Raw genomic sequence first — 481,212 nt, 5'->3', positions numbered from 1 at the left:
TCTTTAGTATTTTAAAAAAGCATAACCATTTATCATGTACATCTTTGGTATCCCATTCTTCACGTGTTTCATTTGCAATAAATGATTTCTTCAACTCGTTCCCATTTGAGTACATCATTGAGAAGCATCCATGAAAAAACATCATATTTCGTGATTGGAACAGACCACTGTTCAAAATATTTAATTCCAAGTTTAAAGAAATTATCCACTTCTTCGTCAAACACTTTTAATTGTGTTATCGTAATTTCTTTGCATTTCTTCAGTTTGTTGTATGTTTGTTTTGCTTGTAAACCTATGTATTTACTAGTTAATCTTTCCATTAATTGTTTTTTTGTTGTCTTCTAAAATATGTTTTACTTCTATTGTAGTTATAATAGCCTTTTCAAGCTTTTTAATTTGTTTTTCAAATAAAAACATTTGACTGTGTACAAACATGGTGTAAAGTTCTGACAAAGGATTTTTAAAGAAATTAATTATCGCTTTTGGAGGATTTTCTTTTTTCAACAAAAAGTCTTTCAACGCCTCCCACATATTATACTTAGTATCCTTGTAATTGCTCGAAGGAGTGATAACCATCTGCTTCTTGTGCAAACCCACTTAATTATATATTATCGGAAAGATATATTTTTAAATAATATCTATGGAAAACTGGGACAAATATCCTTCTGAAGGGGACACTGGGACGCAAGCCTCAAAACGGGGACATGTCCCCGTAAACTGGGACGTATGGCAACCCTACTCTAGTGTGTCCTCTAGGCTTATAGACGATGCCAAGTATCTGAGCATTTACCGCAATCTATCGAAAATGTATTTAATTAATTAATTTTTCTATTGGTGTTTTATATTGTTTATATGTACATATGTACATAGGTAGATAGGTAGTATTGATCCAGTGATTATTATCCATTTTTGTACAATAAATTAGTTTAATCAAACTTATCATGTAATATAGCTTTGTTTAACCTGCATAATCGTTTTTTATGGCCAGCCGATATTTGGAAACTTTTAACAAATATATTTGTAATAATTTTTAGTAAAACTTTGGTGATAGGGGTTAGGAACCCATCGGCTTTGGTTGGGAACTCATCACGGACTAATTGTAAATTGTAGAATCTACATAGTCTAGTGACTAGTCTGTCAATGGTAAGATGAGATTTACGCTTTCAATCACAATGTTTAACTTTCACACGTGTAAATATTTCCATTTAGGTTGCAGTTTAGCGGAATTCCACTAAATAAAATTTTGATAAATAAGGTCATACCATATTGTTTATATTAATTAAGAGACTTCTGTCCATCAGCTCAGATCGATAGGCAGTTTATCGACTCGACACGATGAACGGAAATGTCTTTTAATGATCATTTTTAGTCTTATTACTTTGTCAGGTGGCCTTCCGGTTAATAAAGGCAGACTTGTCCAAGCCAATCTATCGTGAAAGGGAGATTTAAGTATCTATGTACATATGTATACATATAATTTAATAAAATAAAATCGGTATATCCTCATTTTGAGGACAGTGGGTCTCAAAATGCGGATACACCGAATCTGTATACCCTCATTGTTAAATCATCTATGTACATGTGTTTATACATGGAAGTCTACTGTGGAGAAAAGAATTTGTTATGATGTGGCTATTGAGCATGAAATCGCATATACCGAAACACAATGGGTACAATACAGCGATAAAATAATAACATCACGCGATGAAAATTATAAGTTATTTATTTTAGTTATATTGATTTCAAACAGTTCGCTGCGAAATGCATACTGATTAAATTCTTAGTATTGCAATGTTGCACTTTTATCTTTAAGCATACTATACAGGGCCGCGCCTAGGAGTTCGGCCACCTGTGTGCAAACTTAAATCGGCCGCTATTTAATTTTATCAGCATTTTTATAAATCATATAAATCAAACTATGCGCATGCGAGTAGTGCGAAAATCTCACCTTGTGATAAATATTGTGTGAGAAATGGAGTTCTGAACAGGACCAGACGACAAGAGAGACTGTATATTTTCATGAATGAATTAGAAAACGTTAAATGAACTAGAACTAGAAAATGTTAATAAAGTTAGGTCTTTTATGTTCTATTATCTTTGCTACTGCCAGGTGTATTTCTTCTGTTGAGTATTGGTTAATCTTCGAAAGACCAATGTCCTAGACGTGGGATTGGGGGTAAAACACTATATTTTCATGAATGAACTAGAAAACGTAGTGTTTTTACCCCCAATCCCATCTAGGACATTGTTCTTTCGATGATGAACCAATACTCAACAGAAGAAATACATCTGGCAGTAGCAAAGATAATAGAACATAAAAGACCTAACTTTATGCGGGGAGAAGCTATACCTGCTATACCAGAGAAATGTAATATTAATAGAAGTGGCTTTAGGTGTTATATCGTTGTCAAGTGACATTCTGTCCACCGACAGATCTAAATAATTTTAGCATCAGTCGTATTTGACGCTTGGTGCTCGACGTATGTCCGATAAAAACTTCTCTGTTTGTTTATATTCAGGGCAAGCATCGGTAAAAGTTGCACAATACATTCAAAAATACACAATAAACAACATGGGATACATTTTTATAAGTAAATCGATCCGATTGTATTCCATGCGATGTAGCGTATTTATAGAGACGTACCGCGTAAAATTGACAACAATTATTTATTCGTAAGGGCCCCTCTATTCTTATTACATCTCTCTGTGCTATACCATTGTTTTCCCGAATTGTAGTGCGGGTGTGCTACAAGCTGTAACTTGCAAAAGCAATCCACAAGTATACAATAAGACAACCTGAATGCATTTTAAAAAGTATGATGTCTTGTTTCGTATTTTTTAAGGAATATAATTTTTCGACTCTCATTTATTTCAGCCGCCTTTATACTTCGGCCGCTTGTTTGCATTGCACACATTTGTACATATGGTAGGCGCAGCCCTGATACTATAAGCACATACAATAGGTACATCTGTACGAGAAACAAAGCTTACACATATGTATATAGGTATGTACCTGTATATACATACATGTCCATGCATATTATCCTCTTGGCAGATAAGTGAGTATATTATAATATAAAACGCCAACATTGTATCGAAAGCGATAAAGCATTTTAGCTCTTAGATTGGTTCAAGCAGAGAAATGTAAACATTTATCTGAGTTCAAGTATATTGGACGTGCAAAAAATATTTTCATATTAGTAGGTTCATTAGTTCTTTAATGTCTTCCATGCTTGCGTCAATTATGTAGGAACCGTACAAAATGTTCAGGCAACTTTAGACAAAAAAATAATCGGTTTTTGCAAAGTTTCCTCGCGTAACCTTGAATTTATGACCGGTTTCACTAATTATCGAACAATCGGAGTATACCACGTTCACGTAGGTTGGCAATTGTCTACGTTCGATTCCGTAAACGTAAGGACGTGCGAAATAATGATTAACAACAAGATCTTTGTAAACGAACTAGGATAGTATTTTGACACGATTTTGTAAAAGACCAAGTAATAAAACTCGTCCGATAACATCAAAACACTTTATGTGTCGTATAAAATGCATTATTTATACAGTTATTTCGCATGAAGTAAATGTGAATTAAGAACTTACCTACACAGAAAAAAATACTACAAAGTATTAGAACTTAAGGAGCGAGTCGAAAAAGAAAAAAGATGCAGACATATGTATGTATGTATGTACATACATACATATAATGTAGTTGGTCGAATGTACATACTTCAACTGACCACCCATTGAATTCGAAACAATGAAATATATTATATTGACTTTCTCGAATCGATACGAATGCGTATTCAGATAACCCGAAATGACCTATGGTACTGTCGTTTAAATTGGTAGTCCATGATTCATCAACTCTTAACGCCATTATTTGTATTGTTGCCATAAATATAATATGTACATATATATTTTAATTGTTATCTTTAAGTACATATGTACGGGATGAATAAACGAAAATTGTTTTGAAGCTGTTTAATGTGTCTAACTTTACATATTATATTAAATTAAGGATTTATAATATACCGAAGAAAATATGAACAGTATTTTTATTGTCATTTTGTACTCGTATTACTACATAAATATCATCTTTATAGATATCACACTCTTTTCTTTTTTGTTTTCATTATCTCTACATGATACATACATATGTATGTATGTATATAAAAAGTATCCACAGATGAAGTATTGTGATCATAAAAAAAATGAGCCTAATAAAAAGCCATGTACATAATATGTACATTTTATTTATTATTTTATGTATTTACAGATGAAAATTGCTTTGTTTTTGTAATTATTTGAAAAATTCAATGTAAAACAAAAGAACACAAATAAATACATATATAGAAAAACACTTAACTTTACCTACATACTGTTCACTAAACACTGTTCGACAAATGACGACTTTTTTTTGGTTCAGAGACGAGATATGACTTTTCTTATAGATCTATGCCCAATGAATACGAATCTGGTAATAAAAAATGTTGATTGACTCGAGATTCGGAGATATATGTGTTTTTTAAATCGCGAGATTTTTCTATATCTTGGTGTTGTTCCGTCGATGTCTCAAAATCTGTCAATTTCCTGTTCAAAATGAATATTGGAATCTATAGTCGGGTATTTTATCTTTCATTTGTAGTACTTTTCATCTTTCAAATCTCTCTTAGTAGTCGTCCAGTTCAAATCAAAAGTCAATATTACGTATTTTTACTTGGGATTTTTTCCTTCTGTTAATACTATTTTATATCGAGTATTTTCTATTAAAACATGTGTATTGAGATAGTGTTCTGGCCACACTATATTTTGTTTTCGTTTAAAAGGGTTAATTGGAAGTGTGCTGAATTTTAAATCGGTAAAATTGCGAGCTAAAAGCTCGTACTAGTATTTACTCGTATTTACACGAATCTGAATGTAATTAATAGGGATAATATATTAAATTGTCTTTATATGAGAATTAAATAAAATTCCACTTAGAAAAATCATACATATTTCGACTATTCTTGTATATTAATAACAAAAATTCGTTTATTTTATCGACGTAAGCCAGTTATCAATATAATAATAAATAAGTGCGTAATTTAAGACTATTTCTAATATCCAACCATTTCCATTCATCTAACATTCTTACGTTTCCTCAAATCAAAACTGCTCGCATTGTCCTATTCTGCACTTTCTGCAGTTTATCAATACACAATCCACTAAATAGATTAAACACTAGCGCAATATAGAGTATGAGGACGTGCAATACAATTATGTACATATATACTAATATTTTACTTAATAAATTTCTTAACCTACAAAGTACATCAACTTTTTTTAATAATATAATCTGCGTGCACCTTAAAACTAAATTTACAATCCAAATAAATGCCTAGATACTTAATATTATCTATGTACTACTTCTACCACTAGTAGGCGAAAAAATCTATTATACAGCAAAGCATGTGACCGTAACGTATCAAGCAAAGCCTTTGGTTACTGTGGAAATATTAGCACTCGGCGTTACGTCAAGTGTTAATATTAAAATAAAATAATATATACTTACTAGCTGAATCCGGCATGCGTTGCAACGCCACAATATTGCATGCAATTCCCGTTCCCGTTCCCTATCCCGTTCCCGTTCCAGCTCTCGTACCCGTTCCCGTTCCCGTTCCCATCTGTCGGGAAAATGCAGGCAGCGAACACGTTGGTCGCGACGCGAAAACATTTGAAATTATAGCGTTGCAATAACACCCGTTCCCGTTTCTGTTACCGTTTTTTCCCGTTTTTTTTTCACAGTAATCTTCCGCAACATACATACAACAAATCCTGAAAGTTCCATCGTAATCGGTTCAGTGGTTTAGGAGCCTATTCGAGGCACACACACAGACATACATTTTTATATACTTATATAGATAAACTTTCAAAACATAACATTAAAATTTGTTCCTGAAATACACGTAGTTTTTGACTGGTATCCACTAATAATGAAGATACTATCCACTAATAATGGAGGTAAGATAGTAGGAATATAAGCGACAAGATACAAGGTATTAGAAATATGAAGACAAGAAAATACGTTTCATCTTATTTAACGATGGGATTCACAATTACTATTATACATATGTACATAGATGTCTTGGAAAGACCAATGTGCTAGCTCTCTACGAAAGTTTTAGCTGCTGATAGGATGGAAGCCCTATGCAAGTAAATTAAAATTTGAGACTATGCATTCTGAATACGTTGGTAAACCCATACAATTTCATAGAAAATTCGCTCAGTTTAATAAACAGGATCGTACAAAGTTTCTTACATATTCACGCAATATATAAAATAAAGTAAAAAATCCAATAGAAGAGACACCAGTTTTGCTAGCAGCTATTGATATATGGTTGGAATAATGTCCGGAGAATTATTTGCGAAACAGTTGGAAGAAGAATTTTATTGTTTTGTCAATTATATTTGTATAAATACTGTAACGTGGGAAGTTGAGAGAGAGTATCTACTGTCTAAGTGCATTCGTGGGTGAACAATAGAGACCCCCGGATTAGGCTAACTGGACTCTGTAAGTGCCCGAACAAAGGGTACGCTGAAGTTGAAGCTGAAGTGAGTGCGTGCGACTCGCCAGGATAGACTACGTGTCTAGATAATACACACATTAACGGATCGGGGAAGTTGTGATGGGCAACTTGTCCTTTATACACGTACACACGGTAGATCAGATTATTCTGGAGTGAACGGTGGTCACGTGTGTTACGTGATTACATCCTGAATCGTTGAATAAATTCTGTGAAGCGACTTTGACCTTTCATTTTATTTTTATTTTTTACATAGATACATACCAGGAATGCTTGACAGGAAGACCCCAGTGCGCCTTCCTAGACAATTAATTACAAACAATGCAACATTTTTATTACATAAATCACTGTATTTCGAGAAGCTGAAGAAACGAAATTAACCATTAATTAATTAATCCATTGAGACATCTATGGATTTAGACTTGTACATATTTTTTTACAAATTTTACATACATTAAATACAGAAAATTTGTGATAGCAGGTAGGATGATTTTTTTTGCCAATTTTAAGGAACTGTTTCAACAATGATCAGATTAAATTTGCAAACCCTGATCAAAAAACGATATGCAAATCTAACCAGCAGTATTAAATTGGATTGAACCCAATAACCTTTTGGCGCTAAACATAAACTCAACCACTGAGCTATGCTGCTGATCATTTGGATCCCGAACCCACCCCTATGCAACATTTTTTTCTACTATTTTATAAAATAAATATGGGACGGGAGGTGGGGGGAAGCACCAAGATTAGAATTTTTTCATAAGGGATGCCTAGTAGAAATAAATTTGGAAACCACTGTTTTATATGGTCCACAATTTGTCAGACTGTACGAGTCACCCTAGCACAACCAGAATATACCCTACTGGGACAATCACAAGACACAATTCATTCGATGTTTAACCTTCCGTCGCAGAGAATTTGTTATTATATTAAAAGAAGTGGCTTTAGGCGTCATATTGTTGTCAAGTGACGATTGTCCACAGACAATCCTAAATCATTTTAGAATCAGTCATATTTGATGCTTGGTGTTCGACGTATGTCCGATAGAAACTTCTCTGTTTGCTTATATTACTCGCAAGATGGGCAAGCATCGGTAAAATTGCACAATGCATTCATAAACACACAATAAACAACATGCCTCTCACCAACAAGTATATTAAATTGAATATGATCAAATTTTGTGACAGGAGAATAATCAATGATTTATTATGTCTGTTTGGTGTACTCAGCGGAGTTATGGACTGTAGTGAATTAGTGGACCTCATAAATTTTCATAAACCGGGGAGATTTACCAGATGCAACTATTTATTCCACATCAAAAATTATGCCACTAGTTATAAAAAAAATTCAACGTTACCCCGACTTCATAAACTGGGAAACGAATTTAGCCAATTTGATTTTTTTAATATTGGTAAACATAGTTTAAAAAAATTGTTGCATCATCATTTTTCTAATTTATACAAATGCATTTTATTTTATTGTTTTATTTCATTCATTTATTTATTCAATTAGTTTTAAAACTCATATTTTTTCTTTTCTTTTCTTATATTAATATTGTATCTTTTTGTTTTATTGTTCTATGTATTATTATTATGTATGTTCTTTATAATTATTGTTCAATGGTCCTTGCGGCCGTATATAAAATAAAATACAATGGGATACATTTTTATAAGTAAATTGATCCGATTGTATTCCGTGTTTTGTAGCGTATTTATAGAGACGTACCGCGTAATATTGATAGCAATTATTTATTCGTAAGGGCCCTTCTATTATTATTACATTTCTCTGTTCCGTCGGGCGTAATATATATTTCATTTTTATTTTTATTATACAACATCAATTAATCAAGCAAACTCGTCTAACAGATTGCTCCAAAGCGACGAGTGTGCTAAAAAGATTAAGAAAAGACAAAAGGAAAAAAGTACATGAAATTTTACAAATAAAAAACTTAAATAAAGAAAAGATAATTAAATAAAACATGATATAGAAAAAAATAATTCTTAATCAATTCATAATTAAATAAACTAACTCAACCTTTCTAAATGGTCGCGACTTCCGTAACTTAGGAAGTGGTGCAGATAATGAAGAGAGATGTGACAAATGTCAATAGCACCATCCAGTGAAATTAAGAAACGGAGGCCACGAGGAATGGGAGAATAACTAAAAGCCACAGTTCTAGCCAGAGGAGTGTTAAAAAGGGGACGATGGCAGGTCCATATCACACTCTCCGGAGCATGAAGGCCCAACTCAGCCAGGATAGACGAACAGGAGATATAGCCTCTAAATATGGAAAACAAGAACTTGATGAGGGCAACACTCCTCCTGTGGTGAAGAGAAGTGAAGCCGACCATACCCATGACGAATTGTGAAGGAAATAAATATGGGTAAATCCCATATTGCTCCTTATAAAGCAGGCGGAGAAAGCGTCTTTGGATAAGTTCAAGTTTCATAGATAGAGATTTAGTGGAAGGATTCCAGATCATAGAGGCGTATTCCAAGATACTCCTAACTAGAGCATTGTATAGCAATCTCAAAAGAGCGGGATTATGGTAGTGTTAAGAATTAAAAAAGACAAACCCAAGCATTAGTGAGGCAGAGCAACACACACAGTTAATATGATCAGAGAAATTTAGGTCACTCCGGAATGCAACCCCAAGATCAACAGTAGAATCGATCCAGTTCAAAAAAGTTTAATACCACCGAATTTCACTCAGTTGAAACCAAAATTGTACTATTCAATGCGTTAGTGCGAAGTCACATCGATTATGCTAGTATAGTTTGGAACCCATTCTATAGCCGTCATTCACAGCGCATTGAATCAATTCAACGCTCGTTTACGAAAGACTTAGCATTTACTTCTCCTGAAATATCACATACATAGATGTCCCTATGACCAACGTTTAAAATTTTTTAAAATGCAGTCCCTAAAATCGCGTCGTACCTTGCTTGATTAACGTTCCTCCACAAAGCAATTAATAACGATATTGATAGTACTGACATCCTAAATCATATATCGCTTTCCATACCCTTTAGATACCCTAGATTCCCCTTAACTAAAACCTTCCATATCCCTGTCTGTAATACTAATCTCGGATTAAATGCACCTATTGCAAGATTATGTAGAACCTATAATGAAGTAAACTCTGAAAGATGTAATATAGATATTTTTAGTGATTCCATTATGTTGTTTAGGAAGAAATTATTATTATTATTGTAATCGAATTATTATTATTATTATTGTTGTCTTAATTGTTCTACTGTATTCTGGATTAATTGTTTAACATTTAAAAATAATTTGTAATATACTTAAATAATGTTGTGCACACATATAAGTGATGTGCATATATACCAAAATCATAAATATGTAAAGAATATATTGTGTAATGTATGTACATTGTTGGTGAGCCTTTTTAAATTAAATTAAATAAAGAGTTACCAACAAGATATATGTATGTTATATATATTAGGGATCCCAATCGAATATTCGATTTATTCGTCTGATTTTTCAGCCATTCGTTATTCGAATATTTTATCAACTATTCGAATATTATTCGTGTACATATTTTTTATAAACTAAATACACAAAATCAACAAGAAAAGAATGATGACGAAAAAGCCGACGATTATGAATAAAATGAAATATATAATGGGGATAATTGTGATAAAAATGAAGATAAGCCAGCAGCGTGGCTCGGTCGTTAGCTTCTGCTTAACACTGAGAGGCGCCGAGTTCGATCCCTTGAGCTGACCTCGATTGAAAAGAATTTTTCTGAGTATATCTGTAATGCTGCTGGTCAGACCAGGATTTGTGACTCCTGGTTGATCGTTTCCTATCAGAGTTTGCCAATTTTCTCTGATTTCATTGTTGAAACGATTCCCGATTAAAAATTGGCTAAAAATCCTTCCTACCCACTATGTCACCACTATTTGAGTATGATTAATGTAAATATTACATTAAAAATGTATGTACAATTCATAGATGTCTCGTTAATTGTCGAGTTTAAGTCAGTGTCTCGTAATTTAGCGACTTATATAATAAAAAATGCTGTATTGTTTGTAATTTGGCCAGGAAGGCGCATTGGGGTTTACCTGTAATACCTTCCTGGTATGAAATAAAATAAAAAAAAAATAAAAAAAAATAAAATAACGAAGAATATGAAATGTCTACATGTGAAGAAACGGATTTTTATTCATTAATTACGGAAATGTTTGAAGAAAATCACTTTTCGATCGATAATAATCTCTACGAAATTTTAGAAAACACTAGAAAAAGTAATACGAATATTTAAGAAGTCACCGCAGAAATATAATTTTTTACAATTTCTTGTAAAAATAATACAAAATTGAAATTATTATTGGCTGTAAAAACGAGATGGAATTCAATGGCAACTATGATAAGACGATTCATTCAAATTTATGCTTGGTACATATGTATGTATATATTCGAATAGCTCTTGATTTACTATTCGATATTCGAATAGTAAAAGTCGACGAATATTTGGGATCCCTAGTTCCAACCTCTTTTAAAACACTCGTTTTTACCAGGGCTTTGGAGTCGCTTCAAAATTTACCGATTCCAACTCTGGCTTGAACGATTTTAGTAAGCTTGACTTTTCTTGCCAACATATGTATAAAATTGTTCACATATATTACAATATTACAACATATGTAAAAACGAGATGGAATTCAATGGCAACTATGATAAGATGATTCATTCAAATTAATGCTTGGTAAATATGTAATTACCTTTTTTTTTATTTTTCGAATATATTCGAATATTCGAATAGCTCTTGATTTACTATTCGATATTCGAATATTTGAAGTCTACGAATATTTGGGATCCCTAATATGTATGTAGGCTTTCCTCATTTTGACTTTCCAGATTTCGAATGCCTCCCTCAAAAACTACCCGCGCCCAATTTGAAAAAAATAACACCATGGTGTAGCCATCAGCCTATTACGAACAAAACGAAGACAATCTACATCAATGGCGCAAAAGCCTCACACTGTTGCGTCGCCTCGCCTGCCGTAACAACCCTAACGAGGAATATAAACGTATATTTGTACGTACATACATATATGCGAAGGGGTGTGATGCGACGCGGCACAGGGCGGGAGAGGCGATGGGGTGGTTTCGGGGTTGGAAAGGGGTGGTTGGGTATCACCCCACTACCCGGTGCGGCTGTGCGGCCACTACAGCCACTACACCCGCCATACCCACTCGAGCCACCACAACCGGTCGACAGCTAGTATCGCAGGGAGCGCCATCGGGCTAACACGCTGCCTGCCGACGCACAAATCGTGACCTGCCTCCCCTTCGCGCCCCGCCGGAGCCCCCCGCGCCTTCGCCCCCGACTCGAGCGCCCCCAAGTTACGCAATCGCGCACACTTTATCTGACCGGGAGCCAATCACAGGTGACATCTCGCAGCTTCTTGCATTATCTCTTTACATACATACGAGCGTTTTTAAATGCAATTCAAATTTTAAATTAATCGTAGCTCTTTTGTTTTTTTTTTCGTGAATTTTCTTGTATGGATTTTTCTTTCAGGATTTGTATTGCACTTTTTATGCATTGATTTTCTATATATGCGAGTGCATCTATCGAATAGATGGGTTTTTATTGAATAGAGCCGGCGATGGACCGTGCGATTTCCCGGTGGAATTTTATTGCATTTTCCGATGTTTTTTTTTTTTTTTAGGGGAAAAGTCGGATTTGAATTCTGTACACGATCCGATTTGAACGTTTCCGATCCTTTGGTTTTCTCGCTTATTTGCATGTAGTGAAAAGGCTTTGTTTTTCTCCTGAGGGAATTTTCATTTTGACGTTGATTGTGTATTTTCCGGGGTGTTGTTTTACGCATACAATGCTCCCTTGTCCTGTGCACACTTGACCTTATTAAGGGATTATACAGTAAATTTAAAACTTTATAATACGTAGAAATAGCTTGATTATTTTTCAACGTTTACTTACACGCATACGAACAGTTTAAAATCTAAATCGTTATATTGGAATGATAATTTACGTACATGTTCATCTTTCAGATATAATAATGTTTGGCAAGTATCTATTTCGTCAGTAAGTAAATGATCAATAAGTTATATTATTGGGTAATGACTGTTTGAATATTATCTGTTTATTAAATTTACATTACTATCAATAAATTTTAAAAAAGGTTACTAATCATTTAAATTTTTGCCATACTGTTTTGTCTGCATTTTTGATTTCAATAGTATTACACATATATGTACATATGTATGTATAATACATAGCTGTTTCATCATAAATACTTTGTTTAGTTTTTCATGTAATTGAGTGTTCTGTGAAGGGTTTTTGCAAAACCTAATTCCAAATAACGATTTATTTATTTATAAGTAGATTCATCAACTTTTAATGTTTGACTAAAATAAAGTCAAATACATTTTTAATGGATGATGTATGTAAAATATATGCAATGTGCATCGTGTGTTGCATAATAAATATGTACATACATGAAATATGCAATGTCTTTTAATCCATTTTTTTTAATTGAAGTTTAATTTATTCAACTGTTTATTTGTTTCTTTATTAAATAGAAAGAAAAGCAGACATAAGGAGGAAAAAATTGTTGAGATTAAAATTTGGAAATTTCAATTATTTAAATCTATTGTACAACGCTTTAAGTACATATTTTAAAATTTGAAATTTTTGTTATTATGTTGTACTTGTTTTGCCAACAGCTATTAAGAAATTATAGCAGAAGTTTTAATATGAAAATAGATTTGATTTTCATTTCTTAGCCATAATACGTACATATTTACATACATGTGAGCCATTTTGTCGCTAAGATACCATCGTATATATTTTTTTATTATACAAGTTCATTTACGTACATAAATAAAATACAATAAATCCAAAATGAAACAATTTGAAAGCGTTTAATATATGCCCTTTTTGAAAACTTCTTTCGTTTTTGTTAAACATTGATTGGTTTCTTATAAGCGCATATTTTACAAATAACATCTGACACAGCTGCTTAATACCCATTCTAATTCAATTAAAACTAAATCGATTATGTGCTTTTGTCAGTTCTAGGAATGCTAGAAATATATATGTACATACTTCATTTTATTAGGAAATGAATTTTGTGTCACGCTATTTCTACAGATAAAATCTGTTGAAGTTTTATTTCACAAAAATTTTACATTTCGCTTGCATGAATGATTGTATCTAATCAGATTTTTTCGGAAACTACATACTTTATACAAATAGCCTTAAATAAATTTAATTTACATAATTATTGTAAGTTCATATTTGCTGATTCGACACGCTGATTTTTAATCTGAGAAGCTTTTAATTTCTCTCGCGTCACATTATATTATATTAAAGTGCCAGTCGTTACGTTTTTTTGTTGTTGTCATGTTTTGATTGTTTTCTGTTGACAACTTTTTGAGTGGATTTTCATTAATTTAAAAGAAAAAACCTATCCTCCGATTCCGGAACCGGATCATAAACCTTTTGACATTTTCTTAAATTAAATTATCCGTTATCAAACTGCCGTAAAATTAAATTTTGATGTCGAAATAACCGGAACACGATGCAATTGGAACAATTTTCCCATCTGAAAGCATTATTCATCCTTCATTATTTAATTTGATTTATCTAACATTGTGTATTTATCCTAGGGTATTTAATATATGCATAACAGGACGACATACTTTTATTAACTCATCTTGGTATTTCAATATGTGTAACCGGAATTCAATTTCCATGGAGACGAGATATTCAAATTGGTATAATTCATTCATAGAACAACTATATTTCGATTCTTCGCATTGAATCTTATGTAGAATCACATATTAGATGCCTTTATAAATACTAGATTTTATTCACTTCAAATAAAATCTTTCAATTCTATACCACGGCTAGAGAGAGCGAGGTGTGTCCCGAAAAGCCCGGGCGGATTTCCAAGAAATGAAAGGCTTTCTTCAGCCCCGAAATAAAAAATACAACGAATTTCAATTTCTGAATTAAATCGTTCATAAAATTAAATATTTTTTTGTGTAAAAATATTTCAAATGTAGTGTAAATATGGAGTTATCAGTGTAGGCCAGATCAAGTGAAATAATACTTACTATTTATTTTATCAACTCATAGTAATTTTACTATCAACTTCCTGTTATTTAAAGCAATCGCATGCATTTAATATATGTACTTTAAAAAAATGTTATACCTAAACATATAATCTGCCATATCGTATTACCATACCAGTGAGATAGCCTTGGGTAAACGCGTGTCGCGAATGGCGGAAAAATGAATTTTGCAAAATAATAATCAACTTTAATACAGACCAATTTTTTTTTTGCGAGAGTATATTAAACTTTTGTACGCGCACAGAGTGAGTATAATTTGGATCCACGATGAAACGCTGCAAAATAAGTACCTATTTTATCTCCGTTCGCGGATTAAATATTGCTCGTACCGATTGTAAAAGCTCATTCGTATTTGCAGTCATAAAAATTGCAAATTCAATTAAGGCTTCCATTAGGGTTGGTGTTATTTTTTTTTTTCATTTTTTTGCTTGCACGCTGCGAACTCATTATGTATGGATCGCAATAGTCGTGGTCGTTGCCCTATTACATGCTGCACGCAGCTTTCAGGCGAATATGTGAGTTCTTTCAAGGGTTTTTTTTTACAAAAAACATTCACAGCAGGAAAAAAATGTAATAATTCGATTGTCATTTTCGCGCCGTATACCTGTGGATTCACTTATTTAAAAAATCTCCACCTCAACAAAGAGGAAGCGAGGAAAGCAGCCTCGAACAATATTGTATTTTCTAAGCGGAGATATTCACTGAGAGAACGACAAATAGTCGTGGAACATACGAATAGAATCAAAAAGAAGCGGATGAAAAACGGCGTTTCCTAATGAAAATTTTCCGTTTGAAAAAAAAATAAACGTTCTGTCAAGATGTTTTGTATTATTGTGTGTCAATTCACCGTTTATTTTGAATACATATGTATTTTGTATGAGCGCCTACTTTGATATATGTAAATATATGTATATATATATTTTTATTTTTACAAATATATGCATATGTATACCAGGAATGCCTAGTAGGTAAACCCCAATGCGCCTTCTTAGATAATTAATTGCAAAAATTTCAGCATTTTTATTACATAAATCGCCGTATTTCGAGAGGCTGAAGAACACGAAATTAACAATTAATTAATTAATCCATAGAGACATCTATAGATTTATATCTGTACATAATTTTTTATATATTGTATTTCACACGTGTATATAAATTTTTACATATAAATCAAATTCAGATATTTGTGACATAGCGGGTAGGATGGTTTTTGCCAATTTAATGGAGGAACCGTTTCAACAATGAAATCAGATTGGCAAACTCTGATAGGAAACGATCGACTTAGAGTCACAAATATCCAAGCCTGACCAGCAGTATTAAGGATTAGCACGGAATCGAACCCGTTAACCTCTCGGTGCTAAACATAAAAGTAACATTTATAAATTTTCAGTCGTTTGCTTTGCTTTTTTTTAGTGCATCTTATAACAATGGTAGGCATTCCGTAGTATTTTAAGGAAATTAAAGATTACATCTCCTCAGATCACTTTCGCAGATTTTTAAGCCACGAGATTCTTCTGTTTCTCTTTGTTTTTCCCCGTGTGAGCTGCAGGATTCTATATTCTTTATTAAGCATCATATGGCCAAAACGTTTCCGTTTGTTTGTTTTTATTTTTCTTTAAAAGTTCAGTACCATTAATAATGCGCTTTAGGATTTCGCAATTTTCATCCTGTCTATAAAGTTTGCTTATGAATATTAATGAAGATGTAGATGTCAAAATTTTTAGATGTGAATTTGTTCTACGTATTATTATTTTATGAATATATATATATATATATATATATATATATATATATATATATATATATATATATATATATATATATATATATATATATATATATATATGTTTGTATGTACATATGTGTTGTAATTTCTGATTATACCTTTGAACTGTCAATCCTAAGTCAACGCTTTAGAAGTTGTTAAAATAAAGTTAGTGGGCAGAGAACCAAGACAAGTGTGTTTATTATTTACACCAAGTTAATTGTAGTGTGTAAACATCAAAGCATCCAAAACCCTTACATTTGAGTAACTAGTTTAAAATTAATGACAATTAGAGCAGGGATTACGTTGTGCGGATAGAACTGGAGAGTTTTGGCTGGGATTAAGCTAATTAGGTAGAAAGGCGATTCACAAATTGCTCAAGTTTTCGAAAGAAATTTACATCGCAGAAATTCTCTACATTTTCAAGTGGACCACTCGAAGTGTCTACAGATATTGACAAAATTACTACGTGTCCGTTTTGATATTTTTCCATCGCTTTTCGAAAGGGTTGAAAATCTGCCGAGTAGGCAGAATATTTAGTGGTGTCATTCTTTGTTTAGCGACATCTCGACAAATATGTAGGTCAAATATGACGAGCTGAATGTAACATGGAGACGACCGATGTGGATTGTGGATTCAAATGACACAAAAGACTTGGCGACGTAGCAGCATTACTCAAAACTATCGAGAAAATAAATAAATCTTTCGAACTTATTGGTGGAAGAAATTTCAACAAGCTGAACCGTTTTGTATGCACTATTTTATATTAAAATAAATTGAATTGAAAGGTTATAAAGGGAATTGAAACGTGATTCATATAATATTAATAGAAGAAATCTTACCTTTGGATCTTCCACCTCAGTAATCCACTTGGATATTCTTCACATCTTCAAAGGGATATTGTATCAAGTCTTTGAACGCAATTTAGAAATAGCTTCGGGCGATCTTTATGGTGTAATCGAAAATGTCACGAGGCGTTGTTGTATTGAAAATGCGAAATTTGCAAATATGTATGTATTTGTGCGCTTTGTGCGTGTTTACTAGGCGGTGTTCGATTTTTCCAATTTAAATTGTATATTAAGTGTGGATAATATGAGTGAATGCGTTCTCCGTCGAATTTTCATAGTAATCTTTCACCCCAGGAAATAATTGCGAAAAAAAAGTGTGACAACTAATTTATCGCATGACTAGCCGCGGTTATCAGGAGTTGTCGGTCTCTCATGAAATATTCATGCTGGTGATGGCGTCGTTCTATATAGTGGGTGTTCAGGGGTCGATTCTTCACCGAATTTTGCCGAATTATCGAAAATTTGAGGCTGCTATTAAAAATTAACATCGAATATTTTCCAGGCTAGGGAAATATTCTGTTTTTTTTTAAACGCAACGTCAGCTTGTCACTACGCAATTAAGCGTGTGAAATTTGGTAATGCTTTAGTGTGGTAATTTCATTTCTCAATATCGATGTCTATATGATGTCAAGTGTGGATAAAATATTGCTTTGTAAATGGTAATGCTATGGGAAGTGTTTGCCGGTAAATATTACATATATTGTTTTTACAGCAAGTTTTATTTTATTTCAGGTACTTTCATAATCATTGTTTTTAAATTAAAAATCGGCAGACGTTTTTAAATTGGCGAAAATTTTCATTGCCTAGTCTGAGGCGTGCCTTATCTTGAATTTCTTAGCTCATATAATATTTCATATAAACAGGTTTTATTTCGATTCTTTTAATATTTAAAGGAAGCTTTTAGTAGGGTTCAAACGAATCAATTGGATTTAATATGGTATATATTTTCATCTCGTTCATATATGTATGGATGTATGTATGTATATAAATACATGTAAGCTGGACTTAATATGGATAAAAGCGATTTTTTTCTGTTTGTTTCAATGCTTTTAGTAAGCATTATATTGATAGACAATATTTATTGTCATAATAATTCGACAAATAAAAATAAATAAATGAAAATTTTTGTTTTTCACGTCACGTGTACGCTTTTTTATCGATTTTATTTTTATTTTTTTAAAAACGGAATTACACCATAAATATCATATCAAAAATGTTTCTAAAAATTAATTACAACAACGATATAAAATAAAAATATAGAAGAAAAGCATTGAATAGCGGAAGATATGGAATATATACATATATGTATGTATAAGTATATAAAAAAGAATTACAGTTAGTAGAACAGGGATCAATGTGAAATAATGAAGGATTTAGAAATAGATGCTTCATCTGTTGAATTACAAAATATTTTACCAATCCAACACTGTCAGTGTAGGATTGTTTTATTATATTAATTAGCTTTAATTAACTTTAATTAGTTTCAATTTATTAGTTTTATTATCTTTAATACTTGTCTGTTTAATTAAATTCGCAGAAAACAATAAATAATTTTAAAATGTTAAAGTTTGAGATGTTTTATTATCGCTTCGAGATATCTCCTCGGTTGTTGGTCGGTGTTGCGTTTCGATAACGTATTTAAAACTTTCTTAATTAATCGTCAATCACTTTTATGGTTATGTTGCGTTGGCACGATAATACCTCTTTACGATTTTATATTTATTATTAATTTTCCCAGAGAAAATTGTGTATGGATTTCCCATGTCGAATGAAGTTCATCAACAGGTGGGATAAAATACCTCAATAGAATTTTGATACGAGGGCTAAATTGATCGATGTCAAGTGTATGTAAATTCGGGTCACATTTGACTGTAGGTATTTCATATGTGGGTATGCAGTTGTTTCAAACATATAATATAAAAGGGTTGGGTTCGAGTAGGGTTTGTTTGCGTGCGAGAGTTTATACAATAGGGTTGTATTTTTTCTTATATTAACCAATTTACCAATTCATGTACTTAATCTGTATATTTATCTCATCCAAATCATTGCAAAGTTCTTCAACCTTTTTTTTCGGTTACTGTACGAGTGAAAGAGATTTCTCTTTGGCACCTCTCCTCATACATTCTAAGAACATCCAGCATGCCTTCGAGATTGTTCGACATTAAACCAAGTGGATTGACTTATTATATAGTTATATAATTCGCTCTATTATCACGGATATTCCATTGGATCCGTATTGTTGAAGCGTGTGGAATCTATGGTCGATTTGGGTATCACTTTTGATCCTCAATTCACCTTTCACAACCACATCAAGGCAGTCGCTGACGTTTCCTTTCGTCGACTTGGATTTGTCTTGAGATATGCTAGGTTATTCTCCAACCCCTTGTCTTCTCGCTTGCTTTTCAACTCGCTTGTTAGAGTAAGCTAGAGTATAATGCGATTGTGTGGAATCCGCATGAAATGCTACTGTCTTATTATCGAAAAAGTGCAAAAAGCATTTCTTCATTTTCTATATAAGAAAGAGTATGGGTATTACCCATATCTCTATCCCACTCCTTTCCTTTTGGACATGCTTGGTTATAATTCCCTTGAACTTCGGAGAAACTTCTCGTTAATTCGTTTCGTTCTCCAGCTACTGCGTGGTAATACGTCATGCCCGTTGTTGCTGGAACAGTTGGGACTTATATGTACCTAATAATAATGTGCGTGGTAGATATCATCATTTAATGGTTGTACCTCCTGCTCGCACAGCTCTTTTTCGAATGGCTCCTATACCAAGAGCTATTCGACTTCTCAATGAAATCGTTGCTGCCATCCCTGAATGTGATATTTTCCACCTCGGTGAGCGTAGATTATCGGATATTATTTTAACATATTTATCTGGTAACCTGCGCTCATCATTACTTTCTTAATTTGAATGTGATGTATGAGTGGAATCTTAATCTATTCTCTTCTATTTGGGCCTCGCTGTGATTTTATTTTTTGTTCATGTTTTGTTTTATTTTATTTTACTTTTTCTTTCTCCTTTGTTCATTTTTATGTACTATTTTAATTTTGTTCAATGTAAACAAAGAATGGGATTTATGGATTTTATTTTTGATTTTTACACTTTTGTTCATTTTTTTTCTGATGTATTATTTTCCTTTTGTTACTTTTTTTTTTATTTTATTTTACCATGTTTGCTGCTTTTGCTTTTTTCCTTTATTTTATATTTTACTTGTTTTTATATCTTTATCAAATGTAGGCCATTGTGGCGCACCAGGTTCTTCCTGTAATGCCACAATGGTCCAAAACTATTAATAAATAAATAAATAATAAATACTAATATACATATACTAATGAAAATATCTTGTTTAATTCGGGATTAAAATTCGTATATAATATATATATATATATATATATATATATATATATATATATATATATATATATATATATATATATATATATATATATATATATATATATATATTGATTTCACATGAAATACCGTTCATAGAATACAGTATCGTTCTCATCACGATGTTTGTAATCTAAAATCAATTTAGATTTCAATACGTGTTTTGCGATCGTATCATATAAAATAAACATTCAGATTCGTCGAATTGTGTACGATTTTCGTATACGCTTGAAATTGTATGGAAATGTGGGATATTGTGTTTACTGCGTAAACACGTTTGGCAAATATTGTATTTTGATCCATTTATAATGTTTCAATAGCTCAATATTCTCATTAATAAAAAATGCATAAGCAATGGAAAGTTCGCCGTATAGTCGGCTCTAGAACCAGGTAGAGAAAGATCCGCAAATAGCACGTCCGTGGAAAAAAAATACACAAAGAGTAAGAAGAAATGCGAAAATCCGGGCGATTTTTTCCTCGAGCCTTGCGTTTTTAGATAGAGATAAATTAATCGCACGTAAACAAAGGAGAGTCTTCCTTGTTATTTCAACACTTTGGTGGTGAAAATGAGAGGAAGGCTTCAACCACCCACGCTCGAATATATTATATAAGTCAATTGTTGCGGGCGCAATTGTTTGCCTAAATAAATAATGAAGATTAATGGCGTGGAGAGATGTGCTGAGGAAAGCCGTTTCAAGTTTCAATTTGACGTTCGACCATTCGACAAAATCGGTTGCGAACAACTCGCATTAACACTGAAGCGCTCATTGTTTCGGCTAAACAGGTGGCTATTACATATAATGCCATCGTTCTGAATTTGAAATTGTCAAAAATTGAAAAGAACTTTTCGGTATCGATATCGACTCGTGTATTTGGACATGACCGAGGCATAGTTGCCTGTACAAATCTTGACGTGAAACGCTTTGAAGTGGCCTCTTGTATAATCTCGTTCGAAAAATGTTCGAAGAGCGATGAAAAACCGTCAAAGTTCGCGGTGAAAGAGTGATTTTGGAGTGAGTAATGGAAAAGTCAAAAATGCTCCAATGTCAAACAACTTTTGAAGAAGCTGAAGCTTCGATTCTTCAAACTTTGAATTTATATCCTCTAATTATTATGCTTGTTTATGTGACGATGAATCCCAAAATAAAAATGTTCATCGAATTTAAGTTCGTTGTACTATACATGTAAGATTTTGGTAGTAAAGCGGTTTAGTAGTTGAGTATCTCTATATGCTTCACTTTACAATTTAAAATATAAACTTGTAGGTTGCTCTACATATACATGTATTAGAATGAGGGTGTGTTATAGGGTAGTAAATAAATGAGTGTACATAGAAACATACGTGTAATCAAATATTCATTTAATTTTGTGTTTATAAATTACTCTAACGGTCGCCTATGAGCAAATACACCGAAGTAAAATGTATACAATGAAGTCGTATTGAACATTTACTTTACGCACACTGACTTACTTACATAGTTTTTCTCGAATAGTGCGGAAAAAAAATAAACAGGCTCACTCTGACCTCTATCAGTACCAAGCTCTCGTGAATTCCCCCTGTGGCGAAGCAATTTATCTGAACCTAAAGTATATGTAATACATTCAGTAAATAGACCTACAAGAGTGATATAGAATATCTAGAATGTGCCATGACACAATTACACACTGCATAATATATTGTGGCGATTCGTTCCATTAATTCGTGAACGGTCTACCAATTAGACGTAAAATGTTAGTGTGGAAATTTTGCATTAATGATACGGAGAGCCTTTTGCGACTTCAAAGCGACTTTAAATGTACAGAGCGGTGCAAAAGTTTAACACTTAGATATTTTTACAGTTAAAATTAAAAGGTTTTTAATAATTCGTAGCCACTGAGCACGAACATGATAGTGATTGTCTTATTCAAACTTCAATTGTTCTGGGCTATTCAATTGGAATATATTTAATATAGCTTCAAGTTTGCTCGAGTGGATGAAAATTGGTGGACGGAATCTTGAAATGGTTCCGACCCCTTCCAAAACGTATTCACTGTCTAAGTTAAGGCGCAGACACACAGAATCATACGACACGGCATGCCTAGGTAGACTTCAGCTGTGAATGGGCGTGTTTTTGTTAATTCGTAAGTTACGTTTCTCCCACATTTCTTTAAATGCGGAAATCACTTATCGATCACTGTTAAACCTACATATGTCAATACAAGAAAAATGTTTCCAAGTTAACAGTTTCTGAGTTTACCGTTCCCGAGTTTGTATCACTTAGTTTACCTGTTTCGATATTTTTGATACCGTATCTGAGTTTGCCGTTCTCAATTGTACCGTCGTTGATTGTGTTGTTAATTTTTATTTTTGTTTATTTTATTTTATTTCATAGAACATGAACACTCGCCTTTATAGATCGATCCAAAACAACGAGTGCACTTATACAGATACAATAAAATCAATATATAGGTACATAAACATTTTATACAATGCAAATTCATGCAAACATCCGTAGTGACATATATGGAGAACTTTTTGTATCGAAAAATGGGCAAACTCTGATATGAAACGATTGGTCTGGAGTAACAAACCAAGATCTGGTCAGCAGTGGGACTCTAGTGGGACTCGAACCCGTGACCACTCTGCTTGAAAGCATAATATGCTAACCACTAGTTCACTCCGCTGGTATATGAGTTTACCGTTCCCGAGTTTGCGTCGCTGAGTTTACCCGTTCCGTTCCGAGATCGGAGTGAAGGACGCAGCAGTAGTGGTAGAGGGAGTTTATTGTTCTTGATCTGTCGGCCTGCCAGCTCTGAATGAAGCACGGACCAATCGAGTACTCTCCACACAGAGAGATCATTGGTCGAAGGATCACAAGGATACAATAAGGATCACCTTATTGTACTTATGTTGTGTACGGCTCGTTTATACGCTGAGGTTTTTTGAGATCAGGTGATCAGCCCTAGTAAACCGGTGGTTGACGAACACCAATCACCTAATTTCTACGTTATTGTATTTTCAAACGATTACAATATCTAATTTGAACCAAATGGGTCTGAATTAATAATTATTTTGTAGTTTTAATTCGATCCTTTGGTATTTTCGGTCAACTTTTCATTTGCCTTTCTTCTAGCTATAACTAAACAAAAAATACAAACAAATAGCTTTTCCTTTTAGTTACAAGCTTCTGGGTCATCTTGCATTTGTCAATTCCATTTGTTTTAGTTGTTGCGACAAATTGACACTAATTAATCTTACGCATCCAATTCTTGTCTTTGATTTCATTTATTTTCACAATTCTCGAATGCAGATTGTTCCGTCAGATGTTATCAAAAGACTATTTTTCGCATCCATCAATCTATGTATATATCTATTAGAAGTCCCATTCAAAATTGCCTTTTCACAGATCAAATTACCATTTCATTGCATCAAATTACCATTTCAAGCGGATGGTAATATTTAGCTCAAGGAAAATAAAGAAAAAATCGACATGTCACCTTACATGTTATTTAGTTTGAAAATTATGTGGGGTTTAATTTTTGTGCGGGTAGCACCTTCTACGCGTAAACTTTTACAACTGCTTCGAAAGCGTTTTCACCACATATAAACACGTTATCATCTTCATGTTTCATTCTATTATGTCCCTTTAGAGCCTGTGTGCGCCTGTGGCACTCTAAACTTTGTGCTACATCTTAAAGCTCGACCCGAAAATAAATTCTATAGTCGTCATGTTAGCTTCAACTTTTATGTGACCTTTTATATAGGGCGGTGTCAGAAAGTTTTCTACGTGGCAATGTTTACCCAGCCTCCTAGATCAGATTACAACGCTCTGCACCCCATGCCCGTGAGATTGGTTTATACATATGTACATACATCAAGTATGTTAAATACGGGTCTACCTCATGGGCCGGAATGTGAAATGCCGGAAAACGCAAATATCGGAAGGCAAAGATCGAAAATCGAAAGATCTTAAGTTGAAAGATCAAAAAAAAAGGGTGCATGGTAAATGGTACATACTCACGTACATACTCACTTAATTTGCGCGAGCAGGATACAACAGGAACAAGAGGAACAGGCTTTTCCTCCCGTATTAATGTGCGCCCGCAGAATACGGGAGGAGAAGCCTGTTCCTCTTGTTCCTGTTGTATCCTGCTCGCGCAAATTAAGTGAGTATGTACCATTTACCATGCACCCTTTTTTTTGATCTTTCGACTTAAGATCTTTCGATTTTCGATTTTTGCCTTCTGATATTTGCATTTTCCGGCATTTCACATTCCGGCCCGTCACGGAGACCGGTTAAATACATAGATTTAATTTTGAAAGGTAGTTAATTGAAATTAATAACATTATTTATAGTCATAATGAATGGATTATGTGCTAAATTGTTTTAATGCTTTTGTTTTATTTTTTTCTGGAGGGTGTTTGATTCGACTGGGATTTCCCCAGTGGGTCATCGTTGAAAATGATAGGAATATGCGGAATAAAATTAGCATAAATTACTACGGAAGTCTTTATACCTTTCCAACAAGCCGTTGGAAAATTGTTTGCTTCCTGATGTACCAGTTCGCCAACTAATTAACCTTTTTTCCGAGTGAATATATTAACACACACACACAGTTGTCGACTCGTGTATATGTATATAGGTATAATACTTACTTCACTATAAATACTCAATTGTTGAATCTTTTCGTTAAAGTTAAGCACGAAGAACAAAATGTTACCAATAGTAATAGAATTGAGTTAACTTGGATAACTATGATTGTGAAGAACTGTAATAACGAGTATCCTATCTACATATGGATATATGTTTGTGCAGTCCTTCTCTTTGGTACTTAGTTTAAATTTATTTTAATTTAATAGTATCGTATTAAAAATAAGTGCTACGGAGTGCGCTTTTTCAAGTCATCGATGGAATATTTGCAAGGCGATGACGATGGGCGATGACGATGACGATGTATGTATGTAATGTCGGAACAAGTTTTCGAGGTGTTCCATTGTAGAAAAGTTTGGGAAACCCTGGACTAGTGGTTAGCATATAATGCTTTGAACAAAGCGGTCATGGGTTCATATCCCACTGGTTTCTGCTGGTCAGACCTTGGATTTGTGACTCCAGGTCGATCTTTTCCTATCAGAGTTTGTTAATTTATCTGATTTTCATTGAAACGGTTCCAACAAATTGGAAACCCATTTACCCATTACGTACTTATACCCATTTTCTCGCAAATCGAGTTTTCAGTAATCTCGGATTTCGCCGAATTGTATAAAATTCTGTTAATTTACAAGTTTAATAACTATAAATATCTCTATATGCAGATGTTAATTGATATGTAATAACTTTGTATAATAATACTTGTATAAAATGTACAATGTTTCTGGCCAGGGAGGCGCATCGGGGTTACCTGTTAGGCCTTCTTGGTATAAATAAAAAATAAATTAAATTAAATTCAAAATAAATATATTTTACCATGATACCATTACGGGTTGCCACTGAGTGACATATGTCTATGGTGTTAACTTAGTACATATACAAATTTATAGAAATCGAATTCGAATGGTAGGTAGAAGGAACTGTTTCAACAATGAAATCAGATAAATCGGCAAACTCTGATAATAAACGATCGACATGGAGTCACAAATATCCAAGTCTGCGCTGGATCAGGAATCGAACCTGTGACCCCTTTTAGCTGCTAACATTATATGACCCCTTTAGCTATTAACATTATTATAGAGTTATTTTGGTGGTTATGTGAAAATGAAATCGCGAAATTTATAGCACAAATATTATAAAATTGATGTATTTAACGACAAGGTGTGACAGTATGTAGAATATCAACTAGGATTAAAAATTCCGAACCCAAACTTAACCTGACCTAATTTTATCTAGCACACCTGCTTTAATATAGTCCATAAATTGAGTCTGACCAGCGGCACTGCAGAAATACTCCAAAAAAATTCTTTTCAATCGAGATCAAACTTGGGCCCGAACCTGGGAACATCTCGGTGGTTAGCTTCAACGTTACCACAGTGCTACACTGCTGGATTATATGCTCTTAAAGCTTTCGGATACCAAATCAAATGTATTATCTACCATTCTTCTCTTCCTACATACATATGTATATATGTACATATGTAGCTTGAATCTGTCCAACGAGTCAATCTAATATATAATTTCAAAAGAGACTTTGTACCATTTAAGATATGTATGTACCAATGTAATATAATATTTCTTCTTGAAAAATAGTGTCACGAACATTTAGTGCCATTTACTGAAAATTAATTTAGTTAATAAATTAATTCTTCGATTGCTTTTTTATATTGTTTATATGTAGGTAGTTTTTACTTATAATACACCCGATAAAAATTTCATCAGATCTATGACTAAGTTAGCTAATAAACGAGTCTAACTTCAAACAAATTAAAAAATATATACATACATACATATATAACATTTCAATTTGAATTTTTCGAACCTATTGCACCTCAATAACTTATTTTCTATCTACTGTCTCCAAATATAAAATAGCCGTAGACAAAATCACAACAGTTGAAACTGCATTACAGACTCTTGCTAGCTCATCAGGTTAACACACCCTTTATCCTTCACCCGTTAGACAGATTAGATAAGTCTATTAGGGGAGGTCGTATTCGTTTTCCCATTCGTTTCCCACCTCATAATCATTGTATATCACCTTCTAATCAGCACACTAACTGGACACATTCGATCGTCATTAAACGAACACGCGACATTAATTGCTCGCGTATGACGTGACAGCGACACAGTACTAATGGATCTTTGAATATTTCAGCATTCGGCCGACGAACGAGATGGGCGGATAATGAAACGCCGCTCGAGTGACAAGCGACAATCGAATCGAGATATTATGTATCAATTATGTGCGGTCGACATGTGAGTGATCACCGGAGAACGTCCATTCCCTGAATATTATGGGTGCAGTGGGGCGGAGACACAATTTTTCGTCGATTCATAGAACACCATCGTCATCATCACCGACGCGAAGATGCCGTGGCTGATCATCATCATCGATGCTGCGAAATGTCGACCAAGAAGGGTTCGCCGACTTTGGGTGAGAAAAGTTTTTTTTTATTATTATTTTTTTATCTAATTCATGTCCGTGCGCGAGTTAAAAAGTTTCGGCCGAGAATACCTCCGAGTGTTATTGCGTTTGCGAGTGCTAAGTGGCTGTATAAAAATTCTCGGCGGCAAATCTAATCTAATAATAGTGTATACGCGTGTATGTATGTACATATATATGTGTATAATATTATCTTCTTCGTTTTCACTTCCCGTTCACCTTTACGAGAAAACCCTATTAAGCCTAATAACTCACTGGGAAAGGTGGAAGGTCTGGTCCCAGAGGGAGATGAGCCAGTGGACAGGGTGGATGAAGATGGTATATAATGTTTGTACTCTCGCAGTCCATTGTTATCAAACAAATCTCGTGTATATGCTGTTACTCAAATTATGATGCGACAGTGGGAAGCTTTATACACGGTGATTGATGCATTTATAATATAATGTAGTGGCTTAAACTTTAAGTGCACGGATTTGGGTATAAGTACGTAGCTTCGAAAATAGGAGGAAAATGTGGAAACCATATCAGGTATGCTGAAACCATATCAGATATGTTGTACCAGCAGCATATCGGTCGTTAAGCTTCTGATTAGCGTCGAGAGGCGATGGGGTCGATCCCATGCGCTGACCTCGATTGAAAAGTATTTTATGAATACATCTGTAGTGCCAGACTTGGATATTTGTGACTCCAGGTCGATCGTTTCCTATCAGAGTTTGCCAATTTTCTCTGATTTCATTGTTGAAACGGTTCCCGTTTAAAATCCTTCACCTCTATTTGAGTATGATTAACGTACAATAAAATTTATGTACAATTCATAGATGTCTCGTTAATTTGCGAGTTTTTCAGTGTCTCGTAATTCAACGACTTGAAATAAAAATGCTGCATTGTAATTGTAATTTGTAATTGGCCAGGAAGGCGCATTGGAGTTTACCTGCAAGGACTTCCTGGTATATATGTAAAAAAATAAATAAATAATAAGCGCTTATAAATAATATGTTCGTCATGTTCGTGTTGTTCGTCATGTTCGCCGTATTCGTCATGTTGGCTTCGCAAATTAGACGCCGCTTTATACATATGAAGCTATGGTGATATCTATCTACATATATATGTATGTATGTACATACATAATACTAATATTCTAGCCAGGATAAAAGATATTGGGATATAAAATTTTTATGTATTTCAATTTATTAAACTTTTCGTAGTCTAACGGTTAAACTAAGATTAGACTCTAACCTGTACATAAGATCCAATATGTACAAATGCACATAAGATCCGATAAGTACAAATGTACATAAGTTCCAGCAAACGTTTAAAATATTTTTTTACCTTCAATAATATGTTTTTTAGATGATAGGGAGAACAGTGCAATCCATATAAATAATATATAGATAATAGATTGTATAATAATTATGTCTATTTAAGGCGGTCGGTGGAGTAGTTCCATCCACCGAACATAGATACAAAGATGAGCGGAAATGATAAGATGAGGTAGCAAGAGAACAATTTGACGATAAAAATATACGACGACGTAGGGAGGCCGCTCTCATCCTGAGAATGGCCTCAAAGTGAGGCACGTGCCCCTCTATTAACACCTACGACGTACTGCAACCCTTTAGTAGTTCAAATAGAGCCCAATAGCAGTTGTTGTATTGTACCTTTATCCTCTTCATCGTCTGCTTATATTTCGTCCATAGTTCACCAGTATAGAGGCTAGTACAAAAGCTCTTCTTTGCTTTTCAATGTAATGGTTACCAGAGAGATTCTCGGTAACCATTACGGTTTCAAGATTTCGACCATCCAAAATTATGTTGGGAACGAAATGAGGACATCGACCGTAACGGAAAATCAAGACTATCGATATACTCCTTTTTGTATTATTTATGCTTTCAAGGAGAGTGGTCAAGGTTCGATTCCCATTAGCTAGCTGCTAGACCTTGGTTTGTGACTCCAGGTCAGTCGTTTTCTATCAGAGTTTGCAAATTTTTCTGATTTTCATTGAAACGGTTCTTTTTTATTGGCATCTTCTTTCCATCTCAAGTTAGTTAGCGTCTTGAGGTTCGCCAATTTTTATAATAAAATTCTCCATAGCCAAAATTTCTGCATAGATTTCACTATGGATGATGTTTTTATGAATTCGCATTGTATAAATGCTTGTGTTGATCGTATTGTATCTTTATGACTACACTCGTCGCTTTGGAGCGATCTGTTAAGGTGAGTGAACATATTGGATTGAAATAAAAAAAATATATATGTAGAAGACGTGATCAATTTCGGTTTTTCTTAATTTAAAATATTATTATATGTACAAACATTATATGGGTATAATTTAGATTCAAGACAATCTTCTTAAAAGCTTTCAGAAAAATTTCATAAATGCTTTTTTTTGGTGAATCATAAATACACACTTAAATAGGCTTCATTGTAAAAAAACATAATTATACATAAATTGAAAGTCAAACAAATTTCTGCCCATTTGTAGCCGTCAAGAAACGAGACACTTCCCCATTTTAATAATTTGAACGAAGAAACCTTTTAAAAGCGATTCGCTTGACCTAATCGTCAATCGTCAGTGTTTTGTATGTATATATGTACATTTAGGTGTACATACAAAAATTTCAACTACATACATATATATGTATGTATGTACATATATCATAAAAACACACTCAAATTTGTCATCGGAAAATATTGTCCGAAGAGAAAACATCGTTGCAAAAATTGAAACGTAAAATTTTTTATCGCACCGAAATAAAGATGGAAGCTTTTTAAGCATTCGGGTCACACTTTTTATGTCGACTTAAAGTATATACTATATATATGTACATGTGTATTGTATATTTCACACCTCTATGCTGACATAAACGTCCACCCCTAAATAATAAATGACTTTGGTTCGCGACCTGTGAAATTCAGCGGGTCTCGCGGTTTCTGCGTGCACCTATTCTTTCCCTGTTTTATAGCCTGCCCTGAACCGGCCCTTCGAAATCGACCTTTTCCTGTATTTCACCAACTACGTAACACACCGTATACCTTGTTACAATATTCGAAAGCTAAGCACATAACATTTGTATCCGAAAAGCGACAGCTTAACTGAAAAGTGGAGCGTCGAAGTCGATAGGTCACAGTTCAAATTCTCGCAGGCTTTGAGTAATAACATGGGGCTAATCAACTGGTGGATATAATTTAATTCGAACGTCGATCCAAATCTGGTTGATTTAAATGGCTTCCGTGGCTCCTATCACAATTTGGCATCGTTTTTTATAATTTATTGTCGGTGAGCTTTCGTTTTATGTGTTTTATATTATTATATGAACGTTATTAGCCATAACGATGTTCTTTTGAAAATTTTGCTCTCGTCAATGATATTATATGTAGAGTTGTGCCCCCCCCCCGTCGTGAATAATTTACCGAAAAAAGTATGCGCATAAATGTAGCATATTTTGCCATAAATTTTCATCCCATTTATTGGCATAACGATCAACACAAAGTTTCGTTTTTCCATATTTTATATTATATATACATATGTATATATATATATATTTTTTTTCAAGCACGCTCCATTTATTTATTTTCTATGATAAGATTGTTCAGCGGTTTGAATTTATAAATATATTATACACGAATTGAATTCCGGTGAAATAACATTTATATATGTATGTACATACATACACAGGTATATTATGTAAATAATGAAATTTCCAATTTTGCACATCTTATTCGATTTCATCTTTGAATGATTTTTTCTTGCGAAATTTTATACTACGTATAATTTTTTTTAATAATATACATTCCTTGTTCAATTTGTATGTTGAAAATAATATTTTTCGCCTTGCGCATATGCTTTTGTTTCGCTTTGCAATCCCCTTGTTTACCGTTCTTTTGAAGTAAATACCTATGAAATTTCATCGAGATTGATGTTATTTAATTTCGGCACACAGATTTTATTTAATAATGAAATATTTGCCTTGTTTGTAATTTAACAATCTCATCTCAGAAAGTTTTATAATATTTTTCAATATAAATATCCGTTTGAACAGTTATTTTTCCATAATCAGTATACTTTGTGTAATTGAATCATACCTCATAAAGGTCCGTTTATATCAGCCAGCATTGCACGTCAACAGCTCGGCACAACACTGTACGTAAAAGACTACTACTACATATTATTCATACTAAACAACACCGCTCGTTTTCGGCACGTTTATACTTATTTTGGAAATGTGCAAGGAAAAATCGGCTTACATATGTACATATACATTTCAGAACGCAACGATATGGCGACATATTGCTTACATGACGTTTCTGCAAATATTTATATGCACATGGCAAGTTAGTACGGGTACCCTCGCCACTACTTCGTCACATCGTGCGTGAATATTTCCACAGTGGCCAAAAAAAACCTTTTCTACTGGATATGATTCGGTAACATGTACTGATGTATAATATGAATAGATTGTGTCAATTGCTGCTGTTTCATATACGTCACATACACATTAAGGAACATATTAATGTGTACATATAGAAAGTACTAATGAGTATTTTTCATATTGTTGTTATGTGCAGTTGTCCGCTTAAGCTGGGCTCATGTAGAAATATATTTATAAAAGTTTCTATGATAACTTTATTTTCAATTATTAAATTTTGGAAATATGTATGTTTTATTTATTTGAACTTAGCACCTAGAAAGCATCGTACTCATTAACCGAAAGATCAGGGTTAAAACTTGTAATGAAAACCATTTTCCAAATCGGCCGTCTTTTTTCAACTGTTGGAACAAAAAATATATGGTAAATTGGAATCATACTTCAACAGTCGACCAATGACGAATTGATTAAAGTAATTAGTACATACAAATGAGTATATCGAAAGTTGTAACATCTCAAAGTATGTGTAATTTTAATACATCGTGTAGTTTGAGTCTAATATGGTGACACCTAACATTGGGATTGATATTGCTCTATCACTCTTCATATGTACATATTTTTTATTTTATTTTATTTATTCAATTAATTCTGTACACTGGTCTTACAGATTGCATCCAAAGCGACGAGTGTACTTTTACAGATCAAGAAACATATCAAATTACATATAATACGTAGTCATTATGTACTTTTACATTTTTGTAGACGATATCTATGGTTAAATATTGCAAATTACATTTGCAAACATATTTAATTATATAATACGATCAATAAGCATTGTATACAGTACAAATATTTTTGTATCATCCCCCGAGACATCTATGGAGAAATTTTTTTGTAGCATTTTTGTATACATTCGGCGAATCATGAGACACTGAACAACTCTAGGTTTTTGATAGAAATTGGGGAGGGATTGCCAATTTTTACAGGAACCGTTTCAATGAAAATCAGAAAAATTGGCAAATTCTGATAACAAACGATCGACTTCGACAAACCAAGGCCTGGCCAACAACAGGACTCTATGAAGTGGGAATCGAACCCGTGATACTGATAAGATGCTAACCACTAGCCCACACTGCTAGTTATAATAATAATATATTTAAAGTCAATAAAAATCGACCTATGATAATGTCATACTTTATAGCGATTTCAAAAGCGACATACTTTCGCATCGTATTGTTAATATCTATACACCATCTCAAATAAGCATATGTATGTAGTTGTAAGTCAATAATCTCATTTTGTACATTTTAATAATTTGGGTGTAGTTACATCAAAATACATAATATAAGCATTTCGAATTGTACAGAATATCGTCATAAGAGCGAAACGCTGCACCGCAACTTCTCATAAATAATTAATGTTGCAAAACTCTCGGAGTTTATCATCTCGACGACTCACGGGTCCCGTAATAATCATTTAAGTGGGACCCCAACGTCAACTGAAGCCCTCATTATGTATGAAAGGGGAGCTTTTCAGCGAGTGAATTTGAACCTTTCCGTGATTTCACTCTGTATAGTCGAGACTTTTGAAGACTCGTAAATTATTCATGCAGTTGAAACCTGCGTTTTCAAAGGTTGTGACAAGTCCCCGTCAGATTTAAAATCATCCGCTTACCGTGCTCGAAAAATAACCCTATATCTTGGGGGACAAGGGTGGGGAAAAAAAGGTATTCAGGATCGTAAGTGGTATAATGTATGAACGGTTGTGAAAACGCGTGCAATTTTCCACGTTTCGTGCCGTTCGCGCCAAACGATTTTCAAACACGACACCGCTTTTATTCATTTTTTCCAATATTTAAACGTGTTTATACACTATTTTATGTTTTATTTTATAAATAGAATGAAATCGTACGTTGATTTTAATTATACATGAAATAATCTTTGCATATTCAAATGAAAACATGTGTGATGGACAAGTTTTGAGTATCACACTATATGTATATGTATGTAAGTATATGTATATCTATATAGAATTAAACTATTAAATGTCGCGGCTACACCAAATACTAGTTCGTAATGTATTTAGTATGTATTGGTATAGTTCATAGTTAAATATTACGGAATTCGTTGAAAATTTTGTAACCCGTCGAAGATGTGACGTCATACATATTTATTTAAAATGTTAAATGTTTCTATTATAAGTTTTATATTTTATGAATATTGATCATAAATTTCGAAGGTTTTTTTAATATTCTAATAGTTTGGCTGGCGTACACTTAAGATATGTATGTATGATGGAAGTTTTTGCAACTTGGTCTTTATATTTTGGGTAGGGAAATTAATCAGGAAGGGGGTTGATACTGTCAATGCTTTCAAAGAAAAGTAACAAAGAATATATAATACATACATATGTATATGAAATTTTTATTTAGAAAACATATTTTCAGTTGTTTGATTATATAGTTAGTTTTATGTCTGATTAAAAATAAAACTATGTGCAAAAGGCAATTTTTCGTTTCATACATAGGAAAGAGTATGGGTATTACCCATACCTCTACCCTATTCCTTTCCTTTGAATCATTCCCTTGAACTTTATGAGAATCATCTCATTAATTCGTTTTGTTCTCCAGCTTCTACGTGGTAATAGGTCATGCCCGTCGTAGTTGGAACAGTTGGGACAGCTCTTTATCGTTTCTTTTCCAAGAGCTATCCCACTACTTAATGAAATCGTTGCTGCCGTGATTTAAAGTAATATTTTCTTAATTGAGCGTAGATACCAGAATTATTTTAACATAAATGTCTGGTAGCCTGCGCTCATCACTATTTTCATAATTGAATGTGATGTATGAGTGAATTTTGATCTTCTCTTTTTGCTTTGTGCTTCACGGGGATGTTTTATATTCACGGCTGGTTCTTGTACATTTTCAATCTTATGTCATCATCATCATCTACACACAGCCATTCGGCATCCACTGCTGGATGAAGGTCTCTCCAACACGTTTCCACTTGTCTTCGTTTTGCGAAACTCTACCTACGTCTACCCATCTTCCCTGCGGTCTTCCTTTTACCCAATTTGCATTCTCTCGGGTACAATTCTAGCATTTATTTTGTCCACCTTTCGTCCATTCTTCTATCCAAGTGGCCCGCCCATTGTCATTTCAATCTCTTCACTGTATACAGAGATTGAAATATGTCAATGGGCGGGCCACGTGGCTAGAAGAATGGACGAAAGGTAGACGTTAACCTTATACCAATTTTTATCCTTATATTTAACCATTATTATACATATGTTTTGTGGCTATTTCTATTCTTATTTTTTATGTATTAGGTATAAATATGTATTTTTCTGTATACAAATGTATATATTTCAACGATTGTGGCGTAATACGATTTCCTGTAATACCACCATGGTCAAAACTTTAAATAAATAAATTCCCTGTGTTGTATTATCTTATTATACATAGATATATCTATTTTGGTTCGAGGAGGTATATTGATCGCCGTATTAAATGGTCACGTTTCGATAGTGATGTTTACATCTCCAATATTATATTTTTTCGCCCTCCAATATATATTTTATCCAATTTTTTCGCGCTGAAGCTTCACCTTTTTACTTATCGGTATTACGGTTTATTCGGTATTATCGGTATTGGTAACATGTACATATATAATATGTATATATAAGTCGGCATATGCATACGAATCAAATGCCTTAAATATTAATGTGGCCCATTAGGTTTTTCATGTAATGCCACAATGGTCCAAACTTTTAAATAATATTTAATCTGACTGTTAAAAAGTATCCGTTTATATTAGAGACATTTGTATTATATTCGAATAATAGATCGTACATTATGTCCCAATAGACAAATTTTGTGTAATAAAATGTTCCTGCATATTGTACTTATTTACCGTACAAATTTCGTTGCGTGTTTCCGTATAGTAAAAAGAAAAACTCAAATTTTCTAACGAAAACATAGTTTTATTTTGTTTGCACGGTTGTGGCGAATGCTTAAATAGTCTCACAACATACAACTTTAACTTTAATACACAATTATTTAACATCGGGAATTAACCACAACCACATCTACGCGGGGAATTCGAGTATTATTAGACCGTTAATTCAAACTCTAATTCGATCTACCGGTAATGTCGGATGATTAATTAAATTTTGCTTTGCCGTTTATTTTCTAAAACCAGCCTTCTTTGCAAGAATTTTCTCATTTTATCTCGTTTGGATGTTGATCGATATTTTTGTTCATAATCTCATCATTTTTTCATCTAAATCTATTCGTATTTCCTTCTACAAATAAGGGGTGCCAAACCATAACGTTGTTAGTGCCACATAGGCTCAAATACATTTTATTCGTGATTTGTGGTGTATGTGTATGTGCTTTTACAAGCACCCTTAAAAAAAATTAAAAAATATCGCCTTCTAGGGGTAGAAACTTGAAGTAGCAAGTCATGACATTTTAAGTTCCTTATTAGTTGCACTGTTACTTATACTGTCAGTTCAACTTAAACTGAATGAATATTGCTAAATAGATGATTAACACTGAAAATCTGACGATATCTTCAGCCATATCTGAAAGTCGAGGGAAGAACGCCTTTACAAGTTGTCAATTTAATTTCATGAAATTGGTACATACAAGGCTATTATGGCACTTACAACGTTTTGCTTTTTTTTATTTTTTATATATAATATTAATTGATTGCTCTTTCAATGATTATTATACCTCTCGGAAGAATTATAGTATAATAAAAAAATTATTTATGCATTGTTTATTTATCTCAACAGTTTTAAATCTATCCTAAAAACTTAATTTTCTGGTATTAGAAACGTTATGGTTTTGGCACCCATCAAATATGAAAAATTTCATTTTGGAGTATTGTTTAACTTACAACTGGATTTTTTACATAAGGTAAAGGGTTAAATCCAATTTTAATAAAATGCACCAAAATTTGAGTTTTTAATGATCATCAGTTTAACTGAAACAATATTTGAGGTATGTTCTATTTTATTTTTCATTGTAATAAATGTTAATTGCCATGAAAGATTTTAATATATTATAAAGTGTGTTTGTAAAATGATTTAATAAGGAAGTGTGCCTAATTATTTCGTGTTATACGCTATTTAAAATTCAAGCAGCGTTATCTTTTGAGATGGACAAGAAAATTATAATTCGTTAAAATTACGTTGAAAGCATTATGTTTTTAGCATACTATATTATATTTCAGAACGTGTAATCCGTTGTATGGGAAAAAATCGAGTTGTTCGTAATTAGGTTCCGATTAGGGTCGGAACACTAATTGGAATTATGTATTATATGTACAAAATGTAATCAGTGGGTTGTTAGTTAAAGATTTGTTTGTTGTTTGGCATTCCGGAACAAATTTTCCGGCCAGTTTGAGATGATTCGTCGTCGTGTGGATATTTCTCCACCCCGTCTACCCCCTAGTTTTTTGACCGCCCTGTTGAATATTTCAACGGGGCGATTTTAACAGACACGTGGTTTCGATTATTACCTAGAGAAACGTTTGGCACTTGTGATGAATACTCGATGTATAGGCGTAGACTTTTCCGACTTTTCCAACCCCTTGACCATAAACCACACCATGACGCATACTCATGAATACGCTACTAATATTTACAGTCACGCACGGCCTTTATGACATGCCTTTGTTTCGCCAATAGTAGTACCTCGCGCTGTTATTTTACGCGTTCTACAAATTTAGAATGATTTTTCACCAAGAAAGTAATAAGTATGTAGAACGTGAGCTCCGACTTCATTACCGTATGCATATTCGTATTCAATGTGTTGTTGTTTTTTTTTTTGTGAATGATTTTTATATGTACGTGTGTGATTGGTATCAGGTTTTGGGCTTATTTGTAATACAATCACAAGCTGCCCATTTCTCTTTGTAATACTAAACAATATTTCGAGACGTGGTACTACGTTGGTTTAAATGAAAATTCGTATGTATTAGGTAATATATGTACATATATTGTGACCCAATTCGACTACTCTCAAGGGCCGATTTATAATATAATTAAATGTTACAAATATAATGTATGCATATTATTAAAACAAAATTTTAAAAGTCATTAAGGGAAATTAACCCTTACACTCCCGTACAAGTTATACAAATACGACTCATATACACGACGAGACATGTATCATTACAAGTTGCGAACATCATTAATCACCGTTCTAGACTATATTCCGCCTTAGGCAAAGTTTAAAATGCCGCACTTCTAAAAATATGAACTATTTATTTATTTTTTTATTTTACTTATACATATATATTAATAGGTAAACCCAATGCGCTTTCCTGAACATTACATACAACGATAATCAATTATGTTTAAACAGCAGCGATTTCCAAACTGGGGGGGCGGATTAGTAAAAAGGAGGCGCGAAAAACTTGTCTATAACATAAAATAATATATACTTATGTATAAATAAACTTTCAAAACGCATTAAAATTTGTTCCTGAAACGCACGTAATTTTTGATTGGTTACCAGAGAAAATCCACTAATAATAACGATAGTAGGAATGTAAGCGACAGGGAATAAGGAAGTATAAATATCAAAACAAGAAAATACGGTTCATTCTATTTATCAATGGTATTCACAATTACTATTTTAGATGGCTTGGAAAGACCTTGGAAAGATGTGTTTGCTCTGTATGAAAGCTGCATGAGCAAACACATGTATGAAAGAGACCAAGTAAATAAAAGCGGTACAAAAAAACTATGCATTCTGATATGTTGGTAAACCAAGAGTTTACCCAGCAGCTATTGATATGGTTGAAATAATTTTCGAAACAGTTGTTCTATCCATTATACATATTTGTATTTTTTTTAATAATACATTTCTATAATAATACTATGTAGTATTTAAAAAAACACAAACATTTTACAAAGTGGGTAGCATTTTTTATATCATAATCAACAAATTTACAAAGTATAAAAGAAACGAGACAGGATATGTTGCTAATTTTGGTGTTTCAACAATGAAATCAGATAAATTGACAAACTCTGATTGGAAATGATTGACCTGGAATCCAAGTCCAAGATCCAACCGGTAACACCGGGCCAGGGATTGAACCCATGACCGCTCAGTTGAAAGCATTACACGCCAACCACTTATATTTATTGCTAGTTATACACATAAACGAAAAAAAAAATTGATAATTATAATATTATGAGTCTTGTGCCCAATGAAATATCATCGCATGGGTTATGGCATAATAAGCTATTAATTAAAAAAAAATTAAATAAATGTGTCAGTTCTGTGTTCGATTCGCACGTTGTTTATTGTTACGAAAGTCCATTATTACGTTATTAGTCCAAAAATACGAAAATTTAAACGGGATGAAATATTTTTAATTCACAATTAAAAGTACTTTGGATATTTTCCCCTTTTCGGTATGTCGCCCCCTTTTAATGTGCCGCCCTTGGGCGTCGCCTTATTTGCCTATGCCCACGAGACGTATCTGAACATTACGATCGTGATGTTCAGAGACGTGTCATCAAGTGCATCGATATACATATACATATGTACACATTTATGTATCATTTCAAATTTCAAAGTGAGTGGGGTCAAATGAAAACCTAGATTGTCTGTGATAATATGAAAAATGTGATTTTCTTTTATGAAATTTGATACATACATATGTACATATTTTGAACAATGTAATATATTTTTATTTTTCGTACAATGGGTATAATTTACTTTCCTACGCCTTTGTTTTGATACGGGTTGTAGCTGTATTAAAGTAATTACTGTTACAATCTCATACCTGCTGAAAATTTCTATACCATTTCGTCCCATTACACGCACTGGTACTGAGTTTGTGGTTCAATCGAAACGGCCTTTATGCTGAAAAAATGGGTCTATTCATTCGCGTTTTATTGATAGGTAAATATAAAGTCAGCATTATCGACGTTGGATGCCTTCCAAAGACTTTTTTAATTAGATAGATATAGATATAGATCGTAGATTCCTTGACGTTAAATTTTAATAAAACAACAAATGAATATTCAAAATTAATTTAAATAAAATACAACTATTCAAATAAATTTAATAAAATGTTTACTATTAGATTGGCCATGTTTAAACGGTTTATATAACAATTACTGAGCGAAGCCGCGTATAACCACTAGGATATAATATATGTATGATACAGTTGAAGTGTATCTACCAGTTGTAAAATATATTGACTAGATGGAATATACATATATTCAATCTAACCTGGTACTAACTACCGTAATAGATATAATAAGTGTATTTTAAATTTTTAAATTATAATAAGTGTATTTTCAGTTGTAATATGTACATATATTTTGACTAGTTGGAATATATTCCGTCTTACCCACGTAAGTTGATTCATATTTATTTATTTTTTTACATACATATATACCAGGACGGCCTTACAGGTAAACCCCAATGCGCCTTCCTGGCCAATTACAATTACAATGCAGCATTTTTATTACAAGTCATTGAATTACGAGACACTGAAAAACTCGCAAATTAACGAGACATCCATGAATTGTACATAAATTTTATTGCAAATTAATCATACTCAAATAGTGGTGACTTGGTAGGTAGGAAGGATCTCAACAATGAAATCAGAGAAAATTGGCAAACTCTGATAGGAAAGTATCGACCTGAAGTCGCAAATATCCAAGTATGACCAGCAGCACTAAAAATATACTCGGAAAAATTCTTTTCAATCGAGGTCAGCTCATGGGATCGAACCCGGCGCCTCTCGGTGTTAAGCAGAAGCTTAACGACCGAGCTATGCTACTGGCTAATTACATTCCAACTGGTCAAAATATATCATAACTGAAAATACAGTTCAACTATAAGTTGATTCCAGGTTAGATGGAGAGGTTAGATTTTCGTGAAAACGTTACTCAATTAGTAAATTGTGTTTGAAAATCAATTTTTTGTTTTGAACACATTCTTAGAGTTGTCGTAATACGGTATTCATTACCTTTATTCGTAATACCTAGCAAATATTAGCGCATTATTGAATTCTAAATCATTCGTAAAAAATATATTAAATTAAACGCCAGTTGGAATAAAATTTAAATAATGACCTAAAACGCCAGTTGGAATATACATACATATATGTATATTAGAACTGAAAATACACTTCGACTGTAACATATATTCAAGGACTGGCACCGATTTTTTCCCAATATGCCCATCAATATGTAATTAGCAAAATTTTCAGATGTTATGTTTAATTTGATCGTTTGTATTCAGCTGCATAGAATTCGGGCTTTGGTTTCCGCGTAATCCAATCTATCTGACAAAATCACCGCCTATATATCAAGCGGCTTAAAATTGGACCGAGTTAAATTGCTGAAATACTTACTTGAGTTTGACAAATAATGCCATGTAAAACAAACTGAGATACGAAAAGTTGTATTGTTTCCTACAGAACGCAAACTCAAACTTGATAAATTTAATTTCAAAGCCGAAAATCTTACGGCGAATGTTTAAATAAAAAACATTCTTCAAACTCCACAAAGCGGTTATATATTCGAGTGTCGTTTTATTGGAGTGAATATTTTCCTCCGTCTGTGAAACACGCTTATATAGCAATTTCCTTCGACGAACTTCATTTGCGTTTTTTCTCTAAATGATTTTTTTCTACGGAAAACGTATGAGTCGAGTTTGAATTAAAACACTTTTCGTATTTTCGTACCCAGTATTAATTTCCTGGAAATCGTGAATATACTATATACACAATATATAATATTTCAGACATACTGCGACCACATTGGGGACGCCTTGTTCATATTTACATTCATTTTCGATCAATCTTGTCATGTCACTCACATCATAAATGTTCCTCGTTGAACGTACACATGTGCAAATAGTACGTTACAGGTATATATAATTTTTTGACACCGAAAACTGAATCAAGGAAAGCTTGTTAACTTTCCAAATTCTAAAAATTGTATCTAGTAGAAGTTGCGATTTTATGGGTGGTTAGTAAATCGACATTGTTGAGATAGGTACAGATCTTTTAGTTCACAAAGTCTTATCTATTAATAACTTGTGCTTAATAGCTATATAATACAGTACTTATAACCTTTATTCGTAATACATAGCAAATATTAATGTATTATTGAATTTAAAAGCATTCGTAAAAACATCAGAGCTGTCAAAACTCTGCTATTTTTATTTTTACATATGTATATATAAACCAGGAAGACCCAACAGGTAAACCCCAATGCGCCTTCATAGCCAATTACAAATATTGCAGCATTTTTTTATTACAAAAATCGCTGAAGTTCAAGATGCTGTAGTACACGAAATTTACTATTAATTAATTAATCAATTATTTTACATATCGTACATAAATCAAATTCAGATATTGGTGACATAATGGGCAGATGGTTTTGCCAATTTGACGGAGGAACCGTTTCAACAATGAAATCAGATAAATTGGCAAACTGTAATAGGAAACGATCGACTTGGAGTCACAAATATCCAAATCTGACCAGCAGCATTAAAGATTAGTACGTGATAAAATCTGGTTACCTCTCCGTGCTTAACATAAATGCAACCACCGAGCCATACTGCTGGTTTAAAAGCTTTTAAAGCTGTTATATTATTACAACTGGCGCATATTGTTGAAAGTGTATTTACGCTTGTAGATATATCATTTATTATTTGAATTGTATTCGAGTATGAATGAGCTAAAACGTCATTTGGAATATATTAAAACTGAAGATACACTACGTTACATACATATATGAACACTAAAATATTGGGTAGACGTATGTAATTAATATAAGCTATTCCCATTTAATATTCTATGTACTTTGTATTAGAGTAAGTTGAATGCTAGCGAATCTAACTGCTTATATTATCTTACTCTTACTCATACTGTCAAAGTTTCATTTCTGAAAATTTCATTGCGTTAAGTAACAATGAAAGCAACGGGTGAATTGTTCCATCAGAAAAGCAGATACTTCCCAGTGAACCGTTATCGTACCAAATTTTCTATTGTATAACAAACTTTATGTCGCCTTAAGGTTAAAAATTAATTTAAGTTGCCATAAAAAAAACATTTTTAATACCAAAACACATTATATTAAAAGCGGCTATATTTATGGAGCGTGCTTGGATGGATCTCTCAGCTTATTTTGACTGCCAGGCAGAAGGCCCCCGATGAGATGCGAAATTTTTCATACAAACAGGTTCCCAGCCGCTGATGTGATTCATCATCATTACAAATTTTCTTAAACCGCCTTACGCTTTTATTTTTTGATGTATCATATCGGCGCCATGTAATGTCAGACATAATTTGCTTTAGGTGGCCAAGATTTTTCTTCGCGACGACAGTTGAGCTGGTCTACAAATGAGCTAGAAGGGAGCTACGAGGAAACTCAAGGTGGATTAACAAATTAGTATATGTATATGAACATGTTGCCCGCACATCACTTCGTATAATATAATATTTTCATCAATTCTTCCACTGCCATAGTTTTTATTTCAACACGTAGGACTGTATATGTAAATATATGAATCTGAAAATGTGAAACGTTTCAATAGCTATCCCTACTTTCAGTTCAACGAATTCATTCACCTATTGATACCATTCACTTATGGATTTAATAGAAGCGTATACGCATTTGAATTTATCTTCAGCTTTTGCGTAAACTTGGCATTGAAACGTCAAGCCTCACTTAAAGCACACTAGCCAAAAAAACATGCACAAATTTTAAGGATCGTTAAGGTCGGCTCACACGATCATCCGTCTGATGTGTGTAACGCAGCATCCTTTTGACGTTTAGAGTGACAATCACGCGTCAAAATGACGCCTCGTTACAGGCATTGAAATGACGCTAGTATGAAGCAAGCCAACACGCTTTCAAAGTAACGTATCACATTTTAGAAAAATTGTAGCGCTATTATAAATTGTATGCCAGGAATCATGTATTACGCAGCTTGCTGGAGCACTGGGATTTCGGAGAAGTGCGAGAGGGGTGGAAGATGATGGTGATTGATGATTTGGTGTTGTTTCAGGTCGACCTCGAGCTACCGATGGTGTCCAACTTGGTCGACTGAGCCGGTCTGCATCAGAGCTGTCAAGTGCGGGGGCCAGTGGATCCAATCCGGGTCCCGGGCCCCCGTCGGGCCCCCCGAGGGCTCGCTCAGCACAGACCCCCCGTCGCTCCGGAGCGCCCTTATCCGTCCTCAACAAGACACACTCCTTCTTCAACACACTCAGAGTTAGTATGGAACGGATCAGTACTAATACTATAATCCCACGCTAATCAAATTAACACTATCTTAGCGGATCTATAGCCAGACTGTTCAAATGGTATAATTGGATGTTGGATATTAACGTTCAAATACAGTTGCGTATTGGTCCCTATACAGGGTGTAGTTCAAAAAATTTGATGAGTCGTAGTTTAAAAATGAGCTTTTATTTCAATAATATCAAATTGCATAGAATTACATATTCAAAAAAGTCATTTTTTTATCTCCTTTCGAGGTTAGTCATCACAAAAGTAATTTTTGGAATTCATTTTATTTATTTATTTTTTATACCAGCAGCATAGCTCGGACGTTAAGCTTCTGCTTACCGTCAAGAAGGTGCCGGGTTCTATCCCTGAATGAAAATGAATTTTTCAGAGTATGCTGTTGGTCAGACCTGGATTTGTGACTCCAGGTTGATCGTTTCCTATCAGAGTTTGCCAATTTTCTCTGATTTCATTGTTGAAACGGTTCCCGGAAAAAAAATTGGCTAAAAATCCTTCCTACCTACTATGTCACCACTATTTGAAATTTGATGGATGTACAATAAAAATTTATGTACAATTCATAGATGTCTCGTTAATTTGCGAGTTTTTTCAGTGTCTCGCAATTCAACGACTTATAATAAAAAAAATGCTGCATTTGTATTTGTAATTGGCTAGGAAGGCGCATTGGGATTTACCTGTAAGGCCTTCCTGGTATATATGTAAAATAAAAAATAAAAATAAAATACTTGAAAAGCGGCATAGCTGATGAACCCAAATTTTTTATTATTCAAAAGATACCCCTGAGTGACTTATATGGTATTAAACTTGTACATATGTATGTATAGGTACGTATGTATATACATTTTAAAATTATATTCAAACTAGTGTTGTACCCGATGAAATATCATCGCATGGGTATTTGCATATTAGATAAGTTATATAAAAAAAATTAAAATAAATGTGTTGTTCCTGTGTTCGATCCGTCCGCGGACAGAATTTTTTCAAATACCTTTTAAATATATTTAATTTAATATTTATATTTAATTGTTTAATATGAAAAAAAAGGTAAAAACTTCCTACCTACCTACATATAAACAACATAAAACACCAATAGAAAAAATAATTAATTAAATAAATTTTCAATACATGGCGCTGACGGTGACGTACATATGTATTTCGAATCGAAACGACTATTATAGTACGGCAAGCGTTATCTCAGACAGACACACAGAATAGCGATATTATATATATATATATATATATATATATATATATATATATATATATGTATATATATATATATATATATATATATATATATATATATATATATATATATATATATATATATATATATATATATATATATATATATATTATATGTACATATATGATAGTGGTGACATAGTGGGTAGGTTAGTTTTTGTCGATTTGATGAGGAACCGTTTCCATAATAAAAAAAATAAATTGACAAACTCGATAGTAAACGATTGAATCGGAGTCACTAATATCCAAGTCTGGCCAGCAGCACTACAGATAATACTCGGAATAAAAATTTTTCAACCCACGGTATCGAACCCAGTAACCTCTCGATGGTTAGCATTAACGTAACCACCAAGCTAAGCTGCTGTCTAAATTTGTCAAATTTCGCTTTGAATGTTATTCTTCAACTTTTGGGTGGTAAGTCACAACAAATTAAACATTGATAAATCAGTCAAGTTTGAAGGCCAAGTTATATCTCGGAAACGAGACAATATACATACATATATTCAGGGTTTTTTGTAATGTGACGCACTAGAACGGCATTCCGGTACCCTTTTTACTTTTTTTTTATTTAGATAAATTGTGCTTAATTTTTAATCTGCTCTGTGGCATAGGAAAATATGCTTTAAATTTCATTCAAATTATATTTGAATAAAATTTTCTTTAATAAAAAGCTTGACAAGAAGTGAGTTCCGGTACCAAGGCTTACCTTGCATGGTGGCATTATCTTCAACATATGAATTGGTGGCATAATGCTATCGTATGTGGTTTGCATTAAATAATTGCTTTTTAATTACAGCGCTCATATTAAAGTTATTTATCGTTCAATTCTATCTTCCCCACCCTGTACATAGGTATAGCATACTTGCGACATTTTGAGTAGTAAACCTTTGAACGATAAGATTCAAAGGACTGATGTTATTACATTAGTGACACTTTAAGACGAGGTCGATAAGCATTAGCTCGGTAGCTTACACTTATGTATTAGATACCATTACACTAAGAACTTTCTGCATCGTTGGGGTGTGAAATTAGCGCTGTACTTTAAAATGCGCTTGGAAATTAGTTTATTTCCCCATTTTTGAAAATGCATAAAAATGGAATTTGTCGCCAGTTTGGAGTTGACGAGGGAAATTTCCGGTTAAGTGAAGTTTCTCCCGGGTTCCGGGCTATCTGTGAAATTTTCCGGGTCAAGTGGCATTTCAATTTTTTACCTCGATTATGTAAATGTAAGTAAACGTTCACAGTCGGCAAGCACACGTATGTATGTAATTGAAGTGCTATTGACTGATGTAATCATTAATTGCATTTGTTTGTTTCATTATTTATTTTTTTGGAGTCTACAGTTTAGTTTATGAATGTGTAAATTGTCTATCTAAAATAATAAATAAGACTTATTTATCCATTCCTCTCCTAACAGAGGCTGCGCAATATCATAACTATACATATGTATGTATGTACATATGTAGATTGACAACCGAATCAATCTAGAACAAAACAGCTCTTACTAAAAGCATCGCTCGGTGTTTGCGTTAATGCCAACCACCGAGAAGTTCCCGAGTTCAAGCACTGGGTTGAACTCGATTGAAAACAATTTATTCGAAAGTATTTCTGTAGTTCTGCTTGTCAGACTTGGATATTTGTGACTCAAAGTCAATATATCTTATCAGAGTTTGCCAATATATCTGATTTTATTGTTGAAACGGTTCCTCATCAAAATTGGCAAAATCATTCTCCCCACTATGTCACCAATATTTAAATATGATTTTAAATTTATTCAATTAAATTGATTAAATTTATATATGTACAAGTTTAATACTATAGATATCGCTCAGGTATAAAAGATTTTATATTTCAGGTTGCAAAAGATTTTATATTTCCACCAAATTCTGAATATTGCAAAAAAAACAAAAATGACTGTGATAGAAGATTCAATATAAAAAAATATGTTAAATCAGTGCATAGTGGAATTTAAATGATAATCTGAAATAGGAGATTACTGATTTTATCTTTGAATACATTGAAAAAGAATTTCAGCGACATTTCCCAGAGTTTGCATACTAAGAAGCTCCATTAGTACTAATTTCATTCTCTTCCGGAGAAGCATTTCTTATTTCCATGTACTTATACATTTTTCTGGGAGAGTGAAATTTCAACATTTCTAAATATGAAGACAAATATCCTAATCTGAATGTTGAGAATGACATGATTTTTTCATCAACAAACACTTGGCGTCAAATTTTGAACCCGATTACCCAAAAACACGTACGTATAATCATCGCATTTAATATCAAGCATAATGATATATTTTTAGAGTGTTTTGTCTGCTAAAATTCCTTATTATGCAAATGTGGTAGCGGCTGCAGGTTACTTGGATATTATAAAAGTAGGTCGCGACTCGAAATTGGTTGAAAACCCATGCGAATCATTTGCCAAGTTTTTCATCAATGATCAGTTCCGATATGATTTTTATTTCCCATCCTTTAAATGTATTTTTTTTTCTCCCATTTTCCATTTTCTGTCACTTCCTATCGGTGAAACTTTCAGAATTTTATTGCATATCATACATTGTACATCTCAAGTGATAAAATAGTTTCTTAATTATATAATAAAAATAGGAAAGGGAAATGTTTATAAGTGTCTTAATAGCTCTTGGCAACCCAAACCAAGACCTGTCTGTTAATATTACATATTATTTTTTGTCACAACCCATCAACTTCAAAAGTGTTTTTCACATCAAATAGCTCATTATAAAATTTTTCAACCCAGCCAAAGGCGACGATTTTGTCTAGAACTTAGAAATCAAGATAATTTTCAATTTTTGATAAAATAACACTGAAAATATAACCCATCCGAATGATCGACTTATGTACTTTGCAATTTAATACGACTTTGATTTTCGTCGAAGTCTCCAAACAGATTTCTCGCCATCCGCGGACAGATTTATACGACGTTTTTGCGATTCGATCAAATTGTTATGTCTTTTTTACGACTCGCCGTTAGATTTGAACATTTAACGAACGGCTTCCCGTTATCGCAAACACCCTTTTAATATAAATAACGAATGATTTTCAGAGTCGATGGCATCGTAGCCGCAGCAAGGAGAGGCCAGCTCGTGACGGCTCAGCCGGAAGCAGCACCGAGTATGCAGCCGATCAAAGCTCAGAACACAGCAGCTCGGCTACACCCAGCACACAATCGCCCAGACATCGGATACATAACAACGTTCAAGGTAGACAAATACATCTGAGAAATAAAAGCCACTGCTTCTATTGCATGGTCTGTCGTATTTCAAATATGGGGTGGTGCTTACAGTATGTACTACTGCTCTGATAAGTTCTGGCTGCTTGCCAAGTGATTGGATGCCGTCTTGATTATGCACACATAACTTTCTTTTATTACTTTATCTACATACATACATACAAAGTATCAATATATGAAAGTTTGACCTTGGGATTTTAGTTGATTTGTGTCCAGTATCGATCGCTGATCACAATTTTATGCCTTTTTGAAAATATATGTATATTTCGGGGATAATTCGAACATCGTTAATAGTATCACAATGTGAAGTTTCATATTGGAGTGCTAAATTTTACGTTTCAATTGTTTTTTTTTTTTTTTTTGAAAAATTGACGTCAGCTGAGAATGACATTTTCTCTGATACGTAGTTTTATTTTTTTTCAATTTTTTTATTCATTTTTTTTATTTTCTAAGCTACCATATAGATGGAACTAAACATAATAATAATAAGTATAACAAGCTTCATAAAATAATATTTGTAAATATAATTTTTTCAAACTGAAATAGTACTTTTACTTTCAGATTTCGAGATTTTTGTCAAAAACTGTTCATTGTATTCAACTGGAAAGTCACATCGATACGTTTCAAATTTAGTAATATAATATATTTAATAGAATACTTTCGAATAGCAATTTAGTCTTATTAGCAGAAGTGAATATATACACTAGTATTTTTTCAGACTTTCAAAATTTTCATATCTTCACAAAAAAATAAAATAATCTACTTATAATATATTCCAATATCATATAATAAATTTACAAAAAATGTGAAATTCCGAACGAGAAAATTTGTGTGTTTTTTTTTTAACATTTACCATGATGCCATTAGAGTTTTCCCCAAAACGACACCTATGACCAAAGTTGTACATTTTTATTTTTATAACATACATACATTACATCATATGTGTCGATCTGTGTTTTAATAACCACAAGATCTCTCCAGCAGCATATTTGGCCAGGACTTGAAGTCACGACCTTTCTACTGGTATGCAATAGCCCTACCAGTGCACTACGCTGTAACTCCGATATACTTACTATAGATGTAACAAATAGAGAGTAGGTGGCTAATTTGGCGAGGAATGAAATCAGATAAATTGGTAAACTTTGATAGGAAACCATCAACCTGGAGTCACATATATCCAAGGTCAAGCCAACAATATCACTGGGCCAGGGCTCGAAACCGTGACCCCTCAGTTGCTAGCATTATACGCTAACACTTATATTCTATTTAAAATATTTCAGTATTTTTTCTGTTAATGTTTGAAAATGGGGCGGTTTTAATTAAAGATAAAGAAAAATCTTCTGCGTCGCCTCTGTATTGTTAGAGTGAAGCTTTATGTTCTGTAATTTCGCGCAAATTATTTCTGAAGTATCGATTTGAAATGCACATCGCTTTTTTTTGGATCTACGGTCTTCGTCATAAATTCTAGTAATCTTGCGTTCGAATTGAGTCGAGTGTTTTATCTCTCAATCAGAGACTTTCAGACTGAAAGACCCCCGGAGCTTTTTATTTTAAGAGGAGCTCTTTTAAATCAATAGGTACTTAAAAAATGATTGGCATTCTTTTGTAACGTTGAAAAAGTCGGAAAATGCCTTGTCGGAATTTCTTAGACAGCCTATTCATTCTAACAAAAAAAAAAACACCTTCCTTAATTATTTAAATTTTTTGAATGATGAATTTTTTTTTAATTTATAAATATCTATAGAATCCTCGTTAAAATGAGATATATTTTATATGTACAATATACATATGTATGTATATGCTTCAGATTATATTCGTCGGGGGATGGTGATTTCTTATTGAAAACTTTTAAAGAGTCAAAGGTTATTTTTTTCTCACTAAAGGATAACGATACGACGGGACATCTCTATAAAATACATCGTATAATATCCTTCTCCAACGAAAAGGTTCTTTCTTAACGACTTTTTTAGTATTTTAAAGAGTATCGATAAAATTATTCCGTTACTACATATATTTGAGGCAAACCCCTGTGTTTTTAAATAGTTATTCTATCGGAATACAACACATGTCTATTCCGATAGATTGACAGTTAATATCCATTACCGGAGCCTATGTAAATTGGTTAATTATTCTCAAAATACTAGCTAATTTGTAAGTTTGAAATATGTATAATACTCGTACATCATTTAAATGTAGATGACATGCACCAAGCTAAAACGTAACATATGCTTTGGTAATAAATCCCATTTTTATTGAAATACCATATCTGGAAGAGGATCTGCTGCCTTAACTTTAATATAACTATTGCGATCACACCATTTATTTTTTCATACTGTACTTAAAAATCTTATCTTAATTTGAAGTCTTTATTAATTTGAGGTATGTCGTTAAGCTAACTTACAAACCTTTTTAACACACAATTACATATTAAAACTGAAAATTAAAAATTAAAACTGTTTTATCGATCATTTTTCTATTTTATTTTTCAGTAATATTCTACACAAAGGGGGGGGGACTTGAATTATGTAATGATAATATTTATAATAGATTTTAACCGGGAATATATGTACATATGTATGTAGCTCAGTAGTAAATGTTTAATACTAACAACTGAGAGGTCACGAGTTCGAGCCCTGGTCTGGCGGTGCTGCTGGCCAGTCTTTGGATATATGTGACTCCAGGTCGATCTTTCCTACCAGAGTTTGCTAATTTATCTGATTTCATTGATAAAATCGTTCCTTACCAAATTGACCACCTACCTCCTATTTGTCAACTCCATAGGATATATTTGGTATTTATTATTTATTAGAATACGTGGGGAAGGCGGCAAAGCAGAGCAGTACAACATTGGCCATAAGTTTTGTCTTGGGGAAACCTGTAATGATACGTATGGTAAAAACAAAAATAAAGATATCATATATACATATGTAGATATGACAAATGGATTTACATAAAAATTATATATATTTTTTTAAATTTATATTTTCGACATCTATGTTATTAAACTTTGAAACCGTGTTCAAATAGTGGTGACATATTGGGTAGGATGGTTTTTGCCAATTTAACGGAGGGACCATTTTAACAATGAAATCAGATAAATTGGCAAACTTTGATCGGAAACGATCTACGCAGAGTCACAGATATTCAAGTCTGACCAACAGCTCTACAGACTATACTCGGAATAAATTATTGTAAATCGAGATCAACCTCTCGGTGGTTAGCATTAACTCAACTACCGAGCTGTATTGCTGACTAGCTGGTTTTACACTATACATTCTAGAAGCAATACTTTCTTACACAAAATCAACTGCGCACACAATGAGTGAGGAACAGGCTAGGTTTGTGAGGTAATCCTCCATTAGGGAAAGTTAAATGTTTGAAGCTTTCGTCATTTCCACTTTATTTTCGTGCAACATTTCGTGACGCATTGTACATCACTGTCACTAATTCACTAATTGGCTATACCGTCCGTAAATAAGTTTTATGTGTGTATGTATGTACCTGAAAGTAAAGTAAATTGAAACATTTTCAATATACAATGCAAAAATTTGAATCTTGTTTAACATACATACTTCACTGTAATCGAAAAGAAAAACAAATTATATGTCTTCGACAAGTCCAAGTGGGATTTGTAGTAGCTTCCCCTAGCTCGCACCTTTCAGAGAGACAAGGGATTGTTTTGTAATGTGTCAGTCTACGCCTTCAAATTCACCCTACGTATTTACATATAATGGACATGTCAATAACAAAGAATCATCCAATCGGAGATAATAAAAGGATCTGTGAAATGCTATATATATGTACTATTATATTATACAGACATACGTCACATAATACGGGCTCAGAATTTGACGTGTTTCAAAATTTACGGTTAATAAAATAACACGTTACCATTGAATGTACATATAATACATGCACACACTAAGGGTAGGGTTAGCTCAACTGACTAATTAATTTCACACACGCCACGTTTCGTCGAATAACAAATTACCCGCATGTGTGTATGTGAGCGATGAGTTTTAATCTATAATGAGGTCACATTTTTGTTTTCGGCTCGCGGAGATGAATATTAAAATGAATTTTCGAAAACTTCGACAGGTACCTTTCGGCTTGATTGGTCGCGCTTTCGAGCCCCTTCTATCTCGCCGGAGCAAACATATCGAGAGTTAAATTAAAATTGTACGTTCTTTATAAACACCGTCGTAAATTGGATACTGTGTAAATGTTTGGGGATAAATTGAGCGTGTGAAGTGAATTCTGCAATCGACTTTTTTATTTTATTTCAAAGAGTTAATTATAATGTGCGTGGGTGTGAAAATGATTGAATTATATGTGTGTGGGTATGTGTGAACTCACTCTGTATGTAAATGGTCCAAAGGGCGTATCGATTATATCGGTCGAAGCAAAAGGTAAGCCTGGCTAATCACCTGACGTATATAAAGGTATTGTGTACAAGATAATGTTACAAATTCAAATTCAAAATGTTCAAATTGTTTATTCAAAGTACTCTTTGTCTGCATCAACTTTGTTCTTTGATAATAAAATTTTATGAGTGTTTTTTTTTTTTTTTACCACATTGGAGTGCTTCTTCATTATATATGTATACTACATAGCATTTATGTATGTGTGTATATCTGTTAGCGTGAAAAATTATTTTGGTGAAATGGTGAATCTTCGTAAGAAAAGAAATTTTTCTGGAAAGTGATTTACGGAGAATGGGGTTCTTTGAAGTCGTACACAATATTATACGAGCGGAAAATTTTCTTTTCTTTTTTTTTTCGCTTGATTTAAGAATGAAAAAAACATAAAAGAAAGTATTACTTTTCATATATACATAGGTACATGTAACGTAAAAATTACGACTATTACTTGAAACTATGTGCTTTGACTACACGATTGTACCCAAGCGATGCTTTTACAAGTGTATTATTACATATAGCAGTAATATTCAGCTTTTCTCGGGTTCATTTCGGAATGCGTCTTAATAGATTAAAAAGCGCATATAATGTCTCCTTCATCATTTGAAGACTTTAGTCTTTACTCGGTTTCTTGAAATTGTATCATAATAGTACTATACGTAGCTTAAAACCATAATACAAAAATTCTCAATTTACTTCAGACAAGGGCATTACAGTCGATGCAACAGTAGATGAGATGATATTGCGCTTTACATGTATTTAATAGATTTTTATTATAAAAACCATATCAGATTATAGCCACAATGTAGAGGTCGTGGGTTCAAGGTTCAAGTTCAAAATCTTATATTTATTTTTTACATACATATGTATATATTCCAGAAAGGCCTAACAGATAAACTCCAATGCGCCTACAATTTTAGAATAGGTAATTTGAACAAAGAATCATAGAGGCATATTGTATGTAGTTGACAAATTTGATAAATTTACATTTCCGCGGCATTTTTTTATACAAATCGACAAATTTCGAGACGCTGAAAAACTTGAAATTCTTCGAGATATTTATGGACAAATTTGCAGAATTTTATGCGAAATTCGAGATGCTAAAAACTCGAAAATTGAGAGAAATGGGTAAAGGTTGCCAATTTTTTGGAACCGTTTCAATGAAAATCATATGAATTGGCAAACTCTGACAAGAAACGATCGACCTAGAATCACAAACCAAGGGACTCAAACAGTGGGACTCGAACCCGTTACTACTATGTTTGAAAGCATTATATGTACACATATAAACCACTAGTCCATGCTGCTGGTTATTAAAACACATACTGACCGTCTCCTGTTGGAATTTTCCGATCTCTCTAGCTTAATTGTTGTGACAGATCCAATAAATCGGTAACTTCTCCCTCAGTTTCTTATTTTCAATATTTTGAATCTTAAATATGCTACTAAAGTAATGACATAATGTATTTCTCGCAAATTTCTATGAATGTATCAAAAAAATTGTTGATCGTCCGATAGATGTCTCGATTGTATTCTATGCCCGTTATGTTTGAAAATTGTTAGTATTAGGTATTTCCTGTCATGGCATATATGTATGTATGATGTTTGTATGTAATAAAATATAATATTTAGCGTCTGCTTACATATGTACATATATTTGGAATAAATAAATGTGATGTCACTATAAAAAAACAATTGATTCAAAGCAATCGGTAGTAGAATTTTGAAGTAGAAACTTTTGAATTTTTTGACTTCCTATAAAACCGTCTGAGGTTTATATTACAAGAAAACAAGCAGCAATGTGAATACACGATAAAAAATTCAGATACCATAAGAATAATCTGGTTTCCATACATATTGGGTATTACACATATACAATATGATATCAAGTCACTGAATTCACAAGATATGAGAGAAACAAAATAAAAATGAATCACTCGACATAAAAAAGTATTATTTTTTTCATAGTTGACTGAATTTTTTGTATGCGTTTATATTCTGCCTACAGATATTGAAGCTACATATGCAGTTCAATGACAAAACAAACAATTTAAAAGAATTTCATTCTATTCAAACTTATAGGTACGTCAAAATTTAGGGCAACATTATCTCAAACTTCGAGTATGTATAATTGAATTATCCGAAAAGCTGAGCGGAAAACTTTTTTCGATATTTTCCAGAAGAACAGTGGAAGTTTCAAAGACGAACGTATTGATTGCAAAATTTCGTGAAATAATTGAAAAACTTTTCCTTTGCAATTTTTCATTCTTTACGGACGTGCACATATCTAATTATCGGAACACAATAAGTCGGACGAATGATCATGCTCGATGATGGTACACGAGGGAAAATTACACAGTGGAAAGAGTTTTAACAGAACAACCGACTGCGCAAGCCTCTTGGTGTCTAGGTCAACCTCCAACTGCTGGGAACGTGAACAATCGATTGTCGAGCCGAATATAAACCCTCATAATGTGTAAATATAGCGCCCAATAGTGCATTATTTTCGTTTCATTTCACATCCGACTAAATCTGTGCCAGTTTCATTAGAAATATTGATTTTATTACACAACGCAACTAGTGCATAGTTTTCCATGGAATTTTCTTTAGATATTTTGTAACATTTCAAAAACCTTCTGACAAGTTAAAGCAACCTTAACAGTTTTGAATATGATCTAAGTAAATATACCTAAATATAAAGGAAAAATTTCGTCCACACGCTGTCACGCGAACTGACACCCAATACGCATGCGCTGATGTATTTATTATGTTATTATATTTTATTTATTTTCATAACTCTCTTCAGTGTCACCATATTCGAAAATAGTTGGAGTTTCAACATTCACATTGAGAATATCTGTGATAGGGCAACAAAAATCCTTGGATTCGTAATCCGTAATTCGTCCGAACTAGGGGTCACTGCCATTCGTCTCTTATATTGTACATTAGTTCGCAGTGTGCTCGAGTTTGGCTCCATTATATGGTCTCCCTATCAACTTCGTTACTCTCTAATGTTGGAACGAGTCCAAAGGAAATTCCTTAGATTTTTATATCTGAAGACATTTGGATTTTATCCATATCTGTTCCCTAGTGCCTTTGTCTTGGGATCTTTGGGTTTCAACTCCCTGGCAAAGAGAAGAGATTTATTTCTTGGGAAACATTTCGTAAAATTACTTAGAGGAGAGATTCACAATCCCACTATCCTGGAGAAACTAAAATTCTGGGCCCCGGAAAATCGTAGAGTTTTAAGAAAACATGATATATTTTTACCAATTAGGGCTAAATCAAACGTGCTCATGAACTCCCCCCTCTCGAGAGCTGTTCGACTCCTTAACTTACTGGCACATTACTTGGACCTATTCGATGCCAGTTATGTTGAGTTGGTGGAACACATCCTAAATAGCACGATATAAATTTTTCAATCTTATTTCTTTGTTTTTATTTTGTGTACATATTTTTTACTTGATTTTTATTATTTTTTTATGATGTTTTTTTTTTATTTATGATTTTTATTATTTTCTTATGTTTTTTTTTATTTATGATTTTTATTATTTTTTTTATGATGTTTTTTTTGTAATTTTTATGATTTTTATTATTTGTATTAAAATCACATTGACGCTTTGGGGCAACCTGTCAAGTCTCTGTGGTATTGATTTTTTAAAATAAAATAAAATAAAATAAAAAATATTGGGCATCTGGTTGTTTGAATTCGCATTTACGTCTTTTCATGTATGAAATAAGAAGTGACATGGGCAATAATCGAGTGCTATGATTAACTCAAGATGATCTATTAACGCTCCCTCACCGAAGTGGGGTATGCAAGTGCCCAATTTTTACGTTTTTCGTAATAACTACATATATGGTTTTCAAAGCTATACACCCTATATTTCTTGTATTCCTAGAATCAACTACAAGAAATTTATTTTAAAAGATTTTTTATGATTTAGAAAAGCGGTACATCGTAAAAAAATACTTTTATACATTTCTACGTTCCAAAGTATGGTTTAAAGGCGGTAGCGATAAGTCATGTTTTGACTGTTCACTTGCATATTCTTGTTGATCGATGTATCAATGCGAGAGAAAGAGTCAGCTATATTTTCGTAAGGTATTATTTTCGTCGCTTTTGGCGTGTGGCTATTGAGTCATGCAGTCTCCTGTTGGTCTTACCTATGTGCATTTGCATGATGATGCTTGTCGTTATTTTTTAATACAAAATAGTCAAAAACATGCTATATGATTAAAACTTTTTATGTTGATATATAAAATGATTAATATGATATATATTGAACCCATTTGTATTGAGAAAAGCTATATTTTGATTAAAAAATACTGGCGTCTTACTCGACCTCGGTTCGGGACACTCGTTCGATCTCGACGCTCCGTCCTTCAAAGGTTAACTTCTATGGATTTTACAAAAATAATTTTTATCGAGTGCACAAATTTGTGCACCAGGCCACAAGTTTAATATTTACTAATTTTTGTTCGTATTCTTTTATTTTAAAATATAAATTTTTACACATATAAAAAATGCTAGACTTATTATGGTACGCCAAATCTGTACCACTACGTTCCTTCGCAATCCTCATCCCATGGAGTGTTTTGGTGATATTTTATCCCTGATTTAACAGTGACCGATAGCAGTGATTGTTATATTTGGGGAAATGTAGGCGAAACTTTTCTAAATAATGAGATCGTATGAATTAATAGTAACATGAAGATACGCCTCTCACCACTGGAGTCTACTTACGCATCCCGTGCCTCATTTTTTAATGTTTTTTTATCATAAGTAATACGATATGTATGATAAAAAATACTCTATGAGTGGGATACGTTAAACAAAAGTAAAATTTGATTTTGAGGTTTATGAAAAAGGACAAAAAAGAGAAAACCATTCGAATTTTTTTCATTATCGAACTATGTAAATTGAATTAAGGTGCTGTGGCACATATTTTTTTTACATATATGTACATATACCAGAAAGGCGTAGCAAGTAAAACCCAATTAGCCAATTATAAACACTTTTTAGAATAATTTTAACAAAGCATCATAGAGACATCTATGGATAAATTTACAATATTGGAGTATTTTTACATTAATCGCCAAATTTTAAAATGCTGAAATACTCGAAATTTGTGAGACATTTTTATACGAATCGGCGTTTGAATAAATCAGCGAAATTCGAGATGCTGACAACTCGAAAAATCGGTAAAGATTGCCAATTTTTTGGAACCGTTTCAATAAAAATCAATTTGCAAACTCTGATAGGAAACGATTGACCTGGAGTCACAAAACTGAGTCTGGCCAGCAGCAACCAGTGGGACACTATGTTCGAAAGCATATATTCTAACCACTAGTCCACGCTGCTGGTTTGGATAATTCAGAAAAAACGGGAAAGAAAGAATATTTGTGTAATGTTGTGAGGAAATTTTGATATTTGTGAAGTGGCAAAATGGGTTCTCCTTATAGAGAGACAAGTGGACATGTTAGAACCCCAAAACGAATAAGTGGATGACGACGTTAAGTGAGAGCAAAATGAGAAAGGGTGGTCACTTCGTATTCGGCGTAAATTCATTGAAAAGGTTCACCACCCCCGTCTGTGTAGGGGTTGAAGTCTACACTATCTATATCGCTCGTGTGACATCAGTTTCTCGGCGAATTTTGTTACGCCAACACACTCTGCGTGCTCGTTTATAAATGCAATTTGTCATTTTCCAATTTAATCGAACGAACGTAAAGTGGTCTCGAACTAATCAACGCGCACCCCGTTCGCGTTTTATGTCACCGACAACATTGGCAAATTTAAATTGTAACGTCAATTCAATTACGATCAAACATCACGGGATGAGAATATCGCCTTTCGATAGCGGTTTAATTTGAATTCAATTAAAGTTAGTTCGAGGGTGTTCTGCGTGGAATCGATTGCCAATTTTAGCCGTGTAGATAACGAGTTCGATTGATCGTTCGCACTTGTGTAGCTTCTTTTTGTGGATATAATTATGTACATTTTTCCGATGAGAAAATCGGTTAAGTGACGAGAAGAGTCGAGAAGAAAATCGGACAATTGAGCTCTAATTAGACAATTAAGGTCAATGGCCACGAAGCTCGCAACGTGACTCTTTGGATCCCAATTTATTATAATTAAATAAATTTCTTCCTTTTTGATTAAATTTTCGTATTAGAATTTCGTACAATAAAAGGGCTCAATTATAATGAACAAAGAACGGTCATCCAGTACAAATATTGACAAATTAATGTCGACTTTGAAAAAATATGATTTTCATACTTATTTTATCACTTAAATGGTCAGTAACTAATTCCTCTTTCAATTAAATAAGTTGTTATTAATATATGAAAATGGTCACTTAGTATTATAAATGGTCTGTATATAGCGTTCACTATGCTTGTTCACTATGTCAGTTTATAAATTAAATAGTTTGTAATTAAATAATCATTAATTTATATAAAAGGGTTATTATTGAAATTAAGTCAGTAATTCAAAAAACTGTTCACTCACATGAACAGTTCGATGATGTGTCTTTTCAAATAAAAAAAAAAGATGAAAGTTTTCAACTATTTACTAATATTAAAAAAAAAAAAACGAAAATACCAAATACAGTGGTATTTGGATCATATGTTTGGTATTTTTTATATAAATATATCAGAATCAGATATGTATATATGTGGTGTCTCACAATGTAATATATCGTTTTTTACTGACCGTTTATTGTTTTTTACTGACCACTTATTGTTTTTTTCTGACTGTTTATTTTTTCTTATTGGCCTTTTTTGTTTTTAACTGATCGTATAGTACCTTTTACTGACTTCTTTAATGAATACTTACATTATTTAATTTTAGAACAATACGTCCATTATTTAATTTTAGAACAGTGGTGTTTGGACCATACCGAGATATTAGAATCAGTCTCACAATTTAAAATACAATTTTACTGACCGTTTATTGTGTTTTACTGGCCGCTTATTTATTTAATACTAATCGTTTATTGTTTTTTACTGACCGCTTATTGTTTTTTACTTACCTTTTAGTTTTTTATTGACCGTTTGATATCTGTAACTGATCGTTTAATGTTTTTTACTGACCAATTTTAGAAATACTTACTGGCCATTTTTATATTGAGTAATTAAGCGAAAAATTTTGTAATTAAAAATTATTATTATACACATCAACCATTACTGAATTTTTTTCTAATAAATCCCGTTTTTTGAACTTTGAAACTGGACACGTTCTTACAAAGTGAAATGATCATTTTTACAATAAAAAAAATTAAATTTGGGTATTTGAATTTGCACACAATACAAATTCATTTTTCATTAAACTTCTAGTATGTACTATGTATGTAGGCTTAATTCGAATTTGAATGTTTAATATGCACACATTCAAACGTACTCTTTGGGGTATTGTGTATGTTTGTGAATTTTCCGATAAAATGGTTTTATGTTCTAATATTAAATTCGTTTGTCTGGTCATCGTTTGCGTGTAGTTTAGTAATAACGCAAAACAATAAATAAACCTCAGAATATAATCGATAAAATTGCTATAGATATAGATTTTTATTTTTGCATTGCTGTGAAGGTGTTAATGATATGGTAGGGATTCTACTTATATACTGTTATAGATGGAATATTAGTCACTATTCATGACCACTTTATTTAATACGATATGATAGAGAATTAAAATAATTGATGCTTTACATATAATATGTATATTAAGGGCTATCAAAACATCGACCGCAGAATATTGTCTCGCATTTAAATAATTTACTAGAGTCCTTATAAAAAACATACATATTCGTGTAAAACGTATTATGTATTTAATAGCGTGTGTTCATTGGAGCAGTGTTTTTATCAATTTTTAATCTGAATTTTTAAATAAAAAGGTCAAACACAATTCCCATGATATTGGTTACGCACACAAAGTGTTGTCGTTTAATTTCCGTAACAGCTAGTTTTAAAAAAAGATCCTTCCAATTTATATTCTACAGTATAATCTCAAAATATATTTGAAACCGAATTTTATTTTATTATAATAGTATCAAAACAGCCTTGACAATCGGGTCCAAGTTATCTGTATAAGTATATGTAGCTATATATAAGAGCTATATACAAATGATTATTATAATCATTTGTATACTTTATATTATAACAAGTTATTGGTTATTTTAGGCAGGACCGCTCTAAGAGTGGTTTGAAGGTGCGGAACACCCAGGTGCCAAAGCCAAAAAGGGCGTTAAGTTCCACGAAAAAAAAATATGTATGTATGTATATATATAAAAATATAAAAAATATGTCGACAGCTTCCATTAAACAAAAAATGAAATAAATTTGCAACGTCGTCAAAGTCTACGTTTCGTGTACAAAAGTGTGGGAAAAAAAGTAGCGATGGCAGATTGACAATATAATGCATATTGACATGTATACACGTTCAATAACTTATATCAGACAACAATTAGATCGAAAGTAAAATTAAACTGTCAATAATTTAAGTCTTTATTGAGTTATATCAGTTAATAGGTATACATATTTTAGAGTTATCAATCGTATAGGAAGGAGGCACACAAAAATATCTCCATATATACATATAAATTCTGATACAAAAATATCCCCATATACATATAAATTCTGAGGTGAACAACAATGTTTGATTTTTTTATTATCATTAGTTTTTTTGGGGGGGGGGGCTCAAATTTTAGATTTGCACCCGGACGCCAATTACCCTTAGAGCGGCCCTGATTTTGGGGATAATAAATTAATAAGTGAACGTTCAAGATCCAAAACCCAAAAACACGCTATCATTTATCTTTCTTTTGCCTATTCAAATAATTGAATCCATTGATAATCATCTAAAACACACATATTTATAATGTCACTTGACAGATTTCCTCGTACGTTAAATTTTGAACAAATACATCATTGTAGACACATCATATAGAATCTTACACGATCAATATTAATAACGATACCTTATTATATTGACAATAATATTTACCGTGTATGGTGGAGATATCGATGATTTGATGAGATAAAACAGATTTAGAAATAAATGCGTCAATATTATTGACGTTAATAATATTGAGTCAATATATACTATCATACATATATGTATGTATATAATATCACTATTCTATGTGTCTGTCTGTGTATCTGAGATAACGCTCGCGGTACTATAATAGTCGTTTCGATTCGACATACATATGTACACGTCACAGCTAAAACTTTGCCAACAAAATGTACGAATGTAATAACAAAAGAAAAACACTTCTATATATATACTGTTTGCTACCAATGTTTCCTCTTGGCAAATAGACGGCGCTTAGTCTTTGAGCATTTACTGCCATCAATTGAAAATTCATTTAATTAATTAATTAATTAATTAATTTTTCCATTGGTGTTTTATAATGTGTATACTCGTATGTAGGTAGGTAGGTAGTTTTTACCGGGTTTGGTGCAAACGATCGAAAAGCGCCAGACAGATTGAACCACAGATTCACTGGATGGCTGCTTTAAACGCAATTCTCGACTTCACGAATGAAAAATTGCACATCAGATGACGAGTAACCTTTCGATGTGCACATATGCAATTATTAAAATTGAGTTGGATCTTTCTGGCGAGTTTTTGATAATTTAATAAGGAAATATTCGGAACTAAAGTATCAGAAGCACAGAACGTATACAGGATAGGTATGTCGGGACTTCGGGTAGATTTCGCTTAGTATAAGTGCGAGCAGTGCGCACGCATAAGGTACACGTGTCGTTAATCTGTGGTTCAGAATGTCTGGCGCTTTTCGATCGTTTGCACCGCATCGCTTTTTATGTGACGACTTGGAGCTAATCTGTAAAGTCACTATGGCAAATTTGTAAATAAATATATATAAATGTAATTTAAATCAAGTAGTGCAATTTTAATTCAACTAATTGATATATTTCTATATATGTATGTATATATATATATATATATATATATATATATATATATATATATATATATATATATATATATATATATATATATATATATAAACAGGTATATTATAATGCTGCAAAATAAAAATGTGTGGAAATGGATGAGAAATGTAAAGTACAGACTAAAGTGCGTTCCGTTTTTAGAAAGTTCAGGAAAATGTTTACAAAAGGTTCCTATTTTTAATCTGTAATATAATCCATTGATTCATTTACTTGGTTTTTGTATGTATTAATTAAAAATTTTATCAATTCCTTAGATTCACCCTTGGTTAGGAGTTGTCCGGATCCTTCTGAAAGACCACCTACACCATTGCCAGCTCCGGCCCACCTCGATTTACTTCCGGTACGTATACTTTTTTAATTAAACACATGAATGTAGGTTATCTAAATACTGAATCCAATGAATATGTATAGTTTAGTTACGAGTGCATGCATACACGTCAACTTTCAGAATATATGTATATAACAAAGCGAGTTGTCTGTTCTATTTTAACTTTAATAAAGTTGGGACAGTATCGCTGCAACTATTGGTTCCGGTTTTCCGGTTCATCTTTTATTCACCCACACTCGTACAGACACATCCATATATAATATATAAAGACATATCTGAGATAAAATCCGCTTTGCGCTTCTGTTCCGTCCTTTCTGTAGACAGAGTGCCGCCTGTTTCAAAAACATGCAAATTTTTGGGAACATTTGTTCGAAACACTTGCATATTAAATATGCAGAACTTTACTAGTGTTTGAAATTTCGATAACCAACCATTTTTATGGAAGTCGTCTATTCAAAAGCAAATGAATAATATAACTTATATAAAAAGATGACATCGATTTACATAGTTCATTTAATCTGATCAAAAGACTATTTATATATCGACTCGAACCTGTCCGTGCTGTCACGGTCAAATATAAATAACTTAAAAAATACTTTCCAAACACTCAGTGCTGAATTTCCTTTTTGTTTTTTTTTTTTTTGTACTACATTTGAGAAATACAAATTGAGAAAACTTTCCTCAAATTAAACCGATTCCCTTCTATACTTGTCTTGGAATGGGTATTCGCAATATAATCTTGTTCATGTCAATCAGACCGATGTCAATTTAGATCTTCTTGTTTAATGATCTTCCTCTCCGTGGAATACACGCCCATTCTTATTCTGTTTGTTTACGTTTTTTCGATCCAAATTTTGATTGTTTTCTTTGAGAAAGTCTTACGAAATAATGACTTTACTTCCGTAACTCTAAGGTAACATATTACTTGTGCTTTTCCATAAGAAAAACTTTATAAATTTATGTATACATAATACATATGTACATACTTATATAAAAATTCAAGGTTTTTGATGCAATAGCACATGATAAATTTTAAGAGCTAACCACGCTGAAATGGCTTAGTGCCAGCTCGAATGCTTACACTCCTCAACCACCGGATTCTTCTTCGAAAACCACCTATTGAATTATTATGAGTTGCGGAATTCAATATATCTAGATTATTCGGCAATAGTTCAGTATATCCGTTCATATTTTCAGTTTTGATTAGTTTTCTTTTGGTTACAACCTCAAAATTTCCCAACTTTGAAATGTTTAACTTTCGTCTACATATACATACATCCATACATTCATATGTAGATCCACGTTTAAAATACACCTATTTTATTGCATACAGCAAGCGCTTCCCAAACATCAAACAACCACAACAGGAATATTTCAGAAAAGTTATATACAGCGCGTGATATATACATAGTTTGCATGTGTATTGGATGAAACTTTTAAAATAGACAATAGTTGTCAGAATGTATCAAAATGTTTCATAAATACATCTACAAATATGTATATTTGTATGCTGTTCTGAAAAAAAGATTCAATTCATATGAGTAATATTTTAACAATGCATCTTATTTGATATAATGTAAATGGAAAATTAAGAATTAAATAGTATGTAGAAGGTGTTGAAACAAGGAAGTAAGTATTAAATCAATGAAAATATGTGTAGAATAGCTCCAACTTACTTATGAGGACACTTTGAAGGTGCTAAAAGATTCTATACTCGTACAGCACCCAAGGGAAGATGTTCGATTAAGATAAAGCAGGATATGGAAATAACTTATACAAAGATTGTGTGCACATACATATGTATGTATGTACATAGAATGATTTAAATTCAACTAGAAAGAGCAGTGGTAGTGCTAAAACTCAAAATAATAATATTCTATAATAATATATTGTTAAAAAAATAATAATAATAATACAGTTGATAAAAATATTCAACTTGGTTAGTTTTAAAAACTATTCATAGATGTTATTGTAAAGAAACGAAATTAATTTAGCTTAATTTAAGGTGTAGCGACTGTGTACACACACGCGGGTGTGTGGCGATTTTGACCTAGCTCAAGGGCCCACCGGTGGTCGCACGGCGACGAAGTGGTACATATGTATGTAGAAGAAATTTTTATGGAGCTTTATAATCTACCATTTATATTCTAGCTTGACTAAATGCCATGTCATTTCCAAGGTCTCTTAGCCCTATTGAGTTCACTTATAGCCTTCGGAACAATCAGTTAACGCGAACTGACTCAATTTTTGATCTTGGCATACTGTTTAGGAGTGACTTCAAATTTTCGATTCATATTTCAGATATGTGCTGTAGGGCTACCAAGATGCTTGGGTTTGTTTTGCGCAATGCTCACTACTTCCAAGATCCTAGTATAGTGGTATTGCTTTATTGTTCGCTTGTCCGGAACATATTAGAGTTTGGGTCAGTAATTTCGAGTCCCACTGAAATTAAATTCTCTCTCTTAATTGAAAGAGTTCAAAAAAAGTTTCATTGATGCCTTTATATGAGGAAATATAAATATTACCCCTATTTATTTCCCGCTGCCTTTTTACAAAGTATGCTAGGCTTCGACTCACTATCTTCGAGAAGAATTATTGCCATTTCCAAATATTTCTTTGGAGTATTAAAGGGAAGAATTGACAACCCTTTGATTTTATTGGAATTTAATTCTTCGGCGCCTGAATGTGATAGAGCTTTGCGTCGTCATTTACTTTTCCAACCTATTCCTGCGAAAACGTCTGCTGTCAATAACTCGTCTCTTGTAAAGGCTTTCCGGTTCCTTAATGTGATAGATGAACATTTGGACCTGTTCAATTGTCATGTTGATCAACTGGTCAATTTCATGAGTTTCAACACGAGTCTATTTGAATGAGATGAATGATTGGTAATTTTTATTGTTCTTTTCTTTGTTATTTTCTTTTTTTGTAAGACTGGTGTGACACTTTGGGGCAACCTGTCAGGTCACATTGGTCATTTTATTGTTATTATTATTATAAAAATAATAAATAAATATGGATAAAATGAAAGCCAACAACTGCAATATTGTACTATTCTCAATATCATTTGAAACCGTACAGAAAGTTGTAAGAATGTTACTCGTATTGGTTGGATCCTTTTTACATACCTCTTATACAGTTCACATGGTTTTCGTGTTAGTGGTAATTTTTTATATCTCTTATTTATTACTAACATCTTCTAAGCTCCCAAACGATTTTGTCGTCTGACGAAGTTTGGGTTCTTATCCGATCGTTTTCAAACTTTACCACTTTGCTCGGTTTGGTCATCAATATAAGTGAAAATTACGTCAGCCATTACCATGGTGAAAAATAATCATAATAGACACGTTTGAAAATACTGCATCTTCATTCACGGTGACGTCTATCGTCCCGGTCTCCGTGACGGGCCGGAATGTGAAATTACCGAAAACGCAAATATCGGAAGGCAAAGATCAAAAATCGAAAGATCTTAAGTCGAAAGATAAAAAAGGGTGCATCGTAAACAGTACATACTCACGTATATACTCACTTAATTTGCGCGAGCAGGACACAACAGGAACAAGAGGAACGGGCTTTTCCTCCCGTATTCTGCGCGTTGTCACGTTCCAGGATAATATTTATTTAATTTTTATTTACTACTTGGTTAACCAACCAAGTTTCTTTATTATTATTAAAATGTTACATTTATCTTATATTATAGATATATTCGAAAAACGATAGATTATGGAACGATGACTTTTATAATAGGAGACACGTAGAACTATTTCACTATAACTTTAACTTTCGTTCACTTTATTCTGCTGCTATGTTGACCGTTATTTGCGGACGCGTTCTCGGAGTCTTTATGATGACGACTGTCACTCTCAGAGTCGATGATGATGACTGTCCGTCACTGCGGAGTCGATGTTGATGACTGTCTCTCTCGAGTCGATGGTGATGACTGACTAATGCGATCGAATGGCGATCTATATAAATGATTTATTATCTTATGGGCTGGGCACATTCCTGTGTTATCTGAATATCCTATTACAGGAATTTTTATAGTTTTGTTATTCACGTATATGAGCGTGTGAAAAGTACATTTGATATTGTGGGAACTAGAGTGATAAGCGGGGTACATAACAGCGTGCACATTAATACGGGAGGAAAAGCCTGTTCCTCTTGTTCCTGTTGTATCCTTCTCGTGCAAATTAAGTGAGTTTACCATGCACCCTTTTTTTCGGTCTTTCGACTTAAGATCTTTCGATTTTCGATCTTTGCCTTCCGATATTTGCGTTTTCGGTAATTTCACATTCCGGCCCTTGAGGTAGACCCCTATCGTCCACACTGTCCCATTTGCTCATACTGTCCCATTTGTCCACACTGTCCCATTTGTCCACACTGTTATCGTTTTTTTCCTTTTCGCCCCCCTCTCGCTATGGTAGATTGGGCACTTTGCTATACTCATGATCAAAGTTTACGGAGAGAATTGGTGATTTCTTAATTAGGTTTTTGTATATTGTCTTAATTCAGAAATATGTAACTTCAATTCTGATCGAATCTAATATGTTACATCTCCACAGACTATGGATGAGGCGCTGAAGCGCGAACAGCAGCTGCGCCAGTTTTCCTTCTTCCAGCTGAGGATCCATCTGAAGAGGGGCCAGAACCTGGTAGCGATGGACAAGAACGGTCAGTGGCCGGCCTCTGGTCGAGCCGTGATCTACGACCCTCCTCACCATCAATCAACCTATGGCACTAACCATCACACACCGATACATATATATCTTTTAGATATATGTATTATTAGCCACCAGTAGTGCGCAACATTTTCGGCGATCGATATAACACACAATACCACTCATTCGACAAGCGTTCAATTTATTGTATATTATTATATTATATATTGTATACGTTCGCCTGCAATATTTTGCCGAATGATATTTTACGACTGTTCCTCGACTAATGTATACGCATTTCGATATGTATTGAGTTATTCGATGAATAGTTATTGCGCTTACGTACCAACCATCACCGCTTTGCTAAACGAATTATGTATGTATGTTTTCGACGTACGTACGTTTAATATCACATATTTATCGTTCGAATAAATTAATATTTTTGCACATATTTCAATAATTTTACAACACGATACGATCATTTCGCAGAAGGTTGAATTAATTCATGTTTAATTGTATGAGGACGAATATGTTACAATTTTCGCTTTTTTTTAATTTTTTTTAATATTAAAGTTCACTTTATACCGCACAAAATGTTAAACCACGGATAATTTTCCATGAAAAGCTGAAAGTGAAGAGGTCTATTGTTCAAGTGAAATTTACAACCGTCAACTTTACATAATATAGGGAATTGTATTGTATTGTAATGATAATCCACAACAATTAGCTTAATCAAAATAATACAACAAAATTTGCGTTTACCTTACGCACCGTTTTTTTTTTCTGAAAATATTTCAACATTTTTTATTATTTATCATAATAAAAAAATTTAAATAATATATATTCGAAATTTTCTGTTTAGAATCCATTAATCAACTTAATTAAAGTGCTTCAAATTAACCCTTAATTTTATGCTGAAACTTCATAAACTTAAACATGCGCAACCTAAATTCAAGCATTAATTTTGACGCAATTCTAACATTCAAAAATAAAAAAAATTATAATAAAATGTATGTATATTTATAAAATAAAATTCGTTTACCTTGTTACGTTGAAATCGATTTTTTCGTCAGTTCAATTACGTTAATTGTGTACATGTATTTCAATTTGGTTCAAGGTGTGTCAGCGCCATGTTTGATTTTTTTTTATATCAACATCATGTCATCCCTCAAAATATACATAATTATTTTAGATCATAAAATAAAACTCTTTCGCTATATTAGGGGCTCCCGACCTTTTTCGCTCCAACATATTTCTCCATTTCTACACAAAATTTCCACCGTTTTGAGAGCACAGGGTTTGATCAAAGTTTCCCCAGTTGTATGTCGTTTTTCTTCTTTTGCTATAACATAAGAAGCTTTAGTCTATAATATTTGTTTCTTGAAAACCCTTTGCCAAATCTAGCTTCATTTTTTTTAGAACATTCCCCTGATATTCAAAAAGATTCTTCCGTGTCGACGTGTTGTGGATGGAAGATTCAGTAAATGTTGCTTCAACTTTGCTAGTTTCGTAGAATCATTTGACGAAACTTTGATACAAACACATTGAAATTCGGATTATTCAGCATTTCGATTTCCGCTGATTGGAAAATGCTGCAAAAATTTGACTATAGATATCTTTGTCGCTGTAAATCGTTTGACCATATATAGATGTCGTGTTTAATAAATGGGTTTACCCTTTGAGTGCTGACGCCTTTTCTGTTGAAAGACCACCACGCTGAAAATTTCGCCAACATTTCTAACTAGATTTTTTTAGAAATCTAATAGAAAGCAGTTATAAAAATTGTAGCTAATTCAAACAAACCCTAGATAACTACCGTCAAGGATTTCGAGTTTTGTAAAGGTGTGTTTAGACTCTCTAATATATCTTGCAACAATATAAAATACGCAAATTAAGCCTATCAATGAATGTATTTTTCAGAAACTAGTTCCCTTCTTCATTGTTATTAAAATGTAATGCTCACAATCTAAATGCCAAGCCACAATTAAAAAAAACTCAGCAGTTAGAGATTTCCATCGGGAAATTCTGCTATGGTTATAAATTATAACCTATAAACACGGATTACACGACCTATGTTAAATGCTTTTTTTTTTCAATGCTGCCATAGGTAGTATTCTAAATAAGAATACTACCTGCGTGTAGTATTCTTATTTACTTTATGCATACTAAAAATACATCGCCTATCGGCGTTTTTCAGGCTCATGGATTTGTTGGCAAAACGCTGATCGGCTTTGGTCAGAATTCAAAGGGTTAAATAACTAATAAATAATTCTTAATCTGTATAGTACACTCGCCTGTTAGACGAGTGTGCATGATCGATTGAATAAATAAATAAATAAATTTCTTCACCATTCATAATGTTTTGTGGTTTTTAGCCAAACACAACAATAGTCGCGCTGCGCATTTCACCAATATTTTACATTATTTAATCTGTTAGTGGATTGAAAGTATATATGAGAAAGTGTGAAAGCTTGTAATATAATAAGTTTTACGAGGAAAAAAATAAGAATAAGAATCGAAGCAATTCAGCAATTCACCCCCTGGAAGTCTGAAATTCTTCCCTGGGGGGAATTCTCCACTGGTTGGGAGCCCCTATGTTATATATTATATGTACATTTTAGTAAATTAATATTAAAAAAATCCACAAAAGCGCAATCCATCAAAGTTTTAAAAGTATTTCAGTTCATTTAAGTCGAAATTTGTTTGACAAAGAGGAAAAAATTTACCTAGTTTTTTTAATTAAAATGAATCACGTTCGTCAATCACAAACTTTCAAACAATATTTTTTTAATATATAACACTTTTTCACTTGAATGAAAATCACCGCCTTTTTATTATTAAAATTTGTTTGCACGTTTCAATCGAATCCAAATTCATTGAAATCAAAATTTCTAAACGAAAAATATATAAAAAGATATAGCGCTGAAGAAATAGGTGGATATTTAACTATTAATGGCCTCGTTATGTGCTACGTTGCAATGTATGTTGCAATGTTAGGTATGTTGGCAGGCACCAGCGACCCTTATGTCAAGTTCAAAGTTGGAGGGAGGCTGCTTTACAAGTCCAGAACCATTTACAGGGATCTAAATCCAGTGTGGGACGAGAGCTTCACAGTGCCCATAGAAGATCCGTTTCAAGCCGTCCATATAAAAGTACTATCATAATATCATTCATTCAACGATAAAAAGTCTATGCAGTGTTTGACCGTTTTCAATTTTGTCACAGGTCTTCGATTACGATTGGGGACTTCAAGACGACTTCATGGGATCGTGTTATTTAGACTTGACTGCATTAGAATTAGGCAGGTCCCAAGATCTCGTCCTTTGTTTACAAGATGCCAACAAGTCCGGAACGACCATGCACGACTTGGGAGAGGTGGTGCTCAACGCAACACTGTGGCCCAGAACCCAAGAAGATAAAGAGCAAGTGAGTGCAAATGTATGTTGACATTTCATTTAATAGTTGTCGTAATGCAGGATGGGTCAACTTCTGACCTGTACATTGTCGTGTATATACTTTCATTAGGGACAATGACTTACGTTCAAACTACATATGTGGACTATTTACTCTGTGATTGATGTGTACTTGTTGGGATTTTTGATTGGAATGTTGATCAAGTTTTGGCACTGAGTTATATTCTCAGACGTTGGTTGATTTACACAAAAATAAATAATGAAGCAATCTAATAAAACGTACTTTCATGCGTTCTTCTGTTTGCTTGCCAGCGTATACGCTTGGGATTTTTCTTCGGAAATTCATCTGCAAGAATACCTCGTAAAAGTTTATATTAAATTTCACGTTTAGTAAACGTTCGAATAAATCCGACTGTAATTCGATATTATATTCAATCTGAATTATTATCTTAGCTATCAAGCTAATTAAAAATACATCTTAATTACTTAACACTAAAATTTATAATTAACTTTTTATTTATTTATTTAATTTATTATTTATAATGATAATAAAAATAAAATGACCAGTGTGACCTGACAGGTTGCCCCAAAGCGTCACACCAGGTTTACAAAACAAAAGGAAGAAAATAACAAAATAAAAACTATATGTACTGTCCCTCACAGAGGTGTCTCTTCGCACCTCGCAAGAATGCATCCATGATCTTAGCAGACCCGATGCACTCAGGGAGGGCATTATACATAAGCACACCCCCAGCTGTTTTCTTTTTTCTTACTCTACTTACAACTAGTTTGTTCTTATTTCTAGTATAAAAATTATGTTTATCTCTATTCCTTATTATACATATATAATCATCAAAGTACTTAGGCAATAACTTATGATCTAACTTATAAACAAAATATAATGTACTAATATTTAGACTAATTCTAAAACTTACCTATTTTTTTTTATTATTATTTATATTATATATACCTACATATATATAACCGAAACAGCGTCTGCGATTCGTTTCTGATTGGCTGTCGTCAAAGTCGTTTCTGATTAGTTGGATTAGTGAAAGACGTTTGTGATTGGTCGGTCGTTAAATAGTGTTACATATTTTTATTCGATTCAAATAAATTTAATAAAAAAACAAATGAAGATTTGCCGACTAGTATTTTACATAAAACTTTATTACAAAACATGAAGAAAAAAATAGTTGGAACAATTAAATTTTACTCACAACGGGCAATGAGTCTGAAATATTGTACAAATCATTAAAAATTAACATGAATATGAACTGAAAATTATTCAAGAACTTCACGCTATGAAATGAAATTGGTAATTTGTGTAAAAATTAACATTTTAATTTAAAAAATTAACATTAATACTGGTTTACTAGGGCCGATCATCTGATCTCGCGTTCGCGCCAAAAATTTAATTAATATTATGTGTTATGAGCATTTATAAGAATTGTTAATAGGTTTTTGAGCTCTTTTTCCTATTATGCTGTACATTAATACTCGTTTACTAGGGCCGATCATCTGATCTCGCGTTCGCGCCAAAAAGACCTCGTCGTATAAAACAACCAATAAGGTCTCGCGACCTATCGACCAATGATCTATCTATCTTGCGAGTACACGCTTGAGTATAAATATTGGGGGCTTTGAACCGTGGATCATTCGGAGCTAGCAGGCTGACGGGTGAACAAAATTTAACTACCACTGCAACTGCGTCTTTCTATCCGATCTCAAAAGCCTCTCTATACGACCACGCAACCCTATCATTTTATGTAAAAAGAGTATTTTTCAAAATCAAATTAACCAATGGATTCCTAATTAATTTACTAAAATTAGCTTTTATCATAAGATACATACATACGTACATACATACATACAAAGGCTGTCCAGTGTCCATGCTGAATGAATCTGTTAGTGGCCATAGCCTTGGCTGTGGTTCGTGTATTAATTAATTTCCGAACCCACTCGTTGAAATATCAACGGGTACAACACTAGTATATATTATTATTTCAGAGCGTTAGTGTTGATTTAACCATTGATAAGATTTAAGCTATGAAATCTATCATTTATGAAATCTCAATTAGTGAGTGAGAAGTGCTTTTATTCGAGATAAATAGACATCGTTTGATTATTCCGCTGATCGCAATATTTCATAAACCACTTGGAATATCCGGGATTTCATAGCGAATAAATGTTAAGTAGATCCTTAGAAATGGAAGATATATATTTCTCCAAAATTCCTGAACGATTTATCCATTGTCGAAAATTTCGCTATAAAATTGACAGTCAAGATAAGCCAAGCCGCCATTGCCATTCAATATTTCAATAATTCTGAATTGCGCGATTCCAATACAAGTATGTCGTACATTTATTATTATCGATCGCAATTTCAAGCAACTGTACGTATATATGCACATACATATGTACATATATACATAAATCCAAGAAGTGTTAACCAGCTGTTTGAACGGAAGCCAACGATTAACATACTGACTGATAAACTGTGGTTAATCGCACCAAGGCAAATCGTAATTCAAATGCGATGAATTTAATTATTTTCTCAAAATAAAATACATAAATACATACATCATGTATACAAAGATAAACTTTAAACTTTCGCGTTAAAATACACATCTCGAGTGCCGTTTCGGCGAACGTGCCCATTCTTCGTTGCCGAAAGGCTGGAAATTCTCAACACGTTCTAGAATACAATTTATAATGGATAAATTTAAGTTTTCTCGTTCAAATTCGCCACATCAACACAGCTGTTACCGTTCATAATGGTGTTATGATTTAAAAAATGTAACAAAAGTGATTTTTTCTTTTTAATGGCACGTCCGCATTCAACATCCCGCAATCTGTGAAAAGTTAATCTTACGAAATGCCGGATAACAGCACCGCATCGATGTGTAGTAGAGATTAGATAAGAGCACTTTCTTTGTTCCGTTTCCTTTCTAAGCGAATGGCTTTAAGTAGACATTGTTTTATCGTTGACTGTGCGGACGAAGTTTCGCTTAATGGAACCAACGCGAGTGCTAGAGTATCTTGAGATTTCCCCAAAGATTGACAACTTATAATAAAATACAAACAACCACATGCATACGTATTCTTTGTATATATAAAACCGATTTGATGTCGTCAAAGTCGTTTATGATTGGCTGGATTAGTCAAAATCGTTTTTGATCGTTTAGTAATACTATTTTTTTTCGATTCAAATATATTTAATAAAAAAATAAATGAAAATTTACCGAGCGAAGCCGGGTAGCACCACTAGAGTATTATAATTAAAGAAACTTATTATTATTTGTAGTTGGTACAACATATATAATACATATGTAGCTGTGAATCTTTGTACTCCACAATTAAGTTCATAATGTAGAAATATCGTTCACAGCAACATCTCACAGTATTACTGGGAACGACTTTATTAATAAATTTTACCTGTAATGTCATTATGTTCTAATGAGAAAAATACATAAAATATATTGACTTAAAATAGTCATTCATATGTACATATGTACATATTTTGGCGACATACAAATACTTTTGGAATATTTCTATATGACTGTATCCCAATATCCCAATATGACTGTAGTAAGATTTATGTGTTTTCATAATTATCTACGTGCATATGTACTATGGTAATTTGATTATTAGTCACATCACGATCGTCCAAAAGACAATTTTGCCATGAAAATTGCGAATATGGAATATTTGACACTAGAGTTCTCGTTAGTATGATGGACTTTTCGGCTGCCAGATATTCCGTTAAAGCGATTTTAGTGACTTTTGGTCGAGCGCTTTGTGACCAATAATCATCGAACCATGTACTATTATTAGGCCGGAACGAAAAACGCGAATTTTAGATTTTCATCGCTGAACCTAATGGAAAACTTTTTTCATATCTAAGTAAGGTTATAAACATTTTTTTTACCAATGTACTTTGCCTCCAACCAATCTATTTAAAAGTATATTTTTTCATATATCTCTTTTTCGAGAATAGTTTCGATTTCAATAGTATTTCAAAAAATAATAAATGCTTGATATTCACCTATTGATTTTGAAGCTGCTGTTTCGCTCGAATGTTCCCATAAAGCGTTAATTTCAGAAAATCGTCATTTTTTCCATGTTCCCGTGATTATTTTGGAAATAAAAGTGATCGAAAGCTTCTTTGAGTACATACATACATACACATACATATACCAGAGGTGGGCACGCATAAAGTCAATGAGACCCACATTCACGTTTCTCATATATTATAAAGTGCCACACCGTAATTATGTACATAGTATTAAATACGTAAATTTAAATTCATTTTATTTCATTATTATTTTCTACACAAGTCGTATATATAATAAAATATAGGTAAATAAGAGAAAAAAAATTATCACATTTAACGAAGATCTTTCGTCAAATCTTTGAAATTTGGCGTAAAATTTAATAATAAAGCCGTTCCCAGTAATACTGTGAGATGTTGCTTGGTAAACTGTGAACGATATTTCGACTTTACGAACTTCATTGTGGAGTGCAAAGATTCACAGCTACATATGTATATGTTGTACCAAAAATAGAAAATAGACGGCAAGCAGTTTTATTTAAGTACACATATTTTGATTCTGACACGAGTTTCCAAAATTCAATTATAGAAGTAGATTTGAACTGCATTTGCAATGCCTGATCCTCATATGTACATCTCTAATAACTCCGCTTTTTCAACAAGCATTATTTCAGAAATTTAAAAGACATCATCAATAAGCAAATGTAGATTTCAAATATTCAAACCTACGTTTGAAATCTGCTTGCAATTCTTCTAACTTAACCTAACCTAACCTAACCTTAAATAAATAAGTGTTCCACACATACGGCATCAAAAAAAGCCAAACCGAAACAGATAGTGGACCATGAGGAGAGTGGGAATGGACAGGAGTGGGGTTGTGGGGAGGACGTGTGAGCACGAGTTCGGCATAGGAGTGGGAATGGAGAGCGTGGGACATGGTGGCGCAATTCGTATCGGCGACGCACTATCATCCGACTGTCAAAAATTACAATTTCACTGATAGGGGGCAGTGAAAATGTAACTGGTTATGATTTTACTGAAACGTCAGTGAAATTATAATTTCACTGTGACATACATATACATATATATTATGGGTCTACGTGACGAGCCAGAATGTTAAATTACAGAAAACACAAATATTGGAAGGCAAAGATCGAAAATCGAAAGATCTTAAGTCGAAAGATCAAAAAAAGGGCGCATGGTAAACGGTACATACTCACTTAATTTTCGCGAGCAGGATACAACAGGAACAAGAGGAACAGGCTTTTCCTCCCGTATTAATGTGCGCGCGCAGAATACGGGAGGAAAAGCCTGTTCCTCTTGTTCCTGTTGTACAATTCTCGCGCAAATTAAGTGAGTATGTACCGTTTACCATGCACCCTTTTTTTTATCTTTCGACTTAAGATCTTTTGATTTTCGATTCCTTCCGATTGATTGATTGCCTTCCGATATTTGCGTTTTCTGTAATTTAACATTCTGGCTCGTCACGGAGACCGATATATTATACTAGTGTTAGACCCGTTGATTTCAACGGGTGGTTTCGAAAAGGAATTGAAACTCGAATAAAAATAAAGTTAAAGATATTGAATCGACTGGTTTCGGAAAGAAATTGATGCACGAATTACGAATGACAAATTACGAAGTGATTACGAATTACGAATTACATTTTGTGTATCGCCGACGCCTCCGGCACCCCGGGGCCTTCGCCCCCGGCGCTTTCGTCGCTCCGGGGCCTTCGGCCCCAGCGCCGCCGACGCCTCCGGCGCCCGCAGCGCACCCAGCGCCCCCGATGCCTTCGGCACCCCGGGGGCTTCGCCCCCAGCGCCGCCGACGCCTCCGGCGCCCCCAATGCTTTCGGCACCCCGGGGGCTTCGCCCCCAGCGCCCCCGATGCCTCCGGCACCCATGTTCGGCGAGAGTTAGGACACACACACACACCCACACACACACCCACACACACACCCACACACACACCCACACACACACCCACACACACACCCACACACACACCCACACACACACCCACACACACACCCACACACACACCCACACACACACACCCACACACACACCCACACACACACCCACACACACACCCACACACACACCCACACACACACCCACACACACACCCACACACACACAGATTACCGTCTTTATATATATGATATGTCAAATCGCTAAAATAAGTAAAAAAAATGTACATCATTAGTATTTTCATTTCACTTGAATTTATTCGTGTGAAAGTATATTTCGTTCACTCGAATTTATTCGTTCGTTATAAAGTTTTAATTCATAGTTAATGTTGTAGACTTGTAGGTGAGTATATTTCATATAAAGTTTTGTTTAATGCAAAATCATATATTAAAATTATGTTAATAGTATATGAGGTGGAATTATTTAACAGTATAATATACGAGTATTTAAAATAATCACATGTGGTTTTAATGAACAAAGTTTGATGGAGAATTTTCCCATAAATGCAACATACATATACAATATATAGATACGTATAAACTTTGTTAACAGTTGGTTTTAGTTTAGACCATACGGTGCGAAAAACTTTCAATAGGTTAAAGTTGAGTCAAACATAATCTCATCTAAGCTCGGCGTGGAATAAAAATATCGAATTCGATTTCCATGTAGATTTCTTATACAATAGAGTTGCTCATATATGTATGTATGTAGTATACATATATACATATTTGTAGATCGCACAAACAAATTAGTGAGACCCCAGTGCTTGCCAAACTCTCTCAGTAATTGATACCAAATGTGTACAAACACACAGGTATACTTAGGGCGAAATCACACAGGGAAGAACGGTACGACATGTGTTTGGCTCCCCACTGTGGGGGTTCTCCTACATTTCTTCAAATGTGGGATACATCGATCACTGTCAAGCAAGTATAAAATTTTACCGAAAACACTCCAGGGGGTGATTTTGGGAGGGTGTGTACTATGCATTTTTTCACATGTTTAAAAGTCTAAAAAAAATCACGTGCCGCGTTTCTTCCTGTGTGATTTCGCCCTTATTGTTCAAATGCAATTTCCTCTGAGATATTCATATCAGATTCTGGATTGAAAATATTCGACATTTTTTCTAAGACGTTCAATAATGATTGAATTTGATCAGTTCAACGAGTAAAAATTTTGCCTCTTCCTCTTATTGCCACTAACTAGGACAAGTCGCTTCTATTTAGCTTGTTTTTTAAAAAATTCTAACGAATTTACCCAACTGTAAAAACAGTTGCCTGAATATAACTGGTTACTTATACACTGTTGCGTTATTTTGTATTAAAGTGGTGCAACATTGGTGCACATTCCGTAAACTTTCTCAATACAAGTGCATGCTGTAATTGCGATTTCGATGCAACTGATCGAATATTTTTTTAAAACTACATTTAAGTAATACGTTTTATGTGCATATTGTGGTTCAATAATAAAAACAATGCCCAATGTTATTCGACACGGCTGTGTAATTTACAAAATGATAAAATAATTAGCAATTTAAATATTATATCATAAAGTGACTTTTGACCTTTCTCTTATACTCGTGTCTGAAATTTTGCTTTGTCTTTTTTGTATGGTGCAATGTTTTGTGTAAAAGTCTAGGAACAAAAAACTACTACTACCAAGTTTGAACTGTTTAAAATAAATATTAACCTTATGTATATTTTAAATATTTATTTAGATATAATAATAATAGATTTTATTCCAAAATAGAGTGCAATCCTTAACGTCCATTTAAATAAATAAATATACATATGTATGTACATACATACAGATACTACAAAAATTAAATAAGAATAAATCATCATTCACAGCTATTCACCATCCACTATTGGATGAAGGCCATTTGCGCAACTCTCATCCATATATCCCCGTACATTTTTTTCTGATTTCATCCCCTCATCTTCTTTGCGGATTTATTTTCACCATTTTACACTCTTTAGGACACCATTCCAGTAGTTTCTGTTTTTGTCCACCTTTCGTCAATTCTTTTACATTCTCTTGGATACCAGCATTTTTATCTACCTTTTGTCAATTCTTCTACATAGTACATACGTGACTCTCCCTTTGCCATTTCAATCTCTTCACTCTCTGCACTATATCAACTAATATTTTATACTTTTCACTTACGGATTCCGTTTCCTATCTCTAATAATTATGCCTGATATACTGCGTTCCATACTTCTTTACATGGATTGAACTTTGTGTAACATTTTAACGTTCAATATCCAAGTTTCACATGCATACGTCATCACTTGCAAAACACACTGATCGAAGATTTTTTTCTGCAAACAAAGCGCCATTTTTTTATTTAAAAAAACGGCGTTTTTATTTTAAAAAAAACGTCATTCGCCCAAATGCATCTTAATTTCATACACCTCTTTATTTCCTCTTCGTTGCCACCGGATATGTCTATAATTTGCCCTAAATATATAATTAACTACTTCTACTATTTTATCATATGTCCGTTATATTTGAAAGTGACTGAAGTCCAATTTTCAGTTCCAAAAACACTATTTCGTTTGAATTGCATAATTCACAAATTGTTATCACTTATTTTGATTCGATATATCCAGAATCTTGGAATAGCAGAATAAACGTACTACAGGCCACCAATATTTTTAAATATTGTCAAACGTATGTAAATCATTATATTTAGAGTTTTGCTAGATTTATTTTTAATCAATACCAGGAAGGCCGAACAGGTAACCCCAATGCGCCTTCCGGGCCAGAAATATTCAAAATTTAAGATTCAACAAATCGTAGATGTTAAATTAAGGGAGAAGAAACCGATTTATTGGATCAGCCATAACACATTTCCTTGACTACACAATGGTGCTTCAAACTTTCGCGTCGACAAAATCGTAATTACGAATATTATTATTAAGAGGTTTTTCCCGTTTTTTTTTCACAGTAGGCTTCCCGGACATGCATACAACAAATCCTGAAAGTTCCATCGTAATCGGCTGAGTGATTTAGGAGCCTATACGAGACATACAGACAAACAGACATTCATTTATATGTATATATAGATAATTCTAAGCGTATTCTAAGCCCGCTTTAAAGGTCAAGGAATTTGACCCTTAAAGCCCTCAACATGAGGCCACCACCCCCCCCCCCCCCCCCCAACGAATACAGTCTAAGAGACCCTTTCGTCGGAGAACGAGACGGTTGTTCATGAATATCGCACAAGAACAACCGCACATCACTGTTCTATTAAAAAAAACCACACTGTACATAACCAAGTACAAAATAAATAACAACAATATAAAATATCAATATCGGTCAGTTGAAAGTCCCGATACGGAGCCCCTCGAGTAGTCCGGGCTCTGTAACATTACCCCCCCCCCCCCTCTCGTCGGCCCTGGATATACATAATAGATATTTCTCGAAATGAAAAAAAGTCATGCGACTTACAAATATAACGGCTCATTTAATGAAATGTTATTCAGCATGCAATAACTATTGATCTTATCTATGTACGTTAATTTAGAACAAATATAATAAAAACAAAAACACACATATGTATGTATGTACATGCGCTAAAATATATTGGGCGAAATTTCCGATTCCAAATTGAACTACCTTGTATTTTAAAAAACAGACGATACGCATCATTTACCACCAGTGAACGTACATATATACGTATGAAACAAAACAAACGGTTTCGTCGAAATGTGCTATTTTTTCCCACGTAAATACCGAAGATTAATACCTGTATATACATTACTGGAAGGATCTACAAAAAATTAATCGATCTTCAGAATATACATAATGTGTGTTTGTATAAAAGTGATGTAGCGTCCGTTGTGCTCTTCGGCCATTAACAGAGTCAGTAGTGCGAGGAGTCGCGCGTTCGACGGTCGCTTGGCATCGTCTGCTTCGTTTATTATTCAATCCAAGTTGTTTTTCTGACTTGAAAATCGCAGTCTGGGATACCGAGTGCTCTTGTCCATGTATAAAATGTATATTTATAACGTTCAACCGATTCGATCATGATATAAAGTGACTTTGAAGAATGAAGAAAAGTGCAAAAAAAAAAAAAAACAAATCGCTCATACAGTCATCGGTCATATCCTAATCAACACTGCTTGAAACACATTGCACATTTTAACTAAACTTGGAAATGTTTTCATATAAATTTTAGTTTTGAACTTAAAAATTCTATAACCGCATCGATTTATATTAAAATAGAATGATTTGGGTGACGTGAGCGAGTTCAATTGTGTTCGCATTCAAGGTTTTGGGTGTCATTATAGTTCAAAAATGATCTAAAAAAACGCTACCTTTACCGTGACCGCTTACGTACATACAATATACCATGCAACAAATTGATGCAGCCTTGACGAACTGTATATGTAATTTTTTTACATGTCACGTTTATTTCGTTTTGTTATTTGATTACAATGAACACACATTAGATCAATATGAAACACGCTATCATTTTCCCGCACAATTATTCAATTAAAAGTGAAAGTTTTCCCGTAAATGACTCACGTTTTTCCGATGCAAACATCACTGTTTGTTTTATTGGTAGGGTAAACAAGTTCGCTTCTACATGTGTAGTCATATTGGCGCCATATCGCATTTCTTTAATAAAAATTTGTTTACTTTCTTTCGGGACAACAAAATGGAAATTAATCAATAATTCAATTTGCCGCCCCCTATAAAAAGTTCTACATTGTTTTTTCTATTACATTTGTCTCCAAATATCATATTCCGAAGTCTTTTACCCGTACGTATTTGTTTTTTATGAAGCAATTTGCTTTTAATGTTGTTTACTCCATTCGCATATTTGTAATTATGATGGTTATGAGCAGTATAAGCGCTAGACGAAATGGTCTGTTAATTTTCACTTGAAATGTTTACTAAATATATCATCCGTTTACTTCAAATGTCAAGTGCGTACACGCCAGATTTAGCAATAAAATAAAGTTACATAAATGAGCGAAAGCTTGATCTTATCAAGATCGGTGGATTTATTGTACGCATTTATTGTATGTCATTGTTACAACAAGTTTCTACTAGACAGTACATACATAATTGTAACCTTGTAAATGAACAACTTGCTTTACAATACTGCTCCCATGTATAAGTTACTCAGCGCTATTTTAATTGTAATAGATGTGTCAAGTCGATCGATTGAAATGTATTAGCAAATTAAAACTGATCAAAAGCGTTGATTTTGATCCAAGTCTTGTCTGTGATGTTGAATTTTTTCAATGTTTTTAATGAAATTCAAAATTGTTTATTGAATTTCCCCCTTGATATCTTATTTTGGCAGATGTTTTGGATTTGGCAAGTATTGAAATATTTCCTCTTTTTTTACAAGTGTATCGAAACGTCCAAATGTCGCTCTCTTTAGCCATTCGTATGAACTGATGCCAAAACAAGATTTTTAGATTATCTTATTTCAACAAAGTTTTTTGTTCCAATAACAGTAGGCATCTTATGCTATTATTCTATTTAATAATATAAAAACGAACGCGATGTGTGTGGGTATGTGTGTTTGTGCCAGACCGTCAACACATAGCCAATTCAGAGAGATGTAATAAGTAGTCACCGCAGCCTGAGGGGGCCGTGTATTGTTCAAAGGTTGTAAATGCATTGTTAAAGGTTTGCCGAACAATGGATGGCACTGTGACTATCCTACCTCTAGTAATAAGAATAGAGGGGCCCTTACGAATAAATAATTGTTGTCAATTTTACGCGGTACGTCTCTATAAATACGCTACATCGCACGGAATACAATCGGATCAATTTACTTATAAAAATGTATCCTATGTTGTTTATTGTGTGTTTTTGAATGTATTTTGCAACTTTTACCGATGCTTGCCCATCTTGCGAGTAATATAAACAAACAGAGAAGTTTTTATCGGACATACGTCGACCACCAAGCGTCAAATACGACTGATGCTAAAATTATTTAGATCTGTCCGTGGACAGAATGTCACTCGACAACAAAAGAACACCTAAAGCCACTTCTATTAATATTATTGCATTTCTCTGAGCCAATCAGAGTGAAGTGGTCGAGAAGACTCTGGGAAGCGTGGTAGCGGGGAGTGGGGGGTGTGAAGCGTCAGGCCGAGCGACGGGTGACACATACACACACACACACACACAACACACACACACACACATTCATTCATCATTTCGAACGGGTGAACATTACGCATTAATACGCGCGCGCGCCTATAAATTACCTTTCACTGTATTTATATATGTATCTTAATATATATGTAATTTCGAAAGAGACTTTGTATGTAAGGTTTGGGTGGGAGAATCCGTGACGTTAAATTTAATAAAAAAAAAACAAATGAATATTCAAATAAATTTAAATAAAATAAAACTATTGGAATAAATTAAATAAAATGTTTGCTATTAGATTAGCCATGTTTAAGCGGTTTATATGACAAATTTATTTTAATTCGTGTATCTATTCGTTCCCTAAGTCACCCATTGTAATCAACGGGCACAACACTAGTTTAATATATAAATATATACACCTAGATAACAGAAAAGTTTTTCATCAATTATCAGAAAATTGATTCGTATCAAACAAATTACGTCAAATGTCATATAATATTATAAATAGATGCGACGAAAAAAACTTAAGGTCATAACATAAATGTACGTATTTATAGACATGCACTGAAACTCACAGCGTTGACAATTTTCAATATGTCAAAAATTATTTGCATGTAATAATATCAATACTTGTTGAATTAAATATGATAATAAATTTCAGACGTGATATTTTAATATAATAATCATCAAATGATTATTTAAACTTTGATTAATAATAAACAGTTCTTGAAACTTTGTTGCTATGATATAAAATAGTAAGTGTAATAAATCACAGTTACAATGACGGAATGTGAGAAGAGATTGAATCGCATAAAAAATCAATTGACGAAGATCCACGACAAAATTCAGACCAGAGTTGAGTACTTGTGCGAAGATCTTCAAGACACCGTTCAACATGGATTCAAAAATCATGAGAAAAGCAGGTCCCATTTGTATCTATGTGACAGCACGAACGATTTCGTCGCTAATGGCTCGATGCACAAAGAGTTGAATACACTCGTACCTCAACGGAGTACTTCATTGGACAATTTGAAAGTACCGGGATCGCCCATCGACTCGTTTCGCAAGATTAAATCCAGTTCGAAAGCTTTCGTGAAGCATTTTCTTAACAAAAAACACTTTCATAAAAGCACAGAGAATGATTTCGTGTCTAAAAATCTATCGGCGAGTGCTATGAGTTTACTCGAGACTGATGTCTTCACCAGAGATATTCCAATTATCCTCACCGCTGATTATAACAATGAAAACGCACCTCTGTCTAGCATATCTACTGATTTGTTATCTAACAATACCGATAACCATACGTTTGAGTCAAAAACTTTAGAAGATGATGAGCTGAGTGAAAGTGACGTATCAAATATTTCAGATTTCAGTGCAAGGTTTGTTGTGGTATAACAAATATGTATGAGTAAATCTTGAATTTTTAAATGATTCTGAAAATGATGTATTTCTTCGGATAGATCAAATTGTCCTATGGATGTCGATGTTTCATTACATTCAGCCAAATCAGATCACAAAATTGTCCATTCGTATGATATAGTGTTTGAAAAATTTGGTCAACATTTTCCAAAATTAAAAGAAAAGGGAGACAAAGTTCACAGGGTAATAAATGTACACAAATTTGCTAAAGATTTTTTTTAATCATAATATAATCGATCATTTTCAATATATAATATATGTATAAATGAGGATTTTGAATTCTAATGATTCTTTTCAGTATTTTCAACGTAGCACTCGCCTTTGTGATATCAATAAAAGGTTAAAATGTCAAATATGGAGTTCAGTAGTGACAATAGTTCTTGTAGAAGCAAAGGGACTTACCGCTATGGATCAAGATACTGGTTCAAGTGACCCCTACGTAAAGTTCAGGTAATGCAATAAGTTTAATAATATGTTATGTATTTTATATTTTTCTTCTATTTGAAAATAACCATTGAAATTCAGATTAGGAAATGAAAAATATAAGAGTAAAGTAATATGGCGTTCGCTTAATCCGTGTTGGTTAGAACAGTTTGATTTGCATTTGTATGATGATCAAGAACAATTACTAGAATTAACAGTATGGGATAGAGATAAGCAATCCAAAGATGACTTCTTAGGAAGGTATATATGTTTTTTTTTTAAATAGTATTGCTATTATTTCAAATGTATAATATATTCTCATTACATATGTATGTTGATTTACATTCCTCAGGTGTGTTATTGATTTGTCGTTACTAGAACGAGAAAAAACTCATAACATTTGGAAAAACTTAGAAGATGGAAACGGTCAAGTGTTTTTATTATTAACAATTAGTGGGACAACGTCATCAGAGACGATAACCGACCTTACAAATTATCAAGACAATCCTAAAGAAAGAAGTATTCTTGAGAACAAATATGTAAGCATTGTTGCTTTATTTGAATGTGGTATACTATAATTGAATATATATTTACTTATGATTCTATTTTTTATTACAGGCTTGGCATCGTTTAGGTTTATGGAATGAAGCTGGATCAGGTGGAGTGGGTTGGCTTTGTGTAAAAGTATTTGGAGCTAAAGGTCTTGCTGCAGCAGATTTGGGAGGAAAATCAGACCCTTTTTGCGTTCTAGAATTGATCAATGCAAGATTACAAACTCACACTGAATATAAAACATTAGCACCAAACTGGATGAAAATATTTACATTGTAAATTGCTTTTGTAAATACAATAAAACTTTGAAATGTATATTTATTATGAGTTTGTTTATCACCTGTTTCATATTTTTTCAGCAATGTAAAGGATATAACATCAGTCCTTGAAATCACTGTCTATGATGAAGATCATGACCACAAAGTTGAATTCCTTGGAAAGTTATCGTTGCCACTTTTGAACATAAAAAACGGTGACAAACGTTGGTATTCATTGAAAGATAAAAAGATGAGAGCTAGAGCAAAAGGAAACTGTCCACAAATCTTATTAGAAATGACAGTAATATGGAATCCAGTGAGTGACATTTAAAATTTTCTAACGTGTATAATATTTTGCAACTCTAATATGTAATGTTGTATGTTGTGATTGTAATTCAGATCAAAGCGTGTGTCCGTGCTATAAATCCACGTGAGGAAAAATATATGCAGACTGAAGTAAAATTTAAACGACAAGTTTTTCTCAGGAATGTCATTAGACTGAAATCAATCATTATGTGGTTCATAGAAATTGGAAAAATCTTACAGTGAGATTTTTACATTTAGACGAACTACCATCAATTTATATTGTTTAATATAACAATATTTTCATGAATTTTATTCATTTTTAGAGCATGTTTTGAATGGGAATCCAGGTTAAGATCTTTTGTAGCTCTCGTTGGTTGGATTATATTATGCTATTATTTTGAACCATGGATGGCACCTTGTTTACTACTGCTACTTTTTGGAAGAAACTGGTTGATATTCTGGATCACTGGTAATTTGATACTTTAATGGTGATTTTAAATTGCCCAAACAAGCACATAAATGTTAATGAATGTCGTGTATTTAAAGGTGGAAGTTATCTTCAACAGCCGATTGACGATGAAGAGCTATTAGCAGAAGAAGATGAAGATGATCCCGAGCAAGACAAAGTAAAAATTAATTGCGTTAAACTTTAACAAAAGGATAAATTAAATGTTTTTTCAAATTTTGTATTTTTTTGATATTTTTTAGGAAGAAAAGAAATCATTAAAAGAAAGGCTGCAAGCTATTCAAGAAGTAACACAAAGTGTGCAAAATTCTATTGGATATATGGCATCACTTGGAGAAGAAGTTAAAAAGTATATAATTTAATGTTTTTTTAATTTTGTTCATAAATTTATAATATAAAATTTATTTTGAATGTGTTTTCGTTTCAGTTTATTCAATTTTACTGTTCCATATTTGAGTTGGATAGCTGTTATACTTCTAATATTAGCTAGTTTTGTTCTCTTCCTCATACCTGTAAGATATCTATTAATGCTTTGGGGTAAGTTTACTTTCGGAAATGTATAATCAATAAAAATACAAAATGCTATACATCTTTAGTGTTGATTTTATTTTAGGTATAAATAAATTTGCTAGAAAAATATTAAGACCCCATACAATTCCAAACAATGAGGTTTTAGATTTACTATCGAGAATACCTGACGATGAAGAATTGGTATGCATTTAACTGAATATCGTTTCAAAAGAGTCTTTTTCATAAATATAGTTGATGTATTGATTTTGTTTCAGCTTGATTTCCGAGAGTTAAAAACACATCCGACAACAGAAGCTAGACGCGATGCCAGAAAAAAGCATAAAGCATCATAACCTGATCTGTATAGAGCCTCGCTAAAGGCTCAATTAAGTGATAGATTGAAGAAGACCAAATCTAATGTTTCAAAGAAAAACTTAACATTTAAGTTAAAAATGAGACAACTTCAAGAAAAATTCAAAGACAGTAGTGTATTTTGAGAATTACGATTTTTACATAAAATGTTTCTAGCTTTTTGCAAATTTATTTTAATTCCATGTGATTTGATACTAAATAATGAAAGCTATATGCACGAAATGGTATTGAAGTTTTGAAATTTTAAAAGTGTATTCTCTATGTATGTATGTAAGAAAAATAAATAAATATTGTTAAATTTTAATGTTAATATGGAGAAACGTTCGTCATTTTCTAAATTCCCCGTTTACCTTTTGGAAATATGTACATACTCGAATATATGTATAATAACTGTTTACATGTATGAAACTTGTCGATTTTCAAAGCATGGTATACCATTTTGAAAATTAACCAGTCGTATAGAATAAAAACATATTCGACATTGGCTTTCGTTATTTAGGTGCACACAATCAATTACTTTTTAACAAGCTTTATCAACCTATTGAATTATATTTTATTGATATAATCCAATTGTATTTTTAATAAAAATATCTATGATTTTAAAAATCTATTTTAATATAAATACTTATTATGTTATTTGAGTCAATGAATAGTCAATTAGGTGTTTTTATTTTTACTTTTATTTGTGTATATTTCCATTAATTGTATTTTTTTAACATTATACATATTATTATATATAATTAATGATTATGTTTACGATAAAAACTAAAAGTTGAAGGCTGTGAAAATTATTTATATTTTTATGGTTTTTTTTTTAATACTTTCAATTATATTGAATTTAGCTGTACTTACAAACAGAGCCAAGAATAGTACTGAAATGAAATTAAATAAAAGGCAAACATTTTGCTAAAAAGAATAGTTCCCTGGAAAAATAAATCAATTGAAAAATTATATAAATGGTTGGTTTCTTTTATAGTGCATAAATTTAATTAAGTTAATACATACATCATTTAATATATGTAGAAGCAGTTTTTATATCAAAAATATATTAATTGACCATGTATATCATAATTTTTACATAGCAAAATTATTAATTTCAATATTATTAAACTAATTCTGAAAATAAATTTACTATATTTTCAATTTTTTTATTGTACTTATTACGAATAGATAGTTATTTCTTTACTTATTCAAACTTGAAGTTTTTAAGAATACTTAAATATATATTTAATATATTCAATTATACCATTAATTTAAAATTTATCATACATTTACTTCAAATATCGTATTCTATATTTTTACACTTCAGTAAAACTTTGTTTATTGGCCTTGGATTAAAATAAGCTATTTCAATTCTCTTAAAATTTTTGAATTATTTAAAAAATGTTGAGTTGAAAAGTTCCGTGTGACCCAAATTTTGCTGTAATACAAATTATCATTTTAATGATTTTTAGTTTATTTTGTTATCTATTAAAGACTTTTCTATAAGTAATATATAAGTGATTATCCAATCTGAAAGTGAGAAATTAACACCAATTTTTTAGTCAATTGCTTAGATTATTATCGTAGTTTTATCAATAAATACATTTTAAAAATACACTTTCGTATCAATTTTTGTTATATTATAATTTTATCAACAACAATTTAAGTTTTGGCATTTAAAAAAAACGTGTAATAACCATTTTCAAGTAAAATTTTCAGCACATGGTACTTTTCAACCCTGTAAGTTTAAAACAATCTTAATTCTTTATCTTATGCAACTTTAAAAATATTTTTGCAGACTTGAACTTCAAATGCATTTGATTAAGAGCGTGCCAGCCTTGATTGATTAATATGTTTAATCATGCTCACACTATTTAATATCTTCTTAAACATACATATCTTTGTGTAGATCCTATGGATATGTAGCACAATTGTTTAATATATATGTACATATGTATGAATATTTGGACATAAACTAGTTTTTTTAAATCATAGATGATATTTTGACTCATCGAGTCGCTACACAGCAGATGCGTGTTGTTTAACATAATATTCACTATTATTTGTTTTAACGGAGTTGAAAGTTTTATCTACATACATATTATACATAGTTGTGAGCATGTTATTATCCAAACATATGCTTGATTTTATCCTCTTCATATTAAAGAAAAATAATAAGTATAAAATAGTATAACGTAAAGATACGAAAAATTCATGTCATGAACATTTTGATAACAATATTTTTAAAGATTTTTATATTAATATGCACTGTTACCTTCATTACTATAATTATTATCTCTTCCAATTTTACAATTCTATGTGTACTGTATTGTGAATTTTTAAAGTAACATAATTGAGAAAAAACGACAGAAATGGAACGTTTTGTTATTATTAAATAGGAAAATATTGTTGTTATACATATATGGTGCTCATTTGTTATTAATCTTTAAAATTATTTTATTGTCGTATGCATTAAATAAAAAAAATTACTTCCTATTATATTTTAATTTGCGTCAACTATCCAAATAAAATAAACACATTTTACTTATTTCAACTGAAACATTGCATTTCATAATAGCACCAATGTTATTCATCCGGAAAGTAAATACGTGTGGATTTCAGCATTTTCCAAATGGGAGTTTTCCGTGTTTTTTCAAATACTTTTGAATATATCTTGTGACAATTATAATTGGCCTTATTTCTAGAGAATGTTTTAAATTTTTCGGCATTGTTACCTGAAAATAAATTGATCCAAATTTTACAAAAGTATACATTTAAATATTTGACAGCTCTTGACAGAGAAATGTAATAATAATAGAATATTACGCGGTACGTCTCTATAAACGTACGGAATACAATCGGATCAATTTACTTATAAAAATGTACTAATTCACTACAGTCCATAACTCCGCCGAGTACACCAAACAGACATAATAAATCGTTGATTATTCTCCTGTCACAAAGTTTGATCATATTCAATTTAATACACTTGTTGGTGACAGGGTCATGTTGTTTATTGTGTGTTTTTGAATGCATTGTGCAATTTTTACCGATGCTTGCCCATCTTGCGAGTAATATAAACAAACTGAGAAGTTTTTATCGGACATACGTCGAGAAACAAACGTCAAATACGACTGATGCTAAAATTATTTAGGATTGTCTGTGGACAATCATCACTTGACAACAATATGACGCCTAAAGCCACTTCTATTAATATAACATTTCTCTGGCTCTTGCTCATATTTTATATTTATTTTTATGATAAACTTAAAACAAAATACGCACTTGATCCCCCTTCAGTCTGTCCAAAAGTGTCACACACACATCAGCCGCTTTGATTCCAGCCTTGTATGTAAGAGCAGAAAAACAAGTCACTTCCATTTCAATATTTTTGATACCATGACTTTGTAATTTTTTTAAGAACTCAAATTTATCTTCCTCCGTGTACTCACAGAATGGACCATCCGTTCGCCCTTGACCTGAAGTGACATATTTTCAAAATATTTTACTATTTTAATGCGATACCATTCAATTACATTTATACACATGTTGAAATACAAAAAAGAGTAGTTTGAAATTATCTTTGAAATTTATTAAGTAAAAATGCTCAATTTATTAATGCCAAGAACACCCACAGTTACGGTGACCATACGTCCTTTATTTAAAAGGACGTATGGTCACCGTAGTCGTTTATTTCACTGCCCTGTCCTTTAGATTTATTTATTTTCAAAATTTACCCTTTTTTCCTTTATTTTGCAATATCGACTTACGCTAAAAATAATAACGCTGAAATATTTAAAGATTCAATCAATTGAATTTCATTGATTACATTGATCAACAAAAACAAAAATTACCAGAGCGAAGACATCAATCTTCACTAAGTTTGTTCCATCTTAATTCAAATATGACCAGTAGTTATGACCAGCAGAGTTAACCAAACCGATGATGGAATGAAAACAAAAATAGCATGCATATGTATTATACTGGGAGGTCTGCAGCCCCGCAGCCAATGTGGATGACAAAAATAGCATGCATTTGTACTGCACTGGGAGTACTGCAGCCCGCAACCCATATGGACGAGCCGCCACTGAATATGACAATGATTTTTATTGGTTTCTTTTTATTTATGAAAAAATGCACAATTTTTAGTGTTTTGGATGTTACAGTCTTTAACTCAAAATCTAGTATTTTTATGCCAAACGTGAGTATTGTGATCAATAGTCGGATGTTTTTCCTATTGATTTTGATTTTTCAATACTTATGAATGATTATTTAGCGAATTTTAAAAGTCAAAAATATACTTTTTTAAAAACATTTTGTTTCCGTGGTATAATGAGTTTATTTCGCTATTTTTTTACTTTACCATGTTTATATGGATTGGTTTTGTATCTCAATTTTTTTTATCTTAAAAGAGCAATTCGAGTGGTAAATGTCGTTTAAATTTCAATAATGTGTAATAAATACTATTGTTTAAATATTCAATATTGTAACTGATTCTTTATTTTCTCCAAAAAAATATGGTCACCATACTCATAGTAAATGAATCTTCGTTTCTATTTGCAAATACATATAATACAAATTCAAAAGGACTTTGACAGGATGTGGCCAATAGAAAATGATTCAAAGCAATGTCACAATGTGTCCTCATATATCTGTATTCCGATATTAATTAGAACGCAAAACACAGTTGACTGCAACTGCATATATGCATCTACATTACGTCATAATATAGTACATACTGACAGTGGTGTCACCCTAATGGTTTCCATGGGTTTCCGGAAACCCGTTGTTAAAAATCAAAAGTTTCCGGAAACCCATTATTTAATCTAAAAATTCATATAATTTTTGTCAAAAATTATACAAATCCTTGGACGAAAAAATAAATATATACATATATACAAATATTATTGAATTTTATCGAAAAAAAAATTGGAAACCCATTGTTCCATAATTGGGGTGACACCACTATAACATACATATGTTGACATTGACACACTTAACCAGCATTGAGTCAGTCTAATGAACTGATAAATAATCTGATAAGAGAATGCATTGATATTAAAAATATATATATGTTTTGTATTTGTAGTTGTATTTGTATTTGTATTTGTAGTTGTTTTGTATTTGTAGTTGTTTCTTACATATTTATTGAAACTGGCTGTAGGTGCAAGGCATTCCTTATGCTATATTTTATTTGATATTTTTACTTTATCTGTTATTATTAGATGCTATTTTTTATGTTTATGTATGAATGTATTTATGTTTATGTTTAATTGTTATTTTGTTTTTTTTCTTTTTTGTGTTATATTTTTTGACCATTGTGGCGCTTTAGGAATTCCTGTTATGCCACAATGGTCTGTTTAAAATAAATAAATATGGAAATATATATATATATATGTATATATTTGATAAAAATTATTATGTACCATTGTAGAAATCATTAGCACACATAGTGTTTCCAATCAACGTTTTGAAGTCGTCATCGTCCGTGGACAAAGATGCCAATTCTTGAGCTAGACGTTTGTCCAATATTGCTGGCATAGACACGGTCTTTCCCAATATATCCTATAAAACATGCGATATTAAAATAACAAAGATCCATCATTTAAATATATATTTATAAGCAAAATACGTACTAAATCATACGTGTTCTTTTGCAATCCATTAAATCCTTTTTCAGATACGACAACACTTCCTGGTTCAATTCCAATACCTCCACTTGTACCTATTCTAAACACAATTGGATCTTTTGAACCGCTGTATCTCAAAAGTTTTATAACTTCTTGAAGAACTACGCTCATAGTAGAAATTCCGATACCGTGCTATAAAAAAAAACAACACGTTTACAAATAAATAAGATAATATTAGATAATATTCACATCAATCAATAAGTATTTAAAGCTTATTAATGACAGTAACATATTAAATCAAAGATATGAAAAATGTTTTTATGCAATCATAGATGTTTTATTTCTGATATGTGAATATCAAAGAATTTATAAATATATTATTTGATGACACATAGCAAAACTTACATTTACGGTTAATACAGGACCTATTTTATACATGGAATATCTTAGCGAACTTGCTGTTATATCTATTAGATCAGTGCCGACTGGTAAATGGCAACCAATTTCCTTACCGATGAATTTTGCACAATCTAACACTCTTTTTGCTGTTCCACCCATGCAGACAAACTGTTAATATTCCAATTTAAGAATTTATTAAACATGTTGTATTATTTTTAAAAAAATGTGTTATTATATTAAAAAAAATCCACCTTCACGTCTCCAAACAATGCACGTAAATCATGAGTAGACACACCTAAATCTAAATGGTAAAGGTAATCGCCTGATATTTTGTTTAAATTTTTATTTATACAAAGTAAAGTTCCATCTGCTGATCTGTAATACAAATAAATTAAAATGTATATGATTTAATATACCTATGAATAAAAACTTTTTTTTTTCATTCTTATATGAAAAATTTTCTTCAATTTTATATTGATTAAATATGTAAAGTAAAATACCTCGGACGTCCATTAGGAAATTCCCCATTTTTTTCTCTTTGCGTTAAAATAACATTACAAGTATTATAATGCGCCTCCCAATTTGTGCTATTTACATCATCGACCACAAATTCACAATTGCAATTAATCATTTTATTTATTTCAGTTGAAACGCACTTCAACCCAAAACACAACCGTTTCTATGACGAGTTATCCGCGAATGGTTTTCTTTATAGTGACTGTTTAAGATGAGATAAGCATACATAAATCGTCAATAGCAAAACTGTACATGTATGTATGTACATACATATGTAAGTAGGTGGGAGTAGACTATGTATATATTTACACTATAGAAGGCGCTCATGACCAATAAAGAAACATGCTTAAATTCAATTGTTAATACATATCTGATTTTATTAAATTGTATTATGTATTTGCATATTTGTCCTTTTTCATTTAATCTAGAGATAAAACCAGAGATCTGCAGCAACCACTTTTTTTACTTTATTTGAGTTGCTCCACTCCGACACCGAAGTACTTGCTCCAACTCCGCTCCATCATATTTATCAACTGTATTAATTTTATTTATATAGATATATATATATATATATATATGATAAAAAAATTATAAAGGCTTATTTATAGACAATTTATGTTACAAACAGCGTTCCCTTATAACAGTTATTGTTTAAATTACTTGTTAATGCATTATTTCTGAATTTCAAACTACTATACAATTTAACAAAACGTAACCGAAATATCCTTAATTCGATAATAAACCTACATACATTTTCATTTTTCAATCAAAATTTTATCAAATTATTATCTTTTAGTATCAATAAGTATTTTTTCAGTATCAACTCATCCAAATTGAATTCCTTCCCTCTTAAAAATTTCTCATCTGCACCATAGAGATATGAGATGAGATGATAAGTCCAATGATATTAAATACATAGATATTAAGTTTATTAACTATGTATGTTTTATATGGGTCTACGTGACGAGACAGAATGTTAAATTACAGAAAACGCAAATATCGGAAGGCAAAGATCGAAAATCGAAAGATCTTAAGTTGAAAGATAAAAAAAAAATGGTGCATGGTAAACGGTACATACTCACTTAATTTGCGCGAGCAGGATACAACAGAAACAAGAGGAACAGGTTTTTCCTCCCGTATTAATGTGCGCGCGCAGAATACGGGAGGAAAAGCATGTTTCTTTTGTTCCTGTTGTACCCTGCTTGCGTAAATTAAGTGAGTATGTACCGTTTACCATGCACCCTTTTTTTTTGATCTTTCGATTTTCGATCTTTGCCTTCCGATATTTGCGTTTTCTGTAATTTAACATTCTGTCTCGTCACGGAGACCGGTTTTATATACAGTTTTTGGCGATTTCTTTCAACAGTAATTTTCCGATTTTCTCGAATAAATATGAAATGGAATAACACCTTCATTTGTCAAAAATTTAATGTTCTCCGTCCCCATGTCAACTACAATTAGCAGAAAGGAAAGAAAACAACCATCACTATTAATGTCAAACTCAAATATCCACAAGTTAGTACATTTCTAATGGAAAATATATATTTATGATAATTAATTATTCAATTATTCAATTATTGATCCCTCGTATAACGGATGCAAAATATATAACTTAATTTTTAATACTGTAATACATTTGGCAAGCTAGATTATTACGGCAAATAGGTAACTAGCCTCGATTTTCAATTTCAGTACCTTGGCAACGACTAATTACACTGAGCAACAAAAAATCACGTTTTTGAGTTACCAGAGCGGAGACTAACCAACTTTTACTAAGTTTGATCCTTTGAATTCGAATATGATAATGATTTTTGGTGGTTAGTGATCATTTACGAGATATGACCGTTTAAAAAAATGGGCGATTTTTACAGTTTTTTTGGCTTTTGCAGTCTTTAACTCAAAATTTAGTATTACTGTGCTCAGAGTGAGTATTGGAATCAATAGTCAGATGTTTTTCCTCTTGATTTTGATTTTTTATTGCTTTAGAATACTTAAAATTAATTGTCTAGCGAATTTTAAAAGTAAAAAAAAAATATATATATATATTTTTTTTTACGGATTTTTTCTCCGTGCTATGTTGCGTTTATTTGGACAGTTTTTTTTATTTCACCACGTTTATATGGATTGGTTTTCTATCTCAATATATTTTTTTTTATCTAAACGTACTAACTCGAGCGGTAATTGCAATAGAAATGCTTTTGTTGTGTAGATGTTCGTAAAGCGGCTAGCGTTGGTTCAAGCGAGATGGCACATAATCCACCTCACAGAGTTCAGCGGTCGGACTGTAGGAATATAGCACTTGTGCTATTACGAATCAAAACCAGTGATCTCATCATCGATCCTGTACAAACATGCATAACTCAAGGGCAACGTTCCCTTCGACCATTCCAGAAGAAAGAGTTCATCGCTCGATCGTAAAACGAACGAAACCCAACAGTGATGTCATCAGGCGACCGCAACACATGCCTGAAAAGTCGTTAACGCGTGGCACGACCCCATTCTCAAACGAACGACGTCCTGGGGCTGACCCCATAGCTATAAACAACACGTGTACTATAAAGCACGCGCCTCGAAAATAGGTCAACACGTGTCCTGGAAACGAAGACAAAGCATCTGCACACGGCACGTTCAAGCCAGAACGTATATAAAGCGACGCACCAGCCCCCAACACCAGAGTGAACCTCTGGAGTTCAACCAGATCACTTTTCCGAAGCTCAACCTCTTCGTACATACAATAACCATTGTAACAATTGAACAAAAACAAACGATCCTCTTACAAACACAAACGGTGTTTTCTTAGACCGGGACACGATCAACACATCTGTCCCTCGTACTTAACGACTTAAACTATTATAAAATATTAATAAATTATATTGCTGTCGGTTCCCTCATCACTGAGGATCGTGACTATGATGTGCGGTCAACCAGCTGCCTCCATTCAGTTCTAAATTCGGCCAGGCGAAGACTTGCTACCGTGGAAGCGCCCGTCGCTGCAGATACTTGGTCAGTCCAGCGTGCGGGGGATCTGCCTCTGGCTCTTCTGCCTTCGACGCTACCAACCACAACCAACCGCTCCAGGCTCTCCTCACCTCTTCGTGCAATGTGGCCGAAGAACTGCAATATACGTTTCAGGCATATTGTTGACAGTCTATCCTTGATTTTCAATTCTTCAAGAATAGACACATTCGTGCGTTTGTCGGTCCAAGGCACGCGCAGTAGCTGTCTCCAGGACCACATCTCGAAGGCATCGATTCTCCGTCTATCCGCCGCCTTCATGGTCCACGTCTCGACACCATAAAGGCAGACAGAAAAAACGAGACTCTTCACGAGGCGGATTTTGACAGCAGTTGTAATGGCTCTATTCTTCCAAATCTTCGTTAGTTGTGACATTGCCGATTTTGCTAATGTAATCCGGCGCCGTATTTCCAATTCGCTGCCGCCGTTGTTAGATATGAGTGACCCCAGATAGACAAAATTATCGACCACATCTATACCGTTTAAAGCTGAGTTGTTGTTTTGCAGCTGTTGGTGACGGTCAATTATCATAATTTTTGTTTTGGGGCGGTTTATCTGGAGGCCAAGCACATTACTCTCTGTCTCAACACGACGGATCAGTTCGGCCATTTCTTCATGATTATTAGCTATGAGCGTTGTGTCACCCGCATACCGAAGATTGGATAGTTTTTTTCCACCAATGGACACTCCACCCTTCCAACCATCCAGTGCTCTACGCATTATATACTCTCCATATATATTAAATAGGTCTGGAGATAATATACACCCTTGCCTTACTCTACGTTGTACTCGAAAATTTGTCGAGTTTAGCGAATTGATTCGAACTACTGCATTGTTATCATTATACAAGTTATGTATTATTTTTACAAGATGCATGGGGACTCCCATGTCCAGTAGAACTTTCCACAGATAGTCCCAGTTCACAAAGTCAAAAGCTTTTTTATAGTCTATAAAACAAAGAACGGCTGGAGTTTGAAACTCCCGACATTTTTCAATGAGTTGACGTATATTCAGTATTTGTTCCCTCGTCCCTTTGCCTTTTACAAACCCTGCTTGTTCGTTCGGTATTTGCCATCCAAGGTAACTGCTCAAACGATCTTTAATTATATACAGCAATACTTTACTAGAGTGCGATATTAAGGCTAAGGTCCTGTAATTCTCGCATTTTTTTGTAGATCCTTTCTTGTGTAAGGGAATGAATATTGAATTGACCCAATCTTTCGGCCATACTCCGTTTACCCAGATCTTGTTGCACATATTACATAGCGCCTTTATCGCAGTTTCACCAAGCTCTTTCAGAAGTTCAGCTTGTATACCATCGCTGCCAGGAGACTTTTTACATTTCAGTTTCTTTATGGCATTTACAACTTCAGATGTCAAGATGTCAGGCTCCCTGACATAATAAATTACCAGGGATGTAAATCAGTTTAAAACTAATTTTATTTTATTTTTACATAGATATTTACCAGGAAGGCCTAACAGCTAAACCCCAATGTGCCTTCCTAGACAATTAATTACAAAAATTGCAGCATTTTATTATATAAACACTGTATTTCGAGGGTGATTGGATTATTAGTCACATCACGACCACCCAAAATACAATTTTTGCCATGAAAATCGCGAATACGGAATATTTGCCACTCAAGTTATCGTTAGTATGATGGACGTTTCAGCTGCCAGATGTTCCATTATAGAGATTTTAGTGACCTTTGGGCGAGCGCTTTGTGGCCAATAATCACTGAACTGTATTTGTAGCTTGTTTTTATTTATCGGAACAGGCTGCAGACATTCCCTTCTTTGTATTTTTACAAACCTCCTTAATTAAATTATATTTGTATTATTTCACACATTTAAATTTTCATTTATCCGCTATTTTACTACTTTAACTGGTTTTTTTTTATGATTGTGTATAAATGTTGTTTTTTATCTTTTCTTTTTTTGTAATTTTTTTTTAATCTTATTTTCTGCTTTTGCTTTTTGTTCTATATATTTATTTTTTGTTTTCTCCCTCTCTTGTTTTATTATCTAGGTCATTGTGACGCATTGGGTTCTTCCTGTAATGCCACAATGGTCCTAAAATTTTAAATGAATAAAATATTACGAGTCGGCTATACGGAGAGTGAGACAAAATGAAACGATGGCGTGGTTTCAATAACGCATGCTTGATTATTTTAAATGATGTGGGACCATAGTTGTCAGTTTTGTTTTGTTTAACACAAGAGACGAGTGATCCGCCGCTATAACAAATCAACATCGGCATTAGAATAAAAATTGAAACGCGTAGAAAGAGAATATCTGCAGTTGAGTTGGTGAGTTGGTGAGTTGGTGAATTGGTGATTTGGTGAGCTGGTGAGTTGGCAACCACGAGGAGCGATAACGTGCGTTGGCAGCAGTGCGTTGGCGGCCAGTGTTCGTTTGCCGGCCGGCTAGAAGCGTGCGAGAGAGGAGCGGATAAGTGTATCTGTATCTAGTATATTGAAGTGTACTCGCTTTCGTACTCGTATTAGCGATGGCCAACGTTTGGGCGGGCGTGCAGCGAGTGAGGGAGACGGCGGAGCGGGCGGTGCTGGACCCGGCTCGACCCTGGTTTCCCTATCTTCAGATGCTGGAGAACAAGACTGGCGCCAAGAAGGAACACATCGCGACCGGTGAGCCACCCCACCCCGCGTATTGCGCAATCGCACTATCGCCGTCTCGCTCTGATGCACTCCACCTGTGCCGAGGATAGAGCGAGACGACCGCATGTCCAATTTACCTGAGCTGCGAGCAGTGAGCAGCTGTCGCACTGTCGCACTGTCGCACTATCGCAAATATGCACCTATACCTATGGGTATGGGTGAAGTCGTACTTTGCCCGCTCGCGCTCTATATTTATATTTGACCCTTTCGCTTCTAGGAAATGTTCTTTTCTATTATTAATTCGATCGGTTTTCGTTTCCTATTGCGATGGTGCAACTTTCCCGTTATCGCAACGATGTGGCTTGCCATTGCCATTGCGATAGCGGCCGTTGCGATCGATCGAATTACGGTAATCCCTCGCTCTACGATTCAGATTGTCGCTCTACGACTCATCGGGAATTTTCACGTATTGCCTTAGACCTCAACTAATGCTATATGCTCTTTGTTCCGAATCACTGAATGAACTACCGACAAAATGAACAGTCATACCTAAGGGATGTATACTCATTAGGGCTATCACAAAATACAATACACGTTTCAACAGGTTACACGACGATTGGTGCAAGTCCAAAAGGTTCAACGACAAAATGTACCCGAAAATTTGTGCACTGACAAAATGTACCCGCGACAGTTTTTTTTTTCAATTTAAATAAGTAAATATTGGATACGGCTAAGAACCCCTAACATTTAAACTAATTCAATGATATTCAATGAGTCACAATGACATTCGCTTAAAATGTAATTGTTCAATTTAAATAAGAATATGTTGGTGCGGTTGAGAACACCTGTAATTTATACTAATTTAATAACATCCGCGATCTGTACGATAAAAATTACCATATACATCGATAAATATAATACAATAAAAAGTTCATTTTTCCATTAAAATAGGAAAATTTTGGATTTTTGAACATTATTTCCGTGGACATTTTGTCGCGTGAACATATTGTCGCGGGTACATTTTGTCAGAGCGCTATTTTTCGGGTACATTTTGTCGTTGAACCTTTTGGACTTGCACCAATTGTCGCGTTCCCGTTTCAACAATGTTGAAAGCAAGAGGGCATAAAAAGTATTTGTACAATGTTAATGAAAACAAATATATAAAAAAAAAGTTTTTTAAAAACATACCTCTTCTATAATTTGTATATAAAATTATTATTTTGAATAAAAACACCAATATAGTTTTTTTACTATCGCCATCTATGTTTAAAACTAACAAAAACGTCAAATAGAATGTCGGTGGGAAAATTACAAACGCGTCTTACACGATATATTTGCACCATCGTAATGGCGGAGACTCCATTTACTTATATTGATGAGCAATATGGCAAAGTATGAAAACGATCGGATAAGAGATAAAAATGACCACTAACACGAAAGCCATGTGAAACGTAAAGGAGGTATGTAAAAATAGCCATATCGTAAAGAAACCATATTTCTCTAATGAGTATCTGCTGTCAAGTCATAAGCGGAGTTCGGCGCTCGGTTTCTATTTTCCAGGAAAGAGGGTTGATTACTATTGTCCTACAAAGCTAGAGAGCAAAAAAAAAGGTTAAAAGCCTGTCGTTATGACTAGTCTTCGGCGGTGGAGTGTGCTTTTTCCAGGAAAGAGGGCGTTTTGGGGCTATTTTCCAGGAAACGGGGTGAACTACAAAGCTAGAGAGCAAAAAAAAGGTTCACCATTAAAATGAACAATGGTGCGCAGGGTCGCGCCGGCCTATGGTTATGACTAGTCACCGGACCCAGAAAGTGCCGCGTATTGTTCAAAGGTTGTAAATGCATTTGCATTGTTGTAAATCCTTTGTAAAAAAGGTTCGGCAAACCTTAAACAATGCATTTACAACATGTGAACAATAAACAGCGCGCTCTGGGTCCGCTCTTTACTAATTACTAAAAGGCGACTAGTCGCGGAAGCTCTTGCAACTAAGAGTGAAATCACACATGGAAGAACGGCACGTCGTGTGCTTGGCTCCCCGGTGTGGGGGTTCGCCTACATTTCTTCAAATATGGGACACACCGTTATCGATCACTGTCAAGCAAGAATAAAATTTTACCGAAAACACTCCAGGGGGTGATTTTGGACCGGTGTGTGCTGGGCGTGCCACATTTTTTTCGCATGTTTAAAAGTACATATCTATAAAAACCATGTGCCGCGTTCCTTTCTGTGTGACTTCGCCCTAACAATAGACCGCTCCAATTTTTTAAAGCATGGGTTTTCTAAGAAATTAACAATAGTGAACCATTTTTTTTGCCAAAAGCAACTGCCCTTAATAACGACCACCCACCCTATACCCATGGCAAACTTTATCCTAAAGATGGTGGTGGTACAGGGGTAGTAGATTGAAATAGATACGACAAATTTATTCGTGTTTTCTATCGGTTGATGCCTCAACAGTCTGTCTTGCAAAATATATTATCCCTTTTGTTCACAATATAATCGATCAAAAACCTAGTCCATAGCTAGCTTTTGTGAATGCGATTCTAAAATTGCATTTGACAAAAGATTCTCAGAAACTAGGCAATTAGTTGCTCGCAGCATTGCCTGCTATGATAATTACCGTAGCGTGCAATTTATCGAGCGCCGTATCGCTGGAACGGAATATTACAAATTGTTTCTTGAATGCAAAGTACGGTCATTGTCTCTCTTGTATGAGGAAGTTTTGCAAAAAGGATCCAAACCGTGTGGGTAGTATTTCAGTGTTTTCGTGTACTGTATTTCACTACGCTATCAACATCGAACAAAAAGTTATTCAAAATGAAATACCCACCCTATCAAATTGTGTAATTTATCCAATTACGTTACCAAAATCGTAAGTGCGATCTCTACATACGATAAATTAGAAAATAATAGTAAGCAATAAGCGACAATATACTAGTGCCTACTATAATCAAATCTCATTATATCGAAATTCTAAAGGCATATTATATTATTTCGATATCCATTATACATATCAGAATTTCGACATTATTTAGTTACGACACTTTTGAGTGAACGAAATGTATGTTGGTTCCTTTTTGCAGGGCTAAATCCGTATGTCCGTGTGAATCTCTAAGGTGTGGCAAGCGAAAAAAATGAGTCATACCTCCCCTATTCGATAAAATCACTTGAAAGTAAATTAGATCTCGTTCGGAAGCTATAATTGAATTTAACTCAAATTGAAGGTTAAATTTTATATGAAGGCATTAATAATTCGTTACGCCAACTTCATACGAAAATTGCCATATAATTAATTCAGTGTAATCTCAAAATTTACGAATATCCGTTCTGAGCTTTTCGTTGTTTTTTTCCTCTATGAATTTTCAATATATAAAATTTGTACTGTTTTATGTTGAAACATTTTGTAAGTAATCGTCCACATTAGATAATAATGCTTATCATTTAGCTTGATTTCAATTCCTAATCTTCCTTTAAAGGAAGTATTCCCACCACAATAGATAACAGATATGTCTTCGTTGTGATGACAAGTAAGTTGGAAAAACACGTGTCCGGACATTTCATCGCAGGGACACTTCATCGCAAAGACATTTCATCTCTGGGACATTACATCGCGGACAAAATTTATAACTTAAGTTTGTACGTTTCTTTCGATTGCGCTAAAATCAGTTTTTGTCATATGAAGTTCGTCATACAACAATCTTATTTGGGTCGTTTTCCTTTCAATGTCACAAATCTGTGACTGAAAACCTTTCGAGAGAAAAAATACGAAAGAAAAGGGCTAAAATTCTTCTTTCAATTCTATGTATTAGGATCTTAACAAAAAAATTTTACCTGAGGTAACTGTTAAAGCCCCACCCAAATAAACATAGATATCTACAAATTATAACAAAGGATTCTAAAGGACTAGGACTCTTTAGTAACCATACCCTTTGAAGAATTGACAAAAGATAAATTTGCAAAAGAAAGTAGATATTTTTAACATTATTAGAACACATGTACATACATATATTTTTGCATCAAACACTCGAATATGTCACTGAAAACCTTTCGAGAAAATAATATTAAATCTAAAATCCAAATTATTTTTCGAGCTAATTATGTCGCAGCGAAGCTTAATAATTGTTTTTTGAGTACAAAGCGTGAGCCTAACTAGTGAACAAGTGGCCACATCATCAACATTATCATCCACAGCCATTCGCCATCTACTGCTGGATAAAGGCCTCTCCAACGCGCTTCCATTCGTCTTTTGATTTGAGCAACTCTCATCCATCTCATTCCACACATTTTTTTGATTTCATCCACCCATCTCCTCTGTGGCCTTCTTTTTACCCTTTTAAATTCTCTCGGGTTATATTTTAGAACTTATTCCATCTATTCTTCTAGCTACGTGACCCCCCCATTGTCATTTCAATATCTTTACTTTCACCATTACAATAACCACCCTTGTCATATGTACTTCTAACTCACGTATTCTGTTTTATATCTCTCCTCTTATATGCCAAGCATACAGCGTTTTATCTTTGCTCAAAAGCACTGGACCTTACGCAGCATTCTGGCGTTCAATGTCCAAGTTTCGTATCCATACCTTATCACTGGAAAGAAACATTGATCGATGATCTTTTTCTTCTGGCACAGTGGCATTTTAGATTTTAATACGGATTTATTCGCCCAAATACACTCCATTCTAATTTCACGTGTCTCCTTATTGCCTCTGGTTTATTGCCGGACATGTCAATGATTTGACCTAGATATAAATAATTCATAACTAATTCTATTGGGCATGCAAAGTTTGTTTGACAAAATTTAGTCTTATCTACGTTAATTTTTGGTCGTAATTTCCCACTTTGCCAATAATAAAAAATCAATTTTATCACATCAAAGCGAATAAAATTGCATTGTAAAGTCGGTCAGTAGACTTTGTAATGCTGTGAATTGAAAAGTAACTATGAATATTTTATATAATGTTATGCTAGTAGTGTTTTGTATGACTCGTATAAAGTTATCAGATCTACTTTTGTAACGTCGATTGCAAAATATTAACGTGTAGTTTTTCTTACAAAAACAACTTACGGAATGGTACATTAAATACATATGTACATACATAGATTGGAATTGTAAGGAGCTAATGTTTAACATGGTTAACTATTTAAAATGGATTCCAATCCTGAATTAACGATTTTATTTTATACAACTTTCATCTGGAATTAATTTGTGGCGTTTTTTTTCGACAGGAATAATGGCATTAGCAGCTCTCTATTTAATTTTTGGCAATGGTGCTGAACTTCTGTGCAACACTATTGGCTTTGCGTATCCGGCATACGTATCTATAAGAGCTATCGAATCTCCACAAAAAGACGACGACACCAAATGGCTGACGTATTGGGTCGTTTATGCAGTATTCTCCATCATTGAATTTTTCTCCGATCTGTTGGTGAGCTGGTTTCCGCTCTACTGGCTCGTTAAGGTAATCATCGTCTTATTAAAATACAATTTTATTTATCTTACATTTAGGTCAACTAATTGACATGTCCGGTAGTAAAGGAGAAGAAATAAAGAGACGTATGAAATTAAGATGGAGTGCATTTAGACGAATGAATGTTGTTTTTAAATCAAAAATGCTTGAACATTGAACGTTAAGATGCTACACAAAGTCCAATGCACTCAAAGAAGTATGGAATGCTGTATGCTTGGCATAACGAGGAAAAACAGGAAATAGAATACATGGGTGAGAAGTGTGATATGAGTAGTGGATAGAGTTAAGAGATTGAAATGGCAATGGGCGGGCCACGTGGATAGAAGAATCGACGAAAGGTGGACAAAAGAAGTGCTAGAATGGTACCTGAGAGAATGCAAAAGGGTAAAAGGAAGACCGCAGGGAAGATGGGTAGACGAAATTAGGAAAATGTGTGGGGTGAGATGGATGAGAATTGCGCAAAGAGACGAGTGGAAGCGTATTGGAGAGGCCTTCATCCAGCAGTGGATGGTGAGCGGCTGAAGGTGATGATGATACATAAGACAGTGGCTGTTCGTTGTGTGTGTTGATTGGCTGTCGTTAAATATTCAAATAAATTTAATAAAAAGAAAAATGAATGTTTAATATTAGATTAGTCATATTTAAGCGGTTTATATTACAAATAACGAACAGAGCTGGTGAAATTACTAGTATTATATAAAAATAATTTATTGTATTATTACAGTGCATATTCCAAATTTGGTGCTTCATCCCATTGGATATCAATGGATCATTGTTCATATACAACAAAATCATAAGGCCGTATTACCTTAAGCACCACAGTAAAATTGATGAGTTGACGGATACAAGTACGTATATATATATTTAATTTATAATAAATTGAAACATTTTTTTAATCAATCTTACAATATACACTACTGTTGAAAAAAAATTCACTTTACATCTTTGTGGAAGTTGATTGTGGGATAGACTCCAAATTGAAGTATTGAATAGAATGGTAGAAAAAATTTTGTAATGTGTGTTTTTAATTCTAGAGCGTAATAAAGGATTGTTAAAGGATATTAATAAAATGGGCGATGTATTGGACGAACAATTTACGAAGATTGCTGATAAATTTAAATAAATTTTTTAACTTATGTTAATGGTATGTTACTAAGTGGCGTTTCATCGCTATTGTCAGTACAATAATTGTATATGTATCTAATTGTGCTATTTCTAAAGCGCATGTACTGTATTCACTAAATTCTCAAATGACTCATGCTTTTGTAACGTTGACGCATTAAAAACTTATATTAAAACAACACTATTTTCACAATCTATATAACATACTCATAAGCTGGCTACATTTATGTTCGATCTGTTATCTCGAAAATCCGCACGACTCAAATGCGTATTGTGTGTTTTCAGCAACTAAAATTTTGTACGACAACATCAAGAAGGGAACATAAATCAATGCTACTTGGGAGTTGGCAGCTTTTATGTTGGCGGAGAATCATCAATTTTGCTTATTCGCTTTTGCACCACCATTTTTTCATCGTAAATTTTATATTTATAAGATGTGTACAACTTTAAACCAATTCTCACATCACTTTGATCGAAATATACCAATTTTAAACTAATTCGTATTTTATTCATGCCCTGAACTGTGTAATGTTTCATGTTGTTCATCGTTCAGTGATACCTGCAGGTGATTGCCGATTTATTGTAATTTTTTCAGGTATAGTGTTGGATAACCTTCGAACCGGAGATAATTGAATGAAAAATAAGACGCATCACTGGCAAAACCGGTTATCTACTTATTTATGCATGCTTTTTATTACATTTCATATAAAAAATTAATTTGAGCAAGTACCGAGAGAGCATAGACATCGCTGTTGGAGTTCTGAATATGCGTGTAATAGTTTTCTTGTTTGTTCAGATGTACATGAATGCCTCATTTTTCTGTCTAGCAATCAGTTTGGGAATATGCAAATAAAATTTACTCGTTCAGTAAAGCCTTGATTATTTGGATTGTACAAAACATATGTATGACTTAAACAAAAAAAAGTTAATTATAATGATCGTAAAATTAAGAATGTGTACATATTATCACTTAGTTCATTCAAAGGTCAACGCAAATTAGTTAACCCGAGCCTCTTAAGTTAAGTTATCTTATTTATTACGGATAATTGTGGTTCTTTTCTCAGCAGGGCCGCCGAGAGGATTCCCGGGCCCTGGAAAAATAATTCCATACCTTATGACAAACCAAAAAAAAAATCTTAATATATATTTTTGATATGCAAAAAATGTATCAAAAAAAATAGCTACATATATGTATGTTAAATGCTGTATTTTTAAATAATCACAAGACAAAGAATGCGCGGATCAAAAAATAATAAACATGTAGTATTAAAGAAATACATCTATTTTTATGTAGAATAATATAAAATATCAATATCGATCAGTCGAATGTCCCAGCACTGAGCCCCTCAAGTAGTCCGGGCCCTGGAACTTTAACCCCAGCCCCCCCCCCCCCCTCAGCAGCCCTGATTCTAAGCCTAGCTGAAGAGTCGGAGCATTTCTAGGAACAAGTAAAAAATAAACTGACTACGACTCCTTTTTAGTATTATTACAGTATGCGTCAACTAGTCTCCAATTCTATTGAAGTCAATTTACTGATAAATTTAATAATCTGTTTATAAAAATCGTGAATTTAAATTACATTATAAATAAAATCGTTGAGTTGCAAACATTTTGATGTGTTCTGGCCAAAACTGATATTTTCTCCGTCTCATACATTTTTATTCTCATTTTATTTTATTTAATTGATTTATTTGTATATGAAATTCATACACACATACATATACTATGAAAGTACTTACTTTTTATTTATACCTATTTCATCAACAATAATTCAATAAATTGAGTTACATGTAAATTTTTAGTGATTTTTTTTAATTCCTTTAATTTTTATATTATGAAAATCGCTATTATTTTTATACGTTGGCAAGAAAAGTCCATCTTACTAAAATCGTTCAAGTTGGAGTCAGTCAGAGTCGGAGTCGAATTTTGATCCAACTCCATGGCCCCGATTTTAAGCCATCTTCTTGTGGTGTCTTTCCTGTTTTCGAATAGACGTCTACACTATATTTTAAACCAACAAAACACACTCAAAAGTGCGGCATGGCACGCCTAGATAGACTTCAGCTGTGATAGGCGTATCTTCATGTCATTATTAATTCGCACGATTTCATTATTTAGACGAATTTCTCCTACATTTCTTTAAATATGCAAATCACTCAATACAGGGATAAAATATCAACAAAAACACTACAGGGAGTGAGGTTTGAGAAGAGACGCGGTGGTACAGATTTGACCTAGCAAGGGATTTTTTGCATGTGCACTCACAAAAACACATTCCGCATACCTTCCTGTCGTGAGTGCAAGGATCTTAAAGAAAATGTTACATCTTGCAGCTAGATGGAACATTTTCTCCACTCTGAGATCACTCCAGATGCTGATGTTCCATAGTCATGAGAGCTTCTTCCTACCCAACTGCTGTTCACCTTTAATTTTTCTTCTAGTCCTTGCCAGATTGTTAAGGGGAGCAACGAAATGTAATATTCCATACAATAACTGCAGAACAGTATTGTTTCTTACATGCTCGGTCCACACGATTTTTAGCATTCTATGGTAACAGCACATTTCAAATGGCTTCAGAATGTTAAAAATAGTTGTAAGTTAGTAACATTTAATAAAAAAAGGATTCTCGGTGCTTAAAAACTTGCTCCATTTTCGATCAACGTACAGAATGAGTATAAATAGAACATTTTAACGTTGAGTCAAGTGTTCTTACTATACATAGGATACCCGTAAAGGCAATCCCAAATGACAAGCAAAAAAAGGTTTTTCTATGAAGTTAGCAATAGCAAAATGATTTTGCCTTGATGAGTATCCGTAGTCTAGTTATTACACTACTGTACATACAATAGTATATATCTAATTCTGCAAAAGGCATCTAAAATAATACATATGTTTATAAAAAAGAAACCAGTGACTTAGTTGCTAAGTTTTATTATAATAATATGTAAACTATTTTTTATTTAAAACTAATATAGACAATTTTCACGCTTTTTCAACTTCGGGTGTTTCTTCTGCAACGTTTTTATCTGCTAACCTTTGCCGCCAAGCTTTCATATAAGTTCGTGGATGTATAGGAAAGTATCCAGCTAAGCCTTGAAAGAAATTTCAGATTAATTAGCAATACTATGCCGAATAAACTCAAATATATAATGTACATACCGAAAACTTCAGAAACGGGCCTGGTGACTAAAGCTCCTGCTCCGATGTGGTGTTTGAGCCTATCAAAGTTCAAAGAGACAAGTTTTTCATTGTACTGATTGGGCATAGGATCGTATGCTCCCAATTGTTCTATACCGGGTAAGTAACGATAGCGCGTTTTCTAAAATGTAACAAATCAATATACACGATGCAGTGATTTATATATCTTAACTATAGCAAATAAGTATAAAGCAAATACATATTGTAAAACAATTTGATAGAATGGTCGATTAGCGCATCCATGTCGAATTAGGCGTATTATTCTGCTGCAGCCAATATAACTTGACACTTTGCGAGGGGCTGACGACGCCATTTCTGAAACTAAAGTTAAAATGTATGCTAGAATTGAATACTTTTATTATTGTAAAGGGTAATAATTGTATTTTAATATTGTTCTAATAGGGTTAGGAAACAAATAAATTCTAGTCACTATACTATGAACATGGTGCTTGTAAGAAAAAAAATAAAAGTTCATATTAAATAATCTTAATATGATTCAATGCAATTGCAAGTAACAAAAATAGCTAAAATTAGTGCAAATTCAGCACTGTCTTTAAATTCTATACTAGATCTGAAAACTCCGTCCCATTATAATTATAAAATTAAAAAAAAGGTATAAAATAATATAAGGATAGTTCTAAAGTTTGTTGGAAAATAAATGTAGCTATTTATGGCAGTTTTCTACTAAGGCAAGTATCATTTCATAACTGAACTCATTTTATGACAACTATATATTGTAAGTAAATGCAAGTCTAATATAATTAAATCTAGTCAATATAATCGTTAAAATTGCACCAATACAAATAATCATCGAATAGAATACCTGATAATGCTTCAAGATGATTAAATATAATCAATTCAGTGATAGAAAAAGAACAACAGTCGGCTAAATACCACTGTCTTTGACTTGTGACTTTTTTAGGTTAAAGTGAAACGTAACACTTTTTATTACGACCATGGTCGATGTAGATTAAATGCACCAAAAATTATTTGTATATGGAAAAGACTATTGTAATTGATACATTTTATATTGTATATTGTCATATATTGATGTCGGATAATAGTAAACGTATACATATATTTTCTTATTATATTATTAGCTTAAAATTATAAATAGCCAATTATTGATTTCTTGAATCCTACAAAGAATAAGTTGAAGGTCGAAAATTAGAGATATTGGAGATGTGGTCACATTAATGAATTGAAAATCAATAAATTTAGTGCTCCAATGGTAAAGGATCTGAAAGCATGAAAGGTCAAATAACCGTAAAGGAAAATAAAATAATGAACAATCATCATTTACAGTCATTTATCATTGACTGCTGGATGAAGACCTCTCTGACGTCTGTATCTGTTTTGCGAAACGCTCATCCGCCTAACCTCACACTTTTTTTTAAATTTCGTTCACCCATCTTTTCCTTGCAGATTTCTTTTGATCTTTTACATTCTCTCGGGTACCATTCCAGCACTTCTTTTTCTATTCCCCCCCCCCCCTCATTGCCATTTCAGTCTCTTCACTCTTCACTATATCCATTACTTTTGTCACACTTCTCATCCACGTATTCCGTTTATCATCTCTCATTATGCCGAGCATACTTATTCCATGAGTACAATGCCAAACATGGTATGAATGAAATATAAGCGATATGGTTTGAAATAAAAACATAGCCAGCAGAATGGCTCGGTGGTTGGGCTTTTGTCTAGCATCGAGAGGTCAACGAGTTCGATCCCATGAGCTGACCTCGATTGAAAATAATTTTTCTGAATCTGTAATGCTGCTGATCAGACTTGGATATCTGTGAGTCCAGGTCGATCGTTTCCTATCAGAGTTTGCTAATTTATCTGATTTCATTGTTGAAACGGTTCCTCCATTAAAATTGGCTAAAAACCATTATTTCACCACTATTTGAGTATGATTTATGTACAAGTTTAAATTCATAGATTTCTCATTAATTTCGAGTTCTTCAGTGTCTCCTAATTCAGCGATGCAATAAAAATGCTGCATTGTTTGTAATTGGCTGTTGTTACCTAGTATATATGCAGTGCCGGTTTTAGGGGGGGTCTGGGTCGGGCGGCGCCCGAGGGCGCCAAATAAGTTAGGGCGCCACTCGATGCGTCAAAGGCGCTTTAAATTTTAAAATTAGAGCGCCAAAAGCTATACAAAATTTTAGATTAGAGTGCCAAAGGCGAAATTTTTTTCTAAGGGTGTTTAAAAAAATTGCCCGAGGGCGCCATTGGGTGTATGGCCGGCACTGTATATATGTATGTAAAAATAAATATTAAAAGTTGAAAAAGCCATGTTATTATTCAAAATTCATCATATTTCTTCAGTGAACTTACCCATTTTCCATGTGCTTGAAGCATATATATGTATATATTATTTCATCGAATATTGGTTCATTTCTATATGATTTTGAAAATAAATAAAAAAGGCATATTTTTTTATGAAATACATGTATTTCCAAAAAGCGTTAACATTTTTTTCTTTTATCTTATCATTTTTTATATAAAGAAAACATGTATCAAATTTGCGTGATGGCAGACAGAACTATATTTGCCTCAACAACTTGTGCAATAATATATCCTTAATTATTCAACAATCACTAAACCATTAAGCGTTAACAAAATCATAGCATTTTTTTTTTCAAACAAAATAAACCAACTAAATCAGATCAATTAAAACAAAATACACTGAATAAATGTATCAGAATAGACAATGTTTTTGATCCTATTTAGATATGTATTTGAGTCCAATTATATGACAGATTAAAATTAACTTTTTCATGCTTCACACAATAAATTCAATGATATAATATTTGTATTGTATATGTATGTGAATACATTTTTTGCACTATTTTTTTTTATACAGCACATGCGCATAAGTGGTGGCTGACATTTCTCCATTCCACTTTCATCTCCATTTGACCAGCACGTAACACTTGTATATCAAGACGAATGAAACAATTGTAATAATACAAACGTCATAAAAATTGAATAAGCAACATGCACTTGACTAGATTTTAGTTTTGGCATCTTATTTCTATATAAGAAGACTCAAATTTTTCAAAACTTGCTTTTAACAATACTAACAAACAAAGAATGCATAGAAATACATTCTTTCGGGAACAATACTTTCTATTTTAGTTAAATTATGTAATACCTATGATATAAAATTAAACAAACAAAAAAAAACAAAAGCATCTCGGTTAAATAATTACATACACACATCAGAGTGTACGCCATTTTAAACACTAATTACATTATGATTAAAAATAAATATGGGATAGAATATTGGAATAAATATATTATATTAATGATTAAGAGAGTGTGTAGTAATAAGATTGGGATTACTAGAGTAATTTACTAGAAAATAGGAAATCATATTTTGATCATTCGAATTTTTGTGGGCTAACTTTTATGGAAGATATCAACCTAAATGTCTATCATACGCTGTTACTAAAAGTGACCAAGCTTGTAAAATAATTGACGTTATCAAATTAATCAATTAAATTATATAAACTTTATTTGATGGGGATAGCATTTTATAATAATAACAAAAACAAAACACAGTTGTGATGTAAAAATAAACAAGTATTCAATGTTATCACCTGTACATATATATATTTTAGGCCATTATTTCAGTCAACTTGTTGTTTTATAGATTTGTTCAATAACGATCATATATGTATACATATATATTCAAATCAGCGTTGAACAGCAAATTATATGATACAATAAAAGGACGGCATGATTTATAATTTTGTAAAATTTACGTGGATGACCTTAGGTTCATATCATAAATATATTTCAGTCGAACAATACTAAAAATTTCAATAACCAACATCAGCATATCAATAACCAACAGCTAAATCACTTTTCCTTTACCGTCCTTCTGCAAACCGTCATAATTGTGAGGGATGGTGTAATTGTACTAAACACATTATTAACATTCTGCATCTTATATAATATACGAAACTTACACGAGTATTTTCAATCAAAACATCCCGTCAGCCACCGTATACGAATTTGTCATTTATTTTTTTCATTAAAAACGGTTGGAATATGTATCTTGCAAGTTAATCGAAATCACTTAAAGTTATAAACGTGAAATGAAATCTGATATGTGTGAATAATATCTAATATATAAAATGAAATTTGTTTTTTAGTGCTACGTCGAAAAGTAAGGATTAACCATTACGAGAAACCAGATTTAAAGCTATGCAAATAAATCAAAATATGCATGTATTTGGATAATTTTAATGTAATTCTTATAATATCTATATAACAACAATAAGACTGGCGTATTATTACACTCTATCTAGCACCTAAATTCAAGCAGCACTTACATTATTAGGAGTGCAATTAACTATTTCCACTGAACTGTAGTCTACAATATTATTCTGAATACGGATCTAGCGGACTGCACTGTAATTTTACGTTTCACATACATCTAGAATTAGCGAAAACATGATTTTACTCTTGTAACAAATGACCTTTCTCATGTCTACTGATCTATATAAAAGCACGCTCGTCGTCTCCGTGTCAATTTCGAAACGATAATAAACAAAGTAAATGAATCTTTTATCATTAATTGCCTATTTAAATTTTAAGGCCACGAGGTACTCTCCAAATTATATTCCGAATATTTGTAATTACAAGTCGACAGTGCATTTTCAATGCATTGTCAACTTATAACATTAAAAATGATTAAAATATCACATTAATATATTGTTTTCATCAATCAACACTTAACTGTAATAATATAATAATAATAATAATAATAAAATATTATTCCTAATAATATATTAACCGTAATAAGCACATTGCATTAAAAAAAATAAGTCGTGAATGCATTTACTATTGTACACACATTCCTACTAGTTTTATCTTTTGTTGTAATGTTTACACAATTATTATTTAAATATATAATAACTCCAAATAATTAACCTTTATATATATAATATTAATAATACAATTAATAATCCTAAATAAATAAAAAAAAAAATTAAACTAGGTGAAAATGATTTTAATATATTACCTATAACTTTTCAGTCATTATGAAGATCAGTTAATTATGACTAAGCAATGTAAGAAAATAATTTCACAATTGAAAAATTGCGATTGTAATAATATATCATACGACAGCACCTATTAACTAATTGATAATAAAATAAAAAATAAAACACAAATTGTAAGAGAAGATTTAAGAAGAACTGATCCAAGTAGGGAGTATGTCTTAAGAAATATAGAAAATTACTAATTGACAGGAACAAATTCCAATCTTTCAATTCCATTAACTCGTCAATATCTAGATACATCTGCGAGCCTCAAAAGATGATCAAGGCTATATGAAAAGAAGCAAAGCTATGTCTTTATCTGTGTGGGGCACATTTACGAAAACACTTATGTCTTGCCTGTTACTTATTGCATAAAATACTAACAGTATACCTCGGCCTAAAATTCAGATGATGTGAAACTAGTAACAAAATGACAACTACAAATAATATTCCAACAGGCAAAATGAACCAAAATTATGAGCGTGAAAAACTCACAATTTGAAGAATTGCCTTATATTCATATATTGTGCACGCACACACAGACACACATCCAACAATACCTACAGTGAAAAATAAAAAATATCATATAATAAAAGCAATAGTAAATATAAGATGAGTTTCAAAAATAAAATCACACATACACATATTTATATTTGCATATATGTTAAGTGTGTTCGTGAATTGATGAATGAATATACACAATTTAGATATAACATGAAGAGAATTTGTGTGAGCTGAGTGGTTTTAAGGAATAAATAAATCTTCATTGATTAGTTCGAGGTCTCACATCGTCTACTTGTATTAACTTCTCAATTGGTATTAAATTTAACTCTCCACCGTATATTGGTGCCGGTAATGCCTAAAATAATATGTATTATCGATTAGTTTTAGAGAACATCGCAAATGCTATCGATGCAGCAAACATTACACTTACTTTTGCATTCATAGCAGCTTCTTGTAGTGCGTTTTTTGCAGCAGCAGCTTCTCTAGCTTTACGCAGTTTCAACGAGAATACTGCAACTGATCTGGCCCGCTTTACCAAAGCTGCTGTTGCAGGACTCAATTTTTTAGCTAAAATTTTACAGCAAAATATAATAATTAATCGGTTTTGTATGTTAAATATAGACTATAATACAAAAAAAATCATCTTGCCTTTGGGTTTTTCTTCTTCTGAGGCTGTAGTTGTCGTTGTATTGGAAGAAGTGGCTGTAGAAGTTTCGGCAGATGTCGTAGTCGTTGTCGATTGAGTTGTTGGAACTATACTAATAGGCGTCAAGCTTCTTGCTCCTAACAATTCAGGATCTGAACCACTACTAGCACTGGCAATTTCCTATAAAAAAAACAATATTTTTTGAATACAAGTAATGAAATTTAAGATATATTAGGTGTACCCGTAAGTCTTTGCCGATTTCAATAGACGTCTGTTTGAGCTCAGTTTGTGCCCAGACACGGTGAAGATAGCATCTCCGTAAGTTTTTTTTTTTAAGAACTATTGTTCAATAATATTGACGAGTAAAAAAAATGTTATTTATGTTAAGGGTAAAATGTCGCAGCCCGAAACCGACCAACATCACATCCAGCACTGTATGCTGTGGCTTTTCGACGAGGGGTTGAACACCACCAAGGCCACAAAAGCCATAAATGACACTTACGGTGAAGTGTTACCATTACGGACATATCGATTTTGGTTTTCGAAATTTAAATCGGGTAACTGAAATTTGAAAGATGCCCCTAGAGCTGAAAGACCCTCAAATTTTGATGAAGACGTGCTGAGAGCCGTGGTGGAAAGTGATCCTCGATTAAGTATCGTAGAAATATCGCAGAAGATGTGTATTGTCAACAATTAGAAAGAGTTAATGAAAAACTAAAAGTCAAACGTAGAGAATTAGTCGGAAACAACTTAGTGATTCTGCAACACGACAATGCACGACCCCATAAGGCGAAGATGACGACTGAAAAAATCAGGCAGTTAAAATGGGAAGAGCTTTCACATCCCCCATATTCACCAGATTACTACCATCTGTTTCGATCTTTAGAACATTCTTTAAAAGATGAACGCTTTCGAAACGCAACTGACGTCGAAAGTCATGTTCTTACATATTTCGATTCAAAACCAAACGAATTCTATAAAAAAGGAATTGAAAAACTCGAAAACCTGTGGAATATGGTAGGTAGTAATGAAGGAAAATATATTTTGTAAAATTTTTTAAATAAAAATGTATAAAAAAAATAAAATTCTTTCATTGTTATCCAAAGTCGGAAAAGACTTACGGGTACGCCTAATAGTTATATATTTTGCAATTTACTTTGCGTTCCAGCTTCAAAGCCGGCGCAACGGGTGGAATACAATGTGTTGAACGATGTAAAGGCTCACGAGCGGCCAACACTGCAGCTCTCAACGGACGGGGAACCCACTCAGCACCTCCCGGGCCAACGGTCAAATGGACTCCAGGATGTTCAGCTTCCTATTCAACAAACACATTTGTATACAGTACAAAACAAAACTTCAGATGCATATTTAATATGGCGAATACAAACATGAGGCCAATGACGAGTGGGTGAAGGGGTTTTGCGCGGTCGAAATGGAGGAATTTCAGGAACAAGCGGACTGCGAGCTGGTATGGGAGCATCACTCACAGTGCTACCCAATTGCTGAATATGAATGATGAGTTTTTAGTATTCACAAAGCATGAATAAAATTTGAGCGTATTAATGCAAAAAGGACTCGACCCACATGAATAATAAATTAACCAAGAATTTTCTTTAAAAAAGATCGGTAAATATATGACAGTGGAATATATTATAATACTTTTTCCATCTACATACATAACTTATTCTACTTTCATACAAACTATTATATGTTACAAATAAAAACAATTAAAATACAACTCATGTGGATCACATCTATGTCCAATTAATGATGGTGAGTGAATTTAATTCGAAAGGTCACCTGTGGCCAATGGTGTGTTGGCGATGGAGTGTTTCGAGCTCGAAATGGAGGAATTTCCGGTATTAAAGGACGACGGGGAGAGTTTGTAGGTGGGGTGCTGCCGCTTCCTTGTCTCGAACGACCACCACCACCAAAAATAATAAAACATTATTGACAAAGTTTACATATATCCATAATAAAACAAATTCAACATCGAAAAGTAGCTTACTATCTCTTTCTGAAACTCTCCTGCTCCCCGCAAGTGATGAAACAGGCTCTCCAAACGTCGTCGAATCGAAAACATCGTTATCACCAATAGACAACTTATCAGGTGAATGTATACCATTTGTGATGTCGGACGACAACAGTTTATCATCACCGATCAATTTCTCAGAAGGTTGGACAGAAAAGCGACCGATGAGAAGTTTTTCTTCGGGGGTGATGGTGACATCGTCGGAGATGGACGTCCTTATTGGATGATCTATTCCGACTAAGTCTTCTTGACTCGTCCCGCTTGAATTACCCCCACTGTCGATCTGTTAGAATTATATTAAAAAATCAATAAAACCCAACATGCGTTTAAATAGGCATTATATTATGGTTGTGGCTATTTGCAGGTACTATATCTGCAAATTATTGGCTATTTGCAGGTACTATATCTGCGACAGACGAAAAGCCTTCTGCGCATGCGCGTGAACTGTCACTGTCAGCGTGTTTACTGTTAAAATTTTGTTTTAAACCTCTTAAAATTTAGTTCGAACTCGTAAAGTGACGTAGAGTAAAAAATATAATCCAAATTAGTTAATATTATTAATTGTTAGAAAATTATTATCATATACAACGTATAATACCTACATACAAGTACAAGCCGCGAACTAGCTAAATGATATAAATCTATTATAATAACGTGCGAAATTTATTTGCCTCATGTATAATGAACGATTGATTAAACATGTCTAGCATACATTAAATGTAAGAAATTATAATCGGATTATAAGTTCACGAGCATTCGCAGAAGGCTTTGCGCCTGTCGCAGATTTAGTACCTGCAAATAGCCAATGATTCGCAGATATAGTACCTGCAAATAGCCACAACCCCATATTATATATATATAAATACACACCTGTGATGGTGTATGGGTATTTCTGGAAGCTTCCCTCCGTTGAAATTCAACTTTAGCCATTTCTGTCGCTAGCCAAGACGGTAAATCGGGTATAAGCAATCTCACCAATATCACCATCACCAACATTACATGCTATAATTAGAATAAATACATAGTAAATATCAACGTTTATTTAAAAAAAAAAAAAAAAAAAGAAAACAAACGTATAATATTAAACCTCTAATGCAACTATAACAAGAATCGTTTTGATTGGAGTCGTTTCGGGGAACATTCGATGAACTTGTCCTGAAAGTCCGATCAATGCACAATTTACCAACACTGCAATACCGACCATGATTTCCATAGCATGCTGAAAAAACAAAACGGCGTTGCAACAAATTATTAACATATACAATTTCTGTAGTTTTGTTCGGAATTTGCACTCACTTGCCACGAGCCTATACTGTTAACTCGTCGACTGAACGGTCTTTGAGAAACGAAACACAGTTTAAACGCATCTCCTCTAACCTCGATTAAGTTATTTGCGAGGGCACAAAAAGCAGCAAGTGGAAAAGCAGACGAAAACAAAACAACATATCCCAATTGCATAACCATTTCAAGATGTTCAGCAAACGTTCCTTCATACTGAAAACAATTACTTATTAAATGTGACAATAAACATATGAATGAAACATGTTTAATATTATTAAAAAAAATTACTCAGGATAACTAAAACTGAATATAAACACTATTTAATGCGTCGACTTGGAAAAACTACACCATTTAAATAATTTACCTTGAATAATTGTGATTCTAGCTCAGCTTGGCTTATATTTCGTTGTTTAACTTCAGACGGGTCTTTAATATGTTCAGAAAAATCTTTATTTTCCAAACCATCGTTGATTCCGTCGTGATGATCAGAAGCAATTTTTGAAGGTGTTTCATCAGCTTTTTCAAAACTCAAGGGGGGTTTTTCTGTACATTTGTGAAAACGATTATTTGATGAAACATTACCATAACTATCTATGAAAAATCAAAAATTATTATACCTTGACTAGGACTTAAAGCACCCCAGAGTGCAAAACTAAGGCGTGCAAGCTTGAGATGTTCCAGAAGATAAGGCCATGCAGATTCGCGAAGATTACCTATCACTTGGCGTGCTATTAATAATGCGGCAAGTTGCTATTGATAATATATAAAGAAAAAAACAATATAATTAAGTTTCAAGTAAATATGTAATATAAAAAACAGTAATAAAATGTAATTTGTACCTCCTTGAGCTTTTCTTGATCTTGTAGGTAAAATGCAATGTAAAACAAGCTCAGGAATGAATTCACAAATTGAAACTAAAATAAAAATGAAAGAAACTGTAAATATGTACATACTTATTGTATAAGAGTAATCTTCCTGATGCTATTTTCAGTATAAGATAAGCATAACTGAAGAGCATTGTTGCAGGAAAAAGAATAGTGCATGAACAATAGAAAATAACTATGTGTATCTTTAATAGAAAGATACATTCTTGGAGTTTCATTCTGCGGTTGTTTATTACATTATAAAATGAAGAATATAAAAATTTGCAATGAAAAAGCGTGGATTACTTGACAAAATAAGATTGTATACAAACCAAAGTAACTTTCACTATGAGATGATTATCATATTTCGTATCGAGACGATAATTTTCTGCAGAATATCCACAGCGACGACAGAATGCATTAAAATAAGATATGTGACATTGAAAAACTTATCTTTTCAAAATGTAACAAATCGATCATTATAATTTTAATCATATGAAAAATACGATTGTAACATACAAATGCGGTTATAGTAAGACAGGTGTACATTTATACCTTTATCATTGAGCCAAGTGGCTATCCGAAAGTAGCAGTGATCCATTGCAGCTATCATTAATGCTAAAATGATTCGAGGGGCGCATGAAAGCCAAGACAAAAAGGCACGAGATCGGACACGTTCGTCCCACCAATCCTAAACAAATGTAAACAAAATACATTCACCAGATGTCAACCAGTCAATTTTCAATCGAAATCCACATCCAAAACTTACCTGAACGATAAGCATCATATATGAAGTAAAAGCAACAGCCAAAAGGCAAAGAAATATTATAGGCGCACTGACAACATGTCGCCAGACTCGTCTTTTCCACGAAGGATAGACGGGCTCTGGACGTCCCGTTACCGAACTTAAGTGAATTTCACCCTGAAAAGTTATTAAATTATTATATTAAACACCGTAAAATTATAATTAGATATATGAACAAATATAAAATACCTGATATAGAGGTCTGGGTTCAATGAGAAGATCATCTCGCTGATCTAATGTACCCCATCTATATGCAAGCTCATTTGAATACCTATTAAAATGAGTATTTGTCATACAAAATAAAAATACGTATACATATGTACATGTTAGAGATTTAATTTAACAAACCTCTTCCAGGACTGAAGGTAAATACAAGCCCAAAGTACATTAAATACAGAGAATAAGACGTAAGTCATATCCCGCCAGCTATCTCTTGCACTACTCAAACAAATCTAAAATTTTGAATATTTTAAAGGTTAAAAAAGAGTTATTACTTACATACAAAAAAAATGATTTCTTAAATTTAAAAATTACCCAGAAAAATAGTCCCAATACTGCTGGAAACACAAGGGCACATGTGTAATGTCCTAACCAAGCAAAATACATGGCAACTTTCACACCAAAATATTCACATATATCCTCTAAAAAAATAAAGACGAGATATAAGTAATAAAAATATGCATTTGAAGCTTAATTGAAATCTTGTCAAAATATATTACCCAAAGGTTGTGGTGAGCAAACAGCCCGTACCCACTTTTCACGTAATTCTTGTAACTTTTCAGTATCGTGCAACGGGAAAACTCTCTCAATAAGTCCTGCGCTAAGACACACTGGCACTAAAATTGAATAAAAATTTTGATTCATACAAAAATAAGAAAGATTTGAAATGTATATGTATGTATTTATATTTCTGCATTGTACTGACCCACACTTTGTCCAGGTCTCAATTTTAAAGGTGTAGGTGCGGACTCTTCTGTAGTAGCGCGAACGGCTTCCAGTAAATGCAGAACTAATTCTTGTCTTTCCAAAGACGTTAAAAATTCTTCGGGTGAATCGCTCTGAAAAATTACGAACGTAATTTTTATTGAAAAATTCAACTATGCACTTTTTAATGAAAAAATGCTATAAATTTATTTTTTAATATGTGTATTTGAACTCGCCTTATAAAAACAATGCAAGTCCCTTAAAGTAAATTCCTTCAAACCTCCACCAAACTCAGGTCTCAATGCTTTCGGCAAATGAATTTCTTCCGCTGCACGTAAGAGTCTGAAAAGTAACACATAAATTAAAAAATATGTATATAATAATAGCAACAAAACTATTCTGTGGATCTTACACTTGAAAATTTGCAGTTAAATAAAATGCCGTCGTTTGTGTTGAAGGATGATGGCGCACACATACTGTGAGACGTGGAGTTGCCGACCTAAGTTTCCGTAATAGCCATAGCAATGTCGAATCAGAGGCACCTACAAAACAATTTTATTTCATAATTGATTTTCTCACTAAGAATAATTCATTATCAACACGAGGATTCTAGATATACATATATTTAAAGTATATGGGTCTAAGATACGACTCATTGAGAAATATTTTAAATATATTCATAGTTATCTTGAAGAATTATAAATCTGAAATCAACAATCTACATCTAAAAATCTGTATACAATTTTTTTTTATTTTTAAGGAAATGTATTTTAAATAACTTTTTATTTTACTTCTATGTAATTAAATATACTGCAACTTAAACGAATTTATGGTACTATCATTATTCTCATTTGCTAAATTGGTCACTTTATGCAAAGGAAAATCATTGCGCAATACCAAAATAAACAAATCAAAATTTAATTACTAAGAAAATAAACAAATTATTAATTTAATCATTTCAGCACGAATGGAGAGTATTAATACTTTTAATTGAAAAATTTTAGAAGTATTGCGCAATGTTCTGCGATATTTTGAAAATACTAAAATTGTATCATTATCTGTAATGGCTCACCCAAACTGTACATCAACTCGTTGTATACTATTGGGTAGTAATCAGGCGTCCCGGATTGGAGCCATGCATTGAAAAGTCCATGCTACGGTTACATGACATGTAACCGATTCCAAACTTGAAATACATACTGTTGTATATGAAAACTATAAAAAGCCTTGTAAAAATATTGTCTACGTCGGTCATGTTCGAGCCGGTAGGGTGAGAGATCTGTTTGTTGCGTGGTTTTTTTTTTAAACGCGTCTCGTTTTGCGACGAAAATATGTGGTCATCTTACCTTTGGGGAATGTCATAACAACATCACACTGTCGAGTGGCAATCGACTGCAACCATAATCTTCGAGGGGTGATCAGATGACCTCCGATGGGTAGCTTTCGTCTCAAGAGGCGACCGGCTGAAAGAAAGGGCGAAAGTGTGAAATGAGCGAAGGTGCGAAGAGAGTGAAGGTCGTACTATTCGTGGTGCATAATGAACATGTATATAAATATGTAGGTGGGGAGAGAGAAACAGACCATTGTCGAGGGTGTCCCTGGCGAGGTGCGCAATGGGCCGCCGCCGCACCTCGCCCTCCATCAGGAGGCTGTAAGGAGAGACGAGACGGCCGCGGATCAGATCACTACACTCGACTCCGACGCTACACTCGCCTTCTCCTCGAATCCTCACCACATCGATTTTCCCGGCCGCCACTGACGTTTGCCGACAACAATTGCCAACTTGACAATACCCGACACTTTTCAATTACCACTCGCTTACAAGAAAATGCACCTGAAATGTTTCAGGAAAATCTTTATCGAAATTTTGAGTAAGTGATCTTTCAAATGAATCGTTTCATATTAACACTCCTAGTTATCAATTTGTTATTTATTTTTGTCAAATCTGTGTAAGAGAAGTTCATTGCTTTAAATAACAAAAAACTCTCGATATAATGGGTTAATTCAAGGTTTTACTTTATATATTCTGTATAAGCTGACATGTAATGTGATGCTATTTTACCTAAAATATTTTTCTGTAAAAAGCATTGGCGTTGAAAGTGTTTTATTTTATAACGTAACTTATAATACGAAGCGCACTGGTAAAAGTGTTTCTTCTGCTCCAAAAATGTATCTAATAACACTGAGCAACAAAAAAAATCACGTTTTTGAGTTACCAGAGCGGAGACTAGTCAATCTTTACTAAGTTTGACCCACTGAATTCGAATATGATATTGATTTTTGTTGGTGGGTGATCGTTTACGAGATATGAGCGTTTAAAAAAATCCGCGATTTTTACAGTTTTTTGGCTTTTGCGGTCTTTAACTCAAAATTTAGGATTGTTACGCTCAAAGTGAGTATTGGAATCAATAGTCAGATATTTTTCCTATTAATTGTTATATTTCATTGCTTTAAAATACTTCTGATTAATTGTCTAGCGAATTTTAAAAGTCAAAAATATATTTTTTTTCCGTGCTATTTTTCATTTATTTGGCAAATTTTTTATTTCACCACGTTTATAAGGATTGGTTTTCTATCTCAATATTTTTTTTTTATCTAAACGTACTAACTAAAGCGGTAATTGCAATTTAAATGCTTTCGTTGTATATATGGTTGTATCGCGTAATATGTTAGGGCAAGCGAGATGGCATATAATCCACCTCACAGAGTACAGCGGTCGGACTACATGCCATCTCATGCCATAACAGTCCTAAATTTTGAGTTAAAGACCGCAAAAGCCATAAAACTGTAAAAATCGCGGATTTTTTTAAACGCTCATATCTCGTAAACGATCACCCACCAACGAAAATCAATATCATATTCGAATTCAGTGGGTCAAACTTAGTAAAGTTTGGCTAGTCTCCGCTCTGGTATTTTTTTTTTGTTGCTCAGTGTAATTAATGTACCCTCTCATTTTATAATAATATAGATCATTGATACTTAAATGTATGTTTAAGGCTTTGTTTTTCGATATATGTATGTATGGGTCTATCTCACGGGCAAGAATTTGAAACGCCCGAAAACGCAAATATCGAAAATCGAAAGATCTTAAGACGAAAGATAAAAAAAGGGTGCATGGTATACGGTACATACTCACTTAATTTGTGCGAGCAGGATAAAACAGGAACAAGAGGAACAGGCTTTTCCTCCCGTATTCTGCGCGCGCACATTAATACGGGAGGAAAAGCCTGTTTCTCTTGTTCCTGTTGTATCCTGCTCGTGTCGTATCCTGTTCCTGTTGTGTCATGTACGTGAGTATGTAACGTTTACCATGCACTCTTTTTTTTTTTTTTGATCTTTCGACTTAAGATCTTTCAATTTTCGATCTTTGCCTTCCGATATTTGCGTTTTCAGGCGTTTCACATTCGGGCCCGTGACAGAGACCGGTATGTACATATTATTTTAAATTTTTGTAATAGAATTAGTGAAATATGCCATAAAGAAACAAAAACATAACACAACTCTTCTTATTTTTACAGGTTTTTTCTATTTTTAAATCCATGTGACCAAATAAGTATATAATGAACAATGCGGGGCTTTTTTTTGAAAAAAAAAGTGCTGGAACTCACTTATTGTTAAGTTTTTTTATTAGAAAAGATTATATTAAGATGTAAACGCTGTTCCACTACGTTACATGAGAAAAAAGTCTTGTGTATATGTGATGGTTCGGTAATTATTTGGCAAAAAGTGATCTCGCGCAAGTCACTAAAATCTCGATCACAGAACATCTGGTGCCCAAAAACTCTATCAATCGAAAGCCACCCACACGAAATATTGTACTAACGAGAATTCGAGTTCCAGATATTTGCGCAATAATCCGTTTACCATACATATACATATGTGATGGTTTTAAATCAGTTTAATATTGGAAAATATAAAAATATTTTTTTATTAAGATTTCCCACTTGGCGAAACACATCGACTGAGCGCCTTATAACTAAAGCCCGGACCCAGAGCGTGCCGCGTATTGTTCAAATGTTGTAAATGCATTGTTAAAGGTTTGCCGAACCTTTTTTACAAAGGATTTACAACAATGGAACAATGAGTGGCCCCTTGACTATCCTACCTCTACTTATAACAGTGGTTAGATTTTGAAAATTCTTCAAGCTTAATTAAATAGAATTATTTTTCACACCATAGAATAAAATTTTTGATGAACAAAAATCGTTATCAAAATATGTGTGTATTTTATGAAATATCAACAAGTTATATTATATTCTAAGTCTTTTCCGCTTAAATTTCATACATTTTCAATTATAACTGTTTAAATTTTCTTAAAACGAGCATTTCAGTTTATTTATGAAACAATTAAAAATGTGCGCGTTGTAAGAATCATATCCGAATCTAACTGGACACTTTTCACACAAACTGCGCACAATTTTAAACGAGACGCATATTTGTGTTTGTCAAACAATAAAAAATGTGGCAAATTGTTTGAAACGTCATCACAACTGGCGGACATTCTCGCCCAGCTGCAGTGAAATGTCGGTGTCAGCCGGAGTCAGCCTCGAACTAAAAGGTAACAAGCGCCAAAGGGCGAGATGCGAGAGAAAGTAGCGCTTGTGTGAGAGGCAGTAAGAGCGAGAATAGCGTGGCGAGTAGAAGGTGAGTGTAGAGAGTGGAAGTGGAAGTAGAAGTGGAAGTGGAGCTGTGCAGAGAGTGGAGAGGAGAGGAGAGGAGAGGAGTGCGTGGGGGCTTGTGTGGGGTCGGCCGCGCCCCCGTCTCAGCGCCCCCGTCTCACTCTCGAGCGGACTCCGACTAAATTCGCATTCACATTCGCATTCACACTCGCTTTCGCAACTCGGCCGTGGAGTTTTCGGGAGAGCACCTCGAGTAGCCGCACGTACTTTTGTAAGAATTTCCCCAGCTGTCATGTTCCGATTCGTACCCATATTCATACGTGTCACTTTGCTAAAAACACTTTCTCACGTCCCGTACCAGCCGTCTGTTTTCTACTGCAGTGCCCTTCCCCTCCCCCCCCTCTCCCAATTGCGCCACCTTCGATTTTGGCTCTTATATCGCCGTTTCGTAAGTGCCGTTTTCCTCTGGCTTGTCACCTTTCAAAGTGTGTCGTCTCATTCGCGTACTAATTATTATGTATGGACGAATTCCATACTTATCATTGTACTTTCATTTTGGAATCATTTTTCTATTTTGATTTTTTATTAATCAATATGTTTCTATATATGATATAAATTTTCGGATTTTTTTTTTATTAGGGTCAATTGGTGAAAGTCAATTCAACATATATTTTTTTCGGAATATTTTAAAATCAATTTCGAAATAGGAATATGTATGTATGCATCTACATATATGTATATATGTAGATACTTTGATTATATATATAATAATTTATTTTATGTTCCCATTGAAAAGTATGCCAAAAAGTACATAATTTTTAATGTTGTTACATTAAGACGAATATGTATGTATTTAGCAAACTCAAAGTACAAATTATCATAATAATATAATCTTTGATTTATATGTGATTTTTCGAACAATTTCGATAAAGATGTTTTCTTTATTAAAATTTTTCAATGCTATATTTTCCGAAGGAAATTTTCCGATTCTAATTTTTGCTATCCGACTAAAAAACATACATAGATAAAGTAAAAAATCATAATTTACAGATTTTATCTATGTATGTCAATTTAAAATCCATAAATAAATTCTACCAGCATAAAAATAGCACTATTTTCTGATACTATACAATTTAATACAAAATTAATATGTAACATGTTTTAGAATAAAATTCGTTTTTTAATAATCATATATATTATATCGCTTTTCTGTGTGGCTGTGTGCTGTCTGTGTAATATAACGACATACATATTTCTTTTAATTTTTTTTTATTTTATAACTTAATATGCCAACAACCATGCAATTATATTTCATCGGGTGCAACACTAGTTTAATATATAATTTAGAAAGCGACTTTGTATGTATGTATGGTTTAATTTATGTATGTAAGGTTTGGGTGGTAGAATCAAGGTAATGGGTAGAATCATGTCAATCAATCAATATGAAAAAAAATGGTTAAAACTACCTACCTATGTACCTACATATAAACAATATAAAACACCAATAGAAAAATGAATTAATTAATTAAATAAATTTTCAATAGATGGCGGTAAATTCTCTGCCAAGCGGAAACATTAGTAGCGATCAGTATATATAGAAGTTTTTTCTTTTGCTATTGTATTCTATACTAGTTGTTATTTGAATCGAAAAATATATAATATTCAACCAATTGAATTGTCGTCATAGAAAAGAAGTTCTCAACCAACAATACTTATATACATTTATTTATTTTTTTATACATTTTATACCAGGAAGGCCTTATAGGTAAACCCCAATGCAGCATTTTTATTACACAAGCCAATTAATTACAAGACACTGAAAACTCGTAATTAACTAGACATCTATGAATTGTACACAAATTTTATTGTACGTTAATCATAGTGGTAGAAAGGTTTGTAGCCAATTTAATCGGGAACCGTTTGAACAATGAAATCAGAGAATTTGGCAAACTCGGATAGGAAACGATCGACCTGGAGTCACAAATATCCAGGTCTGACCAGCAGCACTACAGATATACTCAGAAAAATTCTTTTCAATCGAGGTCAGCTCATGGGATCGAACCCGGCGCCTCTCGGTGTTAGGCAGAAGCTTTACAACCGAGCTATGCTGCTGGCTACATACTAAGTCTCTTTCGAAATTATGTATTATGATGATTTTTGGCAGGGTTTTAACTGTGACGTACATATGCATGTCGAATTGAAACGACTATTATAGTACGGCGAGCATTATCTCAGATAGACAGACACACAGATATGATATAACTTTATTTTAATTCGTGTATCAATTCCTTTCCGAAGCCACCCGTTGAAATCAACGGGCTCAACACTAGTCACTTATAAAAAGAGTAGTTGTTAACCCTTTGCCCGTGGCAATAAATATAGCGAACAAGCCCTGTATGCGGCACCTTTTTCGCGAATTTGGCAATCGAGTTTTTGACCTTAAATACAGATTTTAATATTTACTCAAGTAACCAGATATGTTAATTAACACATAAAGTATTATTTTAAACAATAAAATACATAATATATCTCGTAGTTTTGGATTAATTGTCGAATAATCATTCTTCATAATTGTATGAAGACGTGACGTCACATAAACGAGATTTCAGTATGGTTCGACAAAAAACTAATTTTTGACTGGTATATTATTCATTTTAAGCAAATTGAATATATGGCATTCAACTCAGTAATATATTCAACCAATTTTGAACCTTAAAACAGTTGAAATAGGCGCATATAAACCTCAAAATCCCGTGCAAAGTTCAGAAATTCTATGGAAGACAGTCGCGCTACAGACTTGTTGCCCAAAGCTTCCATAGAAGACGGTTGCAGGCAAACGGTTAAAATGAAACAATGACTGCAATATATAGATGTATTTCAATTATATAACATTTAACTGATATTTTTACAATTGAAATAAGAAAATACGTCACCGTAGCTACTTTCATTTTTGTGAAATCGGGTCAATTCGTTTTGTTGATAACATTTTATCTGCTGACCGTGTTTAAGGGTCAAATAGAACTGTTTACCATACAATTAATTAATACGCCAATCACGAAACAAAGTAGCAGTTTCACAAATTTATCTCACGATACGAACGTTTACTGCGCAGAATGTCCTGGAGAGAGCTACCCATTCTGCCACTGTGCAGAATTTATGAATGTCTGTCCAACAAAGATTGCCTGAATGCCTCATCATGCTGTAGGAATTGGAGATATGCATTCAAATTTCATCGAATGAAAAGGCAAGTATTGATTTCTTTCGACAAATTCGCCCGCGTCTATATTTACTCCCAATACATGGTTTGGTTTTGTCATCAGGGACCATCTGCTGTTGACAGTTGATAGTGAAAATTTTGAAAAGAACTTATTTTTGGCCGATACTTACAATCGCAATATCAAAGAATTAGAAGTGTTATTAGCTAGTGATATAGATGAATATTCAAAATTTACAACTGCAGTGTTGAACAAGTAACGTATATTTTTGAAACACTTACATATATGCAATATTGAACGAGCGTAGATTTTATTACTTATGTCGTTTCAGGTTTTATGAATCTAAATGTCTCAATTTTATTACCTATGTGCCAACATTTGAGTATTTGACTTTTGAAAGGACTCACAACAAGGATTTCGTTCAGAGGTATTTTATATTTTGTATATTCAAATTCGACATACTTATTACATTGTCGTGTATATAAATATATATTATTTTTTTGTGTTTTTTTAGTACATTGATATCACCACTTTTAAAATTCTGTAGTCTACCATGTCTGCAAGGAATCAATATAAGTGGATGTAGTGAGATCATAGTGCATACACCAGCTTTGTTACAAGCTATCGTAAGTCAGATAATTTTTATGACTCTCTTATCGTGGAATGTTCATAAAAAACATTGCAACAGACATATTTTATTTTATTTCGTAGAACATGAACACTCGCCTTTACAGATCGCTCAAAAGCGACGAGTGCACTTATACTTATATTGATCAATACAATTAATATACGTAAGCATTTTATACAATGCGAATTCATACAAACATCCACAGTGAAATCTATGGAGAAATTTTAGTAACATTTTATAATCAAATTGGCGAATCTCAAGACGCTGAATAGCTTGAGATTAGTAAGAGAGATAGGAAAAGTCGAAAGATAAAAAAAAAAGTATATATAATATCGGTCTCCGTGACGAGCCAGAATGTTGAATTACAGAAAACGCAAATATCGGAAGGCAAAGATCGAAAATCGAAAGATCTTAAGTCGAAAGATAAAAAAAAGGGTGCATGGTACACGGTACATACTCACTTAATTTGCGCGAGCAGGGTACAACAGGAACAAGAGGAAGAGGTTTTTCCTCCCGTATTCTGCGCGCGCACATTAATACGGGAGGAAAAGCCTGTTCCTCTTGTTCAATATATATATATATATATATATATATATATATATATATATATATATATATATATATATATATATATATATATATATATATATATATATATATATATGAGTGGCTTGCGGTGAAATTATCTCTCTTTTTGTCATACAGCCTTATTTAATGTGCTAACCGTTTTTCATATGTATGCTTGGTAAACGAACATTTTCGACTTTTTTACGGTCACCCGCAAAATATATATAACCAGTAGAATAGACTAGTTGTTAGCATTTAATGCTTTGAACAGAGTGGTCACGGCTTCAAATCTCACTGGTTTCTGCTTGCCAGACCTTGGATTTATGACTCCAGGTCGATCGTTTCCTATCAGAGTTTGCCAATTTATATAATTTTCATTGAAACGGTTCCAAAAAATTGGCAACTCTCAAATCTCGAGTTTCGAGCAATTTCGAATTTCGCTGAATTGTATAAAATGCTGCAAATTTAAAAATTTTACCATAAATGTCTCTGTCGATGTCAATTGATATGTATTTACTGAATTGTTTAAAAAATGCTGCAAATTTACAAATTTCACCATAGATGTCTCTGTGAATGTTAATTGATATGTATTTACTTTGTATAAAAATACTTATATCAAATGTACATTGTCTCTGGCCAGGAAGGAGCATTGGGGCTACCTGTTAGACCTTCCTGGTATAAATAAAAAAATAAAAACATACACATCGGTCGTTTTCGTAGTTTTTAGCCATGGAGATACCGTTTTCGGCAAATAAAATGTATGAATTTAAAAAAAATCGCTACTATCGGTATTTCTTTTTTTAATACCGGTTTATTTTCTTTCCAAAGGCTTATTTTCGGTCAAATACCGACACCATTGGTATCAGTACTATCGGCCTGGAGTCACAAACCTAGGTCTGGCTAGCAGTGGGATTTTAGTGGGACTTGAACCCGTGACCGCTCTGCTCGAAAGCATAATATTATAACCACTTGTCCACTAAAATTTATTTAGTGATTTTATTAAATTTAGTGATTCCAATCGGCTTCGCTCGGTATTTGTAATATAATCATGGCTAATCATTAATTTTTCTTTTATTAAATTAATTTTTATTAACGATTTACACACACACACACATACACAACGATCTTTGTTCAGAGTTTTTATTAATTTTTATATATAAGATCATATATTTCGCGGTGCTGATACCTTTTATGTTTTAATGCAATCGTTTATCTTTTCAGAGATGTCCAAGATCTATCAAATTGCTAGGACTTGCCAAAATTAGACCTACGTCATCGACAAATCCCACCTTCAATCCAAACATTTTCCATAGCTTTACGTCGCTGCAGGTAAATTTCGATCAAATATTACGAACGATATGAAACCGAAATATTTTAATGTATGCAATTTATCGACAGTATTTGTCATTGGACTATGGATATGTATCCGAAGAGCTTTTGGTCGGGATACAGAATAGAATGCCATCCCTTAAAAAACTCGTACTCAATATTACAAGTGTGCCGACTCAAGGATTTCAAGACATGACGAGCAGTTGGATTAGGCTTAGGGTTGCTCAACCGATTAGATTCTTAGTCACTATCAATTGTGTACGGTGTTTGTTTGTGCAATATATTGTTTTATTTTATGCCCGGCGGATAATATTGATAAAATTGTTTATTCGACAGATTCGGCTACCATCGGAGAGCTTGAATGATCTCAACCGACATGTTTTAAGTCCGAATATTCCATTAGAAGTATTGAGAGTTATGTTTTGTAAGACTGTAAGTATCATTTATTATGTTTATGTGTAGTTTCAATGTGGAATATTTCTGTATGGTGTCATTTTTTATTGTTGTTGTTGTCAGATTAATATGGATATTTTGAGGAAACTAATTCACTACAACGATACATTGAAAGAATTAGTGTGGGTTGATTCGATTGTAACTAGTACTTTCAAAAATGTAAGTAAATTCTGTTGTTAGTCAATATGTATGTGTGTATAAAATTTTATTTATGATTTAACATTTTGTATTGACAGACCTTGGGAGTGGTACAAGGTCGGAGACGTAGCTCTAGACGTGCTACTCGACAGCAGACTCCCAATCCACTTGTTATGATGTGTTGGCAATGTTCCTCTTTGAAGAAGATCATTTTGCATGGTATAATATATATATATTCACTTTATCTATGTACATGGGTAGTAACAATAGATGAAGTTTTGTGATCATGCGAAAGTTCGAACTCGAGATTTTGACTGATTCGAACTGGGAATCGATCACTGATCGCGTTGATCTAGAAAAAATGTGTGAGTCAGTGTATTTTGAGGATTTTTTGAACACCGTTAGTCCTATCAAACTGAAACTTAGCATCGGTTTCTGAAATACTAATCGATACGATGTAAATATTATTCAAATTTTTAAGTTGACCGGAAATGGTACCTCCCCTTATAGATGTCCTCTTTTCTTTATGTTTTTGAATTCAATTATTTCCCAAATTGCTCAACGGATCAGACTGAAGTTTTTTTTTTTTTTTTTTTTACATATATACCAGGATACTGAATTACGAGACACTAAAACTCGTAAATCAATGAGAATCTATTAATTTGTACACAAACTTATTAATTAATTATTGTACATTAATTAATAACAAATTATAGGTGACATATCGTATAGGAGAGATTTTTAGCCAATTTTTTTTCCGGGAACCGTTTCAACAATGAAATCAGAGAAAATTGGCAAAAAAAAAATAGCCGGTATGTGTGAACGTGTATGTATTTTTGATTATCGAATTTTGTTTTTTTAACTTTCTTATATTCCTCAAATACATAGATAAAGTCATGGGTTGGTCACATTCGAATTTTTTTTGTGTATATGTATGTAGTTAGGTAAATTTTCTCATCAATATGTTATTTTTTTAGGCAGATCATTGCGAAGCTTTCTATTTTATTTAAATCCGAATCTACATATTTCAGGCTATTGGCATTCTGCTCATGATCTTTTGGGTATGGCAAGACTTCGTGGAAGCAGTCTGCAAGCTTTGGATGTGTCGGCGTTGTTGCATCCTGTACATTCGTATCGTCCTAGGCAGCCATTTGCCCCGACTCGTCTGTCGCACGAGGATATTTCTTCTGAAGGACCATTTCTGACTGATGGTTTCACTCAAGTAAATTTCATACAATTTTTCGACTCGAATTACCTACCTTTTTATATGTGGATTAATTCTATTTTAATTTTACAGAAAATGAAATGTGCGTTAAGTTTTCCTTGGAGAACCCCCAAATGGGGTGATTTACATCCTTCATTGAGGGGAGATCCTGAGGATGGTGCTAGTCAAATACTAGATTACATCATTAAAATTATGAAACATGACTTGCCATCAATTAAGGAAGTTACCAATTTCAATAGTATATAAAATGGCGTTTCTTTTTTGTAACTTAGTAAATCCATTCTCTTAATGGAGGGGGGGTGAGTAGCCCAATTGTACTTCAGTAGTGATATTATGATTATATATTGAATTTACATAGGTGGAAATTGTAAGTATTCTTTCCGTTCACTATTATAGCTTCTGTAAAGCATTGAATAATTGAATATCATATATGAAACCGTTTATTAATTCATTTTAAAAATTCGCCTTCAGTATAAATTATTTACAACATTATTACATACATACGTATACAAAAATATATATGGATAAAATTCATCCAATAATAATTAATATGTTAAAGAAATTGCTTATTAGCTTGTTGACCATATCTGACTGTTTAATTTATTTGATGATAAATTCACAATATTTCGAATTTACATGCGACATATTTACAACGTAGTATATAATTATAAAAAAATATATGTATGCAACGTGTCCCGTTGCATATTTCTTAAATTTATTTTTGATATATTAAATTAAAATATGCACCAAAGATCTTATCGATCGACAACATATATTGTAATAATAAAAATGTATTGTTGTGATCAGTACAATTGTATTTAATACAAATTATGTAAAGTCATTGCTTAAACAATGGTAAAATATCACTAAAATTCGTCGATAGAAATTATTGCCAGAGTGAATAGTTATGAATTTGAGAGCAAGTGATTTGTTGCTTAAAAGTGAATTTGAAATGATGATGCTTTAAGCCGAGTTCGGTGTTTAATAATCGTTGAGGTGAGTTTTGTGATAACGATTGTGTTCCATCTAAAATATTTACATTTCATCGTACGATACATAAAATATTTACATCGCCAAAATACATATATGTACAACAGTTTATGTGTTTTATCATACATATTGTACATATGTATATGTACCTAACAAGTTTTTGAAAATATCTTTATTTATTATGTTTTTGTCATCGTCGTCGTAAGCGTAACGATACGCATCGTTAAATACAACAATTTGTGTTGTGAATATAATTTTTATGTATGTAATTTATTGAACTTGTGCTCATACGCAATTGCATTTCCTGTTTAATCTAAGAAATGTCTCAATATTTTACCTTTGTGATTCATTCCTTTTTTTTTGTTCCTGTTTTCAAACAAGTTCCTACCGATTAAAAATTTACTAACTGATAATGAAAAATAAATATGCATATATATATATTATATTTAATTCTATAGGGATATTGCACATTTGCCTTTTACATTATTCATATTTGTTCGCATAGAACTGAATAATTGTGCATGTTCTATTAGATACATAGATTCATTATTTTCATGACTTTGAAACGTACATGACATTGTACAACATCGCTTTAAGATTGATCATTCTTTTTGTTGATTTTTTCGACACAATTCAAATCGATTGTTCTATTTTACATCCGAATGAACGTCATATTTAAGCTACATATTTAAAATGATTTATACATCCCCTCTCTGTGGCTTTTTTTTTATTATTTTTCAATTCAAATACATATTACATAAATATATCTACATATATTATGCTTATACATGTGTATATTATATGTATTGGTCATGTTGTTTAGTCACCGATTTACTATGACATTTAAAATTGATTCTTATTTCTGTTTTTAATTATTTTACGGTGTATTGTATTTGGGGTTTCTTTATATTCTTTGAAAATCGTTGGTTTAGTTATATTTTTTTTAATAAAAAAAAATTATATATATATATTTATCTACATATATATATGTGTGTGGCTAATGTTTTAAATGTGTATTTAAAGCTGGTTTATTGATTTATGATTATATGTATGTATAATTTGTATAAGTTCTCCACATACATTAATTTAATACAGGAGAACTTTGGGGTATACTTTTATTTTGTTATTCCTTAAAGAATAACGAATCTTAGTGAAAACATAAGATATTTTTATATTATTCAAAACAGTGAAGTACCAGATATGCCATATTGATGACCACTTACATCATTTAAGGTAAATGTTATGAGTATGGTACTCGTCAAAAATTCCATACACACACACACAACTTATTACTTATACACGTTTTAAACCTCGTTGAGTTCGTTGAATTTGAATTAAATAGCTAGCGAGACGTTGAATTATGCACAAGGTGTAAAAATCAGTTTGATGGTATTTTTTAAACTGAATATTAACGTGTGTGTGTGTGTGTGTGTGCGTACATTTGTATTACTGTTGTTATTTTTCGTTGGATTAGGTTTTTTTTTATATGTGGAATATGAATGGGATCGAATGATGAGAGCATCGTTTTAAAGATCTCTCGATTAAGTTAAGACCACACTGCTTTAGACGCAGTAAAAACATTGTGATAGCTATAAATGCAGATTTTCCACAAGAGTGATTCAGGATTCAAGAAAATGTTGGTATATATATTATATAATATAATAGAGAATTTCTTAATGTTTTGTAGAGGGATTATTTTTAACGATTTCTATATATGCGTAATGTTTAGAGTTTGAAAGTCATTAATTGTATTTGTATATGTATATGTGTATATACCTTTACATTCTTCGCGAATTCTTGATAAACTTTCTCGGGAGATTCTGGATAAAGCCGACATTGAGTACCTTTGTCTGCTTGAAGGTCATTTAGTTGAACATCAAGCAAGTAACCATCTGTGATATAATGACTTGTAGACAAGCAGATAGTTTAAGATCTAGCACAATCTACATCTTAATATAAATGTAAAGTTAGCACAAATGTTTTCTTTGTCATGTAATTACGAAACAGACTCGTCGTCTTTAAAGCTCCTCTTCGATATTTGTGAATAGTCCGGTTTGAATCTCTGCAACGAAACGGCAGAGTGAATAGGGAAAAGGAAAAATAATTAGATGTTTAACTGGGAAAAAAGATTGAAACGCTTGTTCAAATAGAATATGTATATTGAAAAACTTTATTGAATAAAATAAATGGTTCTGTACACTATAAAAATAAAATGTTAATCTTGTATATTGTAACATATCACAGCTAATAATATTATAGTAAATTAAACGTATACAGTTTAATTTGACATCGAGTGAACATATATAATATATTTAATTTTTGAATGGGAGCTTCTACGTTTAATAATACATATATCGAATTCAACAAATTGTCGTTGAAATGACTAGAATTGTCAAAAAGGACGCTTGTGCTAGCTTCTAAAATATGCCTAATATTCCAAGAGCGTGGCATGTATTACTTACTTAGAAATATATTTTGTATGTGCTCACGAGTCGGCGTAAATGAAGGTTAACATAAAATGCTGATTTTAATTTAAACATTCCCATTGTAAGTCTATTATCATGAGGCTAAATGAGACCAAGCCACATTTAATTTCTTGTTTGTATTAAAATTAAGTGTGACTATTTTTATATATGATTGATAAAACAAGTTTATTCGGATATATGTATGAATTATTTCAAAAATTGACTTGACAGTCCCTACAACTGTCAAAATGGTTGAATATAGTATCGGTTTATTTTGTTTTTTACTTAAATTAATTATTGTAATATATTCAAACATTGATTTAAATGTGGTTAAAGAGACTGAGAGTATAAGATATTCAATACTAAGTCAGCATTATTACCTTCATAATAAAAACGTCTCTAGTGAGGTCCCTGATATTTATATCTTAAAAATATTTTATGCGCAAAAGATCATTTATACAAAAAAAAATGTTAAAAGTTTATTATTATATGAAGATATGTTATAATAATTATCTAACATGAAAAATATAATTTCTTTTAAATTATTTTGCAATTTTATTTCATCTCCCTATAATATAATCATTTATTCATTTAAAGTTTGGACCATTGTATCATTACGGGAATTCCTAATGCGCCACAATGGTCAAAAATATAACGGAAAAGAATAGAAATATCATATATATGTGGTAGAGATTCTTGACAGATGACGCTGTTCAGGACCACGGTTGGGATGTGGCGGTTGAGGTGAAGATCAAACACGTGCGTTTTCAGTCATGTTGTTTATTAAGACGATACGTGTGGAGGTTTAGCGACCAACCGCGCGGAGCACAGGTCCAACTGCGACTAACCGTTACATCTCTACTCCTTTTCATCCCCCTCTCACTATCAGTCGTAACACACCCTTTCTCAGACATAGCCCATACATGAGCCCCTCGTTCAATTCCAACTCTACATATATATAATATCGCTATCCTGACTGTGTCTGTCTGTCTGAGGTAACGCTCGCTGTACTATAATAGTCGTTGCGATTCAACATACATATGTACGTCACAGCTGAAACGTATACGAAGATATAATAACAAAAGAAAAAAACTTCTATATATACTGATCGCTACTATTTGAATTAATACTGAAAATTTATTTAGTTAACTAATTTTTATATCTGTGTTTTATATTGTTTATATACAGGTATAGATAGTTTTTACCTTTTTTTTCATATTAAATATTAAATAGAATATATATTAAAAAGTATTTGAAAAAAATACAACCGCGTGCGGATCGAACACATCACTGACACATTTTTTTTTATTTAATAACTTAATATTCAAATAACTTTTTTATATCTAATATGTAATCTTAATAGATATTTAAAATTTTGATTTCGATTTCTATTGCAGTTTTGGTTCCGATTCCTGAATTATATTTCAGTTTCGGTTCCCGAGTCCTATTTCAGTTCCGGTTCCGACTTTGGTTATAAATATGATGACAATTATTGTTGTTTGTTAAATTATTATACATATTATAACTATTTTAAATGTATCAATTATTTTTCTGAAATATCTTTCCATAGGAATATCAACAGGCACAACACTAGCCTTATATATATGTAATATAATATAAAACAAAAACCATTCGTTTTCTGAGTCGTTTCTGATTGGCTGTCGTTAAATATTTATTTTTTACAATTCAAATAAATGTAATAAAAACAAAACATGAATATTTACTATTATATAAGCTATGTTAAGCAGTTCAAATAATATTAAAAACAGTAATAATACGTAATAGTTATACGTAAATGGGTCTACCTTAAATATAAATAGGCTAACACTGATACTTTAATGACTAAAACAAAATAAAACATTTTCCACATAATAGCTCTATTTGTACCTTTAACGGATTTTATTATGTTATTATTATACATGAAAACTTTTTTACTCTCATCGAGAAGGGCGAGACGTTCTTCGTCGTTTAAGTTTTCAGCGATTTCGTTGATTGACTGTCTAATCTTTTTCTTTGTTTCCCCGATATTCATATCGCCAAATTCCACTACCCAATCGACATGACTGTCTGTCGGTTTGAAGTAATTTAAAAACGACCATGTAAACTTTCTGAGCTTCCTTTTTGTTCTGATGATCTGACCTCCGCTCAACAATCCCAAGTAGAGATGATAAACATAAGCCAAAAGCAGAAGCGGTCTCTCCGTCTTCAAGGTGTTCAAACGGTCTAAATACTCTGCTACTTCGGGCCTTGTGAAGTGTTTAGTTTTCCAGTCTTTCTCCAAATATCGATTCAAGTCTTTCTCGAAAGCGGATGCTCTACAAAAGCACATGAATATGAAGTTATTTAAATTAAAATAATCGCCTTGTTAGTTTATATTTGTTTGTACCTTAGTAATCTTTTATCCACAAATAGTTTTTCCATTTCAGCCATAGACAGTTCTTCTTTGAATTCTTCTAAACGTTTAAACACTTCATAGAATACTAGAAGAGCATCTGCCCATACAGTTTCATCCGATAATGCTACAAAATCATATTTTAATGTATATAGTACATATGACGTTTGTTTTTAAAATATTTTGGAAGCTATTCAAATCATATTTATAGTGCAGTATTTATATAGACAAATAAATGTCAAAAGTAAAATAATTAATGAAAGTATTTTCTATTACGGTTTGTATAATATATTAGATTTATTAGAGTTGATATTTTGCTTTGGTATTAAAATATGATCAATGATTCAAATACATAGAGTAATGCTTTGTCATTTGAATAAAAGTAAAAGATAAGAACTTACCGATAGCCAGTTTTGAATTAGCGAGAGCATCACTAAGAGCGTGAGGCTGTCTAGTCGCTACACGCATTTCGGTCGAGAAGCTTGACATCTTGTCCGTGTGTTTGAAGTATCCTTCGCAAATGACAGTTGATCATTAACAGCAGCTGTCAAACTACAAACAGCTTAAAGCTCGAGAAATTACGACCATGCTCTGTATACAACGCAATTACATATGTATTGTCAATTTATTCAAAGTCATTGTGTTTCATAAAATTGGCAAGATAATTTTAAAATGTTTAAATGAATATCTCTTTAAGGGTAATGCATATTTTTAAAGATGACGTCAGAATTAAATTGAAATAAGATAAGTAAGACAATAATAATTGAATATGTATGTAGCTAATAATTTAGGAAAACATAATAATTATTCAGTATTTGAACTAAGACAATATGGTAATTGATTCGGTGATTATTCTGCAAAAAGCGATCTCGCGCAAATCACTCAAATCTCCACCACGGAACATCTGGCATCCAAAATCTTCATCAATCGAAAGCTATCCATGCGAAAAATTGTACTAACGAGAACTCGAGCGCCAGATATACCGTATTCGCGATTTTTGTGGCAACGATTGTCGCGCGCTCGCAATTTGCGTAATAATCCATTTACCATGTTAACCAACCATAAAAAATATATTCTATTTGGTATTGTAGGCGGGGTAGCGATGTGTTGACCGTATCCCGGCCTAACGAAACACTGTTGTGCTAGTTTTATAAAGTTTTATTGTTTGCCTATGGTTGTACAAAGGTATGGTATTTGTGGGCAAAAGTATGTCGTTCAGCGGTCTCTGGATATGGTAGAGTGTCGCTGGCTCGGCATTCAGCTATGTTCAGAAGGTCTCTGGATGCGGCAGTGTGTTGCTGGCTCGGTGTTCGGCTATGTTCGGAAGGTCTCTGGATACGGCAGTGTGTTGCTGGCTCGTCCGGCTGGTTGATCTTCCAAGTCCGCGTAGTGTAGTGGTGGCTGGTCAGGAGCTGTATGTCGACGCTTGCTGCTGTGGGTCGACTGGCGTTGTTTGGGTTGTACCTCCTTTTATAGTGTTTCTGGAATGCTTGGTGGAAGTGGTTGTTGATGCGTACGTGCATTTGGTTGTTGATGCGTACGAGCATTTAGTTGTTGATGCGTACGAGAGGAATGCACTTTTGTCGAGGCGTAGAATTTTCTGGAATGATTGGCGCCGTTCCGCTCGATGTGGTTTAATGGTGGCGGCGTGTTTCGACCGTTTTGGTTCCACTCGACTGGTAGGGGCGTTCCGCTTGAGTTTAATATAATGACTGCAGGTGTACGACGTCTGGTTTTCGGGAATGTAGTTTGTTGTTGCGGAATATTCTCGAATGTTTCGATGACGATGACGACGACGAGATTCCTACAGTATATAACGAACAAAAACATTGTACGCTAGCCAACAACTTTAGCGTTTCTTCTAGCTGTTTTAAAAAATGTAGCGATACAATTGCCAGTAAGTCATATAGGGGAAAATAAACATTTGTTGAGCAATATTTGGACAGTTTTCTGTACGGCCATTTTCTTATGCGAAGAATTTTCGTGCGATAAGAAATCCGCTCGAGCAATTTTCGTAGCGGCGGCTATCCTGGTAGCGATTCACATTTGGGATGTAACCCGTTTATCAATAAATACACTTATAAAAGCACACTAGATTCTTATTTATTAGTATGAATCATTTTAAAAAGATGATATTGTAGCATATACTAAAAAGAGCCGCCGGTTAAGTGCAATCGGATTAAGCCGAGGCGCATCCCTGACACTGTGCGACCGTTATAATTGGTTTCAAGGATTACTAAGTGCATGTAGGCTAAACAATGGCCATCGATTTGGCCGTTATTGGTCCTGTAGGCGGGGTACTGTGTGTTGACCGTATCCCAGCCTAACGAAACACTGTTGTGCTTGTTTTAATAACGTTTTATTGTTTGTCTATGGTTGTACAAAGGTATTATATTTGGGCAAAAGTATGTCGTTCAGCGGTCTCTGGATATGGTAGAGTGTCGCTGGCTCGGCATTCAGCTATGTTCAGAAGGTATCTGGATGCGGCAGTGTGTTGCTGGCTCGGCGTTCGGCTATGTTCAGAAGGTCTCTGGCTGCGGCAGTGTGTTGCTGGCTCGTCGTTCGGCTATGTTCAGAAGGTCTCTGGATGCGGCAGTGTGTTGCTGGCTCGTTCGGCTGGTTGATCTTCCAAGTCCGCGTAGTGTAGTGGTGGCAGGGCAGGAACTGGATGTCGACTGGTCTGCTGCTGTGTGTCGACGCTTGCTGCTGTGGGTCGACTGGCGTTGTTTGGGTTGTACCTCCTTTTATAGTGTTTCTGGTATCGCCTGACCCATGGTGGTGGTTGTTGATGCGTAAGCGAGGAATGTGCTTTTGTCGAGGGGTAGAATTTTCTGGAATGATTGGCGCCGTTCCGCTCGATGTAGTTTAATGGCTGCGGTGTGCTTCGATCGGTTTGGTTCCGCTCGACTAATAGGGGCGTTCCGCTTGAGTTTGGTATAATGGCTGCAGGTGTGCTTCGACTGGTTTTGTTCCGCTCGAGTGTGAGGGGTGGAACTGTCTCGGAGGTTTTGGCAATTGATTCCAAGAAGTGCACGTGTTGTTTACGTGTACGAGTTCTGCGAGGAATGTGGTTTGTTGTTGTGGAATATTCTCGAATGTTTCGATGACGATGACGATGACGAGATTCCTACAGTCCCTTCTCAGAAGTGACCGATACCGTGGTACCGTGGGACCGAATGTCGTAGGAATAAATATCCGAGTACGTGACCATAACAATAGGTAAACAAATCAGACGTCGAAGATGTCCTGAGAGATCTGCCCCTTATAAGGCGGTACTTACATTCTGGACCGAGCACTGCCAGTGTGTGTATCTCCTTAATCATCAATAAATGCTGTGACACGACTTTGGCCTTTTACTTGGATCCTCCACCCACCCTTACGCAACAATATGTTATATTATATTATATTATGATAATAAGAAATATCTCATTCATGTTATGAATGAGATCTTTCTTATTCTCGTTATTTATTTCTTTAAAATGTAATCTATATATCTATATCGATCGCTAGTTTCTCTCACATCCAATATAAAATAAAATGTTCGAATTACAAAACTCAGTGAATGGAAAATATACAAATGTCACTATTTGGTGACGGGTCTGTCGGCTGTCAGCTGTCATTAGGCGCTCAAGTCTGTAAAACTGGACCAACGCACTTTAGATTTTGTAAGAAATACTCTTTAATGACTTTCTAAAATTATATCAATAAGTATCGGTGTGTTTTATCCATTATTTTCAATTCAAACGGGCATTTATGTTATAGGAAATCGTCAAAGGCGATGTTTACTTGAATCTCACGCCCCTTTTCTATAATAAATCTAGAAATTTGCCTTATTAGATTTGATCAATACTTATAATTTTATTGCCATAAATAATTCTCTTTGTATTGGATTTATAACCATTTAAAGCATCTATTAATTTTCCATTGCTTTAAATTAGGCAAGGAAGTTAAGTTAATAGTTGATAGAAAATAGTATGTAGGTAATATTATATTTAAAACAAAATTCAAATGTTTTTTTTGTTGTTTTTATACAATTTCTATTTATTTGTGTTTAATATTATGTACTTGTAAGGTGGTGAAAAAATGGCCAGATATGTACATAATTTAAATATTTCCACATGTAAGTAATGTAAGAATTTCAAAATGCGTTTATGATGATGTTAGAAAAAGTTCGATATTCTTGAAATATTGTTATCTTAGAAATGAATTTGTATTGTTTGTGTTTCTGCTTATCATCAATCATATAATAAACTGTTTGCTTAATCGAATCATTTCAACTTGTTTACATTTCAGAATGCCGTGCATTAGCTTCAAGTCATGATTACCAGAAAACTAAAACATTGAATCGAAAATGAAGAAATATTACCAACTTTTACTAGTTGTCGTTTGCCTGACTAGCGTTGTGGCGTTGCTGGTTTATCGTCAGCAATACAACCACCTACGATATGTTTTGGAAGTGCTCAACTTCTTCGGCAAACCCGGAGGAACGAGCGAGAGTGATTTGTGCGCTTACGGAATAAATTCGTCCGTACTTTCAGAACGATTAGAAGGCAAACGCACAGGGCTGCTGGACTTGCCGTCTCAATTCCAACGGATCGACGATTATCACTACGCATATTCCTCGTTCTGGAAACAGAGCAGCTCTCACCCCGATTTAAACATTCAAAATAAATATTACGGAATATCGAATACTATAGTGTTTGGCTCGAAGCACGCCAAACAAAACTTTAGATGCCACTTTTTGATGGAAAGTGAAGACAGACCTATCATAGGAAAATTTAGTTTTTTTAGAATGGAATCTAGAGCAAATATAAAAGAATATAAAGACTATGTATTGTTTATTTTTCATTGTAAATTAACTAGACCATTAGGATCTCCGTACGCCGTTAGTTTCTATCCAAATTCTGATACCAATCCGTACTATTCGCCCATAATCAAAATGATTAATTTAAGCAACGGAAACACTCATATGAACAGCGTAGAACACAGTGTGCTGTTTGATAATAATTTTAAAATTGCAGCTTGTGTTATGCCTACTATACTTCCTACGATCACTAGGAAAAACGTCATGGAGTTTTTATCCTTTCACAAACTGTTAGGTATCACCGAGTTTCATATTTACGACAACTCCTTGCCGACAAACGTGTTGGAGAAATTGGCGATTTTGCCGACGGAAATCACCGGATTCACAGTCAACATTCTGCCGTTTAATTTCCCATACTCTTCGGAAGATTCATATCAACTCATGCGAGACTTGGCCGAATGGGATTGTACGTTTAGGAATTTAAATAGAAACCGGAGGTTTGAAGAAAACGACGTACATTCCAAGGAAAGAATCAGTCATATTGTTCATTTATCCTGGGATGAGTTCATTGTGCCTCGTTATCATCATTTTTTGAAACCTTTCCTGGGACAGTTCGAATTGGGAAAGAAGAATACTAAATTACAACTGTCCACGTTGCATTTTTGTATAAATCAAAGAGACGACTCGAAAGTCAATCCCGAGTATCCTCTCATTATTAAGAAAACACATTACGATAAATCTGTTAATAGCGATAGGTCTTGTTACATATATAATATCGGCACGATGCTCGAAAAAGATTTTTCGTTTTCATTGACCGCACTTCAGTCCGATGGCAATAAAGACAGTGAACAGAAGTCGGAGAAAATGTCGCAAGACATGATAGCAATACACAAATATATCGACTGTGGGGAGAATATATATAATCATAAGAGTGTAGATATGGATTTTGGTGATTTTGAAACTAGACCACACATGTTCGAAGGAGCGATGATACGATTCGGAGAGGACTTGTATAATAGTCAATTATACAAACTTTTTAAGGCCGATAAAATTTGGCCGGCTCAGAAATATCAGACCACTTAAAAATCGACTAACTTTAAATACAAATAAATTAAATTTTGGAAAGAAACACTTGTTTTATACACTTCCGTAAACTACTACTACATACATAATATGTAAACCTCACATCTACATACATATAGTCATATAATAATACTGTTAACTTATCTTCGCCACTCCAATTATTGCATTTTCAACAGCTTCTTGCAAATCTTCTATATGAATATTCAAAATTTATATACAAACGTATTAATCGAATTTTATTTTAGTTGAAAAGTATTTTCTAAAACTATGTACTATATAGAGGTGGAGTAATTATATTTGAATTTATCAATAATCAAGCAATTTTTATCTAAGAACGAGGCGTGTTAAGGAATCGGTAAAGCTTTAATATGTAAAATTAAAAGTAATTAAGTCTAAAACGAGATGAGCTTTCACCATAGATTATTAATTTTTTTTGATGACTTTACAAACACTGTGTACGTACTGTATAAGATACTTGCATGTTTCTTGACGAAATGCTGACATTTCTCATTATTGTTAAATATATATATATATATATAAAGTTTGATTTTTCATAGCACGTTGATAGTGAAAGTATTTTGAAGTTATTATAAGCAATGTTAAGGCTCGTGTACACTTTTAGCACTCGTATCTTACGAGCCTTTTAGCCGTAAGTACATAAATATGTATCGTAATATTTGTTTACATTTTGTCTCTCGTTAGTTTTGTATAAATTTAAAGTTATAGATAATTTTTCACCATCACTCTTACATTTTATTGGCAGGTGGTTTTGTGACAATATAACAGAGCAGGTGAAATGATTGAACATGTTGAAAGATAATTCCCACGACTGAACTGTCCAATGTTTATTATATGTACTGATTTTATTTAAATTGCAAATTGCATACTCACAATAAGTGCCATTATGAGATACACGACAATTTTGCTAATTAATAAAGTAAAATAAATATTAAATCTGTTTTTTATTTCGATACATAGTCATACAGTTTAAGAGAAGCCGTCAAATTACACAATAACAGAAAAAAATACCAGAGCTGAGACTAATCAATCTTTACTAAGTTTCACCGAATATGAATGATTTTTGTTGGTTTGATCTCGTTTATGAGATATGAGCGTTTAAAAAAATGCGCAATTTTTGGCTTTTGCAGTCTTTAACTGTAAATCTAGTATTGCTATTCCAAAAGTGAGTATCGAAGTCAATAGTCAGATGTTTTTTTATATCGATTCCGATTTTTTATTGTTTTAAAATACTTATCTCAATATACATACATATATTTCTTATCCAACTATTAATTTGAGCAGTACATGATTATAAATTGAGTTAAAAAAAAGGTTGTGGCTATTTGCAGGTACTATATCTACGACAGGCGCAAAGACTTCTGCGCATGCGCATGAACTTGTAATCCGATTATAATTTCTTACATTTAATGTATGCTAGACTTGTTTAATCAATCGTTCATTATACATGAGGCAAATAAATTTCGCACGTTATTATAATAGATTTATATCATTTAGCTAGTTCGCGGCTTGTACTTGTATGTAGGTATTATACGTTGTATATGATAATAATTTTCTAACAATTAATAATATTAACTAATTTGAATTATATTTTTTACTCTATGTCACTTTACGAGTTCGAACTAAATTTTAAGAGGTTTAAAACAAAATTTTAACAGTAAACACGCTGACAGTGATAGTTCACGCGCATGCGCAGAAGGCTTTGCGCATGTCGCAGATATAGTACCTGCAAATAGCCACAACCTAAAAAAAACCATACCTAGTAAAGTACTGAAATATAAAACTGGTTCAATAGCTCGAGAAAAAAAAAAGTATATTTTTGACTTTAAAAATTTGCTAGATAATTAATTATAAGTATTTTAAAGCAATATAAAATCACAATCAATAGAAAAATAACCATCTATTGATTGCAATACTCACTTTTGGAATAGCAATAGAGTTAAAGACTGCAGAAGCCAAAAATCTTTAAAAATTGCGCATTTTTTAAACGTTATTATCTCATAGATGAGAGGAAACCAACAAATATCATTGTCATATTCGAAATCAGCAACTCAAACTTTGTAAATATTGATCGAATCTCCACTCCAGTAAGTAAAAAGCGTGATTTTTTTGTTTCTCAGTGTTATCAAGAAATAAATAAAGCAACTGAATACGTTGAAACTATTTTATTTCCATTTATATATATATTACATATTACATATATTAAAAGTAAAAAATTACTCACTCGTTTAATCTAAATTGTGATAAATAAAAATACGCATCGACATTACAACATATTGGTTAAATTTAAAATTTTGATAGAAATTGAGAAACTCAATCTTAGCAATACATTTGTAAAAATTTACGGATTGGAATGATATCTATGTATGTATTTCACAAGATAACAATCGTGTGATTATTTTTTTGCAATGATGAGTATCTTTATATATTTGAATAACGTTTTACTGAATACATTACAATTGTATTGCAATAAAATAAAGATATGTTGGTTTATACTGCCAAGATGAGGATAATAATACAACATACTTAGATAAACTTATTGCAACCGTTGAACGACCAATGCATTCATGAGACCCGCATCCTTGACTGTTTGATTGAAATCTGTCAACTCTTTATTTGGAAACGTCGTCAGAAGGATAAATGTCTGTAGCTGGTATGCCGGAACAGCTCTGAATAAAAAAATTAAGGAAACAATATTTTTAAATACAACAAAATAAAATTTTATTTAAAATCAAAATTCCTGATTAATCAGTGCATTTATAATAGTGATGTTTTGTAAAAAGGATACGCCACTATGTACTCGCGAAGATTGGAAATTGTATGAGTTAAATTAAATCTTCCAGAGATCCTTGAACCATCAGCAAGTCGGAACTGAAATGTATTTAAAAATATTTATTATAGCTTCCGTTGTATATAAATGTGTGTAAACGTTAATAACGTTATACGAATTACCTGTATATTAGTAGTAGGTTCATTTTCATTTACATTGAGTGCAGTTTGAGCCTTTTTTTGATCAGCTTCCGAGTCTCCAGTTTCAACCGGCTGTTGAGCAGTCGATCCAATGACGACTGGCGTGGGACTGTTTTCGATAAGCAATAATCAAAATTAATATACGATTCAAGTTGAAATGTATTAAAAATCGTACGAGACAAATACCTTCCGAGCATTTGACCTTTTCCATAAAATGGTTTCGATGGACCGCAACATATTTTACTAAATTCTTCATGCCGTCTATCTTCCATCGTAAGGAATACTTCAGAGCCTCTTCTCAGCTCGGGAGGGATTTCCCTAAAAGTATGAAGTACGTAAATAAAATCAGTACCAAATCATTCACGGTTACATAAATATCCATAAATGCAAAAGAGGTACCCTCTTCGAACGTAATCCAAAAATTGAGTATTGGCCGGATCACTGTAAGGTCTCAATTCGCCACCGTCCAAATTGAAACCATTTTGCCATAATCGCAAAATGACTACTTGTTCCTAATGAAAAAACATTAGTATTAATATGAAGTTTTAAACGAGAAAGTTTGCTTTATATAAAATATCAGTGACTTACGGCTTCTTTTTTACTTTTTTCTAATTTTGGATCTTTCACGACAGTCGTGTCATCAGGAGTTGCACCTAAACCAATGTTAAAATATGAGAATATAAAATCATATAATTTTTTAATGATAATAAAACAAACCTAATTTATATCCAGTTCCAGAAAAAGAACGAGAGCTTGATGATTCAGCTTCTTGATTCATTATTATCCCACCATGTCTATTAATAAAAATATCATTCATTAAAAAAAAGACAAGGCAGATTTCAAGTTTTGGGTTATAAATATTATAGCATGAATAAATATAATTCAGTACGTTTAAAAACTCACTCTCTCACGCTTTTGAACATATCGGCTATGATATCATTTTTGTTCTTTCCTGGTCCAAGAATCTGTTGTCCACTACGAACAGAGCCTCCAGCATAGAAAGCTTCACCTGTAAGATAAGAGTTTTTCATCATGATTAGAGACACGTATTTTGGGCATTTTGCTATTAATGCTAAAATTTGGAATAGATGCTAAATTCGTAAAATATGCGAATAGATGCTAAAATAACAAACAAAAGTGAAATTTGCATAAAATTAATAGACAATTTAGAAGGGTTTTCCTATCCCTTTGCCCATTTATTGTGTGAAGAAATTGAGGGGATAAAACAGAGCTTGCAGTTTACCATAGACAGTGTTTTTCCTGTCAAAACCAAGCAACTGCTTTTGTCTACTACTGTAAACAAAAGAAGACAGTTGGAGCTGTGTATCCAAAAGGCTGCTCAAAAAGCGTCTTAAAACGAGACTCGCACTCAAGACTAAATGAGACAAATCTATTCCCCCAAACATTGATTAAACTATTCAATTCATCTGTGGCAGGTACAAAATCTAATATTAATGTTAAAGAAACAATTTTGTTTTTTAGAAACATGCCATTGTTTAATGTATTAACAGAGGCTCAATGTCTGGAAGGATATCGGCACTTTTTTGAACAATTAATAGAGAATATAAAAAGTGAATCCACGCCGGATATATTGCTACTATTGATGGCAACAAAAATTAAATATGAAGAGTTTGGTTGTGCAGCTCTTAAATCTATTTGGTGTACCGTCAATAGTGTGGATTCTGAAAGGTATAATATTTTAATAAATACAATATAATTTTTACCGATAGTCGCACAAATCTCAAAAAAATAATCTGTATAAATATGCTCCATGTTGAGTGTTAATAAATTTTAATTGGTATTTTTTATATTCATATTTTTTGTTATGTTTTTTTTCACTGTAATTTTAATTCCAAAACATTTTTGAATTTTTCTATTATTTTTTAATTGTTGTGCTGTCTTTAAATTGTATATATGTATATAAATTTTATTAAAATTCATCGAAATTTTTTATTATTTAAAATTAAGCTCTTAAAAATAAATGCTAAAATTGAACATTTTTAATGCCCTAAAACGCAAAATTCAAAATGAAAATTGACAAAAATGCCCAAAATACCTGTCTCTGATCATGATTAATGATATAATATTGTACAAATTTGTTTGTGATAAAACAAAATATACAAGTCATAGACTAAACAAAGATAATTTCAGTCGGAATAGTAAATAGAATAAAGTAATGTTCACCTTCTTCTTCATCGCTCGAGTTCTCTTGATTCAAATTCTGAAGCGTGGCAAATTTAGAATTGGCGTTATGTTTCATCTTTTCTTTCTTTTTTATTGCGACAGACGAGCTTGCACCGGCTCCGCTCTCCGATTCGCTGTCATCAGCTACGACTTCTGGCGAACAATCAGATGTTGATTTATCGGCTTGACCCAATCCGCCGTTGATCAAAAAGTAGTTGTATAAGGCCAACTGAAAACGGAAAAATAAAACCATATATACTTTATAATCGATTTGTTCATTCGCTTATTTTATTTTCTTTATAATAATGCCAATACATAAATAATAAATTAAAATAAAATGAAATGAACTCCTTGATATAATGCGTCGAATGTGAAAAAAAAAGATAGCAAAGATGGCAGCAATGAGAACAATAGAATGCAATGAAGAAGCGAGTCGAGGAGTTGTATGGGTATGAGGAGTGTGGGTGAAAGATGGAGAAGAGGAACCTCCAGATCCCAGTTGTCGGCTTCGAGAGCTGCGTCAGCGCGATCGGAAGGCGCTCCGGTTCTGCAGCAGAATTCGCGCGCCATCGACTCGCGCTCCGAAGGGGACGACATGGCTGCGATCACCGATACTCCGACTCCTCACTCTTCACTTTTCACTCTCCGCTGACACGAACTGCGGATTGTACAAGTGACAACACAAGCGGGACACAAACCGCTGTTTCACTGTCCATACCAGCCAACTGCATCAATCGCTCTCAACAACCACATTTACACCCTACTTCTTTTTTCTTTTTATCTACCCAATTTCGTTAATTGGATTATTATGCACATTGCGATCGCCCAAAAGACAATTTTTGCCATGAAAATTGCGAATATGGAATATTTGGCGCTCAATTTATCGTTAGTATGATGGACTTTTCGGCTGCCAGATGTTCCGTTATAGACATTTAGTGACTTTTGGCCGAGTGCTTTGTGGGCAATAATCACCGAACCCCCAATTTTATAATCTTTTGCCACTTTCAATCAAATCAATATTTATTCATATGAAGAAATTACACCGAAATTTGATGACAATTTTCCCTGCTTCCGTCTTTCGACGGCTAATTAAAAAAAAAAAATAGAGACCTATAAAATTTGAACAAAACTCACAACGTACCGACTAGAATTTTATTAACCGATACAATTTTTCAAGATTAATAGGTTAACGATGTTTGAATTGGTAATTAGTCACATTGTGATGGTCACAAACACAAAGACAAATTTTCCTATGAAAATCGCGTCAAATTTTGCTATGATTTTTCGTTAGTATGATATTTATCGTTAGTATGATGGACTTTTCGGCTTCCAGATTTTTCGTTATAGAGATTTTAGTGACTTTTAGGGGAGCGCTTTGTGACAAATGGTCACCGAACCGTTTGAATTATCTCAAAAGACACAATGGTTCAGTGATTATTTCGCAAAAAGCAATCTCACCCAAGTCACTAAAATCTCGATAACAAAACATCTGGCAAACTCCATCAATCGAAAGATACCACGCGAAATATTGTACTAACTAGAAATCAAGTGCCAGATGTTCCGTGATGAAGATTTTAGTGACTTCAGCGAGATCGCTTTTGGCGGAATAATCACCGAACCTTTTTAAAGATATAACATACAATCAGGGCCGCCGAGAGGGGGGTGAGGAGGAAGCTGGGGTTAAAAATCCAGGGGGCCCCATGTTAGGACGTTCGACTGATTGATATTGATAATTTAGCTCTTTAATGCTATATGTTTATTATTTTTCGATCCGCGCATTACTTGTGTCCATGTTAAATCGTACCTGTTATATCACACTTCCTTATTCGATTATTTAAAAAAATAGCATTTAACATATAGGTACTTTTCTAATAGTTCTGATAGATTTTTCGCATATTAAAAATACATGTATCTATTAGAATTTTTTTTTGGTTTGTCATAGGGCACGGAATTATTTTTCCAGAGCCTGGAATTCTTTTCGGCGGCCCTGCATACAATACCTATTTTTAAAATGAATTTTTTAGAGGAAATATTTGAATCGGTAGTGTGTCTTGGACAATTGAAAGACAATGAGTTAGGTATATGTAATTGAATTACAAAAAAATAAAATTACTTAGCTTCATTAAAAAAGTAATAGGTATGTGTATCATTTAAATTATTTTATATGAATAAAAACAATCGAATAGAATTGAAATGAATGAAGACAACAATTAAAACATGAAAATCGCTAGATTGAATCCAGAAACTAAAGACTATTTACGTTCTGGGTGTATTATAAATAGTTATGCACAAGCAATTACAGAATTGGTTAATAAAATATAGTTTGTTTATATGCCTCGTTTTACTGTTTTTAAAAAATATACATGCTTTCAGATTTACAACAGTTTAGATGCAAGTGCATTATGTATTGCAATTAGAGTAAATTTATTGACTCATAAAATACAAGTTATAGATAATGGTGATGGGATTGAAAAATCTAATATGGAGCTGATTGGCGAAAGATATGTAACAAATAAGTATAAATCTTTAAAGGATTTAGAAAATGCTTTCAGAAAATATGGTTATCGTGGTGAAGCATTGGCAAGTATGATTTCAATGTCAGGAACATTAATAATCGAGAGTCTACACAGAGAAGACCATAAAACTCAAACTAAGCGCTTTGCAAAAAATATTCAACATCCTATATTAAAAGTTGCGACAATGAGAGCAAGTGTAGGAACAACTGTATGTTAGGTTGTGACTGTTTCATTACATAATGGTTTTTAATTTGTTTGAAATAATTTTTATGGAAATATTTAAGGTAACAATAACAAATTTCATGCAAAATATGAGCATAAGACAAAAACGTGTTAATGAAGCATTCGAAATCGAAGAGATTAAAACTGCCATAGAAAACATAGCATTGGTTAATTTTGAAGTATCCTTCAGCTTAAGAAATGACAACGATGGGCAATTGGTACTCCAAATTAAAAAAGCCGAGTCTATTGTGGCAATGTTTTCATCTCTGTTTCCTGAAAAGATCAACTCTGATGTGAAAATAATAAATGTGACACTCATAAATTATTCTATTAATGCTTATATAGCAAGCAACAGTCATCCCAATAAAAACTATCAATTCGTGTATGTGAATAAAAGGAGTGTCAAAAAGTGCATCGTTCAAAGTACTTTCAATACTTATTTTAAAAGTAAAAGTATGAAAATTATGGGTGTAAGTTTTACAATAAAGCAACATTACATTTTATTTTGATAAAAAATCAGGATGTTTTGAATGCATTTCAGAATATAAATGAAAATTATCCATCATTCGTTTTGTGTATTTCTTGTCCATGCGAAAGCTACGATATGATTTACGAATCTAATAAATCAAAAGTAGTATTTGAGGACGAAACATTGATAAAACGATTAGTAGAGAAGGTAGTTGATAATTATTTCGATCGAGAACTCCAATCTGTTGAAGAAGAAAAATCCATTCCCATTCGTGCCGAAGTTGAACATATAAGCAATTCAAGTGAAATAAAAAGTATTTTAGAAAAGTTCCATTCAATAGAGTTGCAAAATGCTATTAAAGGTAATTAAAAAATGATGAGATTACATCTAAATGTGTGTTAATTATATCAATAGGCATTTTATTTTAAGGTAGAAAAGTGAAGCGTCTAAATAAAACGAAATACAAAAAAATTAATAAAATTAAAACAGATTTGAAGGAGCCGAGCAAAATCAATTCAATTAAAGTCGTGGAAAATATACCCCAGCCATTTGAAAGAAAAGAATGTTTTTCCATTACTCAAACCCCGGGCTTACAAATATCAAAAACCATAAATCAAAAAATTAGTAATGCCGTAGAAAAAAGTAAAACAAAAGGAAAATCATCAGTTGACAAATCAAGAGAGATGAAGAGCGTGAATAGAATTTCGCAGTATAATTGTAATAGCGTAGAAAATCGCTTCAAATCCATAGAAACTGAATTGAACAGTTTGTTAAACAATTTTGAAAATAGAAAAATTAATTGTAATGAACTCAGAAACAATAGTAATGAATGCATTACGAAAACTGAAGGAATGGAAAATAGCTTTCATTTTATGTTTGAGCATAAAAATGAAGATAGTATATTATTGAACAATTTCCAATTACAAACTGATACAGTATTATTATCAAATAATAATGTTGAAAAACATATAAATACTGAATACAGTGGAGAATTGACCGGAATGTCTGATTTTTTCAGTATCAAAAAGAAGAACCGTAGATTTCTACAAACTAGCGATTTAATTAAAACGAGACAAACGAATAAAAAACTAATTGATAAATATATTTTTAAAAAAAAATTGACTGAAAAACGTTTAAATACTGTCAAAAATATCCCAAATTTAATACCAGAAAACCAAAAAAATAAAAGTAATATTAAAATATATTCTGGAAACAAATATAATAAAACTGATATGATCAAAGGAAAAATAAACAGCTCAAACGTTAGTAATGCACAAAATCTTACAACATATAATATAATTGATAGTGGTTTTATATCAAAAACGGTTGATAAATTAACAAAAGCGCATAATTATATAACTAAAAAAGATTCCTCTGAAAGTAGATACGATGATAAAATCAATTATAATAAAAATACTGAAAATCGTCAAACTATATGGCCTGAAAGTGTATCGTTAACTGATATGCCATCTATAAATTATACACCGTTCAATTTGGGTGAAAATAATACGAACCACATTCAAGTCACGTATTCCAATGAAAAAGAAAGCTTAACAAATCGGTGTGATCAAAATATTCAAATGAAATTAAGTGATGATTTATGTTCAAGTGCAAATACTATAAATCCTGAAAAAAGTATTGAAATTTTCTCTTCAGCTGAAGAAAGTGATTCTCAAAATCGATCGACTAAGACGCATAATAAAGAAAATCCACCGATAGTAATAGAAAAAAATGAAATTAGTACAAAAGATTTATCAATTTGTATAAACAAATCTGAAATTGATGAAAATTTGGTTGTTAGGAAAATAACAACTCAAGAAGAACCTATGACAGTTAATTTAACTAATAGAATGATGTTAAATAGCAAAGACTTTATGGATACAAGTAATGATAAAAATGATACTGAAACTAAGAACAAAAAGTATGTAACAGTTACACCGAATATTAAAGAAAATCCTATTTTTTATGAAATATTCCGTAGACCACATTTTGTCCCAAAAGGCAACGATTTTTTACTATCAATATTAAGTTTAGTATTCATCTTCATGTACGAATTAAATAACATATACATTTAATTTTTAAGGATTATCTCCGATACTAGGATTGAAGGATAACAGTGAGAAGGTGGAAAAAAAATTAAATAAAAATGAATATAAAATCTTAAGCTCAAGAAATACATTGAATTTTGATAATATTACACAATATTATAATGAGGCAATAAAGACTGTAATAATATAGTAGTGTTATTCCTATATTAGAGTTGTAACATAATATATTATATGATTTAGGATATGTACAATATATTCGTTGAAGGAATACGGGATAAAATTCAAGTGTTTGATGCGACTTCAGCCCATTCACTAAATATGAATCGAAAAACAAGACCAGAAAAGTTAAGAGAAAAAGTAAAGGAAATAACCTACGACAGAAAAATACTTTTGGAATTGAAGGTTAGCTTTTTAAGTCTTTTCAAATTGTACTTTCAACAAGAGTATATTAAAATTATTATAAATTGTCGTTGAAAGATGAATATAAATGGAAAATATATTTAATTTTAGGTAATTAATCAATTGGATAGAAAATATATAGTCGCAAAAGCACCTATAAAGGTAAATGACAAATTATCAACATATATCGTTTTGTTTGACCAGCATGCAGTTGATGAACGTATTAAATTAGAAAATCTTTTGAAAGGTACTCTCGTACTTTAAAGATAAACAAGGATTAAACATTTGTTTTGCATATCATTTGCGAATTGACTTAATTGGGACCTATTTGATATAACATATGAAATTAGATGATATAATTATTTTTAATATGTTTGTAGAATATTATAATGGTGAAAAATGGAAATCAGAAAAGTGTTGGAAAGAGATTATTTTATCTTACGATGTCAGAAGCATTGAGATTCTTTTAAAATATGAAAGTAAATTTTCATTATTAGGATTATCATATGACGTAAACAACAACAAAAATGAAATCAAAATAAATTCAATACCATCTTGTTTTGCTATTAAGTATAAATATGATAGAAAGGTAACAACATTAAATTTTGTTTATCTTTTGGATGATTCAATACATGACTTTTTATGACACTATTTGCAATTAAGCGACTCATTAATGAAATCGAAATTTTAGGAAGAAGCTCTTATTGAATTAGTAAAGAAGATTTTGAATGATGAAATTGAAATGTTGATCAGTTTGAAAGGTAACATCAGTACGATGCCGAGAGTAATGTTAGAAATACTAAGCTCAGAGGTGAATTGACTTAATTTTATCAAATTAAATAAAATGTATTTACTTATTTACTAAGCAATCCAAAACTTGCAATTTAAGGCGTGTCATACTGCTATAAGATTTGGAGCGCTTTTGGAAAAAACCGTGTGTGAGAAATTGATAAATGATCTATCCAAGTGTAATGTTCCATTTCAATGTGCCCATGGAAGGCCAGTCATGATAGTTCTAATGGATCTCAATGATATTCATTATGATCAATCAGTAAGGATTATTTAGTAAAATTTATATGTACATGTTATTTTAATTTAAAAATATTTTTTTATTTCAGTACAGCAAAATTAATTTGAGAAACCTAAAAGTGAAAAAGCACTAATGCCAAATGTTTACTATTGTTGTTATACTTTTTTTCAATTTTATTTTAAATGCATTGTTTTAAATATAATTATTATACGACAATCGTTCATATAATGAAGCACTGTTGCTATTATGTATTAAAAATTGTAATTTTTTTTTAATAAATCATATTCTATTTGTAAAATTATAATTATAAATCATGTATATTATTAATTTTTTATTATTTATTCTATATAAGATATACACTAATTTTAAATGCGGTAAAATCTAAGGGGTATACTCCGTTTTAATACCCTGCTCTTTGGCAAGCTCAATCAGTTTAGTGTAAGCCGCAGAAGGAGGATGCTTTTCATGTTCTTTTGGTAAGGTTGTGAAGGGTGTCCAAGGACCTTGAATTGAAGGATAAGCAGTAGAAAGTAATTTCCTATATCTGATAGTTTCACCACTTTTGGCGCCCACTAGAGTTGATACCCAACGTGTAACTTCCTCGTGGGACATGTTTGAACAAGACATCCACTTTCTAGTTCCGTCCACTGAAATTGCAAAAATGTTCACATAGTTAACATACAGCAAATGAGTTGCTATTTACACAAACTCTTCACATCTATACTAACAATATTCGGCAACTATCACTGGACTTCTATGTCGTCTTGGTTTTGCATAAACTACAACCCCCGGTTGTTCACGCGCAAAATCAACCATATTGTATTGTATAAAATCCCTAAAAAAAAAATTATGAGTACGCGAAAGCATGAAAGTTTTGATATGAATTAGGATATGGAGATAGGTTTACCTCATTCCACGACTGTTGCCATTGTTTTTGCAAAATTTCAAGACTATCCTCTGCAGTTGGCATACATATCGTCCCACACCGTTTTGCAATGGGAGTTTTAAAAAACCGCTTTGCAGGAAAATGTTCGAATTCGACATAGTTTATCTGAAAACGAGAGCGATTTTAAAAATAAATTATTGGTTTCTAAATTGAAATATTTCGATTGGAAACTATGCTAGTTATTAAATGAGCTATTTATATGTAATAATTATAGCTGAATGTGTGGAAAAATATAAATTTGATAACGAAAAGAAATAATTACAACACACAGAACCACTGCAGTTGCTCAATACTTGACGTTTTGTTTTAGGTTATGTGGAAGTAACATCATGAATTACGGCCAGATATATTTTGCATCACATCGTAAGATGCAATCAACTCTACTTCTAAATTGTCTTTAAACGATATAAATGTAACACTCATAATATAAAACCATAAAATAAGTCGTCACTTTTTATTTGTAAGAGAAAGGAAAATTTGGGATTCTTTTAAATATGGTCATGGTGTGAATTTACAAAAACGCTGAAACAATAAACCAATATTTATTAGTTTTTTAGCAGTGTACAACTGTATAATACATTTAGGACTGAGAAGAAGGGAGGGGGGGGGGGGATATAAGACGGTACAAATTCCCGGGTCCCGGTTACTTTTAAAGGCTAGATCCAAAATGGTAAGCGATGTAAGCGAAGCCTGAAAATTCCCGTCTGCCCAGCGGTGACGAATTTGTCGTCAAAATTCGCCACAAGCAATCAAGTTCTTATTAAACGCACAACTATTCTTTATTTTTAATCACCTTTTATTTGGTCACTAAATTAGATCCCCCCCCCCCTTGTCCCAATTTTTTTATGCATCCACTCTTATTGATGATTCATATGTAAAATTATTATCAAATATGTATTAAAATAGGAAAATAAAATCACTCGCGATGCAGTCAATTTTATTTATGATTGTTTTAGAACACAAAATTGATGATTGATTTTGTGAAATACAAAATTTGTGAATCATCTCTAGATAAATGTTTTTCACCGTAATACCTTCATTGCTTAATATTTTGAAATTTTCAATTAAATAAATAAACCTCGTACTGCGATGACTATTATATTAAATAATATTATTACGGGAATAATAGAAAATTATTAAATAAGCAATAGGATTGTAAACATGCATAAAAATGTAGGCTTACACATTATATATATTCATAAAACATTATAAATAAACAACACGGGGCCTAAGGATCATCTATTGTCAATATTTGAATGCAGGGTAGGCCACAAAAAAATTCGTTTTCTTTCTAACAGATGTTCTTTGAAACAGGAAACATAAACTGACACCATTATTTATTTTAGTTATGCCTTTTCTATGATTATAAACGAATTCTTCAAAATTAATAAAAAAAAATATTTACACTTAACGAAAAGTTAACAAACGCAATGTTTTTCATCAATTCTATTTAGCAAATTAAAATAATATAATGATGGTAAACTAGCATTTTGCTATAAATAGGAGCATCACAGATGGCACAAGAAACTTTAAGTAATGTCACATGATAATGTATTTTATATTTTATTTTAAAATTCAAGGGACCAATGATTGCATTTTTTCCCTTTGTATGGAATTTAAAATGGAATGACAATGGAAACAAAATTTATATATATATATTTTTTTATTTCAATTTGTCGTGAATTCAAAAACATATTGTACAAATGATGGAATATTTTACAGTTTTTTCTTAGTCTTTGGTATTGAAAAAGAATTATAGGTTTGGTTTATTTTACTAGTTTTGGTGAATTTTTTGTAGATGTATATAAAAAGATTTAGAATAACAATGTTAATGTTTACAACAAATAATTATGTTTATAAACTAATCACTCTTTCAGTCATTTGATTCATCATTAACGTAATACATAATACAAATGAAATAAAATCAATCTGGTGGCTTGAATAAAAAAAAATCTATTTTTTTAAATTGCTCAAAAACACATTGAACAACAAAAATGCAAAATATAAAAATATTAAAATGTTATTTACACATAAGCTAAATTAAATTAAAAATATAATTCAATTTTGCATGCACAAATACATATATAATACATAAAAATGCACATGCATATACATACATCTGAAATTCATATACCAATGTTCAAGTTACACAATATAGAGAATATGTATGTATATATATATAATATTATACTATTATCTGAATAGTTCATAGTTGATAGATGATGTTTTCAGGTAATTATGGTTATATGAACAATGTGTAATGGACATAAATTAACTTGAACTGGTCATTTGATATATGCATAAATAATTATTTGCTATTTGTGATTTGTGAAAAACTTATTTTTATATAAAACAATACATTAAATTTATTAGATAAATGTCAAAAAAATCTTAAAAATATAATACAAGAGAATACCACATGGTTATCGAAAATAATAAATTAAAAATAACTGTTAAACTAAAGTCAAATGAAATTTATGCATAATAATTAGTATAAGATCTATACTTATGAAATGCCTTCATTTATGCAAATCACAACACATTTCGTTATCAAAACAACAATTTAAAATTGAGTCCATTAATCCATAATGTATCTAATTTTTGTCTTGTGACATTGCACCAGATATGGCATTACTAACAGACTGGTAAGTCTGTTCGATCGGAGCCAAGGCAATTAGGCAAACCAGTGTAATCACAAACAAGATGTTAATTACAAAGTAAATACCCAAAAGAGATTTTCGGAAGCCAGAATGCTGAAATTGAGGTTAAAATTATATTATTAACATAATCAAATGGTACAATTTCATAAATGAGTAATTTAAAATCAGTTTTACTCACCGGTGCATCTGTTTTTCTATCATGGTTTAATGCTTGCCGAGTATTAGTCATAAGATCCTTCATTGGGAATGCATTTACCCTTCCATTATTTATTCGACCATCGCTTACGCAAACGGCAATCTAAAAATTAGGAATTATGAATAAATTAGCAAGTAATTATCAAGATTTTTTAATGAACGAATTGAAATTAATATTAAATTAAAATTAAACTCACAGAAAGAATAAGATGCATTATCACGTGAAAAGCGACGAAAGCAGCGAGAATATATACCATCCAACCTGGTAGTTCGGCCTTGTTTAAGTACACGGCAAAGAATACAGTAACAACTAAAATTAATATAAAAAATTAATTCAATATATTATGTATGTAAATTTTGCATTATAATTAAGAAACAATTATTACTTCCGAGAATATGGGCAGCGTTTCCAAAGAACCAATGAACCCAGTTGAAAATTGGCCGTTTTGTTGTATTAGGATGAGGCCTGAAGAATGCTCCTGATAATACGAATTATTATTTAATTAGCTATTGTAGAGAAATAAATTTCAATATACTTTTACGCGTTAAAACTTACCGATTGGTTGTAAGAAGCATAAAACAATAGTTACTATGCCGATTATAGCATGAGGATTATCCCCAGTACCAGTCCATCCTCCGACTTCAATTAAGATGATGATAAAGGCAGCCATTGTCAAAAGCCAAGTAGATACCATAAATACTCTATGCCACTACAAATAATAATAAACATTTTATGACAAAAGTAGATACAAACTCAAAAGTAAAAAAAAAAATGTGAATTTAACTTACAGCAAACCACATATCTTTGCCTCCAAGTTGTTTTCCGACCCATGTTTGTCGGAAATATCTAGCTAATAAAATACCACAGGAAGATGTACCAATCCAAGCAATCAACATGAATGCTCCATGTAGTCTTAACAACAATTTTGAAGCACCAGCTACGTTTCCAACATCTGACAAAGCGATTTTCTTTTCAGAGCGTTCGAACACTTTTGAATGAAATCCTACACTATTGGCTGTAAAACGATAAGATGTTTTTTAACTCATCAACATGTATAAATGTTTGAACACAATTTAATTTTAATAGGTAGTATATACCCTTTAAATCATCTCCCGAGACTATCATTATATGATAGCGATCATTAACGAGATCGAATGTTACGTCCCGTACTGTAGAACGAGTGTCCCTTGTAAACTGACAATACAGGATACCATCTGTGAATGATGATCGTAGTAGCTGAATCATGCTTTGGTCCTAAAAGTCAATACATACTTTTAGTGACAAATTTAATGCTATACATGGATCGAATGATGTGATTGCTGTTGGTTGCCACATACCACATTTTCACGACTAACATAGGGGTCGGATTTTGGATATGTCCATGAAGTGTGAGCTGTAACTAATCCATTTACTTGTTGGCACTCCATAGAACTATCACTACCCTAAAAAAAGACAGATAAAGCAAAAATACAGTTGTGATATAATGGTTTCGAAATAGTATAATTAAGTAAAATATTTTTTAATTTACCATATTAAGATCATCTGATAAACCAGTAGCAACATAAGCTGGATTTTGGGTACCTATTAATTCAAAAGTATAGGCTTCACCTGGAAAAAATATTTTTTGTTACGATTTTATATACATTTTGCATATTAGTATTTTATTTTATGTTAAAATATAGTAAGGATTGTAAATAGGTTTTTGAGCTCTTTTTCCTATTATGCTGTAGATTAACATTAGAATAATATAATACTATGATTACTAACCAAATTAAATTAAATTGTAAAATAGAAAATGATCAGTAGATCAGTAGCTATTAAAATAGATATAAGATGTATTGTGAACATAATTTCGTAATAATAAAAAGCATTTAAAAATCAAAAAAATGTTAAAATATACCTTTTACTGTAACAGCAACTGCTGCAACACAATCCAAAGTATTAAGACACGAAGAAGTTGATCCGAAACACAATTTAGTTGAACCGCATCCTTCATAGAACGGGTGGATCGGCTTAATCTAAAATTCGAAATAGCACTAAATTGAAAGCTTTTATTAAGTTTGACTGCTGTGCGCTGTTTGTCTGCTTTTTTAAGAATTATACATATGCATGTATATTAAATATATGTAAAAAAATATATATTAGGAATCAACTTCTACTTTACAATGTATATATTTTAGTGTGTGGCAATTAAAAAAAACGCCTAAGAAGCATGAAATAAATTACAAAATTAATACGTATTTACCGAAAGCCAATGAGGCCGGGTTGCAGGCTGTAAAATGAACTTAGATAAAATAATATTTTAGTTTAATTGTCATTACTCTGGTGAGTGGTGGAATTGGAAATTTATCTATACTAATTTATTATTTAGTAAAATTGTATGAAGAATCCTCATTGGAATTTATTTAAAACACAACAATCAGATATAATATATTTTTGTTTTATATATGTATGTTCTTACAGCTGCACTAGTAGTCGTTTCTATGGTGTATTTTGTGGTGGCTGTAGGTTCTGGACTAGTTTCACTTGGTGTTGTAGTCGCAATCACAGTGTCGGGTGTAACGACTTCAACTAATGTAGATTCTACTCCTCCCCAAAAGGTACTGTACTCTTGAGCAACGGTTGCCCTAGTGAAAAACAAATAATTAATATGTTTACGTGTGTGATAACATGAATAGGAAGATGGTTGATTAGAAATAACACTTCTACAGTCTCACAGAATCATATTTGAAATAATTATATAAGTATGAAAAATATTTACTTAAAAACCACTGCTCCTAGGAAATCTTTCGGTGCATTCCATTGAAGAACGACACTATCTTTATTAGCAGGAGAAGTGTGCGTCGCAGAATCTGCATTCGAATTACAATTTGTAGTTTTTGCGACCTCTGGAAGATTTGTCCAATTTCCTAGAATTTGAGTTCGATCCTAGATACACGGAAAATATTAATTAGAACTCTTTATAAGTGATTTTCTATCCTCAAAATTTGATTAAAAGATATGAATACCTGAACGCTTCTGGCTTGGAGGAAGAACCCTCCAATGGGTACTCTCAGAGGACTAGAAATGGTGACCTTTACATTCGATCCTTGTCGTACTTGTGATGCTGATGATTTCACTTCGTAGGGTGCAGATGAAGTTTGTGGTGCTATAGTACCGTGGAAGGGTAACATTGTAGTACAAGCCTGTAATGTTTTTCAGATGTTAATATAACAAAGTAAAAAAGTATATTTACAAATATGTTTATACAAAGTGATTTACTCTAGGCGGTGCTCCAGAACCATACTGCAAAGTAGGTTTTGCAATATAAGCAATTGTGATTATAATTGCTATGAAAACACGACTTAATTTGTTTGTTGAAGTCATCTTGAAATATTGTCAATTTTGATCCTTCTGAAAATATATTGAAACATCTTTCTATTAAAATATATTGTAACATATTCTATACAGTATACGTAAAATATTGTTTGTATAGGTGTGTAAATTATGTATGTATAATGTTGAATATCTATTAAGTTAATCGATCGCAAAACAAGTCTGATACAGACTTGTCCTTTTCACATCATAAGCTTTAACCGGAGACCTTTGAATTCCGACCAATTAAACCCAGCCTCTGATGGAGTTAGTGATAAACCAATTACACACTTCATATACAGAAATGCTCGCATCGTCCGTAATATGTATACATACGTATATATGTATGTATATAATTTTTGATTTAATAGCAAAATTTAGCATAAAGTAAACATAAAATTATCTATTTTATGCTTGCAAGCGGATGAGTACATTTAAGATAATATATTTGTATGAATCTTTTTTAATGAAATAAATGCAAAAACTACATAAACACACGTATCATGTACATATGTCGTTGCGACGAGCACTCAAAGACAACATCTAGGAATAAACTGCAATTTATGCAGTATTCGTTAAGAATAACTCGTTAGCCTTGTATCAACTTAGCATTTTAATATAGGTGATCGCGAATTTTCCTAAAATTAAAGAAAATTCAAAAGCAAAATAGAGTAAGTACATAAATATGTACATGCTCGTACATACATAGGTATATAGCAAAATATTGATTTTCATTTGATCGCCCGAAAACTTAAGAACAAGCTATGTAAATTCTGAGAAAATGGTTCGATATTGTACATATGTAGCACAGACTTGAGCTAGGTCAAAGTGAGTACATTCGTTACTGCTATGTTTGTGGATTACCATAGATGAATATAATCAAATTAACTGAAGAACTTCATATTTATTTATTTATATAAATAACCAGGAGAATAGACTAGTGGTAAGCATATAATGTTTTGAACAGAGTGGTCACGCGTTCAAATCCCACTGGTTTCTGCTGGCCAGACCTCGGATTTATGACTCCAAGTCGATCATTTCCAATCAGAGTTTGCCAATTTATCTGATTATCATTGAAACGGTTCCAACAAATTGGCAACCTTACTCATTTTCTCGGAAAATCTCGAGTTTTCGGCAATCTAGAATTTCGCTGAATTTTATAGAATGCTGCATATTTACAAATTTGACCATAAATGTCTCTGTGGTTATTAATTGGTATGTATTTATTTAATTTATGGCCCTTCTGATATAAATTAAAGATAAAAAATAAAAATAAATAAAGTATTATACAATAGGTTTTTTCATACATATAATTTGAAATAATGTAAAATTCACAAAACATCTATTCAAAAAATTGTTCAATAAGTGCAGCCATATTACTAAAAATCGATTAGATTCAAAGTTAAAATATGTATGTCAAATTTTGAAGGAACTGACCAAATTATTCGTTTTTTAGGTCAAATGATAAAATTTTTAACGAATTCTTAGCCATTAAATGTGTCTGAACGACGGAAATATAAGTTAAACGTACATAATATCGATCCAAATAAAATGTAGCATATTTGATCGAAAAAAAGGAACATTTAATTAATTGAAATGGGACTTTCCAAACAATTAAATATAAATTTCAAGCAATGTGAAATGTACCTAACATACATATTTGATCTGCTTAATTCGAATTTGGAAATGTACTGCCGACATTCAATGACAAATGAATAGAATGAATCATTTCAATGGGATCATTAGTCGTTTCTTTCACATTATACATATGACAGAGGTATACAAATCGCTTCGCTGAAATACAATTTGACTTGGACGGCCATAAAAGAAATTTTATGAAACTAATTCGAAATGGGGCTAGTGCGAAAGATCGTCTGGTGCGATAGGGTTGGCACAGTCCGAGCGATTGTAGCATTCATTATGACCGGTGGTAGTGACTCGAATTTCCATGGTAAGGAAACGTCGATCGATTGCAGTTCACTGACCGTTCGCAAACCCAACGTTCTATGCAAAAATAATGATGTTTTCAAATAATCACAGCGTTCTATGGCATAGATAGAATATCTAGCTCAGTATCAAAGGGATGATTTTTTAAAAAATATATGTAAATATGTATATAAAATTTGAAAACTATACAAACATTTATTTGTACTAATTAAATATGTTATTATGATTCCTTGATGAGTTCACAGTAATTACATATTTAAGTTTTCCAAATAGTGGCGAGTCAATTCCAGGAATATTTTACTTTCTATTTTGATATTTGCTATATTTATGTATACATTTTAATTCATCGATGTATTTATGTACTTGATAAATAAATTATGGTGTCACGACAAAACGCTCACGGACATAAACGCTCAACGACACAACGCTCACGGACATTATATTCACCGATAAAACGTTCATGGGACAAAAAGGCTTACGTGAAAAAACGCTTGCGAAAAAACGTTATTTTTACAAAAAAAATATTCCAAAATTCAATAAAACGTATCGTGACGAATTAACACACGATCCAATCACAGATTAATAAATAAAATGTATATTAGATAAAGTAGTTTAACCTTAATTTATTGTGTATTGTGTAATGCGTGAGCGTTTTATCTGTGAGTATAAAGTCACGTAAGCGTTATGTCATGCGCGTTGTTGAGCGTTAGGTCAGTGAGCGTTTTGTCGTGGAACCATATTTTACTTGTTATTAATTTCAAAATTAAGCTTTTTAGTACGTGTTGTTCAATTTGAATTTTGCTATTTTCCACACTTACATACATATGTATTCATTTGAATTCATCAATGTATTTATGTACTTAATAAATAAATTATACATACAACGTTCAGGTTTAATTACGAAATATTCATTACAGAAAGAATATTTAGTTTATTTATGGAAGTATTGTAGTTTGTGAGTCAAAAATTACTTGATTAATTTTTTTATAACAAATTACATATGCATATGTGTGTATATGTATGTACAATTTACATACATTAAGAAATTAATTTCCATTTATAGTGAAATTGCTCATATTACTTGTTACATTGTACATAAAAAAATAAATAGGTTATATGGTATATATAAAATAAATAGGTAACATACAAGAGCATATTATTTTCATAACAACAATGACTAGTCAACGAAAGTATTGAAAAGCATATTTCAGGTTCAATTAAAAATTGATGTTCAGACATATGTATGTATGTATTTATCTACACATTTATGTTTAGAGCGTGTAATTTCAAAAACCGATTCTGGACCATGGATTTTTAGAGGAAAACACGATTTTTCTGTATAATATGATTGTTTTGTAAAATAATTCGTACAAATAGAGTATGTGGATAAATGTAAATTGACGTTTTCAGATTCATTATAAATTGTGACGATAAAAAATATATGACGAATAGCAATAAATGTATATGATTAGGAAGAATAAGATTATGAACGAGGAAAAACGGAAGAATTTTCCTGCCGACTGACTGGTTTTTCCAATGTCGCAGATCACTTGTGTGTAGGCTGAATAAGGCTTTATGATTATTTGTGCCCAAATATTTTATCGACCACTTGTCGAGATGGGATTTCGAGAGAGAGATTTCAAAATGACATCGGTCACGTAAGTAGTGACGAGGCCGATGTAATTTTCGCAGTCGTTGTTGCAATTCCAGCCTTGGCACGTTGTCGCCATAAAATAACAATAACCCAATGAATATTTGTCCGATGCACTCCGGATGGTATGCGAACTCATTGACGCATCACAACACAATGGCTGTGTACGAATTATTATAATCTGTAAACAGAACTCTGTTTGATGTACATGTGTATATACATACAATGTCATAAACAGCATCGGACCATCTCAATGTGGAATTATTATGACACATAATGAGGTTTATTGAGGTCTTGCACAAACGGCCAGTACAAAATAGCATTGCAGTTAAATATGAGAGAATCTACATATGTATGTTAAAGAGTAATAACCTAAAATAGTATTTGAAAATCATCATCAGAAAGTATATGCTTTCAATTAGATTTATATGTATTATGTTTAAGATTGTTAAATCAATGCATATTTATACATTTGATGAGTCACAATACTGAATACTCAGCTCCGCTCAGGTCCAGTTCAGCAGTCAATACACTAGATATGTATACCTAGTATTATTCTTGTCCTAATGTGATGACATTCAAGCAGATTGAGATCACTAATGTTTGACGTACTCGTAAAACATTTTTAATATCGACAACTATTGATCATCTACTTGACTGAGTATGTGCACATTATTTTGTGGAATGTTCTAAACAACAATGAATGAAGTTGACTATTGGTGTACACTAGATATTTGAAAATAATGTGTGAAACACTAGATATTCGATCTCCCATGGAATTGAAATAAAATTAGAAAACTATTTTTGGCATCGCGAGAAAAATATTTACTTTACAAGTTATTTTTTGTTTGGAATATATCCGAAATTTCAAGTGTATTTAAAATTCACAAACTTCTCCTAAATATAAACACTTATAATACGCTGTTGAAGCATGGAATGTTGTACGTTGTGTGTTGTTTGCGTTGTACAATCGCGAATGATCCTTTCAAGGATCGGCCCTTTCATGGTACTTCTCCCCTACCTTTGCCCGAAGAAAAAGATCTTCGATCAATGTGTTTTGCCAGTGATGACGTATGGATGTGAAACTTGGACATTGAACGCCAAGTTGCCACACAAAGTCCAATGCACTCAAAGAAGTATCGAACGTTGTATGCTTGGCATAACGAGGAAAGACAGGAAACGGAGTACGTGGATGAAAAGTATGGCAAGGATTGTGGTTGTAGTGGTTATAGTAGAGCGAAGAGATTGAAATGGTAATGGGCCGGCCACGTGGCTAGAATAATGGAGGAAAGATGGTCAAAAGAAATGCTAGAATGGTATCCGAGAGAATGCAAAACATGGGTAGGGCGAAATTAAGAAAATGTGTGGAGTGAGATGGATGAGAGTTGCTCAAAACAGAGACGAATGGAAGCGTGTTGGAGAGGTCTTCATCCAGCAGTGGATGGCGAATGGCTGTAGATGATGATAATAAGCTGTTATACATATATAGATAAAATGATTGAATTCGATTAATTTGTGACTCAGCCTTGTGATTAATTCTTGCAAATAAGATTGATATAAATCAAGTCAAATGTATTTATTTGTCGGTGAATATTTAAGAAATCCAAGGATACATTTTATAAAAAGCATTTTATACAAAGCTTTGTCTTTAAATATTAAATAGAACGTGAAATTCGTCACAACGGATATTTGTATACATATTTAATATAATAATACAGAAATCGTGTCAATGTTTTTGTCAGGTTTTTTCCCCTTTTTTGATTTAACGAATTCGCGGATTAAATCCACGAATCAAGATGCAAAAACTTACTCAATACATTTCTCAGAAAAAAAATCATTCATTACATTGCGTTGTTATAGTTATGACAAATTCTGGTATGTATTAAATCATACGTAGATAAATTCAAAGGAAGTGGTAAGACACTTATAGAACTTTTTGAATCAATACGTTTCGCTTATCGCAGTTTTTTCGTGTTAATTGTGTTTTTTCAATTGCATTTTACTGTAAAAAATAATAATTGCTGGAACTATTTATATCATACACATACGATAACAGCGAACGGAGGTGAATGTGTTATTATAATATAATGATTCTAATAAGGATAAAGTCGAGATAGCCTCGCTAAGCGGAAACTGCCTTGATTTAATTTCATGCGAAATGTGAAACACTCTCGAGTCCATGGCCTTGCTGAGCCAGTGAAAAATCCTACAGCGGGATAAACTTAAGGTTATTTGTCATGTCTGCAGAAATTTATATTTTAAATGAACTCGTATATTATAGTAGAAAGAGCCGATTAAAATATTGTATATAGATCGGCTGTTGATATTTATCGGCATCGTTTCTGTAGTTAAGTGAGGCGTGTTGCCGTTTAGAAAGTTAATTAAAAAATGAAAGAGACTCTCAGTGAAATTCCGCATGTGTAGAAAATTGAATCACTATGATTCAACTGTTGTGGAAGGTTCAGTAATGTTGATAAGTCGATATCGGTACTGAATTCTATGAAATGTTTGCATGAATTTGCATTTGTTTAGAGCTATTCGTATTATGTTGATTGTGGCCAAAAATAGTAAAACGTCACATACTGCAACAATATTTGGAAACAATTAAAATATTTATGAAACACTCTATAAAAGTCAAAATAATAACTTTTTTTAAAATTGTTTTTGAACTAATGTATTATACCTACATATATATGTAGTATACAATTCAGTTTAAATGACGCCCGGGGCAAGGTTTTGAACCCCCCTTCCCCTCCTTTCGTAATATTTGTCGAACAATAAAAATTTTCTAAGAAAAAAATACGTATTAAATAGGTATACTAGTGGTTTTACCCGGCTTCACTCGGTATTTGTAATATAAACCGCTTAAACATGACTAATCTAATAGTAAACATTTTATTAAATTTATTTGAATACTCATTTGTTTTTTTATTAAATTGACTGTCACGAACAAACAAATATATATATATATATATATATACATATATCTCTTTCGAAATTATATGTATACCAGAATCCGGCACCCCTCGGGACTTCGCCCCCGGGGCTTTCGAATCCTTTGAATCGAAAAAAAATCGAATCGGCGCCTATGAATCGAAAAAAAATAAGTCGAATGTGTAGTTTACGAATTTCCAACCAACCAACCAATGTTACATACATATAGCATATATACAAAGTCTCTTTCGAAATTATATATTAGATACGTTGCCAATATCTTACTGATTGACGTCGACGAAATGATCTTGATTTGTAAAACTCAAGTATGTGAATCATATAGCTTAAAATTCGTAGTATTTTCAAACTTTCAGACACAAAATATATATGTATAGAAAGGATAGTCATAAATGCAACAAAAATCAGGTGCGGGGAGTGCGGAGCACACCGGTGTCACTACATACATATGTATATGGGGTGACACTAAATGAAAAAAAAATTTCCCAATTGGGTATAATTTTGTAAATATTTCAACTTATTCTAATTAAATATTGATTTTTTTTGCAAATTTTGATATAAAAATACTTTTTAAAGTGAATATTACAATGAAATTTAATTAGTTTAATATTGCTCATTGCAATTCTTCCGTCATCAAAAGATAAAACCCTTGTTATTTTGTTAGTATGAGATATTAATATCGTAATTATTCATTTGTAAATATATGACTTCGGGTTGGGGGAAGGGGGGGGGGGATGTGACACACTGACTTATGTTTATTATGCTTATTACCGCACCGGGTGACACAAACCCTAGCGACTACACTGATAAAAGTCATAAACTTTAATGTCTTTGGCTAATTTAATGAATTTTGTCAACTGATTCGTCACCCGTTCACATTGCTTTTCGAAATGAGACTAAGCTACTATAAAATATGACAATTTGATAGTTTGTGGTATATATGTATTTTGCCTTTGCTGCGCCCCCAAAACTGGTGCGCCCGGAGTATCACCTCCGAGTATACTTCATATTCGCATCTAGAATTGTTTCTATTCTACTCTCTGTTTCATTCAGATCATAGCTTGAAAAGGGAAAATATAAATAACGCGATTTAATCATTGAAATTTCACGCGCAGTTAATTTTTTTTTTTAGATTTATCAATAATTTAGTGATCAGCGTTTAGAAAAAAAAATCTGCGGTATATTTTTAATCAAACTTCAATCAAATTGTGTCTATTGATTAACACTTGTTTAATGAAATTGAAATTGAGTATTATAAAAAGGTTTTTAGCATCTGTTTTGTACAGTTTGTAGAAACTCGCAAGTGAGCAACAGGCGGCTGCGAATGGTATGGTTGTTGTAGGTTCAAGGCAATGAATCGAAAAACCTTGCAAACCAACATAGTTGGTTAGTTATCTCAATCGTGAGTCACACTGTTCGACTAAAATAACAACGAAAAAACAGGAAAATTTCAATTTAATGCTTTTAGACGGGTGTAATATATTTAAATTCAATTATACGGGTGTAATATATTTAAATTCAAATGTATGTATGCAGACGTTTCAGTTTCATTTTTCAAACTAGATTACATATCTTACAGGTATAATTTTAATAACAACTCCACTGGAATGTTGAATCGAACCTGTGAACGTACGTTGTACAAATTTAACCGTTAGTTTTACTACTCGTACTCGTATTACGTGTTTAATAAGCGATTGTATGTATATGCATAAAAAAACAAAATGGCGATAGTCACCTGTGCACGATCTATTCGACTAGTGAGAGATAAACAAAGCACGACTTTCGTTTTACGATTAATTATATTGCACAGTTAAATAATTAATCGAATGGCTGTGGTGGTATAGGGTCTTTATACAAATTGATCGCCCGGAAGGAAAAGACTAATTGAAAGCGTAAAAGTTTTCGACGGACATAAATAGGCTACGACGAAGTTAAGCTTGATTTTCTTCGTTGTATAATTTTTTTTTTTCGTAAACGGAAGTATACATTTTTTTCAAGTCCACCATTGTCTTATGGTATATCGGCTGTTGAAAAAAATGAGCATTGTTTAACGCGTGGGTCAAACAGGTAAATTAAATTTGAGTAGATATTTTTCAACCGGACGGAAAATGGCAGGTGAGACCTTGAAATTAGACAGTGAAACTGTATTTGGATTTCGAATGCGCAAAAAATTAATAAACATCACCTACATATTATGCGATATACATTTCGATCTGTAAGAATCGGAAATGACGAAAAATACATTAATGTGGTATGCGTAGACGATGTTAATGATCGGTTTTTTCCAAATCGACGAGGATAATGTTGATGTGACGTTCGAAAGAAACACAAAATGTGTACCCAATCAATTGATATGATTTTCACGTTTTGTTCGTCGATATTGTGAGTCAACTTGTAAATTGCTTTTTGATCGTACAGGTGCAATTTTCAATACGTGCGTAGCGAAAATTGAGAGCATTTATGTAATTATTTTTGACAAAATTTAATGAACGTATTTGAATTAAATGTCGGTGGAAATACATGTTATTAAAATAAAACTTTGGACAAAATTAACAAGGCCAAACATGAATAATTAATTGGTTATTAAATTAGTCAGTGGAATTGGAAAGAAAGAATGTCACAAACTTGACGTAATTGTAATTTGCCGAATTTTACCTTGTATTGGGGGAAAAATGCCGAATTTTCATTTTGAAAACGAAACTGTCACAATATTTACAATGTGCCAAATTGATAAGTGCATAATAAAAAAGGTCAACAATCTGTTTCTTTGAATGCTAGCGATTTCGTTGCAGGTGGTTAGCAAACCGTGAAACATCGGATACATACATTAATATGAATGAAGCAATTTGCAATTCGACAATATTACTGTAATTAAAAAAAATACACGAGGAATATCATGTATTGTGTCTACTATATAAGGATAATGTAAATCCAAAGATTTAAAATACAAAAAAAAAACCTCAGTGTATTTTTCATATGTTGACGCAAGCCTAAAGACATCTGTACGAAACAGAGACATGGTTTGCCAATTAAAAATAAAAAAAATGATGCTTATTGATGTTAATAAGTAGCACGTCAAATCAACAACGGAAAACGGCCGGAATGACACAACTGCGGAATGTTTTGAAACCGTTGAATAACCGCGCGTTAATTTCTATCGCACGTGTCCTTGCATATGTGTAACAAATATAAGTGAAATTCACCTTTAATTAAATCTTTATTTTATTAAATTAATTAAATTTAAAACACGAAGGACTCCATTTAATTAAACGGACTGGTTGAGAACGCTCAACGATACAATTTTATAATAGCAGGATGTTGGGCAAGAGTACGCATTGAATTTAGACTACCATAATTAATCCGAACCTAAATATTAAATGACAAGTACGTATGAGGAGTGCCAAACTATAACGTTTCAAGTGCCAGAAAATTAAGTTTTCAGGAGGGACTTAAAATTGTTTAAATAAATAATGCATTAATTCTTCTGCAATATTTATTAATAAAGTACATATATATATCTTCTGCGAGGTATTGCAATCATTCAACGAGCAATCAATAAATCTTATATATTAGAAAAAAATGAAAAAATAAAATAAAAACAAGTTTTAAGTGCCATATTAACGTTGTATGTACTATTTTCATAATAATAAATGGACAGCTTATGTAAAGTCGTCTTTCTCAACACTCAGATATTACCCAGATATTGCTGGCTGAAGATATCATCAGCTTTTTGGTGTTAATCATCATTTTAGCAATGTTCATCTAGTTACAGTTAAGGTGATAGTGCAATTAATAATGCACTTACAATTTAATGACTTGCTAATTCAAGTTTCTATCCCTTAAAGGCAGCATTTCAAATTATTTTTAAGGGTGCAAGTAAAGGCCGACACATACACTGCAAATCACGAATAAAGTGCATTTGAGTCTACATAAATATGTACATATGTATGTATGTGGCACTTACAACATCACGGTTTGGCACCCCTCATTTATATTATAATATTTTGAAATCTTAATCAACTTGAAAATAATAAAAAATACATTTAAAGATCAATTTTGTCACCAAAAAGATTCAATTTTGAAATTCAAGTTGGAAATTTCGAAAAGCACAGTTCGTTTTCTTACAAAATAGCATGAAATATTCACGTTAGTCAATTTTAGGGTTCAAATCTATTTCAAACATCATCCAATTGATTGAAATCAATTTCAAGTGTTGATTTTTATGCGAATGGCGTGTTGCAGTATTTATTTCATATTTTCTTGTTACAGTAAATACATCTTTATTATGTGTTTCGTTTGCCTTTCTCTCTTCTTTACAAATGACCAGTTTTATCAGTATTGGTACAGTTGGAAGGTTTTGGTTTAACCCAATTTCTCGAGGTTAGGGCGAAAAACTCATAATCATTAATCATTACGTTTTGAGCAATATTTTACTTTTAAGAATTAATCCTACTTCTCTTAAAAAATGCTAAAGGTATGATGAAAGGTATGAAATTTATATCTGATGAAAAGTTTTTTGTGAACTTTGATGGGAATCACCACTTACATATGTACTAAAGCTAACACTCTTTCATATATAGATCTACTAGGACTAAAAACATTGTTCAATTTTAACAGTTTGTGGATTTATCTCGAGACGCTGTCATTGATTATTTCCATAAGTACGTGAAGGTGATATTCCGAAGAGGAATGTGACAATTGGAAATGTGGTGGGATGTAAAAGAAGAGGCACATTCAGATGGACCAAAGCAAGTGAAGAAAACTAATGGCCTACTTGCATACATTACGTCTTTGATGCCATTCGTATGTACTATGGAATGTTGAATCTTGAAAACTTTTCCAGCTCATGAAACTCACAATTATTTATAATACCCATACGTTTAACAATGAACACGGAAGATTTGTACTCCGCGGCTATTATATGTTATGATTTGCTCATTCAACACACGATTCGACACAAAACGTACCTTGAATTAAAAAATGCCCAAAGAAATACTACGTATGAACTTCTGTCACTACGACCTTTCTAAATTTGGTCAAGTTGGGTATTGGGGAAGCACGAGCAGCAAATGGCTAATGGTTCTTCTGCGAAGTCTACCCACGCCGATAGATTACGAAACCCGCTGACCCAACAACCAACAAACTGGCCGCAACAACTAACTGCTGATATCGTGGCTATCAATGCTTGCAGCGGTGATGATGACCCCGAATTTTAAAAATTGAATCATTCCATGTAGTATCGAGAGAAATTCCACATTGTTGCAATTCTCCTAACGCGCAAACATTCACCTTAAATTTCGTGACACTTGGTCATAAATTGTGGCTGTCAATTCATGTGTCAATACAGTTTTAGTACTCGGAATAGATGAGTTTTTACAAATATATTTTAGGTTGCGTTATCTATTATAGTAGGTAGGTATGTATGTGACGTGAATAGTATTTTGACATTGGGTAAAGATTGTATTGGACATTGGCCAATATATGTACATATAAATGTTCGATAAGTCAACTTTCATACTTTCTACGATGCATACAATTAGCAATTAGGTTGCATGTGAGTAATTCGTATCCAGTTCAAGAAATTTCTGAAATAAGTGACTGCTGTTGAAATTCAACTTAATTTGGAAGTCTTGATCAATCGAATGATAAATATATCGGGAAATTTCTTTATCGATTAGGCATTGGGACATATTGAAGATAAATACAATTGCGTAAAGTTTGTATGGTTAACAAATACACGTGGAAGAAATATTGGCTATTTTTCTATATTTATTGTCTATTTTCTGATCAATTATACATATATTATATACGATGTTCCAGTGGAAAAACTTGATACATAGTCATAATATACATATGTACATTTAGAATAAAGGCTACTAAATTTTGGGTTAAAATTAGGACATTGTACAGATTGTCCAATTTTAAATTTGTCTTTCAAATAGTTATCTTTCAAATTTTCCTTGTCAAATATGATGATCTTGTGTTTTAGTTTAGTAACCGCGAAAAATGAAAATTAATTGTAAAATGTAATGCGGACTGGAAAAAGTTCATGACCTGTGTACAAGGAAAATCAATGTTTTGCCAATTTTTAATAGTTATTATTGATATGGACTATTCGAGTCCTGGATTGTTGTGTTAATATGTACATACGAATATATATACTTAGAAGTACTTCATAAAAGTTAGTACTTGACTACCTATAGTTCACACATGATAAAAATACGAAAATTAAAAAGATATAGCGAATTCTATTTCAGTCTATGTAAATAATTCCATTTATATGATAAGCATTATTTTATGTCAAAATAAACTATTTAATGTTCATAGTTTTAGCATTGGACCCACTCACTCACCTTCACCTCAACTTGATGAATATTTTTTTGTCCAATATACGTCAAAACATGAAAAATAAAGCACAAAACATATTAGTTGTTGCTTTTGACTATAATTGTTTAATTCTATATCAGTGAAATTACTAAAGATTTCATAATAAATTGTACAAAACAGGTTTATAGAATTACAAACGTCAAAAATGATTCGCGTAGGTTTGCTGCATTACACAAAACTATATAAATTTTACTTTATATTAACTTGAAATTATCTCAGTTCAAATACACATGGTTTATATAAATGACATTTAAAAAAAATCTTATGAGAAAGAAAATCTGAACTACATATGTATGTATGTACATACATACAAGTGCAATTGTCGCATTAATGAAGAGATTGCAACCGTGATTACATATATTCGTTTTTTAAGAGCTTTTTTTAATCAATACTTATGTACATATGTGCAAATTAATAAAAAGTAAATACAAACACAATCATATGCACAATGAGGTGACCAACTTTCCCCCCCCCGAAAATTGAAGCGGGTCATTCGTTTTGAACAAAAATCCATGACGTGTGCTCCCAAAAGAGAACGATTTCGATTTTATTATATGTACTATTAAAAATTAGAAATAAACGTATGTACACATGTATAAACACTTTCGATTTGAAACATATCACATGAATATAATCTAAAATAAGCAAAATCACAAGTTCCCAATCGAGTACTCTATGATATATAATATACCTATTTTATATCACGATCTATACTATGTAGTAAAGGGATTTATATTTTTCCCTTGGAATATGTACTGAATATGGTAAACGGATAATTTCGCACATGGCGATCTCGCTCACGACATGTATATTTGTACTATTAAAAATAAAATAAAATAGAAATAAACGTATGTACACATGTATAAACATACTAACACTTTCGATTTGAAACATATCACATGGATATAATCTAAAATAAGCATAATTTATCACAAGTTCCCAACCGAGTACTTTATGGATAACAAAATGTATCATGGCATTAGGTAAACTGTTTACCGAATCTATAATATTTGTATCAATTTTATCAACTGTTTACACTCGTAGTAAGTCGATGTATTTACTAGACAAGGTTTTAGCAGTATTTAGAGTCCATTATTACTAAAAGTTTTTCGCATGTGGTAAAGAAAGTAATTATTTTTATATGAAAACACGCTGTCCTCATTTTTCTCTTCCTGCGAAGATAAAAACGTGGGTACACATATTATCGCATTGAACATTTCTCTCGCGTACCAAACACAAACACATACACATACACACACACACACACAGCACACATGATTTGCGTAAAAAATGGTATGAAATTAACTGCCGATTGCGAATTCGTACGAAAGTTTTTGTCCATCGTGCAAAATGTACTCTCCATACGCACACGCGTCGAAATTGTTGTCGAAGATTGGGCAACCGAAGAACGGTACTCGGACACTCGATTTTTCGACTAGGATGCTTCGCGACGGCTCGATTTTGAATCTTTTTCGATTTTGTGTTGTCAGGTTGGTCAGTGTGAGGTGATAAAATTGTAAAAGTACCGTGAAACAAGAAAAAAGTGACGGTAGCCCGCGTTACACGACCTGAAGCACTGGCCGGCGAAGCACGACTGGCTCTTTCTTGGGTCTTGGTCTACCAATGCGACCCAACAAGAATGCCGGCAAATAACAATTCTGGTGAGCGTGACTAGCATGCATTCCAGTTACCGTCAATACCACAAAACGAATTTTAAATATTGTAGTTCGATGTGTGGGTCGAGAGTATGTCAGGAATTTAAAAGGGGTGAGCTCGAGTGTCGAGCGTGTTGTGGGTTTCCGGCACTCCATGGAGATAAACCAAACATTGCTATTGAAAATCTATAAATATGCCTATTCAATAAGAAGTCGCCCTCTTTTATACTTCTATGATATGGTAGAAAAAATAGATATATGTACTTTCTAACAAAGGAGAGTGGTCTGTTATTTTAATGAGAAGTTTTAGCATTGGTTAATTTTTCGTCACCAAAACCTCTCTAGGAATTGTATACAATCCATTAAGAGGGCTGTACACCCGAAACCTTAATTTTGTTACCGTTCCTTTCTTCGATATATATATTGAGTGTATGTATATATTGAGTGAATGCGACAATATATATCAATATATATATATTGAGTGAATGCGACAGTTGCGCTTCGACCAGATAAAACGTATTTTAAATTGACAAAATCGAGGTTTCGTATTCTACTATTTTCTCCTCCAAAACTGGACCAATTTAAAAAAAAATTTCATCATCGGTATGAGAAAGATACTTTCTGTGCATTTATTGGCGTATTTTTTTTTTAAATCGACCGTTAAATAAGCACGCTGGACTCGTTTCGTGGGTGTAAAAAAGAGGCGATTTTATAGATGTTTGGTGGCTCCTAGCTCATATAAAAAATAATTAATCAAAAAAAATAAAACGATAGATGCACCCCAATGGTGGATATCCATAGCATATTAAAAAATAATTTCTCTAGTGCCATAATTGAGGAAGGGAGAAGTATAGTACTTTTGTATGGACAAGGCGCTGCTGTCCAGCCCTCTTAATGCCAATTTCGAATAAATGGCGTGTAGCAAAACTTACAGCGAACTCTCATTGGTGATGTTTCATTTTATTTACAAATATAATATGTGTACATATTTGTTTTATAAATAAATAATCGGCTTCGCTTCGGTATTCAAAACATTCATTTGTTTGTTTATTAAATTTATTTGAATATTTAACGACAACCAATCAGAATCGAATTTGACGGTGGCCAATCAGAAATGAATTACATACAACATTACGAACGGTCATTGTTTCATATATGTATAAGATTCATACATATGCTTTTTAAATAATCTTTCTTTAAAATATTCAATAATCTATGGATAGCTTATTGTATAATGCATATATAATATACCTATTTTATATCACGATCTATATAATATGTAGTAAAGGGATTTATTTTTTCCCTTGGAATATATGTGCATATATGTAGGTACATATGACGGGCTGAAAACCAGACTGGTACAAGTGACATTTTTAAAAAAAGCTGGTTTGAGTAGCATATATGAAATGCTATTATTTTAGCACTTAAACCAGATTTTTTTAAAAATGTCACTTGTACCAATCTGGTTTCCAGCCAGTCATATATTGAATATGGTAAACGTATAATTTCGCACATGGCGATTTCGCACACGACAATCGTTGCCACGAAGATCGCGAATACGGAATATCTGGCGCTCGGATTCCTGTTAGCGTGTGTGAATCTCGGTGGGCGGAATTTCCGAGTGCCAAATAATCCATGTTCAATATTTTCGTGACGTGTGTGAGATCGTCATGTGCGAAATTATTGTCACGGAATCATTGAATATATCATGCATTGACAGGGTTGTAGCGTGGAAGGAAGGGGGAGGCCAAAAGAAGAGGCCATTCACCTTATACTTTATGTATATTCTATTTTTAATTGAATTCATTATTTATTTTTAAATGATAAAACGGTGTGAGAGTTGGATGTATTTGAAAATTGTTATTAAAAATATATAAATAATTGGGAGGAATAGTGGGCGCAAGTAGCATGTTTCACGGCCATAGCTGGGAGGGGGGGGGGGAGGCATCTTCTAAATTTTCAAATAATGCATATTTAGAAAAAAATATAAAATAAAATTTACAAATTTATAAATAAAATGTATGTGCGCTATCCTTAATTTTTCACGAACTCTAGGAACGAAGAAGAGCTTAGAAAAAGTTTATTTTAAACGCTTGTGGGGCGCCTGGTCTTAACTCTTCGCCTAGCTACGGCTCTGTACATGAAGTTTTGTAATGGAGACATTGTACCTATATATCTGCAATGATTGGTCTCGTATTTGTTTCCTACATTTTTAAAGTCTGTCCAATAGAACTTTTAAAATACGCTTTTATGAGGTGAAAACAGTATGCAGATTTTTAGATAGCGTTATTATTGTTGCGTAGGGGTGGGTGGAGGATCCAAGTAAAAGGCTGATAGTCGTCTCACAGCATTTATTGATGATTAAGGAGATACACGCACTGTCACTGCTCAGTCCAGAATGACATGATATCGCCTAAGTATCGCCTTATAAAGGATAGATCACTCAGGACATCTTCGACGTCTAATTTGTTTACCTATTGTTATGGTCACGTATGGATATGTCTTCCCACGACATTCGCTCCCGCGGAACAGGTCAATTCTGGGAAGTGCAATCATTGGTTAGCTTTCATGCACTTAGCTTATCGCTAATCCTAAAAACCACTTAGACCGGTCACACGGTCTCTCAGGACGCTACCCGGCCTAATCCGATCGCAATTACTCGGCGGCTCTTTTTAGTATACGTAACATTATTAAAAGTTTCGCCATTTAAAATTTCAGGAAATAACTAGGTGTGAAGTAAATGAATCAATAGAATTAAGGATACTTCAAAATGAAAACATCAAATATTACTATCTTAATCTATGTATGTATAACTATGTATTTAAAAGTTATTATTGATAAGAAATATATTGGAAGGTGTGTCTGTGTGAGACAGAAAGGTGTATTTCGTATTTCGTATTTCGTGTATTTCCAATCGACATATGTACGTCACAGTTAAATCACTACGAATATAATACGAACACAATAACAGATCAACAAAAAACTTCTATATGTACTGTTTGCTACCAATGCTTCCGCTAGGGTAATAAATCTCTGAGCATTTGAAAATTTATTTAATTACAAAAATGAACAAAAATATATCTGTCATTCATTTAACAACGAGAGTAGAACTTACACAAAGTCGATAAATAAAATTTACAGAAATTAATAAAACAAAATGTCAATATTTAAAGTTTTCCACTTTTGTCGCTTTTTGACCCACCATTGAAAGTTTTACCGTTCGCACTGGTCAATGGTATTTGCTCATTCAATCAACTGAGCATACATATTGGAGAAAGACTACATTCGTTACCCATGCTGAAGTCGTAGACAAGTAACGTTTAAAGTTAATTAATTTACCGTCGATTTATGATTTTAATTAGATGACTATACGACTGTAGTGTTTTCTTCATCACCAAATTCGCAAAATTTCAAACGAGAAGAGCAAATTCTCTCGGATGTATGTGAAAAGCTGTTAGTTGCATTGCCTGCAACTCACCTTGGTAGGTTGAGTGGTGTCACGCCCCAACGGCACACACGAAATTCCCTGGCTATAGCTACATATAGCTATACGGCCACAAGCCATAGCCCATGGCCACCTGCGGCCGGTGAAATCAGTCGGAATGGCCTGTCATTTAGCGGTCCGTTACGTCATCTACCTGACATACCTGCCGAGTGCCGCGGAGGCTGCGCCCATCACTCGATGCCATCGCGCATACATAATGCAATGTAGTTGTTCTTCGCATGCAACAAATATCAAAACAAACGCATTGTTGTCATGGTGTTTCGATGTTCTTTGATCCGAAGAACTTGTTTTATGTGGCTTGTGGCAGTTGTGGTCAACTGATATGTGCTTTTGTGCGGTTGAGTGGATTAGATTATGATTTTCGGACGATGAATTTGTATGAATTCTTTTGTTTTGAAATTGCATTGGAGGACTTGATTTTAATTTGTATAATTTGAAATAAAAAAAGTATATATTGTGAATAATGCAATTCATTTGGTATGGCATGTATGGATAAATATCGACCATTGGCATGATTATTATTTTTATTTTGGTGCGATTTAACTGTATATTGAGAAAAATACTTGGTATTGTATTGGATCTCTCGTTCGCGCCAAAATGTCCTCTTCCTATGATTGAGCCGTATGCAACGGCCAATGGGATCGTCTCACTCATCGACCAATAGTTTATGTATGTGTGTTGTGCCCAACCGGTATAAATATGGGGCGCTCTCGGTCTGGAAACCATTCCAAATTAGAGCGCCGACGAAAGCAGCCGAATAAACACCTTCTACAACCCTCCTGCGTCTTTCTCTCCGATTCTGGAAGCCCCCTCTTCACGTCCACGCAACAGTATCTTAAAAAAAATGTTTGTGCATTAAAAATTTGCATTATTTTTGATTAAACAATCTCGTATTGTGCATCGAATATAATATTTTGGCATTGTAAAGTGACCATTAAAAATATGAAACGATCATTCGAAAAAATAGATTTTAGATACAAAAAAAAAGTTTTTTAAAAACATACCTCTTCTATAATTTGTATATAAAATTATTATTTTGAATAAAAATACCAATAATTTTATTTTAGTACCGCCGTCTATGTTTAAAACTAAGAACTGGATAGACGTCAGGCACTTTTCAGAAATTAAAATTTCAAACGCGTCTTACACGATATTTTTGCACCATCGTAATGGTGGAAGACTTATATTGATGACCAAAATGAGCAATATGGCAAAGTATGAAAACGATCGGATAAGAGGTAAACTTTTTCCTGAATTGTAATCGTAAGTGAAACGTAAAGGAGGTATGTAATAATAAATAATGGGAACGTTGCAGTGATCCGCTATTGACAACTGACAACTGTCAAAAGTGTTTACTTTTGTTTACGTATTACGTAAGAATAGGAATGATAATGTCAGGTTGTAGAGTTGAAGCCAAGGTCGTAGGTATCGAAGGTCGCAAGCCGAAGAGTAAAAAAAAGAAGGAATCCAGTAGAGAGAAGCGTTGGTCGTTGTCGGTTCATATTTTGATATTTGCGACGTTGACGATACAGGTCATCTGTCATTTTAATACACATTTCATCCGCTTTTTAATTAAAAAATATTTTTTTCATAATTAAAGCAAAGTTTCTAATGCAATCTGTATCCGTCATTTAGAAATGCACACAATTTTTTTGTAATGTACATAAATTTTTTTAAATGCACATTTTTTTAATAAAATGGACGTTAAATTGTTCCCTTTTTATTTTATGTATTTACATAGAAATTTGTCTTACATGAATAGCATATAACCATTAGAAATAATCAAAAATGTATTCGAAGAAGTTTTTCAATTTGAAAAGGAAAAAATCTATATTTGTATTTCTGTATTAAATAAATAGAAATAGAAAACAAGTCAATGAAATATGTAGAACAACAAGTGAAGTTGTTTGTTATTCAAAATTTACATAAGTATCTATGTACATAGAAAAAAAAGAACATAAAAAAATGAATACAGTTTTTATTCAATGATTTAAAATATAATCGCTATAGAGACATCTATTTATTTTATTATAAACTTGTTCATAGCAGTGGTTTTTGTTTAAGTACACATTGATCAAATAAAATACACAAATAACTATGTATTTTAGGTATATAAAAAAATTCAAAATATATGAAATAAGTAAGTACGTGAAATAAATAAGTACAGTAAGATGCGAATATATAATTGCAAAATGTACATGTGGTCACATAGATCTAAAATTCTGATTTAAATGTTCTCATACAAAAGTTACACAATATATGTACATACATATGTATCGATAATTTATATTTAAATAAATTGTGACTTTGGCTATGTTTCTTGAGAACGTTTCGTTACTTTGATTGGTAATTGGTACTAAGTACGTTTGTTAATAACTTATAAGCGACCTGGCTAGAAAACTTTTGCAAAAGGGTTACTTGTCAGTTAATGAGGCCAAGCTTATATAATTATCTGTTTATTTCGTGTAAGTTGATTTGTATTATAATTTATTTTATTCTTAAAAAATATTTTTACATTAGGTAGTATTGTTACTTTCTCCACGTAATCATATCCAATGGCCCGTCTTTCAATTTACAAATTAATGTGTTATTTTGAATAGTCAATTGGCTGCAGGATATGGTGAATGTAGATTTTGGGGAAGTTTCACTAGTAGTAGATGTTGTCAAATCGGATGTAACAAATAAACTATTAGATTTAACGCCGTTCCAGAAGATGTCGAAGTTTTCAGCAATAGTTGCCCTAATTAAAAAACGAATAATTAATATTTTGTTTCAAACCGTTTTAGTAATAGTCGATAACATCAGCCAAAATATACGTTTGATTACATACTATTAAATTTATGAATTAGTTTAGAATTTATATTGCACAAAATATAATTACAGAAACACTATATACTTAAAAATTAATCAAGATTATTAGACAAAGCTATATAAGATCAAAATATTTACGTAAAAATAACTGCTCCTAGGAAATCTGGGGGTGCATTCCATTGAAAAGGAAGCCTTTGTTTATTTACATTAGAAACATGGGTCACCGTATCGTCTTTTGAATTACAACTTGTAGTTTTTGTGAAACTAGAAAGATTTGTCCAATGACCTAAAATTCGATTCTGGTCCTGGAGAAAAAGGAAATAAAGTAAGGGGACAAAACAATAGCCGAACATCTGACACACACTCGTCGACGACCCTCTGCTGGGCGTCTTTATCTTAAATAAACTTCTGTTTTATGTTTTATAATTAAAAATATAAATTACCAGAGCACATCTAGCTTGGAGTATAAACCCTTTGATATATTTATAGCGATGAGTTGAAATTAAAACCTTTACATTTGATCCTTGTACCACATGTGATGATGACACTGTGAAACTGTAAGGCGACAGTGTAGATTGCGGTACTGCAGCCCCGTGGTGGGGTAGCATTGTAATGCAAGCCTGTAGTTGTTTTATTTTTAATGTATGTACAATAAAATGGAATTCATTATTATATAAATATATTATTATACAAAGTGATTTACCTCAGATGGCGCTCCAGTAGAATATTGCAAACTTGATGTTGCAAAAAAAGCAATTACCATTGTAATTGCTATGAAAACACGGCTTAATTGTTTTGTTGATGTCATATTAAAATGTTACCAAAAAGTTCATGCAAATTCGCATCGTTGTAACGATTACACTATTTGGTGGATTAATGTACTATAAGTGTATATAGATGAACTCGTTTAGTGACCGCATTTTCACTATTCAAGTTATCAGTGAAGCGACGCTACTCAACACAACAGAAAAAAGCAGACTATCAACGTTAATTATCACTCAATTGGGTATTGATTTTTTGGGTCTACGTGACGAGCCAGAATGTTAAATTACAGAAAACACAAATATCGGAAGGCAAAGATCGAAAATCGAAAGATCTTAAGTCGAAAGAAAGGGTTCATGGTAAACGGTACATAATCACGTACATACTCACTTAATTTGCGCGAGCAGGGTACAACAGGAACAAGAGGAACAGGCTTTTCCTCCCGTATTCTGCGCGCGCAGATTAATACGGGAGGAAAAGCCTGTTCCTCTTATTTTTTTAACATTCTGGCTCGTCACGGAGACCGTGATTTTTTATATGGCAACATATCAATGGAAATTTAAAAAAATATATTTGGGCACATGAGTTTTGCATTATCTGCACTAGAAGAATGATTTTCTTTTTTTTGAATTTGACGACAAGCGAAGATTAATTAAAGTTGTTAATAATAATATACGATTAAAACAGCTAGAACACTTGAAAAACATATCGAAATTATTAAAAAAAGCAAGCGTTATCTTTCACAGTTTGATTTATGAAAATAATATAATATATTTATAATTCGTAAAGGTCATGTTAAGATATGAAAGGTGATGGTTTTAATGATAATTGTTATACATATGCATATAGTACATACGGGTGACCGTCACCGCACCGAATGTTAAAAAATCAAAAATGCTCGTTTACCATGCATACATATGAAAAACGGTTAGTATATACATATGTATATATCAGTGGCGTGCGGTAAAAGTCTCTCTCCCCCCGTCGTACATCTTCACTTTATTTGCGCGAGCAGGATACAAGAGGAACAAGAGGAACAGGCTTTTCCTCCCGTATCCTACGCGCGCACATTAAACAAGGCTGTATGACAAAAAGAAAAAAATGAAATTCAAAACCAAATTTTTCGACATTTTGTTCACAACAGCAAGTGCATCAACGAAAAAGGGTTTTGAATCATTTAGTAGCATCCTAGAACCAATTGAATTTTTATATAACAATGAAGAGTGTGATTAAATGGAGGACAAACAACTGAAAGAAAAATGTGGATCATTAGAAAAAGAATTAGGTGACAAAAAAACGAAGGATATAGAGGCAGAAAAAGTTGAGATTGTTATCTCGAAAAATTAAAGGAGGTAGTATACCAGAGATGGCTATGAAGTGGATATACATATGTACATATAACAACAACCCAGAGGAACTCTTTCCAAATATACTAATAGCACTGAGAATACTTCTGGCAATGCCAGTATCAGTTGCTAGGGGAGAGAAAACCCTTTCAAAGTTAAGTCAAGAATTATTTGCGATCTACAATAATGAGTGAAGAAAAATTAAGTGGTTTGGCAATTAATACATATTGATTGATATTGTTAAACCCCTAGCATCGATGTTCTGCGACAGGATTTTGCTAAAATGAAAGCCAAATGAAAACATTTTAGCAAAAGTTAAATAAATGTGCGATTATGGTAAGTTTTTTAATTATTATTTTAGTTTTTGTTAAAAATTAATTTTTTTTTAGAAAAGGCGTCAAAAACTGAACCGCATATACAAGAAAATATGACCTGCCGGCCCTGTTTATAAGGTCTACTACTCGATCGAGACCCCAACTTGAATTAAATTTTGATTATATTATATAGTGGTTTTACCCGGCTTCGTTTGGTATTTGTAATATAAACCGCTTAAACATGGCTAATCTAATATTAAAAATTTTATTAAATCAATTTGATTGGTTTTATTATTTTATTTACATTTATTTGAATATTCAGTTGTTTTTTTTTATTAAATTTAACGTCACGGATTCTTCGAACCAAAACTTACATATGTACATACATACAAAGTCTCTTTGAAAATTATATATTAGATTCAGAAATTATTTATTAGAGTAGATTTGTTCATGGGATGTGACTCTAGAAATCGGAATAGTAATATTGTTCTATTTTACGCTTAAATACAATTTTATCAAAATCTTTAATAAATCGATACATTTTACTGTACCATTCCTGCCTAGTTAGTTTGGATGGGAGCATCGAAAACAAATCATAAGAATATCAAATCGAAAACATATCAAATCATAAACAAATCATTCTATGACGACGATATCGTCGAATATTATTTTTATTCGATTAAAATAAATTTAATAAAAAAATAAATGAATGTTTACTATTAGATTGTTTTGCCATGTATAAGCTGTTTATATTACAAATACTGAGCGAAGCCGGGTAAAAACACTAGTATAGAATAAAAGTACATTTACATATCGTCTAATGTTATTAAATAGATATAAACAAATATTATAGTTTTGTTCTATTGATATTTTCCTCGTTGGAAGTATTTGTTTTCGTTTTTATTCGAAACATGATTTGAAAAAAAAATTCGAAATTTTTAAATGAAAAAGTCTAGAGACATCTATAGATATTACTGTGAACTTATTTGAAATGAGTATTTTTAATGTAAGAAAAATATCGAATCAAAGACCAAAAATTTCATTTTACATTTTCATTTATATTATTTATACAACAATTTTCTCTATATTTTATTATGCAAACTGTTTTTGTTCTTTAAATTTAGATTATTTGCATTCAAATAAACAAAGAGTACAAATACAGATTTAAATTGTATATTAAAATATGATAATAAAAAAAAAAAAACGGATTCTCCCATTGTGTTTATATATATGTACATATGTAGGTAGTTGCGATATGAGAAAGGGTCGCTTTTAACATTGCAATAAATCCAATATCTTCAACAATAATAGTTTGTTTGCCCGGTGACTTATTATGCAACAATTTTATTATAATCTGTAAATGACACTATCAAACGAAACCATTGCTAATTACAAACGAATGAATCTTTGTAAAATAGGAAACTTGGGAAAATTCTTTTCGGTGAGAAATCCCAAGTTAAATCTTACGAAGTTCTACTTACATATAAACATAACGTTTGTATCCACTTCTCGATAATTTTATTTATGACTAGCTGAACCCGGCATCCGTTGCAATTCCACAATAACGCATGCAATTCCCGTTCCCGTTCCCGTTCCCGTTATTACAGTAATGCTAGTTTGTCGGAAAAACGCAGACAGGGAACACATTTTAAATTATTCAACTGATTAATTCAATTTTACCCTAACAACGCAGGCGGAGACACAAAAACTGAATTTGAAATTATTGCGTTGCAATGCCACTCATTCCCATTTTTCCCCATTTCCGTTCCCGTTTTTGGGCAATTTTTTTTTACAGAAATCACCGTGGACATGCAAACAATAACTCCTGTAAGTTTCATTGCAAACGGTTGAATGGTATGGGAACGCATACGTGACAGACAGACAAACGGACAAACAGACAAACATTGATTTTTATAAATATATAGATTTGTACATTTTGAGTTGGTGAAGTTATACTGTGTATGTGGTCCATTGTATCCGAGGCATCTTTCAGCTCAACAACAATCGCATATTTTGCTTTAGTATCCACCATATTAATGTACATACGAAACTATGATCAAAATTTATAATCCTTGCCTCCTAGGAGACAAAATCATCGATAATTCGATCTAAATCTGAGAATTCTGCTGCTTAATTTCAATTAAAAGTATTGTAAAAAATACTTGTCTTTCTCGGGTGATTTACGATCTAAAATAACATTATATTATTTCAAAGTCTACAGATCTTTCAGCAGATGTGGCGTTTACTGGAATACCCAAGAAGATTATATGTATGTGTGTATGTGCTCTCTTCAAATAATATTAATATAGTTTGCTGTCAAATAAAATCTATTCATTATTCGAAGGCTTTTAAGGTATATTATTTTTAGCACAGCACGTGACGGCAACTGCACGTAACCAGAAATAATTTTTTGGTACATTCTAAAAGGTGTTTTTTTGCTTTTAGAATTGGTTACACTCTCCAGCGATAGTCAATTTAACAGCTGACGGCTGATTTCTCCTTAGCTTGGTTTGCCAGGTTTTACTATAAATAGACATACGGCAGAACAACGCTTGAAAATTTATTTCGAAAATCGTGATTCAGTTACGTCCATTTTACGGTCGTGAATTGGCCTCGAAGATCGCATAATTCAACACCTTTGGATTATTTTCTGTGGGTCAGTAGTTTACGCCGATAAACCAGCGACGACGGAGGACTTGGAAGTCTTCGCCGCGTTATTGCCGCTATATGGCGCCAGATGTTCGCAAAAGTGGTAGAAAGTTTTCATTAACCAGCAGCGTGGACTAGTGATTAGCATATATGATTTCGACCACAGTGGTCAAGGGTTAGATTGCTGCTGATTGCTGCTGGTGAAACCTTGGTTTGTGACTCCAGGTCGATCGTTTCATATCAGAGTTTGACAATTTATCTGATTTTCATTGAAACGGTTCCAACAAATTGGCAAACCTTTAACCGTTTCTCGCAATTTTCGAGTTTTTCAGCAACTCAAAATTTGACGATTTATATAAAAAAGTAAGTTTACGAAAGTTTATCAAAAATTTGTCAATGTATGTAATGTATCCCATGTTGTTTATTGTGCAATTTTTAGCGATGCACTTGCCCATTGCCCTTGCCCAGAGAAGTTTTTATCGCACATACGTCGACCACCAAGCATCAAATACGACTGATGCTAAAATTATTTAGGATTGTCTGTGGAAAATCGTCACTTGACAACAATATAGCGCCTAAAGCCACTTCTAATATTATATTATAATATTTCTCTGGTCAGGATAGGTTATGTTAAGTTAAGGTTGGCCTTATTCATTTAAGATTTGGTTAAGAGATATGTATCTACTGATGATATTTTGATAGAACTATTATACTTTGACAACATAGTGGGGCGGCACGAAAAAACAAAAATCTATTTATATTTTATTTGTATCGTTGTTACGATACAAATAAAATAATAGTCGACTGCGATTCAAAGGTAGATCGCATGCTCAGCTAGACCGCACACTAAAGTAGCACCCCATGTTTTCTAGATCACGTAAAAACGTGATAAGAGATCGATCTAAGTTTAAATCAGTCAAAATCTCGAGCTCGAATTTTCGCATGATTACAAAACTTCATATATTGTCACTACGTACATAAAGTAAAAAGCAAGAGACTTGATCTATGTTTATTTTTGTGAAAATATTTATGAAAAAAAAAATGTATATCTTAGCAGCCAACACCTATTTATTTAAGGGTCAGGATAGGTTAGGTTAAGTTAAGGTTGGCCCTATTCACTTAAGATTTGGTTAAGAGATATGTATCTGCTGACGATATTTTGATAGAAATGCTTCGACAACATTAAGAGGGCTGTACACCCGAAACCTTAATTTTGTTGCCGTTCCTTTCTTCGATATACATATATATTGAGTGAATGCGATAATATATATCAATATATATATATTGAGTGAATGCGACAGTTGCGCTTCGAACAGATAAAACGTATTTTAATTTGACAAAATCGAGGTTTCGTATTCTCCTATTTTCTCCTCCGAAACTGGACCAATTAAAAAAAAAAAATCATCATCAGTATGAGAAAAATATTTTCTGTGTAACTATGCGCGTATTTTTTTTAAAATCGACCGTTAAATAAGCACGCTGGACTCTTTTCGTGGGTGTAAAAAAGAGGTGATTTTATTGATGTTTGGCGGCTCCTAGCTCCTATAAAAAATAACTAATCAAAAAAATAAAACGATAAATGCAACCCAATGGTAGATATCCATAGCATATTAAAAAATAATTTCTCTAGTGCCATAATTGAGGAAGGGAGAAGTCTAATACGTTTGTATGGACAAGGCACTGGTGTCCAGCCCTCTTAAGGGGCGGCAGGAAAAAACGAAAATTGTAATAAACATTTCCTTGTTACAATACAAATAAAATAATAGTCGACTGTTATGCAAAGGTAGATAGCATGCTAATTTTAGCATAATCACAAAACTTCATCTATAGTTAATACGTACATAAAGTAAAAAGCCAGAGACTGTTGAGAGATAAGTTGACGTTGAAAAATCAAAAAAAAATTTTTGATTTTTTAATGCTTTTTATTATTACGAAATTATGTTCACAATACATCTTATATATATTTTAATAGCTACTGATCTACTGATCATTTTCTATTTTACAATTTAATTTAATTTGGTTAGTAATCATAGTATTATATTATTCTAATGTTAATCTACAGCATAATAGGAAAAATAGCTCAAAAACCTATTTACAATCCTTATAAATGTTCATAATACATCTAATACATAATATTAATTAAAGACTCTCTAAAGTCGATGACTTAAAGCAGATTGTGTTTAGGTAATCTGTGTTTATAACTGAAGGGTATAGACATTTTGATGTAATCACCGAGACTCTTCACAAGTGTTTTAGTATGGTTATTAGTGATTCTTTCATAGAATCTACTGGTTAGTTTGTTGGTAATGTCTGTAATAAACGGAATATTATATATGGCATGTAGTTTTTTCAAGTTAGTATATATGGGTGTATTATAAATTATTTTTAGGGATTTATTTTGTATTACTTGGAGCTTGGAAAGATTAGTATTCGAGGCGTTATTCCATACAGGTGAAGCATAGGTTAATAATGGTAATATGAGCGCGCGATACTTAAAGCAGATTGTGTTTAGGCAAACTGTGTTTATACCTGAAGGGTATAGACATTTTGTTGTAATCAACCGAGACTCTTCACAAGTGTGTTAGTGTATGGTTATTAGTGATTCTGTCATAGAATCTACTGGTTAGTTTTTTATATTTGAAAAATCAAATGAAATTTTTCAAATATAAAAAAAACAAATGAATATCGAACATTTGAAAGCGGTGTAGCCAGTGTAGTGGGATTTGCCAGCGTAGGAATAATCGCCCTCAGCGGGGGACGCGTAGACATTTTCTTTTAGTCGTGCGTGATCGCGGGGGGCGACGGGGGAGTGAAGCGGGTGGGGCTGGTGGGGAGGTGGGCAGGGCGGGGGGCGCATGCGCGGGGCCACGGGAGGAGCACCCTCGTCGAGGTGTTCTCGCTCAGTGTCGTGTCGTTATCGACTGGTCGCGGGTCTCCGAGACCCCGCACGCCACACCCCACCCCCTTTTCTCCCCCCCGTCATGTGCTCCTGTGCCGGTATTCGCGAGTGCCTGTGCCTGTGCCCGTGCCCGTACCCGAACCCGTACCCGCACCCGTTCACCCCCTACTACACAAACACAAACACTACTCTCACATGGATCTAATCACACCGAGCCACTGCAAATATTATTGAGTACGTATCTATTTATTCATTTATACATATATTTCATTTCCATTGAAGGTCTCGTTTGAATTATCTCCTTTCGTTTTTCATTTGTTTTTCGAATTACACACATATTATGTATACAAATAGTATGAAAACAAAAGAATGTTTATTTGGCGCCGTTCAAATGTTGACTGATTTTTCATACTAAGAAAAAGTATTCATACGTTTCATTAAATATTTTTTAAATCTAATATATAGTTTCGAAAGAAACTTTTTTGTTCGTAAAATCCATGACGTTCAATGTAATTAAAAAAACGAATGAATATTCAAATAAATATAATTAAAATAAAACTAATTTAATAAAATGTTTACTATTAGATTGGTCTTGTTTAAGCGGTTTATATTACAAATACCGAGCGAAGCCGGATAAAAACACTAGTATGTATAATATACCTACATATGTGAGAAATCACTCTTCGAATGGTTATTTTAAGTATTTTGATTGAATGTTCATTTTTTTTTCAATCGTTGCACTAATTGTAAGCGTCGTAAACTCAAAAATATCTCGATCATTTTTATCGAGATATTTATTTTTTTAAATTTTTTAAACCGTACTGTATGCAGTAAGGTTTAAAAAAATTAAATTTGAAATAGTTTTAAAATCTTATATGTATTTATATAAAACCGAAACGGCGTCTGTAATTCGAATTTATAGGAATTGTAAATATGTTTTTGAGCTCCTTTTCCTATTGTGCTGTATATTAACATTATATGTATACCAGAATCCGGCGCATGCGCCCCCGGAGCCTTCGCTCCCTAGGGCTTCGCCCCCAGGGACTTCGGATCCTTTGAATCGAAAAAAATCGAATCGGGCGCCTATGAATCGTAAAAAAATAAATCGAATGTGTCGTTTCCAACCAACTAACCAGCCAATGTTACATATGTATATGCAAAGTCTCTTTCGAAATTATATATTAGATATGAATTATGAACATAATTCAGTAATCGAAATCAAATTTTGAAAATCTAAAAGCTTGTATATAAAACCGAAACGGCGTCTGTAATTCTTTTCTGATTCGTTGCTGACGTAAAAGTCGTTTCTGATTGGCTGGATTGGTCAAAGACGTTCGTAATTGGTCGGTCGTTAACAAACAAATTAATATTTTTATTATTTCATTTCCATTTACCGAGCGAAGCCGGATTGCACTACCAGTAGTGCATAAAACTGTTTTTGAATATAATCGAACTCATGAGGTGTATTTTGTGTTTACTGAATACTTAAATGATGTTTATTGTATAAAGGAGTTTAGTGTTAATGTTCAGTTGAGTCTGTTATAGAAAAATGTTCGCATTTTATTGTAAACTAGTAGTTTTACCCCGTCTTCGCTCGGCTTTTGTAATATAAACCGCTTAAACATGGCTAATCTAATAGTTAACATTTTATTTAAATTTATTTGAATATTCATTTGTTTTTTTTATTAAATTTAACGTCACGAGTTCTACTACCCAAACCTTACATACTTACATAAAAAGTCTCTTTCGAAATTATATTAGATACATACATCTTTAGCTGTGTATGTATTTATCTTAGTATTGCTAGTACGTAAAATATTTAAGTTATGCAGATTGTAAGGTTTAATGGAAAGCTCTTCCTTGAAGGTTGTATAAGTAAGATCCAATCATGGATTCTGTTTTTATTAGTTTCACTTGGTTAGTTAGTTGAAATTCCTAACCGTTCGAAATTCACTGATTTTGAACCACGTCCCGATCGTATTTATATTTTAATTAACGACTGATAGAGGTTCGTATCCGAATTGTCTGTCAGATTGACTTGATGACAGCTAACTATACAAACGTGCCTTTCTAGCGCCCCTACGCCGTCCACTGCTGAAAAGTTATAACAGTTATTTCACTCATATAAACTTGATATTACAAGCTTTCACACTTTCTCATGTACATTTTTAATTCACTAATAGTTTATTTGTCGTCATAGCTTAATAATTTTATATATCATACGTATATTTGTGACTAGTTATGTATGTATGCATTTACACACATATGCAGTACAACATTTTTGAGATATGTATTTCATTTTAAGCGGATTTTGGTTTCTGGTAATGCTATTTTGGTATTTTTAAATTCCGGTATAATGTATTACGTTTTTTTTATGATTTCGCTCCATTATAGTGGAGTTCCTATCGACTTTGATGTTTTTTTGGCGTTTCGTATGTTTGTCACGCTATATACCAATTAGAATGCTTTTCACAGGTCCACCAATCTTACTAGCATACATACATAAGTATGTGCCTATATTCTGATTGGAAATTTGGAAAATGCTTGAATTTTCCAAATTTTCACCGTGCTTGTTTTATATCGTTTAAATACATATCATGCTTGTTGATGCTAACGAGATGAAGTATAACACAATCGTCAAATAATAAATAAAAAATTACATGTAACAGTTTGCATTATAATGTATTCGCTGCTTAAATTATTCTGCAGATTGTACAATATTTCAGCAGCCCTCTTCAATTTTGTTGAGTGGATGAAGATATAATAAATAGCTGAAGAGGCGGATGCGCGCTTTACATTGAATTTTATTTGCGAATTTCTTAGAAATATTTAAAAGGAAATTTCAATATCGATATGAAATATGAAATATTTTTATTGTAATGGAATGAATACAAGCTACAATAGTCCCAATATTATACAATACATAATATACTAAAGCTTTACTAAATAAAAATATTATATTTAATATGTAGTATATTATACTACAATTCTTCTACATATGTATGTTCATATACGTATATGTACATACATACATCCAACAGGTGATTTTCAATAAATTTATTGTTCGTATAAATAATGTCTACCGGGTTTGTTTACTATTAGATTTGCTTATGAGCAAACATTAATTTGGAGATTTGTACGTGCGTGGGGAGTACTATACGTGTTCGTGTATTGCAACGTCGAATAATTTTGTGGCCCAATGCGTCCGGGGCAAAGGAGGGTTAAAGGGTGCGTTCGTGTTAGGGCTTTATAGGGATTAATAGGGAGCATATAATCCTAGGAATAACATATCTTCGACGAAATAGCTAAGCGTGCACGGAAACGCCTTATCGAATATGCTCGTACCTTTATATACCCGGAAAGTGCCTCGAAATTTCCCTCGATTTCGTTGAAAAATTCAAATTCTAACGAGACTTATTTTTCTCAATCCACCTTCACGGTGATTATATAGTTACGGTTCACGACAGCGATATAAAAAAAAAAAAATAAAAAAAAAGTAAACGACATTTGGCAAGTCAATTTCTCATTCCACACGTAACTCGCATGGGACTGTATGTGTGTGTGTATGTGTTTTTTTTGTGAGCGGGGAAAACTTTTTTTTACGAGTATAAGCATTTTTACGTCTTTATTTTACAATGGAGACTTTGCAGTGAATGCAAAAACAACCATCAACCCCTTTTCTTGCCTGGAAGGCTTGGTTTCAAATAAAAGAACATCCATCCGCGGCACTGTAGAATAGGGGACGTGCTCCCTTCATTGTACGAGTGTTTTCCTTTTTACTTTGTGCCACACACATACGTATGTATATGTATATGTGTGTGCGTACGAAGGTGCTAAAATTTTGGCCATTATAAATTCTTTTCACTGATATGTCTCAATAGATTGCGAATATAAAAAAACTTGAAAAGGTTTTGTTAGGATTCGTTCAAGTACGAACGTAGATACTTTTTAAATGAGAGGATTCGATTTTGAATTGATCATAACAAAGATTTGTACAATTTTATCTGTAATGAAGTGCCTTGGACCAACTTTTAGGCATAAGTTTAAGTATTCTCAATTGTTTCTACTATTCTCTATGTATGTGTGCTTACTCTGGATTGCAATATTTTATTTTTATTTTAGAAGAAACGGGATTTAGAGCAACGTTATAATATGGTTTCTATAAGATTTCTGTTTTAAATACTTGGCGTTTTGACATCTCAAAGGTTTAGACAGCCAAAATTTTCTTAAGTTTTGATTGTTGGCATTTGAACTAAAATCTATACCAGAAAAAATTATCAAAAAAATACCATTGTGTTCAAGAATGAACACACTGATATTTTTTTGATCGAAGTAATTTTATAAAAATATACATTAACATTTTTTTTTGATAAATATAATAAATTTCTGAGTCGTTTATTTGGAAGGGAATGGGAAATTAGCGTTATTGAGATTTTCATAATTTTTTTAGAATCGTTTTATTGTCTGGTCCAGTGGTTCTTAACCTTTTGAGTGAGCCGCAACCCTTTGAATCTGAAAATATGTTCCCGCACTCCCTTGAAAAATGAGTTTTAATTTAGAGAAATACATTTATTGCAAGATTTTTTTTCTTAGCGCACATATATGCCACTATAGGACACTTCTAACAAGAGCTTTTGAATTGTTGCGCCACAAAATTTTGTGATCAAATCGAATCAAATCTGGCATCAAATCGAGCCTTCTTTGACTTCGAGATGTTCAGACCATGACCTGCACCTTCACAACCATGCACATTGTTGAAATGTTCCAACAACTTTGATGATTTAAGATTGGATTTTGAAAACATCTTGGAACATAATATGCATTGAGGTCGTTGTGAACCATCTTTTTCTGTTGTACAAGTGAATCCGTAACCAACATAATCGTCTTTCTACTAGCGTTTTTTTTTGACATGGCGTAGATTACTACGGTCAATTGAATACTAATTAGAAAGAACGTATAAAATAATAAAAACATGTACTTCAAAAATTTGCGAGAAAAGTTCTTACGCGTGTGTGATCATTATATCCTATTCGGGCTTCAATCACTGGACAATTAAGTATGTGTTTGTTTCTGCAATCGAACTTTCGTGTGTGTACACATGCTAGTCTTAAGAAGTTTTTTGCTATATGCCACTGTCGCAAAAATAATTGTAAACAGTACACCAGTGGAGACGACGGTGTGCAAATTCTCAAAAACTGTCGTTATTTTTTTCGAGAAATGAGGAGAGAGCTTGAGGCGATATCCTGCCATAAATTATATTATTTTAATTATAGCTACCCAAGCGCTTTCGTCACGAAAAAAATTAGCTGATGTCGTCGAATATTAAAATAGTTTTCAAATATCACAAAACTAAATTTATATTGTTAGGAAAGCCTCCCGCACCCCCTGATATGCCTTCTCGCACCCCCAGTTTGAACCACCGGTCTGGTCTTTAAATTTCTATAAAATAAACAACCGAGTGAAATCTTTGTAGTGATAATAATATAGCTTTGAAATAATTATAAAAAATATTATTTAATTTGATTTAGAAGGGGATATATATGTATATTAACATATTATTATATAACACGAGGCTGTGGCTGTAGCGTATTTTTTTGTCTTAAATATTGCCTACTGCCTTTGACAAAGTTGACACCGCAGCTAAAGAATGGATACGGCAGCGAGATATATTTCATTTTTGCATATGTGTGTTTTAAGAAAGAAAGTGGGAAGCGGAAAAAGATTTGAATAATCTAATTTCGCACGAGAGAAGGAAAAGTGCGTGTTTAAGGCAAAAAAACCAAAAAAAGTAGGAAAATAGAAGAAAAGGACGCGTTCTGGTTTTGTATGGCTTAGTGTCGAGACGACTCCAGCTTTAAGTGAATACATACATATAAAGTCGAGCTTTTCTTGTGACTTTCCCGAGTGCAGTTCGGGGCGATGAACCAGCGCACCTGCCGGGAACGATGTTTGCCTAGTAATTCCGTGGGGTTACTGCCCCTTAGGAAACCAGCCCTTTCACCCTCTGCGCCTTTTTATTCGCCCATAATTCACCCGATGCTCATTTCCCGCATTCGGGAAGCGACGGGAGCTGATTGTAACGGACGAGCGGCCACGAAAACTAATCACGGACATGCGCAACACTCCACCGCACTGCATCGTCTCGTTTCGAATATCTATTTGACAAGTGGCTCAACTTCAAACTTGGACGTTTGATCGAGGTATGCTGGATTTGAATCTAAGTCGACGTAAAAAAAATCAATTTTCTCTATATTTTTTAGTGTGTCAATCAGATGTTTCATGTTAAAATGTTAAGAATTATGAGGATCATTTGAGTGTGATGAAAGGAATACGAAGAAGTGAATACGGCGGATGAAACAGTAAATCGTTTTTTTTTCATTATTTGGAGATTTTTGGCATTGAAACGTCACTTGTAGGAGGACGTGTATTATCCAGTTGAAAAATTATTTTTTCCTTTGATAAACCCAATCTTTTTTTTTGTACAAAATGGAAGTACAGTGTTTTTAATTTTTTGATCGTTTGACCTTTCGGATTTAATTGATAATATTTCTTTAACATTCTGAAAAATGTGAAACATATTTTTCCCGAAGGCAAAGTGGATTTGGTCTTTCGCCAAAAAAGTGACTCAAGTCTGGTAGCGAAGAATCGACAAAGTTCTGTCGTTTCCATCTTTGTTTTATTTCTTTAATATAATATAATGGTAAGCCTGAGTTTCGTTTGTGGTTACAATTCAAAGAATGGAAACAGTTGAAGTGAAATTATGAATGGAATTAAATTAAATCAAACTTGTTCAAATGGTCCAAGCACCTTGAGAAGTTTGGCAAACGCTGCCAAAAATAGCTTTATTATATCAAATTTTTCAAGAGAATGTTCGTACATCTGAGAATTGAGATGCCACTTTTTAGATGACTATGTTTAAAATTTGAAGTCTATTTTTTACAATTACATATGCTTAAACAAAAAAAAGTCACCCGATAGATTAAGTTGATGTTGTTCATAAGACGGGCTTGGTAATAAATATATATTATACATAAATTCAACGCGACCAAGTTTATCAAATTTTTATTGTATATGTATGATATAAAAAAGTATATAAAACAGTTCATTAATGAGTCGTTTTTTTTTGAAGTTGGTAAAAACATCACGACTAAAAAATATTGCACTATTATTTTGATACCTGTATTATATATATGTACATTCGTACTAAATTGAAGAGATATTCAATTATACATCCGGTGGTACTGGCGTATGAATCCTTCAATTTTAAATCAAGTTTATCAACATAGACTATATACACACTAAATATGTAAATATAGCTGTAAGGAACTAAGATTGAGTTTAACTACTTATATTGAATTACCTACTAGTAGCGTCAAAGTCAAAGTTAAAATTAAACATATCAAACCTAACGGTGTGGTGTTGCGAATTTGAAGTCAATGCAGCTTTCGCTGGAAATTATCAGGATTTCACCGGCAAATTTACTTTGAGCCGTACTAAACCATCAACACACTCACACATACACATTCATCATTGAGGATTAGTCGTTTCTACAAAACGTGCACGTTCATTAAAATTCAATTTCCGTACCCTCGAAATACATACGTATGTACATATGTATTTAGCGCCTCAACGGGCTACGAAAAGTTCACTAGGATGTTTCACAATTTTCGTACGTGGATGCAGTTCGATCATTTATCTCATCGTTGCATCTTCGTTTTGTAGAATTCATTGGATTGGAATCATACATTTTTTGCATAATTTGAACGCCATACTGTGGAATGTCGGTACGTCTCCAGACCAACTAATCATTGATAGATAGTGTCATTATTGTTTTGTTAATATTATACCTATATATGCGTACATATTGAACATTTTTGGCAATTTTAATGGTGACTACAAGTAACAGAGTCATCAAATTGTGATCGTCAAAAATTACTCGTGTAGGTTGGGTCAATCAGTATGATGTTTATTTTTATATAATTATACAATGCCGTGTTGCATTCGATGCGTTCAGGCGAAACGCAAATACAGGGGATATTCATGGTGATTTAATGGTTCAGCGAATTCTTCCGTACCATATTGTGTATCACATTACCCCCTCGGCTTGATTAAACTTGCACTGTCTCCTTAACTAACGCGTGTTGGTTTGTAAACTGTAGTACCGTTTCGTTAATTGGATGAATTGATTAAGGGATTTCAACCGGGTTGTCTGCCGTAAGTACATATTATAATTTTTGATTGTACGGTTGGATGCGGTGGAAGTAGATTTGTTCAAGTACAGATATTATGTAGTAGAGAAAGTGTCCAATTTTGCTCGGGCGTAAGTGTAAATATGTGTAATAAATATTGATCTGTGTCTGTCGAAATAACGCGAGAAAAATTGCCGATACTATAATAGGCATATATGTATGTATGTATGTAGGCTGGATGTCATCGACGACCTTTTGACATTTTTCATTTTATTTTTAATATGGAGTTAAAAATATTGGAATTGAGAATTTAAAAAAAAAGTCCTCAAAACTACAAAACATCAGCAAACTGTTGCGGCAATTGTATGTATGTACATATGTATATCATCAAAAATGTTGTATTACATTATTGACCGTATTGTAGCGTGGACGTGTAGAGTGGTTTCCGATATCGGAGTGACAGACGTAGCCAGTATTAGTAGAGGTAGTTTATTGTTCTTGGTCCGTCGGCCTACCGGCTCCGAATGAATCACGGACCAAAAACCCAGAATATACACTCGACACAGAGAGATCATTGGTCGATGGGTCGCGAAACCTTATTGGCTGTTGTATACAGCTTGTTCCTACGTCGAGGCCTTTTCGGCGCGAGCGAGAGATCAGGTGATCAGCGCTAGTAAACCAGTGGTCAACGAGCGCCAATCACCTAATCTCTACGTTACAGTATTATGTTAATTTCAAATGTATATGAAACAAATATGTATACATACATTGGAACTTAGACATATTTGTTTCCTAGTTTTTTTCCATAAGTGACGAATAATTTTAAATTTTTTAATACATTTATATTTATATTGTCAATGGATGAAAATACACTCATATTTAAGACTGCGAATCATATCAATATGATTGATATCATATATCAATATGATTATGTTTTCATGAGATAAAAAACAATGCCGTCGTACTTTTATAGAGGTTCTATTAGATAAGAATTTTCTTTTTATAATAGCAGGAGTGACGAATCATCCCAAATACACATTAAGCACACGCCCAGGGCCTTCAAAATTATAATTCATTGCTTTAACTCAAAGAATTTCTTTGAATTCAGCAAAAATCTTTGAATGTGTAAAAAAATGGGTGTCATTTATTTGAAGATGGTCAAAATTAAATTATGCCTAGGGTCCCCAATCCTCCATGTGTGTATGTATATGTACATTTGTATGTATGTATGTATGTATGTACTTACGGATAGAATTTGATATGGCTGCAAATACATAGTTACTATTTTTCGCCGTTGGCAATGAAACAATAGCGTATTGACTCGATTCACTTATGCGCGTCTGTGTGTGCGCAAAGCAACTTTTTCCAAGTCGAATCCTCCCCGGGTGATCAACCCTTAATAAGATTTATGTTTTCACTTCGAAACACGGCGGGTACCGGTACCTGCAATTCTCACCGGAGATATCGAAGCGGTTTCGGTCGACCGCATCATTCCTGGATCCACCAACTCCATCAAACCATGCTTCGAATTCGCAGCCCAAAAAAGGGTGAGGTGGTATTTTTCTTCTTCCTGAGCCTCCTCCTCCTCCTCCTCGGCAAATGACAGGGTGATAAACGTTTATCGGCAGTTGCGTTTTGCAAGTGTGTGATTTCGACATTTGAAAAGGTCGAAAGTCTGAAGAATACACTTTATGTACATATGTTTATATTTAGATATACATTTGAATTATTCTTTTCTCTTGGGGTGTCGTTGTCTCCTCGCAAAATCTTGCTATAGGCCAATCTTCTCTCACATATTGTATGATATTTACAGAACGTACATATGATATTTATAGAACGTAGCCTCGAACGATATGATGGTTGAAATCGGTTGACATCTCGGGTTTATAATACCTATATATGTAGTATACATATGTATATGAATACGCAATTTTGACACGAATTGTGTATTTTTATTTTTAGGTTCTTGTATGAGAATTCGATGAAAATGGGGTGAAAATGTTTTACGAGGTTTGAATTGATATTTATGTGAAATTTTCTTATTTTTTTATGGCGAATACGCGCCCTATTCGTCATGGGATAAAGATTGAGATCTCGTCAGTTGGACATTGCGTTTAGCTTTTCTCCACAAAACGCTACAATAGGAGCAAAACTACCTCACTTTGAACGCGAGAGCAAATTTGCATACAAAAGAACCCTCGCCAGTATGCTAGGTGTCGCCAAGCAGTGGTTTCAAACAATGGATTCTGTTTAGTTATCATTTTTGAATATGTTTTGCATTTTCTAAATTAAATTTTAATTTTGATTCGATTACCTAGTATTAAAGTACAAATAAAGTAATTATTAATGAATTAATTTATTTGTATGTAGTGGAGGTTGATGTAAAGTGTTTTGAATTTAATATAACATCCGATGTATATACAGTTTTTGAATACTCTTTTAAGTTGATTGTACATATGTATATATCTATAGTTTGGAATAGATAAGTTTTGTTTTAAAAACAAATTAATAAATTAAATTGCGGAACAGAGACCATTAGTTCAGTACGCGTGTCGGTTTGAACAGTCACGTTGCACCTCTCGAAAAACCCTTAAGCTCGGCTGGATGCCGTTTTAATTTTTAGTTGCTCTCTGTTCCCTTTTCGAGATTGAAGGTGCCTCTGTATTTCTACACTTTGCATGTGACCGCATTTTAAATTGCAAATTGGTAAGAATCTGTTTTTCGTAGGGGGAGATTGTTGAACGTGATTTTTTCTGAATATAAAAGTTGCAGTGAAACAAAAAAAAAACATAGATAAAGTAAAAAGAAAAGAAAGCGTCGACCTTCTTTGCGCAATCTGAGAATGTGTATTTTTTATTAATAAGAAGAAGGTCCTACTTGAATTTAAAAAAATCTCTTTTTAAGAGTATTTCAAATATTTGCTATTTAAGGTACATACTATATAGATACTTGAGAATAATTTTCATTACAGCGGAAATTGGGAAAATTTATTTAAGCTTAAGTTATTCCGAAAATTGGATTTTTATTCTTGACGAACCTAAATATAAGTCTACATATGTATATATATATATATATATATATATATATATATATATATATATACACATATATGTATACATATATACAGGATGTTTGTTGCTAGATGCAAAGACAAAGTTTGTTGCTAGATGCAAAGGTTTGATCATCCAGTAATATACATATGTATGTACATATGTATATCTTCACGAATAGCGTAGTTCTGTGTCAATGTACAAATCAATTCCAAACGCCCGAGATAAAATACGCAAAATATTATTTAACGACATTTTAATATATTATATCTCCCATCCGATGCGATGCGATGTTGCAAATACATTCTTCCGACCGTTATCATCGACACGTTCCTGGCATATTTTCTTGTAATCGAAAAGGCATATGATATTAAGGGGGGGAGAGGCAGCGTCGATGCGCGCATGCATGGATACTTTAGTATTATTATTATTATTATGGGGGCGAGTTTGAGATTGCTTCGAGATGAAAAACGGGGATGGGAATAGTTTCGACTATGGGGTGGCGTCGTTAAGTGAAAAGCGTAGAATTAAAAATTCAACGGGCGAAATTGCCCATTTGGTCGCGATTAGCACAAAATGGCGCGTCGCGAGTCGCCTCAAATTGGGCAAGTTGCGGCCATTAGCGTGCAGGTGGCGCCCCCATAATTAAATGGCGCTAACAAGTGGGTGCCGTCATCGCCGGTGACGAAACGTGCGATGCACAATACTCCAATTGCAGCAGGGGGACGATAGCCCTTTGTCTGATCGCATCTTTTGGAATTGCATTGGATATATTTAATAACTGAGTCATCGGCCATGTGCGTGGTTTTAGTTTCACCCCTCCCCAAAAAAAGATTTTGGGTAAAATAATTAAATATTCATAAATATGTGGGATTTAGTTTTATAGCTCAGAAGAATGCATGTATGAATGATTAGGTTGGTATGCCTGGGTTTGTTGTGGCTCTCCGAGTATTATACAATGTTATAAACGTCCATGTTCTTACAACCAGATCCTACACATAATATTTAATCGAAGTTATTGAAACAGTGGACAGTTGTAACAAAAAATATTTATCGTGGGCGAAGAAATTTTCTTTCTTTTTAATATAAAAAAATTCCACAATCGTAATATAAAGAACACAATGTATAAATAAGGTATAACGAACCAATTATTTTTAATAACTTGAAAAAACAGCATCCCGGGCAATGTTTTCGTAACGGTATACATATGTATAATCGTATTATTTTTACAAAAGGTCATTTTTTTATGAAGGGGGGGGGGGGAGGTAATCTTTCAACTTTCAGTCCCGAAAATGTAATTTGTGCATATTTTAATTGTTGCTGTATATAAAGGTACAAATGTATATATTTTATTTTATTTATTTTATTTTATTGTCACAAATCAATACACACTCGCCATTACAGATTTGCTCCAATGCGACGGGTGTACGTTAATGAAATACATAAACAATCAGAAATCAGAAATACAGTAATACATACATATACAATCAGAATATATAGAATATAACAATTAATCAGAAATAATAATCATAGTGACATCTATGGATTTCAGATTACTGTGTATAATTAATACAAATTATACAGATTTTTGTGACAACAGGATTAGATTTTTTAATACCAATTTTCAGGAACCGTTTCAGCAATGATAAAAGATAAAATTGGCAAACTCTGATAGAGAAACGATCGATTTGGAGTCACAAAACCCCCAAATCTAACCAGCAGTGGCGAGGACACGAACCTATGACCTCAGTGATGCTAAATATATACGCTATCACTAAGCCAAACTACATATGTATGTAGATGCCACAGTTTGTTCTCTTCTCCTATGGCGGGTACCAATTTGATGGTTTCGTCAATTGTTGCAAGGAGCGTCCAGGTCCTCAACCATATTTCTGGATTTGTTGTATCTAAAATATGCTAATCTGGTTGAGGGATTGTTTAATTTGATATTGTAAATGTGTTCTAATATTGTATTTCTTTTTATATATTAGTCTATTAGTTTTATATTCTATTTTTATCTTATTTAATTTTTATGAACATGTACGTTCCTTAAATGCGGACGATATTTGTAAATCAGAAATACGGTAAAAGTCGGAATTCTCGACAGGGCGGAAGTATTGAAGCAGGGAATTCTCGACAGGGCGGACTTGGAAGTGAGGCTCGGTAGACCCGCTCCTTCCCGTGATTGATTGCTCTTTGCGACTAATCTAATATTGCCGTGCCCTGAATTAACTCGACTTTTACCTGATGAAATACTCCGACATACTGCCTGGTTCGCATATAATTTCGGACGGTTGGGCAGCGTACGGAAATATTCCACATATTGCGAATGGAATATACACGCATTCGTTTGTGGTTCAATACTAATTCATCTAAAGATGAATCAAAACGGGCACGCGTTGTGCCAAATTGACACTTCATCTTTCTTTTCACACGCATTCACATATTTTTCACATTTTGCGTATGTATTATGCACTATCATTTGGATCCACGAAATTATAACCACTTTTACCGGAATTCGGAATATTTTCGTACGCTGTCCAACCGTCCGAAATTATATGTGAACCAGGCAGTATATGTCGGAGTATTTCATCGGGTAAAAGTCGAGTTAATTCAGGGCACGGCAATATTAGATTAGTCGCAACTTCTTTCGTTCAATGTTTTAATTCAAAATGTTTTCGGTTCTATTTTGGGTTCCCATTCGTCCTGGACCCCGTGCTAGTGCACTTGTTGCATTTGTCTAGTTGTAGCGCTCTTTGAGATAGTCGATAACTACTTATTTGATTTGTAGCATTTGGACTGTATAAATAGGACTTGTTTTTAAACGTGATACTTTTTATGGATATCAATTGATGTTTGTTCACTCTATTCCGATTATTATTGGACAAATATGTGTCACGTTGCTCACCCCCATACTAATCTCAAAAATGGAGACTAAGCACGATTCTCCCTAGAAAAATGGTTCCCAAAAGATGCACTAAATTGCACTGAATAGTAGTGCAGTTTCGAGAAGTCATAATTTTAAAAGGCGCTCAAAAAGAACTTACGCAATATAATTCCACAAAAAAAATGTAAGCACCCTCGGATAAAATACAAATACCCCTTGACGTTTTTTCGAATTCGATTGCTTTAGTTCTCCTTGAGCATCTTTGAAAGTTATGATGTCTCGAGAGTGCAACTATCTCGAGTGCATTTTTCCGGTCACCAGAAAAATGTAAATGAGATCACCAGCAGCCGGGTGGGAAAAATAACAATAGCTATTATTATAACGATACTTCGTGATGTTCGTATGTATATATGTATACTCTTTCATACACTGAGTGTTTCAATACATGTACAATACATTTGATATATTGCCTATTTGAGAATAAAGTTTGTCTGGTTTCTTATTATGTATTGTTTAATATGCTTATGTGTCCTATTGTTTTTTGATGCATTTGAATTCATTGTGAATTCAAATATATACATACACATGTATGTCCATATGCTGTATAATAAAGTGGAAAAGTAATGGATACGTATACTGCATTTTTATTCTGCACTCTGAAGTGCTTTCAACCGTTTAGTGCTTTGTTTTAAAATCCTCATTGCTAGATTTATATGATTATTTAGTGTGCACAGAGAGAATGAGAGCTTTTAAAATTGTTTCGTTTTAATTATTTTTATTAGTGTTTTTAATTGTATTCGGGTATATTTTCTCGGTAATGATTTTGCGAAATTGTTTTACGATAGTGACACTCTACTGTGTAATTACTTTTAATGGCATGAATATCGTTTACTTTTGTGGTTATAAAAGTACGCGATTTTATTAGTTTTTTAACTAGATCCTCGTTCTGGAAATTTTCGCAATGAAAAAGTCTGCAGACGTAATTACAGTCGGCTTAAGTCGGCTTAAATGTCTCGGAAGATTCGTTTTATCAGTCCACTTCAAACAAATTATATTTTCTTATTACGATAAAATTGTTCGTCGGGTAATTCAACGCAATTATAATAGTTTTTTACTAATGCTATTTTTGCCCTGGAATAATAATCCAATTTCAGTTATGTTCGTTTTGCAGGATTTCTACAATTTTTATGGTAAATATTCTGAGATTTACCTTTCAGTTTTATACAAACACTTTTCGTATTATTAAATGAATTATTGTATAAACAAATGTCTCACATCAACATAAAACATTCAAACAAACAATAATATTATATGTTGCTTCATTGAATAATATTCAATGAAGCAACATATAATATTAGTTCTATAATAAGATGGTGCTGTTTTAATCTTGAGAATTCCGGGTTGGTACGATACGAGTACACTTACGAGATAATTTGGTCACTCGGACGTTGCTCGTAAATTGGTAATGATCGAGTACCATACGAGTAATTTCTGATTGACCAAATTAGCGTACTCTGTCTGAATGCATTCGTATTACATCAACCCGGCACGATTGAAACTAATAAAAGTGGTTTTCCGACATATCTTTGTATGGGTGACGTAACATATGTAGCTGCACACGACATTGCCGCGCCGACAAACCCGCGCAGAACAACCCCGTCAAAGTCACGCAGAATAAAAATACAAAATTAAATTAAAATAAGTTATTTTTGGTTTTATTCGATTTTGTATAACTGTTCATCGAAAGCTAGGGTTTGTGAGTTTTTGAAAATCAGGTTTTCCAATATACATACATATACATATACTTCTGGTTTTAAAATTTGAAAAGCTGCTTTTAAATACTAGAATTAATATTCAATAATTTTCTGTGAAAAGGGGCTAAAAATGATTTTTTTCGGAATTTTTTCTCATATTCGGAAAATGAAATGTAAAATTTATTCCCAGCTGGCAATAATAATTATGGAAATGTTTTAATTTTTATTGCATACCAGTGGTCCTACCCAGCTTCGCTCAGTAAATGGAAATGCAGTATAGTAGTAAGAATACCGTCGAACCATGAAAAAAATCTTCATTTGTTTTTTTATTATATTTAATTGAATCGAAAAAAATAAATATTATTTAACGACCGACCAATGACAGACGTCTATAACCAATCCAGCTAATCAGAAACGACTTTTAAGAGAGCCAATCAGGAACGAATTACAGACGCCTTTTCGGTTTTATATATGTAAGTTACAGAATATTTCAAGTGAAAATTATTTTCAATAGTAAAAATATATTTTCATCAATTCAAGCAGTGAAAATGTATTAAACAATGAATTTACAATGTTTAACTTTATAAATTTAACCCTAACAACCCAATCTTAAATGAATAGGGCCAACCCTTACTTAACCTAACCTATCCTAAACCTTAAATAATACCAACCCTAACAATCTAATCTAAAATTAATAAAACCAACCCTGAAAATGAAAAGTCAGTGAAAATATATTTTCACTTTTAATTTAAATTAAAATTCAATTTCACGGTGACATATACATATAAGATAAAATATTATACATTTGTAGGTATTTAATTTTGTCGGACGCGGCTATATAGACGCGGCATTTTCGTGCTTGGCTTTGTCAGAGTGCCGTTTGTATGTACATATGTAGATATGTATGTATGAAAGGGATTTTCTTAAGTGTTTCATCATTAATAATGGTACTAAAATTTGTTTGGGTAAAATAAAAAAAAGACGTATCGTTATCATTTTAAACGATTTTTGGATACATTTGGAATTCATTCATTGATATTTTTGTAGGTGAATTTTAGTCACAATTTTGTCTGAATAATGCAAGATGCGTGGGAAAAAATGTTAATTTAATTTATCCACCCTCCCCCTCCCCCCGGTGTAAGAAACTAATGAGATTTCGGCAAATTTAATTTTCAACATTTTATCTATAATACATTAAATTGAAATTTGAATATGAACTGCCCGAAGCGGTAAGACGTGAAAAAAGTTGGCATAATAAATGAGGATCGATTAATTCTTTGCACATCGTACAAAATGGGAGTTTTTCCTCTTGTAAATTTGTTTCGGCACTCGATTTTCTTATGAAACGTGCCCGGTTTGAAAAACATGTGACGCCTACGCGAAATATGAAGGGCGGGGCCGGTGATTAATAAATAAAGTTTAGCAGACCTGTTTTTAATATCGCAGACAGGAGAGCTGGCCCCGCGAAAAGTTTCCCTGAGAACAAACTGCTAGAGAGAGAGAAGCGCGGAAACAAAAAAAAGAGGTGTTTTTTAGGATGTTTGTTTATTTTCTTCTTCTTTTTTTGACGTATAAACATTTTTTGTTACAGTTAGCCACGCTCGGCTGGGTGGACCCGAAACTTTGGCCCGGATAATGACTCGAGTTTCAAGGCAACTTTTTTCACGCGAACGCCTGCCCGAGTGAACCTCGACAAGAACTTACCCCTCGACGCGACGCACCGTCGACCACCTCTTTACAACAAGTGCTTTCATTTCTCTTTTATTGTTCTTTCTTGACAACGACAAACACACGTCCGACGAATCCTTCACGCTCCATTTTATTCTGATTTTTTTCCTATTCGTCGTTTCAATCAGTTCTAAACAATGCGCTCGGAAGTATCGAATTTGCGCCGATACGTAGTACGCTTTTTGTGTAGAGTGTTATGGGATAGTTTATGAACTATGCGGGGGGTGTTCGTTTGATGGGTTGATTTTAGTGAAATTGGGTCAAATTTAAGCTTAGCGCATTGTATTGAATTTTCCCTGCAAATCTACACACATATTTGTATATATTTTTTATTTTGTTTGAATAGTTAAATTTGGCTATTTGTATTATTTGTAGTTTAAACAAAATATGAAGATACGTATGTATGTACAGAGAGAAATGTTATATTAATAGAAGTGGCTTTAGGCGTCATATTGTTGTCAAGTGACGACTGTCCACAGACAATCCTAAATCATTTTAGCATCAGTCGTATTTGACGCTTGGTGCTCGACGTACATATTTACATAAGTCCGATAAAAACTTCTCTGTTTGTTTATATTACTCGCAAGATGGGCAAGCATCGGTAAAAATTGCACAATGCATTAAAAAATGGGATATATTTTTATAAGTAAATTGATCCGATTGTATTCCGTGCGTCGTAGCGTATTTATAGAGACGTTCCGCGTAATATTGACAACAATTATTTATTTGTAAGGGCCCTTCTATTATTATTACATTTCTCTGTATGTATGCACATATGTATGAAGATCGTTATTATAATTTGCAAGTCTTGTAAATTCACATCTACCTACCTACATACATATATATATATATATATATATATATATATATATATATATATATATATATATATATATATATATATATATATATATATATATATATATATATATATATATATATATATATATATATCACTATAATTCGATTAAGAATTGTTACACGTTTTACTTGATGAAACCAGACCACAAGATTAATAAAAATATTTTAACATTGGGTTTTAGAATCGTTTTAAATTCATCTTTCTATTTAAATATAATTGTAAAAGTAAGGTCGATAAAATAGTTTTCATTTTACTTGGTGAACAATGTAATTTTGGATTTATGAATTTAGGTAAAATTAACTCCCATATAGATTTGATTGCTTTTGTATATCAACATTATTGCACTCACATACGATGTGTTTATAATAAAACTACATTAAAAGGCCGTCAACATGTTTTTAAATCTTCCAAACTTCGTACACAAAAAAAACTATTATTTAAAGATTTATTTTCAAAATTCTATTCATAGATATCATACTAGCATAATTTTATATTAAATAAAATACTTATTTATTCTCGCATAGTATATAAATTTCTCAAATTAAATCTTTCATTCAAATTTATAACACAATGATATCGTTTATTACGTGAAAATATATTGAAATGTATATAAATTTTATACAAAGTTGAATACAGCAATCACTACAGTTTGAGAAATGCTGAATTCTTACGGTCGAAGACAAATGTAAAAAAGCTGTGTTCAAATTTTTAATTTATTAATTGATTGAAAGGCTTAGGAGTTATGTTTCTTTACTTTTAGTGTTATTTTGCGAAAAACACACGAACTCTCATAGAGTTTTAAAAAAATTCGGACGGTCCGTTATGAGTTAGTATAAGATTTCATAATTGAAAGTATTATACGAATAGTCTTAATATTATTTTACCAAATCTTGTCGGATTAACTTTTGTTTAACGTTGAGACTAATTACATTCGTCAATTTTGATTTGTATTAAATTTAAAAATAAAAAAAACCGAAGCAGTAAGGAAATAATGATTTTTGTAATTAAATATAAAGTTCGAAATGTATTTATTTTCAAGGAGTTGTTTACTTTACGGTGTTTAATATAAAGAAGTATTTATTTTATTTTGTTTGAGATGTCGTAATCTTTCTATGGAGAGTGTAAACATTTACTTTAGACTCATTAAATAAAAAATGTTGTCGTTTGTATAAAAAACGTTTTTAATAACACTTATTTGTTGATATGTACATATACATATGTACATATTTAGTTCTTGTATAATATATGAATATAATTCTAATAGGGTAATTTATTATTTTTATTTTTTATTAATTTGCAGTTAATTAAAAGTTAAATGTGTGGCAAACGCAAAACTCGCAACGATGTTCAGTGAATGTGTTTGAAGTGTACAAGATTTGACATTTTCAAAAATGGCGTCTGTGGACTTGAAATCGGTCGTCGCAGCCCTGCTGTTCATCTTGACGACGTTGACTTTGGACGTTGTCGACGGTCTGGAGCCGGTGGATTTGTCCCAGTTCGAGGCAGCCTTCCAAGGTGAGTGAAATTTAACATTTAACGCTATTTTTGACGCGATTCGTTTGTATACCAGTTAAATTTAATATTTTATCGAAGTGAAGGTGTTGCGAAACCCTATGCCCCGGTATAATGTTACGTTCCCTCTCTACCTCTCTCGCTCTTTATTTCGCTCCATTGCTTCTCGGCAATTTCTGCTCTGCAACCCACCTAATCCGCTCTTGTTTTCTCCCCCTTTTTCCACCGCCTAGTCTCTGGATCCACTTTCTTTTGTATCCACTAGCTTCTTAAGTTAAATGCAGTCTAGGTGTAATTGCAAGCGATAGTGGAACTTTTGATTCTTTTTATTTTCTTATATTTAATTCTCGCCAGATACATAAATACATACATATGTACTATGGATATGTAAATAATTGAAGAAATATGTATGTGCACAAATGAAAATGATAAAAGTATACCAAGCAAAATTTGGCCCATCTCAATATTAGGATTGTGAATTTTGAAAATAATAATGATTTCCGTATTTATTATATATTCTATTAGATATAAAGCGTTTTGGCGAAGGAATTTCAAATTATTTTTAGAAGAAGTTGAGACACATCCCAAAGATTTTCTGATTTACAATGTAGTAAGGCAATTGAGCAAAGGATATGTTTTAGCTACATATTACCTGAAATAAGAACATTTTTAATTTTAAGAAAGGATATTAGCTTGACATATTTTCGAAACAACGAATGGCTTTTAAAACATGAAATATTGGATTAATTTTAACAAGGAGTTCACCGACTTTATGAGCTTCAAAAATTCTTATAATATGAAATTTTAAAGATGATTGAAAATAATGTCTAGCAAAAACCTAAAATAAAAATAGTTACTAAAAATAGTCCATCCATAATAAACCATCGCCACGGTTTTTCCAATGGGTTTGTGAAAATTAGAATTCCAATGGATTGAATTGTAAAAATGACACAATTGAAATCTTTCTATGTATGTATATATATATATATATATATATATATATATATATATATATATATATATATATATATATATATATATATATATAAATATATATATATATATATATATATATATATATATATATATATATATATATATATATATATATATATATATATATATATATGGAGTTCGGTCTTTCGTGTCATGCGGGGAAGACGTGCTTCTGCGTTCTTCCCGCTATTACTCGCTTAAACCCGGCTATTGCACGAAATTTAATCTAAAAATTTAACCATCTAATCACTTATTTTACTAATTGCATCCTAGTATAATTTAAGTGTAAAAATAAACAGACGATCGGCCGTTAACAGCGTTTTTAATATCAGTGATTGCGAAAAATTTTGTGTTAATTTTGTGTCAGTTACAAAAGCGTATACGAACGAGATACATCTCCCTACCTGAATACAAAAAAAAATAAGGGTCGCCAGTCAAAATTCGGTCCCACAGAAGCAATAAATCTTCCACATAATTGCTTTCAGACAAAAATTTTTAACGAACTTTACTTAATAGAATAATAGCAAACAGAAACGGTGTTTCCCAACTGTCTAATAGTTCTTTTTCATATTTAATTTATATTAAAGTAATTCGTGTAATTTTATATTCTTTACTAAATTTATTATTAAAATATTAAATTGCAAACCGCACTCACATATATAAATCCGTTGTCTCCAAAGAGGCGTCTCACGATAAAGATCTGTAAAAAAGTAGTATAACAATTGCTAATCTATTATTATCATAACTAACTACTTTCACTTACAAAGTAACCCTGTTAAATGGCATGTAATAACTCATAAGTGATCCAAGTGATACCTAGGATGACTATCTGTCAAAGCTGACCACAGAGAAGAGTCTATGGCGGTAAGAACTCACTCCTTGAATGGAAATCTCTCTCAAGTACCGCCTTTTTCTCAACACATCTTGGATAAATGCGAGAAAAATAATATCCAAACCTCCAACAAGGTAAGAGTGACGATGGATGATAGCTTAGCTAATAGAAACCTGTATTTAGCCACGTACAATGTAAGAACGTTATCGAGTGAAGGAAGTGTGCTTGCATTAGAGAATGAATTAGAAAATATCAAATGGGATATAATAGGACTTAGTGAAGTAAGACGAAAACAGCAAAACCAAATAATCCTAAAAAGTGGTAACTGTCTCTACTGGAGAGGGCTACCAAATGGTAGAATAGGAGGAGTAGGGTTTCTTATCAATAAGAGAATAGAAAGAAATATTATAGAAATAAGCGACATATCGGAACGTATATGCTATATAGTATTAAGAATCTCGAGCAGGTACACTTGTCAAATCTTCCAAGTGTACGCCCCCACATCTAGCCACCCAGACGAGGAAATAGAAGACTTCTACGAAAAAATACAGGACGCATACGATAATAGCCGTCACCACTTTAAAATAATCATGGGCGACTTTAACGCAAAAATAGGACAAAAGGCAAATACTGAAAGAGCAGTAGGCAATTTTGGTACCGGCCAAAGAAACGACAGAGGCGATCGCCTCATAGAATTCGCAGAACACAACAGGCTCTTTATCACTAATTCATTTTTCAGGAAAAACACCAACAATAAGTGGACTTGGGAGAGTCCTAAAGGAGACAGAAACGAGATCGATTTCATCCTAACAAATGCCCTGCACTCCGTTAAAGACGTTAGTGTTTTAAGTAAAGTAGATATAGGTAGCGATCACAGATTAGTCCGTGCCAAGATGGCCATTAATATAAATTGCGAACGTAGGAAATTAATAAAAGGATGCAGTAACTCTCCAGATTTCGCTCAACTAAGGTCTAGGAAAAAGGAATTCGAACTCGAACTTGGAAATCGATACGGGAAATTAAACCCAGAAGCAGACATCGAGGAATTGAACACTGTAATTAGTTCGGTTCTAACCTCAACAGGTAAGAAATTAGGTGGATTCAGGAAACAGATTAAATTAAGCAAAATTTCAGCGGAAACAAAAAACCTAATTAAGCATAAAAGGAATTTAGATAGGGATAATAATAAGCAAGAATACAATCTAGTAAATAAGGAAATTAAAAAGAGAATAGTCAGGGATGTCAGGGATTTTAACAGCAAGCTAATAGAAAATACCATTAAGAATAACCGTAGCCTGAAAAAGTGCAAACAGGATCTTTTCTTAGGCAAAAACCAAATGATCGCAATCAGATCAGAGAGCGGAGTAATAATTAGGAATAGAGAAGAAATCATAGACAGAGTTTACACGTTCTATGCAAAACTATACGAGAACGACAACGGCCAATTCCCCGCTCTGGAATCGACACACGGCCAAAGGGTTCCTGCAGTATTGCCTAGCGAAGTAGAGGCCGCGCTAAAAACTGCAAAGAACGGTAAATCCCCAGGGGAAGATAATATTCCCATTGACTTACTAAAATGTGGCGGCCCCCCCCTAATTAATATCTTAGCTAGGCTTTTCAGCAAATGCATCCAGAACCAAGCTATACCAGAAGGATGGAATAACGCAACTATCATTTTAATACACAAAAAAGGCGACAAAAGCGATATCAAGAACTACCGACCCATTAGTCTACTTTCAGCGGTCTACAAGCTCTTCACGAAGGTTATTACAGAAAGGCTGAAGAATATCCTCGACGAGAACCAACCTGTAGAGCAGGCAGGGTTTAGGGCAAATTTCAGCACAATGGACCACCTCCAAGTAGTTGGCGAACTAATCGAGCGCGCCAACGAATATCAACGGCCATTGTGCCTAGGTTTCGTCGATTATGAGAAAGCCTTCGATACAGTTAGTCATAATGCAGTACTTAACGCTCTAAAAACACAGGGAGTGCCGGAAACCTATGTGGGACTGTTAGCTGCAATATATAAGAATGCCACAGCTTCGGTTAAAATTTTTTCAGGTACAGATAGATTTAGCATAGGAAAAGGAGTAAGACAAGGAGATACAATCTCGCCCAAGTTATTCAATGCGGTGCTTGAGGGAGTTTTCAGGAAATTGGATTGGGATACAGCCGGAGTAAGCATCAATGGTCGCTTTTTGAGTCACCTTCGGTTCGCAGACGATATAGTTTTAGTAGCTCGTGATTCAGCTGACCTACTTATCAGACTAACACAGCTGGACAGGGAAAGTAGAAAAGTAGGATTAAAAATTAACGTAGATAAGACTAAACTAATGTTCAATAGTTATTGCATGCCTGATAGCATCCCCTTAGATGATAAACCAGTAGAAGTAGTAAATAATTATTTATATTTAGGTCAAATAATTGACATGTCTGGTAGTAAAAATGAAGAGATAAAGAGACGTATGAAATTAGGGTGGAGTGCATTTGGACGGATGAATGCTGTTTTTAAATCAAAAATGCCACTCTGCCTGAAGAAAAGGATCTTTGATCAATGCGTTTTGCCAGTGATGACGTATGGATGTGAAACTTGGACACTGAACGCCAAGATGCAAAATAAAATCCAATGCACTCAAAGAAGTATGGAACGCTGTATGCTTGGCATAACGAGGAAAGACAGGAAGCGGAACACGTGGGTGAGAAATATGACAAGGGTAGTGGACATAGTGGATAGAGTGAAGAGATTGAAATGGCAATGGGCGGGTCACGTAGCTAGGAGGATGGACGAAAGGTGGACAAAAGAAGTGCTTGAATGGTACCCGAGAGAAGGCAAAAGAGTAAAAGGAAGACCGCAAGGAAGATGGGTGAACGAAATTAGGAAAATGTGCGGAATGAGATGGATGAGTGTTGCGCAAAACAGAGACGAGTGGAAGCGTGTTGGAGAGGCCTTCATCCAGCAGTGGATGGCGAATGGCTGTAAATGATGATGATGATGATATATATATATATATATAATGTATAGAAAATACTGATATTTAGATGATGTTTATGACATATTTATAATAAAAATTGCGAAAATATTAAAATTATTTTGTTTCTGCAGCTATTTAACGAAGTTTTGCCTTTTTAAATGAATATTTTTAACTTCTATGTACTAAAAAAAAGCAAAAAATTTAGATGAAAAGTACCTCCCAACCTCAAAAAGGTTGGGTACCCTTAAATATACTGTATACTCAGTGGCGTGCGGTCATATTCTCCCTGTTTTCGTCGCACAGCCTTACTTACGTGTGTGCGAGCAGGACACAAGAGGATGCGGTATGAAGTTACAGCATCCTCTTGTATCCTACTCGCACAAATGTAAATAATGTGCGATAGAAATAGATAAATTTTCACCGCACGCCACTGCCGGAGTGTATAGTTATTTGACAAAGATTCATTTATTTCATTTTGTCGTTTCTACCTTGGATATTTACTTTGTGATCATCATCGATATTAAAAAAGGTTCAATTTATTACTGGAATGATTATAAGTTAACGAGACAACTGATTATTTACAAAGCGGCATTCTTTTAACGAGGTTTTTACATACCTCCTTTACGTTTCACTTACGATTACAATTCAGGAAAAAGTTTGACTCTTATCCGATCGTTTTCATACTTTGCCATATTGCTCATTTTGGTCATCAATATAAGTAAATGGATCCTCCGCCATCACGATAGAGATAAAATATCGTTTAGGAAGCTTTTCAAGTCCGATAATTTTTAATCTCGGACTTGAAAATTTTTATTAGTTTCACTTCATCAGTGATTGATAAATTTGTATTTACACAAATTTTAAACGTGACATTTTTTTACATGTACATACATATGTATTTAATCTCATGTATGTCATATAGTTATTTGTCAAGCTATACTATATCTTTCTGTATTATATGTACATATGTACCTATAAATAATAGGCATGAATTGGTATGTGGGTCTATTTTTTGCTGAGTTAGTATCCTTGAAAGTATTAAGTATACGACGTCGCATTGCGGATAGCATTTTTGTCCCTATTTATCTACGTATTTACATACCTATACTATGTATGTAGTTACTGCATAAAATATTAGCGAAAAGTAGCGTAAAAAACTACGTATAAATACGACGCGAACCTAAAGTGAGGGAAATGACTTTCCTGCTTCGGATTTCGATTTAGAGCGAAACGGAAGACATTTGCTATTCATTGTATGTACACATTCAATTTATGTCTATGTCAATTTTGAGTTTGTCTACGGACCGAATGGAAATTTTGTATGGTTTCCTTTGAATTGCTAGACTTGTATGTGTGTGTTTTAACGGGTTGAAAAATGATCATTAGACTGGATGTCAACGTAAACGTAGCTACATATGTATCTGCCAGAAAGGGGACACTTTTCCGCAGGTGTTAATTAGACAGATACATGAAAAATGATCGCGATTGTGAGCTGTAATAGATAAGGTTTCATATGTACTAGTATAGCATGCGCTCTACGATTCTATTCCCATAGTATGATAATATGATAAATTGGATGGTTATTTCAGTTTATTATTTTTATCTTATTATCTTTTTAGTAATAGAATAGACTAGTTGTTAGCATATAATGCTTTGAACAAAGTGGTGACGGGTTCAAATCCCACTGGTTTCTACTGGCCAGACCTTGGATTTGTGACTCCAGGTCGATCGTTTCCTACTAGAGTTTGCCAATTTATCTGATTTTCATTGAAACGGTTCCAGAAAATTGACAGCCTTACCCATTTTCCCTAACACTCGAGTTTTTAGCAATCGAATTTCGCTGAATTGTATAAAATACTGCAAATTTACGAATTTGACCATAGTCTGTGAACGTTAGTTGATATGTATTTACTTAGTATAACATTAATAACACTTGTACTAAATGTTCAATGTTTCTGGCCGGAAAGGCGGATTAGGGTTACCTGTTAGGTCTTCTTGGTATAAATTAAAAATAAATAAATGTATAATAGCAGCTATTTATCTTGCTCTATACTTTACTACGTTGAGACGTTGCATATACATATGTACATATGTACTGTCACGTTCCAGGAAAATATTTATTTAATTTTTATTTACTACTTGGTTAACCAACCAAGTTTCTTTATTGTTATTAAAATGTTACATTTATCTTATATTATAGATATATTCGAAAAACGATAGATTATGGAACGATGACTTTTATAATAGGAGACACGTAGAACTATTTCACTTTAACTTTAACTTTCGTTCACTTTATTCTGCTGCTGTGCTGATCGTTATTTGCGGACGCGTTCTCGGAGTCTTTATGATGACGACTGTCACTCAGAGTCGATGATGATGACTGTCCGTCACTGCGGAGTCGATGTTGATGACTGTCTCTCTCGGAGTCGATGGTGATGACTGCTCTCTCGGAGTCGATGGTGATGACTGCTCTCTCGGAGTCGATGGTGATGACTGCTCTCTCGGAGTCGATGGTGAAGACTGACTAATGCGATCGAATGGCGATCTATATAAATTATTTGTTATCTTATGGGCTGGGCGCATTCCTGTGTTATCTGAATATCCTATTACAGGAATTTTTATAGTTTTGTTATTCACGTATATGAGCGTGTGAAAAGTACATTTGATATTGTGGGAACTAGAGTGATAAGCGGGGTACATAACAGTACATATGTATGTATGTCGTTTTGTTTTTAAATGGATAGTATGAATTTTCCTGGATAATTTTGGATTGTAAATTGTAGTATTATTTTTGGAAAAAGATTAATTCTAATAATTCATTCGTATCAAAATCTAACTAAATATTTTTATTTTACGAATGTACATATTTTTTTTTACTTTCCAAAGTAAATACGTGCATATGGAACTGTATTGTAAAATTATACCGAGCACATTCATGGAGACTTTTTGAGGGAAGAAAATAAGCCCCATTTAGCAGTACGTGAGATTATAACAGTGTACAAGAACCTATAGTACATTACTCAATATGTAATTTTTGGTTGAATATTGAGGTTTATGTATGGGGTATGAGTACTTTTACACTAGACTGTGACGTTCTCTGTACGTTATGTAGACGTGAAGTAAAATTAAAAAAACCTCATACTAAAGTGCTAGTGGAAGTGAAATTAAAATGCACTAGCGAGCGAACACTCGTGGCACAATGCATATACTGCTACTCACTTGTCTACCACATTCATATGTACATATGTACATATGTACATTACTAGGCGTCATAATAGATGCAAATGCGTAGTCGTACATACTACATACGACAATTTGAAATGGACGCATCTATAGTTAGTCGACGACGATGACGAGGACGAGTGTCAGTTGTCAGTGGGTGTCACCGTGACGTGGGAACAAAAGGTTGAAGAAGGGACCAACGGGCGGAACGAACCGCAACCTGACCGACCATCACTCAACCGGACCACCTCCCACCGAAAACAGTCACCGTCGTGTCAACGATCTTAACGTGTCTATGGAGACGTTCGACGGTGTCGTGAACCTCCACGAAATAATAGAATAAGGATGAACGCCTGCCGTGATGAATGACTGTTGATGCGACCTTACGAACTTGACTCTACGCTCCGCGCTTAAATTTCCGCGATGATCTCGCGCCGAAAATGCCATGCCAAGGTGGGAAAACGTGTTGGGTCGGATTGACGGTTGAAACTAGGATTTAATTAAAACGCCGTACGAACTAATCATCGTTGGATTTTACGAAAAATGTTTTTTTAGTTGTTGATGTAGAACTACATGCGTCTACATATCCAGTTCTTAGTACAGCAGCGTGTCTCGTGCGGTGGTTGCGTTGATACTACATAAGCACCGAGAGTGATCTCGTGAACTGACCGCGATTGACATTAATAATTTAATGCTGCTGATCAGACTTTGAAATTTGTGACTTCAAGTCGATCGTTTCCTATTAGAGTTTGCCAATGTATCTGATTTCATTTTTGAAGCGGTTCCTTTATCAGATTGGCAAAAAAACCATCCCAATATGTCACCACTATTTGAATGTGATTTCAAAAATGTATAACAGGCCACCAGTATTTTTAAATATTGTAAAACGTAAAACATATGTATTTCATGTTTTGCGAGATATTTCTAGAAATGAAGAAAACTGAACTTACGACAATTTTTAAATATAACGGATCATATGAGCCATGACAAGAATTATCCCAAGGTGACACATATAGTTTCAATTTTGGTACATATGTAAGTACTAACAATTTTTCAAACGTAACCATACATAGAATACAAACAGAGACATTAATGGACAATGAACAAATTTTTGATAGAAAGTAAATTTGCGAGCAATACATTATCGAGGTAGCTTTTAAAAGATATAAAAAATTCGGAATTTTATTAACTCGAATTTTCGAAAAAATAAGGGGGAGGATACAAATTTATTGAATCCGCCACAAGTAAGCTAGAAAAATCGGAAAAATCTAACGTGAGATGATTTGTGTGTTTTTTTTAATAACCGCAAGACCTCACCAGCAGCATACTTGGCTGGAACTTAATCCCATGAGCTATCTACTGGTATGTATGTATGTACTCTACCAGTGCACTATGCCGTAGCTTTAATAAATGACTTATGTTCTGGTCAATTTATAAGTAAAACGTACTGTTCCAAAATTTTCAACTTTTATTACTAGAAGCTGGTTATAATACGTTGATTGGCAAGACTGTAAGAGGCAGTGAAAATATCGAGACGTTCAGACAGTGTGTCTATGTAGTAGTCGAATGGCCTTTGACAGAGGTGAATTATAAAGGTAATGATGTTCGTAAAGCAAAGGTTCAAAACAACGATGACGATGATGAAATAAGTGAAAATCTTGAGCTAGGGCGTTGGTAGTTTTATATTCATATACGGTATACAAATATATTTCGGCCTCAGTAATTTTTCTCATGACTGATCGACGGAACTGAGCAAAAAAGCTCAAGTTTCTGCTAACGAGATTTACGATAACATTCCAAACTCTCAACATAGTGAGAGAATTAGAACCACCGAATAATCTTATTACCCATCAAATCATTGCTCCCCCTCTTTGTTCTTATCCTTCTAAGTACATACATACATATGTACCAATATATGTATGTATATGTACATATGTACATATATGCGGAAGACTCGTTGAAGATATACCCTTCCCATGAGATTTCACATCTTTATGAAACTGCAACGCTTGAAATCAAGTTAAAATCATACATATGTACATATGTACATCACATATGATATTACATAATATTTAATAAAACTTTGCTATTTCCTAGCATTTTTCGTAGGAGGTTCGCAGTTTTTCTCATTGTAAAGCAGTTTCATGAAATGAGAAGACTTCAAAGTAACTGCAAAAATGTATTTACTTACATATGTATTCTGATATATATGTATATACATATGTATTCTGATGAAAATCAGCTGATAAAAAGTCCAGAACCCTAGCGCGGCTTAGCATCACATATATGTATGTATGTGGATTTGGTTTGGAATATAATTGGTATCGATTTTTGGATATACTCGATAGGATTATTTTTTTACGTACATATTTTATGTATGTATATGTGAATATTCGAGAGCGATTCGATTTGCACCCCATTGCGAAATGTGGCTCAATAGTGAATTTGACCGTTCTATTGTATTGCAGGATCGTAAGAGGATTTATTATTACGGCATCGAGATAATACATACATACCTATGTATGTACAAACATAGTAGACTGCGTTTGCCAGACCGGCAAAATAGGCCACATCTCCAGATTGTGCAATCGTGGATGACCACCTTGTACCATTAGACCATAAGTGGATGACCAATACGATCCCTATAATAGAACTAACATATGAATGTACATGTATATGTATATAGTTGATGTTCAGGTGGTAGGTTCACGTACATATGAGAACATCATTAATCAGCCTAATAAATGCAAAGTGCTATGAAGTGTGATCACATTAACCATGGTCCCGTGTCGGACGTTTCGATTTCGAATCATTTTTTGTCGTGGTCGGTGGGTGGGTGGTTGGGTGGGTTGGCTATGATATGCACAATGTACACATGTATGTGATTTCCTCGTTTGAGTAATGGTGTACTTATCGTGGATTCTGTGAAAAAATAGCATCGTTCGATAATTAAGACGGTTAATCCGGTTAGCTTATTGTGCTTTCAATGGGTATGTGATGTGCGGGTTAATCGCACATAATGGGATACATATTGCATCTTATCTTGTTGGGGTAATTTCGATTTTCGTGTGCGATCGTGTAAGTCGAAGATTGCACGTATGCTCTATTGAAACTATTGATAATGTGTGTTGTAAAATAGTAGATATTTATTATATTATCTGTTCAAATGGAAGAAAATTTGACTGATACTCATTATTTGGTTTCTAGTTGTTTTGTTATTGTTTGAGTTTTATTTTCTCGCATTTTGGTAATATTATTTTGCATTTTTGTTGTATTAATGCCGACTCTAAAAATACATACACATGTTATAAATAATAAATAAATATAATAAATCCAATTTACACACCGGAATATTGAAATGAAGGATGAAAATTCGAAAAGTGTACAATGATTTGAGTGGGGAGGATGGATTTTTGGTGATTTTAATATTTGTGTAAGTTGTTGTGATGAAGTTGTGACCATTTTAAAATACAATCGGAAAACTCAACATAATATGTATGTATATATGTATGTACATACATATGAGCCATTATATTTAAAAGTCCAATTTTCAGTTCCAAAAACACCATTTCCGTTTGACTCAATTCCCAAATCGTTATCACTTATTTTAATTCACTATGTCCAGAATCTCGGAAAAGCAGAATAAACGTATTACAGGCCATCTTTATTTTTAAGTATTGTTAAACGCAAAACATTATATGTATTTAATGTTTTGTGCTATCTAGCAACACTGAATCACTATTTGTTACCATTATATGCTAACTACTGAGCTGTGTTTCTGGATTAATAATATATTTCACTCAAGCTAAGCTTCTAAGCCTCCTATAGATATGTCATTAGCACTGACAGATTTAACGACATGTGGATGTGTGACCCATCTCAATCCATTATATATTTATTGAATATAGGAATTTCATCTCAAGCAAAGCTCTGGGCACTATCTTTAATACCAATAATATTGTGTTATTCAAATTTTGCCAAAGATTATAGCCAAATTCAAACCTTTAGAATTTTCGATTTTTTTTCAATCGAAATTGTGAGCCATTGAGCTAATTTATTATATTTAATTATTTAATATACAATATTTTTTAAATAATGTACATATATTTGTGTCATCAAACGAAAAGACTTTTGTAAGAAATTTCAATTTTTATACAAGCTTATTATTAGCGTCAATCTAAGCGATTGGCAATCAATCTAAGTATGTACCATGAAATTCTTGCCAGTCAAAAATTTCTGATCTGATTTTGAACCACTTCCTCTCTTTAGATCGCTCTGATATTTTACTGACATATGATATGGGATTTAACTAATATTGAAGTAAGCTAATGTTTCTTACATGAAGGTAGAATAGTTTAGTCATTAATGAACTCATTAAAAGTCACGTAGGGATCTTGTGTCAGGCCGAAGCGATGACAGCTAGCTATCCAAACGCGGCTTTCTACCGCCCCTTCACAAATTACTTGAAAAGTTACTTTTTTCACTCTCATTCAGTGAAATCCGCGATAAATATATATTATACAATAAAAAGTTACTTTTTCCCTTAAACTAGGAAAATTTAGGAGTTTTGAACATTTTTTCGCTTGAACGGTATTTCCGTGGACATTTTGTCGCTTGATTATTTTGTCGCGTGAAGATTTTGTCGCTGGTACATTTGCCAGTGCACCAATTGTCGGGTACATTTTGTCGTTGAACTTTTTGGAAGTGAACCAATTGTCGCGTAACCGTTGTTGGCTATGTCATCGGGTACAAAACTAGTCTCATATATAATCTTAATATTACAAGCCTTTATATTTTCTCATATACATACATACATAAGTTTATAATCCACCAATAGATTAAATAATATAAATTACTTTCAATGATTATGTATGTATTATACATACATATAATAGCTTTTTCATTGTCTCAACTTAAATTTGATATAAAGTGATGGTAGTTAGAAGTTCTAAAGCGTTCCAAATCGATTTTGAAGATAATTTTTTCCAGTTGATGAAAGTATTCCTTATTCTCTTTATTAAAGTTTCCGCTCGTCCCTCATATTGATCGACAAAAGTTCTCATTTCGAGCAAACAGTGTGTTGTCATGGTTCCAGGGATTCGCAGTGTTGAGGAGTGACAACGCGCCAGAGTAAATACGGTTTGGGGGGCTTCGGTCGGTGGCGTCATCCATTACGGGGTCCCGAACTTGACGGATGAGTGTTACAGGACCTGGGTGGGTGGGTGGGTGAGTGGGTGGGCGGATGACACACGCCTCCCCTCCACCCCGTGTCACACCATCGACCACCTCATTTCGTATAAAATATGAGTTGGCTCAGGTACGGCCGACACAATATGGACACGACCCCGTTTCAAATTTGAATCCGTCTCCAGGGTCGAACCGGGGCGTTTCTTTGTTCGGCGTCTCGGGAGACAAAGGGCGGCAATTAGTCAACTCGTTCCCCAATAAATCTCGCGGCCGCCTGACAATTGTTCGAAATAATGCCGACGCCTTAATTATTATCGTTATTGTTCGTCTCTTTCTTTGCTCGCAAACCGACCATTTTTTAATGCGCAATTTTTTAACGCGCCCTTTGACGTTCATGGTTCGTTTGTCCCTTCTATAAGTGAGGGAGAGTGACAGGGCGTTGAGGCTGAATGTCGTCGCTTCGTTTTTTATGATATTTGAACACAAATCCGGGTTGATTATTCCCAGAGTGCGATTCCATTTGGGTGGAGTGAAAATTTTTCATTGCTATATTACGGAGGATTTTATTTCATAAAAGCGTTTTTCAATTTAAGATATGTATATCATATATGTGTGTATAAAAGAATGAAAGCTCGTTTTTAATATCTGTGTAGTCGTAAGTAGGGTGTAATATTATATATGTACATATTATGTAGATAAGACAAATGGATGCTACATCAAATAATGCAATAAAGTAGAATAATTAATGATAAGCATTTTAAAAAGGTTGTTATATATAATGTATTTGCGTACACATATATTTTTTACTTTATGTATATATGCACGAGTAACAATAGATGAAGCTTTGTGATCATAGGAAAATTCAAACTCGATATTTTGACTGATTCGAACTCATAATCGATCACTGATCATTATGAGTTTTCATGATCTAGATAAAATGTGTGTGATTTTTTTAATTGCATTTAAAGATTTCTGACATATATGATGCACAGATTGGTATTATTTTATCACAAATATAAAATTGAATTTCAGCAAAAAGAAAATTTGTTTTTGTTTCGGTGAAATTATATAAAAAGCAGTCTACAACTTACGAACTTAAGGAAAGCTGTAAATGGATTTGAGAATAGTTGTTTCTTATGATTATTGTAACTAAATGATTTTTTGTGCAATAAATTTTAATAATTTATAATAAGTCACAAATATCACAAACTATTTGTTATGCCATTGTTCCTGTGGGCAAAATATTATATGGTCATTAAGTTCTGGTAGAAAGACAATGTCGTAGTTAATAACCTTGAATTATGGGCGGTTTCTACGTTGAAAATCGGTTTTATGGTTATTATTTATTTAAGAAAAAGAAGCTTTTAAAAAGGCTTTAAAATATTTTTGAAAGCTTGAATTTTTATACTATTTTTTAAAAATAAATTTAGAAGTTAATGAATGAAAGTTATTAAAGCGCTGTGTTTGAAAAGCATCGCAGAACGATAAACGAAGTCAAATTATTCTTTTTTTAGAGTTTTCGTATTTTTTTGGCCAATTATTATGGAAATTAATGCATGATACTTGTTGAAGCGGATTATAATAAGGTAATGAAAAAGTTTCGTTAATTGTTTTGTTTTATGCGTCTTAAACGAAGTCGAAACTTTGAAATCTTTCGCGGGACGCAATTCAATAGGTACGAAACAAAAGGAGACAAGAATCTTCCGCGGGTTGAGCCTTCGTTTTTATTTTTTTGCCGCTTCATTAAATGACGACAAAATAAACGGCTAAAAGCGACTGTTGTGTAAAATAATTATAAAGTCAACGAGTTTTGAACGTAGATGGAAACCGCGATATCGTCCGGAGTTAAATCCAAGGACCAAAATCTCGCACGAAAAAAAGTGTGTAATAAATTTTCGATTACTGTAATAAAACTTTTCTTTTACACGCGAACGCTTTATGTTTACCGGGAAATGTGTAATAAACGGTTTTTTTTATAAGGGCGTGTCGACTGCTCTTATCGAGTAAACTGACGATGGAATTTTTGCATTTACGCTACAAGCGTAGAATGGAAAATTGAAAACTGATACATTTTTTATGATTCGACAGTTTATTCTGTGTGTGTGTGTGTGTGTGGATTTTATTTCTATCATAAATGACCGTAATACTATTATTGTGAATCGTTTGGATGCGATCTCGATATTGTTATTTTCGATAAAAATCTCAAAAAACGTATGAACGATGTGGATGTGGATAAAGAGTTTTGACATTCGATTCCAATAACATTTGTATGTACATATGTACATGTGTAGTTAACTTCCTCAATTTTATTGCTATGGTGTACGAGTTTCATAATTATGTGAACTGTCTCACGAACGTCTTCGCCATTACTTTTGATTATTTTTTATCAGTAGGTATTTGATTTATATCAGTGGTCGGAAACTTGCGGCTTCGGACTGGCATGCTGCCCTTTGCAGAATAAAATGCCACTTTCAACTTCATCTGTTTTTTACATAAAATTGCAAATATGATCAATAAAAATGGAATTATTTGAGATAGTGTGAAAAAGGTGAGTAGATACTACGAATAGGCACAACCTGACAGTTAATTCTTATGATTTCGTTATTTATTATATTCCTTCTAGTATGTCAGTTACATTTGCTTACTTCAATTCGAGTTGACCTCTCCTCCTTCTATATGTTGGTAAAATATCAAAACGATCGAAGAGTGGAAGTAGTTCAAAATCAGCTGAAAAATATTGCGCCATGTACACACAGTCAGTGAAACAATCAAAGTGAATATTGTTTTGTCTTAAAAATATATAAATACTAGTGGTTTTACCCGGCTCGGTATTTTTAATATAATTTAATATGGACCGCTTAAACATGGCTAATGTAATATTAAACATTCATTTGTTTTTTATTAAATTTATTTGAATCGAAAAAAAATAATATTCAACGATATCGTCGTCATAGGAACTTTGATTTGATTTCGATGCTCCCATCCAAACTTTACATAGTTACAAAGTCTCTTTCGAAATAATATACATATATTAGATGTCATTTTTGTCATAAATTATATCGCCATTCTCTTTTAAGAGTGGCTATCAGTGATGTGATATGTATTTCAAATATATTTGATTAGGAAGTTCGCACAGAGTGGATGTTAATATTCCTTTTCAGAATTATTATATTTTGCAGATCTGAACAATTAGGGATCGAATTTGATTCGTACAATTGAGAGATGATTGATAAAATCAAAATTAATTTGCTGATATATTTGGAGATAGAAGTATGATGATAGAACATGCTATTAAAATTTGAGTTAAATTTTAATTATTAAAAGTTAATTTGAATATGCATTTCTTCAGTAATATTTCAACAGCTTTCAATTTTACTTTATCTATGTACGTAGTAACAATAGATGAAGTTTTGTGATCATGCGAAAATTAGAACTCAATATTTTGACTGATTCGAACTCAGAATCGAGTACTGATCACCTTTTCATGATCTAGAAAAAATGTGTGTCTGTGTATTTTGGAGATTTTTTGAACACTTAACAGTCTTATCGAACTGAAACTTAGTATCGGTTACTGAAATTCCTATCGACACGACGTACATTTTTGTGACTTTTCCCAATTTGATTCTTAGCTTGAAAAAGGTTCCCGTAAGCTGTTCTATGCGGAAATTTAACTTCGAATATACACATTTTCATCAAAATTCCAACGGAAGGGCTTTTACACTAACAAGAGTGTGTCAGTTTATGTAAGCTGGGGATTTTCGAGACATGTGCCAATAATATTGACCGGTGGAAAAGTTTTGGCAAAATTTTCGTCAAGCTTTGACATTTTTAGGTCGGAGAGACATGTCGACGCACACGTAGCCTCGAATAACCTTTTCACTGTCGGCGTCGACAGCCAACACCATCTGCACTCGTCGCCTTCGTGGTGTTAATTCAAATGTATGTTAATCTGCGCTACAAAACCAATTGCGGGCGGCTGTCGAAGGGCTGCCTTCGCCCTGAATACATTAAGGCCTCAAGACACCGTCTGCGTTATCTGACGCAAGGGCTTAACCACGGGATCACTTCCCCGCCATTGCCCCCACTAATGATCGTCTCGAATAGCCTGTCTTGCCCTCAATGTGCTTCAATGCGCGTTTGTTTCGAATCACTTCAACTGCCAACTTTTGGACCGGGTGCTTACGCAACTTTGAAAAGATTCGCGTTGTAAAAGTGATTTTTTTTGCAGTTGTTAAATTAAATAAACACGAAATTGGTTTTTACTGTCGCCGTTTCGGTTTAATTTCGCATAAAGGCGAACGGCTGATTTTACGGGGTCATTTTGAGATCGCATTATTAGGTGTCAGTTGAGAGGTTTTGTTTCGGCTGAAAGACTCTTAGCGTAAAACGATGTTAGTAAAATGTCGATTGATAATAATGATACAATTAAGTTCGATAATAGGTTGAAATATGTCATATTTACATACATATGCAAATATGTTGTATAAAGTTTGAGCTTACATACGTGTAGGTAATACTTGGGGTATTGAAAGTTCCGAAATATGTAGCGGGTGTATTTCCCGAATGGAAGTTACGGTTTTGAATCCCGGAGAGTTCATATTTGATTTGATTTTTGATTTTTAAATGCTTTTTATTATTACGAAATTATGTTCACAATACATCTTATATCTATTTTAATAGCTACTGATCTACTGATCATTTTCTATTTTACAATTTTAATTTAATTTGGTTAGTAATTACAGTATTATATTATTCTAATGTTAATCTAAAGCATAATAGGAAAAAGAGCTCAAAAACCTATTTACAATCCTTATAAATGTTCATAATACATCTAATACATAATATTAATTAAAGACTATCTAAAGTCGATGACCTAAAGCAGATTGTGTTTAGGTAATCTGTGTTTATACCTGAAGGGTATAGACATTTTGTTGTAATCACCGAGACTCTTCACAAGTGTGTTAGTATGGTTATTAGTGATTCTTTCATAGAATCTACTGGTTAGTTTGTTAGTAATGTCTGTAACAAACGGAATATTATATATAGCATGCAGTTTTTTCAGGTTAGTATATATGGGTGTATTATAAATTATTTTAAGGGATTTATTTTGTATTACTTGGAGCTTGGAAAGGTTAGTATTCGAGGCGTTATTCCATACAGGTGAAGCATAGGTTAATAATGGTAATATGAGCGCGCGATATAATTTTATTTTATTTAGCGTTGATAAAGAACTATGGCGATTAAATATTGGATATATTGAGGATATACCCCGCATCGCCTTGCATTTTGCTGCCTCAATGTGAGGTGCTTATCTCATTCTTTTATCAAACGTTACTCCTAAATATTTTATTACTGACTGCCATTTCAGACTTTCTCCAGAGGGGATTTTCAGATCTGAACTTGGCTTATGTTTTCTAACACTAAAGAATATGGCGTCTGTTTTGGTTTGATTAATTTGAATTTTCCACTTAGTGAAGTGTTCAGTCATTGTTTTAATTGCAAATTCAAGATTTTTAAGAATAGTGTCTGGTTTTTTGCTACTTGTGAAGCAAGCTGTATCATCTGCATATAGGGCTATGTGACAGTTTTTTGGAATAGGTATGTCATTTATATATATGGAGAACAAGAGTGGGCCAAGCAAGCTCCCCTGCGGAACGCCAGCTGCGATTGTTTTTGGAGACGATAATTCATTATTTACGCTAACCACTAGCTTTCTACGAGTTAAGTACGATTTGATGATGAGAATTAGATAGTTTGGTATTTTGTTAATAAGGAGCTTATGAATGAGTCCATCGTGCCAAACCGTGTCGAAGGCCTTTTCTATGTCGAGACATACCATTCCGGTACTTCTCTTCATATTAAAGTTCTTCGTCACGTGTTCAGTTAGTCTTGTTAGTTGTTGGGTCGTGGAATGTCCAGTGCGAAATCCAAATTGTTCATTTATTAATTTCTTATTTACGACTTTAAGTAAACGTGTGTAGATTATTTTTTCTAGAATTTTTGAAAGCGTGCAAAGTAAGCTAATGGGTCGATAATTGGCCGGGTTTTTTGAGCTTTTATCGGGCTTAAGTATGGGAATCACGTTGGCTGTTTTCCAGTATTCTGGGAAATACCCGGTGAGTAAACATGCGTTGAATATTTTAGATAGTGAGACTAAAGCTTTAAATGGAAGTTGTTTGATTGTGATGTTATCTATTGAATCTCGCCCAGGTGCCTTTTTATTTTTTAAATTACGTATTATATTTTGGATTTCACACGGATGCACCAATTTTATATTTTTAGTACTGTTAGTGGGAGTTTTTGTGATGATTTTAATGGACCGGTTGACTTTATTATGCGTTGGTATGTGATTGTAATGTTGTGTGAGTTTGTGATGTTTTTGGAAGGATTTTGATAATAGTTCTGCTTTGTCGCAATCACGCGTCACTGAGATTCCTGCATCATCTAATGGAGGAATCGAGTTTTTTGTCCTGCGAATCGCTTTAGCTAATTTCCATAGAGAGCCATCAACTGAGCTCAATTTTTCTAATTTTTTAGACCAAGCTTCATTTTTGATTTCTTTGATTCTAATTTTAATTTGATATGTGAGCTTATTAATTAATGTTTTCAATGCTGGATTTTTTGATGTTTGCCAAATTTTACGGAGTTTATTTTTACTTTTAATTAGATTTGCAACAAAGTCAGTTATCTCTAATTTGTGTTCAATGTATTGTGTCTTAGGTATGTGAAGGTGTTTGGATCGAGTTATTGATTCCGTTAGGTGTATTATGGAGCTGTCGATTTCGGTTTTGTTTGTGAGTGTGGTTGAAGTTAGAATGGTTTGGTCATTTATGTATGACTTGAACTCTCGCCAGTTAGCTCTCCCGTAATCCCAACTATGCTTGATGATTTCCTCGGGTTTCCCGTCGATTGAGAAGATTATCGGGAGATGATCAGACGACAGGGTTTGAAGGGCATTTGGTGTCGATATTTTTGGGCAGTTCTTGACGAGGACAAGATCTAGTGTGGATGGTTGTGAGTTATTTGTGGGATAGTGTGTGTATGTATCCGGATGAAGTAAGATTGTATCTGTTAGTTGAATGTATTTATAAAGAGTTGTGCCTTGTAGGTCAGTGTTTACGCAACTCCATAACGGATGTTTGGCATTAAAGTCACCAGCTACCACTACCGAACTACCAATGTTAAATATTTTGTTAAGATCGGATGCCAATAATCGTTTTTGGGGAGGATTGTAAGCGGATGCTACTATGTGATGGGTGTTGTTAATTGTTAGTTCGATGGCGGTTAGTTCTAAATTTTTTAGTGGCGGGGTTATTACGCGACAATGTTTAATTGACGATTTTATAAAAATGGCAACTCCCCCTCCATGCTGTTCTCGGTCTTCGCGATAGCAGTTAAAGTTAGGTAGGTTAATACGGATATGAGGTTTTAAGAAGGTCTCGGAGATTAAAACTATGTCAACACAGTACTCACCGATCGCCGACTCTAGTTCGTCAATCTTATTCTTAAGTCCACGAGCATTCCAAGCTAGAATGTTCAGTCGCCTCCCGTTAATCAAAGACATCGAGATATTCGACAAGCATGAGTGCCAGCTCTAGTTTGTCGGTGCAACCGCTGGCCTTGGCACGAATCTCCTGGAGGATCTTCAACATCTTCGTCATAGACGCCATGGAAGTTAGGTCTGTTGTTGGTTGAATGTTGGGATTGGTTGGTTGGTGGGGTTTTTTAGGGATATTTGGGATATTTGGTGAAGGAGTTTTAATGGTCGGTAGCTTTGGGAAGTTATGATCGTTAACGACCGGGATATTTTGTGGCTGCGCCACTGGGAGTTTCCAAGGGTTGGCTTTGACAATTGATGCTCGATTCTTCCTCGATTCCAGCATTTTCAGATAGCTCTGTCTTTTTGGACAGTCTTTGAAGTTAGCGGGGTGAGATCCTGAACAGCCTGAGCAGACAGCAGGGGTAACTATTCCTTTATTGCATTGTGCGGTGAGGTGAGTGCCGGCACATTTGACGCACTTGGCCTGCCGATTGCAGTTTTTCGCAGCGTGTCCATATTCTTGGCATCTGAAACATTGAGTAATATTTTGTAATTTACTAGTATATTTAACGACACTGACCTTTGTGTAACAGATGTACCGGATTTCTTTAATCTTCTTTGCCGATACCGATGGCTCGAAGAACACCAAGTATAGCTCGGTGGCGTTGCTCCTAGGCTCCTTCGTCTTCATCTGTATGACTTTGGTTACAGGGAATCCCTGTCTGATGATGTCATCTTTAATATCAGCTTCCGGCAATTTCGGCAAGCCACGTACGACACTTTTTATTTCCTTTTCCTCCTTCCTGGAAAAGGTATGGAATTGTCGGTCTGGTGTCAATCCATCCCGAAGTTTTTTAAAGTCTTCAAGACTTTTACATTGTATCTTGACATTATTTTGACCAATGTAAGTCATTGTGAAGTCTTTTATAAACTTCTTGATCGACTCGATCATGCTGCCGTGAGTGCCAGTAGCTGTCATGATGATGGGCGGGATTCTTCCACCGCTTCTGGGGACATCGGAAACTTCCAAGAGCCCTTCAAATTTGTTTTTCTCCTGAATTTTAAATTCAGGAGCAACATCTTTCACGTTCTTTGCCGTATGTTTTGGAAACTGCCACTCGGTCTCCATCTGAGCGGTCTGAGAGCAGCCTGGTTGAGGAGCTTCGGTTGTAGTTATCAGTGTCTTCTTAATTTGCTTTTTCAGGTTGGATCCTCGCATGGTGCCAACATGTGTTCGTTTGGTGTTCGTTTTGTGGGGGGTGTTTGTTTTGTATGTTAAAAGGTGTGGGTTTTTTGACGGTATGGCGTATCGCTGTATTATGAGCGCTCGCACAGAGAGTACGTCTTCGGCACGTCCGTTCTCACGGAGCGTCGAGTGACGAGTGGTTCATATTTGAGTTCAAGTCTATTCTACTGAAATTGATCGAGGAAAGTTATTGAGCATTGTGCAGGTTTGCATATTTTCTTAATTTAGAATTGGTAATTTGCAAAAACTATTTTCAATTTTATGCATATGTTGATTTAGTTTATCTACAAAATGGCATATAAAACATAGTATAATACAAAGTTCGTAAAATATCGCAGTTCTCACGTTGGTCTCAGCTCGAAATCAAGCCAAAAGCCAAAATCAGATAGTTGAAAATAAAGATCAACTGATTCATGCAGAGAGACGTCAGTTGCCGTCAGTGTTTTGGCCATAGCACGCATTTCGAATTATCATGCATTCGATTATAGAAGTATAATAGAAGTAAAAGCACATACATATAAATGAGAGATAATGAGAGCCTCAAATGCAAATTTTATAATATATATGTACATATACATATAGTGAAAAAAAGATAAAGTTATTGGTGTTTAAACAATTAAACTCTGACAAAACGAGTGGGGGGGGGGGGGGGGGGAAGTTAAACAAACAAGGCTACTGGCTATTGGTAGTGAATAATCTGTCACCGTCTCCAATTTTTTTGGATTCTTTAACGTATTTAACGATTATATTTCATCATCGAACTAGCGGAAGCAATTGTAATCTCTGTTGTCAGGCAAACCACGCAAAATCGCAAAGTTTCAAAGCGATCGGGATAATGTAGAAAATGTTGTCTGGCCCATTAGTGAAGTGAAACTAATAAAAACCTTGTAATAATATTTTTAAAAAACAGATTTATTTCAAGCAAATGTGGTGGCAGAAAAATAGTATATGGTTTTCATTCGATTGTTTGATTTTATCTTAAACAGAGGACTTGCTGAATATCAAATAGATCTCGGCATAAGCGAGGGCTACTATAATATTGACAGTTATGTAGATATAATAGCTCTAGACTTTGTTAACTTTACATAGTTAATTTTCCCCTAAGCGCGTGTTTGTGCAATAACGACCGCTCTTCCTTCCGACTCGTCAATTATTTATATATTAACGCTTGAATAACTTTGATCTAGGGTTATCTACTCGTCGAAGTTCATAATTAAATTTTGACACAATCAATTACTATCCGATACTATAAAGTTTTTTTATGTTTTTTTTTAATTTATTAGATCGACCGTCTCCTATCAGAATTTGCTGGTTTACATCTGATTCGCGAATTCGTGTTTGGAGAATAAACCAGTAGTATTGGTTCGTTCGTCGAGTCGTACGACCCATCTATATACATACACATTCACGTAGATGGCGAACGTGCCCATCTACGCATTAAGTTGTGGTAGTTCGTTGCATATAGAGATGGAGACAATATGGTGATGCTTAAAATAATATTTTATCATGTTGCTGTTGCGTGGCCGTGAAGAGGAGTTTCCAAGCGGGAGTAATAGTATAATACATAGTAGAAGAAGTTTATTGTTCACATCTCGAACGTTTAGCTTCAAATCAATACACGGATCTTTTATATTAAATATATGTTTAATTTTATCAGCCATCGAAGCAACCAGGATTCTGGGAAAATAAAATATTTCACTTTTCTATATGTAAATTTAGCATATTATTAAAGGAACTAAACCAAAAACCTAAAACTGAAAAAAAAGTGAATTTTATCAGCGCGACCCGCAAATCCCGTAACGTTGGAAAGCTCTGTTACTGATTGATATGGAAAAACCGATTTAGCTTTTTTTTGTTTTTTTTTTTTTTTTTTTCATTTGAAATTTGTGTGTCGTCATGTCATATTCAAGTCGCAAATAAATCTTTCACGATTATTTGATGCATCTCAATATATTTCTCATAATTATATTGTATCATTTTAACAATGTACGGCTTTACCATGCGGTGCAGTATAGTCATTGGTTTTGAAGTGTGGTACCGGGCTATCATACAGGTACCATAAAATATTCTAAATTATGGTTGAAAATATTTGAACACAAATAAAAACATTACTCATTCGGAATTGAAGCCAAAACAAAAACCGAAAATCATAATTCCGATCGATGATTGGACGATGAGTGCCAGTCACTCTCTGATCACTACATTAATACAATAGATGAATTAAAATATAATTATTTAAGTTTGTACTTATTAAGTCTGTACTCGTATCACAAATACTAGGAATTCCTAATTGTTTTACAGCGGCGGAAGTGGGCGCGTTAAAAATCAACGTAATCAGAATTTGGTTTGCGTTTACGAGGCCGCATAGAGATTGTATTTGTGCGATTTTCGCATTCAGGTTGTGTCGGCGGGTGCGAGCGCCGCCATTTCCGGTTTCACCGGAAGTGACTGCCGTGGCGGGGGCGGGGCGCACCTCCGGAATGGGGGGGGGGGGGGAGATCGGAGATGAGGATTGGGGGGAAATGGTGGTAAGGGGGTGGTGAGCAGGGACTCAACCATGCTTTAATTAGATCCAAGACTTGGCCGTATCGAGAAATCTTTCGTAGATATCCCCATTCACGCGGTGTTAACTTCAATTGCTAGATGTATTTTTGGCGTTAAATTAGTCGGATTCTTGCAATTTCGTCTTTTTGAAAATGAAATACTTTTAATGTAAAAGTACATCTATTTTATTTTATTTATTTAAGAATACCTGGGAAAGGCGGCAAAGCCGATGGAGCCAAGGAATTTGATAATACATACATATATGTATATATAATACAGTAGTACAGAAGCACAAAAAAAATCGAAAATAAATAAAACTCAAAATTCAAAATTGATGAAAATAAAATAAACAAGAGAAAATAAAAAAAGGTAAACTTAAGTTAAAGAAGGAAGAACTACAAAAACCTATTTATTTTGAAGGAAATCATCGTTTATTTTAAAAAAAGCTTAGGTTACTAAAAGTTACTAATTCATTGGATGGAATATTCCAAATTTTAACCACTATTCTATTTGAAAAGAAGGATTCTTTAATTATTTCGAAGTAAATATCTTCTTGGAGTTTCAGAGTCTTAAAGAGAATTACTTCTCAGCTGAGTGATATTGTTAAACGTAAGGAGGTTTATCGTAAGACAATTATTATGATGGTTATTTATAATTTAATAGACTTCAATTAGATCACTTATTATTTGGCTCGTCTCCAAAGTGAAAAGATTCATTGTTTTCAATGTCATATCATAAGAAAGTGATTTAAGTTTGGAAGGCATTTTTTGTAATTCTTCGTTGGACTTTTTGACTTTGAAGGGTTCCAAATGGCAAAAAAGCAAATTCAAGTTTTGATCTAGTAATATTGGTTTTATAACTTTTTGCCCAAAAGCTTGGCATTGAGACATACAGAAAAGATTAATAATTTTTAATGATAAAATTGATACGAGTTGACCATTTTAAATCACTAGTGGTAATAACCTCAATATCAGATTGAGCTTCAACTGTTATGACGTAAAAAAATGTCGTCTTTATATATACAATATATACATATATGAAATTAGCTTTTGTTTGGTTTTAAATAGGCTACACAAGTATGACTCTTTGTAATAATAATAAATAGTTGATGTACGAAGAATTGTGAACTTTTCATTCGAATTTTCTAGCAAGTGTTAAAAGTGAGAAGAATTATATACAAACCATTCATTGTCAAAAATGATAGTAAGCTTATTAACATCCACTGACAACAATGCCAACAAATTACGTCGGGATTGTTATATCTTCGTACTAACATAGATGAGGCACTTTAAAATTCTAGTTGAGCGGGTAGTTTTAACAATGAAACGGCAGTTCTCTCAATTTAGAGAAAATCTCTGACGATATCGCAAAGTTTCGCAGACAACTCGAGTTTTCTGGAAAATCGTATTTTCCAATGAGAGGGAGGAGAAGCCGCTCCAGAACGTTTCCTTGGGGGGAGATTTGTCTTCGGGAAACTGTCAGCGATGTGTTTACATATGTACGTGTTCTTAGGTATGTGTTTATATAGCCATGTATGTATGTGCCTATATAATACATTTCTATGTTATTCGTATATTACATTACGTTTTGATAATAATAATTTTACAAAATTTCGATTGAAAGTTCAGATGTCATTGAGAAAACTGACAAACATTCGTAATTATGTAGCGTTTCATTTTTAATATAAGGGCCAAACTTTTGAACCTTGAGCTCAACTTTAGCATGGATATTACGCAAAAATTTTATTATTTTCTGGGAATAATTTGTTTTATTTTTTGTACATAAATACGTACTTATATTTAAAAAGTAATAATAACAGTAATTGAGATAATATGGTACGACTTACATATATGTAAATGAGATGACTTAAAATGGCGTACTCTTATGAAGTTTATTTGCTTAAATTTTAATTTAGTATTTATAATATTTTAAAGAAAACATTAATTTAATTACAGATTTTAAAATATGAATATATTTATAATATTAATGGTTAAAATAACTTTTAAGGTCTATTTATTCAGCACCTACTGGCAACTGCACGTAACCAGCTGTACGAAAATTATTTTTTGGTACATTTTATATGTCTAACGTGGCGTAGACTTATCAGCAAGAAACAGAAATAGGCGATAAAAATCTATTCATACTATACTACTGCGGCACATGTCGCCGTAGTGTATCAAGCAAAGCCGGTTTTCTTTGGCCACTTTGGAAATATTTACGCATGACGTGGCGTCATAGTGGCGAGTACACGCATACTAACCAAAAATGCGCATGCGGATATGAATATTTTCGGCAATTTGATATTGTCACAATATTTTCTTGACGATATTTGACCCAAGCAATGTATATAATGCATATTATAAGCCGATTTTGCCTTGCAATCGGTAAAAACTTGTCTGAACGTGCCGGAGCCGTGAGGTGCTGGTAGTATGAATAAAACTGTCATGAGATGATGTGCTGTTGCCTTGAACTGCTGGATAGTATGAATAGAGTTTAAATTCAATTCATGAAAATTTACTGTACGGTGTACATATTATGTATATCTTATTATATTATACTATTATCTTATTGATAAAATAGGGTGCGTATCGAAATCTTGAATGTGAAAATCAATCAAAATGCAGAAAAAACTGGCTAACTTAGTGGTTATTGGTGATTTAACATTACTAGTAATGTACCCGATGAAATATTATCGCATGGGTGTTGGCATTATAAGTTATTAAATAAAAAAAATAAAAGAAATTAGTCGGTCCTGTGTTCGACCCACACGCGGTCGAATTTTTTTCAAATACCTTTTAAATATATTTAATTTAATATTTATATTTAATTGTTTAATATGAAAAAAATGGTAAAAACTCACCCACCTACCTATGTACATACTTACATATAAACAATATAAAACACGAATAGAAAAAAAAAATTCAATAGATGGTGCAAATGCTCAGAGACTTGCCGAGAAGAAACATTGGTAGCAAACAGTATATATATATATATAGAAGTTTTTTTATTTCGTTATTATATTTTGTTGGCAGTTTTAGCTATGACGTATTAGTATATGTACGTCGAATCTAAACGACTATTATAATACGGCGAGCGTTATCGCAGATACACAAATACACACACACACACACACACACATAATAGTGATATTATGTATATATACATATGACACAACTAACATTCACATGATTTATTTAATTGTAACAATTTCTATATATTTTTTGAGTATAAATTGAATGTCGAAAAGTCATGAATATTTTGAAAATAAGATATGTGTAAATCACTAGAAATAGCCAATCAGTCAAACTGACTTTTGTATTATTTTTATCCGTCAATATTCAAAGTATTGAATTCTTCTAAATTCAGTGCGGGGAATGAAATCTAATCCATTTAAATTTATTATTTTAAGACAGTACTTTTACGTATGAAGTATTTTAGTGTTAAAGTTTGTTCGAAAATGTACAATATACATACATATGTATGGTATTAAATGTAGGGTAGTCAGGGTGAGATGTCGTGTCGCATTAACCTTTATAATGAACGTTGATCGATGTACACAGTAACACAGAACTTTATGGATTTATCTCGCCATTTTCGAAATCAAAACGGTACAATGCGATATTGTGGGCGTGCTTACAGGCAGTTTGCGGAAGGGGGTGGGATAGAAGGATAGGGTAGTTCTGAAATATAACCCTAAATCGGGGTGTGGTATTGAATGGCAATCGTGCGTGTCCATTGAGTACTACGGGTCCCGTATAGCCTACGCCTATGGGGTAGGTGTTGAGGGAGAGGGGGTGGGTGTGGGAGAGATACTGATTTTCCTCTACATATTGGCTATTTTCTTTTCTTTTCGTTCTATCAGAGGGAGCAGATTGAACGCAATAAACGCGAGAAATTGGATACATGGATATTTTTTCATATATCGGTGAATCTCTCTCGCCCCGTATTGTGAAATCAAAATTGAAAAAAAAGACTCTCCCCTGCTCTGTACGTGTTATTAATTTTGTTCGTTGACAGTAATTAATTAAAAAGTTAGTCATGAAATGTTAGAAATAATAATATTAGAATTAATTATTTTTTTTGGTTTGATGGGCGCAGTCTATTCGTTTTATTATTACAGTTTATACGGTCTTTTTGATTATTATTTTAATAATAACAATGAGAAGTTTATTAATTTTAATTATTTCAGTAAAATAAATGTTTGATTATGATTCATTAATGAAATTATTCTCTAAATTGAACCCCCGTTTCTTGTTTAAAAATTAAGTCAATGTTATTTAATAAAAGTGCTATTTGACTGGGCTGTATTATTTTTCAGTTTATTTATTCATTTACTAATTAACTCGGCTTATTCCAATTAACCTTCAGCGACCTCTCATCTTAGGCTCGTCTTAAATTATTTTTTGATCTTTTGTTTGTAGGTTTGCCTTAAAATATTCGAAGCTTTAAAATGTATCGCCAGTTGTATTTTTTTTATTAATTCAAATGCATACCTTCTAAATTTGTAGCAAATATTAATCTTACACTTTTTTCCAAATTTCACGATAAAGATGAGAGACGCGTCTTACAAAAGTTTTAATTGTGAATCCCTTTGAAACGAATCATATTCAAATATGCCATATATACATATTTACTCATGTAACTACATAGAAGAAGAGTTGAATTCGTCAGTTTTTTGCGATCCAAATGATTATTATCAAAACTGTGATATAAACATGAACAATGTATCTGATATAATATAGAATACGTAAGTTTGTATTCAATTTCATTGTCGGTTTGGTAGGGTTGGGTTAGCTGCCAGAAACATACACATAAATAGGATCGCTATTCATTCTTTACATTGTGATTCGGAATGGTGTACCTATGTACATATGTATATGTAGCTGTAATGAAAATGGGCTTCGTTTGTTCGAGGGATATATTTTTAATTATTTTCCCCACAATTGATAAATCAGTTTTCTTCTCAGTAAATATTAATTTGTGTACAATTAATTTCAGGTCAATGCGGACGTGGAAGTCCATGTGCCCAGCTTTGCAGGGAACTTCACGACGGCACGTACGAATGTGGATGTCGTCCAGGGCACGTTCTTCACAGGGATGGATACAGTTGTCAAGGTGATTTTTCTTTTTCGTATATATTGTATGAATAAATGGAAAAATCTGGAAAATTTTTAGACTCTTTCAAAACAACAAAGCTGCGATGAAAAAAGTATGCTACGACGTCTATTGAGACGTACGACGTAAATTCGGTGAAAAAGTTTTTGAATCCCACTGTCACGATATAAATAAACGAGAAATTGTACAGGAAATTACAGCAGTGAAGGATCGAACTTGAATCAAGGTCCCATTTCCGATCTGTCTTCCCCGAGATATGTATATTTGCCACTATTGATTTGTGCGGTATCCAACTAAAAGGTTGCTTGGAAATAACTGACCGTGCTAAAGATTTCTTAGCCGCGTCAATTTGATTTAATGTAGATATATAGAGTCTACATAGATATATTAGGGAATCAATGACCGGTTAACTGGTTTACCGGTAAATGGCACAAGAATGCTCGGTAATTTATTACTTTTACAACAAAACATATTCGCTGCGTTTTAACACATGCTCTCCTTTATTTTATTTTCTGAAAGCACTGGTCCGACTCAGTGCTTCATCAAGGAAAAAATATAATAATGAAAATAAAAGTTGAAGTTGTAGAACGGATTAACAGGGAAGATGTAGTAAATCTATCAGTTTCAGATTCCGATGATGATATTGCAGTAGTTTGTAAAAGAAAGGCTTCTGCTAGCTATTAGAAATAAAACCGATGTAAGTTTAGGAAAGGAAACTGAAAGGAATTAGGAAAATAAAAGAAATTGTGAGAAAGGAAATTCTTTGATGAAATGAAATAGATCTGAAAAAAAAACTTGAAAAATTAGATCACAACTATCGGATGATAATTTCAATGTTTTCTTCGCTGTTATTTTATAAAACGACTATAAAAAAATTAACATTTTTTATCGTCCTTTATAAAATAATAATTAATAAAGAATTCATTAAAATTCATCCTTTTTTTTGGCAATATATCTTAGTATATGTATGTATGTACATAAATACATATAATAAATAATGTTTATCAGCGTTTGGCTAAAAATGTTTCGTACAAAAAAATAAGTTTATTTTTGTGATTGAAAAATTCGGTAATCTATCGGTAAACTGGTAATTGGTAAATACATTATCGGCTTACCAGTACACAGAAATTACTCTAAATTGGACTCCCTAATATTTACTATTTAATTGTATGTCTTAAAGATGAAGGTTTGAATGTACGCTTTACAAATTTATAGTTTTCAATTTAAGAAAACTACCCAAATTTGGTAGTTCTAAATTGGTACAATATTTTATGCACTCTAATCAAAAAGTTTAAATCCCTTGAAAGGTTTGATTTCCTAATTTCTCTGCCACTATAAAAAAATTTCAAAATATGTTTTTTTAATAGAGTAACTCTGTGCAGTTCGACTACATATAACATTATATCAAATCAATATTCACACACTCATGACGTCGCATTTGTAAATATGTATGTATATTTATCGCAAGCCTTGGATCTGTTATGCGAAATTTCTTTAATATTTTTAGGTTTTGCTTGAAATGCTCCACATGTGCGCATTTTAAAAATGTAAAGCCTTTTTAGTCCTTATCGCCGTTGGGTACGTTGAACGTCGGGTCAATTTTATGGACTATGCCCACGAATAAACGGATCAACATGTTACTTACATACACATAATAAATATTTTCAGACAATGATTTGTTGTTCGAAAGTAAAAATGTATACGTCGTACCATCTGCAAATATTTGCTAGATCTACCTCAGGTTACTTTCATAAGCAATTTGCGAAAGTGTGTATATTTTGGGCATGCTCTTACAGTGTGTATACGAGTAGTATGAAGGTGAATAATTGTACGATCTAATTAGTGTATGTACTTTGCTTACCGCTATAATTAATTTATGGAATAATTTTCAGACCTTATTTTTCAGTAGCATATTTTTTTTTAAATTTAAGTTTATTTGTACGTTTAATCACATTTAGTGTCTCTTGTTCTGTAGCCGACTTTGTGCATAGTATGTGTGTATGAAATAATTGTCTCACTTTGATAAATTAGTTTCTAAGCTTCATTTTCTTCGGGTTTACAGCGCAAACACTTCCACTGTCTAACTAAGTACGTTTAAAATTCATCACTCACACTGTTGTAAATTTGCAGCTTGCAATTTTGATGAGATTATAGTACACAAAGCAATGCTCTATAATTGTCGTGCGACAAGTTTGCATGCAAGCGATGCATTTTAATGACCATCTCCAAAGTTGGAGAGTCGACTACACTTACTCATCCTCGTGGCTAACGTTTGCTAACCTTTCCCCGGTTTAAAGCAAAGATGCAATAGTTATCCCCAAGTTTATGTCTCCCTTGAGTTTTAGCTTGGCTTTCGGAATCGGACCAATGATCGCGACATTGGAGCGCAATGGCAATAGCTCTGGAAAATTTAATAATTCGGGCCACTGTTTTACAGATTTTAATAAGTCAGGGGGGTTGAATATAAATATGATAATGTTTCGTAATTCATTCCAGTTAACTCTTTTTCAATCATATATTTTTTTTATTTGTTTTTCGACTAGTGTTTTACCCATTGACATTTCAATAGGTGGTTTTGGAAATGAATTGATACTTGATAGAACATGAAAACAGGATCAAAGCTGCATTAATAACTAAATTTAGTCAAAATGTGGAGTTATCACTATTGCGATCTATGCATGTATGTATGTCTGATTAAATTATTGTATTACGCTCTATACATGTATGTACATATGTAAGTATGTCTGATTAAGTTATGTACATATGTCCATTTACTCTCGACATTCGATATACCCGACTTTGTTTTAACTTGGGAGAGTATATGAATATTTGATGTTAATAGTTCCATAATAATATATGTAGCAAATAAGTTATTTTCGTGTCTAATGGAGTTTTTCTTTGATCAATATATTCTCATTGTTTATCCCATTCAATGACAAATCTTGAATTTAATTTTTTTCCCAAAAAATATCACATTTGAAACGCCTTGATGAACTTTAAAGTTAATAGAATACATAAATATTTTAAAATGTATATTTATGTACCATGGTGATATTGCCCAAGGCGACACCTATGGCCAACTTTGTATTATTATTATAAATTTATAATTATATTCAAATAATGGTGACAACTGAGGTTGGTTTCGAATTTTTTTGGAACCGTTTCAACAATGAAATCAGATAAATTGGCAAACTCTGATACGAAATGATCGACCTGGAGTCACATATAACTAAGGTCTGTTCAGTAACACCGGGGCAGGCATTGAAACCATGATCTCTCAGTTTGACAGGATTGTACATTATAACGCTAAATTATAATTATAATTAGTACACTATAAAGCTATGTTGCTGATTAATAAACATGTTTTTCATGTATGAGTATATACAGTTTTGCAAAAAGGATGCAACTCACACGAGTAATATTTTGACGGTCGTAGACCATCAAAATATTACACAAGAAGTGGGTTCTAAATAGGATAGATTTTTTTCAATGATTGTTATATGTTTGTAAATAAACCGAATTACACGACGTGACTCGGGTGGATGAAAAATAATGGATAAAATTTAATATTTTCATAAAATGTTGTATGAAACCGAATCTCTCTAAAAAACTATTTGTGTTTTAGGTTAGAGTACAATAATATATGTCACAGTGAAATTATATTTTCAGTGAAATCATACCCAGTTACATTTTCAGGGTTGGTTTTATTCATTTAAGATAAGATTGTTAGGGTTGGTATTATTTAAGGGTTAGGGTAGGTTAGGTTAAGTGAGGGTTGGCCTTATTAATTTAAGATTGGGTTGTTAGGGTTAAATTTATAGAGTTAAATTTCATTGTTTGATACATTTTCACTGCTTGAATTGGTGAAAATATATTTTCACTTGAAATATGCTTTCACTATAAGATACACAGTATACCAGATTCGGTTTTAAATTGAAAGCTATAAAGTAAATTCAATTTTAAATATTTTTGCTATATAAAAGTATGTATATCTGTGGTGTTGTTGATCATATTCGGATATTTGTATTTTGTCGATCATTTTCTATCGGAGTTTGCCAATTGATCTGATTTAATTGTTGAACTGATTCCTCACATATTACCCTCTATTTTTTCACCACTGTCTGATTGAATATAATTCATACTTGTTCAATTTTGGTCATGTGCATTGATTTGGGGCAACCTGTTATGGTAAACAAATTAAACTAAATATGTACGTACATGTGTCTGATTAAATACACGTGCAGGTACTTATTTAAAGATTCCTAATCTCTTCATGGCGAGTAATAATAGGTTCAACGGTCAACTTCAGGATTGTGCACTAGTACGTCTTCTCAAAAATACATAGATACATACAATCGGACACGCAACGGATCGATTTTATAACCACTTGGAGGAATTTTGCGAGGCATTAAGCGTCAGTTAATTAGTGTCGTCCGAGTGGCTTTGCGGACGTGGTCAGGTTTCGGGGGGGCGATCGCTGAAAGGTTGTTTTCAGCGGGCTGCCGCCGACGCGATGGCTCTCAGGAGTATCGTCGTGCCGGTCTATTATCCCTCAACCAATTAACTAATAGCTCCTGCGGGAGTCTGCACGCCATTACGTGATATGAAGGGATGGACAATTCCCGCACCTCCCACCCCCCCGACGAGAGGACGATCCATTCGGTCACGCGAGAATACTAGCAAATCACACGCGCGTACACGTGTCCCCCGCTTTGTGCGTTTGTATTCTGGATGTTGACTTTTGTCGATGTGTGGCGACGATTGATCTGTACTATTTATGCCTGATTAAATTGGTGCGTTAGTATTTTTCAGAAAGTTAGTAAAAAAAAAATTTTTTTTGACATTAAAAATTTGCCAGATAATGAATTACTAGTATATATTTTTAACCAGTAGCGTGGTCTAGTGGGTGAATGTTAAATTATCTCGTACTTGATGTTACGAGTTCGATTCCCGCTAAGTCTCGCTATTGGCCAGACCTTGGTTTGTCAAGGTCGATCGTTTCTTATCAGAATTTGCCAATTTTTCTGATTTTCATTGAAACGATTCCTGTAAAATTGGCGTTTCCTTCCCAATTTTATGTTGCGAACCTTTAGTTATCGTTATATCTTAGGTTTCGCCATATTGCTCACCATAGATGTCTCTGTGGTTGTTTACCGAATATAAAATTCGTATTGTTATTCATCGTAATTTATCGAATTAATACGATATTTTTAATATCTGACGATAGATGTCAGATATTGTTTGGATTTACATGTTTCTATGTAATAATTATGTGGACCAGGAAGGCGCATTTGGGGTTTACCTGTTAAGCCTTCCTGGTATATTTGTATATATGTATGTAAAAAAAATATATATATATATATTTTTAGGGGTGTCCATTCAAAACCGTTCGGTACATAAACGCCTCGACATAGCTACGCGCCGACAAAACCGCCCCAGAAAAAAGCACTCGGCGACATTACCGCGCTAGAGTGTATGAAAAAATTAAAATATCAATTTCGATTTCGACTTCGATTTGATTTATATAACTGAAGTCGCTGATCATATATTAGTAAAAATCCTTCCTACCTACTATGTCACCACTATTTGAGTATGATTAATGTACAATAAAATGTATGTACAATTCATAGATGTCTCGTTAAATTGCGAGTTTAAGTCAGTGACTCGTAATTCAGCCACTTGTATAATAAATAAAAATGCTGTATTGTTTGTAATTGGCCAAGAAGACGCATTGGGGTTTACCTGTAAGGCCTTCCTGGTATAAAATGTAAAAAAAAAAAATTACGCATTATGTAACGTCATTACGCATGCTCTTGTATCCTACGAGTTGTCCAACAGAATTTGAAGTCGAAATCGAAATCGTAATCGAAGTTGAAATCGAAATTGATATTTTACTTTTTTCATATATTCTGGCGCGGTTTTGTCGCCAAGCGCTTTTTGCTGGACGATTTTGTCGGCACATGGTTTCGTCGGTTCGCGGTTTTGTCGCTGCGTGGTTTTGTCTCTCGCGGTAACAAAATAAACGTAATTGGTAAAACATTTTAAAATGGTATTTAAAATAATTTATCGCTCGAAATAATACGTTTAGATAAAAAAAAAACATTCAGATTGAAAACCGATCTTTGTAAACGTAGTGAAATATAAAATTCCAGCATTATCATATTCGAATTTAATGGGTCAAACTAGTCTCCACTTCGGTAATTTTTTTTTGTTCAGTGTTATTTATTATATTCGTCTCTTAATATTTCGGATAGCGGGATATTGGTATTTGACTTTATTAATAAATACCATGCAAACATTAGAATTTGTTTTATATGCTCATTCGTTCTACACAGTTGTCGGTTAATAGGAAAATTTCCCTTATTTATTTATTTAATATACTTGGGGGAGGCGGCAAAGCCGATAGGCCCAAGGAGTTTGAACAATCATATTTTACAAATTATCATGTTTGAAATAAAAACGAGAAAAACCTCTGTGTTAGAAAAGAATGAATCTCTGATCAATTTATTAGATTTATCTTTTTGGAGTGAGTGTTTATGTTGAATGAACCTCAGAGGTCTCTGACCTCTGAGGTGAGTGTTTATGTTGAATGTAATAAGATTAGACATATGACAATTATAGTGATTATTAAGGATTTTATAGACTTCGATCAAGTCACCTCTAGTTCTTCTCGTCTGTAATGTAGCGAGATTCATTCTTTTCAATCTTTCATTATAAGAAAGTGATTTGAGTTCAGAAGGAATCTTTGTAATTCTCCTTTGAACCCTTTCAATACATGTAATATCCTTTTTAAAATGAGGATTCCATATGTTAAAAGCGTATTTTAGTCTAGGTCTGATAAAAGTTTTATATATTTTTGATAAAATAGTTAAATTTAGATAATTGAATACCCGCTTTATAACATACAAAAATGAGTAAGTTTTGTTGACAATATGATTTATATGTGCGGACCATTTTAGGCCGCAAGTGGTGATGATACCTAGGTCTAATTGGTATTGGACGCAATTGAGGAAAAGGTTGTTTATTTTGTAGCGAAGATTTGGGTTATTTTTTCCTAGGTGGAGTACAGAGCATTTCTTAGCATTTAAAGTTAGAAGCCAAGTTTTTGACCACGTGACAATTATGTCCAAATCGCTTTGAAGAGAATTGATGCCATCTGAATTGGCAGAATTGGCAGGTTGGTTATGAAAATGGAAATCAATTAAATTAGTTTGAATTTGATTTTGAAAATTCAAAGTCACGTCAGATTGTTTAAAGGCATTATTGAAGATTATATTACGAAGAGCTTTCACAAATGATTGGACCATTTCAATAATGGGATCATTAACCAATATTGGTTTACATGGATTTGCTTACCATCTTATTTTTTTTTAGAATTGCATTTGTGATATTTTCAATCAGATTCGGAATCGAATAACGAAATCCTACGCGTGTGGTAGAAATTTCTGTGTACTTTTATCGTTGAATTATCGGCACGTGCATTTGAACCAAGAAATGAAGTGGTTCGGAAAAGATCGATGTGGTTGAAATTTCCCTCCATTTATCCGATTTATATATTCTAAAACGCATTATTTTCGTTATTTTTAGTGCTTATTATGCGTGACTTGCAGTTTTCACGTCGCGTAAAATGTAAGAAGGGGAAACGTTGAAAATCCTCGCGTTCGAGCTATGCCGGTCGGGTTATTTTTTATTTTATATATATATATATATATATATATATATATATATATATATATATATATATATATATTTCCTTTTTCTTTTCAATATGTGAATAAAATATTTATCCTTTTATTCAATACAATATTATTTTCTGATTTACGGCCTTTGTGTTTTCCGTCGGGGTCAAAAGGAAACAACCCGAACAGTGGCGGCCAAACTTTGGCATTTGCGTTGCCATTATTATACCATTAAACGCAAATAAACAATATAGCCTATATAAGCGTAATTTAGACTCGCCACCAGATGCCTTTTTAATGGGGCTTTGTAAGCTATTTTAACAAATATATTTTTTTCGGGACGCAACGAATTATTACGTTTTTTTTCGTTAAATTTATATAATGTAAAAAATATATTTTTTATTCATATTAAAAAAAAGCGCGACCTGCGTCATGAATAATATTTCTCGATATTGACTTTGTCACTTTTTTTGAGATATTCGTCACACAAATGATTAAAAATGTATATTTAGATGTGAAATATAAAAATATATGAATACAATCTGGAATTGAAATTTTTTTTCAATATTTAAAGGTAAAATTTTAGCATATACATACATACATATGTATATTTATGATATCGAAATTATATGTATAACCTTTTGATGCTTTTCAATGTCGAATGCTGTAATATAGATTAATTCAACGGTACAATTTATCGATAGAATTCCCGATTCAGTACGGTATGAGCACTTTTTTTCTTATTTATTATATTTATATCCTCGAATCCCCGGTCGGGTCGAATGTATTGTAATAAATCTCTGCGCAAGGATAAATATTCCCCGGTGTTTCAGCGGCTGGTCGCCAGAAAGATTGCCAATAATCGTCGCACGACCTCCTCACAGAATCCACTGCCCTTTTGGCCGTAATCCGCCGATAAAACCGACATGATTTATACGACTGCGAAAAGCGTACGTTCGCACGAGTATCGGGGAAAATTCCACTTTGCCGCATCGACAGACACGGCATAGCATTACCTTTACGAATTAGAACCTTGACACTTGCAAGACATATAAATTATTTATTTTTTTAAATATATAGAACCAGACGAGTCAGTTTTGAGACCAAACTTTGCGACCGCAAGTACGTGTAGAGTATTTATGTAAGGCCAAAGCATGGCTGTTCTTTGAAAATTGCAAAATAGACAACCCACAGAGTAAACCGTTTACAGGAAAGGAGGTCTTTAGCTAGTCTTGACCGTAGAAAATATGTACATACATATGTGTATAGTACATAACTAACTTTTGTGACCTCTGTCTAGTCTAGACTAGGCGACTGTGTTTAAAGTTATACGTTTATTAGTATTTGGGTGAACATTGTGAAGTTGAATATGTGTTTGGATATATTGAGTTATTATATAAGAGAATTATTTGGAATTTGGTATTGAAAATTATACAGTAGTTTTAATAAATTTTGGATTTGTAATATGGCGAGGTTCGTTTGAAAGTTGAGAACAGGTGTCTATAGTATCAAAGATGAAAGGAAATGCTCGGATCGTATTTTAGAATATTGTAAAAGAAAGCAATTTGGGCTAAGGTGACGGATGAACAAAAAAAAGTGTGGAATCTTAGTGGTTCTGGAAGTGGGTAGGAATTGAAGAGGATTTGCGAGGTTACGGAAAAATCAATCATGATTTCGTATTCAATCCCCCTTCCTTGAGTTATTTTATGATTGATACATACATAAAAAAATTTATGAACAATTTTTTTTATATTATAATACACTACATATATTATGTACGCATTTGAATGTTTTTTTTTTAGAAAAGGCATTTTAATACTTCAAATAACGATGTGAGTTGAAAGTTTTTGAAAGTGACGTCCAATACCAGTTCACTTTTCTTGATTTTGAAAAATATGTGGCAAAACATTAAATTTAATGTACATATGTATGTAATAAATTTATTTTGCTCTTCCGATATTCTGGACATATCGAATTATCAAACAGAAAAAGTGTTTTTGGAAATAAAAATTGAACTTCAAATATAACGGCTCGTATTTCTTTCTTTTAATTTTTTTTCTCACATCTCAAAAGCAGTGTATATGCATATTTGATTTGTGGATGATTTTTTTGTAATTATTTTAAAAACTTTTTTAAAGACAAAGGACTTTATTTAAGCATAGTATAAGTGGATGTTTGAAACCATGAAGTCCTCTATGCTCTAAATTGAATATGATTTTTTTTTCATTTTATGTGCTCTAGTGCTCTAGCGCTAAAGTGCCCTCGCAGGTGATCTTAAATCGACCCCTTGGCTAACTGTGTATACATATCTAATATATAATTTTGAAAGAGACTTTGTTTGAAAGTATGTAAGTATATAAATTTCATGATTGATTGTGATTTATGAGTGAAATTTTGATTAACTCTCTTCCATTTGGGCCTTACAGGGATGTTTTGTATTTGTAGTTGTTTCTTACATATTTATTGAAACTGGCTGTAGGTGCAAGGCATTCCTTATGCTATATTTTATTTGATATTTTTACTTTATCTGTTATTATAAATGCTATTTTTTATGTATGTATGGATGTATTTATGTTTATGTTAATTGTTATTTTGTTTTTTTTCTTTTTTGTGTTATATTTTTTGACCATTGTGGCGCTTTAGGAATTCCTGTTATGCCACAATGGTCTGTTTAAAATAAATAAATAAATAAATAAATAAATAAATATGTAATGTTGGTTGGTAACATCGAAAACAAATCGAAGTTTCTATGACGATTCGATGTATTTTTTTTTCGATTCAAATAAATTTAATAAAAAAACAAATTAATATTTACTATTAGATTCATCATGTTTAAGCTGTTTATATTACAAATACTGAGGGAAGCCGGGTAAAACAACTACAATATAATATAATACATATGTATGTACGTGTCGCTAAAACATTATACCAATACTAGTGACCTATGTATGTATGTATGTGCACATAATTGTGCACTCGGTAAAATACCACAATTCGGTCATTAATAATTTATTAATAATTTAAAATTTAATTAATTTCATAATAGATAATGACAGCTTATAATGCAAATTTTATACGATACTGGTGGTGCTACTCGGCTTCACTCAGTTCCACTTTTGACGATCTCTTCCGTTTTAGCACGGATATAATAAAAGTAACTTGAAATGGAAATGCAGCCTAGTAGTGAGAATACCGTTTTCATTTGTTTTTCATTAAATTTATTGGAATCGAAAAAAAAACATTTAACGACCGACCAACCACAAATGTCTTTGACCAATCCAATCAGAAACGACTTTGACGACAGCCAATCAGAAACGACTTTGACGACAGCCAATCAGAAACGAATTACAGACGCCGTTTCGGTTTTATATATAAGTTATTGTGAAAAAATTAAAGTAATAGGCGTTTAAATAATTAAAATCTGACAAAACGAGTGGGCGGTTGAAAGTCAAACATGCATGGGCAATCACCCGAATGTAGTCGAGAGCTGTCATCGTCTCGAGATTTTTTGAATTTTGAAACATGTTTATTACGATTATATTTCACTCTGTCGGGGGCCAAATCTTGCAAATGGCAACGTTCCAAAGCGATCGGAAGAGTTTTTGAAAGGAAACACTTAACGTTTTTACCATTTGACCAACGGCGATCGGCGTTTTAACAAAAGGCCATGAACCTGAAATACGTGCAAAGGCGTTGTTTTTTTAGTGTGTAAAAAATAAACAAGAGTACTACCCGCTAATCCTTTCCAGGTAGCATTGAAAAAAAAATGCATTGAACATGGGTCGTGTAATCCATGTCAATGTTTATAAAGACTAGTTTACACCGGAAATTCTGAATTTATAACCATAGCAGAATTTCTCGATGGAAATACCTAATTTAGATTGTGGCTTCGTATTTAGATTGTGAACATTACATTTTAACAACAATGAAGAAGATGGAACTGGTTTTGAAAAAATACATTCATTAATAGACGTGTTTTGTTTATTTTATACTAGTTTTATTAACCGACTTCGCTCGGTATTTGTAATATAAACAGCTTAAACATGACTAATCTTATAGTAAACATTTTATTAAATTTATTTCAATAGTTTTATTTTATATAAATTTATTTGAATACTCTTTTGTTTTTTTTTTATTAAATTGACTGTCACAAACAAATATATATTAAGTAAGTCTCTTATAAAAAAATTATATGTACACCCCCGGGGTCTGCGCCCCCTTGGGGGCGAAGTCCTAGGGCTTCGCCCTCGGCACCTACGCCCCGGGAACTTCGAATCCTTTGAATCGGAAAAAAGCGAATTATTTTTTCGATGACGTCAGAACAATAGACCGTTGATGAAAAATACGTAGGTACATAAATACATATGTACATATACGAAGAAACTTAAGTGTTTTAGTTGACGAAAACTACGTAGTACGATGGTACAAGATACATAAATACATACATATACGAACAAACTTTAGTGTTTTATATAGTAGATTTTTGCAAGATATGTAAGAGAGTCTAAACACACCTTTACAAAACTCAAAATTCTCGGCGGTAGTTATCTAGGGTTCGTTTGGATTAGCTACAATTTTTATACCTGCTTTCTATTGGGTTTCTAAACAATTCTAGTTGGAAATGTTGGTGAAATTTTCATCGTGGCGGGCTTTCAACAGAAAAGACGTCAGCACTCGAAGGGCTAAGTAAAAAGTTGCATGTCCAAAAAAGTTTCATTTTGTAAATGTCTTTTTACTATATCGAATTTTTTTCTCATCTAATATTACACATGCACGTATTACAAATGTGTGTACGTAGGCACAGATTCAGCATGAAAATCCGATACTTCGTAATAGATTATTCAGTGGAGGCCCTCGTGAAATTTCCCCTCGAAGTTTGGACGATAAAACGCTCACCGCGCGGGTATGACGTTGCGTGCCCGCGAAGGTGTATCGCACCCGACATCAGTAATAAGAAAAGTTTCGGTATAAATTATAGGCAGAGTTGCGGCTAAATACACGCTAACTCGATATCACCCGGAAGAACCCTAACAGCATTATTAGCCGGAACGTTACGGGGTTGGACCATCGGTGGGGGGGGGGGGGGGAGGAGGCTGATGGGAGGGATGGGAGGGGTATGTGCGCCCCTCACGTTCGCCTATTTATTCTCAGGACCTCGGATCCGCGATCCAGAACTATTAGGATAAGCCCGCCGAATTTTCGCCAGACTAAATCTACACCGTACAGGCTCAGCAAATAGTCTTAACAATTCTGAATATTCCCGATGAACGTCGAGGGAGAATATTCCCCGCCTGTTTGCGCACGGTTTTACGACGAGCTTTCTCTGCCACTTCGATATACATACATATGTACGTACATTGGTGTTGCATGTATAGGTATATATTCTATATGTTCTTTTTTATGTGACTTGGTGGTTTCTCTCGTGTCTTACAAGTCTGTGTTGTTCGATTGGTTCGTTTGGAATGCGCGTTTGATGTGCTATTGAAGAATCTCTTTTGTGGTTTGGGGTTGGTTTAGTTTTTTTATATCACCGTAATCACTGCGTAGCTCACTGGTTGAACGGTTGTTTACTAGTGTTATGATTATGAGCAAGATTGGTGTATGATGGATGCTTTTCTAATTACAATAGACCACTTCATTAGTGTTCAAAGCATGGCAGCAAAAAGTCATGGGTTTTCCAAGAAATTTACAATATTGAACCATTTTTAGTGTGATTTTTGATTATGAGTGAGTATATGTATAGCTGCTTGTAAGATCTTGATAGTTATTAAATCACCTGTTAGTGTTTGCTGATTTCTTTCAACTAAGTTGTTGCGACGGTTCCTAAATAAAGTTCATCCATTATTCTCACAAATCATAGTTGTCTGTTTGGCTACAGTAGCTTATTGGACAGTTTGCATCCCAAGTTTGGAACCCAGAGTACTCTGGTGCAAGAGACAGATTGGAGCGCATTCAGAAGAGATTCTTGAGGTACGTCAGTAGCCGTTTTGGATTAACCTATACTTCCTATGAAGATGCTTGTAGGTGTCAGCATATACTTCCTCTTGTCAAAAGAAGGGAGATAGCTGACATCTCAACAATTTTGAACATCCTTAACGGCTCGATCGACTGTCCTCAATTATTGAGCAGACTATCATTGCGTGTACCAAATAGAATGACTAGATGTAATGAGCTCCTTTACATACCTAATACTTTTTCTAATTATGGAAGAAGCTCATTCATCTGGCGTGCAAGCTCCACCGTCAACACACTAATCTTAACAATTTCTATGTTTGACTTATTTAATATTAATGCTATACAAGCTAGAGTAATTATTGCAAATTTGTTTTTCGATGATTAATTTTAATGAAAATTTACGATTGTGATTATGAATTTTTATTTTGATGTATTTATTTTGTCTTTTTGTTTTTTGTTATATATTATATTTTTTTTATTATTTCATAATTTTTATCATATTATTATTCTTATTATTTTGATATTTTTATTATACTGTTATTTCTATTTTTTTTCTTTTTTTGTTTTCTTTAACTATCTTACTCTATTATCATTTTTGTTTCTTATTTTAAATGTTTGAGCTTTTCTTTTTTTTACCTATATGTGAAAATTATTAATGGTTTACTTAACATAATTATATTTTTTTTACTATCAATCTATGTAACTTAATAAACTGTAAATTTTCCAAATAAATAAATAAATAAATAAACTTTTAACGGTCAGTTGAATGCTCAAATATTATCTGTAAATGCCATTGTTGTGTCATGAATATGTATGTATGTTTGGAAATAATGACTTCTGTTGCTTCCCAGTTCATTTCGAATTTTACTAGTTATTGTTTCACGTAATGTGATTTGTTTTCTTTTAAGTACTTAAAATAGAAGATTCGGTTAGGTTATTAGAGTAACGGCGAAAGTTAATAGTTCAATATACTAGTGGTTTTACCCGGCTTCGCTCGGTATTTGTAATATAAACAGCTTAAGCATGGCAAAACAATCTAATAGTAAACATTAATTTGTTTTTTTATTAAATTAATTTGAATAAAAAAAAAATTATATTCAATAATATCGATATCGTCGTCATAGAAACTTTGATTTGTTTTCGATGTTCCCAACAAATCTTACATATACGTAGTTACATACAAAGTTGATAAGATAGGGTAATGAATTAAATGATTTTATGCCTGAAAGAGAAATTATTGATTAATATTGTTTTGAATTAATATATCGCATACTAGTTTAGCTCTGAAAATTTGAAAATTATCAATTTTATAGAATGTTACAATGTTATTAATGATGGTGAAATTATGAGTAAAAATTCAAGCAGAATTTAGTCTGATAAGATTCGGATGATAAAATATTTATCACATTTATTTTGATTTACTGTATTAAAGTACTTGTTTAGATTGGTTCGGTGATAATTCCGCACAAATCTGTCTCACACACGTCATTAAAATCTCGATCATGGAACGTTTGTTATGTTACAATGTTATTAATGATGGTGAAGTTATGAGTAAAAATTCAAGCAGAATTTAGTCTGATAAGATTCGGATGATAAAATATTTATCACATTTATTTTAATTAACTTTATTAAAGTATTTGTTTAGATTGGTTCGGTGATTATTCCGCACTAAACGGTTTCACACATGTCATTAAAATTTCGATCATGGAACGTCTGGCACCCGAAAATTCCACTCACGCGAACTGACATACTAACAAAAACTCGAGTACCAAATATTCCGCATTCACGATTTCCGTGGCAACGATCGCAATGTGCAAAATAATACGTTTACCGTTTAGATTATGCTTTATCTAAAATTACTCTTATTTAAAATGAGTCTTAATCATTTTTCTTTTCACAAGAAAAGTGTGGAAACTACCGGATAAAATGTCTTCCTCCAGACATAGTGAGCTATGTATGTCTATGTATACACATCTTCTAGTGATGTTCCGTAAAATTCTCCATGGTTTTGTCGCACAGGCTTACTTTCGTGTGCGTAAGCAGGGTACAAGAGGACTAGGTGACTTCATACTGAGTCCCTTTGTATCCTACTCGTAAGACTTTGATACAAACAGGAAAATTTTCACTACATGCCACTGATGTACAAATATATATTATATATTATATATGTACATATGTATATTAGGAAATGGATGAGAATGAAAGGGTGGTGGATATAGTGGAAAGAGTGAAAAGATTGAAATGGCAATGGGTGGGTTACGTATCTAGAATAATGGATAAAATTAGTTCTGGAATGGAACCCGAGAGAATGTAAAAGAAGGGCTGCAAGGAAGAGCGGTGGACGAAATTGTAAAAATGTATGGGGTGAGATGGATGAGAGTTGCGAAAAATAGAGACGAATGGAAGCGTATCGGAGAGGACTTAATCTAGGAGTGGATGGTTAATGGCTGTAAATGATAATGATGATACATGCTTTTCTCTAATACATACATATGTATTAGAGAAAAGCTTATAATTTATACAATATAATGCAAGCTTTTTATTTAAAGATGGAAAAATCATTAACGATGTGATATGTTTTGTCAGTTTCTCCATTTTTTGGTGATGAAATATATGTACATATATAAAAAATTAATGTCATGTATTATGTATATGTAATTATATAGTATAAAATTGAAACCGTGCTTGTCTGGATTTTATCCCAACGGAGGAGTATTAAAGATATATGTATGTATAATATGAAGAAAGTTTTCAACTTTAATATGAATTATTATGACAATTTCATTGCTTCATAATGGGTCGAAATTGTTCGAAAATGGGCACTGTTTAATTATAATGTATGTATGTATGTACATATATTCTTTGACCTTTGCAATGTATTATTATAAAAATGGGGTGTTGTTTTAGAATTTATTTTTCATTTCTCCTTCAGAATCAATAAGAAGAGAATCATTCGACACGTTCATAAATTTGTCCCGTCGGTGAGGCAGGAGATTGTTTTGTAATACGATAAAGGAGGTCACGCCATCTTGGTCCTATTGATTATGATGTGTTTAAATATTACGTTCTTGTACCACTAAATTATTATTTGAACTTGGTGGAATGATTTTCTTTGGAAAAAGTTTGAATTATAACGATGTTTTCCAACTCGCTAATAATGAATTCGGTTCGTTAATTAACGCTTCGAACCGTATCATTATCGGCGCGTCATCAGAGGAAATTATTATTATTTTTTTTAATAAAACTCATCCCTCGTTTTCTCGAGAAGTTTTTTCAAACAAATTAGGATGAGTGCTTCTCAGACGGGATTAATTAGTATGCAACCCGAGCGTCTTGTTCAAATATATCATATTAATATTGTATTAAATGTCTCGTTTTTTGAGGTAATTAATTGGAAATTTGCTCACCGTATTATATGTTAAAATTCATCAATAATGGTACTAACAGATACACATATATTGTAATCGTGTGGTTTAAAGAAATTTATTTTTTATTTTTTATTCAATAAATCATGCAAATTCGTCTTACAAATCGCTCGAATGCAACTAGTGTACCTTACAGATCAAAAAATATCAATTATAAATTCATAATTATTATATATTTTACATTAGACACGACATATATGGTCACACATTGTATAGGAGCATTGTAAGCATTATATATGGCAAATACGATCAACATCCACAGAGATCTATCGATAAATTTGCAGCATTTATACAAATCAGCGAAAAATTGAGATGTTGAATAGCTCGAATTTATGCGCGAGAGATAGGGCAGGAATTACAATTTGTAGAAACCGTTTCAATGAAAATAGTCACATATTCAAGGTCTGGCCAGCAGCAAACAGGGAATCGAACCTGTGAGTACTTTCTTCGAAAGCATTATATGCTAACCACCAGTCTACTAGATTATTACACGTATATTGTATTTATTTTTTACTGGTCCAGTGATCGTATATTCTTGTAAAATTTTCGCTTGGAAAATTAGAGACGGCTATTTATAATTGAGTATTTTTATTTAATGTATGTGCGTATAATATGGAATTTATTATGGATACTTAAAAATTTTCAAATTTAAAACAACAAAAGCTTGAAAATTTTCGCTTTGTTTACTCTCGAAACCATCAGTTTTCATTTAGTCGACGGTTTATATAGTTGAGCGAGCTTAAATGTTAAATGTTAAAAGAGCTTTTATTTATTATTTATATAGGATTTATTTATATATTTTTAAAAGATTTTTGATAAATAAATATTTATAATGTTAATTGTGTTATCTTTAATCGGAAATAAAATAAAATTCGTTGTGTTATCTATTGTAACGTTGTTTTCATTAAATTATTTAATTTTTATATTTTGTATTTTTGGATTAGTTTCAAGCGTCCGTATATATGTACATAATAGGTGTATCTTATTCATTGTATTTACTTTATTTTTATTGTTTTGTTATTTTATTTTGAAAATATCGATTAAAACAATTTAAATACATTCTATCGTTTTTTGGGAATCTTTTCTTTCAAGTTTTATACCATTCTGTAATTTGCGTATGAAATATACCTATAATAATATAACTCGTCTTTGTATACATACATACATACATAAGTAATGTATTATATATTTGAATTGGATATGAATGGTTTACGATAGGGCTCACCTATTAGAAGTTTAGGTTTGTGCAAGCTATTCTTTTAGTTTTGAAACAAGTTTGACCCGTTTGGGAGGAGCAGGGGAGCTCAGCTCGAGCGACCAACTTTGCGGCTTACTTCGTTGCTTTCCCTATTACAACCACCCGGTTAGCGCTATAGAAAGTTATGATTTCGTTTGTCAGAATTCTCCTGCTAACTTTTCTTGGTACTCATGTTCGTTCTTGTTCCGTTATTTCAGCTGATTTTGTAACGAAACTTTGCATGGTGTTGATTAATAACATGGATTTTTTTTCCGTTGCAGAATTGAACAGCACTGCGAAGTCGATGTCGGAGAATTACATTGATTCCGAGGAAGACGTCCTGTATCAGAAGGATGCCTCGTTTTCGGCCGAGTTAGATATAGCCCTTGTGCCTGCTAAGGAATTGGTTAGCACTACTGCGAGGAGTAAATATGTAGACGTTGCTGTTGATGACGTCATCACGACTACGCCAAGTTTTACCTATTTTCAAACACAGTCAGTCAATTATGATAGAGAGAATACGAACGATATGGAGGAAGACGAACGAGAGGAAGTCTCGAACGTGTCTGAGAGATCAAATAAAAATTTCGACAGCAACACTATCCCATATTATCACGAATTCGCGTCTAAGAATACACAAAAGCATGGGAACCAAGGTACGCCTTTGTACATAAGAAATGGTAAAAATAAAGAGAATGTCGATCACGTTACGGATAAAAATACTAGACAATCCGATGACCGTGAAGATGTTTTGCTTTCGCCCTCGTTGGAGATTACTAATTTTGAGATAGGTGTGGTAGAACGTGGAGAGGAAAATCTCCAGTTGTACAAGAGCGTTGAAGGATTTGACGGGATGGAAGAATCGAGTTTGTCCTCGAAAGGTATTATTAATACGATCACAGACACTACGTTGGATGGTGCGGAAAATAGGAAAAATGAGGAAGATGATAGAATTATAGTCACGACTACGCTCGGACCGAGCTTGGAACAAAAGGTACGTAGAAGATAATGTACAAATATTAAGTATTTAGTATAAAAATTTATGATATACTTTTGTGTAGGTACCGCCGATGTCAACTAGTGGTCCAGGTCACACTGAAAGTGCTCCAAGAAGTGGCTGTCCTTTGGGAAAAATGGGGCCAAATTGTGATAAAGGTGAGTCGCAATTCCGTAGAAGAAATTGGCTTACGTAATTTAATGAACAACAGAGGTATTTCTTTTCTGTAATAACCTATTACATGTTGATTGTATGGTTTTAGCGTAGCGGGTCATTACTTAAGCTTTAAAAATGATATCCTTTGATACAATTTATGTTTAAGTGAACAAAGGATTCTTTAAACCCTTTTATTAATTGCTTGTCTTTTGAAGACGGAATACCAAATAATTCCGTCTCTCTTAATGGCGAATCATTGAATATAATTTTTTTTGTTAATTATTCATCATACATAAGCAACGTTGTGCTGAAAAATAATAATAAAATTCATTTTAAGCAGTTGAAATCGATTTCGTGCAAAAAAAAATAATCGTCTAAATATGTCTCCTTCAAAGAAAGAAAAAAAGGTTCATTTCGTTTGTGATCGTTTCGAAAATTGAAGACACATTCAGCTGAAAATTTTGCCGCAAACTCAAAAACTTTTTCTTGAAAAGCTATCGACGAACTAATTCAATTTCCGATGCTGAAAAGCAATCATGAAACATTTCTTCTGCTGTCAAACTATCGCAAAATTGATTGCTATAAATACGCTCGTCGCGTATACCGGCCATGTACGTTTGTGTCTCATTAATTACGAACTAAATCAATTAATCATTGTATGAAAAATCAAAACTTCACTATATTGTTGTTCAATTTTATATGGTTTCTTACAAAAATGTGTGTACATATTTCAAAAAAATGGTTTAACAGCGAGCGGTCTGAACTCAGCTTCCGGCACATGGCGCCAATTGTTCGGTTTTCCCGCTTTCCCGGGGGACTCGTATGACTAAGCGGGAATACTACCTCTCCTCCAAAAAAGCGTAACCTTAGACAGTAATCTGTTTCTGTCGGTAATGCTTTCAGGCAGATGCCTGACACTGTGTTGTTTGCTATGTATTCTGGGGTTGGGTGGGCGTGTCGTGTCAGTGACTTTTACACAACTGTAAGCTACACTATGTATATTCCTTACTTTCATAGAATATACATACATATACAGGTAAAATGACAGGTAACAGATGGTACCCGAGCACGCGTTAAATATTTTATTTCTAAGATTTATATCAAATTCAATTTGACGTTCGTTTGCAAAATTTTATATTATTATTATTATATGTCTACCGAAATCCAATTTGATGTGATATTATTTCTGTTGGTTATTCGTCTTTTACACGCAAATTTTGTGCTATTTTGCATAAGTATATATATATATATATATATATATATATATATATATATATATATATATATATATATATATATATATATATATATATATAGCTTGTATTGTTCACGGTATACAATATTGGAGTGTAGGATTAATTACTAGACTACCTGTTTAATTTGTATGTTTTAAATGTCAAAATTTATTGTCTGTATAAGTAGCAGTATATTTTTTTTACTTTATTTTTATTTCAAATGTGAATAAAAATAGTTTATTTTCCACTTTTAATTAAAATTATCAATTATTTAACTGTGGGCTACATTTTTATAAAATTATATTAAGTTTGTGGGTAGTGATCGGACTTTGAGGCGTCAACATTTTCGAAAACGTCTTCTAAAAAAGATCATTTGGAAATGATTCAATCGAAGACACGTAAAAAAAACGTGACGACCGCTTTATGTTGACAATTCCACGGGTTTTGATTAAAAATTAAAATAAAACACTTCAACTGTTATTGAATAACAACAAAATAATTCATATAATATGATAGCTTGATACTTTCTTAAGTAGATTGTTACAAAATTTTCCGAACTCAAAATAGTTTCGGCGAAACCATACATATGTTTGATGTTCGTTTGTTTGTCTACGTAAAGATCTTGCTGTTGAACCATTTTATTATTGTTATTTCAAACTTTCACCCGTACCTATGAGCAAATATATAATACTTTGTGTGTATAATGTTATTCGCACATACAAATATAGCGTTAGGAAGATAGCCGAAGTTCCTATTTAAGATGTCGCTTTCAATAAATTATTAAAGTTGAAGACATTGCGTCTTTCTCTGTCTGCCGGTGAAGCATCAGTTTCATTATTAATTTTCACCTCGGAATATTTTCAACTGTGAACAATGAAACGGGGTGCTTTAAAAAGCAGCTGAAGAACCCATACCGGTCCACTTTTCGCTTTTGTGTCGAACAAAACTTCAGTTCTAAAATTTTAACTCGGTGAATGTACTTCAAAGCTTTCCAAAAATTTTGCACTCCTCCAAATAGATACATATGTATATGCATATCCTCAGGGTTTTTTTTCAAACAAAAAACGTGTTCATTGTGTTTTCAATGTTATTTTTTTGATGCAAACACATATATACTAACTGCACGTATGTATAAATGTTATATGTACCTTCAATTTGATGAAAAAATAGTATTCCAACGGAATTGTTATTATATATGTAGGTATATAATCGATGTTGTGAATGTCAGTTGAAGTATAATAGAATTTGATCGTCTGTTGGACACCTTATTATATACGATATGTATTATTATACATAGGTACATTTGTGCTATTTCAGCAGTAACTTTGAATGTCACGGCTTTGCCCGTTTCGAGTAGTCGTCGTATCGATTTCTTTTCAACGTCACGGTTTTCATTTCACGCAACGAATACTTTTATTATTATTTTTTCCATCGTTCTACGAATATATTGCGTTTTTGACATATAAAACGCCATCAACCAAAACGAGTCGGTCGGAATTTTCGTTTGTTACACACCTGTCGGTGCGTGGAATGGTGTGAATTAGCATTTTTCGCTTAGCATGTTCGTATGCACTCTGTCATATTCGGGCGAGCTGTTATTTGAATGTACAAATCATACCGAAATGCCGGATTTAGTCATATTAAATGTATTTTCATCTTTGCGAATGTGTGGCGAGGAAAATTCGAATATAATGTGTTGGTACGGTAAATTTTTGTAAATAATTAAATTTGCTTTTGCGGTTTTGGGGCATGTGCGCGTTTGTACTCGTAATAGCCGATATGTATATGGTGATAAAGACATAACCGCTTTAAAGTGTACAAAAATTGCCTTCAGCGAGGAGAACAGTTTTTATGCACCTGTGGAGGCGTACATTGTGTGTGCGGACGCTATTATTTTCTCATTTCGAAATACAATTTTCATTTTCATAGTTATTATGTAGCTTTTATCGTGGTCGGTTTGCTGTGTCGGCGGTCAAAAATCGATACTTTCCCTTCGGGGAAATTTCCTCTCTTCTACACAAACCCCCCTCTCTTAGAAAGATAGGTAGCTAGAGTTAAGAGAAGAAAATTTCAAGCACACCTGAATGGTTCTAAATGAATTAAACGAAAAATATATATATAAGCACAATTTTTACTGTTTGCACAGTATCAATATAATCTTTCAAACTTTCGTTATTATGTGTTTTTTTTGTTTTAAAACGCTCGTTTTGTTTTATTTGTGAATAAAATATAGTAGATAGTATATATATAAAATATACTAGAGTGTGTAAGAGTAATAAAAGTCATCTTAGGTACGACCAGCCGTGCGAAAAATGTGCGATTTTCCGACCCCACGCTGTCGTAATCTTGCAAAATCACGAGGGGGACTGTCACAGAACTACCGCGCTTTTTATCTGATCAAAATCAGCAAAATTTTCTTGAAAATTCTTGCCAGATTTTTCTCTCGCAAGCAGCTGACGATAGAAACATTTTCGCGTCGTGGAGGTTGTGCACAGCTCAGCAATCGAACGATTCGCTTTTCCGAATGAATTTTCCGCACAATTTTATCTATGAATTTACAATATATACCTGCGTCACATTCGAATCTATTTTCAGAGTGTTTTCTAATCAAACTTTTCACACTATAAATAAATTCGAATTTACGTCGTGCTATGTTATATTTTTTCAAACATTATAACACGGAGTCGTATTTTCAGTATAGAATCTTAATGTGTTTCGATAAAAATCTGCTCCGAATAATAAATACGAAACGAGAAGCCAAATTGCCTCGTAGTCAAATAAAGCGGTCACGAATGTTTCGTTCATTTATCATTGGTTTAACGTGTGCTATTCGAAAGTGTGGCGATAAATACAAACACAAAAACGCTCACAATTTCGGAAAAGTCTGTGAAATATTTATGCATAGCATACGACTCGATGTATTTACCTAATGGTTAATGGAATTAGAACCGCTCAAAATGAGGCGAACTTTGAAACGTTCCGTAATTTATCGGGCCATTTGCGGCATGTGGTTAAGCATTGGATACAAAAAGAGACATCACGTTCCCGGAAGAATATGAAAGAGGCAAAAAAAAAGAAGAAAAACCTACATCCCTTAAGGGCGAGACGTAGCTGTCGCCTCAATACGCAGAGAACAGGACGCTTTTACGCATTAAAACAACAAATACGAAACGAAAAAGTGAGCAGTAAAGCGGTTTCATTATTAGAGCTTGGCTCTTTTTTTTTGTTCGTTTTGTTCCCCCTCTTTTTTTTTTAGATGTAAATATTTGATCAAAGTGGTGCCTCACACACGGCGTCTTTTGCCTGTAAACATTTTAGCGCCATTTTTCCCAAAACGAGTCATTAAAATTGAATATGTTGCACGCGCTCGGTTTAAGCGTGTGTTTTACGGGCTCCAAAGTGACATTTATAGAATGCGAGGCTTACCCGCCTTCTAAAATGTGCTCACAAGGTTATTGCTGTAATGGCTCTGGAAAACGGACCCTTTTTATTTATTTTGAACACTGTTGTTTCTCCCTTTTTCCCCGGTTTATATTCTAAAAAATGTTGCGTTTATATACTAACTAACACGTTGTGTGCGGGAATTATGAACGGGCAATTAGGGGTCCGAATGCCAACTCTACTCTCGGTCGTGTTTGTGTGCGCGTCCAAGAATGGTTCATAAATAATAGTGATAGCCAAATAACCGTGCTAGATAAAAATGTGAATTATTCAACTTAACCGACTATATATAACCCGATAAAGTCTACGTTTTTATACCGGCTGACCTTTTCGCGCAGGCGAAAGCTTTTCCGAACGCTAAATTCGACGTAGCGTTTTGAAAATGGCATATTGGGTATTATACGGATAAGATGAGATATGAGTGTTTGTTTTTGTTTTTTAGATGGATTCAAGATTATGCGATTTGTAATATTATATGTGTACAATGTTTACGACGTATCTTTGTGCTATCCATTATGTTGGCCGTAGTCAAAACCAATATTTCATTTTAATGGCTGTTTTGATACTCCACATTTAGAAAACATTTTTGTATTCACATATGTACATATATTTATTTTATTTTTTTACATTATACCAGGAAGGCTTTACAAGTAACCCCAATGCGCCTTCCTGGCCAATTACAAACATTGCAGCATTTTTTTTTAATTATAAAAGTCGCTGGATTACGAGACACTGAAAAACTAACGAGACATCTATGAATTGTACATAAATTTTATTGTACATTAATCAATCTCAAATAGTGTTGACATATTAGGCAGGAAGGATATTTAGCCAATTTTACTGGGAACCGTTCCAACAATGAAATCAGAGAAAATTGGCAAACTCTGATAGGAAACGATCGACCTGGAGTCACAAATATCCAGGTCTGATCAAAAGCACTACAGATATACTACTTTTCAATCGAGGTCAGCTCATGGGATCGAACCCAGCGCCTCTCGACGCTAAGCAGAAGCTTAACGACCGAGCTATGCTGCTGGCATGAAGTATATGGAATGAAGTATCTATAGATGGTTAGAATATATGTATGTATACTTATGTATATTAGTACGCATATAGGGTTATTAACTCAGTTTTGATTAAAATATGTGAAATAAGAAATACATATAATATTGTATCTAGATAGAATTATGCCATTATTAGTCATCATACATAAATTTTGATTAAAAGCCTTTGTTTGCTGTATAATAATAATGATCATATAAGAAAGGCTCTTCTTATTATCACATTACGTACAAATATTATTATTCTCGTAGTGTTGTGTGTTTTGAAATTGAAAATATTATATTCATATGTATGTAAGTCAGGAAAATTATAGGTATATTTTGTTACAAATTCTTGTCCTTGGAGAAATATGTATATACATACCACTTTTTATTTTAAGAGGGTTCAGAAATCTTCATCGTCTAAATTTTTACGGTAATTTTTGAATTTTTTTCTGAACTGTATTCAATTGTTTGCATATCATTAAAATATGTTATAGCATCAAAATAATATTATTATAGTATAAATGTTTGGATAATAATGACTAAACCATGTGAAAATATTATATGTGTGGTGGAAAGCCGTTGTTTTTTCGATAAATATTATATTTTATTTGAATCTGTAAACCGATGCCTTTATTATAATATACCAACAAAATATTAATTTTGTGTTGAATATGTAAAATTCAGTTATCAATTTCTGGAATTAAATATCCTTATTATGTAATAATTGCTCGTTAAAAAGATTTTCCGTGCTTATCCCAAATTTTACATAATAAAGGAAAAATAAAATACCGGAGCGAAGACAATTCAATTTGACTAAACTAAATTTGACCCATTGAATTCGAATATGAAAATATGAAAAAGCAAAAAACTTTTAAAATTCGCTAGATAATTAATTATACGTATTTTAAAGAAATAAAAAAAATCATAATAAAAAGGAAATACATTAGAATTTTCATTCTTATACTCACTATTGTGCAACAGCAATAATGTTTTTGGAGTCTGCAAAAGTCAAAAATTTGTTAAAAAAATGCGCAATTTTTTAAACTCGTATATCTCATAAATCAGTAAAAATCATTGTTATATTCGAGTTTAAACTAAGTAAAAATTGATTAGTCTTCGTTCTTGTAATTAATAACGCTATTTTATGTCCTCGGTGTAATTGGGATACAGGGGATGTTACGTAGCTGTTAAAAATTATAATATACAATGTTAAACATAGGTATATGTAGTTTTGCCTAAAATTGGACAAACAATTAAGATACTTACGAACTAAATCCGTCAAAACTGAATATATGTATCTCGGCTCAGAAACCTTATGTAGTGTGATTTGTGAGCTGTTCTTTACAGCTGTTGAGGGAAAGAACATTTCTTTTCCTTTTTTTATTTGTTTATTATATGCTAAGATTGTTTTTTACTGGTAGGTAAATTGTAATTTCCTTTTATAAAGCAGTGATGTGCGGTTGTTCTAGTGCTACATATATTGTTGGACAACCGTCTCTTTCTTTCGAAAGGGTCTCTCAGACTCATCTAGAGGGCTTTATTGGTCGACTTCATTGACCTTTAAAGTGGGCTTATATAGTAGCTAAACGGGGATTCATATCGTATGAATTTAACACACATACATAAGTACTTTTTATCGTAATTTAATCGAGCATTTTTTTTTCAAATTTTGTTAGAAGCACATCATTATAGAACTCGTCCATTGAGTTTATTTTCAATTGGATAACACCCAGTTTGAAAAACACGGGATTATGGTACCAAAGAGATGTACGTAGTAGATACATATGTGCATACATATATAGAGATTTTAAGTACGCGCGTATATAAACACATACGGGTGCATATAGGGGTTGCTGAAAATCGATAACCGCGTTCTGAGAATGTGACATGCGGTTAAAATGAAATAGGTTTCCTGTCCGTTTTCCGACCGTCGACGAACGGGATATATTACAATCGAGCGGGCAAGAATGTGACCCAAATACGAGCCGCAAAGTCGTAAGGTCCCGTAATAAAGAGGATGTTAAGCTCGCATTAATAAAAGGGCATTAGTGGAGTTCTCGTGCGCGCCGCGAAAAGCCCATGTCAATCAAGATGAAAACGAAAAAGATGATGGATGTTGGACGATAAGGTCTTCGCGTGTTTCGTCCGGAAATAAACATGCGCTATCAAACAATGAAAATGTGTCCCGAGTGCGACGGAATCATCTAACAAAGATTGATGCGAATAATCTATGTACCCCCCCCCCACCCCACCCCTCCCCTAGAAGTACGTAAAACGAGGGATCAAAGTGCGTATTGACGAGCCGAAAGTTTTCCTTTTCCACGTATCCTCCATGCATGATTCGAATAAGCGCGATTATAAACGCGTATCGGATGTGCGATTTGATTTATCGTCGATCCGATCCTGTGGGATGTGAGGCTATATTTCAGACTTGTAATAAAGCGATATTTGCAGGTTGTCTATCATATTTCTCCGCGTCTTATCGAGTGCAGTGTTTTCCAAGCTGAAATATGTCAGATTTTCCGGATAGCTGATCCTTGAAATTGTGGGAATGTTTGTTATACATTATATTGTGAGGATATACGTTTTTAGTTGAACTCAATTTTAGACATTGATAACTGGATTTTTTTCAAATTTTTATTCCTATAAAAATAATATTTATTTATTTAAAGTTAGGACCATTTATTTTTTATTTTTATATAGATACTAGTTGTTTTACCCGGCTTCGCTCTGTATTTGTAATATAAAAATCTTAAACATGGCGAATCTAATAGTAAATATTTTGTAAATAAAAAAAATGTTTTTTTATTAAATTTATTTGAATCTAAAAAAAATAATATTCAACCAATCGAATCGAATCGTCATATAAACTGACTTTTTCTGACGATTCCTAACCAACAATACTTACAAACTTACAAAGTCTCTTTCGAAATTATATATTAGATTTATCAGAAAGGTCTAACAGGTAAACTAACAGTACATTTCTAAAAATTATTAGTTGCTTTTGTGAGCAATCCCCAAATTCTTGTAGAATTCAACTTCGAATACCGCAGTTTCTTCTCTTCTCCCGTAGCACGTACCAATTTGATGGTTTTCGTCACCTGCTGCAAGGGACATCAAGTTGCTTAGCCAGATTGCTGCTAGTTTGGATTTGTTTGGTCTGAAATGTGCTGATATGTTTAAGGGATTGCTTCATTTGAGATCGTAAATGTGTTTTCATATTATAATTTGTTCATATTTTATTTTTGATTATATTTTGATCATATTGTATTTTTATTTTTATTTTTCTTCGTGTATATTATACATGTTAGTTTAGCCATAGTTACTATAGTAACGCCCTAGAGTATATCTGTTAAGGTACTATGGCTAAATTGTAGTAAATAAATACATATATAAATGAATATGTATACATATCTGTGCGAGGAAAAGTTGCGTCCGGGACAAAAGCTTGAATTTGGCATTTTAAATAAATTTGAGTTTAATTGTGTGGGAAGATTTTTTCATATAATTGGTTTTTAAGTAACAGAAAATGCTCTAGAATTTTTTTCACATCTGATTTGAAGTTATAAAAAAATATCGTCCGAAAGAGATATGGTGTACGATTTTTTTTAAAAGAATCGCTGCGTCGCCACATAAAGTTTTTGGAAGACTCTGTATTAAAGTGTGTCATAAAAGTAAATCAAGCCACGTTTGATTTACGGATCGTATATTAAAGGTCAACTTTTCGTATATCCAGAGGTTTTTGATTCGATTTTAAGCTGAACGGGTCTGCAGGGTCAGAGAAAGGCTAAACATTATACATATGTACACCAAGTCAATACGTTTCGTATTATTAGGTCGCTTCTCCTAAGGGCACACAAAGGGCGCAATAATCGCCATGCGAAGAAGGGCTCGTTCCTATTTATATGGTAAAATAATGTACTCCGACGATATTATTTAAATATAGAAAACTCCTCTAGAGTTTTCCTTATTTCGAGTTCAGTTTCGATGACCTCACGTTTCGACCTTTTTTGTAGGCGCTTTATGCGTACGCCCTGTCGTTTACCCTTCGAAAGGCCACTTTTTTCGCTTAAATCCTACCGCGAAGCCCTCCCTTCGCTTAAAGAGATTTTTTTCAGAAAAACGTCAGCCAGGATGTTTCGAATCCTGCGTTATTAATACGGGAAGGATTACGTGCGAGACAATCCATTTAACTCGTACGCTACGTTTCGTCGAGTCAAAACTCTCAAAGGAGCTAATTTTTTGACTCCGTGTTGAAGTTGTGTTAAAATTTATTTTTTCCTCTCTCGTCAAGAAGATCGCAGTCAATTTAAATTAATTATACGTTCAAGGTAAATTTGTAACTAGCGAATGAAGTTGAGACGCTCTTAACTTGCTGGAAAAGTTTTGGCTCTGGTGTGGCATTCTTGCTTTTATGAAAATTGTTCATGTCTGTTAAAATGTGGCGGAATTTACTTTGTGCAGTTTTATTGTTTTGCATTGTCCCCAGAGTTGAGCAATTCCTATGCTTTTCAAAGTTTTGATCAAAACTTGTGCGAAGTTTTTTTCAATTTTGTTGTTATTTCGTTGTTCTTTGAACTATGTAAATTTTTCATATCAGTTTTTTTTTGATTAAAAATACTCTCTAGTTATGTATATTTTGAAGTGAGGAATTATCCATGTGTGTGTGTGTAAAGCTTATTGTTGTTGTTTACATTATATTATCTTATGTACAAAGAAAGTAATAAATCAGTTAAAACGTCTGTAACAAAAGCAATATACAAACTTAACAAACACATGTCTGATGTAATTACTTCGTAATTAATCAAGGCACAACACGTGTTGTGTATTATGATGTTAGACGTCGTATTTAGCTCGCATAAGGTAAACCGATGATTAAGAATAATTAATAACAAATTTGCGCACACAAAACGTGTTTAATTTAAACATTATCCATTCGTGTGAGGATTCGACTTTTTTTGTCATGAGATTTACATAATCATATTTCGTTGAGTTTTCCTTTTGAAAAATTGCTGACTATGCTGTTTATTCATATTTATTATACGGCCTGTTGTCAAACAACGCGATTTTTTTGCCGCCTTTATGTATTCAATGGAACTTTTCCGAAAATGGATATTTCAAAAGTATCGATTCAAAATGTGTCGATTTGTCACCCGCTGCTTTTCCTTTATATTCATTCGACGTTAATCGAAAAGGGGAAAAGAATTTTCAACGGTTTTATATAATCTATGCGGATTTTTTTTTAAATATGAGAGTAAGGGGAGAATATTGAGTGACAATTTTAAAAAGTAATGATTTTTTTTTTCAATTAAAATATTTTATACGATGACCTTCGCAATGGATTTCGATTCGATTATTGATCTATTTTTGTTTTTACCCGTATTTTTGTCGTTTGTGTTTTCTCGAATTCTTTCTACTGTGCTCGTGGGAATATAGATTATGTTAGAGGAGATATTATGGTACTTCAGAGAAGACCCACTGAAATCCCTTATCTTAGAATGCAGAATTCTTTTTTTTTTTTGTGGAAGAAATTTCACCCAGAGACAAATAAAACCTTGTTCGAATGCTTTATCGCAAATCGAATACGTTGATAACATTGATCGAAAATTCGATTATATTTATTTTTATATATTAACGTCATTCTGTAGAATGAATAATGAGCGTTTATTATTTAATAAAATGCATGTAAATAAATAGGAAAAATCACCTTTGAAGGCGTAGAGCAAAATTGGTATAAAATGCGTCGATCAAGTGCTAAGCGGAAGTTGATGGAGCGTAAAATAAGCTGACAACCTTTTCCTTACGGGAAAAAATACTCTTAAATATTGGCTCACTTCGGCATCCGGAAGAAAATTCGGGATTTTGCAACTCATAATCCGATCTCGGACAACGCTTACAATGCTAAAAAAATAAAAATGTAAAAACCGAATATCCTGCAAAGAGACAGAATTATTATCGGATGTATATACATATGTATGTATATTATCGTGCGACCCACTTCATATAATAACGGTACGGAATAGAGAGCGTCTAAAATGGAGATTCAAATAGTCGTGACTCCGTAATTTAGTATTAGGAGATGCGGGAAACTGAGGAAATGGTGTGATAACCGCAATTATCGGAGAGTGTAAGTTAACGATGTAGGACCACAGGGTGATTCATGGCCGCACACTACTGAGCCATATGGAAATGAGCCAAAGTATTCCTCGCCCTTATGAACGACTCATATATCTATATATGTGTGTATGTATGTATAGGCTTGGGTATCCTCTCAAAAATTTATGAGACAAGTTTAATTATTTTCGGATTTCAATGTATCTTCATTATATATGACTTTATATGTATGTATGTGTGCGCGAGATTGTTGTGAGGAACAGGTTTTTCACTAGCCATTTTTCTTTCTATATTTTTTGCCATCGACGGGGGAAGAAAATGCCTTCAAGTGACGGGATGAGGAGGAAAAGAAGGTTGAATTGTGGGGGTTGTCTGGAAAAAAAGGGAGTGATTCAAGAGAGCTTCTATAGAAAGAATGGCGTACAGTGGAATAGAATGGACGTTCCATCAAGTGGAGAGACGCTGGAGAAGTGAGCGACGGATAGATGGACCTTCTTCACTGTAATATATATTATCGAAGCGACTCGGATATCAGATGTAAAATTCAAATTAAAATGTTTAATTCTGCGAATTTTCAGTATTTCATTTCGTATCAAATTTAATATGGAAATTTCCACATTTCCGGCGAGATTTTGAACGAGCCGTTCTTGAAGCTGAAAAGGTTCCGCTCAAATGCTAGAAATGGGGGGTCGTGTTTTCGCTAATCAGATATGTGGAAAAATGTCTAGACGAAGAGTACTTCGACTGGCGAAGACTGAGTCACTTTCTTGCGTTGTTTTTGCTGGTGTGTCAGTCTCGTAAAAAAAGCAATTTGTATAAGTGAAACTGGTGGACCAAAAAACGTACAATACAATCGGCAAAAATGGAGGTTTACAAACTGTGATGTATTATTTAACAAATGTATATATGCGTGTGTGTACTTGCGGCTCGTTCGCAATTTAAAATGTTATTCACTGTTTTCAAATTTTACTTAAAGATATTATATTTCGGAGTAAAAATGTATGAAGTACTTTTTTTTATGATATTCGATAGGAATATTGAATCAATGTGATTATATTATACATAGTTAATATTCAATATTCGGTTTATACGTACACACATATACATATGTATATGTATGTACATAGGTATACATTTATATCGCATTGAGTATTCAAATATAGATAAGTAAAATATTGAAATATTCAAATTATTTTATATGAGCCAAAATACATATAAGGATAGTAAAAATTGATTAGAATTCAATATATAGATTTAAATTTTATTTTTTCCAATAAAAACGGCCTTAAAATATGATGATAAAATTTCAGCGAATCGAAATGATTTCGTTTGTTATATTTGAATGTAAAATTCAGCACGTTCTAGAGCTTAAGATTTTTCTTGCTGAAATGAAAATATCAAATTTGCTTTGTGAACATTATTGAAATTAACAATAGTTTCGTTTTTTGCGTTAATTTACGTATTTTTCACTCAATTTCTATTGATTTTCACGCTAATTATTATAAGTCAGTTACATTGATTTCATACTATCTGTGAAAGTATACTTTCATTGGCGTTTTAGGGAATTCATATTGCGAATACACTTTCTATGAATCAATAGACTGTTACCGGGAATACCAAACGCTTCCTTCCCCCAATAGAATACACGTCCTAATGTTTCGGTTTTTATTGGAATCATTCCCTCTTTTTCTTACTACCTTGATAATTTCAATCCAATCATCAGAACAGAGTTTTTTTACCGTAAAATATGACAATATTTTGTAAAACTGCTTATCATGTTCGTTCATATGCCATTACGGGTTGCCACTGAGCGGTACATATGGTATTAAACTTGTACATATGTATATAAATTTTTGGAATCATATTCAAATAATGATGACATACATAGTGGGTAGAATGGTTTTTGTCAATTTGACGAGGAACCGTTTCAACAACGAAATTAGATAAATTAGCATACTCTGATAGGAGACGATCGACTTGGGGTTGCAAATATCTAAATCTGACCAGCAGTAATACTCGGAATAAGTTCTTTTCAATTGAGGTCAACCCACGGCTTGAATCTAGGAACCTTTCGGAGGTACTGAGCTATAATTTATTTTATTTTTACATACATACATATTTTTATACATACATATATACAAACATATACCAGGAAGGCTTAACAGGTAAACGCCAAATGCGCCTTCCTGGTTCACATATTGATTAAAACATGTAAATCTGAACAATATCTGACATCTATGGTCAGATATTACAAACATCGTACGATAAATAACAATGAATAACTTATTCATGTAACAATACTCAATAATCATCCATAGAGACATCTATGGAGAAAATCTGGCGAAACCTAAGGATAATAATATTAACTCTAGGTTTTTCGCAACAGAAAATTGGATAATAATGCCAATTTCACAGGAATCGTTTCAAATCAGAAAAATTGACAAATTCTGATATGAAACGACCGACTTGGTCAACCAAGGTCTGACCAGCAATGAGACTCCAGCGGGAAGCGAACTCGTAACCTATAGCACGATATAATACAACACTTACCACTAGACCACACTCCTGGTTAATAATGTTTTCAATGACAGAGTTGGCGAAAGTATACTTTTGCTAGTGAAAGTATGCTTTCAAACTTTTTCATGTTGTAGCAGTATACGCAGTTTAAAACCATCGAATTTTCAAAAAGGAGGAATAGAAATAAAATTGCAAGGATTCGTCAAGATTATTAGTTGAAAGTATAAGGTCAATTAAAAAAAATAAATTTAAGTTTGAAACCACTGAAGTTGTTTCAATCTAAAAGATGACTGTAATATACATAGAAGTGCTGTACAAAAACGCCACGACACTTTTTTGTGTATGAAAGTGAAGTTGTCAGAAGTGAGTTTAATAATCCGTCGCAATGGGGTTCGAACTTGTACTTCACGTTTGCATAAGGGCTTCAGGGTCCCTTTGTTCATAAAAAATCAATAGCCCCTGAGGAGGGCCTTTCAGCCGGTGAACGAACCATTGAGGTGATTTAGTAGCTACAGACACTCGTGTCTCCTGTAACACGGCTGTCATTCGCATTTCGCGGTTCTGGCTCACCTGCTACCGACCGCGGCGAACACAATGACGAAAATGAAAATAATAAAGACAAACCCAAAATAAAAACGGAAAAAATCACCCTTCAACCCTTTTAAACGACCGCATCAATCTTGTCCGCGCGGCGCGCGTCGGCTCCGTTAAAACAATACACATCCGCGCGCCGGAAAATTATGGACGATTTTTCCGCGAGCGCGCCGCGAAATTGGGAAAATTTGGCCGAAAGTCATCGCAAAGCAAACGCAACCTGTTTCAAGTGGTCGGAAAATTCGAGAGTACTTTTGTCACTCAACGCCGATCTTACTCTCTTTCTCTCTCTCTTGGAACGGCGTCAGATAATTTACTTACCAGGCAAATTCTTTCGATGAGTGTCACTTGCTTAAATGAAGGATGTCCTCTTGGCACTTTGTCAATTCGCAAAAAGAGACGCCTATTAATTGTCACGGCTTTAAATTAGATCTTTTCTGATCATTTGGAATTTTATAAATATATAAAGTAGCGGAATTGAAGCAGAATGCTCCATAAATATTTTTATGGCATTTAATGCTTGAAAGTGGGCGTTCGATTTTACGATCCCACGTTAAAATATATCAAGATGAATTACATTATACATATGTACATATGTATAAGGTAACGGATCCAGTTTTCGTCAGGTTATGGAAAATGTTGTCAGACAATAACAACTGTTTTAAATTCGGAAAATTTCTAACAAACCGTCTATGAAACATTTTAATATATTATTTAAAAAAATTCTATTTGAAGTGTTTTATTTCGATTTCATATCAAAAGTGAAAACAAGTATGTATCCTCGTTATTAAAGGTCAAAATGGTCAAAACATTGTTGTACGAGTTTCTGTCGTCTGCTTGACTGTTTTAATAAATATATTGAATGATTCCAAAATACTGGAATACTCACCTGAAACCTATAAATGTTTTTTGGAAACTTCGATTACTTTCACTTCCTACTACTTACATATTACAATGTATTTAGTTTATAAATGGAACCCATGTGTTAACGTATTGATATTATAAAGAGTTTTACATAAAAGTTGAAAACAAATAACTTTTACTAGCATTTGAATTTTAAAGTGAGAGGGATTGGGTCATCGACGGAATTGGGTTTTCGAAAACAATCTTTATAAATAATTTGACCTACCTAATTATTTATCAAACTTTATTAACACTTTACCGACCAGCCTTTTACATAAGCAGTTACGTCTAAGCTGGCACTAATTTGTTTTCGTTTAAACTTAAATTTAAATAATAATGATACATACGAATAATAAAATGAAATATTAAATTTTAACTAGTAGCATAGTAGCAGTAGCATAGACTAGTGGTTAGCATATTATAATGTTTTTGAAAAAAGTGGTCACGGGTTCAATCTCACCGGTTGCTGCTGGCCAGACCTTAGATATGTGCTCCAGGTCAATCGTTTCCTATCAGAGTTTGCCAATTAATCAAATTTCAATTGAAACGGTTTCAACAAATTGGCAACCTTTGCTCATTTTTCGAAAATTTCAAGTTTTGAACATCTTGAATTTCACTGATTTGTATAAAATGCTGCAAATTCGACAGTTGATGTCTGTGTTCATATTAATTGATATTTGTATTGCCTTGTATACATAGTACTTACAATACTTCCGTACGATATTTGACCATATATCTATGTCGTGTTTAATGTCAAAATCATCACATCAAATATATTAATAATCACAATTATTATAATTTTTTTATTCCAGACTAATGGATTTTTTAATGGATTTAGTGGATTTAAGTCTTTAATGGAATCTTCATGGTTCATATTTATATACCTACATATTTTATATTTATTTATTAACGGTACATAATTCAAAGCAATACAATACAATAGAGTCATCTATGGACAAATTCGTATAATCAACAATCGATATACAACAAATTTGATTCAAACAGATTCGATATACAACAAATTTGCGAGAACACATTTTACACAGTATGTGGGTAGCATACCTACAATAATCAACAATTTTAAGAAGTTAGTGGCTCGAATTTGCGAGGAACCGAAAGGGGGGGGGGAGGAGGAGGAGGAAGATATACATATGTTTATTTATTTATTTTATTTTATTTAAATAGGCACACATACAGAATAAAATATAAAAAGAAAGTTGTATAATGAGACAAAAAATAATAATAAACATAAATAAAAATATAATATTCCATTTACAGTGAGCACCACATGGTGATATAAAAAAGTAAAATTACAAAAACATCAAGATTTTAAAAAAAAGAAAAGAAACAGATAAAGAAAAAGATACAGATAAAGTAAAAAAGAAAAAGAAAGACTATAAGGGTGAAGAAGCAAATCAACCACATATTATTTTCTTCACCTTTGTCCTAAAAATACTAAAAGAGTCTCTAAAGAGGTCAGGACAATCATCTAAGCTATCGTAAATACGGCATATACGAACGATTGCACTATTGAAAGAGGTGTTGCTTTGACAAATAGGTGGATAAAAAAGATTTGTGCATCTGGTGAATCGGGCATTAACGTTAAAATTAATCTCGCCTAAAACAGACGTGTCAAGAATACCATTAGCAATCTTATATAAAATTAACAAATCAGAAACCCTTCTACGCTGAGACAAACTTGCAATATGGAAAAAAGAAAGTCTGTCATTATAAGATGGTAACAGTTTTTTAAGACCAGTCTTATAGGATAAATGGCGCAAAAAACGCTTCTGGATTGTTTCTAAGTGTTCAATGTGAGTTTGGTAATAGGGAGACCATATGATTGAGGCATACTCCATATTACTACGAACTAAACTGTAATAGAGTAGAATCAGAGTATGGGGATTCTTAAAGGGCTTCGCAACTCGGCAAATAAATCCCAATAGTTTATAAGATTTAGTAACAATATGATTAATATGTTCATTAAATGATAGTTTGGAATCTATAAGTATACCTAAGTCTCTGGCACAATTTTTTGCTGTAAGATCTACGTTATTAATATTGTAAGTAAAGTCAATTAGGTTACGATTTCTGGAAAGTGTCATTGAGAAGCATTTAGAAATATTGAGATGCATAAGGTTTACATTACACCATTCAGATATTATATCAATGTCGGATTGTAATTTTAAGCAATCCGACTCACTATTGATAGGATGGAAAACCTTAAGATCATCGGCATAAAGTAAGCATTGACACTTCAGTAGGGGGATTAGGTCATTAATAAAAATAATAAACAGAAGTGGTCCAAGGTGAGAACCTTGAGGAACTCCTGAAAGGATTATTTTAGGGGCAGATGAGAAACCCTTAATTGTAACCAATTGACTTCTGAAATTAAGATAAGAAGTTAACCATCTAAGTAAATTTCCATGAATTCCAAATTTAGATAATTTACGAATTAGCAAACCGTGATTAACCTTGTCAAAAGCCTTTTGAAAGTATGTATATATAACATCTACTTGTGTACGAGTATTAAGATATTTATAAATTGTGGTAGTGAATTCAATAAGATTAGAAACGGTTGATTTTTTTTTAACAAATCCATGTTGTTCCTGTGCAATTTTAGGCACTACATGAGAATAAATATGATTATAAGTTAAACATTCAAAAATTTTAGCAAAACAGGATAAGATACTTATTGGTCTATAGTTATTACAAAGTGATTTATCGCCAGACTTGAAAATAGGTACAATATTGGCTAGTTTCCATTTAGAAGGGAATACACCAGCAGATAAAGAATTGTTAAAAATTATAAATAAGGGTTCCACAAGTTCCAAATAACAAGTTTTAATAAAGTATGGAGGTATGCCGTCAGGTCCAGCACCCTTATTTACATCTAAATTTAATAGGACATAAGTAATCTCCTTTTTTTCAACTTATATTTTATCAAGGCAGTACGAGCAATTGTCAATGTGAGCGTCCACATATGAAAGGGAGCAATCATCATTGTTATGCACAGATGAAAAATACTCAGAAAACAATTCACACATATCTAAGCCAGATGAGGCACAAATGTTATTAAATCTTAAAGTTTCGGGCAAAGAATTACCCTTGCATTTAGACTTGGTGTAAGACCAAATGCATTTAGGGTTCAATGAAATGCGGGATTCAATATATGACAAGTAGTCAGTATGGCATTTGGACAACAGTCTCTTGGAGCGAGTTCTTAATAATGCAAAGGTGTCGTAATCTCTGGGATTACCAAAGACTTTGTACCTTTTATGTACTTTGGCTTTCTCCTTGAGACATTTCACCAATGATTTACTGAACCAGATTGGATATCGGCCAGTGTCAGATACAATCTTCTTTGTAGGTGTATTGTCACCAATAATACTGTATAATGTGTTGTAAAATACACTGACCGATTCATCAATGCTCAAATTATTAAAAAGATCAGACCAATCTATTAATGATAAATTAGTTCTGCAATTACCAAAATTACATTTTCTGTAATTCAGTACAATGTTTTTACATAAGGGCTTAAACTATTTTATCTTCTTAACAACTAAGAGCACATCGAATGCTGGATGGTGTTTATCCAACTTACTAACTGGACATGCTATAGATAAGCTAGATGGTTCAAAGCTACATAAGAATAAGTCCAAAATACGACCATTAAAATTTTTTATATAATTATATTGACATAAATTACCATAAGCCATAAGATTAAATAACAAGGACGATTTCGAATCAATGGGATTGTTTATTAACATTTTAGTGCTACTAGAGTCTTTTGACCAAACAATGTTAGGTATATTAAAATCACCAACAATAATGAATTCATGGTTGGTATCAGTATTAGAAAAAACTCCATGACATTTTTCATAGAAAGCCTGTAGAAGATTATTATGTATGTATGTACAACATGCTGGAATTTTTTGAGTTCATCTTATCGTTTTTTTATATTTATATATATATATATATATATATATATATATATATATATATATATATATATATATATATATATATATATATCATTTTGTTTTATGTGCCATGTACACATAAATTTCGTTTTATATACATATAATATGATATTTGGGTAATATGTTTAGTCGATTGCGTTAAGACTTTGTAGGAACAAAAAACTAAGTGGCCACTCTTGCTGTAGATATAATGTTCGTTTATATTTAAACACGTAGACCGAAAAAGTTAGCTTAGAATTCTCAATTATCGAGAATTTAATTTTGTCTCGAAGACGTTTCATGTTGAATGCTAAATGTGAAACTTGTATAGATCAATATTCACACGCGATAATAGCATAAAACATTTACCATTTTACGTAATTTCCAATTGTAATCATTTTATTTTTTTTTATTAATAGTTTACTTGTATTTATTTATATAATACTAGTTGTTTCACCCAGCTTCGCTCAGTATTTATAATATAAACAGCTTAAACATGGCGAATCTAATAGATTAACTATTCATTTTTTTTAAATTTATTTGAATCGAAAAGAAATAATATTCACCCAATCGAATCATCGTAGAAACTTACTTTTTTCGATTACCAACCAACAATACCTACAAAGTCTCTTTCGAAAATTATATATTAGATGAACGTAAAACCTACACATGAAAATGTCCAATATGCTGAATAAAGAATAAAATCAATTCAGCCATTCCCACGGTATAAGAAATCATGACCACAGACAGACAGATGTTGCGCTTCTTATTTATGTAAAGAGATTTCCAAATCGTGAAATTGCGACGAAATATTAAAATTAAAAAAAATAATAATAATAAAAAAGAACAACATGAAAAAAATCAAAGAATTTTACGCATTCGTTTTTTTTTTGAACATCTCTCTGTCTTTCTTCAATATCAAATATTTACATTTATCAAAGCATTTTTGTCCTTTATTTTTCGCCGCCGAGTTTCAATAAGCCGAGGCGAATATTATATTCTTCAAATTTGTCGTTCGTGTTTTTGAGAGAATTTTAGCGGTGGGAGGATTTACAAAGCTTTAAGACGGGTGATATTTGATCTCTTTTTGCAATTTGTGTTTCGTACGAACGTGCCATTTATTAAATGTACAACACATAATAATCACGCCCACTCATTTTCTTATGATCTTGCATTAGATAAACGTGTTCACTCTCGACTGCGTACATATGAATTGTGATTGATTGCATTATCGACGGGCACATTTATAAGTCGTCGGAATTATCTCGAGTCTAATATATTATACGAAATGGCCATAAACTTCACTGGATATGTGTATGTGAGTTGATGTGAAGGGTGTGGTATCGTCAGTTGATAATCGACCCGTTTCCAATCACTTAAGTAACGTTAGGCTGATTGATACTTAGGAGGATAATTGCTTATCTAAGTTCCATTTCAAACTCTCTCGAACATATATAACTGACAATTGATTTATTCACGTGAGCGCTGAAAGAGAAAAGGATAAATGTGTAAGTTGTTTACTTGCTGTGTTGCTCTAGCCCAATTTTTTTTCTGCTCTGTAATCTTTTTTTGGGACAATTTGGCATTTGATCTCTAAGGGTGTGCTCTTAAATATGAGGTTGCCTCGATTGTGTGAGTACCACTTGAGTTTCGTATTCCGATGTAATTATAAGAAAATGTGTGGGCCGTAAAAGCAACTAAGTCTCTCATGTTACATTCTTATACATAAGTGCTTAAAATGTCTTCAATATAATTCTATTGCTTTGAAAATAAACCTCATACGTTATTTAAAGCAACCACACTTAGTATTAAATTATAATCTTTGGATTGAGGATTTATATTTTTAGCATATCAGACAGTTTTTGAGGGGAGATTTTCTTGGGAAACGTTTTTTTCCAGTGGTGTTTTCTTTCATTTTAGAGAGAAAAGTATGTACAGTTAGATTTGTAGAAAATATTCAGAGTAAAAAATGACAGTTATAGGATAATATGGATAATTCAATAACTGTCATATAAAATTAGCATATTCTGAAAAAAAAATTTATTCCAATCCAAATACATTGAAAAAACAGTAAATATTTTTTTATAATTTGTGCTAGACATTGGATTCCGCATAAATTAAGAGCATTGAATTGTGGTTGATTTTAACTTATTGTGGACCGCCCGAATTTTCCGAAAACTCTCTATGAGAGTCCGCGTGTTTTTCACAAGTAGCGGTAAAAGTTATAGGTTTTGTAAATTAAACATGAGTCTCTCTATAAATAAAATTAAAAATTGAAATATTGAATAGCTTCAATATAGTTGTTTTCGACCATATGAACTATCATATCAGTATTTTTCAAACTGTGGTGGATGCAGTATTCAATTTTGTATAATTTTTTTTGTAAACATTTCAATATATTTTTACGTAATAAACGATATACATATGTATATCTTATATGTAGATCATTATGTGTTATTCATTTGAATGAAAGATTCGATTTGAGAAATATGAATCGATTCCGTTTCCGGATTACTTTTTCAATTCCGGATTTGGATTCTTGTCGCCACTGATATATATATATATATATATATATATATATATATATATATATATATATATATATATATATATATATATATATATATACATTTTTTGATGCTGAACTTTTTGATTCTTCCTGGAGGGTGCATCGTCGCGATAGAGTAGATCGACGTGGTGGTGGTGTATTATTTGCTGGTCGTGATTGGTTTCGGTCAGTCCGGATGACAAATTTTGAAACTCTATCTGGTGAGGACTTATGGAATTCATAACTTGAAAATCATAATCGAGAAAGAATATTACGAAATACAAAAACCTTGTAAACATAGGATGAATTCAAGACGATAAACGATATATAATAATAATAATTATTATTTTTAGTTGTTTGTGTATATATATATTTTGTTTTTGTTATGTCTAATTTATTATTTTGTTTCTTGTCTTTTCTGTTATATTTTTGACCATTGTGGCGCATTAGGAATTCCTGTAATGCTACAACGGTCCAAACTTAAATAAATAAATAAATAAATATATATATATATATATATATATATATATATATATATATATATATATATATATATATATATATATATATATACTAACCATTTTTCATATGTATGCATGATAAACGAATATTTTCGACTTTTTCACTGTCAACTTTTTCACGGTCCCCCGATAATTACATACATAGGTTACAGTATCATGCACATTTCAGTTTGGCATCAAATGCTGTTGACATAAAACGATTTATGCGTGAGAAAATTTTGAGAACAAAATCATACATTTACCACTTGTTATGCTGTACGAGTTCCGAATAGTGAGTATTAGAACTGCACAAATAATATCCAGGATTTTGTTTGCTTAAGAAACTTGCTGCAATGGTCACGAACCCTTTGAATGTGCCGCTAGAATTTGCGCGCGCAACGCAAGTACGCTTTGAATAAGTAAATAGAGAGCGACGTCGATCAATCATTTGCCGAAATAAATTTCAATCAATGTAATGGATTTATTGTGCGCCAAAAGCTCGTCGAAATCAATAAGTTTCGACGTATAAAAAGCAAGGATGCGGTGATTCGTACTTTTTTCAATTACGAGGGGGTGAAGCCGAAATTAAAATTTTCCGGCAATCGGTTTAACGCGAAAGGGTAAGCCGTTTTTTTCTTTTATATTTTTTATCCTCATCTCCACTTGGTTTCTAAATAGGATCCTCATTAGGCGACCGGTTGTAATTAATACGTAATAATAACTCGTTGGGTTAATTGTGGACGTAAATGATCATACCTTTATTATGGTCGCAATGAATCACATTCGGACTAATATTACGGAAAGTTCATACGTAAATTTAAGTCTTATAAGTAAGAGAAACATTGAAATGAAATTCGGATAATTAATTGGAGCCATGGAAAATTTGTTTCCTCCTCATTAACTTGATATTTTTTTGCGAGAAACGAATTTCGTATAATTTAATTTCAACGTTAATTAAGACATCCAACATTTTACGGTTTAAAAATATTATTAAGGCAAAAATAATATTATTATTAAATCTTGAAAATCAGAGCACTTGCACCCCGTATAATATGAAGAAATAATTTGCTTCATGCATAGAAAATAATTTCTTAGTTGGCAATCAAGGTAATGAAACCAACAAATATGAAAAATAACATTTATATATTTTACAGTAAAACTGTTATTGTCAGTAAAATTATCATTTCACTAGTGAGAATATACATACATAATTTCTCTAGTTAGAATATAATTTCATTGACTCAAGCAGTGAGTACGGATATAACAATAGAATTGCAAATTCACTTCTCAATGTCAGTGAATTGTAATTTGAATTCCAACATACGAATTCGAATACCAACCCTAATCTTAAATAAATAAAACCAACCCCAACTTAACCTAACCTAACCTTAAATAAATAAATAAATTTAGCTAGCAGTATGACTTAATGATAGCGTGTATGTTTAGCACTAAGCGATCAGTGAGTTCGATCCTCCATACTGCTGGTTAGATTTGGGGGTATTTGTGATTCCAAATCGATCGTTTCTTATCAGAGTTTGCCAATTTTATGTGACCATTGTTGAAACGGTGCCTCAAAATTGAAAAAAAAACCATATTTCCTGTTGTCACAAATCTTCTGTATTTATTGTTTGTATAATTTGTAAAAATTATGTACAAAATATAAATCCATAGATGTATCAATGGATTAATTCTTTAATTAATTGTTGTTTCGTGTTCTTCAGCTTCTGGAAATACAGTGATTAATGTAATAATAAAATGCTGCATTGTTTGTAATTAATTGTCCAGGAAGGTGCATTGGGGTCTTCCTGTTAAGCCATCCAGGTATATATCCATGTAAAAATAATAATAAAAAAGTGCTGCTAAGATATTATGATGTATTTGCTGCATTCAGTCACAAAAAAAAGCCAAATCGAAACAGATATTGGATCATGAGGAGAGCGGGAATGGAGAGGAGCGGGGTTGTGACGTGGGGTGACGCGATTCGTATCGGCGACGCACTATCATCCAAATGTCAAAAATTAAGGGCCAGTAAAAATGTAATTGGGTATGATTTCAGTGAACTATATGCAGTGAAAATGTAACTAATTATTTCACTGAAACGTCAGTGAAATTATAATTTCACTGTGACATACATATAGATTAGCTATTTTATATTACGTATTGAGCATAATATGACAGACGCAAAATACATGTGTCAAAATCACACAAAATTTGATTTAAATTCGACGGGAATATTGAAAGATTGATGTGAAACATTGAAAAAACATTAGTTATTCGCTTTTCAAATTCAGAATTTATTATGTATGTACATACATACATACATAACTATATATTGTATAAAAAATCGTGTTTTATAATATTTTTGTTAATTATTCAACTGAACGGTGTTACGGACCGGAGTTGGAAAATTAAAGTGGCGCGGTTTTTTCACTTGGCTGTAAGCGGATTTTCGTATTATTGCGAAATTGAAAAACAGGTTAATGTGTGTGTTTCGCGTTGTGAAAATTGAATTTTGCGTGGCGTGGGTTCAAAAGGAAATTTTCGTGTGCATGAAAATATATGTATATATCGGCGATGTGTCGCGGAAAATCTAATAAAAAATGGTCGATTTCGCCATTTTTGCGCGACCGCAACAAACTCGACCCGGAATACGTATACTTGGGTACACAGTTATGTATTTCTCCAGACCTCGCCTAAGTCGATTTTGATGTAACGTTAAAATCTCATTAAATTGAAAAAGGATACTCACCACTACGCCCTGATGACCCACATTTCCAAATTCGTGATAGGATATTGTCAGACTCCAAAAAAAGACGAAGAAAAATCCGCTTTATTAAACGACAAGTGTTCGTCTACACTGGAGGTCTTCAATCTTCCGCAGTCTTTGAAACCTTTTCAACTTATAATATTTTTCAAGTAATCATAATTTTTAATGACAGCTACAATAAATATTTTTTATTGACTTAATGTATCTACATATATTAACCAGCAGCATAGATCTGTGGTTAGCGAGTGATGCTTTCAATTGTGTGGTCACGGGCTTAGTCCCTGGCTTTGTGCTGCTGGCCAGACTTTGGATATTTGGCTGCAAAGTCGATCTTTTCCTATTAGAGATAGCCAATTTATCTGATTTCATTAAAATGGTTCCGATAATTGGCAACCCTGTCTTATTTCTTGCAAAATTCAAGTTTGCAGCATTTCGAATTTGCTGATTTATAAAATGCTTCAAATTTGTCCCTATTATTTGTTAATCGATGTTAGTAATTAATTGGCCTTGAATAATACGTACACTACTTACATACATATGTACAATTTTTGACCATGGATTTCGTGTAAAATGAAATAAATGGATGTATACCTGTATAAATAAGTAAATAATGTACCAATTACTAATGTTTGTGTGTAGGTATAATGTCATCAATATAAAATATTTTTTTATAAGTAAGCTTATGTGATCTTCAGTATTTAATCTGCTTATATATTTAGTTTCTGTTGCTGTTTATACATACGAATATATTTAGATGAAATTTTAGTATTTTATAGCTCATTTAACAACTGCAAGATATTACATAGGTATAATAAAGCTACATAGTACATACATAATATGTAGTTTGAAATTTCAAAAGCTTTTTTTTTTATTATACTAATTATTGAGAGGTAGATTCAAATCAAATATATTTTAACGTAGAAATTAGGTGATTGGTGCTCGTCAACCACTGGTTAACTAGCATTGTTCATTTGATCTGGCGTTTGCGCCAAAAAGGCCTCGCCGTATGAATAAACCGTATACAACAACCAATAAGGCCGTGGGATCTATCAACCAATGATCTCTTTATGCTGAGAGTACACTTTGTGTATAAATATCCGGCAGCTACTTTGCGTGCTTCATTTGGAGCTGGCTCGTCGATGGAACAACAATAAACTGCCTCTACCACTACTCGCTGCGTTTTTCACTCTGATCTCGGAAACACCTCTACATGTCCACACTACTCGCTATATTTTTAATTCTCCCTGAACAGGAAAATAGTCCGGAAAAGTTTTTTAATAATCTTAAAAATGTTGCAGAAAATAATTTTATTGAGCTAAGTGTAGTCACATACCAAATTATCTTGAAAATTCGAAAAAAATTGAGACACAGTCTCAGTACATATCTTAGTATATTTTATTTAGAATATCTTTGAAAATATCGCTTCTTTCCATTTGGAAACGAGTATTATATAAGCTGAATAAAGTATGAAAAAATGGTTCCCGGAAAGTAGAATTTCACAAAAAATGGTAAGCACCCTCGGATAACATACAGCTACCCCTTGACGCTTTTTTGTGGAATTCTATTGCGCTAGTTCTCCTTGAGCATCTTTGAAGTTTGGATGTCTCAAGAGTGCAACTATCTCTAGTGCATTTTTCCGGTCACCGAAAAAATAAATGTAAAATATGTATCACTCAATTTGTCAGCCTAATAAAATGCATTCTCTATGCTAATCAATGTTTTCATTATTTGATACAGACTAGTATTATGAATTAATCACGGAAAACTTTGACAGAATTCGGATTTTACGGAACCCAGTTTGAATACCGTTGGTCTAGATAGTACGTATATAAATTGACCATTGACATAATTTCACAACGAAAGTGTAGAATATCGATCTTGTAATGAATGTTGAAATAGAACGTTTGATATATGGCTGTCGGTGGATATTTGTCAAGAGGCGTTCAAACGCTCAATGAATAATGAATTAACGGCGTTTCGTGGCGGCTTGAAAGTTTTCCTGAAAATTACCACCTTTCTCTGCCACCCCACCAATGTCCGTGAATGTGAATAATTCATGAAAAAATCGAAAACTGACGTTGGTATATACGTATAATACATTGTGTCGGCAACGCCCGGCTGTGTGTGTACAGTAACGGTCATAAATTGCGGTCGCACACGATAATTCCTGACCGTATCGCCAAATCGCGCATTAATATTTAACAAGTTCAGGCTCGGCGACCGGAAATATCGTAGTAACGTGCTGCTTGTATGTATATATGTATGTATTCATATGTACAATGTACATATGAATAATTCGGCGCAATAGTGAACCAAGTCGGAACGCCATAGCTGCCAATCATGTGTTTATTTCATACTCGGCATCCGGATGTACATAACATACATAGGTACATATAGTATAGGTATAGGCAGGGAATTTGCAATCTATATTTACAATTTATATGTTTGTGTCAAAATTTATATTTACCTATGTATCTATTATGTATATAATTTCGAAAGAGACTTTGTATGTAAGTATTGTTGGTTGGGAATTTCGTAAACAAATTAAAATTTCTATGACAATGTGTCGATTCAAATAAATTTAATAAAAAAACAAATGAATATTTACTATTAGATTCGCCATGTTTAAGCTGTTTATATTACAAATACTGAGCGAAGCCGGGTAAAACAACTAGTATATAATATATTGCTTGAAGTTACATACGTATGTAGGTTAAGTAATGATAAATGCGAGTGAATGGTGATGCTATTTTAATATGTTATAAAATATTTTGAAGTTAAAAATATTTTGATAAATGTATCTTATATCTATGTACGTATGTGTATAAAACCTGAGGGAGATTCGTTATGCTGACATGAAAATCATTTTTTTAACAAATGTATTAAGTATACATATATTATATGTACAAAGTTCAGCACACTTCCAATTAACCCTTTTAAACGAAAACAACAAATAGTGTGGTCAGAACACTATCTTAATAAACATGTTTCAATATAAAATAGTAATAACAGTGGGAAAAAATCCCAAGTGAAAATACGTACTTTTGACTTTTGATTTGAACTGCATGACTACTTAGAGAGATTTGAAAGCTGAAAAGTACTACAAATGGAAGATAAAATACCCGACTATAGATTCCAATATTCATTTTGAACAGGAAATTGACAGATTTTGAGAGATTAAAAAATACCTATATGTATATCTCTGAATCTCGAGCCAATCAACATTTTTTATTACCAGATTCGTGTTTACTGGGCATAGATCTATGTATAAGAAAAGTCATATCTCGTCTCTGAACCATTTTTCGTGTCGAACAGTGTTATTTGTTGAACATAAGTACTAACAATTTTTCAAGCATAACAGTATATATGTACATACATACATACAATATGTATTATAATACAATAAAATACAAATAGATATACAAAAAAATAAATAAAATATATATATATATATATATATATATATATATATATATATATATATATATATATATATATATATATATATATATATATATATATATATATATATATATATATATATATATATATATATATATATATATATATATATGTGTGTGTGTGTGTACAATCAACAATTTTTTATATTGAGTATATTAAGTGTATGTATGTATTATGTATATTAAGAAAAAAGTCGTAAGAAGTAAGAAAATTATGTATATACATTAAGAAAAAAATCGTAGGTACATATATATGTGTAGGTAGTTTCTCATAAATAAACATGGATATTTAAATATTATATATTCTCATGATAAATTGTAGATGGGAGTTCTAACAAATTCGTATCACATCAATCATTCAAAATGACGTTTCATTTTTGGTTCTCGGAAACAAAGGTACCGCTTAAAACTTCAATCGAAAGTTTTAACCGTCCTAATTGTACAATTGAACATTATTATTATATACAAATAGAACCTTTAAAACGACCCCAAGAGAAGATCGATACACTCGAGCATATATAATATATTATATAATATTATACATGCATACAAATATGGGCGCACATACATAGTTCGTAAATGTTACCCTTGTAGATAGTATAATATAATATAATGTGTCGTTGTTTGTATTAGGTTATTTCTTGATTGTGATATTGTCAAAGACCCAATTAAACGAGAAGGTTATCCCTCAAGGATTTCCGCATCTAACTATTTCCTTTTGAATTATCCTTCGAGAAGTGGCAGCATATCCAGCGAGCGATTTCCTTGCGTGTCGATAAATTTAGGACATGAAAGTTACGCGTATTTTATACACGCCGAGAACATCGATCGAGCTGAGGGTTTCTGTATCCCAGTAATTGACTCAATTTTCGATTCATAGATCTGAATATTTGTAAAATTAGGGCGAGTCAATTAATTTCGAACCTTTCGTAATGATTGCCGTCTAAAGTTTTGGATGTTAAACTATATATACATAGATGTAATAACTAACTAATATATTTACTTTATATATTTACATGCGAAGTATTAATATACAAACATATGTATGTAAGGTAGGAATTTGAGGGATTCCAAATGATACACGAGGATTGGACCAAACAGTGTTTATTATACGTCTTTATGTCAGGCCTGCCAAAGGGCAAGTACCTTATATACAGTTAGCTTGTACACAAACACTCTACCCATCACGCTCATTAACCACACATTTTGCACGTTCACAAACGAATCCTATATGTACATATTAAGATTAAACTTAAACACCGAAATAGAGAAAATCCTGCCAATTGGAATCAACCCACATTAGTAATATTTCGACTTTCTTAAAACAGGAAATCTATTTACATATAATGTACATACATATATACTCATTTATACGAAAGATAATGTTCCAGCTACTGCGTGGTAATAAGTCATGCCCGTTATTGCTTGAACAGTTGGGACTTTATGTCCCTAATAACTATGTGCGTGGTAGACATCATCATTTGATGGTTGTACCTCCTGCTCGCACAGTTCTTTTTCGGATGGCTCCTATTCCAAGAGCTATTCGACTTCTCAATGAAATCGTTGCTGCCGTGCCTGAATGCGATATTTTCCACCTAAGTGAGCGTAGATTATCGGATATTATTTTAAAATATTTATCTGGTAACCTACGCTCATCATTATTCTTTTAATTTGAATGTGATGTATGTGTGGAATTTTAATCTTCTCTCTTCCATTTGGGCCTCGCAGGGATTTTTTGTATTTGTAGATTGTTCTTATTTATCGGAATAGGCTGCAGGTGCAAGACATTCCCTTCTTTGTATTTTTACTTATTTTAATTTTAATTATTACGATAAAGTTTTTTATGATTGTGAATGTTATTTTTTACTTTTCTTTTTTTTTGTAATGTTTTGCTTTTGATTTTTCTTATACGTACGTTTTGTATATACGTACTCAGTCGTATGTGGTACGTATTTTTTTAGATACTTTTAGACATGCGAAAAAAACGCAGCATCCTTAGCTCATATGCATGGTACGCAGTCCCAAAAATATGTTATTCTTAAAATATGTTAATATTTTTTCTTGTACGTACATCTCAATTCATCTTCACTAGCCCTCGTGACTAGAGGCTTCTATCCTTAACAGTATTTAACAGCTTCTTGATATCTAGTAATCTCAGAAACATTATTAAATTTATCTACAGTCCCTCTTTGCTTGAATTATTTCCCTGGACGACTAAACATGAGATAGATGATGTGGTAAAAGCGCAACACTCGTATGGCCTTGCACACCAGTATATTTAAGGACGCAGAAATACGGAGTGGTACGCAACACGTGTTTATTTTTAGATAATTTTGCATGGGTAAAAAAAAACACTAGCACACCGGATCTATACTATCTGGCACGCAGGTCAAAACTCACCCCCAGGAGTGTTTTCGGTGATATTATATCCTTGTATTGACATATGTAGGCTTGGCAGTGATCGATAATGGTTTTTATTAACTAATAACAAGATTTTATGAATTAATAATGACATGATGATACGTCCATCCCAGCTGGAGTCCACACTGGCATGGCGTGCCGTAATATTCAGTGTTTTTGTGCCTTAATGAATGTACATACATATATCTAGCATTATAACTCGGTGGTTGCATTAATGCTTAACCACTGAGAGGTTCCCGAGTTTGAGCGCTGGATTGACCTCGGTACTGCTAGTCAGACTAAGATATTCGTGACTCCAAGTCGATCCTTTTCTATCAGAGTTTTCCAATTTATCTCATTTCATTGTTGAAATGATTCCTCATCAAAAATTGACTATACTATACTACTATTGGTCACCACTATTTAAACATGATTTCAAATTCATAAACTATGTACATATGAATTAATAAATGTAGAAGTTTAATGCTACAATTGTCGCTCAGTGGAAACCTGTAATTGCATCACGGAAATACATATATATACATATATATATATATATATATATATATATATATATATATATATATATATATATATATATATTATACAAAAAAAATAATTATATATATATATATATATATATATATATATATATATATATATATATATATATATATATATATATATTTATAATATATATAATATATATATATATATATATATATATATATATATATATATATATATATATATATATATATATATATATAAATATATATTTTTTTTTAATAAAAAAGTATTCATTAAATACACTGTTCGACAAATGACGACTTTTTTTTGGTTCAGAGACGAGATATGACTTTTCTTATAGATTCTATTGATAACTGGCTTACCTCGATAAAATACGAATTTTTGTGTTTAATCCACAAGAATAGTCGAAATATGATTTTTCTAAGTGGAATTTTATTTAATTCTCATATAAAGAAAATTTAATATATTATCCCTATTAATTCAATTCAGATTCGTGTAAATACAAAAACAAAAAATAGTGTGGCCAGAACACTATCCCAATAAACATGTTTCAATAGAAAATACTTAATATAAAATAGTATTAATAGTGGGAAAATAGTGAAAATACGTACTTTTGACTTTTGATTTGAACTGGACGACTACTTAGAGAGATTTGAAAGCTGAAACGTACTACAAATGAAAAATATAATACCCGACTATAGATTCTAATATTTATTTTGAACTGGAAATTGACAGATTTTGAGACATCGACCGAACAAAACGAAGATATAGAAAAATCGCGCGATTTAAAAAATACCTATATGTATATCTTCGAATCTCGAGCAAATCAACATTTTTTATTACCAGATTCGTGTTTAATGGGCATAGATCTATCAGAAAAGTCATTTTTCGTGTCGAACAGTGATATTAATTTGTTTTTTATCCAAGATATTGGAATTTTTAAAATAAAAATGTATAGATTTTCCAGTAGGTAAAACCACATCCAAATAAGCTTGATTCAATTTATCCGTCTCTCACTACTTGCGTGAATTTATGTATTATATATACATATATGTATGTATATACATACATATAATACATATATGCCGAACATCGTAATTGTATACGTTCTAAGCTAAATTACTTGTATTGTCACAGCATATGTAATTATCTAATAATAACGTATTTGTTAGAACAATTTCTTCTCACTTGTGTAACTCGCGAATCCCCGCAAATTTTAAGCAAATATCCGAGCATTCATTAAACCGAATAAATACAGCGTTGTACAGGCAAGCCACGTAGGCAATGAAAACAATAATCCGAAATGTGCGTATAATTATATGTACGTCACGTAGCACCTTGTGGCGTCAATAAAATAATATTATATTATATTGCACACTCGATAGGCCATTTGATACGGTTAATTTTTTTTTCCAACGGTCCGTTAGTCGAGTAACGAGTAAAATCACTTATGTAAAACGCTTCGTTCTCGTGTACCCAAAGGGTGTGAAATGTACGAGGCAACAATAAATGGATGGAAGTGAGGGGGTGGGATTGGGAGGGTCCAATTTTGTACCGGTTATATTGTGATTTAGCGCAGCGAGTGAAAGCTCGCGAAAATGGGAAAATGGGCCTCGGCGTGATGGAATATGTAATATTTCTCCTCATTGGAAAACAGTTCAATTCCGCACTACGTCCGTTAAAACGATTTACTTTCAGACCGAAACAGGGTCTGACTAACTAAATACGCATTTATAACCGGAACGTGTACTATCGATATACATATGTATATAAGTCTGATATTGATTTTTATAATGTGATTGATTTATGTTCAATGTTGGAATTTGTTTGCAGTATTGTGTTAGTATTATGTATTTTATAGTTGTTTGTTCTCTGCGATGTACATATATACATATGTATGAGCCGTTATATTTGAAAGAGTCCAGTTTTTAGTCCCAAAAACACTATTTCTGTTTGACTTTATTCATAAATTGTTATCTCTTTTTTTAATTCGATACGTCCAGAATCTCGGAAAAGCAGAATAAACGTATTACAGGCCACTAGTATTTTTATAAATTTGATATATATAATTATAGATAAATTTCCTAACACCGATATCATATTTCTTTCCTGAACTTCGGTATTATCATCAGTAGCGACTGAATATTTGAGCCGCTATATTTGAAAGTGGCGGAAATCTATTTTTCAGTTCCAAAGACATTATTTCTGTTTGACTTCATTCACAATTTTTTATTACTTATTTTAATTCTAATTGTCCAGAATATTGGAAAAGCAGAATAAACGTATTACAGGCCACCATTATTTTTAAATATTGTTAAACGCAAAACATTATATTTACTGTTTTGCAAGATATTTCTCGAAATGAAGAAGAGTGGACTTATGCTACTTTTAATTATAACGGCTCTTATGTACATACATTGTAGATGTACTTATGTATGATATAATTAAGTGTTTTATATGATCTACTTCTACTAAGTTCTACTTCTGTTTGTCTGATTTTTTTCAAAGAATTTTTATTACTTAATATCATTATAATTACTATAAGCAGTGATAGTACCTTACAAAAAATACGAAACAACTGCATTTCATCGAATCAGACAGATTTTTTTTTTAGTAGCACTTATACTCTAAACTCTAAAGAATCGAGGTTTTTTCAGAATTCTTTAAGTTTAATGAACCGAAACTTAATATCTGGAAGTTTAAGCTTAATATCAAGCTATTTATAAAATTTGGCAAAAAACCCGTCAACCGGAAGTGGTAGTTTACTTTTGTTCGATTTTATTCCCCTATTTTTTTTTTAATATTTTAAATATGTGAGCTCTTCACGAAAATAAATTTAAGAAACCGAAAGTGGGATTTTTTCCTCTCAAGACAAAAATGTTTGGGACAATACGATTTTTCCACACCACTGAACGTATACATTTTTTATTTGGATTCTTTATGCACTAACTTATAGTTGAAAAGGTTTTGGTTCGAATTCAAAAATTAGAAGTAGTAATTATTTTCAAAACAATATTTCCTTATTTTATTTTGACCTTTTAGATCAAATTTGAATAAAATCCGACAGCCGGAAATAGAACTTTTGTCTTGCGTAAGTTTCCCTACGTTTGCGCTCAATTTATAAAGAAAATGCTCTCAAAGGCGGTATGTGTGAACGTGTGTGTGCGTATGTTTAATTATCCAATTTTGCTATTTATACTTCCTATACTCAAATATGTACGTAGATAAAGTCGAGGGTTGGTCACATCCGAATTTTTATTTTAATTACTTTAAAATGTACATGATTTCGTATATCCAAAGCTTTTTATCTATAGCTGTTTATAAGAAAACAAAAATATATAGATTAAAGCAGATTTATAATCAAATTGATTGAGAAGGGCATTGCTTCTTTGCTTTGATGTTCCTTCTATTTATTATAGCATTGATTCTTTTAAAGTTTCTCGATGGCTAAGAAAAATTAATGTTGTGTATGTACGTATACATATATAATATGATAAGTAAATAATAAAATGTATCCTTTTATCAGTTTATAATTTGATTTCAAAATTAAGAATTACATTTTATATTACCCTGTAATATGTAGTTTGTTGGTTGTTTTACAAGTTTTCCCTTGCGTGTCAATATCGGCGAATGAGACCGTTACTTCCTTGACGTTTCGCGTTCCGATTTCGCGTGATATATGCGTTTTCTGTTGTTTTGGCGGAATATAACCAAAATAGAAGTGTAAACGTCGAGTCTGAACCGGCCCTGTTATCCGGAACGGGCTTGGGCGTGTAATTGAATGGGTGTGATTTATTTGAAATACTCTGAACTGTTTTCACACATTCGTTTTCCGTTCACATCGGAAAAATTCGGTATTGAATCCTTTCCGTTTTCGCGTCACACAACACATTCATATACATATGTATGTACACAACCACTCAAAAGACCTCTCGTATATACGCACATACATACATATAATATGTCATTTATTGATATCCTTCAAAAGCTTTAATGAAACGTTCCACCTGAAAGTGAAATAATGCATGGCTTGATATACATACATACATATATCGTAGATATATATAAATATATATTTTTTAATTTATTATATCACATATCTACATAAATACTGTGTCGTAAATTTTATCGTAACTTCCATAAAACAAATAGTGAACGATTGCAGGATGTTTCAAAAATATTTTTATGGCGTTTGATCGTGGGTGTTAGATTTTACGGTCACACGCTAAAATAAATCCAGGTGATTTTTAACATATAAGGTAAAGGTTCTGGTCTCCGTCGAGTTATGGCAAATTTTTCTGGAAAATATCATATACTAAAAATTCAATCTGTTTATGGAAACATCTAAGGAAAATGACTATATATCAAAAAATATGATTTATTTTTTACAACTCAAGTGGTCACGTTTTTGTACGACTCTTCGTTGCTTGCATTGTTGCTGTAACATATACATACATACATTCATATCATCATCATCTAAAGCCATTCGCTATCCACTGCTGGATGAATGCCTCTCCAATACGTTTCCACTCGTCTCTATTTTGCGCAACTCTCATCCATTTCACTCCACACATTTTCCTAATTTCGTCTACCCATCTTCCCTGCGATCTCCCTTTTACCCTTTTGCATTCTCTCGATACCATTCTAGCACCTCTTTTGTCCACCATTTTTGCCTGCCAATTTCCACTTCAATATCTTCACTCTATCCAATATATCCACAACCCTTGCCATACTTCTCACCCACGTATTGCGTTTCATGTGTTTCCTCGTTATGCCAAGCATATATAACGTTCCATACTTCTTTAAAGGCATTGGATTTTGTGTAGGAAATTGGCATTTAATGTCCAAGCTTTACATCCATACGTCAAAATGTCGCAAAACATATTTTTATACAGGCAAAGTGGTATTTTTGATTTAAAAACCGCATTCATTCGTCCAAATGCACTTCATCCTAATTTTATGTCTTTTTTATTTCTTCTTCTTTACTACCGGACATGTCAATAATTTGACCTAAATAAAAACAACTATTTACTACTTCTACTATTTTTCCATCTAATGAAATGCTATCAGGCACGCAATAACCATAAATATATTGAATTTAAATTATACATATATTATAAATAATGAACATATACATATATTGTACTTAAATTATTCCATAATACTGAAATAAATAGCTGCAATGTTCAGTATATTCAGATTATTTTTCACAATAGTTTTGATGAAATTTTGATGCTTCGAATATCGATTATTCTCACTCTACCTATTACTCAATACAAATAGTAACATACATACATACATATGTAGTTTGGAAACGAAGCTTTTGATATTTGAAATAAATTGAAGTTGAAAACATATACCGTTTATAAAGTACTGGGTCACTGGTGGATATACAGATGTTCATATGTACGGTTACTTCATATATTATTTATTTTGTTGCAGTTGCTCCACAACCGGTGGTGCCTAAATTTTTTGGCGGAAGCTGGCTGGCACTTCCGGCTTTGCGAGGAGCTTACAAGAGAGTACACCTTCACATGGAATTCAGACCCACGTCCAGGGATGGCCTACTTCTTCTGACCGGGGAGCGATCGGATATGGCAGGAGACTATCTCGTTCTGCTCCTCCATCAGGGATATGTCGAGCTCATGTAAGTTTGTCTTATCGATTCGTTTATTTTAGCTCGTATGTACCGTGGCGGTGGACGGGGAAAGCTTCGCACGTACATATGTAACATATATCTTTATTTCTAATTGAAATATGTTTTGGATTAATATGCGAGCGAAACTTAAAACCGCACGAAGCCTGAAAAAGCTTTCAAAAGCGCACATTTGTATCGCGGTTGAGGCTTTGGAGACGAAACCGAATTGGTGAAAGTTGCTCTGTGAGTCGTAAAAAGGCGTTGTATGGCTTCGCTTTGCAAATGGAATATTCTCATCTTCTATTGGAAATATTATACTCTTGGACGGTTTTCCAGCTTATTATATAACGTACTATAATACATATAATAAATAGTGAAAGAGATCGCTAAAAATGACACAATAAGAACATAAGTATGTGAGCATAAAATCGCACTTATAAAATAATGTGCACACAAATATTTTTTACTTACCTCTTATACAGTTCACATGGTTTTCGTGTTAGTGGTCATTTTTTATATCTCTTATCTCGTATCCGATCGTTTTCATACTTTGCCATATTGCTCATTTTGGTCATCAATATACGTTAATGTATCGTCTGCCATTACGTTGGAGATAAAATATCGTATACAATGCGTATCAAATATCCAGAATCTCGGGTTCGGTGACGTCTATGACGGTACGGCAAGCTACCATAATCTATCTTTAACCTTTTCGCCTTGATATGGCCATTTCAGATTTTAATTGTTTAAACGCCTATAATTCACTCTATATTTTATAAAATTTGCTCTATAGGTTCTCGTTATCTCTAATATTCAAATATTTATAGTTTTAACTCTCATATGTATATATAAATTTCAAATTTGGCGTTTAGCTTCATGTAATGTAATACACGATATATATTGATTTTTGGCCAAATATGTCAGATCTGACATTTTTTCATTATTTATTTTTATCACAGTCGTCAATCAATCAATGATACATCTATGTACACATTTGAAGCATTTTTGTGAATCAGCGAAATTGAGATACGACAGGGTTGCCAAATAGTTGGACCAGTTTCAATGAAAATTGGCAAACTCTGATAGAAAACGATCGAACTGGAGTTACATATCCAAGGTCTAGTCAGCAGCATCGGGCCAGGGAATGAACCCGTGGCCACTAGAGTAGTTGAAAGTATTACATGCTAACCACTGAGCTATGCTGCTGGAAGACAAATGCTTCAAACAATTATCTTTTTATATACGAAAGAATTATGTAATGATCAGTTGACTAGTTAATGGTCGTTAAACTGTCAAAGTTGACAAAGATCTGTCGTTCTGAAATATTTTAGGTATCTATACAGGCAAACTTTTCTAATGAATGGCCGCATTAGGAATTAAAAATGAGTGACGGGTTGCAAGTAAAATACTATTTATAGATTATTTACAAATTATTTACTGTCGTGAAAAAGAATTTCAACATTAAAAAATAAGAGATCCTCTAATAACCAACAATTTGGCGAGCCGCACAAAAAATCGAATCGGGCCGCATGCGGCTGGCGTGCCGCAGGTTGCCCAAGCCTGCTATATGGCAATAAAAATTTTTGAACAAAATATGTAATTTATTGTTTTGTTTATAAAATAAAGCTAGGAAGTTTTCAGTTCATTTAATTAAAAAAGAGTAACTACATATTATGTGCGATTCAAAAAATCATTGCTCCAAATACAGTGTACTCTCGATTATCCGGGTGCGGTTTATCCGGTTTGCGGATTATCCGTGCTTGAAAAATATTAATTAATTTTTTAAAATTAATTAAATTTTGTTTTTATATGATAATGAGACGCACCGATTGATTGCGACAGTAAACATGCGTGTTATTTGAAACAAATGTTGTCACATAGAAATGTTTTTCGTTCCCTTTTTAAATGTATTTTACTATTGCGTCAATTCTTTCAGTCGCTTTTATCCTTGAAGAAATAACAAGTGCGTGTATTCAGAGCAGATTTTTTCGAACATACGTATGTTTAATTATTATCAATTATAATACTTTGTGTGTGAAATTATTTTCTTTGCTATTAAACTCGAAAATATTTCAGATTTACATACCTGTTCGAAATATAGTTAAACAAAAAATAAGTTAGAGGCGTTCGCGAGAGATTGTGATAGTTCTGCAGGTCCTTCGAAACGAAAAAGTATGAAAATGTCAAGATACGAAGATTTGGTTGCAACTATACTCATATAGTTAAATCAAAAATGAGCAGAAGGAATACCAATTAGTGGTCAAATGTGTAACAGCCAAGTTTTTCCATGAAAAATTAGGATTAGTAGACAACTTCAATGCTTCGTCTGGCTGGTTGACTAGATTTTTTTTTATATTTTGGCAACAGTAGTACTAACGGCCACACATCTGCTTAACTATAAGCGCTTTTTTTAATAAATAATGAGTATTAAAATTATGAAACAAAAATTTTTGTTGTTAATATGATATTATACTTGAAACCAATTCAATATTTGAAGATTCGGATTATCCGTTTTTTCAATTATCCGTGCCCCCCTCCCCAGCATTAGCCCAGATAAGCGAGAGTGTACTGTGTTTGAATAACAGTTTCAATATACATTTAAAAAAAGTATAATTTTTTTTTTTTTTTTTTTTTTTTTTTTTTTTGGTGCCATCTTATCGATCCCCGATAAATCATCACCAGCGATATCGTTGCTCTTCAGATCATGTACGGGCACTACGGAATCATCACTCCGTCCCCAAAATTGTGAATTGGGCTTCTGAATCTCTCACATTCAGAACACCAATTCGTGAGGCTTTTTTCGCTTTAAACGCCTCTGCTGGTGAGTTGTGTCCAATAGCTGCAACGCTTCTATGTTAGGGTGACGGTGCAGTCTCAACTCGTGCCTCCCGGCGCATTCTCGGATGACTTCTTTTACTTTTTTGATTTTAAGGTCCTTGTGGATCTCTTCATTTGTGACGAAGCGATATGCATCGGTGATAATCCTCAAAAACTGGTTTTGACATCTTTGCATTTTTTCGATATTGGATGGCTTACTGCATCCCCACAGTTGTATGCCATATGTCCATATTGGCTTCACGATTGCCTGGTATATCAGTTTTTTGCATTGTAGGTCTAATTTGGAGTGTCTTCCTATTAGCCAATGCATTTCTCTTTGTTTAATTCGAATCTGTTCTATTTTTTTTTTAATGTGATGCCTCCACGTAAGCCTTGAGTCAAGATGCAGTCCTAAATATTTAGCTGACAAAGCTTGTGGAACTTGGATTCCGTTTATGAAAGTCTGAGTGCTGACACTATTTCGTCGCAGTGCAAATGTGACCTGCATTGATTTTAGCTCGTTGAGTTTCATTTTCCAGTCCTTGGTCCATTTGCTGATCTTGTTTAGTGCACGCTGCAGGCGTTCAAATGCTTCCTTCTGTGACTCGCTCGATGACATAATGACTGTGTCATCTGCAAATGTTCCAATGAATGTCTCTTCGCTTGTCGGGATGTCAGCAGTGTATATCAGGTACAGTATAGGCCCTATTACGCTTCCCTGTGGTACTCCTGCAGAGGCTGTGAAAAAGTTAGAGAATGCCTCCTCATGAGCAACTCTGAATTTGCGTCCGGATAAGTATGATTCCAGTAATTTGACATAATTTCCAGGTAATGACTTGCTGATTTTGTGGATAAGTCCTTCGTGCCATACCCTGTCGAAGGCCTGTGAGACATCAAGAAATACAGCTGGACAATACTTTTTTTCCTCTAGCGATTGCTCTATTTTTGAAATAACACGGTGCACTTGATCGATGGTAGAATGTTTCGACCTAAATCCAAATTGGAAGTCGGGAACATCGGTTAAGGGCTTGAGTCTTTTTAATAATAGTTTTTTGAATAGCTTAGAGATCGCAGGCAACAAGGATATTGGTCTGTATGATGTCACTTGTTCGGGTGACTTTTCAGGTTTCTTCAACATTATGATTTGAGCAGTTTTGAAGCACTCTGGCACATGCTTGAGCCGGAAACATTCATTGTATAAGTATGTTAGCATGATAATAGCCTTTTTTGAAAGTTCCTTGAATAGTCCCGGTGAGATTTCGTCAATTCCAGGTGCCTTTTTAGGATTTATATTGTCATCTATTTCTTTAGCTACTTCCATAGGGGTGACAGTTTTGATTAGTTGCTGTGGTTGATACATTGGTGTATAATCAGCATCAGATTGAATATTGTGTGGTTGGAATACTGTCTCTAAGTGTTGTGCAAACAGCTCAGCTTTTTCTTTGTTGCTTCTTATCCACTCTCCTTGCGCATTTTTCAGAGGTGGTATTTGTAGAATTGGTCGTTTGAATTTCCTGGTTGCTTTCCATAGTGAGTGATTTTTATCAGCTGCAGGGCCCAAACCTTCCAAATATTTTTCAAAACAATTTTGTTTATGCTCTTTAATAAGTCGGTTAACTTTGTTACTTATGTGGTTAAATTCTCTTTTGTCTGCAATATTTCTGGTTCTATGCCATATTCGTCTTGTTCTACGTCTTTCTTTAATCAATTGTCTAATTTCCATGGGGTAATTAATGATTTGGTCTGGTTTTTCTTTTGGTACAGGTGTAGCTTCTTTCGCAGCCTCTCGTACAGAGTCAATAAAATTTTGAGTGTGTAGTTCGAGATCTTCTATAGTTTTAAGTTTCACTATTAAATTTATTGATTGGTCTAGTTTTTTCCTGAACATATCCCAGTTAGTGCGTTTATTTGTCAGGTTCTGTCTCCTTATTCTTTTAATTACCAGTGTGCTCAGTGTCATTAGCACTGGTGTGTGATCAGAAGTAAGGTCCTCTATTCCTTCGACCTCAATGTGGTTTGGGGCTATTCCTTTGGATATAAAAAAGTCAATTAAATCTGGTACCTTTTTACTGTCGGTCGGCCAGAAGGTTGGTTTTTGTGAGGAATGATACTCGCACGAGGAGCTCTGAATCGCGTATAGAAGGTTGTTTCCTTTACCAGGAGTTATAAGTCGTGATCCCCAAGCTGTATGTTTAACGTTGTAGTCTCCTCCAATAATAAATCTTGGCCCAAGGGAATTAAAGATGTTTATAAATTGGTATTTTGTGATGGTATGCTTTGGAGGACAATATGCTGCAGCAATATTTAAGTCAGCATTGCCATATTTAATTGTGATGATAGTAGCTTGCATGAATGGTTCTCTGATATCTTTTTGTTCGAAGTGCTGGATATTTTTTTTGATTAAAATAGCAGTACCACCGCGAGCTCGTTCACTAGGATGTGTTGTCCAATAAGCCGAGTATCCGTTTATCTTTATGTAACTTCTTTGTGAAAAGTGTGTTTCTGATATTAGTGCTAGATCGATGTTGTTTGTCTTTAGAAACACTTCAAGTTCATGGACTCTCTGATTGAGTCCGTTTGCATTCCATGTTAATATGCGTAGGGAATTATCTGTCATTTTTATTATGTTTACTTGGTGATTTGCACTGATTTTCAATTTTTTCCACTCTGGTTATGAGCCAGTTGAGTTGGTGTTTTATTTCAGTTTGAAAGTCACATAGCAACTGCATCATGCCACCGATGGTAGGTTCAGTTGATTTATTTTCCTGCCCGATATCTTGTTTGCTTTTGTCTGCTTGGGACTTCACTATATGTTTTGTCCACAGTTGTTTGTTTATCAACAACTTCAATTTGATTTTGTTGTACGCGTTGTGTTACTGTTACCTTTTTGGGTTGTGATGCTTTTATCTTTTTTTTATAGACCTCACACCCCCTGTAGCTAGCTGGATGTCCTTGCTGGCCACACAGGGCACAAGTTGGGGGAACATTTTTCTGCTTGTTGCATTTTGTTGTGTGATGGTCTGCGGCACATTTGACGCATTTAGGTTGTCGATTGCAAAAATTTTTTGTATGCCCAAGTTGTTGACAGTTTGTACACTGAGGGATGTCTTTTACTTTCATTGGTGGTTCAATTGTTACTCTGCAATGTAGAAGTTCTTTAATACCATATACTTTATTAATTTAAATTCTACAAAGTATAATTAACATTAATTTTTATGGCGGATAAAAATTATTTTCATGAAATCTGTCATTGAATTGTGCCCGAGATAAAAAGCCACCGCGAAGAAATGTCCACGGTATAATTTACTAACCAGAATGATTAAATTTGATATAATTACAGATAAATTTCTTAACAACTCAATCATATTTCATTCTTGAACTTCGGTATTATCATCAGTAGTCACTGAATATTTGAGCCGGAAGTCTAATTTTCAGTTCCAAAAACATTATTTCTGTTTGACTTCATTCACAAATTTTAATTCGATATGTACAGAATCTTGGAAAAGCAGAACAAACGTATTACAGGCCCACCAGTATTTTAAAATATTGTTAAACGCAAAACATTATATTTAATATCATGCAAAATGTTTTATGAATTTATGAAACAAATTTTTAAAGTGTTATCTTTAATGATTGAGTCAAATCGATTTTTTTTAGCTTTATAATAAATTCAACTTTACAGACGTATACATCAATATATTACCATAAACGCACACAATAGTATGATTGAAAGCATGCACGAAATTGAAATGGATTCAATTTTGAATATATGTATGTATGTATAATACTTGAAAAAACCTTTGAACATATTTCGAATCGTTTCAAATCGCTACAGAAACAGCGACGGTTTCTCACGTCTGAGCCGAATTTTAAAAGCACACTCGTATTGATTCGTACAGACGCAATCAAATTCCCAGCATGTTGTGGCCCAAATTCGCACACACATTCGCATTAGAATTTCGCACAAAACGAGGCGATATGTGCGTAAAACCGAAGTGGAGCGATCGCGTCATTGGCAGCGCGAGCGAAACTGGGTAATTTGCGCGAGTCGAGTGTTGTCGGTTAGGTGGGCCACAATGATGGCCCTGCCAGATGTCAGGGGCTGTCAAGCTCGCGAATTTCGTCTCTCGAAACAACTTTTGTGACAGAGAACTGTCTAAACCCGGCGAGGGGTTATCAGCTCCCTTGCAAGGGCCCCGAGACGACGTTTTCTAAACAAAAGATCAGTTTCCTACCCGACCCATCCACCTGCACGTGCACCCGCCTATTTTATGTTATATAACACATGCCTGTATGTATGTATGTATGTATGTACATAGATGTATTGTATTATGTAGCTACGTGTTTGTATTTGCGATTTCTCTGAAGGAAACGTAACGTTGTTATGTCAATACTTTTCCTTTTGTTTTGTTCGGTTCTTCGGAGGATATTTTCCTCTTTGCCGTGTGTTCGGTCAATTTTGGGCTCGGATCCTGTAACGGAGCAAACATATCTGGTGGTTTGGTGTGTGCCGTTGTGTGGAAATGTTCCTTCGATTTAGTCAACAAGGGTGATGGAATTTTGTGGTGGTTTTGTATTGCATATAATAAAATATGTTTCAGTTTAAATAGTACGGTTTTCGGTTAAAATAAATTGGCACTTGAATGCCGCCATAGCGGCGGCATTGAGGCTTGCCATATTACTCGAATGCCGTTAGTGTCGTTTATACTTTTATTGGTTACACTAAATCTTTGAATTCCCACTATATATTGATGAAACAGATAATTTTAGCATGCATGCATAATAATTCGTATAAGTACAAAACGTGTTATCACTAAAGTGCAACGTTGCAACATTTTACGGGTCATAAAATTTTAAATTTAGATCCATGCTACTCGCCATCAATACACACAGTGTTACAGGCATTAGGTTATTTGTTTTGGGGTTTTGAAAGCTATATTGGCAAGAAATTGTCTTTATTTCAAGCAGACACATAACTTTTGAAATGGGTGTTCTTTGGAAATATTTTCTGCATTGATTTATCATTTTATGGCTATTCTATTAACCATTTGTATGTATGTATGTGTTTTCGTCAATAAAATTAAAAGTATAAATTTTTTTTCTTCCTATTATTTCTTATTTTTATTATTTTTAATTTATATCAGGAAAGCCTAACAGGTAGCCCCAAAGCGCCTTCCTGGCCAGAAGCATTGTACATTTGATACAAGTATTATAAATAGTGAATACATATCAATTAATACCCACAGAGACATCTATGGTCAAATTTTAAATTTGCCGCATTTTTAAACAATTCAGTGAAATTCGAGATTTTTGAAACCTCGAGAGTTTTCGATAAAATGGGTAAGGTTGCCAATTTGTTGAAACCGTTTCAATGACAAATTGGCAAACTGTGATAGGAGACGATCGACCTGGATTCACAAATCCAAGGTCTGGCTACCAGAAATCAGTGGTATTTGAACCTGTGATCACTTTATTCAAAGCATCTTATGCTAACCACCAGTATATTCTGTTGGTTATATATTACATATATATGTAGTTCGATATGTTCAGAATCTCGAAAAATCAGAATAAATATATTACAGGCAACCAGTATTTTTAAATATTGTTTAACGCAAATTATGAGTAATATTTTGCGAGATATTTCTCGAAATGAAGAAAAGTGCCACTTTAAAATATAACCACTCTAGCTCGAATTCCGAATTCGAAGATTTGAATTCCGAATTTGAATTTGAATTTGTAGTGTCGAGGTTCGAATCTCCATACGTACATGTGTATGTATTTCTTCCAGTATTGCATATAGGCAGTATGAGTGAGGGTAGTAGGCACTATGAGTGAGTATAAATAGTATACTAAATAACGAGCAGGGCATTATTATACATATATACAAATTTACATATGCAAATTGACCTTAAAATCAAGGACTGTGCGTGGCGAAACCGCTAGCGAAAATAGCCTCGGGCGAAGTTCGTGTATCTATTCCTTTCCAAAGCTATCATTATAAAAACTTTACTAGTACTAACTCAACATTTGTACTACAACTTTAACAACACATTTTACTAACATAACACTAGAGCCATTATAAAAACTTCATGTCGATTATATGTAGTATCTTACTAAAAGCTTTTAACAAAAGGTACTTACTGCTTTGCATTGGGGCTCGAAGCATGAACTATGATTACAACATGTTTTAGCTGGAGAATTTTCACACGCATTTTCCTCTTTACTTCCCTAAATCCACTCTGTGTAAACTGAAGAAAAGTTTTGTTCAAAGTCAACGTTGGCACAGAATGAGGTGTAAATGTATCAGATCAATAGTCATATCTTCAATATCCTCATAATTTTCGGCGTACTGAATGAAATCTTTCTCTAATCCTCTTACATTCCTCACTATTTTTCATCCATACATTTTTTTAGATCATTCAAGTACTCTCTAAATGCTTTCGACTTTCTTTGCCTTCTCCTGCATCCTTTCGGATATCATTCCGATTCTTTACTCGTAAATCAATCATCAATTAATCAAACTGCATATCCCATCATCGCCACTTAAATTCATTCACTTATGTATGTTTTCTATTTTGGTCATGTTTCTCACCTATGTATTCTACTTTCGACCATTTTTTTTATCAATTCAAGTGTATGTATGTATCTTTCCATACTCGATACGCTATACTTACGGTGGCCATATTTTTTTGGAAAAAATAAAGAACATATAATGAATCGTTTTATAACTTAAAAAATGCTTTATAAGTTTATAACATTTATTATAAAATATAAGCATACAAAATTTAGAATTTTACACATTTGTCATATTTATTACACATTATTGAAATTTAAAAGGTTTTTACCGCTCAAATTAGTACGTTTATATAAAAAATAATTTAAATATATTGAGATGGAAAAATGTGTATTTTAAAGCATTAAATAAATGATCACAATCAATAGGAAAAACATATAATTATTAATTGCAACACTCACATTTGGCACATCAATACTAGATTTTGAGTTAAAGACTATAAAAGTAAAACAACTGTACTAATTGCGCATTTTCTTAAACGGACATATCTCATAAACAAAATGAAACCAACAAAAATCATTGCCATATTCGGATTTAGTGGGTAAAATTTAGTAAAGATTGATTAATTTCCGCTCCAGTAATTGTCCTATCTATGTTCGTAGTAACGATAGATGAAGTTTTGTAATCATGAGAAAAATTGAACTCGAGATTTTGACTGATTCGAACTCAGAATCGATCACTGATTACGTTTTCATGATCTATAAAAAATGTTTTTGTGTGAGTCCTGTTGAACTGAAACTTACATATATAGTATCGGTTACTGAAATTCTTATCGATACGACGTTTATTTTATTTTTTTGTTGCTCAATGTAATCAATACAAGATTGATAAAATTTATGAATTGCGTTTTTAAATATTTCGGTGTTAATATTTTTGTCGATAGTCGATATTATAAAATAAATGACAAAATGGCAATTTTAGAAAATAAATAAATCAAACGACAGAGCTGTGAAATACAGGACTACCTTCTTAAATAAAGGACGTATGATTATCGTATCTATACTTGATTTTATGAAGCATGTTCAACGTCCAAACTTATATACATATTATAAAATATTGGTCAAAAGTTTTGTTTTAACGAAAAGAAAGCATGCTATGAAAGCTATTTACCTTCATTTCATTTTAACCTATACACGTATAAATAGCCATCGAATATTTCTTCTGCTTACCCGATTTTATAAAGAGTTTTGCATTTAATATGAAAACGCTAAAAATACAATATTTGTCAAACAGGGAGTCGAGGAAATTCAAAATTAAATATAATGCCAAAACAAAGAGTTATGTCGTATTTAATTAAAATTGCGACTGTATAACATTTTATTTATTGCAACTGTTTTATAGGACGTAAAAGGAACTGTTTTGTAATTTAGTAACATTTAGCAACGCAAACGCCATTAATAATACAATAAATTCAGGGGATAACAAGAATCGGCAGGGATTACCGAGCGCAGCCTCCTTTGGATATTATTACTTTGACCTTTTCGTCGCCGTTGATGAAATATTAACAAATTTCCGAGTTGCTCGTCGAGTACTCAAAGCTGTGTATACATAATTTGAAATACACGATCTCTACTACATATAATAAATATACATGCATAAGCGATAGTGACTGTCTAAATAATAATAACAAATTGGTACCGACGACGAGGCGCTGAGGATATGAGAAAATCTGAAAGGGATAAGTCAAAGGAGCAAATATCTCGTGTTTTCTTGCTTCTGGAAATGAAAAAAGTTTTTCATATCACTTCATATTCTTTGTGGGTTCTTTCGTATTATATAATGTACGTACGTACTTGTATTTCAGTTCTTTGGTCTTGTTATATATATCTCGGTCGGTGGTTTTACTATTTTTTTTAATATTATTATTTTTCATAATATTTAAAAGTACAAATATTTTCTTAGTATTTATATCATTCAATTTTTATATATAAGTTTTATGTTCCCTTATGAATTGCCTTAATAATAATTTCAATATCATATTATGTTCATAAATACAAACAGTGGGTGTTTTCGTATGAAAATATTATTTTTGCGTATAAATATCTTCAAACACAATTTTCATTTTGAAAATTGACTATTCATTTCATATTTTATTCGTATCACGTTTTACTTCACACAGCTTACTTTATTGCTTTCATATATGTATGTGAATTATTTCCACTTATTCATTCGTTTTATAAGTACATTGTACGCGTGTATGTGAAAAATAAAAAATAAAATTTCGAATTAGAAATTATATGGATTTCGAATTTCTTTAAAAAAAAATTGATGGAAAAACATTACAAAAATGAAAAGACTGATGCAAAATTTATAGCGTGGACGTGTAGATGAGTTTCCGAGATTGGAGTGAAAGACAGAGTCAGTGAGGTAGTTTATTGTTATTATTATTTATTGTAATGTATTGTTCTTGATCCGTCGGCCTGCCGGCTCCGATTGAATCATGGACCAAATCCGTCTAGTATTTAACGTTGCTCTGTTGTTTTAGTTGTTTACATATTCAATGTGTGAAACCCTGTGTTTTTTGCGTTTTGTCATAAGGTGACATTGTAATGTGTCCGTGTCGGTATTGAAGAATGTGGAAGGTAAGCCCAACCGGCCTTGTTTTGTGCAAACTCGGGCCACAACCAGGCAAGATTGGGCTTTCCTGAGTGATGTCCCCCTCCTTTCCAAACTTTAATGACCAGCACATTGGAACTCATTCCTATTTTTCCTTAATAATTATGAAATGCATCCTTAATTTTTTTACGTAATCCAGGTCTTTTTTATGCGGTTAATTGTAGAATGCATTTATTGCATAATAATAACCTTTTAACTTTATATTAAGACACATAGTAGACATTATGATTGACATTTTTTCAATATACATACATATGATCAATATGCCCTAAAGAAATACATTTTTTTTTAATATATTTCACGATATATCATAAAATAAACGGAATACAACATTTATTTATTGCAAAAGTGTTTTTTTTATCTGTATTGATGAAAATCGGTCTAATGGATAAATGAATAATCTTTTGACTTCGGTAACTTCGCAAATCTTTTTTATACAATATTTGATACGTCGATTTTTATAAGTAAGTTTGTATGGAATTTTATTGGTTTCAACTTTGGTACAGTTCTTAATATTTTGTGATTTTTATTTTATTACTTCTGGGAGTAAATTTGTTACATAATACGTGCTAATATTTAATGAAACTATGTACATATTATTATTAATTTCACTATTCCGTGGATTTTTGTATTTATTCACCGTTAACTCTTCCATTGTCTGAGCTAATCTAGTTTCTTAACATCAGAGGCTTAAGTAAACTCGAAAACAAACTTGAATGAATAAGCTTTTAGAGTTTCATAATGTCGGCGGTTAAGCAAGCGCAGAAATACGGAAGTTGCTATATTAAAACATATCTATCCACTCACACACATATATGTATGTATGTATGTACATACATACACAGAGTATACTCACAAGTTAAAACAATTGGCAATATTTGCATTCTGAATACATGTGTAATATACTGAAACATCATTCCGGAAAGCGAGAAGCTTTTAGCAGTCGAATTCGCGAGAGGGAAAAATCACGAAGTTGTACGTGTACGGTGAAAACTCATAGAAAATCTTTTAAGCATTTCATTAACTGCCGCTAATTGAGTCGAGCAAGACATCTGTGGTGCTAAGTGATTCAAAACTTTGGCGCGGGAAACGAGCGAAAGAGTAATTCTTGTAAATACGCAAACGTCGCTTACGTCTTTATATACACGCGTACATGCATAATATTCTTAAGCCAGACGAACAGACGACCCCGAACCAGGTGAGACTTTCAACATTCCGTCTTCAAAAGCTCCAGGCAAAAGACGTAAAAGCTCCTAACGAGTAACCTCGTTAATTTCGTTAACCGTTACAGCTTCATGCACCATCTATTCTAATGTGTAGTACGTACATTATGTAGTTTCACGCGAAACGTATCCTTGGAAATGATACTTTATTTACGTCGAACGATTCAATGCTTACTATTGTGCAGTATAGATATGTACATACATATATGTTGTCATGTTCCAATGAAAGATTAATAAATTTTACTTTACTTATTCCACCGCTGCCACCAAAATCAAAATCATTGCAGCGTTTCAATGAAATATTTATTTATTTTTTTAAAACTACTTGGTTAACTATCCAAGTTTTATTTATTATTATTATAATGTTACGTTTATCTTATATTATATTCGAAAAACGATAGATTATGGAACGGTGATAATTTAATATGAGATACGTAGAACTATTTCACTATAACTATTAACTTTTGTTCACTTTGTTCTGCTGCTGTGCTGACCGACATTTACGGACGCGTTCTCGGAGTCTTGATGATGACGACTGTCATCTGCGGAGTCGATGGTGAGGACTAATGTTCTCGGAGTCTCGACGATGACGACTGTCACTCTCAGAGTCGATGATGATGACTAACGACTGTCATCTACGGAGTCGATGTTGACGACTAACGACTGTCATCCCTCGGTGCCGATGGTGATGACTAACGACTATCATCTCTCGGAGTCGAAATTATGTTCACAATACATCTTATATATATTTTAATAGCTACTGATCTACTGATCATTTTCTATTTTACAATTTTATTTTATTTGGTTAATAATCATAGTATTATATTATTCTAATGTTAATTTACAGCATAATAGGAAAAAGAGCTCAAAAACCTATTTACAATCCTTATGTATGAGTTTATATACTTTTATTTAAGACAATGAAGTATTGAAGACACGTGTCGTACAATTTCGGTTAGTCAGTAAATTGGGTGTGCCACAAATCAATGGTTCTACTTATTAATTTACGTGTGTCATAAATCAATTATAAGTTGGTTTTATTCATTTATGATTAGATTGTTAGGGTTGGTATTATTTAAGGGCTAGGATAGGTTAGGTTAAGTAAGTGTTAGCCCTATGCATTTAAGATTGGGTTGTTAGGGTTAAATTTATAGAGTTAAACGTTGTAAATTCATTGTTTGATACATTTTCACTGCTGAATTGTGTGAAAATATATTTTCACTAGTGAAAACATATTTTCACTTTAAATATGCTTCCACTGTAACATATACATACATACATACAATGTATGCATACTTGATTTCGACTGTATCGTAATATCTTCACCGTGTTAAATATTTTGTACTGTAATATTGATAAAATTGTGAATTTGTTTTGAGAAAAGTTTTCATCTTCGGTGATTTCTAATTAGACAAAAATATTGAAATGTGATACTAAATAGAATTTGTATAGAAACGTCTTAATAATTATTGGTATAATTGGAATACTTTGATTGAAAATAATCATACTTTGAATGGATTTTTATTCAATAATTTATATTTTACCATGATTCCATTACGGATTGCCCCAAAGTGACACATATGGTATTAAATGTATATGTACATATGTAAATATAAAGATTACAGATTCGAAATCATTCTAATAGTGGTGACAAATAGTACATAGGTAGGATGGTTTTTACCACTTTGATATGGAACCGTTTCAAAAGTGAAATCAGATTTACAAATACTTTTCAATCGAGTTCAATACAGAACATACTCGGGAACTTCTCAGTGGTTAACATTAATGCAACTATTGAGTATTAATGCTGTATTAGTTATTAGTTTAATAGCATTGACCCAATGCTATTAAACTTATACATATTATATATAAATGTATAGTGGCGACAGGTAGTAGGTAGGATGGTTTTGTCAATTAAGCAAGGAACGGTTTCAACAATCAAATCAGATTAAATGGAAAACTCTAAAAGGGAACGATCGATTCGGAGTCACAAATATTCAAGTCTGACCAGCAGCTCTGCAGAAATACTCCAAATAAAATCATTTTCAATCGAGGTCAATCCAAGGCTCGAACCCGGGAACCTCTCGGTGGTTTAGCATTAACTCAACTACTGAGGTGTATTGCTGGCAAGTATTAAGTATCTGATGCTACTTGTCAGATTTTGCTATTTGTAAATCCAAGTCCATAGTTTCCTATTAGAGATTGTCAATTTATCCAATTTAATTGTTGAAATGGTTCCTCACAAAATTGACTACTTACCCTCTATTTGTCAACACTGAAAATTTTTCATAATTTAAAATTTATATATATAAAATACTTTATCTACTATTATTAAAATGCTATTGTTTTTTATGATTATAAATGTATTTTTGTCTGCATAATTTTTAATTTGTATAAAACTTGACAACAATCTAATATATAATTTCGAAAGAGACTTTGTATGTTTGTAAGTATTTTTGGATGGGAACTTCGTAAACAAAATAAAGTTTCTATAACGACGATTCGATTCAAATAAATTTAATAAAAAAACTAATGAATATTACAAATACTGAGCGAAGCCGGGTAAAACAACTGTTTTCTTTAAATTTATTTGAATATTCATTCGTTTTTTATTATTAAATTGACTGTCACGAATAAACAAACATATATATGTAGATACTAAGTCTCTTTCGAAATCATACGTATACCAGAATCCAGTGCCCCCCCGGCGCGAAGGCGCCTTCGAAAAAAAATAAATCGAATTTGTTGTTTACGAACCAACCAACCAAGCTTACATATATACATATATGCAAAGTCTCTTTCGAAATTATATATTAGATTTACGTCGCGGATAATAATAATGTATACGTTGTTATATTTCTATGCGTAGGTATTTTACGATACTTTAGTAATGTAAAATCCCAGATTTCGATTTTCGGAGTTAATTTCAGTAAATATTGACCTTTGATTTTTTTAAAATATCGAGAAACGCAAATATACCGCGGTTCGTTATTTTACTTTCCTTATACCCAGAAAAGGTTGACAGTAAATTCATGTAAATTTCAAGGTATCTGATCTGATGTATACACTCACCTAGCCAAATACATAAAATGTAACGGCAAAGAAAAACAAACAAAATAATAATTTCCCCTCTGTGTTATATAAATATTGTGTGTGAGTGAGTACTTTTTCGTGCACGTTCTGTTAAATTATTTTTAAAAACGGTGCGCTGAAATAATGGCAAGGGAAGCTGGAAAGCATGGCAGGGGAGGTTGAGGGGGGGGGGGGCGGGAATGACAATTTTCTCAAAATGAAAAACTTGCTGAAACACGGCGAGAGGTCGCGAACGTGACTAAACGTTAATTCGCTATATAAGAAACGCTCCTTACACACAGTGAGCATAAAGAGCACAAATATTTCCCAGGAATATCTGCAGTTGAACGTGCATTAAAGCTGACGCCGGAATTGAACAAGGCACTCTTGAAAAGCCTTTGGAAACACATCCCCCTAGCTGAACTTTCATCTCTGTAACTTATTTGCTTCTTTTGGGTACCTGGTGAAAAGATCTTATAATTTCGACAAACCGTGAAGATAAATTTTGAGCCATTTATTTTCACAGTAGAAAAGTCAACTTTGTAAAAAAAAGTCCGCTCAAACTTTTTTTGAACGGCAAATTTTTTAAATATTTGGCAATATGTACTTGATTTTTTGTATTTATACCAGGAAGGTCTAACAGGTTACGCCCATGAGCATTCCTAGCCAGAAACATTGTATATTTGATACAAGTATTATTATACAAAGTAAATACATATCAATTAACATCCACAGAGACATCTATGGTCAATTCTGTAAATTTGCAGCTTTTCATACATACAATTCAGCGAAATTCGACATTGCTGACAACGCGAGATTTGCGGGAAAATGGATAAGGTTGCCAATTTGTTGGAACCGTGAAATAAAAATCAGACAAATTGGCAAACTCTGATAGGAAACGATCGACCTGTAGTCATAAATCCAAGGTCTGGCTAGCAGAAACCAGTGGGATTTGAACCCGTGAACACTTTGTTCAAAGCACTATATGCAAACCACTAGTATATTCTGTTGGTAGAAAACACATACATGTTCAGTGAAGCTTTCTTGAGAGTGTTTTTTTACTCCAGCTGTTTTCCGTAACCTTATAAAGATGACGGAAATAAAACTATATATGCATATACATAAGTGAAAATGATTTTGGTGGATATTTTTGTCTGGAACTGACTTGGTAATGAAGTTAAATAAAATTGGCAAACAAGATACAGTAAATTACAAAATAAACTAGATAGAATATCAAAAATTAAGGTTTCAAATGTTGAAAGCAGCCAATGTTATTTTAAACAGTTGAGACAAAGTGGTTAGCTTCATCATCAACATCATCACCTACAGTCATTCTCCATCCACTGCTGGATGATGGATGGAAGCATCCTCTTAACACGCTTCAATTCGTCTTTGTTTTGCGCAACTTTCATCCATCTCACTCCACACGGTTTAATAATTTCATTCTTCAAACATCCTTGCTGCCTTTTTTTCACCCTTTTGCATTCTCTCGGGTACCATTCTGGCACTTCTTTTGTCTATATTTCGTCCAGTTTTCTTCTAGCTACACGATTCGCCATTTCAATCTCTTCGCTCTCTCCATTATATCAACTACCCTTGTCATACTTTTTACCCACGTATTTCATTTCCTATCTCTCCTCGTTATGCTTCACATACATACAGCGTTTCACACTTCTTTGAATGCATTGGACTTTGTATAAAATTTTTGCGTTCAATATCCAAGTTTCACATTCATACCTTATCCCTGGCAAAACACATTGATCGAAAATCTTTTTCTTCAGGCAAAGTAGTATTTTGGATTTAAAAACATCGTTTTGATTTATATACATACATACATGCATATGTATGTATGTATATAAATCGGAGAGATGTTTGTACATATTTGCGGCTGGTTCTTATACAATATATTGATGATGGCTATAGGTGAATGACATTCCCTACTTTGTATATTATTATTTTATATTTTTACTTTATGTTCAAGTGTATTTTTTGTTTGTGTATGTATATATTTTTATTTTTCTCATCTCTCTGTATTTTTTCGACCATTGTCGCGCATTAGGGACAGTAATGCCACAATGGTCCAAAATTATAGTTAAATAAATATTTTTTTTTACAGAAATGAACTTTTGTATATACACATGATTATCTTCTATGCAAATCTACAGTTTTTAATTTAAGATCACACCAAATTTAGTAATTTTTCTCATGTTATTCTAACTTAGACGTACATACATAGATTCGTTTTGGAATGATTTGAAACCTTTCTGATATTTACTTTTTTCAATTTTTTTCCGCCCGAGCAACGCCAGTTCATTACACTTGTTTTATGTAACAATATTTCATCCATAAGTTCAACACTTTAGAAGAGTGAATTTTTTATGAATTATGTAAATTTAAATCATTAGTATTTCAATTTGCATAAACTTTCGATCGCTATAATGCAAATTCGCTAGATTATTGAAAAACATTTCAGTTTATCGGATTAGAAAACTTCTTATATAGAAAACTTAAGATAAGCCTTGGTTGCAATAAATTTTAAATTTTCCAAGAAATTGTATATACCAATAAACGAGCAATTTACGATTTAGTACAAAGACATTCAATTTATATTTACATACATTTTCTACGAAATTTCCACCTGACCATATATTTATTATATACATAGGTACACTAGTGGTTTTACCCGGCTTCGCTCGGTATTTGTAATATAAACCTATTAAACATGGCCAATCTAATAGTAAGCAGTTTATTAAATTTATTTGAATAGTTTTATTTTATTTGAATATTCATTTGTTTTTTTTATTAAATTGAACGTCACGAATTATACGAACTAACAATAGTTACATAGTTATATATTACTAGTGGTTTTACACGGCTTCGCTCGGTATTTGTAATATAAACCGCTTAAACATGACTACCCTAATAGTAAACATTTTATTAAATTTATTTGAATAATCATTTGTTTTTTTTTTAATAAATTGACTGCCACGAACAAACAAACATATATACTAAGTCTCTTTCGAAATTATATGTATATACCAGAATCCGGCGGCCCCCCGGCGCGAAGGCTCCTTCGCCCTCGATGCCCCGGACTTCGAATCCTTTGAATCGAAAGAAATCCAATCGGCGCCTATAATTCTAAAAAACAAAAAAAATCGAATGTGTTGTCTACGAACCAACGAACGAAGGTTATAGTTAGCCAGCAGTTTGGCTTAGTGATAGCGTATATATTTAGCATCACTGAGGTCATAGGTTCGTGTCCTCGCCACTGCTGGTTAGATTTGGGGGTTTTGTGACTCCAAATCGATCGTTTCTCTATCAGAGTTTGCCAATTTTATCTGATCATTGCTGAAACGGTTCCTGAAAATTGGTATTAAAAAATCTAATCCTGTTGTCACAAAAATCTGCCTGTGTATAATTTGTATTAATTATACACAGTAATCTGAAATCCATAGATGTCACTATGATTATTATTTCTGATTAATTGTTATATTCTATATATTCTGATTATATATGTATGTATTACTGTATTTCTGATTTCTGATTGTTTATGTATTTCATTAACGTACACCCATCGCATTGGAGCAAATCTGTAATGGCGAGTGTGTATTGATTTGTGACAATAAAAATAAAATAAAATAAAATATATATACAAAGTCTCTTTTGAAATTATATATTAGATACAAAGTCTCTTTTGAAATTATATATTAGATTTCACTTTGGAACGAATACGAACGTACCGTTCCGTATTTTATTTCACCTTTCGATACGTCTCGAGAAAATGATAATAAAAAAAAATAATAGCCAAATAACTTTTCTCATTATTTCCAACGTTCAAACATCTTAAACGGACTTGGCACTTTTATCATTGGAGCCGGCGCCTTTCATAATAAATTTCCCTTCCGGTTTAATTATTATTTAACAGGCGTCGTCTGCGCTATCTGGCAAGTTTTTCGGGTGCCACCGACCGGGGTAAACAATACCTGTAATGAAAGCATCCCTAATGAAGATCTGTAATCTGTCGGCGTGTAACGTCGAGTTAAACTGCGTCACAGGCCCGTTTTGCGTCGAAATGCCTCCGTCGAATAAATAACGCGCAATTCACGGCAATAAAGTCCCCGTTGTTCAAAATGAATTTCGCCTTCAATATTCATCCCTGAATGTGCACCTGTAGCTTGCGGATTTATGGACCTATCGACGCCACTCTCGCGTAAATGAGAACTCGACTGATTAACATTGTTCGAATATTACTACGTATACTAAAGTTGTATGTATGTATCTACGAAAGCTGTAAATTGTGCGTGGGTAATGTATTGGATGTTTTCATGATACCCATTATAAATACATATAATATATATATGTATATAGCCAGTGTCGGTACAAGATTAATAATCTGGATTAGTGTTGTGAGGGTTTGTTCGGGTTTGAACGAAGTTTCTAGAAAGCGCTCCTCTCTATGTAAGCCTGTTTCATCGAGGATTTCGGTAGTAAAGTTCGGTAGGAGACTTTGCCTGTTCGTCGACTTTACTTTATTGTGTTTAGCTTTAATAATATATTTCGTGAATTAAATATTTTTAACCAATTAAATGATTGGGCCGTTTGTTTATGTTTGATATTCGATTGCTTACCGCTTTCAAAATTGACAGAACTGATTAAAAATAAAAATAAATACCTGTATACATATGTATTATATTATGCATCTGCACATGAAATGCAAGCAAATATGTAGTTTCTGGCATTTCAATATTAAATTTTATTTAAATAAGTTTAAAATTCATATTTTACCATGGCGCTATTATACATAGGTTGCTTCAAAGTGACACATATGGTATTAAACTTGTACATTTATAAATTTTAATTTTGAAAAATAGTAGGTAGGATGGTTTTGCCAATTTAGTATGAACTGTTTCAATAATAAAATCAGATTAATTGGGAAACTTTGACAAGAGAGCGATCGACTTGAAGTCACAAATCTCCTAGTCTAACCAGCGGCACTGCATAAATTCTTTCCAATCGAAGTCAATACAGGACTCGAGCTTAGAAACCTCTCGGTGGTTAGCATTAATGCAACCACCGAGATACAATTTAGGATATACATTTATATATATATACATCAAGTCGCAGAAATACTGAATCATACGGCACGCCATGTCTAGGTAGACTCCAGCTGGGATGGGCGTATCCTCATGTCATTTTAAATTCGTACGATCTTATTATTTTGGCAAGTTATCTGGTTATTAAGTAATAAAAACCATTATCGATCACTGTCAATTTTACACATGTCAATACAAAGATAAAATATCACTAAAAAAAACTCCAGGAGGTGAGTTTCAACCTGCGTGCCATAGCATAGATCAGGCGTGCTAGCGTTTTTTTACATGTGCAAAACTATCTAAAAAAAAGAACACGTGCCACGTACCATCCTGTGTTTATACGTCCTTACATAGTTTATACTGGTGTGAAAGTTCATAAGAGTATTGCGCTTCTACCACATACCCAGTACCGGCCTTTTCCTAAACACCTTTAGAAATAACTTTCGCCTTTGGCACTCTAATCTAAAATTTTGAATGGCTTTTGACGCTCTAATTTTAAAATTTAAAGCACCTTTGGCGCATCGTTCGGCGCCCTAACTTATTTGGCGCCCTCGGGTGCCACCCGACCTAGCCCCCCCCCCCTAAAATAGGCACTGCACATACCCATGTCATGTCTAATCTTCTAGGGAGACAATTCAAACTAAAAGGAACAATAGATAAATTTAACGTTTCATAGATTACTAGATCACAACAAGCCTCCAGTCACGTTTTTTAGTGAAGATGAATTGAGAAGTACGTACAAAAAACACATTTAGGTACATATTTTAGGTATATTTATTTTTATAATAGTTTAAAACTGGTACAGTCAAATTCGGCAACTTCGAAAACGAATTATTTTCATGGTTTGAATAAAATTACCTACCAGCAATTTCCGATGTTTGCAATTTCATTACGACGGATATTATGTATGTAAATATAACGAAATAATTCAATAAATCTCTGGAAGTTTGTTATAACGAGATTTTACTCGAATTTGTAGCTCTTAAAAAAATGAAATATATAAAGTATGGATGTATGTATGTTGGCAACTTTAGGAAGAAAGTATTTTATTTTAAAAGGCCGGTTAGAATATTAATTCTGATATCAATCCTGTACGTTTTAATTTTTGTATTAAGTCGAATTATTTGGTTAAAAATATAAATTTTGATATCAATCGTGTAAGTATGTACCTACATATATGTATTTTAAGTTTTTATTTTTGTATTAAGTCGAATTAAATTTGTAATTTGTGACAATAAGTAGGCTAAATAAAAAAATTGATTCAACTCCTATCGTCTATATAAATAGTACATATATGTATATAAATCTTACTATTCATATAAATATATTTTATATTAAATATAATGTATATTCGAAACTAACGATAAAATCAACCATGTAAAATCTTGACCTTTATTGGGGTTGAAACGCCAAATTTTCGGTTTATGACCCCATTGAACTACTGATTTTGCAACCAAATTTCATATTAAATGAAAAATTTGTATTTTCCTAATCCGAAAATATGAAACACATTTATGTCAACTCTATTTGTGAAAGAAACTCGGTCTTTGTAATTCATCTATGTACGTATGTATGTATGCATCTATCCTACGTCCCTTTTACGTGGAAAATTTTATCCTTCCTCTGAGTGGAGAGCGTCCTTTTCCTCTTCCGTATTTATTTTTCGCGATATTACAAGTCGAATATAGATTTATGAATCGGTACTACCTTTGACCTTTTCTTTACACGCGTGCGACCGAATAAGAATTTTATACGCTGAATTTATTAATTGCCGTTTTTGCCGTAAACAAATAAAATTAATAATAGCCACCCGAAAAGGTTAAGCGTAATGAATCATGTAATATATTTGCATAGAAATAGCACGACGTTTCGTATTATTTTTAACGAGAGGTCTTTGTCAAACGGGAGAATTTAAATTTCGCGACGAGAAAAAAAATGACAAAATACCGTGTGTACCATTTATTTTTGCGTCCTAAATATCACAACGGTAGCTTTGATGTAAAAATTTAAATAATTCATTTTTAAGTGGATCCGACTCTTTCTGATTAACAGTGCGTACGTATTGTGTTGAAGGATATTAGTGCTTGTCGACACGAATTTAATAATTCAGTTAATTTTTACGGAAATGTTTATAGCGAAATGAAAAGGGCCGCTCTCCCATTCGAACCACTTCTATTCACCGTTTGAAAATGAATTCGTAATGAGAGTGTCAGAGATGAATGGTGTGATTGTATTTTAAAGATTTATCTCCTGCGTTGACTCCGGGAAAACCAATTTGTCGTAAATAATAATATCAAATACTCTCTGGTTGTGTAATGGGACAATAAATTCAATGAGGAGAAATAATATTACAACCGAATTCAATCAATTCAATATATAGATACGTAGGCATTTATTGTGAAAATTTAATGTCCATAATTCTCGTCAAGCTCCTTCACGCTCCATATATTATATAATAATAAATTATGTATAATATATTAATAAATTGTTGTATGGCAGTTTAGTTTCAAAATAAATGTACACATAGAATGGTAAAATTGAATCTAACATTTTTTAATTAACGCTTAGTACACTTCAAGGAGAGGCGAGGAAGAAAAGTGTAGCACTTTTAATTTTTTTAAAAAACAATTTCAAGCTATTTATCTTTTTGTTCAATTTTTTCCCTTCAAAGACGTTGAAGTTTCAGATTTCGAACAATGGGAATTTTTCTTGAATGTTAATTTTTTTAATAACCGTTTGTGATTCTCGTTTCTTTGAAAGTTTAACACTATAATGCATACCGAGTTTATTGTTAAAAAAATCAACGGAAAATAAAAAAAAGCGTTGAAATTTTCCCTTCCGTTCTCCTTTCGCTTGATCCTTTTAGACAACACGTCAAGTTTGGTGATAAGGTGAGGGAAATTTTAATTAAAATTTTATACGCGATAGTGTAGACGTACTCGTACGTCTCAATAGCGTTTTACGATGTACGTCAGCTTAAGCTCCCATAAAAAAACGGTCCAGTAAAAAGTGTAAACCCATCGAAGGGTGCGATAAAAGTCAACCTTTTAAAGCAAAAGCATTCCTCACCATTATAAAGTAAAAAAAAAAATACATATGTACATATATGTTTTAGGTAACTGAAAGAGTTCGCACATTTACTCGACTGACTGATTTAGTATCGTGTATATATAATATGTATGTATGTATGTATGTACATAAGTAGTCCAGTTCATTAGCGTGTGACATAGTTACTATTTTTGTCACATTGTCACTATATTCTTGCACCCGACGAAATCTCTTGTGTCACGTACTTAGAAGCAAAATTCATTTCCACATCTTCTGACCGGTTTTTCATTAACTAATGCATCCTCGCAAAACACTCTGAATGCACGCGTTTAATTAGTCTGCGAGATGAATAGGTGACTCGTGGGATAGTATACTAGCATTTTTATATACATGTGTTGATCAAATAACTATATTATATAATCATTTGTATGTACATATTAAAAATATGTACAAATATAATAAAAATATTAACAAATAAATTCAAATCGTTGTCCATAGTGATATTGTTCACTCGGATTAGAAAAGTTCAGAAGCCGGAATAGGCCCTATTTGAGGTAGTGGTAGTGGGTTGTTATGGTATGGTCCGCCGCGTCGTTAACTTGCCATCTCAATTCTGTTTCGTTCGCTGTACTGACGAATTGTTATGTATAGGTGTTCCGTCGACAACATTTTTTTTTATTTACTCGCCTCTTCAAACATTTATGGTATTATCATTAAGAATATTCTGATTTGTGTGGTAAATCAAACATTGTTCAGAACTATTATTTTTTGTTAAAATAACACATAACTTTTCGTCCCGGCCAAATCGGGCCATATGGTCACCCTATATAGGAGGCATTATTCCATACAGGTCCATTTTTTAATATAAGCAATGTGAAAACGCGATTAATTTTTATTTTATTTTGTAATGATAATGAGCTATGGAGATTAAACATTGGGTATATTGAAAAAATACCACATATTACCACAAAAATACCACAATCGAACATGTACATTCGCCTTTTCTAATCGCTCTAAAACGACGAGTGTACTAATACAGATACATCACCATGATACAATAAATACAAAAGCAATGCAATGCGAATGCATACAAACATCATCCACAGTGACATCTATGGAGAAATTTTTGTAGCATTTTATAATAGAAATTGGCGAACCTCAAGACGCTGAAAGGAGATCCCAATTTACAGGAAGCGTTTCATTGAAAATCTGAAAAATTGGCAAACTCTGAAAGGAAACAAACCAAGGTTTGGCCAACAGCTACTAGTGAGAATCGAACCGCGACCACTCCGTTTGAAAGCATCATATCACACTTTGAGCGGGCGAAATATTTTGCAGCGACCAGCTGTAACGGGCGTAAACATAAGATTGCGCGAATAAATACAATATGAAGGCTATAAAAATCTCTATATCTTTAAAACTACTCAAAAAATATTAGATATGTATGTAAAAAAAGATTAAAACTCGTGCGATAGACCGACAAACGTTCGAATTCTATGTCCGAAACAAAAAGGAACATGTGTGTCAAATTCAAAACTCATATAAAAAAAACCGAAGTAGTGACATCTATATTTTTCCACATACTACTAGTATAAACGTAGTACTACGTATCCCGCCATCCGCGATAAGCCAATATCAAGCGTAGTACTACTTATTCCGCATTTCTTGTTAAACCCTGTAATGTTCCAAGACTATATTTTTTAAATTACTTGCTTAACCAACCAAGATTTCTTTATTATCATAAAAACGTTACATTTATGTTATTGGTAGATACATTCGAAAACTGCAGATTTAATTATGGAACGATGATGAATTTAAAATGAGATTCGTAGAACTTTGTTTCACTAATTAACTTTGGTTCACTTTGTTCTGCTGCTGTGCTGACCGTCACTTTCGGGGTTGATATTGATGACTACCACTCTCGGAGTCTCGATGTTGATGACTACCACTCTCGGAGTCTCGATGGTGATGACTAACTTATGTGATCGAATCGTGATCTATATAAATGATTTTTATCTTTTGGGTTGGGCAAATTCCGGCATTTCTAGGTAGGGCAAAGTCTGGCACTCCTGTCTTATCTGACTATCCCTTTACAGGAATTTTAATGGACTTGTTACTCACGTATGTATATGAATGTGAGAAAGTGAATTTGATTATTGTGGGAACTATGTACATTGATAAGCGAGGTACATACTACTTTATCCGCCGAACTGTACTAGGACAATCTTCATAGTGTTATGGCCACTCCCCACCTTAATATAATATATATGTATGTATAAATAGAGGGCTACCGGAGTGAATCATTATCGCTTAGTATAGCAGTGTTCATTTAACACTAGCTTGGTGATGTGCCAATCACCATACACGGCCGGCAGTCCCTCTTCCATTTAAATGGCGAAATAAAGGAAAGTACAATCAAAGGAAAGGAATTATCATTATTAACAACCACCAATCACACATTTATCCAGTACCAGTCGCTGAAAAACATGAACCACTTTAAGTGCGATATGCTAACAACTAGTCCACACTGCTACATATGTAGTTAATAGATATGTGAGAAGCCCCATAGCAATATCGTATCAAACATTATTCCTGAATATTTTATTGCTATTTCAGACTCTCTTCGGGTGGATTTGAATGTCGATCCTGTATGAAATATTCGAGGCGGGCGGATGATCGAACTGTTTCGGTGTGAAATTAATTTCGCCGTGTCGTCGGCCATAATCTTGACTGAGCAAACAGATTTGGCAAATTAAAAAGGTCAACAGGCCACACCGCCTGTTCTGCCGCGTCAGCCGTAGGACCGGTGGGGAGGACCCTGGAGCAATGTAAGCCCTTCCCGAGCATCATCCCCCGTCGAGCACCCGCAGACCCCTGTCTGGAGGATGGGCTTCCCTCATAACTCCACGCCGGTTCGGGTTTCATTATGTAGTCGTGAAGACGCTGCACGATCTCATCCGACCATAAATAATCCGATGCCGGAGACCCAATAGTGCAGCAATCGTGCCTCGGGCTGCTTTATTACTCGACACAATTAAATTTATTCTCGCTCTGTACCACATCCCCTACCATTTTGCGATTTCCGGCCTCTCCCCTCCATTTTCGCTCCTAACTCTATCAGCCGTGAGGTGGCGGAATCGAAGCATGCATTTAGAACAATTTTCTAGTTTTTTAAAGTGGAAGTAAGTGTAAGTTTTCCCGGGCGTTATTAATATAATAGCCAGCAGCATAGCTCGGTCGTTAAGCTTCTGCTTAGCGTCGAGAGGCACCGGGTTCGATCCCATGAGCTGACCTCGATTGAAAAGTATTTTTCTGAGTATATCTGTAGTGATGCTGGTCAGACCTAGATTTGTGACTCCAGGTTGATCATTTCCTATCAGAGTTTGCCAATTTCCTGTGATTTCATTGTTAAAACGGTTCCCGGTAAAATTGACTAAATATCCTTCCTATGTATCTACTATGTCACCACTATTTGAGATTGACGTACAATGAAATTTATGTACAATTCATAGATGTCTCATTAATTTTTTTCTCATAGAGTTTTTCAGTGTCTCGTAATTCAGCGACTTGTATAATAAAAAAATGCTGCAATGTTTGTAATTGGCCAGGAAGGCGCATTGGGGTTACCTGTAAGGCCTTGCTGGTATATATGTAAAAAAATAAAAATAAATAAATAGTAAAATAAACATCGAAACGCTATACGTCACACACAGACAAATGCAATATTGGATTGAATGTGAAAAGTGCTTGTTCCGCTCTTACAGTACTTGCAGCTGCAACATTAAAATATTATAACGTGAGTACACGAGAGAGAGAGTATCCACTGTCTAAATGGATTCGTGGGTAGACCCCGAATAAATAGAGACCCCGGATTAGGCACGGGACTCAGTGAGTGCCCGAATAAAGGACACGTTGAAGTTCTCACAGTTATGGGCGAGTTCGCGTGTAAACAATAGACTCGCCAAGGAAGACCTTTACGTGTCTAGAAAATAGAAACGACAATGGATCGGGGATGCTGAGCTGTGCAAATTGTCCTCTATTTATTAATTTATTTATTTAAAGTTTGGACCATTGCGGTATTAGAGAAATTCAATAAGGAAGTACAGACGGTAGAACAGATATTATGGAGTGAGCGGTGGTTCCGTGTGGACCTCTCGAATCGTTGAATAAATGCTGTGAAGCGACTTTGGCCTTTCATTTGGATCCTGAACCCACCCCTACGCAACAATATGTTAAAAATTTGGTATATCTACAACTGCAAAATGGGAGATATATCGTATTTATTTATTTATTTATTTATTTATTCTAAACAGACCATTGGGGCATAACAGGAATTCCTAAAGCGCCACAATGGTCAAAAAATGAAATGAAAATGGAAAAAAATGGTATTAAAATATCATATCGAATTTAAATATATTGGTGGTATCAGCGTTGCTAAAAATCCTAGGTCATCTTCCACATGGCGACAGCACCCATCATCATCATTTACAGCCATTTGCCATCATTGCTGGATGAAGGTCTCTCCAACACGCTTCAACTCGCCTCCGTTTTGAGGAACTCTTATCCCTTTTATTATCGTATTTAATCTTACAATCCTTTCATTTTCGTCCTATATATTGTCTTATATATCGTCCATTCTTCTGGCTACGTGACCCATCCACTGCCACTTGAATCTCTTTATTGTCTCGGTTCAGTGGTTGCGATTATGTTAAGCACTGAAAGGTCGCCGAGTTCAATTCCGTGCTAATCTGTAATGTTGCTAGTCAAACATGGATGTTCGTGTCTCCGAATTGATCATTTCCTATCAGAGTTTAAAAATTTATCTGATTTCATTGGAAACGGTTCTAAAAAATTGGCAATCTTGTACTATTTCTCGCAAAATTTGACTTTCCAGCATCTCATAATTTGTTGATATATAAAAATGCTTCAAAACTTATCGATAGATGTCTCTATGATGATTTTTGTGTTTGATGATCGATCAATACTTATGTACAATGTTTATTTATTTAAAGTTTGGACCATTGTAGCATTACAGGAATTCCTAATGCGCCACAATGGTCAAAAATATAACAGAAAAGGAACAAAATAATAACTAAAGAAATTAGACATAACAAAAACAAAACACAAGCAGCACATTTAACATAATCATAAAAATAATAAGCTTTATTATAGGGGATAATAATAATAATTACAATTTATAAAAAAACAATAAAGAAGGAATGTCTTATAAAAGAAAAAAGATAAAGAAAAATAAATATAAACATATGTATATACACAGACAAAAACACATTTATACATAATCATAAAAAACAATAACAATTAATAATAGCAGATAACAAAATATAACATATGGAATACTTTGCACCTACAGCCAGTTCCAATAAATAAGAACCAACTGCAAATACAAAACATCTCTGTGAGGCCCAAATGGAAGAGAGTAAATCAAAATTCCACTCATAAATCAAAATCAATGTTGGCCATAGATGTCGATTAATAAAATAAAAATGGGTGGACACCTGTATAAATAAAAAATTACTTAAAAAAAGACTTCATGATTTTCAAACGTTTTGCTGTGTTTATGTTCATATTTTACATTAAAGTTTGCTAACTTTTTTCGATTACTTTAGAACATTTATTTGACAATTGTATAGTTTTGAGAACCACAACGAAAGCTGAAAATATAATATTATAATTTGAAACGAAATGACTACGATGTCTTGCCTCCGTGTCGTCTTCAAAAACTTTCGACACCTAATTAATTTTCCAGAAGTCAGACTTTCCTGATTATGACACCCGACGAGTGCGATTCGTTTCACGAAATTCAACGTAAAAAGTTTGAAATTATGCTCCGTTTGTGTTCGATGTTGGATTAAAATTTCGTCGATAAGTCGGCGACGTGCTCGGGGTTCGAGCGCGGCGCGCTTTCCGAGAGAGTTGCGCGTCTCGCGAGCCGCGTAAACTCGTCACGTAAGTGCAATAACTCGTTCATGTTTATTTGTTTAGTGCTCGCTCCTTAAGCGTCCGCCACGCACATTCGTCTCGGAAAAACGTGATCGTAGCATGCCAGTTTTTCCGACCAAGCTTTTGTCTGCTAAAACGGAACTGGTGAAAATTTCACAAAATTCGCGATACTATGTTTATTATTAGATGTTGGAAAGGTCAAGGCTTTGCTTGCTTGAGTGGCGGCTCATCTGTCGGAAAAATTATGCTACTTACACATATACAATACGTATACGAGCCCTCAAATAAGCGAGTGTAATTACAGTCTCTAATGCGGTCATTTGGTTGGGTGTCTGAGCAAATTGTGTACATTACATGCCACATTACATTCTGTAATTGCATTCGTTTGCAACTACTTTCGAAATTTTGTTCAAAATTTTGTTCAGATTTTTAAATGCTTTTTATTATTACTAAATTATGTTCACAATACATCTCATATCTATTTTAATAGCTACTGACCTACTAATCATTTTCTATTTTACAATTTTATTTCAATTTTGTTAGTAATCCTAGTATTATGTTATTCTAATGTTAATGTACAGCATAATAGGAAGAAGAGCTCAAAAACCTATTTACAATTCTTATAAATGCTCATAATACATCATACTATTAAATTAAAGACTCTCTAAAGTCGACGATCTAAAGCAAATCGTGTTTAGGTAATCTGTTGTAATTTTGTTGTAATCACCGAGACTCTTCACAAGTGTGTTAGTATGGTTATTAGTGATTCTGTCATAGAATATACTGGTTAGTTTGTTAGTAATGTCTGTAACAAACGGAATATTATTTATGGCATGCAGTTTTTTCAAGTTAGTATATATGTATGTATTATAAATTATTTTTAGGGATTTATTTTGTATTATTTGGAGCTTGGAAAGGTTAGTATTCGAGGCGTTATTCCACACAGGTGAAGCATAGGTTAATAATGATAATATGAGCGCGCGATATAATTTTAATATAATATTATAGTGTGATGTTGGAGGAAGTGAGGATTTCAGTGCAAATTATTTTTAATCTACATATTTATTTTAGATTTTAATATCTTATGGTGATATTTATTACAGAAGTTTGAGAGTTTGTTTGTTTTTTAATCCTATTATTAATTTAATTATTTTTTAAATATTTAATATGATGTAATTTGGTGTTTATATGTGGGTGCATAATATTCCGTAAGCTGTTTATAATCCGTAAACTCAATCAAAATGGAGCTTGTTTAATTAATTTTATATCTGAATGGAAGTTTATTCTATAATAATCAAGAATCGAAGTCGTTAAAATTAATACGAATTAATTTTATTAAATAAATTGTTTTTGTCATATAAAATAATTTAAAAAGTTTTGCTGAATTATAAAAAGGCCTGTATTTATTTAGTCAGTAAGTAATATTACATTATCGGTCCCTGGCCGTTTGTCTATCCCCTGTCAAAATATCTCAAGGCAATATGTAGTTTAATGACCGTTAATTTTTTTATATATTTATCACAAATTGTTGAATTTACTGATAATTTATTGAAAACAAAACTGAGTATTTAAATTGTCGCCTCAAAAATGGTTCCACTACAAAACGTCTACGGACAAAAATGTCTGACGACAGAACATCCACGACAAAATGATTTCACGGCTAAATGCTTACGTACGATTGTTTTAACGAAAAAAACGTATAAGAATTAATTAAAACGTGTGGTGACAAAGATATATATACGTCCTTTGACAGATTAATAAATAAACATCAGATAAGCCAGTCTTATCGAAATTTAAATAACTAACTTAATCATTAGAATTTTAAAATTCTTCGTCCTAATAAGAGAACTATATTTTTTTCACTTTCTTTATTGTGAACCTTAAGTGGGCGTGATTTTTTTATTATTTTGATTACTTTTTTTTCTTATTATTTTTTACAGTTTCAATTGTAAATGTTTTTTACAATCAACAAGATTATATATTATTTTATTTTAAATATAATGGCACACAAACAGAATAAAAATATGATGAAGGAGCAATAGAGCGAAAAAATATACAAACATTAAAAACAGTATTTAAATTCCTATGAAAGTGAGTACCGCATGGTAATATAATAAAAAAAAGTACAAAAACATAATAAATATTAATAAAACAATGAATCACCCACAAATTTGCTTCTTCACCTTAGCACTGAATTTACTTATTGAATTGGAGAACAAATTAGGGCAATCATCTGTAGAATCGTAAAGACAGCATACCCGGGTAATTGTACCATTAACCCTCCCTCACCGAAGTCGGGTATGCAAGTGCCCCAATTTTTTCGTTTTTCGTAATAACTATGTGGTTTTCAAAGCTATACACCCTGTATTTCTTATATCCCTAGGTGAACTACAAAGAATTTATTTTAATAGATTTTTTATGATTTAGAAAATGGGTACTTCGTAAAATATACATCTATACATTTCTACGTTCCAAAGTATGATTTAAAGGCAGTAGCGATAAGTCATGTATTTGATTGTTCGCTTGCATATTCTTGTTGATCGGTGAATCAATGCGAGAGAAAGAGACAGCTATATTTTCGTAATTTTTTGTCTTCGTCGCTTTTCGCGCGTGGCTATTGAGTCATGCAGTCACCTTTTGGCCTTACTTGTCGTTATTTTTTAATAAAAAAATAGTCAAAAACATACTATAGCACTAAAACTTTTTTATGTTGATGTATAAAATGATTAATAAGATATATATTTAACCCATTTGTATTGAGAAAAGCTGTATTTTGATTAAAAAATACTGGGGTCTTACTCGACCCCGGTTAGGGACACTTGTTCAATCTCCACACTCCGCCCTTCAAATGTTAAATGAAGTGTTATTATTAAAATTTTGCGTATAAAAAAGTTTTGTTGGATCGAGTTTTGACTATAAACTAATATCTGCCAAAACAGATGTATCAATAGTACCATTAACTATTTTATGTAAGAGCAATAAATCGGAAATTCTTGTCAAAATAACTCTAGAAAATCTTAAAATATGAAAGTCTGTCTTTAAAGGTTGGCAACAATCTAACAAGACTGACCTTATGGGATAAAAACCGCAGAAAACGCTTTTGAATACTCTCTAGGCGATCTACATATGTATGTGAATTTGGTAAAAAGGAGACCATTCGACTGAAGCGTACTCTATAATGCTGAGAACTACATAGATTATTGTAGAGCAATATTAAAGTATGCGGATTCTTAAATGGTTTCGCAACTCGCCAAATAAAGATACTATGCAACATTAATGTGAACACATATAGTAGTTTTGTATTATCATTGTCGAATTACATACATACAACATTATTATGATATTAAAAGCCGCCGTTTGTGCAATTCAAAACCAAACAACGGTAATTAATTTACTGACTGTCCGGCACAGCAAACATCAATTGATTGTACCTATATGGACATTTCTATTTTATGCTATTTTAGCAAAGTACATTAATGTTATTAGTTAGCATCAATCACTACAAAACGCGGTCTTGTTTCACTCGATTGTAACTCGACAAAATTATTCAACAGAGGCTTTACTTAATTATGTTTGATGCCGTTCGAAGTTCGTCGTTAATTAAATCGATATCGATTGCCGCATTAAACGTTTTCCTGCTGGCTTATAATAAATCATTAACTTTTCACGTTTAATATATGCTCTCGTTGTTGATTCGCGATTTTGTATACATGTCACGAACGGGTTCATACTTTGATCTGCCGTGCATTATTTATACAGATACAAAGCGGCGGTTAAGTTGGAGCATTTTGTTGGATAAAAACCAGAATAATCGCATTAAAAAGTTTTTCGTTTCTATGTAGGGTATGCTGGCGTGCGGCGCGTGAAGAATTTATAACTTTATTTAATGGTAGTTGAAATTGAATTTTGTTTGAATTGTTCCAGATTCGATTGCGGTTCTGGCGCGGGCACTCTGAAATCGGACACCACAATTATTCTGAATCAATGGAATTCCTTGACGTTATATAGGAGACGTTGGGATGCTTGGCTACAGCTGAACGGCGGCAAACACGTACAAGGACGATCAAAGGTAAGCTATTTTCACACATTTGTCTTTAGTATTGCCATAATATGTATTATACACACTAGTAGTGTAATGCCTGTTGATATTTCAACGCGTGATTTTTTCATACTCGCGATGTGTGCATACGATTGGGGATGATCATTGCTTTTTGCCGTTATGGATAGTCAACCCATCTGACGACGGATAGCAGACATACATATAAAATACGAATTATTGAGATTTTTGTTTGTTTGGATAAAGATATCTATACATGATAGAGACATCTCGAGATATATGTACATACATATGAACATTTAATTTTTATTTTATTTATATATGTATTTATATTAGGAACAGGCACATTTAAGGCCTAACAGGTAAACTCAATGCACCTTCCTGGCCAATAATATATATGTATCTCGCCATGTACAGCCCGGTGGTTCGGCTTTTGCCTAGCATCAAGAGGTCAGTGGGTCCGATCCCGTGAAGTGACATCGATTGAAAGGAATTTATATGTAAGGCTGCTGGTCAAACTTGGATATTTGTGACTCCAGGTCGATCGTTTCTTATCAAAGTTTGCCATTTTATCTGATTTCATTTTCGAAACGGTTCCTCCATTAAATTGGCTAAAAAACCATCCTACCTACTATGTCGCCACTATTTGAGTATGATTTATAAAAATGATATATGAAAAATATGATACTATAAAAATTTATGTACAAGTTTAAATTCATAGATATCTCGTTAATTTTTCTTCTTCTTCTCGTAATTGCTGCATTGTTTGTAATTGGCTAGGAAGGTGCATTGGAGTTTACAGTCGAAGTATATTTTCAGTTGTTATAAATATTCCAACTGCGTTTTAGGTCATTCATATTCGAATACAATTCAACTAGTTAGTTATATCCCTACAAGCGCAAATATACTTTCGACATTGTGTGCCAGTTCTAATAAAACAGTTGAGTTTTGACAGCTCTGATTTTTTTAAGAATACTTTAGAATTTAATAATGTGTTAATATTTTCTAGGTATTTTGAATAAAGGTAATGAGTACCGTATTACGATAACTCGAAGAATGTGTTCAAAACATACAAAAAAATGTGACTTTCCTAATTAATTTACTAGTTGAGTGACGTTTTCACGAAAATCTAACCTCTCCATCTAACCTGGTACCAGCTTATAGTTGAAGTGTATTTTCAGTTGTAATATATAATATGTACATATTTTGACCATTTGGAATGTAATTCGCCATATGATTCAACTTACGTGAGTTAGACGCAATATTTTCCAACTAGTTAAAATATATTACAACTGAAAATACACTTCAACTATGTATACGGTGGTTGGTACAAGGTTAGATGGAATATATTCCAACTAGTCAAAATATATTACAACTGGAAGATACACTCCAACTGCAATATATATAAAAACCGACAGCATAGATCAGTGTTTAGCGTGTAGTGCCTTAAACTGAGTGGTAATGGGTTCAATCCCTGGTCTGATTCTGCTGGCCAAACCTTGAATATGTGACTCCTGGTCAATCGTTTCCTATCAGAGTATGCTAATTTATCTGATTTTATTGAAACGGTTCCTAAAATCTGCAGCCTTGTCCTATTACTTATCAAATTCGAGCTTCCAGCTTCTCAAAACATGTCCCTTTCACTCTTGTAAGTGTATTGTTTTGACTCCATACAATGCAATGGGGATGATCAGAGATTGCTTAACCATATTAAAATTAACAATATAGAAAATGAATAAAAAATAGCACCACAAAATTTTAAAACTAGATCAAAATTTATTAATACAATTTATATACAATATATGTACATATGATATAAAATATCATGATCTGTGTATGTAACATGGTTTCAATCAACCGCAGATTTATGACGTAGAAACCGTAATGTATTTTTACATACATAGTACGATATTAATTGAAATTAAATTTTAACAGTAAAAAGAGATTGGCAATGTTTGTTCTTTGGGAAATTTTATTTCGTAGCTTTTCGGAGAGACAAAAGATCACCGGGTCCCATTAGAATGATTGAACGGCGCTGTTTTTCCTCTGTGAGCGAAACAAAAACCTTATATATTTCATATGAAAATAATAAAGGAAAATAAAAATGAAAACATGGTCGCGTTACGTTCATGTAGAAACGCCGTGTATATTGCCAAAGCGGTTTCTCCAATTTCGCAAAAGACGCAGTGGGAAAATTGATTTTTATTACCAAGTACGTCACAACATTCCCAAATATATAATATATGTACGTGACCTCACATATGTATGTACATAGAAAAAAATTAGATCGTCATATGTGTACGTATAATGGTGGAGTTATTGAAAACGTGCCAATAATAAATGGGGTAGGTATGTTTTATCGTTTTCGCGTAAGTACTCCCGAGAAAAAATCGTATATAACGTAGAATAAAATGGAGTGATAACAATGGCCATATAAAAACCAATGACACATTGGAGAAAATAGACCAGAAACGAAATGAGGTCAATATTGGACTTTTGCACGAAATTGCTCGTATAGTAAAGTCCCTGATAACCTACCCAAGTCAATAGAGTTTGCGTGCGTATGTGTGTAAGTAAGGGAGAACTTTGAAATTCAGGAAAGCCTTGGCCTCATATTAAAATAAAATATTCAAATTATAATATATATGTACGTCATGTGATCAAATTTAGATAAAAAAATGTTTTCTTTAAGATTGAGGATCACGATTGTACATAAATGGTAATAGAGTCCGGACTCAGTAGCATAAAGAGTATTAGACTGCAAATACAGTCTGTCGCAAAACAAATCGGTTTAATCCAGAGTGTCGGGGATTTGCCTCTTTGCCTTTTTCTTTTCTTTCTTCTACGTCATCAACCATGACAAGTTGCAGCGGCCTCTGTTTGTGAATATTTTAAGTTGGAAAATTCACCTCAGACATATCGTAAGTAGAATAAAGCAATGTAAATAAAAAAAAATTCTAGTCAAAATATGATTATGAGAAGAAAAATAATCTATCGCTTTCTATTTGGATTTTCTAAAAACAACCATTCGATTATTTTCAATTTTGAAAGGGATAATATTTTTGGCACGGCTGTAAAATAAATTAAACGACAAATGTCAAAACGACATTTAATGACAAATTAATGTCTCTAAAATATGTAGTTGGAACGACGGAAACGGCGTTCACCCGGCAAATCAAACGTCAAACGGGTTGCCAGTAACAAAAATAAAATTTGACGTTTCAGTGAAATCATAACCAGTTACATATTCACTGGGTAATCGTAATATCTTAGCAGCCAACACTTATTATTATCTTAGAAACCAACAAATTATTTAAGGTTTAGGTGAGGTTAGGTTAAGTTAGGGTTGGCTCTATTCATTATAAGATTAGGTTGTTAGAGTTGATATTTATTTTTGTCAACTTTTATTTTTGTTACTGGCAACCCATTTGATGTTTGATTTGCCGGGAGAAAACCGAATCTATCGTGCGAGCTATTTTAGAGAGGGGCTTTCTTTTTATTTGCCGGGCAGATAAATGGTACCCATTTTGAAATAAATAGTATTAATTTTGTCTTTTTTCCATATTTTATAGAAGAAATACATATTACAACAATTGAAGCATATACATTCATAGATATGTGTATGTATGTAGTAACCAAAAGAACCAGAGATAAAAATGCTAGTAAAAATGCTTTCTTAATCAGTATATCATCACTTCCTCCCCGTCCCTCCACATATATGTACAAAAGTAATTACATTGATAAGTTCTCGACTCATTATTGTAATGATAACTCTTGATCTCTTATCTTCATATACATACATGTATACAATAACAATGAATGTTTGCTTATACCCTTTGCAAATATACAGTTTTTATGATCATGATCAAGGTCATGATCTCCCAAGTCCACCAGTCATCTCGTTGCTCGTCTAAATCGAATGGCTTTAGTCATAGAAGAGCCAGTTGTGACTTGGATCTGTCTGATCCATTGAGTTGAGAACCCTTCCCTTCTTCGAGAACCCTCTACCTCTACTACACATACCTATGTATGTCTGAGAAATTATTTGAAGACAGACTGATGATAATCTATTATATTAGCGATCTTAGCTGCTTGGAGAAAGTTCATTAGACTCATTATTTATTTTATTTATTTAATAAACAGAGAGAAACTTACAGCTAAACATAAGCCAATTAAAAGTTACTTCAAATTGCATAAAAAATTAAAAATGGAACTTGCTAATGAAGTCCAATAAAAAAATAACAATACAAAAAGAAAATAATGACAAATTTGTAAATAATAGTAGATTATGGTGAGTAACAGTAGAAAATTAAGCAAAATGGATTAAGGTAAAAAATAAAACAAAAAAAGAAAGAACGGGTTAAAAAAAAAACATTCTTGCAAATAAGTTCCTAATAGTATAGTTCTACTATCTGTCCACTAAACTCTCAACATACCTATAAATATGTCTTCAGCATCACATCTCGAAGGCATCTCTATGATTTAACTTTCTTTGATCTCAATGTTCCAAGATTCAACAACTTAACTACCAACTACCAAATTTAGTATGCAACGTATCTCAACGGATACTGTCCTAGATCGTAGATAGGCTTATGAAGTTTTCGAAGCCTTTTAACAGGTATTTTTTACAAGCTTATTGTTAGCTTCACTCTGTTAGTTCAATGATATTCCTGCCCGTCAAAAATTTGTGATCCTATTTTGAACCATTTCCACTATTTAGATCGTTTTTGATATATTATCCACATACTGGGGTTAGCTAACATTTAAGTAAACAATGTCTCCGATATGAAGCTAGAGGAGTTTAATCATTAACATTTGTCGCACTGTGATGGATATCGAGTGACCAGGACTTGTATTTTATTTTAGTTCTCCAAATATACTGAATGAAGTCAGATTAAAATAAAATTACACAACAGTTGTGACTTTCTTTTAAGGACTCGTTCGTCAAAATTTTCGATTGCAAGTATTTTTATTTTATTTATTCAATCGATCATGTACACTCGTCTTACAGATCGCTCCAAAGCGACGAGTGTACTTATACAGATCAAGAAACACTAAAATATTTACATATGTATAAATACATTATTATTATATATTCTTACATTATATACGACATATACGAAAACATGATATATTTTTGCCAATTAGGGCTAAATCAAACGTGCTCATGAACTCCCCCCTCTCGAGAGCTGTTCGACTCCTTAACTTACTGGCACATCACTTGGACCTCTTCGATGCCAGTTATGTTGAGTTGGTGGAACACATCCTAAATAGCACGATATAATTTTTCAATCTTATTTCTTTGTTTTTATTTTGTGTACATATTTCTTACTTGATTTTTATTATTTTTTTATGTTTTTTTTATTAATGATTTTATTATTATTTTTGATGTTTTTTTTATGATTTTTATTATTTGTATTATAATCACATTGACGCTTTGGGGCAACCTGTCAAGTCTCTGTGGTATTGATTTTTTAAAAATAAAATATGTATGGAGAAATTTTTGCAGCATTTTACTGTACAAACCGGCGAACCTCAAATATTAAAAAGCTTTCAATGAAAATCAGAAAAATTTTGATAGGAAACAATCGACCCGAAGTCACAAATCTGGTCAGCAGGCATCAGTGGGACTCAAATCCGTGAACACTCTGCTCGACAGCAATATGCTAACTACTAGTTCACGCTGCTGGTTTAGTGGATTTCATTTTTCTGTGTGGAAATGACGTATATATGTATATACATTTGTGGATATACGTATGTATTATTGTCAATGGGTTCAGGACTATAGTTGAATTTCCTCCCATTGAAAACGAACGGCTCGCGTGTCGCCGGTTGCCTATCGCCGGTTCAAATCAGTTCAATTTGAAATAAATAAATACGAGCGGACTGGAAGGGATCCCGGATCCAAAACGTGGATTCGTTTTGATTTCGGAACATGGAGACCTTTTTTCCCGGGGCGAGTCGTCGTTCTGGCCAAACGTCTGTATAAATCATTATCGTTCCGTCGTTCCCGTGTAATGCTATCGCTTTCTACATCTGTTACGTTGTCCTTTTTGGAGAGCTGCACACGTGTACGGACACATAGATCTACGTGCACGTGTACGTGAGTGCCGGAAGTGGCTTTCGCATCGGTTTCTGGGTCAGATTTTGGGTTTGCCGATTTTATTACGATTATTATGATTATCCTAAGGGTCGGTTCGTTCGTATTATTGCGTTTCGCTTCCGACGCTAAATGTGTCAATTAATAAACGAGCGGGAGCGCTTATCCGTCAATACAATGTGTAATTAAACGAATGAAGCATTATATTACCGAAATGAGAATATAAATACATACGTATGTATGTACGTGTTTATATGTGAACAAATCTGTTAGAATAAGAAAATAATGTTTTATATTTGCTATTGGTGTGGGATTCCTTAATTAGACTGTATACTGTTTATTCATTGGTGTGATTGATGACTTAATCTAATTATATTTACATATGTACATATATGTTTTATATTAACACTTTTCATGCGGGCCAAATCGTAATTGCCCCTTGCCGTGTAGCGGGCGAAAATCAGAGAAAATTTCAAAAAAAATATAATATCTTTTATAAATGTTTGTAAATTGAACAAAACTTTTAAACCTATTGACGCACTTAAAAATTTAAATGGAAGTTCTAATAGTTGTTTCAAGCCTTCTAATTAACCAATTAGTATTTTTAAAAAAGGGTTACCAACCATTTTTATAAAACAAAAGTTTTAAACTGAGAAAAAAATTCTCATCTTATTTATGATACAAATCATTGGAAAATTTAAAACACAAATATTTTTGGACTAGGGTAACCAACCTTTTTTTATACACTAAATTTTTTTAATTGAGAAAAAAATTTAAAAGTAGATTTTTTTCTCAATTCAAAAATTTTGTTGTATTAAAAAGGATGGTTACCCTAGTCAAAATATTATCATTTTTAAATTTTGCAGTCATTTATAGCCCAAAGATGGTTGAAATATTTTTTCATTTTATTTTTACTTATTTTGTATAATTTTTTTTTGTATAAAAAAAGCTTAGTTACCTACGCCTGTCTACGGAAATCACATTTGGAGAGCATGGTTAAAAAAAAGGAGATTACAGTCTCCCGCTGTCAAGCGACAATTCGCCAAAGACTGTAATCTTCGTTTCACGCATACAATGTGTTAATTCCAAATTCTTACCTAAACAGGTGTGTTATAAACGGGCAACATACTATAATATATAAGTCGGCGGTTCTCAATTAAGGTCTATACTAAATATTTATCGAATAGATACATGTATAATTTGAATGGCAAAATAAATGTTGCTCAATAAAGAGTTACATATATGTTGTCAAGTAGGGGATAATTTATTTATGCTTACAGTGTTTGAACTACGGTTGAGTTTTGTGGTTTTAAGACCGATGGGTTCCTGTGTTGATGTGGGCATGGCTTTTATATACTCGCACACGCGCAATTTTATATTAATTTATAATATTTAATATTTAATTATACATAAATATGAAATTTAATTTAAATAATGGCGACAAATATGGGTGGGTAGCCAATTTGGTGGGAGCTGCTTCAACAATTAATTCAGATACACTGTTCCCGGGTTCAAGTCATGAAAAGTATTTATTAGGAAGTATTTATTTAGTGCTTCTGGTCAGACTTGGATATATGTGATCGATTGTTTCCTATCAGAGTTTGCAAATGTATCTGATTTCATGGTTGAAATGGTTCGTCGTCAAATTGGCAAAATCATTCTACCACTATTTGAATATTAATTCAAATTTATATACTTATGTACAAGTTTAACACCATAGGTGTCGCGCAGGGGCAACTCGTAATAGCAACATGGGGAAACTTATATAAATTTAATGGTTCCCATTCAAAACCGCTTGGTAAATAAGCGCCCCGACATTACCGCGCGGCGACAAAACCGCCCCAGCAAAAAGTGCTCGGCGACAAAATCGCGCCAATATATTGAAAAAATTCAAATATCAATTTCGAAATTGATATTTGTCGTCACGCAGTAATGTTGGGGCGTTTTTGACTATCGCACAAAAATCGGGGTTCCGAAAAAATTCGCTATTCTAGTATTCTAAATTCAAAAATTTACAAGAATAGTTTGATTTTTAAATTCTTTTTATTACAATTTAATTTAATTTGGTTAGTAATCATAGTATTATATTATTCTAATGTTAATCTACAGCATAATAGGAAAAAGAGCAAAAAACCTATTTGCAATCCTTATAAATGCTCATAATGCATCTAATACATAATATTAATTAAAGACTCACTAAAACGATGACCTAAAGCAGATTGTGTTTAGGTAGTCTGTATTTATACCTGAAGGGTATAGACATTTTGTTGTAATCACCGAGACTCTTCACAAGTGTGTTAGTATGGTTATTAGTGATTCTGTCATAGAATCTACTGGTTAGTTTGTTAGTAATGTCTGTAACAAACGGAATATTATATGGATATGGAATAATATGGCATGCAGTTTGCAAGAATAGTTTGTTTTATAGTATAGCTATATATGTATGTATTTACATTATAAATACTAAAGTTGAAAGGCAATTAACAAAACTATGAACATACATAAATCGAATCTTTAACGAGTTTTCTTCAATTGAACGTTTCAATAAGTATGTAAGGTTGATCTTGATAAACGCCAATCAATAACGGCTAATTAGCTACTATAGACATTCTGTGGTCTCTTCTTTATTAAATTCAACTTCAAAGGTGCCCTTGCACGGTATTACTGTCTGCAAAAAATGTATATAAAATACATATGAACATACATATATTCGATCCAGTAAACGCACAATTAACTTCACATCAAAAAATTGCTCAGGTAACATACAGTGGAGACACAGCAGAATTAACGACCGCCAATTTATAATACTCGTCGTTTTTATGAGTCGGTCATAACGCGTCAGCAAGCTCTCCTCTTCATTTTTCTTTTATTATCCTCGTTATTTTCCATTTGTGCAACCGTTTTTATTTTATCTCCCTGCGTCTCGGATGGCGAAGCCCCAAATTAGACATAACCAAAGCAAACGAACTAAAACCACTATCACAAAACGACCACTTTAAACATTATATATGTAGGTATATAATTTTTTCTCATATATTCATAAGAATTATAATATTAATCCTCAAATTAAATAAAGTCTCCGATTTATTTAATGTGTCGCAATATATTACTACACGAGTTCACTCGAACGAATGTATACACGTACATATGTGTGTATATATTCAGGACGAATGCGCCATATGCGAGTATCCTATTCGTACGTGCCGCCACTGAGGAAAAACTTTATTTCCGCAGAAAACTTTACGGCTACACTGGCTGGTTCGGCTGTCATTTGAATCCTGACTGTTTTGTATTCTGAGGATGCTGCTCGCTTTTCGAACTCGAATATTCGAAATCAGTATACCTTTTCAGATAATAATGACGTATGTATGTATGCAATACAATAATGCTAATGAGTCGATTTAAATTCACGTGTATTTATTTGGTAAAATGTACATTTAACAGGTTGTGGCAATGATTGTATTTGACTTTGCTTTGTTTCTATTATTTTGGCTTGAATATATTGGTTTGAATCTGTCAAGTGGTTCTGTTCTGTATTGTCGACCTTTCTACATCAAGCACCCTCATAACTTGTATTGTTGAATTGTTATGAAAATGTATCGAGTGTATTAAACGTGGAAAATGGTTAAGGAATAATGTGATAGTTGAAAATGTTATATCATGTTATCAATAGTATGTATATATTTTTGTTAATATAACAATAGATGGCCATGGAAGCTTTCAACAGTTTAATATGAAAAACGGTAATGTGAAAAAAAAATATGATTTTCTGAAAAAACTGTGTGAGCGTGGAGCAATTTGTATGGGAATTAGCAAAATGGTGACTTTAAATTCTCGTTAATCAGTCAAAACTAATCATAATCGATACAATCAAACTGAAATACATGCGAGTATTGAGTGTATATTTTAAAATAATAAAACCAGAAATAGCTCAGTGGTAGCAACTAATGAGTCACGGGCTCGAGCCCTAATCCAGTGTTGCTGGCCAGACCTTGGATGTGATTCCAGGTCAAATGTTTCCTATATTTTGCCAATTTATCTGATTATATTGAAACGGTTCAAACAAATTGGCAACCCGTTCGCCCCTTAAATTTTATTTATTCAACATATCGAATGTTGCTGATTACAAAATTCTTCAAAAATTAGTCCATAGATATCTTTGTGACCGCTAATTTTTTGGCCATAGATGTCGTATTTAATAAATATATGTACCTAACTGTTTAAGTGATTAATACATAATTCTTTATCTGTATAGCACACTCGTCATGATTGTGCTGTGCTATACAGATTTAATTGAATAAATAAAAAATACATCAATCATGTTTCCTAATATACGTATGTATATACATATATTGAAGTATGGATTTTGGTTTCGATTTGTATTTATCGGCTTTATTCTCAGCGTAATGGAATTTTGAGTACAAAAGTGGATCAAGGCAATAATGAGATGAAACTTCCGTCATCATTAATAGTGGTAGGTTAGGCTAACCCAGTTAACTTTTCAGGTTAATGTATGTATGTAACTCTACATGAACGGTAATTAAATAAGCTGAATTTTTTTAGAATAATTCAAAATAAGTATATAATATAAATAAATGATAAATATGTATGTCATCATCTCTCACTAATTCTGTTGAAGTCTCCCAAGTTCGAGCGACCTACTTATCAATATTAGCCATTTTAATTAATTAGCCTTTGCTATTCAATTTGGATGCTTAATTAATTATTTCAGCAACATATAGGTATAGTATATATTTACATATGTAACGTTGTGTATACATATGTATGTATGTAATACGCACGTGTGTGTGTGTGTGTGTGTGAGTGTTTGGAGAGTTTGTCGCCTTGCTCGAGCTCGCGTGTGCCTGATAATAGGAGACCATTTTATCAGATTCTGCACAGGCTTTGTATGGAAATTCCATGGATATCTGCTATCGGCTTTGTTCTAGTTTTCCCACAATGGAGAACGCTTTTCTTTGTGTCAATTTCGAATGGCGCTCAAGTGCGGAATTCCAACTACACCAAATCCACTCACTCTTGTTTGGTTAACCACAATCGCTACAAATACCAATACGTTATTTTCTCGCATTGTGTCATCCAAGTATTACGTACCGTCTGTGGGATTCATTCGAGCATAGATATATATATGTATATATATGTATGTACATATAAATATATAAAAACTAATGTATAATATAATATAGGAATTTTTGAAAATGAATTGTTTATTTTTTTGCAAATATCTATGATACATTTATATGTACATACATCCTTATTATTAAATTTGATTTTAATCGATTTAAATAATATATTTTCTATTTAAAGAATATGGAGATTCATACACTTTTATTTAATTAGCTGGAGTTTTGTTTTGAATGTAAATCAATTGGTTTTAAATATTTAATGAATGGTAGTTTAAAATACGATCTTTAATACGATAATTTTAGCTACGTGAAAGGGTTTTCTTAACTTAAGTAAATCTAATTCTGAAGGTCAGATCACTTAAAAGCAATTAGTGGTTAAAACGATTAGATGAGTTGTTAGAGTGATTTAATTATTTCTAAGTTTGTTAAAATTATTATAGTCGCTATTCACTATCAAATGCTATTAAAATCAAAATTGATATTTGGTATTTGATTGATGAGGTTACTGATTTTATTTGACTGAAGTTAATTATTGCTATTTTCTTCGGTCCCTAAAAATTTGTGTAAGTTTGTGTCCCTAAAAATAAGCTTTGATTATAGAGGTTTTCAGCAAATCCTATCTTCTGCTACTTTTGGAAATATATATATACATATGTAGTTCTAATTGAAGTTCCCAACATTTCATCAATGAATTCATCAGCTTCCTCACATTAATTTATCACAGAGTAGTGCACTGGGAGAGCTATTGCATACCAGTAGAGAGATTGTAGGTGGAAGTAGCGGCCAAATTCACTTCTGGTGATATCTTGTGGTTATCAAAATATTTTTCAAAATAACTCATTTGTAATGGATTCAATAAATCATTTCATATGTGATGGATTCAATAAATTGGTATCCTTCCCTCAGTTTCTCGCAAATTCAAGTAATTAGAATCTCGAATTTGTTAAATCTTATATAGTGCTCGACCTACATAATGTATTTTTTGCTTAATTACAAATGTAATTCAACGATTCTTCTTGAAATTTCCTTTTAAATTCCAAATTGAAATGTTGGTACATATTTTCATCCTTATCGGAAATATGGAACTTAAAGTTTTCATTTATTTTTAAGCACATGAAAATGTAAAAAATTCGTTCGTATTACAAAACTTGATATATTGAAAGCATCTATACTAAATATATTATTTTCGGCACATTTAAGATTTACTTTTTGCCAAATTTTTTTCGAACTTTTGAGTTGACTCAAAATTCGCACATTCGTTTGCCAACCTTATTTATAAATGAGGTTCATCAACTTCATCCCTATCTGCGTTTGATATATGGAAAAGAATCAAGAAAGTCAGCGATAAGGAAATGATGAATGGTGTCAGCGGGAAAAGTGTGTCAGGAAAAGTGCGTGAGTAATATGAGCGAAGGTTGAACTCAGGTGAGTCCGTGAACCTTGGAATAGAATTTAAATAATCAATTCAATTTAGCACACACCGCTTGCCGTTTTCATTATCTCGCTTCGACTGTTGACTTTCGAAAGAATTCTCAAATTTATCCATGGTATGAGCATTTCCCCGATGCACATTCGTTGCATTTCCCGTTCCGTGTTTGCGATTCCTTGCGTGCTTTTCGTGGTGTGCATTGTGCGGTTTTACAATATTTGAACTATACAACTTCTCTATCCATTGAATGTATGTGGGTCAAATATCCTGCGGGTTTCCACCGAAACGAGTTTTAAACTCTCAGGAAAGACACAACACGGAAAAGCTCCTATTCCTTCGCCAATAGTGAGATATTTCTATAGTAGAATTTCAACTGATAGTTCAGTCCTTATAAACATATGTATATATTACTTAATGTTTACTTAATTTATAAATTAATTTACATACTTCTTGTAACTACATATTAGATTATAATAAATAAATCATTTAATTACAACCAACTTTTATATACAGCAAAAATTGTAATATCGTCAAGGGACTTCAGTTGAATGAAATGATCGTCTACATAGTTTAGTGGGTAAAAATTTTGGACGCAATCGGATGTAGCTGACAGGTAAAATCAATACGAATGTGTTAACGTGATATATTCGAGTCGAATGCGAGCCTAATATGCATATAGAGGTGATGAAATGATGCATGTTTAATTAGATTTAGCTGTGGTTTTCAAAATATGTAAATATGAATATCTACATACATATATATATTATATGTATGTATGTGGGTTAAAACTCACTTATCAAGATAATTCTTGACACCATAGTGTAGTGTTAATAAACTACGTGTATTTAATGAGTTAGTTCTTAATTGTAGTATTTGTTTGATATAACGGTGCTAACTGTGGTATCAATAATGTAGCGTGGACGTGAAGAGGGGTTTCCGAGATCGAAGGGAAAGACGCAGGGAGTATAGTAGAGGTAGTTTATTATCGATCCGTCGACCAGCCAGCTTAGAATAAAACACGGAATAAATCCGTCGAATATTTATGCATATGTTACAGTGAAATTGTTATTGTTATTAAAAATTCTTTTCAATCGAGGTCAGCTCATCGGATTGAACCCGGCGCCTCTCGGTGTTAAGCAGAAGCTTAACGACCGAGCTATGCTGCTGGCAATATGTAACTTCTATAGTGAAAGTATAACTATACCATATACCAGCGTTTCCCAACCTGTGGTACGCGTACCACTTGGTGGTACGCGGTTGATGGTTGGTGGTACGCGAAAAAAAAACAGTAATGGCGGACATGCAGGAATGAATGATTTACAATCATAAAAATAGTAATATTTTTTATATCTTATATATAATTTCGAAAGAGACTTTGTAAGTTAGTATCTTTGTTTGGGAACTTCGAAAACAAAATAAAATTTCCATGACGACAATTCAATTGGTTGAATACTATATTTTTTTCGATTCAAATAAATTTAATAAAAAAACAACTGAATATTTACTATTAGATTCGCCATGTTTAAGCTGTTTATATTACAAATACTGAGTGAAGCCGGGTAAAACAACTAGTAATTAATAAACATTATCTTAATTACTCATCGTCGACGTCAATGTGTACAGTCGATGATCGAAAATCTGGCAATCGATACGTTTTCCTCAGATCCGGCATGGATTTTGGAGTGCATTTTTAAATTTACTGCGTTCACGCTCCAATAAATAAATAACTTGAATTTGACACTTGAGAACAGTTCGATAATAATCTTTAATGTTGCAGATAAAATTGAAAGTACATATGATTAGAAAATTAGATTTTTGGAATGTATGTATCGAAAATGATCAAACTGAAGTATTTGAAACTTTACATAATTTCTTATCTGAAAACAAGAGTTGTATGTCTCGGGATATACGTGAAAAAATAATTGAATATTAAATAGAGCTGAAATCGTCTTTTACGCAGTGCTTCCCCAAACCTTAAGAAGCAAACAATTTGATTTCAAACCCCTTTGATAATGAACATTTTCGGACAGCTACCAAGGAAAAGGAGAACTTGATTGAACTTTCAAATTATAGCATTTAAAAACAGAATTCGAAATAAATAAGACAAAATCATTTTTAAATGGTGGTACAATTTAGCATTATGTACTACCAAGTGGTACGCGAGTCAAAAAAGGTTGGGAAACGCTGCCATATACACATCATGTACTCTCAGCACGGAAAGATCATTGGTCGATGGGTCGCGAGACCTCATTGGCTGTTTTATAAAGGTCGCTCATACGCCGAGGCATTTTTGGCGCGAATGCGCGATCAGGCAATCAGTGCTGATAAATCGACGGACATCCATCGCTTAATTTCTACCTTATGATATATTAATTAAAAAATATATCGTAGCAAACTAGGAATTTTTTACCAGTTGAGAAGTCGTGGGTTCACATCACGGCCAAAGTTTTCGATTGCATTAACCTTTGGTTCGTTCAGGCAGTGTTAACGTATGGGTATATACAGATACTACATATATATGATTTTTCTTTAGCTCACTTGTGCCTAATCCCATGAATCATAGTCCCCGTTGCAGATTTTACGTACTTTCGCATTGATGCGTCATCGCCGGATGTGCGAATTAATCAAAAGCTCACTTTCCCGATCCTGCTTAGCAACTCCAAATGTCTTTGTCGACAAAATACAAGCTTCTTATAGGTGATGGTTACGCTATCTAATGGTGTAAGACGCCATTTGTACACCGACTGACGGCCGAGTCGTTGTAAGCCGCTTACGAGAGCGTTTCTGGCGCATACCCTTGTCAATCCGCAAATGGACACATTTGTAATAATCTTGACGCCGCCGGAAACCGTTTCCTGTTGGACTCATGTCCGGTTAAACGTTTTAATGTCTCTAAACTAATCTCATAATATGTACAGCTCTGACTAGTATGTGTACGAGTTGTGTAAAAAATTCCTTTGAAGAAACATTTCTGACGTACATAGAAATGTGAAGGTATATTGTACTGGGCACACATATAAATTGTTATAAATTTAAGATTATCTCTCACATGGCAATAATATCAATGAACAGAGCAGGAATGAACGGTACAGTAGTGTAAATTTTAATTTTATTTTTAATTTATACCAGGAAGCTTAACAGGTAACCCCAATTTTGATTTTGATTTTTAAATGCTTTTTATTTTTACGAAATTATATTCACAATACATCTTATATGTATTTTAATAGCTACTGATCTACTGATCATTTTCTATTTTACAATTTTAATTTAATTTTGTTAGTAATCATTATAATGTTAATGTACAGCATAATAGGAAAAAGAGCTCAAAAACCTATTTACAATTCTTATAAATGCTCGTAATACATCTAATACATAATATCAATTAAACACTCTCTAAAGTCGACGATCTAAAGCAGATTGTGTTTAGGTAATCTGTGTTTATACCTGAAGGGTATATACATTTTGTTGTAACTACCGAGACTCTTTACAAGTGTGTTAGTATGGTTATTAATGATTCTGTCATAGAATCTACTGGTTAGTTTGTTAGTAATGTATGAAGTCTTGTGAATGACCGTAATAAACTAAACCATTGTTAATACCAATGAAGCTCTCTAAGCAAATGTAGAATGAATATTTGAATTTCTGCGAGAAATTTTAAGCTAGGGAGTACGTATTTCTTAATTTAAATACAGCGGACGAATCCATTTTGGGCTAGATATTTTTTTTTCTGTTTTTGACTGTTGAAGGTTGTCCATCATTTTATTGTGATAAAAGAATGTTTGAGATTGATTCAAGTTCACGTATGAACAAAGCTTTCACGATGTATTCATTGTCGTGGAAATTGCGAAGGTTCAAAGTGAAACGCTTGCTTGATTACTCATTGTAGGGCAAGAAAAAAATCCTTTGTTCTTCTACGTTGAAATATGATGAATGTTTATTGAATAGTGCTTTCGCCTGTTTTTCATGTTATATTATCATCGTGGGTAATTTTATTTTACATACCTCCTTTATTTTAAACGAATATTCGACTGGTTTAAAATTTTTGTTCATCAATCGGGATGTTTCTGATGTTGCTTATTTTGTAAATTTCGTTCTTTATAAACATTTACTTGAATTGTTATCACAGTATTCGTACGTAAACAAAATGTTTTTGGATATATGAAAATAATTGAGTTGAAAAATTGCGTATCAATATTTTAAACGCAATAAATTCATATTCGAGTCGGAGTTGTTGAACATTCGAGGGACATCAACTCCGATTTTGCGTTAAATTGTATTTATTTTTTTACTCAACAATAAATATTGAATATGAATATATAGGTATATACATATGTATATGCTGTTTTGAGACGTGCTGTTTATCATATTTAGTTCAAATTGAAAAGAGGCCTGATATTTGATAAATCCGTTACGCGAAATGCGTACATTTTATTAGATTCATACGATAAACGGATTATTGCGCAAATTGCAATCTCGCGCACATCAATCCTTTCCATAAAAATCGCGAATACGGAATATCTGGCACTCGAATTCTCTTGAGTACAATATTTCGCATGGGTGGCGTTCGATTTATGTAGTTTTTGGGTGCCAGATGTTCCGCGATCGAGATTTCAGTGACGTGCGCGATATGGCTTCTTGCGGAATAATCACCGAACCGTTTCATGCATATCATAACCATAATCATTATCCACAGGCAATCACCATCCATGATGGAGGCCTATCCAACAAGAGTTTCGTCTCTGTTTTGCGCAACTCCTCACCACCTTTCCTAATTTTGTCTATATATGTATCTTCCTTGTGGTCGTCCTTTCAGCATTTTAAATTCTCTCGGGTACCATTCTAGCACTTCTTTTGCCTAACTTCCGTTCATTCTTCTAGCTACGTGACCCATTGCTATTTCAATCTATTCACTCTCTACACTTTATCCAGTTTCATTTAATTTAAATTAATGAAAAATAGAAAATGTTGAAAGTAAAAAAAAGTTTCATTCATAAATGGAAGGAGAAAAATTCAATTTTACATTTTTATTTTTAATTTTTAAAATCGGAGTCGGATTTGGATTTTGGGAAAATATCAGAGTAGTTAGTATCGTGTTTTTTAACAATAACACAGCCCTGGCATTTACGTTCAAATTGAATTACACAAATAAAACATTATGGAAATGATCATTTTCATCAAAAACTTCTGTTTATTTGTTTTTATTGATACTTCGAAAACATTGTTCAATTATAATGCTGCGTAAATTTAACAAATTGTCTAAAAATCCAAATATAATTACATTTTAATTTTAATACTAAATTAAATTGCACAAACGTTTCACATTATACTAATTTAAAAATAAAAATACGGTCACCGCTATATTCCAAAAAGTGCGTGATTATTCACATAGCGTCATTTTTGACAGGACGTGAAAAATTATCCAACAAAAGAATTTCTTTATTCGTATGAATCGCGTTATTTTTTTTAAATTTATTACGTTGAACGTTATTAATAACACTCCACGTGTAAAATGAGAAAATATGGATGAAGGGCAACGAGACGTAAACGTATCGTCTTCATATACTGGTGCATCATTGCATTTTCGCAACTAGGGGGGGGGGGTAATGGAGGAAGTGCGTGCTACTTCCGGTTTCGTCAGTTTTAAGACACTCCATCTTATGCGTACTCGAGTGAGTCTAATTAATTTTGAACCTTGCTGGGGTGATGCTGATAAATCTATTCACCCTCACGGTTGAGCACACGCTGGGATACCGAGACCTTATGGGTCGATTAAACCCCATCGTGTGTACGTAAACGTTCACTCAATGGTGATCGGTTGAATTTCTATACCATTGTACTATATGTACATACTTATGTACATACCTACATTGGCGATTAGATTTGGGTCTAATTTAAAGTATTTCGCTAAAACTTCCATGATTTTTTACGAAATATGTAGATATTCGGCTGTTCGGATGATTCGGCTGTAACTCAAATATATTGATATGATTATAAAATGTACATACATGATTAAGTTATAAATTTAAGACATGAGATTTTCGTATTACAGCCTCATTTTATCCTCACTAACACCCGTGACTTGAGGGCTTCTATTATAGGTAATCCATCCAAGGAAAGAAATCCTTCTAGGCGGCATCTTTACCATATTTATTTTTTTCTTGCAATCGACTCATCTCAGAACTGTTATTAAATTTAGCCGTAGTTCCTCGGGACCAGTAGTTTACCTCAAAAAATTTAATGGAAAATATTGCTTTTTTAAATCTGTTGAAAAAATTACATCGAATGCTTACAATGCTTATTTCAAATATTTCATTTTTACCATATAAGCCAATATATTTGAAAGTTGCGGAAGTCCAATTTTCAATTCTAAAAACACTATTTCTGTTTCACTTAATTCACAAAGTAAGCTTCCCGGACATGCATACAATAAATCCTGAAAGTTCCACCGTTCCATCGTACAATAATGCATGCAACTCCCGTTCCCGTTCCCGTTTCTCGATGCGTTTCGATAAGTGGATGTTTCAGTTTCAAATTAATACTTAATAATCAAATTAAATTATAGTTAAGTATAGGAACGCATACATGAGAGACAAATATTGATTTTTATATACGTATATGTAGGATTGTTATGCGTGGTACGTAATGTAAGGTTGGTATGAGTGATACATAATGTATTTGTACGTTGGCATGCGTGCGCGCAAGTTGGTTACTAACGTACACATTTCCTTAACTACACACTGGCGCTTCATACTTTCGCGTCGATAAAATCATAATGACGAATATTATTATATAGAGGTTTTATCCCGTTTTTTTACAGTAATCTTCCCGGGCATGCATACAACAAATCCTGAAAGTTTCATCGTAATCAGTTCAGTGGCTTAGGAGCCTATTCGAGACAGACAGACAGACAGACAAATATTGATTTTTATATACATATATAGATGTCCATAACCTCGGAAAAGCAGAATAAACTTACATATTACAGGCCACCAGTATTTTTAAATATTGCTAAACGCAATACATTATATTTAATGTTTTACGAGATATTTCTCGAAATGAAGAAAAGTGGACTTATGCCACTTTTGGTTATAACGGCTCATACATACATACATATATGCCAATGGCAGGTTATAATCATCCAGATATTACATCGAATAAAACAATTGAATGTTTTTCTGCTACGCAAATCTACAGTTTTCGATTATAAACTTCAAAATTTTAAATAAACATTCGTAGTATTCTTACTTGAACTATGTATACATATATGGTTTTTGGAAAACGGCCATACAAAATTGTGTGAAAACGTTAAATTTGTTACTTTTTCTCAATGTTTATCCATCTGAGCAACGCCGAGCAAATTCACTGGTATATGTATGTATGTACATATTTATTAATGTATGTATGTATATAAAAACGAGGGCAAACAGTAAGTTTGCTTGCTATTGTGTAGTTAATCCTTTTGTAATCAATTATGTTTTGAAATAAATATACATACATTAATACATAAATATAAAATATCATTTGAATGTTCGTTTTTAGTACATATATGTATATTTTGACGCTTTGAAAATTTCTCTTGAATCATTTCAGAGTTGGAGTTAGTTTCGTTGTTTAATTTTTAACTAGGAAACGCTTTTAACTAACGTACCGTCGAAACGAACGTCTGAATATTAAATTGCGAAACCGTTTGTGATATTAAAATTCTAATTGTCCGCGATAGGATGAAACGCAGATGGATTCTCAGAAATGTTTTCTATTTATCATTGTATTATTAAAACTATACATACATACTTGGAAATAAGTGCTAATATATTATACATACATACATAGTTGTGTTCGTGGAAAATTTAATATTACATATCCGAAATGAACGGCTTTGGAGGAATTTCTTTAGCTTTAACTTAATTGATGATGACATGCTTTCATAATAGAGTTTGCACCGACGGAGTGGGTGACGTCTTTTAATTATATGCGAAAGCACTCTACTCTCGAAATTTTACCTGTCACTTCTTAACGACAATATCATAAATCTCGTTCTCGCCTCTCTTCAATTTATTTTTTAATATCAAATTAATTTACGAACGTTGCCATATGTACGAAAACTTTATGCGCCATATGTTTGTTTGTTTCTGGGAATCAAATTAGAACGAGATGCTAGCCGAGGAAGAAGTTCGAATTGGTCCCAATGCACAGACTGAATTAAATTTTAGAAATAAGAGAAGGAATAAACCTAAAGTTGTGTATGTATTTGTGTACATAGTTTGCATAATTTTAGTTTGTATTCATTTTTCATCTCACTATAAAGCATGCCATGCATACCGATGAAGTGATTAAACAATTTAAATAACTTAAAAATAATTTTAAAAAACCAACGTATTGAAAGTTATTAAATTATTTTTAAATTGAACTAATAAATCACAATAAAGGCAACAGTTTTAGAAAAACTACCATTAAATAAAACATAACTTCAATCAATTTTTTTTAAATATATAAATAAAAGTAGTAATTATGAATAAAAGTTCAAATCCACATGATAAATTTTGCTCGTTTATTATCATTATATTATTATTACTAGTGTTTTTTGGAAAGGAATTGGTTCATAAACCAAACCCAAAGCTATTATTGCTAACAGTTTCAGCATGCACTTGCGGTCAATTCACATCACCCCCTCACTCCACCCTTCGCGCTGCCCTTTCATTTCATCCCCGCACGTAAAAAACATACATATTTAAGTACATCCCTTCCATTTTTATACGTGATATATATTATATTATAGTTTTATTTTAACGGCTGAATTAAATCCATGTTTTGGCTTATTTCCCGTATTTGATATCAACTGATAATTTGAAATATTTAATATTTACCATACATACATATATTTATCTAGTCATGTAAATGTGAAAATATTAATATATACAAAATTGTGTGAAAGCGTAAATAATAATAATATATGCAAAAGTGATAAAACCAATTATGTATCATATTTGGCTTTACTTCCACTAAAGCTATTCTACTAATAAAGTTTAAATATCTTTCTTTTCATATACATAAACTGAGGCCATCCCGATGACTCATATTTATATCTACTCACATTTAAAATATTGTTGCACAGAGGTGGGTTGAAAATCCAAATGGAAAGCCAAAGTTGCTTCACAGCATTTATTCAACGATTCAAAAGGTCCACACGGATCTACCACTCACTCCAGAATGATCTGATCTACAGTGTTAAGGACAAGTTGTCCTTATAAAGTTCAAATTGTACACCACAGCCTCCCTGATCCATTTATGTATCTATTGTCTAGGAATGTAGAGTTCTACCGTGGTGAGTCTATTGTTCTGTGAGAACTCCAGCGTATCCTTTGTTTGGGCATTTACTGAGTCCCGTTCGCCGAATCAAGACTCTCTATTGTTCACCTACGAATGCACCTAGACAGTGGATACTCTCTCTCATATTACCACGTAAAAATATCATGGAAAGGTCATGGAAAATTTCAAGAAAGTAGGGTGAAGAATTGAAATAGATGCTAATTTATACTAAATTATGAGCTATAGGCATATACATGTACATATGTACGTAGATTTTTACCTGACAGGTAGTACAATATATACATATTCATGTTGTGTCAACCTATAAATCATTATTAGATTTAATTTATACCCGAAACTGTGTTTTACATTTTCTAATTAATGCATTATGTACTTTCGGCATGAAAGCCGTTTTTCTGCGTTTTAATTTAATTCCATCATAGAGTGAAATCTCAAAGTGGCGGAAAAATTTGCGGAAAATTTAATAAAAAAAATATGCGAAGTCACTTTTCAGAGTCCATGACACGGCACTAATTGGACAGACAAAGGGATTTAATCTCATTAACAAACGCGCATAAGCGATAGACCGACACATCACTCATGGACATTAACCTCAGACTATCCCTTTTACATACAATCGCCATTTAATTTTTTTATTAGGTATATGTATGTATGTATATAATGTTCGAGTACATATGCAAATATTAAAAATGTACATATTGTACGAACACGTCCAATATTTATTCGCAACAAACTTTTCGCAGATACGAAACGGTTTATTTTCGATTTGCACTATCTCCCGCATACATATGTATATATTTCGATAGCCAATGCAAACAATGCAGCAAATTGCATTCGTTACTGCAAACAGTAAAATATAATAAAATTCAACCGCGAAAACGTGACGTGTAACGCTTTTTCGGTGGGATTCACGTGTGTGTGGATTTTCAGACGCGCGAAAAGCGACTGGAAAATTCGAGGCCATTAAATGCAGACCGAAAGATTGTTAACGACACTGAATGCAAGCGAGTAGACATGCAATTTATGCAAAGTTACAGCGAGACTCTACCCCAGTAATTTGCATCGTTAATTTACTAAAGTGACACGGGTTTAAGTCAGTGCCTTGGAATAATATATCGTTTATAGTAAATGCTATTAAATTCAATTTAAATGGTTGAAAAAATCTTATAATTATTGGATTTAAGTTGGTTAGGTCGGTACTAGGCAAGATCGATTGTACTGTCTACTATGTTTATGAACAGAGAATAGTGGCTTTATCATTCATTGTTTGGCATATAATCGTATTTTCTCATTATACATTTATACTACATATGTATATGTATATTTATTTATATATTTATACAGGTACATATACATATGTACACCCATATAGAATAGCGATATTATATATACATATATGATTAACTTAAAAAAATTCGGATGTGACCAACTCATGACTTTAAGGAAATAGTCCCACTTCCGGTTTATTAAATTCAGTGATTTTTTTTTTTTTATCACATTGATACAAGAAATATACTTGCATTTTTTCATAAAGAGCACACATCTTTAAAGGGTCGAAAAAAATAGTGGACGAAAAATCGAACAAGAGTAAACTGCCACTTCCGGTTGATGGATGCTTACGAAATTTTATACATAACTTGGTATTAGGCTTAAACTTTTAGATATGAAATTTCAGTTCAATGAATTAAAACGGTTCTGAGAAAAACATAAAAAAGATCGATTCTCTAGAGTAAAAGTACCACTTCCGGTTCAGGTAAAAATATTAGGTTATAAAACTTATAATTTATATTACATGTAAAAAAATTCAGTCCGATTCAGTTAGCGGTTTGGGAGATAATTTAATTCAAAAACTTAAAAAAAAAGAGGACACCTATAAGAGGAGGTACCATTTCCGGTCAACTTAAAAATTAAAAAAAAATTAAGTCGTATCGATAAAAATTTTAGTAACCGATACTAAATTTCAGTTCGATAGGACTAACGGTAAAAATCCCCAAAATACACAGGCTCACAGACACACACACATTTTTTCTAGATCATGAAAACGTGATCAGTGATCGATTCTGAGTTCGAATTAGTCAAAATCTCGAGTTCGATTTTTCTCATGATTACAAAACTTCATCTATTGTTACTACGCACATAGATAAAGTAAAAATGACATTCTCCTTCGCTTTCTATTAAATGTGAATACATAGTTGATCTTACTTCACAATTTTTAAGCCGAGTATATTAAAATATATGACCACGGTTTACATCCAATGTGCAGCAAGGAAAACTTTATGAGTAATGATAATAGTGTGCAACAATAGTACCAGTTACGAGTCGCTTATTAAAAATGAACTTTTCATGGAGCTTTTGCGTTATATTCGCATTTCAACCTGGCAGCGTTTTTCAGCTTAATTACTTTTGTTTCGTGAAATTCGCTAATAGTCGAGTGTAAGCGCTTGCACGGTTTGCAGAATATTTAGTGTTGGGTATTGTGATTATGTATATTGCATTTTGAAATGTAAGAAAGTCTGAGCTGTTGCGGTGTAACGGATTAATGGGATTGTGGGGGATGTTCGTGTTGGAATTCGTCGGTGTAAACAGGTCATTAGAAGCGTTGCGTGTCTCGGGTGCAATAGGGATCTCTAACTTTTACGAAGAGTCAAAGACAAATACCAACTTTCTCCAAACTCGTTGTGGAAAGTAAATGTGCAAGGGAGGTGTGTGGGGTGCTTTATGTTACAAGTTATGGCTAGTTTGGCTCCCACAAATAATTGTGATTGGATTTTAGATTGCGTTTGCTCTGACCGGAATTGGAAATTTGTTTGCTTGTAACTTTAATAATCTGATAAAATGTAATAGCAGTTTGTCAAGACACACGTTAGACAAACAGCGTAACTTGCATCAATGCGAGAGGTTCCCGGATTCAAGCCCTGGGTTGACCTTGAATCTGTAGTGCTGCTGTTTCAGTGTGTCTGCGCCTTAATGTATGTATGTATATCCAGCAATATTAACTCGGTGGTTGCATTAATGCTAACCACTGAAAGGTTCCTGAGATTGAGCTCTGGATTGACCTTGATTGAAAATAATTTATTCTGTACTGCTCGTCAGACTTGTATATGTATTACTCAAAGTCGATCGATTCCAATCAGATGCCAACTTATCTGATTTCATTGTTGAAATGGTTCTTCATCAAATTGGAAAAAACTATCCTTACCCACTGCGAATTTCATTTTTATGATCTATAATAAATTTATATACATTCAATACCATCGATGTCACTCAGGAGCACCCCGTTAACCGCATCTTGTAAAAATATAAAATTGATATCTTATTTCCCAATTTTAAATAAATAAATATTTGTATGTATCTACTACTCAAACTGACCAGCATTGCTCTGACTGAATTTCGTAGTCTACTGATCGTTTAGGATAGTTTCCTTTTCTGTACATTCGGTCAATCTCCTTAATGCAAAGATACGCAGAGAGGAACGCGAACATACGCCTCTCACCGCTGGAGACCACATACGCGTCCCGCACCGCACTTTTGAGTGTTCTTAAAATTATGTCCTTAACAGCTGGAGTCTAATCACGTACAGCTCTCTGTATTTGTCTGTGCCTTTAAAGTAGCATGTGATGGTATACCAAATTGGTGGTATAGTAAACTAGTTGTTTTACCCGGCTTCGCGCAGTATTTGTAATATAAACAGCGTAAACATGACGAATCTAATAGTCTTTCATTTTAATGATTCATTTGTTATTTTAATTAATTTATTTAAATCGAAAAAAATATAAGATTCTACCAATTTAATTGTCATCATTTTTGAAACTTTGTATTGTTTACGAAATTCCCAACCAATGATACTTATTTACAAAGTCTCTTTCGAAATTATATATTAGACTAGTGTTTTTACCCGGCTTCATTCGGTATTTGTAATATAAACTGATTCATGGCTAATCTAATAGTAAACATTTTATTAAATTTATTTGAATATTCAATTGTTCGATGACGTCACGGATTTACGAACCAACAATACATACATACAAAGTCTCTTTCGAAATTATATATAAGATCTTATTATATTTTCTGTTATATAAAAATCTTTATATAACAGAAAATATTTCTTAATTAATATTCATTTTTATATCATTTACTAGGCATGTTTCTAAAGCAAATTTCAAGAGTATTAGAGTATTATTTTTTTTTTTGTTACTATAAATTTTTTCATGTTTCAAAATTGATTTATGTATCGTATCCACTTACTATATAATATATTTTGGCATGTAGTAAAGTGTCCTTGGAAGACGTTTTTCTCTAGTATTTTCCATTGCTTTCAAGAAAAAACAAAATGAAAAGTGGAGAGGGGCTATGTTGTTTTTTTAGATGCGATAGATTTTGATGGTGCCAAGTTTTTGCATGGAGCCGTCTCGATAAATGCCATAAAATTCTGGAGACTTGCCAATCATTATGCTAGTACGTATGTAAACTAACCCTTGAGGTAAGCTATGTGTCATAAAATATATTTCACATGTCGATATAACACGTTTTCCTGTTGTTTCACATCTACATATGAGTATATGTAATTTGTCTTCTGACATGATAACACTTGTTGACTTTCTCTCTGTAGCCTAAATGCGTACTCGTTGAGATTGTTCCTCAAATTAATCATCATCAACTTTTCACCGCTCTCTGCTGAAACCTCGACAATCTTCTTCCATTTCTGCCCATCTTATGTGTGTCATTTTTATCCATTATATTCAACATATTACCTTAGTTCGTCTGCCTCACAACCATATAGTACAATAATTTCTTCTACATAATACATATGTAGATTCATACATGTACTAATTATTGCCATGGAAACCATTTCAAGTTTTCTTCTTCATATTAATATAAGAAATATTAAAATTTAATTAAATATTAAAAACCATGTTCAAGGCCGGGCCAAGAAAAACATTTAAATATTTTTCAATGTTAATTGAAGTCCTAAAAAAAAAGCTTTTAATAACTTTTAATCAAATATAATATTTTAGGCTTTCACTTCAAATGCTAATATATAGGTATGATATAAAAAACATATAGTCCATCTTTCTATGAGGATGAATTGATCAAGGATCTTCTTAACGTGTTGATTATATTTATTGATATCTTTACTGCCGATTACAGTCAATCCTCTTCACAAGAAAACGAAGTACAAAAGAGAAATAATGAAATTGTAAGAAAATATTATATAATACAGGATATAACGTTTTTTGATATTTTTTTCGGGTTGACTTTATATTGAGATAAAAAAGTTTTTCCTTTGTTTTTATTATCTTATTTTATTATTTCTAATTATTATTGTACATATTACATGTATTTTAGTCACATTTTTGTTATTATAAAATTATATTTACTTAATTTTTATATTTTCTTATATATTTATTTACATATACATATTTATGGACGATAGATATTGCACTGTCTTTCCTATAGTCTGGAATAAAAATATATTGTAGCGTGCACGTGTAGAGGAGTTTCCGAGATCGGATTGAAAGACGCAGTACTTATGGTAGTTTATTGTTCTTCCGACGACGATCCAGCTCTGAATGAATCACGGTCCAAAACCTTAAATTATTTATACTCATGCGTGTACTATCAACACAGAGAGATCATTGGTCGATGGATCGCGAGACCTTATTGGTTGTTGTATACGGCTCATTTATTTATTTATTTATTTAAAGTTTGGACCGTTGTAGCATTACAGGAATTCCTAATGCGCCACAATGGTCAAAAATATAACAGAAAAGACAAGAAACAAAATAATAAATTAGACATAACAAAAAAAAAACATATATATATACACAAACAACTAAAAATAATAATTATTATTATTATATATCGTTTATCGTCTTGAATTCATTCTATGTTTACAAGGTTTTTGTATTTCGTAATATTCTTTCTCGATTATGATTTTCAAGTTATGAATTCTATAAGTCCTCACCAGATAGAGTTTCAAAATTTGTCATCCGGATTTATGTATACGCTGAGGCCTTTTTAGCGTGAAATTGAACCAGTGGTTGACGAGATCAACTTACCTAATCTCTAGTTTACAATATGATTATTATTATTAGTTTTCTCATTCACGTGGGTATTCTTAAATTCATTATCATCATCTACATCCACTCACCATCCGATGCTGGATGGAGGCCTCTCCAACACGCTTCCATTCGTCTCTGTTTTGAGCAACTAATCCATCCCACCCCACACATTTTCCTAATTTCGCCTACTCATATTCCATGTGGCTTTCCTTTCAACGGCTTACATTCTCTCGGATACGATTCTAGCACTTCTTTAGTCCGTCTTTCATCCACTCTTCTAATTTTGTGACTCGCTCATTGCCATTTCAATATCTTTCTCTCCGTTATATTAAGGAAATGTATTTTTATAAATGTAGAGCTTATTAATTTTACAACTATTATCTAGTTTTAAAATTATATCACTGGTCGCCATGCGAGCTACATATTTTTTTTATTTTTTTTAATTTTTATTTGGCTCACCAACAATGTGCATACATAACACAATATAGTCTTTACACATTTATGATTCTGGTATATATGTACATATATGTACATCAATTATAGGTGTGCACAAAATTACTTAAGCATATTACATATATTTGGACGTAGTCCATTTTTCCAGGATTATCCTATTGGCCTATTTTTTGCTATAGATAAAGTTTACAGGGGTTTTCAATTTTAAATATTATATGTATTTTAATAAAATAAATAACAATAAAGTAAACAAACAAGTGCTAAGTATTGTAATAAAATACATCAATAACAACTTCAATATTTTCATCATGTGTCGTTTCCTTTTTCTCTCTGTCGGGGAGGTTTATACCTACTTTTGTATTTATACTCGCACTTGTGTGCATTTAACGACATCGGTCTCTCCGTCGGTCATAAACATTATTTCCTGTTTTTAACCATTCGGCTCCTTTGAGAGCATTATTTTAAAATTAAATGAACTACCCTGATGGCAGGTAAATAATGTCTCGCTTAGAGAAAAAAATATTTAGTTGGCAGTAATTTCCTACAAAAATAGTCTCATTGAACGGGCAGAGCAGGTACTTAAGTACCACAAGTATTCATTGCAGTTATTTCCTTACAAAAGGTGCGAGAACAATATAAATTTCTTGACGTCTTCGTCCTTTATTAGTCGAAAACTAAGGTTCACACCCAAAATATAAACTACACCCAAAAACAGCTCACTTAGCGAACACTGATGTACATATTATGATTGTGAGAAGTGTCGATTCATGGTAGCAATTTTTTCGTTACAGTGAATTCATAGATTTTTTAATTGTTCCAGGGACTGTTTTCAAGAATGACATTTTTGGATCCAGTATTTATCGGCGGTCGAGGAAACATATCCGGTTTGGAAAAACTACCAGTGCAAAGCGGCTACGAAGGATGCATCAGATCCTTGAACATGAACGGACGCTCTTACAGTTGGTCATCGAAACCACACGGAGACGCCATTGACGGATTCAACATAGGTAAGTCCATTATGTATATAAAATCAATGACTAATAAAAAACTAAATCTCAAATAATGCGGAGCGTAAACAAACAACGTGAGTTTTGATTAAACCGAAAATTCAGAGTAATCACAAATAATGAAATTCCATTGTGAGGTTCATTAGCTACCCCCCGTTTGATGCTATAGCGTGCACGCCTTTCAGTAATTATAAAGAATCAATTTCGGCACGATATTTAATTAAAGTGTAATTCCTCAGGTGAATCAAGGGGTGCTCGGAGGGGTTGGATAGCTGCTGTGGAAAACTATAAATTATGTATCCCACCCTTCTTAGCGAGGGAGGAAAACGACTCTGGAGGGAATGTTTTCCACTGAAATGTTCTTGGTTTTCATCGATTTCTTCGCACTACTCTCTCTCTCTCTCTCTGTACAAAATACTTTAAATGGGATGCATTAGGGTCGACAACCTTTTTACGACGTGCATCGAGCAATGCGCTGACCCTTCGAATAAAATGGAAAACGAAAAAAAAAATAAGAATAAGGCCGCATTAAAGATGGGTGTGCGTAAATATATTGTTTTTGACCGTGTGCAATTTTCTGTGAGAACCCCAAACTCGTAGGGGATGAATATATTATTCATAGGTGAGTATATCTTATTCATGCTGCGTATATAACAAGTCTTTCTGAAACATTGTACTCAACTTATGGACTAGGATTATAAATTGTACTGCGTATATATGAGATGAACGATCGAAAAATGTAAAATATATAGGGTATATTTTTGTATGAATTGAATTGAACTATGTAATATATTTTTATATGAGCTTTTATGAGAATTTTTCCCTTTTTAATTTATTATTGATAAAATTTCTAACCATTTTCAAATAGTTAATATTTAAAAAAATGTTTTATACGATATGTTTTCAATAACAAAAAATATATATTATTCAGAGAGATATCATCCCTTAAGCTTTGAATGTGGACGTTGATCTATGAACCACTTTGTATATTCGCAAATTGATGTCCGATACTGTTATTAAACATTAAAGTAGATTCCTTTGATCCTGAAAGGGTCATAAACTCAAGACTTTACCTACGTATAATATACATATCTATCGATAGACGATTATTATAATTTATTTAAATTTAGCCGACAAACCCTTATCTATAACATGGATCTAAACAATACGAAAAGGCAACAGTACCACAGTGACTACGTACAAACATACATATGTACATACATAAATAACTAATATTTTTTTCGTGATAGAAATTATCATTTGATAGTTTTCTTCCAGCCCGCACAGTTTTTTATCGGATGGCTCATATTCCGAGAGCTATCCGACTTCTTAATAAAATCATTGCTGCCGTGCCTGAATGTGAAATCTCTACCTCAGTGAGCGTAGATTATTAATTATCAAAGATTATTTCAAAATGTTTGTCTGATAGCCTGCACTCATCACAGTTTTCATAATCGGATATGATGTATGTATGAGTGAGTTTTGATCTCTCTTCCATTCGGGCCTCACGGGGATGTTTTTTATTCATAGCTTGTACTTGTATACACATATATTGGGACAGACTGTTGATGCAAGACATTCCCAACTTTTCTCCTTATATTATATTTAAATATTTTTTTTTATATTTTGTGACTACCTCTCTTATTTTTCAAAATTTTGCTGCTTTTGTGTATTATATATAAATAAATTCAATATTTTTATACCAATTGAAAAATTAATTGATAATTTAAATACATTTTCAATAGACGGTACTAAATGCTCAGAGACTTATTTCCCTAGAGGATACGTTGGCAGCAAACAGAATACATACATATATAGAAGTTTTGTGTTGATCTGTTTTGTTGGTAGTTTTTAACTGTGTCCCCTTCCATCCCCGCACGCTTGCCCGGCCATCCGCATCTAAATGTATGTATATATTTTTGTTGTCAGTGTTCACGTACACCCATCTCCTGCAATATTACGAATTGTATATAAAAATCAATGCTTACGAATAATATATAAAAAATCAATGCTTGTCTATCTGTTTGTCTGTCTGTCACGTATGCGTTCCTATACTATTCAACCGATTGCAATGAAACGTGAGTTATTGTGTGCACTCCCGCGATGGTTTCTGTATAAAATAAATCGCCCAAAAACGGAAATTGGAACATGAAAACAGGAATGAGTGGCATTAGAAAGCAATAATTTCAAATACGTTCTAATCGCCACCTGCGTTGTTAGGATAAAATAAATAAACAATTGAATAATTTCAAATTTTTTGACAAATTATCATCACTGTACTTTAATTTGATTATTATTAAGTATTAATTTTAACTTGAAACATGAGAAACGTGAACGGGGACGGCAATTTCATGCGTTATTGTGTCATTGCAACGTATGCCTTGTTCAGCTATAATTATTATTATTGTAATATTTATTATTTGATTTGATTTTTTTTTTTGATTTTTAAATGCTTTTTATTATTACGAAATTATGTTCACAATACATCTTATATCTATTTTAATAGCTACTGATCTACTGATCATTTTCTATTTTACAATTTAATTTAATTTGGTTATTAATCACAGTATTATATTATTCTAATGTTAGTCTAACGCATAATAGGAAAAAGAGCTCAAAAACCTATTTACATTCCTTATAAATGTTCATAATACATCTAATACATAATATTAATTAAAGACTCTCTAAAGTCGATGACCTAAAGCAGATTGTGTTTAGGTAATCTGTGTTTATACCTGAAGGGTATAGACATTTTGTTGTAATCACCGAGACTCTTCACAAGTGTGTTAGTATGGTTATTAGTGATTCTGTCATAGAATCTACTGGTTAGTTTGTTAGTAATGTCTGTAACAAACGGAATATTATATATGGCATGCAGTTTTTTCAGGTTAGTATATATGGGTGTATTAAAAATTATTTTTAGGGATCTATTTTGTATTACTTGGAGCTTGGAAAGTTTAGTATTCGAGGCGTTATTCCATACAGGTGAAGCATAGGTTAATAATGGTAATATGAGCGCGCGATATAATTTTATTTTATTTAGCGTTGATAAAGAACTATGGCGATTAAATATTGGATATATTGAGGATATAACCCGCATCGCCTTGCATTTCGCTGCCTCAATGTGAGGTGCCCATCTCATTCTTTTATCAAACGTTACTCCTAAATATTTTATTACTGACTGCCATTTCAGACTTTCTCCAGAGGGGATTTTCAGATCTGAACTTGGTTTATGCTTTCTAACACTAAAGAATATGGCGTCTGTTTTGGTTTGATTAATTTGAATTTTCCACTTAGTGAAGTGTTCAGTCATTGCTTTAATTGCAAATTCAAGATTTTTAAGAATAGTGTCTGGTTTTTTGCTACTTGTGAAGCAAGCTGTATCATCTGCATATAGGGCTATGTGACAGTTTTTTGGAATAGGTATGTCATTTATATATATGGAGAACAAGAGTGGGCCAAGCAAGCTCCCCTGCGGAACGCCAGCTGCGATTATTTTTGGAGACGATAATTCATTATTTAAGTACGATTTGATGATGAGAATCAGGTAGTTTGGTATTTATTTATTTGAAATCTTTATACTTTATATGAAAAAAAATAAAAAAAAACATACACACATCACTTTCTTTTTTTTATATATTTTTATCATATACTACGTGAAAAAAATAAACCCAAACAAGGCACACGATGAATGGGTGACTTTCCCCGAGCACAAACGTACACAGGCCAAGTCGAAAGTCAAACGCACGCTACTTCCGAGTCCAGAAACAAACTTAAAATACGATTCACACACAAACATTCGATCAATAGTCGTTTTTCTTCCCATTTGTCACGTGGTGAGGCGTTGCGTTTTGCGGACCGCGGGTCAAAGCGGCCATTCACCGGTGAAATTCGGCGGCTTTTCACATATCGCAGTGGGTGGGTGGGTGGGAGGGGTGGGCGGGTGGTAGAGAGGACGGGTGGGTCGTGGCAGTTTGAAAGTTGAGATCCCAGGCGTGAACTCGAAGACCCAAGACAGCGGTCGACAACCGTAGATTCGCACATATCGAATTTTGCGCGTGTTACGGTGTCAACTTTGGGAACGACGATACGGTTGCGCGAGTTCGAATTATGTGTACGTACTACGTGGCGTTGGCGAAAATCGCGAAATATTTCATCGGGTCCGGTTCGGTCGTCCCATGACACCGTAGACTGACGGGAACAAATACTTTTCGCTTTAGGTCTCGACGCGAAATATTTCAGGCATTAGCGAATTTACATATCTATGTCCCTCAAATTAAATATGCCTTTGTCGTTAGCGCCGCTCTTCACACATGGCCGATTTTATGCTCGGAGCCTGTTGATCTGTATAATTTTTTTGCGTGAATATTTACATTTAGGCGTATTATATCATATTTTTGAAAAACGGAATTGCATGTTTGTTTTTTCAATAGTGGTAAGGCTACCAAATTTGATAAATTACATATTAACATTTTGCACTCGAAGATTTTTTTGGTGTTCATACCGTAAACTCGATACGTTTTTCAGTAATTTTGTTTTTTTTTGATGTTTTAAATTAAAAAAAAATTACTTTAAATTTTATTGACAACAAGCACATACAAATGGCTAATACTTATTACTAGTGGCCGGACCCACAGCGCGCCGTTTATTGTTCAATTGTTGTAAATACTTTGTTAAGGGGGCTGGACACCAGCGCCTTGTCCATACAAACGTATTACACTTCTTCCTTCCTCAATTATGGCCCTGGAGAAATTATTTTTTAATACGCTATGGATATCCACCATTGGGATGCGTCTATCGTTTTATTTTTTTGATTAGTTATTTTTTTATAGGAGCTAGGAGCCGCCAAACATTTATAAAATCGCCTCTTTTTTTACACCCACGAAAAGAGTCCAGCGTGCTTATTTAACGGTCGATTTAAAAAAAAATACGCACATAGTTGCACAGAAAATATCTTTCTCATACCGATGATGAAATTTTTTTAAAAATTGGTCCAGTTTCGGAGGAGAAAATAGGAGAATACGAAACCTCGATTTTTTCGATTTAAAATACTTTTTATCTGGTCGAAGCGCAACTGTCGCATTCACTCAATATATATATTGATATACATATATTGTCGCATTCACTCAATATATATATCGAAGAAAGGAACGGCAACAAAATTAAGGTTTCGGATGTACAGCTCTCTTAAAGGTTCGCCGAACCTTTTTTTTTTGTACTCTAGCTTTGTTAATAGAGCCAAACTGCCCCGATTCCTGGAAAAAGCACGCTCTGTATCCGTAGTCTACTTATTACATAGTTTACATGCATATATACTAGGAACTGAACGCCAAGATGCTGCACAAAGTCCAATGCACTCAAAGAAGCATGGAACGCTGTATGCTTGGCATATCGAGGAAAGACAGGAAGTGGAACATGGGGGTGAGGAGTATGACAAGGGTATAGTGGAGAGTGTAACGAGATTGAAATGGCAATGGGTACATACATAAATCATATTCAAATAGTGGTGACATAGTAGGTAGGATGGTTTTTAGTCAATTTAATGGCAAACTCTGATATAAAACGATCGAATTGGAGTCACAAATATCCAAGTCTGACCAGCAACATTTTAGATAATACATATTCAGGATAAATTCTTTTCAATCGAGGTCAATCGACTCCAAGTCGATCTTTTCCTACTAAAGTTTGCCAATTCATTTGATTTCATTGTTGAAACGGTTCCTCACCAAATCGCCAAAAATTACCCTACCCACTTTTTGAACATGATTTCAAATTTATAATCTATAAAAGTTATACTACCCGTAATGTTGTCATGGAAAAATATAAATTTCAATAAAAAATCTCATTAACCTTAGATGAGTTTTGGAATGATTCGGAATCGTTATAAAGTTTTTTTCAAATTTTATTCGCACAAGCAACGCCTTGTAGTTGCCTATACTCATCAAATCGTTACTGTAACGTATACACTTCATAAATCCAAATTTACATTTTTTTCGACTGCTGCATCAATTTTTCTGCTTTAACGCTTTATTTGTGGTCACTATTGGTCACCAAAGGTGATCAAGAATCTTTTGAATATATGTTGATACAGCCACACATGATCATAGTTTCATCGGCAACTAATCACCGAATGTGGTAACGCTTTACATTATAAGAGATCGTGTTGATCACTCAAGCAATATATTCGCTGGTTGCTTGATTTTATGGCTTGGGCAACCAGTGCCCGGTATGGCATGCTCCATACAACTGCATACATTTTATCTGGTCACGCAACAAAATCTCCCATCAAATTGCTTGCAAGTTACCCGGTTCCACGTGGCTCTAAAAGATTTTATCAGAAGTCAATTCCCAAAATATAGTACGTACATATATGAGTTTTTTTAATATTGTGCAAAAATTACTCACCAAGTATAACGGTATGTTTTGATTCCATCAATCAAAACTGTGACCATTTATAATCGAATGATAGTAACAATCAGGTAAACCAGCTTGCTAAGCTGTCTGATTGAAAATTACATACAAACATACATATGTAGCTGTCCAGAAGCTAATTGCTAAATTACGTATATACATACATATGTATGTATGCAATCAGCAAGTATACTATGTATCTTGCAAGTATACTATTAGCATTTGATCAAATCAGCTGATAGATTAAGTTAGATTTCAGTACTCGTATTTGCTATATTTACATACAGAAATATTTAGATTGGTACGATATATATTAAATAAATTCGAATGATTCCTTGCATAAGGTAAATATTCTATATTTTATTTATTTAAATATATGTATGTATGTATACTCTTGTACACGTTTCAAATTTCCAAAAAATGTTTACCCACATGGTTGAGATGGAAAACACTTCTGACGAATACGTTGCATACTAAAAACAACCACCTTTGTAACAATACACTGCTTTGATCTTTCGTACAATTTCGACACAACGACTCTTCTTCAAGATATGTATCTACATACATACATATACAAAATATGTGGAAACCTACCTACACATTGAAGTAATTCACTTTAGGAAACAAATATGTAAATCATTTGTAATGAAAATATATTGATTTTTGTCTTAATCGCAGTAAACACGCAAACATTTCATTTGCTCGACGACTAACATTGCATTTCAAACTTGACATGGAGTGACTTTTGCAATTTAGCTTTAATTAAAATTTGGATATTTGTTTTTTTTATGTGTATTTTGTTTACTATTCTTACATAATGAATATGTACATATTTTATATTATGATTTGCACTTGTAAAAGGAGCGTATTTTCATTAATTGAAAAAAGTCTTCTAAAATTCATTCAATCTATAATATATTTGCAATTATTAATTACTGATACAGTTCCTATCAACACGTCTTTGTTCTTTAAACGTTTATAGCCTGGCCAATAGTAGTGGAAGTACTAGTTATATGCATTTCTGAAATTCATGAGATGAAAACAGTTGTTATGGTGTCTCGACAAAACCGCGCGGTTCAAAATCGCCTGGAGGAAACCACGCAGCGACAAAATCACGCAACGCATATATAAATAAATATAAGCAAGAAAATAAGTAATATAAATATTAAAAAATAAGAAAAATCCGATAGAACACAGTACTGATAAAATAGGAATCTTTATTTATTTTGAAAGTGTAGTTACATATGTGTATGATAAGTATCCAGGGTTTGCGCGATTTTGTCTCGCGCGGCTTTGTGACGGCGCCCAATTATACATATGTATAAAAATCTAACTTTGGACCTTCAAATTTGGTATACTACATACATACGTATCTCATGAAATTTTCAACTCTTTTCAATTGTAAATTTCTTAAAGAATTATCAATCCATTTCCAAAATCATTCGTTGATATATCAACAGACAAAATATTAAAAAAAATATATATAAATAACCGTTTCAAAGCCATCCAAATTGATATGATATGCAGTACGAATTAAAGTCATTACTGTTTATACATAAAATATAATTGCAAACATATGCAAATTTTTTAAACAGCGACATAGCTCAGTGGTTTGCATAAAATTCTAACTGAGGGGTCACGGGTTCGAGCCCTGATCCAGTGCTGCTGGCCAGACCTTGGATATATGTGACTCCAAATCGATTGTTTCCTATTAGAGTTTGCCAATTATTCTGATTTCATTGATGAAACGGTTCCGCATCAAATTACCAAAACCACTATCTACTATTTTTCACCACTATTTGAACATGATTTCAAGTTTATAATAGCACTAGCTGAACCCGGCATGCGTTGCAATGCCAACATAACGCATTAAATTCTCGTTCAAACGCAGGTCGCGATGCGAAAACGCTACTTGCTGTGATTGGCGGCTTTGTGCGAGTACTCGAGTATTGCCGTGCCGTGAATAAGGTCGACTTTTACCAGATGAAATAACCCGATATATACTGCCTGGTTCGCATATAAATTCGGACAGTTGGGCAGCCTACGGAAATATTCCATATACTGCGAATGGAATATACACGCATTCGTTTGTGGTTCAATACAAATTCATTTAAATATGAATCAAAACGGGCTCGAGTTGTGCCACATTGACGCTTCATCTTTCTTTTCACACGCATCCACATATTTTCCACATTTTGCGTATGTATTTCACTATCATTTGGATCCACGAAATTATCCTGGTGAACCACAAACGAATGCGTGTATATTACATTCGCAATATGTGGAATATTTCCGTACACTGCCCAACCATCCGAAATTATATGCGAACCTGGCAGTATATGTCGGAGTATTTCATCTGGTAAAAGTCGAGTGTATTCACGGCACGGTAATACTCGAGTACTCTGAAAAAGCTGCCAATCACAGCAAGGAGCGGGTTCCCTCCCAGCGGCGACTGAGCCTAGCGGGTCCGCCTCGTCTATAAACCCGACATCTACTGATTTTTTATTTACAGTAAGCTTCCCGGATATGCACACCACAAATCTTGAAAGTTCCATCGTAATCGGTTGAGTGGTTTAAGAGCCTATGCGAGACAGACAAACAGATATTCATTTTTACAAACCTCCTTTACGTTTCACTTAATATGAAAATATTTGCCTTTTATCCGATTGTTTTCATACTTTGCCATATTGCTCATTTTGGTCATCAATATAATTGTGCTTACGGACTAAACCAACGACGATTTTGAACCAACTTTTTAACCAGCAGGATAAAACCAGTAGCGTACAAAATATTGAAATAAAAATTAAATTAAAAAATTGAAATTAAAAATCAAAATTAAGCTTAAGAGCGAGATTGAGCTAAAATTAGACCATCGTTGATGTTTTGAATTACGACGATACGCATTTAAAACCAGAGAAATATTATAATTTCATCTTGTTATTATTTCTTCAAAGTCGTCACGATATGTTACTGTATTCGACCGTCGATGATCGATAAAAAAAACAATTCATAAAAAAACGCGGTGTCGGATGTCGGTGATTTGTCAAAGGGTTTTTTTTTTCATCGAAATAAAATTAATAATTACACATTATTCGATAAATTTTACCTCTGAAATGATTTAATTACTTGATTTATTTCGACGAGAGAAACAATTGAAGAATAAAAAAATCCGTTTGATGTGACCGACAACACCCCGGGCTAGCAAAAATTGTTGGATCACCCATACTAATACATGATATATTCTCAGTAACTGTGCTTTACGGGGAAGTAAAAATAATAATTCTTTGATTTTTTTTCAATCTTAGTGCGTATCTTCGTAAGTCAAAACATCTTTAGTCGAGGATTACCTGTATGTGATTGTTGATGATCTAATTTTAGGTCAATCTCGAAAATTTATTTAAATTGTGCATGTTCTGTTTTAACTTTCAATATTTAATTTTAATTTTAATATAATGATTATAATTTTATTTTGATACTTGAATTTAATTTTAATATAATAATAATAGTTTTAATTTTGATATTTAATTTCAATTTTTAAATTTAATTTTTATTTCGATATTTTGTACGCTACTGGTTTTTAAAGTTGGCCTGTGGGCCGTTCGTTGGCTTGGTGGGTACGCACCATAAGTCAATGTATTCTCCGCCATTACGATACAGATAAAATATCGTTTAAGACGCCTTTGAAGTTTGCAAATTTGAAATCTGGGTGACGTCTTTGTAGTCTTTAGTTGTATACATACATAGATGGCGGTAGAAAAATAAAATTATTAGTATTTTTATTCAAAATAATAATTTATATATCTTAATTTTATATACAAAACTAAAAAAGCCAGCAGCGTGGCTCGGTCGTTAAGCTTCTGCTTAACACTGAGAGGCGCCGAGTTCGATCCCTTGAGCTGACCTCGATTGAAAAGAATTTTTCTGAGTATATCTGTAATGCTGCTGGTCAGACCAGGATTTGTGACTCCTGGTTGATCGTTTCCTATCAGAGTTTGCCAATTTTCTCTGATTTCATTGTTGAAACGATTCCCGATTAAAAATTGGCTAAAAATCCTTCCTACCCACTATGTCACCACTATTTGAGTATGATTAATGTAAATATTACAATAAAAAAAAAAAATGTATGTACAATTCATAGATGTCTCGTTAATTGTCGAGTTTAAGTCAGTGTCTCGTAATTTTTAGCGACTTATATAATAAAAAATGCTGTATTGTTTGTAATTTGGCCAGGAAGGCGCATTGGGGTTTACCTGTAATGCCTTCCTGGTATGAAATAAAAAAAAAGAGGTTTGTTTTTAAAAAACTTTTTTTTTAGCTTTTGACTTGTTATATGTATACTAGCTGAACCCGGCATGCGTTGCAATGCCACAATAACGCATACAATTCCCGTTCCCATTCCCATTTGTCGGAAAAACGCAGGCAGCGAACACATTTGAAATGATTGCGTTGCAATGACACTCATTTCCTTTTTTTCCGTTTCCGTTACCGTTTTTTCCCGTTTTTTTTTCACAGTAATCGTCCCGCACATGCATACAACAAATCCATCGTAATCGGTTCAGTGGCTTAAGAGCCTATTCGAGACACACAGACAGACATAAAGACATTCATTTTATATATGGGTATAGATTAATTAAAAATATATACAAAGTAGGCCGTAGATGTCACATTTGAGTAATCTCGTAATGGTAAATATATATTTTTATGATTTTAAAATTTACATATACATATATCCCAATACACTGCTACAGTTTGCAACGAATGCTTTTCTATTTTCAAACTATTCAAGAGCTTCCCGAGAGCACCGCGAGCCATGAATCATCCAGCGTTTATTGAATGCACGCGATTAATATTTCACGTCAGAATAACAGGAACGGTATACGAAATTTCCCAAAGTGAAACGTATAATACCGTGCTTATATATTCATTCGGCAGTAGCACGTGCCATTGTTGACGACGCCTGTCATAGAGTGTCGTAGCACGGCTGTAGAAGCCGTAGCGGCATTAGGGTCTACGCTGCTACGCCGTGGTATCGATCGGGTGCCTCCGCCCCCCCGCCTACGCCCTCGCACCCGGAGCCCCATCATTTCCCTCCCACCCCCATGGCCCACCCCCCACATCGCGGGCAGCTGCCCCTCCCCCACCATCCCCCTGACAAATTACATTTTTGTGTATGGAAAAATTGGGAGCTGATTTCGATTCCACCACAAAACCCCATGGAATCGATGCACCGAAAATGCATCCATCCCAACTCAAGTCGTTCGCTTCCATTATACATATACATAGTAATATCAATATTTCTGCATCGTCGAAGCATAAAGTTTTATTTTTGTGGTACATATTTCATTTTTACCATAGTTCGACATTACATATACATACATTTTTATTTTATTTTTACATAGATATACACCAGGAAAGCCTGACAGGAGAACCCAAAGCGCCTTCCTAGACAATTAATTACAAACATTGTAGCATTTTTATAACACGCCTCTTCTTACTTCTCTTTCGATTTTTTCGTCTGATTTCATCTGACAAAATTTGGGCTCTTATCCGATTGTTTTCAAACTTTGCCATTTTGCTCGGTTTGGTCATCAATGTGGAAATCAAATCCGCTATTACCATGGTGAAAAATAATCCTAATAGACACGTTTGAAAATACTCCATTATCGTTCTCGGTGATGTCTATTTACCGAATTTATCCACATTTCCGGATTTATCCACACTGTTCCGTTCGTTTTTTCCCTTTTCGCCACCCTCTCACTGTCAGATTTTAATTGGGATTTACCTGTAAGGCCTTCCTGGTATATATGTAAAATAAAAAAATAAATAAATAAAATAAATTGTTTAAACGCCTATTACTTTTTCTTTTTTCACTCTATATTTTTATTAAATAAATCACTCACTGTATTTCGAAAGGCTGAAGAATACGAATAATCCATAGAGACATCTGTGGGTTTAGACTTTTTACATATTGTACATAAATCAAATTCAGATATTTGTGACATCACGTAGAATGATTTTTGTCAATTTGAGGAACCGTTAGAAACGATCGACTTGGAGTCATATATATCCAAGTCTAACCAGCAGTATTAAAGATTAGCACGAGATCGAAACCAGTAATCTCTAGGTGCTAAACATAAACGCAACCATCGAGCCATACTGCTGGCTACATATACATATGTATGTATGATCAGACTTATACATTTAAAATGACATTCTGCGACTTTTATTTGCCAAATATTCAACCGCCATGATTCAAACATAAAATGAAACAAAATCGCGCACTCACCCCTATTAATTTGAAACTAAATAGAGTACTAAAATAGCACACCGTTAGGCGTTGTTATTACTAAGAAACTCAACAAGAGATTCTGTGACTGAATCATAATTAAAGATTCTTTACAGTATAAAACAAATATCCAGCAGTGTAGCACGGTAATAGCGTTAATGCTAACCATTGAGTCGTTCCCGACCTTAAGCTCTGGGTTGACCTCAATTGACAAGAATTTATTCCGAGTATTATCTGTAGTGCTGCTGGTCAGACTTTTGTGACTCTTTAGTCGATCGTTTCCTATCAGAGTTTACCAATTTATCTGATTTCATTGTTGAAACGGTTCCTCATCAAATTGGCCAGACCATCCAACCACTATTCGAATATGATTTCAAATGTATAATATACTAGGAATTTTACCTGGCTTCGCTCAATGTTTTTAAAAGAAACCGCTTAAACAAATGGCAATTTAATAGTAAACATTAATTTGTTTTTTGAATCGAAAAAACAATATCAATATCGTCGGCATAGAAACTTTGATTTGTTCGATGACGTCACGTATTCTACGAACCAAACAAACATACAAAGTCTCTTTCGAAATTACATATAAGATAAATTTTTATTTTATGTACATATTTAAAACCATAGGTGTCGCTTAGGGCAACTGTAATTGCACCATGTTAAAATATAAATTAAGAAATAAAGGTGTTTTGGTAATCTGTGTTTTTATACGACGGTTTAGACATCTTGTTGCAATTACCGAGACTCTTCACAAGTTTATTAACATGGTCGTTAGTGATCCTTTCATATAATCTCCTAGTTATTTATGTATTTACTAGACAGCTGTGACAAGTATAGGGTAGGTAGCCATTTTATGAAGAACCTTTTATGAAGAAATTCAACATTTAAAGAAGAAAAATTGGCAAATTATGATAGGAAACGATCGACTTGGGATCACATGTATGCAAATCTGACCAGCAACGTTGCATAAATAGTTCAAATCATAAGTCTTTAAATTATTTTCAATCGAGAACTAACTAAGGCTCGAACCCAGGTTAAAACAAGAATGAAGCTTTGTTACATTGAATAGAATTGATGATTTATAGCTAATCATAGTTATAGTTTATACATAAAAAAAACGCAAGCAGCTGCCAAACCAGACAGACGGTTTTAATGTAAAGTTTCCTGATGGGAAAATATTAACATTTAAATATTACTGACATCATGGCATACAATAGTTCAAAGATCAAATTGAGTTATTATGTAATTTTTGAACTTAAAAGACATTTCCATCTATGAGAAGTTTCCAATAACATCTAACAATAACCGAAACTTGTGGTTTGTTTGACTTAGCATTTCTGATTTTGACGTAATGTCAAAGTTTTCAGTTGTAGCTCAATGTCTTATTTTTTAACAATAATAAAAAAACTTGTATTTCATCAAAATAACCCACATTTAAAACATTACTTACAATAGAATTCAAAACTTCAAAACTGGTACATACGACTAAGCATGAAACATTGCATGTACGAACAACGAAGTCAATCGATAAATATGATAGCGTTTTTATTGTTTCAGTATCGATCGTATTTAATCAAACTAATTATAATACAAACGTCTAATATTGATATCAACCGAATAATTAATCACAAGTAAGAAGACGATCCCATTTATATAACCGTCTCTAAGAATGCGGCTTAGCGTTGTTCAACAATTCAATTGTTGTTCAATTCAACATGTATTCGATACATGTCGTAAATTAATTATTTGGCTTCTTTGAAGCATGCAATTAACTCGAAGTTAATCATTAATTTAGCTGTACAGTGTATGGCACATTTATTCGTATCAAGATCGAAAATTAAGATTTATGTTTTAAAATTAAAACATAATGTGATTAATGGGTAGAATTTAATGGCATGGTAATCATTCGCAAAGTATTTAATGGCCTCGTATATTTTTTAATTAACCAACGTCCGTTAGCCGTGCATAAGAATTCGTTTAATTAAAATATAGAAGTGGGTCGGGTAAGATTGAAAATCGATTTTTGTAAGATTTGTTTTTTTACATTCTTTTTTGTTCACGTTTCGTTCTATTTTGAGATAATTATGACGTGTTGATTGGACTTGGTGTCGAATTCGCAATTTGTTTCCGGCGTCGCGGAAAAGTCCTTGCTTGTAAAAGGGCCATGTTTTTCACACTAAAAGTCTATCTCGGGCTTATAAATCCGGAATTAAGGTATTCAAAAGACGAAATCGCAGCCGTTCTTTATCCCGAAGGAATTTAGAACGGCGTGCGTGAGGGACTCACTTTCTCCCGGAAAATCCCATTTTATTCTTATTTTGTTTTTTTTTCATCCTACTCCTACCGCCCCCTCCTTCGGTTGAAATGCAGCCTCAGAGTTTGTTTGGAAATTCGATAGTCCTGGAAATGTCCGTTTTGGTGAAAACTCGTCCTGAAGTGTAGGTTTTTTATTTTATTTTTATTTAATAATCTACTTAACATATAAAGGGCGTGAAATTTACACAGCACTGTATCTATGGAAATTTTTTATTGCATAAAGCGAATCATATTACAGAATATCAAATAATTTAACCAGAATTAGTATGAAAATAATAAAGCTTATAAGATATTATCACAATTATGAGAATGAACTTGATAAATATGTATATGATAAGCCCCTTCGTTTTAACATTTTTTGCATCCCCCTACAACCTACATACATATGCGTTATTGAATAAAAGCCTCTCCAATTTTCTTCCCCTCTTTATATTTTATCTCAACTCCCCCAGAGTCATTATATTTCCATTCAATTAACACGAATTCTTTATTGTCCGTTTTATTGCAGTAAATTTTTTGCGTACTTATTTTATTTTTTATTGGAATACTAGTATTGTGCCCGTTGATTTCAATGGGTAGCTTCGGAATGGAATTGATACACGAATTAAAATAAAGTTATATGTTATTTATTCATTTATTTTATTTATTTTATTCTAAACAGACTATTGTGGCATAACAGGAATTCCTAAAGCCCCACAATGGTCAAATAATATAACACAAAAAAAAACAAAATAACAATTAATACATAACGAAAATAATATACTCATCAATTATACATAAAAAAATACATTTGAACATAAACATAAATACATCCATACATAAACATAAAAAATAGCATTTAATAATAACAGATAAAGTAAAAATATACATATGGATATATATATAAATATACTGTAAGGTAATTTATAGATATCAATAATAAAAATTTGAAAGCCCATTGCACGCTCGCCTATTCAACTCGTTCACCCGTTCAAAATGATAAATTAATGAGTGTGTGTGTGTGTATATGTACGCACCCGCGCATCTGACGCTGACGTCACCAGTTTCAGGTGCTCAATATCAGGAGCACATGCCAAACGTTCCAACCCCCCCCCCAAACTTTTTTTTACATAAATCGCTATATTTCAAGATGCTGAAAAATCTATGTATTTTAAATCATTTTAAAATACATAGAGTCAAGTCGTCAAGTTTAAAATACATGGAGACATCTATGTATTTTAAACTTGTATATAAATTATATAGTATATAAATAAAATTCAGATTGTGATGACATAGTGGGTAGGATGGTATTTTTGCCAGTTTCAATAATGAAATCAGATAAATTGGTAAACTCTCATAGGAAACAACCGATTAGGAGTCACAAATATCCAAGTCTGATCAGCAGCATTAAAAATTAGTACGGGATCGAACTCGGCAACCTCTCGGTGCTTAGCATAAGCGCAACCACCGAGCCATGCTGCTAGCTTACGGACTTTGTATGTATGTATATTGACTACTTAAGAATTATACTATACAATGGTATAATTAACTGGCCTCAATTTTCAATTTATTTACTCATATGTACATCCGTTAATATATATGCAGATAATCAATGGGCTAGTATAGTATAGAATTGGGGTGGAATGTTTTCAAAAATTTAAATACATATAATGTGTGTGAAATGTTCGCAAATGTGCTTAATGCTAGAGAAAGCGGAATGTATGTCTGTATAGACATGGTCTATTCAGAGCGAGTCGCAGACCTTTCACAAATGGCATTTTTGTCATGTTCGACGATAGGCTTTTATGTTGCTTTTTGCGTGGCGCGCTTCCGCAAAAATCTAGAGTAAATGCTTTTTATCCCCTTGTGCGTTGACAAAGGAAAATCGACCGTTTTGCTCAAGTGAATACACTTTCTTCGCGAGGGTTGTGCAGTTTCCTGTACACACTCAAATTGAACGCCATTATGCTCACGGACAGAATTTACCGTATCCGAAATTAAATTTAACAATTTGGAAGATTTTTATTAATTTATATACATACATATACATATATGTACTTTACATACATATGAGCCGTTGTATTTGAAATTGGCATAAAGCCACTTTTCTTAATTTCTAGAACACAAAACATTGATTATAATGCTTTGGGTTTAACAGTATTTAAAAACTAGTGTTGTACCCGATGACTTACATATCATCACATGGGCATTAAAATATTACATTAAAAAAAAATAATAGAAATGTGGTTCGATCATTTTAAATGTATTTAATTTCATATTTATATTTAATTGTTTAATATGAAAAAAATGGTAAAAACTACCTATCTATTCTACATATAAACAATATGAAACACTGATAGAAAAAATTATTAATTAGATAAATTTTCAATAGATGGCGGTAAATTCTCATAGGCTTAGCGCCGTCTATTTGCCTAGATGAAATATTGGTAGCAAACAGTATATATATATATATATATATATATATATATATATATATATATATATATATATATATATATAAATATATATATATATATATATATATATATATATATATATATATATATATATATATATATATATATATATATAGAAGTTTTTTTCTTTTGTTATCATATTCGTATTATATTATATGTACATATATGTACGTTTTGTTGGCACTGGTTTAGCTGTGACCTACATATGTATGTACATGTGTCTAATCGAAACGACTATTATAGTACGGCGAGCGTTATCGCAGACAGACAGACAGACAGAATAGCGCTATTATACATATGTATATTTAAAAGTACTGGTGGTCTGTTAATACCTTTATTCTGAATATCGAATTAAAAGAAGTGATAACAATTTATGAATTAAGTCAAACAGAAATAGTGTTTTAGGACCTGAATATTGAAATTCCGCCACTTTCAAATATAACGACTCATATATAAAATTTGCATATTTTGACTACTTCATGACTTCATTTATTCATAGCTTAGAATTGTTATAAAAGCGTCAGCTTCTAAACTCATTTATCTTATAACAAATAATATGACCATATGCGAGACCTGAAGATCAGAACTTATTTTTAGTTTAAGTATATTGTAATGAAAATCATATAAAGAAATTTTCTATTGTAACGTGGGAACATGGGAGAGAGTATCCACTGTCTAAGTGCATTCGTGGGTGAACAATAGAAACCCCGGATTAGGCTAACGGGACTCAGTAAGTGAGTTTTCACAGTACGGAGCGAGTGCAAGTAGACCTACGTACCTACATAATAGACACGCCAATGGATCGGGGACGCTGTGATGGGCAACTTGTATTTTATAAGGAGGTACACACGGTAGATCAGATTATTCTAAGCTAGCGGTGATCTCGTGTGGATCTCCTGAATCGTTGAATAAATACTGTGAAGCGATTTTGGCCTTTCATTTGGATCCTAAATCCACCCCTACGCAAAACTGTCAATACGATTTACAGTGTCTCGACAAAAGCGTGCCGACAAAAGCGCATCGACATAATCGCGCCGACATAAGATATACTGCCCGCTCTAGTCTTGCGCTCATATGTCGGGGTGCCCAACTTATATCGTTTTAGCTAAATGATGCAACCCACATTAACACCGCTAATTTATGAATTTTGCCAATAATTAGCAGCAAGCGCTATATTTCAGATGTTTGGTTTGATAATTTACAAAAAAAAAATTAATTAATGTATTACTCGTATAGCTTGGATCTATGTATACATATATTCTAAAGGACTACGTCCAATTAAATATTATAAAAAATATATCGAATTTATAGCCAATATAAAAAGGTTAAGACCTTTGCGTTAGTTATATGACGGGTATACCTGGTTTTTCAATTACGCTTGGAATCGTTTTCCACGTTAATGTGAAGAAAAGCGTAAGAGGTATAAGGATTGGAAGTGGACCGAAAAAAAAGAATACAATGGATGGTCTTTAATTAACCCTAATGCCCACAAGGGCTCGATCGTCGTATTACTTAGCCAAAAGTTATTTACAAAGCTTTGTCGCAGCCCTTAAACCGGGCCCATAGGTCTCGTCCCCTTGGGAAGCGCTAAATAATTTATCTGGCAACAAAGGCAGGGCAGCACCGACCCCCCAGGAAATATCACTTATTGTTACTGCCACACGTTATTTCGGGTTTTAGCAAAACGGCGGTGAGATCGCGTAGGTGATGGGAGGGGGGTGGGAAGGGGTGGTTCACACCCCGGCTTAAGAATAATGATCCAGCTCCGGCTACGGGGGATGCAATCGCGCTTTGTTACCGCAAATGTTCCCCGGCAATATCGTGATGGCCACCGTGAGGTAAGCTGGCCAACTTGATTTAGTGCCCTCTGCCTCTCCCTCCCTCTCCATTACACCCACCCTTCCGTGCCATGGGTTGCTTTAGAGATTCCAAGCCCCCTCTTTACACGCTGTCTAATTAACCCCTTCGGTCGAGCCGTCCAAAACGGTGAAATGCTAAATACACGATGACGACCGAATAATAGCAATAATTGCTGTCAAAGGCAGAGTCTTCGATCGTAATGAGCTTTTGTTCGGAGCTCAAAATGAGTCGAACTCTGAATTTTTTTTATTTGGACGAAAATAAAAAGTTTGCCTAGAAATAAAAACTACATGTATTAGAATTGATCAAACTTTATATCTTCTTCCTTTTCTTGATACAAAATTGGATTGGGCTATCATATGTCTTCATTAAGGTCTGGGTTCACTTTCGACGACAGCATCCCTAACTACTACTGCAACATATAAATCCATTTTGATTTACTGTGTCCTTTTTTTCATTAAATACATTTAAAAGCTGTGACACTTCAGATAAATATTACGACATATTTATACATGAAATATTTCTACAAATTGCTGGTTGGTTTGGTAAACAATCCTAAAAGTCTTGCAGAACTGAGCTTCAATGTTCCCAGCCAACGACATATGTATATGCCACAGTTTATTATCTTCTCCTGTGGCAAGTACCATCTTGATGGTTCCAACATCTGTCGCAAATATAATCAAGCAGCTCAACCAGATTTCTATTAACTTGGATTTGAATAATCTATAACATGTTAATCTAGTTGAGGGATTTTTGAATTTGGGATCGTAGATGTGTTTTCATATTTTATTTATTATTATTATATTGCATTACAATTTTAATAAATACATAAATACTTAGTTGAATGTCGGACTGTCTAAATGTATTTAGTGAAAAAATGGTCTGAACACAAATAGTAATATTTAAGTCAAGGTCGTGTCTTTAAAAATAAGCATTGATTATAGATTATTTCAGCAAAACCTATCTTCTGCTACTCTCAAAACTATACAGTTCTAATTGAAGTCCTCAAACTTTCATCAGTTGAGTTCATCTGCTTCTTCTAGAATGAATTTAACACAGCGAAGTGCACTGGTATAGCTACCAACAGATCGTGAGTTCAAATCCCGGCCAAATAAGCTGCTGGCGAGTTGTTGTAGTTATTAAAAAACATACAAATCGACGATTTATTGCATTGACGAATTCAATAAATCGGTATCGTTCCCCTCAAATACAAGTTATTAGCATCTCGAATTTGATGAATCTTATAAAAGCTACCTACGAAAAAAAATATTGATTGTCCATATATGTCTCTATTTGTATTCTTTGTACTGTTATATTTGAAAAATTGTTAGTAATTTTGCACAAAAACTAATCTAACCATATTTGTCGCCTTGACACATATGTACATATGTTAAATAAAATAAAAATAGAAAAATAGTGATTCAAACTTCTCTGGACTGATTTTTTTTGGTATCCCAATAAGAACATTCATTCTTCAAAACTTATAATGGAAAATTTAAAAAGATTATTATAATATTTCACACTGTCTCGTGCTACCGATATGTCCAAAGTTCAACTACCTAAAGTGCCATTGTCTGGAGTACATAAGTTGATATACATATAAAAGTATATAAACTCAACATTCAAAGCGTTCATAATAGTCGTCGAACTTTCGAATGATCAAAAATGAATTCGTCGCCAGCTGGAGCTGATCTCGAAGCTTCGTATGTATATATGTATATTATACATATGGATTTATCAATTTTAAGGCATAGCTCTAGTGAAATACGTATTATAAATAAGAATTTGAATTGCTCCAATACTCTAATCTTCAAGCCTGATCTGGTCGCTTGATGAAACTCACCCAAGTATTTTCAGAGTTTATGTACGTAAGTCAAAAAATTAGCTATCGCACTAAATGGGGTTTATTGCATGGGTTTTTTATTTCATTATAGTAAATCCATTATGCAGAGAGCTAGCCACTCGATTCAATCACTGGCCATATTAATTTGGACTCAAAGCCTGCAATAGTGGGAACATGAGGGCTTTTGCTATTTGATTAAAACGCCATTGTCGAGATCCTCAATGGGACTTTGACGTCAAATCGTCTGTTTGTCCTTTGTATTTGTCGAAACTTTCGGCGAAATTGAAGGCGGACATTTGAAGTAATTTATTGTCGGAAAAGCTTACGTAGCCATTTTTTTCACGAAACCATAGCCGTGACTTGTTTATGAATTTTGCCAATTTAACTTTTCATTAGTCACGTTTTCTAATATAATGAATTCGCGGAACAAACACACGATTGTTGCGTTGTTTTTATGAAAATTATTATGTAAATCTTGAAAAACAACCCTAGATTAAATTTCTGACGAATTTGATACTTCTTATAAAGAGGACTTAAAAATAGACCTTTTAATACTTAATGGAACTCAATATTTTTACTTTATAGCAATACAATGTACGTAGTAACAATAGATGAAGTTTTGTGATCATGCGAAAATTCGAACACGAGATTTGGATTGATTCGAACTCAGAATCGATCACTGATCACGTTTTCATGATTTAGAAAAAATGTGTGTGCCTGTGTGTCTGAGTATTTTAGTGATTTTTTAATTGCCGTTAGACCTGTCGAACTAAAACTTAATATTGATTACTGAAATTCTTATCGATACGACGTAATTATTTTTAAAATTTTTAAGTTGACCGGAAATGGTACCTCCTCTTATACATAGGTTTCCTCATTTTTTAAGTATTTGAATTAAATTATATCCCAAACCGCTAACCGAATCAGACTGTAAATTTTTTTTACATGTCATAGAAATTATAATCTTTATAACCAAATTTTTTTGGATATTTTTACTTCAACGATATATCTATATATATTTATAAAAATAAATGTCTTTCTGTCTGTCTGTCTGGCTCCTAAACCACTGAACCGATTACGATGGAACTTTCAGGATTTGTTGTATGCATGTTCGGGAAGATTACTGTGAAAAAAAACGGGATAAAACCTCTTAATAGTAATATTCGTAATTATGATTTTATCGACGCGAAAATATGAAGCTCCAGTGTGTAGTTAAGGAAATGTTTACGATGGTAACCAACTTGCGTGCACGCATGCCAACGTACAAATACATTACGTACCACTCATACCAACCTGACATTACGTACCACTCATAACAATCCTACATACGTATATAATTCAATGTTTGTCTGTCTGTCAAGTATGCGTTCCTATACTATAATTTAATTTGATTATTTAGTATTAATTTGAAACTGAAACATTCACTTATCGAAACGGGAACGGGAATTGCATGCGTTATTGTACGATGGAACGATTGAACTTTCAGGATTTATTGTTTGCATGTCCGGGAAGCTTACTGTGAAAAAAAACCGGCCAAAAACAGGAACGGAAACGGGAAAAACGGGAATTAGTGGCATTGCAACACAATAATTTCAAATGTTTTCGCGTCGCGATTTGCGTTGTTAGGGTAAAATAAGCAAATAATTGAATAATTTCAAATGTGTTCGCTGCCTGCGTTTTTCCGACAAATGGGAACGGGAACGAGAATGGGAACGGGTATTGCATGCGTTATTGTGGCATTGCAACGCATTCCGGGTTCAGCTAGTATACAATATTTTTACCTGATATGATGTATGTACATACATACATATGGTGTATCATTGTTGGTATAATTTTTGGTAAGAAAAGCAGACTTTCAAGAAATAAATTGACTCATATGAAATTATAATAATTAGTATATGGTATACGCAACATTTTTTTTATTGTATACGTTGAAATTATGGTTGTGTTAGGTTGAGTTAAATTAATTAAATTGATACTCTGTGAAAATAAATTGCTCGCACATTTAAATAAATATTTTACGGTCGCTGTAAAAACGTTCGAGGCGTATTTCCTTTGCGATTGAAAATACGACAAAAACTTAAGAATTAATCTTCTGGCACGGTAGACCATTTGTGAATTATCGATCTCCACGATTACCCCATACCAGAGCTCCAAAACTTAATTAGACTTCTTCTCTCCTCCTTGTCGCTATCTTCGATTCCACACCCCTTTGCCATTCCAAGCCAGAGTTTAACCCTTCCGATACTTAAGGAAACTTTCAAGCTGGCTCGGCAAAATCGCGAATAGTTTTTACAGCGGCTTGGGATTTAAGCCATTAAAATCTTTACTATGATAAATTTTATCTACAATATAAAGTTGAATATCTCTATTAAATCTATAGTTTTTACCAAATTTGGATGCCAAATATCATAAAAGTCTTACTTAGCCCAAAATCAAAGTTCGATTGCTAACTTTTAACATACGCTCGCTCGAGCAACGCCGGGCAACACTGCTAACATATTTTACCTGAAGACAAAAATATCAAAAGGTTTTTTCAGATGATTTATAGCTTTTTATATCTTACTAATGTACTGATACTTAATTTTACTGATCAGGCATCGAATGTATTGGAAACAAATACGTGAATACATATGTATTATACAATATTAGGGATCAATTATAGTAAAAATCTTACATCTTGGGAAGACTGATGAAGATTTTTTAAGGAAAAAAATACATCCCATTTTACAAGTGCGAATTGTACGATAAAATATACTTTCGGGAGATAAAAACACTTTACTAGTTTAACGGTAAACCGGAATTGTAATCCTTAATCTGATAGGAGATAAGCTGAAGAAATACCCTTTTCTCTACGCATGTATGTATGTATATATATATATATATATATATATATATATATATATATATATATATATATATATATATATATATAATATGCTGTTACAAATAATATGAATGATTGTAATACTTATTATTTCAATGCTACATATAGTATATTCTTGTATTATAAAGGACTTTCTATACAGATCTACATGACTTTAGTATGAATGGTGTCAGAAGTGGGATCATCACTTTCATCGCACTGCTATTACAATAGAGTTTTGAACAAACAGCTTAGCATTTGTAGTCACAAATAATTAAAGATAATTTATCATCTTTTCAGGCGAATGCTCCGTCGGAGGCTGCGGTCGAGGATGTCTTCACGGTGGCCGATGTCTGAAACGTTGTCTCTGTCCTTTGGGATACGCCGGCGATCACTGTCAAACGGTTCTAGACCTTCAGGTGAATTACAATTCGAATAAATGTTATTTCTTTCCCCAATAGATTGAAAGGTAAAAAGTTCAATAACACGGAAGAGCACAGCGTAGAGGCAAAACTTAATTTGATTCGCAAGTGTAAGGCGCGCCCATTGGCGATCGATTTTCATTATATCGGTAACGGCGGGTCCACTCGGCTCATTTTTATTTTTTCTAGACCTTCGCAGGCTGTTTTACCCGGTAAAAGCTTTCCTTAGAATTACTTTTTTCCTCGCCCATCCATTAACCCCCCCCCCCCTCCTTTGTCTTTGCACATAATAACACACCTAGATATTTAAGCTATAAATCAATTCCGATTCGTGCTCGACGTGAAAATAATTGGAAAAACGACCGAAAAGATTAAAGATAAACCTTCAGTTATAATCAAATCGCGGCTCACATATATAATATTTAAATCGAATTGATTTTCATAATATAATTTATTCATTATACATATGTATGTACATATATATGTACATTTTTCATTCAAAGCCATTCATGAGAGAACTGAAAAGGGCAATTAAATTCTTAGTCAGATTTTTTTGTATTCATTTTCACCATTATTTGATGCTTATATTTAATGGTTGATGCTTTCAAACATCCCTACAATATGTGTGTATCAAACTGAATAATAAATGTGTGTTTCAAAAACCAATATTTTCAATGTCAAACATTTGATAGAAAACACTATTTTTGCTACGTATTTTTTATCACTTAAAATGTGTTTACACTAAATGCTATCTTAATGGATGGCTTCCATAATAATAATACTCGGTAAAAGCAATCTATCAAATGGAGTGTCGCGTTAGTATACATTTGTACTATGGATATGATTACTTTATTAATTATACATATATTTATTTCGCTTCGTGGAAACGGAATCATTGTACTAGTTGAAATTAAAATTTTGCGCTTTACATGTTTGAAAATAATAATTAACGTGTGTATGTAGGCTTATCACATCGTTGGTATTTTGATTAATCACAGAAACAGCACGGGGAATGTTTTTCATTATAAAAATTAACAATAATAAAGTGAATTAATTGCACGTGATTGTATAAACCGGGTGATAAAATGCGGATCGGTTAATTAATTGGAGCTGTTTAAAGTATTAATAAGCAATAACTGTTCTTTTCGAGGGACGGTAAACGCGAACGTGACGAGTTTCGCGAACGTTCGCGAAGAGACATTCTTATTGGTGTACTACTCTTCGAGTGGGATTGCTCTTAACTTTATAATTTCATTTCGACAAAAATAATCAGGAACGGCGAAAGAGGGAAAAAGGAAATGGCATAAAAGGGGGCGAGAAACGGAGAGACGGGCCAATCTGGGAAATTTATATTCCATCGGGCCGTTGCGAAATCCGGGCGCTAAATTCGCGAGAATATCTGGGATACCTGCGCGCCAAACAAAAGGAAACCAACAAATAAATCCTCACCTGTAGAGCGCGAATTTTATATTAAATTATGCCCGCGAATAAATAATTTGTGTTCGTCCTTTTAAAAATGCTACGGAAGATTAAAAAAAAAATTTGAAATTCATCCACTGTTTAATAATAATATTTTTTTATTCCAGACAATAGGTGGAATAATGCAATCCCTATCGTCCATATAACTAATACATAGATAATAAATACAATGTATAAGTATAAATACAATTGCAATATCGATTTCGGTAGTATCGGTATTCAAATCCGTCTTTGGTAATACCGGTATTCAAAGAAGAAATATCGATAGTATCGATTTTTTTCAAATTCCTATATTTTATCTGTCGAAAATGATATCTTCTTTGCTAAAACTATGAAAACGACCGATGCGTATACATATATTTTGCATCGGCCTCCGTGACGAGACAGAATGTTAAATGACAGAAAACGCAAATATCGGAAGGCAAAGATCGAAAATCGAAAGATCTTAAGTCGAAAGATCAAAAAAAAAATGGTGCATGGTAAACGGTACATACTCATTTAATTTGCGCGAGCAGGATACAACAGGAACAAGAGGAACATGCTTTTCCTCCCGTATTCTGCGCGTGCACATTAATACGGGAGGAAAAGCCTGTTCCTCTTGTTCCTGTTGTATCCTGCTCGCGCAAATTAAGTGAGTATGTACGTGAGTATGTACCGTTTACCATGCATCATTTTTTTTTTGATCTTTCAACTTAAGATCTTTCGATTTTCGATCTTTGCCTTCCGATATTTGCGTTTTCTGTCATTTAACATTCTGTCTCGTCACGTAGACCCATTTTGCATACCCTATATTGAGCGAGTTATTATTTTATAAATTTTTCTCTTTATTTTATCACGCCACACTTTATTTTATCATCCGATGCGATTTGCCCTTGAAATCGAATTGAAATTACATATGTATGTATGTATGTACATATCTTGCATCTTAATGCGAAGAATACGTAAATAGTTAAATACATATGTATGTGCATGTAATATACAAAATGGGCTAAAAGTCACTAGGCCACTTAAAATCCAGATAAATTCAAACAATTAATTAATTTCATTTTTTCAATATTATTTAAATAAGTATGATTCTTGGAAATTTAATATGAAAAAATTCACCATTAAGTAATTTGAAAGCTAGAAAAAAATAATCTAATTTTGTCTACAAAGTCAACAGTCAATATTGTGCTATCGCAAAGAGCTTACAATTCTCATTATTGGAGTCCGAAAAACATCATTTAATTAAATATGGTTTTGGAATATAGATGTTTGTGAATGATTTATGATTGGGTATTTGATAAGCTGAAGTCGGAATTGCAAAAAATCACACTAGTTTCTACCAAACATTATAATCCTTTATTTGATGTTTACCATATATATATATATATATAATCCTTTATTTGATGAATATTCTTTATTTGATGTTTGGCGTGTTTTTCAATAAACATGCAAGCGATGCTCGGAAGCAATTTTTTTTTTATTAAAAATTAGTTAATATAAAAAAATACCGAAAGTATCGGCAATATCGGTGTCATTCTTTTTTTATTATTTATTAATACCGGTATCGGAAATTCCGGTATTTTTGCAATCCCTACATACAATGTTATAATAATATCGAATAATAAAATTAAAAAATAATAATAATAATATTGAATAATAAATAATAATAATAATATTGAATAATAAATAATAATAATAATATTGAATAATAAATAATAATAATAATAATATTGAATAATAAATAATAATAATAATATTGAATAATAAATAATAATAATAATATTGAATAATAAATAATAATAATAATTAATCAATTCAAAGTATATTTAAGGCGGTCGGTGGAGTAGTTCCATCCACTGAACATACATATGTACAGTAAAGAGTGCAAATGAGAAGACGTGGCAGCAAGAAGACAATTAGACGAAAAAATACACGATGACGTAGAGAGGCCACTCTCATCATGAGAATGGCCTCAGAATGAGGCACGTGTCCCTCTATGAACGTCTGCGACGCGCTGCAACCCCTTAATAGCCCGAAGAGAGCATGATAGCAGTTGTTGTATTGAACTTTTATCCTCCTCGTCGTCTCCAGCTTGTATCTCGTCCATAGTTCTCCAGTATAGAGGCTAGTACAAAAGGACATAAATAATCGTCTCTTAACCTCTATACTGGAGTGGTAAAACCGTCTTGCTAGCATCTCTATCCTTACACAAATTGCTCTCCTTTGCGTTTCGATGTCACGGTAAATCGAGTAATTAAAATAAGAGTATTTTTTCCATACTTAATTTTTATTATTTTTCGTTTTACCTCAAATAAATATATTGTGTATACTAATATGTGTATAATTTTTGTTATTTTACAGGTTCCAAGGTTTAATGGATCATCATTTCTGCGCTATCCTGGCATGGGAGATAACGCCCTCTCGTGGCTAGAACTACAGGTTATTATTGTTTCATTAAAAACAACCTAGTATTATTAAATATAACGATCGTTTCGAACAATTTGCTCCATTTCCTGAAATTGGACTCCATTTCCACATTTGAATGGTAGCCGTAATGGTGCTAAAACATTACAAAGCCCCCTCGTTTACCAAATGTGTCATATTAATTATAAAATCATTTACGCTTTCAAAATTATTTAACGAATTTAACTTTTTTCAAAAGCTTCAAATTTGCCTTTGTTCAAACTATGCATATAAATAATTGCAATCAAGATGGAATTTTATTTTAATTTAATTTGCAATTATAACATAGCCGGGCTCATTTTATATGTTAAAGTCCAAGTGTTCACTCCGGTTCGTTCATGAACATACTCGTTTGTTCATACACGAACTATTAATTTTAGTTAAATACTAACAGTCAAGAGCTATTTTCAAATAGACTCACCAGGTGTCGCATGAAACTTTTACCTGTCAAAACCTTTGAGATGTCAAATCGTCACGTATTTAAAAGGAAATCCTATAAAAACCACATTACAACGTTGTTATAATTCTCGTTTCATATTTCGTATGTATATGGCACTTTTCCGCTCGATCAATAAGTGCCCCGACATAACCGCGCCGACAAAACCGCACCAGCAAAAAGCACTCGGCGACAAAACCACGCCAGAACATATCTAAAAAATAAAATATCAATATCGCCTTCGCTCTCGACTTCAAACCCAAATGGAACAGTTGGGAATTTATGTCCCTAATAATTACGCGCGTGGTAGACAACATCAATCGACATCATCCTGCTTGCACAGTTCTTTATCGAATGGTTCTTATTCCAAGAGCTATCTGACTTCTCAATGAAATCGTCTCTGCTGAGCCTGAATGTGATATTTTCCACCTTAGTGAGCGTAGATTATCTGTCTGGTAGCCTGCGCTCATCCTTATTTTCATAACTGAATGTGATATATGACTGGAATTTTGATCTTCCATCTTCCATTTTGGCCTCGCAGGGATATTTTGTATTTGCAGCTGATCTTATGTATTGGTGCTGGCTATAGGTGTAAGACATTCCCTACTTTATATTTTATTACTTGAAATTTTTACTTTATCTGGTACTATTATAATGCTTTCGTTTTTTTATGTTTATGGAATGTATTGTTGTTCGTGTATTTGTATATATTTTTATTCTTCTCTGTATATTTTCGACCATTGTGGCTCATTAGGGATTCCTGTAATGCCACAATGGTCTAAACTTAAATAAAAATTAGTCGAAAAAAAAATGTGCACACCCAAAATTTAAACTACACCCAAAAAAAAGCCCCCGTGGCCAACACTGCTGTATAGTATGAATATAAACTGTCGTTTACGTGAGCTGCTGTGCTGCGCTGTAGCCGTAAACTGCTGGATGACCTTTATTCGTAATAATTGAGAAAATCTCTTGACAATCACTTAACCAGTGAGCTGTGCTGTGGTTTTACAATGAATGTGAAATTTGTTTCAGGTAACCTTGAAGCCAACCGCAAAGAACGGCCTGATCATGTATAATTCGCACAGGAGCGATGGCGTCGGTGATTTCTTCGCACTCTATTTGAAGGAAGGTCATGCTGAGTTTTCCTTTGACCTGGGAACCGGACAGGCTATTATCAGGTAAAATTCGCGTGTGATTTATATCGTCCTGCGGTTTTGAACAGCTCGACAGAGGTTGAACGACCGCAGACGAGGCGAAATCGTATGAAGGGCGTACAAAGTACTCGCCGGAGGATGAATATTATATGAATTGCAGCATTTACGAAATTGTTGTACCCGCAGAATATTTTTGCGGTCGCTGTGTACTCGTACATTGTGTACGAAATTGGTACTTGTGGATTCTCGCAGAGCGCGCACTCCGAATTTTAATTAATATAAATTAATTTCAAGTCGCCTTTGATGTGAACGCTCACTGTTCTAATGCCCTACATTCGTATTCGTCTTTTACAGGAATAGCAAAGAAATGATTCTGGATAATTGGTATACGATAAGCGTATCGAGAACTGGACGCCTCGCCATTCTGACAGTCGTCTGCTACGGACTGAGTGCTGACTTTGAGGAAAATCCAGGCTTGGTCACGTCGCAGGGTCTGACTCCTGGTGCTTTCACACAATTGTCTCTGTCGCAGAATCTCTACTTGGGTGGAGCCCCGCAGTTTCACGTCATTCAAAAACGCATCGGAATAAACGAATCGTTCAACGGGTGTATACAGAAGGTACATATACATACATAAGGCCGTATTGAAAATAGTGTTTTATACATTTGTTTCAGATACTTGATAAAGTTCACGCTATGATTTTAGGTTGTGATTAATGATCACGAGCAAACAATAGTATCGTCAGCATTGGGTGGTGTGAATATTGACGGTTGTCCACATGCTTGTTCGTCAAAGCCGTGCGGCTCGGCTATTTGTCGGCCACATTTGCATCATTATACATGTGTTTGTAGCCCCGGGTAATTTGCATTACAACTATTTCTATTGAACTGTTTGATATTAAGTGACGCATTTCATTTGATTTGTATTTTGTGTAGTGACGAAAACGACAAGTGTACTCTGTACTTGAACGAGACTGATAGTCATTCCGATTACTCCATTTTGAGGCCTCACTTCTTGGGTGACTTGGAGAGGATACAGTTTTTGCACTTGAAAGAGTTGAACTCTTCGATTCATTCTAACGTCGTCGCCAGAAAGGGTCCAAAGGTATCTATAAATCATCATCACAAGTATAAAAAATTCAACTCGATCAAGAGTGAACGCAAAAATAATAGAAAGCACGAAAGCATCGAACACGAAGAGTGGGATTTGGACAGTAAACAAAAGGCTCAAAAAGATTTCAATAAAAAAAACAAAGAAATAGGCGAGCAAGAGTGGATTTTGAATAAGAACAATCCTAATGAACAGATTTTTCAAGGTGAACTTGAGCATTACGTAGTCGATGATTTAAATTTAAATGAGGACTTTATTAATGTTGAAAAGACAAACAATGACCCGTGGATAATTAAAGATAAGGAAGAAATTATTGAAATACCAAGCTTTACAGAACACGATAGCTATATTAGAAATAATGATCCCGAAATTTTAAAAAGGTATTAAATTAAATCCAATTTTTAAAATACAATATACATATATATAAAAAATAATTTATTCAATTCATTTTCAGACTGAGTAGCCATTCTGTTGATATTAATATAAGATTCAAGTCAATAAAATCAGAAGGATTACTGTTGTGGTTAGGTAAGGATGGAATGAGTCCAGGAGATACATTTATGGCTTTGGCTATTGAAGATGGTCTTCTTACATTTAGGTATAGATCAATTGTTATTGTAATAACAATTTAATTTAGTTTTCAGTATTGTACACGTGTTTGTAATACATTTTACATATTCTAGGTACGATGTGGGAAGTGGTGAAGTTATTATAATAGCAAATCAAACAAAAGTAGATGATGGATTATGGCACAGAGCTAGAGCAGCAAGGTATGAACTTATTCATATGCTAAAATAATCGATTTTGTGTAGAGTGATTGATATTTTTGACATTTTCATCATTATAGGAAAGGTCAATCAGGTGTATTAGACGTTGATGGGTTGGGTGCCGTTGGAAAAGTGTCACCGGGTAGGATAAAACCGTTGAATACCGACACTGGCCTTTTCGTTGGTAAGGTTTTGATATATTATATTACTTGTCATTTTTATGTGTTTATTTTTGTTGTACTATTTATTTAAATTTGTTTAATCTTACAGGAGGAATGGCTTCTATCTGGCCGGAGACATTAGGGAGGTATAATTCGGGACTAAATGGTTGTATTTCAATGTTAACTTTGGACAGAGAATTCCAAATACCAGTGAATTTAGGTTCAAACAAGTACACGACTTCTCGAAATGTCGGAAAGTGCCCTCCATAAAATAAATAAACCAGTGTACTTATTAAAAAGTATAGAATTAAATAGCAAAATAAATTCGAATAAGAGAAAAACTGCACTTAAAAATAATTTGGACTCATATCTTTACCGTGGTGTATTTTATGTTTAGATTGCTTGCATAGGCTTTCCACATAAGAGCATAGAAAAAAAAGATGTTAGATATTTTGATTGTGATTAATAATATATAATGACACTAAAGACAATTTTTACAACTTAACTATAAGTGTAAACAAATCAAATAGTTATATTGTAATAATAAAAATACTGTTTTTATGTAAGTGTAACTAAAAATAATTAATAATTTCTACAAATTTCAATTATTTTAAAATATATAATTTTTACATATTTCTTCCTGCAAATTAATTTCTACCCTTCATATATTGGCAGACGAGATAAATATGTAAGTAATATATACATAATAAGAAGTTAATTAATTAAAAATGAGTCATTAAATAAATATAATTTATTGGTGTAAAAAATTAGAACAACTTGATAAGAAGTTTTCACGGTAAAAATATATGTTTATGTTTGTTTTTAATTTCAATTGTCTTAAATTAAGAGGTCACTAAATCAATAATATACCCATAAATATTCAAGTTATGAAAATTTATGCAATATAATAATATATAAAATAGAATCATTTGATTTTACGATTTGTGTTAAAAATAATTGTAATTATAAAATTATATAGGTGTGTAAATTAGACTTACAAAACTTGTATGTGGTGTTTCGTTATGATTGTATTTTCAATATTATTCCTTGCTGAATCAATAATTTATTATTAGATAGTGAAAATATCACACCAGTTTGATTTTTTTATACTTTTACACTTTTTTTATACAGTTTATTAGTTTTTAATGGAAAAAAAACACGTTAACTGACTAGAATTTAAGATCTAGTTGTAATAAAGTATACAATTTGTTATGTAATTTAATTAATATATAATATAAAACAAAGTGCTTTAATATTTGTAATATATCTTTCTATGTAAAACTGTTATTACTAGTCTTATTATTTGTTTCAACTACGGAGTAAGACTTATTAACTCGTCAGTGTACATTGTAACTTCTCCGAGTTACAATGTGATATGTCTTATGGCACATGAGCGTGTGAATGTGTTGTAAATATTTCATACACAATTTTTACTGCATTCAGTTTCGTTTCATTGAGAACACTTCTCCTTTTTTATGTCGAAAGGAGTTTTTTTTTATATTAAATGTGACCATTGAAAGATATGTAAGTGATAGAATTTAATTGGAAGAAATGTGTGATTTTTTTTTAATTAAATAAATGGCCTGAAATTCTATCAATGCTTTTCGTAACACCAGTGGGAATGTATGATGAAAATAAAATGAACTGATATATATTCTTCAAATATTGTTTAAATATATTAAACGGGTTTCTACAATTATAAATGTTAGTATATTAGAATAAATGCATAATATCGTCACTTATTATATTTTCTACTGAACTCCTCATGCATGAATGTATGTGTGTGTATATATAAAAAAAAACCATTATGTGCAGGAAATGTTTAAAAAAAAAGTAAAAATTCCATATTTGTGATAAATTTTCTAAACATGTATGTAAATTCGAATAAAAAAATCTATTATAATATGTGATATTAATTTATGTTACGCTTTTCTTCGCCTATTGTCTATTTACAAAAATACAGAAAGCATAGTTTGTTTTGAAATTCGTTTAAAAACCATAAAATTCGTCGGTGTTGTTGTTTCTTACGTCTTTTGCTATATATTTTTAAACAATGGTGTAATTGCCACAAATATGGATATTTTACTGTTTATGTGGATATATTTGATTAAATTGAATGTTTTTTATAAAAAGAAAGTGAAATGCTTTACAAACATATCATTTTAATAGAACATTAAAAATATAAGAAATTGTTTTAAGATGAAAATTTAACATGTCAATAAGATATTTGCAATACAGATTATAAATATAATTACACTATATCTATTTTATTTAGCTGATACATCTATTTTCTCACATATTTCACTTATGTTAAGAGTTTTTGGAATCTTACTGCACATTTGTTGTTTTGACTGCTTTAATTTGAAACGCGTTACAAACATTATACATAATTTGTATTTAAATTTAATTTTAGAGCATACTGCATACTTGTGGGGAAGTTTCATTGAGATATAACACATATACATATACACATATGTACTGTATATGAACTTTTGAATGGTTTCAATCATAATACGCGTCTTAGAATTATTTTATAATAAAAAAAATGATGGATTTCTTATATGTTAATAATTTAAAATGGCAAAACTAGTTTCACGTTTTAAAAAGTCTATGAACCAACAAGACGTTACACCATGTCTAAAACTCATATTATTTACTAAGTGGAGGTTACCAAAAAAAAATCATTTAATAAATATTATTGGGTAAATTTTAATGATTAAAAATAATATTAAACACAGAATAGGTTATGAATAAAAAGTTTAATTCAACGGATGTAGTGCAATAGTTTTGTATGTGGCACCTTGTCCATTGTAATATATTCCTTTATTTGTACAAATATATTTATTGAAATGTATTATAAAGACTTTTTTTTTGGTACACAAAAACACTCTCCCGATTTACACATTTTGTAATGATACAAACAATCTTCAATTTTGAGTAGACTTTAACATTATTCTTCTAATTAGCGCCGAATGTAAAAATAAATAATTAATGATCCGATTGAAGTGATTGTAAATGTAATAATACAAAAATGTATCTGAATATAATATACATATGTATAAAAATATCATATTTTAACAATCAGTCATCTCTATATAAAACTGAAACTAAAAATAATCAATAAAATATTTGATATTAAATATTTTGATTTAAATTAAATGGAATCCATTTACATACATACATACATATAGAGGACAAAATAAATGGTATCCGTTTAAAAAGTATTAAAAAATCATAATACTTTCAAAACTCAGTTACCCTTTGCAACCAACTATATTTACATATTACACTTAATTATATTATTTTTTAAATAATAAAATAAAACGCATAAATATGTATACATATATATATATATATATATATATATATATATATATATATATATATATATATATATATATATATATATATATATATATAAACATATAAAACTAATATTGAATTCACATCCTAGCATTGAGTTAAGATTATTTTTTTATGTTTAGTAATTTTTCAATAAATATGTGTAATTCAACTACACATCCATTTAAAAATTGAGGAATATTAGGTAGCTGTAAGTTATTCGGAATCAGGTCTAGCGATCTCATCGATAGCTCAAACCGTCCATGCTTTCTATTGGAGAAAACGTCCACATCCAACGGTCTTCTCGGTGTGTTCAAACATTCAATATTTCCAGACCATACGATTTCTTGTTTCTTGACAAGATTGTTGACTTGAATGTAAAATTTTTCAATCGATAATGATGAATTTTCATTAGTTATGTGGCCACTCAATGGCACCGACTAGAATAATACAAAAATTAGTACAATATTGTGATATGATACTGTACGACTGTAAGACTATTTACCAAAATTATCGGAAGAACTATATCAGGATATTTATATCTGAGATATATCACATACAGTTGAGCATCATAATCTATGAAGTACTGCTGCTGTGTTAAATTAGCATCCTTACTAATATCTCCCATATTGACAGCAATACTTATCATACCTCCTTGTGCTTTAAATATGTAATCACCGTGTTGCTTAAAAATTAATTTTACATCATTTTTTATGACAACAGACTCAATTTTTATTTTATTATGTATATACAGTGCCGGTTTTAGGGGGGGGTGGCGCCCGAGGGCGCCAAATAAGTTAACACGATACGCCAAAGACGCTCTAAAATTTAAAATTAGAGCGCCAAAAGCCATACAAAATTTTAGATTAGAACGCTAAAGGCGAAATTTTTTTAAGGGTAGGTCCGGCACTGTGTATATATTACCTTTCTGACATGATTTTCAAAGTCGGAGACTTTTCCTAACCAATCGCAGACGGAACAAATCATGCTGGTAGCTATTCCTTTCATCGGAGTGAAAGGAACTTCCCATTGACCTTGTGTTTGATTCTCAACCCAATCATTGGTTTGAGACGAACAAATCTAAAAACAATAATTTGTTGAATATTACAATGTTCGTTAAATATATGTAAATGTAAGATTCAATTCGTGGAGGATATGTAGTAAGGGTGGCTGATGATTGTTTAGCGCTTTACGAAGCTTTTTTTTTTTGATCGTTCCTAACAGTGAATGTCCCGATCTGTGATTTTGAAAATCTGGCAACCCTGTACTCGACCCAAGCATGGCAACTTAATATGCACCCTTCTGGGTTTAAAAAGTACATAAATCCTAGGATCCACTTTATTGCACAAACTCTGAGCTAACGAAGACTCGAAAAATGAACTCGAAAAAAACTACCCCCACTCCTAAACATAATGCTTTGGTGCGAGTTCATTTTTCGAGTACTCATCAACTCAAGAGTTTATGCTGTAAGGTCCACCGTAAATCGTACACTGTTATATGTATGTACATGTTAAATTAGGGTGTACCTCACGGCACCAAAAGTGAAAAGGTCGAAAAAGCAAATATCGGAAGGCAAAGATCGAAAATCGAAAGATCTTAAGTCGAAAGATCAAAAAAAAAGGGTGCATGGTAAACAGTACTATCTATCAGTGGCATGCGCTGAAATTCTCTCTCTTTTTGTCGTACAGTCTTACTTAATGTGCACGAACGGGATACAAGAGGAATAGCCTGTTCCTCTTGTATCCTGCTCGTGCACATTAAGTAAGGCTGTACGACAAAAAGAGAGAGAATTTCAGCGCACGCCACTGCTATGTATATATTATATATATATATATATCAGTGGCATGCGGTGAAATTATCTCTCTTTTTGTCATACAGCCTTGTTTAATGAGCGCGCGCAGGATACGAGAGGAAAAGCCTGTTCCTCTTGTTCCTGTTGTATCCTGCTCGCACAAATTAAGTGAGTATGTACAACGGGGGGAGAGAGAATTTTACCACACGCCACTGATATATATATACTAACCGTTTTTCATATGTATACATACTAAACGACATTTTCACTGTTGACTTTTTTACGGTCACACCAACTTAAAATGCACCCTTCTGGGTTTAAAAAGTACATAAATCCTAGGGTCCACCTTACGGCACAAACTCTGAGCTAACGAATACTTGAAAAATGAACTCGAAAAAAACTACCCCCACTCCTAATCTTAATGCTTTGGTGCGAGTTCATTTTTCGAGTACTCATCAACTCAAGAGTTTATGCTGTAGGTTCACCGTAAATCGTACACTGTTATATAAATATATGTACATGTTAAATTATTAAAGAAATTAATCACATTTTCTTCGGAATTGAGAGGAGGCTCATCCGACGGTACCACAGGTGCTGTATCTGGATTAGTAGGGAGATCCAAACTATTAAAATATTCTTCTAACGTTGTTGATATTTCTTCACTTATATCGCAACGTAGATCTGGGGAAACTATTTGTATTAAAAATTAATTTTATATTAGGTATAAAAAATAAACAAAAATATTCACATACCGATATTTTGAATGTCTTCAAATAAGTTAATATTTTGATCTTCTTGAGAGCTCTTTTTTAAGGGTATTTCACAAAGGGTCCTATTAGAGACGTCGCCATTTTCATTACTGGCGGAAGCAATATTTAAAACATTATAATTAGCTGCATCTTTCTTACTGCGCAAATTACTCTCATCTTGAAAATTTTCTTCATAATCTAATATTTCAATTATTTGAGACTGGTTATCTTCTACTTTTCTTATTCTATTCATGTTGTTGTTCACTTCTATCGGCATATTTCGATTTAAATCTTCATGTGGCGTTTGATTTTTGGACACATGCGGCGAATCGATCGCTACAAAAAGCTTATTATTTATATTTAATTTACAATAATGAATGCAAAAAGAGTTAATTGAACAATGATTTGAAAATATATATAGATATATAAAAACAATTTGAATATTAACCTCGGGCATTCGAAACATGTAGTTTAGAATTTCGATTGTTGATCGGGTTGTTTAGTTGATTATTATTTATACTACTCTGTTTATATTGATCTAAATGTTTAGTCGTAATAAAAGGAAACTTTTGATTATAATCTTCATAAACTTGTTGCTGCATAATGTGAGTATCCGGTAATATTTTCCTATGCTCAGGCATAGTAGAACTGTAAAACTTGAATTGTTGATTAATAACAATATAATTTTCCTTCGAATACAAATTATCACTAGGATGCTGATATAGATCTTGGGAATTGAAGGTTGTCATTTCTGAAGAGGAAGTCATCTGTTGAGATTGATAGCGTGAGTATACTTTCTCCCGGCCACTACACACAATGGATATATGCATAAAAATAAGTTAGAAAATACTCATGAATTTATATTAGACAATATATTCAATATACATACCTATTATATTCATCAACAGTGAGAACATTGGTAACATTAGTGATTTGATTGGAATTAGAAACTGCATCATTGCCATTCAAATTAGCCAGGCCGTTGTTATCATATAACGCATTCTCATGATTATTCCACGTGTCGACGCTAAGGTAGTCGCCTGACTGTTGAGAGCCAAACATAGGTGCCTGACTTTTGGGGTTTACCATTCTCATTTGAGGATCGGTGAGTTTTCTAATTTTTGGTTTGGATGGATAGCTTGTTTTCGTCGACATTCCGCAATCATCAGAGCACATTTTGCATCCTTTTTTTTGGAAATATTTTGTTTCATAATATTTGTCAGGATCCAAATCTTGACTACTCAGCGATTCTACACTGTTAGTATCCTATATATATAGAAGTTTGAAATTAATTTCATATTTTATTGCAAAAAGAGAAGATATATTTGAATTACCAATGTATCTTTTCTAGGTCTTCCTCGGGTTGCTTTTCTTTTTTTAGCTCCAATGTTACTATGAGAAGAATCGATCGAAAATCTTGATAATCTGTTGATTTGGGGACTATCACTAATGTGATTCCTGCAGTTTGTTTTAAATTCACTAAATTTTGATGATACGGGTGCTTTTAACAATTTCTCCAGTTCGGTGTTTGGATTAGAATAATTACTATCGTCTATCAACACATCCTCATTTTCATAAATGCTACTAGCCTAAAATACAACTGTATATATTATATACATATATATATTATATAATGAATACAAAAACAAAACTAAATAGACAACATACCTTTGGTTCTTGTCGCTCTTTGCTATGAGCTCTTTCACTGTATGCATTTTCAATAATTTTTTGAACAAGACTTTCATTACCATTTTTTCGAGCGATCAACAATCTAATTAAATAACATTTCTGAAATTAATTAGAGAAATACCTCTTGTTTATTAAAAAGAAAATAACACGCATTGCGATCAACATTTAAAATATGTATGTAAGTATATTATTTGAATTGAATTCGAATAACATATTCTGCATTATATTATTGCTTGCAACAATAATTGTTGAAATGATTATGAAATGAAATAATAATACTCGAGTATATACATATGTATGTGCATATATTCAGCTATTTTAATTGCAATGAGACTTGTAGGTAGATAAATTTAATAGAGTGAATTGGTTTATGTTATGAATGTATTAATTATATGTTTAATATTTACTTTTGCCAAATGCACAGGTGTTGTTTATGAAATAATATACACATTATACATACATTAGATATTAAAATTAAATTTAACGATAAATCATTTCTCATAAACTTATATAATAAATACATTTAATTTTGAAATTAATATTTATACTTAATTAAACTGAAACTGGGATATGTAATTTGAATTATTCTTATATGATTTTGATTGCAATATTATTTATAAAATTTAAATGAGAATTAGAAGCGATTTTTAAAATACCATAATAAAAATATTATGCTAAAAAAAATTAAATTCACAATATGTATGTATTTAAAATTAAACCATTTGAATCAAAATACTTAAACTCGTATAACAGAACGATACAGATAAATTTCAAACAATTTTCACGAGAAAATTGTAAGGCTTATAAGCAGTGCTGTCATCCAGCAGGTTTTCGAGGGTTTATGGAAACCCTATGTTCAAAATTTTAAATCTCTGAGAACTGATTGTTCAATGTTTTCATAAACAAACTTAAGCTTGTCAAAAATGCGTTTTTTTAAATAATATAAAAAATTTGCAAAAAAAATAAATTGAGCATCATCTTTTTAGAAAATTAAGTTAAGGGATGTTTAAATGCTATTCAATCTAAAAATATATAATTTATAACTTAAATTCAATTTTATTTATTGGTATCGAAATGGTTATCGAAAATACCGGGATTTTTACAATATATACAACATATAATTATAAAATAATTTAATAACAAAAATATATTATATTTTTCTAAAATTAATTGACGAGCTATGGTGTAACCAGAATCTGTACTGTAATAATTTATTGCACAACAGACTAGTTGCACGGTTGAAAAAATGGTTTTTGTAACTTGCAGTATGAATTGGGAGATTTTTTTTTGTGGGAAACCCATTGCTACGGAAAAAAGATGACACCACTGTTTGTAAGCAATATTCGTTTGTAATATTATAATTATATTTTAAATTTTAAATACTCACTTTGAGATTGGCGGGAACTTTTAAATTCTTTGCAACTGCTTGCAATTGCCTATATGACATGGATTCATAGGCCTTAGTGGAAATCATCGCTTTACATATAAATTTATCCCAATATTCGTTTTATTTTCAATATATACATATAATGCTTTTATAAATTTGAATACGAAAATTTTCTTACCATTAATATTTATTTTTCAGACCTATTTTTAAATAATCAAATAATCACTCGATATCTTGTATTCACATGCACAAATATAAAATTCATCTTATTTGACCCATCTCTACCTATACAAAATAGATAATGTAGAAATTTTAAAATAAAATTGTTAAACGAGAGCAATTTTTAAATTTTAAAATAAAATTGTACAACGAGAGCAATTTCTAAACTTCAGGAAAAGATTTCCCCACAGAAAAAAATTATAAATTCATAATACAATTGAATTTTCACATAAAATTTGAGAGGAGCACAATTATTACAAATGATTTTCCGAAAAGTTGTATTTGTATAGTTTTTTTTTATTTATTTTTAATATTGTTTTTAACTTACATGTGCATATATGTATAAATATCTGGCATAAACTAAAGCGAGTTTACTGGTTTTGAACGTGAAAGACCCAAGAATGAGCTTGCGTCATGCGTCGCAAGGCAGCGCCACTGTACATAGCCGGTGTTGCCAGATTGCCACGCGTTCTATCGAATGCTGCCACTAATCGGCACATTAATTGAGCTCATCATTAAATTTTTTCACCCCAAATCGAACAAATAATTCTGCTCGACTACGGAATAATATTCACAGTATGAAAAAAAATATGTTAAGTGAAAACATTTTATTTTTATTTATCAAATTAATTTAATATTACTATTGTATTTTTAAATTATTAAGAATACTACAAAATATAACTTACAGTATAAAAAAAGAGTCACTCGCATTAAAGTGAATAGACATAATTTACACAATACATGTACAATAAATAGCTTAATTTATAACAAAATATTATTACAATAGTAAAGTTATCAATTCTACACATTCTAATATATAATTTATTAATTTATACACAAAATTAATATCGGATAAGATGCTTCCAATATTCAATATTTTGAATTTAATCGTAATAAAACTGTTGTTCATTTATATTTGTTATCAATAATATTAAACGCCTCAAATTGTTGTTATGGGCATATCTAAGAAATTATCAATAAAATCTTCAATTTCCGAACTTTCCCACATAGAAAGCGATATATCGTCTATGGGCTAAAATAAAAATAAATCATAAAATTATTAATTCATACGAAAATATAAGTATTTTTATTGTTAAAATATACTTACATTTCTTGATAAGAATCTTGGACACACGGAGCATTTTAATCTTGCCATATTACATTCACATCTTGCTCGTAAACAAGGTTTTGATGATTGTGCTGCTCGTGCACCCAGCACAACTGCAGCTTTTTTACCACCTCCGGGCTCAGTACTTCTCATTTTATTTCCAGAAAATACCGTACCTAATAAAAAATAAATAAATATCATATGCATTTCTTATAAAATATATTACATTTCATTTAAAACAAAAAAAAATGTTCCATTTACCGTTCGTTTCTATAGCAAGTGAAGCACAAAATCCAAGTTTTGTTTTTGGTAGTCTTATTTGCTGTCTCAATTTTGCATCCCCCACTAGTTCTTTGACATCTTTAGACGTGTATGCATAATTATTATCAATACCTATAAAATTAGCATTCAAATAATCGATCAAATTAAATTTTCGGTGAAATATTTAGCATATAAAATCGATATGAATCTAAAACACAAACCATATAAATTTTTCGCAATCCTTTTCTTATTTAATTTAAATTCATCGTCCATAATGATATGGAGTGTTATAGATGAATCCATTAAAACTTGATGTACAACTGTATAATCCAACTGAAATTTTTTTAGAAATAAACGATTAATGAAGAATTAAATTGCATTTGCATTAGTTAATTTACTAGTATGTAAAATTTACCTTCATAAATGATACATCACATCTCGTACAAGGGAAAAGTATAAATGTTTTTGACACTCCCGGACGGAAATTCATCTTAGAAGCAACATTGAAAGCTTCAAACGTGTCAGAATTATAATGAGATGTATTCCCAACGGGTTTCGAATCTGTTGATTTAAAGGCGTTTTAATTTTTATCGGTATTCAATCATGCTTTATCTGCGTACGAAATTTTATGAACCAACCTGTTTCAATATAATCGAAGAATGTAGATATTTCTGAAGCGCTCACAAATACTTTATTATTTATATACAAAGAGTGAGGTGTTTTAAATACACCTTCCCCACCGAAACCGACGATTGAGTATCTAAAATATTGTAAAACAAAATGATAAATGAAATAAAATTGGTTGAAATGCACGTAGGATTTAGTTTTAAAATGTATTAAAGAGTGAATGTGATTCTTGAGTGGAGTGACCAAACAAAACACCACGACCAAACGTCAGTCTGTTTCGTCATATCGAGGAATAAATATGGTTTAAGGCTAAACTCTACCCTATCTCTATTTAAGACTCATTGTCTACCCTAATCGCATTTCCCTTCGCGAAGTGCATACATTTTAATATAATTAGAACTACCTATTGTTTGAAAATCCATTTTCAGACAATTTTGTTTCCAGTGTATTTACAAGCATATCAATATTCCTTTCCTTTCTTATATTTTCATTACAAATGTGTGCTTCAACTAAGAACACAACATCTGTGGCGTTTTGAATGTCTTTGATATCACTAAATGTACCCTCTTCCAATATTTTTCCAGTGGGAGATTTACATCTGAAATTTATGTTTATGTTTATTAATTATTGTAGTACTGAAAAGAATCAAACTATATTATACAATAATAAACATATAACGTTAAATTACTTACTCCATACATTTGTTTGGTATGCGAATGGGTATGTGATTAAACATGCACAATTCTTTGTATGCATTAGCCAATACACACGGATCCAAGCCGTTCATGCATTCCTCATAAAATGGTTCAGCGTCGATCTTTAATAAAATAATTACACATTTAAACTATGAAATACAACATTCAATATAGTATAATATATAATTCATAACATATAACCATTGGGAAGCAAGCTTTGAGTGAGGAAATTTTCGTTTTGAAATAATCTTCGCAAACGCTGTCTTGCTTGTTGATATTTTTCTTAGAGTCGCTCGTGAATCGATTATTAGTTATCATCCAACTGTTCAAAAATTCCACATGAGGAACAACTTTCCGCTCTGGTGTCATCATATCATCAAATGGCTCATTGTTCATTGTTCCGAGAAGGCCACCCAATCGTGAAAAATACCAACCTTGAAGAAAATTTCATTTCAGTTTAATCAAAACTAATAACCATACATAAAAAAATGAGTTTGTATGGAGCTTGAATCACCTTCAACGTTAATTGTACAAGTTTTATAAAGAAAATCACAAGTTATTTCAACTCCATTAACATTATTAATGGTGATATATTCTTCGTTTCGGTGAATGACCCAGTTTTCAACTTTCACTGGCAAAATCGACGAATTTCCACCTTGGCTTATTGTCAAAGCCTTGAATCACACAATAAGAATAATTACAATTAAGAGCTTAATTTATTGTCTTTCTTGAGAATTAAAGCAAATGTTACCTTGCTAAATAAATCAATCTCAATTAATTTACTTTCAGCCAAAAGAACTAGATTATATTCCTCGTGCGATTCCGATTTAATCAGGATTGAAAAGTTACTTTGCAAGAAATCAGATAACAATAAAAATGTTCCCGGCTCGTTTACAGTGAACACCTTTCGATCAAACGTAACAATTGTGCCGTGGCCAGTTATCACAGCTTGTCCTGAAAGGAAATATTTATCTATACCAAAGATTTTATACTAAAAATCATTTCAGGTTGAAATATATATAATATTTTACCCGTAAATGGAGGTATCAGTGTATATATATCCATGTATTGTTTATACGCATAATAATAAGACATGAACGACGTGTTAGAAAGGAACCAAGTGTCAACCAAGTCTTTCACAACTTTGTATTCGGGCACTTCGGTGAAGTCTGGTGTTCTATTGAAGGCATGCCAAGGCATAGGAAGTTTCTGCTCGAGTAAAAGCAACCCTTCTCGAGGGTCGAAAATAAAATTAGTCTTAGGGATTCTATGCCTGTAAATAAAATAAAGAAATATACATATATAAAAATTGTATTATCAAAATATAATTAAAAAAAATTTTTTTTTCTTTACTTCTCTTCATTTTGAATAGCAGTTCTTGGCATTTCAGTGATTTTATGATAAAGAGTGTAAGCAATACTTTTTAAAGCTTCTCCAATTTTAAAATAATCATACCACCACTGTAATCTTTCTTTAGCTTCCCAGAACTAATAAAATAACAACATTATCAAATAAGAAAAATTATACATGAGCAGAATAGTGTGTTGTGCAATAAATAAATCATTTAAATAAATAATGCCAGCAGTATGACTCGGTGGTTGCGTTTATGTTTAGCACCAAGAGATTATTAGGTTCGACCCCGGGCTAATCTTTAATACTACTGGTTAGACTTGGATATTTGTGACTCCAAGTCGATCATTTCTTATCAGGGTTTGCCAATATTATCTGATCACTGTTGAAACGGTTCCTCAAAATTGGCAAAAAAAAAATCATCCTACCTGCTGTCACAAATCTTCTGTATTTAATCAGTGCCGGCCTTGCACCCAATGGCGCCTTCAGGCAGTTTTTTCTAAACACTCTTAGAAAAAAAATTCGCCTTTAGCGCTTTAATCTAAAATTTTGAATGGATTTTAGCGCTCTAATTTAAAATTTTAGAGCGCCTTTTGGCGCATCGTGCGGCGCCCTAACTTATTTGGCGCCCTCGGGCGCCGCCCCTCCCAGCCCCCCCCTATAAAACCGGCACTGTATTTCATTTATATACAATTTGTAAAAAAAAATAAATCCATCGATATTTCAATGGATTAATTAATTAATTAATTATTAAGTCCTTCAGTTTCTCGAAATACAGTGATTTATGTATAGGTAGTAAAAATGCTGCATTGTTTGTAATTAATTGTCTATGAAGGCGCATTGGAGTCTTCCTGTTATGCCTTCCTGGTATATATCTATGTATGTAAAATAAAATTTCGTTACCTTTGCTTTAATATGTACGACGAGGCTGAGCTCTTGTAGATGATTTAACTCGTCCCATATTTCTTGAGCGATTACTTGGAATTCTTTATGGAATGGGATATGTACCAGAACTTTTTCTTTGAAGAAGATCACTACAAGATCCGTATATTTTTTAATATTTGTAATAGCATCATTGTTTTGCATATCTTTAACGAATCTAAAAACAAATCAGCACACATGAGTTTAGATACACGAGTGAATTAAAATGGTGCAATAACCACGAAGACCATTACTCACATGTCAATGTCGCGTGATAGTTCAGTTAGCTTGCTGAAGAATGGCGTTTCAGTCAATTCATATGTGCGCGCATAGAAGAAGTCCAAAATCTCTTGTCCAAATTGGTACACAAATGTTTCAATATAATGGGCCAGCTGAAGATATGTGGGCTCTATCGTTTTCAAAAAGTTCGTCCAAAATATCTTCAATTTGGCCGAAGCGTTGGCCCACGTAGTTTCGCAATAGTGAATGAACGACAGATGCAGTTGTTTCACGAAAGAATCGTACTTTAAAATTCCAGCTTCTATAAAGTCCGATACTTGATCCATAAAATCAGCTTCCAATAATTTGTTGATTCGTTCAACGAGCTGTCCGTGTGATGATTTTATGGTGTCTATAATCCACAAAATACTTTCCCGTAGGGATGTTCCCGTGTCACCCATGAGTTGCCACAATTCCTTTACCATACCGGGAAGGCTTTCTATCTGATTCCGTAGCGACAGTTGATCTATTATGTTCATGGTAAACTCGACGATGTTTTTAACATAAAATTCATTTGCGTCATAGGACTCGTTTAAGAAAATGTGAAATTCATCGATGTCATCCTTTATCACGTGTAAATCGTTCAGGTCAGTTAGCAGATCCTTGACTCTTGGTCTGGCATCGCTCCAAACATTTTTAAGGGCTTCGTGCACTTCCATTGGAATGGTTTTAATGAGAAGCAATATTTCGCTAGTATGTGAGTACACGTCCCTTAGCGATTGAGTTATCGAACCTTTAATTTGTTGATACATTTCTGGACGCCATCCAATTTTACCGGATAGCAATCGGGAATGATTCAGCTGAATATACGACACTATATCAATTGTTTTGACATCTTCAAAATCTCTCCATGCTATCAAATCAGCTGAACGTGCATCGTTTATTTGTCCAATCAGATGATAAGATATATCTAAAAACATTCACAATTATTTAAATTATATAAAATCTTTAATTAACCCTTTGAATGCTGATCAACGCCGATCGGCGTTTTGCCAACAAGTATACGAGCCTGAAATACGCCGATAGGCGTTGCTTTCTGAGTATGTAAAATATAAACAAGAATACTGTTACGTATACTAAAATAAGAGGTTAGTAAAGAACCGCCGGCTAAGTGCAATCGGATTAAGCCGAGGCGCATCCCTGACACCGTGCGACCGCTATAATTGGTTTCGAGGATTATCTGCAAACTAAGTGCAAGTAAGCTAAACAATGGCGTAGTAGCGGTACTCGGTCGCATTCTCGTGGAGTTCTCACAAGTGACCGATACCATGGGGCTGAGTGTCGTGGGAATACATATCCGAATACGTGACCATAACAATAGGTAAACAAATTAGACGTCGAAGATGTCCTGAGAGATCTACCCCTTATAAGGCGGTACTTAGGCGATATCAAGACATTCTGGACTGAGCACTGTCAGTGCGTGTATCTCCTTAATCATGAATAAATGCTGTGAGACGACTTTGGCCTTTTACTTGGATCCTCCACCCACCCCTACGCAACAATACTATACGCTAAGCCTTTCCAGGTAGCATTGAAAAATAATGCATTGAACATGGGTCGTGTAATCCGTGTCAATGTTTATAAAGACTGATTTACACCGGAATTTCTAAATTTACAACCATAGTAGAATTTCTCGATGGAAATCCCTAACTGGTGAGTATTTTAGATTGTGAGCATTACATTTTAACAACAAAGAAGATGATGGAAATAGTTTTGGAAAAACACATTCATTAATAGACTTATTTTATCTACAATATTATCTAGGGTTTGTTTGGATTAGCTACAATTTTTATATGTGCCTGATATCTAAATAATTCTAGTTGGAAATGTTGGCGAAATTTTCAGCGTGGCTGGCTTTCAACAGAAAAAACTTCACCACTCAAAGGGTTAATATTGTAGCGTATACTAAAAGGAGCCGCCGTTATAATTGGTTTCGAGGATTATCTCCAGGCTTAAGTACAGGTCGGCTTACAATGAGATGAATGCACTTAGCGGGGGTAGCGGTAACTCGGTCGCATTCCGGTAGAGTTCTCAGAACCCACAGCGATAGCGTGGGACTGACTTCCGTGGCACATCTAGTACGTGACCATAACAATAGGTAAACAAACCGGACGTCGAATATGCCCTGAGAGACCTTTCCTTTATAAGGAGGTACTTATGCGATATCAAGACATTTCCGGACGGAGCACTGCCAGTGCGTGTATCTCCTTAATCACCAATAAATGCTGTGACATGACTTTGGCCTTTTACTAAGATCCTCCACCCACCCGTACGCAACAATATTATGAAAAAAATTTCACTTACCAGCAGTTCTATTAAAGTGACCCAAAACATGTTTGTCCTTGCCAGAAATTAAAAATATTCCTGTATCGTTTCCGTTAGTTTTATTGAGAGTAAAATGTATATTATATTCTGGATAAACAGCTTCCCATTTACCAATAAAGTTTCGCCAATCTTCATCTCTAGTTTCCTTTAAAAATATGCATGTATAATAATTACTGTTAACATTATCTAAAAATATCAATGACACAATGAAAGTATACCTCTAATTGAATTTTATGATTATTCAAATCTAGTAATATTTTGCCGTGACGAACGATTTCATTAAACAGTGATTTTTTATATTTGTAATAATTATTAAGATAATAATACTTGTATTTAAGGTAAAGATCACCATTGAATTCAAGGTCTAAATTCGTCGCTGGATGTTTACAGTCAACTTTAAATCTGGAATGCAAATTTTATAATGATAATTATATATGGACATACAATACATTGAAGTTTTTAATATTTGAAGAAATAAATAATGAACTCACTTATAATCTCTAATAGGTCCGTTAGAATTATCTTTGAGTATCGATTGGAAAACAAGCCTTTCATTTTCAAAATCAGAATATTCTAGAACAGCTGATATATTCGACGTAGATGTGATATCACTCACATAATCAGCACTCAACGTCACGTCCTTAAATCAAATCATAAGTATTAATCATTTAATACATTAGTCAATATAAAAATATCAATGGTGTTTTCATTTGCCGTCAATTACTTTCTTAAATGACGGATGTGATAGAATAATTATGAAGTTTTGTTGATTCCTATCAACCAGTTCTGGACTCTCCCATTTTCCACGTATTTTAACAGTTTTATTATCATTCGACAGTGCCCAATTCAAAATGGCTGTTCCGTCGAGTAGTGTTTCCTTTAAGTTGTAAAACGCAACAAGTCCCAATTCTTTTCCTGGATACCTAATGTTAAAATTTAATTCTTGTGACTCGTCGTCAACCTAAAAGTATACACATGTATTTTATTTACGTTAAATATATTTAAGTGATTATTTTTATCGTCACATTACTATTGTCTTGTTCTGGACGAAAACATCATATTGAAGCCATACATCAGATGCCCATTCTAATTTAGAGCTTTGAAACAATTCTTTTTCTAGCAATTCAAAGTTGTTTTGAAACCTAAAAATGGATTAAAAAAGTATGACTATCAATATAATCAATTTGCAACTATCAATTCAATGATTATAATAAATATGAGTACTTTATATATGTTTATATAAATATACCTGAGCGTGCGTTCACCGTGTATTGTCATTATTTTTATCTGTTTCCCAGCTTTCCAGGATTCAATATCAATTCTTCCCGTTAGATTAAAGCTTGTAGAATTATTCAGGTCATATATTGACGCTTCTTTTATATCCTGAAATGAAACATTGAAGCTATTTATTTCTATTTAAATATAAATTAAATCAAAATATTCGAATGACCAACAATGTTTCCACTCGAGTCATATTGATGTACGTAGTGTATTCCCACAGGAGAAAATTCATTATTTATATCCATATCAACTGTATCACGAATCAAGTCTTTTTCGCCAAGATCAGTCGCTTTCTTAAAATTTCCATCGACAAATTGTTTACTATTGTGATACATTTTCACATTTCCTTTACTCCAAGATTTTCCCAGGTGATAATTATAGTCTCCAATCAGAAAGTGTCTGGTGCTCAGTGGAAATTCTACTGCAACGACTCCGCTTTGCACAACGGAATCACCATTTTCTTGAACCTTGTGAGTTGAATTTAACAGTGCTGTGTCATTTGTCCAGAACAATTCGATGATATTTTCTGACAACATTTCTTTATTCGAAATCCTAATGTCTGCTGCCAGCCAAGGTAGGTTTTTGAATGGGGTCGAGCTATTGAATTTTCCCACCGTGTGTTTCATTCCACCATACGTAATATCTAAATTAGATATTTCGATAGAACCTGGATAATGAACCATTCCACTGAAACAAAATATTATATTTGTACAAAAACATATAATAATAAATAACAGTGATTATAAAAAATACTGAAGCATACTCCAGAACGACGAATTCTTCGATAGAATTATCATATTTCCCTTTTAGCTTGAATGTTTCCTGGTCATTAAATAATGGAGTAGAAAGAGTATAATCAACTCCAAATGAATTGTTGCCAAGTATTCTTATATCAAGTAAGTTTTCAATTACTTCTAAATCATGTTGCAAACCTTTGGCCAAAGTAACATTGGCATTGAGAATGTTTAATGGCAACTTAACCTAATGTGGTAACAAAGTTACATATTATAGCTTAGTTCTGAATTATTTTGAAATAGTAAAAATCTTAAAAGAATAGCTCACTTTGGCTGACGCTAGTGCTAAAAATTTATCGACGTCATTCATGTATCGTATATCAAAAGATCTCTGTGTTTGTTCCTTGTCATAATCAACGTTTACTTTAATTGTGTGTACATCCGTATTTGGTTTTGGGAATAAAACATTAAATATAGCTGTGGCTTCTTTATTAGCTATAATTTGTAATGATGTATTGGCACCAATCCTGTAATTTAATTTTAAATTACTTCAAAATATTTGAAAAAGTAAATATATTAAAATTAAATTTGTTTTCAGTCGATATTTTTCAAATAATATCAAACAATAAAATGCATAATTACTTCCAAGCATCGTCTATGTTAACATGGAAACCTATTTCAGTGGGTTCAGAAGCAGCTTCTACAGATGTGTAATATGAGTTGAGATCTAAACTACTCTTATCATCATTCACTGTGTGTTGACTCATAGCCTGCAAATTTGAACAATTAAAAATAATTATACAATATATCTTAGACATTTTTATACAGTCACTTTATATAATACATACTCTTATATAAATATTTTCAGCCAAAAGACTCCATTTGAAATTACCAAACCCGTGCAAATTAGTTGCATTATAAGTGCACAAAAATGCCCCAGTTTTAGAGGTCAACCTAAAAAATATATAAATTTATAAGAATAAAATTGAAAAAAAGAATCAATAAAAAATATGAAGAGTACACTACATGACGTCAGTATTTGCGTTTAATCTCTTGAGTTTTTTCAACGGAGTAGCAGCCTGCACATTTAATAAAACTCTACCGTCTGGTAAGAGATCAATTCTACTTTTAAAATAAATTTCTTCAAAATGCTGAGTTGATGAATCCACCTAACAACATAAGTTTAAAATAAAATATATTCTGGGAACTTTTAAAATGATTGATTAATCGTATTTTTTCAATAGTTTTACAATTTTATAAAACAAAATCTAAACGAAAGTGTTTTATTAAATAATAATCACCAGCAAATAGTATGTTTGTGTTTTCCTACCTTGACGGATAAATCCTTAAAAGTTTTTCCATCTTGAAAGTTCACATGTAGGTAGAACTGAATGGTGCTAATTAAAGTTGCTGTCAGATAATAACGATCTTGATTGGTAGATGATTGAAGTTGAATAGAATAAGATTCTCCATCTCCTCGTGGTTGGAAGGTAGCAACTAGCTAAAATTTAAAACAATAGATTTATTTAACCCTTTCAGTGCTGACGTCTTTTCTGTTGAAAGCCCGCCACGCTGAAAATTTCGCCAACATTTCCAACTAGAATTATTTAGATATCAGGTATAAAAATTGTAGCTAATCCAAACAAACCCTAGATAACTACCGCCGAAGATTTCGAGTTTTGTAAAGGTGTGTTTAGACTCTCTAATATACCTTGCAACAATATAAAACAAACAAAGGAAGTTTATTAATGAATGTATTGTAGGTGTTCCGACCAAGTCTTCATGGTCAGCTTTCGTGGCGTTACGACCAAAGGAGCCGTTTTGGAGGGAGATCGGCGCCGAGCGCGCGTCCCCGCATTCTATTTTCGTTTTCCGCGTCGGTCGAGTGAACATCTCTGTTCGCTACCGAGTTGGTTCCCACCACCGAGTCCCGATCAGCTCAGCCTTGATCGGCAGACGATACTGGAAGTACAGCTTCAGTATACGTCCGGTGAGAAGTGAGGAATTCCTGGTCTCTCTTCGTCGAAGTCAGATCACGTAGCCACGTGGTTGAGTGAGGTTACCATAACCTCTTGAACACGTGCGCGCTAATTTCAAGTCGGACTCCCCCCCCCCCCCTTTTCTGTCCCCCCTGCTTGATCTCTGTATATACATATATATATAAAATACAGTCACCATACAAACAGAATTATAACCTGTTTTCATTACTATTCACTTTCCCGCCTTTGTCCCGTATCACCCTCACTTACGCACACTGTACGAGAGAGAGAGAGATATACATCGAGCCGAGCCGACAGCAGCAGAGACCAGACCGCAGACGACGACCTGTAGATCCCTTGGAGGAGACCAGTCCCGCCCACGCTTACCACGAGCTTCTAAGAAACCGACTTCCGGGGTGCTCTCGAGTTGAACATCCCTGGAGTCTGTACAGTAGGAATATAGCACGACTTGTGCTATTACGAATCAAAACCAGTGATCTCATCATCGATCCTGTACAAACATGCATAACTCAAGGGCAACGTCCCCTTTGACCATTCCAGAAGAAAGAGTTCATCGCTCGATCGTAAAACGAACGAAACCCAACAGTGATGTCATCAGGCAACCGTAACACGTGTCCTAAAAAGTCGTTTACGCGTGGCACACGACCCCATTTTCAAACGAACGACGTCCTGGCGCTGACCCCATAGCTATAAACCACACGTGTACCGAAGACACGTGCCTCGAAAACAGGTCAACATGTGTCCTGGAAACGAAGACAAAGCATCTGCACATGGTACGCTTCAAGTTAGAACGTATATAAAGCGACGCACCAGCTCCCAACACCAGAGTGAACCTCTGGAGTTCAACCAGCTCACTTCTCCGAAGCTCAATTTCTTCGTACATACAATAACCATTGTAACAAATGAACAAAAATAACGCTTCTCTTACAAACACAACCGGTGTTTTCTTAGACCGGGACACGGTCAACACACCTGTCCCAAGTACTAAAGTATTTTTCGAAAACTAGTTCCATCTTTTTCATTGTTGTAAAATGCTCACAATCTAAAATACTTACCAGTTAGGGATTACCATCGGGAAATTCTGCTATGGTTATAAATTCAGAAATTCCGATGTAAGCTAGTCTATATAAACGTTGAAAAATGAATGACACGGATTACACGACCCATGTTCAATGCTACCTGGAAAGGCTTTGTACATGCTTAAAATATGTTAGCCAGCATTCAAAAGATTAAATTTAATACAAACTACTTTTATAAAACCCAATATTATAGATTTATATTAAACACGTACCTTTAGAGGATTTTCACCAGAAATATTTCCATTCACTTTGTAAGTAACCACATCACCTTGAAAAACTCCAGTAATTATTTGGTTACTATTGACTTCTCCGGTAAAATTTATATTCCTAAATAAATTTGAATCATAAGTTGCGATAAAATAATGGAAAATATATATTATATATGTACACATATTGAAAATTACTCATGACTGAAATGAGTTATTTAATGTTGTATTATTATTTTGACATATATGTATGTATTAATGTACCGAAATCCTCTGAGTGGTGAAAGTATAGATAAAGCAGTTGTTCCACCGTGTTGTTCAGCATTTAAAGAATATAAATTATCCTTTGATCCAACATGGGCTTCAACTCGCAACACCCTGTGTCTATCAGAGGCCATACCAAATTCCACGGCCATATCGGACGGAGGGATTATTGGTATCAGTGAACAACGAGCTTTCAATCTTAAGTGGTCTGTTTTGTTTGCATGCCATGCTAATTCCATTGCAAGCTAAAATCAAGTTTACATTACAAACTTGTATTATGTAATAAGCCTTTTTATTCGCATAACTTACATAATTATTTTGACTGCCTTGTTGAATTTGAAGTCCACCTTTTACAAGGCTTTCAACATCTGTAAAATCTTTTTTGAAATTCACTCGCACCGTATATGGCTGAAGGTAAGGTGAGGTTAAATTTAGTGCGGCTTCTATGTTGATAAAAGACTCGTCAACCTGAAAAATTACGCAAGTAAAACTTTAATACGTACATACATACAATATACATATACATATGTACGTATTGTGTATATGTACACGTAGATATCATCTACTATAAAATAATTTAGTAAATGAAAATTATATTCAACCTCGATTTGTCCCGTTGCCGCAATATAACAAGATGGTAACTCGATATTCGCAGATATTTTGCTTATAGAGTCATCAATTAATATGCTTATTTTACCGTTGATAGATTTTAAAATCTCCAACTGGGTATCTACATCTATAACAGCAACGTGATTTGCATACCCTTCATAATCACCGGTTTCAAGTTCATACATTATGTGAAATGAATTCTGTATTGACATTAGAAAAATGTTATTAAAGGAAATGATGTGTATATATTTTATTTAACTTAAAATACCTTTTGCCAATTTTTATATTCTTTGACAAATATCAAAGCAGAGATGTTGTATTTTTCATGAAGAACAATTTCTACTGTATGAATATATTTGATCTCGCTCAATTCTTTAAAAGGTGTTATTAAATGGAAGTCATTTCTCATTGTGGTAAAGTCCTATAATTAATACTTTGTATTAGTGATATATGTATATTTAGATAAATTACAATTTATATAAATAAATTTAACTATAAAGAGCACACCTCTAAAACAAACTTATCTGTCAAAATAAACATTGACCCATTTGGTAGTAATAAATTAGCTTGTATCGTAAAAATTTCTTCTTCCATTTCTCCTTCAACCTAAATAAAACATTCAATTAATTTATATTTTAATTAAATAAATATAAAAAATAGTTTCTTAAGAGGGCTGGACACCAGCGCCTTGTCCATACAATGGTAGTACACTTCTCCCTTCCTCAATTATGGCACTAGAAAAATTATTTTTTAATATGCTATGGATATCCACCATCGGGATGCATCTATTGTTTTATTTTTTTAATTAGTTATTTTTTATAGGAGCTAGGAGACGCCAAACATCTATAAAATTGCCTCTTTTTTTAGACCCAAGAAGTCCAGCGTGCTTATTTAACGGTCGATTTAAAAAAAAAATACGTTGAAAAAATAAAAATGTTGGACAGAAAATATCTTTCTCATACCGATGATGATTTTTTTTTTTAAATTGGTCCAGTTTCGGAGGAGAAAATAGGAGAATACGAAACCTCAATTTTGTCGATTTAAAATACGTTTTATCTGGTCGAAGCGCAACTGTCGCATTCACTCAATATATATATATATATATATATATATATATATATATATATATATATATATATATATATATATATATATATATATATATATATATATATATATATATATATATATATATATATATATATATATATATATATATATATATATATATATATATATATATATTCATATATATTGTCGCATTCACTCAATATATATATCAAAGAAAAGAACGTCAACAAAATTGAGGTTTTGGGTGTACAGCCCTCTTAATAGTTAAAGAATAAAGCTTACATATATTATAGTTTAGCTACATAACATAAATTTGATGATTATATATCATACAATAATTACCTTTTTTAGATTTGCTTTAAAATGTATTGTATCAAAATATAATGTATCAAGTGTTATTAAAATATCACTAGAAAAGTCCTCAATCAACTGATTGAAATCTTTCTTTTGTATTCCCATATATTTTTCTTCAATTATTTTCAACAATCCTTTTTCATTATCTTTTATATTGAGAGCAATTCCAAGCTATAATAATGGAATACAAAATATTATATATATAATTTTATTTTATTTACATTGATAGTATTAATCAGGGCTGTGGAGTCTGAGTCAGTATCAGAGACAAACCAGTCATGAATTTCGGTATTATTACTGTACATCAAAAATATGATCAACTCCACAGCTCTCGCATTAATATATTACCTTGTGTTTTGACAATTTAACAGAAATTTCTGAATCTAATCCATCTTTATAAACATTCTTCAACACAAAGCCATTTTCTTTAAATGCTTCTAAAGGTGTATATATTTTGTATACATATTTAAAATTGAGTTTAGAGGTATATTGCCATATACCAGTAAAACCTAATTCCAATTTTTCAAAGCCTAGCCTGAAATCAACCTAAAAAAGTTTTTAATTTAAATAACGCATGATTGTTAATTTTCATCGATAATGTTTTAATTAGATATACATATATTAAAAAGCTTACTTCTTCTAAATTTCTCTTAGCTCTCACTTTAACATTTTGAAGGAATTCAATTGGAATTGCAAGGTGTCCATACACATGAAAATCTTTGCTTGATATTAATTTTAGCAGTAATTCAGCTCCAATAGTTATATTTGGAGTTTCAATGAGAGCTACCAAATGACGATCAGTATCGATAAAACCAAATCTTGCAACCATTAATGAATAAGAAGGTATGGGACTTGTCACATTTATAGTAAACATGCTATTGGTAAAACGGCGAGTGTGACCTGAGTACAAAAAAATAATTTCAGATTTTTAATATACATACATATATTATCAATTTGAAATATTTATATTTATAATATTACCTTCTACCGATATTGTATAAATTTTTTCTTCTAAATTCAAATGAGTCAATCCTTGAATATCTCGTTTTTGATTGACCATGAACGTTGTTACAAGCAAACCATTTTTATATCCCTGTAAATAATCAAAATAAACAATTAGTTGAACAGAAGAGAATAAATTTTCTTTGTTTTTACTTTGCAATATTTTAAATATACCTGAAATGGCGATTTTAAAGCCACGCGACCAGATATATTATTTGCAGACGAACTTCTATCAATTTTCCAAGATGAATTAATCATCAACATGCCTTCATTATTATACTGAAATATTACAAATAGGTTATATAATATATACAATAAGTTTAAATCGATAATTTATGTATTTATGTACTTTAAAGTAAGGTTGTGGCTATTTGCAGGTACTATATCTGCGAATTATTGACTATTTGCAGGTACTATATCTATGACAGGCGCAAAGTCTTCTGCGCATGCGCGTGAACTGTCACTGTCAGCGTGTTTACTGTTAAAATTTTGTTTTAAACCTCTTAAAATTTAATTCGAACTCGTAAAGTGACGTAGAGTAAAAAATATAATCAAAATTAGTTAATATAATTAATTGTTATAAAATTATTATCATATTCAACGTATAATACCTACAAACAACTACAAGTCGCGAACTAGCTAAATGATATAAATCTATTATAATAACGTGCGAAATTTATTTGCCTCATGTATAATGAACGATTGATTAAACAAGTCTAGCATACATTAAATGTAAGAAATTATAATTGGATTATAAGTTCACGCGCATGCGCAGAAAGCTTTGCGCCTGTCGCAGATATAGTACCTGCAAATCGCCAATAATTAGCAGATATATTACCTGCAAATAGCCACAACCTTAAAGTAAACCTTGTAAAAAAAATGTCATTAAACATGTACATTTTTAAAATAATAAAATTCAAAATTAATTTGTAACAATATATAAAGTAAAATTTTACTTCAAAGCTCATTAAGGTGTCGGAACTTTTTCTCCAATGATGTCTATGTCTTGCAATGGCAGCGGCATTTGGTAACGTTGGAAGTGTAGAATTGATTAAAGCGCTGAGTTCTCCATAAACCTTAATAAGTACATACATATTTGAAAATATAATTCAAATTTGAATTGTATACATGCATACATAAGTATATAACAAATTCGGAAAACTTGAATTCATACTACTCACCTCATTAGTTTTTAAAAGATAATCGCCGAGAACGTTGAATATCACTCTTTCTTTTTCCCACGTCATATTTGCATTTAATTCTTGTAAATTATCAACAAATCGCCACCTTAAAAATAAAATAAATAAATGAATATGTATTACAGAATATAAAATACACTTTTAGATATACTAAATACGATATTGTAATTATTGTATTCATTCTAATGAGTCTGTCAAACTCACATGAGATTAAAACTAGTATCTCTCCATCCATTGAATGGCGTGTCCATTTCGGAAAGCAATGCATATGTCGTTTCTTTTTCCATTTCTGAATACACTTTCACGCGCCACAATATACTATCGTCCGGAGACCACCCCAGCTTTAAAAGCCACATACAAAGCCAATCTGTTATACAAAAAACATCAATACAAAAAAGCTTATTTAAATATAGCTTCATTCAACAACCGCAATTAAATAACCTTTAACATGAAAGTCGAATTCTCCATTGATCATTCTTCCGGGGTAGAATAATTGCAACATCCCACCGTAATTCAGAGTTCCTCTATTTAAAAGTTGAAGTTCTACGCTTAGTTTCTGATTTGGATCTCTATTAGCATCCCAGTTTATATCAGCGCTTAATTTTTTCAAATTTTCTGTGTTGATTTTTGAATATGTCAAATGAATATCTCTGAGCCTATAATGTAATAAAAACAAGTTAAACGCTTTGGTTTCAATGTGCATATTAATATAAATTGTGTCCGTGTAATTATGGAGATAATTACTGATCAAGATGAATGTCAGTGAGAATATTTGTATCATTTTTTAAATCTGCTATAACATTAACACTGTAAATCTTCGATTTTAATTCAAGCTGTCCGTAGCATGAGAAATTTCGTTCAGAATAAATTATATAGCGGCCCATTAGACCGTATTCATCCTCTCCCTGATTAGCCTGTAAATAAAATATATATGTATATTTGTAATAAAAACACAACTTTTTACTGATGATTCCATAGATGTATAATACATAGATACGCCCTCACGTTTTATGCCGGTCTCCCTGTTGGTGCATGCACACTTTCTCTCAGTAACTAGTTAGCTTCTAAGTCGGAAGGTCGATATTGCATAGATATTGCGGAGATCTTGTCGTCACTAACTGAGGGATGCGGGGGGTTTAACTATCGGGGAAGTGGTAAAAAAACGACGACCGCTGCGTCGTAGGGAAAAATCCTTTTTTTTTCCCAACTTCCCCGCTAGTTAAACCCCCCGCACCTCTCAGTTAGTGACGACAAGATCTCCGAACAAAAGCAGGCGTCAGGGCCCATCTATGTATTATATATCTATGGATGATTCTTATTCAATAAGCGAAATTATATACATATATGATGGTAAAATAAAATATTTAAATCTGATATACATATGTACAGGTCAAATAATTGACATGTCTGGTAGTAAAGATGAAAAGATAAAGAGACGTATGAAATTAAGATGGAGTATATTTGGACGAATGAATGTTGTTTTTAAATCAAAAATGCCACTCTGCCTGAAGAAAATAGTCTTGGATCAATGCGTTTAGTCAGTGATGACGTATGGATGTGAAACTTGGGCACTGAACGCCAAGATGCTACACAAAGTCCAATGCACTCAAAGAAGTATGGAACGCTGTATGTTCGGCATAACGAGGAAAGACAGGAAGCGGAACACGTGGGTGAGAAGTATGACAAGGGTAGTGAACATAGTGGATAGAGTTAAGGGACTGGAAGAATGGACGAGAGGTGGACAAAAGAAGTGCTTGAATCAGAGAGATGTAATAAGAATAGAAGGGCCCTTATGAATAAATAATTGTTGTCAATTTTACGCGATGCGTCTCTATAAATACGCTACATCGCACAGAATACAATCGGATCTATTTACTTATAAAAATGTATCCCATGTTGTTTATTGTGTGTTTTTGAATGTGTTGTGCAATTTTTACCGATGCTTGCCCATCTTGCGAGTAATATAAACAAACAGAGGAGTTTTTATCGGACATACGTCGAGCACAAAGCGTCAAATACGACTGATGCTAAAAATTTTTAGATCTGTCCGTGGACAGAATGTCACTTGACAACAAAAGAGCACCTAAAGCCACTTCTATTAATATTACATTTCTCTGGCTTGAATGGTACCTACCCGAGAGAAGGCAAAAGGGTAAAAAGAAGACCGCAGAGAAGATGGGTATACGAAATTGGGAAAATGTGTGGGGAGATGGATGAGAGTTGCGCAAAACAGAGATGAGTGGAAGCGTGTTGGAGAGGCTTTCATCCAACAGTGGATGGTGAATGGCTGTAGATGATGATGATGATATGTATGTATAATGTGATTTGAGATAGCACTTGTGTACAAAAATATTGAAATAAAATAATTACTTTTGTATTGATGCTTATCTGTTTGTTGTCTTGAGTATACTTTGCTTCTATTAAAATTTCTGTGAATTTAGTACTAGTTAGTATAGCTTTGAGTCGGCGTGAAGCCAAATTCGATGAACTTTGATCTTGATAAAGAGCCACCAAACTAGCATCGGTTCCAGTGAACCAAATACATTCTGCATTTATCTGTAACAAATCGAAACCTCATAATTATTTGTAAAAGTTAGAAGTAATGACACATTTTTAGCGAATAAATATTACGTACATCAATTTCATTCGATTTCTTTTCATAGATGTGCGTTTTAAATACAAATGGCACAAATCGGGGTAGTGTTATATTAAGACCAGCTTCCAAATATAGTCTTGTGTCGAGTGGAAAATACAATCGCCCCCATAGACCAACCATTGAATTGGAATGTTGGACTTTATCATAAGTTGCAGTTGCAGAAACGAGTTGTAAAGCTCCATCCTGGTAATATAATAATGATAATTGTAAGTCGTTTAAAAAGAATATTTATGAATAACATAATAATTAGATATAAATATGTATTTACCTCTTCATATTGAAAACGCGTATCTAAATACGGTTTATTTACTTTGAGATAGTGTTGTAGCTTAAAACCATCGAGTGTTCGATGCCTAGAGAATGAATATTGAAATGTTCCACTCTCATCTTTGAGTTCTCTCGATGAACTTAAATTTAAATTGAAATCAATGTGGTTTGGCGTTCCCTAAACATTATAATAGATGATCGTTAATACAACGTATAGGTACATATTTTCAAAATAATTTAAATTTTCACCATATATTTTGCATCGGTGAAGAAATTTAGATGAGGATATGATGAAAATTGTAGTCCTAATTCTCCATAAAAATCTTTTCTTACTGGCAACTCTCGGTTGCTTATGAGACCATCAAATCTAATCGTTTCTTTCCGTTCATTGAGAAATTGGTAATCTAATCGCAGTTTCGTTCCCTGAAAAATATTTAAATTGTAGGAATATAGCACGACTTGTGCTATTACGAATCAAAAACAGTGATCTCATCATCGATCCTGTACAAACATGCATAACTCAAGGGCAACGTCCCCTTCGACCATTCCAGAAGAAAGAGTTCATCGCTCAATCGTAAAACGAACGAAACCCAACAGTGATGTCATCAGGCAACCGTAACATATGTCCTAAAAAGTCGTTTACGCGTGGCACACGACCCCATTCTCAAACGAACGACGTCCTGGCGCTGACCCCATAGCTGTAAGCCACACGTGTACCGAAGACACGTGCCTCGAAAACAGATCAACACGTGTCCTGGAAACGAAGACAAAGCATCTGCACACGGCACGCTTCAAGCCAGAACGTATATAAAGCGACGCACCAGCTCCCAACACCAGAGTGAACCTCTGGAGTTCAACCAGATCACTTCTCCGAAGCCCAACCTCTTCGTACATACAATAACCATTGTAACAATTGAACAAAAATAAACGATCCTCTTACAAACTACACAACATGTGTTTCGTTAGGCCGGGATACGGTCAACATACTTTCCCTGCCTTTACAAAATGTTTAAACATATAAAATATAACGTACAAATAAAATAGTTAAATTCACATACTTTACTAGGGCCATTCCATGTGACATATCCAATAAGTCGGCTTGCTAATTTTTTAGTCTGAAATTCCATAGAAACGTCACATTGCGAAACACCTTTTTTCTGAGCAAACTTCAAAGTACCTGTGATACAGAATTTTAAATTCATAAAGATTTTCTATAATTCCATAAATTAGCAGTATGCTATTCATATTTACCGGCGAGCTCTGTAATTCGGTCATTGTTTACAGCTAAATACAATTTTGGTATCAATACATAGCCATTTTTTTGATCTTGTTTATTTATTGACATGACAGCGTCAAAATGCTTTTGACCGTCTATGTCTAATGCACATTCTAATAATTTTAAATTGGCTAAGTTTTTATAAGTTGCATGTGCCTTTAAAAAGTTGTCAGCCGATTGGAATGTCATAACTGCAGTGCCAAACTCTTTAGAGTATGTGACACTTGAATCAATTGAACGTTTCGTCTGAAAGCAATCATGTTTTTTCTATCACATCGTATACAGATTTTTTAAACTTTAATCATGAAATGAGAATTACCAGTGAATTGGGAGTGTCAAAAGAAAACCTGATATCGTTGGTAGTATCGTTAGTATTCCAAGCATACAAGAAAGAATAGACTTTAGCCGTAGGGTCGACTTTCTCCAATGAAAGAAGATAATGTGCCGGGCCAGCCATGATGAAATATGGTGCATTGCCTACATTTGTCATATTGGGAAACTGAAATGTACAAAATATTCAAGTGTAAATAAAACTTTTATCATTTAATAGTTTTTCTTGACGTATACATAAAGTGACCATACGTCCCGTTTTGAACGGGACCGTCCCGTTTTTAGATAGCCTGTCCCGTTGTCCCCAAGCACAGCTTCGGGACGTGGAAATGTCCCGTTTTCAAAAAGAGAGTATATTTATTGAATTATTATATATATATCGTATAATTATTGAATACATTTAATGCACCCGTAGAAAGAATCTTTTCACAGATGAACAAGTTGTGGACGACCGAAAAAACGCAATTACAAGTCTCAGTTCTTAAAGCGATGTTGTTAATTAAAATCAATTTTAAGAAATCCTGCCACGAATTTCATTCTTATTTAAAAGCAAACCCTATAATAATACTTAAGAAAATTTGTTCATCAGAAAAATATAAAACAACATAAATTTTTTATATTTATATTATTCATTCCTGTTCTTTTCTTATCTTCAACATTCCTGTTCTTTTTATTAATAAATAAAAACTATGAAAAAATACGCGTTTTCTTGAATACAAAAATTGGTAGATGTCCCGTTTTGAGGACAAAAATAAATGGTCACATTACGTATACAGAATGTGGAAAAAACAATAAGAATAATAATATAAAATAATATCTTGAAAATGAACAATTTAGCTAGAGTGAAAATATTCACTAATTAAATAAAACCAAATTGCATTATTCCGCAGTCATTTTTTGATAATGTCTAATTGTTTCCCCGTCTTGTATATAATATGTATGTATGTATAATATAATAGATACCTCATATGATGCACACAATTTAATTCCGATAGCTTTATCGATAATTGTCCAACTGCATGTTGATGCCTCAACTTTGTTCTTATTGAAACTGACTTGTCTGACTTCCTTATTACCATGCAATACAATAAGTTCGGACCTGAAGATAAATACATAAAATTAAAAGTAATAATTGTATTGCACTCTTTATAAAATTTAATTTACATGTAATGTGTATAATGAATCATACTTTGCTTCAAAAATTTCTTGTTTAGAATGTGGTAATGAAACATTCAATGATGCTAAAGTTCCAGAACGTAGCTTCAATTTTGCAGATAGAGCTGTAGAAGTGTGAAGTCTGAAATTAACTCTTATACCTGTATCTCCTAAGCCACCCGCACTCACACTCATTGTAGCAGCTACATTAAGAGCCATACTAGAACATCAAAATGTGATTAAAACATGCAAAAATAATTAATCTCGGTTAATTCATAATTTTTTCGTTACCTTGGATGCATTTTTCCTTCAAAATCTAAATTCCTTGTTTGGAAAAAGGTATCTGTATTTGATATTGATCCGGACATCTTTAAATTTACAATATTTGTACCCAACAGATTCATAGTCATTGGTAATCCACATCCTGTTGGTACTGAATAAGTGGTATCCAAAAATAGTGATGCCTTTTTATAATCAATTTCCTAATCAAATAAAAAAAAACAAACAAAATTCAAGTGTTATATTTAAATAAGAAACAAATTTTTATAAGTCGAATAAAATAAAACAAACCTTTCCTGACAGAATCTTATTTATATGATGAAGAGGATTCAATTGTGTTACAGTACTTTTAATTTCTTCATCGCCTTCAGCATTCCAGTATGATATCTCATTACCAAACACTTTTATTCCAAGATCAAGTATAGGGAAGCGATGATTTAGAGCTTCATTTTTGTAGTTGATGTTCTTAATTTTCCTCTTAATCGAGCTCGCTTCGTCATTTGCTGAGCGTAAAACTCTTAGAGATTTCAATTTATTATCTACAGTAGAACGACCGAATTGACCATTTGGTCCAAATATACTTTCGATGTAATCTTCAAAACCTTCACCCCTTGCTTTCATCTAGGAGTATAAATTATATGTGTTAAACTATGTAGTTAGAACGATTAAATACAATAAAATATTATAAAATCTTACTTCGAATATATTAATCGATTCTCCGAACATATCTAATGTTAAATTCAATGACAAAGAGCGTGGTATATAAGTATCAGGCGACATAATAATATTTGCTTCACAGTTACCACCTATAAAATTTAAGTATTAGATACATGCTTGAAATTTACCTATAAATTAGAATATATTAAATAAATACCAGCGTTAAAATCATCGAAAAATACCCCGTATTCGAAATTTCTAGAAAATTTCCGGATGTCTAAAGTGTTCTTGGGTATAGGAATTGTATTTCCCGAAAGAAAACCTTGTTTTTCTAATCTTGATGGTATAGTTGATTTTCCTAAATTTTCCAAATGACTCCATACAAATGAAGAAACTAAAATTATATTAAATAGTGTTATCGGATTGATGACGGTAACAAGACGGAAAAAATATTTTTAAAATTTGCATATTAATTAATCATTACCTTGATTTATTTCTTCCTGACGTAAAATTTGAATAATTTCTCTAATAAGAACATATCGTGGACATCTCATTACTTGAAGGTAAGATGCTAATCGTACTTCTACATCCACAAATTTTTGTTTGAAAATTTGTAAAAAGTAAGACCTATACAAAAAGTACATTAACAAGAAAGCCTTTTAAATTTTTTAATATAATTATATTAGTATATATTATATATGTAATTATAATACATACCTTGTTTCTTCACAAGGTGTTCTTCTAAATGCATCCACAGCATATAATCTTATTTGAATATCAAAATTGTCATCATTAATAATACTCATTAATGCAGTATCTCTAAAGTTATTAGTAAATCCACCAATATTTCCTAGTGCTTTTATGCTAATAACTAACTGAAAAAAATTAAGGTAAAATTAAATTAAATTTTTAAGAAATGAATTACAATATGTAATAAAATAATAAACTTATCATACATTTTCCCTTTCATTTCTTGTAAAATTTCTTTTATTAGTGCTTAGACTTTCCAAGACATTGTCTTCAAATATTTTTATAATATTTGCATTCTGAGTTTCCAAACAACATTCTGAAACTATGTAGATAAACAAATGATAAGAAATTGTAATATTAATATTATTTCAATTGTAAAAGCAATACTTACGTAATTTTTTGCTATTTCTACAATAAGAATGAACCATAACAGAAGCGGCCAATGATATATACTTATCTAAAGGATTAGCTTTTAATAATTCTCCCATACTAAAAATCTTTTCTTTGTGTGGTCTAAAAAAATTTTTGATGAATTTTAAAATAAATTCCACTTTAAATGTTGTCAATCTTACAAATAACATATAAACTTAAACGTAATAAACATACCGTGGGATCATAGCCATAGACATCAACCATTCTTGCCTAACCTCTGCACTAACAGACTTCTTAAGAATCATGTCTTTTATTAATTCCACAGATCCAACACTGGCTATGTACGGCAATGCATCAATTATGTGTTTTCTTAAAATGTCATTGAAATTTTGATATATTGAAACAAATATATATAATTTTAAAGCCAAATACAGTTTAAATAGTAACTTACTTTCCTAGAGGACAGATTGCATCTGCTCTTGCATACAATTGAGATAGAGCAGTATACTGTAAGCCTCGACAAGCTCGCACAAACTCTCCCCAAAGTCTCACCATTATACCACTCTCTACCTGTTCTGCTTCTGAATTTTTACTATTCTCCATAGTTTCTGATTCAGCTTGAACTTCTATCCTAAATATTTTATTTTATTTTATTTTATTGTTACAATCAATATACACTCGTCATTACAGATCGCTCCAATGCGACGGGTGTACGATAACGAAATACAGAATACATATACAATCAGAAATCACAAATACAATAATACATATACAATCAGAATACATAGCATATAACAATTAATTATATAACAATTAATCAGAAATAACAATCATAGAGACATTTATGGATTATTGTTTTAGATTTTTTTATACATATAATAAATACGAAATTATAGAGATGTCTATAGAGATATCTATAGATTTTAGATAGCTGTGCATAATTATTACAAATGACGGGCTGAAAACCAGACTGGTACAAGTGACATTTTTAAAAAAATCTGGTTTAAGTGCTAAAATAATAGTATATATGAAATGCTATTATTTTAGCACTTAAACCAGCTTTTTTTTTAAATGTCACTTGTACCAGTCTGGTTTTCAGCCCATCAAATTATACACAGACAGATTTTTGTGACAAAAGGTAATGATCTAATACCAATTTTTCAGTAACCGTTTCGGCAATGATCAGATAAAATTGGCAAACTCTGATAGAGAAACGATCGATTTGGAGTCACAAAACCCCCAAACCTAACCAGCAGTTTGATGTCTCGAACCTTCGGTCTCAGTGGTGCTAATTATATACGCTACCATTAAGCCAAACTGCTGGCTACTAATTAGTTTGCTACTATAATCATATCATAGTAGCAAACTAATTTGTTTTTAGTCAAATAATAATAGATGTAGTTTTTCTTACTTGCAAAGCTGCTTTAATATATCTCTTGCTGATTTTAATACACCAATAGACGGTCTTGGAATAGATATATGATTATGCAAAAGATCCTGTCTCAACATTATGATTTCTAACTCTAAAACAAAATATTTGTATATCATTTTAATTATATATTGTACATATATAATATACATCATCAGTTATTAAGTGTATAAAATGAATTAAACTACCTTCATTTTTTTCATCTAAAATTGAATCACTGGATTTACTCATCTCCCCTGCTAATACGAGATTTTGAAAAACTGTTGTCATGGCTCCGGACTGCTTTCCAGAAAACGGTTCAAATAAATGTCGTTCGCGACATTGAACCAGTGTATAAATTTTATGATCAATAACAATTCTACAGCGACTTTCAGATTGTAAAACTGGCCACGTTTGGAATTTCTATTGCACATTAATTAAAAAAAAACACTATGATTATTTAATTTTAGTCAGAGATATAACTATAAATGTAACCATATTTAAATAACATACACTTTGGAAGTTATATCGCACAGTTTGTAAAATCGACAGATATTTATAACGATCTATGCACTCAGTAAGATCTTTCTTTTTTAATATAATCAAACTGGTGTTTTGTTGTCCTTCCATCCGATAGTCAGTATTGCAACTTCCATGAATATCTCTCTATATTTTGATATATTATTTAAAAAATATTAAATGTACTCATGATTATTATGAATATTATTATAAAATTTTAAAATAACCTCAATGCCATTAAAATCCATATCAAAGCGGGACATAGAATTTTGGAATAAGGACAAAACTCCTCTCTTAAAATTCAAAGCCCAATCTTCTTCTTTTTCTTGAGGACATATTTCTGTTATCATTCCATTATGAAAGGCGAACCGAAGACTATGTTCTGAGAGTTTATTTGCAAACGCTCCTTCTCTTTCTTGAAGAAAATCTTCATCTTGGTCTTTCATTCGAACCGAATTAATTTTTAGTAATGCTTCACATTCTGTGATGAATTCCAGCACCACCTATAAAAATAATCAAAATCTTGAGTTCGAATTTTCGCATGATCACAAAACTTCATCTATTGTTACTACACACATAGATAAAGTAATAAATGAGAAAACAAAATAACTAATTGCCACATCGAACAATATTCAACTTACACTGGCATCAACATTTAAGGTAGATCTATTTTCACTCGATCCTTCGAATACAGTATTTATAGTGACACTGTAATTATAATGGTATGAGATGTATTTGCTGTATTTGAATTTATCTATGGCTGGAAACAAATATTGTGATAAAAATTAAAAATATATAAAAACTAATTCATTATATTTAAGATGACATTGAAAATTATACATACTATTACAAGTTGGCTGTCCACATATGTAAGGATCTCTCAATGTATCTAAAACCAATAATATTTATTATAGCTAATATAATTTAAATAATACTATAAACATTCAACGGTTTAAAAATATAGTTTAATTCATTGTATTATTATTTTGTATATAATAACATACACATAAGATAACAGTAAAAATAAATGTAATTAACACTAAAAAATGTTAGAAAGTAGCAATATCTTTGGAAATCTAGTATTGAATTATTAATACATTTGGCGATACAATGATAAGTAATGTTATTTCTAGGGAAAATCAAATAAGTGTGAAATTGTTCTAGAAGTAATCTAAGAAGCTTGTCATACTTAAATTGTTTACTTTATATTAAGATTGTATTTATAAACCAAAATAAAAGTTTCAATACACATGTATGTATTTATGTAATATATTCATAAAAGTTAACATAAAATTTTTTATTTTAGGCATTTTTAAAATCAAATTAGTCTCTGTACGTCATAATGATTTATGTAAAAATCAACCCATGACCTCGTGATTGTAAGGCCATATTGTTATCACTTGAGATTCACGTTTTCAATACTCTGAGAATTACTTTGATGCAGTATTAACCTCTTAAAATAATCAAATGTACACATGTAACTTTGTTTAAATGTTATCATTGATCTTTCGCTATATCATATATTTATTCAATAAGTGAAATAATACTTTTGCTATTTTATTGGAAAGGCGCATTGTCGAAAAATATTAAAAGTAGTGAATAAAATATTATAGTAATTTTTAATAATAATAATAACGACACATACTTCCATTACTGATTGTCATAAAGCATGTCACCAAAACAAAAATGCACAAAATCACTGTCCTGCTATACACACACATTTTTCTCACACGAAATGTAACAAATTTTATACAGTCGTAATTTTTAACATGACGAAAAGTCACAACACACGTCACCGTCGAGATCGACTGAAAGACTGGCGAGTCAATTCCACTGTGAAAACAGGATCAGAGTCTGATAGGGTCAAGGGTCATCAAATATAATTATCGCATTTAATAAATAAATGAAAGACTACATACATACATTCCATATCCGGTTTATATCTTAATTTTATAATTTTACAAATCGAGCAGTAATCAATCGTCAATATTAATATATGTACATACATTTATATATCACAGATTATCAATTTTATTATCTACTAATTTGATACTTTCAATTTCATCGATGATTAGATTTATGACTTTAAATTACACATCAAATTCTAGATACAACAAACTTAATTTATTATACAAATATAAAAATTGCAAAACAGGTTGATATATATAATACCACTATTCTAAAAATACTCGAAAAATGAACTCGCACCAAAGCATTAAGATCAGGAGTGGGGGTAGTTTTTTTCGAGTTTATTTTTCGAGTCTTCGTGAGCTCAGAGTTTGTGCCGTAAAGTGGACCCTAGGATTGATGTACTTTTTAAACCCAGAAGGGTACATATTAAGTTGGTGTGACCGTAAAAAAGTCAAAAATGTTCGTTTACCATGCATACATATGAAAAACGGTTAGTATATATATCAGTGGCGTGCGGTAAAGCTCTCTCTCCCCCCGTTGTACATACTCACTTAATTTGCGCGAGCAGGATACAAGAGGAACAAGAGGAACAGGCTTTTCCACCCGTATCCTGCGCGCGCACATTAAACTAGGCTGTATGACAAAAAGAGAGATAATTTCACCGCATGCCACTGATATATTATTATATATACATAGTACCGTTTATCGTGCACCTTTTTTTTATCTTTCGATTTTCGACCTTTGCCTTCCGATATTTGCTTTTTCGATCTTTTGACTTTCGGTGCCGTGAGGTAGACCCCAATAAAATGTATAGGAATATAATAACAATAGAAAAAAACTTCCATATATACTGTTTGCTACCAATGTTTCCTCTAGCCTAATAGACGGCGAAGTCTTTGAGCATTTACCGTCATCTATTGAAAATTTATTTTATTAATTAATTAATTAATTTTTCTATTGGTGTTTTATATTATTCATATGTAAGTATGTAGGTAGGTAGTTTTTACCATTTTTCTTTCATATTAAACAGTTAAATATAAATATTTAATTAAATATATTTAAAAGGTATTTGAAAAAAATTCGACCTCGTACGGATCGAACACAGCAACGACACATTTCTTTTAATTTTTTTTTATTTAATAACTTAATACGCCAACACCCATGCGATGATATTTCATCGGGTACAACACTAGTATTAAATTAATTATCAATTTTGTAAATGCATATTATTAAACCGAAAATAATATACAATAAACCATTTGTCTATATAAACATTATATTGGTTTTGGAAATGATTTTATTTATTCATTTAGTTTGTATTAATTAATATCTTTAAGATTTTATCAAACAGGTTGGGGTTTACAATCTCTGTATTTTATGATGGGTCAGATTAGGATGCCTGTATGTTCTGTTCAACTTTGGAATATCTACGATTTACATATCTGCATAGAAAAGAATTCTAATTTCGAATATATTTTAATGTAAAATTTCTAAATTAAAATATACATCTCTACTATATCTCCATTTTGAAAATTTTAGTTACAATTGTGAATATGTTAATATAGAGATGAAAAATATGAAGCGATGGACTCCCTTCACATGATATCATCAATCGTCACGTATCCTTTGATCAAATTGATGTACACAAGTATGATCACCGTTACAGGATATCGTACAACGAAAGTTGATTGACTTAAATTAGCTTCTACCAACTTGACTTCTAACAAATAAATTTTATGTTGTACTTATTTTCTGATTTACAGCATACAAGTGTACATATCTACATACATATATGAATTTTCATATTTAAGTATTTTAAAATAGCATTGACAGGTATTTGAAAGATACTTTACAGGTATTTGTGATATCTTTACCACAAATCTTTGAAACATAATATCTACAAAGTACATAATTTTATTCATGAGAAGCTGCGTTAATGTTACGTTTTACATTCAGTCAATATATGTATTTAGTTATTGGCATTATTTTGACTGATAGTTTTGAACTATGATAAAATTGTTCGTTCCATGTTAAATTAATTAATTTGTTCATAATTATAAAACAAAAAAAATCTGCCCCGAAGTCAGATATAAAGCGATTAAATGAAAATATATAAAATATAGCAAATAGCAACAATGTCTAATGTTTTATTTAAACGTATCGATTACTTCTACAAAAAAATGCATTTAATGTATATATATTGTGAGAAAATTCATTTTTAAATACTTTAAATAATAGATTGATAATCTTAAACTTAGGGCTGTCCAAAACGAGTTTTGTGACGCGTGCTACATCTAGATTAGAAATTTCACTCGCGAAAATATAAAACAATAATTGAAATCAATCGCGCATTAGAAAATTATAGATTCTATCTCTGATCGGTAATCTCAATATATGTACATATGTATATAATTTTATTTGATGTTTGGTCAAAGAAGAACAGCTCACGAACCACTCGAAAGAATTTCTTTGGCATGTAAGTGTTTTGATTACAAATATTTTCCTATTATTGATAAACAAGTGAAACTAAGAAAAACTTCGTAAAACATAATTTATTTCAATTTTAAGTTCATTCTAAATAGTGTAGAAAAATAAAATTTCAAAAAAATATTAATTGATGAAAGTACATGCAAACTATTGTGTAAGATATGCATAGTAAAGAAATGAATATTTTAAAAAAGCTTGCATTTTCTTGTTATAACTAGAGGTAGGATAGCCAAGGGGCCGCTCATTGTTCCATTGTTGTAAATCCTTTGTAAAAAAGGTTCGGCAAACCTTTAACAATGCATTTACAACGTTTGAACAATACGCGGCACCTTCTGGGTCCGGGCATTAGTAATAACTAGTGGCCGGATCCAAAGCGCGCCGTTTATTGTTCAATTGTTGTAAAAGGTTCGCCCAACCTTTATTTTGTACTCTAGCTTTGTAAATAGAGCCAAACCACCCCGGTTCCTGGAAAATCACGGTCTCTATCCGTAGTCTAATAATGACATTGTTAAATGAAGATTTTTTTTGCATGAACAATTCTCGCTGATTCTTACATACTTACCGAGCTTTTTTTCCCATGTTACGCGGTGGAACGGCGTTCCGGCACCTTTTTGTCTCAGCATTTTTTATGTTTCAAACGAATATTCTTTATAATATAATTTGAATATAATCTTTTCCAATAAAATACTTAACAAGAAGTGAGTTCCGGTACCTTTTTTTTCAAAAAAAAAAAAGCCCTGCATATTTACATACATACATGTGTAATTGTGACTGCTAAATTCGAATATGCCATCTGTATTTGTCCATCAGCCCCCATTTTTTTTGTAATTGTACATATGTTTCTAACTAACTTATCTTAACTGCTCTATCCATATCTCGTCCCCTCTTTAAACTCTTCAATCATTCCTTTATATCTTCCTTTATACCCAACGAATGGAAAACTTCTAACATTATTCCTATCTACAAAAAGGGAAACAAATTAGAAGCCACTAATTATCGTCCTATCAGTCTTTCACCCATTTTGCTAAAATGTTTTGAAAAAATCATCGCCTCTCAACTGACTAAATTTCTTGAGTCTTGTAACCTTTTATCTAAATACCAGCATGGTTTTATAAAAGGCCGATCAGTACTGAGTAACCTTTTAACCGTGCACAATGATTGGTCTCTCCTTCTTAATAATAATATACCCGTAGATGTCGTCTATCTTGACTTCGAAAAAGCCTTTGATAGAGTTCCTATCGATCGGCTTTTACTAAAAATCGAGCATATAGGTGTGAGAGGAAGGCTACTTGACTGGATCAGAGTGTTTTTAAAGTCTAGATACTTCTCGGTGAGGATTGGATCCTGCTCTTCAGAATCTCATCCCGTCCTTAGTGGTGTTCCCCAAGGCTCTGTTTTAGGGCCAATTCTTTTTTTAATTTTTATTAATGATATAGCAAATGACCTCACTTGTAAATATTCTATTTTCGCTGACGACATTAAACTTTATTGTCCTGCCAACTCAGATGGCAGAAATTCCCTTCAAAGCGATTTGGACACAATTGTCACGTGGTCTAAAACTTGGCTTTTAACTTTAAATGTTAAGAAATGCTCTGTTCTCCACCTAGGAAATAATAACCCAAATCTTTCCTACAAAATAAACAGCCTTTTCCTGAATTGCGTCCAATACCAATTAGACCTAGGTATCATCACCACTTGCGACCTTAAATGGTCCGCTCATATAAATCATATTGTCAACAAAACTTACTCATTTTTGTATGTTATAAAGCGGGTATTCAATTTTCTAAATTTAACTATTTTAACAAAAATATATAAAACTTTCATCAGACCTAGACTTGAATACGCTTTTTGCATATGGAATCCTCATTTTAAAAAGGATATTACATGTATTGAAAGGGTTCAAAGGAGAATTTCAAAGATTCCTTCTGAACTCAAATCACTTTCTTATAATGAAAGATTGAAAATAATGAATCTCACTACATTGGAGACGAGAAGATCTAGAGGTGACTTAATCGAAGTCTATAAAATTCTTAATAATCACTATAATTGTCATATGTCTAATGTTATTTCATTCAACATAAACACTCACCTCAGAGGTCACACGCTTAGACTCCAAAAAGATAAATCTAATAAATTGATCAGAGATACATTCTTTTCTAACAGAGTGGTTTCAGTTTGGAATAGTCTTCCCAACGATTTAGTAACCTCTATTAATATTAATATTTTTAAGAATAAACTTGATACTTTTTTTAAAACCAAAGGATTTTTGTGATTCTTCTTTCCCATAATCATATTTCTGTATTTTTATCTTTTTTTGTTTATTTATTTTATATATTTTTTTTCTTCTCTTATTTTATTTTATTTTAATATTGTTTTTTTTTTTAATGTATTTTAATTTTTCTCATTGTTTTATTGCATATATGTATAATTTGTAAAATTATGTTTATTCAAACCCCTTGGGCCTATCGGCTTTGCCGCCTCCCCCAAGTTTATTAAATAAATAAATAAAAAAAATATGTTTCACTCCCAAATTAGCATTTCTTGCTCCTTATGTTTTATTCTTCGAATTTATTATTTTCGAAGTCATTTTAAAACAATGAATTTTTATTCACCCAATGGCGTATTATTCTAGATAAATCTGATGTTGGGTAATAACCGGACAACTTGGGGTTTCGGAAATGAGTAATTGCAAAGGTTTTCTTTATTTTAAATATTAATACCAATTTCCCAGAATAAGCTAAACTAAAATAAAAGAAAAAAAATTGTGGGATCTCCAAACAGGGAACCAATGAAAGATGCCAGTTTCGACATTGCCTCAGATCAGTGATCACCAATCTACAGCCAGCGAGTGATTTTCATCCGGCCAAGGACAAAAATTGGCCTGATTTTAAAAACTAATTTAAAATGTAAAATTTTTAAGCTAATTAAAATTATTGACCTGATTGTGATATTTTATACAAGAAAAAAGGTCAAATTCCTTCACAATTTTTATTGGGGTAGTTAAGACCCAAATGAAATGCAGAAAACAACTTTCTGTTTTTCTTTTGCTTGACGACCGTTCGTCATTTGTTTTCCTTGTTCTGATAATTTGTCTAAAACTATACCTATTTAGAATTTTCCGATAATATTTGTGTATTCACAATATTAAATTGTTACAGAAAGCGTTTGAAGATCGATTTATAGATTTTAAGAGTAATTTAAAAGTGTTTAAATTTTTACAAATCTATTTGATATCCATATCAACGATATTGAAGAAGATTTAGACAATTAGAATTAATCGATCTTCAAGCGAATGATGGTTTGAAGTCAATATTTAAAAATGGAACGTTAATTATTTTTTTTGCCATATTGAAGGAGTCTGATTATCCAAAAATAAAGCATTTGCATTTTTGTATCGTATCAATTTTTGTTAGCACATACGTTTTCCGAGATGAAATATACCTATATAATTAAAAAATCGATCACTCTTAATCGATTGGCATCTGGAAAATTCTTCACAAATCGGAACCTCACATTTGAAACCAGACATTATAAAAATTAGTTCCTCAAAACAAGCGCAAAAATCACATTAATTAAAATCTTTTTTTTCCATATTTTTGTTCCATCACTAATTATCTTTTAGTATATATATATATATATATATATATATATATATATATATATATATATATATATATATATATATATATATATATATATATATATATATACACCTGTATGTAAAAATAATAAAATAAATAAATGTTATGATTTTAATGATTTTTTAATAGCTACCAACCTTTTTATTTTAGAATTTGTACATAATAACAACACATATGCACATATTTACATACATACACATACATATGTATGCATGATTTAGGTATAAAATCCGTGTTAACATTATATACAAATATGCATAAAAATAAATTTACATTTTTTATTTTTTAAAAAACTTTGTCTATAAAAAATGTATGCAAATTTGTTTGAATTGGATTCCAATAAGAGTTTTTTTCATTCGGCCCTCCATACATTTGAAAATTCTGAACGGGCCCATTTCTCAAAAAGGTTGGGTATCCCTGCTTTAGATAAAAGAGAGGCACCTGCACCTGGCAGTCCTTCAAAACCGTGCAAACAAATTTCCTCGGGAGTACAGGCGAAAGTCGAAGTCTGAAATTTCGAACGCGTTTAAGTCAAAAACCCTATGTGTCGGGAAAATTTGGAATAAGCATAAAATATCTATAATAATCACTTTCTTTAATTCATGTAACATTCAAAAAGTTTAATTTTGTCTCTCAGTCCAACCAATCGCTTTATACATATTATATTTAGAATGAAATAAAATTTTAAGTAATAATATGCCTGATGACAAATAGTAGGTTTGAATTCGACTCGACTGACATTTTTCGGCTAGGCTAAGGTATTACTGAGAAGACAGACCACATTTATAAATTAATAGCAACAGTATTTATTTGCATTTTGTTATTTTTTACATAGATATATGTACATATACGTACCTAGAAATGAATAAATTAATTAATCCATTGAGACATCTATCGATTAAGACTTGTACATAAATCAAATTCAGATATTTGTGACAGCGGATAGGATGATTGCCAATTTGAGGAACCGTTTCAACAATAAAAATCAGATAAATGGGCAAACTCTACTTGGAGTCACAAATATCCAAGTCGAAAAGCAGTATCAAAGATTAGCACGGGATCTCTCGGTGCTAAACATAAACTCAACCATCGAGCCATACTGCTGGTTATCGATGCGGTGCAAACGATCAAAAAGCGCCAGACAGACTGAATAGACACAGATAAACGATACGTGTACCTTATGCGTGCGCACTGCTCGCACTTACACTAAGCAAAATCTACCCGAAGTCCCGACATACCTACCCTGTATACGTTCTGTGCTTCTGATACTTTAGTTCCGAATTTTTCATTATAAAATTATTAACAACTCGCCAGAAAGATCCAACTTAATTTTAATAATTGCATCTGTGCACATCGAAAGGTTACTCGTCATCTGATGTGCAATTTTTCATTCGCGAAGTCGAGAATTGCGTTTAAGCAGCCATCCAGTTAATCTGTGGTTCAATTTGTCTGGCGCTTTTCGATCGTTTGCACCAAACCCCTGGTTATGTATGCATTATGCAGAATATAAAGGTATAGTTTTTAGATATAAACCATCAATTTCAAGCGCAAAATAAATTAGAGAGACTTAGTAAGATCTGTTTCAAAGAGAACAATGTAAAGAGATCGATCATTCATCAGTACATGTCCGTAGAAGCGCGAGTTACGACCGTCACCTAAGTTGTTGTGGGCGGTGATCGGTGCAATCTCCCGCCTCTCGGCGAATCAAAGGAGCTCCTTTCGCGGCGCTTCGCCCCCCTCCCAGGAAGGACCCTCCGAGTGGGAGTCCGTTCCCTTCGCCACCCTCCCTGCCCCCGCCCTCCCGCGACTCCTCCGCGACTGCTTCGTCTCATCTGGCATAGCGTCGCCAATCTGACAGGCCGTCCGACCGGTGACTAGTTTCGGTGCGGGCCGCTAGATGTCACCGCACCCGAACCACACATTTTGAGGTTAGGTTCTAGTTATGGTTGAAGCCGATGCGTGAGAAGTCCGAAGCGATGATCGCAGCCCCGGCCGCCGCCCCCGTGCCGGCCCCCGTCGCCGCCCCCGGCCCCACCGCCGCCCCCTCCCCTGCCGACGAGTTCAACCCGCTGGTGTTCGAGAAGAAGCTGACGCAGCTGAAGGACACGCAGGACAGCATCAGCGCGCTCTCCACTTGGTGTCTGCAGAAGCGGGAGCACCACAAGAAGATCGTCGCCAGTTGGTTGAACGTTCTCAAACGAGGTATAAACACTCTTCTTCCCCCTTCACTTCAAATCATAAATACTTTTCAAATGGCGTATTTATTATTTGCAAACACTCAATGTCGTCAGATGTTTATGTCTAGTCTGTGTGATATTAAGTAAATCGAAATCTATGAATAGTGCAATGTGTTTGTTTGTTGTATACTTTTGTTATACATATTTGATTTTATTTTATTTACATACATATATACCAGGAAGGCGTTACAGGTAGACGGGTTTGGTGCATCCGCTCTAAAATCGCCAGATTAACAGAACGGCAGCTTTAAACGTAATTCTCGTTTTCTCGAATGATAGATCGCACATCAGATGACGAGTAACCTTTCGATGTGCACAGATGTAATTATTAAAATTGAGTTGGATCTTCCTGGCGAGTTTAATAAGGCAAGATTCGAAACTTATCGAATCATTCGAGAAGATGAGAATTGCATTTAAAGCAGCCGTCCGTTAATCTGTCGTTCAATTTGTCTGGCGATTTTAGAGCGGATGCATCCAGGTAGACCCCAATGCGCCTTTCTAGACCACTATTTACAAACTTTGTAGAATTTTTATTAGATAAATCTCTGTATTTCCAGATGCTGAATAACACGAAATTAACAATTGATTAATTAATGAATTAATAATCCATAGAGACATCTATGGATTTAAACTTGTGCATAAATTTTTACATAAATCAAATTCAGATATTTGTGACATAGCGGATAAGATGTTTTTTGCCAATTTGATGGAGGAACCAGAAAAATGTAATATAAATAGAAGTGGCTTTAGGTGTTCTTTTGTTGTCAAGTGACATTCTGTCCACGGACAGATCTAAATAATTTTAGCATCAGTCGTATTTGACGCTTGGTGCTCGACGTATGTCCGATAAAAACTTCTCTGTTTGTTTATATTACTCGCAAGATGGGCAATCATCGATAATAATTGCATGATACATTCAAAAACACACAATAAACAACATGGGATACATTTTTATAAGTAAATTGATCCGATTGTATTCCGTGCGATGTAGCGTATTTATAGAGACGTACCGCATAAAATTGACAACAATTACTTATTCGTAAGGGCCCCTATATTCTTATTACTTCTCTCTGGGAGGAACCGTTTCAATAATGAAATCAGATAAATTGGCAAACTCTAATAAGAAACGATCGACTTGGAGTCACAAATATCCAGATTTGACCAGCAGTATTAAAGATTAGCACAGAATCGAACCTGGTAACCTCTCGGTGATAAACATAAACGCAACCACCTTAACTTGACTTAACTTAAATGTTGTTTAAATAAAAAAAAAGAGTAAATATTATTTAAATTTTGTTTTAGAATTTAGCTTGTAAATGTATAATATGTACGGTTTCTCCGTATCTCGATTTTGCGTTGTGCAATTTGTTTGTATTTTGATATCCATAATAATTCACATGTTTTATCTACTTTTAATTTGTATGTAAATATTTAACGATTGAAATTCTTTTCAGCCAAAGTTGACCAAAGGCTGACTCTGTTTTATCTCGCCAACGATGTAATTCAATACAGCAAAAGAAAAAATTATGAATTTGTCGAAAGTTGGGGAACTACGCTTCAAAAAGCGACCCCCTTAGTGCGGTTTGTACTTTATTTTTTCTTTGCTACTCGTCCGAAATACTTTCACTGTGTCGGTATTTTATTTATATCAACAATTCCACAGAGACGATAAGGTGAAGCATCGTATATTGAGAATATTCCGCATTTGGGAGGAGAGACAGATTTACGATGAAGAGTTTTTGACGGATTTGACCGGTCTTCTGAGCGTCACTGCTGGAAAACAAGCGTCCGATGTCGATCCGAATGATTTCCAGGTATCGTATTGTGTTTATTGATTTTTGAATTGTTGAATTTCATTATTTATAAACGAATTTTATTTTAGGCGATGCAATTGGTGAATAAAATTCGTCAATGCTCGGTACTGGAAGCTGAAACGGATCAACAGTTGAAACAAATACACGATTGCCAGCTGCCGTTGAACGATGCTGATCTGCTCTGTTCCACATTAAAAGGCAATTATTGAAACTTACTGTGTACTCTCGATTATCTGGCCTAATTGCTGGGGAGTACGTAGCCGGATGATATAAAAACGTGGATATCAGTTTTTTGATATCGCTTCTATTGTTTGAGTGACAAATGAAACGATATCCGCATCACACTGGCATAGAAATCTCCGATCAAACCACTCCTCGATGTATTCCCAATCCAACATTTTCAAATCATTTAAAATTTTTCATTTTTCATATATCCATGATAGGCAGAATCTTTCTCTATGATCAAACCAGTGTTATGGATTTTTTTTTCGACCAAGATTTTGCTTTTCCATGTATAGCATCCAATATACTCATTTTTTTTCTAGAAATTGATGAAGTCGTCATCTTCCTCAGCAAGATTTTTAAAAAGATCAGCATGGTAAAGCCATGTCATTGCTGATAAGACACCATGATTCATCGGTTGAATTAGACTTAACTTTATTTTTAGAAATTTAGTTATAATAAGACAGTCGTTCATTTTTAATATAGTTTTATTCAGATAAGAAGAAGCATTGTCCATTAACAATAATGCTTTCTGATACAACCTTTTACTTTTTAAAAGAATTCACAGTTCAGGAACCATATTTAGTTTTGAACCAGTCTTCGAAGATATCTCTATACATCCATGCTCCTTTTTGGCTATAATAATCAATATTAAGATTTTTTTTTCAAATCTGAATCTAAAACTTAATTTGTTGACATTTTCATACTCTTTCGTTTGGAAGGACATGCAGTACCATTAAAGACCACTTAAAAGGTCAAAATAATTCGACCCTTGAATCCCTCAAAATGAGGTTCGAGTACAGTCTGAGAGATCCTTTCGTCGAAAAACGAGACGGTATCAGCACTATCACTATACCTTTTTTTTTGTTTTAATATATCCCAACAGTTTGATATTCCATATTCTTTGGCGATATTCCTATATTAAAATCTCTCAACTAGCGTAACTTTCTGTTTTACTATAGTGAGCAAATCTCATTGATCAACCAATAATGGTCCAAATCTCCTCATTTTTATGTATTCTCATTCGAAAATAATGAAACGCATAATCGGCACCCAGATAATCGAGAGTACAATGTATTTTAAATTTGAAATGTTTAAATATATTTCATCAATGTTATATTTATTATTATATAGAGCGTCGTGATATCGATATAGCAAAACAAGATTTGGAAGAAGGTATTTCAAGATTGGACGGTTACGTTTGCGCATTGCGGAAAGAATTGGTCGCTCGAGATGCACTCTGTCGTTTGTTGCAAAGAGCTCATAATCACTATACTACACAGAGAGGTGAAGTTAAAGTTGTAGCTAATGTAAGTAAATGTTACGTGTTCTTTTTTTTTATTATTGTCGCATACTATTTTTTACTTTATTTTTGTATTGTTGCTATGTAATTTTTTACATGTTTATAATCATTTTTAGGCATACAAGAATTTCGGTAGTCGTGTTCGTGGATTGAAACGTAAACTAGATGAGTTATGTGAAACGTTACCTCCGGTAGGAGGTAGTCCTGTACCGTCTCCACCTTCTCCTGGCGAGGCTGTTCCTTCACCAGGTCCTGATGAAGATCTCGAGCTTCCTTCCATAATACAAGATGTATCAAGTATGTCTCAACAATGGTTATGAGTGATTTTAAACCATGTATTTTTTTATTAATATGTATATTATGTTTAGATATCGTTAATGCAGACAATTTTTCGTCTAATTTACTCGGAAGAGATATGACAGGAAAAGGATTTAGTAGCTTTATAGGAAGCGGCGAGTTTTCATTTGCATCTTTCAGAAATGACTATGCTAATTCAAAACGATTACCGGATAAAGATGGTTAGTTTTAATTTTGTATAACAAATATATACAGTTGAATTTGCTTACACATAATGAATACTGATGGTTAGACTTGATAACATTTTTTTGAATTCTGTATCACTTGATGAAAATATCTATTAAAATGACAAATATATTAATTCTATTTATGTTTAATTGATATTTTAATACTTTGTTGATATTTCAGCTAATAAGATTGAAGTTATAAATTCAAGACCGCCAAATTCAGTAGAAGCCACCGTTGATATTCACACTCTTTTAAAGTCTTTGATTCCAGGTAAAGCGTCACCCGTTACTGCCAATGGTAATTCACACATTGATATATATATATATATATATATATATATATATATATATATATATATATATATATTTTTTTTTTTTGCATTGAAATGTGTATGTATATATATTTTTGCATGATTTCCTGCTTAAATTTCATTGAATCTTTCATTTTGTCTACAGTTTCTGATAATGCATATCGTCCAAGACTCACCCCGCCTCCGCCACCCCCACCCCTCTTGCCAGGTTTAGATTTACTCACACCTACAGATTCTACTGCAGATTCAGTTCCGCTCATGTGTCCTCCCACCTCACTTAATTTCTACGGAAGTAACATTGTCAATACCAATGCTAATTCCATCGGTTGGTTATCATTTCAATGTACGTCAGTTAGTATGTGATGATTGCAGTATCATTTATATCTTTGGTCTTTGGTTTTAGATGCAAATTCAAATTCCGACTCGTACAATAATGACAGTGGAAAAAATTCACGATGGATCAACAACTCGTGGGATATACAGGTATGTTATAAACAGTTGTTTTCGTCTCGTCAGTGTGTATTTGTACTTTATTAAGTTTTTGATGTTTTTATTTTAGAGAGTTTTATCCACCGATACGCCAGAATCACCTCCGCGCATTGAACAATTGCGCTCTCCTCCGCCACCACCTATAATTCCTATACCGCCTCCAGTATCTGATGTTGATCATCGGCAGTTGTTGGCGCCGCCACCAGTTATGCCGCAAGGTGATTTATATATTTAATATTTTACTCAAATCTGCTGTATTACTTCCTTGGAGCACGACAGCGATATATTCGCCAGATTCACGGGGTAGTGTTTTAAAATGAAAATTTTTGCAATAAATCTAAGGGACCTCGTATTTATTTATTACTAGGTTTATTTTAGGTTTACTTCCCTAATCGGTCTCAATATTTCCTATATTATTCCTATCGTTTTGGACCATTGTAGCATTACAAAATACAAATGCCTAAGAAGAAGAAAAAAATATGAAAAAACTAAAGAAAAATAATACATGAAAAAAAAATATTAAAGAAACAGTGGCCTGCAAATCCCAAGCCGGGCCTACGGGCTAGTATGCTTAAGGCCTCCCCAAAAATAAAGTTTCAAAATTGAAATTATGAATCATTTCATCAATATTTTTCACAATACACATTAACAATATGACGGACGCTGACTCATATTTGTATCATGTTGGGTGCACAACGCTTACTGGCAGATAATAATACATATATGATTCATGACTGCGCGAACTGTTTCAGTCCGCTGATATATCTTTGTATCACGATTTCGTCATAAACGAAAACGTGATACAAAATTGTATCATCTGCCACAAACGATTGACGAAAACGTGATACAAAAATATATCAACAGACTGAAACAGTTCGCGCAGTCGTTGCGCAGTCGTGAATCATATATGTATGTATCAACGGCCAGTAAGCGTTGTGCACCCAACATGATACAAATATGAGTCATAGTGTTAAGGAGTAATAAGATCACCTGATGTGTTATGATATATTTTCATAAGTTTCAAATAAAAGTCATGATGTAAAAATATTAGCTAAGGTATCACCAACAAGTTACTACATGAACATAACTACGAAGTACAAAGACGAAAGACACTTGTCCATTTCGTTACAAGTTCTCGGTTCTCAAAAAAAAAAAAATCTAGGTGCTGGCCCTCCTTCGGGCTAGAACCATGGCTGTATACATACATAGTAGGGATTGTCTTGCATTCACAGCCAGCACTAATATATAATCATCATCATCGTCTACAGCCATTCACTATCCACTGCTGGATGAAGGCCTCTCCAACACGCTTTCATTCGTCTCTGTTTCTCATCCATCTAACCCCACACATTTTCCCAATTTCGTCTACCCATCTTTCTTGCGGTCTTCGTTTTACGCTTTTGCAGTCTCTCGGGTAGCATTCTAGCACTTCTTTTTTCCACTTCTAGCCACGTGGCCTGCCCATTGCCAGGGATACAACCTTCCATACCTCTTTGAGTGCGTTGGACTTTGTGTAGCAACTTGATCAAAATACGTTGATCGAAGATCTTTTTCTTCAGGCAAAGTGGCATTTTTGATTTAAAAACCGCATTCATTCGTCCAAATGCACTCCATCCTAATTTCATACGTCTCTTTATATCTTCTGCATTACTACCGGACATGTCTATTATTAATATATAATAACCAGTCGTAAATACAAAACATCCTCATGAAGCTCGAATGGAAGAGAGAAGATATAACTCATTAATCACATTCAATTATGAAAATATTGATAAGCAAAGGCTACTGGACAAATAGGTTAAAGTACTCTGTGATAAACTACTCTCACTGAGGTGGAAAATATCACATTCAGGCACGGCAGTATAAAAATGATCTTTCTTTTCGTATTACTCATGTCTGAGGGTTGTGACTTTTCCGTCTTCTGACATCAATAACGCGACCTATGACCCTCCAGCCCTCTCGACATAGTGATTCAACTATACTATTTCCAGTGGCAGGCCTGACCTGTGAATTCTGGGATTTTGTTGGGGGTCTTTCTCTGCTTCCCTCAACGCTTCTCAGAACTACTAAGTTGTTCAGGCTGTCCTGGTCCCGCCTCGCGATGTGCCCGAATAACTAGGATACGCCTAAGACAGATGGATATTAAATAAACATCAGTTCTTGCAGGATGGAGGCATTAGTTCTTCTCGCCGTTCAAGGGATTCTAAGCATCTGTCTCAAAAGCGTCAAATCTCTCTTGAGCTCTCACCGTCCGTGTCTCTACTCCGTATAAAAATACAGGGAAGACCAAAGCTCGGATCAGACGCATTTTCGTATACACAGTGATACCCGGTCTTTTCGAATTTCAGTTTCGAGTTTTTCGCCATACTGCTCCGCCTTTTTATTCCAGTCTCACAGCCTCCATCCTCCGATAATATTGATTCGAGATTGATAAATTCGTGTCCAACTTCAAGATCAGATAGAGCATTCGTTCTCACGGGTTGACCATGTCGATCCAACATCATAATCTTAGTTTCATACTCCAGTTGACTGTCTTTCGATTGTACATACATAAGTTCTTTTGGCCTTTATTTTTTACTAGTGTTTTCCCCATTGACTGATGATTTGAAATTTTCCTACATTGTATTACTAAAAAAATTTGACGCTATTTTTGTGTACACCGATAGACTATGAAAACAGGAACAAAACTGTATTAATTATTCAATTCAGCCAAATTGTAGATATATTTATTTATGTCAGCAGTATGGCTTGGTGGTTGCGTTTATGTTAAGCACCGAGAGGTTACCGGGTTCGATCCTGTGCTAATCTTTAATACTGCTGGTCAAACTTGGATATTTGTGACTCCAAGTCGATCGTTTCCTATCAGAGTTTGCCAATATATCTGATTTCATTGTTGAAACGGTTCCTCCATCAAATTGGCAAAAACAATCCTACCCACTATCTCACAAATGTCTGAATTTGATTTATGTACAAGTCTAAATCCATAGATGTCTATGGATTAATTAATTTTTAATTTCGTGTTCTTTAGCCTCGAAATACAGCGATTTATGTGATAAACAATGCTGCAATGATTGTAATTAACTGTCTAGAAAGGTGCATTGGGGTTTACCTGTCAGGCTTTCCTGGTATGTATGTATCTACATATGTAAAATAAAAATAAAATGTGTTTGTTTTCAGGATTGCTGCAAATTGATGATGTTGATCATAGGCAACTTCCTCCTCTACCTCCCCCGCATCCTGCCTTAATGCAAAACGAGAGAGGAAGATCAATTCATAATGGTATCTAACTGATTTAATTTTATTGTAGATTTTGTATTTGTGATCATTTTTAAATGAAAGTTTGTATCTTTTTAATTCAGATGTAGATCATAGAAATCTCATTTCACTCACAATGGGAAGCTTACCACCCCCTCCAGCGCCGCCCATTTCACCATGGACACCTCAAAATTCCCTTCTTGATCGGGTATTGAAATATTTAATGTATTTATTATCAAAAGGTTTCACAAATGAAACTTCACTGAACAAAATTCATAATGTAGATTTCATAACATGTATTTATTGAATTTTAGGATTACAGGGGTATCAATGAAGAGTTTTCTACATTACTACCTCCCCCTCTTCCCCCCATGTCAATACCACCACCTTTTCGAAAGATGCCTTCTCATAATGATAACGTAGAAAGTATTGATATGGAAATGTCGGACGATGAAGTTTTGGACTCGTATGATGATGGTAATTTATTGCTATATAAATTTGTTTTTTCCCTCTGAATTTTCATTTCATATTAGTTTTATTTCAGAACATAGTAGGCATATGCGTCTCGAATCGTCGATGGCTCGAATCCATGGTCAACCGCCACCACCTCTTCACAGTCAGCCACCGCCGTCATTTAGGAAACAAGATTTGAGCAATAGAGACAAAGGATTTATGCATAATAGACATTCAGAAACACACAATAATAATAATATGCATCACAATGATAAATCCGTCACTAGGACTAATTTAGTGCGCATAAATAGTAGTGATATGGGAGACAGTGCGTCCGAAAATGAAATGACTCCGAATCGGGATTTTCCTCACGAGAATGTCCAAATGTCAAATATGCCCGATATATTTAACGATTTCGCGCCGAATGCGATGAATCCCATCAATCCAAATCTCAGTCAGTCCTCGGACTCGCATCACGACATGAACGAATTGCAAAACGATGACGATTGGGAGAAATCGGAGGATGACCCCGAGTCGTGGCAAAAGCACGCGGGTCACATCAATCCCATGTCTTCCAGTTTCGGAAGAATGAGACCGATGTACCAACAAAGATTTCCACCTGCGAACTTTCGAAGGCCACCGCCATTGCTGAACCACCCCTCGTACATCGAAGAATCGCATTTCAGTCCGCACAGTAATAATCAAAGAGGCGGTAATAGTAATTTTCGACGACCCTGGGGCCATCCTAGACCGCCTAGAAGAGGATTGTGGTGATAATGAGCAATTGCCTTGCAAATTTGATGAAATAATGGTAATTGTGAATTCTTAACTTTTTAACAGTGTATGTGAATATTTGTACACACTTCTAGGTAATATTTTGATATTGTTGATTCTCAGGTTTTAAATTAAAATATATAGATATATAAATTTATATCAAAATTATTTCTTGCAAGGATTTAATATAGTGAAATGCCTCCAAATCCTACCCTATTTAATTATATGGATTGTGTATTACGTTTTATTCATATTTTATAAAAGTTTAAATTTACCAGTGCCTAGTCAGTAAACGTTTTCTTATTCTATGCTATTTTGCATTATAATAAACATAGGTATAAATTAAACTTGCACTAAGTCCAGTTATGTTTTTAACCGGATTTATTTGGCTATGAAAGAAAATGACAAAGTATTATTTCTAAACAGGGGTACACTTTTATGTACATATTGTCGATATTTGTATTTTAAACATGCTTGATGATTTTTTTTAAGGTTTATTATAGTAAGTGATGAAATTAAACTGTGTTCTTTGAAATCGTTTCATATAATTTAAAACAATTATCCATAATGGGAAGAATCGCTAACACTACATATGATTATTTTCCTAACAAAATGTGGATTTGTTTCATCTTTGTGGTCTGGAGAAATTGGGTTCATTAATATTTTTAAAATATGACATTTCTTTTTTTTGAAAATATTTTACATTGTGATTTTTGGACTCGCAGAATATATTGAGTTGTCCTAGTTCTAACATTAACACAAGAAATAAAATATTACCATATCGAAAGCAATAATATACATGTACATGCATTTATTTGTGTTGAATCAAATAAAAACAAAAATAATCAGGTGTTTTAAAACGCATGTTTTAAAAATGTAAATAAACACTGAACTTATTTTATTTTTACTTTAAATTATCTATACTTGTAAATTATACGTATATTAAGAAGATACATATATACATGGTTTGCAACTCTTAGAAATATAAGGTGCCCTTAGAATTTGTTGAAGTTTTTAAGATTTAATTTCTTTTGTTGAGTTGATTGAATAATCAAATTTATATTTAAATAATAGGTGATTATAATGTTTGACATGTATGATTATGCCACTAAGTCGTAAGTTAGTTTTAATTGGCAATAATAATACAATATTGGATTTATTGGTTTGTTTTGTAGCGTAGTATTTTAATTTGTTACATAATGTGATTTAAATTAAAATACTCGATGCTACACCTATTCATAGATTAATTATTCATCAATATTTTTGTATTGAATGATGACTAGCAGCTTTTATAATTCCTATTGTTTTGAATCACCTCAATTCTCGTTTTTTCCTATTAAACATGCATTAATAAAATAATTTCTTGATTTTATTTTTTCTCTACTTTCTCATATTTATACTAGATCTCATTCATGTTGTTGTATAAATCTTTCCGGAACCAATTACTTACGTTTTGTTTTTAACAATGTCCCTATTTGTTTAAACCGTTTGTAATTATGAAGTATTTTTCATTTGCCTTAAAGTCTTACATATTTAATTCCAGAGAAAAAAATATTTACTTTTAACAAAAATCAACTTCACTTCGGTGCTCGGCTTAACCTGTAATTACCAAGTTAAATTACTCGACAAAGAGTATGTCGTCGCATGTTGGGTAAATCGAGGGTATGCTCATGCACGGGATAAACCACATACCATTCAATGGTCGAAATTTAACAGTTTTTATTTGAATTTACAACTAAACTTTTAAAGTTTGATTTTCTAAACGATTATTATGTTGATATATTCATATATGGAGTACGGGAATTTGACGAGTGGTGTCGGTGGATCATCGGTGTATTGCATATCAAGCATCGCAAGTTTTGTGCATTCTATCAATGACAAAAGTTTGCCTGTTTTCATCATTTTTTACTTATTAAAAAAAAAATAAAGATAATTCTTCAAAGTTGTTTGGATTTTTGGTTTTCTTCAACTTGATATTGTGTTTTACATCGGTCTAGGTGTTTTCGCCATTGTCTAGGATCCTAATTGAAACTGCTTCAGGAACAATTAAACATTGTTTTCAATTTTCTCTACTTTGATTGCTCGTCGGTGGGAGGGGTTCCACCCCCCCCGTCTCTTTCCCGTGATAATTAACAACCCTCCGTATCGCTAAAATCCCCTTTTGACATAGAAGCGATCGTTTATTGCGCGAATCAAAATGATCTTTCTCTTGTATCAAATTGAAAGTTCCGTAATTAGAAGCAATTAGGGAATATAATAATTAGCAAAGAGGTATACGTTTTATACCGTAGTTACAATTTAGTACAAAGTATATATACATATTTAGTACAAAGTATATATATACATATTTATGAAAGTCGTGTATTTGTTTCATTTGTTTTCAATCGTTTTTCTTTTTCTTTTTTTTTTTTGATGTATTTGTTATATTTGTGTAATATAATATATGAAAGTCTTCACTGTATAATAAATTCAAATGTACAAACAACGCTCTAGTTGAAGTTAATTCGAAAGAAAATGTATTTTCGTGAATAATTCTACATCTGTAAATCATCGATGCTGAGAATGAGATTCTTTTTCGATGAGCGATCTTTTTTTTTTATATATAAATAAATTATACATGAATTGAATGTTGTATTTTGTTTCATTGTAGGCGATTTTAATTGTACGTGTCGTTTAATGGCCGCTGGTAATTATACAATTTCGGGATGTTTTAAATATAATTTCGGGTTCAAGGCGAGTTTTCGTCTGAGGAACGGCGAAAGGCACAAAGGCGCTATGCGAAGTGTGAATATTCCAGTAGCGAGAATATTAATTTCAGCCAAATTAAAAAAGCAATTAACACCTTTGCCGATAATTAAAAAGGGAAAGCCGGTCTACGGGGAATAATTTTCCGAAGAAAAATGTTAGCTCCCGCTTCACTCCGGTCGGATCCGTGAAAATAGGTAACGATTTTCGTCTCGCGTTTCGCTCTAGTACTACGATTTGAACGCGGAATTTTCTCACAATCAAAATCATACGTGAGAGTTTAAGTACGAATAAAATTTAATAACATGGAAACGGCAAATTTATGTATACATATATATATAATCTCCCTTTAGTGGATAAGCGATTATAAATTACAAAATATCTGGTTATAATTGTCTCCCAACTTTTGTATATACGCGTCATTACAGACGACTGAAAGTTCTTATCTTTTCAGATTTTAGGTTTACATTGAGCTCGTTCGCGGCAATTTGAGATTTTTGCATATTGAAAAGCGATCGATGTACGTATGTATGTTATAATTGATACGGTAAACGGATCATTGCGCACATTGCTGTCGTGCAAACGACATTCGAAAATCGCGAATACGGAATATCTGGCACTCGAGTTTTCGTTAGTGTGATAATTCTCGATGGATGAAATTTTCGGGTGCCGGATGTTCCACGATCGAGATTTTAGTGACGTTTGCGAGATCGTTTTGTGCGGATTAATCACCCAACTAATTGGTACAGGTAAGGCACTGGTGATTTATGAAAAAAATCGTAACAATAGAACTTGTGCTTAAAAGTGCGAGTTATATTGTTGCAATTTATAATTGCTTGTCGATCGGGCACTAATACTGGTTTGACACGATACGAATGCACTCGGATCGAGTCCGCTAAGTTTGTTACTCGGACGTGTCACGTTACAAGTAACGTCCGAGTGATTAACTTATAGGACTCGGTCTGAGTGTACTCGTAGCGTGTCAACCCGGTGTTACGGTACCATGCTTCGCCCGAAATCCGATCTTCGGCAGTTTTTTTTTCATTTAAAATGCGTTTTAAAACAATTTTTATTTAAAATTTATTCAAATTTCAAATATAAATGAAGTCCAATTAAAGCTTTGATATTTGAATAAATTAATTTGATATTTGAATTAATATTTTATTCGCTTTTTAATAAAAAAGAAAAACTTTGAGGATCGGATCGAGGATGGAGAATGGTACAATTACCATGCAGGCTAATTGATCGCTGCGTATGTACGTGCACTCAGCCTACAACGAAAAGGTCAATTTGTCGCGAACGAGTTCTATTTCCATCCTCAACCAAGGTGTAATTATACTTGTCTGTTTCATTTTGGCGTGAAAATACGTCAATCTACATAATTCCGGTTTAAGTTTAAGAATTCGCATTTGATTGGTGATCATTACATTGCTAATTTAGAACGATTTAGGTTTTACTCGACCGTAAAAGGTTAAAGCGGCTATGAATCAAACTCAATACGTACAATTACGACTTAATTTTGATATGGTATATATTTTTATGTTATTCTTTTTTATATGTGCGACTACCCATGTAGGTGTAGGTATTTTTGATAATTTCTTTTCAAATTATATATTGTGTTTTTAGTGTCCAAAGTAAAGCCTACGTCCATATCGTGAGGAATTGGTTTATTCATCGGCCATGTTTTGTATGATAACAAATCGGAGCTGTGTTCGGACGACAGAAAGAAAAAACATGATATAGGAGTTGTTGTCACAACGAAACCAAAGAAAATTTAGATGTCCGAAGAAGAAAAAATAAAAAAAGGAAAAAAAAGGGGAGGTTTCAATCGGAAAATGGAAAATGTCGAGAGTTTGTGCGGAAGTGTCCTCGCAGAGCGTTTTGATTTACGACGCGACGAAGAGCGAAAAGTTCCGAACGTCCGATATATGAGCGTCGATTTTCATCACGTCCCAAGAATGACCGGATTCTGCGACTCTGTCGACATTTTGTCGCTTATGAAACGCGTTTTCGGATTGAACGTCGTGAGAAACGAAGCAGACGTTCGCCAAAAATGCTCCTTTCACATTCTGAAACACTGCAGCATACCTTGGCTGGTGTATGCACTTTTCATGCACACACTCCACCTGGCCACCTTCAGCAGCACAGTATCCTTCGGCACCACTTACAAAGTCTCCGTGTTGGACTTTGGATTGAGCGTGATGTTTACTTTAGTGGGCGTCTTGAGCATGCTCGTCACTATAATCTGGAGCTTGAAAAACACTACAAGATTACGCAAACTGAAAACAGGCATTGTTGGTTTCGATCAAAAGTTCAAAATGCTTGGAAGCAATGTCGACAACAATCTGATCAGAGACTTTACAATATGCGAAGCTGTCGTTATATTTCTCTTCTGGACCAGCTTCTTCGTTTATTACGTCTTTTGGAGCTGTGACTATGGAACTTTCAAGTGTTTCGTCAATTGGTTCGTCAACTACCATCCGCACAAAGTCTTGTTAGTCGCTTTCGCGGAGGAGATAGCTCTGCTGTACGGGTTGGCTGTTAGATTTCGTTGTTTGAATGAGATGCTGCTGAATCTGGAGATGGACGTTGTGGTGGATTTGAGCACCAAATCAAGAATTGCTTCAACCCAGCACAGGAGTTTCGGATGCGTCAAATTGGTGCACTGCAGGCAGCTGCACTTTTTGCTCTGCGAGCTGTGCTACGACTTGAACGACATGCTCTCGCTTCAGACCGTTTTCAATATTTTGGATTGTTTTGTCAACATTTTCGTCATGTTGTACCTGGCCTGTTTTGGCTACACGAGAGATGCGGAGAATTCCGGCATCAATTACGACACCTTGGGGATATTTTTACCTGTATTCGTCGGCGGAGAAGCTCTCCTCAAAATATTTTACCTTGCGAAGTACTGCGATTCGGTTCAGTCTGAGGTATATAACCATATAACTTAAAATGAATGGGTGTAGTTCTGCGAAAACGACCTAACCCACTATATGTCTTGACGAACATCACGTCCAATGGATGGCGCGTTGCGTGATTTCCTTCATAGGTACCTACTTATATTATACAATTGGTTTGATTTTTTGAAAATATTAAAAATGTGGGTTGAATCCTTTTCGCAGATCTATGCATACCGAAATGTATTAGGGCGAAAACACACAGCGATGCACGTGGCACGTGGTTTTTTTTTAGATACTTTTAAACATGCGAAAAAAATGGGCCGTGCCTTGCACATTCACGGAACGCCCAGCACACCCCGCCCCAAAATGACCCTCTGGAGTGTTTTCGGTAAAATCGTATCCTTGTATTTATCCTTGCTTGACAGTGATCGATAACGGTGTATCCCATATTTGAAGAAATGTAGGAGACCACCCACAGCGAGGAGACACGCACACGACGTGCCGTTCTTCCCTGTGTGATTTCGCCCTTACAGTATTTGCACTGTATACATAACTTTTTATGTTATTTTTGAAAGTTTGACGCAAGAAGCTAGTAGGAATAATGCGATAACATTTTGTGCATCAATATATATTGCTAGGACTGTAGCTCATTACTATTTCATAACTTTATACAAATAAGGGCGATTTTACTTGAACGTTTCATTTAACTTGGATGTACATATTATACATATGCAGGCAAAAACTGGATTTCGAATCGTATTATAGACAAGCATCGTTATGGTTCGGTGATTATTACGCAAAAACCGATCTCGCGCAAGTCACTAAAACCTCGAACACGGAACATCTGGCACCCAAAATCTCCATCAAACGAAAGCTACCCACGCGATATATTGTACTAACGAGAACTCGAGTGTCAGATGTTCCGTGATCGAGATCTTAGTGACTCGCGCGAGATTGGTTTTTGCGGAATAATCAGTTTACCCTTTGTTATGATCATAAAAATACGCGATTACTGATTGATCGGAACAACTTGACTGATCAATAAAAATTGATGATTTTTCTCACCGTCAAATTAAATGAAATAATGTTTTTTTATAATGATATTGGATATTTGATATGGGCGCCGATTATTTTTGTCGGTGTGGTTGTATCTGAACATCGGACTCAAACACGTGGCAGATACCGCAAATGCAGCTGCATGATTTTTACTTTATCTATTTTTTATCAGGTGACGTAACTTGTTTGAGTTGCTTTCGTGTAACTTGCTTTCGTGTAAAGTCGCCCTATATGTACGTATTTCTAAAATTAACCGCACAATGAGAGCAATGTGTCGATTTCCACGATTCTATTGCACTTAAATTCGGAATCCAATCACTACTAAACGTTCTTATACGAAACTAATAGGAAATGTACGGAACGCGCCATTTTGAATAGCACGCATGACCTCGAATGTGTTTTTTTCAAAATTTTATGTCCACTTGAGTATGTTTGTTTGATATGTTTTTCGGTGAATTCGAGGGCAAAATTCATTTTATCTAATCTAATGATTACCTATCGGAGTTAGCTTAGAGTACTCGATGTTATTTGTATTCCTCGCTGTGAAATAGTTATTTTATGTATTTATAAAAAGGCAAAATTACCACCGAGTAATTAATATACGCATTTGGCTTAAATTTCATTGAGCGTTTTTTTTGTTAATCTCACCGCATTGCAATTAGCAGTGGGTGGTGTAAGTAATCGGCATTTCATTATCATCATCTACAGCCATTGCTGGATGAGGGCCTCTATAACACGCTTCCACTCGTCTCTGTTTTGCGCAACTCTCATCCATCTCACCCTATACATTTTCCTAATTTCGTCTATCTATCTTCCCTGTGGTCTTCCTTTTACCCTTTTGTATTCTCTCGGATACCATTTAAGCCCTTATTTTGTCCACCTTTCGTCCATTTTTCTAGCCACGTGGCCTGCCCATTGCCATGTCAATCCCTTTACTCTATCCACTATGTCCACTAACCTTGTCATACTTCTCACTCACGTGTTCCGCTAAGAAAAATGTTGCGACAACAATTATTCATAATATATGTTTCCATTTAGTCGTTTTTGTCTTCAAAGTTCGCTTTTTAATTTCATTACAACATTCAACATGATGCATGCCTTTCGTCATATGCGTAGCGCATGCTATCAACTGTCCACACTTGTTCAATACCGTTGCTTGAAAATTTACCTTGTTTCATCAGTGCCAGCGCCACTCTTTTTGTTTTCTCTTTAGAATAATATGAACGAAGACACTTAATTTTAAGACACTTAAACGATGACACTTAAACAAAACACAAACTTCATATTGTGTTTTGTTCCCAAAATTTCAACTCCGAAGCCGGTCGGGTATTCTTGCAACTTTTTGTGCGTCATGTTACGTCACACACTCAAATCGGAGGAAATAATAATTTTTATAAAAAGTTATCAAAAGGTCATTGGGCGCAATCCGACCCGGTCGCGGACATGAATGAAAATGATATGAAATGAAAGAGTATAAATTCACTTAACATTATATATGGTTATTTTATTTAGAATCCATGGGAGAACAAAGTTTGAACCAAAAATATATTTATTAAAAAAATCGAATACTACTATTAAATATAAGTTGTCGTTCTGTTCAATAGCTACTAAAGCAGCCATACTCAGATTTTTTTTCTTCCGGGTTTGTTTTGGTTTTTTCTCCACGGGTAGCTACCCTTCGACGCTTACAAAACTTTAGTAAGTTAAGGGTTTTGGCGAGTTGATGTACGTCCCGCGTGATGTTGATTTACGTACCCGGCAGGTATACGTTCGCTCCCTCTCTCTCACACGCAGGTATAGGGTCGCGTCTCGCTCGTTGCAATATTTTTTCGCTCGTTTTTCAATATTCCCACAACCCACAAGAAAGCGACCCTTACGCTTATAAACTAGAGACATTTATCTATTTCATTTCTGTCCGCTGTGGGTTTTTCTCCCATACTATTTGCCTATTGACCTTCGGTATTGAACACGTGTGGACGGTTGATTACGTGCGTCTACGTATACGCCGCAAGGCATGCATTATGTTGAATGTTGAAATGAAAATTGAAAGCGAACGTTGAAGGCGAAAACGACTAAGTGGAGACATAGCTGATCTGCTCGGGAGTGCGTGCGCTTCCCGCGCAATCTGTCAAGACGTGTCCGTTCAACTCTAAAGTGCATGCTTTCGCGCATCCACTACGTCCTATAAGCGCTTGCGCTTTAAGTCGCACGAAAAATGAACAAGTGGAGACATATGTAGCTTTACAACTTTATGTCTCGAAGAAATTGAAATCGAATTAGCTTTATTCGCGTTGTAATGAAACAAAAACAAACTGCTTATTAGATCTCGGATAGAATTACATGCTTGCCGTTACTATGGCGAGGAATAAAAATAACTATGGTTAGATTAAGACACATTTCGAGTGTTTTTCTTAGTAAGAGTGGGTGGGATATAAGCAGCGTGTATGTACAGTGTATAATAAGATCTGTATCCCACGCATAAAAATATCTTCTTAAGTTACGAAAAAAGCTTAAATTTTCGCAATCGAGCTCTATTTTATCAAGACAGTAAATTCTAGATTGAAATATTTGAACGATAAATAAATTAATTACAATCGAAATTGCTTGTTTGATTGAAATATTATTCAAAAAAATCCATATTTCTATTGTAAAATACAAATTTTTGGTAATTAATTAACACAATTTCGATATGATTTGACTATGCATATATTGTTACATTATTAGTGCGGCTCTGGAAATGTTCCTATGATAAAACCGCACAGTAAAATGCGAACACGAAAGAAACAGACTTCAAAAAATTCATACATAGAAAAAACCAAAAAATGCATTCGTGTTTTTCTTTGCGGTGTTTCATTCGATTTTTATTGGTGATTGGATATAATATATCGCGAGCATTATCAAATATCTTGACAGTTTATAAATTAATTAATATTTAATATTAATTTAAAATTGGCAATTTTGATTAATCTTTTGTAATATTTCAGGCTAAAAGGACAGGAGAAATTCTTCACAAAATATCCATGTATTCGTTAAACGACAGCATCAAAAATGAGGTACGTTTCGATAACGATTTGAAAATGTAAAATATATATTATGATTGTATAATATTATTTTATAATATATTAAATGTTGTAGATTTTGCATTTTTCGCATCAACTGTTGTTCAAGAATGTCAATATAACGGCGTGTGGAATGTTCCCTATAGATTTTTCGCTCTTATACAACGTATGTGTGCCTTTTTATGTATATTCGTATGATGTAAATATTATCAGCAATATCGTATTACATATATTGAAAATATAACCGATATATGTATGTACGTATATATTGAAAATATAACTGATGATTTTTGTTTTTAAGGTAATAGCTGCAGTGACGACTTTTATTGTTATCTTGATTCAATTCGCCATGGCTATAAAATATGCACCATCCACTATAGTTTCAACAGCAATGAACGATTTCACCGATAAATACGACAGCGTTCAGTAAACATGCGAATATCATAACGTGCTCGTTTTATATAATTATTGTATTATAAATATTGTAAATTTGCATGTATTATATGTTCATATACATATAATACAATACGATACTCAGTCGTAACGAATGAAGCCGCCATTTTAGACGTTTTGCATATTTTTGTCGATTGAAATTTAAATATGTAAATATCGACATGCATTAGAATATTGCTTGAATTTGTATAATTTACACATTGTTTTTAATTACTCAGTAGTGTAGTCTGAGAAGTAAATGTTTTTATAGCGTGCCATTCAATACTGAAATTAGAACTTTTTTTATGTTCGTCAAATTATTTTTGTTTTGTAATATGATATTTTTATTATGTCATTGTATGCTTGTGTTAAGTGTTTATAATTAAGATTCTATGCTTCGTCTGAAATTAAGGCTTAGTTATATTCATGTTCTTTTGAGATGTTAGTGTTTGTTTGGTTTGAGCAAGTGGGTAGTGTTGGTAATGCCATAAAAACAGGTATAATAATAATCGACTAACTGTTGACAAGAAAAATATTTTCCCTGCTTCTTGTTTGCGTTACGTGTCAAGCTGTCATATAATATTATGGGTTAATCATTTTGTGTACCATCCGTGACGACTTTTGGGTAGTCATCAACCATTCACTCCCCTGCTGAAACTTATTTTCTCAAGGACGAAACTTTTCCACGTCCATTTTTCATTGTATACTTATCGTTCGAGGCGTGTGTTAGTGACTAAGAAAAAAAAAATGAAACATTATAAATTCTCTCGGGGTGATTTGACACGTTTTTCCACATCTGTAATTGCTATTGTTGGATGTTATTTATTTTTTCTGTCGAAATTGTCGGTCGCGAACGGTGATTTGTCGCACTGTAATGACTTCTTGCGATGTTTTGATTGACGCGAATAATACGATTCACGTTGTAAATATTTTCGTCAACCAAATCCGAGGAAAATATACGACTGGGGCGCGGAAACGTTTTCAGTTTTCAATCGGAAAATGGGTAGCGTCGACTGTTGCGCCGAACTATCTGCGTGATTTATGACGGTCGTAGCGAAAACGCGAATTGCTGAAAAATGATTTCATCCTAGTCGGCAACAACGTAAAAATACTTTATTCATCTTGTTACACAAACAAATAAACAGAATGGGATTCGTCGATTCTATCAAGATCTTGTCTTATCTGAAGCGCATCTTCGGTTTGAATATTGGAGCTATGTTTCACAACAAGGTGAGCCACTCTAAGAAGACTCTGTGGCGCGTTCGCAATAACTACAGCATCCTTTGGCTCGTGTATGCACTTTGGTTGCACGTGACCCACCTGACCATGTTCTGCAAGACGATATCGTTCGCAATGAATGTGAAAGTGTCGATTTTGGACTTCGGATTGGATATGATGTTCACGATCGTCGGAGCCTTGAGCATGGTGGTCACTATAGTGTGGAGCATCAAGAATACGAATCGATTGATGAGTCTGAAGCTGTCCATGGAGAGTTTCGATCACAAGTTTAAAATGTTCGGAAAGAGCGTCGACAATAAGTTGAGTAGGAATTTCTCCATCAGCGAAATGATAGTCGTGATGTTGTTTTGGACGTTTTACTTTTCGTATTACGTGATTTGGAATTGCGAAAATGGCACATTGAAATGTTTCCGGAATTGGTTCGTCACTTATCATCCGCATAAGATCGTATTGGTGGCTTTCGTTGAAGAATTGGCCTTGCTGTATGGTCTGACGGTGAGGTTTCGCTCCTTGAACGAGCTGCTGCTCAATATGGAGATGGATGCGGTCGCCGATTTGAGCTATAGATTTTTGCCTTCGAAAGTCAATCCGAAGAATTCCGGCCCACTTTTCAAGACTTCCGGGTGCACCAAGCTGGTGCACTGCAGGGAGCTGCACTTTTTCCTGTGCGATTTGTGCTCGGATTTGAACAGTATGGTCTCGCTCCAGACTGTGGCCAATATATTGGGTTGTTTCGTCAACATTTTCGTCATGCTTTATTTGGCCTGCTTCGGATATTCAAGAGATGTGGAAAATTCCACAGCAAACACCAATCCTCTGGGAATATTTTTGCCTTTGACCATCGGCGGGGAGGCATTCACAAAGATATATTATCTCGCTAAGCACTGCACGCTGGTCCAATTCGAGGTCAGTGGCATCGATTACAATTGTTAACAGATAATACAATTCAAAGTTTAAATTTTTATTGAAATAAAAAAATTCTTTTGTTTTTCTAGGCTAAACGCACCGGAGAAATATTGCATAAGATTTCGATGTATTCTTTGAATGACAACATCAAAAATGAGGTATTTATATATAATATTGTACACTTGTTTATGAAATGCTAATTTACATCAAGTGGTTTGGTTTTGGGAGAAGGACACAGATTTTGAATCTAACATTTGAATTTAATTGATGACGTAAGTATGAAAGATGAATGCTCGGAAAAGAAAGACAGTGGCAGATTTAATTATACAAATGGATAAAATAAGTGCTTAAATGGTATCTAAGAGATCGTTTGAATGTGGAACTAAAGAAAATGGGTGGATCACACTGCGGATGAAGCTTGTGCAATTGAAAGAGGATTCGGTATGCTTACAAGTACATCCAGCAGTGAATGGAAATAAAAAGATGAGGATGTATCCATTTTATTGCAAGGAAAATGAAAAGGCGTAAAATTGAAGCACACGTTGATTTTAATCATAAAAATGTTTTTACGAGTATTTCTGTACAAATAAAATCACTTCAGATACCTATCATTTTAAGTGTATATAGGTATAATATTATGTAACATTTAACAACTGAAAATTTATATTTGCCTTCCAAATTTCACACGGCACCAATGTATTATTTATACTTAACTTATGGAGCCAGACAGATAATACTTTATGATAACGTCTAGATTAAACATTAAACGCTTACCCGTGTACATTTTATCAACTTTCAATATTTGTTTTCTTTAAGAATTATTTATCGGCATATAAATAATCATTTTTCGTGTGAATTGCGCCTTTTTATTTGCCTTCGATTTTTTAATATAAATATGTGTTTGGTGTAAAATACGATAACACGCTCTTTTCATTCGGTTGTATGTATTTGAATTTTAGATTTTGCATTTTTCTAACCAAATATTGCACAAGAACGTTCAAATAACGGCTTGCGGAATGTTTCCCATCGATTATTCTCTTATATATAACGTAAGTTGTTCATATGTATATTTCCATTCCGTGCGAAAATGGTTCAAACCAATTTAAATAGATATATCGTTGTATTTGACAAAAAAAAAATCAGATTCTATGCACATTTTCGCACTGAATGATATGTTTCGTATATGCGATAATGATGGATAGTCAAAAATAAACTTATTCAATTTGAAGGTTGTTGCGGCAGTGACCACATTTATTGTGATTCTCATTCAATTCGCAATGGCTATAAAATATACACCTGGTATCGTTGTACCGACAATGATCACTGACGTCACTGAAACGATTCAGTATTCTACGATTGCGACTTGATCAATTTCGACTGCTCTATTTTAATTTTTTTTTTAATGATGTGTTTATTTTTTTTTATCATATACATAACTCATTTTTGATGAAAATGGGTAAATGTGGGATTTTTCCATAGGCAAATCTCTTGTAGAGTGCTGGCAACGATATTTATCGTAGCTTGGTATTCTACGACAGAGCCTACGAGTGAAAAGTTTCTAGATTTTGTATTGAACAAGAAATAATCTTGTTTGAGACATTTGAAAAATACTGACATTTGTCAATACCGGTATTGATTTATTTAAGCAATTTGTCTTATAAAACTTAATTTCTATTAAAATATAATTTGATTAATTGTCGGTTAATCATTAATTTCAAAATAATATGTTGAGTCCTTCTACAACACGCGAATTACCGATCAGTGAGTGTCAAAAAAAAAGTAAATGCATTTTTGCGTGCTCCTTGCTTTAGATATTTTTTTTGTGGAAGGGATGGCTTAAGGTTTTGAATATTATAGTACCTATATATGTATGTATTCAGATAATTTTCAATAAAAAAAAAACAGGTTTACCAAAAAAATAGGTAGGTGACAAGGCTTTTGTTAATGCTCATTGTTAAATGTTAGTTATAATTTATATATCAATATATATGTATATTCGGAAAGTACTTAGTCGGAAAATACGATATTTTCGGCATTCTTCATCTTTAATTTTAAATTTATTATAAACTTGGCGGCTCCTTTGAATAGCAGGTCAAAAATGATGTCGAGTTGTGACTCATTCTTCGACTAATCCATACAAACTAGCCGGTACAGTGTTTTCTTCTAAATTCAATAGGATTCAAATAAAAAAATGATATTTCGCTACTACCGGTAGAACCGTAGGTCGAATTTTGCTCAAATCCGGTAGAACCGGTTTCGGTTGTAACGGTTTTTAAATCCCTAATATGTATCTCTTTATGTTTGTATATAAAAATATTCCGGTCTATTACTTTTTTACGGTTGAAAACGACCTTAAATAGGATCACCCGACCGATTTTATAGTATAGTGGATAAAACAGTTATCTGTTGACAGACAGGTTTCCGATCTTTAAGAATTCGCTAAGATAGATATACATATTTCTAGATACTTATCTGCCGATTTGTCTGTCTCTATGTGAATATCTTCCTTTCTTATGTTTAATTATCACTGAACAAAATATTTACTATACTTGTAATGTACAATATATATATGTATGTAATTGTGTACAATGTATATAGTATTAATTAAATTGAAATATTAATCTCGACTTTTTTTTCGTAAAAATAAAATAACACAAGGGGCTATTCCAGAAATATAATTAAGAAAGCTTGATTTTAATATTTAGAATTATTCAACAGCTTGTACACTATGTACAGTTAACATGTGTGATCTTATCATAATATAAAGAATGTAACATGGAGTTTATCTATTTAATTAATTTCTGATTATTAAATATTTCTTATATTTGTGTATTTTATATAATATGATATTTCGTTTGGTTCGTTGAATAAATACGGAAATTTCTAGAAAAATATCGATTTACTGTATATTTTTCCTGAATTTGTTCAGACAAAAAGTCAGTGCTTGTTTGTTTTGTCATGTGATTCCAATTGAATATTTGTGTAACATTGTAGCTTTTGATCCGGTTATTCTTATGAGAAAACAACAGTATCGTATGACGAGTTCGGATGTATGCTTTTCGCAAAAAATAACCGTATCATACGTAGAAACTACGATAGAATATTTTTCAGCGCACATTTAAAAATAATAATAAGGTTGGAAACATCTTAACTTATTTATGTGAAAATTTACGCAAGATCAATTCGAAATAACGAAGTTGCCCTCTTGTAGTGAAAAATGAGCGGAGTTGCCGGAAAATTTATTATAAAAATGCGATGTTTTATAATATTATTTTTTGTGTACATTAGTCGCATTAAACTATTAGATTCTGATATGAATTGGCATCAGATTTGTCGTATTGAAAAAAAAATTAAAAATCGGAACTGCTTGATTTAATGCAAAATTAATGCTCGTTAAAATTGCATGGGTATTTTCCGGTCTGACGGTTTTTCGATCTGTCGTCTTTCTCCGCGTTCTTCCTTTTTATCGGTCGTTTTCGTATCGGCTTGCGTGTGTTTTTTTTTGTCGCTTTTAAATTGTTGGGAAGCGCTGATCGTAAACGGCCTTGCACTAAATTTTACACGCTAGCGAATGTTCCCGGATTCGGTTGCGAGTGTTTCGCGATTTTATTATTCGCGGCCTCGCGGGCAGATTATCGAGTGTTTTTCCGTGTTCGGGGCACTCGCGGCGCTTTGAATAATGATCGTAATAATACTGAAAAGCCTGAAAAATGTATCGTGTGTCTAGCCTTAGTTTCGGCGTATCGCTCCAGGCTCCATCGGTCCGGAAAAAAAGGAGGCGAAAAAAAAAATGATTCGCTCTCTCTATTCCTCGTCGTCGTCATGCGTTTCTGTTGTGATTTTTATTTTTTTTTGTGAAATTATGCGTGTTTTTGTATGATGATTCTGGCGTATGTATGTCTCCCGCGTTCTGTGAATGTGAATTATTCAAATTTGCGATACCCCTTGAAGTAATAGACGATTTTATAAATATTTCACTTTGGCTTATCAAGAACGGAAATCAATCACAATGAAATTTCGACGAAGGGAGAGTGGGTGAATTTTCCATCAGAATTTTTCACTTTGGGGAATAAGCGTCGTAATATGCATTTATTTCAGCGTAGGGGAATATCTTCCTTTTTATTTGTTTCATATACGCGAATATCTTCGTGTGTGTGTGTGTGTGTAATAAACAAGGTTCGATTAAAAATTTAAGCATTATTTGAAAGTTTTTTCAATTGATTTAGAAATAAATATGTAATGGTACAAATTTTACCATTTAATTTGTTTATTTCAAATTAAATTTAGATAATAGTGACTCTACAGGCTTTACCAGTTCCTTTACATTACCTATAGCGACTTTACAGTGCCTCGATAATTCGCGGATTATCTATCAACTTGGCCTTTCAAAATGCCGAAAAAATGTCCGAGTATCCAATGATCTACAGTCCCTGAGCAGAATATTACGCCACCCCTCTCGAGATGCGTTTGGGTAAATTTGTCACGGTCGTAAATAACTCATTATGGGAACTTTTGGCCTCATTTTTTTTGTGATCTTATCCTTAAATGCAACTCTATTCACTAGCAAAAAATATCGGTGGATTATCCCTCAAAAGGTCTTCAAAAACAAAAGAAAGATGTTTGAAATCGGTTTGCGTCTGAATTTTGTTCAATATTGACGTGCGTTTCCGTTAAAATCATTCATTATTTTGTGAAAAGCACTGTGTTTTTTTCTCTTTTACTGCAACTTTATCATATTTCTAAGGTAAGTTGGTATATAATATCTCGAAATTTTACTTTGTATTATGATTTAAATTGCGTGTAAAACTTTTATTGGATTTTTTTAGATGGGTAGAAAATCAGATCTTTCTAAAGAAAAAATTGCAAGCATTACATCATTATTAAATACAGGAAAGTTTTCTCAAAACAAAATCGCGACAATGGAGGGTGTTAGTAGGGCGTCTATTAGAAAAATAAAACAAAATCTGGAGACTGATTGCGACCCCACACTCAATCGGCGAGCTAATAGTGGTACTAAAAATATTCAACAACAATTAAAGGACGAAAACGTGAAATATCGTCAACAGTACGACGTCGTTTGGTCCAAGCTGGATTGAAAGTACGGCGACCTGCAAAGAAGCCAATTTTGACCAAAATAATGCGAAAATCTCGTTTAAATTGGGCCAGACAGCATCAACACTTCTCTCTGGATGATTGGAAACTGGTAATTTAATATGAAAAAAAAAAATTATGAAATTAGACTAAATTTACAAAATCATTAATATGTGATTAATATTTGACCAACCTACCTTAGAAATATGATAAAGTTGCAGTAAAAGAGAAAAAAACACAGTGCTTTTCACAAAATAATGAATGATTTTAACGGAAACGCACGTCAATATTGAACAAAATTCAGACGCAAACCGACTTCAAACATCTTTCTTTTGTTTTTGAAGACCTTTTGAGGGATAATCCACCGATATTTTTGCTAGTGAATAGAGTTGCATTTAAGGATAAGATCACAAAAAAATGAGGCCAAAAGTTCCCATAATGAGTTATTTACGACCGTGACAAATCTACCCAAACGCATCTCGAGAGGGGTGGCGTAATATTCTGGTCAGGGACTGTATATCCCAGAATTCCTAATAGAAACGCTGTGGGATATAAATATGGGTTGCGTAGGGGTGAGTTCAGGATCCAAATGAAAGGCCATATTCGCTTCACAGCATTTATTCAACGATTCAGGAGGTCCACACAAGATGAACGCTCGTTCCGAGTAGTTAATTTTCACTTCGAGTATGTTGTTGGCTAGCCCCATAAATTTTTCGTAGTGTTGGTCGTCTATATTTAATTCTCCTGTGTAACAATACTTCAGTATTGCATCGATAACTTCAAAGTCAAAAGGGGAAAAGGTCTTACTCAAGTTATTTTTGTTTCTCCTAAGGAATCCAAGAGATTTATATGCTTTATTAGTAATGAAGGAAATATGTTCAAAGTAGTCGGGTCTATTATTAACCCATTTGATCCCAGAGCTCGCGTGAAAACACAAGTCCCATGTGCCCAGAACTATTTTTTCGTTTATTTTCCAAAATCTTTGAATTATTTCATGGAAAATATTTTTTATAGGATAGGGATGGATAATTAATTGATTTTTCAACATTTTTAATTTTTTTCAGGGTGGTGTCGTGAACGACGTTTTGGGCTAATGAAACATGTTTTTTTATTTTTATTATTTTTTACTACATTTTTGGAAAGAACATATATACATATGTACATAGAATAAAAAAATAATTAAAATATAATACAAAAATCATTATAAAAAGTATTATAACTGATTATGTGACAATGGAGTCACATAATCAGTTATAATACTTTCTCACTGGTTATTTGTAATTTTATTGTTAAGAAATTTACAAAATTAATTTTAAAAATAACAAACACGCATCTCTTCGTTAAAATGATATTTTCAAATCGCATAACATAACACACGTCGGAGGTATCAACCGTGCGCCTGCTATCGCTATTCAAGGCCATCTACCGGCTTTACAAAACTTGCCGGAACCACACAATTCGCTAGGGTGCGACCACATAAAAAAATATCACGTTGCGATTTTTATTGACTGGCAATATTTTAACTGTCAAATATATAAATCGAATAAATACGTCAAAGTGATCAAATACAAAACGGAACACATGGTTTGGTTATAATACTACAATAATACAAGTCGGAGTCATGCGTGCTGTGCATGAATGAAAGCATTTGGAGGACCGAATGACGAACCCGAGAGCCCTCGACGCTCGAGCTATAACATTGTCAATATGTTTAAAGGATAGATCAGAGTTTAAGATGACTCCCAAATCTGTAATTTCCGATAACTTAATGAGTCCCATGTCCGTTGATTGAATAAGGAAAATCAACTGGACATAGTTTTCTGGTGAAGGATATGCAGGAGCATTTTGCGACATTAACTTCTAACTTATTTAGGCTGCAATAAGCCTTCACAGCCTGAACAAATCATCTTGCAGGTCTAAAGCATCTTTACGGCTGTCTATTCTATTGAATATCTTCATGTTATCAGCGAATAATAATATATTTGAATTTTGAAAACATTTTTCAATATCAAAAACGAAGATGTTGAATAACAGAGGTCCCAAGAGGGAGCCTTGTGGAACACCATAAGGAATATCCATCCTTCTCGATGTAAATCCATTTAATAAGGCAGCAATATATAGTAAATCTATCAAAATCTTCTTGCAGTTTTAGCAATCGTCTATAGTGTTATAGGGGATGGACGAATGAGACGACTGGCATGTTAATGCACGTGTTTTATTTATGACAGCTGAAGGCAGAGTGAGGTAGCTAACTCCGAACACAATCGATTTGGTCCCCACTCGCAGGAAGGTGACCAAATCCAGGAAGGTGATCCAGCGAAATTTTCCTTGGATTTCGAGGAACCAAAGTTTAGTAAGAAGTAGGTGTAGGTTGGTTTTATCGAATGCTTAGTATCAATAATACCAAATAATACCGCTGACCGCTGAAAATGCCCCCCACGTTGGTGAATTATAAAATTCTCGTAGAATATCTGTCACGCGTTCTTTTGGTACGATCAGTTGTCGTATCTGTCTACTTCCAGTTGTTCTCTCCCAATTGCGGTACAATTTATTTTCTTCTGCCGTTAGGGAGTCCCATTGGGCTCAGAGAGTTTTTGTTTCTGGGTCTTCTATGGATACGATCCCACGATGGTCGCTGCCCGGTCCGCTTCCACTCGATCGTTTCTGAGTTGTGGCGTCGTTTGTCTCCTCCGGCTGAATTCCTATTTGTAGTACTTCAGTATTCCATCGATAATTTCAAAGTCAAAAGGGGAAAATATCTCTCAATTTGCTGCACGCTGATAAGAAAACTAAGTGCACGTAGTAACTCAAGCTTCGAACAAAAAAAAATGACATCGCAGTGCATCTCTCGTTTTATGGCATGGCAGTTCGATTTGCAGCAAAATCGGATTCGCCTTCACTACGAACATCTTGTTTCTGATTTTCTCTTGGTTTTCTCCAATTGGATAGACATGCAGCGAATGATAATTGGTGGCTATCGAAAGTTGTTGATAACAATAAATTAAATATGTATGTACATACATTTTATTTTATTTAAAAAAAATCAACACTACAATTACTTGACAGGTAGGATCAAAGCGTCACTGTGGTTATAATACATATACAAGGTGTCTCAAAATAAAGTTTATATTTAGTGGATCGATTAAAAAAAAAATAAGCCGTTTATCGAAAAAATGTTTATTAATTATTAAAGTACACAATTTGGGAATTTATTTTTTAAAAATAATACCGTCCAAATGTAGACCCTCGCGTTCGCGGCACTCATTTAATCGAACAGTAAAATTACTTATGAAGGCTCGGCAGGTGGACTCAGTGATGGCTGCCATTTCGTGACGGATATTTTCTTTCAAATGCGCCAGGGAAGTCGGTTTATTGACGTAAACTTTAGATTTAAGATAAGCCCATAGGAAAAAGTCCATAGGGGTTAAATCAGGACTGCGTGGAGGCCAATTTATGTCACCTCTCCTGGAGATCAATTTGCCTGAGAAAATTTCACGAACTCGTGGCAGAGACGTATGTGACGTTGCTCCGTCCTGCTGGAAGCATGTTCTTTGGTTATAGCCAGGAAAGTTTTGCAGTTCAGGCACCAAGAAGTCGTCTAACATCTCCACATAACGCTCTGAATTCAATTATAAACTTTCTTTTGAGACACCCTGTATAATACAAGAATAACACAAATAATAAAAATATATAAAGCATGTAAGAAATATGTATAATAAAAAATAAAAAAATTATATCGTGCTATGTACGTTGGATGTGTTCGGCCAACTCAACATAACTGGCATTGAAGAGATCCAAGGAATGTGCCAGTAAGTTAGGGAGTCGTTCTAGTCCTAATTGGCAACAAGAAATCGTGTTTTCGTAAAACTCTGATTTTCCGGGGCCAAAAATTTTAGCTTCTTCTAGATAGCGGGATTGTGAATCTCTCCTAATAATTTTATGAAATGTTTCCCAAGAAATAGACCTCTTTTCTTTGCCAAGGAGTTGAACCCCAAAGATCCGAAGAAAAATGCACTAGGCAACAGATATGGATAAAATCCAAATGTCTTCATATATAAAAATCTGAGGAATTTTTTTTTGGACTTGTTCAAACGTCGGAATAACGATCTTGATAGGGTGACCATACAATAGAGCCAGACTCAAGCACACTGCGGACTAATGTACAATATAATAGACGAATGGTAGCGAGCCATAGGTCTGTCGAATTACGGATTATATTATACATAATATAATACGTTCTCGTTGAACTAAAAATGAACGAATTTTTTTCAATAGCCTGGCAACCACATCTTAGCCGAGTAATAACTAGATACAGTATAGTAGTAAATGACTCAAAAAGTCGAAATTATTTTTATAATGTGGGGTTTCAAGTAAGGGAAGATTTCAATTATATTTACAGTAGATTCCGATATATCTTTTTCTTTTCTCATCGGAAATTTAGCATATACATACATGGCCAAAGTTGTTGCACTTGTAACATTTCGGTCCTCTGTATTTGTTTTCGTCTGTATTCTTCTTTTGATAAGTGTATTTGTTTTCTTCTGTATTCTTCTTTTGATAAGTGTATTTGTTTTCTTCTGTATTCTTCTTTTGGTAAGTGTATTTGTTTGACACTCCGTCGTCTTTTCTCGAATGCCAGGGAACACCTTATCTATCATTTACTTTTTCGTATGTTTCCGCTTTCTTTTTGAATTCTTTAAAAGTTTTAGCGCCATATAAAACTATTTTATTTGAGCTTTCGTCTCGAATACCATCAATAACATACTGGATGATTACTTCTGCCTCTAGGTTTATCCGACTATTTCTCGCATTTTTATTATATATTCTTTGATTCTCTCTTCTCGTCGTTTTACTCTAGTCATTAATAATTTATGTATTAATGCACTATTTGTAACTGTTTTAAATTCTTCTATTATACTATTTTTGTATGAACAATTTTACCACTCCCGTCAATGATTTTTTTGCATACATGAGCTTCCTTAAGTCGTCCCAGTTTGTCATCTGAGCAAGCTCTTCAAATTCCTCTATCCATTTCTCCACAGGATAGTCTTCATTTCCGTTAAACGGCGATATAGAGTCTTCTACATCTCGAAATGACAGTAAGGCGCCTCTCGTCTTGATATCTGGACCTGCTTAAAACTTCCTAAGCTTTGTTCATCTTCTTCCTTGTCTTCTTGGTCGTTTTCCTCATCTTGGTTTGCTTCTTCATTGTCTTCTCGGTCGTTGTCCTCATCTTGGTTTGCTTCTTCATTGTCTTCTTGGTCGTTGTTCTCGCCTTGGTTTGATTCGTCATTTCCTTTCTTCTTCTTCATCTTGGACCAAATTGTTTAAAAATGACCCAATGCGATCGGCAATATCGTTCACTGTCCCGATTACTTTTACATTTAAAATCCGACATATCGTTATGAGATTATTTAGAGGCATATTCTTTATATTTTCTATTATCATATTCTTCCGATGAAGTATCCAATTTATAGCCCGAAAATGCCCTTAATTTCTATCTTAACTGCCTCGACTCAACTGTTCTGTTCCTCGGTCGCTGATGATACGCGATTGATTCCCAAATGTTCTCTGCTGTGTCATTAACTTAACACTTCTTTCGTCGTCGTCGCCTTAGTCGGATATAGCCACGTGGATTTAGTAAAACCATCGACAATTGCCAGTATATAATTATAGATCTTTGCTGTTGACGCTAATGGCCCCAGATGATTGAGGTGATATCATGGTTCGGTTTTTAAAAAAAATTAACTTTGTTGCCGTCAATGCACATAAGGACGGATTCTGTGATGGGGCTACCCAACAGGGCGGCACCCGGGATACTTTTATCGTCCATCACGTGGAATTCTGCCATGAATTTGACGTCATCAGCAATGATTTCGGCAGCGAACCTCCCTTTCGTCGAAGCCTCACCTCCCAATACTGCTCACTTTTATTGCCAGTGTTCTGTCTATTCGGACTCCGAGTCGTCAAGCTGTGGAATCCGTAATAATATTAATTTGGCTACCAGTATCTATTATTGCAGTTAAAGGGACTTTGTTGATACTGACTTCCTTTTCGACGTTCTGGTTCCTGTTCTCTTTCATTGTCAAGACAGTCTTTCTTTTCGTACCGTTGCACTAAGTTGCTAGGTGCCCAAATTCGTTGCACTTGAAACAACGAGTTCCTTTCTTCTTAAATCTGCAGTCGGCTGCTAAATGGTCCCGGCCACCGTAATTGTAGCACTGCTGTTTCTCTTTTTCTCGGTTTCTCACGGGCCCCGCCACCCTGGGTTCGTCGTCCTCTCTGATTTTCTCACACTGCGTAACTCGCGTCTTCAGTTCCTTGATAGATCGAGCCCCGCTCAGCGTCATTTGTTCGTATTTGTTGGAACCGAGTCCATCTATTATATATGAAATAATCGCTTCCTCCTCGATAAAGTTGCACTTCGTTGCGATTCCCTTCATTCTGTAGATGTAACTTATACTATCTTCACCTTTTCTCTATCCTCAATTCCCTGTGCACGTCCGCACTATTCAATTGATGACCGAACTCTGGTCAACCTTTTCTTCAGTATCGCCTGCGTGGTTATGCCCGTTACTGAAACTAGAAAATCCTCAGCAGTCCCCTCACACAGCATCCGCCCATACACCAATTGTTGTGTCTCCGTCCAACCGAGGATTTGCGTGTGTTCTTTGAGGCGCTCAATCCACGCTGCAACCGGGCTATTTCTCCCGTTATATTTCGGCAGGCCGAAACCACCCTCCAAATCTCAGAAATTAAATTGCGTTACATCCCTCGTCTTTGCCACTGGCGTTGTCGTCTTCCTCGTCGTTGGCGTTGTGGGCGTCATTAACTGTATGATGATGATGCAGTAAAAACATCAAGGCTCCCAGAAAGCAGGTTAAGTAATCGAATAGCTTTTGAAAGGGGTGAGTCATCAAGTACATGAATTCTGGCCCGAATTGGCAGAAATAGAGTTCTGGAGCGAGATTATCTCAGTTTCCCAGGTACCCAAAGTTTAAGGTTACACAGAGCTTCAGGAAGATGACATTCGCCCCTTAGAATTTTCAGAAAAAGCTTACCAAGTTGATTGTTTCAACGTGAAGCTAAGGAGTCAAAGCCCAAGGAGCCCATGACAAACTTACTGGGAAATAAGTAGGGATAGCTCAGAAATTTTCTTTGCACTCTCTCTAACATGAGGGTATACTTCAAATGATTAGGACTCCATATGGTCGAGCCAGATTCAAGTAAACTGCGCACCAATGTGGTTTAAAGTAAACGTATCACTCTGCTGCTATTAAAGGCGCGCGAGTTTCTGACGACGAAGCCTAATGTTTTCGTAGCCCTATTGCACACATCTTGGACATGAGAATTAAAATTCCAGACATTTAAAAAAGTAATTCTCAAATCCTTGACACGTGTGTGACGGGCAAGAATAGTATGTATATAATATCGTACGCGGGAGTTAATCCATTTTATGCGTAACTTAGCTTTTCGGAGTACTGCCTGCGCTTTGTTGCTGGCGATCCTTAACATCTCTACTTTGGTATCGTTGAAAACCTTGAACAGGCTGACCACTTGGCCTTCTCCAGTTTTAGCGGTCCCAGTTAGCACTGAGGGCATCCATTTCATCTTTGCACTCTTCACTTTCGTCCAAGTCCCGCACCTCTAGCTTCGTCATCGGCGTCAGTCTCCTGACCATTGTATTGCTGTCCAATGCTGTTGTGCTTTCCTCTCAAGCTCCAATATAATCATGCCACTACGGGTTTTTCTGATGCGTTCGACCTTGCATTCCGTTTTTTTGATGTTCCCTGTTTTTATTTTTAAGAGTTTCGGCATACGTGTTCCCTCATTCTTGGTTCAGTGCTATCGCTTCGGTTTTTGGGCGTAGTAATTTAGCTGATTTCATATGTTGGGCATTCTTGTATTGTTATCGTTGCTGATACTATCGTCCGTTCTTCTAGCTGCTTGACCCGCCAGTGCCATTGACACGTGAAATATTGAAGTGAACTTCAAGTGCAAGTTTAATACCTGTTCTATAAAAAGTATACACGTATGTACGTTTGGTTCATAAATAATTTCACACGAGACAAATGGGACGCTTAAAATTAGTAAGAAACTATGAACATTCTTAAATTGTGTTCATTTATTAATAATAAAAACATGATTTGATATAACATGTACTTTTATTTTCCATAGATACACAAACATAAAAAAGGACTTTTCATAACGTTTACTATTCTGTATTAAGTGTAATGATCTGGTTACTACATGTTTTTGTTTGCGAATATATTCTGTTTGTTATCATACAAGTTTATCAAGCTGTATGGGAAGTGGTTTATTTGAAGTCCTTATCTGGTGGTCGGAAACGGGTATTTCATAAAATCTATAATAATCCAGTTGCGAATTTTGAAATATAATTGTGAAGTTCTATCGTTTTTTTCTATCGTATGTTCGCATTTTTTAGTGATTGTAGATACTAATACAGTACAAAATTCTATAAAATAAAAAACAAAATTGATATTTAATATATATATATACATATAATAAATTGCTGATAAAGGATTTCAAAGAGTTCAATTGAGCGGTCGCTTATATGTTATTTCCAATGGAATAAACGGAAAATGCATTTATCGTAAAATAAAAAAGTTAGATGGATACATATCGCATCTACGATATGTATCTATCTAATGGTATTGTTTTGATTAATCGATGAAACCAAATATGACAAAGCTGTATATGTAGATTAACACTTTTTCTACAATAGTTATTTATGTTATATAATATTAATTGATTTTTACTTTTGAAAAAGAAACCATTATGAATGTGCAATTTCCACATTTAATTTTGATTTTTCTAAGACGAGGTCTTTTTTGTAAAAGTTTCAGTACAACACAATTTTAAAATGTTGAATCATCTGAGTAAATATTAATATCGCTTTTTACTCGCATTTATAACTATCATATATCCCCCCCCCCCTCCCATTACAAGAGTCAAGAACTAATCGTGTTCGTTGGGTGCGGGTCAGTAGATAGCGAACGTTACAACAGAGTGCTATACTTCTCAAGCTCATTCTATAGATATTATTATATATCATTCTATAACATTCTACCACATTCTGTATCATGGGGGACTTGGAAAAAGATTCAGGAACATCTTCCACTTTGAAATATCACAGGATCAACTACTGTTTTCGTTTCTACCCACAGGTCAGCTATTTTCTATCTACTATGCACTGAACCAGTCAATCGGCGACTCCAAAAATTCATATTTTATCTCATGGTCAATTTCAGGAGTGAGTTGACTTCGATTCAATCAACCATGGACATCTTCATCTTTGGGATGTTTTGAGTGCTTTGCTGGTTTTCAAGTCCTGCACACGATTGCTGATCTCCAGCGTGTCAAGATTCAGAAAAAATATGCCCCACAAGCTCTATTTGAGATTTTTCATGTGCATTTTTTTATTATATATCCGTGTTGTACGCGTCTACTTGCTACACTTATCTACGTGATTAGTGAGTTTACTGTGTTGGCAGTTAATGGCACTTTTTGAAGTCCTCTATTGGCAAATCCCGTCGAACCAGTGGGTTCACTTTTTCGCCGTTTTCAGCTGTTGCGTTCGTCTTGACTTTTTCAACATGTCGGAGGACACATCCAGTATCGGATATCTTGCAGCCATCTCATTTATTTGGAATAAAAGGTTTTTAAACGATCATATTCGAATGAAATTTTGCGGAAACCCTTTTGTTTTTTTATATTAATTTTTGCACTAACCTATTTTTGAAGCTCCCTTATACTATTTTGAGTGTATAGGTGTTTTACCAATAGATGTTCTTGACTATGTTCAATATGCATTTATTTGTCTGCGCTGAAACATATACTGTGAAGTTTTTATATAAGAATGTTTTATGTAAAATATATAGATGTTAAGTTTATGTTAAACGCGAAATCCAGAGATTGATGATATTATTCTGAAAAATAATATCACTGCTTTCGGAGCTCGTGTTCTAATTTAGCAGAATTGTAGGTGCTGACATTTTATTTTCTCAAATCTGATCATCAATTTCATCGGTAGCTGTATAAATCAAATACAATTAGTTTTTTTTTTGTATCATTTTTGATTATTAAAACCGTTGAAAGTCGGTTGAAACTTAGAGTCAGACTTCAATTTTAAGATTTGTATTCGTTTATAGTTGAAAAATTGGTAATTTTATTCCAGACTGTAATTTAAATAATTGAACTGTATTATTTACAATGCATTTTTTCGTGTGAGTCCTTTCAATATTAATTCCTTTATCGAAAAGCAGTTTCGATGGTTTGAAGATCATAATTTTGTCAAAATGATTTTAAAACCCAACGGAGAGTTGTGATGTGGTTTTAGTCTTAAATTTTAGATTAGCTCCTATCTCAATTAACAGCTATTTATTTCTATGCTGTATTTCTAGAATTCAGAAAAAGTGCTTCAAATTAAGATCGGCTCCAATATTTTGTGTGAAATGGGAACAGTTTGAATTTACGTGTTTCCACGTTTATGCTGGTCAAATATTCACGACAGCTCCGTTATTTATCAGTAGCCTATCAAAATCTAAATGTTTTTTTTTGTTCTGACCATAATGTCTCATAATTATGTGAATTTTGTAATTCATGAGGTATTCAATTGTTAGGTCAGTTCATTTTTGTCCTTTTCGGTGTAAGATATGCCGATTGGATGGCGACCGCAATGACGGTCATTTCGATAATAAGCTAATAAATGAGTTGGTAATAGTTCTCAAACGGAGAACTATTTAATAATAATTTCATTGAACTTGCGAAAAACGCTGTAATTCGTGTTCTTTAAAATTAGATTTGTTTTCAGTGTCGTTTGGATAAGCTTTTTGTACCAAAATGTATATTATGTATGCATACTGTTTATATGTAGTTATTTGCGGGCACCCTTTTTTACAAGCTTTTTTAAAAGTCATTTTCCATGTAGTAAGTTTGGTGCGACAAGTTTTCGTATTTCGTATAAACCCAAATAGTCTGCAGTTTGGTTTTTTCTTTTTTCTCATTTGTATACTAACATTGTATATATGTTTCTATATATGCTATAGCTTGTTTTAGTGCTAAACGCAAATGGCGTATTTTCGATCGTCGTTTCACGTCGATCAGATGTAATTAACGTATAAATGTAATTGAAAGTGAAATTCTCTCCTCCGTGTATGTTATTTTTGACACTGTCAAATACGAACAAACGGAATTGGTAGTTATATTTTAATTTTCTCGACGACAGTTCATTGGTGTTGTCTTGAATTGTGCGAAGTGCGAATTTTTTTTTCTGTGCTTGTGATGTCACGTTAAGTAAGTCTGTTTTTCCAATTCCACCC

General features: G+C 33.1%; 18 protein-coding genes across 24 annotated transcripts; 8 read left to right on the top strand and 10 right to left on the bottom strand.

Moving 5' to 3' along the window:
• Nucleotides 1–11,814: 11,814 nt before the first annotated feature.
• Nucleotides 11,815–88,512, top strand: Mctp (multiple C2 domain and transmembrane region protein). Its single transcript, XM_077439425.1, has 20 exons — nucleotides 11,815–11,981; nucleotides 27,497–27,775; nucleotides 44,207–44,412; nucleotides 48,766–48,922; nucleotides 63,605–63,690; nucleotides 68,238–68,346; nucleotides 71,343–71,485; nucleotides 71,559–71,759; nucleotides 85,617–85,768; nucleotides 85,844–86,002; nucleotides 86,094–86,308; nucleotides 86,400–86,568; nucleotides 86,653–86,866; nucleotides 86,950–87,095; nucleotides 87,180–87,325; nucleotides 87,403–87,482; nucleotides 87,565–87,671; nucleotides 87,750–87,859; nucleotides 87,936–88,033; nucleotides 88,108–88,512. Exons 2-20 carry the CDS (start codon nucleotides 27,745–27,747, stop codon nucleotides 88,183–88,185), a joined length of 2,607 nt encoding a protein of 868 aa, XP_077295551.1. The 5' UTR covers nucleotides 11,815–11,981; nucleotides 27,497–27,744; the 3' UTR covers nucleotides 88,186–88,512.
• A 1,157-nt stretch (nucleotides 88,513–89,669) lies between these two features.
• LOC143917831 (uridine phosphorylase 1-like) lies at nucleotides 89,670–437,922 on the bottom strand. Its single transcript, XM_077439428.1, has 9 exons — nucleotides 437,799–437,922; nucleotides 369,403–369,458; nucleotides 94,716–94,933; nucleotides 94,467–94,590; nucleotides 94,222–94,383; nucleotides 93,823–94,008; nucleotides 93,613–93,751; nucleotides 91,472–91,665; nucleotides 89,670–90,921 (listed from the first exon to the last, which is right to left on the bottom strand). The coding sequence occupies exons 3-9, from the start codon at nucleotides 94,844–94,846 to the stop codon at nucleotides 90,805–90,807; spliced, it is 1,053 nt and encodes a 350-aa protein (XP_077295554.1). The 5' UTR covers nucleotides 94,847–94,933; nucleotides 369,403–369,458; nucleotides 437,799–437,922; the 3' UTR covers nucleotides 89,670–90,804.
• ReepB (Receptor expression enhancing protein B) lies at nucleotides 99,944–108,749 on the top strand. Of its 3 annotated transcripts, XM_077439432.1 has the most exons (5): nucleotides 99,944–100,394; nucleotides 105,594–105,826; nucleotides 106,560–106,683; nucleotides 106,870–106,979; nucleotides 107,243–108,081. In XM_077439432.1, the coding sequence occupies exons 1-4, from the start codon at nucleotides 100,256–100,258 to the stop codon at nucleotides 106,956–106,958; spliced, it is 585 nt and encodes a 194-aa protein (XP_077295558.1). In that variant the 5' UTR covers nucleotides 99,944–100,255; the 3' UTR covers nucleotides 106,959–106,979; nucleotides 107,243–108,081. The 3 variants fall into 3 exon arrangements, with proteins under 3 accessions (XP_077295558.1, XP_077295559.1, XP_077295557.1); XM_077439433.1 differs by lacking the exon at nucleotides 106,870–106,979 and having other exon boundaries at nucleotides 107,243–108,749; XM_077439431.1 differs by having other exon boundaries at nucleotides 106,870–107,454.
• mRpS16 (mitochondrial ribosomal protein S16) lies at nucleotides 108,787–111,122 on the bottom strand. Its single transcript, XM_077439434.1, has 4 exons — nucleotides 110,979–111,122; nucleotides 110,355–110,476; nucleotides 110,117–110,276; nucleotides 108,787–110,049 (listed from the first exon to the last, which is right to left on the bottom strand). Exons 2-4 carry the CDS (start codon nucleotides 110,466–110,468, stop codon nucleotides 109,940–109,942), a joined length of 384 nt encoding a protein of 127 aa, XP_077295560.1. The 5' UTR covers nucleotides 110,469–110,476; nucleotides 110,979–111,122; the 3' UTR covers nucleotides 108,787–109,939.
• Nucleotides 115,976–123,909, bottom strand: wwk (anoctamin 8 white walker). The gene is made up of 24 exons (XM_077439265.1): nucleotides 123,849–123,909; nucleotides 123,614–123,730; nucleotides 122,680–122,809; nucleotides 122,504–122,609; nucleotides 122,269–122,401; nucleotides 122,063–122,179; nucleotides 121,878–121,984; nucleotides 121,692–121,795; nucleotides 121,533–121,614; nucleotides 121,308–121,460; nucleotides 121,094–121,229; nucleotides 120,871–120,926; nucleotides 120,515–120,589; nucleotides 120,293–120,425; nucleotides 120,040–120,218; nucleotides 119,691–119,888; nucleotides 119,482–119,613; nucleotides 119,265–119,396; nucleotides 118,345–118,677; nucleotides 117,751–117,864; nucleotides 117,519–117,677; nucleotides 116,365–116,542; nucleotides 116,129–116,283; nucleotides 115,976–116,071 (listed from the first exon to the last, which is right to left on the bottom strand). The coding sequence occupies exons 1-24, from the start codon at nucleotides 123,907–123,909 to the stop codon at nucleotides 115,976–115,978; spliced, it is 3,186 nt and encodes a 1,061-aa protein (XP_077295391.1).
• On the top strand, nucleotides 126,751–135,824 carry LOC143918432 (uncharacterized). Of its 2 annotated transcripts, none has more exons than XM_077440362.1 (12): nucleotides 126,751–126,825; nucleotides 129,999–130,130; nucleotides 130,207–130,356; nucleotides 130,433–130,528; nucleotides 130,616–130,727; nucleotides 132,518–132,625; nucleotides 132,695–132,883; nucleotides 132,962–133,057; nucleotides 133,142–133,237; nucleotides 133,315–133,435; nucleotides 134,248–134,438; nucleotides 134,514–135,536. In XM_077440362.1, exons 2-12 carry the CDS (start codon nucleotides 130,000–130,002, stop codon nucleotides 134,685–134,687), a joined length of 1,464 nt encoding a protein of 487 aa, XP_077296488.1. In that variant the 5' UTR covers nucleotides 126,751–126,825; nucleotide 129,999; the 3' UTR covers nucleotides 134,688–135,536. The 2 variants fall into 2 exon arrangements, with proteins under 2 accessions (XP_077296488.1, XP_077296489.1); XM_077440363.1 differs by lacking the exon at nucleotides 126,751–126,825 and adding an exon at nucleotides 126,880–127,157 and having other exon boundaries at nucleotides 134,514–135,824.
• Nucleotides 139,274–140,928, bottom strand: Ho (Heme oxygenase). The gene is made up of 3 exons (XM_077439439.1): nucleotides 140,690–140,928; nucleotides 140,283–140,415; nucleotides 139,274–140,211 (listed from the first exon to the last, which is right to left on the bottom strand). The coding sequence occupies exons 1-3, from the start codon at nucleotides 140,775–140,777 to the stop codon at nucleotides 139,698–139,700; spliced, it is 735 nt and encodes a 244-aa protein (XP_077295565.1). The 5' UTR covers nucleotides 140,778–140,928; the 3' UTR covers nucleotides 139,274–139,697.
• LOC143917846 (uncharacterized) lies at nucleotides 143,875–146,305 on the top strand. Its single transcript, XM_077439450.1, has 2 exons — nucleotides 143,875–143,953; nucleotides 144,582–146,305. Exon 2 carries the CDS (start codon nucleotides 144,640–144,642, stop codon nucleotides 146,173–146,175), a length of 1,536 nt encoding a protein of 511 aa, XP_077295576.1. The 5' UTR covers nucleotides 143,875–143,953; nucleotides 144,582–144,639; the 3' UTR covers nucleotides 146,176–146,305.
• Nucleotides 148,345–152,089, bottom strand: LOC143917556 (NSFL1 cofactor p47-like). The gene is made up of 10 exons (XM_077439094.1): nucleotides 151,834–152,089; nucleotides 151,348–151,576; nucleotides 150,067–150,172; nucleotides 149,881–149,957; nucleotides 149,752–149,816; nucleotides 149,563–149,675; nucleotides 149,350–149,481; nucleotides 149,146–149,272; nucleotides 148,982–149,064; nucleotides 148,345–148,862 (listed from the first exon to the last, which is right to left on the bottom strand). The coding sequence occupies exons 1-10, from the start codon at nucleotides 151,942–151,944 to the stop codon at nucleotides 148,730–148,732; spliced, it is 1,176 nt and encodes a 391-aa protein (XP_077295220.1). The 5' UTR covers nucleotides 151,945–152,089; the 3' UTR covers nucleotides 148,345–148,729.
• mRpL43 (mitochondrial ribosomal protein L43) lies at nucleotides 158,360–159,287 on the bottom strand. Its single transcript, XM_077439763.1, has 4 exons — nucleotides 159,240–159,287; nucleotides 158,939–159,082; nucleotides 158,760–158,866; nucleotides 158,360–158,678 (listed from the first exon to the last, which is right to left on the bottom strand). Exons 2-4 carry the CDS (start codon nucleotides 159,073–159,075, stop codon nucleotides 158,413–158,415), a joined length of 510 nt encoding a protein of 169 aa, XP_077295889.1. The 5' UTR covers nucleotides 159,076–159,082; nucleotides 159,240–159,287; the 3' UTR covers nucleotides 158,360–158,412.
• On the bottom strand, nucleotides 160,647–179,754 carry LOC143917830 (putative ferric-chelate reductase 1 homolog). Of its 2 annotated transcripts, none has more exons than XM_077439426.1 (15): nucleotides 179,651–179,754; nucleotides 165,095–165,226; nucleotides 164,842–165,018; nucleotides 164,595–164,761; nucleotides 164,295–164,460; nucleotides 163,734–163,851; nucleotides 163,362–163,441; nucleotides 163,171–163,275; nucleotides 162,931–163,087; nucleotides 162,622–162,848; nucleotides 162,389–162,542; nucleotides 162,219–162,311; nucleotides 162,030–162,142; nucleotides 161,816–161,935; nucleotides 160,647–161,730 (listed from the first exon to the last, which is right to left on the bottom strand). In XM_077439426.1, the coding sequence occupies exons 2-15, from the start codon at nucleotides 165,197–165,199 to the stop codon at nucleotides 161,572–161,574; spliced, it is 1,941 nt and encodes a 646-aa protein (XP_077295552.1). In that variant the 5' UTR covers nucleotides 165,200–165,226; nucleotides 179,651–179,754; the 3' UTR covers nucleotides 160,647–161,571. The 2 variants fall into 2 exon arrangements, with proteins under 2 accessions (XP_077295552.1, XP_077295553.1); XM_077439427.1 differs by lacking the exon at nucleotides 179,651–179,754 and adding an exon at nucleotides 168,873–168,948.
• On the bottom strand, nucleotides 184,992–187,099 carry LOC143917832 (putative defense protein 3). The gene is made up of 4 exons (XM_077439430.1): nucleotides 186,799–187,099; nucleotides 186,539–186,715; nucleotides 186,234–186,400; nucleotides 184,992–186,024 (listed from the first exon to the last, which is right to left on the bottom strand). The coding sequence occupies exons 1-4, from the start codon at nucleotides 186,901–186,903 to the stop codon at nucleotides 185,814–185,816; spliced, it is 660 nt and encodes a 219-aa protein (XP_077295556.1). The 5' UTR covers nucleotides 186,904–187,099; the 3' UTR covers nucleotides 184,992–185,813.
• Nucleotides 194,068–397,236, top strand: SP2353 (EGF like, fibronectin type III and laminin G domains protein pikachurin). Of its 2 annotated transcripts, XM_077439423.1 has the most exons (19): nucleotides 194,068–194,299; nucleotides 211,537–211,689; nucleotides 213,836–214,050; nucleotides 243,585–243,701; nucleotides 262,279–262,991; nucleotides 263,059–263,152; nucleotides 300,612–300,816; nucleotides 335,136–335,280; nucleotides 364,604–364,790; nucleotides 389,132–389,250; nucleotides 393,079–393,156; nucleotides 394,649–394,794; nucleotides 395,125–395,389; nucleotides 395,477–395,628; nucleotides 395,707–396,261; nucleotides 396,336–396,479; nucleotides 396,565–396,651; nucleotides 396,729–396,832; nucleotides 396,919–397,236. In XM_077439423.1, exons 3-19 carry the CDS (start codon nucleotides 213,927–213,929, stop codon nucleotides 397,077–397,079), a joined length of 3,396 nt encoding a protein of 1,131 aa, XP_077295549.1. In that variant the 5' UTR covers nucleotides 194,068–194,299; nucleotides 211,537–211,689; nucleotides 213,836–213,926; the 3' UTR covers nucleotides 397,080–397,236. The 2 variants fall into 2 exon arrangements, with proteins under 2 accessions (XP_077295549.1, XP_077295550.1); XM_077439424.1 differs by lacking the exon at nucleotides 211,537–211,689 and having other exon boundaries at nucleotides 194,069–194,299.
• Nucleotides 400,277–406,419, bottom strand: LOC143917684 (uncharacterized). Its single transcript, XM_077439263.1, has 11 exons — nucleotides 406,316–406,419; nucleotides 405,769–405,968; nucleotides 404,361–404,480; nucleotides 404,027–404,281; nucleotides 403,582–403,958; nucleotides 403,141–403,499; nucleotides 402,696–403,028; nucleotides 402,491–402,633; nucleotides 401,076–401,231; nucleotides 400,657–400,836; nucleotides 400,277–400,591 (listed from the first exon to the last, which is right to left on the bottom strand). Exons 2-11 carry the CDS (start codon nucleotides 405,853–405,855, stop codon nucleotides 400,277–400,279), a joined length of 2,325 nt encoding a protein of 774 aa, XP_077295389.1. The 5' UTR covers nucleotides 405,856–405,968; nucleotides 406,316–406,419.
• Nucleotides 406,583–434,877, bottom strand: Apoltp (Apolipoprotein lipid transfer particle). The gene is made up of 70 exons (XM_077439422.1): nucleotides 434,667–434,877; nucleotides 433,866–433,910; nucleotides 433,663–433,781; nucleotides 433,249–433,524; nucleotides 433,016–433,168; nucleotides 432,712–432,925; nucleotides 432,506–432,617; nucleotides 431,546–431,725; nucleotides 431,329–431,463; nucleotides 431,114–431,235; nucleotides 430,929–431,044; nucleotides 430,690–430,847; nucleotides 430,457–430,599; nucleotides 430,190–430,366; nucleotides 430,012–430,121; nucleotides 429,607–429,936; nucleotides 429,328–429,518; nucleotides 429,071–429,256; nucleotides 428,845–428,980; nucleotides 427,871–428,050; nucleotides 427,527–427,797; nucleotides 427,334–427,452; nucleotides 426,525–426,698; nucleotides 426,277–426,453; nucleotides 425,988–426,191; nucleotides 425,723–425,908; nucleotides 424,097–424,266; nucleotides 423,794–424,008; nucleotides 423,557–423,719; nucleotides 423,335–423,440; nucleotides 423,110–423,229; nucleotides 422,328–422,432; nucleotides 422,133–422,244; nucleotides 421,786–422,051; nucleotides 421,500–421,697; nucleotides 421,140–421,322; nucleotides 420,234–420,332; nucleotides 419,995–420,147; nucleotides 419,720–419,926; nucleotides 419,427–419,585; nucleotides 419,118–419,362; nucleotides 418,860–418,974; nucleotides 416,899–417,069; nucleotides 416,595–416,737; nucleotides 416,417–416,522; nucleotides 416,211–416,338; nucleotides 415,897–416,095; nucleotides 415,598–415,815; nucleotides 415,008–415,521; nucleotides 414,803–414,936; nucleotides 414,584–414,695; nucleotides 414,278–414,514; nucleotides 414,045–414,193; nucleotides 413,772–413,955; nucleotides 413,533–413,698; nucleotides 411,208–412,138; nucleotides 410,932–411,127; nucleotides 410,032–410,165; nucleotides 409,710–409,951; nucleotides 409,430–409,632; nucleotides 409,193–409,352; nucleotides 408,880–409,112; nucleotides 408,676–408,800; nucleotides 408,387–408,581; nucleotides 407,995–408,116; nucleotides 407,772–407,917; nucleotides 407,578–407,689; nucleotides 407,357–407,488; nucleotides 407,096–407,271; nucleotides 406,583–407,020 (listed from the first exon to the last, which is right to left on the bottom strand). The coding sequence occupies exons 1-70, from the start codon at nucleotides 434,740–434,742 to the stop codon at nucleotides 406,928–406,930; spliced, it is 12,567 nt and encodes a 4,188-aa protein (XP_077295548.1). The 5' UTR covers nucleotides 434,743–434,877; the 3' UTR covers nucleotides 406,583–406,927.
• Nucleotides 437,923–442,689: 4,767 nt separating the features above from the next.
• On the top strand, nucleotides 442,690–452,573 carry LOC143917823 (uncharacterized). The gene is made up of 15 exons (XM_077439418.1): nucleotides 442,690–443,262; nucleotides 444,752–444,878; nucleotides 444,961–445,111; nucleotides 445,180–445,309; nucleotides 446,468–446,643; nucleotides 446,753–446,933; nucleotides 447,005–447,154; nucleotides 447,342–447,458; nucleotides 447,617–447,796; nucleotides 447,875–447,954; nucleotides 448,031–448,178; nucleotides 451,138–451,239; nucleotides 451,320–451,423; nucleotides 451,530–451,692; nucleotides 451,760–452,573. Exons 1-15 carry the CDS (start codon nucleotides 443,016–443,018, stop codon nucleotides 452,440–452,442), a joined length of 2,739 nt encoding a protein of 912 aa, XP_077295544.1. The 5' UTR covers nucleotides 442,690–443,015; the 3' UTR covers nucleotides 452,443–452,573.
• LOC143917824 (uncharacterized) lies at nucleotides 452,304–464,779 on the top strand. Its single transcript, XM_077439419.1, has 5 exons — nucleotides 452,304–452,479; nucleotides 456,814–458,117; nucleotides 462,128–462,196; nucleotides 462,279–462,368; nucleotides 462,504–464,779. Exons 2-5 carry the CDS (start codon nucleotides 456,966–456,968, stop codon nucleotides 462,630–462,632), a joined length of 1,440 nt encoding a protein of 479 aa, XP_077295545.1. The 5' UTR covers nucleotides 452,304–452,479; nucleotides 456,814–456,965; the 3' UTR covers nucleotides 462,633–464,779.
• LOC143917825 (uncharacterized) lies at nucleotides 462,888–468,120 on the top strand. 2 transcript variants are annotated; one of them, XM_077439420.1, is made up of 4 exons: nucleotides 462,888–464,779; nucleotides 464,869–464,937; nucleotides 465,739–465,828; nucleotides 466,009–468,120. In XM_077439420.1, exons 1-4 carry the CDS (start codon nucleotides 463,781–463,783, stop codon nucleotides 466,144–466,146), a joined length of 1,296 nt encoding a protein of 431 aa, XP_077295546.1. In that variant the 5' UTR covers nucleotides 462,888–463,780; the 3' UTR covers nucleotides 466,147–468,120. The 2 variants fall into 2 exon arrangements, with proteins under 2 accessions (XP_077295546.1, XP_077295547.1); XM_077439421.1 differs by lacking the exon at nucleotides 465,739–465,828 and having other exon boundaries at nucleotides 466,009–466,549.
• The last annotated feature ends 13,092 nt before the right edge of the window (nucleotides 468,121–481,212 follow it).

This window comes from Arctopsyche grandis, chromosome 10 (genome assembly GCF_051622035.1).
Source record: "Arctopsyche grandis isolate Sample6627 chromosome 10, ASM5162203v2, whole genome shotgun sequence".
NCBI lineage: Eukaryota > Metazoa > Arthropoda > Insecta > Trichoptera > Hydropsychidae > Arctopsyche > Arctopsyche grandis.
The sequence above is the reverse complement of the archived record's forward strand: the minus strand, read 5'-3'. Positions and strand labels throughout refer to the sequence as shown.

Coding starts and splice junctions, on each gene's coding strand:
- mRpS16 (XM_077439434.1), bottom strand. CDS start 110,468: ATGGCGTCGTCAGCCCCTCGCAAAGTGTCAAGTTATATTGGCTGCAGC. Junction 110,277..110,354: donor ATCAAATTGTTTTACAATAT/GTATTTGCTTTA, acceptor GTTACATTTTAG/AAAACGCGCTATCGTTACTT. Junction 110,050..110,116: donor GCCCGTTTCTGAAGTTTTCG/GTATGTACATTA, acceptor ATTTCTTTCAAG/GCTTAGCTGGATACTTTCCT.
- Mctp (XM_077439425.1), top strand. CDS start 27,745: ATGTCGACCAAGAAGGGTTCGCCGACTTTGG. Junction 86,309..86,399: donor TGTTGCTTTATTTGAATGTG/GTATACTATAAT, acceptor AAGCTGGATCAG/GTGGAGTGGGTTGGCTTTGT. Junction 87,672..87,749: donor CTTGGAGAAGAAGTTAAAAA/GTATATAATTTA, acceptor TTTTCGTTTCAG/TTTATTCAATTTTACTGTTC.
- LOC143917831 (XM_077439428.1), bottom strand. CDS start 94,846: ATGATTAATTGCAATTGTGAATTTGTGGTCGATGATGTAAATAGCACA. Junction 94,591..94,715: donor TTTCCTAATGGACGTCCGAG/GTATTTTACTTT, acceptor TTTGTATTACAG/ATCAGCAGATGGAACTTTAC. Junction 90,922..91,471: donor ACAGACTGAAGGGGGATCAA/GTGCGTATTTTG, acceptor ATTTATTTTCAG/GTAACAATGCCGAAAAATTT.
- LOC143917556 (XM_077439094.1), bottom strand. CDS start 151,944: ATGTCGTCCCCTTCGGAGCGCGAGTCGATGGCGCGCGAATTCTGCTGC. Junction 151,577..151,833: donor CCGACAACTGGGATCTGGAG/GTTCCTCTTCTC, acceptor TTCCGTTTTCAG/TTGGCCTTATACAACTACTT. Junction 149,958..150,066: donor ATGTTCAAAAGCGTGAGAGA/GTGAGTTTTTAA, acceptor TTTTATTAATAG/ACATGGTGGGATAATAATGA.
- LOC143917846 (XM_077439450.1), top strand. CDS start 144,640: ATGAAGAAATATTACCAACTTTTACTAGTTGTCGTTTGCCTGACTAGC.
- LOC143917824 (XM_077439419.1), top strand. CDS start 456,966: ATGTCCGAAGAAGAAAAAATAAAAAAAGGAAAAAAAAGGGGAGGTTTC. Junction 458,118..462,127: donor GCGATTCGGTTCAGTCTGAG/GTATATAACCAT, acceptor GTAATATTTCAG/GCTAAAAGGACAGGAGAAAT. Junction 462,369..462,503: donor ATTTTTCGCTCTTATACAAC/GTATGTGTGCCT, acceptor TTTGTTTTTAAG/GTAATAGCTGCAGTGACGAC.
- LOC143917832 (XM_077439430.1), bottom strand. CDS start 186,903: ATGACATCAACAAAACAATTAAGCCGTGTTTTCATAGCAATTACAATG. Junction 186,716..186,798: donor CTACTGGAGCGCCATCTGAG/GTAAATCACTTT, acceptor AAACAACTACAG/GCTTGCATTACAATGCTACC. Junction 186,025..186,233: donor CTAGGAGCAGTTATTTTTAC/GTAAATATTTTG, acceptor TTTTTTAATTAG/GGCAACTATTGCTGAAAACT.
- LOC143917684 (XM_077439263.1), bottom strand. CDS start 405,855: ATGATTTCCACTAAGGCCTATGAATCCATGTCATATAGGCAATTGCAA. Junction 403,029..403,140: donor ACATGTTTCGAATGCCCGAG/GTTAATATTCAA, acceptor AGCTTTTTGTAG/CGATCGATTCGCCGCATGTG. Junction 402,634..402,695: donor TGAAGACATTCAAAATATCG/GTATGTGAATAT, acceptor TAATACAAATAG/TTTCCCCAGATCTACGTTGC.
- ReepB (XM_077439432.1), top strand. CDS start 100,256: ATGGCCAACGTTTGGGCGGGCGTGCAGCGAGTGAGGGAGACGGCGGAG. Junction 100,395..105,593: donor GAAGGAACACATCGCGACCG/GTGAGCCACCCC, acceptor TTTTTTCGACAG/GAATAATGGCATTAGCAGCT. Junction 106,684..106,869: donor TGATGAGTTGACGGATACAA/GTACGTATATAT, acceptor TTTTAATTCTAG/AGCGTAATAAAGGATTGTTA.
- LOC143918432 (XM_077440363.1), top strand. CDS start 130,000: ATGTCCTGGAGAGAGCTACCCATTCTGCCACTGTGCAGAATTTATGAA. Junction 130,131..130,206: donor AAATTTCATCGAATGAAAAG/GCAAGTATTGAT, acceptor TTTTGTCATCAG/GGACCATCTGCTGTTGACAG. Junction 134,439..134,513: donor TGACTGATGGTTTCACTCAA/GTAAATTTCATA, acceptor TTAATTTTACAG/AAAATGAAATGTGCGTTAAG.
- wwk (XM_077439265.1), bottom strand. CDS start 123,909: ATGGAGGGCGAGGTGCGGCGGCGGCCCATTGCGCACCTCGCCAGGGAC. Junction 123,731..123,848: donor CAGGGACACCCTCGACAATG/GTCTGTTTCTCT, acceptor CCTTTCTTTCAG/CCGGTCGCCTCTTGAGACGA. Junction 120,590..120,870: donor TCATAGTGAAAGTTACTTTG/GTTTGTATACAA, acceptor TTTTTATTTTAG/TTTCAATTTGTGAATTCATT.
- SP2353 (XM_077439423.1), top strand. CDS start 213,927: ATGGCGTCTGTGGACTTGAAATCGGTCGTCGCAGCCCTGCTGTTCATC. Junction 214,051..243,584: donor GTTCGAGGCAGCCTTCCAAG/GTGAGTGAAATT, acceptor AATTAATTTCAG/GTCAATGCGGACGTGGAAGT. Junction 262,992..263,058: donor GACCGAGCTTGGAACAAAAG/GTACGTAGAAGA, acceptor ACTTTTGTGTAG/GTACCGCCGATGTCAACTAG.
- LOC143917823 (XM_077439418.1), top strand. CDS start 443,016: ATGCGTGAGAAGTCCGAAGCGATGATCGCAGCCCCGGCCGCCGCCCCC. Junction 445,310..446,467: donor GCTCTGTTCCACATTAAAAG/GCAATTATTGAA, acceptor ATTATTATATAG/AGCGTCGTGATATCGATATA. Junction 447,155..447,341: donor ACGATTACCGGATAAAGATG/GTTAGTTTTAAT, acceptor TTGATATTTCAG/CTAATAAGATTGAAGTTATA.
- mRpL43 (XM_077439763.1), bottom strand. CDS start 159,075: ATGTCGAATTCGAACATTTTCCTGCAAAGCGGTTTTTTAAAACTCCCA. Junction 158,867..158,938: donor GGCAACAGTCGTGGAATGAG/GTAAACCTATCT, acceptor TTTTTTTTTTAG/GGATTTTATACAATACAATA. Junction 158,679..158,759: donor AGTGATAGTTGCCGAATATT/GTTAGTATAGAT, acceptor TTGCAATTTCAG/TGGACGGAACTAGAAAGTGG.
- Ho (XM_077439439.1), bottom strand. CDS start 140,777: ATGTCAAGCTTCTCGACCGAAATGCGTGTAGCGACTAGACAGCCTCAC. Junction 140,416..140,689: donor TAATTCAAAACTGGCTATCG/GTAAGTTCTTAT, acceptor ATGATTTTGTAG/CATTATCGGATGAAACTGTA. Junction 140,212..140,282: donor GTGGATAAAAGATTACTAAG/GTACAAACAAAT, acceptor GTGCTTTTGTAG/AGCATCCGCTTTCGAGAAAG.
- Apoltp (XM_077439422.1), bottom strand. CDS start 434,742: ATGTGTGTGTATAGCAGGACAGTGATTTTGTGCATTTTTGTTTTGGTG. Junction 416,738..416,898: donor TTAAGGATTTATCCGTCAAG/GTAGGAAAACAC, acceptor TTATGTTGTTAG/GTGGATTCATCAACTCAGCA. Junction 407,918..407,994: donor CTTCGATTATATTGAAACAG/GTTGGTTCATAA, acceptor TTAAATCAACAG/ATTCGAAACCCGTTGGGAAT.
- LOC143917825 (XM_077439420.1), top strand. CDS start 463,781: ATGGGATTCGTCGATTCTATCAAGATCTTGTCTTATCTGAAGCGCATC. Junction 464,780..464,868: donor GCACGCTGGTCCAATTCGAG/GTCAGTGGCATC, acceptor TTGTTTTTCTAG/GCTAAACGCACCGGAGAAAT. Junction 464,938..465,738: donor ATGACAACATCAAAAATGAG/GTATTTATATAT, acceptor TTTGAATTTTAG/ATTTTGCATTTTTCTAACCA.
- LOC143917830 (XM_077439426.1), bottom strand. CDS start 165,199: ATGACTTCAACAAACAAATTAAGTCGTGTTTTCATAGCAATTATAATC. Junction 163,088..163,170: donor ATGTTAGTCGTGAAAATGTG/GTATGTGGCAAC, acceptor ATTGACTTTTAG/GACCAAAGCATGATTCAGCT. Junction 162,143..162,218: donor CGCTGCCCATATTCTCGGAA/GTAATAATTGTT, acceptor TATTAATTTTAG/TTGTTACTGTATTCTTTGCC.